The following is a 557,375-nucleotide window of genomic DNA, read 5'->3' as shown; positions in this document are numbered from 1 at the left end:
CGGAGCCCTTCCCCGCCCCGTCCACCCAGTGCACTGAGCTCTGGGTCAGCTGGGCCCCTTGCTCTGCCTGGGAGGCTGACCTGAGTGGGGTTCCCAATCCAGTGGCCCCGAGATCAGCAAGGTGGAGGGAGGCCCCAGAGAGACGCAAGGCGCCCAGCGGGTGGGGGGTTGGGAGGGTGGCCGAGCCGGGCAGAGACCAGAAGTCAGAGACCCTGTGCCCGGGGCCAGTTTCCGCCGGGCCGGCACTGCCTGGGCTCAGCCTCACTGGGTCTGTGCAGTGCACTCCCACGGCCAGTGAGAGCGGGGGCTGCCGGCCAGGCCTCAGTGCCGAGTGGGAGCTTGTAGCAAGACGTGGCCCAAGTGGTGAAAGGGACCAGGCCCCAGGAGGACCCGCGGGGGACGGGCTGCGGAACTCACACCCGCCTGCCTGGCCTGAGCCTGCTGTTTGAGGTCCAAGGCCACCTGGCTGCACCCAGGCCCTGGCATCAGCCCAGCATAGCACCCGAGGCTGGGCACCCAGTGGGGAATGGGGGGGAGGCGCGGATGAGATGCCGGCAGGTGCCCCCAACCCCCGCCTCCCCACACCCGCCTCTCCTGGATGATGCACTCTGGGGAGATGGAAGGACAGATGGCAGGGGGAGCCTCGTCTCGCCCCAATGCTGAGGCCCAGTTGGACCCCGAGCCCCCAGATCCAGGCCCTGCCCTGCACCCTGCCCCCCTCAGGAAACGGCCTCTCCGCCCCCACAGGGCAGCCAAGTGCCTCGGTGCCCCTCCTGCCAGCCTCCTGGCCTGCCCCCTGATAGTCAGGCCTTCACTGCCTCTTCCTCACCACCCACCTGGGCCCCTGAAGACCCCCGCCCGCCTTGAATCCAGCCCGAGTCATCCCCGAGGCATCCGAACACGGGGAGCATCCCACCCTCCTCCAGGTCCTTGCGGAGCCCTGCTGCCTGGGGTCAGCTTCTTGGCGGGGGCCCTTGAGACCCCAGAACTGTCCCTGCCCCCTGCCCCCTCCACTGCTGCCCTCCCACCTCTTTCTGCTGGTCTTGATTTTAAATTTTCTCTCCCAGTTTATTTGATTATTTAGTATTGATTTAGAAACCAGAGCTGAGTCCTTCGGTAGGCAGCATTGACTGCTATTCATTTTCCTTAATCTTAAGAATGGAAGCCGTATTAACCGCCCCACCCCTACCACCAAGCTTTGGATCCTGAGGGCCCTGCCCTCACTCCCCAGCCCACGTCTCCACAGCACAGCCCTCCTCATCACAGCGGGCTGCTTGGGGGCCTCCGGGCCTCCTCTGGAAAGACCCACCAGCTCGTCAATGGGAAGCACCAGCAGGATAGGTCTCAGACCCCACTCTCTGCTGCACCCACCAGACGGGGCCCCTGGGGTCTGGGTGCTCCCAGTCTCAGGATGGAGAGAGCCCCCTCCGACCACACATCCCACTCCCAGTCGACCTGTCGTGATTCAGGGCCCCCTCCCAACGTATGTGGGAGCGAGCGGTGGACAGTGAACGTGGGCACCGCCCGTGTCTCCCTGGGGTCTCAGCTGGGCAGCTGGGACTCAGCTACCCCTCTGTGTCCAGATCTCACTGACATGAAGGAGACGATGGTACCAGGGACTGTACCAGGCGGAAGACCCCAGGGGCCTCTAGCTGAGGGCTCGGGAGGCCGGGGACAAGTTTAAGGGGCCCGGCCTCCCTCCGCCTGAGGCCCCCACCCCCCAAACCGGACACAGACCCTCTCTGTGCTTCTCCCCAAGGCAGGACCTCCTCCAGCTCCTCTGGGCCAAGATTTCCACCCTGTCAGGGCTCCTGCGGCTGAGCAGTAACCAGACGCCTCAGCCTGTGACCAGCAGGAGCCCCACGTCCACAGTGAGTATCCAGGGTTGATCTCCTTTAGGACTGACTGGCCTGATCTCCTTGCGGCTCAAGGGACTCTCAAGAGTCTTCTCCAGCACCACAGTCAGAAAACGTTAGTTCTTCGGTAATGGTTGGATGGCATCACTGACTCAATGGACATGAGTCTGGGTAGACTCCAGGAGTTGGTGATGGACAGGGAGGCCTGGCGTGCTGCAGTCCAAGGGGTCGCAGAGAGTCGGACACGGCCGAGCGACTGAACTGGTGCCTTCTTTATGGATCAGTTCTCACATTTTTCAGCTTTAATTGAGATGCAATTCGTGTACCATCAAATTCACTGATGTAAGATACATAGCTCAGGGGTCTTTATACACCCACACAGCTGTGCTACCTAATGTAACATTTCAACACCCCAGGAAGAGAGCCCACGTGTGCCACCTGCCCTTGTTACAAACCTTTTCTATAAGCTGGCTCCTCCCCTCGCCTCCTCTCAGGGTCACTGGGGACACTGTCTCCCCCTCTCCTTGAAGGTCTTACAAATACTCACAGCATAGAACATAACTCTCAGCTTTTAGGTGGTAAATATTTTTTTTTCGGTTGACAGCCTATTCTGGACATCACCCACACGCAGAATCACATAACCCGTGGCCTACTGTGACGGGCTTCTTTCGCTCAGCATCATGGTTCAGGGTTGCCCACTGTGTGGCCTGTGTCACGACTTCCTTCCTGTGTATGGCTGAACGGTACAGCTGGTCCACACTTGTGTATCTGTTCATCCATCCATGGGCACACGAGTTGCTTCCACCCTTTAGCTGTTATGAGCAATGCTAGACACGTCTTTGAATGGACTGTGGTTTCGTTTCTCTTGGGAATATACCTAAGCGGCCTTGCTGGATCATGTGGGAACTCTCTTTAGCGTTTTGAAGAACTGCCAGACTATTCTCCACAAGGGCTGCACTGTTTCACATCCCCACCAGCAGCGTCTGAGGGCTCCGGCTGCTCCACCTTCTTAAAAGCACTTGGTACTGCCCGTCTTTCCTGTGGTGGCCATCCCAGCAGGTGTGAAGTGATGACTCACCGTGGTTTCGATTTGCATTTCCCTGATGATTAACGGCACTGAGATATTTCCGTGTGCTTACTGGCCACATGACCCATCTTCTTTGGGAAATGTCTATTCAGGGAATTTCCTGGCGGCCCAGTGGTTAGGACTCCACACTCTCACTGAAGAGGGTGTGGGTTCTCTCCTTGTTTGGGGAACTAAGATCCCACAAGCTGCTCAGTCCAAACAAAAAAAGTTTATTCAGATTTTCTGTCCATTTTTAAGTTGAGTTGTTTGCCTTTTTGCTGTTACTACGCATTCTTTACATCTTGCGGATACTAGTCTCTTATCAGGTATCAGACATCTCAATACCTTCTCCCACTTCCTGGGCTGTGCCCCACCTCCCCCACTTTCTCGATGATGGTGTCTTGTTAGGGGGTGGCAGATCACGCCCAGGGACTGAGATTATTTTTGCCAACGCTTTATTTAGCACAGGTTCACTGCCATGCCATGCTTGTCTGACTACTTACGACCCCGTGGACTGCAGCCCGCCAGGCTCCTCTGGCCATGGGATCCCCCAGGCAAGAATTCTGGAGTGAGTTGCCATTTCCTTCTCCAGGGGATCTTGCCAACCCAGGATTGAACTCACGTTCCTTGCGTCTCTGGCAGTGGCAGGTGGGTTCGTCACCACTGCACCATTATAGGAACAATAATATCATGAGCATACAGGGAAATGTCTCTTCATAAGCCAACAAAGAAATAACATCCTCCAGGCAAATGACAGATTACGCCATTGTTCCTGCCAAAGGGCGGTAAAAAGCCTAAAGTCTAAGTTCAGCCAAGATGTACCTTTTGAATAAAGTTTTGGTTCCTCCAGAGAGATGTCCAGCTGCCAGCGCAAAAATAAGCCTCTCCTGTTGCTGGGGAACCGTGGCGCTGCTGTCGGATGGAAGGCTGATCTCCTTGGCGAGACAGCTGCACCATCCGTCACCATTTCTCATAGAGGAGTCACCTTTACCAAGCCAAGGGCTTCAGAGAGCTGGATCAGCAGTCTGCTCGGCTGTCACAGACTCTTGGTATTTACAGCCCTAATGTCCGGGCACCACGGTGGCTTTTTCACATGTTCTTATTGATAAGCCCCCGGGGGCCCTTTGAGCAGCTGAGCTCTGATAAATACAATGACGTCCTGACACAGCCCATTCTTATATCAAAACAGCCTTACTTCTTTCTTGCTTGCTTTGTTTTTAATTTTTATGTTATGTTGGTGCAAGTTTCATTAACAATGTTGTGCTGGTTTCGAGCATACAGCAAAGTGAATCGGTTATACATATATATATATATATTTTTTTTTTCAGATTTTTTCCATACAGGGTAACACAGAATGCTGAGTAGAGTCCCCTGCGCTATAAGCAGGCCCTTGCTGGTTATCTATTTTGTTTATAGCAGTGTGTGTGTGTTAATCCCATCCTTCCAGTTTATCCCTCCTCTCCAAACAACTTTACTTCTAAAACCATTTGTCTTTGCCATAATCAATGGATTAATACATGGTCACTTAAATTGCCAAAAGTAGATTTGGAAAAAAAAGAGTGGATTTGAAATCATATAATCTCAATACACAGTATCCTTTGATACACAAGAGTTTAAAATTTTTACCAAGCCCGATTGACCTTTTTTTTCCTTTTTCTTTTCTTTCAGCCACACCCCATGGCGTGCAGGATCTGAGTTCCCCAACCAGGGATTGAACCCAGGCCATAGCAGTGGGAACACCTAGTCCTAACCGCTAGACCACCAGGGAACTTCCTATCGACCGTTTTTTCTAATTGTGCGTGTGCTTTGGGCTTGTGTATACGAAATCATCGTCTAACTCGAGGTCATGAAGATGAACGTTTTTCTCTAAGGGTTTTATAGCTTCCGCTCTTACACTGGGGTCCGTGTTTTGAGTTGATGTTCGTGTATGGTGTGAGGTATGGCCCTCCCTTCATTCTTTTCCATTGGATTTCCAGCTGTCTCGGCACCGGGTGCGGACTATTCTTTTTCTCCTCGAATCGTCCGGGTATCCTTGTGGAAACCGGTTGGCCATGGATGCGAATGGTTATCTCTGGACTCTCGATGCCGTGCCCCTGACACGCTTGTCTGTCCTTTCGGCCAGCGCCACACTGCCTTGATCTCTGTAGCTCTGCGGTAAGTTTGAATCGGGAATGTGGCTCCAACAGCTTTCTTCTTATTTTTTTAAGATTGTTTCAGCTATTCTGGGGCCCTTGCATCCCCGCAAGAATGTTGGGGTCAGACTGTGAAAGGCCAGCTGGAGTTTTGATGGGGGGGTTTCATCGCAGTTGCAGATCGGTCTGGGGGAGCAGCGCGACCACATTGCCGCAGCTTCGGGTCCGTGGGCACCGGCCGTCTTCGCGTTTCGTCAGACCTCCTCTGGTCGCTTTCGGCGATGTCTTGTGGTTGTCAGTGCACAAGTCTTGAGCTTCTTTCGCTGCGCTTATTACCTGGTATTCTGTTACTGCTGTTACACATGGGATTGTCTTCTTAATTCCACGTTTGGATTGCCCATTGCTCGTGTATAGCAGTACAACTGACTTCTGTGTATCGATCTCTCTTTTCTCGGCTGTGTTGGGTCTCAGTTGCGGCACGCGGGGTCTTCGTTTCGACACGTGGGATCTTTCCTTGGGCACACGGACTCTCTAGATATGGCCTGTGGGACATGGGAGCTGCCGCACGCAGGCCTAGCTGCTCTGCGGCGTGCAGAATCTCAGTTCCCCGACCAGAGATCGAACCCAAGTCCCCTGCATTGCAAGGCAGATTCTTAACCACTGGACCACCAGGAAAGTCCCTGTATATTGATCTTGTATTCTGCCAACTGTTGAACGTATTTATTTATTGTTTTTACTTTCTGCATGTGGATTTCTTAGGATTTTCCATACAAGACATCATGTCATCTGCAAATAGAGATAGGTTATGCCTTCCTTTCCCTTATGGGTGTCTTTTTATTCCTTCGTCTTGCTTAAATGCTCTGGCCAGAGCTCCTAGGACAGGGTTGAATAGACGTGGCAGGAGTATGCAGCAACACGGACAGACCTAGGGATGATCAAGTAAGTCAGAAAGAGAAAGACAGACGGCATGTGTTATCACTTACACGTGAAATCTAAAATACGACACGAATGAGTTCGTGCCAAACAGAAAGAGACTCAAACACAGAGCACAGACTTGTGGTTGCCAAGGGGAAGGTGGACCAGGGAGGGAAGGACGGGGCTTAGCAGATGCAAACGATTATGTGTGAGATGGATGAACCGCAAGCTCCTACTGTAGACCAGAGGGAACTATATTCAACATCCTGTGAATATATGTTCAATATACGTATAACTGAATCACTTCACTGTAAGCAGAAATCAGCACAACATTGTAAGTCAACTATATTAAAAAAAAAATACATATATATGGAAAAAGAAGGAGAGAAAGAGAGTGAGGGAGAGAGACGTGGCAGGGTTTGGAGCCCTTCCCTTGTCCCTGATCTCATGGGGGACACGGTCAGATTTTACCATTAGCTGTGATGTTAGCTGTGGTCATCTGTAAACACCCCTGATCCAATGGAAGATGTCCCTTTCTATTTTGAGCGTGTTGAGTGTTTTCATCATGAAAGAATGTTGGGTTTTGTCAAATGCTCGTCCCGCTTCTATTGAGATGATCATATAGTTTGTTTTTTATTTTATTAATATGGCAAAGTACCTTTTTCAGAGGTTAAGTTCTTTTTGTTTGTTAGTTTGTTTTTTAATATAAACTTGTCTCCCTTGAGGGCGGCCTTGAGTCCCTGTCAAATGCAGCGAGGGTGGCAGACTCCCTATGAAGCGGGCTTTGCAGAAACAGCCTTTCTCCTTTAGGTGGTCTTTGCTTATATCCACAGGAAATGAAGGCAAGGAGGCGGCTTCAGTGATCCCACACCCCCCTCCCACAACACACACACAGTATGCGTGGCCCAGAAAAGCAGTGAGTCACCAGCCCTGGGCAGAGAAGCCTCTTTGTCAAACACACTTGAAGAAGGCACTGGCCTCCTGCCTCTCGGGAGCCAGGCCTTGCTCCGAGCGCCTGGGCTTGTGGTCGCGTTCACTGCAGATGGGACATGGACGAACCAGTCCCAAGTCACTGGGAGGAGAAGACCCAGGCCAAGTCCAGCTGGGCAGTAAGGCCTGCTGGCCCTTCTGAGCTGCTGGCCACACCCCCCATCAGCTCCCCGTCTGTCCTGGGGCAGTCAGGGGAGGGCAGGGGTGGCACAGGTAGGGGGGTAGGGGGGGCTCCCCTCCCAGGCTGGCAGGCCCTGTCCCCTCCCCCTCAGTCTCGAATGCAGCCCATCTGGGAGCTTGTCCAGGTGCCCCGGCCCAGAGCTGGAACGGGAGCTCTGCGGCCCAGCCGACAGCAGGAGCCTTGCCCAGGCCGTGCCCCCGGGGTGTCCCTCGCCCCCTCCCCAGGCCGTGCCTCTGGGGCGCCCCCCGTCCCCAGCTCACACTGGCACACATGACATGCCACCTCTGCCTGAGATGTGGACCGCTGTGTCAACATGACCCCCCCGGGCACCCTGAAGGGGCACGCCTTCTAGGGGAGTCTGGGGGTGCTCCCAGGCGGGGTCAGTACTGAACGTGGGTGCAGGAGAGCAGGTGCGGAACAGAAGCCTGAACGGAACACACGGGGGAAAGGAAGACACGCCCTCCTCTGGCCCCACCCGTGAGCTGGGGCGGCTCCTGGCACCTCCTGCCCTCAGACTGCCGTTTCCAGCATCGCTGGGGCTCAGGCCTCCAGACTCAGGCTGGATGACGTCACCAAACTGGCCCTCCTGGGCCACCAGCGTGCCCACGCAGTTCATTCCCAGCCCTGTAACCACGCGAGCCAATTCCTCCGGGGCCAGGCCTGACGCTCTCCTATGGAAACCCTCCAGTCACCTCCACTGGGGCCAGAATCCAGGGCAGCACCATCCTTCAGGACCAAGAGCCGGCCTCACCCTGACCTCACCACCAGGCCCCACCTCAGACCTTAGAGTCTAGCCCTTTCCCCACATTCTTCTGCTACACCCAGTAGCTTCCTGTTTCCAACCTCCCCCTCTGCCTGAAACGCTGCCCTCAATACCCCAACAAAGGTCTGTATAGTCAAAGCTATGGTTTTTCCAGTAGTCATGTACGCATGTGAGAGGTGAACCGTAAAGAAGGCTGAGCGCTGAAGAATTGATGCTTTCAAACTGTGGTGCTGGAGAAGGCTCTTGAGAGTCTCTTGGACTGCAAGCAGAGCAAACTAGTCAATCCTAAATATACATCGGATTGAATTGGATTAATTCATTCAGTCAACCCTGAATACTCATTGGAAGGGCTGAAGCTGAAGCTCCAATACTTTGGCCACCTGATGCGAAGAACTGATTCATTGGAAGAGACCCTGATGCTGGGAGAGATTGAGGACAGGATAAGAGGGGGTGACAGAGGATGAGATGGTAGGATAACATCATTGACTCAATGGACATGAGTTTGAGCAAATTCTGGGAGATAGCGCAGGACTGGGAAGCCTGGTGTGCTGCCGTCCATGGGGTTGCAGAGTCGGACATGATTTAGCCCTAGCGGCTTAACAACAAAAGCACCCCACAGGGCTGGCTCCATCACTGACTTCTCCTGGAACCCCAGGTAGGAGCGTCCCCCAGCCCCCAGTGGCTTTCCATCCAGCATCCTCCAAACAGTGTCCCTTCCCAGCACTGCCATGGCCACCGTGGGGTGGCATCTGTTGCCCTCACCAGGGCCTGAGGTCCTCAAGCGAAGGGGGCCTGGCTGTCCAGCTGCTCACAGCGCCTGGCACATAGTTGGCACCCGCAGGACTGAAGCAGCGGACAGAAGAAGTGGGGTGGTGGCCCAAGGACGCAGGCACATGGTTCTGCGGCTCCCTGGGCTTGGGCTCTCTGCCCCACCACCCCCTTCCTAGAAGGCCCAGGGAAGAGACAGCCCACAACGTTGGCAGGGAATGTCTGCATCACTGCAGGGAGAGGATGGGAGGACAGGGTGCCCAGGGCACCCAGACAAAAGTGAAAGTGTTAGTTGCTGAGTCGTGTCTGACTCTTTGTGACCTCATGGACTCCTGGCACCTCCTCCTGTCCTCAGACTGCAGTTTCCAGCAGTCTCTGTCCATGGAATTCTCCAGGCAAGAACACTGGAGTGGGTTGCTGTTCCCTTCTCCAGGGGATCTTCCCAACCCAGGAATTGAACCCAAGTCTCCCACATTGCAGGCAGATTCTTAACCATCTGAGGCACCAGGGAAACCACCTAGACAAGTGACTCTTCAAACTGAAGCCCTGTTCTGCCTCCTGGTCAGCAAAAAGAATCCAGGCAGACCCCTCAAAGACGTTACTTCTTTTGGTTATAACCTTCAACACGCACAAACCCCACACCTGCGCTCCTGGCTCTTCCAGAAGCGTGAAGCTGAAACAAATTTTTAAATAAACCGCTGAGAAAGCTACAGGACTAGCAGAGCCTCTCGATGGATACGACACAGTAGCCACTGGCCTTCTTCCGCTACTGAAATGCAAACCCCTGCACCATGAGCAAAATCAGTCAGCCCCAGGCGGTGGCGCTGGCCACGTTTCAAGCGGTCAGTAGTTACTCGGGCCAGGGTGACCGCAGAGGCAGAGCCCCTGTCTCTCCAGCTGCTGTCACCTGGGCAGAAAGCTTGACGAATCACCTCTTTGCCCCCTGGTTAGCTCAGGCAGTGAGGGCAGCGGGGAACTCAGGAGACAGCAGGGCTGTGGGTACTGGCACCACCAGGGTGTGTGTGAAACATGCCGCATGTTCCAGAGGCGGCCTGGGCCTCTTGGACGCAACACTGGCCGGGGGACACTCTCTCTGTGACCTTTCCAGCACAGACTCCTCTACCAGCCCTCAGCGATTCCCCATTTCCATGGGGCAAGGGCCCAGCGGCCTAGACTCGGCTTCTATGATCTTCACGCCAGGGCCTCCTCCACGGCGGCCTCACTGCCGACCCGACCCGGCTTTCTGTCCCGCAAAGCGCTGTGAACAAAGCGCGCTGCTGTCTGCGCTTAGCTGTTGGCCGGTGCATCACCTCCTCCATGGCGCCTTCTAGGATCGTCCCCAGGAGCCTGGAGGAGGAGGGGAAGTGAGTCTTCCCTGGCTGCAGGCCAGTCCTCCCGCGCGGCCCTTCGGGGAATTGAGCGTGCCCGCAGCCCAGGGATGCGTGCGGCTCCTGGCACTGCGCGCCCAGGCCCCTGCGTCCTGACTGTCGTATCTGACACCCCGAAGTGTGCGAGCCACAGGGGGAGGGTCGTGCGCCCCTTCCCCGGGAGCCAGGCTGCGGGCTGGGGCTGCGTCCACTCCGAGCTCCAGCAGCAGGGGCGGGGGCGGGGCCTCGGGGCGGAGACTGTGGGCGTGGCTTCGGCGTCCTATAAATACCGGAGCGGGGCGCGCGCCCGAGCTCAGAGTGAGCGCGCAGTGGCTGCGAAGACTCAGGCGCATCCCGGCCAGGCCTCCAGCTCGCCGCGTCCGCGTCCCTCCGCGCCCCTCGTCCGCGCCTGCCCCGCGCCTTCCGTCTGCGCACCCCAGCTGCCCGCCAGGCCCCCAGCCGCTCTCCAGGCCCCCAGGCCCCGCACCCGACACCCAGGACAGGCACGCGCCCCGCAGGCCGCCCGCCGCCCGCGCCGCCATGGGGGTAGAGGGCTGCACCAAGTGCATCAAATACCTGCTCTTCGTCTTCAATTTCGTCTTCTGGGTGAGCCTGCCCCGGGGTGGGAGGGCACTCCCCGAGCCCGGCAGGCCGCGCGCTCGGCTGGGCCCCGTCAAGGGGGCGCAGCCGGGCCGCCAAGTTGCGGGGCCACCTGTGTGCGCCCAGTCTGGCTGGGTGGGAGGGCCTAGGCCGGCGAGTCGCGAAGGTGGGGGTCGTCCGGGGCCGCCGCGCCCCTCGACGGCGGGTTTGGAGGCTCTAAGACGGGTTTCGGGCCTCTGCGCGTCGGGACCCAGAACCGCGCGGCCGGGCCCGTTCCCGGCTGGTGATGGTGGTGGTGCGGTGGGTGCGTGTCCCGAGCCCAGCGCCCGGCTACTGCTTAGTTCTCCGGACCGCTGTTTCTGGGGCCACCCTGCTTCTTGGGGAAAGAGGGGCTCGAGGGCGGGGCGATTCAAGCCCCGCCCCCATGAGCTCATCAGGGCCACCGCCCCTAGATGGGCGGCCCGGCCCGGCGCAGTGGCTGGCGAGCGGGCGGGCGGGCGGGGGGAGGTGGGGTGGCGCGCTGCAGTTTGCCTTAGTCCTGGGGCCGGTCCACCCGACTCTGGGCCCGGCTCAGTTCACCCTCCTGTTTACTGTCGCCACCCTGGGGGTCGGTTTGGGGGTCCGTGCCCGGGCAAAGCTCAAACAAGAAGCGCCCTGGACCCGGGTGGCCCACGTGCCGGCGTGCGCATAGTGGTGCCCCCAGTTTGGGGGGCCGAGCCTCCTCACCCAGAGGTAGATTCCAGTCCCTCCTCGCCCTGGGGCGCTGCAGAGGCTGTGAGGGGCGAGGGGCTGAGCGGTGTTCCGAGCTGGCACAGGCAGGGGGCCCGGAGAGCGGGGCGACTCCGAGCCTGAGGGTGCTGGGGCGGGGTGGATGCCCAGCTCGGGGCTTGGAAAGAGGTGCCCACAGGTGAGACGTCTGAGGGGTGCTGGAGGGTCTCCTGGGGCCTCTGGGCGGCCAGCCTGGGTTGTGTTTCCTGATGAGCCTTAACTGCTGGCTGGTGCCGGTGAAGCTTTGGCTTTTGTTTCCATTTCCTGTTGGTGCTGGAATGAGGGGCGTGGAGCTCGTTTGCTGTCCCGCGGGCCCCCAGGCATGGGCGTCGGGAGCCCCTCTGGCAGCTGTGTGCTGCCACCCCTCTGGGGTCCCAGGGCAGGGACCTGGGCCACCTCCTGGCCCCTCATTGCTTCTCCACCGCCCCAGGCTGCTCAGCCCTTGCCGGGAGGACGAGGACTGTCTGCTGAATGTCAAGTTGACATGGGGAGGCTAAAGTTTTAAAATGGCTCCTGGAGACTCTGTGGGCCTGGAGACCTCTGTTTGCCCTCGGGACGGCCCGGGGTCCGGTCCCGGGACCCTGAGGTGTTGGCTGGGGAGGGCAGAGACTGGACTTGGGGTGGAGGTGTCACATCCTGCCTGCAGGGGCACCCGTGGGGGCCCGGGGCCTTCAGCCTCTGCCCTGGGGGTGGGAGCAGGGAGGCTGGCAGGATGGGCCAGGGGCCTTGGCAACCTTTGCTGAGGGGCTGGCCTTGGTGTTGATTTAGTAATCGCCTGCTTTGGCCTTGGCAAGGGGTGTCAACCAGACCCCCTCTCCCAGCGGCCTTCAAGCTTTTCCCTTGAGTGCAGAGCTTGGGAGGGCCCTGGTGGGAGGTGGTGGTCAAGGAAGAAGACAGAGCTTCCCGGAGAAGCCCCTCCCACCACGCGGCCTGGGAGGTCTCCCGGCAGACTCCCCCCACCCCCAGCTCCTCCCAGCTGCCTCTGGTAATTTCCCAGGTTTCCCAGGCAGCGGGGGTGGAGGCCTGACACTTCCCCCGGGGCCACTCTATTCAGGCCGGAGGAATTGTTTCCCCTCCCCTCCCCGGGCAAGCCCTTCAGAGCTCTGAGAAGTTAGCTTCCAGGGGCACAGAGGCCCCACCCACCCATGGTGGGGAGCGGGGAGCCCCTCTCTGCACCCCCACCCCCAGCCAAGAGTGTGGGACCAGGGCCTGGACCCCGGTGGAGCCTGCTGCCCTGGTCCTGGCTCCCTCCCTTCTGAACTGGGGGTCCTGTTAGTTTAGGAGCTGGGTGCTGGGTATGGTGGCCTCAGGGAAGACCGCTCTCCTTGGCAGGTGTAGGCCGTGACGCGGGGAGGGGGCTTCTGGCACTTGGGTGCCTGGAGCACCCCGCAGGGCCAGCCCCACCCGCACCAGGCTGGGAGGTGGAGGCTGCTGATCTGGATCCGGATCCGGGCACTTTGGGCACTTTCGCAAGTTTCGTTGCAGAGAGTAAAGCCGTCCCCGTGGGAGGCGGCGGCACAGGCCTGCTGGCATGGGGTCCTGGAAGGAGCCCGCCCCCACATGCCAGCGCTCGCGTGCACGCACACAGACACACAGGGACTCTCACACACACACACAGGCTTACACACACACACACCCCACGGGCTCTCACACAGGCTCACACACACACGGGCTCTCTCTCACACACACACGCACACACACACACACACACGGGCTCTCACACATACACCCACAAACATACGGTCTCTCACACACACACGGGTTCTCACACACATGGGCTCACATACACACAGGCTCTCACACATACACACACACGGGCTCTCACACACACACACAGGCTTACACACACACACGGGCTCTGACACATACACACACACACACACACGGGCTGTCTCTCACCCACGTACATACTGGCTCTGTCCCCACCCCCACACACACATGTGCTCTCCCACGTCTCCACACCAGACCCCGAGCCCCCGTGGAGGTGGCCGAGGGCTGTGAGGTGGCCGGGCTTGGGGAGGAGAGGCCCGGCCCGAGCTGGGGGAGCCGGGGCCTGGAGCTCCTGCCCACTGGGGCGTGTGTGGGGGGACCTGGGAGCTCCCCAGCAGGGCGGCTGGGACTCGGGGCCCTGCTGCTGGGGAGGCTCAAGGCCTGTGCAGGCTCCCGGCCCTGTGCTCCTGCCCAGCCCAGAGTGGGCGAGCCGTGGTAGCCTGCTGACCGCATCTGTGAAATGGGTGTGATCATGGCTTCCCCTCTGCAACAGCAGCAGCCTCACCTGGCACCGCCACCCCCAACCCCCGCCCGCCCTCATGCAGTCAGGCCTCCTTCCAGAGGAGGCTGCCGGGGCAGGCTGGGGCGGGGCTGGTTAGAGGCCCTGCACACCAGCCTTTTGCTTCCAGACGGCACATGACTGTCTGTCACTTAGCAGTTCTGTCGCCTTCCTTCCCGGGAGAGGGGCCAGACCCAGGCGGGCTCTGCTGGGGGGCAGGGACTTTCTGCGCCTTGTTTCAAAAGGGCAGGTGGCCTCCCCTGGTGACCCCGGGCATCTGGCTGCTGAACTTTGGGCTACGGCTGTCGATCCGGGCCAGGCCAAGAAGAGGAAGTCTGTGGTCTGTGCCCAGGTCAGGCTTGCCCCAGGGGGAGTGTCTGGGCACCAGGGAGCCCGGGACCCTGCTGGCTCTTCTCCAGTGCCCTCATGTATCACCCCGTGGGGTGCTGCCCGGGGCCCCCAGCTCAGTCTCCCTCCGGAAATTTGAGTCCACCCTGATTCCTATCTCTTACTGCTTTGAAGGCCAGACAGAAATAAGCTCCCGCCAAACCGCCCTCCTCCCAAATAATCTACCCACACACCTTCCCAGCGCCTGAGAGCCATGACGGGGGAACCGGGGCCGTGGTCAGTCAGGGTTAGAGGCCAGCGCCTGAGGGAGGGGCCGATGGTATGTTTGCACTGGTGCTGCGTTTTGGAGAGGGCTCCGGGTAGGGGCGGTGTGGGGTGCGGGAGCCTGGCTCTGCCTGCCCCCCGGGACGTGGGCCAGGCTGTGGCCAGGCCTGGACATTTTCCACCTTGGAGGCGGCACCGGCCGGTGGCCAGGACCACCCACCCTGCAGGAGCAGATTCACTATGACAGGTTAGCAGAGTCTCTCCCGGGCCATTTCTACCCGTCCGCCAGATGTGGTTTGACCCCGCAGGCCTCCTCCCAGAGCCTGTGGACTTCGGTGCCACCCCTCACCCCCGCCCCCCTGCACACACTTTGTTCTGTGGAGGCTGGACCCCTCCTCCCTACAGCAAAGCCGGCGCCGATTCCCACAAGACCACCCGGGGCCTCCAGGTGGGCACCCAGATGCTGGGGGAGGCCCTGCAGGTGGTGGCCAACCAGCTGGGGGCAACCACCCTCCCTGGCCTTGAGGCCAGCTGGGCTCCGCGGACAGGGAGGCACCTTGGAGCTGGGGCTGGGGGTGGCGTTGGGTTCCTCAAGTGCCTGAATCGGTGGTGAGGGTGCTTCGGGCAGGGGCCTCCAGAGCCCGGGTGTGGGTCGGGGTCGCCGCAGAGGCCTGGGGAGCAGGGCCCCCTTCCCCTCTCCATGGAAGCAGTGGCCCTTATACATTGAGAAAGGTGCTGCTCCCTGCACCCCCACTGCCAGGGAGACGTGATGATTGTGGGGAAGGTGAGGGACAGGAAGCCAGGCCCCCGCGGAGCGGGTGGGGGTGGGCGGGCGGCCCCCCGGCGCCCCTTGCCCTCACAGCGAGTCTTCTGTCACGACCGCCACTCCCAGGTCGGCCGGGGCCATAGCTCTCCCTCGGGGAGCGTCCAGCAGCGCCCCGGAGCCCTGCCTCGCCTGCAGCGGCTGTTGAGTCCGCTTCAGTGCTGCAGCCAGTCGCTGGCTACGGCTCAGGCTGTGACTCTGGGGCTACCAGGTGCCCTGCGCATCGTGGTGGGGGACATGAGAAGGACCCCAGGCTGCCTGCCTCCCGGGCCTCCAGTCCCGGGTGCTGGGAGACCCGAGCCCCAGAGCTCGATAGTGCGGGTCTCAGGCACATGGGGGCTACCAAGGGGCGGTGGGCCTGGGAACCGCCCTCTGCGGTCCTGCCTGCTCAGGGCTCACGGGGGTGTCTCCCTCACACACGGCCGAGGTCCTCTCTGCTCCTCAGCCCAGGGGCTCAGCTGCCCGCCCTCTGGATGGACAGTCCTCCCCTCTGTCCCCGAGATAACAGCTCTAGCCCGTGTGAAACTCCCCAGCGCCTTCCCCTTGCCTACACCTGCGGCCCACCAGGGCGATAAGGAGCCTGAGGTTCCAAGTGGCCCACGTGAGGAAGTGGTGGAAGCAGGCTGGAGGCCAGGGCCCTTCCTTCAGCCGCTGGGGTTCAAGGCCGGCATGTCTCCAGGCAGCGGCAGGGTGTGGCGTGGCGTGGCGTTCCCCCAGGGCGAGCGGCTGAGCCCGGCCTTGTGGCGAGCAGGTGCTGGCCGGACACCCTGAGCTGCCCAGGGCCCCACTGCTTGCCTCTGCCCCCTGCCCGGGCCCGCTCACCTGCCCTGCCTCTGCAGCGGGCCCCCAGCCCATCCGTCTGATGGGTGTGTGGCCCCAGCAGCTCAGCCTCGGGACGTCAGTGTCCACACGCGCCCCCCCACCCCCGCACAGGGGCCGAGGGGGCAAAGGGCCATCCCACACGAGGAGCTCTTTCAGCCGGTGGGGTGGGGGAGCAGGCCACCTCCTGGGCTCCTTGCCCTCAGTGGGTGGTAGGCTCGGGAACTGGCCCAGAAACTGACCAGGCCTGCTCTGCTGGACCCCGGGAGGTGGTGGGGGCCCTGTGTTCACCTCCCGGCAGGAGGGAGCTCTGGGATCCCCCCACTGGTAGGGCCTGGGTGGCCGTGAATCCTTCCCCACCCCCACGCCTATTTTTAGAGGCCGGCCGTTGGCTTCCTGAGGTCGAGGGGGCTGGAGAGGGGTTTCCGCTTCCCGGCTGAGCCGAGGGTCCTGCTCCTCTGTCCTTCCTTCCTTCCTGCCCTGAGCTGGGCGGCCCTGTTCCCAGGGGGCACGGCAGGGCTCTGGGAGGGCAGTCAGGCCCCATGTCGCCGTGTCTGTCCTGTGGTGGGTGGAGGTGGAGGCTCAGCCTGCGGGACCGCGTCCCAGCCCCGCCCGAGCTGGGTGCCCTCTGGCCCTGCTGACCCTTCATGCCCGTGAGCAGCGTCTGGGCTGCGCCTCTGCCCCCTGACTTGTCCCAGGGTCTGTGGGGGCACTTCCTGCCTCGCTTCCTTCCTGTGGCCTTCACTGTCCTCCTGGGTGGGTCTCCAGGCCCCAGGACCTCTCGGGTGCCGAGCCGCCTGGGCACTTTCTGGGTCAGACAGCCATCCTCCCTGACAGCGCTGGACTGAGGGCATGAGCGCCGGGGGGCTGCTGGGGCCCAGCCGCCGATTAAGGGGGCGCTGGGTGCACGAATGTCCTGTCACTCCTGGAGCGTGTGGGCAGCACTTGGGGCAACCAGGCGGCCAGTGCCTGGGTGTGGGGAGGTGCCCGAGGCCTGGTGGGGTTGGTAGGGGGCAGCGAGCTCAGCTGAGAGGGAAGCAGGGAGACGCCCGCTCCTTCTCCGTTTCAGCTGCTTCTTGGAAACACAGACTGGCCGGGCGGGAACCCAGTGTACTTGGCAGCTCCCCCACCCCCTCTTCCTAGCTGACGCTGTTTATTAATTCTGGGAAAGGAGGGAAGAAGAGAGAAACAGAAAGTGAACCTTCAAAGCACTGCAAACAGCCCGTGCCGTCCCCCGGTGTGGAGCCCTCTGGTCATCCCAGCAGCGGGTCAGCCAGCCCCTTCCTGACCTGCTGCCCAGCCTCGCCCCCGGCAGGAGCATCTCTGGGGGCGGCTTGGGTGCAAGAGCAGTTGGCGGCAGCCCTTCTGACAGGCCGGCTGGCGGGAGAGGGGAGAGGAAGCCGTGCGGACCCCACCAGAGACTGGCCTGCCCAACACTCCTGACGGCCGTCCCAGCAGTCGCCAGCGCTGTCGGGCGTGCTCCGTACATAGCGGCATCATCCGCGCACTCTGCCTGTGTCCGCGTGTGCACCGTGAATTCCTCAGTGTGCACGCGAGGACACTGGAGGCAGGAAGACGCCCGGGGTCCAAGGTGACCTGCAGCCGGAGGTCCCGGTTCCCACGCAACACCAGGACGGCGTGCTTTCCGTTAACACCGGACTCTGTTTTGTAGCAGGCGTATCCTTAGTTATCCAGTCCCTTGTTTGACGTTAAATCTCAGTTCTGTGGACTAGATTTCAACATTTCCAGATGCTTCCTGCTGGCCACTGGAAGCCTCGGGTCCTGACCTCGGTGAAGAAGGCAGCCGGGATCCTTCAGGACTTGCTGCTTAGAAGTCTAGTGGACAGGGATCTGGGTGTGGGGGCTTACGACCTGGGGGCCGCCCTGGGGGCTCGGTGGTGAAGAAGCCGCCTACTAGTGCAGGAGGTGCGTGGGTTTGATCCCTGATCTGGGAAGACCCCGCATGCTGCGGAATCGCGAAGCCCATGGGCCGCGGCAGGTGAGCCTGTGCCCTAGAGCTGGCGCCACGGCGATGAGAAGCCCCCCCTGCAACCAGAGAAGGCCTTGCAGCAGTGAAGACCCAGGGCAGCCGCAAACAGCGTGTCTTCAAAAGGAAAGGCGTCCCTGGAGGCTCTGACGGTAAAGAATCTCTTCAGTGCAGGAGACCAAGTTCAGTCCCTGGATTGGGAAGATCCCCTGGAGAAGGGAATCACTTACTCACTCCAGTACTCTTGCCTGGAGAATCCCACGGGCAGAGGAGCCTGGTGGGCTGCAGTCTGTGGGGTCACGAAGAGTTGGAGATGACCTGGTGACAAACTTTCGCTTTCTTTTTTACCCAGCCCCCAAGGAAGGCCGGACTACAGCTGTGTGCCGAGTACCCTTGTGCTCCGCCCAGCAGCCCTGGGTTTTGGTGGCTGCTCAGGGTCTACACTGACTCCTGAAAGATTTTCTCTTGGCAAACTATAGGGCTTCCTCCTTTTCAGACTGTTCATGGCGTTCTCAAGGGAGGAGCACTGAAGTGGTCTGCCATTCCCTCCTCCAGTGGACCACGCTTTGTCAGAGCTCTCCACCGTGAGCCGTCCGTCTTGGGTGGCCGTACAAGGCATGGCTGCTAGTTTCATTGAGTCAGACAAGGCTGTGGTCCGTGTGATCAGATGGGTTAGTTTTCTGTGACTGTGGTTTCCAGCCTGCCTGCTCTCTGATAGAGAAGGACAAGAGGCTTATGGAAGCTTCCTGATGGGAGAGACTGACTGAAGGGGAGACTGGGTCTTTAACTTATATGCAGAGCACATCATGAGAAATGCTGGGCTGGAAGAAGCAGAGGCTGGAATCAGGATTGCCAGGAGAAATATCAATAACCTCAGATATGCAGATGACACCACCCTTACGGCAGAAAGCGAAGAACTAAAGAGCCTCGTGGTGAAAGTGAAAGAGGAGAGTGAAAAAGTTGGCTTGAAGCTCGACATTCAGAAAACTAAGATTATGGCGTCCGGTCTCGTCACTTCATGGCAGATAGATGGGGAAACAGTGTCAGACTTTATTTTTGGGGGGCTCCAAAATCACTGCAGATGGTGACTGCAGCCATGAAATTAAAAGATGCCTACTCCTTGGAAGGAAAGTTATGACCAAACTAGACAGCATATTAAAAAGCAGAGACATTACTTGGCTAACAAAGGTCCATCTAGTCAAGGCTATGGTTTTTCCAGTAGTCATGTATGGATGTGAGAGTTGGACCATAAAGAAAGCTGAGCACTGAAGAACTGATGCTTTTGAACTGTGGTGTTGGAGAAGACTCTTGAGTGCCTTGGACTGGAAGGAGATCCAACCAGTTCATCCTAAAGGAAATCAGTCCTGGGTGTTCATTGGAAGGACTGATGCTGAAGCTGAAACTCCCAGTACTTTGGCCACCTGATGGGAAGAGCTGACTCGTTGGAAAAGACCCTGATGCTGGGAAAGATTGAAGGCAGGCGGAAAAGGGGACCACAGAGGATGAGATGGTTGGATGGCATCACTGACTCAGTTGACATGAGTTTGAGTGAACTCCGGAGTTGGTGATGGACAGGGAGGCCTGGTGTATTGTGGTCCATGGGGTCGCAGAGTCGGACACACGACTGAGCTGAACTGATAGGGCTTCCCAGATGGCGCTAGCAGTAAAGAACCCATCTGCCAACGCAGGAGATGCTGGCTTGATCCTTGGGACAGGAGGGCATTGCAGGAGGGCCTTGCAACCCACTCCAGTATTCTTGCCTGGAGAATCCCATGGACTGAGGAGCCTGGCGGGCCGCAGTCCTTCGGGTTGCAAAAGAGCTGGACAAGGCTGAGCGACTGGCACTTTCAGTTTCACAGGACCTGGTAGGTTTTGATGTGGGAGGCACCTGTGGACGCTGAGCCTGCCCCCAGGAGGGTGTGCACAGCCCTCACCCCAGCAGAGCCCCGGAGCCTGCCCCCAGGACACCCCTCCCTGCTCCAGGCAGCCACTGGCCTATCACTGTTGTCCATGTTTGAATGTCTTAAGTTTGTAAAGAGGTTTTGGATCCTTCGTTCCCTGACCAGGGATTGAACCTGTGTCCTCTGCGTTGCAAGCATGGAGTCCTAACCCCTGGGCCGCCAGGGAAGTCCCTCTTGTACTTTTTGTATGAAGGGAATCGGAAGGTGGGTTGTCCCTGGTTTGGGGGCTCACCGGGAAAGCACATGTGTATGGGCATGAATGTCCACCCCCACCCCCACTTAGGGCAGTACCTGGGGGTGCAGGGGCCGGGCACAGGCCTGCGGGGGGAGCGCCCTGGGGGCCGGAGCTCTGTCTCTGGGTCCCCCGCCCCCACGAGCACCTGGTCTGGTCTTCCGCCTCACCGTGTTTCGTTCGCATCTCCCCTGGGGCCAGTGCCGCTGGGCATCTTTCCGTGTGTTTATTTGCTGTGAGCATTTCTTTGTGGTGAAGTGTGTTCAGGCTTAGGTTTTCATGCGGTTTCTTGGCCTGTGTTTTAAAAATCGGGTTATTTGTTTTTTTGCTGAGCTTTGGAAGTTCTTGACGCCTTCTGGATCCGGGTCCTTGTTAGCCATTTGCCAGTCAGTGCACGCTCGTCTTTGAAGAGCAGGCTTCTTTCAGACTTGGGGTTTCTGGGACCCCGCCCGCCCTCCCGGGGTGGGGTTGGGGGGCTGCAGTGCTGCTCCGCCCGTCCTCTGTAGGTGACCGTAGGTGAGCGCTCACCGCCCCCTGGACTGGGCTGGTCCCTGCCCACTGCCTTCCCCAGGCCCCTCTGAGTGGGAGTGTGCAGGGCCTGGCATGGCCGAGGAGGAGGCATCTAGCACCAGGCTCCCCCTGCCCTGTGGGCAGGACGGGCTTCCCTGTCCGCCCCTCCGGAGGGTGGGGGAGCACAGGGAAGTCTGGAGACCGCAGCCCCCCTGCACATCCTGGGGTTTGTGCTGGGAAGCCCTTCCCAAGGCAGGAGAGGTGGGGGCTCTGCCTGCCCCCCGGACTCCCTGCCTCGGTGTCTGGGGGGTGGGGCAGGCGTGACCCTCACTGCTTCCATTAGGACCAGGCACCCACGTGGGCCTGTTCCTGGGATCCTGAGGTGAGGGGCTGCAGGGAAAGATGGGTGGTCCCAGCGCAACCAGGGGCAGGAGGGGCCCCTCCATGTTCGCCGCCCCTTGCCGTGGGGACACCGAGGCCAGGTCGGGGTGGACTTTCCTGAAGCGCTCTCTGGACCACGGTTTCCAAACAGAATAAGTGGCGGTTTCCAGCCAGAGTTGCCACGGCAACCCTCAGCCTCACCACCGCCTCCCTTGGAGGCGCAGATGGCGGCTGGCTGAGCCAGGAGCCAGGACTCCCTCCGGAGCCACCCCCCCCACCTCCCCTGCTCTCGTCCCCCGGGCCCTCCTGCCCTCTTGCGGGTGTGACGGGCACCTGGGGCAGCCTCAGGATGCCTGCAGCTAGGGCACTGCCCTGCGCAGGGCCCGCTGGTCCCAGGTGCTGCCCTCTGTTGGGAAGTGGTGGCGGGCAGGGAGCGCCTCCATTCTGGGGCAGGGGTTTGGAGGGTGCCGCCCGCTCTGGGGAGGGTGCCAGCAGCCTCCCCTGGCAGGGGCAGCCGGGCTGCTGCCAGGTGGCAACGGTCCCCAACGGTACCCACCTTATCGTGCGCGGAGCCAGCCCAGTGTGGGAGGGTCTGGGTGGGGCTGCGAGCCTCCCACCCCAGCAGTGTCCCGTGTCTCTGCCTGGAGATCCCTGGGGGTGCTCGGGGCTTTCCTGGGGGCAGCCCGTGGGGCCGGGGCCTCGAGTCTCTCTTGCTCCGCTGAGCGTGGCCGCCACTGGTGGCTTTGGGCCCCGCTCGGGGGCCAGCTCTGGGCCGGCCAGGTGGTTTTCTTGGGGCCCGTGTTTCGGTTTCTCTTCCTCTTTGGACACAGAGCCTATGGTCTGTGTAGGGGCTGGCGCTCGTAGCTCCGAAGACAGTCACTGCCTCGCTGGTCGGGGAGCCCGGGGTTGCTTTCCTGGCCGGGTCGGATGCTCAGATGTGGGCCTGGCCCGGATGTGCCCTCAAGGGCAGACCCCGCCTACCCTTGAGCCACTCTCCTCTGGGGGTGAGTCAGCCGGAAGCCCGCAGCCCCACGCCAGGCTCTGCGCAGAGCCCCCTCTCCTGCCCACTCTCAGGGCGGCCCCGCCCCCAGCCATCTCCCTCTCTCGGACGGCGGCCACCAGCCCCGCCAGGGCCCGGTGGCATCAGATTGCCACCCCTCACCATGTCCTGGCACCAGAGACTTGGCATCCACTCCTTGGAGTTCCCGGACGAGCTAGCTCAGGGCAGTGCCACCCCCTTGGAGGAGGGCTCGGCCTTCCCCAGGCCACAGGCTCCGGTGTGGCCTCTGGCCAAATTTAGCAAGTAAAATACAGGGCATCAGTTAAACTTCCGCTCCAGGTGAACAGTGAGTGCATTTTTGGCCTGAGTGTGTTCCGGGCAGTGGTTGGGACACACTCGATACGAAAGAAGTGTTTGTGAATAACCAGGTGTCTGAGTCTCATCTGGCAACCTGTCCCGCAGTCTCCGGTGGTGCTTGGTGGGAGGGTCTGGATGAGCCCCCAGTCCCCCGTACCAAAGCCTGCCTGGGGCGTCTGGAAAACCAAGGGGGCAAAGCAGACATGAGGCAGTGGGCAGCCCAGACCCCAGAGCCTGTGAGCCCAGGGCCTGAGTCTGTGAGCCCAGAGTCTGTGACCCCAGAGTCTGTGAGCCCAGAGCCTGTGACCCCAGATTCTGTGACCCCAGAGCCTGTGACCCCAGAGTCTGTGAGCCCAGGGCCTGTGAGCCGTGCCCTTGGTGCTGACCCGCCAGAGCGAGGGCCGGGGACCCGCCTCTCTGGGGGATCCACGCGCGCCACGGCCAGTCTCTGAGCCTCGTGTGACCAGTGCCCTGCTCTCTCCCCAGCTGGCCGGAGGTGTGATACTGGGTGTGGCCCTGTGGCTTCGCCATGACCCACAGACCACCAACCTCCTGTATCTGGAGCTTGGAGACCGGCCTGCCCCCAACACCTTCTATGTGGGTGAGTGACAGGGGATGGGCTGCAGACCCTGGGCAGCTCTGGGCTGGGAGCCGGCAGGAACAGGCCACTGGGGGTGAGATCGTAAGCTCAGTAAGGCAGCAGACAAGGGAGCACTTCCAGGAGGAGGCGACTGAGTGGGGCTTGCTTCTCCCTGGGGCAGGGAGGAGGAGGCCCACCAGGAAGAGCTCGGGGGTGGGGTAGGGGGTTGCGTCAGCCTGGGGACCCTGAGGGGCCTGGGTGCCCTCTGCAGTTGTCCCAGGGCCTGCCTGGGCCGGGGTGCTCCCAGGGAAAGCTGGATGGGAGGGTTGAGGGGCCGGTGGGGACCCCACCAGATCGCCTTTGGGCCGGGGGAGAGCCAGGGCAAGCCGGCAGCGGGTGGGGGCGGGGCCGCTTTGTCAGGGGGCAGGCCTTTCAGGGAGGCTCCTGGGAGGGGTGGGGCTGGATGCCTGGGCTGCCTGGGGGCCCTCACCACACTGGCTGCCTTATTAGGCCGCGGCCCTTCAGGGTGTGTGTCAGGCTGGGTGTGGGCTGGGGGCCTCCGGGGCAGGGGTTCTGGAGGATGGGGAGGGGTGCCTCCCGCCACGCGCAGCAGTGCCCTCCTTCCGGTCCCGCTCCCCCCAAGATGGGCCTGGCTCCCAGGGAGCTCGGGGAGGGTGTGCAGAGTCGCTTCTGTCCTTTAAAGTACAAAGTACTGGCCCTTGGGCGGGCCCCTCTCGCCCCCACAGGCAGAGCAGCAGGCCGGAAGCCTGCAGGGCTCACATGGGGCGCTCGACCACCCACCATCCTGCGTGGACCCTGCAAGGGGTCCCAGTCCCTCCCAGCTGCTCGGGGGCCCCCACACTCGAGATGCACGCTTGGCTCCTGGGCTGGGGGTGCCCACACTCACCATCCCACTCGGCCGCCCCGGGGCCGTGGGGGTCCTTTTTGGGCCATCCCGGAAGGGCTGGAGCCCGTGGTCTGGGGTGGTCCTGGGGCCAGCCCTCCAGGGAGGGTCCCCAGCCCTTGTCCGCAGGGTCCTAGGCTCCCCACCCCCCAGGCTGCAGGGGCCCCCTCAGGTCTGAGTCTCAGGCGGAGACCATGGGTGTGCACTCCCCGAGACTGCACGGGGCACCGTGACCTGGCCCCCACTGTCCCCACGCCAGGCACCCTCAGAGCAACACGGCCAGCCTTGCCCACACGTCTGAGGATGCAAGGGTGTCCTCTGGACGCTCGAGGGGAGTTTCTCCCCAGGGTTCCTCCCAGGCCTCTCCTCTCCCTCCCCAGGGCCTGCCCCCGCGTGGCCCTGGTCTTCTGTCCGCGTCCCCCTCTCCAAGCTCTTGGTGCAGGGGGTGTGGGCTCCCTGGGGCGCACCGTTTGGGAAGGGGGTCCCTCTCCTCGTGGCTTGGCCGGCTCCTGCTTTCAGCCCAGCGTGTGGCCTGGCAGCCGGGAGAGAAGCTGAAGGCTGCCTGTCTCAGCCTGGACGGGGCAAGGGTGGCAGCAGGCTGCAGACCTGGGTGGCCCCGCGTGGTCCCCTGGAGACACAGTCCAGGGCAGATGTGGGGGGGTCTGGGGAGACCTTGGTAGAAGGCTGGAGGCTGGGGGCCGGGCCCAGGCCGCGGTGGGAAGGGTCCCACAGGGAGGCTTGTGGGGGCCTGGCTCTAGCCCGTGCCACAACACGCCGTCGCTGGGCTTGAGGGCTCCCCTCGGGGAAGGAGTGAAGGAGGGCTGGACCACCTGGCAGGCCGGGCACCAGCCCCTGGACTCGAGCTTCTGCCGCGCCATCATGCCACCAGCAGTGGGGGCCTCTCAGAGCCCCTCTGGCAGCAGCGTCCCTGCCCACCCGGGGCCAGCCTTCCGGAACCCCCTGGCTGGCAGAAGGATGCAGACGGGGCCTGCCAGGGCGGTGGGGACAGACGTGGGCCCTGACAAGCTCTGTGTCCACTGCCGGGAAGTGAGGGGTGGTTAGCGAGACTTGAGCAGCACCCGGGCCGAGCTTCAGGGCCCAGGAGGGTCCCCAGCCTCACGGGTCAGAGCCAGAGCCTGCTACAGTGGGAAGGCTGGCCCCGTGAGGCGGGCAAGCGGGGCTGGGGGCCGGCACCTGCCAGGACACCCCTCCCTGGCACCCTGGGCTGTCCCACTGAACCTCAGGGAGGGGCGTGGGGACAGGAGTCTCAGAACCTGGCCATGTCCAAGTGAGGAGCCCCCAGGGCTTACCCTCGGCCAGGCCCACTTGGGGTTGCCCAGAGGCTCTGGCCCAGAGGCGTCCCCAGGCTGCTTCTGAGCCTGCCAGTGGGTCCCACCTCCCAAACTTCTTCTCCAGAGACGGCCGGGCAGGGCCAGTGGGCCCTTTGGCACCAGAGCCCTGGGACCTAGTGTCCTAGCTCTGCCTGCTGCATAACCATGGCAACTGGGGGGGTGGGCCCAGGTCTGCTGGCAGGACTAGGGTTGTGGGAAGTCCTTCAAGAGACGTAGTCAGCATTTCAAGGGGCGAGGGCCCCTTCTGGGTGGGCCGCAGACTCAGGAAAGGGCCGTGTGGCCAGCGGTGAGTGCTGGGCAGGCCAGGGAGACGGCTGATCCCGTGTGCCAGTCAGGTGGGTTGGGGCCAGCAGACCCTGGGCTCTGACCTGCCTCCCAGGCCAGCAGCTGGGCCCTTGGCACCGAGACGCAGGTGGCTCTCCAAGGCCCACCAAGTCCCGGAGGCTGTCAGGGGTCAGTGTGCACAGGTGGCGGCTTCACGCGGAGGCCCCTGAACACTCAGATGCGGGTGGCTCTCCAAGGCCCACCAAGCCCTGGAGGCTCTCAGGGGTCAGTGCGTACAGGTGGCGGCTTCAGGCGGAGGCCCCTGAACACTCAGATGCGGGTGGCTCTCCAAGGCCCACCAAGCCCTGGAGGCTCTCAGGGGTCAGTGCGCACAGGTGGCGGGGTCAGGCGGAGGCCCCTGAACACTCACCACTGGCCGTTCGGTCCTGGCCCTGGTGATGCTTGACTCCCTCCACGTCACAGAGGAGGAAACTGAGGCCCACAGAGGTGGCCACATGGCCCTGCCAGGCTGCTTCCCCCTCAAGGCTCTTCTCCAAGCCACTGGGCATCTGACCTCCCCCCAGCAGGGTGGGTGCCAGCGCCTGGTGGGCCCTCCAGAGCCCTGAGCAGTGGTGTGTATGCCCAGCGTGGGCAGGACGGCTTCTGGGAGGCTGGGGGCTCCGGGACATTGGGTCGCTGAGGGTGTGACCTCTTCTCCGCTGCAGGCATCTACATCCTTATTGCCGTGGGTGCTGTGATGATGTTTGTTGGGTTCCTGGGCTGCTACGGGGCCATCCAGGAGTCCCAGTGCCTGCTGGGCACGGTAAGGTCCTGGGCTGGGTATGGGGTGGGGTCGGGGGCTGCCGGGGGCAGAATCAGGGGTTCGGCGCCAGCCCGGCCCTGTGAGCCTCCCTCGAGTGCCAGCCCTGATCTCCCCGGTTTGTTCTCAGACCCTACCGAGGCAGACTGCCGCTATATCTAGTTTTTTGTCTAGTTCCTGGTCGTAAGTCCCAAAGTTGCTTTTCTCTCTCTTCTTTCTTAAAACGAGTCACAGAGACAGTAGAGGGTGAGTCCCCGCCCAGGGCCAGCCTCAGGTGTCCTCGGGAAGCAGAGGCCTGGCTGTGCTGCCCAGGGGCTGGCGTCTGGGCGGCCTAGGCTGGGGAGTCTGCGCCTGTGTCTCCGTTGGAGGGTCCCGGGTGCCCCACAGTGACCCCCCCACTTCCCACGGGCTTTGCTCCCTGTCCCCTCTCACCCGCCCAGAGCCAGCCTTGCCCTCCCCCCCACCCAGCCACCCTGTCCTCTGGAGCCGAGTCCCTTGGGGCTGATGAGAAGGGTGGCTGCTTCACATGGTTCATCCCGTCAGGGCTGGGGCGGGTGGATACCGCCGAGCGCCCCACACGCGCCTGTGGGCCCCTGGGGTGCTCATCGTCTGTGGCAGGTGAGCCCCTGCCGGCCTCGGGGAGCCTTGGGCCCTCTGGCTTGCTCTGACCTTCTCTCTGCCCGCCCCTCCCCTCTCCAGTTCTTTACCTGCCTGGTGATCCTCTTTGCCTGTGAGGTGGCTGCTGGCATCTGGGGTTTTGTCAACAAGGACCAGGTGAGCCATGTCCAGGTGGAGGGCAGGGGCTCAGGCTGTGGGGAAGGCTTGGCCTGTGGGCACTTCTCTGGGCTGACTCTTCAGGTAGGAAGCCACAGAGGGCTTCCTGGAGGAGGGGGCATGGCGGCTGAGTGAAAGGCAGAGCCCCCTCCCAGCTTCAGGTGGGCGGGTCCGTCCTGACTGTCCAGACGAGCCAGGTGAAGGCACGTCTTGTGGGGGGACAGTCCCCCTGCGCTGTAAGCACCTCTTTCCCCAGATCGCCAAGGATGTGAAACAGTTCTATGACCAGGCCTTGCAGCAGGCCATAGTGGACGACGACGCCAACAACGCCAAGGCCGTGGTGAAGACCTTCCATGAGACGGTGCGGCGGGGCCAGGGGCTGGGGCACCGAGGGAGAGGCCCGGGCCGGAGCCAGGAGCGGGAGGGGCACTGGGGCCAGGCAGCCCCACTCTCGGGACGTGGGGTCTTCTGGGGGGTCCCTGGAGGGAACTAGGTGGGCCGGGGCAGCTGAGTGGAAGGAGGAGGAGGGGGCCTCTCAGCGTGGTTCTACCCCGGGAGGGGACTTCCCCAAGCCCCCAGCTCCTGGGCCAGGGCGGCTCCTGGGGCCTCTGCAGCCCATGGGACACGTGCCCAGGGCTGACGGCGGGCGCCCTCCATCCCTGCAGCTTAACTGCTGTGGCTCCAACACGCTGACCACACTGACCACCTCTGTGCTCAAGAACAGCCTGTGTCCCTCTGGCGGCAACGCCATCACTAATTTGTTCAAGGTGCGTGGTGATTCCGTTCAGCTGCCGCCCCTTGGTGGGTCCTGGGTGGTGGCCAAGCCTCCCGGGGCTCCCTTGGGCCACGGTCATGCTGGGCCATGTGGTGGCTGGAGTTGGGGCTGCTCTACCTGGGGGGCTGTGGTCACTTCCGAGCCCCGTGTGGAGGGTGCCCTGGTCTCCCGGGCCAGCCCTGTCCTGACAGTGCCTCGTGGTCTCTGAGCACGGGAGGGTGCCTTTGGCATGCTTGCTGTTCACACCTCTTTTGGGGGGCCCTGGGGGCGGGGCTGTGCCCCTTCATGGGGCCCCGCGCTGCTGCCTCGTGGGGTGGGAGGACGGGCGCCTCTGACTGCCCCCGGCCGCCCCTGCAGGAGGACTGCCACGGGAAAATTGATGAGCTCTTCTCGGGGAAGCTGTACCTCATCGGCATCGCAGCCATCGTGGTCGCTGTGATCATGGTGAGTGGGGCGGGCTGGCTCTGCTTGGGGACCCCACCCCAACACCGGGGTCTCTGAGAGCTGGCTGACCTGCCCCTGAGCCCCCGGGGGTCTCCGGGAGCTGACCGCCCGCCCGCCCCCGCCCCGCAGATCTTCGAGATGATCCTGAGCATGGTGCTCTGCTGTGGCATTCGGAACAGCTCGGTGTACTGAGGCCTCGGGGAGGGCCTCGGGGACCCCGGCAGCGCCCCCCGGAGTGACCCGGACACTTCCGAGAAGCGGCCGTCGCCACCTGTGTATATAACCTCCTGGTATCACTGCTACACTTATCAGCTTTTTTACTTTTGAGGTTTTGTTCTTGTCCTGAAGCTCCCTGTTAATTGTCCTTTTGGGGCTGACATCATCTGTGGGGGGCGTGAGTGGGCTGTGGGGACTGCAGGGCAGGGGCCCCCTCTGCTGCTTGGGGGCTCTGCTTGCTCAGCCAGGCCTCTCCTGGGGGCCACCAAGGGCCGTCCCCGTGAGCGGCACACACGCTCAGCCTTTTTTTTAATCCTTGTTCCTTTCCGGCCACCTGTCTCTGGAGCCGGGTCTACGAGCAGCCTTATGCCTTCAACGCGCACCTCTCCTTTCTAACGCGTCACCTTCAATTGTAATTACATCTTGAAAAGTCATTCAATAAAGAAGGAAAAACCAGGCATGCTAACACGGTCTGGCCCCCTCCATGTACCTGTGCCCTCTGAGACCCGGGGGGCAGCCTCAGGGGCTGAGGGGCCTGGCATGGGTGGTGCTCAGCTCGCTGGACCTTGCTGGTCCCAGAGTGTGCCACCAACCCTGTTGGTTGGTGCCAGTGGGGCCCCTTTCTTGCGCCTGGTGTCACCAGCAGCAGCCTTCACCTGGCCCTCACTCCCATCCGCGTTCCTTGGCACCACTGCCCAGGGGGTCCTACGAGGAGTGGGCAGGATGACCCAAAAAACGGGCCCTGGTGCAAGACCCCCTTCCTCCTGACGGTCAGCTCCGTAGAAGATGGACACACCACTCCCTCCCAAGGGTCTCTTCTCTTCCTGTCTAGCTGGTTGTAATCTCCCGTCAAGGGGCTGGGTGGCCCCATCTTCCAGGGGCTGGAGGTGAAGCCCTCAGCCACTCCCTGGGGGAGCCCGCCTGGCCCAGCACGGGGGGCTGAGGCCCAGCCAGAGGCTGCTGCCCCCACCGGGAATGCTGGGTAATGTCCCCATGAGCTGTAGGCAGGCGCTGACCCATCTGTACACTAAACTGACCTCTTGAGGCTCCAAGGCCCTGGCTGGGATTCGTATGTCAGGGGTTCCCAGTGGCCTTCTTGGGGGCTGATATTGGAAATTAGAACCCAGCCCTGCACTGGGGGTCACAGGGCTTCTGTAGGCCTGCTTCTCCAAAATCCAAATGGGGGCTGGTGGGTTGGGAGACAGATGGCCCAAGGAACCTGCTCCTTCTTCCTTCTCCCTGTGCCGTGAGACCCTCTTCAAGCTGTGATGTGAATTAGTGCCTGCGGTGGCCGCACCCCCTCATTCCTGGTGAGGCCCTGAGTGTGGGCACCTTTAGGGATGACATGTCCCTGGTTCACTTCAGTCACTCAGTCACGTCCGACTCTTTGTGACTCATGGACTGCTCATGGACTGCAGCACACCAGGCCTCCCTGTCCATCAAACTCATGTCTGTTGAGTCTGATGCCATCCAACCATCTAATCCTCTGTGGTCCCATTCTCCTCCCACCCTCAGTCTTTCCCAGCATCAGGGTCTTTTCCAGTGAGTCAGTTCTTCACATTAGGTGGCCAAAGTATTGAAGTTTCAACTTCAGCATCAGTCCTTCCAAAGAATAGTCAGGACTGATTTCCTTTAGGATGGACTGGTTGGATCTCCTTGCAGTCCAAGGGACTCAAGAGTCTTCTCCAACACCACAGTTCAAAAGCATCAGTTCTTCAGTGCTCAGCTTTCTTTATGGTCCAACTCTCACATCCATACATGACTACTGGAAAAACCACAGCTTTGACTAGATGGACGTTTGTTGGCAAAGTAACGTCTCAGCTTTTTAATAAACTGTCTAGGTTGGTCGTAACTTTTCTTCTAAGAAGCAAGTGTCTTAACTTCATGGTTGCAGTCACCATCTGCAGTGATTTCGGAGCCCCCCAAAATAAAGTCTGTCACTGTTTCCCCATCTTTCTGCCATGAAGTGATGGGATCAGCTGCCGTAAGATGTGTCCCAAGGTTAAGGTGAAGTCGCACAGTCGTGTCCGACTCTTTGCGACTCCACGGGCTGTAGCCTACCAGGCTCTTCCATCCATGGGATTTTCCAGGCAAGGGTACTGGAGTGGGGTGCCATTGCCTTCTCCAGAGGATCTTCCCAGGGATCGAACCCAAGTCTCTCGCTTTGTAGGCAGATGCTTTACCGTCTGAGCCACTGGGGAAGTCTTAAGCCCGAAGGTTGGGACACATTAAAATGGGCCCTGTTTCCTCTCTGGGTCCCTGGGCTGGGCCGCAGCATGGCCTGAACCCTGGATTCCTGGGTGCAGCCCTGGCCGAGGGGGCTCGCTCTGGCCATCCACCAGGGGAGTCAAGGATCTGCGCTGAGGTTCAGCGGGTGCTTCCGCGGTGGCTCAGCTGGTGAAGACTCCGCCTGCAATGCAGGAGACCTGGGTTCAATCCCTGGGTTGGGAAGATACCCTGGAGATGGGAAGGGCTACCCATCCCAGTATTCTGGTCTGGAGAATTCCATGGACTGTATAGTCCACAGTGTCAGACTTTATTTTTTTGGTCTCCAAAATCACTGCAGATGGTGACTGCAGCCATGAAATTAAAAGACGCTTACTCCTTGGAAGAAAAGTTATGACCAACCTAGATAGCATATTCAAAAGCAGAGATATTACCTTGCCGACTAAGGTCCGTCTAGTCAAGGCTATGGTTTTTCCTGTGGTCATGTATGGATATGAGAGTTGGATTGTGAAGAAGGCTGAGAGCCAAAGAATTGATGCTTTTGAACTGTGGTGTTGGAGAAGCCTCTTGAGGGTCCCTTGGACTGCAAGGAGATCCAACCAGTCCATTCTGAAGGAGATCAGCCCTGGCGTTTCTTTGGAAGGAATGATGCTAAAGCTGAAACTCCAGTACTTTGGCCACCTCATGCGAAGAGTTGACTCATTGGAAAAGACTCTGATGCTGGGAGGGATTGGGGGCAGGAGAAGAAGGGGACGACCGAGGATGAGATGGCTGGATGGCATCACCGACTCGATGGACGTGAGTCTGAGTGAACTCCGGGAGATGGTGATGGACAGGGAGGCCTGGCGTGCTGCGATTCATGGGGTCGCAAAGAGTTGGACACGACTGAGCGACTCAACTGAATAGTCCACAGGGTCGCAAAGTAGGACACGACTGGGAGACTTTCACTTTCGGAGCAGAAATGACTAGTCAGACGATCGGCAGGCGAGGCCAGGGCGCCTCCCTCAGGCGGCTTGCCACGCGGCGGCCTGCCCGAGTCGTCCAGTGGGCGGGACAAATGTACACCGCGAGACACGCCCCGCGGCCCGGTTCCAGGGACCCGAAAGAGCAGGGACGGCTGCTCCGGAACAGCGCCGGAAGTGCCTGGGAACCGCGCGGGATACGTTGACGCACTTCCGGTTCTCGCAGCTTCCGGCAAAGTGGGCTACAGTACCAGGAACGAGGCTCGGGCCGTTAGCCCTGGAGCATTCTGGGAGTCGCAGCCCTGCCTCCTCACCCAGATTCCCTTCCTGAGTCAATTCCGGTCTCTTCGCGAAGGAGCGCCACGGTTTCCTGTAGGGAAGGCAGCGCATGCGCAAAGTCATCACTCCCGATAGGCCTCGGGCGTGGAAGCCAGGTGCCTTGTGGGAGATGTAGTTCTTCAGGCGCGGGAGAAGCGGCCATCGGCCAGCGGGGGACTCGGTTTCCCACGGGGCTGAGCGCGGCTCAAGATGGAGGCAGCCAGGCCGAAGTGAGCCGGTAGGTTTTTGGTGGGGAGGGCCGCGCTGCTGACCCGTCCGGCTTCAGCGGGCCACTGTCCGTAGTCTGCTGCCCCAACCAGGGAGACCCTCGTGAGGCCCGGACCCTTGGCCCGCCCCCGCCCGACTTGGCCGCAGGACTCAGGCAGCTGACAACGAGCGCCTGCTGGGCACGCGCCGAGATTCTGGGCGCGTGGAGTGGAGAAAATCAAGGCTCTGCCTCCTGGGGGAGAGAGACAACCCTCAAGGAAGCCAGCGCTCCCTGGGACCTGGCCGGCCCCGACCCCGGCCCTAAGAAAACCGCGCCTCCGTCAGCGTGGACTCAGCTCTGCCCTCCAGTGAGCTCAGGAAGTTCTCAGAGAACTCAAGAGACGCAGACCTGGCATGCTCGATCTTGGGGCGCGATTCCCGGCTCCCCTCGCAGTGTCCCACTGATCACGGGCGTCCAGGGGACGGGAGTGCAAATTTAGGAAGCCGGAGGCTGGTCGAAGCTCCAGCTTTGCCTCCAGTGTACTGAATGACGGGCCAATTATCTCCCCACTCCTGTCCTGCCAGCCCTAAAACAGACACCGTTGGCGTTTACTTCGTGTCCGCTTTCTTGGAGTTGTTGCTTCATTTGGGGAGTCATGCAAGGCCCAGAGGAATGGAGATCTCGCCTGCGTTTGACCTGGAGCAGGGCACTCAGAGCCGCTCCCGGTCCACCTGGCCTGGTCTTTGGTGGGTGCAGGAGCGAGGTAGTCACCCTTGGCAAGCAAGGGAGGCCTGGTGGGAAGAGGAAGTTGGTGGAGGCTGAGGCCTGTCCTCTGAGCCTGGAAACAAGTTTCAGGGTGCTTGGTGACACTGGAATGTTGACCAGGTGTTGGCAGGACTTCTGTGCTCGCTGGGAAAGAGAAGGGTGTGTGGAGGGTCACAGATGTCGCTGGAGGTTGCCTCAGGGGCTGTGGGGCCGGCCGCTGCCGAGCAAGGCTGAGCCAGCTTCCTGAGAGCCTGACCCTCAGATGTCAAGGACCTGGCTGCAGTCCCTTCTGGAGCTGCCAGGGCATCTCTGCACTCAGGAGCACACCTCCTCCCCACAGAGCCGGCAGGTGCCTCCGGCTTTGTGGAGTACCCCCTGCCTGCCCTTCTCCCAGGCAGCATCCCGCAGCAAGCTCTAAAATTCTTTATTGCAGTTGTTAGCACAGTGAATAAACGTACTCCTCATCCACACAGCAAATGTTTGTGAAGTCTGACTGAGTCAGTTCGAGCTGTTCAGTGAGCCAGTCTGCAGTTCCCGCCATGACTGTCAGCTGTTTTCCGTCCCTCTGAGCACTCACTGACCTGAAAACATGTAATAAGCTATCACGTGGAACCACCACAGGACGTGTCAGTTACCACGATTAGACGAGTGACTGAAACAATGTCGATTCTGTAATTTCACTTTTTGAAAAGAGTGATCCCTCTTCACGACTCCTTGTAATCCATTAGAAAGTCATTGAATATGCTAGTGTGTGGAAACACCGGCACTGTGTCAAAACGAAACAGTGACAGTCTTTCTCCGAAGTGAAAAATTACTCAGTTAATGGCCAGAATACCCTCAGTTTCCATTTTGTTTTAATGTTTCACACCTGCAGCTGCTAGCCAGTGTGAGGAGGGTGATACCCGCTTTAGCACAAAATTACATGTTATACGTGTCATTCATTCATTCCTTATTTATTGGAGAAGGCAAGGGCACCCACTCCAGTGTTCTTGCCTGGAAAATCCTGTTGACAGAGGAGCCTGCTGCTGCTGCTGCTGCTGCTAAGTCGCTTCAGTCGTGTCCGACTCTGTGCGACCCCATAGACGGCAGCCCACCAGGTTCCTCCGTCCATGGGATTCTCCAGGCAAGAACACTGGAGTGGGGTGCCCTTGCCTTCTCCGGACAGAGGAGCCTGGCAGGCTACGATCCAAAAGGCTGCAAAGAGTCGGACGCAACTGAGCTAAGCTCAGTTACGCAACTGCCTGCCACTACCGCACGTGGCCGATAGAGGGAGCGCAAGGGTCGCTGGTGACCCTGGGTCGGCACCCCGGCTGGCTGCTCTACCAGACCACCCCGTGCGGGGCCCCTAGTGGCTCTAGCCAACCCTGCCTGGCGAGGACTGAGGGAGCTGACAAGTCCAAAGGACCAGCCCCTGGGCCTGGCTGTTTGGGGGCGTTGTGAACCCAGGCCCACTCCGGGGATGCTGGCGCCGCCTCCGTTTGTCCGCCGTCTGGTCTGATGGCTGGCTGTCCCTCCCTGCCCTTAGCCAGTCACCGAGCCGCTGAGCAGAGCCGCACCAGGGGGCCTTTGCCACCAAGAACCTTCATCAGCATTCAACCCACCTGCCCTCCAGCATCCAGCAGGCGCCCATCAGACGGGGAGGTAAGACTCCAGGCTTTTGGTCAGTGCGGCGGGGGTGGGGGTGGGGGCTGGCCCTTCCTCCTGGGACACTGCTCTTCCTGCTGATCCTGCCTGGGGTGGTGGGTGTGAGCTTGTGTCCTGGGGACTCCCGGGGCTGTTTTGGTGCAGGTGTGGCGTGGTCTGGGGACACATGGCAGAGGCAGGGGACAGCCGACACTTCCCTGACTCGGAGGCCGACGCCCTGCCTCCGGACACTGGCTCCCTTAGCGACTCGGACTCCGACCTTAGTTTGCCTGATGGCGCTGGGGCGGCTGCCCTGTCCCCGGGGGCGCTGCCTGGGGAGGCGTCCGGGGATTCAGGCCCCGATGAGCCCCCCTCGCCCCCCAGAGGCCTCCCCACAGAGGCAGTGCAGCCCTTCCACCTGAGAGGCACGGGCTCCACCTTCTCCCAGCGCAGCCATAGCATCTTTGATGGGCTGGAGGGGGCCGCCCGGCGGGCTGTGCCTGCTGTGGCTCCAGCCAGCCCGGGTGACGGGGGCAGCTTCCGGCAGCTGCTGACACCCTCCAGCCAGCCTGCAGCGGGGGGCCCAGGTAGGGCTGCTGGGAGCCCTGCTGCCCCAAGGGCGCCCCCTGTCCCTGACTACGTGACCCACCCTGAGCGCTGGACCAGGTACAGCCTGGAAGATGTGGCCGAGGCCAGCGAGCAGAGCAACCAGGCCGCCGCCCTGGCCTTCCTGGGCCCGCAGAACCTGGCCGCCCCCGGCAACTACATGCTTTCCTTCAACCAGGACCCCTCCAGCTGCGGGGAGGGCCGGCTTGTCTTCACCAAACCCACCCGAGCCAGTGAGGCTCGTCCCGACAGGAGGAGGGTACCCAGGAAGGCGGGGGAGCCGGGCAGGGGTGACCCTGGGGTTCCAGGAGCGGCAGGGGGTGAGGGCCCCGTGGAGCTGGCCCACCTGGCCAGGCCCGGGAGCCCCGAAGCCGAGGAGTGGAGCGGACCCCGAGGGGGCCTGCAGGAGGTGGGTGCACCTCTGGGCATGGCGCAGGCCGGCTCTGGGTGCAGCCCCCCGCTGGTGGAGACAGTGGGTTTCCATGGCAGCAAGAAGCGGAGCAGGGACCACTTCCGGAGCAAGGGTGGCAGCCCCGAGGCCCCAGGTGCGGAGGTGTGAACCGGGAAACCGCCCAGCCGCCTCCCTGACCTGGCTGTGCTGGAAGGCTGGCCACCGCTGCCCCCAGGGCGGCTTCAGGGCTGGAGCGGGCTCAGGGCTCCAGGGCAGCAAGCTGGCCCGCCGGCTACCTGTAGGTGCCACCAGGAAATGGAGACCTCGCCAGGGTGTGGGCTGGGGGCGATGGAGGCCCAACCCATTCTCTGCCCGGGAGACAGTAAAGGCTCTACGTGTTTCTCTGGCTCTACGTGTTTCTCTGGCTCTGTGTGTCTGTGTGGACCACCTCTCCCCCGGCGACCGCAGCCGGGGCCCTCTGCCCTCCAGCCCCCAGTGTCCCGCACTCGTCAGGAGGAGGTCTTTCTATTCGACCGAGGCGAGTCCCTCCTTGGTCCCGAGCAAGAGGCTGAGACCCCAGCCCGTCCCAGGGAGGACTCCCAGCTGCTGGCGTGAGGGCTGGGGACGGGGGCTGATGTGGATCTGGGGAGAGCGGAGTGGGGGCGTGGCCGGGGAGCGGCGGCCGGTGGCCCTGCACGCTGCGCTGACCCCTGTGTGTGGGGCTGGCCGGTGTCGCCAGGGCTGCTGACTGCTGTGCTGGGCGCTGAGCCGGTCCCTAGAGGGCGCCCGGGTGGCTCCGGTGACGGCTGTCGAGCCCCAGCCTGGCCCTGCCGCTGTGTCCCCTGCCCCAGGGCTCCAGGTCCCCAAGGGAAGGGGAGACCAGCCTGGCTGCTCACTCGCCTTGTGTGGGGTTCCCAGAGGGGCCTGGACTCTGTCCCTTGTCACATGCGTCGCTAAACATACGCCTCCCGGGGTCCCCTCTGCCTTGGGACTGCAGCCCCAGGTGTGGGTGTGCTTTCCCAGCTCCATTGACCATAAAGCAGTTTTCGGGGGGTGGCGCTGGGTCCTGTAGGGGTGGTGACCTGCCGCCACTGCCCAGATGGGATGGCCCGGCACTCGCCGTGTGTGCTGTCTGGAGTGGGGCAGCAGCTGACGCTGAACGCTCAGCCTGGGTCTTGAAGACAGAGATCCTAACTCCAAGCATTTCAGAAAAAGACGTCTCTTGGTGGGTGACACAGGTTGGGCGTGGACCCCAAGGCAGCTGCCCCCCTAAAGGGAGGCCCCCCAGCAGTACACCCGGCGAGGCCTGCTCTTCTGGCCCCAGCTGGTCGGCTCTGGATGGGGCTCGGGGCCCGTGACACGCACCGCTGCACTCCCAGGCCTGCGGAGGTGCTGGGCAGGGCGAGGGCGGTGCACCCCCCCTGGGGGGCTCGACTGGTGGTGGGGTGTGCCGGCATCTCCACGAGGCCCAGGATGACTAGCCGAGGGCCGTGCCCTCCAGGCCTGGGCCCCTGGGAATGCAGGGCTCCCTGTGCTCATGTCCAAGTGGCTCAGGGGTTGGAGGGTGGCTGGCCAGCCTCTGGGCACTCTCTGCTACCCAGGGCTCCTCCGTGGTCAGCAGAGGCGGGTGGGTTCCCGGTGCTGGAGTTCCGAGAGTCTGGGGGGGGAAGGAAGACCCCTTTACAGCTGCTGGGCACCCAGTGGGGCAGCCCTGGAGAGAGCTGGCCCTGGGCAGGGTGGGTGGGGGAAGCAGCCAGTGGGGCCCATGAACCACGCCCCAGTTGAGTTGGTGGGTTCCCACAGAGGGTCACACCCACCCTAAAGACCATGGCCAGCCAAGGACCATCCAAAACCTGGGCCTGTCTTCTCCCAGGACAGGTGGAAAGCGAAGGCCTAAGATGAGGCAGAGGACACAGCCCCCAGGCCTGCAGGCTGGCAGAGAGTTGCCCATGCCCACGCACCCCCCAAGTGCCCAGGGCATGGGGGCCATCACACTCACTCCAGTAGGCGCTGCCACGGGCCAGCGACTCAGCCATGGAGGAGAGGAGCGCCGCGCAGTAGCCGACCTGGAGGAGGGAAGGCTGGGGGCTCCGGGGCCGAGCCCGCATCCACCCCCCCGGCCCTGCCAGCCAGCTGCCCCCAACCCCGCTCTGGCGGCTGTCACTCCAGGAGAGGGAGGAAGAGGCTCCAGTGTGTGTGTGAGGAGTGGACGGGGAGGGGTCTTCAGCACAGGACCCCCAGGGAGCGGCAGGGTCTCCTCCTGGAGGGGCAGGCACGAGTTCCGAAGCCCCAGGCCCTCTCCACCCTGCCCCTGCTCTGACTGCACGCCCACCTGCCAGGCCCTGCCCAGGAGAAGGGCACCCTGGTCCGCCCGCCCACCCACCTGAGACTCCAGATGCCTGACGCGCCTCTCCTGTTCCCTCAGGCCCTCGAGGTACTTGGCTACGACGTCCACCCTGTGGCGGGAGCGGGGAGGCAGCAGGCTGCTGAAGGCCAGTGCCCCACACCAGGGGCCTTCCCATCACCCTGCCCTGATGCCCAGGCCCTTCGGGTGTGTTTGGGGGTCACTGAGCCTCTGTGGGCGCCTGAGTTCAGGGTTCTCCGGCCCTTTGGGTATGGTGGGAGGGCGGTCAGGGCTGTCCCCACCCGCAGGCAGGACCAGGCGTGTGGGTGTGAGGTTCGCCCCAGAGCAGGAGGAACCCCGTGAGTACTGGCACCAACCCTCAAGTGTAGGGCAGGCCTGACCCAGCAGAGCCCAGTCCAGGGTGAGAGTCTGCTTGTTAGAACCGGGCCACGTCCCTACCCAGCCCAGACCCAGTGACATGAGGGGCCACGCCAGCCTTAAGGCAGCCTGCCACCCCCAGAGATCTCCCAGCCGCCCTGAGCTGGCCCTCCACCAGCGCCCCCACCACCTCCCGGCCCTGCAGGGAGGGCGCTGGCCCTTGCGGGCAGCTCTGTGGGCTCGGCGCCCCTGCACCTGTGCGCCGCCTTCCGAAGCAGCTCCTCTTGGCCCTCCTTCCGGCGCTTCTCCAGCTCGCTCAGGAAGTTCTCCTTCTGCACCGCCTCCCAGGTGACCACCTTCTGGTCCAGTGGCTCTGGCAGGTCCCTCTCTGTGGAGCCGGGCAGCCTCAGGGCAGGGCCCAGGCCTGGAGGCCCCACGATAGGCAGGCCCTTGGGGCTGCCGCAGAGGGGGCTGGAGCCCGCTGCCCCCTGGCCCCGCCCAGGGCCCCTCTGTCCGTGCGGTTCTGGCAGGAGCCTCACCCAGGCGTGCCCGCTTCTGCGGGGTCCCCCTCTGCAGGAGCCTCTTGAGCACCAGGCTCAGGTGGCTAAGGAGGATGAATGGGGGTGCCAGCGCGGGGCGCTCATGGTACTCCACGATGAGGTGGAAGCGCTGGAACTTCCAGAAGGCGTCCGCGTTGCCCTGCACCACCTGGAACGTGTAGCTGCGGGCGACCGGGGGTGGCGTGGGCACGTGGCCCTAATCCCCGCCCCGCCCCTAGGGTCCCCCACCACCCCTCTGCTGCAGCCCGGCAGACCCGGGCACCCGCCCGCACACACCTGCCGGGCCTGCGCCACCTCCTCGGTGCCCTGAGTGCCAGAGGGGAGCCCCAGCTCTGGGGTGACACCCCTTATCCAAGCCCCTCCTAAGGGCAGAGAGGCGACTGCCCCTGCGGGCTGGAGGGCTGGGCAGGCCTGGGCCAGGGAGACCAGAACAGAGGCCCCCAGAGTGGACAGAGCCAGACAGCAGGGCAGCCACCTGAACATGGCGATGAGCAGGTTCATGAGCAGCACGTTGGTGACCAGCAGGAAAGTGACCAGCAGGAGGATGACCACCCAGTTGGCGTAGAGGTTGGGGCAGGAGGGTGAGCCTTCCGGCAGCAGCGGGTACAGGGAGCAGTTCACGCGGGCTTCTGCAAGGGGCCGGGCGCGGGGGGTTGGGGCGGGCCCGAGCCGCCAGCACCCTCGGGCGTCCAGAGTCGTGTCCCTGCGGTTGAGGCCACCCAGGGCGGGGGTGCTGGGGAGGCAGCCAGTCCCTGTGCTTTCCTGGGCACAGCCCGGGCTTCGGCGCTCAGACTCTAAGTCCTGGGACAACCAGGTCCTGGGTGGTCTGCCTGGCCGTGCCAGCCCCGCGTCCCCCGCTTCTCTGGGCTGAGGTCACAGCGGCCCACGGGCTCTGGAGGCAAAGCCCAGCCCGTGTCACCCCACCCCCACCCAGAGCTCTGCTCACAGCCAGCATGGGGGGCACTGGCCTTGGCGAGGGCATGGGGTCTCTCCTGCAGGACTTCTCAGGCCTGTGGCTCACTGCCCGCCACAGGAGTCTGAGGCGGGGCAGGTCTGCACCTTCCCAAAGGCAGAACGCCCTTGACACAGGTTACCGCAGGCTCAAGGACGAGCCGGCTCCTGGAGCCGTGTGTGTCTCCCTCACGGGATGAGCCCCCCTCACGGGATGAGCCCGTCCTGAGTGAGGTACTTCGATGGGGGCTGGAGGCTCTGTGTGAGACCCCTCCCTGGCTGCCCCCACCCTCCTGGCCTGTGGATCCATCCGTCCTCGCCCTGGGCACCCCGAGCAGCCTGGAGAGCCGCGCGCCTGACGGAAGCAGCTCCGTGGCGGCGAGGCGCCTGCATCTCCCTGGGGACTTCCAGAGGCGCCGCCAGGCCCAGCTGGGAGACGGGTGGTCCCAGGGCCTCCTGGGGCCCAGAGTGGGGATCTGCCCGGGACACTTGGAGCCGGCTCCCGCGGCCTCCCAGGACCCTAGCTGGGACCGCAGGCTGCGGATGCCTTCCCTCTCGACCTGTAAGTTAGCAAACCACCCTCTGCCCACAGGGCGGTGGGCTCCCAGGGAAGGGCTGGCCGGGGGTCCACCCTGAGACCCGGGGAGGGGGAGGGACCCTCAGCAAACTGGCCCAGGCTGGCGCTGCCACAGTGGGGCTCAGCCTGGCAGCTACAGTGGTGTTGAAAACTGGACCCCTGGGAGCCTGCACCCCCTAGTCCTGCCCAGGTGACCCCGGGCTCCTAGGGACTCCAAACCATAACAGAGTTCCCTCGTACCCATGCGTGGCCATCAGGGTGGGAGGGACCCCACCCCTGCCCGGTCCTGGGTGCCCACTTGTCCCGCCTCCTCCCGAGGAGCTCCGTGGGACTGGGGCAGTTGGAGGTCATGGCAGCGTCCCCCAGGCGGGGCCGCCCGGGGAGGGCAGGCAGGGGCCCATTAAACTAATGGCCTGGAAAACGGTGCCCGTGGGAGAGCACATGTGGGGGGGACTAAGAAAACAGCCCAGGAAATGAGCCCGCAAAACCCTCTAATTAGAAGGCAGCTCCCGTGACGGCACAGCCCCTCAGCCCGGAGCCCGCCGGTCTCAGTCACGTCCTCGTCCCATGGACAAATATTTACCAGGTCACGGGCGCTGACCTGCCTCATTAGCGGCTGCAGTCAGCCTTAGGGACTCTGCGCCCGTGATCGCCCCGTGACACCTGCCTGAGTGAAGGACCCCCTGCCCCCGCTCCACACCCCGGGAGGGCCCAGCATGGCTGGAGCCCTGGGGCCCCATGCTGGCCCCCCTTGTTGGAGGGGCTGGTTCCCCTTCTCCTCCTCCTCAGTGAACCCCAGCCATGCCAGGGCCCACACAGGTGTTCTGGGTCCAGCTCGAGGCTCCCCGAGCACCCCCTACCCGCCACTGCACTATCATAGGAAATTCTTGGAGGATTCCCTAGGGGCTCAGCCAGTAAAGAGTCTGCCCTCAATGCAGGAGACCCAGGTTCAATCCCTGGGTCAGGAAGGTCCCCTGGAGAAGGAAATGGCAACCCACTCCAGTAGTCCTGCCTGGAAAATCCCATAGACAGAGGAGCCTAGTGGGCTACAGTCCATAGGGTCTGAAGGAGTCGGACAACGCTGAGCAATTTCACTTTCCACCAGCCCCCACCCCGACCCCTATGCAGGGGCCTCCCTGGAGACACCCCCTCAGGCAGGCCACACAAGCCAGGCAGGGTGTTGGGCTTACATGTCGGGTGGGTCCCCAGAAGCTAGGGTGCCCTCAGGAGCAGCCTTCCAGCTGAGGGCCTCCCCAGCAGGTGGGCCGCATGCATACTGTCGGTGGGGACGTGCTGGGAGGGCCAGCTTGGGGCCCAGACCAGGCAATGGCCGATGAGGGGGGCACCCAGCCCTGCGCCCAGTGCCTGCTCACGGCCCTCTCTGCCCGCAGCTCCATCTCTGTCTCCCGCCCAGGGCCCGAGGTTGGGGCCTCCACAGCTGGCACCCATCAGCCTGGACATGACCTGGCAGGTGTGCCGGGCCTGGGAGCTGGCCCTGGGGACTTCCCCTCCGTCAGCCATCAGGCCAGGGTCTCCTGTGACCCCCAGAGGCCCTGCTGAAGGGCCGGCTGTCCAGGGTCTTACAAAAGGAGTGTGCTGCTAGGGGGTCTCAGTGCTGTGACTCCCCGGGGCGGGGGCCCGCGCGGAGCCCCCCGGCCCGGGCTGAGTGCTGACCGTCGATCTCGTCCAGCGGGATCTGCCCGAAGATCTGCAGGTACGGCCGGTAGAGCACGCGGCGGAAGATCCACTCCAGGCGGCCATCATGCGGGTGCAGCAGCGCCTGCGTGGCCACGCCGTAGGCCACGAGCCACACGCTCAGGAAGAAGAGGAAGAAGAAGACGTCCTTCATCTCGGGGGCGGGGGGGAGAAGGGTCAGCACCCGCCCGGCGGGGCCCGGCCTCGCCGCCCTGGCCCGGGCTCACCATCCGCTCCACGATGATGATCTTGGGGCCCAGCTGCTTGTGGACGGCGAAGATGTGGATGAGCCGGAGTGTGAACACCATGAAGTCGATGGCGAGCACCGTGCGGCCGGCCTCGAAGGCCCGGGGCAGCATCCTGGGCGGGCGGGAGGGCAGGCTGGGCGGCCGCCCGTGCCCAGAGAGGGCTGGGGCTTCCTCCGGGACGCACAGCCCGGGCGCCAGGCCCGGGCGGGCCCATCCTGGAGGCAGCCCTGCCCCCCACCCCCCGGGGCTGCCCCTGCCAGGCCCTGGGGCCCCCAGACCTGCAGGTGACCCCGGCGATGAACAGGAAGATGGCCACCATGTCACACTTGTTCCAGTTGTCCTCCACGTAGAGCGTGAACTTCTTCACCAGGTGCGTGTCCTCATCCGTGAAGAAGCCCTGGCGGGGGCAGACGGCCCAGTGATGGCGGCCTGGGTGCCCCCTCGAGGGGCACGGCCCCTCCTGGGCCGGGCTGTGACCCGCAACCCCCCGGGCTCCGTCTGCAACCGGGCCGGGCCCACCACTGACCTGCCGGATCTCCTCCAGCACCAGCGTGAAGACCCAAAAGTAGAGGGCGACCTCGGACCCCGACGGCCCCTGAGGAGGGGGCTGGAAGTCCACCAGCAGGACGTAGGTGAACAGGAAGAGGAAGGCAAAGTACATGACCACGTTCCCAAGGAACACAGTGACGGGCGCCCCCCAGAACTTCCTCCAGCGCGTGAGCAGGAAGGCGGCTCTCTGGCCTCGGTCACCCTCGCTCCTCAGCGCCTCGGCCAGCTCCTCCGCCCTGCGCCCGAAGGAGGCCACGGCCAATGGTAAGACGGGCACCCAGGGTCCAGAGCTCGCCCCTGCCCACGGAAGTCCAGCTCCCCACCACTGCCCCCTCTGCAGGCCCTTACCCGCTGCCCAGGCCACAGAGCAGGCTCTTCTCTGTGTCCAGACTGTCCAGCTCTTGCAGGTCCTCTGGGCCTGTCCTTAGAGGGGCCTCCTCGCTGCGAGCACAGGAGCCCCTCAGGGTCGTGGGGAGGGCACCCGAGGCTCCCACTCGGCCCCGAGCACCCAACCAGCGGATGCACTGCAGAGGGATGCGGGGAGGGGGCACGCAGAGGGGCCACGAGCATGTGGGGCGGGGGAGGGTGCACACAGGGGCCATGAGGATGCCGGGGGAGGGGGCGCACAGGGGCCACGCGGATGCGGGGGTTGGAGGGGGCGCACAGGGGTCATGAGGATGTGTGGGAGGGGCGCACAGGGGCCATGTGGATGCGGTGAGGGGGTGCAGGGGAGGCTGGGCTGTCGCCACCAGCACAGCTCTGGCAAGCGGCTGCTGCATGTGCTGACGGACCTGAAGGTGATGAGGTTGGTGTAGACGAGGGCCGGGCAGAAGAAGGCGCCCAGCAGCCGCAGGATGGAGGTGCCCGAGGCCATATCCCCCCACCAGATCTTGGTCAGGAAGGCCTGAAACAAAGGGGTGCTGTTGCCCCGACCCTCCACACCTGCCCCAGTGCCCGCAGCAGCCTGAACCCCTTCAGGATTCAGCTAAGGCATCAGCCCTCCCAGCCTGGAGCCCCCAGAGCCTCCCTCCTGGTGGAGAAGGAACACCTTCCATGGAGGGAGGCCAGGCTCCAAGTTAGCAGGGTTGACTTTTGCTGAGACCAGAAGTGGAGGACTAACACCCCAAAAAAGCTGTCCTCTCCACCATAGGGGACTGGAAAGCAAAAGTAGGCAGTCAGGAGACACCTGGAGTGACAGGCGAATTTGCCCTTGGAGTACAGAATGAAGCAGGGCAAAGGCTCACAGAGTTTTGCCAAGAGACCCACTGGTCACAGCCAACGCCCGCTTCCAACTGCACGAGAGACGACTCTGCACACGGACACCACCAGATGGTCAACCCTGAAATCGACTGATTATATTCTCTGCAGCCAAAGATAGAGAAGCTCTATACAGTCAGCAAAAACAAGACCGGGAGCTGACTGTGGCTCAGATCATGAACTCCTTATGGCCAAATTCAGACTTAAATTGAGGAAAATAGGGAAAACCGCTATACCATTCAGGTATGACCTAAATCAAACCCCTTATGATTATATAGTAGGAATGACAAATAGATTCAAGCGTTTAGATCTGATAGACAGAGTGCCTAAAGAACTATGGACAGAGGTTCATGACATTGTACAGGAGGCAGGGATCAAGACCATCCCCAAGAAAAAGAAATGCAAAAAGGCAAAATGATTGTCTGAAGAGGCTTTACAAATAGCTGAGAAAAGAAAAAAGCTAAAGGCAGAGAAGAAAAGGAAAGATATACCCATTTGAATGCAGAGTTCCAAAGAATAGCAAGGAGAGATAAGAAAGCCTTCCTCAGCAATCAATGCAAAGAAATAAAGGAAAACAATAGCATGGGAAAGACTAGAAATCTCTCCAAGAAAATTAGAGATACAAGGGAACATTTCATGCAAAGATGAGCACAATAAAGGATGGACCTAACAGAGGCAGAAGATATTAAGGAGGGGTGGCAAGAATGCACAGAAGAACTGTACAAAAAATATCATCGTGACCCAGATAACCACGGTGGTGTGATCACTCACCTAGAGCCAGACATTCTGGAACGTGAAGTCAAGTGGGCCTTAGGAAGCATGACTATGAACAAAGCTAGTGGAGGTGATGGAATTCCAGTTGAGTTATTTCAAATCCTAAAAGATGATGCTGTGAAAGTGCTGCACTCAATATGCAGCAAATCCGGAAAACTCAGCAGTGGCCACAGGACTGGAAAAGGTCAGTTTTCATTCCAATCCCAAAGAAAGGTAATGCCAAAGAATGCTCAAACTATCGCACAATTGCACCCATCTCACACGCCAGTAAAGTACTGGCCAAAACTCTCCAAGCCAGGCTTCAGCAATACGTGAACCGTGAACTTCCAGATGTTTAAGCTGGTTTTAGAAAAGGCAGAGGAGCCAGAGATCAAATTGCCAACATCTGCTGGATCAAGGAAAATGCAAGCGAGTTCCAGAAAAACATCTACTTCTACTTTATTGACTATGCCAAGGCCTTTGACTGTGTGGATCACAATAAACTGTAGAGAATTCTTAAAGAAATGGGAATACCAGACCCCCGACCTGCGTCCTGAGAAACCTGTATGCAGGTCAAGAAGCAACAGTTAGAACTGGACATGGAACAACAGACTGGCTCCAAAGTGGGAAAGGAGTACGTCAAGGCTGTGTATTGTCACCCTGCTTAGTTAAGTTACATGCAGAGCACGTCATGCGAAATGCTGAGCTGGAGGAAGCACAAGCTGGCATCAGTGTTGCCAGGAGAAATATCAACAACCTCAGATATGCAGATGACACCACCCTTATGGCAGAAAGTGAAGCGCTAAAGAGCCTCTTGATGAAAGTGAGAGGAGAGTGAAAAAGTTGGCCTAAAACTCAACATTCAGAAAGCTAAGATCATGGCATCAGATGCGATCACTTCATGGCAAATAGATGGGGAAACAATGGAAACAGTGACAGACTTTATCTTTTTGGGCTCCGAAATCACTGTAGATGGTGACTGCAGCCATGAAATTAAAGGATACTTGCTCCTTGGAAGAAAAGTTATGACCAACCTAGACAGTATTAAAAAGCAGAGACATTACTCTGCCAGCAAAGGTCCGTCTAGTCAAGGCTATGGTTTTTCCAGTGGTCATGTATGGATGTGAGAGTTGGACCATAAAGAAGGCTGAGCGCTGAAGAACTGATGCTTTTGAACTGTGGTGTTGAAGACTCTTGAGAGTCCCTCGGGTTGCAAGGAGATCCAACCAATCAATCCTAAAAGAAATCAGTCCTGAATATTCATTGGAAGTACTGATGTTGAAACTGAAACGTCAATACTTTGGCCACCTGATGCGAAGAACCAACTCATTGGAAAAGACCCTCATGCTGGGAAAATTGAAGGCAGGAGGAGAGGGGGACGACAGAGGATGAGATGGTTGGATGGCATCAGTGACTCAATGGACATAAATTTGAGTAAGCTCCGGGAGTTGGTGATCGACAGAGAAGCCTGGCGTGCTGCAGTCCATGGGGTCGCAAAGAATCGGAAACGACTGAGCGACTGAACTGAACTGAGAAGTGGAGAAAGGGCTGGACTTGGGGCTAGTGGGGAGAGTGGCCAGCAGAGGGAGTCAGGTGGGCGGCTTCCAGGAATGGACCTGCCCACCCCGATGGCCTGGACACTGTCCAGGTGAGGGCCTGAGGGAGCTGGCTGGGGCACCTGCTCTCTGCCCAGGCCACACCCACAGCACGCCCCGGGGCTCACCTGCACCCCGTCATGGGCAAAGAAGGCCTTGGTGTCGGCCTCGGTGGCCAGGTGCAGGCAGGTGGTTCTGTTCCAGCAGCGGTTCCGACGCACCAGCAGGGCGAAGGCGCGTTCCTCGCTGTGGCGGTAACACTGGGAGAAGAGGTCTGCGGGGGTGGCCACTGGCGTGACGCCCAGGCCCGACCGCCGGGCGCCTCCCCTGCAGAGCTGGACCCGCAGGACGGGCTGTGCGCCTGCGCCCACCTTCCTGGGGGCTTCGAGAGACGCCCGTCCCCACCCGGCCTCCCTGTCGGAACATGGGGGCCTCCCCGTCGGGACGTGGGGGCCTCTCCGTCAGGACGTGGGGGTGTCTCTCTCCCTGAGTGTCCCCACTGGGCCGGCCCGAGACGTGGGGCTTTGTCCTCATCGGGCACCCAGCCCCGCCCCCGGTGCCCGCCCCCGGTGCCCACCCCCGTGCTCACCCAGGGCCAGCTGCTCGTACTTGGCCTCCCTCAGAGTCCGGCCCACCTCGGCCTCCGTCTCCAGGTGGGACATCTCTTTGAGTATCTTGCAGGCGGCCAGAGCGGCAGCCACCCCCTCCTGGCCCTGGGAGGCCGGGCCTAAGTGTGCAGCCACCTCCCAGCCTCCACAGGCCTCTCCCAGCGTCCTCCCAGCCCCCTGGGACCCCCAGCCCCCCTCCCGCCCTCCGCACCATGGCCCAGAAGTAGGTGGCCATCTCGTGGCGGTTCTGCAGCACCGCCCACAGGAACAGGTCCCTCCAGGGGTCCTCGCTCCTCTGGTTCAAGTCCAGAAGCCCCTTCTGGCCCGAGTTCCTCCGGGCCGGGCCCCGCTCCTGGAGGGCAGGGGTGTCAGCCTGTGGCCATGGCCCTGCGCGCACTCACGCACCCTGCCCCCCGACCCCCACACTCACACACCCCCGCCCGCCCCTCTCACCGCCCCCGCCCGCACTCACGCCCCCACCTCCTGCCGCATTTGCCACCCCCAGCCTGCACTCACCGCCTGGTAGAGCCCACGGCAGGCGTCGTGCAGGAAGTCCTTGAGTACTCGCGACACCTCGTGCAGGGAGAAGGCGGGTGGCCCGGCGGGCGGCTCCCGGGCCTGCTGGGCACCCAGCCCGGCCAGCGTCAGCCGGCCCTCCTCGTGCTTGCGCTGCAGCAGGTCGAAGAGCAGGCTCTTGGGGGCCACGGAGCGGTAGAGCTGCTGCAGCCTCCCGTACGTCAGGAAGTCCGCCACGTCCGCGCCGTTGTCCACGAAGAGGCGCACGAACTCGGGCTTGTTGCTCACCAGCGCGTCCATCATCACCTCCTCCAAGTCACTGGACTGGGGCGCCGGGTGGAGGGTGAGAGGGAGCCCGTGGAGAAGAGAGCCCAGGGAGGGGTGTGGGGACCCTCCACAAGACCCCCAGCTCCTGGGTGCCCCGCCTTGCCTGCGCCCACTGACGTTTAGCCCATCCTGCCTGGGATGCCGACGACTGAGGCCCAACGGGAGGTGCCCTGGCCTGCCTGGCTCCCCTGGCAACAGCCAGGCCAGGCTGGCCCTGGACACCACCTGCCCCCAGCCCTCATCAGGGTCCCCGCCCAGTGCCCGCCAGAGCCAGGAGCCACCTTCCACTCCACGTCCCCGTTGAAGATCTCGCTCTTGGCGATGTCCACGCGGTCCCAGGCCACGGCCAGCTTCAGTTCGTCCAGGTAGTCCTGCGCCTCCTGGCTGTGGCTCTTGCAGGCTGCGGGCAGGGAAGGCGGAGTGGGTGAAGGGGGGCCCAGGAGCCGGCAGAGCCAGTGGGCACAGGGTCCCTCAAGGTGGGCCTCCTAGATGTGTGGCCATGGAAACGATGCCCCGGTTCCCTCCCCGCCCTCTGAGTACTGGCAAGGAGCCACAAGACTCCACCCACCCCACTGCTGGGAGCTCCAGGACCCCAAGGGGACCCTAGGGCTGAGTGGCATAGTGGGGAGCAGGCATCTGTCTGGAGGAGCCTTCCCATCCTCAAGGGTGCCTCCTGCCCCACAGAGCCCCTTCCTGTCTGTGTCCCCTGCCAGCGGTCAGCCCTGCAACAGGTGTTTACGTTCAATGAGAAACACACTGAGGGACAGCGAGGAAGTGGAGGCCACCCGAATGTCCCTCCACAGGGGGACAGGGAAACAAAATGCGGACTGTCGCTGTCCTAAAGGGCTGGCGCCCCTATACCGTCTACAGCGCCTTGAACGACCGCCCAGAGCATCGTGCTCCGAGAAGGACTCCCAAGGCTACAAGGTGTGTGGGCCCATGTCCAGGAAGTGCCCCCAGCGGGCAGATCCATAGACACGCAGGCTCGTGGTCGCCAAAGGCTGGGGGGAGCAGGGGCCTAGTGGGTCTTCTGGGTGGTGGACATGCTCGGGAGCTACAGTAGGCGTGGCCCACCTTGAAAAAGCACTGAAACCCTTGAATTAACCAAACACTGTCGTTTTCTAAGGACTTCCCTGGTGATCCAGAGGTTAAGCATCCGCCCACCAATGCAGGGGGACACAGGCTCACTCCCTGCTCCAGGAGGTTCCCCCGTGTCGCGGTGCCACGAAACCCACGCAGCACCACCACTGAGGCCCGGGCGCCCTGGGGCCCGTGTCCATGACGAGAGGGATCTCCACGGTGAGAGCCCGCACACCACAACCAGGGCAAAGCCCGAGTGCAGTGAGAGAGACCAAGCGCGGCCAAGACTAAATAAGTAAAAATTAGGGATGAATGATTAAATAGTTAAACGAATTTGTGATAAAATACAGCTAACGTAAAACCTCCAGAGACAGAGCCTCTTGTGGACTTGCACGTCATCATCGTGTGGAGGCCCTGGAAGGCTCTGTGGTCCTCCAGTCTGGTCACACGTGCTGCCGCCCAAGTGAGCAGCAGCTGTGCGCACGCTCAAACGCTCGCACACGGCCACTCACGCTGGCACACGCAGCATCGCAGCAGAGGGCCGCCACCCCGGGCGCAGGCTCCTGGAGGCCGAGAGCCCGGGGTGGGGGCTGCCCTCGCCGGGCTGGCCGGCCGCCCGCCCCGCCCAGCGCCTCCCGCGGGGCCCCGGCAGGCGCGGCCCGGCCTCACCTTTCACCAGCGCCTTGAGGATGACTGTGTCCAGCTCCTCGGAGCCCTCCTGCTCGAAGTCATGTACGGTGAGCAGGTGCCGGTGGGCCACGATGGTCTGTAGCTGGGACCCCAGGACAAAGGCCCGGAGGTGACCCCGCGGCCCCCAGCCAGAATGCCAGCCCGCCGTCCCCCGGGCCCAGGGCAGCCCCACCCTCAGAGCCAGGCGTCCCCATTCCACAAGGGCCTGAAGCGGGGGCCAGCCCAGGGGCTTTGCAGCCAGCAGGGCTGGGCATGGACACGCAGTCCAGGGTCTGGGGTCTAGGGCAGGGTGAGCACGTGGTCCTCTCTCCGGCGGCTCATACCAGCCTGGTCCAGCGCACGACGTCCTCCCTGGAGACGTGCTCACTGGGGAACTTCTCCCTAAACTGCTTCTCGGCCACCTGGGGCGCCAGGACGTGGGGCTGGTTCACGAGGGCAGCGAGCACGTCTGCGATGCCCCCCGAGCCCGCCAGGATCAGCCACGGGGCGGCGTGCTCCACGGCCCTGGAAATCCTCTGAGGCAGGTGGAGGGGGCACAGTGGGCCCGATCAGCACCAGGCGCCATCCCGGCCCCAGCTGGGGGGCCCTGTGGGAAACCCCCGCCTGCCCTACCTCCAGGGTGCTGGGGTCCCCATTGACCAGCAGGCAGAGGACAGGGATCTCGATGCTGCTGGCTCCTGTGGGCAGATGGAGCATAGCGTCCACCCAGGTGCCCGGGTGAGCAGAGGGCCCGGAGGCCTCCTGTGGGGTAACCCCCCGGGCCTCAGACCACCAGCCTGTGGCATTTCTGGGCAAACTCCAGGCAAGAGGCTTTTTCTCCAGAGGGGCTCCCAGCTGTCCTGTCACCCGGGACAAGAATGCCAGGCCCACACCCTACTCTCCAGTGTGGTCGCTTCATGGCTGTTTAAACGTCAAGTCGAACATCGGGTCCCTGGCCACGCCAACCACGTTCCAACGGCGGGCATCTCTCCCCGGCCAGGGCAGGAAGCTCCACTGACCCCTTGCCAGGCCATCGAGGGCCCCATAGCACCTCAGGGTGGTGAAGGAGGAGGGGCGTGGGCCAGTCACTTACCCCCAAAAAACCAGCTGTGAGACTTTTGAATGTGCAGCCCCAGAAGCCCGGACCTGCCGGGTGGGCTGTGTGGGGAAAGCTTGGCAAACTGCCCGGAGGAGGCAGGACAGAATGGACAGCCCCCGGCCCAGAGAACGGTCCCCTCTAACTCCCAAGGCGCCTGCCGAGCGGGAAGGGTACGGTGCAGAGAGGGTGTGAGCCTCCCGGCTTCAGCAGCCCGGGCCAGTCCTGCGTCCTCAAGGTGAGGGTTAAACGGCTGAGGTTGCGTTTTCACTAGAGCGCTCAGTTGGCAGATACACACTCTGCTTATAAATATTGCCAGCGATGCCACGTATATTGTGATTGTAAATGTTAGTTGTAAATACACGGGCTTTGGCAAATCCCGCTTTCAGACCCGCCCTGGCCACGCTGGAGCCCGCTCCTCAGGCAGCACTGCCCCCTGCAGGCAGTGAACCGCCGGCGGTGGAGGGAGACAGGCCCCTGGAAACTCGCACGTCTCACTTTCCTGGTAGAGCCTGGAGCCCCCAGCCGGGCCTCTGGTCGGGGTGGGGTGGGGGGGTCACTGGCAGCACTCTGCTGCTTGGGGGAAATGCTCCCTCCCGGCAGGGACTCCCCAGAGCCTTGCCCCCCATCACCCTGGCCAGCAGCCCCCTCACCCGGGACCCCCCAGTGGCCCAGGTCTCAACGCTCTGGCATGTTTGGTGCCTGGAATGCCCGTCCCGGCCCAAGCTGGTGGTCCTTCAGCCCTGTCCACCCCTGCGACCCCCCACCACGGTGTTCCCGGCAGCCCCCGCTCCTGTGGACCGCCCCCGCCCCTCCCCCGCGGGCAGCCCCGCCCCCGGGCAGCCTCACCCCCGTAACCCGTCCTCTGCTCCGAGATATACTTCTCCAGCCGCAGCCGCAGCTCCGTGGGCCCGTCGCCCTCCCCGGGGGCCCCTGGCTCCACCAGGATGAAGTGGGAGTGATTGTTGTCCAGGGGGCAGAAGGGGCCCTGGCCGCCTCCGTTGTCCAAGGGATAGTGCACGGGGCTGGTCCCCTAGGCACACATGCCGTGAGGCCCAGGCGCGGCCTGCTCCCCCAGATGGAGGGAGGGCCGCTGCTGCTGTGGGGGGCGCCCAGGGAAGGTACCCTCCAGACAGAACCCCGCATGCTGGGTAGAGGGGGGCTCCACTCACGGGGCTGCCTGTCTTTCTGGGGACCTGCCTCAGGCCCCCGTCTGGGTAGGGCGGAAGACACCAGCCAGCCCCAGGTCACAGAGCTTGCGGGGTGGTGGCCGAGCCGGGCGTTTGGGTGCCGGTCTGGGTGGGGTCTTCGGAAACCAGGTGCCCACTCCAGGCCTGTGCCGGCTGGGAGCCTGGCAGCCCCCTCCCCACTCGGGTCCTGGGAGATGCTGCCTTCTGCTGGCCTCTCACTGGGCAGGAGGCCTCTGGATCCCCTCTCCCCTCCCTTCATCTCCCTCCCTCTGCCTCCCTCCCCCGCCACCAGCTCTGGGTCCAGCCTCACCCCCGTGGCGCCAGGGCACCACCTCTGTCCCTTAGAGCAGCCTCATTCCCTCCCAGGCCTGTGAGCACCGCCCCGCCCCCCACCCTGACCACCAAGGGTAGGGCTCGTCTGTCCACTGCTGCCCTGGCAGGTGGGGGCTCAGTCACAGATGGTGTAGTGTGGTCAGCCTGTGAGATGGCCCTAGTGACCTCTGTCAGGCACATCCTCCAGCCCCGATCTCTGGGGGCACCCCCGTCCCGCTCTGTCCCACGGCCCGAGCGCCCAGAGCCCTGCGCCCACCTGGGCGTGGTCCAGGAGCCGGCGGTGCAGCACGCGGCCCAGAGAGGCGATGCCGATGGCCACCACGCGGGCCTTGGTGGATGTGCTGGCCAGGGAGTGGTCGCGCACAGCCTGCCCGACGTAGCGGGCGAGACCCACTCGGAGCGCGCTGGTCAGGATCCAGGCTCCTGTGGGCACAGGGGTCCCTGAGCACAGGGGCCCCCCCAGGCGCCCTCCAGGACCAAGGTCAGGGTTAGGGCTGGAGGCAGGCCCCGCTGCCCTCTGGACAGAGACTCTGACCCCAGTCTGTGCTGGCCCAGAGCCCAGGACGTCCTTCTAGCACACGCAGCCCTTGGCCCGACAGTCAGCAGGGCCTCTGTCTCTTCTGCAGTCGTTTCTGGGGTGGAGGAGGGCAGAAAGCCCCCTCCCTGACTGGGCTTTCTGAAGGCCCAGCCCCTGAAATCAAAGTCCTGGAGTTTAATTCTGACCCCAGCGACCGGCTGGCCAGCGTGCTGTCCCAATAGCTGGGGTCGGGGAGGCCCGGCTGTGGGCAGCAGGCTGTGGGGTCTGCAGCCTTCCCGGGTCTCCCACTGAGGCCTGTTGGCCCCACACTTGGCCCGGCTCTCCTGGGGGAGGCTCTGAGCCTGGAGACCTTCAGTCCCTTGGCCGTGTACCCCAGAGCGGCTCCCACCGCCCCGCAGCGCCTCGGAGGGAGGGCGACCATGGGGATGGCGGCTGAGGGCCGGCGTGGGACCTCTCAGGTATTCTGACCTGCCTGCCCCCTGACCCGACCGCGCCCTGACCCTCTCGCGCCCTGACCCACCTGTGCCCTGACCTGCGCCCTGACCCACCTGCCCCCTGACCCGCCTGCACCCTGACCTGCCTGCGCCCTGAGCTGCCTGCACCCTAACCCGCCTGTGCCCTGACCCACCCGTGCCCTGAGCCACCTGCCCCTTGACCCAACTGCACTGTGACCTGCCTGCTCCCTGACCCACCTGCGCCCTGAGCCACCTGTCCCCTGACCTGCGCCCTGACCCACCTGCCCCCTGACCCGTGCCCTGACCCTCTTGCCCCCTGACCCACCTGTGCTCTGAGCCGCCTTCACCAGCCCCTTGCGTAGCACATCTCGCAGCCACGGCTTCATCGCAAAGGGCCTCTCCTCGCCCACCAGCGACACCACTAGGTTGGGGGCCGGCAGGTGCCACTCGGCCAGCAGGAGGTCGAAGAGCACAGACGGGGCTACGCTGCTGGGCACCCTCACGAACTGCAGGGTGGGAGCAGGGGTGCAGGGCGAGGGGCGCTAGGCACAGGGGTGGGCTGGGCTCCAGAGGGTGGGGGCAGGGCCACAGCTGAAGGCCAGGGCTCCCCAGGCCATCTGGACCCACTGGGCGACTTGTGAGCAGCCAGGGCTGGCTGGAGGAGGAGCCTGGACCTGCCATGTGTTGGGGTAGGAGGCAAAAGCCAGAGGGGGCTGCCAGCTGTAGAGTTCCGCCTTCCTGGGGGCTCCAAACAGACCCCTTATGAGAGAGTGGCCCAGAGGAGATGGGTGTCCAGGGCCCAGGGCCCAGGGTAGCACAGAGGGTGGTGCCGGCCAGTCCCCAGGTGGGGGCAGCTCTCACCTTGCCTCGCTTCTTCCCAGACCCTCCGAAGACGATCTCACCCCGGCCCAGGCTCGGCCCCCGTGTGTCTCCAGCACCCCCGGGGCTGCCAGGACGGGTGCCCCCGGCGTCCTGCATGGGGTCCTGTCTGCAGGGACAGAGCCCACCCTGAGGGCACGCTAGGCGAGCCCCAGCCCACCTCCTGACGGAGGCCCCACTGCCTTCGCAGGGAAGCCTGGGTGCAGGCAGAAAGGGGGTCACCTGCCCCACCGCCCTTTCCTGCAGTCCCCAACCCTGACCGTGACCCCAGCCCTCCTGTAGCCCCTCGATCTCTGCCTGCCTCCCATCTGCATTGCTGTCTTCAACCTGCCAGAGCTCCCGGCCCCAGGCCAGGATGGAAGCTCCTCCTGGCTTCCTCCCCACCCCGCACTTCTACTCACCCTCCCGCAGCACCACGAGCCAGCCTGTCCGTTGCCACTTCTGCTGAGCCTTTGGCAGGGGGTGTCCTGGAAACCCCAAAAGGCAGTGGAAGTCTTGCAGCCCACCCTATACCCCACCATACCACAGCCCTGCCAACCCAGGACAGGCATGGCACCCTGGGCGCCGGCTGCCCAGCAGAGAGGGGGCAGCAGGCAAACAGGTGCATGAAGCTCAGGTGAGGAGGGACGGGGCCTCCTCCTTAACCCCCAGTCCCTCCCAGAGACCTGCCCACCTAGTCCTCACTCCAGCCCAGCACTGCCCACGTGCCTGGAGGGGTCCCAGGAACCGCCAAGGGACAGGATCTGGGTCCCATCAACCCGCCTGATGACAAACGCCCCCGTGCCTCCTGGACCCACGGCAGACCAGCCACCCAGCTCCCCGCCCCCCGGCCACAGCCAGCATGGCCCCCCGCAACCTGCTCTTTCCAGCAGCCTCCTCTGCAGACCCATGGGGAGAGCGCCCCACCCCCTGCCCCGGCCCTCCTATGTCCACAGAAGGAGCAGAGCTGATGGGACCCCAGGTCCCGGCAGACCCAAGAGGCCCTGCCCTACCAGGCCCACCCTGGGAAGCTCCAGCTCCACGGCCGCCCCGTCCACTGCCATCCCCTGGGAGGTGCCCTGGGCAGGGCCCAGCCAGGATGGGCCCTCTGTGAAAGGAGAGTGACTCCCTCGGTTCTCGGGGCCAGGCCAGCCCTTTGATTCTTAGAGAGGGCCACCTGTGCACACAGGCGGGGCCGGCAGGCGTGGGCAGGGCCCCTGCAGGCCAGCACCGGCCCACCACCGCATCCCCCAAAGTGGCGCGTTCCCCAAAGCTACGCGTCCACGCCCTCGCTTCTGGGGCCTGTGAATGTGCTTGTTGTGGAAGTAAGCCCTTTGCGGATGTGATCAGCGAGAGGGGCTCATCGGGATGGGCTCTGGTCCACTGACCAAAGTAGCCTTAGAAGGAGGGGAAGAAGCTGAGTGAGGATGGACACCGAGGCTGCAGGGATGCGGCCAAGGCCGGGGGCGCCGGGCCCAGCAGTGGGAAGAGCAGGGCGGACGCTCCCCTGGCCCTGCGGGGAGAGCGGTCCGCACCGCGGTGGGTTCCGGCCTCCGAGCAGAGACTCGCCTCCCCTTGTCCTCCACCCCCTGTGGGACCTTGGCACTGCCAGGGCACTCCCAGAGCCCGGGTGTTGCCCTCCACACCCAGGCCCCATCCCCACACACAGCCTCCAGGACGGAAGATCGTTAATCACCGGCTTGGAAAGGCCGTATTCAAATTCCCCCCTTCCCAGCTCTGGGAGAGGGTGGGGGAGGATTTGCATCCACGCCCCCCCCCCACACCTCCCCAGCCCCCCACGCTGGGCGCCCGCTGCTGGGACACACGCAGAGAGTGGGGGGCCCGCACGTGACTGCAGAGCCGGGGTAGGGGCAAGGGGGGCTAGGCCTGGCCTGGGCTCGGGCACCTCCTTGGCCCTGCTACCCTTGGGGTTATAACTGCTGGAGGGTCCCAGGGCGCCCTAACGAATGACCACCCGCTGGGCGTCTTAGAGCGACAGGAGGCTCTGGAGGCCAGAAACCCCAAATCAAGGCGCACAGGGCCTCACTCTCTCAGCAGGCTCTAGGGCAGGGTCCTTCTCACCCCGTCCAGCTCTGGGGGCTCCAGCGTCCCTCCAGCCTCTGCCTCCATCTCCCCGTCTCCTTATAAGGACACCGGTCACTGCTCGAGGGGCTGCCCCCCTCCCTATGGCCTCACCATCACTCCGTGCTTCTGCAAAGACCCTCTTTCCGAGCATTCTGAGATTCAGGGCGGACGTGAACTTGGGGGACGCTCTTCAACCACAGAGTGCAGGCAGTGACGTGGGGAGCCTTCCCACCATTCGGCGGGGACAGGGCAGGGCTTGTGGGGGTGGCCTCCCTCCCCACCGCTGGACGCGCCCTGGCCCGGTGTGTGGGGGCCCTGGGCAGCACTGGAGTGCTCACGGTTCGTGAGCCCCAGGCTTGCTACCCCAGAGGCGGGGGGGCCTGGGGCTGGCCTCTGTCTCAGGAGGGGTGCTGTGGTGCTCTCCCGCCAGCCCACGCTGCCCTTTCCTTGCTGAGAGGCAGGTGGTCCGAAGCCCCAGTTTTGCCTTCCCTGGGGCCACCACCTGACCCCTCACCCCACACCCCTCACCCCCAACCCCGAAGCCTGGTCCCTGACCTCTGGCTTCCCAGCCCAGGGGCTGAGGGGCATTGGGCCCTGTGCTGAGTGCTGGGGGTCACTGGGCATGGTGGGGGTGGCCCTAAGCACCGGGGGGGCGGGGGCGGCACTGAGTGCTGGGGGTGGGAGGGGCTCCAGGCAAATGGGGCCGGAGCGGGAAGGATATGCAAACAGCGGATTTGCATGAGCAGGTGTCCGGGCTAGAGGCCCCTGTTCCTGGAGGGGGCGGGGGAGGCCAGGCGCCCGGGGGTCCTGAGTCATCCCCGCTGGAATCCCACCCCCCACCCCGACAGGCAGAACAGAATGGAGGCGAGCTCTTCAGCTCCGGCAGCAGAGGTGCTGGGGCTCGTGCTCGGAGCGGGCAGAGGGGCAGACGGCCACCCCTGGCCAGGGGTCTCTGGAAGCAGCCCCAGTGCCGTGGACCTGGGCAGCCAGGCCCCAGGGGGTCCCAGCCCGGGCCCTCCCAGGGCCATGTCACCGGGGCCAGCCCCTCACCGCTCGGGCCTGGCCCTCCCTCCCGAGATGGTAGAACGTGGTGACCAGGACGGGGTGTCCAGGGGTCCCACACTCTGCAGCCAGCACTCAGCCCCCAACCAGACGGGCCCCGGCTATGAGCGCCAGCTCCCTGCGTCTGGCCCCCAGGGCCCCGGGGCTGCTCCTCTGGACCAGGCCCTCTGCAGGCTCCTTCCCAGACACCCCGCCTTACCCACGGAGGGACCATCCGTCTGCAGCCCCAGGAAGGCAGGACTCATTCCAGGGTCCAGGGGAGAAACCGAGGCACGGGGCAGGAAGTGACCGGGGGGCAGGGCGCCCCCTCCTCCCCCCGGGGGCTGGCGGCCGGGCTCCTACCTGCCTGCTTTCTCCCTGAGGCCCGAACGTGTGACTGCCGGCCAAGGGGTGGGTGGAGGGGCCCACAGCCTGCCCGCCTGCCCCTCCCTGCCCTCCACGCCTGGCACTTGGGCAGCCAATGCTGTGAGCAGAGCTGGGCGCCACCTGATCTAGGCCCGGCCCAGCCCACAGGGCTGCTCTGGCCAAGCCACCGGGCACAAGGGCCAGCCGTCCCTCTCTGATGGGCCCAGGGACCCCTTGGGCAGCACCAGTCTCCTGGTGTTGAGAGGGTCCCGTGGGGGTTGGCAGCGTCGCCCCTCCTGTGTCTCTGCTTCCTCCATTTCTCCAGCAGGTGGAAGTGGCTGATCCCAGAGGGTACAGCCCAGCCATCCCTGGAGGGGGCAGAGACTGTCCCCTCCCTTCCTGGGTCCCGCCAAGCAGAGAGGTGTCAGCCCCCCAGGAGTGCTGTCCTGGAGGGGTGGGCAGGCGGCTGTCAGCGAGCAGACTTCGCACGGACACTGTCGCTCCACTGAGGAGCGGCGCAGGGAGGCCCCCGGGGCCCTGGAGCCCACGTCCTGGTTCACGCCCTGCAAATCCTCTGTCTCTCTAACTCTGGGCGTTGGTTTCTCTGGAAAACGGGGATCCGAGCAGCTCCGCTTCTAGGGTTTGCAGTAACTCACGGGAGCAGGTGACACGTCCGTGCGCCCCTTTCCGAGGCCCCAGGGGCCCCTCCTGGGACCTCTCACCCCCTGAGCTTGGGGCTGGGTGGGAGGCCGGGTCCAGGCCCAGCTCTGGGACCGCCGAAGTCCTCTCCGCTTGGGCCCATTGGCCACCAGAGGGCACCCCGAGACCGCAGGCTGAGTTGGGGCCGGTAGATGAGGCCTGGCCCGCAGAGGCCGCTGTGTCTCTGCACAGGACGGCTGTCAGGGTCCGGGAGTGGCCATAGTGTAGCCTGGAGCCCCCCACCCCCGCTCCCAGGGAGGGGAGGGGCCGCCTGAGATCCCGGGCCTGGGAACCTGAGGACCAGATTCTGGGGGGAAGATGCTGACCTTGGGGTTCCTGGGCAGAGGGCCAGACCCAGCCCTGGCAAGGGGGTGGGACTGGGTCACACACCCCTGCTGGCCTGGGGCCCGGCCCCCCTGGGGGTCCTGCCAGTGTCCCGCCCAGGCGATGTGGAGGATGAGGGGGTCTCCCCAGAACTTCGAGCCTGTGGGGCAGGAGGCACACGGTACTTCCCCTCCTCCTGCCCTCTGTTCCAGCCCTGCCCTCTACCGCTGCCCCCAGGATGCCCCTTTCTGGCCACCCCCAGCCTAGTACCAGGCTCTGCTCCTCCATGCCTGCAAGTCTCCATCGCTCCCTATTACTTCAGCAATGACACCCAACCTGGAACCCCGCCGGCCTGGCCTGCCCACTGCCCACCTCTCCGGCCACCTGGCCTCCTCCTCTCAGCCTCGTCCAACCTCAGAGGCCCCCCTGTTGTCTCCCCGCACGCCCCCGCCCCGGCCACACAGGCTCAGCAGCTCCCCTGGTCTTTCTCTCTGTGTCAGCTGGCGTTGCCTTGCAGGAGGCCTGACCCTCCGAGGGGAACTCATGTGCTGCCTGCCTGCTTCCTGCCAGGGACTGTCGGCCGCGGAGTCTCCCAGACCCAGGACCGGAGCTGTAGGGGCGACGCAGCCAGTGAGTGGACGGGGGGTGCGGGCTGGCGTTTACACGAGCCACCGCCATGAGGGAGCCTCGGGGACAGGGGGCCGCAGCCCTGGAGGGCTCTGCTTGGGGGGCGCCCATTGCAGGGAGGAGACGCCAGGTGCCACCTGCGCTCACCGACGTGGCTGGGGCCTCCCGAGGTGTGACTCCTGCTCTGCTTTTTCTCAGCTGCCCCCATCCTCCTGGCTCCCTACTCGGGATGGGACTGAGTTCGCTTGACCCCTCATTTGTGGGGAGACGCCTCGCCTGGCAGAGCGAGTGCCAGCTCCCAGGCCTCTGTCTGTGGGACGGCAGGTCCCACTCCAGAGCAGGCTCTCCACGGAGGTGCACTCGTCTTCTGCCCCCTGCTGAGGCCTGGGAGAGAGGGACACACACCCGCCCTGGACAGGGGGCATCCCGGCCCATGCATGCTGGCGCCGCACAGGGCTGAATTTGCAGGAAGACTCAGCCACCTCTGCATTTAGTCTCCTGGGACAGAAGCCACAACCCAAAGAGGGGCCCCGCGTCTCCCCATCAGCCTGGGGTCCTCCCTTGGGTCTGCATGAGGTCTGGACTCAGGCCCTCGGACAGGAAGGACCCTGCCCTGGTCCTTCATGGGGGACACCACCTCTGGTCACTCCAGGTTGGAGAGGACAGAGCAGGCCGCCGCCATCTGCCACCTCTGGGCTGACCTGCACATCTGTGGGGAAGGCTGAGACCCGGTGGGCCACGCTGTGGAAGCCCCCTCCAGGCTGAGTAGCCCAGGCTCGCTCCCCACCTCACTGACGCCCATTGTCCTGGGTCTCCTGCGGCTCCCCGCCTGGGACTCAGGAGACGGGCAGGCCCGCAAGAATGTCCGGGGCTCTGAGGCTGTGCCTCGAGGGTCCTCAGGCCCCTTGCTAGTACCCTCCCCACAGAGTGACCCTCAGGATCGTCCCAGCCCAGGACCCTGCATCAGGCAGGCGAAGCCTCGTCTGTGGCCCTGATCCCGGGAGCAGGACTGGGATGCGGAGGGCCGGGGGTGGCAGGGAGGCCCCGGGCCCACCCGCAGCGCCTGCAGTCACCCAGCTCCCAGCCAGGTGCCAGTCCTTTCGTGGGCCCCCAGGGGGCGGGGGGAGTGTTAACCCATCACAGACGCAGGGAGAGGCTGGCAGGGAATGAGCGGACCCTCAGGCACAGCCTTCGCCCGGGCTCGACCCTTCTCCCCCCGCCATTCTGTCTCTGGAGTTCTCCGGAGCTCCAGGAAGGAGCCACCCCCAGCTCACTCCCCCCTCCCCTCACTGCCTGCAGGAAGCTGCTGTGTAATACAGGGAGCTCAGCTGCTCTGTGATGACCTGGACAGGTGCAATGGGGGGCGGGTGGGAGGGAGAGTGAGGGGATTTGTTAAGTTCCGTCCAGTCGCTCAGTCGTGTCTGATTCTGTGACCCCATGGACGGCAGCACGCCAGGCCTCCCTGTCCATCACCAACTGCCAGAGCTTGCTCAAACTCCTGTCCATTGAGTTGGTGATGCCATCCAACCATCTCATCCTCTGTCGTCCCCTTCTCTTCCGTCTTCAGCCTTTCCCAGCATCAGGGTCTTTTCCAATGAGTCAGCTCTTCACATCAGGGGGCCCAAGTATTGGAGCATCAGCTTCAGCATCAGTCCTTCCAATGAATATTCAGGACTGATTTCCCTTAGGATGGACTGGTTGGATCTCCTTGCAGTCCCAGGGACTCTCAAGAGTCTTCTCCAGCACCAGAGTTCAAAAGCATCAGTTCTTCGGCGCTCAGCCTTCTTTATGGTCCAACTCTCACATCCATACATGACCACTGGAAAAACCATAGCTTTGACTAGACGGACCTTTGTCAGCAAAGTAGTGTCTCTTCTTTTTAATATGCTGTCTAGGTTGGTCATAGCTTTTCATCCAAGGAGCAAGGGTCTTTTAATTACATGGCTGCAGTCAACATCAGCAATGATTTCGGAGCCCAAGAAAATAAAGCCTCTCACTGTTTCCATTGTTTCCCCATCTGTTTACCATGAAGTGATAGGACTGCATGCCATGATCTTCATTTTTTGAATGTTGAGCTTTAAGCCAGCTTTTTCACCCTCCTCTTTCACTTTCATCAAGAGGCTCTTTAGTTCCTCTTCACTTTCTGCCATAAGGGTGGTGTCATCTGCGTACCTGTGGTTGTTGATATTTCTCCCAGCAATCTTGATTCCAGCTTGTGCTTCCTCCAGCCCAGCATTTCACGATGTACTCTTTATATAAGTTAAATAAGCAGGGTGACAATATACAACCTTGTCGTACTCCTTTCCCAATTTGGAACCAGTCCATTGTTCCATGTCCAGTTCTAGCTGTTGCTTCCTGACCTACATACAGATTTCTCAGGAGACAGGTCAGGTGGTCTGGTATTCCCATCTCTTGAAGCATTTTCCACAGTTTGTTGTGAGCCACAAAAAGGCTTTAGAATAGTCAATAAAACAGGAGCAGGTGTTTTTCTGGAATTCTCTTGCTTTTTCTATGATCAACGGCTGTTGGCAATTTGATCTCTGGTTCCTCTGCCTTTTATAAATCCAGCTTGAACATCTGGAAGTTCTCGGTTCATGTACTGTTGAAGCCTGGCTTGGAGAGTTTTGAGCATTACTTTGCTAGTATGTGAAATGAGTGCAATTGTGTGGTAGTCTGAACATTCTTTGGCATTGCCTCTCTTTGGGATTGGGATGAAAACTGACCCTTTCCAGTCCTGTGGCCACTGCTGAGTTTTCCAGATTTGCTGGCATATCGAGTGTAGCACTTTCACAGCATCATCTTTTAGGATTTGAAGTAGCTCAGCTGGAATTCCATCCCCTCCACTAGCTCTTTTCATAGTGATGCTTCCTAAGGCCCACTTGGCTTTGCGTTCCAGACCGTCTGGCTCTAGGTGAGGGGATGTGTGTATACACATGGCTGATTCATGATGTTGTTCAGAAGAGACTAACACAGCGTTGTAAAGCGATTGTCTTGCAATAAACGAAAATGAACACGGGAGTGCCTCCCATCACCCCCATCGCCCGAGAAGCAGCCCATTTCCAGTCACCGAGAGCGGGTCCCACCGTGGAGCTCTAGGCTAGCTGGCGGCCCCGGCCTCTGTGAGGGGTGGTTGGGCGGCCCTCACTGAGTCCTTGGACAGCTGTGGGTCCAGGTCCTCATGTGAAGTGGGGACGATGATCAAATGGCTTTGCAGGACCTGTTGGGGGGGGGGAGCACTCAGAACAGAGCTGGCCTTGGCGCCACCAGGGCACACTGATGCAAGGACCATCAGATGTGCGTCCAGTGCGTGCAAGTGTGAGAATATCCCGTGTGTGTGCATGCGCACGTCTGTGGACACACGTGCTCTTGCCCTGTGGGTGCAGTCCTCAGCTGTCCCTCTGTCCCTCTTCCTTCTTGGCCCCTGAGGAGGCCGAGGAGCAGATTCTCCCTTCTGAGGGTTGGTTAAGGTTCAAAACCACAGGCCTCAGTGGACCCCCACCTGTTTTTCCAAGCCCGCCTTCCCTCCACATCATCCTCCACCGTCCCATCACCCGCCAGCTCGTCCAGCCATTCAATGTGGATTTACTGAGCCACCTCCGGGCACCAGCACTGTGGGTCAGGTGATGTGCAGACAACAAAGAAAGAAGTAAGAAACAAATTTTAAAAATGATTAAAATTAAAACCATTTAAAATTAAATGATTAAAATAGAGCAGTTGAGAATCTGAATGGAGGGCAGATTCTACTTTTAAATGGTCAAGGGACATCTCGGTGTGAAGGTAACATTTGTGCAGAGGCTGGTTCATCTGCTCATCATCCTTTCTTAGCCACCCCATCCGTCCACCCATCCATTGTCCATCTGCCTGCCCACCCGCCCCTCCGCCCACCCGTCCGTCCGTCCCTCCATCCGTGCTTCCACGCCTCTCTGTAGTCACACACTCACTCCCTGTCAAGTCCTCCCGGGCGCCTGGACTCAGCCATGGGTGAGTCAGTCTCAGCCCTCAGGGGCCCACAGATGGGGGAAGGTTGGGCTGCTCTCCCCCAGGCTCTGGCCGCTGTGGGGGTCGGGAGGAGGAGGCAGCTGGGGAAAGCCCTGCACTGTGTGGTGTGTGAGGTCCTTGTGTGGCGTCTCCCCTGGCCTCACAGAGACGCTCACCACTCCCTGCGGGCAGGGCCTCCCCCACGCCATGGCCAAGCCAGGCTGGGAACTCAGTAGGCGCCCCTCGGATACCGCCAGGCTGGCTGAGTCACCTTGCCTCGTCCTCCTCCGGTCAGCCCTGCTTTGCCGTTGGCTCCTCCACCCCAGCCTCCCCGGCCCAACCCGCCCATCTGCCCTCTCTAAGTCCACTCTCAGCTCAGGCCCTGCACAGGCTCTGGTTCTGCATGGGGAGATCAGGGTAGCTTTGGAGGGCCAGCCAGGTCGGCCAAAGAGCCGGCTCAGCAGCGCTGGTGAGGTGGGCGAGGACCTTGGCCAGGAAATGGACCCCCAGCCTCAAAGAACCAAGGACAGGCCACCTCCCAGGTCTCCTGCCCCCTTCTCCCAGGGTCCAGGGACATTTGCCTGGCTCTCTAGTGAGGAAAGTCCTGATGGCTCCTCAGATGCCCCAACACAGACACCGTCTGGGCTCCTGGGGTGCACGGTAGCCTGGGGCCCCCAAAGGGTCAGCTGAGGGTGGCGGGCAGTGGGTGGTATGCAGGTGCCCTGGAGGATGGGAAGATCTCAAGTCGTGCTGATCAGAATCGGGGTATGTCAGGCCACAGCCCTCACTCCCCAGGCCAGCTGGGGGCAGACCCAGGTCCCAGGGATCCCATGAAGCTCAGAGGTCCCCGACTTCACACCAGCAGGTCACCCAGGAAACCAAAGGATCAGGGTGAGTGTCTGAGAGAACACCTTTTTGGAGTGATTTCACCAAAGAGGGCCCAGGCTGTGACCCTGCATCCTTGCAACAGATGTGCCGGCAGTCTGGAACAGATTCAAATCAGTTTCATAAGCCGTTGGGGCAAATTCCCAGCAAAAATAACGCAAGGTGGCCCTGCCAGCTCGAAGCTGACCCCGAACCCCGAGCCTGACTTTTCTGCCTAGCGTAATCCCAGCTGCCTGGGGCCCTTGTCACTGGGCTTTGGGTTCTGGGGCTGGTCCCTGAGGCGTCCTCTTGGAATTGCGGGAGGCCCAGCAGCCAGTGGGAGGGTGGCCGGAGGGGACCTTGGGGTGCTTGCAGCTCTGACCACAACAACACCTTGTGCTGAAGCCAACCCCTGCCCCACTGCCCGGAACAAAGCAAGTGCCCAAACTTGCGTGGGATTCGGAGGACATATCTTAGCCCCAGAGCGTGTCCAGCAGGGCTCTGTATCAGTGGGGCCGGCCCTGATGGCTATCTGGGGACTTGTGACAACAGGGAGCATGAGCCCATCTCGGTAGTATCAGCTGACCTAACCTCAGATGAAAGGAAACACGCGGGCAGCCGGATCTGAGTCCGGGGTGGGGCGGGGTGAGTGTGGGGTGAGGCTCCGCGGGCCCAGCCCCAGATGACCCGGCCCTGACCCAGGGTCCCAACTGGCCTGCCTTCCGGGAGCCCTGCTGCCAGCCCCCAGGTCCCACTGCTCTGGGCAGCCCTCAGGAGTGGGGTGGGGTGTCCCCTTTGCCCACGTGGTCCCTAAAGGGCTTGTGTGCCCCACCTGTGGACACACGGCCAGACACGCGTGTGCGATACACTTGTGTGCCGCACCCCCCGAGGGTGCCCACACAGAGCACCCCACTCCCAGCGCGTACCTGGGACAGGAGGGTGGCGGCTGCCTGGACCTTGGGCTGCGTGGGAGCCTCTGCGGGGGGCCACCAGCTGAGCTGTGGGGCTTGTCCCCGGGGCCAGGACCGCCCGGGCTGGCCAGATGCTCAGTGAGCATCTGGCAGCCCCCGGGGGCAGCGGGGAGACAGATGGCCCGCCTCCACCCGGCCTCGGGTGCTGTGGGCTCGGGGTCCTCGGCCTCCCCTGCCCAAGAGGGAGGAAAAGGAGGCAGGTGAGAGGCCGGGTCCCGGGCCGGTGGGCACCCCTGCAGCAGAGCCCGCCACATCCTCATCCCCTAGTCCCCCTCCCCTCTCTCCTTGCCGCTGATCCTGGGCCTGGGGCGGCCCCCAGGGCTCTGCAGGAGGGAAGGGGTGAGTGGACACTCCAGCTGCGGAGCTGGAGGGGGTGCCAGCTGGGCAGCTCTGGGGCAGATCCCTGGCCTGGACGCTGACCACTCCCCCCACCCCAGCCTCAGTTTCTCTCTGTGTCCCCGATAGCCTCTGGGCTCCTTGCACTTCTGACCTGGCATGGGTATAGGGAGCTGAGGGGTCTTGGCCAAGAGCTGCCAAAGGAAGGTGAGTGTTGTGTTTCCAGAATATTCTGAGGCCCAGAGTCGGCCCATGGAGCCTGAGAAGCAGGGAGGGGGCCTCCGGGTCCGCACCCAGCCAGGTGGGCCTGTCAGCTTCTGCCTCCAGAAGCCCCGGGTGTGAAAGGAGCTGTCCCTTGGGAGGGAGGGGGCTTTCCTTGCTGTAGGAGGGGGATCCTGAAGGGCAGCTGGGGAGCCCATGGCTGAGCCAGGCCCCCTGAGAGCCCAGGCCTGTGCTTCCCCGGGGCTGGCCCTGCCCACCCCAGCCCCCAGCCCCCCACCTGCCCTCTGAGCCCCTCCTCACCTGAGCCGCAGCCCCGCTTCATGCAACCACTTCCCTCTCCCCCACCCCCCAGTTCTTCTAGCCTCCCCAGGCCCCCCAGCTCCTCTGAGCTTTTGGGAAACTTGCGGGGACCCCTTGTAGTCTGGCCTCCCATTCAGTCCAATGTCCCACGCCGGGGCCAGGACCCCCAGAACTGGCTCCCCAACTTCCAGGTGCTCGGGTGGCCACTGATTATAATTCTCAGAATACGGAGACTTGCACGAAAGTAGAGCACACAGTGCGGAGCCTGAATCCGCCAGCGAGCTCAGCAGGGGCCGGTTCAGAGCAGGCTGGTCTCACCTCCTCCGGCCACCGCCCTGACTCCCGGTCATTTGCAGGCAATTCCCTGACTCTGCGTCGTCTGCCCGGAAGCCCTCAGTGCATACTTAGAGCACATGGGGCCTCGGTGACCCAGAGGTCCGGTGCGTGCACAGGAGGAAGGGCAAACACTTGACTCTGTCCCTTTCTGATTTATTTTATTCCTTTTCAAAATAATGAGCCCTAGCCTCTGACCAAGGCCCAGTGAGGATTCTGTAGTATTCTTTGGAATAAAATGGGTTTTAAAGATATTTGGTATATTTTAATCCATACTTTTTTTTTTTTTTTTTTTTTACTTTATCACCTCATTTACTTGGAGCATGAGGCAAAAGAGAAAAAAAAAGTATGCATCAGCTTCAAATGATCATCATTTTCCATTTGATTGCAAAGCTGTCTGTGGATCCTGGCACTGAAAACATCCTAAAATCTAAGAGCAGCCTTTACACAAAAAGTTAATGTACACCATAGATTAGAATCTCTGTAGAATGAATTCATATTGCCATATTTCAAACAACAAGCAGAAAGAATGACTGCGAAAAGGAAAAAGAATGGTTATGGGGGAACCCCAACCACAAGGTCTTATATTAAAGTGAAAAGCACTTGAGTTAATAATACTGTTAATTAGAAAGTTTTGGTCGATAACAACCTTTCATATAAAGCATCAATTTTCCTGTCTGTAGCGGTTTCTCATCTTACATTTCCATCTAACCTGTTGTACAGTAGTTACTTAAAAGCAGATATTTCTCCTAAAATAGGCTCACTTTGTGCCATCTTTGCTGTTGCCGTTCAGTCGCTCAGCTCTGTCTGACTCTGCGACCCCGTGGGCTGCAACACGCCAGGCTTCCATGTCTTTTCCCACCTCCCAGAGTTTGCTCAAACTCATGTGCGTTGACTCGGTGATGTTAAATAACCATCTTGTGCTCTGTCATCCCCTTCTCCCCCTGCCCTCAACCTTTCCCAGCCGCAGGATCTTTTCCAGTGAGTCATCTCTTCACATCAGGTGGCCAAAGTATTGGAGCTTCAGCTTCAGCGTCAGCCCTTCCAGTGAATATTCAGGACTGATGTCCTTTAGGATGGACTGGTTGGATTTCCTTGCAGTCCAAGGGACTCTCAAGAGTCTTCCCCAGAACCACAGTTCAAAAGCATCCGTTCTTCAGCACTCAGCCTTCTTTATGGTCCAGAGCTCACATCCATGCATGACCACTGGGGAAACCATAGCTTGGACTATGCAGACCTTTGTCGGCAAAGTGAAAGAAACATCACTCCGTTGTGTCTGATTCTTTGTGACCCTGTGGACTGTAGCCCACTAGGCTCCTCTGTCCATGAAATTCTCCAGGCAGGAATACTGGAGTGGATTGCCATTCCCTTTTCCAGAGGATTTTCCTGACCCAGGGGTCAAACCTGGGTCTCCTGCATTGCAGGTGGATTCTTCACTGTCTGAGCCACAGGGGAAGCCCGTCGGCAAAGTGGTGTCTCTACTTTTTAATACGCTGTCTAGGTTTGTCAGAGCTTTCTTCCAAAAAACAAGTGTCTTTTAATTTCATGGCTGCAGTCACCATCCACAGTGATTTTGGAGTCCAAGAAAATAAAATCTGCCGCTATTTCCACCCCTCCCCCATTTATTTGATGTATCATTTTTATGCAATGAAATCCATACTTCCTTTTGATGAGACAACTTTTCAGCAGTCAGAACTAGAAAGTAGTCTTGTTTTGAGAAAATAGCTGAGTTTATGTTAACATTCCCAATTCAAATTTAAGGGTGGGTTTGCACTTTGATCTCATATTTCTCTCTTTTCTCTTGTGCTGAAAATCCTGGTTTCTAAGAAGCTTCCCATGCCATTATTTTCTGCTTATATTATACATATATGTCACTTCAAAGCAGCAATGCCGGTGTCAACACTGATGACGTGACTCTCGGGGTTCCTCTGTCCCTGGAGTGTTAGCGATACCATTGATAACATTGCACGCTGTACCATAGCGCGGTTCAGCTAACTGAGGGACGTGCAGGCTCTTTTTATTCTCTCACTGGTACAAATAAGGGCTTCCCAGGTGGCGCTAGTGGTAAAGAACCCGCCTGCCGATGCCGGAGATGTGAGAGCCCCAGGTTTGACCCCTGGGTCGGGAAGATCTCCTGGAGGAGGAAATGGCAACTCACTCCAGTATTCTTACCTGGAGAATCCCATGGACAGAGGAGCCTTGTGGGCTCCAGTCCAAAGCGTCGCAAAGACTTGGACAGGACTGAAGCAACTTAGCACACACACACAATACAAATAAGTCACAACTCGTAGCCTTATGTGTGTGTTTTTTTCTAGTTTTCCTGTGTGTCTGTGGGCCACTTCCTAGAAGTGGAACCAACCAGCCCAACCAAATGATATGAGCGCTGGTCCTAAAGCTGCCAGGACCCCCCTCTGGCAGGTGACATGCCAAAAACACCTGCTCTCCCTCAGCTCTGCCCCTGGAGCCTGCGGGAATGCCTGGATTTTTGCCCATCAGATAAGAAAGCAATGATCTCTCTGTGTACCTTCAAATTTACATTTTTTTGTGCCGAGTGACGTTGAGCATTTTTTTTTTCCCGAGAGCAAAGATCGTGAATCCCTTTTCCTATGAGCTGTTCACGTTTTCCACCTGCTTGTCCACAGGACTGACTGTCACCTTCCCGGTCTTAGACGCTCCTTAGGTACCAGCGCCCTTGGCCCTTGACCTGTGCTGCTGTTCGCAAACTCTTTTCCAGGTCGTCATTTGTTTGCTCTGCTTGGTTGACTTCAGTTATTGTCTCCGGGTTTCAGCCACAGGTGGGGGTGTTTTCGGCACGCAGTTTGTCGAGGAGCTCACTCATATCCTCCTGTAGAGCCCACACGGCTTCGTTTCAGCTTTTACAATGAAGCCTCTGACGGTTCAGGCTTTACCCTTGTGCATTGTCAGCCAGGCAGATCACCTCTTTTTTTTTCTTTCTCTTTGACTCTCCAGTTGTGCCAACACCGCCTGTTAAAAGTTCATCTTCCTCCTGCTCAGTGGGCTGTGGATGTCCTTGCCCTTCACCCACACACGCCTTCACTCGGAAAGTATTGACTGAACGCCGGCAGGTGCCCTGGCTGCCCCCCAGGCCCTGTGCAGGAGACTTCCCGCCTTCTTCTGGCTCTCCGCCTGCTTTGTGTCCTAAACGATGTGCTTCCCAGCAAGGCCTTGCTGCCTCGGCCGCCCCGAGTGTCTGTGTGCCTGGCACAGGCGGGGACCCACATCATTCACTCCTGAGAAGACAGGCTGTGCCGGCTGCACCTGCCGAAGTGCGGGGAGTCAGCAGGGAAGGGCATTCGGTCCAACAACAAGACCTGACTTTCCTTTTTCTCATTCTGGGAAGGAAAACATTATCCCTTTTGGTTTTACTCCCTAAATAAATGAACTACTTTTTTAAAAATTTATTTAGTTATTGTAATTAAATTAAAACAATTTTTAATTACAGGATAATTGCTTTAAAATGTTGTGTTGGTTTCTCCCATACAACAATGTAAATGAGCTATCAGTTCAGTTCAGTTCAGTCGCTCAGTGGTGTCCAACTCTTTGTGACCCCATGAATCGCAGCACGCCAGGCCTCCCTGTCCGTCACCAACTCCTGGAGTTCACTCAGACTCATGTCCATCGAGTCGGCGATGCCATCCACCCATCTCATCCTCTGTTGTCCCCTTCTCCTCCTGCCCCCAATCCCTCCCAGCATCAGAGTCTTTTCCAATGAGTCAACTCTTCACATGAGGTGACCAAAGTACTGGACTTTCAGCTTTAGCATCATTCCTTCCAAAGAAATCCCAGGGCTGATCTCCTTCAGAACGGACTGAGCATTCTTTGGCATTGCCTTTCTTGGGGATTGGAATGAAAACTGACCTTTTCCAGCCCTATGGCCACTGCTGAGTTTTCCAAATTTGCTGGCATATTGAGTGCAGCTCTTTCACAGCGGCATCTTTCAAGATTTGAAATAGGTCAACTGGAATTCCATCACCTCCACTAGCTTTGTTCATAGTGATGCTAAGGCCCACTTGACTTCACATTCCAGGATGTCTGGCTCTAGGTGAGTGATCGCACCATCGTGATTATCTGGGTCGTGAAGATCTTTTCTGTACAGTTCTTCTGTGTATTCTTGCCACCTCTTCTTATCTTCTGCTTCTGTTAGGTCCGTACCATTTCTGTCCTTTATGGGGCCTATCTTTGCATGAGATGTTCCCTTGGTATCTCTAATTTTCTTGAAGAGATCTCTAGTCTTTGCCATTCCATTGTTTTCCTCTATTTCTTTGCATTGATTGCTGAGGAAGGCTTTCTTATCGCTCCTTGCTATTCTCTGGAACTCTGCATTCAGATGGGAATATCTTTCCTTTTCTCCTTTGCTTTTTGCGTCTTTTCTTTTCTCAGCTATTTTTAAGGCCTCTTCAGACAGCCATTTTGCCTTTTTGCATTTCTTTTTCACGGGGATGGTCTTGATCCCTGCCTCCTGTACAATGTCACAAACCTCTGTCCATAATTCTTCAGGCACTCTATCAGATCTAATCCCTTGAATCTATTTGTCACTTCCACTGTATAGTCATAAGGGATTTGATTTAGGTCATACCTGAATGGTCTAGTGGTTTTCCCTATCTTCAAGTTAAGTCTGAATTTGGTAATAAGGGGTTCATGATCTGAGCCAAAATTAGCTCCCAGTCTTGTTTTGCTGACTGTATAGAGCTTCTCCATCTTTGGCTGCAGAGAATATAATCAATCTGATTTCGTTATTGATTATCTGGTGATGTCCATGTGTAGAGTCTTCTCTCTCGTGTTGTTGGAAGAGGGTGTTTGCTATGACCAGTGCGTTCTCTTGGCAAAACTCTGTTAGTCTTTGCCCTGCTTCATTCTGTACTCCAAGGGCGAATTTGCCTGTTACTCCAGGTATCTCTTGATTTCCTACTTTCGCATTCCAGTCCCCTATGATGAGAAGGACAGCTTTTGGGGGCATTAGTTCCAGAAGGTCTTGTAGGTCTTCATAGAACCGTTCAGCTTCAGCTCTTCAGCATTACTGGTTGGGGCATACACTTGGATTACTGTGATATTAAATAGTTTGCCTTGGAAATAAACACAGATCATTCTATTGTTTTTGAGATTTCACTCAAGTACTGCATTTGAGACTCTTTTGTTGACTATGAGGGCTACTCCATTTCTTCTAAGGGATTCTTGCCCAGAGTAGTAGATATAATGGTCATCTGAGTTAAATTCACCCATTCCAGTCCATTTAAGTCTGCTGATTCCTAAAAGGTCAACATTCACTCTTTTCATCTCCTGTTTGACCACTTCCAATTTGCTTTGATTCATGGACCTAACATTCCAGGTTCCTACGCAATATTGCTGTTTACAGCATCGGACTTTCCTTCCATCACCAGGCACATCCACAGCTCAGTGTTGCTTTTGCTTTGGCTCCGACTCTTCAGTCTTTCTGGAGTTATTTCTCCACTGATCTCCAGTAGCATATGGGGCACCTACCGAGCTGGGGAGTTCATCTTTCAGTGTCCTATCTTTTTGCCTTTCATACTGCTCATGGGCTTCTCAAGGCAAGAATACTGAAGTGGTTTGCCATTCGCTTCTCCAGTGGACCACGTTTTGTCGGAACTCTCCACCATGACCGTCCGTCTTGGGTGGCCCTGTATGGCATGGCTCCTAGTTTCACTGAGTTAGACAAGGCTGTGGTCCATGAGATCAGATTGGTTAGTTTTCTGTGATTGTGGTTTCCAATCTGTCTGCCCTCTGATGGAGAAGGATAAGAGGCTTAGGGAAGCTTCCTGATGGGAGAGACTGACTGAGGGGGAACCTGGGTCTTGTTCTGATGGGCGGGGCCGAGCTCAGTAAATCTTTAATCCAATTTTCTGCTGATGGGCGGGGCTGTGGTCCCTCCCTGTTGTTTGACCTGAGACCAAACCGTGGTGGAGGATAACGGCGGCCTCCTTCAGAAGGTCCCATGATGCACCGCTGCCCTCAGCGCCCCCAGCCCTGCAGCGGGCCCCCGCCGACCCACGCCCCCCAGAGACCCCTGGGCACTCCCAGGAAAGTCTGGGTCAGTCTCCTGTGGGGTCAGTGCCCCTTTCTCCTGGGCCCTGGTGCCCACAAGGCTTTGTTTGCTGTGCCCTCCAAGAGTCTGTTTCCCCGGTCCGGTGTAAGCCCTGGCGGCTCTATGGTGGGTTAATGGTGACCTCCTCCAAGAGGGCTCCTGCCATCCCAGGTCTGCTGCGCCCAGAGCCCCTGCCCCTGCAGCAGTCCACTGCTGATGCACACCTGCTCAGACACTCAACACAGTGCCGGCTCTGTCTCTGTCTCTGTGGGATCTCAGAGAACATTCAATGCAAAGATGGGCTCGATAAAGGACAGAAATGGTATGGACCTAACAGAAGCAGAAGATATTAAGAAGAGGTGGCAAAAATACACAGAAGAAGGATACAAAAAAGATCTTCACAATCCACATAACCACGATGGTGTGACCACTTACCTAGAGCCAGACATCCTGGAATGTGAAGTCAAGTGGGCCTTAGGAAGCATCACTATGGACAAAGCTAGTGGAGGTGATGGAATTCCAGTTGAACTATTTCAAATCCTGAAAGATGATGTTGTGAAAGTGCTACACTCGATATGCCAGCAAATCTGAAAAACTCAGCAGTGGCTACAGGACTGGAAAAGTCAGTTTTCATTCCAATCCCAAAGAAAGGCAATGCCAAAGAATCTTCAAACTACCGTACAATTGCACTCATCTCACATGCTCACAAAGTAATGCTCAAAACTCTCCAAGCCAGGCTTCAACAGTACATGAACCATGAACTTCCAGATGTCAAGCTGGATTTCGAAAAGGCAGAGGAACCAGAGATCAAATTGCCAACATCTGCTGGATCATCAAAAAAGCCAAAGAGTTCCAGAAAAACATCTCCTTCTGCTTTATTGACTATGCCAAAGCCTTTGACTGTGTGGATCACAGCGAAGTGTGGAAAATTCTTCAAGAGATGGGAATACTAGACCACCTGACCTGCCTCCTGAGAAATCTGTATTCAGGTCAGGAAGCGACAGTTAGAACTGGACATGGAACAATGGACTGGTTCCAAATAGGAAAAGGAGTATGTCAAGGCTGTATATTGTCACCCTGCTTCTTTAACTTCTATGCAGAGTACATCATGAGAAATGCTGGGCTGGAGGAAGCACAAGCTGGAATCAAGATTGCCGGGAGAAATGTCAATAACCTTAGATATGCAGATGACACCATCCTTATGGCAGAAAGTGAAGAAGAACTAAAGAGCCTCTTGATGAAAGTGAAACAGGAGAGTGAAAAATTTGGCTTAAAACTCAACATTCAGAAAACTAAGATCATGGCATCTGGTCCCACCACGTCAAGGCAAATAGATGGGGAAACAAATGGAAAGAGTAAGAGATTTTATTTCGGCAACTCCAAAATCACTGTAGGTGGTGACTGCAGCCATGAAATTAAAAGATGCTTGATTCTTGAAAGAAAAGCTATGACCAACCTAGACAGCATATTAAAAATCAGAGACATTACTTTGCCAACAAAGGTCCATCTAGTCAAAGCTGTGGTCTTTCCAGTAGTCATGTATGGATATGGGAGTTGAACTACATAGAAAGCTGAGCACCAAAGAACTGATGCTTTGAACTGTGGTGTTGGAGAAGACTCCTGAGAGTCCCTTGGACTGCAAGGAGATCCAACCAGTCCATCCTAAAGGAAATCAGTCCTTAATATTCATTGGAAGGACTGATGTTGAAGCTGAAACTCCAACACTTTGGCCATTTTGATGCAAAGAACTGACTCATTGAAAAAGACCCTGATGCTGGGAAGGATTGAAGGTGGGAAGAGAAGGGGACAACAGAGGATGAGATGGTTGGATGGCATCACTGACTCAGTGGACATGAGTTTGAGTAAGCTCCAGGAGTTGGTGATGGACAGGGAAGCCTGGCAAGCTGTAGTCCATGGTTTCACAAAGAGTCGGACACGACTGAGAGACTGAACTGAGCTGGACTGAACTGGAGTGAACTCCGGGGTCTCTGGGTCCTGGTGCGCACAAGGTTTGTCTGAGCACTCCAAGCGTCTCTGGCGTGTATGGGGCTCGATTTTCAACGCGACTTCACCCCTCCTACCATTGCTGGGGGTCTCTCCTTTGCTGCTGGACGTGGGGTATCTTTTTTTGGTGGGGTCCAGCACTCTGCTGTTGATGGGTGTTCATTAGGGAGTTGTAATATTGTACAACTTTTTAAATTTTTTTTACAATTTTACACATGGTAATGTATTTATTTCAATACTACTCTCTCAGTTCATCCCACCCGCTCCTGCCCTAGCTGTGTCCGCAAGTGCATTCTCCACATCTGTGTCTCTATACCTGTTCAGCATCATTTTTCTAGGTTCCATATATATGCATTAGCATAGATACTACAGAAAAAGAAAGTTATAGGCCAATATCACTGATAAACATAGGAAGATCTTAATTCATTTAGAGTCTGAAATGGGGGCAGATATTTTTGATGAGTTTCTTGATTGAATTCAACCTGACATTTTGGCTGGGGAAAGTTAAGAATTCAGGGTAGAAATGGGCTAACTCTATTTTACAATTCAACAGGCAGCAGCTGTCAGGAAGGTTAAATCAAGACTCCAAAGGCATCCATGAGGAAAATAGTTCATGATGCCTCTCCCGGGACACTCTGTGAAGAGGAAAAAGGACAAAGCAATCAGGGATGGCAGTGTTCGCCTTCTGTCTGCAGAGAAGTGACTATCAGCTGGGGGCTCTGACTCGCATAAACAAAGGAGGTCCAGCACCATTTATATATTTATATACGTATAGAGAAGCCTTTCTACGACACTTGGTAAAGTTTTGAGAAAGAACATAAGAAAGAAAGATGGAGAAATTGGAAAGCACAAACGAAGTGAAATGGCAGCACTGCATATGAAATAAAAAAAGTGAAACAAGCTGGACAAAAGTGAAATACCATGATGTAGGCCAGCTGGTTTCAAACCTGGCTGTTCATTAGAAACACATCTGGAGCTTTGGAGAAAAAAAAGGCAATACCTGGGCGTTTGCATTTTTCAAAACATTCCAAGGTAATTCTGATATGAATCTGGGTTTTAAAAAGGCATTACAGGCTTTTCTATTAGATGGTAGTTTTAGTGATACAGAATTCTGCCATTTTTTGTTGTCCAATCATGATACAATGATTGTATCAAGCAAAATCACAACAGTGGAAGACAAGTGTCAGTTTTCACAATCAATAGCCAGACTAAAATAAAATGTCATTACAATTGCAAGCCATAATGGAAACACGATTACCCTAACACTATAAAGTAATCACATACCATTTGGGGGGTTAAACAGAGTGACATGGTTAAGTGGAAGTGCATAAGTGCACAAGTTTCCATCTGCCTAGCCAGTCTATGTCTTTCGGTTCATGCTTTTAATCTATTTATATTTGAGGTAATTATCAATATGTATGAGTCTATTGAGAGTCCCTTGGACTGCAAGGAGATCAAATCAGTCAATCCTAAAAAGAAATCCTAAAGGAAATCAACCCTGAATATTCATTGGAAAGACTGATGCTGAAGCTGAGGCTCCAATACTTTGGCCACCTGATGCAAAGAGACAACTCACTGGAAAAGACCCTGATCTGGGAAAGACTGAGGGCAGGAGGAGAAGTGGATGACAGAGGATGAGATGGTTGGATGGTATCACCAACTCAATGGACATGAGTCTGAGCAAGCTCTGGGAGATGGTGAAGGACAGGGAAGCCTGGCGTGCTGCAGTCCAAGGGGTCACAAAGAGTCAGACACGATGGAGCAACTGGACAACAACGGGATCCCGTTGGGCTTCCCAAGTGGCAACAGTGGTAAAGAACCAGCTGCCAACGCAGAGGTCATAGAGGTCACACGTTTGATCCTTGGGTTGGGAAGACCCCCGGAGGAGGGGGTAACCCATTCCAGTATTCGTGCCTGGAGAATGCCATGGACTATAGCCTGCCAGGCTCCTCTGTCCAAGGGGATTCTCCAGCCAAGAATACTGGAGTGGGTTGCCATGCCCTCCTCCAGGGGATCTTCCCAGCCCAAGAGTCAAACCCAGGTCTCCCGCATTACACATGGATTCTTCACTGTCTGAGCCACCAGAGAAGGCCAAGAATCCTGGAGTGGGTAGCCTCCCCCTTCTCCAAGGGACCTTCCCGACCCAGGAATTGAACTGGGGTCTCCAGCATCGCATGCAGGCTCTTTTACCAGCTGAGCTATCAGGGAAGCCCTACAGGTCGGACGCGACTGAAGCAACTTAACATGCATGATCCTATCGTGCGTGACCCTAACAACTTTCTTCATTGTCATGGGTTTATTTTGTGTAGGTCTTTCCCTTCTCTTGTGTTTCCTGCTTAGAGAAGTTCCTTTAGCATTTGTGGTAAAGCTGGTTTGGTGGTGCTGCCTTCTCTTAACTTTTGCTTGTCTTTTGATTTCTCTGTTAAGTCCAAGTGAGAGTCTTTCTGGGTAGAGTGTTTTTGGTTGTAGGCTTTTCTCTTCCATCACTTAAAATAATCATGACATTCTCTTCTGGCTTGTAGAGTTTCTGTTTTCTGTTGAGAAGCCAGCTGATAACCTTATAGGAGTCCCTTTGTGTGTTATTTGTCACTTTCCTCTTGTTTCTTTAAATTGTCCATCTCTGTTTTTAATTTCCGTCAGCTTGATTGCTATGTGTCTTAGTGCGTTCTCCTTGGGTTTATCCTGCCTGGAACCCTGTGATTCCTGGACCTGGTTGACTATTTCCATTCCCATGTTAGGGACATTTTCAGCTATTCTCTCTTCAAATGTTTTCTCAGGTCCTTTCTCCTTTTCAGACCCCTATGATGTAAATGTTGGTGTGTTTAATGCTGTCCCTGAGTTCACTCAGACTGCTGCGTTTCTTTTCATTCTCATCTTGACACTCTGCTCTGTGGCAGCGATCTCCACCGTTATGTCCTCCAGGTCATCTGTCCGTTCTCCTGCCTCATCTGCTATCGATTCCGTCCAGTATGTTATCCATCTCAGTTTGTTTGTCCTTTAGTTTGCCTAGGCCTTTGGTAAACATTTCTTGCAGCCTCTACATTGTTTTCCTGAGATCCTGGATTCATCTAGAAGTGAAGTGAAGTGAAGTCGCTCAGTCATGTCCGACTCTTTGCAAACTCATAGACTGTAGCCCACCAGGCTCCTTGGTCCATGGGATTTTCCAGGCATGAATACTGGAGCGGGTTGCCATTTCCTTCTCCAGGGGATCTTCCCAACCCAGGGATCGAACCCAGGTCTCCCGCATTGTAAGCAGACGCTTTACCATCTGAGCCACCAGGATTCGTCTTTACTATCATTATTCTGAATTCTTTTTCTGGAAGTTTGCCTATCTTCACCTCATATAGTCATTTTTCTGAGGTTTTATCTTGTCCCTTCATCTGAAACATAAGTTTATGCCTTTTCATCCGGATTAACTTTCTATAATGTGGTTTTTGTTCTGATCACTGTGGGATTGTGGTTCTTGCTTCTGTCTTCTCTCTGATAGAGGCAGCTAAGAGGCTTGTGCAAGCTTCCTGAGGGGAGGGACTGGGTGGGAAAAGCTGGGGCTTGCCCTGGTGGGCAGGGCCGTGCTCAATGAAGCTTTAATCCCCTTGTTTGCTGGTGGGCGGGGCCGTGCTCCCTCTTGTTTGTCGTTTAGCCTGAGGTGACCCAGCCCGGGGATTTGTGGGTCTATGGGGTCTCTAAGGTCTATGGGTACGGTGAGTGGTGAATTCCAGAAGGACTTATGCCAGGGGGCCCCTTCCAGGCCTGCTGCTGCCAGTGCCCTGTCCCCGCAATGAGCCACTGTTGACCCACATTTCCACAGGAGACCCTTCAGCACCACCAGGTAGGTCTTCAGTCCCCTGTGGGGTCACTGCTCCTTTCCCCGAGGTCTTGGCGCATGCAAGATTTTGTTTGTGCCCTGCGAGAGTGGAGAAGACTCTTGAGACTTCCTTAGACTGCAAGGAGATCCAACCAGTCCATCTTAAAGAAAATCAGTCCTGAATATTCATTGGAAGGGCTGATGCTGAAGCTGAATCTCCAATAATTTGGCCACCTGATACAAAGAATGGACTCATTCGAAAAGACCCTGATGCTGGGAAAGACTGAAGGTGGGAGGAGAAGGGGACGACAGAGGATGAGGTGGTTGGATGGCATCACCGAGTCAATGGACATGAGTCTGAGTGAACTCCGGGAGTTGGTGATGGACAGGGAGGCCTGGTGTGCTGCAGTCCATGGGGTTGCAGAGTCGAACACGAGTGAGTGACTGAACAGAACTAACTGAACTGCAAGAGTGGAGTCCGTTTCCCCCAGTCCTGTGGAAGGCCTGTAATCAAACCCCACTGGTCTTCAGTCAGATTCCCTGGGGATCCCCAGACTGGGCAGCCTGACGCGGGCTCGCAAGCTTCAGGACAGCGGGAGAGCTTCTTTGGCATTGCTCTCCAGTTTGTGGTCACCCACCTAGTGGGAGTCGGTTTTGATTTTATTGTGCTTATACCCATCATTCCATCTGAGTGCAGCTTCTTGTTTGTCTGGACACGGGGTATCATTTTGGGGGCTTCCAGCATCCTCCTGTCCATGGTTGTTCAACAGTTCTTTGCGATTTTGGTGCTCTCGCAGGAGGAGATGAGCACACGTCCTTCCACTCTGCCATCTTAAACCAAAACTGAAGTCTATTTATTTCTAACTGAAGAACAATTGCTTTACAATAGTGTGTTGGTTTCTGCCGTACATCCGCATGAGTGAGCCTTAGGTATACACATGTCCCCTCCCTCTCTGGCCTCCCTCCCACCTCCCAACCCCCCCACCCCACCTTCTGGGTGTCACAGAGCACGGGTTTGAGCCCCCGAGTCATGCAGCAAGTTCCCGCTGGCTGCCTAACACGTGCTGACGCGCACGTCTGCACGCTGCTCTCATCGGGCCTGCGCTCCTCCCCCCCTGCTGGGTGCACAGGTCTGCTGTCTCGGTGTCTCCGTTGCTGCCCTGCGAACAGGTTCATCAGCCCCGTCTTTCCAGACTCCACACATAAGCATTAACATACAATGTTGGTTTTTCTCCTTCTGACTTACCTCACTCTATAATAGGCTGCAGGCTCATCCACCTCCTTAGAACTGACTTGAATGCATTTCCTTATGGCTGAGTAATATTCTGTTGCATATATGCACCACAGCTTTATCCATTCATATGTTAAGAACATCTAGGTTGCTTCCATGCCTTCAGTTTAGTCACAGTCGTGTCCGACTCTTTGCAACCCAATGAACCACAGCACCCCAGGCCTCCCTGTCGATCACCAACTACTGGAGTCCACCCAAACCCATGTCCATTGAGGCAGTGATGCCATCCAACCATCTCACCCTCTGTCATCCCCTTCTCCTCCTGCCCTCAATCTTTCCCAGCATCAGGGTCTTTTCAAATGAGTCAGCCCTTCGCATCAGGTGGCCAAAGTATTGGAGTTTCAGCTTCAACCTCAGTCCTTCCAATGAACACCCAGGGTTGCTCTCCTTCAGAATGGACTGGTTGGATCTCCTTGCAGACCAAGGGACTCTCAAGAATCTTCTCCAACACCACAGTTCAAAAGCATCAATTCTTTGGCACTCAGCTTTCTTTATAGTCCAACTCTCACATCCATACATGACTACTGGAAAAACCATAGCCTTGACTAGATGGACCTTTATTGGCAAAGTAATGTCTCTGCCTTTGAATATGCTGTCTAGGTTGGTCATAACTTTCCTTCCAAGGAGTGAGCATCTTTTAATTTCATGGCTGCAATCACCATCTGCAGTGATTTTGGAGACCAAAAAAATAAAGTCCGACACTCTTTCCACTGTTTCCCCAACTATTTCCCAGGAAGTGATGGGACCTGATGCCATGATCTTAGTTTTCTGAATGTTGAGCTTTAACCCAACATTTTCACTCTTCTCTTTCACTTTCATCAAGAGGCTCTTTAGTTCCTCTTCACTTTCTGCCATAAGGGTGGTGTCATCTGTATATCTGTGGTTATCGATATTTCTCCCGGCAATCTTGATTCCAGACCCTTATGCTTCCTCCAGCCCAGCATGTCTCATGAAGTACTCTGCATATAAGTTAAATAAGCAGGGTGACAATATACAGCCTTGACATACGCTTTTTCCTATTTGGAACCAGTCTGTTCCATGTTCAGTTCTAACTGTTGCTTCCTGACCTGCATACAGGTTTCTCAAGAGGCAGGTCAGGTGGTCTGGTATTCCCATCTCTTTCAGAATTTTCCGCAGTTTATTGTGATCCACACAGTCAAAGGCTTTGGCATAGTCAATAAAGCAGAAATAGATGTTTTTCTGGAACTCTCTTGCTTTTTCCATGATCCAGCAGATGTTGGCAATTTGATCTCTGGTTCCTCAGCCTTTTCTAAAACCAGCTGGAACATCAGGAAGTTCATGGTTCACGTACTGCTGAAGCCTGGCTTGGAGAGTTTTGAGCATTACTTTACTAGCGTGTGAGATGAGTGAAATTGTGTGGCAGTTTGAGCATTCTTTGGCATTGCCTTTCTTTGAGATTGCAGTGAAAACTAACCTTTTCCAGTCCTGTGGCCACTGCTGAGTTTTCCAAATTTGCTGGCATATTGAGTGCAGCACTTTCACAGCATCATCTTTCAGGATTTAAAATAGTTCAACTGGAATTCCATCACCTCCACCAGCGTTGTTCATAGTGATGCTTTCTAAGGCCCACTTGACTTCACATTCCAGGCTGTCTGGCTCTCGGTGAGTGATCACCGTCGTGATTATCTGGGTTGTGAGGATCTTTTCTGTACAGTTCTTCTTTTGTGTATTCTTGCCACCTCTCCTTAATATCTTCTGCTTCTGTTAGGTCCGTACCATTTCTTTGCATGAAATGTTCCCTTGGTATCTCTAATTTTCTTGAAGAGATCTCTAGTCTTTCCCATTCTATTGTTTTCCTCTATTTCTTTACATTGATCACTGAGGAAGGCTTTCTTATCTTTCCTTGCTATTCTTTGGAACTCTGCATTCAAATGAGTATATCTTTCCTTTTCTCCTTTGCCTTTTGATTCTCTTCTTTTGAATGCTGTTTGTAAGGCCTCCCCAGACAGCCATTTTGCTTTTTTGCATTTCTTTTCCATGGGGATGGTCTTGATCCCTGTCTCCTGTACAGTGTCACGAACCTTCATCCATAATTCATCAGGCACTCTCTTGATTTACTCCCTTGAATCTATTTCTCACTTCCACTGTATAGTCATAAGGGATTTGATTTACGTCATACATGCTGGACTGGAAGAAACACAAGCTGGAATCAAGATTGCCAGGAGAAATATCAATAACCTCAGATATGCAGATGACACCACCCTTATGGCAGAAAGTGAAGAGGAGCTAAAAAGCCTCTTGATGAAAGTGAAAGAGGAAAGTGAAAAAGTTGGCTTAAAGCTCAACATTCAGAAAACAAAGATCATGGCATCAGGTCCCATCACTTCCTGGGAAATAGATGGGGAAACAGTGGAAACAGTGTCAGACTTTATTTTTGGGGGCTCCAAAATCACTGCAGCTGGTGATTGCGGCCATGAAATTAAATGACGCTTACTCCTTGGAAGAAAAGTTATGACCAACCTAGATAGTGTATTCAAAAGCAGAGACATTACTTTGCTGACTAAGGTCCATCTAGTCAAGGCTATGGTTTTTCCTGTGGTCATGTATGGATGTGAGAGTTGGACTGTGAAGAAGGCTGAGCGCCGAAGAATTGATGCTTTTGAACTGTGGTGTTGGAGAAGACTCTTGAGAGTCCCTTGGACTGCAAGGAGATCCAACCAGTCCATTCTGAAGGAGATCAGCCCTGGGATTTCTTTGGAAAGAATGATGCTAAATCTGAAGCTCCAGTACTTTGGCCACCTCATGCAAAGAGTTGACTTATTGGAAAAGACTCTGATGCTGGGAGGGATTGAGGGCAGGAGGAGAAGGGGGCGACCGAGGATGGGATGGCTGGATGGCATCATGGACTCGATGGACGTGAGTCTGAGTGAACTCTGGGAGCTGGTGATGGACAGGGAGGCCTGGCGTGCTGCGATTCATGGGGTCGCAAAGAGTCGGACATGACTGAGCAACTGAACTGACTGAATGGTCTAGTGGTTTTCCCCACTTTCTTCAATTTAAGTCTGAATTTGGCAATAAGGAGTTCCTGATCTGAGCCACAGTCTGCTCCCGGTCTTGTTTTGCTGACTGTATAGAGCTTCTCCATCTTTGGCTTCCATGCCTAAGCTATTTAAACAGTGCTGCAGGGAACACTGGGGTACCTGTATCTTTTTGGATTGGTTTTCTCAGGGTATATGCCAAGTAGTTGGATCGCTGGGTCATATGGTAGTTTTATCCCTGGTTTTTAAAGGAATCTCCATAGTGTTCCTTGTAGTGGCTGTATCAGTTTACATTCCCACCAACAGAAAAGCACTGAATTTTAAACATAGGTTCAAAACACCTAGTTACGTAACACTAATAACTACATCATAGCTGAATCAGTGTTGATATTTTGGATAGGATCTTTCTGTTCACATTTGAATGATAGTCTAATTGGTTCCTGTGTAATTGGGAAAAATATAAGAAAAAAAGGAAGCAAAGAAGAAGAGTTTTCCTGAAAGGTATTGACATTCTCTAAACTGAAATGTTGATCCAAGTCCTCTCTTTTTTTGAGTTTTTGGATACTTTATTTCTGGCTCTGCTGGGTCTCCCTTGCCGCGCCGGCTTTTCTCCGGTTGCGGCGAGCACGGCCTGCTCTCCACAGGTGTGCGGCTTCCCCTGTGGCGGCTTTTTGTGCTGCGGAGCAGGGCCTCCAGGGCGCGGATCTTAAGCAGCTGTGGCTCCTGGCTCTACAGCACCGGCTCAGCAGTTGCGGCTCACGGGCTTAGTTGCTCCACAGCACGTGGCACCTTCCCAGGTCAGGGACTGAGCCCGCGTCTCCGTCAATGGCAGGCAGATGCCTTACCACTGAGCCATCAGGGAAGCCCTCTCTCTTTTACTCCACTTTCTGAGCCGTATTTGCAGAATCTCAGCTCTCAGTTGCTAAGTCATGTCACCAAATTTTTTGTGACCCCATAGACTGTAGCCCACCAGGCTCCTCTGTCCATGGGATTTCCCAGGCAAGAATACCGGAGTTGCCATTCCCTTCTCCAGGGAATCTTCCCAACCCAGAGATCAAACTACATCTCCCGTGTCTCCTGCGTTGCAGGAGGATTCTTTACCACTGAGCCAGCTGGGAAGGTCATCAAATATTCTCACCTGGAAACTCGCATTACCCTGCCTCACCTACCGCTTCCTGGTTTTTCCCTCAAATCTTCACAGTAGTAACAATCCTCCATAGAACTGCCTTTCTGATGGGAGAGTCCATGAAATAAAGCAGCCCAGGGTGCTCAGTCAAGACCTGGGAAGTGTCTCCCAGGTTGCGGGTCCCTGATGTGGTGGGCAGTTATTCCTTTGCCCGGGGCAACGTCCTAACAGAGGCCAGTTTTTTTCTGCTTGAAATCCTTTCTCCTCCCTGATGCCAGTCAACGTGCAGGGACTGAAATACCAGTGCTGGGTAGGGGACTCGAGTCCTTCTGATCCACCTGGACACTTTTGCCATTCAGGGGAGACAGGGCACCACAGCCGCCCTGTCCAGAGGGCGAGGAGGACCAGAAAGCGGTTCTCCAAGGCCTCTCCCCTGACCTGCCCAAGCAGCCCTGGGCAGTGGCGCCTGCAGGAACTCTCGCGTCCTCCCGAGCACACGGCGCCCCAGCGGGCCAGATGCTGACCCACGAGGGCCCGAATGCTTCCGTCTGGCCTGCAGAGTTCACTGGCCCTGTGGGCACCGACCCGACCTCGTTCTCTCCCTGCAGGGTGCGCTGGGGCGCCCAGGGGGGCCCAGATAGTTCACGGGCCTCCCTGCCATCCTCCCGGTGAGCCCTTCCTCCCCCCTACCCTCTGTGGAAGGACTCAGAGCCAGTGAAGAGGGTGTTCACGCCCCACTCCGTCCTCCTGCCCAAGCAGTTCGCGGTCCCGGCACCCTGCAGACCTCGCGCCGCCCTTGCTGGCTTATGTAGGAGCTTCCTGCAGGCCGCGCAGGTGGGCTTGGCGTTTGCGAGCACGTGGGCCAGGCGGGCGGAGAAGCGAGGAGCGCGGGATGGAGCGGGCCGAGCAGGTGGGGAGGCCGGGCCGAGCAGGTGGGCGCAGACGGGGCGGGGCCCCCGGGTGCGCACAGGTTGGTGAGGGGCGGGGCGTCCGGCCTGGGGCGGGGCTCGGCCACCCCCGGACCGGCCCCTGGCAGCCGGCCCCGCCCCCCACGCCCGGCCGGCGGACAGCGGCCCCGGCGGGGCTGGCAGCAGCGGTCTCCCGCACGCGCCCGGGCGCCCGCCGTCGCCGCAGCTCCTGCCGCCCACCGCGGGCCCTGCCTGGCCATGGCCGCGGCCACCTCCCCTCCCAGGGCGGAGAGGAAGCGCTGGGGCGGCGGCCGCTTGCCGGGAGCCCGGCGGGGCAGCGCGGGCCTGGCCAAGAAGTGCCCCTTCTCGCTGGAGCTGGCCGAGGGCAGCCCGGCAGGCAGCGCGCTCTACGCGCCCATCGCCCCGCCTGGCGCCCCGGGCCCCGCGTCCCCCGCCGCGCCCCCCGCCGCCGCCGACCTTGGTCCGCGGCCGCGCGTGAGCCTGGACCCGCGCGTCTCCATCTACAGCGCGCGCCGCCCGCTGCTCGCCCGCACTCACATCCAGGGCCGCGTGTACAACTTCCTCGAGCGCCCCACCGGCTGGAAGTGCTTCGTCTACCACTTCGCCGTGTGAGTATCGCCGGCGGCCGGCGCGGGGAAGGGCTTTCCGCGGGGCTGGGGAGGGCGCGCGGGCAGCGAAGTCCCAGTTCCACCTGCTGCCGGAGGGACCTTGCGGAGCGGCGGGTCTAAGCCAGGAGGGAAGGGCAGAGTTAATGGGAAAGATCGAAGCAGCGGGGAGCCTGTCAGGTGAAGTTCAGGGCCTTGTGGGTCTGACCCTGCGCCGGTGGGGAGCTCTCCGCTGGTGCTGCCCGGGCATGTGTGTGGGTGGCAGAGCCAGCTGGGAGCAATGCCCATGCTCAGGGCTGGTCTGCTGGGCCCCGCAGGGCGGGCCCAGCTGTTAATCCTTCTGAGAGAGCACGTATGCAGGGGAGAGAACTCTGGGGGGCTGAGAAACAAGAGAAGACAGGGTCTCCGTGCCCCCCAACAGGGGTGGTCTCCCCAGCCAGCAGAGCAGGGCTTTGGCAGACGGTGGCCGGCCTTGTGCTTTGGCTGAGGCGTCAGCATGGCTGAGGGGGGTGCCCATGGCCCTACGTGACCCTGACCCGGCTCCTAAAAATCTGGGTTGAGGCAGAGGGGCCTGGAGGGGTCAGGGCTGGGGCGAGAGGAGAGAGGGGCCCTGACTCTGCTGGTTGGTGGTGAATCAGAGGAAGCCGTGCGCCAGGCCAGAGCCGGGCCCTATTGGCGGCACCTGGCCCTACTCCCGCCTGGCCCAGCCTGGTTGGTGGCCTCTCCGTGTGGTGCCGGCCTCAGAGCCTGGGCTTGGCATCTGTGGGCTGCTCTGGGGGCTGCCCAGAGGGACCTCCCCTGATCTCCCATCGGTCGAGGTGGGTGCTTGGCCCTCCCACCTTGGCTGGCCTGGGGCTGAGAGACCCCTGGCTGCAGGGTGCCCAGGGCTGTCCCTGGAACCCCAGGGAGCAGAGGGGCGGCCGTGAAGCAGGGTCTCGGTGGGCGCGGCGAGGTGGCGGGCACAGCCTGCATCCCTCACCTTCTCCCCTCCGAGCTCGGGGGGTACTAGGGGTGCGGGAGGGGTGGCCCTTCCGGAGCAGCAGGGCCAGGCCTGGAGACAGCGTCCTCAGAGGCACAGAGGGGCCACGGTCCTCCAGCCTTTTCCCCAGCCCCCTTTCCCGCCTCCCACGGGGGCAGAGGGGGCCTCGCCGTGGCCATGGCCATCTGCGGAGAGGGTGGCCTTGCCCTTGGCTGCAGCAGCAGAGGCTTGTCTTGGGGTTTGGGGGATGTGTGTGTGCACCAGCACTGGGGGCCCGTGCCCCGTCTGATGCTGGCTATGTGAGCACCCCGCCAACAGCAGGTTCATGGGAGCTGCCGCACACTGCCGTCAGCCGCTGGGCCCCAAGACCCCGAGGTGCCCACTGTGTGGGAGCCCACAGCCGGTCCCGAAGCAGACCCTGCCCAGCCGCCTCTCTGGCCGGGACCCTGCGTGCCAACCCCGGGCACAGATGGGAGGACCAGGCAGAGCACTGCTTAGGGGTCAGCAGTGCCCCCACATCCCCGAGGGCTGCTGAGTGAGGGGCCTGCAGACACGCCACCGCGTCCCGGGGTCACAGGCCCGGGGGCACTCGCCTCGCCCCAGCTCCCTGGCGGCCGCGGTGCCTTGTGGAGGAAGAGGGCCCGCCGCACCCCAGAGGAAGTCACTGCTCGCACTTCTGTTTTCTTCCTGATTCCGATTGTTTAGCTCTCGGAAGTTTGCTCAGCTCGGTCTGCCTTGCCCAGCCTCCCCAGGAGCTGTAGGGCCGGGGTGGCTTCTGCGGACCATGGTGGCCTCTGGAGACAGTGGCCCAGCGGCTTCCCTGTGTGGGGAAGAGTAGCTGGGGAGGCGAGGCCCTGCGGGTGGGCTGGTGACCTTGGGCCAGTCTTTCCGCTCGCGTCCCTGTCCATAAGAGGTGGGTGCAGCCCCCCACGCAGGGTGTGCAGCCCCCCATGCAGGGTGGGGCTGCAGGTGGACCCTGGCTGGGAAGGGGACGTGGCTTCCCTGGGGCCTGGGAAGGTGTCCTCTCATCTCTAGGAGATTGGCAAAAGCCACGGGACACTCTGAATTGGCCAGTCTCTCGAGGGCACCTGGTTTCAAGCTGGGTCAGCAGGGGCAGCCTGGGCTGAGTGGCCAGAGGCTGGTCACAGCCCCGAGAAGAGGGGTGGACGGTACCCGCTGCGGCTCTGGCAGGGTCTGAGACAGCAGAGAGAGAGCTCTGTCCTTGGTGAGGCCGACTGTGAAAGGGGCAGGATGGTTGTTACGACCCAGGCTGAGCTGGATTTCCGGCCCAGGAAGGATGAGCCTGGCCTTGAAGGGCTGGGGCCTGGGCGGGTGTGAGAGCTGCTGTCTGTAGCCCCGCGGGGCTGGGCATGCTGTCCCAGGCGCAGCTGGGGAAGGAGGCCAGGATATCCTGTCCCCCTCCTGGTCGGGGAACCCCTTCTCCGGCCAAGAGGAGAGCAGCCCTTCCTGTGCGCGCCTGGCCTGCCCCGTTTGCCGGGGTCAGGAGGCAGGAGGCCGCCGCCAGGGCACTGCCCCTGCCCGCCTGAGCTTCCTGCCCGCTGCCTCCAGTCCTGGTCTGAGGCTCTTCACTGTGGGGCGGCGTCTACTCTAGTTCAGGGCATGGCGGGGGCCGTGGCCTCTCTGCTCATGGGCCTTGGAGGGGCTGTCTGGTTGCGGGGGATGCCTGCACTGGAGGCGGGCCCATGGATTCTGTAGCAGCCGGCCCCACCACTGGCCTGGGCCCCCGCCTCTGACCATGGATGGCTGGGTGGACGGGGCCCCCAGGTTCCTCGTCCCTCCTGCCAGGCCAGGGGCCCCCGGAGCCGCTCCTCACTGCTTTGCCCTCTCCCCTCCTCGTTCCTCCCCGACACCCCTTCCCCCAAAGCCCACCTCTTGGGAGCTGCAGGGTGACACAGGCAGACCCCCTGCCTCGGTTTCCCCAAGTCCCCTCCACCCACGTCCCTGCTGGTGGGGAGAAGCTTGGACACTGAGGGGAGTCTTGGGGGATTGTGGTGGGGCGCCTGGGAGTGCATCCCGTCCCATCCCTGTCCTCCCGCCACCCTGCCCTTCCCGGGTTCCTAACCACTTCCCGGCGGTTTGGGCGGCACCTTCACAGCGGGCGTTAATCATTGATGGCCTGGCAGCTGGCCTGGCTGTTTGCTGGGCAGAGCCCGCCCACCCTTCGGAAAGTGGAGGCCGGTTGCTGAGCGTATCCCCCCTCCCCGGTCCCTGGTGCCGCTCTCACCCCAGGCTCAAGTCAGGGTCTTACAGGCCCGGAAGGGGAGCCGGTAGGGGAAGGCAGAGGTGGTCAGGCTCCCTGGTCTCCTCACCGTGCCCTTAAGGACACCCGAGGCTTCCCTGGTGGCTCAGAGGGTAAAGAATCTGCCTGCAATGCAGGAGACTTGGGTTCGATCCCTGGGTCGGGAAGGTCCCCTGGAGAAGAGAATGGCAACCCACTCTAGTGTTCTTGCCGGGAGGATCCCATGGACAGAGGAGCTGGTGGGCTACAGCCCATGGGGTCGCACAGAGTTGGACACGACTGAGTGACTCACACTGACGACTTCCTGCTAACTGTTGCTCGGCCCCCAACACCCTGGGAAGCTAGGGGGGGTTCCTTCTACTTCTCCCCACGTCACGTCCTCTGGGACCTGGTCCCTGGTCTCCCCCTCGCCGTCTGGAGACCCCGCATTGCCACCCTAGACCCATCCAACTGTTTCTGGACCCACTGCCCTCTGCGTGTCCAGTGCCTCGTCCTGGCCTGGCGTTAGTTGGGGAGCCCCCTGTGTCCCTCATACCAGGGCCCGCCAGCAGGGGAGGAGGGCTCCTAGGAGGCAGAGTGGGAGGGGAGGGACGGTCCGGGAGGCGGGGGCCCCTGAGCTGGAAGGTGCACCAGTGCACGCGAGGGTCTGGGGCCAGGGGGCGGCCTGGTGCAGGACACAGGGCTGGCCGGGCGCTCGGCCCCCAGCAGGGCCCAGGCTTCATACCCCGCACTGCCCCGTGGCTGGGCCACCCCAAGTCCCCACCCCCTCTTCTGCGGCAGGCTTGGTGTGTGCTGGCACCTTCGGGCAGGGCTGCTCAGGTGGGAGGGAATGCTTGCCCGTGCGTGGCGCTGAACCATCAGCTGCCCGGGGGCTCGGTGCCCACGGCCCCAGCCTGCGCCTGGGGCAGGAGGGGCAGGAGGGGCAGGAGGGGCGCATTAGCACTCGGCGCCTGTGCCTGGGGAGCTGCCTACGGCAGGTTTCGTGGAGCCAGGGTGGGGTTTGGCCCAGAGGAGACAGACGCGGGTGCAGCAAAGGCGGGCCTGGGGTGCTGCACCCCCCACCTGCCCGCCCGGGGCCCCGGGCTCCACCTGGGGTGTCCAGTTCCCACGCCCTGGCTTCTGGAAGTGCGGGAGCTCGCAGGCCTCCCCCTGCAGAAGCCAGCTCTCAGGCTGACTCTTCAGCGTGAACAGGGCTCAGCAGAGCAGCGGGCCCTGGGGATGCTGCTAGAAGCCAGAGGTGTCCGTGGTCAGGGGCCCAGGTCCTGGTTTCGCACCAGCTCTGGGTGCCGGGCGCTGAGTGGGGAGGTGCTCCTGATGGGGTCCCTGGGCTGAGCACCCCCACCTCCTGGTCTGGTCCAGGGACCCGGGGAAGCTCTTCTCAAACCGCTTTCTGAATTGACTCTCAGCTTGTGTGGCATCTCTTGTGGCTCCTGCCCCCGGTGGGATGGACCACCGGGACAGTGTCACGTGCAGCCCCCGTGAGGTGGAGACGGTGTCCAGGGGTGCGGTCATGCCGGGAGATGCCGCAGACGCGCACATGTGGAGGTGCCTGGGCTCTGCTGTGGGGAGAATGAGGGCCAGCTCCGCCACCTGACCTTTCACCTCGGGTGTCGAGGCTCTGGGTCTGGATGGGGGGCCTGGCAAGGCCGGCTTCCTCCCCAGGAAGGCGCCTTGGAGCAAGGGGCAGAGCATGGAGGTGGCCTGGGGTCCCTAGGCAGGTCAGGTGGCTGCAGTCTGTCCCGAGGGCAGAGAGGGCCAGGGCTCTCCCTCGGTCCCCTGGGTGCTGTGACCACCCCAGACCTCACAGAAGGTAGGGGTGCAGTTGGCAAGGGGCGGGGCCCAGCTCTGCTGCAGGTGGAATGACTGCTGTAACTCCAGGGGACCTGAGCCCCAGGAGCCATTCTTACACGCGGCTTCTGATCGTGCGATGACACTTGGTCCCGCCATGGTTTGCCTTCTGCCAGCTGGTCCAGGTGACCCTGGGCCCCTTCTCTGAGCCCCGTGGGCACTGGCTGGGGTGCAGGTGCTGGGGCAGAGGTGCAGCCTGGCTCTCCCTGGGCCCTGGAGGAAGGTGGAGAGGGATGCGCCTGTGCCCTGTGCAAATCCAGGCCCACAGAAGGGAGGGGACGGGCTCATGGTCACACAGCTGGTGTGCCTAAGGCTGCCCGACTCCAAAGCCTGCGGCTCGTCCTGCCCAGGATCTGGGCAGGCCTGGTGAGGCCCTGGGCGGGGGTCATAATGCTGACCCTGGGGTGGCGTGGGCCCGTGAGGGGTGGGTGCCCCCGTTTGTTGGGGGAAGAGAGGAGAAAAGGAAGCTACATCTGGGACACAGCCCGGGCCTCCCCGGACGTGCCAGCCTGACTGGGCCCTGGCTGTCCACTCCGGGGGCTGCCACCCTGTGGGTGGGGGCCTGGCCTTCGGAGGCCTTTGATGGGCTGTTTTAGGTCTCTGCCCTAAAGCCCTGCTGCCCAGAACCACAGGCTGAGGCTCAGCTTGGAGGCCTCCCCATCCAGGAAGCCTCCCCATGTTGCCCCAGGCAGAGCCGTGCCGCCCCTCACTGCCACCCTGTTCCATGGTGCTCAGAGCCCCCCGTGGCTGAGCCGCTCGGGAGCTGGTGGGGCATTAGTGTGCACTGTTCTCAGTGCCCCTGGGCATTGAAGGGTCCGAGCGGGTGGGCAGGGCCACTGGAAGCTGTCTCGATGCACAGCCTGCACCCAGCAAGGGTAGGTACTGGGGGCAGGGTCACGTGGTGTGCGGCCCAGGAAGCCCAGAAGCCCTGCGGCCTGGCTGTGGCGGTCAGCCCGCGCCCGGCAGCCCTGAGCCCCACAGGCGGGCGGGCCTGATGACACTGGCTGTGGGTATTTTTATCCAGCAACATTCCTGAGCTGGGGAGGCGGGTGAGCTCAGAGAGTGATGGGCAGGCACCCTGGGACCCTCCTGGGGCTGCAGGAGAGTCCTGCAGACCCCCGAGTGTTGGTGGAGGGGGGTCTTTCCAGGGCCCTTTCTCCTGGCATGCCTCCATCCTCACAGCAGCGCTCGCTGGGTGGGAGCGGATCCTCGCTGCCCGGGCGGAAAGCCTGCAAAGGGAGTGTGTCCTGAGGAGGGGCCGGAGCCCCTGTGGGTGTGTGCTCCGCGCCCGAGGAGGGACGCCTGGCCCAGGGAGGCCGCGTGTCGGTGTCTGTGGTGGGCTCCGGGCACAGGGAGGCCCAGCTGCGGCCCCAGGCACTCCGTGGGATGTTGGCTCCTCCTGTCAGAGGAGGACGCTCCCAGCAGCCCCCTGACACGCTCACACTGTGCCCACCTCACAGGGGCTGCGGCGGCCTCCCCTGGGCCCCGCCTGACCACTTGGGCCTCGGGCCTGGTCTCTGCTCACCTTCTCTGCTCAGTGACTTGTGATAGGGAACCTGAGGCCAGGCTGCTTGGCTCAGCCACCCCAGAAAGCTTCTCTACTTCTGCCTGGATCTCTTCCGACACTGAGGTTCCCCGCGTCACGCCTGGTGTGCGCGTGGGCACCCACTCCTGGTGGCCCATACCCCGCTCTGCAGAGGCCCCCCTGGCCGTGTCGAGGAAGTGCCTGATGGCTACCCTCTTCTAACCTCCCATAGCACCGGTCCCACACCTGTCTCTTGTCCGAGGCACGCTCCTGGCCTCCCCTGCCTGTCGGGTGTCCACCGGAGACCAGGGGCTGTGGGCTTCCCCTCTGTGTCTCTCAGGGGTGGGCTTCCTTCTCTTCATCTTCTGAAAAGCACGCCCTGGGACAGTCCCTCCATATCCTCCTGCCAAATTTGCTGCTGAGCACTGTGCAAAGGTCTAGAGGAAGTCAGAAAAAGGAACCAGAGTCCCCACCCCGCCCCTGAGTCCCTCCAGCCTTGGGACACTTCTCCGTATGGAGATGCCCAGCCATGCCAGGGCCCCTGCTTCACCACATGCCGCCCCCCGGTCTGGGCCAGGGGCCCCTCCTCAACTGCCAGGCTGACCCTGCTGAGAAGGGCCCACAGGAGGAGCCCTGACCCAGAGGGACAGGCCCCTGACCCAGAGGTGTCCCACCCCTCACAAAAAAAAAAACTGAGGGTTCCCAGGGGAGTGCCACATGGTGCCTGAGCAGCCCTGTGGCCACGTGCTTGGGATGTATCATCTCGATGGGCCACGTGGCCTGGATTTCTGCTCCAAGACATCCCCAGCTGGTCTCTCTCAGAAGTCACGTCCACGTTCTCGGCTGGGAGGCTCACAATGTTATAAAACAAAGCTCAGGTGGTACTGGCAGGCGGACAGGCAATAAAACAGAGTAAAGGGAACCCACGTGTGGACCCAACCGCGCACGGAGATTTAGCCAGTGCTGTAGGCAGCGTCTCCAGCCAACGCGGTTTTTAGTAGTTGACGCACCGGGAGGAGCAGGTGAGGGTGGACCGACTTCTCTTGCTGTACCCTGGGGTGGCTCCCCAGTGGTCGGAGGACCACTCGAGCGCCAGGAGGAGACTCAGGGACCCTCCGCAGCCCGAGGGTGAGGGTGGGAAGGCTTCTCTGTGGCTCAAAGCCGGCGCATTAGGGAAGCGTTACTGTACTTTCATGCACTGGAAAAGGAAATGGCAACCCACTCCAGTGTTCTTGCCTGGAGAATCCCAGGGACGGGGGAGCCTGGTGGGCTGCCGTCTCTGGGGTCGCACAGAGTCGGACGTGACTGAAGTGACTTAGCAGCAGCAGCAGCAGTGTGGGAGGGAGATGGCGTTCATGCACACCACCAGCTCGTGAGACGTAGAGAGACTGCTGGAAGACCAAGGGAGGATTGAGATACATCCACAGGGTTAATGTCTCTAAGACAGAGCGCCTTTCTAAAACAGAGAAGGAAAAGCCCAGTGGCCCCAAGGAAGATGAGCAAGAGATGTGAGTGGAGAGAGTTCATGGGCAAAGCAGCTGGCCGGGCAGCTCCTTAGACGTGCAAGAAGGTCAGAGACACAGAGGTGGGGCTTTGCGGGGTCCCCCGGGCCGGCGGAAATGCGGCCGACACCCTCAGCTGGTAGCAGCCGAGGCTGTGGGGAAGAGCCGCCCCTGCCGCCGGAAGGCCTGTGAGATGGTAGATTCCGTGCGGAGTGGGCTTTGGCATTTGGCTGCGCCTGGTGCGAGCATGCTTGCCCATACCCCTGGGCCCAGAAGTCCCGCTTCCGGGGACCTATCTTGAAGATACTGCCCCCTTCTCCCCCCACCCCGCCAAGACCAAAGTACATGTGCACGGGGCTGATTGAATTTCTAAATTGTTTGGAAACTGGATTTTTGGCTGTGCGGGTCTTCATTGCTGTTGCACAGGCTTTGCCCTAGTTGTGGTGAGTAGGGGCTACTCTGTAGCTGTGGTTGGCGGGCGTCTCTTGGTGGGGAGCGTGGACACTAGGGAGCCCGGACTTGAGTAGTTGCGGCCCCCAGGGCTCCAGCTGCTCTGCGGCCCATGGAGTCTTTGCGGCCTAGGAATCGAACTCTTGTCTCCTGCATCGGCAGGAGGATTCTTTGCCAACGAGCCACGAGAGAAGCCCAAGGCTGACTGTTAAAGTGTTCTTTCTAACAGCAGAAGATGGGGAGCTCGAATGCCCAGCCGTAGGAGGCCGCTTGGATTCACGGCCTGCAGAGTATTGTGCAGGCGAGACGAAGGGACAGTGCAGTCTCCACATGCTTTAACGGAGTGACGACCAGGAAGTGTTTCTTTAATTTTGATTTTTTTTGAACGGAAATTTTTATGTTTTGGCCATGCGGTATGCCATGCCGGATCTTAGTTCCCTGACCAGGGATTGAACCCACGTCCCTGGCATTGGCAGGTAGATTCTCAACCACCGGACCACCAGGGTAGTCTAGTCAGGAAATATTTTTACGTGGAAAAAAAAAAAAACCGCACAGAAGGTGGATAAAAATATAACAAGCTGCGGCTCCTCTAATAAAAGGGGACACTGATAATACTTTATATTGAGCTTCCCTTGTGGCTCAGCTGGTAAAGAATCTGCCTGCAACTTCATATTAAGGAGCAAAAGTAGTGGAAGGATTAAAGCCTCTGGGCAGGGGGTGCATAACAGAACCTAAATGTTTCTAAGGATAATTTGATGGTTGTATGGGCTTGACTTTGGAACCTTGTAAATAGTTCCCATAATTTTAAATATAAAAGCAACCCCCGATCTCCCAAATCCCTAAATAAATCTTAACTAGAAAAAGAAGTCCCTCAAAACATAAGTGACCCTAAGCTTCACTGACGGGGTGGAATGATCCCCAGAAGGGGTCTTATTTCAGACGACCTGCTGCCAGTGGGTTGTCTGCTCAGGACGAGCAGAGCTGAGCGTGTGCACATGTGCTCTTGTGATGGTGTCAGGGCTGTGACGGTATTTGTTTTGTTATTCTAAGTGCCTTGTGTGGGAATCGTGGGGTGAGGCTGCCGAGGAATGCTGGTGTCCCTGAGCGCTGGGACGCTGAGCGCAGAAAAGAGCTGGCAGATGCTGTGTTCAGCTGCTCACTCATGTCTGACTCTGTGACCCCATGGACCGCAGCACGCCGGGCTCCCTGTCCTCCACTGTCTCCTGGAGTCTGCTCAAACTCGTGTCCATTGAGTCGATGATGCCATCCAACCATCTCATCCTCTGTCTCCCCCTTCTCCTCCGGCCCTCAATCTTTCCCAGCCTCAGGGTCTTTGCCAATGAGTCGGCTCTTTTCATCAGGTGGCCAAATCCTAAAAGATGATGCTATGAAAGTGCTGCACTCAATATACCCACAAACTTGGAAAACTCAGCAATGGCCCCAGGACTGGAAAATGTCAGTTTTCATTCTAATTCCAGAGCAGGGCAATGCCAAAGAATGCTCACACTACTGTACCATTGCGCTCATTTCACATGCTAGCAAGGTAATGCTCAAAATTCTTCAAGCCAGGCTTCGACAGTGCGTGAAATGAGGACTTCCAGAAGGGGCACGTGTATCCTTATGGCTGACTCATGCTGTTATATGGCAGGAACCAACGTAACATTGTAAGCAATTATCCTCCAATTAAAACCAGCAACAGCAAAACGCTTCTTCGTTTACATGAAAGGGCTAGACAGAAAGACGGACCCGGAGCTCTGAGCATCCCTGGCCCCCGGTTTGTGGTTCCAGGTTCCCTTTCCCTGGAGGGACACCAGGGGTCCCGGGGAAACGTCCACATGCAGGGTTGGGGCAGGGGACACATGAGGTGAGCCCGGAACATCGCCCCAAGAAGGAAATCAGACGTCCGGTCAGGGCCCTGGGGGCCCCGTCTCGGGATTTGGAGTCAACTCGAGGATGTGCCTGTTGGCTACATTGCAACAAGTCCAGAGTAACACTCCCCTCAATGGATTTGGTCTCACGAGGAGCTTCAGCCCCAGGCTGCACCTCAGCATCGTCGGGATGCATGCCTTTGGGCCACAGCATCACTGGCCCACAGCCCAGCCAGCCTGTTGTCTCATCCACACAGTCCGAGTGGTTCCTTCCCTCCCCAGGTGGGGTCAGGCACTCAGGGGGCACAGCAGGTGTGGAGCAGTGGGCCTGGTCAGACCCAGCGCCCTGACTCATCGAGGCCCCTCGGCCATAAGACGGGGGTCAAGGGAGACAGGAGGTCCTGCCTCTGGCTGGGGAGGTCCCTCTCAGAGGTGCCCTTGCTCCCAGGCACGAGGCTCCTGGTTTCTTTTGGGGGGACTTGTCATCCGTGCACAGGGAGCCGTCACATCAGTCTTGTCCGCGGGGGGGCTGAGGCCCTGCGCCCCTTCCTGGGGACGGGGTCCTGCTATGGGAGGCAGCCCTGTGCACCAGCGGTGCTTCCTGGGTCTCAGGAGTTTGAGGCCTGTATTTGCCCTGGAATAAGGGGAGGGTCTGTACTGTGCCAGTACAGGGCACAGCTTGGAGTAAGTGTCCCCGAGGGATGGGCGAGTGGATGGGTGGACAGACAGATGTAGTTGGATGTTGGATGGACAGGTTGAATGATGGATGGACAAATGGATGGATGGATGTAGGGGTGGATGGTGGACAGATGAATGTAGGGAGGGATGGTAGATGGACAGGCAGAATGATGGATGGACAGATGGATGGATGGGATTGGATGGGTGGACAGATGGCTGTAGAGTTGGATGTTGGATGGACAGATGGATGGATGTGGGTGTGGATGATGGACAGACAGATATAGAGTGGGATGTTGGATGGACGTGGGGGTCGATGGGTGGGCAGGTGGCTGGATGACTCCACAAGGTCCCAGCACGCACCGGGTGTACTGGTCACCTGCTGTCCTGAGCGGGTCTACAGGCAGTGTGACTTTGGCCAGCCTCGTCCCCAGGGTGGTCGGGGTGGATCAGCTGTCCTGGGACAACCTAGCTGAAGCCCACGACCTAGGAAAGTTGCGGAAAGTCCTTGGTTGGGGGAGCCCAGTCCCGCCATCCTGCCGGGGTCCCCAGGCCTGTCTTCGGGAGGGCTGTCCTGTGGGCGGCACTTTGGGACGCCACGGGAGCCCTGTGTGGCCTAGACCCTGGGCCGTGGGCGCGTGGGTGGATCTGCACAGTCCCGGGGCTGCCCACGGCGGTGGGTGAGGCCGGGAGCCTGCTGCCCGGCGGGGCCAGTGCCCGCGCTGCGTCTGTGGCATTGGGTCTGGACTCGCCCCCTCCCTCTGACCGTCTCTTCCGGCTGCCCCGCAGGCTCCAGCGAGGGGCTCCATTTCTGGAGCATGCTGCCTCAGGTGCCACGGAGCCTCGTGCGGTGGCAGCCCTCTCAGCAACCCCCGCGTCCCCTGGAGACCCCACGGCGCCGGGCCTGGTTGTTCTGTGGGTGCTTCCCGCCCACCTCTCGTATGCCCTGGGGTGCGGAAGGGGAGGGTGACCCCACAAAGAATCAAACCGCTCGGGGAGGCCTGGCAGGGCGAGGGGCCTGGGAGCTCCAGCTTCAGTCGAGCCAGCCCAGCAGCCGTGTGGGGGCCTAGGTGAGGGTCCCGGCGTGTTTGAGACACTTGGGTTGCTGAGTGGGGGGGTGAGGGGAGTGAGGTGGATCCCAGGAGGCCCCAGCTTGCCTGATCGTGGTGGGAGCCCCACCCCATGGCTCTGCTCCTGGCCTGTCCCTGACCGGTGTCAGGTGAGCCCCCGTGTCCCTGGAGAGGCCTGCCCTCCACCCCCCTGTCCCCAGGCTGAGGATGGAACAGGAAGTGGGTGAGAAGCCCCCAGGGGTGGAGGCTGCTCTCTGCCCTCCCCCGCCTGGCCCCCTGGATCGAGGCCCAAGGTCCCGTAGGCAGCTCGGCGGGGGTGCGGGCACCTCACTCCCGGGCACTTCCCAGGCAGTGCTGGAATGTTCTGGCTGCCCTTGCCATGAGGGGGACGGGCGGGGCTGGGGGTTCTGCGGGCCTCGTTGTCCTCATCCCCAGGACAGGCCCCCCCCTCCGCACTCTTATCAAGGTCTCTGGCAGGCCGCCCGTCACTGCCAAGTCATGCTGCCCCGGGTGTCCGCCGGCCTCCTTGGTGGGGGTGGAGTGGCAGGCAGTCACCTGGGGAGGGCCCCCCGTTCCCCCCCGGGGTGACTCGGTGCTCGCTCAGGGAGCTCGGAGACCACGGGCCTGAGGTCTGACTCAGGTATGGAGGACTCGAGGCTCTAAGCAGTGGCCTCCTGGCTACCTGAGACCCAGGATGCTTCTTAAGAGGGGGTCAGCCCAGAAGCGGCTGGCCAGGCCCCTGGCTGTACCAGCCACTCCAGGGTCCATGCCCCTGGGGCCAGCTCCCCAGGAAGTGCTCGGCAAACCCATCACAGGGAAGGTGGAACCGGCACCTGGGGGCTCCTTGTTGGGCATGGGGCTTGGTTTGCTCCCAGGGGACCCAGATGAAGGGCTGTGTCTGCAGTGAGGCAGAGTGCGGTCAGTGGGGGCGCCAGGGGGCGCGTGCAGCCTGGACTGGCTGTGACCACGGCAGGCAGCGAGTGCCCACTGGCAGCAGACAGTCGGTCCCGGGGTCACAGGGCCCAAAACGCACAGTTGAGCGGATGGGGTGGCCCGGAAGTGGACACTGAGGGGCTCCTGGTGGTCACCCCTGGTTGTGAGTTCTGGGTTGCAATTTTTAAACTGCTTCTCTGAATTTTCCACTTTGAAAATATTGGTTGTTTCAAAAATCATCGTAAAGGGTCATCTTTATGAACATCAGCAGCCCACAGGCCCTCGCAAGGTCCTGGGGTCCCTCGCCCTGCCAGTGGCTGGGAATCCCGAGGGGGTTGAGTGTGGTGTGGGGTCAGGAGGGCAGTGAGGCATCCGTGCCCACCGGCGTCCAGAGGCTGCCTCCTGGTTGGGCCGGGACAGGCCTGGGCCCCCGGCCCTGCTCTTGGGGAGACTTGGGGGCAGGGACTGCAGGGTGTGGGCAGGGCTGCCGTGCAGGGGACCCCAGCCTCTCTCAGGGGACCCCAGCCTCTCTCACGACTGCACTGCCCGCTTGGGTCCCTCTCGGCCCAGGTCTGGGGCGGTCCTGCCCAGAGACAAAAGGAGCTGGCTGATGGTGGGGGGCGAGCCCCCCAGAGGCCTCAGCCCTGGGGCAGGAAGGGCACCCCAGGGCCCGGACAGCGGGCTCCCAGGCCTGTGGGGTCTGCGAGCAGCTAGTGCTATGAAGGACAAGTCCGGCTACAAGTGTCCGTAGTAACAGCTAACGCTTCTCCGAGTGGCTTCGCTCTTTCAGGCCCGTGTATAGTCTTTCTCCAGGCTGCTCATTGATTCTTTGTTTCTCTTCTGTATCAGAGAAGCCTGATTTCTGTTTTAGCTGCAACGACACTGACCCCTGTGCCCAGCTGGGGGCTGGGCTGCCCATGCGGGAGGGAGGCTGGGCCCTCCCTGCAGCTGCGGCCCTTAGGGTGGTTCCCTGGGCCGGCGGCCGGCTGCCCTCTGCCCGGCCAGGTGGCCGGAGACCTCTGACTCCTCCGCAGCCAGGCTTATCTTAGGGTCCAAGCTGGAGGGGCTCATGCCCAGCAGGGTGGGAGGCAGCCGATGGCCCTGCAGCCTGTCAGGTGGGTGGAGGCCTCGAGGGGACAGGCACGTGCCCAGGTCTCATCAGGGTGGGTGGCAGGGCTGCGTCGACCACCTCCTGGGAAGGTCCCTTGCTCCCTGAGTTGCTGCTGGCCTCTTGCTCTGGGCCAGCTCAGCCTGGGGCTTGTGCCCTGGTGGTGGGGGACAGCAGCCTGGGGGCCTGCTGGGTGTCGCAGGGGCCATGAGGGGCCACTTTGCCTGCTGGTGGCTGGAGCAGGTGCCCTGCCTCCTGGGTGTTCCCGAGGTGTTCGGGCCTGAGTTGAGGATGCAGGTCCTGGGCCCGGCCCGCCAGGGGTGGGCTGGCTTGGTGCTCTGCCTCCCACCACCACGCTGCACTGGGGAACCCTGGACAGGAGCATCTGGGGCGGGGCTTTGAAGCCTGACGCTTGCTTCCACGGACGGGCGTGTGTGGTCGGCCCCGAGCCTGGGCAGCTCCCAAGGGCTCGCCTACCCGCAGTGCCCCCGGGAGCAGGAAGGTCATCCTCGGCTTGGCAGGCCTGGTGGGAGCTGAGTCTCCCTGGTGGTTCTGGATCTGGGTGGTTCCTGGTGGCACCTGCCCAGCTGGTAACATGACCCGCCCTTCCTCGGGGAGCTGGGTGACCGCCTTGGCATGGCCTCCCAGGGTGGGGGCTGGGCGCAAGGGTACTGCACCCCCTGGTCTTGGGCTGAGGCCTTGACCAGGGGACTTGGGTGAAGCCTCTGCTCAGGACGTGTTGCTGATGAGGCTGGACAGTGACCTCCCTGTAGCTGGGGGAACGGGTGGGAGAAGGGGCCGCCTTGGCTGAGCTCTGGCCTGGACAGATGGGTGTTAATGGGGCAGACCCTGGGCTTTCTCTCCAGAGGGTGGGCCTGGCCCCTCTGTGTCTGCACCATTCCCGATGCATCTCCCACTTTGCAGGAACAGGATGGGGCCTAGCAGAGTGAGGGTCCTGGAGGCGCTGTCCTCAGAGGGGTGAGGGGCTGGCAGCGTTCCTGTCCCCTGGGCGTGTCCCGGAGAGGGAATCAGGGTGGTGTCACAGACATCTGCCCCACCTTGGGGCTTGGCCTCTGGTGTCAGCCTTGCCCTGGGGAACATGATCCTGGAGGCCAGAAGGCCCTGTGCAGAGCTCTCTGCTGGCTGGCCCTGCCCGTGGTAGCCAGGCTGCAGGAATGCTGGCCGGTGTCGTGAGGGCAGGCACTGCCAGGCGGGCATGAAGAGAGAGTGCTCCCGTCTGCAGGGTGGTGTGGGGTGGGCAGGCTCTGTGCCCCGGCCCTGGACATGTCTGGCATGATGGCGGCTTCATGCAAGGCCTCAGCTGTCTTATCTGCACCGAGGTCCGTGAGAGCTTTCGGTTTATAGTGTAGGCTCCCCTGCCTGCCCCAGTGCTTCTGGCGTTTTTAATCTGGATCATTCCTGGGGCGGTGAGGGGGGCGGCGTCCTGTACTCTCTGGGGCAGCAGCACCGCTGGCCTCGGCACCCACCAGACACCAGTAGCATCCGCCCCCAAGTTGTGCCGGTGAAGGCATTGCCCGGTGTCGTGGAGGGCAGGCTGCGGCTTAGAGCCCCTGCTCACGAAGGGTTGAGGAGGTCAGCACCCAGCGGGCCTGGAGGGCAGAGGGCAGGTGAATGCTGTGGGCAGCCCTGCCAGGTGCAGGGGCGCCATCGTGGGGAGAGGGTGAAGTTCTCCTTGAATGGTGGGCCTCGTCCACAGTCCACTGAGCCAGTGGGCGTGTCCCCGGCTCCCAGTGGCCCCAGGGTCAGTGCCTTCTAGTGGGGGGCGCAGACCCCAGGGAGGACCTCGGTGCCGATGAGAGGAGAGCTGGGAAGAGATGCGGCCTCCCAGGCTGTCATCGCCTGTGGGGACAGCCAGCCACAGCGGTGTGGTCTCAGCGTGGTGTCCAGCCCAGGGGCATACCTCCAAGCCAGGCCTGGGGACATCCTGTGATGACGCCATGGTCATGGGCCCATTGGGATGGGGTCTGTGCCCCCAGGCTGAGGCTCACGAGTGACCCCAGCCCTGGGCGTCTCAGGCTTCAGGCACCCCCTACCTGCCAGGTGCCTGCGTGAACCCTGAGCCTGGGCTTCAGGCAGCCCCCTCCCCCTCAGTGCCCTGGGCCTGCAGTTCCATGTGACCTGGCGTCCAGCTCAGCTGAGGCCACGCCCCTTGCCCCCATCAGCCACTCCCCTGGGGGGCTGGCCTGTGCCTCGGTAGTGCCCAGCGGGCAAGTGAGTCCCCAAGGACACAGCCTGCTGCCCTGTCCCTTCTGCTCTGCTGTGCCCTGGGCCCCTGAGCAGCCTGGATGCCATGGCTCACCTGTGCCTTCTGGCGGGGCTCCAGGTCGCGGCAGGTCGGGGGTGGCGGCCCCAGGCCCTGCTTGCCCTGTCCCATCCATCCACTGCTCGGGGGGCACCCCGCAGGCATGCCCCACACCTTCCCAGAGCTGCCTGGCTGGCAATCCTGGGCATGGCCAGCCAGTGTGGCCAGGGGCCTTCCCAGGCCATGGGGGCCCATGTGTGCTGCAGGGGGTTCCGGGGTGGGGGCCAGAGGGAGGCGCTCCCAGAGAGGTCAGGAGGCAAGAGGGGCCAAGCTGTGGCTGGGCAGCTGGGCAGGGCTGCGGCCGTTGAGCTTACACCCCGCGCCCAAGCGGCTCCTGGGCTGAGGCTGAGCCATGAAGGCCCTCAGGTCTGGTGGGAGGCGGGTGCTGACTGTGTCCCATCCCCTCATTCCTGGAGGGGTGGGGCACTGTCCCCTGGCCTGGCCAGCCTCCTGCAGGGCACGTGGTGTGGCCGGAGGGCCAGCTGAGGTGCCCTGGGGGAGGGCGGACCCTGTGTCAGGAAGTGGCCTTGCAGAGGCCTTTGAGATGGCATCGGGGTGCAGGGGCCCCAGGGGGCGGTCTCGGGGCCCAAGGCAGGCCTGCTTCTGCCCGGCTTACTGCCAGCATGCCCGTCATGGGCCCCTTCTCAGAACACTTTTTCCAGAACAGCTTTGCGTGTATGAGGTCACTTCAGTCCTGTCCGACTCTGTGACCCCGTGGACCGTAGCCCGCCAGGCTCCTGGGTCCATGGGATTCTCCAGGCAAGAATACTCGAGTGAGTCGCCATGCCCTCCTCCAGGGGGTCTTCCCGACCCAGGGCTCGAACCCGGGTCTCTTATGTCTCCTGCATTGGCAGGCGGGTTCTTTACCACTGGCGCCACCTGGGAAGCCCTCGGAACAGCTTAGTGAGATACAACTGACATCCAGTTAACTGCTTCAGGGTACTGGGTTGGCCCCAAAGTTCAGGTTTTTCTGTTACTCTTAAACTCTTCAGCCAACCCAGTACGCAGCTTGACCAGTCTTGACATATGTAGGTCTCCCGAAACCACCGTCAGCTTGGTGGGCACATCCGTCAACCCCCAAAGTGTCGTGTCCCTGGGGAACCCTCCCTCTCGCCCTGCCCCCTGCCCCCAGCCCCCACCTGTCTGCTTCCGGGCCCGGCGGTCGGTCTGTGCTTGCTGGCGTTTTCAGAGTGGGGGGGCCCTGCCCTGAGCACTCTGCCTCGCTCGGCACCCCCAGAGCTTCGTCCCCGGCGCTGCGCACCCCTCACAGCGGGGGAGCAGCCATCCGCAGTTGGGCCATGTGGGCCTCCACTCGCCTGGCGACGGGCATCTGGGCTGCCTCCAGATGCGGGCAGTTACAGGTGAAGCTGGCCTGAAAGGTTGGGAAGGGTGTGCTGCTTGTTTTCTTGCTGGTGACGTCAGGGTTCTTTGTGATGTCCTAGGTGCAAGTCCGTGTTCACCCACCTGCTCTGTACAGGCTGTCCGCGGTCTGTGGCCTCACCCAAAGAGGAAGAGCCTTTGATGCTGCTGGAGAAGGACACCCCTGTTTGTCCCTCTGTGGACTGTGGTTCCAGTGCTTTGTCTAAGCAACCTCTGCCTGACCTGAGGCCCAAAGCTTTTCTGTTTCCTTCTAGGAGGTGTGTTGTTGTTGTTGAGCTGTGCTGTTAAGCTGTGTCTGACTCTTTGCGACCCCAAGGACTGCAGCACGTCAGGCTCCACTGCCCATCACTGTCTCCTGGAGCTTGCTCAGATTCATGTCCATCGAGTCGGTGATGCCATCTAACCATCTCATCCTCTGTCGTCCCCTTCTCCTCCTGCCTTCAGTCTTTCCCAGCATCAGGGTCTTTTCCAATGAGTCAGCTCTTTGCATCAGGTGGCCAAAGTATTGGAGCTTCAGCATCAGTCCTTCCAATGAATGTTCAGGGTTGATTTCCTTTAGGATGGACTGATTTGATTTCCTTGCAGCCCAGGGACTCTCAAGAAGCTGTGTAGTTGTTGGTTGGTGTTGGGTTTTGGTTGGGTCTGTTTGAGTCCGTTTCTGCATCAGACTGGAACTGTGATGGAGGCTCCCTCCTGCACGTGGGCTCACTGCCGTCTGAGCTCCGTGTGGAGGGCCCCCCTCTGCTCCCCACCATGTCCGCCCCCCGCCCAAGTGTCCTCAGCACTGGTCCCTGATTCTGGAGCCTCTGATGGTAACGAAGCTTGGCTCACACCTGTCCACCTGCTGGAGCCCAAAGGCAGGCAGCACAGCCCCCATCTCACTCCACCCGAGTCCTGGATGGGGGAGGCCCGGTGGCCCCCATTCCCGGATGTGGTTCTGAGCGTGGCAGCATCTCAGCCTAGTGTGTGTGTGTGTGTGTGTGTGTGTGTGTGTGTGTGTGTGTGTGTGTGTGCAGGTGTGCATGTACTTGTGTGTTTACACATGTGTGGGAATGTAGGCGCGTGTGACGTGTGTGGGTGTGTGCACATATGTGGGAGTCTGTGCCGGGGTGACGCAGGAAGCACGCAGTGCCCCTGAGGCTGGCCTGTGCATCTCAGGGTGGGGGCCTTGCCCGCAGCGGGGGCGGTGAGAGCCAGGGCCTGGGGTCCGGCAGAGCAGCGGAGGGGGGTCGTGCTGAGAGCTCTGAGTCCCCGCTGATCTGAGTGCGCGGGTGGGCGGCCAGCGGGTGGGGTGCTGCTTGCTGACGCGGTTCCTGCCTGCCCTTGAACTTGCCCCTCTCCTGTCTGGGGTGCAGAGGGCCATCCCTGCCCCCTTGGCTGAGGAGTGGACATGGTGGGCCTGTGAGTGTGGCCAGGTTCTGTGCTGTCTGCAGGGGCCTTGGGAGAACACCCCGACCTTCCCGGGGGGGCTCACAGCTCTGGACCTCAGGGCCCCCAACTCCCAGGTCCCAGATGGGCAGGGAGAGGGGGACTCTTGGCGGGGGGTGGGAGTGACCGTCACTCAGGGAAGGAGCCTGCCCCCTCCCCTTCAGTGTTGGTCCCCAGGTGGGCGGCACCTTCCGGGCAGAGCGGGACACAGGGTCCCACCCACCTTAGGCCCCACCTCCCACTCTGGCCCCGGAGACTCCCTCCCCAGCCTGGGCTCCCTGTGAGATTGGAGCCCCAGAAGGCTCTGCGCTGCTGAGGCGGGGCTGGCCCCGGACGGCAGAGCAGGAGCTCTGCTGTTGGTCCTCTGCCGGCTGCTCTGCGTCTGTCCAGCAACAAACCTACAAACCCACGGAGGGACAGGGGCTGGGCCATTGTTAGCTTGGGGGTTGCAGGCGGGCATCAGGGTCTCAGTGGGGACTCTGCTCTGGGGGCTGTGAGGGGGGTGGTGGGTCCCGCCAGGAAAGCTGGTCTTGAAGAGGCAGGGTGAAAGGGGGTTGCCAGCCGCTGGCGGGGGACTGGCGGTGGGGAGGGGGTTGTGCTGGGCGGGGGCGGTGTCTATCTGGGTCTGCCGTTGTGTCCCCAACAGAGACAGTGCCTGGGGCGGGACCTACGGTCAGGGCGTGTGGACAGCAGGCGTCAGTGACCTGGCGTTGCTCTGCTGGCCGAGGGCTTTTCTCCACGACCCGGAGCCTGCTGGTGCCTCCCCGAGCTGGGGTGGGCGGGCCAAGGGCAGCCCACCAGTCTAGAGCTGAGTAGGCGGGGCTGCAGCAGCCAGTGGACACATTCCAAAGTGGCCAGCAGGTGGTCGGGGCTGCCTGAGACTCCCTGTTCACCCAGTGGTCCTGCCTGTGGGACCCCAGCTGGGCTGGGGTCTCGGAAACGTCCACGATGCCGCCCACTCGCCGTGGCCCTGGGGCTGCCCTGACCGAGGCCCGGCGTCAGGGTGTCCCACCTGAGCTGAAGCTCCTCTCAGCGCGGCCAGGCCCCCTGCTTTTCAGGCCTTTGCGGGCGCCGCATGCAGCGGGTGGCGTTCAGGCTAAGTGTCAGGAACGGAGCACTGGCATGGGGGTGTTCTGGATCAGGTGGATTGTTCTAGGTCGCGATGGCGGTGGTCAGCCTTACAGGGGTGGGCCCCGGACGCGTGCTAGCTGCCTGTTAGGCGCTTGACCTGAATCAGCCTCGTTTACAGACCGGGAAACTGAGGCATAGGATGCCCGGCAGGTGAGAAGCAAGCCACGTGGGAATCCAGATGCCCAACTTCAGAGAGGCCTCTGTGTGAGTGTGTGAGTGTGAGTGTGTGTGTGTATGTGAGTGTGCGTGTGAGTGTGTATGTGACTGTGTGTGTGTGAGAGTATGTGTGTGTGTGAATGTATGTGTGTGTGAGTGTGTGAGTGTGTGTGAGTGTGTGTGAGTGTATGTGTGTGTGTGGCTGTATGTGTGTGTGAGTGTGTGTGTGTGAGAGTGAGTGAGTGTGTGAGAGTGAGTGTGTGTGTGTGTGGCTGTATGTGTGTGTGTGTGAGTGTGAGTGTATGTGTGTGTGTGGCTGTATGTGTGTGTGAGTGTGTGTGTGTGAGAGTGAGTGAGTGTGTGAGTGAGTGTGTGTGTGTGAGTGTGTGTGTGTGAGTGTATGTGTGTGAGTGAGTGTGTGTGAGTGTATGTGTGTATGTGACTGTGTGTGTGTGAGTGAGAGTATGTGTGTGTGTGAATGTATGTGTGTGTGAGTGTGTGAGTGTGTGTGAGTGTATGTGTGTGTGTGGCTGTATGTGTGTGTGTGTGAGAGTGAGTGAGTGTGTGAGAGTGAGTGTGTGTGTGTGTGGCTGTATGTGTGTGTGAGTGAGTGTGTGTGTGAGTGTGAGTGTATGTGTGTGTGTGGCTGTATGTGTGTGTGAGTGTGTGTGTGTGAGAGTGAGTGAGTGTGTGAGAGTGAGTGTGTGTGTGGCTGTGAGTGTATGTGTGTGAGTGTATGTGTGTGAGTGAGTGTGTGTGAGTGTATGTGTGTGTGTGGCTGTGTGTGTGTGAGTGTGTGTGAGTGTGTGTGTGAATGTGTGTGTGTGAGTGTGCGTGTATGTGAGTGTGTGTGAGTGTGTGTTACTGTATGTGTGTGTGTGTCTATGTGTGTGAGTGAGAGTATATGTGTGTGAATGTATGTGTGTGAGCGTGTGTGAGTGTATGTGTGTGAGTGTGTGAGTGTGTGTGGCTGTATGTGTGTGTGTGTGTGAGTGAGTGAGTGTGTGTGGCTGTATGTGTGTGTGTCAGTGTATGTGAGTGTGTGTATGTGAGTGTGTGTGACTGTATGTGTGTGTGTCTGTGTGTGAGTGTGTGTGTGAGAGTGTGTGTGTGTGAGTGTGTGTATGTGTGTGAGTGAGAGTATGTGTGTGTGTGAGTGTGTGTGTGTATGTGTAGAACTTATTACGAGAGGAAAGTCACATCACTAAAGCCTCCCGTTTCCATCAGCTGAGAGCACGCGGCTCTGCGGTGTCCAGTGTTCACAGCGCTGTCCACCGTCACCTCTGATTCCTGAGCTTTCCATCACCACATAGGACGCGCCTTACCAGTGGCCCCAGCCCTCCTCCAGCCCCAGCGGCCAGGCTCTGCTCTCTGCCTGTGTGGCTTCGCCTGTTGCGGGTGTCTGGTATAAACGGAGGCACGCACGTGTGGTCCTGCAGGGCCGTCAGTTGCTGTATTCTCTCAGGCTTTGCCCATGTCACAGGCTGGGTTCGAATGTTGCCGCTGCGTGCTGGATAACATTCCCCTGTGGACGGACCACATGGTGTTGACTCGCTCGCCCTCTGATGGCTTCCTGGGCTGCCTCCGCCTTCGGGCTGCTGTGGACAGTGCTGCTCTGAATGTGTGTGACCAGTGTGTGTTTGCACACCTGCTTTTGATTCTTTGTCGTCTGCACCCAGGAGTGGGATGACGGGGTCATGTGACTGCTGGTTGGAGCTGCCCGGGGAGGGGTGGGGGGGGTGCTCGCCTGCAGCAGCACATTCTGGGGGCGTCCACGGCGGATCGCGGTGTCCACCCACGTCGGCTCCTGTCCTGCCCGCCCCACACCCCTTGCGCTCTGGCCCTGGACAGAGTCCATGCTGCCCGCACTCTCCCCCGTCACCCCGTCACTCTGGGTGCCCAGCCCTCCTGGGACCAAGTTCCTCCCTCCCCGGGAGTGCCCCCGCTTCTGTCGGATGAAACCCTGCTCTTGGGCCCCTGTTTGAAGTGGCAGTGGCGTCTCAGCCCCTCAGTTTCTACCTGTCATGAAAAAGTGCCACAGTGATGGCTGGCCCCGGGCGTATCAGGGACAGGGTGTGACCCAGAGCGGGGCCCTGGGGAGGAGCGGCTTTCCTCAAGGAGAGTGGGAGGGCCGCTTCGGTCGCCTTCCCCTCCCTCCCCTCCCCCCCCCCCCTCCTCGAACCCTGCTCCCAGCCTTGCCCTCCTCGTCCCTCCTCCCTTTTTGCCACCAGACTTCAGATCCCTCTCCCACAGTGCCACACCCTTCCTCCCCTCTCCTTGCAGCTGGGCTGGTGCTCCTGGGGGCTCCGTCTCAGCATCACTGCACACGCTTACCTCTGCCCTCCAGTCGACAAAATGGTAACCAGTCCACCTCTCAACTCTGTACTCCGCCCCACCTTAGGCTGCCTTCTGTCTCCACCCTGGAAGGCCAGACTTTTTCATGCAGGTGAACAGTGGCGAGAGCCCCGTTACTAGGAGTCTCTGTCTTAGAACTGACTAAAAAAACACATATGTTGTCTAGAAAAATCACAAGGTCAGGTACAGCACCATCAGAATCAAAGAACGGCTGGAGATTTTCAAGCGTGTGCACCAGGAGAGAACGGAGGCTGCAGCCTTAATCTCGGGTGAAGAACCAGGCCAAGTGGTTAAGAATGCACCCCACGATGCAGGAGGCCTGGGTTCTGTCCCTGGTTGGGGAAGTGAGAGCCCACATGCTGTGGAGCAACAGCGTCCACGTGCTCCCGAGCCCACACGCTGCAACTGGAGGGTCCATGCACTGCAACTAAGCCCCAGTGCAGACAAACAAACAAAAAATAATAACAGTAAAAAGAACCAGGGCAAAGAGGGTAATTTTGAAATACTCAAATACAGTCAGTGCTGAAGCTGTTCATAAAGGGTATTAAGACAAGAGTTGTTTAAAATCCAAAGAGAAATAAGCTCATTCACTCTTTGATCAAGAAAGTAAAACAATCATTTGAGTTGTTAATATAATTAAATTGATAGATTTGCCAAACTTTGCGCCCTATAAGCAATATTCCTGGCATAGTCACAAGTGTTGATTGTATGCTAGACTGAAAAAGTCTCAGTACAGTCTAAAGTCAGCAAGCTATACTGGAGTTCCTTGATTGCAATATAAGGTTAATGCCAACGACAAGTTGTAATTAATAACAGGCTTTTAGAAAAGCTACTTAGCAGTGAAAGCAGGAGCAGCACCATTACCACCTAAGATAGCAAAGCTAAGGGTCGTGTGCACATCTGTGCTCTGAGGCGAAGTCATAGCTGCCGGCACCGTCATTCTGAAAAAGGGAACAAATACATGGACTAAGCATGGACGTTCAAAACTTCTGTCAAAGAAAAGCAGAAATGAAGTAATAGGCCGTAAGAATAGGACTTCTCTGGGGCTCCAGCGGTTAGGAACCCACCCGCCAATGCAGGGGACATGAGTTTGATCCCTGGTCGGGGAAGAGTCCACAGGCCGCGGATCGCCCAAGGCCGTGAGCTGCAACTACTGAGCCCGCGCCTCGCAGAGAGAGAAGCCGCGGCAGTGAGAAGGCCGCACACGGCAGGTGGAGAGTAGGCCCTGCTCCCCGCACCCAGAGGAAGCCTGCAGAGAAGATCCAGTGCAGCCAAAAAAAAAAACAACAACAACAAAGTTTGAAAGAGATAAGCAGAGAAGATGATATCGGTTCAGTTCAGTCGCTCAGTCGTGTCCAACTCTGCGATCCCATGGACTGCAGCACACCAGGCTTCCTTGTCCCTCACCAACTCCTGGAGCTTGCTGCTCAAACTCAAGTCCATCGCATTGGTGATCCCATCCAACCGTTTGATCCTCTGTCGTCCCCTTCTCCTCCCGCCCTCAATCTTTCCCAGCATCAGGGTCTTTTCAAATGAGTCAGTTCTTTGCATCAGGTGGCCAAAGTTTTGGAGTTTCAGCTTCAGCATCAGTCCTTCCAATGAACACCCAGGACTGATCTCCTTTAGGATGGACTGGTTGGATCTCCTTGCAGTCCAAATCACTCTTAAGAGTCTTCTCCAACACCACAGTTCAAACGCATCGATTCTTTGATGCCCAGCTTTCTTTATAGTCCAACTCTCACATCCATACATGACTACTGGAAAAACCATAGTTTTGACTAGATGGATCTTTGTTGGTAAAGTAATGTCTCTTCTTTTTAATATGCTGTCTAGGTTGGTCATAGCTTTTCTTCCAAGGAGCAAGCATCTTTTATTTTTTTAATTTAATTTTAAATTAAAATTAAAACAATAAGCAAAAAATTTGGATTGACAATCCTATTCAGGATCTGATTCTTGGTTCTTTGAGAAATAAAGTGACGCAGCTTTCATAACTCCAGTCAAGGAAGAACAGCAAGTATATAATTTTAAATGAGGCATGAGAGGCTCTTGTGTAATATATTTAGATAAGGTTTTAAATTTGACAGTGACTTGTACAGGTCTTCCAACTTTGGAACTGTGATGCTGGAGAAGACTCTTGAGAGTCCCTTGCACAGCAAGGAGATCAAACCAGTCCATCCTCAAGGAAATCCGTCCTGAATGTTCATTGGAAGGACTGATGCTGAAGCTGAAACTCCAATACTTTGGCCACTTGATGCAAAGAACTGACTCACTGGAAAAGACCCTGATGTTGGGAAAGATTGAGGGCAGGAGGAGGAGTAGACGGCAGAGGATGAGATGGTGGGCTGGCATCACTGACCTGATGGACAGGAGTTTGAGTGAGCTCCAGGCATTGGTGATGGACAGGGAAGCCTGGCATGCTGCAGTCCATGGGGTCGCCCAGTCAGACATGAGTTAGCAACTGAACATATTTAAGAAACTTTGTGAGGTGGTTGCCTATTTGGGAGAAGATATTAAAGTTGTACTAGTAAGAAGTAGAACATCTCAGTAGGTATGAGGTAAATTTGAAACTTTGCACAGTGGGCGCCATGAACTCTGAGCACGTTAGAAGGTGAGGGGATGGAGGGACGGCACACGGTCGGGGCATGGGGCATCTGGGCGCCGCCTCAGTGGGTGTCCCCTGAATGGTGCTTTCATTCTGTTTGTTTGAAAATTTCTAGATATGGGATCAGAGATAACAAGAAAATGTTTTTTGAAGAGTGATTGGGGAGTTCTCTCCCAGAAAGCGTCTGGCCAGGTGACCCACCCCATGTATTGTTGCAGAGAACGTCCACCCAGACGAGCTGCTCAGGGCAGGTGACTGTTGTAAGCAGGGCTCTGTTGGGAAAGGCAGGCAGGGCTGGCGGGGAGTGGTGTGGGCCAGCCTGTGCACCCGTGCAGTTAGGAAACCCAAAACAACACAGCAGCCAGCTCAACTCAAGAGTGGGTTACCGTTGACCCCACGTGGGAACCCCATGTAGGTTGGTTCCATAAGGAATCATGCTGCTGCTGCTGCTAAGTCGCTTCAGTTGTGTCCAGCTCTGTGCGACCCCATAGACGGCAGCCCACCAGGCTCCCCTGTCCCTGGGATTCTCCAGGCAAGAACACTGGAGTGGGTTGCCATTGCCTTCTCCAGTACATGAAAGTGAAAAGTGAAAGTGAAGTCGCTCAGTCATGTCCACTCTTCGCAACCCCATGGACTGCAGCCTACCAGGCTCCCCCGTCCCTGGGATTCTCCAGGCAAGAACACTGGAGTGGGGTGCCATTGCCTTTTCCATAAGGAATCATAATCAACCCTGCATATTCATTGGAAGGACTGATGCTGAAGCTCCAGTACTTTGGGCACCTGATGCAAAGAGCTGACTCATTGGAAAAGACCCTGATGCTGGGAAAGATTGAGGGCAGGAGGAGAAGGGGATGACAGAGGACGTGAGTTTGAGCAAACTCTGGGAGATGGTGAAGGACAGGGAAGCCTGGCTTACTACAGTCCGTGGGATCGCAGAGTCAGACACGACTTAGCAGCTGAACAACAGTGACCCATAATGGGGGAAATGGATGTAGCTCACGATATGGGAGCCCCCACACTGACATGCCTGTGTGTGGTTGTGAGCAAGTAAGGGGGTGATGACACTGTGTCCCCAGTGTGGACGCCGACCAGGGCGGTGGGGGAGGTGGCGTGAAGGAGCAGCTGAGGCAGGGGAATTTGAGGGTCTTACAGTGCCACGCCCACCCCTGCCACTGTGCTGATCCATTGCTAGGGAAGAGGGAACATTCCAGGCTTAAAGCCTGCAGTCCCCACCTCCCCCAGTGAGCAAAGGTGACACCTCAAGAAGGGACAAACCCGCACGAGAAGCCTGGAATGGATGTCCTTCGTTAGCTGTATCCTCGCCAAAGACACAACCTGAATCTAATCATGAAGAAATCCCAGATAAACCCAAGTTGAAGGGCACTCTGCAAAGCAGTTGGCCCGAACTCCTCAAAAATGTCAAGGTTAAAAGCTGCAGAGACTAAAGCACTGTCCCAACTAAAGGGGAACAAAGAGACAGGGTCCCTGGGGAGCATGGGTGGCTCGGGAGGGAGCCCTGCGATCCGGGGTCCGGCTGGAGCAGGGCAGCACCCGCTGGGTAGCGGTGTGGTGTCAGCGCCAACGTTTTCCAATCTTGACAACCATCCTGTGGTTACAGAAGAGCAAGCCCTTGTTCCCGAGAATACACATGGAAGTATTCAGCAGAAAACAGGCACAAATGTCTGCAGCCTACTCTCAGATGGTTCAGGACCCCCTTGGGGACGGGGAGGGGCTGGGGGACCAGGTCACAAAGCAGGAAGTGGGCAACTGGCTGGCTGGGGACGTGGGGCCAAGGGTGTTCAGGGGCCCGTCACGCTAGTCTTGCGAGTGTTAGTGAGTTTGCAATGAAACGAGATAAAGGAAAATGTACCCCCAAATGACCACAACCACTTTGGGTTTCTCTCCTGACCTTGTGAGTAGGCGGCCGGCCCTTCTGAAACTCCCGAAAGGCTGTATTGCATCACAAATTCTAATCAAAAGCAAGTGATTATCTCACCAGCAACTGGAAATCGCCAGACATCAGAACGTGTTTTTAGGAGATTAGCTTTTCTGATTATAAAACTCTGAAATGTGGAACGTAGACCATTTGGAAGTTTTTTTTTTTTAGTTTATTTATTTTTAATTGGAAGATAATTGCTTTACGATATTGTGGTGGTTTCTGCATTTGGAAATTTTTAAAGAAGAAAATTGAAATTACTCGTTATACCAAGAACCAGACGTGTCACTGCTGATTCCCTTCTAGCCTTTTGCCAAGTGTGTGTGTCCGTGTGTGTGTGTGCATGTGAGCACGCTCAGTGATGAGCACTGGGTCCAAGGCTAGACTGAAGCCTGCAGGCACTGTGGCCATTGGCTTATATTGTCGGTACCTCGGTTTCTTCACCTGAGAAGTGGGGTGATCAGAGCCCCTGCCCTGGATGGCTTGGAAGGGTTGACTGAGCTCAGTGGAGCGTACCTAAGTAAGTGTAGCTCGAAGGGAGCACTCAACACCTGTTATTCCATGTGTATTTGAATGCGTATATTGATGTAAATACTTGGCAATATTGAGATGATGCTAAACTAGTCATCTCTACCTTTTTTCTCGTTTGACGTGTGAACGTCCCTCCCATTGTCTGTCCTCGCCCACACATCTGGCTCATTTCCTATTTTATTCTTATAAATAACGTAGTGATGCAGATCCTCGTACGTGCATTTCCCCCCGGAACCCAGATTGTTTCCTTGGGTCATAGGAGGAGGTGGACAGGATCAAAGGGTTCTTCCGTTTTTACAGCTCTGACACCGCCAGCCCGACAGCCTTCCAGGAGGATTCTCCTCACTTAACCTCCCACCGCTGTGCTGGACATGACTTGTTATGTTACACCCTCTCCAAAGCGGGGTCGAATCACAAAAACACTTTGCCATTTGGACGAGGCAAAAATAGCATCTCGTTGTTCGTAGTGAGGGGACGCTTCCGTGCATGTCAGGCTCTCTGTACTGCGGCCACATGCTCGCTCGGCTGTGTGCCTGGGGTCTTCTGGGCTCCTGGGACTCTGTGGATTAAAGGGGTGGGAGGTCTGTCCTCCGGGAGGTTACACTTGAGAGAGTGAACCAGCGCGCAGAGCGTTAGAGCTTGGAAAGCGCACAGCAGGCAGGGGGCAGAGGCGGCTGGGGTGCCCGCCCCCCTCCGTGGGCTGGTGGGTCAGCCTCTCGGGCTGGGCGGGGTTTGAGTGGAAACGTGAAGGATGGAGCTGGCCGGAGCAGACGCCATGTGCCAGGACCCTGTGGTCGGGATGTGCTTGGCGTCTGCGAGGAGCAGCAGGAGGGCTGGGGGCAGGGCGTGCGGGTGGCGGGGATGAGGGTGGGAAAGTGGTCTGGCCGCAAGAGTGGACCCGGGCTGAGTCTCAGCACTGACGGGCCTTTAGGAGGAGTAACAAGAGCGGTCCTCTCTTAACCTCTCTGCTTGTTTTTCTTACTTTTTTATTTTGAAAGAAAAGTTCCAGAATAGTACAGAGAGCTCCAGACCCTCACCCAGCGCCTCCTTAATAGTAACATCTTCATGCCTCAGGCTTCTATCAAAACTGGAGGTTGCTGTTGGTGCAATTTCGCTCCCTGAGCCGCACACTATCCGAATCCTGCTGGTTTAGCCACCAGCATCCTTCGTCCGCCCCGAGACTCCCATGCTGCGTCCGCTTGTCCCCTTTGTCCCCTCCTGCCCTGGCGGCTCTCCAGCATGTGTTGACCTTCATGAGTTGGACGTTTAGGACGGGGGCCGGTCAGCTGGTGTGCGAAATGCCCCTTGTTCTGGGTTCTCCCGCTGTGTCTCATGATTAGATCAAGATTATGCACTTTTTGGCAAGAACACCGGGGACCGTGCTGGGTCCTGCGAAGTGCCTCCGATCAGGGTGCAGGACGCCTTAGTTCTGTGGTTTGACCTTGATCCCCTGGCAGAGGCATGTCTCTAGGGCTTCTCTGCGGCCAGGGGACTCTTTCCCCTCTTGTCATCAGGAGGTATGTGGAGGGAGTCTCTTTGACACAAGGTGTGTGCGTCTTCCTCCACAAGGAAGTGCCTGCTGCTGTCAATTGCTCTCTTAGTGACGGCTGTCCCGTGGGGGGTTTCTCTTCCCATGTTCTGTCTCCATCGATCAGTTGGGATTTCCTTGGAAGAACCTGTCCCTTTTCCTCTGCTGATCTGTTCAGTGATTTATTTAAATCAGTGTGTTCCTGGGGATACTGACATTATTTATGGGTTGTAAAGGAGGAGACGAGATCGACAGAGGATGAGACGGTTGGATGGCATCACTGACTCAGCATACATGAGTTTGGGCCAAGTCCAGGAGATGGTGAAGGACAGGGAAGCCCGGTGTGCTGCCATCCATGGGGTCACGACTGAGTGACTGAACAACAGGGGGTTGTGACCCACTGCCGTCATTACTGACCTGGTGGCTCCAGGGGTCCTGACGCGGGTCTTCCGGCATCATTCAGGTCCGACATTCCTCGTCTTCCCTGGAGCTGTATCCCTTCCCAGCTCCCCGAGGTGCTCCAGACTTGGCTCACATTTTCCTCCCTAGCACTGCGATCAGTCTCCTCCTCCCATGAGCCCTGGCTCCTTTTTGGCGAGTGTTATTTAGAAACCAGGCCGTGGGTGCTGGCTGAGCTCCTGCCGGCTGCCAGATGGGGGAGAATACGTGTGTGTGCACCAGCCCACGTGGGTGTACACATCTGTCGCCATTTCTCGGCCTGGCCACCTGTGTGTGTGAAGTGAAGCTCTCTCGGTCATGTCCAACTCTTTGCAACCCCGTGGACTGTAGCCCACCAGGCTCCTCTGTCCATGGAATTCTCCAGGCTGGAATCCTGGAGTGGGTAGCTATTCCCTTCTCCACCGTATCTTCCTGACCCAGAGACCGAGCCCAGGTCTCCCACATTGCGGGTGGATTCTTTACCGTCTGAGCCACCTTTGACAGAAACGAGCGCTCACCCTGATGGCTCCCCGCGGGACTGCTCTAGCCCCGTGCCGTCTTCGGTACGCTGCCTGGCCTGACCGCGGGCAGCCTGCCCTCCCTGATGACTTGTCCCTTCAGGCCTGATGTGCGTGTTGTGTTTTGGTGGAGACTCGCCATCACACGCCTGGGAGGGATGGACTCACCCACGGAGCGCAGTGTGTGAGCTGTTCCCGGACCTCCAGGATTCTGTCCGGTTGCTGGAGCCCACCGTGACTCAGGACACCTCCTTTCTTTCCCACCCCGGCCGTGTGGCCCTGTCACTGATGGAACACAGTGGACTCCCGTCAGCAGGTTGACATTCCATTTGGAGTTGCCCCACAATCCGATTGGTTTTATTGCCTGCTGGGGGCACAGGGAGGGGCATGGAGCTCTGCGGTGGCCCAAAGCGTCAGAGCTGTGGGGCCCAGTGTCCTCAGAGGAGCGCTGTTCCCTCTGCAGGCCCGCCCTCCTGTTGCTCCTCCCACCCGCCCCGACAGGTAAGCCATCTTTTAGGCTCTGGCTCATCCTTTCCGTGGTTCTCTTGCAATCAAGTGTGTCTTTTCTTATGCCACTTTCTTTTTTACGTGACGGAAAGTGTATATACGCTTTAGTAAACTTTTTAACTTTGGTGAATTATTGGGAATGTGTATAATTTTCCAAAATAATGGTAAAGATGGCTTCCCTGGTGGCTCAGATGGTCAAGAATCTGCTTGCAATGGCAGAGACCCAGGTTCGATTCCTTCAAGACCCTGCTTTCGGTTAGTTTGGAGATGGGGCTGGAAGCAGGGTGGCTGCACCGTGCGCCGCGCGGGGCTGCCGTGCTGGTTTCTGCAGCCACTGCTCTGCTTCGCACTCCCAGCAGCAGCGCATAAGAGCTCCGATTTCCCCGCACTCTCATCCACACCTGTTATCTTCAGCTGCTTGTCGGCAGTCGCCTCCTCGCTGCGCGTGAAGTGGTGTCTCGTTGTGGTTGTGATTGCAGTTCCCCAGGTGCTGCTAGTGGTGAAAAGCCCGCCTGCTGGTGCAGGAGACGTAAGAGCCGTGGGTTCCATCCCTGGGTCAGGAAGCTCCCCTGGGGAAGGAAATGGCGACCCACTCCAGGATTCTTGCCTGGAGAACCCCGTGGGCAGAGGAGCCCGGCGGGCTGCAGTGCACGGGGCCGTAAGTAGTCAGACAAGCGCGGCATGGCAGTGAACGTGTAGTTGTGGGCGCGGGCTCAACTGTCCTGCGGCATGTGGGATTTTCCTGGGCCAGGGGTGGAGTCTGTGCCCCCTGCATTGACAGGTGGATCCTTAGCCACCAGACCACCAGGGCAGTCCTCACGTTTTCTCTCTTCCTCCTTCGAAGGCACGTTGATTGTTTCTGTACATTGGCTATTGTGAATAACACGGCTGCTGTGGTCAAGCAACTCTCTTTGAGAGACTGAGTTCATTTCCTCTGGGCAAATACCCAGCAGCAGAGTTGCTGGGTCATATAGAGGTTCACTCTTAATTTCCTGAGGAACCTCCGTGCTGGTCTCTGTAGCGGCTTCACCAATCGACATTCCCACCAGCAGTGGAGGGGGCTCCCTTTCTTCCACATCTTTGCCAATATTTACTGTCTCTTGTCTTTGGGATGGTGGCTGTTCTCACAGCTGTGCAGTGACATCTCACGACGGTTTCCATTTGCATTTCCCTGGTGATTGGTGATGTTTGGCGTCTTTATATACCTCTTGGTCACTGGTATGCCTTCTTTGGGAAAATGTCTATTCAGGCCCTTTGTCAAATTTTAAATTCTGCAGCCTCGTTCTTTGAATTCCTTGTATATTTTAGATATTAACCCCTTATTGGGTATGTAGTCTGCAGATATTTCCTGTCATCCCCTAGACGGCCTTTGCATTTTGCTGATGATTTCCTTTGCTATAAAGGTTTTTGTTTGATGTAGTCTCACCTGTTTGGTTTTTTTTTTTTTTTGCCATTGCTTTTGTTATCAAACCAGAAAAATTATTGCCAAGACCAATGTCAAGGACGTTGGCTTATATATTTTCCTCTAGGAATTTTATAGTTTCAGGTCTTAACATGCAAGCCTTCAATCCATTTTGGGTTGGTCTTTGTGTGTGGTGTCAGATGCTGGCTGAGTTTTATTATTGTGCATGTGGCTGTCCAGCTTTCCAACACCATTTGTTGCAGAGACTGTTCCTCACGAGCTATATGTTCTTGGCCCCTTTGTGGTGAGTTGATTGGCTGTATATGCGGTGTATGTGTGTGTTTAATCTCTGGACTCTCTATTCTATTCCTTTGGTATACGCGTCTTTTAGTGCCCAAACCATACTGTGTGGTTTTGTAATATAGTTTGAAACCAGGGAGTGAGATGCCTCCAGCTTTGTTCTTCTTCATCAAGATTACATGTGCTATTTGAGATCTTTTGTGATTCCATAAGAATTTTAAGATTGTTTGTTCTATTTATGATGAAAATGCCATTGGAACTTTGGGAGGGAGTGTGTAGAATCTGTAGTTTACTTTGGGTAGTGTAGACCTTGTAACATCAATTCTTCCAATCCATGAGCTTAAATAAAATATTTCTCCACTTATTTGTGTCTTCTTAACTTTATCCTTCAGTGTCTTATCATTTTCAGGTACAGATCTTCTATCTCCTTGGTTAAATTCGCTCCTGAGCATTTTATTCTTTTGTGAATAGCGTTGTCTTCTTAATTTCTATTTCCAATAGCTTGTTGTTGGTATACAGTGACAACAGATTTTTAAAGAATTAATTCTGTGTCCTGCAACTGTACTAAATTTATTTATTTGACAGCTTTTGGTTGGTCTTTAAGGGTTTTCTGTATGTAATATGGCATCTGAAAACAGAGCCAGTTATGCTCCTTTCCAGTTTGGATCCCTTTTTTTCCATTTTCCTTGCCTAATTGCTCTGGCTAGGACTATCAGTGTGTTGAATTGTTGAGAGTGGGGACCCTTGCTTGTTCCTAATCTCAGAGGAAATGCTTTCAGATTTTCATCGTTGAGTGATGTTAGCTGTGTGCTTATCACATATGACCTTTGCTGTGTTGGGGTATGTTCCCTCTATGCTCAGTTTGTTGAGTTTTTATCATGAAAGGTTATGAATTTTACCCTACTCTTTCTCTTGCCCCTATTGAGATGGTCACATTTGCCCGTCACGATGTTGATATGGTATGAGTAAGTGTAAGCGTTAGTTGCCCAGTTGTGTTTGACTCTTTGTGACCCCCTGGACTGTAGCCTCCAGGCTCCTCTGTTCATGGAATTCTCTAGGCAAGAATACTGGAGTGGGTAGCCAGTCCCTTCTCCAGGGGATCCTCCTGCCTGTGGGATTGAACCTGGGTCTCCCGCGCTGTAAGCAGATCCATCATCTGCAGCGCCAGGGAAGCCCAATATGGTGTAGCGCATTGATTGATTTGTGAATATTGAACCATCCTTGCCTTCTTGGAGCAAATCCCACTTGATCATGGTGTATGACCCTTCTAATGTACTGTTAACTTTGGTTTATTAGTGTTCTGTTGAGGATTCTTGCATGCTCCTCAGGGGTTTTGGTCTATAATTTTATTTACTTGTGTGTCTTGTCTGGTTTTGGTATCAGGTTAATGGTGACCTATAAACTGAGTTTTAGAAAGGCAATGCCAAAGAATGTTCAAACTACTGCACAGTTGCACTCATCTCACATGATAGCAAAGTAATGCTCAAAATTCTCCAAGCCAGGCTTCAGCAGTACGTGAACCATAGCTTTGACTAGATGAACCTTTGTTGGTAAAGTAATATCTCTGCTTTTTAATATGCTGTCTAGGTTGGTCATAGCTTTTCTTGCAAGGAGCAAACATCTTTTAATTTCATGGCTGCAGTCACCATTTGCTGTGATTTTGGAGCCAAAAGAAAAAGTCTCTCACTGTTTCCATTGTTTCCCCATTTTTTGCTGTGAAGTGATGGGACCAGATGCCATGATCTTAGTTTTCCGAATGTTGAGTTTTAAGCCAGCTTTTTCACTCTCCTCTTTCACTTTCATCAAGAGGCTCTTTAGTTCCGCTTCACTTTCTGCCATAAGGGTGGTGTCATCTGCATATCTGAGGTTATTGATATTTCTCCCAGCAATCTTGATTCCAGCTTGTGCTTCCTCCAGCCCAGCGTTTCTCATGATGTACTCTGCATAGAAGTTAAATAAGCAGGGTGACAATATACAGCCTTGATGTACTCCTTTTCCCATTTGGAACCAGTCTGTTGTTCCATGTCCGGTTCTAAGTGTTGCTTCCTGACCTGCATATGGATTTCTCAAGAGGCAGGTCAGGTGGTCTGGTATTCCCATCTGTCTCAGTATTTTCCACAGTTTGTTGTGACCTACACAGTCAAAGGCTTTGGCGTAGTCAATAAAGCAGAAGTAGATGTTTCTCTGGAACTCTCTTGCTTTCTTGATGGCCCAGCGAATGTTGGCAATTTGATCTCTGGTTCCTCTGCCTTTTCTAAATCCAGCTTGAACATCTGGACGTTCATGGTTCACGTACTGTTGAAGCCTAGCTTGGAGACTTTTGAGCATTACTTTATTAGTGTGCGAGATGAGTGCAATCGTGTGGTAGTTTGGACATTCTTTGGCATTGCCCTTCTTTGGAATTGGAATGAAAACTGACCTTTTCCAGTCCTGTGGCCACTGCTGAGTTTTCCAAATTTGTTGGCATATTGAGTGCAGCACTTTAACTATATTTCATCTATTTCCACTGTGATGTTTATCTCCTTCCTTCTGCTACTTTTAGGCTTAATTTGTTCTTTTTTTTTTTTTTTTTTTTTTTTTTAGTTTTTTGAGGTTGGAATTAGGTTGTTTATTGAGAGTTTTCTTTTTTCTTAATGCAGATATTTATCACTATTCCCTTTCTCCTTAGAACTGCATCTGGTATGTTGTATTACCATTTTCATTTGTCCCAAGATGTTTTTTAAATCTGTTTTTATCTCTCTTTTGATCCAGTGCTTGTTAAGTAATGTATTGCTTAACCTCCACGTATTTGTGTATTTTTCCATTTTTATTCTTGTGATTGATGTCTAGTTTCATACCATTACTGTTGGAAGAGTTTCTTGATGTGATTTCAGTCTCAAGTTTATTGAAATATTGTGTGGCCTATCATGTGGTCTGTCTTGAAGAATGTTCCACACGCACTTGAGACGCGTGTATCTTCTGGGGTTCTGGGGAGAGATGTTCTGTGCGTGTCTGTTTGGTCCATCTGGTGTGATGTGGCTTAATTCCAGGGCTTCCTTGTTGGCTTTCTATCTGGATGACCTATTCATTATTAAAAGTCTGATATGAGTTGCCTTTCTTCAATTTAAGTCTGAAATTTGCGATAAGGAGTTCATGATCTGAGCCACAGTCCGTTCGTGGTCTCGTTTTTGCTGACTGCATAGAGCTTCTCCATCTTCCACCGCAAAGAGTAAATCAGTCTGGTTTCGATATTGACCGTCTGGTGGTGTCCATGTGTAGAGTTGTCTCTTGCGTTGTTGGAAGAGGGTGTTAGGTATGACCAGTGCGTTCTCTTGGCAGAACTTTGTTAGCCTTTGCCCTGCTTCATTTTGTACTCTAAAGCCAAACTTGCCTGTTACTCTAGGTATCTCAACTTCCTACTTTTGCGTTCCAGTCCCCTGTGATGAAGAGGACATCTTTTATTTATTTATTTTTTGGTGTTAGGTCTAGAAGTTCTTGTAGGCCTTTATAGAACCGTTCAACTTTAGCCTCTTCGGCATTAGTGGTTGGGGCAGAGACTTGGATTACTGTGATACTGAATGGTTCACCTTGGAAGTGAACAGAGATCATTCTGTCATTTTTGAGATTGCACCCAAGCCCTGCATTTCAGACTCTTCTATTGACTATATGGGCTACTCCATCTCTTCTAAGGGATTCTTGCCCACAGTAGTAGATATATTCTGTGCAATATTGTGTTATTAATTCTTCTCTAAAGGTTTAGGACAATTCACCAGTGAAGCCACTTGGACACAAAATGTTTGTTTTGGGTAGAGTTTTAATTATTATTAATCTAACTTTTTCTTAGTAAAAGTTCATTCATATCTTTATTTTTTCCTTGAATGTATATTGTTTGTGTCTTTTTAAGAAATTGTATCTGTCAGCTAAGTTGTTACCATACAATTGCTCTTAAGATTCTTTTCAGTTCAGTTTAGTCGCTCAGTCGTGTCCAACTCTTTGTGACCCTATGAATCGCAGCACGCCAGGCCTCCCTGTCCATCACCAACTCCCGGAGTTCACTCATACTCACGTCCATCGAGTCAGTGATGCCATCCAGCCGTCTCATCCTCTGTCATCCCCTTTTCCTCCTGCCCCCAATCCCTTCCAGCATCAGAGTCTTTTCCAATGAGTCAACTCTTCGCATGAGGTGGCCAAAGTACTGGAGCTTCAGCTTTAGCATCAGTCCTTCCAAAGAAATCCCAGGGTTGATCCCCTTCAGAATGGACTGGTTGGATCTCCTTGCAGTCCAAGGGACTCTCAAGAGTCTCCTCCAACACCACAGTTCAAAAGCATCAATTCTTCGGCGCTCCGCTTTCTTCACAGTCCAACTCTCACATCCATACGTGACCACAGGAAAAACCACAGCCTTGACTAGATGGACCTTTGTTGGCAAAGTAATGTCTCTGCTTTTCAATACGGTAAGATTCTTTTCAAGCTTCTTATTTCTGTTAAGTAATTTGAGTGTTATCTCTCTTTTTTCTTGATCAGTCTCAGTGAAGTTTTGTAAATTTTCTGATCATTTCTAAGACAGGCCCATGCCGCAACACATTTACAGCCTCTCAGCGGGCAACGTCACGCACTAGAACGCTGTTCTTCCCTACGGATGGATCCACATCGCCACATCATGACCACATAAAGCTGACAGTTTACATCAGGCTCACTTTTAGCGTTGGATATTCTACGAATTTCGACAAATGTATGATGATATTATCCTTCATTATCTTATACTAAGTAGTTTCACTGCACTAAAAATCCTCTGCGATCCATCCACTCATCCTTTCCAAAGCCCAAACTCCCAAGAAACACTGATTTTTTTTTAGTATCACCATAGTTTTGCCTTTTCCAGAATATCAGTAGCAAAACCAGACAATTGGTAGTCTATGCATATTGGTATCTTTACTTAGAAATACGAATTTAAGTATTTTTCATGTATTTTCATGGCTTGGCAGCTCATTTCTTTTTAAGACTGAATGACATTCTATCCTTTGAATTGCACAATATTAAATCCATGCATTTATTGAAGGATATATTGGTTGTTTCCTTGTTTTCTTAGTAACAAATAAAGCTGCTGTAAATATTCTTGAGCAACTTTTGTGTGCTAGTTTTAAGTTTTCAACATGTTTGGGTAAATACCAAGTGGTGTGTCAGTCACTCAGTCATGTCTGACTCTCTGTGACCCCATAGACTGTAGCCTCCAGACCCCTGTGTCCATGGGATTCTCCGGGCAAGAATACTGGAGTGGGCTGCCAATGCCAAGTAGAACAAGTGCTAAATTATATAGTAAGCGGGCGTTTAGTTTTGTAAGAAACTGCCAAATTGCATCCAAAGAAGCCTGTTTTGTGTTCCTGTTGGCAATGAAGAGTGTTCCTGTTGCGGCCCATCCTTAGTAGCCCTTGGTGGTGTCTGTGTTCTGGACTTCAGACATTCTAAAAGACGCGCAGTGTTCTTTCCCTGTTGCTTTAATTCGCATTTTCACGATGACATAAAATGTGGATAATAGCTTTAGATATTAATGGTTTGGGGTTGGCCCAAAAGTTCATTTCCATAAGATGTTATGGAAAAACTCGAACAAACTTTATGACCAGTCATTTAAAAGATTCTATAAGAAGAGGTGGGGTGTTCAGGACTGGTTTCATGAGCTTGAACCCTTGTGCAATCGTGGAGACCTTCTGCTTAGAAAGTTCTGCCCTGGTTTTAACACTCTGCTCTTGCTAACTTAAAATTACTATACATTTTTAACAAGGGGCTCAACATTTTTGTTTTTTCACTGGGATCTGCACGCTACATAGCCAAAATGATTCTTCACGCTTGAAATACTCCAGGGAGGTTTTAGCATTTTACAAGGATGACTCACAGAAAATAAACAGCCTGGCTCCTTTTCTCCGAAAGGAGAAGCCTTTCAGGAGAGACGGTCTGTTGCTGTGGCCGCTCACTTGGCTCTGCAGGACGCGCGTTTCGGCCGTGTCTGTTTTGCTGCGGTGCCCACTGGCTCAGTCACGTCCGACTCTTTGCGACCCGTGGACTGTGACCCAGCAATAATACTGGAGTGGGTTGCCGTTTCCTCCTCCAGGGGATCTTCCCAAACCAACCCAGGGATCAAACCCACTGCTCCTGCGGCTCATGAGTTGGCAGACAGATTCTTCACCACTGAGCCATCCTGGGGTATCCCATAAAAGAACGTGCTGGCACTTCAAGTCAAATCACTTAATGCTAGATTCAAAACATCCCTTCCTATGTATGGGCTAACTCTTAGTGACCCATGGACTACAGCGCACCAGGCTCCTCTGTCCTTCACAGTCTCCCAGAGTTTGCTCAAACTTATGCCCATTAAGTTGGCGAAGCCATCTAACCATTTCATCCTCTGCCGCCCTCTTCTCCTTCTGCCTTCAATCTTTCCCAGCATCAGATCGTTCCCCATGAGTTGGCTGTTTGCATCAAGTGGCCAAAGCATTGGAGCTTCAGCTTCAGCATCAGTGCTTGCAATGAGTACTCAGGGTTGATTTCCTTTAGGATGGACTGGTGTGATCTCCTTGCTGTCCAAGGGACTCTCAAGAGTCTTCTCCAACACCACAGGTCAAAAGCATCAATTCTTCAGCGCTCAGACATCTTTATGGTCCAACCCTTATGTCTGTACATGACTGCTGGAAATCCCATAGCTTTGACTATACAGACCTTTGTCAGCAGAGTGATGTCTCTGCTTTTTAATACACTGTTTAGGGTTGTTGTAGCTTTCCTTCCAAGGAGCAAATGTCTTTCAGTTTCATGGTTGCAGTCACCATCTGCAGTGATTTTGGAGCCCAAGAATATAAAGTCACTGCTTCCACTATTTCCTCATCTATTTGCCATGAAATAATGGGACCAGATGCCATGATCTTAGTTTTTTGAATGTTGGGTTCTCAGCCAACTTTTTCAGGTTCCTCTTTCGCCGTCACCAAGAGGTTCTTTAGTTCCTCTTCACTTTCTGCCACGAGTGTGGTATCATCTACATACCTGAGTTTGTTGTTGTATCTCCCGGTAATCTTGACTCCGGCTTGTGATTCACCCAGCCTGGCATTTCGCATGGTGGAGTTTGTGGGCAAGTTAAACAGGCAGGGTGACAGCCTTGTCATACTCCTTTCCCAATTTTGAACCAGTCAGTTGTTCCATGTCTGGTTCTAACTGTTGCTTCTTGACCCACATTCAGCTTTCTCAGGAGATAGGTAAGGTGGTCTGGTATCCCCACCTCCAAGAATTTTCCAGTTTGTTGTGATCCACGCAGTCAAAGGCTTTAGCATAGTCAATGAAGCAGAAGTAGATATTTTTCTGGAATTCCCTTCCTTTCTCTATGATCCAACAAATGTTGGTAACTTGATCTCTCATTCCTCTGCCTTTTTGAAGCCCAACTTGTATATCTGGGAGTTCTCAGTTTACATACAGCTAAAGCCTAGCTTGGAGGATTTTGAGCCTAACCTTACTAGTATATGAAATGAACGCAAGCGTATGATAGTTTGAACATTCTTTGGCATTGCCATTCTTTGAGATTAGAATGAAAACTGACCTTTTCTGTTTCTGTGGCCACTGCTGAGTTTTCCAGATTTGCTGACATGTTGAGTGCAGCACTTTAACAGCATCATCTTTTACGATTTGAAGTAGCACAGCTGGAGTTCCATCGCGTCCACCCTCTTTGTCTGTAGTAATGCTTCCTAAGGCCTGCTTGGCCCCACACTCAGCTGGAGTTCCATCGCGTCCACCCTCTTTGTTTGTAGTAATGCTCCCTAAGGCCTGCTTGACTCCGCACTCAAGCATATCCGAGTCTAGGTGTGTTAGCAGACCAGGGCAGTCATCCGGGCCATCAAGGCCTCTTTTGTGCAGTTCTTGTGCGTCTTCCTGCCACCTCTTCTTAATCTCTTCTGCTTCCATTAGATCCTTACCGTTTCTGGACTTTACGGTGCCTGTCTTTGCATGAAATGTTCCCTTGACACCTCCAGTTTTCTTAAAGAGATCTCTAGTCTTTCCTACTCTGTGTTTTCCTCTATTTCTTTGCACTGTGCATTTAAGAAGCCGCTTCATCTCTCCTCGCTGTTCTCGATAGCTCTGCATTCGGCTGGGTCTCTCTCCTCTTTTCTCCTTTGCCTTTCATGTGTCTTCTTTCCTCAGCTATTTTAAAGCCGCCTCAGACAACCACTTTGCCTTCTTCATTTCTTTTTCCTTGCGATGGCTTTGCTCACTGCCTCTGGTACAATGTTGTGAACTTCCACCCACCAGTCTTCATGTACTCCACCAGGTCTAATCGCTTGAACTATTCATCGCCTCCATCGTATAATCATAAGGGATTTGAGTTAGGTCATGCCTGAATGGCCTAGTGGTTTTCACTACTTTTTTCCATTTAAGCCTGAGTTTTGCAATAAGGAGCTCATGATCTGAGCCACAGTCAGCTCCATGTCTTGTTTTTGCTGACTGTATGGAGCTCCTCCATCTTTAGCTGCAAAGACTGTAAATCAGTCTAATTTGGGTATTGACCATCTGGTGATACCCATGGGCAGAGTTGTCTCTTGTGCTGTTGAAAGAGGGTATTTGCTACCACCTGTGTGTTCTCTTGACAAAGCTGTTAGCCTTTGCCCTGCTGCAAAGCGCAACGAAACGGGATCTACCAGTAGTTGGGTCTCGCCCGTTTAGCTGGGTTTTGATGCTGTCACTGAGTTTAGGAGCTCCCTGGGTATCCTGGATATGAGCTGGGAATCCTCTTCCCCAAGCTGTTGGTTGTCTTTTCACTTTGTTGATTGTGTCCTGCTGCTGCTGCTGCTAAGGCGCTTCAGTCGTGTCCGACTCTGTGCGACCCCATAGACGGCAGCCCACCAGGCTCCTCCGTCCCTGGGATTCTCCAGGCGAGAACACTGGAGTGGGTTGCCATTTCCTTCTCCAGTGCATGAAAGTGAAAAGTGAAAGTGAAGTCGCTTCAGTCGTGTCCGACCCTGTGCAACCCCATAGACGGCAGCCCACCAGGCTCCCCCGTCCCTGGGATTCTCCAGACGAGAACACTGGAGTGGGGTGCCATTTCCTTCTCCAGTGCATGAAAGTGAAAAGTGAAAGTGAAGTTGCTCAGTCGTGTCCGCAGAGCCGACCCTGTGTGACCCCATGGACTGTGGCCCACCAGGCTCCTCCGTCCCTGGGATTCTCCAGGCGAGAGTACTGGAGTGGGGTGCCACTGCCTTCTCCTTTTGCTGCATAGGAATTTTAACTTTCACGAAGTCTGATTGATCTGTTTTTTCTTTTATTCCTGTGCTTTTGGTGTCCTAGCTAAAAAAACTGCCAAATCCAGTGCCATGAAGCTCTCCTCTGATGCCTTTTCCTAGGAGTTTTACCATTTTAGGCCTTTTGTGGGAGATCTGTATCCACTGTGAGCTGATTTTTGTAAATGGGGTGAAGTAAAAGTCCGACTGTGCTCTTCTACGTGGGGGTCCCATATTCCCAGCACCATCTGTTGAAAAGTCTACAGGCGCTCGTCATGGTTGCTCTCCTCGCCTAACAGTACATTCTGGAATCCACTGCATATCAGTCCATCAAGAGCTTCTTCTTCCTTTTTCTCGGCTGCTTGGTGCTTTGCCAGGTAGATGGACTATAGCTTCTTTATGGGCGTTTAGGTGATTTCCAGCAGTTTGCAATTACAAGCAGCGTCTCAGTGAAGAGGCGTGCATGCTTTTATTTTTCTCTTTAGCCTAGATGCCTGGAGATGGAAGTGGGAAACCGAAAGAGAAGTGTGTAGTCTTTGCTGTCGTTGCTCTCCAGCTGCCAAGCTGTGTCAGACTGTTACGACCCCGTAGACTGTCACCCGCCAGGCTCCTCTGTCCATGGGATTTTGCAGGCAAGAACACTGGAGTGGGTTGCCGTTTTCCTCTCCAGGGCGTCTTCCTGACCCAGGGATCAAACCCTCGTCTCCTGCATAAGCAGGCGGATTCTTGACCACCCAGCCACCTGGGAAGCCCCGACGTCCTGTTGCATGGGTGTGGCGCTAAGTCACTTCAGCTGTGTCTGACTCTTCCAGGCAAAGACCAAATTCCCTTTCCTGAGGGTTTTGCCGTGTGCACCCCCAGCACTGTGTGAGCAAGCTGCTTCCCCGTAGCTTCTCCGGCTGTGTCATCACACTAGTTTATTTTTTGCCAACCTGATGGCATTTCTGTAACTATGCATTTGGGCACTTTTCATATGTCTGAAGGTCATGTATGATGCATACACGCATGTCTTCATCAATTGTCTGTGTCTTTTCTGTGTTATTCTATTGGGTTTCTGGTCCTTGAGCTCTCGATTTTTAAGTCATTTATATTCTAGGAATGTGAGTTCTTTGTGGCTTATATTATGAGTGTTTTCTCCCAGTAGATCATTTGTCTTTTAACTCTATTTATGGTGCTTTTTGTTATTTAAAAAAAACTTTCTATGTTTAGGTAATCAAATTCATCTATTTTCCATTCTATTGCCTTTGAGTTGTGAGTCATGACTGAGAACCTCTCTCTACCCTGACATGAAAGAGAAATTGACCACGTTTTCTCTTAGACATTTAAGGCTTTGACTTTTGCGTCCACGTGACGTCTGCTTGTTCATTGTTGCTGTTCCGTCACTAAGTTGTGTCTGAGTCTGAAGCACCGTGAGTTGCAGCACTCACGGCTCTCCTGTCCTCCACTGCTTCCCAGACTTTGCTCGGACTCATGTGCACTGAGAGGTGATGCCATCCAACCATCTCATCTTCCTCTGCTCCCTTCTCCTTTTGCCTTCAATCTTTCCCAGCATCAGGGTCTTTTCCAATGAGTCTGCTCTTCACATCAGATGGCCAAATTATCAGCGCTTCAGCTTCCGTCCTTCCAGCGATCAAACCAGTCCATCCTAAAGGAGATCAACCCTGACTATTCACTGGAAGGACTGACGCTGAAGCTGAAGCCTGCTCGTGTGTGTAATCTAAGGTCTTCTCTTTCATGATGCCTGCTCAGGGTCCCTTCCTTAGACATCCAGACTGCTCACCAGCATCCTCTGACCTCTGAGTGGTGCGGAACTGGGGGCGGGGAGACCAGAGGCTGTTGCTGGGATGGGCTGTGGGAGGGGGATGCTTGCCCCGGGTGGGTTGGAGTGAGGATGACAAGCAAGAGGCCTGTGGATAAGAGGGTGTACGAGCAGAGTAGATGGTGGGGAGAAAAGAGAGGGCAGGGCCTGAGGGCGTTTGCCCCTGCTGGGTTGGCGCCCAGCCCCCTTGCTCTCCCTCCTTGCCCCCCTCGCTCATGGGAGACCAGCCCCGAGCCTGCCCTCCTGTCACCCACACACCGATGCCTCGCAGACCCAGACCCTGGACCAGGCTCTCCCCTGATCTCCCGCTGGCCTCACGGCACCTCAGCGAGCAGACCCCTCCGATGTGACACGTCCCACCCCAGGCTGCTCCTCCCCACCTTCCCCAGCACAGGGCCGTCTCAGAATCCAGGTTTCCCAGGCCCTGTAACACCGGTGAGACCCTGGGGAGAGGCCATGTGCTTTTGACCAGGGCAGCACAGGCGGGGAGGTGGAGCGGCTGACTCAGCGTCTCTGCTTGCTCTTTCAGGAGACCGAGAATTTCAGAGTTTCCTCTCCTAGGACGTAGTTTCATGAGGGGTGCGTCAGGCTTTGGGGGAAGGTGGTGGGACCCCAGAGCCTTCTCCCTCGGCGTCATTGATTCCCCTCCAAGCTCTGCACCTTCACCCCCAGGCCCCTAGGGCTGGTGAACCCTGACCCCACTCGAGCCCCTGCTCTCATGAATGCCTGGCTTCCGGAAGGCTGGGTGTCCTGCGGTGGCGGGGGGGGGGGGGGGGGCGGCGGCGGTCTTAGTCACCAGCAGGGTCGGGGAGGCTGCTTGGAGGATATGCTGGCTGTTCTCGCGGCCGGCAGGAAGCGGCAGCTCCGACAGCATGCGGAGGTGTCGGCCTGGCGCAGGCGCTTCCGCCCCCGTGTCCCGCCGGGTCCTGGCTGCTCCTCCCCGTCCTCTGCTTTTTTCCCTCCTTGGATGTGGCCGCCATGGGTCACGGCCGGACTGAGAAAGAAAAGAGGGGCTCTCGGGACAGGGCCTCCCCGGCCGCCGGCTGGGCCACAGGGCCCGGCAGGTGTGGGCAGGGGCCCCCCAAGGATGCCCGGGGCAGCTGCTGGGGAGATGCCCCAGGTGTGAGGGGCGAGGGTGGGATGGACTCACTGCCGATGCTGCCTTTGGGTTGGGATACAGCCCAACTCTGGAGTCCTGGTGTTGGAGGTTCTGGCCCCATGGTGGGCGTGGCATGACAGGGGCGTGCCTCTGATGGTCTGAGCCTTCTTCCCACTGGGGGTCTCCGGGCCCAGTGCAGAGCATGTGTCTGCTGGTGCTGGGGGGCCCGGACGGCTGGCACCTCTCATGGGCTCGTGAGGGGCTCCTGGGCGTGGCTCTCCTCCAGCCTCCTGGCTGGTGGCGGTCCTGCCCTCCACCCTGTTTCATATCTGCCTCATATCTGCCCTAACCTGCCTTTGCACTCACCTCTGCGTGGAATATCCACCCTAGCCCTCCCGCGGGCCGTGTCACCGCCCCAGGCGGCCTCCTGCACCCCGACCCCCATCGCTCACAGCGACAGCCCCTCTGTGTGCCTGGGGCTGCTGCCGCGGTCCTCATTCTGTTTACTTTGTCTCTGGTTTACGTCCCCTGGATCTGCCTTGTCCCTGGAGCCCGGAGCGCCTCATGGGCGGCCCAGGCCCGGGCCTTCTCAGTTGGCTTCCGAGGAGGAGGGGGACTGATTTTAGCTGAGTCGTGGTCACTCCCCGGCCTGGGAATCCACCCTCCGAGCCGGATGACGGAGCCCGCGCCTCGGAGCCGCTAGGCCAGCCGGGCTGGGCAGAGGCGCTGACCTCCCCCTGTGGCAGAGCTGGGCTGCTGGCCGTGTGGTGGAGGATGCAGAGACCAAAATAGACCCGCTTCTGGCATCCGGTGTTGAGGAACCCACAGGGGGCCCTGACCACCGTGCCCTGGAGCGGCTCCGGCTTTGATGAAGGCCGGGCCTGGTTCCGGGCGGCCCCGGGGGGCGTCCAGCCTGGAAACTGGATGCAAGAGAGCAGGCTTGGCTGCAGGGGGGAGCTCCTCGACTGTGCGGGGGCCCAGGCTGCATCCACTGTGGCCCGTCCATCACACACGTGCGAGAGCCCAGAGTGTGTTTGCAGAGATCAGAGTGGGCGTGGCCATCGGGCAAGGAAGAAGCACAGAGGAAGCGGGGGTGTTCGTCTCAGGCCAGCTGCAGAAGGAGGAAACAGGCCGCTTCCCGGAGCGCAGACCTTTCAGAGGCTGTGGGTCCCGTGGACAAGGCTTCGTCGTGTCCCAGGACGAGGCCGGGTGGCCCCCGCGAAGGCACCTGCCGGCACCCGCCCTCAGTCACACCTATGACGAGGGCACTCCCGCATCGCTGTGTCCACACGCCCCTGGCTCCTGGGACCTCTGGGCACGTCTGGGGTGCAGCTGGAGGTGCTGGAGCCAGGCTGGGAGTCAGCCACAGGGTCGTCTGCCCCCATCCTCTGCCTGGGACGAGGGCCGGAGTGCCAAGTCCCTGGATTCCTGGAGGCTGCGTCTGGGGATGTGGTCCTGAGTTTGGGCCCAGTCGTCCTCCTCCTCTGCTCCAGCCCCTGCCTTGGCCTCTCTGTGACCCCCACCCACTGCTGCCCCCGCGTGTCATGGGGACAGCCCCTGATGGCCGGGCAGAGGCCCACAGTGAGTGGCGTGGGCTTTCCATGGGCAGGAGCTGTCGAACAGCATGCTTGCAGCTCCTGGGGTGGCAGCTTGGCAGTGGGCGGGACCAGGGCTTCCATACGGCGGTGGGCAGGTGGGTTCACAGCAGTGGCCACTGGGCAGGGACCCTGTGTTCCTTGGGGGCTGACCATACCCCGGCCCAGTGTGGAGGTGCTGGACAGGCCGGGGATGGGGACAGCTGTGGCTGCAGCCTGGTGGGCCCCTGGGAGGGGTCAGGAGCGCGGCAGAGAGGGGCTGGGGACTGGATTTGCCATGTTTATCTCTCCCCTTGCCCCGATGTCCTTGTCTCACCCTCCTAAATATCCTGGCCTCCCCCCAGATCTTCCTGCCTCTGGGGGTGCAAGAGCCTGTGTGTGGCCCTGCCTGACCTGTCTCTCTCTCGCGGCCTGGAATGGGGGATGCTCCCAGCAGAGGCCCGGCTGCGCTGGGGTCCACCTTGGGCTGCCTGCTCTCAGTCTGACCCCCTTCCCTGGGGCGCCTCAGGGCTGCAGCGGAAGATTGGGAACGGCACCATCTGCGGCCCTGATCCTCAGGCCTTCTCGTCCAGAGCAAAGCCGGCCCCTAAATGCCAGGGTGAAGGGCCCCGTTCAGGAGGCCTGCCTGGGCCGTGTGGGTTGGCAGGTCCCGCTGGCGGTGGGCTGTCCCTGTCCATCCCGGAACGCTGGTTTTGTCAGCCGCAGGCCTTCCTGGCTCGGGGCAGCGGGGAGATGACAGTGGGGTGTCCCTGCTCTTTGGCTCCCACACCCCAGTTTCGGCCTTGGGAGGGGGAGCGTGTCCTGTAGGGAAGGAGGCACACGGCCTGGGTCACCCCAGGAGAGAGCCGCAAAGCCGGAACCCTTCCTGGTCTGGGGTGAATGGAGGGCCTGAGAAGCTTGGCGTCTACGTGCAGGGAACCTGGGCCCCTGGACGGCAGGGATGAGGGACAGCCCCTTCCTGAGCTCGTGGGATGAGCCGACTCTGGGGGTCCTGGGCCTGGTGTCAATGCCTGGGGCCTCCATGGAGCCAGGCCTGGCTGGGGGGCAGGGGGCGGTGCCTGGCATGGGGACCTGCTGTCTCTCCACGCTCCCCAGGCACTGACCTGCTGGGCTCAGGGGGGCTGGGGCCGGAAGAGGGTTGGGAACCACCAAGGTGCTGGGCAGGAGACCACTGGGGGTGTGGGTGTGGGGGAGCCAAGGTCATGCTGGGGACCCACGTCTGCTGGGCGTGCAGCCTTGGCAGGTTGAGGACTGTCTCTGGGGAAATATTGGCAGGTTCCAGGGTCAGGGAGCAGTGTGGGGGGCTCTGCCCTGAGCCAGGGCTGCCCATATGGGCTTTCTGGCTTCTCAGAAAGGCCTCTACCTCCAAAGTGTTGGGTGGGGGGCTTAGCAGGGGTCAGAGAAGGAGAAGGCATGGGTTCCTCAAAGTCTCAACCAGGGACCCTGCCTCTCTGGGTGTGGGCAGTGGTCTTGACCCTGAGGACAGACTGTATGGGGGCCCCTGAGGGGCTTGGAGTCGGGAGGTTGCCTTCAGCTGGAGGTCAGGCCACACTGCAGCAAGGAAGACTTAGGGTGGACAGGAGGGAGGACTTTCCCAAGCAGGGATGCGCAGAGACACCCACCTGCTCCGGCACCAGCGGGGCCGTGGGCACCTTGCTCCTCCTCGGGGCTGGGTCCAGGTGTTCTGGGAGCCCTGCCGTGGCCTCCAGTCTGCAGAGTCAGCCTGTTTGAAGGAGGGCAGGGCCCTGCGCTGTGGGCAGGAAGCCCACCGGACCCCTCCCACCCCCGCTGGTGTCTGAGCCCTCTGCCACCTGCTGCCCCTTCTCAGCCCAGAAGGTGAGGCCTGCAGGGGCTGGCCGGGTGGGGGTCACCCCTGGGACGGGCTGCCCCTGGGGCAGCGCGGGCATGCACAGGTGTGTCCAGCTGTCTGCCCTGGCCGCCCTGCCCCCAGGAGGGCCCGCTGGGCCCCTCCCCCGCTCCGGACGGGCCCTGTTCACGGGAAGACGACATGCGTCCTGGAGCAGATAAGGGCCCTGTCCGTGGGGTCACTTCAGTTTGTTCTCCAGCACCTTCTAAATATACCCTCCGAGGGGTTCTTATCGCAGCCGGGCTGGGCCTGGCGGCCAGGCTTAGTGGAGGCGAAGCTGCAGGGGCCAGAGCTGCCCCCACGGCCGTGGGCCCTGGGCAAGCTTGTCTGCTCGGCCCAGAAGCCCTGCCTCGGGTGGGTCTGCCGTCCAGCGCCAGACCCCGAGGGCCAGGACACCCCCCAGCCCCCTGGCCAAACCCCATCCAGCGCCAGACCTCGAGAGCCGGGACACCCCCCGGCCAAAGCCGTCTGGGGCCTGTCCTCTCACTGCCAGGCTGGGCAGCCCCTTGGGGGTGGGCAGTGGGCAGCCAGAGACCCTGCTCCCTGGCTGGACCCTGCTTTCCTGGAGGTGTGGGGCAGGGCCTGGGGGAGGAGGCCTGCGTTGTAGTCCTGCTCTCCACCCGGGGCCCCATGCAGCCTCGGGCCCTCTTTCTTCTCTGACGGGGGTCGGGCCTGCTTCTGGGGCTTCTTGTGACCACAGAGGGGACGGGAAGGCGTGGATTTGCAGGGCTCGTCCCCACCTTGCTGCCAGGCGCTGGGGCCGCTTAGGGGCTGCATGGGGCGTGGTAGAAAGAGTCCGGGCTTCCAGTTGGCACTCTGCTGTCCAGCGGATGCTGAGAACGCATCACGTGGCTGACCGTGGCCCGGGCTGGGCGTCCCAAGTCTGGTCGTCCGTAGCCTGGTGCTCAGACACGGCTGCTGCTTGTCTGTCTTCTCTTTCTCTTTCTCTTTCTCTCTTTCCACATATTGTTAGCACCTTGCCGTGTGTGGAATCTTAGTTCCCCAACCAGGGATTGAGTCGAGCAGTGGACGCGCAGAGTCTTAACGCTGGACCACCGGGGAAGGCCCTTTTATTTAAAAAAAATTTTTTTAAGACACCAATTTATTTATTTTTAAATGTGTTGGTTGCTTGGCCTGTGGGATCTTGGTTTGTTGACTTTTGAAAAAATATTTTAAGACACCAATTTATTTATTTTTAAACTTTTTGGTTGCTTGGTGTGTGGGATCTTGGTTCACTGACGAAGAACTGAACCCACGCCGTAGCATTGGAAGGCAAAATCTCAACCACTGGAGCCTGGGGGCAGTCCCGGCTGTTGCGTTTCTGATCGTGTAACGGATTCCCGAGAAGACCTACATGTACATCCTCACAGCGCCCGCATCCCTGAGACCCCCATCCCTGGGACCCCTACAGCTGCCTCTCTAGGGCCCAGGAAAGGCCCTGACGTGACCGCTTAGGGTGATGTGGTCAAGCCCTCTGTCAAGGCCTGTCCTCGCCCGCCCCCAGCTGCCCCCAGCCGGCTCGGCCATCGACAGAGGGGGACATCCCGCCGCCTGCACACATGAGGGCCTCACGTGGAGCCGCACGTGGGAAGTGAGAGGATGCTGGGCGTGGGGTACACGAGCACAGCCATCCACCTGTGTCCTCGACGGAGCCAGGCTACTGGGCAGGGCGATGGCCTGGCTGCTCCCCGGGCTCGGCTGGGCCTGGCTGTCCCACCACCTGCCCTGCAGAAGGCGTGGCCCATGCTGGGGGCACCGCACCCTGTCACCTCGGGCGGGGGGGCGCAGTCGGGCTTTGGGGCCTGCAGTGCCCCCAGCCTGGGGGCGCCAGGGTGGAGCTGGGTTTCTATCCGCACTAAGCAGTCAGGAGCTGTGAGTCCAGTCCTTGGTGAGCACGGTGGTGCTTCATCGCGGTGGACCCGTCACAGGCCTCCTGAACGTGACCCCATCCTGGTGCCCAAGTTGTCCCCTCACCTGTGTTGTCCTGGGTTTCCGGAAGAGGCCGGAGGAGGGCTGAGGGTGAATCTGGGCAGCCCCTGCTGCCTCTGGGCCGACTTTAGGCAGCGAGACCATGGTCCTCACCTCAGAGCCTCACCCGCTGCGTCTTCGGCACTCCTGGCAGCTGGGTGGCCGCGGCTGCTGCCCACTCACATCAGAGCTCCCTCCCACCGCCCCCAGCTCCTTTCTGCCCGGCACTGTTGGCATGCAGTCTGGGGGAGAAGGGGTACGTGGAGAGCTACCTGGTGTCCTGGCCCATTGGAAACCCTGCAGGGCCCTGGCGGAGGGCACTGGAGTGGGATGTGGCAGGGCAGGGCAAGGAGAAAAAAAAATGGCACGAGAGGATTTCACTTCTGGGTGAACCCTGGAGGCCTGCATGGAGGAGATGGCATGGATAATTCTGTCCACTGAGTTCCTGAGTTGAACCTAAACTGTTCAGGCATTCAGGTCCCAGGTCCCATATGGGGCCTTTAAAGTGGACATCAGACATCCTATGCCTGCAGAGCCCTTGCTCTATCAGGGCAGCAGTGGGCAGCAGGTAGCCAGTGGTCTGATGAGAGCAGGGCAGGGGACACAGGGCCCAGCTGTGGCGTCAGAAGGCCCCCCACCTCTCTCAGGGAAGCCCAGGCCTATGGGGCAGGGGGATGCCCCAGAAGGTGGCTTTGGAGTTCAGACTTCACTGGAGAATCTTTAGCTTGGAGGGCTGGTGGAATTTGCACCCTCCCAGGATCGCCCCCAGCTGCCAGGTGGACGTCAAGACTTGGGCAAGGAGACCAGTTGGATGTGGGCTGCAGATTCTGGTGCAGTCCTGGTGGCCCGTCCCATGGGGCTGGAGACCCCCAGGCAGAGGAGCCCTGGCCTCTAAGGAGGTGCTATGCGCACAGGAATAGCCAAGGGCCCAGCCAGAGTGCGAGGTGAGAGGCCCTGTGTCTCTGGGGTCCCCGGCCCAGGTCACTTTTAGAAAGTGTCGACTGAAAGCCCGAAAGGCTGAGGACAGCCCTGTTGAGAGGTAGGGATAAGCATCTTCGTCTCCTAGGAGCTCCTTGTGGGCAGGCGCTCTGGGATATGTCTGATGGGATCTTGCGCTCATGGGACCTTGGAGCGTGGGACTCCAAGAGAGTGCAGCCTGGAGTTGCGGGAACAGTGGCCTCACCGTGCCCAGCTGCCCACTGGTGCCTGCGTGGCTAGTGGTCGCATCGCCTGAGGGAGCCTCTGAAAGGAATAGGAGCCGGTGCCACTGAACATGCCTCACGGGAGGTTCAGAGTCGGGGCGGCCTGTTCCAGGAGCCCTGGCTTGGATGCCACCCAGCACGTCAGGGGAGAGGGAGTGAAGGGCCGAGTCCCTCCCTGACGTGATGGGGTCTGGACAGTGGGGTACTGAGCTGTGCGTGACCTCGCAAAGACACCTCTCTCTGCATCCTAGTCCCTGGAGTCTGGGACCTTACTCGGGTCTCTGCAGATGCACTGAGGCCGTGAAGGGGCAGGCTCTGAACGTACCTTGGACTGTTTCACAGGGGCACCATGGACACGCACTTTACCATATGCCTGATGCTGGCTTTTAAAGACTCACTGAAGATTTGCTGATAGTTCTCGTCATCATAAGCGATGTATTCATTTAATTCAGTTCAGTTCAGTCGCTCAGTCGTGTCCGACTCTTTGTGACCCCATGGACTGCAGCACGCCAAGGCTCCCTGTCCATCACCAACTCCCGGAGTTTACCCAAACTCATGTCCATTGAGTTGGAGATGCCATCCAACCATCTCATCCTCTGTTGTCCCCTTCTCCTCCCACCTTCAATTTTTCCCAGCATCAGGGTCTTTTCCAATCAGTCAGCTCTTCATATCAGGTAGCCAAAGTATTGGACTTTCAGCTTCAGCATCAGTCCCCCCAATGAATATTCAGGACTGATCTCCTTTAGGATGGACTGGTTGGATCTCCTTGCAGTCCAAGGGACTCTCAAGAGTCTTCTCTAACACCACAGTTCAAAAGCATCAATTCTTCAGTGCTCAGCTTTCTTCACAATCCAACTCTCACATCCATACACGACTACCAGAAAAACCATAGCCTTGACTAGACAGACCTTTGTTGGCAAAGTAATGTCTCTGCTTTTTAATATGCTATCTAGGTTGGTCATAACTTCCAAGGAGTAAGCGTCTTTTAATTTCATGGCTGCAGTCACCATCTGCATCATTTATTAGAATCCTTGATCAGTCACAGAAGCTGAATAATGGCCCCTAGAGATGGAAGACTCCCTGGAACTTGTGAACGTGACCTTAGGTATTTAGAAAAAGCATCTTTGCAGAGGTGATATGTTAAGGATCTTGAGGCGGAGAAGATTCTGGATTCTGGGGCAGGGGGTCCGCAATTCAGTGACAGGTGTCCTCAGAAGAAACCCACAGAAGAAACAAACACAGCGGGGGGTGCATGACATTGGAGGCAGAGACTGGAAGGACGTGCCCTGAGCCCAGAGATCCCGGGGCCCCCGGAAGCTGGAAGTGGCCCAGGGTCTCCACCCCGGCCCGGCCCGCCCACGCAGCGCCTCCCCCACCCCTGTGGCTCAGCCTTGTGTGCGGCGCTCCCCTTGGAGGCTGTGAGGTGCTAAGTGGTGGCCTGGCCCCTGGCAGCAGGGCCCTGCCCTGGGGAGGCTCGGCCCCTCCCTTGAAGCTGGGGCTGGCTTGGCCTCGCTGTCCCTGAGCCCTGGGTCCCCTAGCCGGGCAGCATGGACTGCAGGGGCAGCCCAGAGTCTCCTCCTGGAGGCGGTGTGACTCCTTCCGCACGGGGTCAGGGGGTGCACAGCGCCAAGCACCTGGGCCGAGGCGTGACTGGCGACGTGCCCGACCCTGTTCCACCCAGGGCAGTGCTGGGCACAGGCTGGACCGGGGTGGGGCGTGTCTTGGCTTTCTGTTGGGGAGTGTTTCCCCAGCCCCACGGACAGTGCTGGTGGGACCTGAGGCCAGCTCCCCCTCCCCCGGGGGGCTCAGTGCCACGGGGGTGTCCATGTCCAGACACAGGCTCCCCAGCCCACCTTGTCCTGTTTGCTCAGGGATGTTTGGAATCTCCCAGGTGACTTTTGTGCAAAGAGGAGCCCCTCCGATACGGCCGGAGTTTGAACGTCAGCAGCTAATCTATTAAATCACACGCTCTGAGTTCGGCCTTGAGGTTCAGGCGGCGGGACAAGCCCTTTGTCTGTTATCGGCCCGAAGGTCCTGGCCGGGAGGGCGGGTCTTTGAACCTCACACAGCCTCATTCATAACCTTAATCAAGTGCGGGCAGCAGTCCAGGGCGTGTGTGTACGTGTCATTTACTTAGTCTCCCGTTTCTTTTTCCTTAACTTAAAAAAGCTGTGGCAAGATATGCGTAGTGTGAAACCTCCTCTCTGACAACGTGTAAGCGTACCGCTCGGGCTGCGAAGTCCTGAGCTGTGCGTGCAGCCATTAACTCACCCATCCTCAAAGCCTCTCCTTACAGCAGGGACACACTCTGTCCCCAAAGCACCGCCTCCTCACCCCGCGCCAGGCCCCCCATCCTGCTTTCTGTTGCTGTGGGTCTGACAGCTCTAGGGTCCTCATGGAAGTTGAATCGTACAGGCCTTTCCCTTCCGTGACTGGCGTGTTTCACCAAGCACAGTGTTCCCAACGTCTATCCCTTCACACAGAACTTTTTTTCTGGACCAACAAGACTTTTCCAAGTACGTAATTGGTCTATATTGAATACGCTGCCCAGGTGGCGCAGTGGTAAAGAATCCACCTGCGAGGGCGGGAGACATGGGTTCAATCCCTGGGTCGGGAAGATCCCCTGGAGGAGGAAATGGCAACCCGCTCCAGTCTGCTGGCCTGGGAAATCCCCTGGACAGAGGGGCCTGGCTACAGTCCATGGGGTCACAGAGAAATTGAGCGCACAGACAGGGCGCAGCTAACGCCCCCCGAGCGGCCCAGTGCTACACCTCAGCCTCCTGGACCTCGCTCAGAGCTCGCAGAGCCCGACAGCAGAGGCCTGTCACTTCTGGGTTCCGAGTGTGCCTTGAACAGGCTATATTCCCCTTGCCCGTGAAGCGTGTGCTTCTTATTCACGTTTTCAGCATCACTGGGGAACATCCAGGGTTGAAAGAGGTTTCCCTGTGGGCCGGAGAGACCGTGCCCGTGGACTTCCCTGAGGGTCTGGTCTGTCCTGCCCCGCCTGGGCTGAGCCTGCCAGGCACCGGTGCCACTGGGGACCCAGCCCGTGGGCATGGGGGTGGGGTCCTGCCATCTGCCCCCCGCTGTTCCCTGGCGCACCCTCCTGCTGGACCAGTGCCCTGGCACGGCTCCCGCATTCCTCTGTGTTTCCTGGGCACCTGCTGCCGCAGACGCTGAAATGATGTCCGATGTCTGATAAGGGCATGGATGTCCTCGGGCAGGAGCTGGAGGCCGTGCGCCCAGGGTGGATTGGCCATCAGGGCATCAGCAGGCCATCGTCCTCACCTGAGCCACGGCCGCCCCCCACAGGCACACACACCCCTGGGAGGTCGGGTCGGGCAGCACCGGGGCCCAAGGGGCCCTCTCCCCCACCCAGCCCCACTCGCACACCTGGGCAGAGAACAGGGCGGTGTTCCCCCTTCCCTGGGCCTTGCTCCCCTAGCTCTCGGAGGTCTGCGGCTGCCTGACTTTGGAGCCTTGGGACCCGAGCTGGGACGGAGCGGGTGGCCAGCCCTGCAGAGGCAGATGGGGAGCACCAGGCCCCCCAGGTTGCTGCCAACACCCCAAGGGCAAGGACCTGACCTTGGCCTTGCTGAGGCTCCTGGGCCCACACGCTCGGAGCGGACAAAGCACCCTTTGTGAAATGATTCTTTCTGAAACCAGCACGTGTGCAGGTATTTGAGGAGCTGTTCAGCCTTCAGAAGACAGCGTGACCGAGGCCGACACAGCGTGGAGGGTAGTGAGCTCTGAGCCCGGAGGCCCAGTGGCCCCCAGGGTGGTGCTCCTGGGGGCCCCCCCCCTCTGGCCCAGGGCCTCTGCCGAGGTTCACACAGTGTGGGTGGGGTGGGTCTCTGTGTGCCTCTGAGCAGGAGCCGAGGATGCCCCCTGTGTTGTACCCTCCCTGCAGACCTGTCCACAGGCAGAGCTGCTGTGGCCAGACCCCCGTCTTGGCAAGATTCTGTCCTCCTCGCCCCAGGGCCTCTGTGCCCCGGCCTGGCGCACGGCTCTAAACGAGCTCTTGCTGCTCCGTGAGCATAGCCGAGGTCGTCCCGACACCAACAGATGCCGCCCTGGCAGTAAGAGGCAACAGGGACAGGCCTCCAGAAGAGCGACCGCTGCCCCCAGGCCTCCGAGGCAGCCGAGCGGGCCGCAGGGCCCACCGCGACGCCTTGAGGGGGCAGAGGCGCCGCGTGGGTTCTGCCCATGTCCTCTGCCTCAGGAGGCAGGACTGGGAGAGAGTTCAGGACTTTTCACGCACGTCCCGGTGGCGGGGGCTGGAGGTAGGGGACCCGGGGAGCCGTGGGCAGCAGGACCCGCAGACCTTGGTCCGGGCCCGCACCTTCCCCACCAAGGGTCTCACTGCAGCCTTGGGGACAGTGGCACGGGGCACAGGGCTTGTGGCTTGGGGCTTCAGCCAGTGAGTCGGCATGATGACTGTGGGCCAGCGGGGGTGTTGGTGTCCTGACCTTTGCACCTGAGTGTGACCATTCGTGGCAAGCAGGGCTTTGCAGGTGTGACTCGGTGAAGGGTCTGGGTGTGGGCGACTGTCCGAGTCGCCTGGGGCACGCTCAGTGTCACCGCAAATGTCCTTTGTGGGGAGGGGAAGGGTCAGACGGGAGGAGACCAGGCTGTCGTGCTCCCTGAGCCTCCCCGGGGCCTGGCCTCACCCCTGCCGTGGTTTGGCTGCTTGGGGTTCACCCTCAGGGAGTGTGGAGCCTGGGCCCCGGTTTTCCCATCTGTAGCATCTCTCCGCAGCTGACGCGGCTGTCGTCTCACGGGGACGCGTGTTACCGTCTGTACAGTGAGGCTGGGCAGTGTGGGCGGCGGTGACATCCTTTCCTGGGACGGTGTCTGTGGCTGGACAGGCTGTGCTGAAGCGTCTCCGTGGGCCGCAGGCAGGAGGGTTCAGGAGGAGAGGGCGCGAGGCGGAACACGGGTCCAGCCTTGGGCGGCCCTGGGGCTGACCCCAAGTCCCTGGCTGCACGCCCGCTGCTGAGAGGAAGCAGCCGAGGGCTGTGTCAATGGGGAAGCAGGCTGGAGGGTGGTGTGGGCCTGCTTCCTGCGGCTGCCTGCGCCCCTGGTCTGGGCGAGCCCTCGTGTTGAGCACGCCGCGTGTTGTGGGGACGTCCATGGAGCCTGCAACTGCCGTCCTGTGTCCAGGACGTTTGCCACCCCAGAGGAAGCCCCTCGGGCCCTGTGTTCCCCAGGCAGCTCTCTGCCCGTGAATGTCCCCTCTGGATCCTTGGAGACCACGTGGGCAGCGCCTGGCTTCTCGGCCTGGGCCTCCGAGGCCCGTCGGCCCGTAGCCTGGGTCAGAGCCCATCCCGTCCTGGCCGGGTGGTGACTGCCTGCTGTTGGCTGTGCCTGCAATTGGTGCGCACCTGGCGGTCGGGGCTGGTGGCACTGGGAGCCCTCAGGCCCCGGGGGGAAGTGCCCGGTCCCTGGGCGGTGGGCGAGCCCCCTGCCCGCGCCCCTTCCTGGGCCGTGTCTGAGCGGGCGGGGCGGGCGGCTGGCGCGGCACTGACTGCGTGCGTTCCTGTCCCGCAGCTTCCTCATTGTCCTGGTCTGCCTCATCTTCAGCGTGCTGTCCACCATCGAGCAGTATGCTGCCCTGGCCACAGGGACCCTCTTCTGGATGGTACGTACCAGCGTGAGGGGCCCTGCGCTCTTGCCCCCAGGCAGGTGGGCTGCAAGGTGAAGCCCGCCACTCCTGGCCTCTCCCACCCAAGGGACCCTGTGCCGGAGCCCCACGGCGGGCTGGCTCTGGGGGCTTGCCCTAATACTGGGGGCCTAGAGGCGGTGGGGACCCCGCCTTCCTGGCTCCCTACCTTGCCAGGATATGACCACTGGCCTGAGAAGGCGGAAGAATGACGGGCCCCTGGGCCTGGTGGTCTGGGAGGGCTTCCGGGAGGAGTGGGCTGAGCTGGGAGGGAAGGAAGGACGAGAGGACGTGGGCACTAGGCGCCGGGGTCGCGGTCTGCTCGGCCTGCTGGCACACAGATCTGCAGGCACCCCCGCTCCTGCCTCCAGCCTTGGCCCAGGGTGCCCCTGCCCTCGCCAGCCGATGGCTGTGAGCCGGGGTCCCCGAGTCCTCGTGATGTGCCTCGAGGCAGCGCCTGTTGTACTTTACGCAGTCGGCTCCACTGGTCACCCGACGCCTCTGCATTCATGCTCACGGAGTTTCCCCTTCTTAGGTTAGAGCTGTCTGGGTGGATCTTGTGGCTTTAAATTGTTGGGGTTCATTGGGCACATCCTGGTGGAGGGATCCAGTCTGCTCTCACCCTGTCCCTCTCGCCCCCGGCCCCAGCACCACTTACTCCAGAGTGTGTCTTTTTCCCCCACGCAGCTGGGGACCCGGACGTCCAGGGCTCTGCTCTGCGGCCTCCTGTTCTGTCCACAGCTGCGTGTGCACCTCCACGACAATCCGCTTCGCCGTGCGGTTAACTTCGGGATCCCTCTTCTCTCTCAGCGGTCCCCTGGAGATTCTTGCTTGTCTCTTTTCCCCAGTGGCCTTTACGATCAGCTGTTGGGCTCCCAGAAAATGCCTGTCGGTGTCTGATGTGTGAATTTGGGGAGGCCAGCGTCTCTCTGGCTTGGGGTCGGTCTGTCCACGGGCAGGGCGTGTGTTTATCAGAAGGGCTTCGTGGTCTGGGGATGTGGGTTTTAGACAGCTGTTGCTATCATCAGCATGCTAACAGCCGTTTGTTGCCATCGGTAATGGAACCTCTCCCGCTATGTTTCCGGGAGGCTTTTGGTGTCTAGGAAGGCGACTGCCGTTGTTGCCTGTGCAGCCTGTGACTTCCTCTGTTCCGTTACTGTTTGCGGGGGTTTGTCCTCCGACCCTCTGGAGTCGTCTGTCTCGAGTCACTGCTGCTGGGGCTGGCCCGGTGCCTTGGTTGGGTGTGGAGACTGGCGTCCCTCGGTCGCTCGGGCTTTACGGGGCGGGGCGAGGGGGCTCTCCACGTCTCCTGAGGGGACGCGCCAGCCCGGGCAGGCTGCTGCGCATTCTGGGTTGGGCGTGGCCTTCAAGCCCCGGGAGAGGGCAGGACTCTGCTGGGACGGCGTCCTCTCCTGTGTATCGTCATTCTGTGTGTGTCTGTGCTGTGACCTCCTCTCCTTATGAAGACACCAGTCCTGTGGGAGGAGGACCCACCCTAGGGACCTCATTTTACCATATCACCTCTTTAAAGACCCGTCTCCAAACACAGCTGCATCTGAGATAGATTCTGAGGTCAGGATCCCACAGGAGGGATCTGGGGGGTCATAGCTCAGCCCACGAGGCCCCTGAGTGACTGGGTCGGCTCCCCCTCTGCTGGAAGGTTCACTGAGAGGCCCCCACAACATTGAGTCCCATCGGGGTAGGGGCCCCCGGAACCGCCCCCCCCCCACCACCTCCACCACCCAGCCTGGGCCCTGTAGCACCGGGGGTCCTGGTTTGCAGGCCACTTGGCCCCACCCTCCTGTGGCTCAGGCAGGGCCCCCAGGTGCAGCCCACACGGGATTTTGGTTCCTGAATCACCGCTGATGTCAGCGCATCCCAGGCCCGGCTCTGGGGCTGGAAAGCAGACCATTGAGGGTGTGGGTCACCCCAGGGCAGCTCCGGGGTGGGGGGCAGGCCCTGGCGGCCTCGGGCCCGGCCTCCCCTCTCCCTTTGGCCTGTCTGGGAGCTCCCCCCGACACTGCTGCTCACAGTCACACTGGGTTCCTTGGGGCTCCATGATGCGAGGCGGCCCAGAGCTGGGCGTGGTGGCAAAGGGGCCCCGCGACCGTCTCAGTCTCCCCGCCTCCTGGAGGAACTGACCGCGTACAGTCCGGGCATCGCTGAGGTCCGCGCGCCTCCTGGTGGCTGTGCTCGGAACTGCAGTCTCCTTCCTGAGGCTTCCTCCGTGGCTCAGCTGGTAAGGAATCTGCCTGCGATTCAGGAGACGCGGGTTCGATTCCTGGGTTGGGAAGATCTCCTGGAGGAGGGAAAAGCTACCCACTCCAGTATTCATGCCTGGAGAATCACATGGAGAGAGGAGCCTGGTAGGCCACACAGAGTCAGACACGACTGAGCAGCTAAACCACCCCCGCTGAGGATCGGGGCTCAGCTGGAGCTGGGATCCTGGGGGTGTGTGCCAGCGAGCAGCCCCCACCTCCCAGCAGAGGGCCCTTGCTGCGGGTGCGTCTCCTGTTCTACACCTCCCCATTCTCTCTGCCACACTCGTGCCCCCCCAGGCGCCCTCTCCACACCGCAGCTGTTGGCTTTGGGGCGGGGGGGGGGAGGTTTTCCAAAACCGAGCTCTGGTCATTCTGGAAGCTCTGGTGGGCTTTCGGATCTGCTGGGCCTCTTGGGCCCCCAGTACTGTGCACTTCCTCTCTCTTCCTGCCACCCCTGGCTCCCTCTGCTCCCGTGCAGTTTGCTGACCCCTGACCCTGGGCCCTCCCGCTGCCTCGGGGCCCTGGCACAGGCTCCTGCGGGCTGACTGACCCTTTGACCTGTCGTGAGACTGCCTTCCCGCCCGCCTGGTCAGGCTTCCACTCGGCCGTCACCGCTGGCGCCCCCTGCGACCACCATCTGCCAGGGCTCCCCCTCCTTAGTGCGCCCCGCTCTCCCCCCAGTGGCTGGGCACAGGGGTCTGCAGGCTGAAGCGGGGAGCCCCAGACTCTGTCTCCTTCCTTTGCTGCCGCCTCCCACCCCCCCCCCCCGGGGCAGGGGCCCACGGGCAGCACCCCCCACAGGCCCACAATGGTGCTTCTGGGTTTGGACACTTTGCTTTGAGTCCAGGAGCCCAAAGGGGGCTCTGTGGGGCGCCCGGAGCTGCCGTGGGGCCCTGGGCCTCGGCTTCCCCATCTGCGGAACAAAGGCCTGGGGGAGGATGGCCTCAGATGCAACCTTCTGATGGCCTGTACCGAGTTCCCAAATATTTCGTAACTCACTGGCCTGTGGAAACAGGTCCTTTGTGGTGGGTTTGAGCTGACCATGTCCAGCCACCTTTGGAGTCATGGCCACGGGGCGGGCGGTGGGGTATCAGGGTCACCGGGAGGAATGCAGCCGCAGGGGCCCAGGCTCCAGGAAAGATATGAATTGTGATATGAATTATGTCAAGGGTTGGGGCATGAAAGAGGTAAGAGGTGAAGTGGGACTGGGGGGCGGACAGGGTGTCTGCAGGGATGCTGAGGGCTTCCTGCAAGAGGGGGTGCCCTGAGGGTGGGAGGAGGAGGTAGGTGGGTTGGGTGGGGGACCTCCAGGGGCAGGCCGGGACCACCCCCTGCAGCTGGCAGTGGGCAAGACAGGCCCGGGGTCCCGGGGCTCTGGGTGGAGGCGGTGGCCGGGGGCTCCCTGGAGAGGCTGTGGTCTGCGGGCTGGGGACGGGCATGACCCCAGGCAGGGCGTGACGGAGGGAGCGGGTGTGGGCAGGGGCTGCAGAGGCGGTGGTCGCAGGCCCCCGAGGTCGGCCGCGCAGGCTGGGGCTGCAGGACACCAGGTGGCGCTGTTGCCCGTGGCGCGAGGCTGCCGCTGGCCGGGACCCAGAGCTCTGAGCCAGACCACAGCCCGGAGCCTAGGAGGGGCCCCGAGAGCAGCTCGGTGCTTAAATGGTGGAAAAAAGTCCTTCGAAGCTGTGTTTTCCCACAGAGCCCATATGTCTTCCTGCCTTTTCATGTGCTGGTTTTTATGGGGCCGGAGAGCTGCTGTCTCAGCTCTGGGCAAGGGAGCCTCAGGCGGCCTCCGAGGGATTAAGTGTTTTGCTGAACCAGGGAGATCTGGGGGGCTGAAAAAGCCACTTGGGGTGGGGTCTCATCGCTGCCACGGGGTCTGTCCCGGGGCTGCGGACGGCCTGTTCGAGATCTGAGCCCTGCTTGCGGCTTCCGGGGAACAGGGCTCCCGACACGGTTCCTGAATTCAGGGGAAGCTGTGTGTGTGTGTGTGTGTGTGTGTGTGTGTGTGTGTGTGTGTGTGTGTACACGTGTCTGTGTGTCTGCTTGTGCACACGGCCTCATGCACGGTCTGTGCCCGTGTTTTGGTGTGCACACGCGCCTGTGGCCGGGCTCCAGCTCTGGGCGGCTCTCCCGTGTGCCCCCCGCCCCCGTCCCCCCGCCAGCCTGCTGCTGTGGCAAACACACCCCCTCCCTGCTCCCTGGGGGAAGAAACCCTGGCTGGGCCCAGGTGAGGGGCTGGTTTTTGTCTCCGAAATCGCAGGGTGTTTTTTTTTTTTCTTTCCTTTTTCAAATCCCACACAAAGAGAGAGGCCCTCAAAAGCACAGCACAGACCCCGCGTATCCTGAGCTTCTGGTGGGAGCATACCAGGGATTGTCCTGCGATGGCTGCGGTTGAAAACCCCGTGAGCCGCAGCCCGGAGGCCTAGTGGATGAGGTCATCGCCGAGGCTTCCTCCCTGGCCCAGGCTCCCGGGGGCCCCTCCGCGGTGACCCAGCCCTCCCTCCAGCTGGATCACCCACCCCGGGGCCCTGGCTCCCCCAGCACAGGCGAGAGCGTCCCGCCCTCCAGGCCTCAGTTTCCTAGCTGCGAATCCAGGCCCCACAGGGACCCCCCCGCCCCCGACACGTCCCCTGGCCCCTCGGTGGGCCCCGCGTTTCTCTGGAATGAGGCCTGGGCTCTGTCTCCTGACCCCCGGCTCCAGTGCACACCCTGCTCGCTCCAGCCTCTGCAGGCCCGCCCGTTCCCGGCCCTGCTCCCTACACCCTTCACGTGCCGATCGAGGCAGTGGCGCTGAGTCCGGGCCTGCAGCCCCCGGCAGCCATGCTGTGAGCCTTGGCATGGACAGAGGGAAGCTCGCAGAGCCTGGGTTGCGTCTGCCCAAAGCCGGACTGCCGGTGGCTGGCCCAGGCTCTCTGTGAACAGACCCCAAGGCTGTGTCTGCTCCTGGGCTGCTGCCTCCCTGCGGGGCTGTTCTCTCAGCTTTCCCCTCTCTGCTTGGTGAACTCCTACACATCCAGCAAAGCCCCGCTCCTGTACATCCGCTTCCGGGGCACCTTGCTGCTCACCCAGCGACACTGCTGGCTTTGTCCTCTGGCCACCATGTGCCCTGGGGAGACGTGTCCCCGCTGCGGGGCCCTGAGCCCCTGGGCCTCTGTCCCCGGCACACGGGCACTGCCCAGTGAGGACTGTTTCTGGCTGCTGGGGCCTTCTCTGTGTTCTTCCTCAGGATGTAGCCAGCCTAGGCGCTCCATCCCGGTGTGGGGGCGTCCTCACTTGCGTCTGTTCAGCAAGTGTTTCTACTGCACCCAGTCTGTGGCAGGGTCCTCCCTGGGGCCTGTGTAAGACGGGGCTGGTGCCAGAGTGTGGGAGGGCCTGACCCACCCCCAGGAGCCAGAAGGCTGAGGGGCACCCCTCTGTGTGCACATGACCGCCCTGCCAGGCCAGGGTCAAGTCGCTGCCCCGCTCAGGCAGCCCGCTCGGCGCGCTGTGGTGCGGGGACTCTGGGCCGCTCCATGGTGCGGGGGCGTCGTGGCTCCGGGCTACAGGGGGCCCACCCCTCCTGAGGCCCCGCTGCGAGCCGCCCCCAGGAAGGCAGTGTGCAGGAACCCTGGCCCCCGGGTGAGGGGGCTCAGGCGGGTGTGGGGGCTCCCTGCTTCCCCCTTGGGCAGAAATGAGCCGGGGGCCCGCCCTGGACAGTGGGTGGCTGGGGGCGGGGCAGACTGCTGGGTTTGTCTCTTGTGTGCCAGGAGGGGTGGGCGAGGCTCAGGCAGCCCCCAAACCCCCCATGTCTGGGTGCTCCCCAGCGTCCCCTTGAGAGTCCATGAACAGAGGCTTCGGGGCCACCAGGCAGAATTTGAAGCTGCTGCCCTCAAGGGGTCTTGGCTAATTCTCCAGAGCCCCTTGGCCACCCAGTGGGGACCCCTGAGAACAGGAGCCCGCCGACCCATGACTCTGTGGATGTGGGCCCAAGCCGCCTGCCGCGTCCCTTGAACAAGGGGCCCTGTGTCCCCGCCCCCGGGATGGCCCCCTCACTTCCTCCAGCCTCTCTGGGTGCTTCTGTCCACCCACCCCTGCCATCCCCTTCGGGTGCCTTCGCCCCTCCTGGTGTCTGTGGTGTTCCCCCCTCTGTGCGTGCTCACCACGGGCTGGTGGCCTCTCTGGCCTGACAGGGTCCCAGCTCTGCCTGCGGGGTCTCCCTCCTGGGCTCTGAGGGGCCAGCGCCGCCGCCCTTGTCCTGTAAGTGGGAAGGACCCCCGCCCTGAGGACGTCCGCGCAGGAGGCTGCCAAGGGCTCGAGGGCTCTGGGCCCCCGTGAGGCCCGGGGAGCTGGCTCTGCGTCCCACCCCTGGGCCATCACACCCGCCCGCCAGGGGTCCCTGTCCCTGGGGCTCCTGGCCGCGTTCCTGGCCTGGAGGCAGCTGCTCCTGAGGGGACAGCTGACATTCCTTCCTGCGGGGTCTGCCCTCGGCCTGGAGCCGTGAAAATGGGAACCCTCAGCTGTAACCGGAGCCTTCCGCGGGGTGCGGGGCCCTGTGGGTGGAGGGGTCCTGGGGCGCCTCGCGCGCACAAACAAAGGCGCCCTCTGTGAAGCCCACGCTCTGTCGCGGGCCGGGACTGTCCTGTCCATCAAATCAGTTAGAACCAGGGGCAGGGGGTGGGGGCGCCTGGGCAGGAGGTGGAGGGAACTGCAACGTGTTCGAAACTTTCCCGAAAACCACGTAACCCGATCCCATGCAAGTGGCCCAGGCTGGGTCGCGCCCTGGGCCGGCCAGGCAGTCTTGTGCGCCGGAGGACAGGGCCCCACCTGGGGGCTGAGGGCCGGGGCGGGGGCCCGGCCGCGTCCACCTGCAGCCTGGATCCCGTGGGAAGCGGGCGCCTCCTCCGATCTCGGCCCCCGGGCCCCCAGCGTTTCCTCCAGGAGGAAATTGGAGTCGGGGGCCCGTGGCTCCCGCTGGGCGGAGGGTGCTCTGCAGTCCAGGGGGCGCCTGTGATGGCCACGTGGAGGCCCCGGGGCTGTGACTGGCCAGGGCTCTGCCGGCTGTGAGAACCGGCCGGGTCCGGGTCTGGCTCTGTTTCTTCCCCTGGTGTTTCCTGTTTTCAGGCTGTAAAGCTCTGTGAGGCGAGCTGGGAGGTGGGTGCCGGCCTCTCAGCTGCCTTCTGGGGTGTCTTTGCCGGGAGTCCACTGAGAGCTCCTGAGGGCACCCCGTCTGCACAAGGCCCTCCCCGAGAGGAAGCCTGTCCCACCAGGCCCACGGCCCCCGGCGCCCCTGGAGGGAGAAACAGTCGCCCTGCTGGTGCAAGCAGCTGGCCCGGCGCCTCCCTTGGGCAGGAGTCAGGCAGGGCTCGCAGCAGGCCCCCCTGCCGCTCCTGACACCTGCGGTGCCTGTGTCCTATGCTTGCGTGCCCCCACGTGCCCATTCATGTGCGTGTGTTTGCGTGGCCCCTGGGGCTTTCTTAGGAAGACCCCGATGCTGGGAGAGATTGAGGGCCAGAGGAGAAGGGGGCAACAGAGGAAGGGATGGCTGGATGGCAGCATCGACTTCGTGGACATGAGTCTGAGCAAGCTCCGGGAGATGGTGAGGGACAGGGAGGCCTGGCGTGCTGCGGTCCACGGGGTCACAAGGAGTCGGACACGACAGAGCGGCTGAACAGCAGCAGAGCTTCCTCTCCTAGCCGCCAGGTGTCGGTGGCCTCGCTCCCCAGCTCCCCCCACCGCACCCTCTCGTTCGCCTCCCTTTTCAGAGGCCATGGTGACTCAGCTCCAGGCTGGGGTGCAGGTGGGTGGGGACGAGTGGGGGCCCTGGGTCTGGACAGACGGGAGGTTGGCTCGGCCTCCCGTGTTGAGCCAGGTGCCCCTCTGGCCCGGCTGGAAGGCGCCGACTGTGCAGGCAGGGGGTCTTCCCCGGCACCCAGGCCACCCATCAGCTGCCCCCAGGAAGAGGGTCCCCACACTCTGCCCCCCATGGCGTGGGTCCTGCTGGGGAGGGGGGTTCTGCTCCACGTTTTCTGTCCCGCCTTGCCCGCCAAAACGCAGGGCCCAGGACAAAAGTCAGATGCTGGGGCGGGAGCGCCTGCTGCGGCCCACAGCCCCTCCATCGGGGATTTGGCGGGACGAGAGTGTGCCATCCGTGGGACAGGTGTCTCCTTTATGCTGGGCCCGGGGCGGGACGAGAGTGTGCCGTCCGTGGGACAGGTGTCTCCTTTATGCTGGGCCCGGGGGCTGCGGAGGGGCACGCCATTAAGTGCGACATTCAGTGGGGTCTCCGCTCGGCGTAGCTGGAGGGCCGGGTTTTGTTAGGGCTTGTTTTCACGTCTGACCCTGGCCAGCTGGAGGGCCTTGTTTTAAGCACGGGGTAACAGCTGACATAACATGACGGGATCAGGCTGAGCAGGCAGCCGTGCCGCGGGGGGCTGGCGGGGGCTGGCACCGGCGCTCCACGTGGGGGCTCCCGGGGGGCTGCCCAGGGCCGTCGTCAGGGATAATAGGATGAGCCCGGTGGGGCCTCGTGGCCGTGGGGTGCGGCGTGGTGGGGTCCGCCAGCTGTCGCCCCCTGGACGAGTGGGCCGCGGGAGTCGCCGGTCTCTGGGTGGGGGCTGGGGGCTTGCAGGTGCCAGAATAATTGCCCAGGGGCCTGCATTCAGATGGGCTATAATCGCGCTCTCTGCCTCCCCAGGTCATGGAGAATGGAAGCCAGGGGCCCCGGCCGTGCGCCCATTGAAGTGTGTCATTGTGTGGCTTCACGGGAGGGCAGAAAGGGCTGGCACAGCCCTGCGGGGTCGCGGGCCGCCACCATGCCCCTTGGCCGCCCCCACCCTGGCCCCTGACTCACTCAACAGACCTGGGAGCAGGAGGAGGCGACTTCTCTTTCTGCATTTTCTGCCCCTCTGTTATGCGGTGGTCGGGCACACTGGGTGGGTTAGGTAGAAGGAGGTAGCTGTGGGGGCTCCTGGGTCTGGGGGCTGCTAGCAGCCCCCTCCCATAACCCAGTGGGAAACCCTCCTGAGCAAGGCCCCCCCCCCCGCCCCCGTGCCCAGAGGGCTGCCTGTCACCTCCTTCTGGGCCCCTGGGTGCCCTCCTCCCTGCCCAGCTGGGCTCAGGAGGCCTTGATGACACTCATGAGTGCAGAGGGGGCTGAGAGAGGCCCTCCAAGCACCCAAGTGCTATCACTCAGTCGTGTTCAACTCTTTGTGACCCCACAGGCTATAGCCCGCCAGGCTCCTCTGTCCATGGGATTCTCCAGGCAAAAATCCTGGAGTGGGTTGCCATTTCCTCTTCACGGGGTCTTCCCCATCCAGGGATTGAACCTGGGTCTCCCGCATTGCAGGCAGATTCTTTACCACATGAGCCACCAGGGCAGCCCAAGCATCTGAGGGTCATGGGGGCTTGGAGGCGACGAGCCCCTCCCCACACACACGGGTCTGCGGGCCCCAGTCCTGCTGGGCCGCCCCGGAAGGCGAGTCCAGGCTTCAAACCTTCACACTTCCGCTTCCCCTCGGCTGGTGACTGTGAGACGGAGACCGCCCCCAGCCCAAAGCTCACGGCAGGGGTCTCGCCTTTGCGTTTCCAGGTGGACCCAAGCCCACTGGGCTGAGAAAAGTTCCCCCGGCTGGCTGGCACCCAAGCCGGGGTGGCCGTGAGGTGGTGGTGCCCATTTCCCGGCTTGGCAAAGGCGTGTCTGGTCCAGCCGAATGCTGTCAGAGAGGCAGGTGTGCCCAGGGATGCGCACACGCACACACACGGGGGGACATGCTGGTGGAGGCTTGCGCGTGTGGACACGCTCATGTGGTGTGCACACTCAGGCACATCCATGTGTCTGCATGCACACGTGCACACGAGCACTCTTGGCCCAGAGCTCCGCCGGCAGGGAGCAAGACCCCCTCAGGGCCGCGCTCCATCTGCACGGTTAATCCAGAGACTGTCAGCGCGGGGAGCTGGACGGGAACAAAATGTGAAGAGTGTGCTGAGAGGGCGGCCCTCCCCCGCCCCGCTGGCCCGTGGCAGCCTGGTCACTTTCCGAGCACGACAGAGCTGAGGTTGGTTTGTGTTCAGAGCACAGTTTGGTGGGGAGACCGGGTGGCGCTGGGAGGGGACGGCATCTTTATCTCATCTTCAGTCTCTTGAGCTGGGCTTGTGTCTTCTCCCAGACCATTCTCTGAGCCCAACCAGGAGGGCCGGGGATGGGGGCTGAGGTCCTTGATGTTGGGGACCAGGCTGGGTCCTTGTGCACTCATTTCTCAGCATCATCAACCCCTCACGGTCCCTGGGCCTGGCTGCAAAAGCCTGAACTTGGCCCCAGAACGCTGGTGGCCTCACTGTGTTCAGGGTCCTGGAGAGTGGGCCTTGACTCCCTCTGTTGGGGTCCCCCAAACACCCCCCCTTTTGCTCAATGGCTCTGTCTTCATTTCAGGTTCACAGTGATTTTCCTCTAGATGAGGATATCTCTTAGACTACTTAGCGGCTCTGGGTCGTTGGGAAGAGGTCTTCTCGTCCTGGGAGACTGCGAGGATTTCTGCTGCTGGGAGAGTCCTCCCTAAGCTCTGTCAGTGGTCTCTGTGTAAATGAGCAACTGGAGGCAGCTGGTGGCCCTGAGGGCCTTTGTGCCCCGTCTTCAGAGGGTCACAGTGAGGGGCGGCAGGCCTGGGGCTGCAAGGTTCCAGCCCTTTCTAGTTCGGAGTAGGTTTGCTGTGGTCAGTGACGCTCCAAGGGCCCAGAACTGGGCTGTGAACCCTCCTGGGCCTCACCAGAGAGACTCTAGGTGGTGGGAAGGGGTCCAGACACACCCCCTCCCCCTAGAGCTTGCTCAGGGCCCCCACCCTCTCCAGACCTCAGCATACAGCTCAGTGCTGTGGTGACTCAGGTACCGGGGGCTGTGGGTGTGAGGGTTCTCAGTCCAGGACTGATGGCCTCGAGGGCCAGAGGGACCCGGTCAACAAGTGGCCTCCCCTTCCCACTCAGGCCCGTCGGCAGACACGTGTCTGCACTTCACGGGGTCCCCTTGTCAGCGGATCCCACGTGTGTGCCCCTGTCTGGTGCCCCACGGCATTTCTCGGAAGTGCGTCCAGGGGGTTGCGTGTGTCCATGGGCCGTCCTTTTTGTTGCCGACTTGTGTTCCGCTGGGTGGATGGACCACAGGCTGTTTATTCAGTCACGTGGTGGCGGGCCTTCGGGTTTCCCATTTAGAGCTACTGAGAAGACATTTGCATTCCAGTCTTTGTAAGGACTTGTATTTCTTCTTTTTTTAAAAAATGTTTTATTGAAACAGTTGATTGACAAATGTTAATTATTGCCATACAGCCAAGTGATTCAGTTATATTCTTTTTGATATCTTTCACATCATGATTTATCACAGGATACTAAATAGAGGCCCCTGTGCTATTCCAGTAGGACCTGGGTGTTTATCCATCCTGTATACAATCATTTGCCTCTGCTAACCCCAAATTCCCAAGCCTTCCCTCCTCCCTGCCACCCCACTTGGCAACCACAAGTCTGACTGAGACCCCGAGGACCGCAGCGCGCCGGAGTCTGCGCGTGAGTGGAACGCGCAGGGCGACGCCATGCAGCCCTGCCACGGTGATGCCGCCAGGTTTCCAGGGACGTCCTTCATTAGGCCGAGGAGTTTCCCTTCTAGTATTAATGCTGATTATTCTACCATGAATGCGTGCCGAAATTCGTCCAGTGCCTTTTCTATACCTCTTGAGATAATCATGCTTTTTTTCTTCTTTCATCTCAATATGGTAAATTATATTGATTGATTTTTTTTCGAATGTTAAACCCAGTTTGTGTTTCTGGATAAACCTGACTTGGCCATGTTGTATTATTACCTTTTTTGGGGGTATATTGCCGAACTTAATTTGCCGAAGTTTTGCTAAGAACGTTTGCATCTAAGTTCGTGAGGGACAATGCCTATAGTTTTCTTATGATGTTTTCGCTTTTGGTGTCAGAGTAACGCTTTCTGGTAGCGTGTTCCGGGGAGTGTTCTCTCTTCATGTGGGGAGAACTGTGTAGAATTGGTCTTTTTCCCTCCCCACCACAGTGTTTTTTTCCCCTTGTTTCTATCTCTACATTTATTTATTTTTTTGAATGGCCGAAAGCGATTCATTGTTTCTTTCACCCTCTTGAAAATATTTTGTGAGCTGGAGAATTGCTCTTATTTCTTACCTCTATATGGGGTGGAATTTGTCTATAAAGCCATCTAGGCCTGGACTTCCCTTATGAAAAGAGTGTTGACTAGATTCTGAGTGCATTTGGTACTTGTATTCAAGTTGTCTATTTCTTCTTGAGTAGAGTTTGTGTTTTGTGTGTTTGAAGGGATTCGTTATTTCACCCAAGACGTTAAATTTATTTATGAACAAAGTTCATAGTATCTCATTATTATTATTAAACAATGATAGGATTGTGGTGATGTCTCTCGTCTTGTTCCTGTATATTGGTAATTAGTGCCTTTTTTTTTTTTTTTTAGAGATCAGTCTGGCTAGAGTTTTAGTGATTTTGCTGATTTGAAACAACTAACTTTTAACTTGGGGTTTCACTGGATTTTTTTCTTTTTTGTTATTTCATGGCTTCTACTCTGATTTTTCCTGCTTGCTTAGTTTCAATTTTCTCACTTTTTTCTAGTTTCTTCAGGGAGAAACCAAGGTCATTGATTAAGGGAAGTGAAGCTGCTCAGTCATGTCCAACTCTTTGCGGCCCCCTGGATTGTAGCCTGCCAGGCTCCTCTGTCCATGGGATTTTCCAGGCAAGAATACTGGAGTGGGTTGCCATTTCCTTCTCCAGGGGATCTTCCTGACCCAGGGATGGAAGCAAGGTCTCTGCACTGTAGGCAGACGCTTTGCCCTCTGACCCGCCAGGGTGTTGACTGAAGGCCTCTCTTATCTCCCAGTGTTGGCGTTTGGTGGCCTTTGTGGTTGTCATTCAGTTTCTCAGTTGTATCCGACTCTGTAATCCGATGGACTGCAGCACCAGGCCTCCCTGTCCTTCACCAACTCCCAGAGATTACTCAAACTCAAGTCCATCACGTTGGTGATGCCATCCAACCATCTCATCCTCTGTCGTCCCCTTCTCCTCCTGCCCCCAGTCCTTCCCAGCATCAGGGTCTTTTCCAGTGAGTCAGTTCTTTGCGTCAGGTGGCCAAAGTATTGGACTTTCAGCTTCTGCATCAGTCCTTCCAATGAATATTCAGGACTGATTTCCTTTAGGATGGACTGCTTGGATCTCCTTGCAGTCCAAGGGACTCTCAAGAGTCTTCTCCAACACCGCAGTTCAAAAGCATCATTTTTCAGTACTCAGAGTCTTCTTTATAGTCCAACTCTCACATCCATACATGACTACTGGAAAAACTATAGCTTTGACTGGTCCAAAGACCATTTTAGTCTCATTTCACTCCATTCCAAATATATCGATATTTTCTAATTTGTGATTTCTTCTTTGATTCATGGGTTATTTAAAAGCATATTACTTACTTTCCAAACACTTGTGGATTTTCAAGATGCTTTGTCTGCTACTGATTTCTACTTTAACCCATTTGAAGTAACAGAAAACCCTCAACACGATTTGATTCTTTTAAGATTTGTTGAGACTTGTTTCATGGCCCAGCATGAGATTCGTCTTTGTGAATATTCCATGCGTGCTTGAAAGAAGTGCACGTTCTGCTGTTGTTGGAAGGGCTGTCCTGTAAATGTCAATTAGGTCCTTGTGATTGGCAGTGTTCTTGTCTCTTGCGTCCTCACTGACTGTGTGTCTGCTCGTTCTATCAACGATTGAGAGGGGGCTGGGTGTCAGACCCTGCAGCTAGGACTGTGCATCCGTCTTTTCCTTCTTCCACTTTCAGCAGCTTCTGTCCAGTGTTTCTAAGCCTTGTCGTTGGATGCATTAGTATTTAGGATTGCTATATCCTCCTGTGACCAACCCAGACAGCATATTCAAAAGCAGAGACATTACTTTGCCGACTAAGGTCCGTCTAGTCAAGGCTATGGTTTTTCCAGTGGTCATGTATGGATGTGAGAGTTGGACTGTGAAGAAGGCTGAGTGCCGAAGAATTGATGCTTTTAAACTGTGGTGTTGGAGAAGACTCTTGAGGGTCCCTTGGACTGCAAGGAGGTCCAACCAGTCCATTCTGAAGGAGATCAGCCCTGGGATTTCTTTGGAAGGGATGATGCTAAAGCTGAAACTCCAGTACTCTGGCCACCTCATTCGAAGAGTTGACTCATTGGAAAAGACTCTGATGCTGGGAGAGATTGGGGGCAGGAAGAGAAGGGGACGACCCAGGATGAGATGGCTGGATGGCATCAGTGACTCGATGGACGTGAGTCTGAGTGAACTCCGGGAGATGGTGATGGACAGGGAGGCCTGGCGTGCTGCGATTCATGGGGTCACGAAGAGTCGGACACGACTGAGCGACTGAACTGAACTTGATGAATTAACCCGTTTATCCCTATGAAATGCCCTTCTTCATTCTGGTAATTTTCTTTGCTCTGAAGTCCACATCGTCCAGCTCTCCCTTCATTCGTTTTCACATAGTATATCTTCTTCATTTATTTTACATTTGACCTCTTTGTGTCTTTGTATTTAAAGTGTGTTTCTTGTGCGCATGTAGTTGTCTTCATTCGTGAATCACATTTAAATATTTTCTTAAAGGATGCGTTAAGCTTATCCACTTGTGTTAATACAATTGACATTCTTGGTTTTGCTCTGTCGCGGTCTATTACCATCACGCGGCTCTTGTCATAGTTACTGTGGCAGTGTCCTCAACAAGATGTGTGTGCTTTGCTCTTTAAAAATATTTAGAAAGGCTTGTGCTTTTGTTCTGAGAGTTACTTTTGTCCTTACACCTTTTAAAATTTCCTCAGTGGCTTATTTTTTGACCATGCAAGGTGGCATGTGGGATCTGAGCTCCCTGACTAGGGATCAAACCCATGCCCCTTCCCTGGAAGGCCTGCGCCCCTGCACTGGAAGACCAAGTCTTAACCACTGGGCCCAGGGAGGTCTTTCTCCGTCTTCGTCTCTCACTCCGGTGCCTGGCTTGTTGGTGTCATTTCTCTCCCGTAAGCCCCACCTGTAGCCTGTACCACAGACAACAGCCTCGTTCCATTCCCCGTTTTTGAGTCTCCCCCCACACATCCAGGATCGGCAAATGAATGCTCAGAGGGTGAGGAAGGATGAGTGATGTGGAGGTGGGGTCCTGGTGGCCTCGTGGAGCAGGTGTTTCTGAGTGGGGGGGACAGACCGAGTCATCTGAGCATTGGGGCGACAGTGGTGCTCTCCACAGAGGGAACAGCTCCATCCGCTGGACCCTCAACAAGTGTGTGCCTGGCCCACGCACGTGCGTGTGTGTGCACGCGCGTGCATGGGGGGTCAGCTTCATGTGCAGGGTTGAGGGCTTGCTCCGGGCACTCGAGCTTTTCCTCCCGGGAGCCGGTTCTGGACATGTGATGCCTCTGGCTGGTAGAGGAGGGGCGGGCAGGCTGCACCAGGAAGCAGGGAGTTGATGGATGGTGGCCTGACCGGAGATTCCATGGATGCACGATTTTCTTTCTCAAAAAACAGAGAAAAATGATAAAAAGGTGACCGTGTAGCAGAATAGAGAAAAGGGAGGAAATGGGGCGGGACTTTTCTTACCATGTCATCTGCCATATTCTTAGGTCTATTTTTAAAGTCTCACATTGAGCTAAGAAAGAAAAATCTCTGTTTAGCTGAAAAATTTCCGCCTGCAGTTCCCGTGCCCTTTCTCAGCCTTGTGGGCGCAGAGGGCACCCTGATATCCTGTGGGGGTCACGGGAACATGTCTGCAAATGGCAAGATTTACCAGTCCCTCAGGGAAAGTGTTTCTGCAGAAGGTGTAGGTCTGTGGGGAGGTGGGGTTGTCTCGCTGCATTGCAGCCTAGCTGGCTGACTGCAGGTGTGTGTGCACACTTGCCAGAGAGCGGGACCAGGGACCCTGCACTGCACCCCCGACCCCCCCAGCCCTGGCCCTGGGCAGCTGCGGGGAGCCGGAACTGGCGGAAGCCATGTGGGGTCTCTCCTCTGTGTTGCCCAGCTTGTCACTGTCTTCTCCACCCCCGTTTCGCTCTTTGGTGTCTTGATACCCTCACCTGCTGGTCAGTTGTCCTGGTGGCTGGTGTGAGCTCCCAGGCCCCAGACCGTATCTGGAGCCCCCGCACCTGGGGTGAGGTATTGTCTCAGCTGCCAGCTCCAGGGAGGAGGCGGTGGTCCCTGAGGGGCTGCAAGGGGCTTCAGAGGTGGATCCCCCATCCAAGCCTTCAGCTGATGCCAGGGTCCTGCCTGCGGTGGGCAGTGTGGGAGCCCAGTGCCGCCGAGTGTGCTGGCTACGGCAGGTCTGTCTCTGGAGGCCTCCGTGCCTGTTTATGCGCAGGGCCGCGTGCTCCGGGAGGCCTGTCGTGTGTCCACCCAGCACCAGGGTGAGCTCTCCTGCCCCACCGGCGCCTGTGACAGGGCCGAGAGGTGGTCTGCATGCTGCAGCCCTCCCTCTAGCAGGATGTGTGGCCAGCTCCCCCGTCCTGCTCAGCCCTCCTCTGCCACCGATCCGGGGCCTTGGTCCCCCGCCACCAGCCACCCAGCGTGAGCCTGAACCCACGCTGCCGTTTGTCGGGCAGGGAGAGCCCAGGGCCACTTTGTGGGTGGGATGCAGGGGGCTCAGGCCTGCGGGGGTGGGGACAGGCCTGGTTTGGTGAGTGGGTCTGTAGTGGCCCGAGGGTAGCCGTCCCAGGGCCCCGGCCACACCACAGATGCAGAGAATGCGTGGAGACAGCGTGACGCCATGGGCAGAGCACGCCAACGAAACGTCCTTCAGATTAGCTTTATAAAACCAGCAGACTGCTACAGAAGAACAGAGCCGAAAGCCTAGAGTTCCCGCTTCCCTCTCTGTCGTGAGCATGGCTCACCGACTAGAGGCTGCGATTAACTCGAGCCCACGGCTCCCATCAGGGGTCCCGCTGGGCTCTTCTCTCTGCGGGTTTTGACAAATGTGCGGCGACGTGTGCTCCGGGTCACACAGAGCGGGCTCGCCGCCCCCGCGCTCCCCCCGTTCACCCCCTCCCCCGGGGCCCGGCCACCGCTGCTCTTTTTGCGTCTCTCCAATCGACAAAAGCCGACACCGCGGGCTTTGGCCTCTGCAGAGTGTGAGGCCCTGGCTCAGGCCATGTGTGGGAGCCGGTGGGCCGCGTGCCCTGCCCCGGCCCCCTCACGGTTTGAGGGCTGTCCTGCCTCCTGCCCTGCGGGCTCTCGCCCAACCAGCGGGGAGGCCCACCCCTCCCCTGAGTCCAGTGCCTGCCCGAAAGCGGGGGCGGCGTCTGGGTCCCGTCTCAGATCGGCCAGGCCCTGCTCGTGGTTCTTCTTTTCCAGAAGTGTCTGTGCTCCATGGCCATGAACTGGGCTATGCTCTGAGCACACCTGGGCTTGGCTGGTAGGGATCAGAGGTCAGGCTTTCTGACCTGGGGTCACCAGGCCCCAGAGGGCGAAATGTCCTCCAGGACCACATGCCTATTGCCATTTGGGCATGGCCTTCACTCTGTCCCAGGTCTGAGCTCTGCTGTCGCCAGTCCAGAGCGTGCCAGCCACCAGCTCCTCTCCCCCAGCCAGCCTCAGCAACACCTGTGGCATGACGGCTGGGACAGACCTCTTCAAGGGACAATCAGATCCTGTCCCGTCTTGTTTAGAACCCCCTGGAAGCTTCCCAGGCTGGGAAGGGTCACCCCCTGCTCCTGTGACCCACAGAGCCCCTTGAGGCGAGGTCCTTGCCCCACCAGCCTGCCTCCCGATGTGGCCTCCCCAGGGTTTGGCCTTCCTGCCTGTCCTTTACGCAGGAGCTCAGATGTCACAAAGCAGGGCAAAGGCTAACAGAGTTTTGCGAAGAGAACACATTGGTCATAGCAAACACCCTTTTCCAACAACACAAGAGAAGACTCCACACATGGACATCACCAGATGGTCAATATTGAAATCAGACTGTTTATATTCTTTGCAGCCAAAGATGGAGAAGCTCTATACAGTCAGCAAAAACAAGACCGGGAGCTGACTGTGGCTTCGATCATAAACTCCTTATTGCCAAATTCAGACTGAAATTGAAGAAAGTAGGGAAAACCACTAGACCACTCAGGTATGACCTAAATCAAATCCCTTACGATTATACAGTGGAAGTGAGGAATAAAGGACTAATCTGATAGACAGAGTGCCTGATGAACTATGGACGGAGGTTTGTGACATTGTACAGGAGACAGGAATCGAGACCATCCCCAAGAAAAAGAAATGCAAAAAAGCAAAATGGTTGTCTGAGGAGGCCTTACAGATAGCTGAGAAAAGAAGAGAAGCAAAAGGCAAAGGAGAAAAGGAAAGATATACTCATTTGAGTGCAGAGTTCCAAAGAGTAGCAAGGAGAGATAAGAAAGCCTTCCTCAGTGATTAGTGCAAAGAAATAGAGGAAAGAAATAGAATGGGAAAGACTAGAGATCTCCTCAAGAAAATTAGAAGTACGAAGGGAACATTTCATGCAAAGATGGGCTCAGTAAAGGACAGAAGATAGCAGAAGATATTAAGAAGAAGTGGCAAGAATACAAAGAAGAGCTATACAAAAAAGATCTTCACAGTCCAGATAATCACGATGGTGTGATCACTCACCTAGAGCCGGACGTCCTGGAATGTGAAGTCCAGTGGGCCTTAGGAAGCATCTCTACGAACAAAGCTAGTGGAGGTGACGGAATTCCAGCTGAGCTGTTTCAAATCCTGAAAGATGATGCTGTGAAAGTGCTGCACTCAATATGCCAGCAAATCTGGAAAACTCAGCAGTAGCCACAGGACTGAAAAAGGTCAGTTTTCATTCCAATCCCAACGAAAGGCAATGCCAAAGAATGTTCCAACTACTGCACAATTACACTCATTTCACATAGTAGCAAAGTAATTCTCAAAATTCTCTAAGCTAGGCTTCAACAGTACATGAACCCTGAACTTCCAAATGTTCAAGCTGGGTTTAGAAAAGGCAGAGGAACCAGAGATCAAATTGCCAACATCCATTAGATCATCAAAAAATGCAAGAGAATTCGAGAAAAACATCTACTTCTGCTTTATTGACTATGTCAAAGCTTTTGAGTGTGTGGATCACAACAAACTGTGGAAAATTCTGAAAGAGATGGGAATACCAGATCACCTGACCTGCATCCTGAGAAATCTGTATGCAGGTCAGGAAGCAACAGTTAGAACTGGACATGGAACAACAGACTGGTTCCAAATAGGAAAAGGAATACGTCAAGGCTGTATCCTGTCACCCTGCTTATTTAACTTATATGCAGAGTGCATCATGAGAAATGCCAGGCTGGATGAAGCACAAGCTGGAATCAAGATTGCCGGGAGGAATATCAATAACCTCAGATACGCAGATGACACCACCCTTATGGCAGAAAGTGAAGAAGAACTAAAAAGCCTCTTGATGAAAGTGAAAGAGGAGAGTGAAAAAGTTGGCTTAAAGCTCAACATTCAGAAAACGAAGGTCATGGCATCCAATCCCATCACTTCATGGCAAATAGACGGAGAAACAGTGGAAACAGTGTCAGACTTTATTTTTTTGGGCTGCAAAATCACGGCAGATGGTGACTGCAGCCATGAAATAAAGACACTTGCTCCTTGGAAGAAAAGCTATGACCAACTTAGACAGCATACTAAAAAGCAGAGACATTACTTTGCCAACAAAGGTCCATCTAGTCAAGGCTATGGTTTTTCAAGTAGTCATGTATGGATGTGAGAGTTGGACTATAAAGAAAGCTGAGCACTGAAGAACTGCTGCTTTTGAACTGTGGTGTTGGAGAAGACTCTTAAGAGTCCCTTGGACTGCAAGGAGATCCAAGCAGTCCATCCTAAAAGAAATCAGTCCTGAATGTTCTTTGGAAGGACTGATGCAGAAGCTGAAAGTCCAATACTTTGGCCACCTGATGCAAAGAACTGACTCACTGGAAAAGACCCTGATGCTGGGAAGGACTGGGGGCAGGAGGAGAAGGGGACGACAGAGGATGAGATGGTTGGATGGCATCACCAACGCGATGGACTTGAGTTTGAGTAATCTCTGGGAGTTGGTGAAGGACAGGGAGGCCTGGTGCTGCAGTCCATCGGATTACAGAGAGTCAGATACAACTGAGCAACAGCTGACTGACTCAAATGTCACTTCCTGGGGGACCGGCCTCCCCCGCCCCTTTGCCCTCCTGCGTCAGGCAGGGGTCGCGGTGCTGGGGCCTCTCGGGGAGAGCCTGAGTTACCAAGCTGGGCCCTCTTAGTGGGGTGCCCTCGCTTGAGGAGCCATGTGCATGCTCTGAGGTCTCAGGGGGCCCTGGACTGTGAGAGGGGGAGTGCATGGGGGTAGGGGGCTGCAGCACTCCTCATGGTGGCCTAGGTCATGTCCCAGGGTCAGAGTGCTGGGTGAGGACCTGGCCCACACGTGAGCCCAGCCCTCCTAAGGCAGATGGGTGAGGCTGTGAGTCTGGGGGCCTCCTGGCGGGTGGGGGACGGGTCAGGAGCTTCTGGACAGAGCCTTCATGGGCCTGCTTAGCCTTGGGCCGGGTTCAGTGCAGAACTGGGGTTGGGGTCTGGTGGGTGAGGTCTGGACATTGTCTGGGCTTCCAGCTTCATTGGCGCCTCCTTCCTGAGCGTCCGTGCTGAATTGGCCTGGGGGCCTGGGTGTGGACCAGGGACAGTGAGCCGGGGGAGGTGGAAGCCGAGGGGCTCAGCGGACGTGAGTCTGGCTGCGTGTTGGGGGCAGCAGGCGGGGAGTGTCTGCCCTGGAGGCTGGGAGCTGCAGGCACCCAGGACACGGAGGCTCTGAGCTCAGTGCGCCTGGCAAGGGCTGGGCACCTGCTCTGGGCAGATGAGGGGACAATTTGTCACACAGGGTGATTTTAAGATAACCTCCCCAAACCTGATCTTCCACTTAGCACGTCTCTCCCTCTGATATACCAACTCGTCTTTGAAACCATCTGTTTACTCTCCCGTCTCTCGGACTGGTTTGTGATCTTTCTGGTTCTTGTTTTCGTCTGCTGAAATTTCTCCTCTCTAGGTGCACAGTTCAGTGAGTCCTGGCAAACCTTTACTGTCTCTGCGTCGCCACTGCAATCAAGACCGGGAACGTTCCCCCCACCCCGAAGTCCCTCTGTACCCTTGGCAGCCCCCCGCCTGCCCCCGCGCCCCCAGCACCTGGTAATCATGGACGTTTCCTGTCCCCATGGTCCTGCCTTTTCCAGGACGTCATTTGAAAGGCATCCTGAGCTCTGCAGCCTTGGTGTCTGGCTTCTTTCACGGAGCAGAACACATTTGAGCGTCATCCATGTTGTGGCCTGCGTTCAGTAATTTGTTTCCTTTTAATTGGAAAGGATAAAATGTACCACAGTTTGTTTATCTGTTCGCAGGCTGATGGACATTTGAGCTGTTTCCAGTTTTCGGCTGTTATGATTAAAGCCGCGCTGATTACTGCCGTCGGGTTTCTGAGTGGTCATATGTCTTCATTTCTCCGGGGTAAACCCCTGGGACGCTGGACCATGGGCTCCAGGCACACTGACCTTTCTAAGAAACTGCAAACTGTTCTCCACGCTTCGCTCCTTTTGCCTTCATTCCATCTGAGTCTGTTTCGATCAGTCCGAGTTTTCATCCCTGCTCAGTATTGCCCTAATCGTACACCTCAGCCACCCTAACGTGTGCGAGGCCCTGTCTGTGGCTTTAACCGTGTTTCCCTGGTGACTGATGGCGTCGGGCATCTCCCCATGTGCCCTCCTGCCATTCGTGTGTTCCTACCTCTTTTTGGACCCAGTGTCTTTTCCATTTTTGCCCATCCAAGTAACTGGCTCACTGCTCATGTTAGTGAGCTGTAAGCGTTTCTTATATATCCTGCAGATAAGTCTAGATAATAGATTTTGATGATGAAGCTTGTGTTTTGTGATTATTTTCTCCCAATCTGTGGCTACTCTTTGCTTTTCCCTAATAGCTTCTCTCAAAAGAACAGAAGTTTTTAATTTTGATGAAGTCCAATTTTTCAGGGTGTTTTTTTCCCCTCTTCTCCAAGGTTCATGCTTTTTTGCGTTCTAAGAACTTTCTGCTGGATCCAAGGTTACCGAGAGTTTTCTCCTACGTTTTCTGTGAATGTTTTATAGTTTTACATTTTATATTTAGACCTGCGATGCGTTTCGAGTTTAATTTTATAAACAGTGACAGGTATGGACGGAGGTGAAATCTTTCGTGCCTGTGGTTATTCAGTTCTGCCAGCCCCTTGTTCCCATCGCGTTAGCTTGACACCTTTGATGGAAATCAGTTGACCGTCTGTGTGGCTGTGTTTCTAGACTTTCCAATCTGTTCTTCCACCATCGCCCTTCCTTGATTCATGTGGCTTTTATCGTAAGCCTTGAAATCAGGCTGTGTTAATCCCTCAGTTTCATCCATTTTCAAAAGTATGTTGGCAAAGCTAGTTCTTTGCATTTCCACGTGCCTCTCAGAGGCGGTTTGTTCATTTCTACCCCAGATCCTGCTGGAATCTTGATTAGCCCTGCTGTGAGCAATTAGATGAATTCGTGTTTCACACACATCTTAGTAAAGGCAGTTTTTTTTCTGAACATGATGTGTCTCTGCACTTATTTAGAGATCCTTAAAGTAGCACTCACCCACGTTTTGGGGGCACGGGTCTCGCGTCACTTGTGAGATGGGTTCTCGAGCATCTCTCAGTTTTGAAGCTACTGAGATAGTATCGTTTTCTCCTTTTCTCTCTTTGATTGCTTGCTGCGAGTGCCAACCTCGTATCCTGTGGCTTTGCTAACCTTATTACCTTTTTTGTTTTTTTTTTAAGTGGATTCTTGAGGATTTTATATGGAGATGAGCATGTTCTAAATAAGGTCAGCGTTATTTTTTTTCCTTTTCAATCGCTGTGCCTTTTGTTTCTCGTTCCTATCTGACGTCCTGGCTGGGACCTGCACGAGGTTTGGTCCTAAGGAGAGAGCCGGCGTCCTTGTCTGGGTCTTAGTCTTGGGGGCAGACTTCTGCTCTCTCCCCCAAAGTGTGACCAAGTAGAGGGGTTTCACAGATGCCCACTGTCCGCACACGAAGTCCCTCCCTTCCTAGCTGGTTGGGAACAGAGTTTGCGTCTGGTGTGGCTATTGGATCTCGTCAGATACTTGTTCTGCACCTACTGAGGTGACTTTCTCCATTTTTCACTCTGACTTTTAATATGGTGAACCACACCGACCGGTTTTCAGATGTAAACCAGCCCTGAATTCTTAACAGAAAGCCCGCTGGGTCACCACGCCTTTTAATAGAGTGCAGTGGGGGTCTGGCCTGCTGACATCCTGCGCAGGACTCTGGCCTCCGTGCTCGTGAGGACGACGTCTGTGGCTTGCTTGCACCATTGCCGCTCTTGGCGCCGGGCACCCTGGGCCTCGCAGGACAAGCTGGGCAGCCTTTCGGTTTAGGAGGGGCTGGGGTGGAGCTGCTGTCTCCCTGGGGGTGTTTGAGGGAACACGGGAAGCCACCCGGGCCTTGTGTTTTCTCTGGGGGAGTGTTTTCTGTCGGGAATTCAGCATGTACTGTAGACCCAGGCTTGCTCGGGTCATCCACCCGTGGTTTTCATCTTTGGAGGCGTCGTCCCGAGTGGCAGGGGCCGCAGCCCACACTGGAGACAGGACTGTCTCATGACGGGAGTCACTCCCTGGTGGCTTAGGGGCCGTGGGGTCGCCCATATGTAGGGGCTTCCTGGGCGTCCCGAGAAGGGACGTGGGTGGGCAGCCTTCAGCCCAGAGCTGCTCCAAGCTCCCTCCCTGCTGGAGCTGCGGCTGCCCCAGCCCTCTGGGGAGGGCTCACCAGAGAGGGGGGCCCCCGGGGGACTGACGGTCAGACTTCCTGCCGCTTCCTTTCAGGCCTGCTCCCCGGGAAGGTGGCCCCTCTCTGTCGCCATCGCTTGTGTCCATGGCACATCCACCCATCTCACATGTGTGCTCTGTAAACGTCGGCCCTGAAACAGCGCACGTCCTCCGAAGCTGCACACCCATCCGCTCCTGAAACAGCACGATCCGTGCACAACTTCCTCTCAGACCCTGAAAATGTTCAGTTCAGTTCAGTCGCTCAGTCACGTCCGACTCTTTGCGACCCCATGAATCGCAGCACACCCGGCCTCCCTGTCCATCACCAATTCCCGGAGTTCACTCAGACCCACGTCCATCGAGTCAGTGATGCCATCCAGCCATCTCATCCTCGGTTGTCCCCTTCTCTTCCTGCCCCCAATCCCTCCCAGCATCAGAGTCTTTTCCAATAAGTCAACTCTTCGCATGAGGTGGCCAAAGTATTGGACTTTCAGCTTTAGCATCATTCCTTCCAAAGAAATCCCAGGGCTGATCTCCTTCAGAATGGACTGGTTGGATCTCCTTGCAGTCCAAGGGACTCTCAAGAGTCTTCTCATACACCACAGTTCAAAAGCATCAATTCTTTGGTGCTGAGCCTTCTTCACAGTCCAACTCTCACATCCATACATGACTACTGGAAAAACCATAGCCTTGACTAGATGGACCTTAGTTGGCAAAGTAATGTCTCTGCTTTTGAATATGCTATCTAGGTTGCTCATAACTCTTCTTTCAAGGAGTAAGCGTCTTTTAATTTCATGGCTGCAGTCACCATCTGCAGTGATTTTGGAGCCCAAAAAATAAAGTCTGTCACTGTTTCCACTGTTTCCCCATCTATTTCCCATGAAGTGATGGGACCGGATGCCATGATCTTCATTTTCTGAATGTTGAGCTTTAAGCCAACTTTTTCACTCTCCTCTTTCACTTTCATCAAGAGGCTTTTTAGTTCCTCCTCACTTTCTGCCATAAGGGTGGTGTCATCTGCATATCTGAGGTTATTGATATTTCTCCCGCCAGTCCTGATTCCAGCTTGTGCTTCTTCCAGCCCAGCATTTCTCATGATGTACTCTGCATAGAAGTTAAATAAGCAGGGTGACAATATACAGCCTTGACGTACTCCTTTTCCTATTTGGAACCAGTTTGTTGTTCCATGTCCAGTTCTAACTGTTGCTTCCTGACCTGCATACAGATTTCTCAAGAGGCAGGTCAGGTGGTCTGGTATTCCCATCTCTTTCAGAATTTTTCACAGTTTATTGTGATCCACACAGTCAAAGGCTTAGGGAAAAAAAAAAGTTTGAATTCATGCCTGTCGTTAAAATCTTTAGACGTGGGGAATCCGATCAGGTCCCCGGTGCTCAGGACCCAGAAGCGGGGCCTGTGAGGAGCGCACACGCTCGTGCACACACGTGGATGAGAGCGCCTCGAGCGTGGCCCAGTGCCTCCCCCAGGTCCTCGGGATGGACACGAGTCCAGATCTGATCCCCTGCTTTGGTCAGCTTCTAGTTCTGGGTCAGTTCTTTTTCTTTTTGTTTTGAAGTGGACCGTTTTTAAAGTCTTTGTTGAATTTATTACAATATTGCTTCTGTTTTAGGTTTGGGTTTTTTTGGCCCCAAGGTGTGTGGAATCTTAGCCCCCTGACCAGGGATGGAGCTCATCCACCCTGCACTGGGAGGTGAAGCCTTAACCACTGAACTGCCAGGAAAGTCCCCGGGTCAGTTTTTAAATCAGACACTTTGAGAAGCTCGGGCCCTTGGCAGAGGAAATCGCCCCTCCCCGAGGATCCTCCTCTCCCCACCCAGCAGCTGAGGCAGCGATTGGGGTGGGGGGCTTCCTTGGGGTGAACAGCCCTCAGCAGTGGGGCTCCTGGGCTGAAGGTCAACCCCATGTAGCCAGCCCGGGACCAAAACAGCCCTGCCCCAGGGAAGACGGGGGGTTCCCTCTAATACACGTCAGGGTGGCCACTGGGTGCCCGACGGGGCCCGAGGCCTCCCTCCTGCCCTCCCTGCCGGCCACTCCTCCTGGGACTCGGGGCCTGCCTTCCCAAAGTGCCCCCCGCCTTTCCTCTGTTCAGAGCCCGATGCCTCTCCCGCCAATGCTCCCTTTCTCTGGCCTGGGGCCTTGGTTTCTGCTGGCCAACCGCATCGTGAGTCTGCACATGGAGTGGGGGAGGGGTGGCCGATGTTCCTGGACCCCATCCCAGGAGGACACGGCCCGGACACCCCCGGGGACCCTTGGCTCGGCCTTGGTGTCCAGCTGCAGCCCTGGGTGCCCCTGAGGTCAGGACTCCACAGCCAAGGTGCGGGGTTTGGTACCTGAGTCTGGGTGGGGGCCTCTGGGGGGCCTCTCCCCCTGCTCTGGAGAGTCGGTGTTGGTCAGGGCCGTTCCTCAGCTTGAGAAGTGTCGTCCCGCCTCTGCTTCACGCTCACGGGGGGTTCTCCTGTGCGTCTGCGTGCTCACATCCGCGGTTCACAGCGAGTCCCCTACATGCTGGTGAGGTCCCTCCGAGAGCGCATTAGTAAGGCCAGCTTGTTCCTCGGTCCCACACAGTCAGCCTCGGTACCCAGACAACAGTCGGCCGTGTGGTACCCTTCCATGCTAGGTGTACGCTTCTCGCACCCCTCGCTCCCCTGCTCAATTATTTCTGCTTGTGTTTCCATCGTCACCGCTTGGCTCTCCTTAGCAGTGCCAGCTGCATCACTGGCGCCTTTACGCTTGGTTCCGGGCATCCTGGGCTTGAGCTAAAGCCTCTGCACCTCTGTGCTCTGGAAAGCACACAGAAGCGCAACCACCCGTGATGCGTGCTGCACGCACATGGCGAAGTGCTGCAGACACGTGCAGTAACTCCCGTGACTGGACGTGCACGCACGCTGACATCTTTGAAGGTTCACTGTGGAGGCTCCTCTGTAGGGGACCTGCTGTATAAGGACCCCAGTCGTGTTGGATTGGGGGCCCCTCCTAATGACCCCATCTTAACTAATCACAGCTGCAGGGACCATGTTTCTAAATAAAGTCACATTTGAGGGGTGCAAACTTCACCGTGTGAATCTGGGGGCACACAGGTCCATCTTGAATCATCCCTGAGTGGGGCAGGCTGGTCGAGCAGGGGGAGCGGGAGTCACTCTGACCTGCCCTGTTGGTGTGAGAGGGGAGGGGCCCTCGAGGGCTGTTGTTGCCCCCGGTACTGACAGCCCAGCCCAGCCTGGTCCTGGACCCCTGCTCAGAGCCCGGGACTCAGCCAGAGCGGGACCGGAGAGGCTCCTGTGTTTTGGCCATGCATCCCACTGGGCGTGACCACAGCGATCCCGTGAGCGGGAAGCGAGGTGGCTCCTGGTGAGATGAAAGGAGCGGACGGTGGAGGAAGTTGGTGGCGGGGGTGGACTGGCCCTAAGAGGCGCCGAGAGGAGGAGGTGAGGGGCAGGGGAGAAGCCACAGAGGTGAAGGCCCAGGGCAGGAAAGAGGGGGCCGCTGGGGCAGAAAGAGGCTGCGTGGACAGAGGTGCTTTCCCCACCCTGGGTGCTCTTCCCCAGCATCCCTGGAGGAAGGGTGGCCTTGGGCACAGGCTGGAGGCCCAGGTGCCCAGAAGTGTGTGCTGAGTGGCCCACAGAGAAGCCGGGTGCCCTCAGGGGCAGGCCTGTGAGTTAGTGTCCAGGACGTGGTCCACCCAGAGCACCTGGCTTGCCGCGGGTGCAGCCGGATGGACTGGCGTTCCCAGCATCGCGGGATGGCAAGCTGGCCCAGCAGTTTCAGGAGGCAGGGGTCAGCGTGCTGGAACCAGGATGAATACATGAAGGAAGGAAGGATGGGTCGTTTCCTCGCTTTTATCTGCTTGGGAGGAAGACGTTCCCAGATACCAAAGTGCAGGCACTCGAAGAATTTCACTTCTTGAAACGTGGGAGCAAAACACGGGCAGCTTGGCTTCGTTTGGTTTGCAGTGCCGTCAAGATTCTGAAGCCTGGTGGGTCCTCCCTGTCCAGTCATCACGGCAGGGGGTTGCCAGAGAGGCCGTGGGGAGTGAGAGCAGAATCCTCAGGACAGGCATGTCCCTTGATGAGGTCGGCACTTGTCCTCCGTCCTGCCCAGAGACCCCGCCGGCCACCCCTGCTCCCGCCCCGGCCCTGCCGTCTGTGTCCGACCGCAGGATGCTAGTTGACTGCGAGGGGAAGTTAGCCTTCTTGCAAACGGTGCTGGGTTTCGGGGTCTGTGAGAGCAGCCCTGGGTGCTCCATCTGCCCGCAGAGCTGCTGCGCTCCGGCAGCGTCGGGGAGGAAGCCGCAGTAACCGGCTCGCGGGCGGGCTCTCAAGCTCACGCTCTGTAGGTGTGGTGCGTGGGGTTCGTTGCTCCCTGGCACGTGGGACCTTCCTGGACCAGGGATCAAACCGGTGTCGCCTGCATTGCAGGGCACGCTCTTAACCACTGGGCCACCAGGGAAGCCCCCCGAGGGTTTTATTTTTAACAAACACATTGTTCAAAGGAATTCAGTCAAACAACTGGTCATGACAGTTGAAAACTGAAGGGAAGGCCAAGAGATGCCCAGCAAGTGCGCACAAAAGGAAAAAACAAACGCGGGCTGGAGAGCAGCGGAGTCAGCGCCGCGCCTGGCCCGGAAGAGGCACCGTTTCCAGGGAAGACACGGGCACAAACTCTCATGCCTCCGAGAGCAGAACAACATGTGGACGGCAAAAGCTGCTGGAAACGCAGGGGTGACTGCGTCACTCACAGGACACTTCAGGACATCTCATGCAGGACGGGCGAGTCCAGCCCGTGAAATGTAAGTGATGGCATCGACGGCTAGATGTTGCAGTTGTGGGTCATTCTGGATTCCAACAGTACACCCAAGTCCCTGGGCCTACAGCCGTGAAACCAGCACCCCCAAACCTGGCTCCTTCAAATGACCAACCTGCAAGACTCACCTTCGCAGTGTGGGCAGGGTCCCTGGGGTCGGCCCACCTCTGTTCTGCCTGGAGCCACTTCCGGATGGTGGGCCGCACAGGGGAGGCCTTCTTCCCCCGGGCCTTCCCGGGCTACTTGGCTTTCTGAGAACTCAGTTCCACGCGTCGGGAGGTGGCCAGGCCTGGGGGCCGTCACTTCACCCCCTGCTTTCGGTCTGGCATCTGCAGAGCCCAGATGCAGCGGGAGGAGAGGCAGAGCCTCGGGACCACATTTCAAGCCTGCGTTTTAGCTATGGATCCTCCCAGTGGAGGCGCTTCCTTGCTTTGTGCCCGTGGAGCACTTGCACACTGATCATTTCATATGACCAGGCAAACACCTAACACGCTTTGAAAAACTGAGATGAGGCTGCATATGTTCCCTGATTAGAACCCAGTGCAGTTAGAAGTAAATGGCTATAGGGTCACCAAACAGGCTGAGCTATTTGGGGATGAAGCGCTCTCCTGAATGGCCATCGGGGAGGGGAGCGTGGAGCACGCAGGCCGAGTCTGGGGCCGAGCACAGCCCCTCCGACCCTCCTCCGGCCCGACACTGACGGGGGGCGTGGGTGTTTCCACCCCATTCCCCCCCACTCGGCAGTGGTTTTCTTGTGTTTCTAAGTGCCTCTTCCCAGTACGGTTGAAACTCACTCATTAACGCAAATACTAGCACAGCAAAATATGTAGATTATATTTTGCATAAATACACACGCACAATTTTTTTTCTTTTTTCTTACCAAATGCCTCCTGGGTGTCCACCATCCACGAGACACTCTGGGGTGTGGTACCAGTGGGCTTTGCTTCACCAGAGTCTGCCCAGCCTAGTGCTGGACCCAGAGCAGCCGGCGCTGGAAGCCCTCTTGCTGGCCACATCTGCCTACCCCAACCCCACCGAGTGTTGGAGCGCCTGCTGACCTGGGGACACCAGGGCTGGGAGGAAGCGGGCAGTGCCAGGCGCCCTGTGTTGCTGGTGCATGTCTGGGGCAGCCAGCTAGGTCCCGGGGCTGGAGGCGTCTTGTTAAACCCCCTGCGTCTCGGGTGGCTCTAGGCGGCCATGGCTTGGCACTGGCGGCCCGTGTGAGGGGAAACTCATGGCGGGGCCGCTCTCCTCCCCAACCTGGGTGCACAGCCTTTTCTCCCAGGCTGAGCTCAGAAGCCTGCGATGCTAGGGGTTGGTCCTCTCGATAACAGGTCTGAAAGTGTGCAGAGCGTGGTGTGCCACGAGGCACAGGGCTCAGACCCGTGTGCAGCGCCCAGGGTGACAGGCACTGGAGTCTGCAGTTACTGTAGAGCTTCAGACAGGAGGAGGGGGCTGGAGGGGCCTGGACTGACCCCGCACCCCCGGCTCTCCATGGAGTGGGCTGCAGGAAGGGTTGCCTCAGAGGCCTCCCTGAGCTTGGCTTGCCTCCTGGAAGAGGGCTTCCTGGGAAGCTCGCGGCGGAGGAGGTGGCCCTCTGGGAAGTGGGCCATCCTATGCCCTACACAGTGGCCGCTAAGCCCGCAATGTCACAGCCAACTGTTAGAGCGTAGCTCCCAGGGGGCTGGGGCTGACAGTCCAAGGCGGGGAGCTCAGGGGACCCGACCTCTTCAGGGAGAGGATGCGGCCCATCGAGGCATGGGGAGACCCTGGCCCTCCCCACCTCCCCATCTCCCGGGCATGCCCGGGCAGCTCCATGAGTGGGATGTGGGGCTGGGGAAGGGGCTGGAGCCTCCGCAAAGTGGCAGTGTTTCTCTGTGGTCTTCCCAGCACCAGGTGGGTGCCCTGTGGACTCAACACCAGGCTGGGCTTGGAGACACAGCCAAGGGGGCGGGCAGGGGAGGGCCCACTGGGCTGTGTCGAGTGCTGCTGCTCGGGCAGGAGGTCGGGCGGCGGAGGGCCCAGTGGCTGTCGGCAGCCTGGGCGCTGGTCGGGAGGGGCTGTCTGAGCAGAGGCCTTCTCCATGTGCCCCCGTCTGTGCTGGGGACCCTCTCCTCCAACCCAGGACCAACCTATCTTCTAGATCCTTCCTTCAGCTCTTCTCATGTTGCCTCCCCACTGCCCTTGGAGATGGGTCCTGCCAGCACCCCCATTCCACAGACAGGGTCACCACTGGGTGTTTGGTGACCTTGGATCTTACCATCCTCTGGGGAAGTGGGAGCAGCCTGCCCTTCTGTCCCAGCCTGGGTGCCCCTTGGGTCACGGAGGTGTCACTGAGGCAGGGCCACCCCCCTTCTCCTAGTGCCTGACCCAGGCCTGGCCCACAGGCCCTGTGGAGCAGAAGGTGGACCTGTGAGGACCACCACGGGCAGCTGGGACCCCAGGCAGGATGCGAAGGGGCCCAGCTCAGGCTGCACATTCAGGGGCGTCATGGAACTGGGGATACGGCCGGGCTGGGGGGCTCCCTGCAGGTCAGCCAGGGTTGGACTTGGGAGGGGCGGTGGTCAGCCCCCACAGGTCCTCGGCGGGCTACATCCCGATGCCACGTGGGCCCCTCCGCCCCCTGCCCCTCGGCAGGGCCAGCATGTGAGCCTGCCCCCAGGGCAGCGCAGTGCTGGCAGGGGGAGGGCGGGGGAATGGGGGGGTGCTGGTATTCCTCGGGGGGGGGGGCAGCTGTGCCCAGCACATGTCACCAGGAAGCCCAAGGCCCTCGCCATGGGCGCGCGGCTGGGAGCAGCTGGCCACAGGCAGGCCCCTGAACAGAGAGCCTTTGAGCAGTGTATGTGCCTGCCCCGCGTGCTCGGGCCAGCTGACCCTCCCGGGAATGCCGAGGCCGGCTCCTTCTGTGGCTTATCAGGTCCCATGTGGAGGTGGAACAGCTGGCCCTGGAGCCCGCCGGCCGGGCTCGGTGCGGGGGACACCAGCCCCCACCACAAGAACACCTCCTGGCCAGGGCCAGGCAGCCATGTGCCCTCCACAGACCTTGCCCTCGTTGCCCGCACCCCTGGCTCCGGTGGTGGCGTGGTCTGGCCCCCACATCCGCCTCTCCTCTGGGCCCCCTGTCTGCCTGGTGAAACCCTATTTACCCCAGAACACACAGGCATCCTTCCCACCCAGGAAGACTTTGAGGGACCAGGAGGTCCCGTGAGGGCCCCCCAGCCTGAGTTGGCCGCACATGGCATCCATGGGGCTCCTGGGGAGGACGTGCTGCCTTCTGTCTGCAGCCCCAACCCCTGCTTTCCATCAGCGCCCACCCCTCCAGCCCACAAAGCTCAGTGCTTAATTCCCGGCAGTCAAGCTTCTCACTCTCTTTAAAATTGGTTTTTCATTATGAAGATAATGGAGCAGTAACATCTGAGCACCAGGGCGATAAGGATAAGGGCTCATGAGGCTTCCTGGGTTGCTTGGCAGAAGCACAAAACAAACCCTTTCATCCAGAAGCCAGGCTCCACATGCAGGCTCAGATGTGCAGGGCTGGACCCCCAGGCCACTTGCTATCTGTTGCACAGGCGCTGGGCTCGTGGGCTGTTCCCAGGGCCTCTGAACCAGGCGATGCGGGCAGCGCTGGGCCTTAAAGCCCTCTGGACTGCAGACCACCTTCCTGATGGTTGAGAGGGTTCGCAAGCGACAGATAAGACAGCCGCGTGGACCTTCACCCCTCTCATGGGGAGCAGTGGAGCCACGGCGATTATGAAATGCCCGAGGGATCTGTCTTCCCTCCTCTGTGGACTGGAGCTGGAAAAGCCAGATAAGCACCTGCGTCACTGAACCTTTATCTCGACTCTCATCACCCCCGAAACCCCGTTGGTGGGCGTGGGCCGTGCCCCTTACTGGTATCATGGTCGAGTCGGGGGGTCCCGGCACCTGGCTGCCCCCTGGCAGGGCCTGCTCAGGCAGAGTGTGTGGGTCCCCAGACCAGCGCCCCCTGCCCAGCTGGCACACAGGCTCGGGCTCAGACCCACCCGTGTCCAGCGGGGGCCCGACCTCCATGCTTCGCTTTCCCCCACGTCCTCCTCCAGGGTCTTGGCTGTGCCTGCGTGGCGTTTGCACACAAATGGCTGAGCTCCATCTGCTCTTTTAAAGCTGAACTAACACATGTGCCGTGAAGATTCAGAGCCAGGGGCTCCGGGGCTGCCGAAGGTCCAGGCGAGGGCCTGAGAGCAGAGCCACAGGGACGTGGGGACGTTTATGTCATGGAAAAACACGTGAATCATGCAGGCCACTGTTTCCAAGTGCGTTTATCTTGATAACAGTATTATGCCCTGACCACCTCCGTCTTGCTTCAGACCTTTGTCCTCACGCAGCAGCAGTGGCTCCCGTTTGTCCCCACCCCCCACCCCCAGCCCCTGACAACCACGGATAGGCTTTATTTTTATTAGCATTGCAGCAACATGCACAGTTTCTATCTTAACCATTTTTAAGTGCACAGTTGAAACATCACACCATCTGCCTCCAGAAGGTCCCTATCTTTCCAGAGACTCTACCCCATTAGCCACCCCGTTCCCCGCCTCCCCCCCAGCCCCTGGCCCCACCATCGACTTCCTGTCTCTCTGGATGTGACCCCTCAGAGACCTCCTGTGAGTAGGATCACGCAGGATTTGTCCTTCTGTGTCTGGTGTATGTCACTGAGCGCAGTGTCCCCGAGGTTCATCCACATCCCAGTCCTGTCAGCGTTTCCTTCCTTTTAAGGCTGAGTGTGGTTCTGCTGGGGGCGGGGCGGGGGGCACGTGGGTCGCTTCCACCTTCTGGCTGCAGTGAACACGGGTGTGCAAACATCTTTGAGCTCCGACTTCCCGTTTTCTTCTTCTTTCTCCATTGTTTGGAGGATCCGTCCAGGAGTGGGATTGCCGAACGTGTTCTATTTTTGATTTTCAAGGACCCTCCATCCTGCTTTCCGCGGTGGCCGCGCCGTCGTGCGTTCCCACCAGCGTGCACCAGGCTCCGGCTGCTCCACGCCTGCACCAACATTCACTCGGTTTCTCTGATAGCTGCTGACCTGATGGGTGTGGGTGCCTCACTGTGGCTTCATAGCTTCCCGATGAACAGATAGAGCATCTTTGGATGCTCTGGGTGACCATTTGTACGTCTTCTCTAGAGAAATGCCTTCTTTAGCAGAGTTAGTCTCTCAGTCATGTCTGACTCTTTGCAACACCATGGACTGTGGCCCACCAGGCTCCTCTGTCCATGGGATTCTCCAGGCAAGAATACTGGAGTGGGTAGCCATTCCCTCCAGACGATCTTCCTGTCTCTCCTGCATTGCAGTTGGATTCTTTACCATCTGAGCTGATTCCTTCTTTACTGATTTTTAATTGAATGGTTGCTTAGGAACTTGATTTTAGAAATAAATTTAAATTTTGCAAATAGTCACTGCCAGTGGCCGCTCCACACCCATCGCCCGCGATGCACACGGGGGCCTGGACCTGCTGCACAGCAGGAGGGCATCGCCTCCCCCTGGGGGGCTGCCTGGCTGCTCAGAGCCCCCAAGTCTCCCTGCCTGGCTTGCTCCCGCAGGCGTGGAGTTGCAGGTCTGAGCCCTGGTCCCAGTGCCCAGCTGCTCAGAGGCCTCTGGTCCGTGAGGCTGCCCGCAGCTGGGAGGCGACCTTGCTGTGTCTGAGGGGTGGTGGCGGGTGGGAGGGGGTGGGAGAGGGCCCTTGCGCCTCCGGTGGCGGCGGTCTTGGCAGAGGTCCCTGGCAGGGGGACGCCCCTCCCCCGTCTGCGGGATGGAGCTCAGGGCTGCCTCCTTGACCTCTGCTCACATCCGGGCACATGGGCCCCACGTGGGGCCACTGCTGGGGCCTCGGCGCCGCCTCTGCTATCAGTGGAGGAGTCAGGTGTGCTGGGGGGCTGTGGGGGGGCGGGGCGGGCGCCTGGGCTAGACTGGGAAGGGGGGCGGGAGGCAGGGAGGAGCCAAATGCTGAGCCCTGGGGGCCGGGGGCGGGGCGGGGGCCTTGAGCCAATGGGAGGCTCTGGGAGGCCCAGGGGAGCCTGACCCTCCTTATGGGCGTATGGGCATCGGGGGCCAGGTCAGGGGCTTGAGGAGCGGGTGGGGGAGGGGTCGGCTGTTGCCAGGCCCTGGGGGAGCCAGAGGCCTCTGCGGCTGCTGTAGGCCCGTGCGGGTCCTGGTCTGCAGAGACAGCTGAGCCGCGGGCCTGCCTCTGCCCAGGGTGGAGAAAGCCCAGGGCGAGGAGGGCGGCTGGGCAGGGGAGGGGTCATCCTCTGGGTCTGATTGCTGACACTAGAGGCTGGATTCACTGGATCCGAGAGGAGTTGTCCCTGCCCTACCCTGGGCCTCTTGGCATTGGGTGGGGGGGTCCCCTGGCTCAGAGGTGGTGCCACAGGATGACGTGGGGTCAGCCCTCCAGCAAGCCCTGGCCCACTCGCCTCGAGCCTCCACAAATGGACAGTCAAGCCCAGTCAAAGCTCTGGAGCAGCCCCCGGCCCAGGGTGGCTGGGACCAGAGCCCCTGCCCGGCCACAGCTTCAGGCCCGCCTGTCTGCTCTCCTGGCACCTGGGTCAGTGAACAGGGGGCTCCAAGAGATGGTGATGGCCCAGGCCACAGGGAGGCCCTGGGTCCCAGTGAGCAGCACCCAGTCCTGAGGCCCTGGACCACGGGGAGGCTCTGGGTCCAGTGTGAAGTGCCCAGTCCTGGGGTCCCAGCTTTGCCCTGGGTGCTGCCCTGCCCAGCACGCAGGGCTGGCAGCATGGAGAGCCTCTCACCCCAGGGCACGTGTGTGCCCACTGCCCCAGGCTCTCCCCTGCCCAGTGCGCTGGTGGCGCCACTTTGACGAGCACTGCGGCTGGGTCTCGGGCTCACCGTGACAGAGTGAGGGCCCCCAGCAACCAGCCCAGCCTCCAGCTGCATTCCAGACTCAAACAGGATTTGGGGATTAGCCTTGTTTTAAATTATTCCTACACCTCACTCCAAAGGAGGAGTCCTGCAGCCTGAGCCCGCCAGCCCCAGGAGGGCCCGGTTAGCTCTGAGTGCAAGGCTAGGATAATCGAGTGGAGGGAGGTGTGGGGAGCACCCCAGCAGCCTCCCAGGAGGCGCTTCTTCATCTGAATGTCGTAAGCTCTTTTCGTAAAGTCCTAAGACTTCTACTGCATTGAATATACTTAGGACGTGGCTGAAGAATGTATTTAAGTGATTAAAAATAAAATAAGAGAAAAACCTCATTCGTGGTTGATCAGCCCGATGGTGTGTGAATTTGCAGAGCTGGGGTACAGGCTCTGGGAACTGCTTTTTGGGGGGCTCTGTCCGTCCCCTTGGGGCCATCGGTGGGCCCATGGCCCCCTCCTCTGCAGGATTTACTGGCGTCTCAGCTTTGGGGACCTGGCGGTGGCGGCTCTGTGGTCCTTGTCATGATGGGCAAACACAGAGCTGGACCGTCCACACCCGCCTCCGTGCACTCCTGGGGCCTCTTCGGGAAACACGCGTACGAGACAAAGCCCTTGTCTCAGGGTGCCCCAGGCTGCTCATTCCTTCGTTCAGCAGATCCAGGTCCAGGGCTACCAGGGCCGTTAAACGTGGCCCCCGCCCTGGTGGACTCAGCCACCCTCCAGGCCCCAAGGCCACGGGGCCTGCGCGCATCCACACTCCCTCGAGCTCCACCGTCGCAGGTGCCCCCAGGAGTTCACACCCCACCCTGACCAACTCAGACTTGCCTGCCAGAAACCTTTTCACAAAAGGAAGGCAGTACGCTTTCCCACCTTTTCTCCCAGCACACCCCGAGCGTGCCCTAGACACACGCTGGGAGCTGTACGCGACTCAAACTGTGGAGCCCTGGGAAGCACCCTCCACCGCGGCTCCCTGGAGGGGACAGGCGAGGCTGGGCGTGGGACCCGGGCCTGTGCCCTTACCCGTGGGAGCCGAATGCTCTGACAGGGCTGGGCCCCCGGGGGCAGGACGGAGCAGGAGAGCACCTGCAGACAGCCTCCTCAGGCCCGTCCGAGCTGGCTTCTCAGAACTTCCTTCCTTCAAGAGGCCGAGGAACAGTCCATTGTTTGGCTCCCCGATCTCGCTCTGACTGTTCAGAGCCCCTTAGTATTTCTTTTGCATTTTAGAGGGCTATTTCTGGGGGGTGAGGGGGGAAGTCTTCAGGGTTTTGAGAGGCATGGCACTGAATCTACGGATCACTTTGAGTCGTTGAGTCATATTGACCTCTTCAGTTCAGTTCAGCTCAGGTCAGTCGCTCAGTCGTGTCCGACCCTTCGTGACCCCATGAATCACAGCACGCCAGGCCTCCCTGTTCATCACCATCTCCCGGAGTTCACTCAAACTCACGTCCATCGAGTCACTGATGCCATCCAGCCATCTCATCCTCTGTCGTCCCCTTCTCCTCCTGCCCCCAATCCCTCCCAGCATCAGAGTCTTTTCCAATGAGTCAGCTCTTCGCATGAGGTGGCCAAAGTACTGGAGTTTCAGCTTCAGCATCATTCCTTCCAATGAACACCCAGGGCTGATCTCCTTCAGAATGGACTGGTTGGATCTCCTTGCAGTCCAAGGGACTCTCAAGAGTCTTCTCCAACACCACAGCTCAAAAGCATCAATTCTTCGGCACTCAGCCTTCCTCACAGTCCAACTCTCACATCCATACATGACCACAGGAAAAACCATAGCCTTGACTAGACGGACCTTAGTCGGCAAAGTCATGTCTCTGCTTTTGAATATGCTATCTAGGTTGGTCATAACTTTTCTTCCAAGGAGTAAGCGTCTTTTAATTTCATGGCTGCAGTCACCATCTGCAGTGATTTTGGAGCCCCCCAAAATAAAGTCTGACACTGTTTCCACTGTTTCCCCATCTATTTCCCATGAAGTGATGGGACCGAATGCCATGATCTTCGTTTTCTGAATGTTGAGCCTTAAGCCAACTTTTTCACTCTCCTCTTTCACTTTCATCAAGAGGCTTTTTAGCTCCTCCTCACTTTCTGCCATAAGGGTGGTGTCATCTGCATATCTGAGGTTATTGATATTTCTCCCGGCAATCTTGATTCCAGCTTGTGTTTCTTCCAGTCCAGCGTTTCTCATGATGTACTCTGCATAGAAGTTAAATAAGCAGGGTGACAATATACAGCCTTGACGTACTCCTTTTCCTATTTGGAACCAGTCTGTTGTTCCATGTCCAGTTCTAACTGTTGCTTCCTGACCTTCATACAGATTTCTCAAGAGGCAGGTCAGGTGGTCTGGTATTCCCATCTCTCTAAGAATTTTCCACAGTTTATTGTGATCCACACAGTCAAAGGCTTTGACACAGTCAATAAAGCAGAAATAGATGTTTTTCTGAAACTCTCTTGCTTTTTCCATGATCCAGCGCATGATGGCAATTTGATCTCTGGTTCCTCTGCCTTTTCTAAAACCAGCTGGAACATCTGGAAGTTCACGGTTCACGTATTGCTGAAGCCTGGCTTGGAGAATTTTGAGCATTACTTTACTAGCATGTGAGATGCGTGCAATTGTGTGGTAGTTTGAGCATTCTTTGGCATTGCCTTTCTTTGGAATTGGAATGAAAACTGACCTTTTCCAGTCCTGTGGCTACTGCTGAGTTTTCCAAATTTGCTGGCATATTGAGTGCAGCACTTTCACAGCATCATATTTCAGGATTTGAAACAGCTCCACTGGAATTCCATCACCTCCACTAGCTTTGTTCATAGTGATGCTTTCTAAGGCCCACTTGACTTCACTTTCCAAGATGTCTGGCTCTAGATTAGTGATCACATCATCATGATTATCTGGGTCATGAAGATCTTTTTTGTACAGTTCTTCTGTGTATCTTGCCACCTCTTCTTAATATCTTCTGCTTCTGTAAGGTCCATACCATTCTGTCCTTTATTGAGCCCATCTTTGCATGAAATGTTCCCTTGGTATCTCTAATTTTCTTGAAGAGATCTCTAGTCTTTCCCATTCTGTTCTTTTCCTCTATTTCTTTGCATTGATCGCTGAAGAAGGCTTTCTTATCTCTTCTTGCTCTTCTTTGGAACTCTGCATTCAGATGCTTATATCTTTCCTTTTCTCCTTTGCTTTTCACCTCTCTTCTTTTCACAGCTATTTGTAAGGCCTCCCCAGACAGCCATTTTGCTTTTTTGCATTTCTTTTCCATGGGGATGGTCTTGATCCCTGTCTCCTGTACAATGTCACAAACCTCATTCCATAGTTCATCAGGCACTCTATCTATCAGATCTAGGCCCTTAAATCTATTTCTCACTTCCACTGTATAATCATAAGGGATTTGACTTAGGTCATACCTGAATGGTCTAGCGGTTTTCCCTGCTTTCTTTAATTGGAGTCTGAATTTGGCAATAAGGAGTTCATGATCTGAGCCACAGTCAGCTCCCAGTCTTGTTTTTGTTGACTGTATAGAGCTTCTCCATCTTTGGCTGCAAAGAATATAATCAATCTGATTTCGGTGTTGACCATCTGGTGATGTCCATGTGTAGAGTCTTCTCTTGTGTTGTTGGAAGAGGGTGTTTGCTATGACCAGTGCATTTTCTTGGCAAAACTCTATTAGTCTTTGCCCTGCTTCATTCTGCATTCCAAGGCCAAATTTGCCTGTTACTCCAGGTGTTTCTTGACTTCCTACTTTTGCATTCCAGTCCCCTATAATGAAAAGGACATCTTTTTGGGGTGTTAGTTCTAAAAGGTCTTGTAAGTCTTCATAAAACCGTTCAACTTCAGTTTCTTCAGTGTTGCTGGTTGAGGCATAGACTTGGATTACCGTGATATTGAATGGTTTGCCTTGGAGATGAACAGAGATCATTCTGTCATTTTTGAGATTGCATCCAAGTACTACATTTCGGACTCTTTCGTTGACCATATTGGCTACTCCATTTCTTCTGAGGGATTCCTGCCTGCAGTAGTAGGTATAATGGTCATCTGAGTTAAGTTCACCCATTCCAGTCCATTTTAGTTCAGTGATTCCTAAAATGTCAACATTCTCCCTTGCCATCTCTTTTTTGACCGCTTCCAATTTGCCTTGCTTCATGGACCTGACATTCCGGGTTCCTATGCAATATTGCTCTTTACAGCATCGGATCTTGCTTCTATCACCAGTCACATCCACAACTGGGTATTGTTTTTGCTTTGGCTCCATCCCTTCATTCTTTCTGGAGTTATTTCTCCACTGATCTCCAGTAGCATATTGGGCACCTAATGACCTGGGGAGTTCCTCTTTCGGTATCCTATCATTTTGCCTTTTCATACTGTTCATGGGGTTCTCAAGGCAAGAATACTGAAGTGGCTTGCCATTCCACCTCTTAACTGTATTAAGTCGTCCAGTCCATGAACACATATTTCCATTTATTTGTCATCTTTCATTTCTTGAAACAATCTTTCAGTTTTCGTTGTACAAGTCTCAGCCTCCTTAGAGTCCTTTTTTTTTCTGCTAGTGTAAATGGAATTGTCTTATGTGTTCTTTCCACACTGTTCATGGTTTGCAAAGACTTTTGTGATTGACTTCCCCGGTAGCTCAGATGGTGAAGAACCCGCCTGCAGTAAGGGAGACCCAAGTTCCATCCCTGGGTGGGGAAGATCCTCTGAAGAAGGGAATGGCTACCCGCTCCAGCATTCTTGCTTGGAGAATTCTATGGACAAAGGAGTCTGGTGGGCTGTAGTCCACGGGGTCACAAAGACTGATACGGCTGAGTGACTAACAGTTTCACTTTTGTAGCCTACTCTGCTGAATTCATTTATTAGATCTAACAGGTTTTTTTTGCATGAAATCTCTAGGGCTTTCTATACCTAGGATCATATTGTCTGTGAACAGAGATAATTTGACTTCTTCCTTTCCAGTTTGCAAGTCTTTTATTTATTCCTCAGCAGCTCTGGCTGGGACTTCAGTACGGTATTGAATAGACACGGTGAGAGCGGGCACCCTTGTCTTGGTTCTGATCTTAGGGGAAACACTTCCAGCCTTTCTCTGTGGATGCAGTGTTCACTGTGGGGTTTTCATATATGGCTTTCATTATCCAGTGGCAGGTTCCTTCCGTGCCTAGTTTGATTACAGTTTTTATCATGAAAGGGTGCTGAATTGTATAGAGTGCTTTTTTTTTTTCATCTTTTGTGATCAGGAGATCATGTGATTTTTTTTTCCCCTCCATTCTGTTAACGTGATGTATTGTATTGGTTGGTCTTCATATGTTGAACTGACCTTGCATTCCGGGTGTAAAGCTCACTCGGTCATAATGTCTCACCTTTTCTCTATGGTACCGAGTGCAGGGGTAGACCTGGGCTTGGGCAGCCGGCCTGTCCAGGTGGACAATGCAGCAGATGGGGGCCCAGGCCGCCTGCTCCCCCCACGCGTCTCAGCAGAGGCTCCTGGCGTGGCGCCTGCCCCCGGGTGTGGCTGCCAGGTGAGCTCACGTGCCCTGCCCCCGCAGGAGATCGTCCTGGTCGTGTTCTTCGGGACAGAGTATGTGGTCCGCCTCTGGTCGGCCGGCTGCCGCAGCAAGTACGTGGGCATCTGGGGCCGGCTGCGCTTCGCCCGGAAGCCCATTTCCATCATTGGTGAGTCACGTCTGGCCCCTAGAAGGTGCACCCCAAGGTTTCCAGACACAGGCTGGGCAGGTAGACCCTCATCACACACACCGCCAGGCGGAGTCCCCCTGAGGGCTGAGAGAGTGCCAGCCTCCTCCAGCTGTGATGGGGTTGGAACCCAAGGCCAGCGGGGTGACTTCCCAGGCCCCCCCATCAGCGGCCAGGTCTTCTGCTCCCAGAAGCTGCTGACGGGGCAGGGCGGGGGGTCTGGTCATGCTCAGCACAATAGGAGTGTCCACTGCCCTCAGCGGCCGATGAGCCAGGGCTGGGCAGGGGGCGTTGGGTGGCCTCGACACGTGCTTGGATGGGGGCCCAGCCTCCCCCTCATGGGGCCCTGTCCCACTGACTGCCAGCCTCTGCTGGTGTCCAGCTGCCTGGCTGGTGACGGTAGCTCTGTCCCCCCAGACCTCATCGTGGTGGTGGCCTCCATGGTGGTCCTCTGCGTGGGCTCCAAAGGGCAGGTGTTTGCCACCTCAGCCATCAGGTAGGTGGGGCTGCAGACCTGGCGGTGTCGAGGTGAGGGTGCTGGGGTTTGGGCTCTGGGCCCACACTGAGTCAAGTGCAAGCACCAGCTTCTAGGACGCAGGCTGGGACCCCAAGGTATGGGGGCCTCAGTCTGATGATCTGTAAACTGGGGTGATCCTAGAGCTGCCCCCCAGAAGGCCATCCGGCCGCCCAGGGAATTGAGGAATGTGCAGGTTTGGCTCCAGACCTGTGTGCGGCCCCGCCCTGACACTGTGCCTGGGAAGGGGGAGGGCCACGCGGCATGGGGCGGGGGTGCGGGGCCGCCTGGCGCCCACAGGGGCCTATCCTCTGCAGGAAGGGGGAGGGTGGCGTGGATGGGTGGGGCGGGGGCGCGGGGCAGCCTGGCGCCCACAGGGGCCTGTCCTCCGCAGGGGCATCCGCTTCCTGCAGATCCTGCGGATGCTGCACGTCGACCGCCAGGGGGGCACCTGGAGGCTGCTGGGCTCCGTGGTCTTCATCCACCGCCAGGTGCGTGGTCGGGGGGTGCACGGGACCCCAGCACAGCCTCGGCCCTAGCCAGCTGGGCCATCCCACCCCCACCCCCAACCCTAGGGCCGGAGTCCCCGGCTGGCCAGGCAGGTAGTGTGCCCACGTTCCCTCAAGCTGGGACAGGAGGCGCTCGGGGAGGTGGAAAAAGGGACGTGCACTGTGGGAGAAGCATCAGGATGCCCAGAAATCTGAGCCTGTGCAAAGCCCCGAGCAGCCCTGTGAAGGCAGGATGGGGACCGGCCTGAACCCCTGCGTGGGGCCTGTCCCTGCGTCTCCCCGAGGTCCTGCTGGAGAGAGAGCCGGGTGGGTGGGCCAGGGCACTGGCCTCACTCCCAGACGGGGAGACCCAACCTCGCCGTTGACAAGTTGGGGAACCTAGGTTATTTTCCAAGCCTGATGCCTGCCTGTCAGACACGCTGGCTTTTAACGTGGAACTTCCGGGTGACGGTTGGAGCTGGCCGCCCCCACACGTGCTGTCTGTCCGGGGGGCATCTGTAGGGCCCACGGGCAATGGCTGACCAAGCGCCCTCCCCGCCTGTCCCCAGGAGCTCATCACCACGCTGTACATCGGCTTCCTGGGCCTCATCTTCTCATCCTACTTCGTGTACTTGGCCGAGAAGGATGCTGTCAACGAGTCGGGCCAGGTTGAGTTCGGCAGCTATGCGGACGCCCTGTGGTGGGGAGTGGTAAGTTGGCACCTCTGTGCCGTGAGATCACTGCACACCCCGGGCCCCGGCAGGTGGTGGGGGCAGTGTGTCGTCCTGGATCCTCGAGACCCGCCCCCTGAGGGCTTGAAGCCTGCGCACAGGCGTGTCGTTGGGCAGGCGGCTGGGCCCTACACTGGACGCCCGGAGCCCAGCTATCGCTGCCGTGGCGCCCTTGACGTTTCTACCTGTGAGCCTGGTTTTGCGGAGGGAAGTCTGACGGGATGGAAGGAGAGTGTGCAAGGGCCACCCACTGGGGATGTGGCCGCAGGCGGCGCCAGCTACTCCCCCAGCCCTGGGCCGGGCCCTTCAGCACCGTCCACCCCCACTCCTACCCCAAGACCCCTGCCACCCCAGGGCCCACCTCTGTGAGGCTCAGCGCCAGGCCCCTCAGTGTCCCTGCACTCAGGAGCTCATCGTCAGGTGGCTGCCAGAGCCCACCACACCAGGCCGGGGGCCTCGGGAGAAAGCAGCGAGCTCCCCCATTCTGACGGGGCACCCGGCCCACGTGTCTGCCGCTGGCCACGGCTGGGGCAGTATGCAGGGACCCCGGGTTCTGCTCTGGGGGGCAGGGGTGGCACTTGGCCTGGCCGTGGGTGGCTGCGGGTGCCTCAGCCAGGGCCAGGGTGTCTGAGCTATGCATACCCCCTACCCCACCCTGGGGCCTGGTCATAACAGGAACCCAGCGTCACTGGTGTGGGACCTCAGGGCGCAGAGGATGCCCCTCAACAACCCTCCACTTGGGCCTTGTGGGAAGACAGATCCCAGGCTCTCCTTTAGTCACAGAGTGGTCAGCAGCTTACTGGCCTGGGAGCAGCACGTGCGGGGTCCTGGTGGCCTGGACAGACCCTGGCTGTGGAGGGCAGGCGGGAGAGTGGCGCCGTCTCTGGGGCATCAGCCGGGCTTGGCCCCCCTCCCTCCTCCTCAGGGTGCAATGGACCCAGTGCCCAGGAGCGTCTAGGGGGCCCAGTGCCCGGGAGCATCCAGAGCAGCCCAAGCCGCAGAGCACATGATGCCAGCCCTGGGTATGAGATGCCCGAAGTCAAGGGTGGCTGATGGAGCCCCTTTGAGTCAGGGGCTGGGTGGCTGACATCCAGGCCCGCTCAGCCTGGGAGAGGAGGGGGTTGCAGGCTGCACCCACAAGGTGGGGCTGAGGCCTGGGGGCAGCGCCGGCTCCACAGAACCACAGGTCCAGGCTGAGCTGGGCCCCGACCGTGTCCACCTCTGACCTGTTTCCTTCCAGAATGGTGGCGGGGTCGGGGAGTCGGCCTCTGCTCAGGGCCCCCACCCTCCGGGGAGAGGCCTGTCCCTACTGCTCCGGGTGGGGCAGGAAGCTGCTCACGTCTCCATCCCCACCCTTGAGAGGCCGAGGCTGGGGCTCCTCATGTTGGCCAAGTCAGCATTTTTTTTCTGGAAGCTTCCAACATTGCCAGGCTGCCCCGGGAAGGTGAGGACATGCTGACCTGCTCTGATGCCGCCTGTGGGCTGGGGTGTGGCTGGCCCCCCAGCAGGTTTGGAGGGAGGGCACCTCGTCCCCTGCTCCAGCAGGGGAGGGGTCACTTTCTGGTAATAGGCAGGGCCTGTGGAGGGACACACAACCCGGGGCCGTGAGGATCCCCAGGGCCAGACGGCGCAGTGGGGGGGCTCAGCTGGTGAGCGGTGCCCGGCCCCGGCCTCCCTGCCCGCCCGGCCTCCCTGCCCGCCCGTCTTCCTGGCCTCTCCCTCAGAGCTGCCCCCAGCCTGGCCCCTGTGAGCCCTGCTCCCGCGCGCACACCTGTGCAAACATCCGCCCGCCAGCCGGGAAAACGGCCCCTTTGTGCCCAGCTTGGCACCGGTACCCCGGCCTCGCCGTCAGCTGCGGCCCCGGCCTGGCCGCCGCAGGCCCAGCCTGGCCATTGTTCCTGCGGGCTCAGCGCCCCCGCTGCCCAGCTCTGGGCAGACGACCCCCGTTTGCAGTGGTGGCACCCCTGCAGCTGTTCAGGCGGGCGGAGCAGGCCGGGCTCAAGTTTGGGCTGTGCCCCTGGCAGGTCCTGGACAAGCAATCAGGACATGCAAGCAGGACCGCCCGTGGGGGGCTTTGGGGCCAGACGGCCCTCCCCCTGTGTGGCATTGCCATGGGCCACCAGGGCAGTGAGCCCAGCTCGCACCCTGAGGCTCCCCACCTGGGGTGGATGGCCCAGGGCCTGCCTGCAGGCTGTGCTGCTCTCGGGGACCTGGCACACATGGCAAGGCCTGCTGGCCAGGCAGGCTACCCCCCAGGGGCACACGGCATTGCACCAGACCAGCTCCTCTGGCTGGACGCGGGAGACAGACCCCGCGGTTGGGTGTGTGGGCCGTGGGACGGGCCCTGCGCTGTGCTTTCTCTGCAGGAGCCGGGTGTAGGAGCGGGCTGGGGGAAGCCTGCCAGGGCCGCGTGTGGACCCACTGGGCAGGCTGAAGGTGCCCCGGGGGTGGCCCCGGCACCCTCAGCACCAGGCTTGGCCGGATGATTGGATGCGCCTGGGAAGCGGTCGGTTCTGCCTGGGGCCCACGGGGCGCCCACAGCCAGGTGAACCACCAGAACTGTGCTTGCTCTCGCCTCTGGAGACCGGAAATCGAGATTGAGGCTGGCTGCCTCCTGAAGCTCCGGGGGAGGGTCCTTCCTGCCTCTCCCAGCCTCGGAGGCCCAGGTACTCCGGGGCCTGTGGCCGCACCCTCCGTCTCCTGTGGGGACGCCGGTTGGCGGGTGCAGGGCCCACTCGGGAGCTCAGGACCGTCTCCTCTAAAGGTCATTAACCCAGTTGCGTCGACAAAGACCCTTTTTCCAAACGGGCCTGTGTTCCGAGGGCCCAGGGGCACATGGACGCTGGGGGACGCTCCTCTGCCGCGGACAGCACTGTCCCAGGTGGGCTCACCAGTTGGTCCCTCTGCTCACTGAGCCTCGGTTTCCAGGCCGGGGTCGCCTCCACTCCCCCCGCCCTGGGTGGGGCGCCGACACGGGGGTGAGAGCTCCCCACCCCCTCCCAGTGTGGCGCCCCACGCCTGGCTGCTGAGGTGTCGGGGAGGATTTAAGACTTTCTTCTCTGCCCTTGGAACAAAATGCGTTTGTTTGTATTAAAGTTTGAGTGGAGGGAAAAGCAGCTTTTGCAAACACGGGCTTCTCTGTTTAGCGCCCGGGGGTCTCTCAGATCCGGAGGTTGCCAGGCTCTGTTTACCCCTGCATCTAAATTTAGAATTGGGAGTGAAAAGGGTGGAAGCCGCCCTGCGTTCCACCGCCGTTTAAAACTGAGTCTGACTCCAGTTCCTTGGCTCCAGAAAGTTCTACTTCCCAGGCCGGACTGTGTCCTGGCAGGGTGAGGCCAACGGGTCTGGGGGCCGCATGGGGGGCTGGGTGAGGACAGGGCCCCCAGGCGTTCACAGGCAAGGTCTGTCGATAGTGCCCAGTGTGGGGGCCCATGTCAGGCCCTCATCTGGAGTTGGGGAACTGGGCCCAGGGGGCAGTGGGCCGCGCCTACCCCCCGCAGCATCCAGGGCTCCTCCCCTGCCTGGACTCCGTGCAAAGGTGAGGGTGCGCTGCAGCTTTGATGGGAGGGTCCTCAGGACCCCAGGCCACCACCAGCTCTGAGTCCCTCCTGCACCTGTCGTCGGTCACGTATGCGACTGAGACCGTGGGCACTGAGAGCTCAGCCAGAGAAGGGTCTTCACGGCTGGATTTTGCGGGATGAGTAGGGGTCCACAGGGCAGGTCTGTCTCTCCGTCCTTACTGTCCGGGATGGTTTCTTACGTGGACTCGGCAGGCCCAGTGAGGGTGGTGTTCAGGCCTGGTTTCCTCTGGGGTGGGGTTCAGCCCTTGTCTTCTGGAGAAAGAACTTTCCGGCTTCAGCTCGAGTGAAAGAAGCATGGTCAGCATCAGGAAGACAGGCGAACAGGAAGCAGTGGGGTGACCCTGCCAGGAACTGGGGTGGAGCCACGCTGACCTGCCGAGTGACCCTGGGCTGCGCTGGGTGTAAGGTGGGTGCCCACTTCCGAGAGCGGGTGGAGGGCTGTCAGCGAGAGCTGGGAGAGCCTGCGGTGCCCAGGCTGTGGTTGAGTCGCTCAGTCGTGCTTGACTCTTTGTGACCCAGTGAACTGTAGCCCACCAGGCTCCTCTGTCCTTGGATTTCTCCAGGCGAGAATACTGGAGGGGGTTGCCACTTCCTTCTCAAGGGGACCTTCCCGACCCCGGGATTGAACCCGGGTCTCCTGCATTGCAGGCAGATTTTTTACAGTTCGAGCCCCTGGTGCCCAGTGAGGGCTCAGCAAAGGCTGGTTGTGCATTTCAGGGACCGCTGCTGCTCAAGGTTCTCCCGGCGGCCCCACAAGCCGGATGCCAGGCAGTGACTGTCCCCAGCTGGTTCACACTCGAGTGTCCGTGGCCGCCGAGGTCCATCACGCCCCTCAGCCCTGCTGGTCCTGAGGGTCCCACTGCCCGCAGTCCACGCGCCGTGCATGCCCGCGTGTGTTTATGCCCCTCAGCGTGCGGGTCCTTCCTGGCCCCTCACTGCTGGCAGCAGGTGCGGGTGGCCCCGGGCACACCAGGCAGCCAGCTCTGGGGCCAGGGCAGAGCTGTGACCTTCTCAGGTTCCCCATCTGTAAAATGAGGTGGCAGCAAATCTGCCTCTGAGGGCCGGCTCCCTGAGAGGCCATGACCCCAGGAAGGAGGCCCTTCTTCCCACTGCTTCAGAGACGTCCCTTGGATGACAGGGCCGCTTGACCCGGCTGGCTCCCCCACCGGCACGGCCCTGGGGCAGTGTGTGTGGGGGGCAACTGGGGCCTGCAGGGGTCAGCCGCCCGGGCCGCACGCGCTCGGAGACTTGGTTGCGGACGGCCGTGGTTTGTCGCAGTCAGCTCTGGTCCTCACGCCGTCGTCCCCGGGAGGCAGGAAGGGCCGCTGAGGAGGAGGAGATGTCTGTGCTGGGTGCCCGGGGCAGAGTCCGGGGCCTCTGCTGAGGGGCTGAGGGGCTGTGGGCCTGGCCCCGCCGAGGGGTGGATGTGGCCTGGGCAGGGCCCAAGGGTTCACGGCATCCTGCCAGGGGCTGTGTGGGGCTCCCTTGTGCCCCCAAAGGAGGGAGAGAGGACCTGCCCCCAGCCCTGAGGTGCTGGCCCCACGGCGCCCCGACCCCTGCGCCTTCTCGGCCATGGTGATCACAGGCTGGTTTCTGGGAGGGAGAAGGGGTGCTCGCGTGATGAGGAGCCCTGGGCCTGCGTGGGCCTCTGTACGTTTATTTATGACTTCCCTCAGAAGGGAAGCGGGCTTGTTTGGGGCTGTGCGTTTGCTTTTGTTTTCACCTCGAGTTTGCAAGCCTGGCTGGGTGGGCTCCTCACATGCTGGCCGCCGTCCCCCTAAGACGGGTTGGGGTCTCTGGGGGTAGCCCCACATTGACTGGCGCTGGGCCCCGGGACCACTGCACCTACCTTTTGCCGCTCTGAGACAGTCCTGCCGCTTCCCCGGCCCCTCTCTCTGCACCTCTCCTCCCCCAGGGCCACCCTCTCCCTGATTGCATCTTTCCAGCCTCCTCCCTGAGGCTGGGCGAGGCCTGGACCCCCAGCGCAGCAGCCTCTGGCCTTGGGTTTGTCCTCTGCCCCCCCTACCCCGGCATCACAGCAAGGAGCCAGGGATGTACACCCCTGGTTTGGTGCCAGCCCGCTCATCCAGCAGTGGCGAGACCCCGTCAGATGGTCTGGAGCTCACAGCGTGGCTGCATGTTGGCCAGACCACGTTGCACCCCTGGTCTGAGCACCGTGGGCCCGCTTCTGTCCTCGCCCCCGCTCCTGGCCGCGCCTTCCCGCCCTGGACAAATGGCCATGGTCTGTGGGGTGGCGGCAGGCTGACCACGTCCCCAGTGGAGCCAGGCTCCTAGGCTGGGCCTTCTGCTTCCCCCACAGCCCGTTGGCGTCCAGGAGGCGGCTTTAGAAATGAGGAAATGGAGTGACACTGTGCGGTGTTTTGGGGGGACGGGCAGGCCCTCTAGGGTCTCCAGCCCCAGAGGAGAGACCCCGGCCGAGGCGCCTCCCCGTGTCTGTGCCCGGGGGACGTGCAGCTCGGCATTCCGGATCGCCTGCCATCGGGGGCGAGCACACAGGCTGTAAACAGCCCATTCCTAAGCTGCTTGTGTCTGTGAATTCAGGAAAAACAAACAGCTCTGCGGGGATGGGCCGTTTCCTCCGAGAGCTGGAAGGATGTCGTTAACTTGACAAAGGAGGTCTGTGACAGGGTCTGAGGAGCCCAGAGCGTGCCCTGCACCAGGGGGTGGGGGACACCTGGCCTCCCACACCGCGGTCCTCGCCCAACCCCCGAGCCCAGACTCTCGGTCACTCTTGCTGCCCGGGGCCTCTCGCCTCTGCCCTGGGCTTCCAAGCCGTTGCATGTACCCGTCTCCATGTGGACGACTATGCTGGTCTCCGTCTGCATGGACACGTGCGGACCCTTCTGCAGAGCTCACGGAGCAGTCTGGCTCGGGGGGCCTGACTTAGGGGAGGCCCAGCCACCCGTCACAGGGCTGGGTGCGTGTGCTGACGGGACGAGCTGGGACTCTGGGCACCATGGGTCCCTTGCCAGGCTTAGAGCTGAGTCCTCAAAAACCAAGAAGGCAGTCCACGGCCCAGGCTCTGGCGCCGGCAGGCACAGCCAGGATGAGTCCCGAGGCCCTGGGAGCCAGCCTCAGATGCCAGCAGCAGGCGAGCCTGCAGCGGGATGGGGGACACGAGGGGCAGCAGCCCCCACCCCGCTGTCCCGGCACATGCCTTGGATGGACAGCCCCCTGCCCCCATGGAGAAGACGGCTCATCTGGTTCTCCCAGAAAAAAGGGCGCGTAAAGCATCTGGTGCCTGGGCTGGCGTCTGGAAGCAGCGTGCCATCTGTGGCCAGGCTCTCTGTGGAGGGTGGGCCTCGGGGGCGGGGGGCTCCTGGCCTCCTGGGTGGCGGGCCTCCTCGGCATGGGGCGGGGGTGGTGCAGGGGGGCCGAGCTCCCGTGCACACGCCGTGAACTTGCTTCCTTTGCAGCGTTAGGTTTGGGCTCCAGACCCTGTGCGCTGGGGCTCTGGCCTCCGAGCTGCCCAGCCCATCGGTGCAGGGCTCTCTCCCTGGCCTCTGCACGCAGCAGGTCTCGGGTGGAGGGGCTTCTGGCTGGACGGACACCCGTCCTGAAGTTCTGGGGCTGACCGCCGCCTGCTGTCCTCCTGCCCGCAGGTCACGGTCACCACCATCGGCTACGGGGACAAGGTGCCGCAGACGTGGGTGGGGAAGACCATCGCCTCCTGCTTCTCCGTCTTTGCCATCTCCTTCTTTGCGCTCCCGGCGGTAGGTGTGCTCAGGGTTGGTGCGGCGTCTCCACGGCCCCTCAGCTTCCTCTGGGCTCTGGAGGCTGGTGGGGGTGGGGGCCACCCTGTGCGCAGACCCCCAGAGGTGGCCCACTCAGACCCCCAGCTTGCTCGCCAGGCGCGGGCTCTCTGGAGGCACTGGCCTGGTCTGCAGGGCCCGCAGTGCGGAGCTGGGCCCAGGGCGCCCAGCTCGCCTGCCGCCCGCTCCCGCATCTGCAGGGCGTGAGCGGGCCCCCAGCTCGCCCGCCGCCCGCTCCCACGTCTGCAGGGCGTGAGCCTGCCTTCTGTCCTCCCAGGGGATCCTCGGCTCCGGCTTCGCCCTGAAGGTCCAGCAGAAGCAGAGACAGAAGCACTTCAACAGGCAGATCCCGGCAGCAGCCTCGCTCATCCAGGTGGCGGCCCCGCCCCCGCGGCCTCGGCAATGGCGTCTGGCCACCCGCCCACCGGGCAGGACAAGGGCAGGGGAACACACACGTGTCTGCTCGGGGAGCCGGGCGTGGCCCTCGGCCCCCAGTGCAGCTGGACCCTCGCCCATGGACCCTCTGAAGGGTGGAAGGGCGGCAGGCCACGGCACGGACTCGCCTGCCCAGTGTAACCCCTGTCCCGGGAGCTGTGGGATGATGCCTGCCGGCTGGTGGGAGGCACGGTGCTGGGGAGCCCGGCTGCCCCTGTCCTGTGGGCCAGGCTCGGGGATGAGGAGGCGGCCTGGCCACTCCCGCTGTGCCCACCCCTCTGGACCTGTGGCCTCCGGCTGCAGCGGCCCCCTGAGTGTCTGTCCTCAGCCTCTTCTGCGTGGGGGCAGGTCTGGGAGGGGGGCGGGAGTCAGCAGGGGGCCGTCCCCCAGGGGGTCAGGGCCTGCCTGTGCGGCAGCCGGGGCCTCAGTCCTCCCGGCTAACCCAAGAGCGCGGGCCACTTTCTGGGCCTACCTTTACCTCCCAGAGGCTTGTGTCCCCACAGGGCCGGGGCTCAGAGCGCCGGGCCTTTGGGGGTGGGTCGGGGGCTGCAACTGGCCCCAAGGCCGCCTTGTAGCCCCCACCTCAGGCTTCTGTGACGAGACTCCAAGCCCAACAGAAGTGCGGAGAGGCAGGTCCCAGAGGCAGGCGGCCCATCCTGAAGTTCTGGGGCTGACCGCCGCCTGCTGTCCTCCTGCCCGCAGGTCACGGTCACCACCATCGGCTACGGGGACAAGGTGCCGCAGACGTGGTGGGGAAGACCATCGCCTCCTGCTTCTCCGTCTTTGCCATCTCCTTCTTTGCGCTCCGGGTAGGTGCTCAGGCGTTGGTGCGGCGTCTCCACGGCCCTCAGCTCCTCTGGCTCTGGAGGCGGTGGGGGTGGGGGCCACCTGTGCGCAGACCCCAGAGGTGGCCCACTCAGACCCCCACTTGCTCGCAGGCGCGGGCTCTCTGGAGGCACTGGCCTGGTCTGCAGGCCCGCAGTGCGAGCTGGCCAGGGCGCCCAGCTCGCCTGCCGCCCGCTCCCGCATCTGCAGCGTGAGCGGCCCCCAGCTCGCCCGCCGCCCGCCTCCCACGTCTGGCAGGGCGTGAGCCTGCCTTCTGTCCTCCCAGGGGATCCTCGGCTCCGCTTCGCCCTGAAGGTCCAGCAGAAGCAGAGACAGAAGCACTTCAACAGGCAGATCCCGGCAGCCCTCGCTCATCCAGGTGGCGGCCCCGCCCCCGCGGCCTCGGCAATGGCGTCTGGCACCCGCCCACCGGGCAGGACAAGGCAGGGGAACACACACGTGTCTGCTCGGGGAGCCGGGCGTGGCCCTCGGCCCCCAGTGCAGCTGGACCCTCGCCCATGGACCCTCTGAAGGGTGGGAAGGGCGGCAGCCACGGCACGGACTCGCCTGCCAGTGTAAACCCCTGTCCCGGGAGCTGTGGGATGATGGCCTGCCGGCTGGTGGGAGGCACCGGTGCTGGGGAGGCCCGGCTGCCCCTGTCCTGTGGGCCAGGCTCGGGGATGAGGAGGCGGCCTGGCCACTCCCGCTGTGCCCACCCCTCTGGACCTGTGGCCTCCGGCTGCAGCGGCCCCCTGAGTGTCTGTCCTCAGCCTCTTCTGCGTGGGGGCAGGTCTGGGAGGGGGGCGGGAGTCAGCAGGGGGCCGTCCCCCAGGGGGTCAGGGCCTGCCTGTGCGGCAGCCGGGGCCTCAGTCCTCCCGGCTAACCCAAGAGCGCGGGCCACTTTCTGGGCCTACCTTTACCTCCCAGAGGCTTGTGTCCCCACAGGGCCGGGGCTCAGAGCGCCGGGCCTTTGGGGGTGGGTCGGGGGCTGCAACTGCCCCAAGGCCCCTTGTAGCCCCCACCTCAGGCTTCTGTGACGAGACTCCAAGCCCAACAGAAGTGCGGAGAGGCAGGTCCCAGAGGCAGGCGGCCCTAAGCCCCTGGACGTGGGCTCCAAGGACAGCCTGGAGCGTGGGGCAGGCCTCTCAGTGCCAGTGAAGCCTGGGCACAGGGACCACTGGCAGACTGCGGCGTCCCGAGTCTCCACCCAGAGCCTGGGCGCAGCAGGAGCGCCTGGGGCTGTGGGCAGCGTGGCCTGGCGGGGGCCGGGAGCAGGGCCATCGTCTTATGTCAGCCTGGACTCGGGCCCCTGTGCCCACCAGGGTGGCCTGGGCCCCCAGAGCTGAAGGGCCCCCGGGGCTGCAGCGGCAGCTGCAGCTCAGCGGGGGGCCTCTGCCCTGTCCCTCTGGAGCCTGTCCGGAACCACCGTCTGGGGCTGGATGCTAACCCTGGACAGGAAGGAAGTGGAGGCAGCGGCCCTCGGGCCGGGGGCTCGGGCCCCGCAGCTGGTTTTCTGGCCCCACAGCCTCTCTCGGGGAGACCGTAAATCAGGCAGCAAATGGCCTGCCTGCAGGAGTGGGTTAGTGGACTCCCCGCACGGTGGGTGTGCAGCCTCGAGCACACCTCCCAGAAGACGGGAGAGGCCTGGAGAGGGGTGAGGGGCAGCTGGAAGCCCACCCCTGCCTGGGGGGCCGGGGCGTGGCACCCGGCTCCAGTTGCAGGGGCATCACTGCCCAGGAGCGTGTCCCTACCGCGTCTCCCTGGCTCCCACGGCCAGCAGTGCCAAGGCCATCAGGGTGCGTCCTCCTACGAACTCCTGGCTGCCCTCCTCATCCCCAACAACCCCCTTCCTCCAGGTCATCCCACGTGGCAGCTGCCAAGGGTGTCTCTAGGCCTGAGACCTTCACCCATATGCCGTCTGGAGGTTCCCAGAAACTGGGGGTTCCTGGTGGGTGGCGCTGCCTCCTGGGCACTCAGTCCTGCCTCTGCTGGCCCGAGGCCCTGCCCCTTGGCACTCCCTGTGAGTGCCCCACCACGGCGTCCCTGGGGGTGGACACAGAGGGACTGGGGTTCACAGGCTTTGTGCTGCCTGAGCGTGTGCACTGCCTGGGGAGGTGAGGGCGGACCCCGAGCCTCAGGAAGGGGCTGGTGGGCAAGAGGCCCTGAGGCTCAGCCAGCGGAGGGGCCCAGCAGGCAGTGTGGCTGCAGTTAGTGTGGGCCTGCGGGTAACGGCTGCCCCTCCCACTGGTTTCAGACAGCCTGGCGGTGCTACGCAGCGGAGAACCCGGATTCCTCCACCTGGAAGATCTACGTCCGGAAGCCGTCCCGGAACCACGCCCTGCTGTCCCCCAGCCCCAAGCCCAAGAAGTCAGCCATGGTAACTGCCATGTTGCAATTGGGGGGAGGCCACATCACGGTCACGATTTGTCCCTGGCCCTTCAGTCCAGTGTAGCCGCGTCGGCGTGGGCACTGGCAGTGTGCACCGTGCTGGGCTCCCACCATCCAAGTGGCCCAGGTCTGGCCCCGGGACTGGCCACACCAAGGCCAGCACTGGGCAGGTCCAGAGGAAGCACCATGGGGAGAGGCCCGGCTGGATCCTGGCCTGCCCTGCTGGCAGGGTGTTCTCCACAGGGCCTGGGTGTTGGACTGTCTGTGCCGGGCAGGTGAGTGGCAGGGTGGCCATGGCTGCCTGGCTCAGAGAAGAGGGCCTTGGGGGTCTCGATATAAGGGAGCTGAGGCAGGCTCGGGCGTGAGTCCCGAGAGTGCAGGGCAACCGGCCCAGCAGCAGCCTCCCTCCGGCCCGCACCCACACCGCCCTGGAGAGACGCGGTCTCCCAGGCGCTGGCTGCCTGCGAAGCCTCTGCACCCACCGTTTCCTCTGCCAGCACTTCTCCCAGACCCCAGCGTGGCCAGCTTGCTCACTTCCTCCCAGTCACCACCTCAGAGGTGCGTCCGCTGGCCCTCAGCCTGTGCACCCTGCTGCCCCATGCTCTCAGCCCCGCTGGCCACAGCCCGCATTGTCCCCGCCCTGGGGCGTTCCTGTCTGCTTGCTGTTTCTAGTTTCTGTCCGCCTGCCCCCAAGGCTGTGAGCTCCCAGGGGACTGCTGGCAGCACCCCATGCTGCAGCACCCCCTGCCAGTGTGCGAGAGTCCCGGAGCCCGGCCCTGGCAGGTGCCCCGAGGGTGTTGCCACCGGTGGTCGGGGGTCAGCAGAGGGCCCCGGCAGGGGACGCCCAGGACCTGACCACTTCCTCTCATCTGGTTTTCTAGGTAAAGAAGAAAAAGTTCAAGCTGGACAAGGACAATGGTGTGAGCCCAGGCGAGAAGGCGCTGGTGGTCCCCCACATCACCTGCGAGCCCGTGTTGGAGGACCGCAGGCCCGAACCCATCTCGGTAGACGGCTACGACAGCGCTGGTGAGGAGCCCCCGCTCGCGGTGGGGGGTGCAGGCCCTCCCTCAGCTCTGAGCAGGGCTGCTGGGGCCTGGGGGGTCGGGGCAGCCTCACGCCCCCGGCCAGTCGCTCTCGTCCTGGGGACAGCTGGCACTGCCACGCCTGCTCCGTCAGAGCGGGCCCGTCGCTCGTGGAAGTCCTGCCCTGTTCTGCCCTGGGCTCTGGGTTTCTGGGAGCCAGGCCCTGCCTCGGCTGTGCTATATGCCTGGCACCCAGGCCTGGCAGAGAGGAGGGGCCAATGGTTCACGTGGACCCTTGTCCCGGGGGAGTGGGGCTGAGGGTCCTAAGCCAGCCTGTGTGCGCCCGCGGCTGGCCCCTGCTCAGCTCTGCGCCTCTGCTCTCTGTCTCCTCCGTGTCCGCCTCTCCCCTCTTCCCGGGACCCCCAGGGTTCCGGCCGGCACCTGGATGTGCCAGTGTGTCAGGGGCTGAGGGTGGTGCCACTGTCTCAAGCATGGCCAAGGGGGCTGAGCCCATGTGGTGCTGGTGGGTGCCTGGCGCCCCATCTGCCAGGTTTGTGGATGGCTAACCCGTGACGCGTCCTCTGTGTCTAGGCACAGCCTGTGGAGGGCGGGGGGTGCTCTGGGAGGAGCCACGGCCCCTCGGCGCTCCTGAGGCTGTCTGTGGGCTTCCTCTTTGGGAAGCTGGGCGTGCAAGACCCAGCCTGGGTGCCTGGGGTCTCCTCACATACCGTCGGGCCCCTGGGACGCGCCACCCGCCTGCCCACTGCCGTGGGCACAAAGGACGATTGTGCCCACCATCCGGATCTGGGGCAGGACCATTGTTGCCTTGCAGATGGGGGCTTTCTGCGAATGCTAATGCTCAGGTCGGCACAGGGCGGAGCCACGCTCGCTGTTGGCTGAACAGGGAGCCCCCGAAACGCGGCATCCATTCAGCCCATGCGGCGTTGTGGAGTCCTCCGTGCTGCCTGCGGAATGTTAATGAGGGGCCAGGGCCGGGAGTCAGGCGCTTTCTGTGGAATGGCCTCGCATGGAGGGCTTTCTCCTTCCCTGCCAAGGAGATAAGTCTGCCCAGCCCAGACCCGCCGGATTTCTAGAGCCTGAGCTGTTGGCCGGGCCCCAGGGACGCAGAATGCCCCTGCCCGAGGGATCCCTGACGCACCCTCCTGGCGGCTCTGGGGAGCCCTGGGGTGGGAGCAGGGGTGTGCCTCCAGGGTAGACGCTATCACAGGGACAGGCCCACAGCCCCACTCCCAATACTGGGCACCACCCGCTAGGCTGCACCCCACTTCCACACTGGACCCTGACTTGAACCTCTCTGCTCCACACGCAGCGCCTGCCAGCAGCACGCACCCCCAGCCCTGCCCACGGCGCCAGCCCGCCCAGGGTGTTACCTGCCTGCCGCGCTGCCCACAGAGCGTCCCCTCGCATGCCTCTCCCCGCCGCAGGCAGGGCTCTCTATCTCCGGCTGGCGGCTGCTCGGGCTCCTGTCCTGTGGCTCTGGGACCCTGGGCCCTAGGCACGGCTGCCCTGTCGAATCTGCTCTAATCCCCGGGTGGTGGCCCCATCTGCAGGGCCAAGGAAGGGCCTGGCAAGCAGCAGGACTGTCTTGGACAGAGGTGTTCAGGGGCTGGCTGCTCCTCTCCACGGCGACCTGGGCGCGGCTTTTCCCATGGCTTCCCCGCCTCCTTGCTGCGGGCTCCCCACGTGCGGGGGCTCTTCCCATCTGTGACCTTGGCCAGGCTGGTGGCCCTGGGCCTGAGTCGTGACCGGAGCCCGCAGGTGCTGGGCGGGCCAGATGGCAGAAGGCCTTGGAGCAGGAGCGGCCACAGTCAGCCCTGTGCCCTGCGGGATTTCCTGGGGTGGCACCCGTGGTCAGGACCCATGGGCAGGACTTGGGGGCAGGTCAGCTGGGAGCTTGCAGTGTCATGGTGGGGGGACGGGGAGAGGAGGCAGAAACCAGCTGGAGGGGGGACCTGCAGCCTCGGGGGTTCCCCGGGTATCGGCGGAGCTGGGGGCAGCGTGAAGTCTCTGGGTGAACAGAGCTATGTGCTCCCAGCACAAGGGCTTCAGACAGGGTTTCAGAGAATGAAGGGCGGGGGCCCACGTGCCCGCTCTGCGGAAGGGCCGCAGTGACGCGCAGAGGCCTTGCCTGCTCCAGGGGTTTCGGCTTCCACTCACGCCGTCTCCCCACTGCTGAGGCCAGCCTCTTGCCTCCCCAGGCGTGGAGGCCATGTGAGCCCCGCCCGGAGCTGACCAGGGCCTGGCCGCCTGCCTCCTGTGCCTCCGCCTCCCTGAGCAGTGAGCGGCGGGCTGGACGGGTTCTCACGCCAGCACCTCCTGCTTTGTGGCCGGCTGCGCCATGTTTGCAGTTTGACTTTGTAGACCGTCCTCGGCAGTAGCGGCTCTTTGTTGACAGTGGAGGCTCGTATTTGCTGACAGATTGGCCAGTTGTCTCTGTCTGAGTTGGAGTTTAATTTCCTTCTTCCTGAAGCCGGTGCTGTCTTCCGGGACCGTCTGTCGACGGCCTACTCGGTTTCTGCTTGTCTGAGATTTCTGTATTTCACTTTTGCTCTTGAACCATGGTCCAGCTTGCTAGAACCATACAGGTTGAGATCTGTATTTTCTTTAATTAAAAAAAATTTTTTTAATTGAAACACAGTTGATGTACAATGTACCAGGCATACAACAAGATGAGTCAGTTATACATGTATATAGATTCTCTGTCATATTCTTCTCCACTGTAGGGTATTAGAGATCTGCATTTTCTCTGCACAGGCTGGAAGCCCGCCGCCAGCTCCCAGCTGGTGTGCCCTCTTGAGCTGGCCATCTTCTGTAGGCGACCCATCCTCTCTTCTGATGACCTTGAACCCCTTCTCCTTGACTTTGGTGTTCTGTAGTTTCATGATGAGGTGCTGTGACCCCTGACTCTGAGGGTTTGCGTCTTTCATCGAGGGGAAGATTGGCCCTGCCGGGTCACAGGCTGCCGCCTGCCCTGACTGGCCTGGTCTCTCCTGGAAGCGTCTGCTCGACCCTCCCGGGCAGCACTCCTCGCCGTCTCTGCTGCCGCCTGTCTCTATGCCCTCAGGGACTGCTGTCTGGTCTCCCAGCCCCTCACCCGTGTCTCAGTTTCCACCTGTTCTTTCTCTCCCGTGTGTCCTCGCGTGAGGGTCTCATCCGCTTGGTCTTAGCATCCTGTATCTTCCTCGTGTGTGACGTCACTGCTTTGAGCCCCTTAAATGTGCTGATCCAACCCTATCCGTCCTGGAACACCATCAGCTGCACTCATGGAAGAGTCCGATTCTGTTTGCAGTGGCTTCTCTGATGCTCGGCTCCTCATGAGGCTGTGGGCGGAGGTGGCGACTGTGGACGTTTTGTATTGGTGGGTTCCTCTGGACTCTGGTTAAGGGGACACTGGTCTAGAGGGGTGATGCAGTGAACCACAGCAGGACCTGCGTGCGGCTGGTGTATAGGTGTGGGGCTTCCCAGACAACCTGTGTCATGGGCCCTGTAAGAGCAAGTGTGAGTGCGCGCACCACTTTCATTCTAGGAAGACAGCCGCAGCAGACGGCTGTTCTCCCCGCCGCTGGCCAGTGCGAGCGTTTGCCCGGGCTTTGTGGTGCTCTGTCCGTGTCCGCCCTTGGCTCTTGGTTCCGCTTTTCCATGTGGAGCCGCAGCTGCCAGTTCCTGCCTCGTGTGGTTTCAGGTGCTGCCTCTTCCCTCCGGGGGGCCGCACGGTCCTCACTGTGGCTGCTCAGGTGGACAGCCCAGGCAGCCTGTGGGTCAGAGCCTGCTTGCCCTCTCCACTGGGAGGACACGTCCCTGGAGCCAGGTGAGCTCCGTGGTGCCCACAGGAAGTTGCTCTGCTCCAGAACTTGCAGAGAGATGCTGTCACTCCTCTTGCCAGAAACGGAAGTCCTCCCCTTGGTGACGGATAGACCTGCTCCTGATAAGAGAGGTGGGGCGTCCCTGTTGGCGGAGGCTGGGAGGGGATGCTCCAGGTTGGGATGATCCTGTGGATCCCTTGAATTCTACTTTTAACACAGACTTAGAGACCCACGCCTCAAATACCGAGTCACAGTGCTATGGGCAGGCCAGGGGTGTGTGTTGGTAATAAGCCCCCGGTTACCCTGGAGCTGGTGGCCTGGGAACCAGCACGGCTGTGAGAACAAGGCGCTGCTTCTACAGCACCTGGCCCGCGTGCCGCCTTGGTCTCACCTGGGTCTAAGCTGCCGTGTTCAGGACTGAATGGGCTCCTGGTGCCCTCCTGGTGCCCACCTGCCTGGCCTGGTCTGAGGGTGTGGTGTTCCCCTGGCTCCAGTCAACACACTTCACTCACGCAGCCCCAGGATCACGGGGAAGTGGTCCCACGAGGTCTTGCAGGCCGGGGCCTGTGACTCCTCCAGTAAGAGTGAGAGTTCTGGATGGGCGTGTGACCCCTCCGGAGGCATGGGGGTTCCGGATGGGCCCGTGACTCCTCCGGAGGCTTGGGGGTTCCGGATGGGCCCGTGACTCCTCCGGAGGCATGGGGGTTCCGGATGGGCCCGTGACTCCTCCGGAGGCATGGGGGTTCCGGATGGGCCCGTGACTCCTCCGGAGGCATGGGGGTTCCGGATGGGCCCGTGACTCCTCCGGAGGCATGGGGGTTCCGGATGGGCCCGTGACCCCTCCAGTAGGTGTGGGGGTTCCAGATGGGCCCTGCGGGCATGTCCTCATCTCCTGGGCCAGAGCCTTCTCGTTGGCCCTCTTCCGAGCTACTCACCCCTGGTCCCTCCTCTCGGCCCCAGGGCTTCACCAAGATGACTACTGGTTCATACAATCGTAATGTATCTAAATATGACTTCAAGTCCAGTGGCCAAAAGGGAGAAAATGGTGAATGGCATATAGGAGGTGGAAGAAGCAAATCCAGGAGTGGACCTGGAGGTGTTAACCCAGCTGCCTCAGAAGCTGGCGGAACAGGAGGGTAAATGCATGAGCGCTCAGTCATGCCCAGCCCTTTGAGGCCCCGTGGACCGTGGCCCGCCAGACTCCTCTGTCCATGGGATTTTTCAGGCAAGAATGCTGGAGCGGGTTGCCATTTCCTCACTGAGGGGATCTTCCCGACCCAGGGATTGAACCCATGCTTCCTGCGCCTCCCGCATTGCAGGAGGATTCTTTACCTGCTGAGCCATTGGGTGCAGCCCAGGACAATCCTTTCAACCAAGATGACCCAGGGAACGCTGGCAGAACACTCCTTCTAGCAGGAGCACAGCACGCGGCGTTTCCGAGGGGACACAGAGCAGCCACCGAGAGAGAACCGGGTTCCGAACCACAGAACATGTCCCAGTCCGTTGTAAATGATCCAAGTGATATTCACAGTATGTCCTCTGGCCACAGTAGAGTTCAACTGAAAACCAATAAGAAGAAGAGCTCTGGAAAACCCGCACATATTTGGAACCTAAGTAACATGCTTCAAATAGCACAGGGCCAGAGAAGAAATCCAAACGAAAAACTAGAAAATATTTTCAACTTGATGAAAAAAAAGTACGGCGTATCAAAATATGTAGGTTCTGTTAAGGGCAGCACCAACACGTCCACTAGAGAAGAGGAGGGCCCAGCCAGCCTCAGCTTCTACCACGAGAAACCAGGAGGAGAAGATCAAACTCAACTCCAAATAAGCAGAAACCAGAAAACGATAAAGCTCAGAGCAAAAACAAACGAAATGGGACGCGCAAAGCCAAAAATGCATATATAATGAAACAAAGATATGATTTCTTAAAAAGAAGATCAATACAGTTGATAACCCTTTACCCAGAAATATCTGGAGCAAAAGAGAGAAGACACAAAGTATCAGGACTGCAAGATTCCAGATCCTACAGATATAAGAAGGATCATAAGGGACCAGGCTTTAAATTCCAACTCAGATGACATGGGAAAATGTCTTGAAAGATGTAAACTACTCAAGATACAACCCAAAGAGTTCTCTGCCTGCTGATGAAATCAAAGCTATAGTTCAAAACATCCCCCCAGACGTTCTCCAGGACCACGTGGCTTTACTGCTGAATCCTGCCAAACATTTAAGAAAAAATAAAATCAATTCTAGACAGCATTTTCTGGAAAATTAAAACCTAGGCAAGAGTTCCAAACTCACTATAAGTTTTACAGAAATTAACAAAACTGATTCTGAAACTTTTACGGAAATGCATTGCATATGACCTAGAACATAGAAACAGCTTTGAAAATGAAGAAAGCTGGGGCACACCAGCAGTGTGCCAGCATCAAGATAAGCAGACAGGCCAGCCGAGCAGCCGAGGCAGCCCGGAGAAGCCCACACATTACGGACAGCTGACTTTTGACCACGATGCAAGGGCGGTTTGGTAGAGAAAGGATAGTCATTCCAACAAACAAGGTCGGATCAGCAGGATATGCATCTCATCTCATATATAAAAACTAACTCACAGTTTGTCATAGACCTAAAGGTAAAGTCTAAAAATATAGAAGAAAACATAGGGAAAAAAGTCTTTGTGACTCTGAGTTAAAGATTTCTTAGACATGACCCCAAAAGCAAAGGCCAGGCCCTGGAACAAATGAACTGAACTTCACAAAATTACAACCTTTGCTTTGAGAGACACTGCTGAGAGAATGGAAAGAGTCACCGGAAATTGGGAGGAAGCATTTTCAAACCATACATCTATTAAAGGCCTTGCATCCAAAATACATGAGGGACACTTATGGCTGGATGCTGTGAAAGTGGAGGTCACTCACTCGTGTTGACTCTTTGTGACCCCATGGGCTATGCAGTCCATGGGACCCTCCAGGTCAGGGTACTGGAGTGGGCAGCCTTTCCCTTCTCCAGAGGATCTTCCCGACCCAGGGATCAAACCCAGGTCTCCCACATTGCAGATGGATTCTTTATCAGCTGAGCTACAAGGAAAGCTCAAGAATACTGGAGTGGGTAGCCTTTCCCTTCTCCAGGGGATCTTCCCAACCCAGGAATCAAACCAGGGTCTCCTGCATTGCAGGCGGAGTCTTTACCAGCTGAGCCTGCAGGGAAGCCCCATGACTATATAGTGACAACAAATAAAAATGGGCGAAAGCTTTGAATAGAGACTTCATCAAAGAAGGTTTGTAGGCAAGCATATAAAAAGATACTCAGCATCATTACTGTGCTCACTCGTTCAGAGGTATCTGACTCTTTGAGCCCCGACGGACCGCCCAGCTCCTCTGTCCGCGGGATTTCCCAGGCAAGAGTCCTGGCTGTTAGTCGCTCAGTCCTGTCCGACTCTGTGACCCCATGGACTGTCACCCGCCAGGCTCGTCTGTCCATGGGATTCTCCAGGCAAGAGCACTGGAGCAGGTTGCCACCCCTCCTCCGGGGGATCCTCTATCAACCCAGGGATGGAGCCCAGCTCTCCTGCGCTGCAGGAGGACCCTTTATCATCTGAACCGCCAGGGAAGGCCAAGAATGCTGGAGCAGGTTGCCACGTCCTCCTCCAGGGCATCTCCCCGACCCAGAGACCAAACCTGCATCTCTGTGTCTCCCGCATCGGCAGGCAGATTCTTTACCACTAGCGCCACCTGGGAAGCCCCCATTAAATTATTGAAAGTGAAATTGTTAGTCGCTCAGTCCTATTTGACTCTTGCAACCCTCATGGACTGTAGCCCGCCAGGCTCCTCTGTCCATGGAATTCTCCTGGCAAGAGTATTGGAGTGGGTACCCATTTCTTCCTCCAGGGGATCTTCCCGACCCAGGGATCAAACCCAGATCTCCTGCATTGCAGGCAGATTTTTTTTTTTACCATCTGAGGAACTATTAGGGAAATGCAAATTAAAACCACAGTGAGATAGTACTGCACATTACTATCTCGGCTAAATTAAGAAGACGGACCACACCAAGTGTTGGTAGGGAGGCAGAACTCTCACACTCTCCTAGCGAGACGTGAAATGGTGTAGCTGCTTTGGAAGACAGTTTGGCCATTTCCCAAAATGTGAGATGCAGGCCCGTCATGTTGTCCAGGCATTCTATTCCTAGGTATTTGTCCAGGAGAAATGTCAGCAGATATGCAAACTGGCACTTATACATTGATGTTCAGAGCTGTTGTATGAAAAATGGAAAACACCACAGAGCCCATCAACATTTGGATAATTTAAGTTATAGAATATCCATACCGTGGAATACTACTCAAAAATAAGACATAGCAGCCTAGATGAACATCAAAATAATGATGATGAGAAAAGAGCACATACTGTCTTAAATTTATGTAAAACCCTAGAAAATACAGGCAAATCTGGTGTGACAGAGAGATCCACGGTTACCCTGGGGTGGGGTGAGAGGAATGGGGACTTTGTTAGGAGGAGGAGGGTACAGGGCAGCTTCCGGAGGGTGAGTGTGTTCAACACATTGATTATTGCAGTGGTTTCATCTTACGTCAAAAGTCACTAAATTGTATGCATTAAACGTGCAGTTCGTTGTATGTCAATTACACTTAAATGAAAAAATATAGAAAATATACTTGTCTTAGCAGAAAAAATACCAAAAGTAATTTTTAAAAAAATATTTATTTGGCTCTTTCAGGCCAATAAATATTTTTCCAGTTGTATCCCATGGGCTCAGTAGTTGCAGCACGCAAGCTTAGTTGCTCCGCTGCATTGGGATCTTGGTTCCATGTTGCTGTTCAATCGCTAAATCATGTCTGACTCTTTGCAACCCTATGAACTGCAGCACACCAGGCTCCCCTGTCCTTCACTATTTCCTGGAGTTTACTCAAATTCATGTCCATTGAGTCGGCGATGCCATCCAACCATCCCGTCCTCTGCTGCCCCCTTCTTCTTTTGCCTTCAGTCTTTCCCAGCATCAGGGTCTTTTCCAATGAGTTGGCTCTTCACATCACATGGCCAAAGTATTGGATTTTCAGCTTCAGCATCAGTCCTTACAATGAGTATTCAGGGTTGATTTCCTTTAGGATGGACTGGTTTGGTCTCCTTGCAGTCCAAGAGATTCTCAAAAGTCTTTTCCAGAACCACAGTTCGAAAGCATCAATTCTTTGGTGCTCAACCTTTCTTATGGTCCAACTCTCACATCCATACATGACTCCTGGGAAAACTGTAGCTTTGACTATCCAGACCTTTGTCAGCAAAGTGATGTCTCTGCTTTTTAACTTGCTGTCTATGTTAGTCATAGCTTTCCTTCCAAGGGGCAAGTGTCTTTTTATTTCAAGGCTGCAGTCACCATCCACCATGATTCTGGAGCCCAAGAAAATAAAGTCTGTTACTGCTTCCACTTTTTCTCCTATTTGCCATGAAGTGATGGGACCAGATGCCATGATCTTTGTTTCTAGAATGGTGAGTTTTAAGCCAGTTTTTTCACATTCCTTTTTCACCCGCATCAAGAGGCTCTTTAGTTCTTCTTCGTTTTCTGCCATTAGAGTGGTATCATCTGTGTCTCTGTGGTTGTTGCTATTTCTTCCAGCAATCCTGATTTCAGCTTATGATCCAGCCAGCTCAGCATTTCACATGATGTACATTGCATATAAGTTAAATAAGCAGGGTGACAATATACAGCCTTGTCATTCTCCTTTCCCAATTCTGAATCAGTCAGTTGTTCCATGTACAGTTCTAACTGTTGCTTCTTGACCTGCATATAGGTTTCTCAAGAGACAGATAAGGTGGTCTGATAGTCTCATCGCTTTAAGAATTTTCCAGTTTGTTGTGATCCATTTTGTTAAAGGCTTTTGCATAGTCGATGAAACAGAAGTAGATGTTTTTCTGGAATTCCCTTGCTTTATCTGTGATCCAACAAATGTTGGCAATTTGATCTCTGATTCTTCTGCCCTTTCTAAACGCAGCTGGTACATCTGGAAGTTCTTGGTTCACATACTGCTGAAGCCTAGAGTATTTTGAGCATTACCTTGCTAGCATGTGAAATGAGTGCAATTGTATGGTAGTTTGAACATTCTTTGGCATTGCCCCTTTTCAGGATTGAAATGAAAACTGGCCTTTTCCAGTCCTGTGGTCACTGCTGAGTTTTCCAAATTTGCTGACATATTGAGTATAGCACTTTAACAGCATCATTTTTTAGGAATTCCATCACCCCCACTAGCTTTGTTTATAGTGATGCTTCCTAAGATCCACTTGACTTTGCACTCCAGGATGTCTGGCTCTAGGTGAGTGACCGCACCATCGTGGTTATCTGGGTTATTAAGACCTTTTTTGTACAGCTTTTCTGTGTATTCATGCCGCCTCTTCTGAATCTCTTCTGCTTCTGTTAGGTCCCGGACCAAGGATCAGGCCTGCGTCTCCTGCCCTGTGAGGCAGATTCTTAACCACTAGACCACCAGGGAAGTCCCCAAAAATAATTTTTAAAAATTACATCTTGAGGAAAGTAGTTACCACTCATATCATAAACATAGGGCTCATTTCATCAATATATGAAGAAGCTCTTATAAATCATGAAGACATAGATATAAAACCAGTTCTCAGAAAAGAAAATAGCAGTAATTCTTCATGATGAAAAGATGCTGTGAACCTCAGTTACAAGACAAGAAATGCAAATTACAGCAGCAATGGAATTTTTAGCTTCTCAGATTATTAAACATCAAAGAGTTGATAATACTTTGTGGGTGAATGTACCGGGACAGCCTCCACCTCACTGATGTTGGAAGGTTAAGTTGCTGCAACCTCTATGGAGACAAGATAATTTCAATGAAAATGAAAAACGCAAATACCCTTCAAAACCCTGACATAATTTTATTCTACACTGATATTACACATTTACAAAATGATCCATTTTCACGATACTGATTTCTGCAATTGTTAAATAGCAAAAGATAGCAAATCACAGACCTACCTGTCGGTTGAGGTCTGCTTAAAGAAAGTATCGTGTGTATGTTAAACACCCATTGAAACGGTGAAACCATATTCTCAGTCCTGACGAGAGACCTCCCTGACATCTGACCCCAGAAATAAAGGGGCTCGGGTTCAGAAGAGCAGGCAACCCGCCATCAAGTGTGTGTAAATATGATGTTTTACAAAAGGGAGCCCTGGCTACCTTTCTCTACATTCTGGAATAGTCTGAAGAACTTTGCAGTTATCTTCTCTTTAAAGGTTGAATATTGGAATTAAGCTGTGAAACTATCTGGTTGTAAAGCCATGTTTTAAAGGAGACCTTTAGTCTCCTCCTAGTCTGTTTTATGGTAATTTGTTCTAAATAAATTTACTGCATCTTTTGGGGTAATTTATTCATTGCTATTTAACTCCTCAAGGATTTATGTTGCCACTTGGTAACAACTGTTTGTCTCTCTCAGTGATTTTATGTCATCTGTATCTCTCATCTCTTTCCCCTTGCCTGAGCTTTTATAGTTTTGTCCTTTTTCCTTCATCAAATTTGTGACAGCGTCATCTATCTTGTTTATTAGACTCATTATCAGAAAGCTACCTTTTTTGCTATTTTCGTTTTCTACTTCACCAGTTTGGGCTTTTATGTCTATTAATTCCCCCTTCCTGGTTAACCTTATTAATGTTTAACTTAATTGGGAGTAACAGTATGGTTAATTAGTCTTTCTTTTAAAAAGCATTTTAAAGGTTATAAATTTTCCTCTGATTACAGCATTAGTTATGGCACATAGATCTTACTGTGAATTATGTTCCTTTTCATTGCTTTCTTGGTAGTTTTTATGTTTTGATTTTCTCTTTAATCTAGTGTTCTTTCAAGAAATGTTTTCTTAATTTTTAAGCAGTACATTTTTTATTACTGTTATTTATTTCCATTTTAACCGGGCTTACAGTGAGAGGATGTGGCCTGTGAAATCTCTACTTTTTTTCATGAAGATTTCCTTTCTGTCCAAGTACAAAAATAAAATCATTGCTTTTGTAAGTGTCCTATGGACCTAAGTTAAGAAAGTACATTTTCTATTTGTAGGACATAACTTTGTACACACAAATAAAGCGTATACAGAGATGGATAATACCGCATACATATATACATACACAGCTGCTGCTGCTGCTAAGGCGCTTCAGTCGTGTCCGGCTCTGTGCGACCCCGTAGATGGCAGCCCACCAGGCTCCTCTGTCCCTGGGATTCTCCAGGCGAGAACCCCGGAGTGGGCTGCCATTTCCTCCTCCCATGCATACACAGACACGTACATATATTCTTACTCATTGCGTCATTCAGATCTGCTCCAACCTTCCTTATTTTTATTTTTTAATCTTAACACATTTGCCAAATTCTGAAACAGTAAATCCTTCCTTCACAATCATGTTTTCAAAAGTCAAGTGGCAGACTCACGGAGTGGTTGGGAGCGCAGTCTGAGAGCCAGCCTGCCTGGGCCGAAGCCAGGCTCAGCTACTGCCATCTCTGTGTTCAGTCTCTGTGTCCATGAACTCAGGGTCCTCACAGGGCTGCCCCCAGCAGTGCTGTGACGACCGAGTGGGCAGAGACACACAGGTGCACCCCAGGGCTGGCATGGAGCCAGCAGGCTGGTGTCTCTGGCCTCTGCTCCAACCCCCTTCCCGCTTCCCTGCCTCCCACTCAGCTCCTCATGCCACGGATCCCAGGGCTGATCTTTCCCTTTTCGCTTTCTCGGTTTTATCGCTTTATAATCCACCCGTAACTCTACAGACGTGTACGGGTGTTGTTCAGTCACCAAGTCGTGTCTGACTCTTTGGGACCCCGTGGACTGCAACACACCAGGCTTCCCTGTCCGTCACGGTCTCCCAGAGTTTGCTCAAACTCATGTCCATTGAGTTGGTGATGCCAACCAATTTCATCCCCTGTTGCCCCCTTCTCCTCCTGCCCTCAATCTTTCCCAGAATCACGGTCTTTTCCATTGTGTCGACTCTTTGCATCCAGTGGCCTAAGTGTTGGAGCTTCAGCTTCAGCATCAGTCCTTCCGATGAATATTCAGGGTTGATTTCCTTTAGCAGGGACTGGCTTGGTCTCCTTAAATCTATGTCTCCTGTAGTCCTTTCTCTGTGTTTGCTTAGTTACCTCACTTCTATGACCTATGTTAACACTCTAATATTTATTCTTGTGTTTTTCCCAGTGCTCATAATATGCAATGAAGTAAATATACATGATTTAGAAAGGGTTTATCATGGATTTCCAAACACGTGGGGTTGTATCATATATGCTTTTCTGTATCTTGCCTTTCCCATTCAGTAACATGATAAGACTCCCTCCAAGGATGCTAGAACAGTTCATTCTAAAGCTTAAACCTTAGGACTTCCCTGGTGGTCCCGTGGCTAAGATTCCATGCTTCTGATGCAGGGGGACATGGATTCAATCCCTGATTGGGGAACTAAATCCCACCTGCAGCACTGCCAGAAAGTAAAAAATGAAATTTAAATCTCTCCCTTGTTCCTCTTGGTGTATACATGCCAGTGCTCCCTATTGCTGAGAATCCATTTTGCATCAGGTTTTGGCAGATTTTCTAAAAACCTCCCTTGAGCCCCACTTCCCTACATACGAGTACAGTAGCCCCCATCATCTGTGGTTTCGCTTCCCACAGTCCCAGTTACCCGTGGTCAACCATGGTCCAAAAATATTCAATGGAAATTTCCAGAAATAAACAATCCATAAGTTTTCCAGAAATAAGCAATCCATAAGGCTGTGTGCCTGTCTAAGAAGCGTGGTGAGGCCTCATCCCACCCCGCTCTGCCCCCCAGGACATGAATCGCCCCTTTGTCCAGCGCGTCCTGCCCTTTACTGACTTGGTAGCTGTCTCGGCTGTCAGGTCGACCTCCGTGTGGTCGTCAGGTGGCCCTTGCTTTCTTTCCCAGTGGCCCCCAAAAGCAAAAGGACTGACGCTGCCGTTCGATGTCCCGGAGAGAAACCGTAGGTGTTTCCTTTAAGCAAAAAGGGGAAAGTTTTCAACTTTTTAAGGAAAGGAAAAAAAACTGCATGCTTAGACTGCTGAGGTCTGTGCTGAGAGCAAATCTTGTGTGTGGGAATGAAGGAGAGAGGGCTTCGCGCCACTTTGCTGCCACACCGCACGCTGCAAGCGGCGGTCGCAGTGCCTAAGATGGAAAAGGCAGAACACTTGTGCAACAGAATGTTTTGAGAGAGACCGCATTCACGTGACTTTTATTATGGCATATTGCTGTTTTATATTATTGTTGATCTCTCACTGTGCTTAGTTTATACATCAAACTTAATCTAAATTATGATGCAATTTAAATATAAGAGTTATTATATTTAGTATGGAGATTCCTTAATAAAAAACTAAAAATAGAGTCGGCATATGATTCAGTAATCCCCCTCCTGGGCATATATCCAGAGAAAACCATAATTTGGAAAGATACATGCACCCCAATGTTCATCGCAGCACTGTTTACAAAAGCCAGGACATGGGCAACCTAAGCGTCCATCAGTATATGAGTAGATAAAGACTTGGAATGTACACGTGATGCAGTATTGCAGAGCCATGAAAAGAAATAACGCTATCTGCAGCAACATGGGTGAACTGGAGATTATCACGCTAAGTGAAGGCACTCAGAGAAAGACGGACGCTGTATCACTTATGTGTGGAATCTAAGAAATGGTGCAAGCCAACTTATTTACAATGCAGAAACAGACTCACAGACATAGGAAACAAACTTACGGTTACCAAGGGGGAAAAGCGGGAGGGGCACATCAGGGGTATGAGGCTAACACGGCCCCGTATACGAAACAGACAAAGTAGGGCTTACTGGATAGCACGGGGAGTGAGACGCAGTATCTCACAGTAACTCACCATGAAAAAGAGTCTGAAAAGGAAAGCAAATATGTTTTATATTTGTATATAACTTGCACATGTGTATTTGTAAATTTGTAAAACTTTGAATTTATATATAATTTGTATATATTTGTATATAATGAATTTGTATATTCAGAATATGACTGAATCACTTTGCTATATGCCTGGAACTAACACAATCCTATAAACCAACTATAGTTCAATTATATATATATATAAACTTCAGGTTTTATGTGTATAAGAGAAAACATCCAGGGTTTGGTACTATCCTCAGTTTCAAGCATCCCCTGGGGATCTTAGAAGGTGTCCCTGCCGAATAAGGGAGGGCTACTGTCTATGATAATTTCCAGGATGTGTTACTTCTCTAAGACTGCCGTAACAAGACATGACAGACCAGGTGGCTGAAGCAACAGATGTCTGAGTGTCCCGGAGCCTGGAGGCTAGGAGTCAGGGGGTCCGCTGGGTTGATTTCCCTTGGGCACTCTCTCCTTGGAGACGACTGCCTTCTTGCCACGTCCTTGAATGGTCTATCTTCTGTGTGTGCATGTCTCTGGTGTCTGTGTGTCCAAACTTCTTATAAGGACACCAATCTCATTTAATTTAACCACCTCATTTAACAGCCTCATTTGACTTAATCGCCTCCTTAAAGGCCTTGTCTCCAAATATGGTCACATTCTAAGGTGCTGACTTTTAGAGCTTCAGCATCTGAAATCTGGGCACATGACTTGGCCTGTGACATGGGTATTACTGGGTATGTGTCTCATTTCAGAGGGAACTGCCAGGCCATGCTCTTCAAGGGCACTCTGACACTTGCCAGCCGTCACTGGCAGTGCAATCTTCCATCTCGTCAGCCGAGTGGGGCAGGGTTTCTCTGTCGAGGCTCTGTTGGTGTTTGGAGCGGACCATTTTTTGTGGAGTGGGGCTAATGTTGTGGGATGTTTTGCAGCGTCCCTAGGTTATGACAACTAGGATGTTTCAGTTCAGTTCAGTCACTCAGTCATGTCCGACTCTTTCAACCCCATGAATCGCAGCACGCCAGGCCTCCCTGTCCATCACCATCTCCCAGAGTTCACTCAGACTCACGTCCATCGAGTCGGTGATGCCATCCAGCCATCTCGTCCTCTGTCGTCCCCTTCTCCTCCTGCCCCCAATCCCTCCCAGCATCAGAGTCTTTTCTGATGAGTCAACTCTTCACATGAGGTGGCCAAAGTACTGGAGTTTCAGCTTTAGCATCATTCCTTCCAAAGAAATCCCAGGGCTGATCTCCTTCAGAATGGACTGGTTGGATCTCCTTGCAGTCCAAGGGACTCTCAAGAGTCTAGATCTTGCTAAATGCCCCCTGGGTTGGGGGGCTTACAAAACCGCACAGTGAGAACCGCTGGGATGCCTCAGAGTTTGGGTTGTTTTTTTTTTTTTCAATTGTTTATTTGGAAGTGATTTTTAAACACAGAAAAACTGTGACATTAACAATGAGACAGAAAACACGCAGACCCTTGATTAAGATGTGATTCACTGACTGCTAGCATCGTGCCCACTTACTAGACCATCAGAGCCCCCTTTCTGTGTGTATATTCACATCACATTTTTTTCTGAACTGTCTGAGGGTAGGTTGCATGCTCTACACCCATAGGCCCCTAAACAGTGTGCTGTGTATTTCTGAAAAAAGCAAAGATGAGTGCTGTTAAAGCTCTAGCACAGCCATCAGACCCTGCCATGAGAGGTCGATCCAGTCCTTCCCCAGCACGCCATCTGCCTCCTGGCTTTGTTAGAGGACGTGGCAACGTCCTTAGGATCAGGAGCTTCTCTTCCCTCCCAGGCAGGACCCAGGATCCTTTGGTTGCCATGTCTCTTTCCTGTTGGCTGCTCAGCCTCTAAGCCATGTTGGACTCCTTGCGAGCCTGTGAGCTACAGCGCGCCAGGCTTCCCTGTCCTCCACTGCCGCCCAGTGCACTCCAGCTCATGTCCACCAAGCTGCTGATGCCATCTAATCATCATCTCTTTAGCCTCCTTTAATGTAGATCAGTCCCGATTTCTGTCTTCCATGACATGGGCATTTTTGAAGGGTACAGTCTGGCCATTGCTGGGTGGAGGGTGGGGTGGGGTGGATGTTTCCTCGTGGTCAGACTCGAGTGGTGCACGCCTGGTGCTCACACATCTCCTGCGATGTGGAGTCCGATCCCTGAGGCACATGAAGGCATCTGCCTCTAACTTTAATCACCTGCTGCAAACACTGTCCAGTTATCTTTCTGCACAGGACACTCTTGCCTTGGAACCCATAAACTATCTAGGGGGCATACTTTGAGGTTATGCAAATAATCCTGCTCCTTATCAAAAAATGCCTCCCAGATTTAAAGGCTTTTCTTTATTACAGACTTTATCACAGAATCAGACTTCATTACAGTGACTGCTGCATGCTGATTTGCCAACCCCAGCGCCCCTTCCTCGGAAGTACTAAAAGGAAAAATACCGTCTCACTAGAATAGTGCTCCAAGAAAAACTATCTCGACATGCTCCTGTAAGAAGGAAACTCTTTCCTCTTGCACTGATTTATTTCTGTTGATTGGTGGTCTGTATCCATGGGCCCATGGATTTGTATTAGGGTCCTTTACTGTCCTTCATTCCTTTGGTACTCCGATTGTCCCAGGTTTGCCCCGCGGGAGACCCTTTGAGCTGACCTCTGTGTCCTTGTGACACACGTTCTGCTGTTGCTCGCGTGTTTCTGGCGGTTCTTCAAGTTCTGGTGTGACACGATTTGGGCTCTTCCCCAGCCCTGACATCTGTTTTCCCAGGAGCCCTGGTTCCTTTTCACAGAGAATGAAATCACTGGAAACCCAAACCTGGGCGCTTCACATGCTATTAGACGTCCTTTCTTCTAGGCCCTTTCTGTGCACAGAGTTACGTGTAGTCACACAGACACAGATACACACAGGTGCACATTGCGCATGTTAACACTTTGGAAATCTTGGGTCCCAACCAGTGGGGCTGACCCTTCTCGGTCGCTCCGGCTTCTTCCTCGTCTGCAAGTCCCTCTGCCCACCGAGAGATGCCTGGTTCCCCGTCACAACCACGTGCAGACCTGTCGCCCGGTCTCCAGTGTATGTGCAACTCTTTCTTAATTCTTTGTCCTCATCACTACAGAATCGAAACTACTGACGCGCGTCCAGGATCTGTTTGTAACTGTCCACATCACCCCACTCAAGATTAAGGGTATAGAGTGAGATACTATAGTTTCAAATATGGGCTCCCCTGGGCACTCAGATGGTAAAGAATCTGCCTGCAATGCAAGAGACCTGGGTCTGATCGCTGGGTCGGGAAAATCCTTTTGAGGACAGAGGAGCCTGATGGGCTACAGTCCATAGGGTCGCATAGAGCTGGACACAGCTGAGTGACTAACACTCTCCTAGTTTCAAATACGTAGGATTAGTGATTTCTCCTCTCCCTCCTCTCTTTTCAGTGTGGTTGTTACTCACTTGAAAATTCGTTTGGCACATTTTTTTAAACTTGTTTTTTTCCTTTTCCAGCTTTCTTTAACTGGTAGAAAATTGCTTTACAATGTTATGTTGGTTTCTGCTAAACAACATGTGAATCAGCCATAATTACACACACGCGCGCGCACGCACACACACACACAGACATACAGACATATATGGAGCCCTGCTGCCCCCATGCCAACCCTCTAGGTCATCACAGCATGCCAGGCGGGGCTCCCTGCGCTGTATACCAACGCCCCTCTAACGATTTTACACGATAGTGTATATATCAATGTTACTCAATTCATCGCCCCTCACCTTCTGCTGTGTCAACAAGTGTGTTCTCTACAAGGTTCATCAGTAAGTCTTTCTAGATTCCACATATAAGTGCTACCGTATGGGACTTGTCTCTCTTTCTGACTGACTTCACTATGTGTGAGAGGCTGTAGGTTCACCCGCCTCACTCTGAATGATGCACGTCTGTTCCTTCTTATGGCTGAGTAATATTTCATCGTATATGAGCATCACATCTTTACCCATTCACCTGTTGATGGACATCTAGGTTGCTTTCGTGTCTCTGCTATTGTAAATCTTGCTGCAGTGGACATCGGGGCACATGTGTCTTTTAGAATTGTGGCTTTCTTAGGGCATATATGCAGTAGTGGGATTGCTGGGTTATATGGTAGATACATTCCTTGTTCATTAAGGAATCTCCATGCTGTCTTCCATAGTGGCTGTATCAGTTAACATTCCCGCTAACGGTGCAGAAGTGTTCCCTTTTCTCCACATCCTTTCCAGCATTTAAATGCTTTATTGATGCTTACTTTGCCTACGATAGAATTCACCGATTTGAGGTGTGACTTTAGTAATTTACCGACTTGTGCCATCAATCTCCACAGTCTAGGGTTAGAGCATCTCCCAGCCCACTGTAAACCCATCCTGCCAGTCTAGAGTTAATCCCTATTCCTGCTCCCAACCCCCAGCAACTTGCCAGTGGTCTCCATAGATTTGCCTGCTTTGGACAATTCATATAAATGGGGTTGTATAAAATGTAATCTTTTCTTTTCTGGCTTCCTCAGGCATACTTTTGAGATTCATCCAAATCACAGCACGTACAAGTATGTCAGTCCTTGTTATGCTAAAAAGCATTCCCCTGCGTGGACAGACACTCTGCTCGTCGGTTCTCCAGTGGAGGGACATCTGGGTTGTTTCCTCCCCTGTTCTTGTCGTTCAGTCACTGAGTCGTGTCCAACTCTGCGACCCATGAACTGCAGCACGCCAGGCTTCCCCGTCCTTCACCATCTCCTGGCGTTTACTCAGAGAGATGCCATCTAACCATCTCACTCTCTGCTGCCCACTTCTCCTGCCTTCAGTCTTTCAACCGTCAAGGTCTTTTCCAGTAAGTCGGCTCTTCACATCAAGTGGCCAAAGTATTGGAGTTTCAGCTTCAGCATCAGTCCTTCCAGTGAATATTCAGGGTTGATTTCCCTTTAGGATTGACTGATTTGCTCTCCTTGCTATCCAAGGAATTCTCAAGAGTCTTCTTTAACACGCCAGTTCGGAAGCATCAATTCTTCGGCACTCAGCCTTCTTTATGGTCCAACTCTTACATCCAAACATGACTACCGGAAAAACCATAGCTTTGACTAGATGGACTTTTGTCAGCAAAGTAATGTCTCTGCTTTTTGGTACACTGTTTAGGTTTGTCATAGCTTTCCTTCCAAGGAGCAAGCATCTTTTAATTTGGTGGCTGCAATCACCTTCTGCAGTGATTTTGGAGCCTCAGAAAATAAAGTCTGTCACAGTTTATACTTTTTTCCCCATCTATTTGCCATGAAGTGATGGGACTGTATGCTATGATCTTAGTTTTCTGAATGTTGATTTTAAGCCAGGTTTTTCGCTCTCCTCTTTCACCCTCATCAAGAGGCTCTTTAGTTCCTCTTCACTTTCTGCCATGAGAGTGATATCATCTGTGTATCTGAAATTGTTGATATTTCTCCCAGCAGTCTTGATTCCAGCTTGAGATTCATCCAGCCCAGCCATTCACGTGATATACTCTGCATATAGGTTAAATAAGCAAGGTGACCATGTACAGCCTTGACATACTCCAAATTGGATTTGGAACCAATCCATTGTTCCATTCCTGGTTCTAACTGTTGCTTCTTGACCTGCATACAGGCTTCTCAGGAGACAACCACTTTGCCTTCTTGCATTTCTTTTCCTTGGGAATGGTTTCATCACCACTTCCTATACAGTGTTGAGAACCTCCATCCATCATTCTTCAGGCACTCTACCAGATCTAATCCCTTGAATCTATTCACCACCTGCACTGTATAATCATAAGGGATTTGATTTAGGTCATATCTAAATAGCCTAGTGGTTTTCCCTACTTTTTCAATTTAAGCCTGAATTTTGCAATAAGGAGCTTATGATCTGAGCCGCAGTCAGCTCCCGGTCTTGTTTTTGCTGACTGTATAGAGCTTCTCCTGCTTTGGCTGCAAAGAATATAATCAATCTGATTTCGGTGTTGACCGTCTGGTGATGTCCATGTGTAGAGTTGTCTCTTGTGTTGTTGCAAGAGGGTGTTTTCTATGACCAGTGTGTTTTCTTGGCAAAACTCTGTTAGCTTTGCCCTTGCTTCATTTTGTATGGCAAGGCCAAACTTTCCTATTACTCCAGGTATCTCTCGACTCTCCATTTTTGTGTTCCAGTCCCTGATGATGAAAAGGATGTCTTTTATTTGGTGTTAGTTTTAGAAGGTCTTGTAGGTCTTCATAGAACCGTTCACCTTCAGCTTCTTCGGCATTAGTGGTTGCATGGACTTGGATTACCATGATGCTGAAGGGCTTCTCTTGGAAATGAACTGAGATCATTCTGTCATTTTTGAGATTGCACCCACGTACTTTCAGAGTCTTTTATTGACTCTGAGGGCTATTCCATTTCTTCTGAGGATTTCTTGCCCACAGTAGCAGATAAAAGAGTAACACAAAGTGAATATTTGTATGGAAGTCTCTGGATGGACGTGTACTTTGTGACATTGTCATGAATGGACCCCTAGGAGTGGACTGCCGCGTCAAATGGTAACTCTGTGTTTCACTTTTTGAAGAACTGCCAAAGAACTGCCAGACTAGATGTACCATTTTCCATTCCCCCCAGCAAGCTGTGAGGGTTCCTATTTCTCCATCTTCTTACCAATACTTATTATTGTCCATCTCCTTTACTATAGCCATCCTAGTCAGGGTGAAGTGTTACCTCATTGTGGGTTTTTATTTGCATTTCCCTAATGACTGATCATGCTGAGAATCTTTTCATGTGCTTATTGGCCAGTTTATATATCTTTGAAGAAATGTTTTCAGATCTTTTGCCCATTAAAAAAGTTTAAAAATCCAAAACTTTTTACACATTCACCTGCAATCACAGAAATAATGCCCAGTGATCACATGCGCCCTGTACACTGTTTCTGCCAATGGCAATATCTTCTACAACAGTTGACCCTTGAACAACACAGGTAACAACACAGGCCTACTTATATGTGGATTTTTTTCAATAAATTTGTGCTACTGTATTACATGATCCAGGGTTCATTAATTCATGGGTACAGAACTGTGTGTATGGAGAAACCCAACTGCAAAGTTATAAGTGGATTTTTGACTGCCCAAGGGTCAAAGTCCTTGACCCCTCCATAGTTCAAGGGTCAGCTGTGCAGCTCATCATCACTAACAGCACATTGACAGGTGCACACTGACAAGAGACGGTCAAGACGCAGAGCATTGCGATCTGTGCAGGGTCCCGGGGTGGCCCCTTCATAGGCACACCCACCTCCCTCTCACTCCCAGCACTCCAGAATTCATGAAAACCACTGATCTGTTCTCCAGGTCCACAGTTTTGTAATTTCAAGGATGCCATGTAAGTGGAATCACGTAGCACGTGACATTTGGAATTGGCTTGGTGATTCAGATGGTAAGGAATCCTACAAGGTGGGAGACCCAGGTTTGATCCCTGGGTCAGGAAGATCCCCTGGGGAAGGGAAGGGCAACCCACTCAAGTATTCTTGCTTGGAGAATCCCATGGACAGAGGAGCCTGGAGGGCTATAGCCCATGTGGGGCCGCAAAGAGGTGGACACTTGTGAGCAGCTGACATGTTCACTTTCTTTTACTGGAACATAATTATCAAGATGCAAGTTGTTATCGATATGTCTTTTTAAAATTGCTGAGTAGATCCCACAGTTTTGATGGACCGCAGTTGTTTAACCAGTTGCCCATCAAGGGACAGGCGGGTCATTTGCAGTTTGGGGCTATGACAGATTGTGGCGGGATGAATAACAGCCTCCAGTGAGTCTGAGCTCTAATTTCTAGACCCTCTCACTGTCATCTGGAAAAGGAGGCTCTGCAGATGTGCTTAAATTCAGTATCTTGTGATGGAGAGGTGATCCTGGCTTATCCAGGTGGGCCTGGTGTCACCATAGTGTCCTTCTGCATAAGGATGCAGAAAGGGACATGACCCTGGAGGCAGGGGAGAAGATGCAGGGTGACGTGAGGAAAGGGTTATGAGCTCAGGAATGCGCTTGGCTCCCAGTGAAAAAGGCAAGGAAACAGATGCCCCCTGAGGGGCTCTACAGGAATCAGCCCTGCCAGGGACTGTGTAGTCCCGTAAGATTAATTTCAGACTAATGGCCTCAAGAGCTGTAAAAGAATAAAATTATGTTGCTTTAAGCCACTGTTTGTGGTCATTTATCACAATGGCGGTAGGAGACTGATACACAGATAAAGCTGGTATGAAAACCCACGTGCAGACTCTTGTGTGGACTTTAAGGTTTCATTTCTCCGAGACAAAGGCCCAAGAGTGTAACTGCTGAGTTGTGGGGTGGCTGCATGTTCAGTTTTGGAGCTTTTTTGTTTTGTTTGAGAAACTGCAGCGCTTTTCCCAGTGGTACGCTTTTTCCAGCTGCACCGTTTTATGCTCCCTCCAGCAGCATATGAGCAAAATACGGCTTCTCTGTGTCCTAACCAGCATCTGGCGTCGACACTATTTTTCATCCGACATATTCTCAAAGGTGTGTGGCTCTGTCTCCTTGTGGTTTTAATTTGCGTTTTCCCAGTGGCTAGTAATACTAGAACTTGTTTCATACACTTATTTTCCATTTTATATACTATTCAGTGAAATGTTTGTTCTTATCATTTGTTCATTTTGCAGTTGCATTATCTTTTAACCATGGAGTCCTGAGAAGTCTTTCTATATTCTAAATTTGTTGTTGTTTAATCACTAAGTTCAGTCCTAATTTTTGTGACCCCATGGACTGCCATAGGTCAGGCTCCTCTGTCCTCCACTTTCCCCAGGAGTTTGCTCAGATTCATGTGCATTGAGTCAGTGATGCTATCGAACCATCTCATCCTCTGTCATCCCCTTCTCCTCCTGCCCTCAACCTTCCCAGCATCAGGATCTTTTCTCATGAGTCAGCTCTTCACATCAGGTGGCCAAAGTATGAGAGCTTCAGCATCAGTCCTTTCAGTGAATATTCAGGGTTAATTTCCCCTAGGATTGACTTGTTTTTCTCCTTGCTGTCTAAGGGACTCTCAAGAGTCTTCTCCAGCACCACATTTTGAAAGCATCCATTCTTCGGTGCTCAGCCTTCATTATAGTCCAACTTTCACATCTGTACATGACCACCAGAAAAACCATAGCTTTGATTATATGGGCCTTTGTTGGCAAAGTGATGTCTCTGCTTTTTAATACGTTAGGTTTTTCATGGCTTTCCTTCCAAGGAGCAAGTGGTGTTTAATTTTGTGGCTGTAGTCACCATCCACATTGATTTTGGAGCCTGAGAAAATAAAATATGCCACTGTTTCTATTTTTCCCCACCTATTTGCCATGAAGTGATAGGACTGGATGTCCTGATCTTAGTTTTTTTTAAATTAATTAATTTATTTTAATTGGAGGCTAGTTACTTTACAATATTGTAGTGGTTTTTGCCATACATTGACATGAATCAGCCATGTTTTTTGAATGTTGAGTTTTAAGCCAGGTTTTATACTCCCCTCTTTCACTTCATCAGAAGGGTCTTTAGTTCCTCTTTCCTTTATACCAGTAGAGTAGTATCATCTACATATTGGTTGTTGATATTTCTCCCGGAAGTCTTGATGCCAGCTTGTGAGTCATTTAGCCCAGCATTTTGCATGATACACACTGTATACAAGTTAAATAAGCAGGGTGAGAATATACGCCCTTGGCGTACTCCTTTCGCAATTCTGAACCAGTCCATTGTTCCGTGTCCAGTTCTAACTGTTGCTTCTTGACTTGCATACAGGTTTCTCAGGAAGCAAGTGAGGTGGTCTGGTATTCCCATCTCCTTAAGAATTTTCCATAGTTTGTTGTGATCCACACAAAGGCTTTAGCATAGTCAATGAAACAGAAGTAGATACTTTTCTGGAATTCCCTTGCTTTTTCTATGATCCAATGAATGTTGGCAATTCGATCTCTGGTTCCTCTGCCTTTTCCAAACCCAGATTGTACACCTGGAAGTTCTTGGTTCATTTACTATTGAAGACTAGCTTGAAGGATTTTGAGTGTTACCTTGCAAGCATGTCAAATGAGTGCCATTGAGTCGGACAAGACTGAGTGACTTCATTTTCACGTTTCACTTTCATGCATTGGAGAAGGAAATGGCAACCCACTCCAGTGTTCTTGCCTGGAGAATCCCAGGGACCGGGAAGCCTGGTGGGCTGCCATCTATGTGGTTGCACAGAGTCGGACACAACTGAAGCGACTTGGTGGCGGTGATGGTATGGTAGTTTGAAGATTCTTTGGCATTGCCTTTCTTTGGGACTGGAGTGAAAACTAACCTTTTCTGGTCCTATGGCCATTGCTGAGTTTTCCAAATTCACTGGCATCCTGCAGGCAGCACTTTAACAGCATCATCTTTTAAGATTTCAAATAGCCGAGCTGGAATTCCATTACCTCCACTAGCTTTGTTCATAGTGATGCTTCCTAAGGCCCACTTGACTTCGCATTCCAGGATGTCTGGCTCTAGGTGAGTGATCACACCATCGTGATTATCTCGGTTGTGAAGATCTTTTTTTGGTCAGTTCTTCTGTCTGTTCTTGCCACCTCTTCTTAATATCTTCTGCTTCTGTTAGGTCCATACCATTTCTGTCCTTTATCATGCCCATCTTCACATTAAATATTCCTTTGGTGTGTACGATTTCTTGAAAAAAATCTCTAGTCTTTCCCATGCTATTGTTTTCCTCTGTTTCTTTGCGTTGTTCACTTGAGTTTCTTATCTCTCCTTCTATGGAACTCTGCATTCAAATGTGTATATCTTTCCCTTTCTCCTTTGCCTTTCACTTCTCTTCTTTTCTCAGCTATTTGTAAAGCTTTCTCAGACAGCCATTTTTCCTTCTTGCATTTCTTTTTCTTTGGGATGGTTTTGGTCACTGCCTCCATGAACCTCCATCCATAGTTCTTCAGGCACTCTGTCTACCAGCTCTAACCCCTTGAATCTATTTGCCATTTCCACTGTATAATCATAAAGAATTTGATTTAGGTCATACCTGAATGGCCTAGTGGTTTTCCCTACTTTCTTCAATTTAAGTCTGAATTTTTCAGTAAGGAGCTCATTATCTGGGCCACACTCAGCTCCTGGTCTTGTTTTTGCTGACTGTACCTTTGGCTGCAAAAAGTATAATCAGTATTGAAATTGTTATTGGCCATCTAGTGATGGCCATGTGTAGAGCCATCTCTTGTGTTGTTGGAAGAGGGTGTTTGCTACGACTAGTGCATTCTCTTGCTTCATTTTGTATTGCAAGGCCAAACTTGTCTGTTACTCCAGGTATCTCTTGACTTCCTACTTTTGCATTCCAATACGCTATGATGAAAAGGACATCTTTTGGGTATTAGTTCTAGAAGGTCTTCAAGGTCTTCATAGAACTGTTTGACTTCAGCTTCTTCGGCATTAGTGGTTGGAGCATAGGCTTGGATTACTGTGATGTTGAATGGTTTGCCTTGGAAACGACCCGAGATCACTCTGTCAGCAAAGTGGTATCTCTGCTTTTTAACATTTTGCCTAGGTTTGTCATAGCTTTCCTTCCAAGGAGCAAGAAGCAAGTGTCTTTTAATTTCATGGCTATAGTCACCATCTACATTGATTTTTAGACCCCAAGAAAGTAAAAATCTGTCACTATTTTCACTTTTTCCTCTTTTATTTGCCATGAAGTGATAGGACCAAATGCTTTGATCTTAGTTTTTTGAATGTTGAGTTTCAAGCCAAGTTTTTCACTTTCCTCTTTCACCCTTATCAAGAGGCTCTTCAGTTCTTCTTCACTTTCTGCCATTAGGATGGTATCATCTGCATATCTGAGGTTGTTGATATTTCTCCTGGCAGTCTTGATTCCAGCTTGTGATTCATCCAGCCTGGCATTTTGCATGATTTATTTTGCACATAAGTTAAATAAGCAGAGTGAAAATATACAGCCTCTCATACTCCTTTGCCAATTTTGAACCAGTCTGCTGTTCCATGACCAGTTGTCATTATTGCTTCTTGGCCTGCATACAGGTTTCTCAGGAGACAGGTAAGGTGGTATGGTATTTTAGTCCTACATCAGATATGTGGTTTGAAAATATTTTGCCAAAACTGTAGCTTTGCTTTCATCCTTTTAACAGATTCCTTTTAATTTTGATGAAGTCCATTTTTTCTCTTTTATGGATTGTACTTTTATGTTAGGTCTAAAAACACTGTGCCTCACTCAAGACCCTGAACATTTTTCAGAAAGTTTTTCTGCTGATAGCTTTATTAATATATAATTCATGTACCATACAATTCATCCTTTTTAAAGTGGACAGTTCCGTGGTTTTTAGTGTATTCCCAGGGTTGTGCAACCATCAGCACAGTCTGTTTTTGAACAGTTTCATCACCCTCAAATAAGTTCAGTTCAGTTCAGTTGCTCAGTCATGTCCAACTCTTTGCGACCCCATGAATTGAAGCATGCCAGGCCTCCCTGTCCATCACCAGCTCCCGGAGTTCAGCCAAACCCATGTCCATCGAGTCAGTGACGCCATCCAGCCATTTCATCCTCTGTCGTCCCCTTCTCCTCCTGCCTCCAATCCCTCCCAGCATCAGAGTCTTTTCCAATAAGTCAACTGTTCACATGAGGTGGCCAAAGTATTGGAATTTCAGCTTTAGCATCAGGCCTTCCAATGAACACCCAAGACTGATCTCCTTTAGAATGAACTGGTTGGATCTGCTTGCTGTCCAAGGAACTCTCAAGAGTCTTCTCCAACACCACAGTTCAAACGCATCAATTCTTTGGCTCTCAGCTTTCTTCACAGTCCAACTCTCACATCCATACATGGCCACTGGAAAAACCATAGCCTTGACTAGACGGACCTATGTTGGCAAAGTAATGTCTCTGCTTTTGAATATACTATCTAGGTTGGTCATAACTTTCCTTCCAAGGAGTAAGTGTCTTTTAATTTCATGGCTGCAGTCACCATCTGCAGTGAATTTGGAGCCCCCCAAAATAAAGTCTGACACTGTTTCCCCATGTATTTGCCATGAAGTGATGGGACCAGATGCCATGATCTTCATTTTCTGAATGTTGAGCTTTAAGCCAACTTTTTCACTCTCCTCTTTCACTTTCATCAAAAGGCTTTTTAGTTCCTCTTCACTTTCTGCCATAAGGGTGGTGTCATCTGCATATCTGAGGTTATTGATATTTCTCTCAGCAATCTTGATTCCAGCTTGTGCTTCTTCCAGCCCAGCGTTCCTCATGATGTACTCTGCATATAAGTTAAATAAGCAGGGTGACAATATACAGCCTTGACGTACTCCTTTTCCTATTTGGAACCAGTCTGTTGTTCCATGTCCAGTTCTAACTGTTGCTTCTTGACCTGCAAAAAGGTTTCTCAAGAGGCAGGTCAGGTGGTCTGGTATTCCCATCTCTTTCAGAATTTTCCAGTTTATTGTGATCCATACAGTCAAAGGCTTTGTCATAGTCAATAAAGCAGAAATAGATGTTTTTCTGGAACTCTCTTGCCTTTTTTATGATCCAGCAGACGTTGTCAATTTGATCTCTGGTTCCTCTGTCTTTTCTAAAAGCCGCTTGAACTTCTGGAAGTTCATGGTTTGCGTATTGCTGAAGCCTGGCTTAGAGAATTTTGAGCATTACTTTACTAGTGTGTGAGATGAGTGCAATTGTGCAGTAGTTTGAGCATTCTTTGGCATTGCCTTTCCTTGGGATTGGAATGAAAACTGCCCCTTTCCAGTCCTGTGGTGACTGCTGAGTTTTCCCATTTGCTGGCATATTGAGTGCAGCACTTTCACAGCATCATCTTCCAGGCTTTGAAATAGCTCAACTGTAATTCCATCACCTCCACTAGCTTTGTTCGTAGTGATGCTTTCTAAGGCCCACTTGACTTCACATTCCAGGATGTCTGACTCTAGGTGAGTGAGCATGCCATCGTGATTATCTTGGTCGTGAAGATCTTTTTTGTACAGTTCTTCTGTGTATTCTTGCCACCTCTTCTTAATATCTTCTGCTTCTGCTATGTCCATACCATTTCTGTCCTTAATGGGGCCCATCTTTTTTTTTTTTTTAATTTTTACTTTATTTTGCTTTACAATACTGTATTGGTTTTGCCTTACATCGACATGAATCAGCCACAGGTGTACATGAGTTCCCAATCCTGAACCCCCCTCCCACCTCCCACCCCATATCATCTCTCTAGATCATCCCTGTGCACCAGCCCCAAGCATCCTGTATCGAACATACACTGGCAATTTGTTTCTACATGGTAGTATACATGTTTCAATGCCATTCTCCCAAATCATCCCACCCTCTCCCTCTCCCACAGAGTCCAAAAGTCCGTTCTATACATCTGTATCTCTTTTGCTGTCTCGCATACAGGGTTATCATTACCATCTTTCTAAATTCCATATATATGTGTTAGTATACTGTATTGGTGTTTTTCTTTCAGGTTTACTTCACTCTGTATAATAGGCTCCAGTTTCATCCACCTCATTAGAACTGATTCAAATGTATTCTTTTTAATGGCTGAGTAATACTCCATTGTGTATATGTACCAAAGCTTTCTTATCCATTCATCTGCTAATGGGCATCTAGGTTGTTTCCATGTCCTGGCTATTATAAACAGTGCTGCAATGAACATTGGGGTACACGTGTCTCTTTCAGTTCTGGTTTCCTCAGCGTGTATGCCCAGCAGTGGGATTGCTGGGTCATAAGGCAGATCTATTTGCAATTTTTTAAGGAATCTCCACACTGTTCTCCATAGTGGCTGTACTAGTTTGCATTCCCACCAGCAGTGTAAGAGGGTTCCCTTTTCTTTACACCCTCTCCAGCATTTATTGCTTGTAGACTTTTGGATCACAGCCATTCTGACTTGTGTGAAATGGTACCTCATTGTGGTTGTGATTTGCATTTCTCTGATAATGAGTGATGTTGAGCATCTTTTCATGTGTTTGTTAGCCATCCATATGTCTTCTTTGGAGAAATGTCTATTTAGTTCTTTGGCCCATTTTTTGATTGGGTCGTTTATTTTTCTGGAATTGAGCTGCATAAGTTGCTTGTATATTTTTGAGATTAGTTGTTTGTCAATTGCTTCATTTGCTATTATTTTCTCCCATTCAGAAGGCTGTCTTTTCACCTGGCTTATAGTTTCCTTTGTTGTGCAGAAGCTTTTCATTTTAATTAGATCCCATTTGCTTATTTTTGCTTTTATTTCCAGTATTCTGGGAGGTGGATCATAGAGGATCCTGCTGTGATTTATGTCGGAGAGTGTTTTGCCTATGTTCTCCTCTAGGAGTTTTATAGTTTCTGGTCTTATGTTTAGATCTTTAATCCATTTTGAGTTTATTTTTGTGTATGGTGTTAGAAAGTGATCTAGTTTCATTCTTTTACAAGTGGTTGACCAGTTTTCCCAGCACCACTTGTTAAAGAGATTGTCTTTACTCCATTGTATATTCTTGCCTCCTTTGTCGAAGATAAGGTGTCCATAGGTGTGTGGATTTATCTCTGGGCTTTCTATTTTGTTCCATTGATCTATATTTCTTTCTTTGTGCCAGTACCATACTGTCTTGATGACTGTGGCTTTGTAGTAGAGACTGAAGTCAGGCAGGTTGATTCCTCCAGTTCCATTCTTTTTTCTCAAAATTGCTTTGGCTATTCGAGGTTTTTTTGTATTTCCATACAAATTGTGAAATTATTTGTTCTAGCTTTGTGAAAAATACCGCTGGTAACTTGATAGGGATTGCATTGAATCTGTAGATTGCTTTGGGTAGTATACTCATTTTCACTATATTGATTCTTCCGATCCATGAACATGGTATATTTCTTCATCTATTAGTGTCCTCTCAGATTTCTTTCATCAGTGTTTTATAGTTTTCTGTATATAGGTCTTTAGTTTCTTTAGGTAGATATATTCCTAAGTATTTTATTCTTTTCGTTGCAATGGTGAATGGAATTGTTTCCTTCATTCCTTTTTCTACTTTCTCATTATTAGTGTATAGGAATGCAAGGGATTTCTGTGTGTTGTTTATATCCTGCAACTTTACTATATTCATTGATTAGCTCTAGTAATTTTCTGGTGGAGTCTTTAGGGTTTTCCATGTAGAGGATCATGTCATCTGCAAACAGTGAGAGTTTTACTTCTTCTTTTCCAATTTGGATTCCTTTTATTTCTTTTTCTGCTCTGATTGCTGTGGCCAAAACTTCCAGAACTGTGTTGAATAGTAGCAGTGAAAGTGGGCACCCTTGTCTTGTTCCTGACTTTAGGGGAAATGCTTTCAATTTTTCACCATTGAGGATAATGTTTGCTGTGGGTTTGTCGTATATAGCTTTTATTATGTTGAGGTATGTTCCTTCTATTTCTGCTTTCTGGAGAGTTTTTATCATAAATGGACGTTGAATTCTGTCAAAGGCCTTCTCTGCATCTATTGAGATAATCATATGGATTTTATTTTTCAGTTTGTTAATGTGGTGAATTACATTGATTGATTTGTGGATTTTGAAGAATCCTTGCATCCCTGGGATAAAGCCCACTTGGTCATGCTGTATGATCTTTTTAATGTGTTGTTGGATTCTGATTGCTAGAATTTTGTTAAGGATTTTTGCATATGGGGCCCATCTTTGCATGAAATGTTCCCTTGGTATCTCTAATTTTCTTGAAGGGATCTCTAGTCTTTCCCATTCTGTTCTTTTCCTCTATTTCTTTGCATTGATCGCTGAAGAAGGCTTTCTTATCTCTCCTAGCTATTCTTTGGAACTCTGCATTCAGATACTTATATCTTTCTTTTCTCCTTTGCTTTTCACTTCTCTTCTTTTCACAGCTATTTGTAAGCCCTCCTCAGACAGCCATTTTGCTTTTTTGCACTTTTCCATGGGGATGGTCTTGATCCCTGTCTCCTGTACAATGTCATGAACCTACATCCATAGTTCATCAGGCACTCTATCTATCAGATCTAATCCCTCGAATCTATTTGTCATTTCCACTGTATACTCACAAGGGATTTGACTTAGGTCATACCTGAATGGTCTAGTGGTTTTCCCTACTTTCTTCAATTTCAGTCTGAATTTGGCAATAAGGAGTTCATGATCTGAGCCACAGTCAGCTCCTGGTCTTCTTTTTGCTGACTGTATAGAGCTTCTCCATCTTTGCCTGCAAAGAATGTAATCAATCTGATTTCAGTGTTGACCATCTGGTGATGTCCAAGTGTACAGTCTTCTCTTGTGTTGTTGGAAGAGGGTGTTTGCTATGACCGATGCATTCTATTGGCAAAACTCTAACCCTCATTCTATCCTTTTAAGCCCTTTGTTGTTGTTCAGTTGCTAAGTCATGTCCAACTCTTTGCAGCCCCATGAAGTGCAGCACACTAGGCTTCCCTGGCCTTTGCTGTCTCCCAGAGTTTGTTCAAACTCATATCCAGTGAGTCTATGATGCCCTGGGCAACAACTAATCTACTTTCTACCTCAATGGATTTGCCTCCTCTGGACATTTCATAAAAATGAAATCATGTATTATATGGTTTGTGACTTGCTTCCTTCACTTAGCATAATGCTTTCAATTCATCCATGCTATGGTATGGTATGTAAAAGTACTTCATTCCTTTTTATATAGCAGAGTAACAGTCCATTTTATGGATGTACCACAGTTTATTTATCCGTTCATCAGTTAATAAGCATTTAGGTTGCTTACACCTCTTGACTATTAGAAATAATTCTGCTATGGATGTTCCTGTGCATCTATTGGGGTAGACATATGATTTCATTACTCTTGGGGTAAATACATGGGAAAGGAATGCTAAGTAAAATTAATGCCATGTTTAACTTGTGTTTTAGAAACCAACTGATTTCCAAAGTGAGTGTGCCATTTCACATTCCATTTTACATACCAGCAATGTATGAACACTATACAGCTTCTCCATACCCCTGCCAATACTTGCTATTATCTTTTAAAATTTACTATTATAGTCACCTTAGTACATGTCAAATGGAATTTCATGGTGATTTTGACTAGCATTTGCTATGACTACTGATGGTGAGTATTCTTTAATGTACTTATTGCCATTTGTGCATCTGTATTTGCAGAAACATCTGTTCTTCATCCATTTTTTAAAAATTGGAATCTTTGATTTTTGTTTTTGTGTTGTAAGAGTTCTACAAATATTCTGGCCACAAGTCCCTTATCAGATTTATGATTTGCAAATATTTCTCCTATCGGTGAGTTCTCTTTTCACTTTCTTCATGTTTTTTTGAAGCATAAAAGCTTTTAATTTTGATAAAGTCCAATGTACCTATTTTTCCTTTTATTGCCTCGGCTTTCAGTGTTACATCATAGAAAGCACTGCCAAATCAAGGTCATGAAGATTTTCTTCTAAGGTATTCATACAGTTTTAGCTGTTATATTTAGAGCTTTGATACAATTTGAGTTAAATTTTGTATATGGATGAGCAAGTGGCCCAACTTAATTTTTTTCATGTTGTTTCAACACCATTTGTTTAGAAGACTATTCTTTCTCTATTGAATGATCTTGGCATCCTAGTCAAAAATCATTTGACCATAAATATAAACTTTATTTTTTAAAACTCCTATATTCTTCCATTCATCTATGTCTTACTCTATGCCAACAGTACACTGTCTTGAGCACTTTGTAGTAAGTTTTGAAATTGGGAAGCGTGCATTCAACAACTTCATTCTTTTTCAAGATTGTTTGGACTATTCTGGGTCATCTGAATTTCAGTATGAATTTTAAAACCCTCTTGCCAATTTCTACAAGAAAGCCAGCTGGGATTTTGGTAAGGATTGTGTTACATTTGCAGATCAGCTTGGGGAGTACTGCCGTATTAATGATATTGTCTTCTAGTCCATGAAGATGGGATGCCTTTTATTTAGATATTTTCTTTCAATGATTTTTTTTGTGGTTTTCAGCGTATATATTTTATCCTTCTTAAATATATCCCTGTATTTTTCTTTCTTTGTTGTAGTAAAATGCATATAAAATTTATCATTTTAAGTGTACAAATATCTGTGGTATTAAGCGCATTCACATGTGTTTTATTTTTTGATGTGATGTTTTCTTAATTTCATTTTCTGAGTTTTTTATTGCAAGTGTGTAGAAATACCATTAATACTGATCTTGCAGCCTTGTTAAACTCATTTACACGTTACAATAATTTTTTAGTGAATTCCTTGAGATTTTCTATGCATAAAATCATGTCATCTGTCAATAGAGGTAGTTTTACTTCTTTCTTTCTAAACTAGACGGCTTTTACTTCTTTTTCTTGCCTAATTATCATGGGTGGAACCTCCAATACAAAATTGAATAGAAGTGGTTAGAGAATATATGTTTGTTTTATTCTTGATCTTAAAAAGGAAGCATTTTGTCTTTCACCATTAAGTATGAAGTTAGCTGCAGTTTTTATGTAGATGCCTTTTATGAGGCTGAGAAAGTTCCTTTATATTTCTAGTATATTGAATGCTATTTTTTCATCAGATGAATGTGCTAAATTTTACCAAATGTTTTTTCTGGGCTTTTTCTTCCACTGATAATCGTGTAGATTTTGTCTTGAATTTATTGATATGATGCCTTAGATTTTCCGCTGTTAATCCAACCTTACAGTCCTGGACTAAATCCCACTTGGTCACAGTGTACATAATCTTTTTTTATGTATTGCTGTATTTTATTCTGGTATTCGGTTACCATTTTGCATCTATTTTCACAAGAGTTATTGTTCTGTAGTTTTCTCCTCAGGTTATATCTGTCTGGTTTTGGTAGCAGGGTTATACTGGTTTTAGGAATGTTTTGGGAAGTGATTCCTGCTTTTCTATGTCTGTTTTTGGTGGAGAGAAGAGTGTATAAAATGGTATTAATTCTTTAAATTTTTGGTAAAGTTTACCAATGAAGCCATCTGGGCCTGCTGGGTTTTTCTTTGTGTGTAGTATTTTGATTACTAATTAAATCTCTTTATCTGTTACAGGTCTATTCAAAATTTCTACTTATAAGTAATCACTTTTTATTTTCTAGGAATATGTCCCTTTTATCTAAGTTGTGTAATTTATTGGTGCAAATTGTTCACAGCATTTATCATAATCCTTACTATTATTTCTATTATGGTTAGCTGTAAAGTTCTTTTATTCCTATTTTAGTAATTTGAGTCTTCTTTCATCAGTCTAATTAAAGGTTTGTCAATTTGTCCATCTTCTTGAATACCAACTTCTGGTTTTGTTGACTTTATTTCCTATGCTTTATTTCATTCATTGCTACTCTGATACTTAGTATCTCATTTCTTCTACTTGTTTTAGGTTTAGTTTTTTCTTCCAGCCTCCTAACGTGGAAACCTGTTGTTGTTTATTCAGTCACTAAGTCACATCCAACTCTTTGCAACCCTATGGACTGCAGCACACCAGACTTCCCTGTCCCTCACCATCTCCCGGAGTTTGCTCAAACTCTTGTCCATTGAGTCGGTGATGCTATCCAACCGTCTCATCCTCTGTTGCCCCTTTCTCCTCTTGCCCTCAATCTTTCCCAGCATCAGGGTCTTTCCCAGTGAATCGACTCCTCACATCAGGTGGCCAAAGTATTGGAGCTTCAGCATCAGCATCAGACCTTGCAATGAATATTCAGGGTTGATTTCCTTTAGGATTGACTGGTTTGATCTCCTTGAGGTCCAAGGGACTCTCAAGAGTCTTCTCCACCACCCCCATTTGAAAGCATCAATTCTTTGGTCCTCAGCCCTTCCTTATGGTCCAACTCTCACATCCATACATGGCTACTGGCAATACCATGGCTCTATGTGGGACCTATGTCGGCAAAATGGTATCTCTACTTTTTAATATGTCAACTAGGTTTGTCATAGCTTTTCTTCCAAGGAGCAAGCGTCTTTTTAATTTTGTGGCTGCAGTCACCATCCGCAGTGATTTTGGAGCCCAGGGAAATAAAATCTATCATTGCTTCCACAGATGATAGCCATTTCCTTCTCTAGGGGATCTTCCCAACTTCGGGATCACGCTTGGGGTCCCTGTATTGCAGGCAGATTCTTTTACCATCTGAGCCATCAGGAAGCCCAATTACATAACTGCCTTTCAGTTCAGTTCAGTTCAGTCACTGAGTCACGTCCAACTCTTTGAGACCCCATGGACTGCATCTTGCCAGGCTTCCCTGTCCATCACCAACACCCAGGGCTTGTTCAGACTCATGTCCATCGAGTTGTTTTTGTGGCAGTTGTGATGCCATTTAGGGATGCTTTTTGTTTCCTTGTATGCATGAATTCAACCATCCATGGTCACTGAGAACATTTCTTCAGCAGTTCTTATATAGTAGACATGCTAACAAGGAATTATCCATTTTTCTCTATCTTGGAATGTCTTTATTTTGCTTCTTTTCGAAAGAAAGTCTTTCTGGCTATAAGATTGTTCATTTCTGTCTGTAAACACTGTATGTTAGCCCACTTCTTTTGGGTTCTATTATTTCTGATGAAAAATCATGTGTTAGCTTTCTTGGGTTTCCCTTCTTTCTCCTACATCTTCAAGTTTTTCTCCTTGTCTTTGGCTTTTGGCATTTTTCCTATGATATCATCAAGTAGTGACAGCTTTATCCTTTCTTTCCCTAATGTTTGCTTTTTATGGACTGTTCCCGTGCTATTGAAGTGGCTATTACTTCCAGTAGTATGAATAAGAATAATGAGTGATCATTGCCTTCTTATTAATCTTAGGGGGAAACCATTGAGTCTTTCACCATTCAGTATAATGTTAGATGTAATTTCTTTTCGGTTCAGCTCAGTCGCTCAGTCGTGTCCAACTCTTTGCAACCCCATGAATCACAGCACACCAGGCCTCCCTGTCCATCACCAACTCCCGGAGTTCACCCAAACTCACGTCCATAGAGTCGGTGATGCCATCCAGCCATCTCATCCTCTGTCGTCCCCTTCTCCTCCTGCCCCCAATCCTTCCCAGCATCAGAGTCTTTTCCAATGAGTCAACTCTTCGCATGAGGTGGCCAAAGTATTGGAATTTCAGCTTTAGCATCATTCCTTCCAAAGAAATCCCAGGGCTGATCTCCTTCAGAATGGACTGGTTGGATCTCCTTGCAGTCCAAGGGACTCTCAAGAGTCTTCTCCAACACCACAGCTCAAAAGCATCAATTCTTCAGCACTCAGCTTTCTTCACAATCCAACTCTCACATCCATACATGACTACTGGAAAAACCATAGCCTTGACTAGATGGACCTTTGTTGGCAAAGTAATGTCTCTGCTTTTGAATATGCTATCTAGGTTGGTCATAACTTTCCTTCCAAGGAGTAAGCGTCTTTTAATTTCATGGCTGCAGTCACCATCTGCAGTGATTTTGGAGCCCAAAAAAGTAAAGTCTGCCACTGTTTCCACTGTTTTGCCATCTATTTGCCATGAAGTGATGGGACCAGATGCCATGATCTTCATTTTCTGAATGTTGAGCTTTAAGCCAACTTTTTCACTCTCCTCTTTCACTCTCATCAAGAGGCTTTTTAGTTCCTCTTCACTTTCTGCCATAAGGGTGGTGTCATCTGCATATCTGAGGTTATTGATATTTCTCCTGGCAATGTTGATTCCAGCTTGTGCTTCTTCCAGCCCAGCGTTTCTCATGATGTGCTCTGCATATAAGTTAAATAAGCAGGGTGACAATATACAGCCTTGACGTACTCCTTTTCCTATTTGGAACCAGTCTGTTGTTCCATGTCCAGTTCTAACTGTTGCTTCCTGACCTGCATATAGGTTTCTCATAGATGGTATTCATCAAAACAAAAAAGTGCCTTTTCAACTGTTTCTAACTTCTTATCATGAAAAGACATTGGATTTTGTCAGATGAATTGTGTGCATCAGTTGGTGTTATCATGTAATTATTATTTATTAGTATGGTGCATTAAATCGAATGATTTTGAATACTGAACCATCTTTTGCATTCCTAGAATAAATCCCACTTGTCATGTTGTATAATTCTTTTCATACATTGCTGAATTGTATTTTCTAATATTTCATTTATTCTTATAGTACTTGGGCAGTTGATAATGCTGTTCTCATTCCTCTATTGGTGACTTGCTTCCTCACCTCTGGAAGTTTTTTTTAAAATATATACTTAGCATTTTGAAATGTCACAACAATAAGCTGAGAAATGGGGTACTTTATCCCTCATCTGTTTTGCGAGACACTTGGTGAGTCCTTTTAATCTGAAGACTCTTACATCTCTCTACTTTGAGATGTCAGCATTTTATTTATTAAATTTCCTCCTCCTTTTTATCTTCTCCATCCTCTCTTTCTAGAATTCCTGCTAGTTGGATGTGTCTCCTGGATGATTGTCTTTGCTTTTATATATTATTTTTAAAGTTAAATGTTATGCTTTTAACTTTTTGACCTCCCCTCCATTCATTTCTCACAATTCCCCACCCCTTCTCTCAAAACCTCCAATCTGTATCTGTGAGCTTCACCTTTGTTGTTTCATTTTGTGCTTGATTTCACATGTAAGAAAGATCGTACAAAATATATTTGTCTTTCTCTGACTTATTTCACTTAGTATAATGCCCTTTATCCATGTTGTTGCAAATAACAAGATTTCATTGCTTCTTATGATGAATAATTCATTGTACATATGTAATATAACTTCTCTATCCATTGATTCATCGGTGGATATGAGTTGTTTTCTTGGCTCTTGTAAATAAAGCTGCAGTGAGCCTGGGGGTGCATAAATCTTTTTGAGTTAGTGTTTTCATTTTCTTTGGATAAATACTCAGAAGTGGAATTTCTAGATCATATAGTTCTGTCTTTAATTTTTTCGAGGAAACTCCATTCTGTTTGGCATAGTTGTTGCACCAATTTATAACCCCAATAACAATGCACAGAAGCTGCCTTGTGTCCACATCTTCACAACACTTGCTGCTGTTTCTCTTTTTGGTAACAGCCGTTGTGACAGGTATGAGGTTGTGTCTTCCTGCAGTTTTGACTCGCCTGTCCCTCATGATCCATGGTGTGGGGCATGTTTACATGTACTTACGGCCATCTGCTAGTCTTCTCTGGGAAAACGTCTATTCAGATCTTCTACCCATGTTTTGTTTGTTTATTTCTGGCTGCCGTGCCTGGCTTCTGGGATCTTAGTTCCTCAACCAGAATGCAGAAGCTTTTTACATGTTTTCTTCTAGCCGTTTTATGATCTCAGGTTTTCATTCAGGTCTCTAATGCATTTTGAGTTAATTTCTGTGTACGGTGTTAGATGGCGGTCAGGTTTTATTCTTTTGCATGTGGTTTTCTGGTGTTCCCAGTACCGTTTAATGAAGAGACTGTCGTTTCCATACTGTATATTCTTGGCCCCTCTGTCATAAATTAATTGACTATATAAATATGGCTTTATTTCTGGGCTCTCTATTCTGCCCACAGATCTATATGCCTGTTTTTATTCCAGTGCCAAACTGTTTTAATTACTTTGGCTTTGTAGTATACTTTTAGATCAGGAAGCATGATAGACTATTAATAGTCTGCATATGTATTAATGAGGGATATTTGTGTGTAGCTTTCTCTTTTTTCACTCTTTGTTATTGGGAAACTTTTACCTTCCTTAAATGGATTAGCAAGCAAGTCCTTCTTCATCTGGGTTTTTTTGTTTTTGGAAGAGATTGCGTCGTCTTGATTGTTCATTGTTCAGTCACTAAGTCCTGTCTGACTCTTTGCAACACCATGGACTGCAGCACGCCAGGCTTCCCTGTCCTTCACTATCTCCTGGAGTTTGTTCAAACTCATGTCAAACAGCACTGAATCCATGATACTATCCAACTTCCATCCTCTGTGGTCCCCCTCTTTTCCTGCCTTCAGTCTTTCCCAGCATCAGGGTCTTTTCCAATGAGTCTGATGTTTGCATCAGGTGGACAAATTATTGGAGCTTTACCGTCAATCCTTCCAATGAATATTCAGGGTTCATTTGCTTTATGACTGACTGGTTTGATCTCCTTGCTGTCCAAGAGACTCCCAAGAGTCTTCTCCAACACCACAGTTCAAAAGCATCAATTCTTCAGTGCTCAGCCTTCTTTTCGGTCCAGCTCTCACATCCATACATATTTACTAGAAAAACCATAGCTTTGATTATATGAGTGTTTGTCAGCAAAGTGATGTCTCTGACTTTTAATATTCTGTCTAGGTTTGTCATAGCTTTTCTTCCAAGGAGCAAACGTCTTTTGATTTCATGGCTGCCATCACCATCCACAGTGACTTTGGAGTCCAAGAAAATAAATTCTCTCACTGTTTCCCTCTATTTGCCATGAAGTATTGGGACTGGATGCCATGATCCTTATAGTTTTTTGACTGTCAGGTTTTAAGCAAAGTTTTTCACTCTCCTCTTTCACCTTCATCGAAAAGCTCTTTAGTTTCTCTTTGCTTTCTGCCATTAGAGTGGTATCATCTACATATGGGCCTGGCAATCTTGATTCCAGCTTGTGATTCTTCCATCCCAGCATTTTGCATGATGTACTCTGCATAGAAGTTAAATAAGCACAGTGACAAGAAACAGACTTGCTATACTCTTTTCACAATTTTGAACCAGTCTGTGTTCCAAATCTGGTTTTAACTGCAGCTTCTTGACCCACATACAAGTTTCTCAGGAGGCAAGGAAGGTGGTCTGATATTCCCTTCTTTTTAAGAATTTTCCCCAGTTCATTGTGATCCACACATTCAAAGGCTTCAGCATACTCCGTGAAGCACAAGTAAATGCTTTTCTGGGACTCTCTTGCTGTTTTCTGTGATTCAGTGGATGCTGGCGATTTGATCACGGTTCTCTGCCTTTCCCAAATCTAGCTTGTACATCAGGAAATTCTTGGTTCACGACCTGCTGAAGCCTAGCTTGAATGATTTTGAGCGTTACCATGCTAGCATGTAAAATGAGTGCAACTGTAAAATGGTTTGAACATTCTTTGGCATTGCCTCTCTTTGGGATTCGAATGAAAACTAACCTTTTCCAGTCCTATGGCCATTGCTAAGTTTTCCAAATTTGCCTGCATACTGAGGGCAGCACTTTCACAGCATCATCTTTTAGGATTTGAACTAGCTCAACTGGAATTCCATCACCTCCACTAGCTTTGTTCGTAGTGATGCTTCCTAAGGCCACTTGCCTTTGTAATCCAGGATGTCTGGCTCTAGGTGAGTAACCACATCACTGTGGTTGTCGGGGTCATTGATACCTTTTTTGCAGTTCTTCTGTGTATTCTTTTACCTTTTCTTAATCTCTTCTTCTGTTAGGTCCTTGCCATTTCTGTCCTTTACTGTGCCCATTTTCTCATGAAATGTTCCCTTGCTATCGCCAATTTTCTTGAAAAGATCTCTAGTCTTTCGCATCCTATTGTTTTCCTCTATTGCTTTGCATTGTTCACTTAAGAAGGTTTCTCATCTCCCCTTGCTGTTCTCAGAACTCTGCATTCAGCTGGGTATATCTTTTCTCTTTCTCCTTGCCTTTCTCTTCCTTTCCGTTCACAGGTATTTGTAAGGCCTGCTCAGACAACCATCTTGCCTTGCACTTGTTTTTCTTTGGGATGCTTTTGGTCACCACCTCCTGCACAGTGTTAAGAACCTCTGTCTAGAGTTCTTCAGGCACTCTATCAGATCTAATCTCTTGAATCTATTTCCACTTTATAATCATAAGGGATTTGATATAGGTCATACCTGAATGGTATAGTGATTTTCCCTACTTTCTTCAATTTAAGTCTGAATTTTGCAATAAGGAGCTCATAATCTGAGCCACAGTCAGCTCTATGTCTTGTTTTTGGTGACTGTATAGAGCTTCTCCATCTTTGGCTGCAAAGAATATAATCAATCTGATTTCAGCATTGACCATCTGGTGATGTCCATGTGTAGGGTCTTCTCTTGTGTTGTTGGAAGAGGGTGTTTGCTATGACCAGCGTGTTCTCTTTGCAGAGCTCTGTTAGCCTTTGCCCTGCTTCATTTTGTACTTCAAGGTCAAACTTGCCTGTTAACTCTAGGTATCTTGACTTCCTACTTTTGCATTCCAAACCCCTATGAGGAAAAGGACGTTTTCCAGTGTTAGTTTTTTCGGTGTTCGTTCTAGAAAGTGTTGTAGATGTTCATAGAACTGTTCGATTTCAGCTTCTTCAGCATTAGTGGTGGGGCACAGACTTGGATTACTGTGATATTGAACGGTCTGTCTGAAAATGAACCGAGCTCATTCTGTCATGTTTAAGATTGTGCCAAAGTACTGCATTTCGGGGGCTTCCCTGGCAGCTCAGCTGGTAAAGAATCTGCCTGCGATGCAGGAGACCTGGGTTCGATTCCTGGGTCAGGAAGATCCCCTGGAGAAGGGATGGGCTACCCACTCCAGTATTCTTGCCTGGAGAATCCTCACGGACAGAAGAACCTGGTCGGCTACAGTCCATGGGGCTGCAAAGAGTTGGACATGACTGAGCAACTAAGCGCAACACCACACTGCATTTCAGACTCTTTTTTTTGACTATGAGGGCTACTCCATTTCTTCTAAGGGATTCTTGCCCACATTAGTAGATATAATGGTCATTTGAATTTTGAATTAAATTCACCCTTTTCTGTCCACTTTAGTTCACTGATTACTGAAATGTCAATGTTCACTCTTGCCATCTCCTGTTTGACCATGTCCAATTTACCTTGATTTATGGACCTAACATTCCATCTCCTCTAAAAGTTTGGGAGAACTCTCCAGTAAAACCATTTACTGTGGAGACTCCTTGGGAATTTTTAAATTACAAATTTAAACTCTTAATAGTCATAGAGCTATAAAAATTGCCTATTTCATATTGGGTGAGTTGTAGTTCATGCTTTTTGAGGAACCGGCCCATTTCATCTAAGTTGCCAAACTTATGTATGTAGAATGCTTGACAGAGCCCCTTCTTATCCTTTTGATGTCTGTAGCGTCTTAGAGTAAGAAGTTTTATATGGTTTTCTTGGTAATTGCCATACATATTGAGTATAAATATGTGATTTATCATAATTTACTGATATCAGTGCTTTACTTCTTTGAGTAAAATATTGAACCCTTACTTCCATTTAGTTTCTTTTATCCTCACCATTTCAAAAATGCAGTTGTCTTTAAGTTTTTCCTTCTCATCCACTGATCACCACATTGGACAATACTTTCCTTTGCTGTTCTTTAAGGGTAGGCTTGCTAGCAACAAATTCTGTTTCCCTTCTTCTCACAACTTCCCCTTCATTCCTAAAGTTTATTTTGCTGGTTATAGAATTCACAGTTGTCAAATCTTTAATATTTGAAAAATATTATGCTACTTCTTGCTGGTCTTCATGTTTTCTGATGAGAAATCCACTGCTGTTAAATTAGTGTACCCTCTGAAAATACTTTTCTTTCAAAAAATATTTTCTATTTAGTTTTCAGATATTTATAATATGTCTTGATACAGATTTTGGGGGGGTATGTTTGGGTTTATACTTTGTATTCATTTTGTTTCTTGAATCCAGAAGATTCAGTTCAGTTCAGTTAGTTCAGTTCAGTTGCTCAATTGTGTCCGACTCTTTGCGACCCCATGAATTGCGGCACGCCAGGCCTCCTTGTCTATCACCAACTCCTAGAGTTCACCCAAACTCACGTCCATAGAGTCAGTGATGCCATCCAGCCATCTCATCCTCTGTCGTCCTCTTCTCCTCCTGCCCCCAATCCCTCCCAGCATCAGTCTTTCCCAATGAGTCAACTCTTCGCATGAGGTGGCCAAAGTACTGGAGTTACAGCTTTAGCATCAGGCCTTCCAAAGAAATCCCAGGGCTGATCTCCTTCAGAATGGACTGGTTGGATCTCCTTGCAGTCCAAGGGACTCTCAAGAGTCTTCTCCAACACCACAGTTCAAATGAATCAATTCTTCGGCCCTCAGCCCTCTGCACAGTCCCACTCTCAGATCCATACATGACCACAGGAAAAACCATAGCCTTGACTAGACAGACCTATGTTGGCAAAGTAATGTCTCTGCTTTTGAATATGCTATCTAGGTTGGTCATAACTTTTCTTCCAAGGAGTAAGCGTCTTTTAATTTCATGGCTGCAGTCACCATCTGCAGTGATTTTGGAGCCCCCAAAGTAAAGTCTGTCACTGTTTCCACTGTTTCGCCATCTATTTGCCATGAAGTGATGGGACCAGATGCCATGATCTTCATTTTCTGAATGTTGAGCTTTAAGCCAACTTTTTCACTTTCCTCTCTCACTTTCATCAAGAGGCTTTTTAGTTCCTCTTCACTTTCTGCCATAAGAGTGGTGTCATCTGCATATCTGAGGTTATTGATATTTCTCCTGACAATGTTGATTCCAGCTTGTGCTTCTTCCAGCCCAGCATTTCTCATGATGTCCTCTGCATATAAGTTAAATAAGCAGGGTGACAATATACAGCCTTGACATACTCCTTTTCCTATTTGGAACCAGTCTGTTCCATGTCCAGTTCTAGCTGTTGCTTCCTGACCTGCATACAGGTTTCTCAAGAGGCAGGTCAGGTGGTCTGGTATTCCCATTTTTTTCAGAATTTTCCACAGTTTATTGTGATCCACACAGTCAAAGGCTTTGGCATAGTCAATAAAGCAGAAATAGATGTTTTTCTGGCACTCTCTTGCTTTTTCCATGATCCAGCGGATGTTGTCAATTTGATCTCTGGTTCCTCTGCCTTTTTTAAAACCAGCTTGAACATTTGGAAGTTCATGGTTCACGTATTGCTGAAGCCTGGCTTGGAGAATTTGGAGCATTACTTTACTAGTGTGTGAGGTGAGTGTAATTGTGTGGTAGTTTGAGCATTCTTTAGCATTGCCTTTCTTTGGGATTGGAATGAAAACTGCCCTTTTCCAGTCCTGTGGCCACTGTTGAGTTTTCCAAATTTGCTGGCATATTGAGTGCAGCACTTTCACAGCATCATCTTTCAGGATAGTTCAACTGGAATTCCGTCACCTCCACTAGCTTTGTTTGTAGTGATGCTTTCTAAGGCCCACTTGACTTCACATTCCAGGATGTCTGGCTCTAGGTGAGTGATCACACCATCATGATTATGTTGGTCATGAAGATCTTTTTTGCACAGTTCTTTTGTGTATTCTTGCCACCTGTTCTTAACATCTTCTGCTTCTGTTAGGTCCATACCATTTCTGTCCTTTGTCAAGCCCATCTATCCAGAAGATTATTCTTCACTAAGTTTGAGAGTCTTTGGCCATTATTTCTTTGAATACAATTTTTATTTCACTCACTGCTCTCTGGAATTCCAGTGTTGCAAATGTTAGCTGTTTTCCTGTAGTCAAATAGGTCGCTGAGACTGTTCACTTTTTACTTTCAGTCTATTTTCTGTGTTCAGCTTGAGTCAATTCTGTTGACTGGCCCAAGTTTGTTAATTGTTTCCTTTACATTGAGTCTATTAAATCAGTTGATTTTCAGTTACTGTATTTTTCAGTTCTGTAATTTCCATTTTTTAATGGAAACTGCTGATTCTTTGCTGAGACTTTCTATTTTTTCATGTGCATCAAGAAAATTTGTAATTGCTTTTAAAAGCATTTCTAGGATTTCTTCAAGTCCTTGTCAAATAATTCCAATGTCTTATTTACTTTGGTTTTGGCATCTCTTTGGATTTTTCATTTATATTGTGACTATCCTGATTCTTGTCATGAGAAGTGATTTTTCAATTGTACCCTGGAAGTTACGAGCGATTACAGGACTCTGGATCCAATTTAATATTTGGCTCTGGTTTTTCGTCATGGTGATGGTGACCTTTTGTTGTTGTTTACTTCTTGTTTGTTTTAGGAGACAGTTCCCCTGTTGAAGTGTAGCACTGGGGCTGGATGAGCATGTCTAGTCAGCTTCCTGCTGTGCCCCCCAGCAATCCCACTCCAAAGATGTAGGGAAGTGCCTTACGTGACTTCATTTTAGACAAGTGAGTGGAAGTTTGGCTTCCCTTTTGTCCCACTGACATCCTACCAGTGTTAGTGTCTTTCAATATATAACATATATATTGTAGGCAACATATACTTGGTTTCTATTTTATTAATAGGTAGTCTGGCAATCTTTGCTTCTTTACTGAGTGTTTAATTCACTTACAGTTAACATAATTATTGATACAGTAAGATTTTAAATCTGCCATTTGCTGGTAAACTTTGTCTCACATCTCTTCTCATTTTATTGTTCTCTTCCTCCTTTACTGCTTTATTAATAGGCATGTTTTAGTGTGACATTCTTTGTTAGTTTCTTTTTCCTATTTGAAAAGTTACTTTCTTAGCAGTATAACGGAGGATTATAATAAGCATCTTAACTGAAAACAAAGTGCTTCAGTGTGGGGCCACAGGGGAAACCTTAAAGCTGGGTTAGCTTTGTGGTTGGAAACTAAGATGGCGCCTGGCGGAAGAGATAGGGGCGTGGTCTATGTTACAGTTTTTGATTGGCTCTCTTGATTTCCTTGCACGTGGACAGCGTGTGATCACCATAGACTCCTGTTACAATGAAGGCACATGACGATTTGACCTTTAACGTGATTGGTGCAACTATGGCACATGACGATTTGACCTTTAACGTGATTGGTGCAACTATGGAAAGTCCCTCGCAAAACCCCCTTGCTTGCCTATATAAACCAAGAGTTTGTAGCAATATAGCGGAACTGCTTAGACGGAACCCCTGTTGAGCATGGTTGTCTCTCGCTCGCCGAGGGGCTGGGTTGGCGGACAGCAGGCTCACCTCTTCTCGGGACCCTTTGGGCTTTGCTGAGGGAAGTTCCGCTGCCTCTCTCTTTCTGTGGAGTGCCCCACACAGAAAGTGGCGCCCAACGTGGGGCGCGAAGCAGACGGACGGAGGTGGTGACACTGTGTGGCTCTGAAAGAAGGAGCGACGAAGGACCCTAGGCTGGTCGCAGCACGGAGCTCCCCTTTAGAGGAGTATCGCTTGAGGTAAGCCGGACTTCAAGGTGGGCCCCGCTCCGTTTTGAGGGAAGTGGCAAAAAACACTCCTGACTGACTGTCTTTCTCCTCTTCTTTTCTGATCTGTCCTTAATTCCTTTTTTGGGAGTTTCAGTGAACAGGCGAACGGTTGTGGAGGCAATTGATAAGTCCTGGCTAGGGCCACTCTCTGGCCGACTTTGAAGGCCCTGCAACAAGTAAGCCCCAGTAACTAGAGCCCGACCGGGTGAAACTCCCCTTTAATCATTCTTAACTGAGGACGAGGCCTAGACTCTTCCCTGTGGGCACGGGTCAGGCACTTAAAGGCCATTAGGGCGCCTGCCACTTGAAGACTCCTGTGACAGGTTAAGGGGGTCACAGAACGGGCTAGAAACCTCTAGGGTGCCCACCCCCAGCAAGAAAACGTCCGTGCAACGACGCAGGCTCATTAACAGTTTCAAAACCATACCACAAGCCCAACTTTCTGGCCGCCACCACTCCTGGTAGGATTTTTGGTGGTTGTCCTCAGTGACTTTTCTTTCTATCCTCTCTTGGCAGCATGGGAAATAACATTGGGAAATCTGATGAGCCCGCACTCAGGGCACTGAGATGTATGCTCATAAGCAGGGGACTTGAGGTTTCTGATGCTCAGGCCATTAAGGTCTGGGGACCATTGTACGGTTAGCCCTCTGGGTTGCTTCGGCCAATCTGTTCTCTTGGGGGACTTGGGATCGAGTACAAACCCTTGCTAGGCAGCGAGAGGTTTGATATGGTGAGGAGCCCCCCCTTAGGGTTCTGTTTGACCATTTAGGCCCTCAAGCTCTGCTTTTCATGGAGCGAGGAGCATGTCACTGATACAGGTGCCCCCAATTCTAAATCAGAAAAACAATGGGAAAAGTTAGACGAGGAACGAGTCATGTCCGACCAAACTACAGCAAAAGAGAATGTAGGGAATAAAGACTCTAGAGCGAACAGTGGGCCATGGGAGCCTTTCGGGGATGATAAAGGGGCGGAAGAGAATAGAGATCCCTCTGATGTCCTGAGACCAGGAGCCCAGGGGAGAGACCTGTGCCTCTCCCTGCCTCCCCCATTTGAGGAAGTTTTGGGAGCACCTTGGGTGGGAAAGACAATGAGGTCACCCTGGGAAGGGAGAACCTATCCCGGGGACCCATGGAGATCCTCGCTGCCCTTTACCAGCCTGACTCAAGCCTTCCCTGTAAATGTTTACCCGGCGGGGAATAGGCCGGCAGGCTGGTACCCCTGGGAGGCCAACGATTTAAAAGAGCTCAAAAAGGCAGTGGCAGAGGATGGCCTGAACTCCCTGTGGGCAGAAACTACTCTCCAGGGCCTGGCTCATCAACCTTGTACGACCCAAGACTGGAAGATGCTATGTAAGGCAGTGCTCCCCAGTAACAGCTATATCAAATGGTGTGCCTTTCTCAAGGAAGAGTGTCATGCTCAGGCAAAAAGAAATCAAGCTGCCAACCCTGCTTTCCCCGGTGACTTTTGGGATGTTGTCAGGGACGGCAGATCAATGGAGTACGGGACCTCAACAGGCCACCATTCCTGCTCCTTATACAGATCAGGTACGGTCCATATGCTTGGCTGCCTGGAAAAAGCTTGCAGAGGGCCCCAGTGAGCCCCCTATATTGGGCATCATTCAAAAAAATAATGACGATCTCTCCACCTTCATAGATCGGGTGGAAAAGAGTATACAGAGAAAATTCCCTCTGGGGCCCCTGAGAGATCAATTTGTTAGGCTATTAGTCTGGGAAGGGATGAACTCAGACCATAAGTTGGCTTGCGCAGGACAGAAATTCTTCCAACAATGGCACATTCGTCATAACGCCAGAACCCCACACTTCAGGTTCATGCTAAATTCCCTCTTCAAATATTTTTTCTTTCCTCTTATCTCCTTCTGCGGACTTGCATTATTCATAGGTTGTCACTTTTAATGGCATCCAGTGCGCCTCAGAGGCATTGTTCACATTTCTCCATTCCTTCATGTTCTTTAGAATGAATCATCTTTATGGACCTATTTCCAAGGTCCTTGATTCCTTCTTTCTTCTGCCAGTCAAATCCGCTGTTTAACCTCCCCCACTCCCACCCAGTTTTTCATCTAAGTTGTGCTTTCAACTTCAGAATTCCTACTTGGTTGACTTTATAATCCATATCTCTTTATTGATATTCTCCACTGATGAGTCATTATCATCATTATTTCCCTTCATTCATTTACTGTTTTTGTGGAGGTGGGTTGTTTTTTTTTTCCAGTTCTTAGATTTATAAAAGCTGTCCTTAAGTCTTGGCCTACTAAGGACCGTTTCAGGGATCATTTCTATTCTTTATTTCTGTTTCAGGGTTACACTCCTTGCTGCTTTGCATGTCTCAAAGTTTTTGGTTAATTGATCATTTTATGATATAGGAATTCTGGGCTCCTATTCTTCCCCCTGACCAGAGGTAATTACAGTTGCTGTGCTGAGCTTAGTTGCTCAATCATGTCCGACTCTTTGCAACCCCGTGGGCTGTAGCCAGCCAGGCTCCTCTGTCCATGGGATTTCTCAGGCGTGAATACTGGACTGGGTTGCCATTTCCTTCTCCAGGGAATCTTCTCAACCCAGGGATCAAACTCACATCTCGTGCATCTCCTGCATTGCAGGCAAATTCTCTACGGCTGAGCCACAAGGGAAGACTGCAGTTGCCAGGGTTTCTGTGTGCTGACTTGCTTATGCCCTGCCTGCACCGATTCTACAGTGTGTCATGCACTATATGAGCACCGATGTCTCTGCTCAGTACTGCTGTTTCATTCTTACTGTTTCTCAGCCTGGCTGCTTCAGTGTCCCCCCGATATCAGCACACGCTAGTGGTGGGGCTGCTCAGTTTTGTTGAAACATCTTAAGCAATGAGGCATCTATCATTTGCTGAGGTGATCTGTGTATGAGTTGAGATATTCACTCAAGTTCAAGTAGTTCAACAGTCTTCCTGGGTTTTACTTTCTGCTTTCACAGAGTCCCACAGTCAGCCAAGGATACATAGATAACAAGGTTCTCTCTGGTGTCTCTTGAGAGGATGTACAGTCTTCCAGATCTCAGGGATTCATTAACATATTTTTGCTGGTCTATTGCTTGCCCCAACCAATACTGCAGGCTTTGGTAGCTGTGGTGTTGGCTTTCATCAAGTATTTTCCACAAAGATCACTATTGTTTGACAGTGTCGTTCAGGTCACTAAACCATGTCCGACTCTTCGCAACCTCATGAACTGCAGCATGCCAGGCTTCCCTGCCCTGTCCTTCACTATCTCCAGGAGCTTGCTCAAACTCATGTCCAGAGTCAGCAATGCCATCCAGCCATCTCATCATTTGTTGCCCCCTTCTCTTCCTGCACTCAGTCTTTCCCAGCATCAGGGCCTTTTCCAGTGAGTCAGCTCTTTGCATCATGTGCCCAAAGGATTGGAGCTTCAGCATCTGTCTTCCCAATGGATACTCAAGGTTGATTTCCTTTAGGATTGACTGATTTTATCTCCTTGCTGTCCAAGGTACTCTCAAGAGTCTTCTCCAGCACCACAATTTGAAAGCATAAATTCTTCAGTGCTCAGCCTTCTTTATGGTCCAACTCTCACATCCATGCACGACTACAGGGAAAATCAAAGCAAACCATAGCTTTGACTACATGGACCTTTGTCAGCAAAATGATGTTTCTGATTTTAAATGTGTTGTCTATGTTGGACATAGCTTTCCTTGAAGGAGCAAGCATCTTTTATTTTCATGGCTGCATTCGTTGTCCACAGTGATTTTGGAGCCCAAGACAAGGGTTTTTCCATGGAGTTCCAAATCAAGTTATTCCTCTTTGTTGGCACTGACACCAAACATTCTTAAGGCCTGCTGTTGTTCAGCCACTAAGTCATGTTCAACTCTGCAACCCCATGAGTGCCAGCACACCAGGCTTCCTTGTCCTTCACTATCTCCTGGAGTTTGCTCAGACTCATGTCTGTTGAGTCAGTGATGCCATCCAGCCATCTCATCCTCCCCATCATCCCCTTCTCCTCCTGCCCTCAATCTTTCCCAGAATCAGGGTCTTCCCAGCATATGGGTTCTTCACATCAGGTGGCCAAAGTATTGGAGCTCCAGCTTCAGCATCACTCCTTCTAATGAATATTCAGGGTTGATTTCCTTTAGGACTGATGGCTTTGATCTCCTTGAAACCCAAGGGACTCTCAAGGCTTCTCCAACACCACAAAGCATCAATTCTTCAGTACTCAGCCTTCTTTGTGGTCCGGCTCTCATATCCATATGTGACTATCGGAAAAACCATAGCTTTGACTATACAGACCCTTGTCAGCAAAGTGCTCTGTCTGCTTTTTAATACGTTGTCTACGTTGGTCATAACTTCCCTTCCAAGGAGCAAATGTCTTTTAATTTTGTAACTGTAGTCACCATCTGCAGTGATTTTGGAGCCTGAGAAAATAAAATGTCACTGCTTCCATTTCTCCCCCTTCTCTTTGGAATGAAGTGATGGGGCCAGATGCCATGATCTTTGTTTTTCTTTTTTGAAAAACCAGCTTTTTCACTTTCCTCTTCCACCCTCATGAAGAGGTTCTTTAGTTCCTCTTCAACTTTTGCCATTAGAGTGGTCTCGTCTGCATATCTGAGGTTGTTGCTATTTCTCCTGGCAGTCTTGATTCCAGGCTTGTGAGTCATACAGCCCAACAATTCACATGATGTACTCTGCATAGAAGTTAAATAAGCAAGGTGACAATATACAGGCTTGATGTACTCCTTTCCCAGTTTTGAAACAGTACATTGTTCCATATCTGGTTCTAACTATTGCTTCTTGACCTGCATATATATTTCTTAGGAGACAGGTAAGGTGATCTGGTATTCCTGTCTCTGTCAGAATTTTCAGGTTTGTTGTGATACACACAAAGTGTATTCAATGAAGCAGATTTTATTTTTTGGAACTTTGTTTTTTCTATGATCCAACAGATGTTGGCAATTTGATCTCTGGTACCTCTCTCTTTTCTAAATCCACCTTGTTCATCTGGAAGTTGTAGGTTCCAGAAGCCTACCTTCAAGGATTTTGAGCATAACCTTACTACCATGTGAAATGAGCACAACTGTGTGGTAGTTTGAACATTCTTTGGCATTGCCCTTCTTTGAGATTAGAATGAAAACTGCTCTTTTCCAGTCCCATGGCCATTGTTGAGTTCTTAAGGCTACTGTGCTATGGCACTTGGGTTGGGGGCGGGGTGGATAGGAGCAGCCCCAAATTAGTCATATGCCTTTGGTTAACTTCTCAAGTTCTTAAATGATTGTTTTTTTAACAATTCTGTCCAATTTTATCACTGCTTTCTAGGGAGCAGTTTTTTCAAGGTTCTCATTCCACAGTTCCAGAGGCATCCCATACCTTGCTGACTTAATTTTATTTTCACATGCACAGAATATTAATATACTTTTGAAGTCAAAACTATACAAAAAGGTGTTCTAAGGGAGACGTCCTTCCTTCCCTATCCCTCCCATCCTGATTTCCACCACTCCTTGTTTGTAACCAATTTTAGCGTCTTCTGATTACTAGTAGTGTGTGATTGTGTATTTCTCACTTCCTCTTCTTTATTACAAAACCACGTGGTATTCTGTACGTGCTCTTCTGCACTTTGCTTCTGTCACCTAGCAGTATCTCCCAGAAACCGTTCGATATCCATTCAGAGAGTTTTCCCTTCCTTTCTTACAGTTGCATGATGTTCCTTGGTGTATATGTTCTACCGTTTTTTCAAGCAACCTTTTATCCTTGTGTGTGTAGGTAGCTTCTGCTTGGCAGCTTGCTCATCATTGTTTGGTTAGTGCTCTGGTTAATCTCCAATATTTTGGAATTGCAAATAATGTTGCACTGAATAACCTTCTGCATATTATTAGAGGTGTAGCCTAAAGTAATTTTCTAGAAGTGGGATTTTTAGGCTGAGAAATAGACATTTAGTTCTGTTAAATATTGCCAAATTCTCCTCTATAAGGCCAGTGGTATTTTGAAGTCATACTAGCAATGTGAGACTATCCCCACACAGTCTCACCAAAGAAGTATGTTATCAAGATTTTGAATTGTTGATCTGAGAGAGAAAAAAAATGATCTCTCAATGTAGATATAGCTTGCATTTATCTTTTATGAGTGAAATTGCAACTAATGCACCATTTTTATATTCCGTTTCTTAAACTATTTTTGCTTCTCTTTCCGTAGTCCTCTTGTCCCTTTATTCCCTCCATTTAAAAAAGTGTGTATCATAGCCATTAGCGTTGTATTGCAGTTTTCTTTTCCTTTTGTCATTGCCTTTTAACATTTTCTATGCTCAAGGTTTAGTAAATCTGCAGTCAAATGTATCTTACTACAATGAGATTTTTAATCACATAGGAAACCTTTTTCCTATGCCTAGTTTTCAAGAGGAATTCACTCCTGTTTCCTCCTAGTATCTGTGTAGTTTTTTCAGTGAAGTGTCCATTCATTTGTGTTTTCACAAGAGTTTAGTTAGGATTGAATGATGAAATCCCGGAGGTAATCATATGTTTATTCTCAATCCTATTAATATGGGGAAATACAATTTTAAAATCAGCATTCATTAAATAATATTGGTCTTTTTATGTTCTGTTATCAGGTTTATATATCTTACATTTGCTTATAAAGTGTATTTGGAAAATTTCCTTCCTTTTTTGTTCTCTGAAACAATATATGGAAAATTAGGACCCTCTGTTCTCTAAAAGATTATGGTAGAATTCTCCTGTGCAATCTAATGGATGGCACACTTTCTCTTAGGATAGTTTCTGGATGAATTTCTCTTTTGCCAGAGTTTTTCCAGTCTCCTCAGGGTTGGATGAAGCTTATCCTCTAGGAACTTGCTTCGCAAGGACTCATGGGTACAGTATTTTATATGTATGTAAAACTTTCTCTATCACCTTGATGAATGAAGTTCAGCTTGACTGGATATAAACTCCATAGTTTGTAATTTCATAAGTTTCTTGAAAATTCTGCTCCACTCTGCCTCACTTTGTATAGTTTTTGATTAGTCTGTTGTCCGCATAATTCTCTTGCCTTTGTAAGAAGTTATTTCGCTTTTAGCTTGCAGGCCCTAGGGATTTCTTCTCCATTTTTCAAGTCTAACAGTTTTAGCAGGAAATGTCTCTCAGAGTTGATTGTTTCAGGTCAACTTCCTTGGTACCCATGTGGGTCCTTTCAATGTGTCAGCTTTTATTGATACAGATTTATATAGTTTTTTAACATATGGCTTTAAATATAATTTGTATTGTTTTTATTTTCTTCTTCAGAGACTTGAGTTATAGGCACATTGGACTCCCTTCGCCTGTCTCCACTTCAACTGTGGTCACTCTCTTTGTCTTTCATTTTAATTACCTTAAGCTGTTTTCTTGGCTTTCATCTGTTTCTTTCCTTCAATCACCTCTTGTCATTTCTTGCTTTTATTTTTGTCCATTTGTTTTTAAATAACGTTATTACTGATTCAAGGTATGTTTTAATATCCGAAATGTTGACAGTATTTAATTTGGTTGGGAATATTGTTGATAGTCTTCAGCTTTGTTGTTCAATTTTGAAGGAAACTTTTGTAAGCAGAAAACCTTTTACACTCATTTTCTGAATTGTTTTTCTCATAGTAGTAACACGCTTACCAGTGATAGTAGTCTGCTTACCTGGATTCCTGTGTACCTGGTGTCAGAGTTCCTAGTTCAAAAATTCCTTCTTTCAGGCTCACCCTCTTTTAGGCAGTTCCATTTCTAGATACTGCTGTCGTGGGGATGTGTGTGAGGCAACTGGCAGGTCCAGTTTTTAACTCCTGCAGGAATCTTTCACTTCCTCCTATTTCCTTCTTTTACCTTACGATCATGCCACTTCTGTATATATCTGAGCCTCCCCAAGACATGATTCTCTGAGACTGCTGCGTCTAACCAGTCACTTCAAAGCCCTTTGCTGATGCTGCTGTGAACTGCTTATTTCTGTCCTGCATTCTCCATTTGGACACCTAATGGTGGACTTTGTTTTTCTGGGGATAATTCTGTCCGTGCTTCCTGTAACTTCTATGGCCCCTATTTTTTTTAATGAGGTGAAACCTACATGACATAATTAATCATTTTAAAGTCAAATACTTCAGTGGCATTTAGTGCATAATCCAAGGTCATAAAGATTTATTTCTGTGTTTTCTTCTAAGAAATTTATGGTTTTAGCTCTTATATTTAGGTTGCTGGTCCTTTTTGAGATAATTTTTATATGGTATGGAATGTGTCCAGCTGCATTCTTTTTCCTGTGTCCAGCTGTCCAGTTCTCTCTCCCAGCACCATTCTTTTTCTATCAAATGGTCTTTATTGAACATATAGTTGACTATATATGAAGTTTTAATTCTGGGTTATTTTATTATTTTGATTAATATAACTCTATGTTTTCAAACTGGGGAGTGTGAGTCTTCCAAGTTTGTTCTTTTTCAAACTTGTTTTACCTGTTCTAGGCCCCTTGGAAATCCATAAACATTTTAGGACCAGTTTCTCCATTTCTGCAAAAAAGGCCATCTGAATTTTGATAAGGATTGCCTTCAGACTGTGAATCACTGTGTAATATTGCCATCTCAACAATACTGAATCTTCCAATACATGAATGAAGGCTGTTGCTCTATTTATTTAGGTCTTACATTTCTGCCAGTTCTGTAATGTTTAGCACAGAAGTCTTCTGCCTGTTTAAATTTATTTCTGGGTGCATTACTCTTCTTGATGCTACTGTAAGTGGAACTGTGTAAACATTTCCTTCTCAGGTTGTTCATTGCTGTTATACAGGAACAATGATTTTTGTGTGTTGATCACATGTCCTACAACTTTCCGGAATTTGTTTATTAGCTCTAATAGATTGGGGTGTTTTTGTTTTCTTGATTCTTTGGGATTTTCTAGATAGGATCATATCTGTAGAAAGAAAAGATTTTCCTTCTTCCTTTCCAGTTTGTATGCTTTTTTAAATTTATTTGCCTAACTGCTATGGCTAAAACTTCCAGGACATTGTTGAAAAGTGGTGGTAAAAATGGGCATCTTTGTCTTGTTTCTTGTTTTAGAGGAAATGTTTTTAGTTTTTTCACAATTACGATGTAAGTTAGACTTTTCATAAATGCTCTTTATCATGATAAGAAAGTTACCTTCTTTTCCTAATTTTCTCAGTTTCTAATCTTAAAAGTTTGTTGGATTTTGTCAACTGTTATTTTTTTTTCCTGTGTCAACTAAGATAATTCTGCTACTCTGATGTATTAAATTGATTTTTCCTGTTTAACCACACTTCCATTCCTAAGATATATCCCACTTGCTCATGGAGTATAATTCTTTTAATATGCTAGTCGATTTGGTTTACTAGTATTTTCTTCTGAGCATTTTTTCGTTTTCTTTTCCTTTTTTTTTTTTTTTTTTTGCATCTATAAGTGATTTTGCTATCTTTCTTTTCTTGTGGTTTTTTTCTCTGCTTTTTTTTCAAAGTAGTACTCCTCACAGAATGTGTTGCAGTGTTCCTTCCCTTCTGTTTTTCATTAGCGTTTGAGAAGTCCTGGATTTCTCTTCACTATGTTGTGATTACTGATTTATACTTTTTACTTGCTGTAAGTATGTTCAGAATTTTTTATCTCTTCTTGAATCAGTTTTGTAGCTTATATTTTGCTAAGAATTTCTTCATTTCATCTTGGTTATCTTTTTTTTTTTTTTTGGTCTAGTGTTCAGTTGTCCACAGTATTTTCTTGTTGTTTAGTTGTGACGTCATGTCCAACTCTGCAGTTCCATGGACTGTAGCATGGCAGGCTCCCAGAGATTGCTCAAACTCATGTCCACTGAACTGGTGATGCTATCTAACCATCTCATTCTCTGCCACCCCCTGCTCCTTTTGCCTTCAGTCCTACCCAGCATGAGGGTCTTTTCCAATAAGTCAGCCTTCATATCAGGTGGCCAAAATATTGCAGTTTCAGCTTCAGTATCAGGTCTTCCAATGAATATTCAGGGTTGACTGCCTTTAGAATTGACTGGTTTGCTCTCCTTGCAGTCCAAGGGACTTTGAAGAGTCTTCTCCAGCACAATTTGAAAGCATCAATTCTTCAGCACTCAGCTTTCTTTATGGTCCAATTCTCAGATCCATACATGACTACTGGAAAAACCATCCCTTTGACTAAGCTGGACCTTTGTTGGCCAAGTGATGTCTCTGCTTTTTAATATGCTGCCTAGGTAGGTCACAGCTTTTCTTCGAAGGAACAAATGTCTTTTCATTTCATGGCTAAAGTCACCATCCTCAGTGGTTTTGGAGCCCAACAAAATCTATCATTGCTTCAAATTTTCCCCATTTCCTATGAAGTGGTGGGACCAGGTGCCATAATTTTAGTTTCTTGAATCCTGAGTTTCAAGCCAGCTTTTTCACTCTCCTCTTTCACCCTCAAGAAGCCCTTTAGCTCCTCTTTACTTTCTTCTATTTGGTATCATCTACACATCTGAGGTTGTTGCTATTTCTCCCTGCACTCTTGAGTTCAGCTTGTGACTCATCCAGTCCAGCATTTTGCAAGATGCACTCTGCATATAAGTTTAATAAGTAGGGAGACAGTGTACAGCCTTATCATAATCCTTTGGCAATTTTGAACCAGTCCATTGTTCCATGTCTGGTTTTAATTGTTGCTTCTCAACTTGCATACAGGTTTCTCAGGAGGCAAGTAAGGTGGTCTGGTACTCCCATTTCTTCAAGAATTTTCCACAGCTTGTTGTGATCCACACAGAGGCTTTAGCATAGTCAAAAAATGCAGAAGTAGATGTTTTTCTTGAACTCCCTTGGTTTTTCCATGACCCAACAAATGTTGGCAACTTGATCTCTAGTTGCTCTTCCTTTTCTAAACCCAACTTGTATGCCTGGAAGTTCTTGGTTGATTTTGAGCATAATCTTCCTAGCATGTAAAATGAGTGCAATTGTATGGTAGTTTGAACATTCTTTGGCATTGCCCTTCTTTGAGGTTGGAATGAAGACTGATCAGTTCCAATCCTGTGGCCACTGCTGAGGTTTTCAAGTTTTCTGACATACTAAGTGCAGGACTTTAACAGCATCATCTTTTAGGATTTTAAATAACTAAGCTGGTATTCTGTCACCTCCACTAGCTTTGTTCATGGTAGTGATTCCTGAGGGCTACCTAGGTGTCTCGATGGTAATGAATTTGCCTGCAATGCAGGATCAGTTCACTTCAGTTGTTCAGTCGTGTCTGACTCTTTGTGACCCCATGGACTGCAGCACGCCAGGCCTCCCTGTCCATCACCAACTCCTGGAGTTTACTCAAACTCATGTCCATTGAGTCAGTGATGCCATCCAACCATCTCATCCTCTGTCATCCCCTTCTCCTCCCGCCTTCAATCTTTCCCAGCATCAGGGTCTTTTCAAATGAGTCAGTTCTTCGCATAAGGTGGCCAAAGTATTGGGGTTTCAGCTTCATCAGTCCTTCCAATGGATAGTCAGGACTGATCTCCCTTAGGATGGACTGGTTGGATCTCTTTGCTGTCCAAGGGACTCTCAAGAGTCTTCTCCAACAACACAGTTCAAAAGCATCAATTCTTTAATGCTCAGCTTTCTTTATGGTCCAACTCTCAGATCCATACATGACCACTGAGAAAACCATAGCTTTGACTAGATGGACCTTTGTTGGCAAAGTAATGTCTCTGCTTTTTAATATGCTGTCTAGGTTGGTCATAACTTTCCTTCCAAGGAGCAAGTGTCTTTTAACTTCATGGCTGCAATCACCATCTGCAGTGCTTTTGGAGCCCCCCAAAGTAAAGTCTGTCACTGTTTCTACTGTTTCCCCATCTATGTGCCATGAAGTGATGGGAACAGATGCCATGATCTTCGTTTTCTGAATGTTGAGCTTTAAGCCAACTTTTTCACTGTCCTCTCTCACTTTCATCAAGAGGCTCTTTAGTTTTTCTTTGCTTTCTGCCATAAGGGTGGTGTCATCTGCATATCTGAGGTTATTGATATTTCTCCTGGCAATCTTGATTCCAGCTTGTGCTTCATCCAGCCTGGCATTTCACATGATGTATTCTACATATAAATCAAATAAGCAGGGTGACAATATATAGCCTTGACATACTCCTTTCCTGATATGGAACCTGTTGGTTGTTCCATGTCCAGTTCTAACTTGCTTCTTGACCTGCATAGAGATTTCTCAGGAGACAGGTCAGGTGGTCTGATATTCCCATCTGTTTCAGTATTTTCCAGTTTGTTGTGATCCACAGAGTCAAAGGCTTTGGTGTATTCAATAAAGCAGATTTTTTTTTGGAACTCTCATGCTTTTCCTATGATCCAACAGGTGTTGGCAATTTGATCTCTGGTTCCTCTGCCTTTTCTAAATCCAGTTGGAACATCTGAAAGTTCATGGTTCACGTACTGCTGAAGCCTGGCTTGCAGAATTTTGAGCATTACTTTGCTAGTGTGTGAGATGAGTGCAATTGTGCAGTAGTTTGAGCATTCTTTGGCATTGCCTTTCTTTGGGATTGGAATGGAAACTGACTGTTTCCAGTCCTGTGGCCACTGCTGAGTTTTCCAGATTTACTGGCCTATCAAGTGTAGCACTTTCGCGGTATCATCTTTTAGGATTTGAAACAGCTCAACCAGAATTCCATCACCTCCACTAGCTTTGTTTGTAATGATGCTTCCTAAAGCCCACTTGACTTCGCATTCCAGGATGTCTGGCTCTAGGTGAGTGATCACACCACACCACTGTGATTATCTGGGTCATGAAGATCTTTTTTGTATAGTTCTATGTATTCTTGCCACCTCTTCTTATCTTCTGCTTCTGTTAGGTCCATACCATTCCTGTCCTTTATTGTGCCCATATTTGCATGAAAAGTTCCCTTGGTATCTCTCATTTTGTTGAAGACATCTCTAGTCTTTCCCATTGTATTGTTTTCCTCTATTTCTTTGCATTGACCACTAAGGAAGGCTTTCTTATCTATCCTTGCTATTCTTTGGAACTCTGCATTCAAGTGGGTATAACTTTCCTTTTCTTCTTTGCCTTTTGCTTGTCTTCTTTTCCTAGCTATTTGTAAGGCCTCCTCAGACAACCATTTTGGCTTTTTGCATTTCTTTTTCTTGGGGATGGTCTTGATCATTGCCTCCTGTACGATGTCATGAACCTCCATCCGTAGTTCTTCAGGCTTTCTATCAGATCTAATCCCTTGAATCTATTTGTCATTTCCACTGTATACTCATAAGGGATTTGACTTAGGTCATACCTGAATGGTCTAGTGGTTTTCCCTATTTTCTTCAATTTCAGTCTGAATTTGGCAATAAGAAGTTCATGATCTGAGCCACAGTCAGCTCCCAGTCTTGTTTTTGCTGACTGTACAGAGCTTCTCCGGCTACAAAGAATATAATCAATTTGATTTCAGTATTGACCATCTGGTGATGTCCATGTGTAGAGTCTTCTCTTGTGTTGTTGAAAGAGGGTGCTTGTTGTGACCAGTGCATTTTCTTGGCAAAGCTCTATTAGCCTTTGCCCTGCTTTATTCTGTGCTCCAAGGCCAAATTTGCCTGTTACTCCAGGTGTTTCTTGACTTCCTAAGTCCCTTATAATGAAAAAGACATCTATTTTTAGGTGTTAGTTCTAGAAGGTGTTGTAGGTATTCACAGAACCATTCAACTTCAGCTTCTTCAGCATTAATGGTTGGGGCACAGACTTGGATTACTGTGATATTAAATGGTTTGCCTTGGAAATGAACAGAGATCATTCTGTCGTTTTTGAGATTGCACCCAAGTACTGCGTTTCAGATGCTTTTGTTGAATGTGAGGGTTACTCCCTGTCTTCTAAGGGATTCTTGCCCAGAGTAGTAGATACAATGGTCATCTGAGTTAAATTCACCCTATCCAGTCCATTTAAGTTCGCTGATTCCTAAAATATTGATGTTCACTCTTGCCATCTCCTGTTTGACCATGTCCAATTTGCCTTGATTCCTGGACCTAACATTCCAGGTTCCTATGCAATATTGCTGTTTAAAGCATCGGACTTTACTTCCATCACCAGTCACATCCACAGCTGGGTGGTGGTGTTGCTTTGGCTCCATCTCTTCATTCTTTCTGGAGTTATTTCTCCACTGATCTCCAGAAGCATACTGGGCACCTACTGACCTGGGGAGTTCATCTTCTAATGTCCTATCTTTTTGCCTTTTCATACTGTTCCCAGGGTTCTCAAGGCAAGAATACCGAAGTGTCTTGCCATTAAGTGGATGGAGCATAGTCTTGAATTACTGTGATGCTGAATGTTTTACCTTGGAAATGAACTAAGCTCATTCTGCCATTTTTGAGATTGCACCCAAGTACTGCATCTCAGACTCTATTGTTGACTGAGGATTATTCTGTTCCTTCTAAGGGATTCTTCTTGCCTACAGTAGAAGATACAATGGTCATCTGAATTAAATTCTCCCTTTCCCATCCATTTTAGTTCAGTGACTCCTAAGGTGTTCATGTTCCTTCCTTCTATCTCACATCCTTGATTCATGGACCTAACATTCCAGGTTTCCATGCAATATTGCTCTTCACACCATTAGACTTTGACTTTTACCACCAGACATATCCACAACTGGGCGTCATTTCAGCCTCTTCATTCCTTGTAAAGCTACTTGTCCCTTCTTCTCCAGGTCATGCCTTTCCATATAGCCTACGGGGTTCTCCAGGCAGGAATAAGGAAGCGGGTTGCCATTTCTTTCTCCTTTTGTCTGAACTCTTCACTATGACCTATCCCTCTTGGGTGGCACTACACGTCCGGACTCCATAGCCTCATCGCATTACATGAGCCCCTTCACCACGACAAGGTTGTGGTCCATGAATGAGAGTACTGGTGTAATTCTTGCTATTTCTGTATGATCACTTGTAATGTCCCCACATTCAATATGTTTTTCTTTGCATCTTCTCTAGTCTTTTCTTAGTCATTACAGCTAAGGGTTTGTCAACTTTGTTGGATCTTTTTGAAAGTAACCAACTTTTTGTTCAGTTGATTCTATTTTTCTATTCACTTCTCCACTATCATATCATATTATTTCCTTTTTCTGCTAACTTTGGTTTTAGTTTACTTTTCTTTTTATAGTTCCTTGGGCTGTAAAGTTGTTGAAATTCTTTATGCAGGAATTCATAACTATATTTTTCTCTATGCACACTGCTTTCCCTGCATCCCATAGGCTTTGGGTATGTTGTATTTTATTTTTATCTTAAATTTTTAAAAATTTCCTTTGTAATGTCTCCTTTGACCATTAGTTTTAAATGAGTGTGTTAATTTCCACATATTTGTTAATTTTCTAGTTTACCTTCCATTATTGATTTTTAGGTAATCTCAGTTTGGTTCCTTCATATGATTTTAATTTTTAAAATTTTATTGAGACTGCTTTGTGGTCTAACATGTAATCTACCCTGGAGAATATTCCATGCATACTTGAGATGAATGTATTCTGCTGTTGTTGGGTGGAGTGTTCTACATGTTTGTCAGGTTTAACTCCTTTTCATAATTTCTGTATTTTTATTCACACATCATTCTCATGGTTTTCCTTTAGTTCCTTGTCTGTTCTTTCCTTCAGTTCCTTGAACATCTTTAAGAAAGTTGATTTAAACTCTTTGTTTAGTAAGTTTAATGTCTGCACTTCCTTAGGGTTGGTTTCCATTAATTTCTTCTATCAGTGAGCCATACTTTCTTGTTTCTTCATAATTTTGTTAAAAACTGGCTATTTTGAAGCGTGTATATAGTAATTCTAAACAACAGATTATTTTCCCTTCTCAGGAGTTATTTTTCATTGTTGTGAACATAACTGTTTAGTGACTTCTTGGCTGTTTTTTTCAGCATCTGTATTCTTTGCCATGTGTGGTCTCTAAGGTCACTGTTCTGGGTGTTTTGACAGAGATTTCCTTGAGTGCCGGAGTCAGAAGAGGAAGGAGGGGAAAAGTAAAAACAAAACAATTCTCCCAACCTTTGCAGTTTAGCTCTGTGCTGGGACAAGCTGTCAAGACTTGGTCAGGCTGTTTACAACTCTGCCTCAGCCTTCATTTCCTGCTTGAGGTGGGCACAGAGACCAGCCAGAAATGGAAGCTTGGTGTGTTCTCAGGACTTTTTTGAGCATGCTTTCTGCCCTGGGTAGGCTCTTGGCTTTCTCAACTCTTCAGGATTACATCAGCATCTAAATGGCTTGATCTCCGAAAGCAACGTCCCCCAGCTTTTCCTCCCAGGCTCCCAGTGCCCTAGTCACTGAACTAGCAGCTTGCGTATGCCTTACCTGTAGTCCTGTCCCCAGCTGGCTGTGATTTGCTTGACTCCCTCACAGTGTTGTCTAAGAATTTGAAACATTTTTCATTTGAGTTCTCTTGTGGAGGAAATAAAGGCAACCACTGTCTGGAAGCCTCCAGACAATACAGAACAGATACAATTGCTGGAGCATAAGATCAACTCTGCTCCCTCTAGAACCAAGGGCTCAGGTCCCACACTTGGAATGTGGATGGCCATCTTCAAGACTGCCAATGAGTGGGGGACCAGGGGTGCTGCCAAGACAAGTGAAAATGCCACAGGGCATTCATTTCTTAATTGCCTGTTTCTGGGTTGGCTCTTCACCTGGGTGCTATAAACATTTGACTGCTTTCTAGAGTTCTGACAAAGTGGATTCTGACAGGTTTCTGGGAAGGAAAGTCTCCTCAGAGGTACTTGTCTATTTTTGCTGAGGTCACTCACTTCCCTAATATGTTGGGACTGGGCATTGTGAGCCTCAGCTCCTGACTCTTCCGCTAGAGTCTCGCAATGGTGGGCAGGTGGCTGCCGTGCTGTTGGACTTTGGTTCGTTTCTCAATTCACAGGTAACGTGAAGGCCACACTGTTCTGCTCCTTACTGTGGCTAAAGGCATGAGTTGAGTGTGGTTTTATTTGCACTCCTTTCTGGTCTCACGCTTCGGGGGAGGAGAAGTAGGGAGATGTGAAACCAGACACAAGAGGAGCGGCATTCTGTTTTTCACTAAACTGACTGGAAACCTTTAAAAAGGACACCTCCTCCCCATGCCCATGTCCATCAGCAGGCCTGGGCAACTTCCCGAACTTTGAGCGCTCTTTGCCTTCACACCTCCCTGCTCAAAGCTGCCTCCATTTCTCTCAGTTGTTGCCTTCCACTCTTCACCAGTCTGTGGCCACTTCTCTGCCTCTCCTCCATACGGCACATCGCAGTCCAGGGGAGAAGCAGACCTTGCCACTCTCCTGCTGAAAGTGCAGCTTCCTGTCCGTCTCAGGTCGGTTTCCGTGCGTCCCGAGTGTACCCTGGGAATGCCTGCTGAGGGAGAGCTCCATGTCGGGCAGCTGGGAAGCCACAGAGAACACTCCTCAGAGTTGCTCCACCAGCTGCTCAAGAAGCTTAGGGTGTTTATCTCTCACTGCTGAAAGCTACCCCTCGGGGGTTCATTGTGCGTCACTCCTGGCCTGCCCTGTGTGTGGCTCAGCGGGCCCCCGAGGTCAGAGATAGCGCTCAGAAAAGCATCTGGCAGGCCCGCGTTAGGGGCCTTTGGTGCTGATGGAACGTGAGTGCTGAGGGTACACAGTGAGGCCCCCGTGCTGCCTCTGTGTCCTTGAGAACAAGGATCATGTGCTCTTTACCTCCGTGTCCCTGATGCCTGCCATACGCCAGGGTCTCCGAGATTTGCTAAGCTGACCGACCCAGCTGGGGTCCTGTCTCCCACAGCCGGTTGATACTAGCCTTGTGGCCCTCTGCCCTCTGCTGTGGGCTGTTTCCTCTGCAAGCGCCGTCCTTGTACTTCCACGTTTTTTTTTTTTTTTTTTTTTTCTGATTATTGGAAATTTCCTCATATTTGACCAGTTTGACTCCTGGGCCCATGAAGAGGCTAGCAGCACTGGAATGGGGCCTGGGGGGGCCACACCAGATCGAGGCCACCATGTCTTTTCATGAAGTGGTGTTTGTGCAAACTAGGTGGGGGCTGTGTCAGAGCTGAGAGTTTTCTGCAGGGCTCCGTGCCGTCTCCCTGCCTCCAGTACTCCTGCAACCAGCAGGGACCCGGGGGGGGGGGGGTGGGGGGTGAGGGGGGAGCCAGGCTGCATCGATTATCTTTGACATCAGTTGTTAATATAATTTTGACGTTAAGCCTCCCCCTTACCAGCTCTGGGGTAGCTCTGTGTCCAGGCTCTGGCGTGGGGAGCTGTGGGGAGCCTCTCAGCCCTGGATCTGGCCTGGCTGGGAGGCGGCCTGGGAAGGGACCTGTGTTTCTCAAGCCCGCACCCTCGGGGCCTGGGGGTGGGGCCCAAGCAGATGTCTGGATTTGGTAGCCAGGGCCTGGAGCCGGATGCTGAGAACGAGGCCTGCAACTCATTTCCCCATTAAACATTCTGAGAACATCTGCACCGGTTTCCAAGGCTTCTCCCTCACTAATTGCTTTGATTATTGTGTGAAGTTAAGAACTGGCACGTTTCCGCGATGTTGTGATGAAGGTGAAAAGATCGCTCTTAATTAGATTAAAAACATTTTTTTCTTCCTCTGTAATTTTGCCTTGAAAATCAAGGCCATTTTTTTGTTTTCTTCATCCAAAGACCTCCAGAAACTTTCCTCCCCACCTCTCCAGAGGTTTCTTGGGAATGTCCTGTGAGCTCAACTCTTGGAGAAGACAGTGCTTAACCCAGATTCCATTGTATATTAACGTTTCCCGGGGCTGCTCTTGCTGCCGGGAACCATCCCCGGGAACTGTGTCTTAGGAGACGTGGATGGCGACTTCCTGGAGCACAGAGACCCCGGAGGGTTGCCCGAGTCGTGTGGGTGGCTTTGTTGCTCCCCTTCCATTTCCTGTGCTCTCTGGGGGCTGACCCTGTCCTGGCTCTGTTGCCGCGTGTGCTCCTGAGCACCCCCGCTTTTTGGACCCCACCCTTAGTCCTGCAGAGCCATTTTCCTTCTCTCAGATTTGTGTGTGCTGAGGCCTGTGCACCAGTGTGGAGGTGGGCGCTAGGGACCAGGGTTCTCCGTGCCCTCACCTCTGGGACTAGAGAAGGCCAGTGTCCTCCCCAGCATTGGTCACATGTGGCTCTCCACATCACGGTCATGCTCATGTTCAATCTAGGCTGCATGCCTTTGAGCGATGTGAGGTCCAGCACGTCCCACAGTTCCCTTTAAACAACCGTGCAGCAGCGCCACCAGCCTCTGGCTTTAGGGAGCCACCTTCTGACAACCCCCTGGGCATCACGGAGGGAGCTCCTTCCCACCTGCTTTTGTTCCTCTGCCCTGTAACCCCCAAACCACACTGAGGGGAGTGTGAATAACCCAGCTCCTGCGTGACCCTCACTGCTCAGACCCACCCCCTTGGGCTCAAGCCTCACCCCCAAGTTTGTCGCACACATTCCGAAAGATTCTCTTGGTAACAAACAATGGAACCCCAAGTCCATCTAGCTGAAACACAGAGAGGACATGGTTTGGCTCGCACAACTGGACCCAGCTGTTTCAGGCACAGCTGGACCGGGGGCTGGGATGATCTCGTCTGCTCGCGCTCTCTCTCCCCCTTTTCTGTGCTCTCCCCTCGGCCTCCCTGTTCCTTCTGCCCCCCCTCCCCTCCCCATTGCCCCTGGGATGGCCGTGTCCTCAGGCAGCCACTTTCTGAAGGGGGCAAGATGGCTACTAGCTCAGTAAGCCCAGCCCAAAGAGGTCACCACTTTCCCCATCACATTTGCCAGAGTCTGGGGCCAGGCTCTCAACAGCCCCCAATGGGGTATGAGCCATCTTTGGACCTGCCTCTGTGCCTCCTAAGGCCAAGGCCTGGGCCACAGGCCCTCTCTGGGGATGATCAGTAGGTACCTGTATCCTGTGGCCTCAGGAACAGGGAAGGAGCAGCCCACCCTCCCCCAAGGAAGATTTGAGAAGCTGTTCCCAGAAACCAGGCCTAGCTGTTGGACAGGCACAAACAACAGGTGTCCACTCAAGCAAGGTATTTTCCTAAGCGGAACTGGGTGCCAGCTGTGAATATACATTTTCACTCCACTCTCTGCCCTGTTCCTGGCAGCTGTTGTGGGAATGGCTTTTACTTTCTGTCCGTGTCCCTTACTTCTCTCCTCTGAGTGGAGACACAGGTGGCGACGTGGCAATGCTGGCTTGTGGTCTGTGAGCCGGGCATGAGCAGCTGGCACAGACCTGGGGCCTCAGCTCAGCAATGTCACGCAGGGTCTGCCTGCAGCTGTCCGGATGCCCTGGGGAGGGGGGTTCTTGTTCACAGTGGCAGGATCTGCAGGGCTTTGGCAAACCTGCCAAGAGGGGGTGGACTTTTGGGGCGGGGGGGGCGCGGGCGGAGGTTGAGGCAGGCAGGTGGGAAGGGGCTTTGGCTTGGGAAGGACAGGGGCGGCTTGTCTGTCCTCGTGGAGAGAACTGGCTCAGGGAACACGCCTGTGCCAGGCCCTGGAGGGGTATGGGGGGAGGTGGAAGGCAAGGTGCCGGGCCAAGGAGCTGGCAGAACTGTGGTCCCAGCACACACAAGCCCCATACCCATCCAGAAGAGGGGGCAGCCCTAAGAGCCTTGGAAGGCCCTGTGAAAGGCTCAGTAGGATTTTAATCAGTCACCAGGGGGAGAATCAGGTGAAGGCCCAGACACCAGAGGGACTCTCCTGAGGACAGGGGGCAGTGGGGAGGGCCTGGGGCCTTATGGCAGGTCTGACTTGGTGCTGAAGTCCTGGCCTGGTCTGTGTGGTCCAGGGCATCATTTTTAGCCTTTTAAACTGGTTTGGTCATCGAGAGATGCGAATCAAAGCTGCAATCCTGCAGCGCTGCTGTGACAAATGAGGCCACAACTGGAGAAGAAAGAGACGGGAATTCCCTTCCTGCATCGTGTAGAAGCCAAGTGTGCTCCAGTGTTGGGGATCAGCTGGACTTCCTGTGAGAGTGAGGGACTGGACCAGGCAGAGGCTGGATGGAAAGCCAAAGGAAGTGAGACCAGGTGCTCCCGGGAACAGAAGGTTGGGGAGATACCTGTGGTAGGTGGAGAGCTCTGTTTGGGCACCTGGGCAGTTCCAGGTCAGGTGGAAGGATGAAGGGTGCTCTCACATATTCTGATGTAACTCCAGGATGGATGTGCAGGGCTGTGGGCTGGGGCAAAGTACAGACAGGCGTGACTTCCATAAAAGACTGTTTCCTGGCTTGAGAAAGTATCATCCAGGATAGAAAACGTGAATACCGTAAGGGAAGAAATGAAAATCATCCAGTCTCTTCTCCCTAAAGACAAAGAGTATTTTGATCAATTTCCTTCCAGTCTTTTTTCGGTGCCCATATTTTTTTAAAGAAAATTCAAGTCCCCCTACGAAGCAGACCCACTGGCTAGAAGGAAAGATGCTGTGTTGTTTGGTTCCTGTTCTCTGGAGAGAGGGTGAGACTTGGCAGCCGGTGTCGCCAGCTGTGGTAGTCGCCACGCCAGAGGCTGCGTTCGCCATCCCAGACCTCCCATTTTCCTAGAAAACAAAATTGTTTTGTTCTGCCTTGAAAACTTAGGCCCAGATTCTGGCCTTGACAAGGCGAGGGCAGCCAAGGATTGGAGCACCGAGCACTGGAACTGTCCCATGAAAGTGTGACTCCAGTGTCGCCGGGACGCAGGGCTCTTAGGGGCCTCAGTGTCCACACGGGTTGCTGAGTCCACCACGGGCTCAGCCTGCTCTGCAGTTGCAAGGCCAGGGCTGTTGGTTTTCTCACATCTTTGCAAAACACCAGCCACAGTCTCCTTGAAGTTGGGGATGAGAAGCCAGGTTTCCTGGGACACAGCACTTACCCCAAACCTTGGCCCGAAGGGGCAGTATGCCACTGTGTCTGCCAAGGATACAAATCCACCCCCCAACCCCGCCACACTCCCTGTACCTTCTTGCAGGAGCCTGACCAGGCTGGGACTACAGGTGGGAAATGGGGGAGGGGTTTGTGGCCCGGACTGCTGCCTGCCTGTGATAGGGGAGGCAGACCCCACATCTGACATAGGAGTGGGCAAAAAAGTGCCATTCCTGTCTATTGGGGAAAACCAAAATGTGGAGCCCCTTTTTTGCCCCTTGCTGTGGGGGCCCCATATACTGCTCTCAGGATAAAACCAAGCATAGCACATTCTCCTCTGGCGGGTGCACACCCTGACTGCTCTGATGAGCCAAGTGACATGCAGTTAAATCTCCTGAAACACCAGGAATGGACCTCTGTCAGGGGTCAGGGGGCTCACCCTTGGCCCTGGGGCTTTGGAGATGGCACTTGTCATCTTGGGTGTTTGGAAAGTAGCTTCACTTTCCAGCCACCGCTCTGCTGTTCTTCCTTCTGTATACAAGTGATGCAGACATAAAAATATGTATTTGTGCTCATTTTTCCTTTCCCCCCCGTTTTTTTTGAGAGAACATTTGAATCCTGGATGAAGTTCTAGCTCTGTCATTTGATAACTGAATAATGTAACCCAGGGTACTTGAATCTCAGCCCCAAATCTCTAGAATGGGGGCCATAAGTGTTCCTGCCAGGTCCCAGACCTGGGAGCCTTTGAATGCGCATGCATTCTTTGAGACTTACCCGTCCCTTTCCTGCGCTCTCCGGGAATGTCACAGGCAAAGAGCCCTTCACTCGGAGCCCTTCTCCAGGGTGTGACTAAGTGATGTCTGTGCGGCTTCCTGCTGGAAGTCTGCCCTCGCCCCCATGGGCTGTGAGCTCCCTGAGTTTATTTACATCTCTCTGATTGCAAGTCAGGCACAACACCTTTCCACATGCTCATCAGCCATTTGGATTCCTCTTTTGTGATGTGCTTGTCTCTTGCCCTATTTTTCATTAAGTTGCTAACATTTTTCTTACCGATGTGTAGGAATTATCTGTATTTTGTGGATACTCTCCTATGGTTGGCTTTTTACTCTTAAATACGTTGTCTGATGATTGGTGGTGTTTCGTTGCCAAGTTGCGTGGGACTCTGCGATCCAATGGACTGTAGCCCACCAGGTCCCTCAGTCCACAGCATTTTTCAAGCAAGAATACTGCAAGTGGGTTGCCATTTCCTCTTCCAGGGGATCTTCCTGACCCAGGGATCAAACCCACGTTTTCTCTAGCTCTTGCATTGCAAGTGGATTCTTTACCTGCTGAGCCATAAGGTCTCAATTTTAATGTAGTTGAATGAATCAATCTTTTCCTTTATGGTTATTGCTGAAGTCTTAGAAAATTTTTCCAAACCCTGAGGTCATGAAGATCTCTTTCTAGATTCAGCCGGAAAGCCTTTTATAGTTTTCTCTCCATTCGTTTGTAACTGCCAGGAATGCCATTGATGAACTGTTGATGTATGGTGTGAGGTAAGGGTCCAGTTCAACATTTCCCTTGTGTGAACAGCCAGCTATCCCTGAAGATCCTCGACCCACCATCTGCAGGCCACCTCTGATACACGAGAAGCATCCGTATGTGTGGGGGCTGTTTCTAGACAGTCAGTCCCGTCCCCTTAGGCCGTCTGTCTCTCTCTGCATCGGCGCCACAGCACCTCAGTGACTGCCGCTTGGTAACCGGCGCTGATGTCTAGCACAGCAAGGCCTCTAACCTCGTTGTCGTTCAAGAATCTTGTTGATTCCTGGCCTTTTGCGCCTGCAGTCACTTGAGGACCAGCTTGCCAGGGTTCCAACACAGAAACCGTGGGATTTTTAGTATGATCTGGGGAGAATCTTCTTAGTATTGCGTTTTCTAATCAATGGAACAAAGCATAGTTCTCCTTTATTTCTGTCTTCTTGAATGTCTCTCGTTAAGGCTTTGTAATTTCTCCATAGAATTCTTGTATATCCTTAATTAGATATTAAAGATTTTTTAATTTACAGAGAAGTAAAATAGTACAGAGTCCCAATATACCGCTCACCAGCTTCCCCTAAGTTAACTTTGCATCAACACTGAGTTAAGCGACAGTTTCATTCATTTATCTGGGTTTTACCAGTTTAACTGCTAATAGCCTTCTTCTGTTCTAAGATCAACCATTACATTTAGTCAGTTCTCCTTAATTTTCTCTGACCCATGACAGCCAATTTTAGTCCCTCCTTGCTTTTAATGTATCTCCTTACCATTTTTTAGGAATACGAGTCGGGTATCACGACCCCCGGTTTGGGTTTTACTGCTTTCTCAGGATTAGACTAGGGTTTGGGGGAGGAATGCCATGACGTGAGGTACTTTTCTCATCATACCATGTCACAGTTCATGACATCAACGTGGTTTTATCACCGGTACTGCTAACCTTGACCTACTTGGTTAAGGTGGTGTCACCCAGCCTCATTTAGCATTTTTCCCTTTCCGCAGTCACGAGAGGGGAGTCACCATCCGTTCCAGCCCACGCCCAGGGAGTGGGGAGTCACCCTCTATCCTGCCAGAATGAACGGCAAAGCACTGGTGAACATATGTGAAAACCACCACAGAAATGAACAGAGAGCAGAGGGGAGAGCTTTTGAAGTTTTTCCTGAAAGTTTCACCTACTGATTTTAGCATTCATCCGTGGGTCTTGCCTATAGCAAGTAACATTGAGGTGGTGTTTTAGTGGTGGTTTTTTTTCCCCTCAGTCTTTCTACATTAATTATTTGAAATTCTTCTGTAAGGAAGATGTGTACTTCTCTTTCGTATCAGTATGGACTCAGGAATATGTATATTTGAGCTGTAATCTAATCGTAGCATTAATATAATTTTGTTGCTCAAATTATTGTAGCTTTGGACACTGGATTGAGAGCTCTTTTAGGTAAGTTCCCGTGTCCATTTGACAGGCCCTCATCCTTCTCATTTATTCACTTTTGAGCATTTCTTTCGTTTCTAGCACTAGACAGTACTTTAGACTCATCTTACATGTTCTCTGCCCTAGCCCTAGAATCACCATTCTGCCGTGGTCCTGGTTCCTTTTACTGGAGAATATACAGGGTTTAGAAGCCAGGATCTGGGCACTGGAAATGCTCACTGCTCTAGCGTCGTCACTGCTTCTGGAGTCTCTCAATGGACAGAGCTAGGAAATATGTACATATGAAAATAACCCACGTGTGCACACACGTCTGTATTTATTGGTGTCTGTATCAAGTATGAGTTCATTCTGGTATTTTCTCATTACCGGTTCACTCACCATCCCCCAACTCTGTTACTTTCCCTGCTCCCACCATCTATAAATTTACTTATTCAAGGGTACCCGTAGTGCCCCTTGAGAAACTTACCACCTAGAATACTGTGTTTATGAGTTCAGTTTAACCATGTCCAGTGAAAGATTGTTGCCCCAGGATTCGTAGGCCAGCTCCTCCTCCTGCTCTCCTCACAGCACCGTGTTGTATTTGCAACACAGAGCTTGCTTGGCACAGTCTGCTTTCCATCCTAAAACAGGCTTATTTTGGTAGGGCTGGGGGTGGCGAGTGGGGGTGGTGTGGACAGTGAAATGTACCCTCGGAGATGCACAGGTTCTGTGGGTTTTGACAGATGCCTGGGGTTGTGTGCCCAGCACCACGTCAGCATGCGGAGAAGTTCCGCAGCCTGCTCGTTCCGGGGTGCAGCTCTTCGGAGGTTCAGTACGTCCCTCCCCTAAGTACTAGCAGCCCCTGATCTGTTTTCTGTCCCTGTGGTCTTGCCTTTTCCGGAGTGTCATATAAACGATATCAGATAAGACATGGCCTTTTGCAGCTGGCTTCTTTCACTGCTGAGCCCAATGCATGGGTGGCGCGTTCATGTTGTCACGTGCGTCGTGAGCCCGTCCCTTCTGGTTGCTGGATGGTATTCCGTCGCACGGATGCGCCACAAACCGTTCACCATCTCACCTACCGGAGCACGTCCTAGTTGTCGCCAGGTTTTGGCAATTGTCAGTGAAACTGTTAAGACACGTTTATGTACAAGCTTTTGTGAATGTAAATTTTCAGTTCATTTGAATAACTGGGACAAGGACCAGTGGGTCACGAGATAAAACATATGTTTAACATTAAAGGAAACCGCTAAACCCTTTTCCAACGTGGCTGCGCCATTCTGCATTCCCACCAGCAACATGAGTAGTTCTAGTTGCTCTGTGTCTTCATGAGTATACCATGTTGTCAGACTTGAATTTCTTCATGTAAAGTGAAAAGTGAGGCTCTAACTTTATTCTTTTCCAAATATCCAAAATTGCTACCATTTAAAAATTTTAGTCATTTCAATAAGGGTATAATGGTAGCTTGTTGTGGATTTAGGTCACATTCCCCTAACAATTACTAATATTGATTGAATTGGGCATCTCCCCATGAGCTTATTAGTAATCCACTTTTCAAATTGGGTTGAAGAGTTCTTTATACATTCTGGAAAAATGTCCTTGACCAGAGACGTGACATGTAAACATTTTTTTCAAGTCTACGACTTGTCTTTATATTCTCTTACCAGTGTCTCTTACAGAGCAAAGGCTTTTACTTTTGATAAAGTCCAGTTTTTCTTTTTTCCCCTGCTCACAGACTGAGTTTTTGGTTCCATACTTCAACACTCGTTGCCAAATCCAAGGTGCAGAGGTTTTCTCCTATGTTTCCTTGAAGAAACTGTAGCTTTTGTTTTGCTTTAGTTTTTTCAGTAAGATTGAATACAGTACTTTTCACATTTTCATTTTCTGACTGTTGATGACCTACAATGTGAGGCGTAAGTGCTAAATGTATTGAAATGTACACACTTACATTTAGGAGATAGTTATACTACTTTGACAAAGAGAGGGAAATCTTTCTTTTTCAAAAGCAAAAGATAGGTGGTGGTTGTTGCTCAGTTGCTAAGTCGTGTCCAGCTCTTGATGACCCCAGGGACTGGAGCACGCCAGGCTTCCTTGTCCTTCACTCTCTCTCGGAGCTTGCTCAAACTCAGGTCCATTGAGTCGCTGATGCCATCCAGCCACCTCATCCTCTATCGTCCCTTTTTTTTCCTGCCCTCAATTTTTCCCAGCATCGGGATCTTTTCCAATGAGTCGGCTCTTTGCATCAGGTGGCCAAAGTATTGGAGCTTCAGCTTCAGCATTGGTCCTACCAATGAATATTCAGGGTTGATTTCCTTTAGGATTGACTGGTTTAATCTCCTTGCTCTCCAGGGGACTCTCGAGTCTTCTCCAGCACCACAGTTCGAAAGCACCAGTTCTTCAGCTCTTGTTATTTATGGTCCAAGTCTCACATCTGTATATGACTCCTGGAAAAACCAAAGCTTTGCCTATACAGATCTTTGTCAACAAAGTGATGTCTCTGCTTTTTAATGTGTTATAGGTATAGCTCCAAAATCATAAAAAAAATTTCCTATGACAAAGCCATAATTAAGGTTAAAACACTGAAGATAGACTGGGGAAGGTATTTGTACCCCAAATGACAAAGGGTTAATTATCTCTATCTAACATATTAAAATTTTCCTACAAACTGACGAACAAAAATGAGTGAAGGGTACGAACAGATAATTCCACAAGAGGAAAACCGAATAGCCTCAGAGCCACAAAAGGCAGTCATCGTAGAAGGGGAAACAGCACCCCAGTCTTCGTCTGTATTTGGTGGGCTCTGAAAAGACTGCCAGAGGCTGGCGCCAGCATGCATGTGGGGAGACTGCCATGTTTGCGCACTAATGGTAGAGCCTGATACAACCTCTGGGGAAAACAATTCGGCAACATCTATTAAACTGACCAAGGAAACGCCCTCTCACCTGCCTTGATGTGCCAGGTTTCCATAAAGATGGATGGTGCATCATTGTCTTAAAGTAGAGGCTTAAAGCTCATGGAACCAGATGTGCATCAAACATGGACTGGCTGAGTGAACTGGCAGATCTAAGCTACACACTGTTGTGCAGCTACTAAAGACTTACGTCCATGCCTACATAGCTGTAGAAGAACGAGATGGGCACGCTGCAGAGTGACAGGAGCAAAGAGGCAGGAACATCATGTGTGTAAATGCAAGTCCCACCAGGCGCCAGCTGCTCTGACGAGCAGAGAGGGATGAGCTCAGTATCTAGTTGGTGGTTAACACTAAGAAGCTCACGGGGGAGGAAGGGCTTTGACTTGCCTCGCTTCACTTTTACAAGTACTTATTTTACAATACAAACTTCCAAAAAAAAAAAAGTTCCAGATTGCAAATCTGGGGACTGACAGGTACTCTTAGTCAGCCCTGAGGGCCAGCGCCAGCCCACTGCAGGTGGGCCCGGGAATCTGAATGCCAACACGGGCTGTTGACTGGTTCCTGTGCCTCCCTCAGGGTGCAGGCAGTGGGCGCGAGGGGCCAGGAGCTCTGTGGCTTCCCCACACCCGGCCTCTGACTCTTCGTGAGCCAGAGTCCTACTGCCCTGGGTCTGTCCACATGACCGTGGACAGTGATGGGAATCAGCATCTTACCAAATCTGCGCTTGTTGGCTATTCTCGATCCTAACGTCTGGTGTGAACCTGAGGACAGGCCCAGACCCCTGAGCTCAGCCTGGCCACACTCCTCACTCTGAGGCGATGTCGCGCTTGATAAGTCACTCAGTCGTGTCCGACTCTTTGTGACCCCGTGGACTGTAGCCCATCAGGCTCCTCTGTCCATAGTGATAAGTCACTCAGTCGTGTCTGACTCTTTGTGACCCCGTGGACTGTAGCCCATCAGGCTCCTCTGTCCATAGACTTCTCCAGGCAAGAACACTGGGTGGGCTGCCATTCCCTCCTCCAGGGGATCTTCTGGACCCAAGGATCAAACCTGCGTCTCTCACATCTCCTGCACTTGCGCTGACACGAACGTTCTCTACCTGTAGCACCACCTGGGAAGCCCTTCCTGCTGGCTTACAGCTGCACCTTGGCCACTGAGGGCTCAGGCCTGTGGGGGCCATCGTGAACCTAGCCAATCCCTGTGCCGAGACTTCTTAGGTCGCCTCCACTCCTACCCGGTGCTGTGAGTGGGTCTCTTGCCTGCTTGTGGGAAGGCTCTGGGGGTTTGAGGAAGGCAGGTCTGAATTGGCATCTAAGCTCTGAGCAGCCCTGGGCCCCTCTGCCATCATGCCTAACACGCTGCCCGCATCTTTCCCAACAGTGAAAAAGAGTCCCACGCTGCTGGAAGTGAGCACGGCCCATTTCATGAGAACCAACAGCTTTGCTGAGGACCTGGACCTGGATGGGGAGGCGCTGCTGACCCCCATCACCCACGTGTCACAGTGAGTGCCCGCTCACCCAGGGGTGATGAGCGGAAAGGACGTGGGGCTCAAAGGGGCGGCCTTGGTGCTGCACCAGGGCTCAGGTCTATTAGCCCAGTGCCCACCACTCACTGCTTGCCCCTCAGCAACCGAGGGCCACTGACCCCCAGGGGCTAGACCCCGCGCTGGGGCACCTGGCGGGGATATAGCAAGGGCACTTCCCACCGAGTTTAGGAACACGATTCTCTTGTTGTGACTTATGGAAAATCAGACTGATCATTTTCCACTTGCTTCCGTGCTCTGAGCATCTGAGAAGATTGTTTTTCTCTCTCTGAGCCCCCTCCCCTGCCCCCTAAAAGAGAGACGACTTTGTTTTCCGCATTTCCCCGTGGAACCCTGGCCAAGCCACGGGGCAGATGCTGCGGCTGTCCTCAGGGGCTCCTTCAGGTGGAGGAAATGGCTGATTCTCCACGCCTTCCAGTTGGCCTGCCCCCGAGGCACAGCTGGCCTGGGACGCATGCCCGTCCTCCCCTGCCGACACGGTATCCCCAGGCCAATCCCCGGGGCTCAGCCATGGTGTGATTCCCCTGCGACGTGACTGCGTGCTCCCAGCCAGGGCACCCCGCACACAGTGACAGCATGTGCTGGGGCGGCGGGACACTCGGGCCGTCCTGGCCGTCGCCCCACTGGGGATTCCCCTGGAGACGTCCGTCTGTGTCAGGATGTCCGCACCGTCCTTCCGAGAGTCACTTGCTGGCCTTCTTTCCTTCTCTCTTTGGAGTTGGTGGAGTGTGTTTTGGCTCTCTGGACTCGGGGTCTCCAGGTTGTCCTAATCGTGTGCCTCTCTCTCGAGGTGAGGCCCCAGGCTGGCTGCCTCTGCTGCTGCCAGGTGTGGCCTTCACCTCGCAGGTGACTAAGGAAGTCAGGACCCCAACCGCAGGGCCTCCTGGCTGCTCTGTAACCCGAGGGCTGGCTGGGCCGGGGAGCCTGTCTGGAGGTGGTACCGTGATCTGACAGGCACCCCCAGGCTCACAAGGAGCTTGACAGCACCTGTGGATGGCAGGGCACACAGAGAAAGCATGCTCAGGCGCAGTGAGAGCCACACAGGGGGCTGGAAAGCAGGGGTTACTCGTCCTCGTGGACTCGGCACTGGAGCAAGCTTTCAGGCCACCCCTGAGAGGAGGGCTCTGAACTCTGGGCCCATCCTGGAGATGACCGAGAGGCTCACTTGGTAAGTGAGCAAGGGCAGATAGGTAGGACTCATGCTGGGAACCAGGGGCTCCAGGCAGATGCAGGTCGGTGGCATTCCAAGGCAGGATGCCAGCTTACCCCTCTGGCTGAGGCCTGTAGCGAATCTGGGGCACAGGAGACCCCACAGTGTTTTGTGAAAGTCAGGGTTTTGTGGCTGGTGTTTGGAGCTCAGGCAGCAGGGCCTGCTTAGAGCAGGGACGGCCAAGAGCCTGCTGGGACCCGGCACCCTCGCTGTACTGCTTGGCGGCCCCTCCTCGTCCTCCTGGCGTTCTCTTCCTATCAGAGCTCGCTTTTCCTCCCCTCTCAACTGTGGCCCAGCCCCACAAGGCACCCACAAGGCGTCGCACCTGGGTGGACGGGGTGGTCACCCATCATCCGTCCAGCTGGGCAATCTTCACCAGCCCCTGGGGCCCTGTGAGGCCGCTGCAGGGAGGCCCAGGGCAAGGGTGGTGGAATCGGGGAGCTGAGGTGGCCTAAACCCAGGCTCACAGCTGCCTCGCCTAGTTGCCCCTTTTGAAGAGAGGTCCATGTTTATCGGTATCTGTAGGTACAAGGTTTCCGGGGGGGCGAGAGGTGGTCCACCTGCGCGGGGAGCCCTAGGAAGCAACTCAAGCTGGTGGGGCTGCACAGTCAGAGGAGCCTGGCCATGCCTTGTCTTCTTTCCTCCAAGACAGAGGCCATCTGACCTGACAGCCCCAAGCTCTCTGCCTGCCATGGGCCTGGGGCACAAGCAGCCAGAGCGCCTGCGGTGGTCGTAGGGTGGTCGCTCCCTGGGTGCAGTCTGTTGGTTATGGGAGAAGGGGCTCCCTCCAGTGCTGGCTGGACCTCGGCCATCCTTCCCTGGGAGGGGCCTCACCCCGGAACCTATGAAGGCCTTTCCTAGTACCGACGCTGCAGAGGAGTCAGGGGAAGGCAGGTGCTGGACTGAGGGGTCTGCAGTGAAGGCTGGGCTGAAAAGGCCGAGTGCAGCAGAAAGGCCGCCTCCAGGCCCCGTGATCTGGTCAAGGACGAGGCAGCAGGGACTCTGCGTGTCCCTGTCCACAAGGGTCAGGGTCCTGCCCACAGGAGCCCAGGGAAGGTGGGGCGCAGTGCAGGAGGCGGCAGTGGGACTTCAGACCCTAGGTGCCCCCGGGGATAAGGGCTGGGCCAAGGCGCCACCCTACCATGGCAGGGGAAGGAGGCAGCGGTGATGGGCACCGCGCTCACTCTGGGCTGCGGCAGCCTGCAGGGCAGTGAGGGTAAGATGGCCAGGCCTCGGTGTCCACGCCGGACTGCGTTCCTCTGCATCCCGCATAGCCTGCCTGCTGATTGACGCCCCTGATTAAACTCAGCTCCAGCGGCTTGGGGACCCGTCTCAGCTCCTGCAGGCAGCTCCGCCCCATGGCCTCCATGCAGGGGAGAGAGTCCATGCACACCCTGGACTGTGTGCAAAGGACTGGGGATACGCACAGGGGTCTCACTGGGGCCAGAGTGGGTGGGAGGCAGTTACTGAAAAACAGATCCATTTTTCTTCAGCATTTGACTGAATGTTAAATGTATTACCATGTTGGGACAGTTCCAGAATTCAAATTAAAAGCATAAATAAAGACACATTTTGTTTCCATCTCAAGCTCTCCCCACCCGCGGGGCCCCAGGGAGGTGAGGTCACTGCAGCCTTGATTACGGGATGGTCCCTGGGGCTGGGCGAAGCTCCTCTTTCCGGGGCCTGTTGGCCATTGGTGGAGCAAGGGGTCAGGGAACTGGGGGTCAGTGAGACAGCCTGGTGCAACCTAGGGAGTTGTCATTGAGCTGGGGTCAGGGTCCAGTGGGCTGGGGAGAGAGTGGCTCTGGCCACGCAAGCCCACTCGCAGCTCTGGATAGCTGGGCCACAGGCTCACCCACACCTCTCAGGCAGATGCAAGGGAGCTCGTGTGCCCTTGGGCGCCCCCCCGCCCCCCCGAGCCTTGCCATGAGGCTGCCAGGGCACAAGTGTGAGGCAGGGGACAAGCCGTCTAGGGCAGGGGGCAGGGGGCAGGGAAACCCTGCCAGGGGCTCTTGCCCACCGCGGGGAGGGCCACCCGTGTCCATCCCTGTGCCTTGCACAGGATATCCCACCTGGAACATCCCTGTCACTCAGCAGCAGCCATCAGATTCCCGCTCATTTCTCCAGCATCCTCACAGGCCTCCTCCCTCCAAGGAGGCCCAGGACGCCCCCAGGCCAGGCTGCCACAGCCTCCTCCAGCCCTTGAGGCCCTCTGTATCGGCCCCCTGAACCCTTGTTCGGGGCCTGGGTCTCTTCCGGGGCACCTGCCTACCAGGACCCTCGTGTGTGGCTCCCCCAGGCCTGTCTGGCGCCCCTCGAGCCTCAGGCTGGAAGAGCTCTGGGACCATGGCTCCCACCCCAAAGCAGACCGGGCCCCCCAGCCAGCACCTCCCAAGGAAGAAATGACGCAGGGGCTGTGGGCACCTCAGTGCTTCTGGCATGCAGGGCCAGGGTAGCTGGATCAGAACCGGCCTCGGGTCAGCATCTGTGGCTCTGGGCTCCTAGGCTGTGTGTTGGGGAGTCCTCCCCACAGCTGCCGAGTCAGCCAGGACTGGCCTAGCATTGACACCCACCCCAGTGGTTGCACGTGGATGCCCAGGGCAGGTGGTTCCAGAGCCAGACCCTCTGTGTGCACACCAGTCTCTGGTCTTCCGGAAGGGCCCCTCCTCTCTTCTGTCACGGTCTCCCGGGTAGGCAGGACCCAGCTCTCTCTAACCAGCCACCCCTCTGTCCTGCTCTGCAAGGGGAGAGTCTGTACACCAAGACAAGCATGGGGAAGGCCAAGAACCTTCTAGGGAAGAAAGGCAGAGGGGAAGGCGGGGCCGAGGCTGGGGCCCCACCGAACACCCGCCAGGTGACCACGAGTGCAGACACACGCGCACACGCCCGGCGAGCACGGACTCGCAGGCCTCCTGCGGCATGACAGCCTAGAGATCCTTGAGCAAAACCAGCTCTGCGTGCGTTAATTAGAATTTCCATGTCTTCAACTTTCTCCTGGACCCTGCAGAACCTCACGCCAAAACGTTCAAGTTTTTCTTTTCCAGCGAGGCCGCTGTGGCCTGGCTTTCATCCACATCACTGCTAGCGTCTCCTGAAATCTGCGCTTGTCAGCGAGGCCAGGGCCAGCCCCATGCCTCCTGGAAACAAGGGCAAATGTCACGAGGCTTGGTCCCATGCTCTGCTCCCTGGACCAGGGTGCGAGCTCTGTTGGCGGTACCATGTTTGCCTGGGGCATTTCAGAGACACTCAGGGCCCACCGCAGCCCACGCCCATGGACCCCGCAGGCGCCAGGCACGGCGCCTCTGTGAACGCCCAAGCCCCTTGCTCTGGTTCTCACCCTGCAAACCTTGGTGGGAAAGGACTGACAGGCCTTGCTGGGGCCAGCGTCCAGGGGGATAAAGGAGGGGGCTTGCCAGGAACAGATGAGGCTAGTTTGTCTTTCCAGACCAGTGTCCTCTTGCTGGAGCTCCAGACCACCTCTGTCTGCACGAGGTGCCAAGGAAGCCCCGTGGGAGCCCGCCCGGGAGGGCTGTACGAAGCTGCATGAGTCACAGGCTCCCCGTCAGAGCCTCACAGCCCCGGCCAGGCGCAAAGCTGTCTCCAAAATGCACGGGGGGATTAAATGTTCTCCTAATTAAATTACAAGCGAGGCGGAGTGGCTCAGTGGGAACAATGAGGGACTGGAGATCGGATGCCCTTCATCTGGCGCCCAGCCGGTCCTGGCCCAGCTGTGGGCCGGCCCCCAAGCCCCCCAACCTCTGGGAGCCTCACTTCCTTTGTGAGCATGAGAGGAGGGTGTAGCCCATCCGCTGGGGCTGGCTACCCTGGGGAGTGGGACCATGGTCTGGGAGGAAGGCCCAGAGGCAAGCAAGGGTACTTCTTACTGCCTTAGGCGCCATCGATAACCCCAGGCCCTGGCACACTCAGGGCCCGCTCGGCTATCTCTGCAACGCAGGTCCGCAGCAAGGGCGGCATGGACCATGGGCAGTGTTAAGGAGGATGTTAAGGGAGAGAAGGCCCACACCATAGAGGCGGCAGGAGGAGAGGACTTCACAAACGGCACTGGTGTTGATGGAGAGGTTGTTTTGACTGCAAGGGAGTCTCACACAGCTCTCTCCTATGCTTTGCTTGAACCTAGAAGGGGAGACTGAGTCCCAGGGCAGCCTGACCAGGAAGCCTGAGGTGGGGATCCCTTGAGCCAGGAGTGGGAGGAGTTTAGGGCAGACCCAGCCCCTCTGCAGGCCTGCACTGTCCATCTCTCAAGTTAAAAGGCTTGTCCTTATATAGAGGACATTGTTTTCAACTTTTTAGTTGAAGTATGACGTACACAGATCTCAAGGGTACTGTCTTGTGCGTTTTCACTCCCTGGGACATATGACACCAGCCCCCAAGTGAGGCAGCAGAACCTTGCAGAAGCCCCTAGGTTCCGCCTTCTGTCACTAACACCCAAGCGTAAGCAAGTCCCAGCTTCCAGCAACAGGACCCAGCTTTGCCTGTTCTTGAACTTTCTAGCAATAGACTCCTGCAGCGCTCACAAGTATGTCTGACGCCCTGTGAGCTGCACACTGTGGCTGAAGAGGGCAGGGCCTCCCTCTCCCCTGGCTGGCTGGCACCCCGCTGTGTGAAGGGCCTACACCTCCTTTATCCATTCTCCTCTGACGGCCACTTGGACCATTTCCAGTACAGGGTTGTTATCATCATTGCTAAGAATATTCTGTCTAGGCTCTTTGGGGAACGCGTGGACTGCTTTCTGGTGAGTGTATTGCCAGGTCATCGGATGAGCTTGTTGACTTTGAGTACACACTGCCTCACAGCTGCCCAAAGTGGGCATACGTTTCCACTGCCACCAGTAGCGGCAGGGCATTCTGGCTGCTCCATATCCTAACACTTGTCATTTTCCGTCATTTCCTTTTTAGCCACAATAGTGGGTGTCTAATGGCATCAAATTGTGGTTTTAACTTGCAGTAATAGCTATGGGCTTCCCTGGTGTAAACAATCTGCCTGTCAATGCATGTTCAATCCCTGGGTTGGGAAGATCCACTGGAGGAGGAAATGGCAACCCACTCCAGTATTCTTGCCTGGAGAATCCCATGGACAGAGGAGCCTGGCAGGCTACGGTCAGTCCATGGGGTCACAAACAGCAGGACAGAACTTAGAGACTAAACAACCACCACGTCCATGGCTAACGCAGCTGAGCCCTTTCCACGCTATTGTTGAGCTGACTCCCGTCCTTTGTACAATGCCCATGTTGGCGGCCCATATTCTTTTGGATTGTCTTTTCTTCTGATTTGTAGGCGTTCTCTGTCCTGGGCATGAGTCATTGGTCCGATACACGTACGTTCATTCCAAAGAAGCAACACCTGTCCCTCTGCGGGTTGCCCTTTTCCTCTCTTAAGGGTGTCTTTTGATGAACAGAAGGTCTTAATTTTAACGTCATCCAGTTAATCAAACATTTCCTTTCTGGTGAGGGCTATTTGTATCCTATTTAAGAAACTTTGACTACTCCAAGGCCATAAAGATAATTGTTTTTTTCCTAAAGTTTTATTAGTTCACCTTTCACATGCAGATCGGCAATCTGCCTGGAATCAATTTTTGCATCCAATGTGAGGCTGAGGTCAAGGCAGTTTTCCCCCATTTGGATATCCAGTTTGACTCAGCGCCCTTTATTGAAAAGACCGCCCTTCTCCACTGCCCTACCAGATAAGCACCATTATAAAGCAGCTCCCGGTCTACACATGGCTGTTTGTGGATCCTATTCACTTCGTTGGTCAGATTTTTATAGTTTTCCTTGCCAGGGCTGTTTCACTATCAGTACAGTTTGATCCCAGCTCTGGATAGCTGGTCATGCAAGCTCCAGCCAGTTCTCCTTCCATGCTTGGCTGCCTCTGTGTGGCACCTCTATCCATCCATCTGCCAGTCTCCACAGGAAACTTCTAATAGGTAGGCCGGCTCCCTATCTAGAGAGGGAGGACAAACAGCTTTACTACCCCGAGTCTTCAGAACTGTGCTCTTGACGCGTCCCTCATTTGTGAAGGTCCTCTTTCATTTCTTCTACCATGTCCTGTAGTTTTGAGGGCAGTGGTCAAGCATACCTTGTCTGAGAGTTATTCCTTGTTAGCTGGTGTTTGTTATGGGTTTACCAAGCCTGGGAACGTTGCCTGCCAGGGAACTCTGGCCACCCTGGGCCATTTCCTCCTGCGCGGGATGCTAGGGCACTCAGCTCACCTCTGAGCCTCAGTGTCCTCTTGTAGATGTGAGGGATGCGTGTCAGGGTGCTTCGAAGAGACGGGGTCAGGCATCCAGCTGTGTGCCTGCTTCGGGAAAGGGTGTGATATATGTCAGACAGTGTGAAACGTCACCTTGTGATGAGAGGTTCCATGGGGATGTCCCTTATTTGGCCTGAGAGCTTCTGGAACAGCCGGGTCACGAGTCTCCATGGGGCACAGACGAGGTCAGTGTCTCACCATTACGTGCCGTCCTTATGTAATGAAATGCACCTTGTTGCTGTTGTTCCGTCGCTCCGTCGTGTCCAACTCTTTGCGACTCCATGGACCATAGCACACCAGGCTTCCCTGTCCTTCACCATCTCCCGGAGTTTGGTCAAACTCACGTCCATCGAGTCGGTGATCCTGTCCAACCCTCTGTCGTCCCAGCATCAGATGTAACTAGAAAGCCAGAAGCCACTGTCTCTCATCCCAGGGCACAGGGCTCACGAGCAGTGGAGGGAGAAAACCGACACCTGCTCTTCTCACTCCACTCTTGGAGGGGATGCAGAGGACCACACCCCAGAGCAGCCACAAGCACCCCAGCGTGCCTCTGCCCTCTGTTCTCATCACAGCTGGGCTCACCTGCTGAGGATGACCTCCATCTTCAAGGAGAGCAAGGACCAGGGCAGGCACAAGGCCTGCCTTCACCTGGGACCGCACTTGGCAGGGAAGGGAGACGCCACGGTAGTGCTCAGGTTCTGAGCGGCTCACAGGCGGCGTGGCCCCAGTGTCAGGGCGGCGTTCACAGCCCTGGTGGCTTTCAGGTGCTTAGCAGAGGGTGAGCCCCTGTCATCCATGTCTCATGTCAGGGGTGGGAGGGGACACTATGGCTGGCTGAGACCAAAGCTCGAGTCCTCCGTGGGGCCCTCAGAGGACGCCTGGTGAGTCAGTCCCCTGGTTCATGGGAAGATGGATCTTGCCGCCTTGAACCTGGCACCACCCTGGGAGGTTGAGGGGCACCCAGGCCTGCAGACCCCTCTGGGGCAGTGCTGGCCTGGCCTTCCAGGGTGCCCAGGCTTCTCAGGCTGCTCCAGAGACACTCCGTCTAGCGCTCATTCTTTAAGATTTACAGGCCCTCTTGGGACAATGCAGGTGTCCTCGGTGATGACTGGCTAGCAGGTAGAGGTCTGGCCAGAAGTCTATCAGGTCTGGCCTGCCTGTGGGAGTGCCAGGTGGAGGGAAGAGGAACATGGAGGCAGAGGGAGACAGGAGTCCAGGGCCAACCCGAGTCTGGCATTCACAGCATCCCGCCCTGCCCACAGATCCAGCCGTGACCCCACAGTGGCTGTGATCTTCCCAGGAAGTGCTCTCTTCACGAGGGCAGTGGCCCTGGAGGTTCACAGTGAAGACAGCCAGGGAAGGATCGCGGTGAAGAGCAGGGATACCCTCGGCATTCACAAGCAAGGTCTTCCGCTACCGTCAGCATGAGAACAGCTTAGCAGGGGTTTCCATCACGCTCCGAGAAGGGGGTTTGCAGCTGGGGGAGCAGTTCAAGGAATTTTCAAAGGTAATGTTGACTCTACCTGATTTGTCTTCCAAGACCTTGGAACTGGGCCATCACACAAGATCAGACTCCACTGCACTCGGAATACCACTCGGGCCACAGTTTGTGCCCCCTGGGAAGCTGGGGCACACAGCAGGGTGGCTTCACAAAGCAGTAGAAGACCTCTGGGGACTGGAGGGGGCACGTAAGGCTGTTCAGGGCACCAGCTACATACAGTACGTTCGGCGTTCTTCCCCACAGCCTCACTTGTGGTTATGGGCAAGACTGCTGCCCTCAGAGAGCCAGCCCCTACAGAGGTGGCAGGCAGCACTGGGCGGCCAGCTGCTGGTCCTCGGCTTTACCCAACTGACCTCTGTATCTGCGTATAAAGTTCAGGGCAAGGGCACACTGGGACCTCTGGCTACATCCCTTGAGCACACCCTGGGTGTGTCCTCCGGCCCAGCTCGGTCTGCATGGGGGCCCAGGGTCTCCACTCCTGGGTTGGGATGGGGCAGCTGTCCTCAGGCCCAAGGGGACCTTTCTTTCCCTACTTAATCTCCTCTCCTGGGCCTTTCATAGGTGGGCTAGTTTTTCAATGTTTTCTCTAGGTTCATGTCTAGATTTGTGAAGTTAAATTGAATCTCTTCCCATTTGAAACACCTGAATGCTTTTTTCCTGCTCTTCTCTCTGAACCGCCACATGAAACCCCCAGCTGGGTGTGTGCGCGCCAGATGAACGCTCCTAGGGGTCTGGCTGCAAGGCCAGGGTCATAAGCTGGGGCTGCCTCAGGTGGAGCAATGCTCAGAAAGACTGGCTCCCAGCCTCAATGAACTTGGGGCAGTGTGTGTGCAAGCGGCAGGGGCAGGACTGTCCCCAGGGGCTCCAAGGGCCTCACCTGAGATGCTCTCCCCATGACCCCTCGCTCTGTGGCAGTGCCTGAAGGTTTGGTGCTAACGGGCCCCCCTCCATCACCGGCCTGTCTCATGCACTGGGAAATGGACTTGGTCAGACCACACGGTCTGGGTCTAAGGTGGGAAAATATACCTGCAGATGTCAGGAGATGGAAAGAGTGGGAAACGGGAGCCCTGAGACCAAAGACAGAGGACCTTGCTCAGCTGCTGGCAGAGCCAAGTAGGCGCTCAGCTCCAGACTCTGAACCCTGTGCTTTTTCGCTGTCCCAAAGCAGCCTGTCTCCTCGAGTGGGCCCTGCCTCCATCCCACACTGGTCCCAGCCAACTTCCTTCATCACCTGGGCCAAGAGACCTCAGTCCCAGGGGGTTGGTTGGGGCACTCTCCTGAGCCCCGTGCCCCAGTCACTGAAGGCCTTCAGTCTGGCCATGCCCTGGCTCATTAGCTCTCTGCTTCCCCCACACCCAGGGACAGGAAAGTGTCCCCCAGTTAACTCTGCTGCAGGCCAGGCCTAGAAGGAGAGGTGGGTGGAGCGAAGTCAGCACAACAGAAACACTGAAACTCGGGGTCAGAAAGTAGAGTCAAGTTAGTCTCTTGGGCCACCTCTGGACCTCTTACTTGTCCAGGAGACCCACATGGGTAAGACCAAGACAAGGATGCTGCCTTTCCCAAACCAGGCAAGGGGATCAGACAGCCATGAGAAAGGTCAGAGCCCGACTTGAGACTCCAGGTGCAGGTGGAAAACCTGTGGCCTTCTCCCCAGGTAGCAACGCAGGCCAGCACTTAGGAAAACAGTCCCGTGAGCACACAAAGGGCACGGTCTGAGGAGAGTGGAGCTTGACCTTTGTTTAGCAATGGACACTCTGCCGGGGCACCAGGCCTCCCTGTGCACGGAGCCCCTAAAATGCCATAAACGCTGCTGCTCATCACAGTCGTCACTGACTCTGATGATCTGTGGAAATACCACTCTCTCCGTCTGATGCCACCTGGCCACACAGGTGCAAGTCCCAGTGACTCGGGAAGCTGAGTGTAACCAGCCAGCCCACCATGTAAGGCTGATCACGGACTTGTCTCATTTCTGGGGTTGGTGTTGGGCTCTGCCTGTCAATGTTTAACTCCTGAGGAGGCTGACCTTGGGGCTGGAGAGGCTCAGACTGCAGAGAGGAGAGCGGCTCCTTTCTGCTGTGTGTGTGCAGGGACCCTGGGGTGGGGAGGGGCAGTGTCAGCTCACAGCAAGCAGAGCACAGGCTAGAGGGAAGAGGGCCTTCGGCGTGAGCTCCGCCCCGCTGTGTGTGTGGGGGGGTCGGGGGGGAAGGGCGGGGAGTGCTGTCCTCCCACCCCCGCCCCGACCCTGTAGGTGACAGTGGGCCCCAGCAGGATGCACAGCTCTGAGGACCCCTCCGTGGTTTCTGGCAGCTTCAGACCTGGGGTGCGCGGGCGCCTCATTTGCAATTGCTGGTTGCCCCACAGGGGCCTGGCCTAGGTCTCCCCGCTGGTGGGGAGGAAGGTGTGGGAGCTGGTTTGCCGGGGCCACCCAGTGTGGGCTCAGGAAGGGAAGGAATGTGACCGAGGCCGGGTGTGGCTGAGGAGAGTGCAGCCAGTTGTGGGTTTTTCCTGGGGCCGAGATAGACGTGAGCAGAGATGGAGGCCCCTCTCTCTCTGCCCCCACCACACACACTAGGACCTTTCTTCAGCGTGCGGCTGTGGAGCTGGAGGCCAAGGACACCCTCTGGAAATCTGAATTCCATTCGCTCTTGGCAAAGAGCAGCTTCCTGCTTGGGGAAGGTGTGCGCGCGTGTGTGCGCGCGTGTGCACACAGGGCCGTGGGGGCTGGCTGAGGGAGAGACGTGGGTGGAGCGATGTTCGATGAGACGTGTAAGGCGACCCCAGTATTTCCCGGCACTGGATGGCACTTGCTTCTCCGTCCGGAGGAGCTAAGACAAACACCTGGGGCGGCTGAATCAGAAACGTGCAGGCCGCACTGCCTTTGAAATGGGCTCTGGCTTAAAACAGTCACGGCAAAACATGCCTTTGAATCTGAAAGCCAGGACTTTTGCAAAATAATTCAAAAAGTTTGTTGAACCTTAAACCTTTCCTGATGATTCCTTCCTTCTGAAGTTAACTCGTTAAAGTTGCTCCAATCCCAGCCTGGTGCCAGACCAGCTTCCTGGAAATGCTCGCCAACTGCTGGCCTTTGGAAAGACTTGTCACCCTAATAGCTGTTTTTAAAAAAAAAAAAAAAGCTCCCTGGGCACCTTGGCTGCAGGGTCTGAAAAGTCCTTTGTGTTCGCTCCAGCTGCAGAGCCATTCCAGGCCCCGCTGCTGGGGCTGACTGGAGCTGTCTCTCTTCGTTTCCTCTTACAGTGGCGGGTGCTGGGCTGGCTTCTTCCCGCCCAGCTTCTCTGCCAACGGTGTATCCAGGCCTCCCCACACCAAGGCGGGGGCCGGGACATCCAGGGCAGAGCCCTTGGAGAGGGTGGGTGTGGGCACATCCCAAGAGGGTCAGCAGCCAGGATGCCTCTGTTTCTTCTCCCCAAAGGGAGCGATCAGGGCCCCCTCCCAGGTCAACACTGTCACTTCCCCCAGAAAACCCAGGACCCAGCCAGTTCCCAAGCAGCGTGGCTTCAGAAGTGAAGACAACGTGCCCCTCCCCAGAGCAGTGTTTCGGCAACATAAAGCCTGCATGTAAAATGAGGTCTAAGCTGTACTTTAAAATGTGAATACGGGTTGGACAATATTTAAACTAACACAGGTATTAGGCGAATCAGCAGAAAAATGTACTAAATATTGTCACTGTCGCATTAATCAAAATCAAAGATTATCTGAAAATGGAAGAAAAGTTACATAAAAACTTGAGCCTTTAATGAGACACAGCAGTCAGAACGTGTACAGTGTCCACTCCTCTAAAAATCCCTCCTCGCAAACTTCTGTGATGACAAAACCTATGTAGCATTTCATTTCCTAGGAGAGCCTTGTTGGTCTGCAGATGGGTGGAGGGCACCCCTTCCCATCAGAGGGGGGCGGGGGCTGCCTGCTCTCACTGGGGCTCTGCCTCTCCCTGTCAAAAACCTCTTTGTGCAAGAGCAGCCCTGCTCCTTGGAGGGACATGAACCAGAGCCCACAGCACCGCGCCACCACGCTCCACGGCCCACCAGCGCAGCCCCGCAGCGGGGGCTGCTCGGTCACAGCCTGGCAGAGCATCTGCACAAACTGCAGCGCGCCTTTCTCGCCCTATTAAGATGTTGCTCTTAAAAAGTAATAATTAAAGTAGCTTCACACATGCTAGGGAAAATGGCACACACTCAGGTTGTCCCCACCCCAACCCTGACTTCCTAAGTTTGCTTCCCTAAAGGTTACTGCTGTCAAAGTTCCTATTGTATTTTTTCAGTGTGTTATATGGGCAAACGTATTTATAACATATCTCCTTTTTACACAAGTGGTAGGGTATATTATTTACCTGCAGTCTGCCTTTGTGACTTCACCCAGGTATGCCAGACTTCTTTTTGAGCTGCCCGGACAAGCTTGGTTTCTCACGGGGCAGTACTCCTGAGGGGCACCTTTATCCTGCAGTGTGGTTTGTCTGCACACACATGAGCAGGTGACAGCTGAAGTGCTGCTTTCTTGTGAGTGAGCTTCTAGGATCCTTGAGAGAACGTGGTCTCTGCTCTCCGGCCACTGGACTGGGCTTTCCCCACATGGGACTGCGCTCATGGTAGCACTAGTCTTTGTGGCTTCGGTTCTGTTTCTGGTGAACATGGGGAACCAGCCACCTGAAAAGGGCATGTAGGTGGAGGGGTGGGAGGCCTGTGAGGAGGCTAAAGAACATCATGTTGAGTGTTAATCAGTGAGCCTTCCATCAAAGAATGCACAGACGGGCTGCTCATTCAAGCCTGATGAAGGCCCTGAGCATTTTCAAGGGCAACACGGCCTTGGCTGCAGCTGGCAGGAGGTGGCCAACAGTTCCTTGCTTGATGGTCTGGGCAGGAAGCAACCCCAGGGCATCTGAAGAGAATGGAGCCCCAGCCAGTGCGCTGGGAGGGGCCCCGTCCCTGTGGCCATCATGCCGTAAGAAAGCCCTTCAGCTTTCGGCAGCAGGCCCTCTCATCTCTGCGTAAGCGCGCGGCCCCAGTGTGTACTGCTCAGAGAGAAGGTGCCTGTGTGTTCTGGAGATGGATCTATATTAAGACATCCAGTGCGCCTCCTCTTTACCAACAGCTGCAGAGCATTCCGCTGCGCCATAGTGTATGGAACAAGTCCCCTATTGACAGATGTATAGGGCAGCCAAAGACAGCCATTAACCATTCAGACATTCGCTAATGAACTGGCTGATTTTGAAATTAGTCCCTCTGAAATGTCCCTCCCCACTGAACACTACCCGTCTTATCCCTGTTCTGTCTCCGTTGCCTGAGTCACCTAGGCTGTCTCTTATCAAGTAAGGACAACATAAAGTAAATTACTGATGAAGAAGAACTCTAAACCTTGTCAAGATACGAGACTTCATGAAGGGAAATGAAACTGAAGTATCTCTCTTCAGAGGTTAGACAGGCAGGGTCAAAGCATTTACCAACTGAAGAGAAAAGCAAGGCTGATAGCTAGGAAAGCATTTCAAAGGGGTGCAAATGAAATAAAAGATTCAGAGAGGCCCCTTGGTGAAGCCATGAAGCCCATCTTCTATAAAACTGACCCTCGGTGTGAAAGTGCAGCCTGAGTCCATTATGAAGTGAGAGGTGGCCTGCTGTGATGCCATGTCACATGCTACAACAATCCATCACAACCTCTCTGAACGCATTTTTCCTAATGAGGAGGTATCTGCAATTATGACAATTTTATTTTCAAGACTATTATTACTACTCCTCAACATAACCTCCGAGTCAAATCCATTTTTCATGAAATGCTGGTCTCCATTTTAAGTGCATCCACTTCAAGAGGCCCACTGTCCCCCATTTCCAGCAAGGTTAAGATATTTGTACATGTTTTGGTAAGACACTACCATATAAAGGCTTGTGCCCATTTACACTACTGTGAACATTGTGCAAACATGCCCGTCTCCCCACACCTTCACCAACAGCTACTACTCACTAGCAGTCACAGCTTCTATCTTCACTGAAGGATAAGACATGGTATACTGGAGTTTTCATTTACATTCCTTTCACTGTGAATGAGGTATTTATCTCTTTAAATTGGCACACACTTGCTTTTTCTTTGTGAACCATCTCTCCATACCCTTATTTTTTTAATACCCGATTTCACTGATTTATAGGAATTCTCTTACGTGTTGAAAACATTTTATCCCGATTTTCTTTGATCTTTTAGCCTCTGTATTTTTCTGCTGGCAGGATTTTTAAATTTGAGGAATTTTGCTTTTGTTTATTGTTTTGCATTTCTTATATTTTATTAAAAGTCGAGCTTGTTTCTGTGAGTCAGAAGCCAGATGCATTTTCTTTTCATATGCTGTTCATATTTTTGGTCCATTTTCTCCCTATGGGCTTCAGAATTTTTAAATTCTGACATAGTCAACTCTGGCAGTCTTTTGTGATGTGAGAGTCTTCTCTTAAATTTTGAAAAAACTTCTGAGATGGTTTTAGTAAGTTCTCCTGTGTTTTCTCACGTCATCTTTGTTTTTCACATTAAAAATTTTTAATTGATACATGGTTAATTACAGTGTTGTGTTAGTTTCAAGCATACAGCAAAGTGATTCAATCACACACACACACACACACATTTTTTTTTTTCAAGTTCTTTTCCTTTATAGGTTAGTTCAGTTCAGTCGCTCAGTCGTGTCTGACTCTTTGCGACCCCATGAACTGCAGCACGCCAGGCCTCCCTGTCCATCACCAACTCCCGGAGTTCACTCAGACTCAGGGCCGTCGAGTCGGTGATGCCATCCAGCCATCTCATCCTCTGTCGTCCCCTTCTCCTCCTGCCCCCAGTCCCTCCCAGCATCAGGGTCTTTTCCAATGAGTCAGCTCTTCGCATGAGGTGGCCAAAGTACTGGAGTTTCAGCTTTAGCATCAGGCCTTCCAATGAACATCCAGGACTTTAGAATGATCCTTTAGAATGGACTGGTTGGATCTCCTTGCAGTCCAAGGGACTCTCAAGAGTCGTCTCCAACACCACAGTTCAAAAGCGTCAATTCTTCAGTGCTCAGCTTTCTTCACAGTCCAACTCTCACATCCATACATGACCACTGGGAAAACCATAGCCTTGACTAGACGGACCTATGTTGGCAAAGTAATGTCTCTGCTTTTGAATATGCTGTCTAGGTTGGTCATAACTTTCCTTCCAAGGAGTAAGCGTCTTTTAATTTCATGGCTGCAGTCACCATCTGCAGTGATTTTGCAGCCCAAAAAAATAAAGTCTGACACTGTTTCCACTGTTTCCCCATCTATTTGCCATGAAGTGATGGGACCGGATGCCATGATCTTCGCTTTCTGAATGTTGAGCTTTCAGCCAACTTTTTCACTCTCCTCTTTCACTTTCATCAAGAGGCTTTTTAGTTCGTCTTCACTTTCTGCCATAAGGGTGGTGTCATCTGCGTATCTGAGGTTATTGATATTTCTCCAGGCAATCTTGATTCCAGCTTGTGCTTCTTCCAGCCCAGCGTTTTTCATGATGTCCTCTGCATATAAGTTAAAGAAGCAGGGTGACAATATACAGCCTTGACGTACTCCTTTTCCTATTTGGAACCAGTCTGTTGTTCCATGTCCAGTTCTAGCTGTTGCTTCCTGACCTGACAGGTTTCTCAAGAGGCAGGTCAGGTGGTCTGGTATTCCCATCTCTTACAGAATTTTCCACAGTTATTGTGATCCACACAGTCAAAGGCTTTGGCATAGTCAATAAAGCAGAAATATGGTGTTTTTCTGGAAGTTTCTTGCTTTTTCGATGATCCAACAGATGTTGGCCATTTGATCTCTGGTTCCTCTGCCTTTTCTAAAAGCAGCTTGAACATCTGGAAGTTCACGGTTCACATATTGCTGAAGCCTGGCTTGGAGAATTTTGAGCATTACTTTGCTAGCGTGTGAGATGAGTGCAATTGTGCGGTAGTTTGAACATTCTTTGGCATTGGTTTTCTTTGGGATTGGAATGAAAACTGACATTTGCAGTCCTGACTTACTTTACTTAATATGGTAATCTCTAGGTCCATCCATGTTTCTGCAAATGGCATTATTTTGTTATTTTTTATGGCTGAGTAATGTTCCATTGTGTATATATGTATTTGTGTGTGTGTGTATATACACATATGTACACAAACACATTTTTTTATCCATTCATCTGTCGATGGGCATTTAGGTTGCTTCCATCTCCTGGCTATTGTAAACAGTGCTGCTGTGAACACTGGGATGCATGCATCTTTTTGAATTAGCATTTCCTCCAGATACCCGCCTAGCAGAAGAGCTGCAGGATTGTATGGCAGCTCTATTTTTAGTTTTTTAAGGAAACTCCATATTGTTCTCCGTAGAAGCTGCACAAATTTGACATTCCCACCAACAGTGTAGAAGGGACCTTTTTCTCTCCACACCCCCGTTTATTATTTATAGACCATTCCAACTGGGGTGAGGTGATACCTCACTGTAGTTTTGATTTGCGTTTCTCTAATAATTAGTGACACTGAGCATCTTTTCACGTGTCAGTTGGCCATCTGTGTGTATTCTATGGAGAAATGTCTGTCTAGGTCTTCTCCCAATTTTTGATGGGCTTTGGCATTTCATATATATACACGTCTCATATATGTATATATACATATATATGAGACTGTATGAGCTGTTGTATATTGTGGAAATTAACCCCTCGTCGGCAGCATCATTTACAAACACTGTCTCCTAGTCCACACTTGTCTCTTTGTTTTATGATTTCCTTTGTTATGCAAAACCTTCTAAATCCCACTTGTTCACTTTTGTTTTTATTTCCATTACTCTAGCAAACAGATCCAAAAACAAACAAACAAACATTGCTGTTATTTATACCAAAGAGTGCTTTACCTATATTTTCCTCTGTGTGTGCACTCAGTCATGTCCAACTCTGTGCAATCCCATGGACTGGAGCCCACCAGGCTCCCCTATCCATGGAATTTTCCATACAAGAATACTGGAGCAGATTGCCATTTCCTTTTCCAAGAGATCTTCCCAAACCAGGGATCAAACCTGTATCTCTTGTGTCTCCTGCAGTGGCAGGTGAGTTCTTTACCAGCTGAGCCTCCAGGGAAGCCCCTCTGTTGTTGATTATATTTTCCCCTAGGAGTTTAATAGTCTTACATTTAGGTCTTTAATCCACTTTGAGTTTTTTATATGGTCTTAGAGAATGTTCTGATTTCATTTACACACAGCTGTCCAGTTTTCCCAGCACCATTTAAGAGACTATCTTTATTTCACTGTATATTCTTGCCTCCTTTGTCATCAATTAATTTTCCGTAATTGCAGGGGTTTCTGGGTCTTCTATCCTGTGCCACTGATCTCTCTGTCCGCTGTTTCTGTGCCAGTACCATACTGTTTTGATTCCTGCAGCTCTGTAGTATAATCTAAAGTCAGGGTAGCTGATCCCTGCAGCCCCGTAATTCTTTCTCAAGAGTGTTTTGTCTATTCAGGATCATTTATGTTTCCATACAAATTTTAAAATTTTTTGTTCTCATTTTGTGGAAAATGTCATAGGGATTGCACTGACTCTGTACATTTCCTTGGGTAGTACAGTCATTTTTAACAATATTGATTCTTCCAATCCAAGAACACAGTACATCTTTCCATCTGTTTGTGGTCATCTTCAGTTTCTTTGGTCAGCATCTTACAGTTTTTGGAAGAAAAGTCTTCTGCCTCTTTAGCTAGATTTATCCCTAAGTATGTTTTTCTTTTTGGTGTGACAGTTAATAGGGCTGTTTCTTTCATTTCTGTTTCTGACATTTCATTGTTAATGTACAGAAATGCAGCAGATTTCTGTATATTGAGTTTGTATTCAGTAACTCTGCCGAATTCGTTGACGAGTCCCAGTTCATCTAATGGAAGCGTCTTTAGGGTTTTCTGTATGTAGCGTCATGTTACCTGCAAACCGTGACAGTCTGTTGTCTTTTCCGATGGGGATTTCTTCTTCTTCTTCTCTGACTGCTGTGGTGAGAACTTCCAAAACTATGTTGAATAAAAGTGGTGAGAGTGGGCAGCTTTCATTTTTTACATTTAAATAGTGCTCTATTTTTATATAAGGAGTTATTAAATTCAGTTTATTTTCTGTGTGTCTAACTAGTTATCCCAACACTACCGGAATGCATCATCTATCTACTGACTTAAATTGTCGTCTTTATCATATTTCAAACTCTCATTTAATGTGTATCCATTTCTAGACTGTCTTATGGATCGCTGATGGGCCTGATAATGGGCCAGACTCAATTATTTGACTTTCAAACTTTATGATATGAGTACAACAGAGTTTCCCTCATCTCTCTAACTCAAAAGAGGAAGCCACATTTCACACAGTACAGTCAACCACGGAATCCATGGCATGGCCTCAGACCAAATCACTCTAGACACAGGATTGGCTCTTGAGTTGGACAGGAAGCCTGGAGAGTTTATGACTGAGTCCTTGTATTGGCAACTAGTAAGGTAAGGGAACAGGAGCACTTGTTTCTTCCAGGCTCACACAGCCGAATCCAGACAATGGATGCCCAGAGGTCATGGGTCTGACCCATGTAGGGTCAGTAGGGGGCCATTTCCTACTCATGTATGATCATAGTTTCAGGGTATCTTATGAAAACTGAATTCAGTAACTCAAAAAAGTAAATAAGCCTAATTCAAACAGAAAAAAATGGCAATAAGAAAAATCTGTAAGGTGTACAGTCCCTCCCTTCCCCAGGCCAAGGGAAATAATGGGCATGATAAACTGTTAATAGTTGGAGTGATGTTATAACCCGTGCAGGTCAAGATGGTTTCACATCATGACCTGGACAACAGTGACTCAGTTTCCTTGTCTAACCTAGGTCACCTGTACCAATGTGGCTTTTCTAGCCTCACCCATGTGAAACTGGCCCAGAGGAACACGGCCCCTGTCCCCTGCCCTCCTGGCTTGGGTGCTCTCCTTTACTGCCCTGTAAACAAAAAGTAGTGCTGAAGAGCAGATTCTAGAGCCACAGCACAGCAAATGCTCCGCTTCCTACCTGCTGGACCTTGGGTGGGTCATTTAACCTCAGTTTCGTCTTCCCATTTATAGCATGGGGATAATAAGAAAGAGTACCTTCCACAGAGGGTCACTGAGAAGATTTAAGGGATGACTGATGTGAAGCACGCAGCATGGTGTTGACACGTAAGGCTATATGGTGTTAGTTAAATGCATGCCTGCCTCATGATGAGTGATTCAGTCCATCTTTTATCACAGTAAGTGGTTGACAAGGTCAATGGAGAGGGGAGTTTGAATGAGTAAAATCACCTTCAGAAAAAAGTGTAGTTGCATTCTCATTAGACTACTTAGGACAAGGGGTAATCTTTAAAACCTGGTGCTTTCCTGGAGCAGGTGCTTTCAAGAATTGTATAGGACTTACGTTACACGCTCATTTTTTCACCATTTTAGAATCAGCTTGCATGACTTAAAAACAATGTGTGTGGCCATCCATATTCTGCTGGTAATTTCTGTTGAAACTACAGTCAATTTAGAATAACCTAGAATTATCTTTTTTTACAAATTTTTTTTACTTTCTAGCCAAAAAGATTTATCCATGTGTTCAGATCAGTTGTAATGTGTCTCAGTGTTTTTTTAGCCCTTTGTTCATATACATTTTGTGCAGTTTGAAATTCATCATTGGGCATTTTGAGAAAAGTGAAAGTGAAGTCGCTCAGTCGTGTCCGACTCTTTGAGACCCCATGGACTGTAGCCTACCAGGCTCCTCTGTCCATGGGATTTTCCAGGCAATAGTACTGGAGTGGGTTGCCATTTCCTTCTCCAGTGGATCTTCCTGACCCAGGGATCGAACCCAGGTCTCCCGCATTGCAGACAAATGCTTTACCGTCGAGCCACCAGGGAAGTATACTGATTTTTTTTAATTTGGTGATCATTATTTTTTTCAACTGAGCTTTTCATTTTGAGATCATTGTAGATTCACATGCAGCTAGCCGTGAGAAATTACAATAGGTTCCATGTAGCCTTAGCCCCAGTGGTAGCATTTCGGGAACTGGGACACGATCACTGCCAGGACACAGAGGCCCGTGCGGGGGAGCTTGCTGCCCTCGTGCAGCCCCCTGAGAGCCACACCCTCCCCACCATTCCGCTTCGTCCCTAGGCCCCGACAAGCACTACTCAGTTCTGCGCTGCTGTAATGTTGTCACGACAAGAAGGGTCTATAAATGGAACCGCACTCAGGGCCTTCTGAAACTGGCTCTTTTCACTTGACACAGTTCCCTGAAGATCATCCAGGTGGTTGAATGTACCTTTGCATTCCTGGCATGACCCTGTTTTAGGTTTATATTTTTAAAGCTGGTGGGCCCTGGTTATTGTTTCCCTTTTTCTGCACTGACTATCATAGATGAAATCAGTGTGTGTTTCCATTATGCCAACTGTGTCAGATCAGTGGAATTTTGGCTCCAGAAAGAGACTTCGGAAGATTTCATGAAGGATATGATTATTTTAAAATACATATTGAAAAAAAGAAAGCTCTTGTGGAAAAAAATTTGTTTTATTTGCTCTTAATTTTCTTTTTCTTAACCACTTTACTGAGGTATGATTGACATACAAAATCTGTATGTAATTAATATACACAATGTGACAAATTTGGAAGTAAGTATATACCTATTAGACCATCACCACAATCTAAGTCCTAAACATACCCATCACCTCCCAAAGTCTCCATACACCCTTTATATAATGCATATCATTTCCTAAGAACACTTAACATGAGGGCTCCCCTCTGACCGAATTCGGGGGCACACAGCACAGCACTGTTGGCTAGAGGCCCTGTGCTGGACAGCCACTCTCCAGGCCTCGCTCAGCCTGCAGAAGTGAGACTCTGTGCCCTTCAACAAATCCCTCCAAGCTGCCTCCGCCGCCCCCCCAACCCGCCCCTTGCAACCTCCATTCAACTCCCTGCTTCTCTGAGTTTGACTGTTTTAGATTCTTGATATAAGTGGTATCATACAGTGTTTGTCCTTCTGTGTCTGGCTTATTTCACTGTCCTCCACATTCATCCATGTTGTCACAAATGGCAGGATTTCCTCCTTGTGAAAGAATTCTTGTACAACCATTCTATTTCTGAACGCTACCAGGACTCGGGGTGGGGGTGGGGAGTGCTTTTCACATCGTTCATGTGTGACAGAGAGTGGGACAGAGGAAGCAAGTTTACTCCCAAGGGGACAGATGCAAGCATTCGGGGAGCCCCCAAGGAGGGGCCTGGGAGCCCTGGGGCCATCCTGTGGGGGGTGGGAAGAAAACATTCCCATCTTGAATGCTCCCCCTAGAAAGGGCCTCACTTTCTCCCATCATCATCTTGTCTTCTCACCAGCCCACCCAGTTCTGCCTCTCTTGTCTCTGTATCTCTCTCTGACTCCCAGTCACCTTGAAGCTCCCTGCTCACCCCCATGTACAGGCGTGCTCTTCGGGCTGGGGTGAATGCAGACCAAGAATGGGAATCTTTGAGAGAGCTCTAGGGGAGGGTGGGCTAAGCTGACCGTGGCCTCAGGCTCCCTTGAGGGGAAATGGGGTTTGGCTGGGCTAGCCCATGAAGCCTTTCACTTCTCTGGAGCTGTGCTTACCACCGTCACCCCCCTCCATATACACACCCAGAGCTAAGACGGACAGAGAGCAGCTCCAATCTGAAGCTCCGATGGGCTCCCCCAGGGTGGATGTGTGTGGGGTTGAGGCACAAGAGCTGAAGGAACCCGTGAGATTCAGTACGGTGCCCTGTAGGCGTGTGGAGGAAAGGATGCTGCCTCACCCTGCGTGTCCACTCTTCTAGGCAAAGGTACAAGCAGGCTCGCTAGGCTCTGTGCAAGCCCCGAGGGACCAGGAGGAGCCAGAGAGGGGCCACCCTGCGCGCTCATAGACGCTGGTCTCATCAGCACACCCTGGGCACTGCGTTTCGAAGGAGGCCCAGCACTACCATTTCAGTGAGGAGAAAGTCTGTTAGCCCTGCACACATCTTTGGACTAAAGACTATCCCTGAAACAGTAATAGTACTTGCCCGTAGCCAGGCCATGTACTCACTGCTTTATAAACATTTCACTAATCCTCACATTACACAGCTTTTGACATAAGAATATTGTCGCTCTTGCTTTATATATAATCAACCTGAGGCTTGAGAGGTTAAGTCAGGCCTAGGGTCACAAAGCTAGTGTTGACCCTGAGCAGTGGATCTGGTGAAGTCACTGTGGCTCCTCACACACTCCCTTGGTATCATTTTAAACAAGCCAAGCTCTCTCTCCTGACCTTCTGCCCTTCCCCAGGCTTGGGCCGACTCATGCCCCTCTCTCAGAGTGGCCAACTGCTAAGCCTCAGATTGGACCACAGAGAGCCCATCTCCCCTTCTGTCCTTAATGTATAACTGGGTGTTTGTCTGTGCTGAAGGGTTACAAGCCATCTCCTTCGATCCTAAGGCTGGGGAAGGTAGAAGTACATCTTTCTGTTCCTCATTATCTTCAATGCTTAATCCACATAGAGCCCATCATGGCTGCTCTGTGAATGTTTGACGAAGCAGCAAGTGAATGAATAAGCAAGGAGGGGTTTGCACCCAGGGCTGTCAGGTGAAGGACCCTGGCTGTGGTCCATCTTCGTCAAAAGAAACGCCCAGCCCTCAGCGAGTCTCCAAGCAGCAACGAGGCCTGCAAGCTCCTTCTGGAGTGCCTGCCCCTGCTCTTCCTCCAGGGTTCAAGTCCCCACTCACAGAGTCCATGGCAGTTAGAGTCCAGAGCTAATCACAGAATCTCTCCCCCTGGAGCCCACTCCCTTCTGCTGCTGTTTTAGAAATGCAGGGAACTCAAATGCAGTTAGGTTAATGTCCTCCCAGGCCTTGTATATAGACAATTTCAGTCTTCACAGATCAAGAGACCAAGGCCTGGGGATGGCAGATGTTCCCACGGAGAAAACAGTGGCACCTGGTGAGGAACTCGAGGCCATGCATGCTGAGCTCGGGAGCCTTTCCGCCACCAGGCCGTGTTCACACGCTTTCCTTGCTTGGTTGCCCCAGTTCTGCCCTCCCCAGGAAGGAAGTCTACTCCCCGTTCCTAATGGCAAGTCTCCTGTTAACCTGAGAACCGAGGGCCTTTAGATCCTCTTGTTCCCAGAATAATAATTCTCACCAGCTCTAGAGGCATGGGAATGGGCCAGCATTAACAATGGGGCGAGTACCCGATGAAAGGCTCCAAACGAGGGCTCTCACACGGCAAGTGATGGGGCTGGAGGTGAGGCATGGAGTGAAGGGCCTGGCCTTCTGCAGCCTGCTGGCCTGAGCATGGGCAGTGGTTTGAAAGGCCAGTCACGTGGAGGCCAGGTTGCCGTGCCAAGCGTGAAGCCACTCTGCCTGTCACTACTGCCTGCAAAGTCAGGTCCTAGGCCTCCGGCTGGTGGGGAAAAAGTAGGAATTGCGTTTGATTCCATCAAAGATGGTTTTCCTATTAAAACATGACTCGTGTTAAAACGCAGGGCTTAGTTCAGAGTAAACATTTCGAACTGCTGAGGAGAAGCAGAGATTTATAATACAGAGCAAGACTTAAAAAAGTAAAAGCCCCTATATACTGACTGGGGCCAGGAAAGCTGCCCTAAAATGCCAGCTCAGTTCAGACACAACTTTATCCAACCTGCTCCGTCTTTGCTTCCAGCAGCCCCCCTGGTTCCTCATCTCAGGACTCCCAGGTTGGAAGGTCTACAGCCCAGCCTGGGCCTCAGGCCCTCCTCGCTCCCTCCTGGCTCGAGCTCCGGGGCAGCCCAGATGACCTGGGCCCCCAGGACGACCGCCCTGCTCTGTGCCCCTAAATAATGGCCTCCACGAGCTTTGTTAAGATTCCTCTCCCGGGCCCCACACTCACTGCTGCCTCTCTCTTCCGAATCACATACACAAAAGATGGTCAGAGGTACACTCTCCACGATGCTTTCCCTAGTCGCACAAAACCTAATGACTGTCTTTTGTTTCTTTCCATTTAGAAGCATTTCCCTGGCAACGCTGTCTCTCCTTAGTCAACAGCAGCTAACTTCATCCTTCCCCTTTATCAAGATATTGTTTAGAGCAAATAACTCATTAACTGGTACAGCAACTTGGGAACCCTTTCACACTGGCTCTCGAGGACTTTTCTCCTGAGAACGGGGCACCCCACAGAGCTTAGGAAGAGAAGTGTCTGTGGGAGCTTTGGTAGAGCTCTGAAGCAGACAGGCAGCTGTCTGTTAATGAGTATGCCCGGTACCTTCCGTGATTGGATTAAGTAACTTAACAAAAGGGAAGCCGATGTGGCTGGAGGGACCTGCCACGTTGGTATCCCTGTGGCATCCCCTCGGTGGCCGAAGTGTGTGTGTGAAGGCCCAGGGCCTGCTGCCGGCACCACATAAGCCCCAGGAGGTCACGCGGGCTCAGTCCCCACTGATTCCTCAGTGACCCCGCAGCATTCTCTTTCAGTGGAAAACATACTCATGTGGTAAACAGACTGTGTTCCAGAACTTCCTAGGTGACCTCCCTTCTCTCCCTCCTTTGCCACAGTCAGGGGTTGGAAAAGCAACAGCTCTGCCTTCTCGGTGCCTCTGAAGTGACTTCTTGGCAGAGAGGATTGTCCCGGTCTACTACACCAGAGTTCAGGTTGAGCTTTCCTAGGAGAAGAGCAGGCTCACTGGCCTGGCTGGAAGCTGGTGGCCAGCGGAGAGCTTGCTTTGGTGGAGGGCCCCGGGAGGAGCCCCTCAGCTCAGCCTGCTTACTAGAAAGCGAGGCAACCTTCCCATCCTCCCACGCAGACTTCTGCAGCCACAGGCAGGACTAGGAGTCTTCCCCACAGGGCAAGCCCTGGGCCAGCCTTCAGAGAGCAATCCGAGATAACAGGTGAAGCTCTGCAGAATCTGTCTGTATCGGAAAGCAGCACTGTGTTCCTTACACACCAAACACACTGGGCACGTGCTGGTGTCCTGCGTGTGTAGCAGGCGACTGACTAGGAAGTGAAATGGCTTCCATCTCTAAGTTCTGCTGCTTTGCGTTTACAATTTCCAGCCCTGCCTCGCTCGTGTTTCCTGGACTTGACATATGTGCCTCCTGGGGCAACCTGTGAGAACTGTGAGAAGTACAGAAAACTGGAGGTAGGGGTATGGAGTCCAGCGGATACAGAGGGTCTAATGGTCAGGCCTGAACAGACAGGGAAGGGGTTGCCTTGGAGAAGGGCCCCATCTGGACAGAATGTCCCCCTCCAAGTGACAGCCATCGCAGCTCTCACCAGAGCACGTCTTCAGTCCTCAAATCCCACGGCACGCATGCCCTGACATGTCACACATGCCCTGACACGTCACACCCACAGCACAGCATGCCCTGACACGTCACACCCACGGCACACACGCCCTGACACGCCACACCCATGGCACAGCACACCCTGACACGTCACACCCACGGCACAGCATGCCTGGCACCCAAGGGCTGCTCACACCAGGGCGCGGGACCCCAGCCCCCCGTGCAGTGGCGGGAGCCATACAGATACTGAGCCTGGCAGCTGCAGGGTGGGTTGGTGTCATTCTGGGACACCAACCCGGAATGAGGTGGGAGGATGAGCCCACGCAGGCAGTAGAGGCCACAGGCCCCCACAGCCTCCACCTAGGCACTACAATTCCAAAGGCCTCACACAGGCTGTGGGCCTTTGGGTCTGGGGCTTACGGAGGCAGGTCCCTGCCCGCTGGCCCTGTGATGCTGTCTGCACAACGGTGCTTGCAGGTTCAGCTGGCCTTCCTTTGGAACAGGACTCCAGGCAGGGTGCGCCAGGATACTTCTAGTCATCTCCCGACTCACCGGGTGTTGGGCCATCTCTTTACTGTTGTTCGGTCGCTTAGTTGTGTCCAGCTCTTTGTGACTCCATGGACTGCGGCACGCCAGGCTTCCCTGACCTTCACTATCTCTCAAAGTTTACTCGAACTCATGTCCGTTGAGTTGATGATGCCATCCAACCATCTCATCCTCTGTCATCCCCTTCTCCTCCTGCCCTCAATCCTTCCCAGAATCAGGGTCTTTTCTAGTGAGTTGGCTCTTTGCATACAGTGGCCAAAGTACTAGAGCTTCAGCTTCAACGTCAGTCCTTTTAATGAATATTTAGGGTTGATTTCCACTAGGATTGACTAGTTTGATCTCCATGCTGTCCAAGGGACTCTCAAGAGTCTTCTCGAGCACCACAGTTCAAAAGCATCAATTGTTTGGCACTCAGCTTCTTTATGAACCAACTCTCACATCTGTACATGACTACTGGAAAAACCATAGCTTTGACTATATGGAACTTTTGTCAGCAAAGTGGTATCTCTGCTTTTTAATATGCTGTCTAGGTTTGTTATAGCTTTACTTCCAAGGAGCAAGCATCTTTTAATTTCAGGGCTGCAGTCACCATCCATAGTAATTTTAGAGCCCAAGAAAATAGTCTGTCACTGTTTCCATTGTTTCCCATCTATTTGTCATGAAGTGATGGGACTGGGTGCCATGACCTTAGTTTTTTGAATGTTGAGTTTTAAGTCAGCTTTTTTTTTTTTTTTAAGATTTAAAATGTTTTATTTTTTATTTTTTTTTAATTTTAAAATCTTTAATTCTTACATGCGTTCCTTTACTCTCCTCTTTCACGTTCATCAAGAGGCTCTTTAGTTCCTCTTCACTTTCTGCCACTAAGGTGGTGTCATCTGCATATCTGAGGTTATTGATATTTCTCCTGGCAATCTGGACTTCAGCTTGAGCTTCATCCAGCCCAGTATTTCTCATGATGTACTCTGCATATAAGTTAAATAAGCAGGGTGACAGTATATAGCCTCGTTGTACTCCTTTCCCAATTTTGAACCATTCCATTGTTCCATGTCCAATTCCAAGTGTTGCTTCTTGACCTGCGTACAGGTTTCTCAGGAGGCAAGTAAGGTGGTTTGGTATTCCCATCTTGTTAAGAATTTTCCAGTTTGTTGTGATCCACATAGTCAAAGGCTTTCATACAGTCAATTTCAGAAGTAGTAGGTATTTTTTCTGGAGTTCTTCTGCTTTTTCTATGATCCAGAGGATGTTGGCAATTTGATCTCTGGTTCCTCTGCCTTTTCTAAATCCAGCTTGTACATCTGGAAGTTTTTGGTTCACCTACTGTTAAAGCCTAGCTTGAAGGAGCATTACCTTGGTAGTTTGCAAAATGAGTGCAATTGTGCGGTAGTTTGAACATTGTTTGGCAATGTCCTTCTTTGGGACTGGAATGAAAACTGACTTTTGCCAGTCCTGAGGCCACTACTGAGTTTTCCAAATTTGCTGGCATATTGAGTGCAGTACTTTAACAGTATCATCTTTTAGGATTTTAAATAGCTTAGCTGGAATTCCGTCACCTCCACCAGCTTTGTTCATAGTGATGCTTCCTAAGGCCACTTGGCTTCACACTGCAGAATGTCTGGCTCTAGGTGAGTGAGCACACCATTACTTGGGCTAAGCCAAATGTTCTCTTTATGGACAAGCCCAGAGGATGGGAGAGTAGAGAAGTGTGCTGGGCCCACCTCTAGCAAGCCTGAGTCAATGGTAAATGTCCTTTGCCCTGTCTTGCTCCCTCACTTTTGGGGTTTTCTGTGCTTTCCTGAGAACACAGCTGTGCCTGCCCATCCGGCCCCCTGACAGCCAGCTCCAGTCTCACCATCTGACCCTAAGGCCCTGTGATGCCGGGAGCAGAAATGCCTCGCCCGATAATGTCACGGGGTTGGGAAGCCAGGCCCAGACCACCGCACACTGCGCCTGGCCAGGGGAGGAGCGCATTCGTCAGCAATGCACAGGCCCCATACGGAGACCAGGCCCCTCACGTGCAGAGTCCCTGCCTGCCAAGTTTCTGCGATTATTCTGAAACAATTCCCAGCAACAGACACCCCACCTGGCCCAGCACCGAGTCTCCTTGTAGCCCCGGAACAGCGGCTCCCAGCCCTGGGCAGCACGTTCCTATGAGACAGCTGCTGTAACTGGATCCTGAGCCCGGCTGCCAGCACTTTGCACACGGGCACGCCTGCTCCTAGGCCGAGCTCTGGGCTGTATAGAGTGTGACTGCTGGACTAAATGTGGGTCCCCGCTCAGATGGCAAACCCTTGTTCAAGACTGGGGTGTCCTACTCAGCCCCATCTTCAGCCTGGGACTGCTGGCCTCCAACCACAGAACCGCAGCTCCTCTGGCACAAGCAATCCTCTGCCCACTCCCGCAGGACAAGCAAAGGGCGCAGGGGCAGTTCCTCCGGCCAGAGGGCCCTGGCCTGTATCAGTCCAGTCACCAGCCTAGAGCCCAACCCAGGTCCACGAGGGTCCTCGTGACCCGCGGCATGCCTGGTTCATCCTCCTGGTGAATGAAGGCAAGGACGGGGCCAGGGCTGGCTTGCTGAGGCAGGAGCAATAGCTTGGGGTAAAGACACGGTAGTCTCAGCTGGGGACAGACTGCCAAAGAGTGGCATAGAGGCCCTAACAGGGTGTATCAAGTGGATCGTAGCCTACGAACTGTAGTGGAGAGACTGTCCACCAAGTACAGTGACCATCGAGGGTACCGGATTCCCAGGCCTCATGGCCTTGGGTTGAGGCTGGGAGAGCCCGGCCTAGCCTATGGCTGCCCTCAGCGCTACACTGTGCAGTAGGCTTTGGTCGGCAGATACACATCTGTGAGCCTAGTGGCCCACACAGCGCCCCTGCCTGCACTGGGGCTGCTGCAGAGTGTCCCAGAGGGCCTCCTGGGAACCTGGGACTCGGGGCTGTTTGTACGGTCCTCCCTCTGACACAGCCTGCTCAGCGGCCTTGACCCCCTGACCCCAATCAAGGAGGGACGACTAGCCGGGGAGGGGCAGGATCCCTTCTCCATTCTTCTCAGGCCCTCTGCTCAGTCTGTGGCCTTCCCTCCCCAGCCAGGTCCCAGAGCCCAGGGTACAGAGTTCTGACGTGTCTGGGCCAGCAGCCAGCAAGTCACAGAGAGACTGAGGACAGGGGCTTCCAGTCCAGACCCTGGTTCCCAAGGAGTCTCTCGGGCTGTAGTCGGGGTGTCCTGCGGAAATCCTGGTGGGATGGAAAATCCCCAGCCGTTGGGCCCCGGCTGAGCTGTGACCCTGCACTTTCCCCACCCGCCAGGGGTCAGCCGGCTCGCTGCTTCCTGCTTCCCTTTGATGTCCCCATGTGAGGGAGGGGTCAGTGCCCCTCTGGGCTTGAGCACACATGCTCACTGGGCTGCAACGAGCAGCCATGCTTCTGGGGCCTGGGGATTCTGGGGTCAGGCGGGGGACCTAGGGGGTGGGGAAGGAGGCCAGGTGGAAAAACCCCAGCCTGGGCATAGTGTTCCTGGGAAAGAGGGAAGGAACGGGCTGCCCTGAGACCACCAAAAATACACCGACTCACCCTCCTGGGCTGTCTAATCGGGGAGTGAGATGCTATGATGACTCTCTGTCTAGATAGGGGAACTGAGGCCTCTGGACAATCCAGGCACCGTCACTCGAATGGCCTCCTCGGGGCCTTCCTTTCACGTCTGGGGAACGTCCCAAAAGACTTCAGTAGTTGCTGCCATTTGCCAGGCCTCCACACAGCATCAGGCCCCAGTTTCTGTGTGTGCCCTCACCAAATGACCAGCTCTGGGTGGAGGGCAGAGCTCACAGAGCCAGGCCTGCTGGCCCTAGTGCCACCATTCTGCATGCTCTCTGCTGACAAGGCAGGTGCTCTCCTGAACACTGGGAAGGAGGCGGCCTTTTAACCAGCCCAATAACCACAGAAGGTACCTGCTAGTTTTAATCCTGGTTCACAGATAAGAAAAACGAGGCAAAGAGAGATTAGGTGACCTGCTCAATGACACGTACCTCATCTGTACTAGAACTGGCATCCAAACTGAGTGGCCTGGAGCTGCTATGTGTGGCAATGCTGTGCTGTCCAGCAGGTCACACCTACACATTCTAAGGTCCCCAAGAGCCCACCGGGCGCAGCCACCCTGAAGAGGTGCCCTGGGGGAGCGGGTCGGCCAAAGTTCATGCAGCAAGGTCTTGAGGCAAGCTGGGGAGGGGAGGGGGCCCTGCTCTCTGCTCCTTCCACCAGTAGGTTGGGGAGCAGGTCAACTCTCTAGAAGAACCTGAGAAAATGGCAGGGGCAGGGCCTGGACGGGAACCCTGGAGTCATGGGGACCTTCAGCAGATGCTTGAGGGGCAGTGCGCCCTCCCTGCTCTAGTGGTTCATCTGCCTGGGAGTCCGGGGGTCTGGCCCCCACCGGCCTGTGCAGAAAGGCCTTTGAGATCCTGAGGGCAACGCTGTGGAGACGCAGGTGGCTGGGGAGGTGACTCTCCCCACCCCTTTCAATGTTCAAACAACTCAGCTTGTTGACTTTGATGCACAGGGGTAGGCAGAGTGGCTTTGAAGTCAGCCCTTAGGGGACATTCCTATCAGCCCCTGCAGAGATAATCTCCCACCTGACCCTGGGACTCAATGCCACTCTTGGGATCCCCTCCTACAGCAAGGGACCTTTCTGGCAGCCTTGGGAAGAAGGGACCTTAGGTAGGTCTTAGAGGAAGACTTGCCTTGGGAAATGGGGAGAGCAGGGGAGGGGCAGCCCAGGACACAGGCCCCCAGACACCCCTGCCCTCTGCTCAGGCTACCCTCGCCCAGGCACTGGTGTCCTCAGAGAGCACCCAAGGGGTAGAAGGTGCTGGAGAACCACCCTCCCTGACCACTCACCTTGACCATAACCAGTGTGGAGCCAGCAAGGCTCCACCTCGGAGATCATGATCTGCTCCTTTGTGCTGTCTGCCAGCCCAGGAACTCACAGAAGGGCACCCCCATCTGATGGCCCCCATGTCCCAGCAGTGGGCCTGCACAAGAGGGACAGGGCGAATGATGAACCAATAAATGACTCAGAAATTGGTTAGCATGGGTACCTTCTGGATTCTCAGATATCCAGACATTTCAGGAGCACAAGAAGCCAGCAAGTGGCCTGCAGCCCTGGCAGCAGGGGCGGGAGGGGCAGTGGCATGAGCAGCCGGCCGAGGCAGCCAGGGTCAGGGAAGCAGCTGCAGGAGATGGCATCCCCGGGCACTGGGGTGGGCAGAGTCCCATGGGGAAGCCAGCTGAGGGGTGTCATTTGGCTCCAAGCAGCCCACGCAGGAAGGGAAGCAATGCCTCATCAGGGTGGCACTTGGCCCTCCTAGGTGCCTAGCTGTGGCCCTGGGCATCTCTCTGGGCTCACACCCACACATGTGCAGGGAAGGCCTCTTGGGCTCCGAGGCCACCTCCCCAACGACGATGGAAGTGGCAGGCCTCGGCGGGCCTAGAGACTCGATTGCCTGGGAGGTCTCTGCCTGAGTACAGGCTGAGGAAGCCCGTGAGTCTAAGGGCCGGCCCTGCCTCTCCCCTCCCCTCTCTCAGCCTGGTTCTCCAGCGAGCTGAAGGTTTGCAAGTGCCCCTCTCTCCCCCAAGGTCAGGACAGGGAGCCTGGCAAAGGCCTATGCCCTCCCCAGCCAGGAGAGCTTGGGGAAGGCTGGTCTCCTCAGAAATCCTGCTGTGTCAGCACTCAGTGGTCTCAAGCAAATCACTCCGTGTGGCCAAGATGGTTTTCACTGCATCCGCATGGACCTCCCTCCCTGTGCGGTTGTTCTGAGGATTAAATGCAGTCGACAATGTAACTTCACAGTTACAGAGGGCTGGTGCTGCAGGCGTGACTGTTCTTCGGCTGGCATGTGCCTATACTAGAAGGCTATGAATGAGGCAATGTGGGAGCAGAGGCCAGGTCCTAGGACCTTGTGAACAGCCCCTGGGCCTGGCAGGGTCTTGGCTTCCATCATGAAGAAGGTGCCACAGGGGCCAGGGGCTGGGCAAGAAGCAACGTGAACAGGGGACAGAACCCCAGGCCTTGTCAAGGAGTAGGTCACCGGCTAAGCAAGCGTGAGTTAGTGTGTGTGAGGGTAGTTGGGTGTGAGGAGCATCCGTGAGAATTCCTGAGCAGTTTCCATCCCATTGCTATAGCCTGCAGGTGGGTTCCGCCTGTCACGGGTGTCAGGGAGACTGTGGACCTCAGGCTGCGAGAGCACTCTCCCTATGTCCCTGAATCCCAGGCTGCTGCTTTCCCACTGCTGGGAACTCGTCTCTGAGAACACAGGGGTCCAAGTCACTACTGACATCCAGGTTTCACCTGGGTGTAGGTCTCCGCTCCTGTAAGCCAACCTCAAAGGCTCATTTGGGAGTCATGGCCATGTGTTCAAGTCAGGCTTGGATGCAGGGCAGAGACTTAGGGGTGAAGTCTGGTCTTAGGCATCAGAACAAGCTGGACGAGGGAGGGAACGGGAGCCTTTGTTCTAGATGTACACAGATTCCTGGCGACACCAGGGGGCGGGGGCTGTGCAGAGTCCCTCTAAGGGCCTTCGGGAGGGGCACTCAGAACTCTGCTCAGCTGCGTTTAAAAATTAGCAAGCGGAGGAGTTGGAGGCCCTGCAGTTAACCCCTTTTAAGCCTTTGAAGGCTGTTTGAACTGTTAATCAGGAAGGCTGAGCTGAAGGGCCATGGCCACCCCCGCCTCCCCCCCACCGAAGGCCTGTCCCTAGCTGGGTCTCTGAGGCTGGGCATTAAAGCCGAGAAACTGCTGTCTGCGTGGGGTCTGCTGAAGCCCCCTGCCCCCTCCCAGACTCTGATGTTGACAGCCTCTTTGTTTTCTCATCTCAGCCTATTCAAGGCCAGTTTTCAGCTTGCTGGCTTTGCGTTAAGATTGGGGGGATTTTCCACCCTTCGGAGGTTATGAAATAGCTCAGCAAGGACGAGGCCTCCCTGCGGGAGTCAACCCAGCTTCTTCCCGCACGTGCTGCAGGGAAAGGCTCTTTATTGCCACAATTCCAGGAGTGAAATGAGACAGGAGGAAAGCCTTTGGGGAAGGGGGGTGGGGGGGGGTCTCTTTGTCTGTCCTGGGGAAAGGTGGCCAGCGGAGAGGCAAACTGGCTGGAGGCACATCCCACTCAGCAGGGCCATTTTTAGTCCAATGGCCTAAAAAATGCCAAAGGTCAGAGGACCAGGAACTCTGATTCCAGTCTGGGCTCTGCAGGGGAGACAGGCCTTGGGCAGGTGACCTTCCCCTCTTCTGGTCCCTTGGCTTTCCTGCTCCACTCTGGCTCTGTCCTCAGTCTTCTTTGTAGGCTCTCCCTCCTGGCCTGGTTTTTAGGACCTGAGCTCCTCAGGACTGGCTGCCCTTTGCTCTCCAAAACACTTCCTGGAGCAGCACCTGCAGCTTCCAGCACTGCCTGTGGGTCCCTGATTCCCAAACGTGTCTTCAGTCCGGCCCTCCGCGCTTCCGGCCCACATTCCAGTCACCAGCCCCCCACAGTGTCCTTCCGCAGTCTCTGTCATTCCACACTTCACAGCACCAAGGCACTGTTTGCTCCCACAAAGATCCCTACCACCCACCCTTGCCATGAAAGCCAGAAACCCCAGAATAGTCCCAGCACTCCCCCTTCCTAGCTGCCCAAGTCAGTCCAACACCACACCAGAGTGTTTTCACCCTGAGATCTTTGGAAGAGTTCTGCTTCTCTCTGCTCTCTTCACCCCTGCCCAAGCAGGCCACAGTCTCTAGCATTGCAGGGCCTCTGTCCCCTTCCAGTACCTTCTCCACTCAGAGGAGGGGGATCATTTCAGAATGCGAATCCCACTGGGCCACTCTCTATGTGGAACCTTTCAGTGGCTCTCAGCACTCTTAGAACAAGGCCAAAGTCAGCAGCAGGGTGGCCTAGCTGGCTCAGCCTCCACCTACAGCTCCCTCCTCTTCGCTTGTTTCCCATGCCTGGCCTGTTTTGGACCTTTTGGCTCACGGGCTCCCTCCACCAGGGGGCCCTTTGCCTTCAGCTCTTGTCCAGCTGCTCCGCCCCCATTTCCCCAAGGGAACTTCTAGAACCCCAGACTAATTCCTGGTACAGACCCTGTTCCAGGCGGCTCCTGTCATGAAACCCCTCTGTGTTCCCACCCTCAAAGCACTCCCCTCGGGATGCTGTAAAACACAAATGCACACAGTGGGCAGCTTCTCTGCCCACTGGACCACAAGCCCCATGAGCACAGGGGCTGCTCAGTTCCTGTTCCTATAGAATTCCGACTGCCTGTTGAGTTTTCAACAAAGATCTGTTCAATGACTCAATCTGTAAAATGGCAATGATGGCTGCCCTGACTCTCAGACAGAATCACTGCCTGGGCAAGTGCTGTGTAGGTGGCAGAACACTAGCTGTATATGGCCTGCAGTGCAGGCGGGCTCTGCAGGGGCCTGCTACAACGTCCCAGAACAGCACAGCAGAAACAGGCTCCGTAAGCAAGCAGAATGAAGGAAGAGGGGCTCCCTTGTTGGAGGAAGCAAGTGGGCCACACTGCGAAATGGCTCCCCACTCCATAAAAGTAATTTGCCCCAAGAGTACTTCCTGTCACACCAGCAGATATTCCTCACCTCTGCCCTCCTGGACACACTCACACTCAGGCAGACACAATCTGGCTCTCTGCTCCCATCGGGCCCTATTCACAGCCCAGGGTTACCCATGTGGCCTCTGGACTGAACTGCTCTGGTGCACACTTGCCACAGCTGGCCTGGGCACCCAATGGCCCTGGCCCTCTCTCCCACCCCCATCTCCACCCTGAAGCCCAGCCAGAGCCTTGGTAGGGGCCCCCTCGGTCTGGGCAGTGGCCTGAGGAGTTGGGCGTGGGCCTGAGCTAGGGAGAGCCCTGTGTGCTGGGCAGTGGCCCTCCAGGGAATCCTCATTCTATAACACTAATTGCTACAATTAGCAGGAGAAAAGGCTATTAGATCAGTTTCTTCTCCAGGCTAAAGCCTGGCTGCTGGGGAGGGTGAGTCCTAGCCCAAAGCTTTTCGAAGCAGCAAAGATTCTTCTATAAAGGAGGCCATATTTAAATTGCAAACAAGGGCCTCGCCCAGCCCAAGGAAATGCTCCCAGGATAAGGCTTTAAGTTCCCCAGATTGAGTGGCTGGGGAGCAGGTACAAACTCCAGTTCTGGGGTTCTTGTACCTTCCTGATCTGATCAGAACTTTGGTTCATCCAGGCGCCCGTCAGTGACCCAGTTCTGCTAGGGCCGGCCAGCAGGGAGGAACACGGCAATGGCTCGGAAAGGAAGGACAGTGCTGGGGGCCAGTCCCTCTCCCTTGCCCTGCCCCAGGCCTGCTCTGAAGCCCCCTCAGATGCCGCCGCCTCACAGAGCTTATTGCTAATCTTCTGGGTCTGCTGTCTATCAAGAGCCAATCACTCATCAGTCTGTGCTAACTGGAAAAGGTGAGAGGGCCATTAAGCCTCTACCCAGGTCACCCCTAACTTAGACAAGTCATAGATGCCTATGCTGGAAACGGCCTAGGGACTGCAGCTTAAAGCCAGTTCCAATTAAAGCCCCAGGTGGCAGCCCACAGCCTTGGGGTGGAGGCCCCTGCCAACCTGGAGTTACATGGTCAGCCAGGGAAGGGCATTCTCCAGTTGGCCAAGCCTGGGTCAGGGTCTCAAGAGAGGGTGAACTGTGAATGATGGCAGGATGTAGATCAGGGCTTGCTTCATTTAAAGGGCCAGAGCAGAGAGCAGCCCAGCCCCCAGAGCTAGTCTCACAGAGCAGTGCTCACCTAGGATGCCCCCCAGGGGATATATGACAATGTTTGGAGACATTTTTGACAATTACAAGGAGGTGCTACTGGTATATATTGGATGTAGAGGCCAGGCAAGCTGCTAAACATCCTATGATAGCCAAAGGACAAAGGTCAGCCCCCCTACAAGAAAGAATGGTCTAGCCCCAAATGTCACCAGTATGGCAGTAAAGAAACCCTTGGTCTGTGGGGCTAAGATTCTGACATGCTGTGTACTTTCTCACTGGGTTCTGAAAATGGATGCACACTTTCCTGGCCTGGCCTCTTCCTTCATTCAACAAATCAATGAAACCATTCAACAGAAATGCATGACGTACCCCGCCGTGTGCAGACCCTGTAGAAAAGACAGACACGCTCTCATGGGGCCTCCCTTCCGGTGGAGGAGACCAGCAGGCAACAAATAAGTAGATGCCTAAGGAAACAGAAAATCCTGTGGCATAGTCTGTGCCTATAGAAGCCTGAAATGTAGTGGTCACCTAGCAAGTGACTGAAAGGGCCAACTGAAATGGCAGAGGTCTCTGACAAGCAGCATTTCAGGTGATACCTGAAGGAGGAGAAGAAACTGTCATGGGAAGATCACAGGGAAGGACGAGCCACGCAGAAGTAGCTGGTGCAAAGGCCCTGAGGCACTTGGCTGGAGAAATAGGCAGCAGGCTGATGTGATGGGAGTTCAGAGAGGGAGAAAGACAGTGGGCAGGGCAGATTTTGTAAAGCCTGATGAAATTTGAATTTAATTTCCTGAAAATAGAAGCTACTGAGGATGCCTGGTAGAGGAGGTATAGGATACACATTCATTCATTTGTTCTTGGCTTTGGGGACTCTACTGCATAGGACATGGGATTATTCACAGCCCTAAGTTCATGAAACACTGTCACCCCATCAAGGTCTGTAGGAGGCATCCCTGTGTTCTTTTTGATTTTCCATTTAAAGCCGTTCTCTGTCCTCCTCCCCTTCCACTGTAAACAGCTGCTCCAGTGTAATTTATTTATCATTGTGTGCACGTGCCCTGGTGATGCATGTAGTGTCTTCTCACGTGTCTGGTGGTGTGTAATTCTAATTTAAAAACAGAACTCTATACTGAGGCCCTTGTTCTGTTTGGCATTTGTGTCACTCAGTGTCACGTGTGCACGTCTCCATTTTGTGAGATGTACATCTAGTCCTTCGTACTAACCACAGCACCAGGTTCCAACTCCCCACCCCCACAGGCCAGGCTGCACTGAGCATGCACACACACAGCCCCTTGTTCTGGTGAGAACTGCTCTCACTGTTTACCCAGGAGGGAAACTGCTAGGTTGCAGGTACTGAATATTTTATTTGAGGAAGAAGTGCTGGATGGCTCTCCAGAATGCCTGTGTCTGTCTCTTCCCACCTGCAATACACAGGAGGCTTGTTTCCTGCATTTCGGCCAACACTTGGCATTATCCTACTTTCTAATTCTTCTCAAAGGAATATCTATTGATTTTGTTTGCATTTATCTGACTATTGATAAGCTTGAGCATCTTTTCACATAGTTGTTAACCTTCCTGCAAACTGTCAACTCATATATTTTGCCCACTTTTCTTTGGGGCTTTTTATCTTTTTCTTATTGATTTGTAAGACTTTTGGTGTATATTAGCCATGGTTTCCTTATCAGTTATATTTGTCTCAAATATCTTGCAATATGTCATCTATAACCTGAGCAGAGTAACACAAGTAAGAGTGAAAAAAGGGAAGACACTTATGAAAATACTTTTGACCTTTGCCATGACGGATTTATTTAACAAATAATTAGCATGTATTCAAGTTCATAAATTTTCGTCTTGAGGTTTGTGCTTTCTGGGTCCTGAATAAGACCCCAAGGCCACCTTGGGGCATGAAATTCTTCAGTCTCCTCCTACTACACAAACGTCAAGTACTTTTTAGTTGCAAATCTTTAAGTGCCTGTGGAGCCTGTTTTTCCAGGGGATCACATAGGAATCCACACTTATATTTCTCCATTTAGGGCTAACTTTCCCAATACCATCTTCTCAATAGACTGTGGTGCCACCTCTATTTCATGCCACCTTCCTCTACATGCAGGGCTGCCTTTGAAGTTTCTTCTGGGCCTCTGTCGCCCACCATTCCAATTACTGAGGCTTGGAATAAGCCCCAGGATCTGCTGGTACAAGGCCTTCTCTGTTCTCCTTTTGCAAAGTTCACTTGGTGTTTGTAGATCTTTTTCTTTCACATACACTTTAGAATAATGTTTGTCAAGTTCCTCAAAAGCTCCAACTGGAAATTTAACCAGAGTTGTATTGAGTTTTCACATTTGGAAAAACCTGACATCTCTCTAGTGCTAAGCTGCCCCATCCAAGAGAACAGAATGTCTCTCTGTATCAAAGATCTTCAACAAAATGTTATCCTTCAATTTAATTTTAAAATTTTCTTCATAAAAGCCTTTTTTGTTAATTCCAAAGACCTAATATAAACTTCGTTGCTATACTAATTTCTGCCTTAGCTTCTAACATGCTTTTAAATTATTCACTACAGGCATAAGAAAAATGCTTTGGGCAGGGGGTACATTGATCTTATATCCAAAAACTTTGCTGAAGTCTCTTTTAGAGCCTAAAGTTGAATTTTTTCCCATGCAGCTCAGTAGTTTTCAGAGTGTGGTCCAAGGACCCCCAGAGAGCCCCTTGAAACGCTTTCTCAGGGCCCAAACTATTTTCATGATACTACTCAGACAACATTTGCCTCTTCTGTTTCTACTCTCACAAGTTAAAGAGTTTTCCAGAGGCAGCAGGACCCCACTGGAATATGTGCTTGTACTATCGTGTGTTTTAAGCATTTCTTAGTTTTAAATTCTAAGAAGGTAACTATCAGCAGATGCAACCCATATTAACAAAAGCTCTTGAGGGACTTCAGTAATTTTTAAAAGTACAAAGGGTCCTAAAACAAAAATGTTTAAGAACCCTGACACAAACAATCTATCTTCGATCAGCAGTTTTGTCTTTCTCTTTAGCTCTCCCCTTACATTTCTTTTCCTTTTCCTATACTGAGGGATGGCCAGGATGGCATCCTAAGTGTACTCCTTATCTTAAAGGAACTACACACTTTTGTTTTCTCTGCTGAGTTTGTTGAAAAGTAAAGTTTCTGTATATGACTTGTATCATTTTAGTGAAGTTCCCTTCTAGTCTTAGCTAGTTAAGTGGTGCCCTCCCCCAAATCATAAAAAGCATTAAGCTTTATCAGATAGTTTTTCTCTCTCTATTGAGAACCATATGGTTTCTCTCCTTTAGTTTCTTAATGTGGTGAATTACATGGATAGAATTTCTGATACTGGATCATCTTTGCATTCCTAGGAAAAATCCCACTTGTTTAAGAATTGTTTAATATACTGTTGGATTCAGCTAGCTAATGCTGTACATGGGAGTTCTGCATCTATGTTCATAAGGGAAATAGTTTATAATTTTCTTGTGCTTTCCTTATTTAAATTTGGACATGCTCTGATTCACAGTTTAAAAAGATCCCTCTAGCTGGAGCATAAATCCTGAAACAGGCCCACTTTTCCCTTCAACATGTTTGGAAACACATTAAAATAGAACTGTAATCAAGCAACTCAATCCTTAAATTTTTCTCCTAGTGAGTATCTGGAAAACAGGTGCAGAAATGGATCATTTGAGACACCATAGAAATCTGGTTAATCCTGCCTGCCTGCTTTCCTTCAAGGAGTATTGCCTGAGCAAGGTTGTGTATCAGGCTCCTGGTTAGGCAGTGGAGAATGGACCAGAAATGTCCCTTCTGGGAGCCTTCTGCCCAGACAGGCGTGAGTCAACCAGGAAAGGGACTGAGAAACACACCTCAAATGCAGTTTTTACTATTACTAGCAACATTCTTGCTAGTACTCAAGCTAGGTCAAAAGTATTTTGTGTGGATGAATGATTATCTCTCATCCCCAGAACAGTCCTACGGAAAGGCACTTAACCTCTATTTTACAGAAAAGGCACCAGCGGAGCAGTAAGGGGTGGCAGTGAGACTGTCCCAGCTACTGCCCACACTGAAACCCCTGACCCGAGTCATCAACCTCCAACGCCACAACTTCTGTGGCCACAATTTCTATTCCCTCCTCCCACCTCACCCCAACCCAACCTGGACCCGAGATCCTGACCCCAAAATCGGGACCGACCTTTGACTCAGAATTTCCACTGCACCTAGAAACCTCGACCTCAACTCTTGGCTCGGATTCCCAGCCTGGACTTCTAACCGCAACTCCGATCTCCCACTCGCAACCCCAAATCCCAACCCGGACAGAGATCCCTGCCTCGGGCTCGAATCCCCAACTGGGACGCCCGCCCTGGAGCGCTTCCAGGGAAATCGGATCCCGACTCGGCCTCCAGGGTGCCCATCATCAGCCCCGACCCTGGACTCAGAACCACAGGGCGGACACCACACACTCAACCCTGACCCCCGCCCCAGCCTCGGACTCTGGACTCAACCCGGTTGTCTCCCAGGCCCTCGCCCCTCAGGTCCCCGACGTAAACCGTGAGGCGGACTCCGGACCCCTGAGTCGGACCCCACACACACAGAGCCCTGACGCGGACTCAGCTACGCGACTCAGAATTCCGATCTCAACGCGCAGACAGACCCCGATCCGATCACGGACTCGGAGCCCCGACCCGCACCGAGACCGGGACTCGGACCTGGGTCCCCGAAGCAGAACGGCGAGGCGGCCTCCAGACACAGGTCCAGCCCAGGACTCGGACCCTGACTCCCCTCCCATCCTCGATCCTCCGTCCCTGACTCGGAAGCACGACGCGCTTCTTGCTCCCACGTAGGCGCACAGCGAGCGCCTGCCCGGCTCGGCCCGGGCGACCGTGGCGACCCAGCCGCCTACCACCCACCCACGAGACACTGAGCTCACCTCAGCTAGGCGGCGATTGCCAGTCCCCGCGCCGCCAGGCGGACCGCGCCCAGAGCACTGCGAGCCCCGACGGCTGTGAGGAGATCGTGGCCACGAAGACGGCGGCACTAAGGTAAGCGCAGCCGTGAGGAGCGCGGCCGGAGCGGCGACGGCGGCACTGAGGTGAGCGCAGCCGTGAGGAGCGCGGCCGGAGCGGCGACTCGGTGAGGAGACCGCGGCACGGAGGTGAGCGCAGCCATGAGGAGCGCGGCCAGAGCGGCGACTCGGTGAGGAGACCGCGGCACGGAGGTGAGCGCAGCCGTGAGGAGCGCGGCCGGAGCGGCGACTCGGTGAGGAGAGCGCAGCCTGCGAAGTGCGCTGAGGGGAGAGCGGCGTGAGGAGCACGGCACTGAGGTGACTGCGGCTATGGAGTGCGCGGCCAGAGGAGCATCTCGAGGAGACGAGCGCAGCCTGAACAGAGCGCGGCCCAAGGACCGCGGCCTGAGGAGAGCCAGGTCGTGAAGAGCGTGGCCGCGAAAAGAGCGCGGCACTGAGGGGACCCGCGGCCGGGGGGAGAGAGCTGCGCGAGCTCCTGCGCGTGCCAGGAGCAGCGACCGTCTACAGAGTGGCTGCGGTGGCCCCCGACTGGGGTAGATGTGGCAGCCACCCCGCAGCTGATTGGATAGCCTGCGGGGGCGGGCGTGCCACGTGCCGGTGCGCGGATTGGCCGCGGTGTGGAAAGCGGTGTGCCGCGCTCTGCCATTGGCTGAGAGGGCTGATGCCGATGCCACCCGGGCTCGCATTGGCCGGGCGAGCCCAGCGCCACGTGCCACACCCCGCCCCGTCCGCCCAGACGCCTCTGCTGATCCACCCCCACCCTCACCCCACCCCCACCCCATCCCCACCCCACCCCCACCCCCGCGGTCGGAGCGTCCACCCTTGCGATTGGATTCTGTTCCCCGCCTGCGGCGCGCTCAGTGCCCAGCTTGCCCCTGATGTGTAGCCGTGCACCCCAGAGTGACCCTGAGGAACGTCAGTGGCTTTCCACAAGGGTCTGGCCCTCTGTGCACGGCTTTCCACAAGGACCCTGGCCCTCCCCAGGGTCCGCGCAGGCAGGTGAACGGGGTGCACGAGCTCCCGTGTGGCTGCTCGGGGAGAGCACCTCCCTCTCCCTCGGGGGTGGACCTTCCTTGGGAGCTCTGTTCCTCCGTCTTCAGGAGACCCCATGAGGAAGATGCCATGACTTGCCCAGGCTACCCTGTGGGAGTTGGCAAGGCTGAGGTGGCCCACGTGTTTGGCCTTCCTCCTGGACCCTGACTACTCTGTCTGCGACCTCCTCCTCCTCTTCCTAGTTCTCCAGAACCTGAAGGGGGATCCTGGCTTTGTCTCTTGGTTGCCTCCCCTACCAACCATCCTTCCACCCACCACCACCAGCTACCCATTGGCTCATCCATCCACCCACCCACTCTTTTCCTCCATCTTTCTTTCCATCCATCCCTTCATCTTCATGTCTATGGAGCTCCTCCCTGGTGCCAGGCATCTGCCAAAACTGCAGTGAGAAACCCTGTCTTCATGGAGCTCTTGCTCCGTTGAGGTGTTACCAGCAAGCCTGGGGCAATATGAACCTCCCATTCCAATTGCAGAAACAGTCTGGTGACCTAACAGTCTGGAACTCTAAGGGTGTTCTCCGAAGTTGTTACCCCTGGCCTTCCACCCAGGGTTGAGTGGGCAGTGGTCCCCACACCCAAGGCCTGCAACAAGGCCGTTCATCTCAACTGCTTTGAAAAGAGCCAGGAATCTCTCCACGAGTGACGGAATCTGGTTTTATCTTAGGATTCAGGCTAGAGAGGAAAGGGAAAATGGTTTCGTCTTTAAGGTGTTAACAGCTTGCTCTTGGACCTTCAGAAACTGACCAGATTGGCCATCTCCCTAGCCCCCTGATCTCCATCCCAGCCAAAAGCCAGATTGGAGCACTTGATTCAGAGGGTCGTCCACCCTTGCTGGGAGGTCAGATACCAACCACCAGGGTCTCTGTACTCAGAGGGTCCCATGCTTTGAGTTTAATAGTCTTGTCACCATCTTGAAATTATTATTTCATCTTGAAACTTGTGTTTTATGAGGAAAGTCTAACGGGACAACGGAGCAGGTTCCAGGGGCTTGGAGTCTAGGTTCACAGTGGTGCCACCCCACTCTCTGGCCTCCTATGCCTGCTCTGCCTCTGTCTCCCCACTCCCCAGGGGTGACCCTCTTCGCTGGCGAAGAGTGGCGGGGAGGGACTGGCATCCTGGGCCGCAATCTGCCATGCTGAGACCCCTACTTGAAAGGTGGAGGTGTTCCCCAGCCTCACAAAGCTGCCGAGACAGGAACAGAGGGAACACACAGAAAAGCCCGGGAAGGACAGCAGGCCCAGCGTGCCCCCAGGCAGCAGCTCTGACTGCTGCGAGCAAGCAGGATCCGGTTCAGACCTCTGCCTCCGGGGCCTCCCACAGCTCTCTGTGGGAGGTAGGGCCCCTTCCCCGGACACCTTGAGGTCCATCCCTACCCACCCCCACCCCAAAATATCAGGGGCGCAGGAGCCCCAGGACTTCAGAGCAATTTCAGAGATTTCAACAGAACAAAAATCCCTGCCTGTGTGGGGTTTACATTCCAGAATGAAAGACAGAAAAGAAATTCTCCGAGTGCTCTGGACATTTTCCTTTGTTAGAACCGGTGATCCCTGGGTTGCTTTCCTTAGCTCTGTCATAGGAAGTACCAGGTTTGACCCCTCTAGTCGTCACTCACGAATGCCAGCTTTTTCCCAACTTTTAGATGTTGGTTTGGGGTTTGCTTTTAATCCAAGGATGTTAAGCATGAGATGAAAAGTCATGTAAAACAAATCCACTTAAAATGGTGCCCACCTCTTCCCAGCAAAGACTGACAAAGCATGCTGATTAGACTTTCATCTTGAAAGCTGATGCTTTTTCACTGCAGTTAATTTATAAAGTTATGTGAGCTTCTGGTGTACAGCAAAGTGGTTCAGACGTGTGTGTGTGTGTGTGTGTGTGTGTGTGTGTGTGTGTGTATGCTCTTTTTCGGATTCTTTTCCATTATAGGTTATTACAAGATACAGAGTATAGTTCCCTGTGTTGTACAATAGGTCCTTGTTGTTTATAGATTTTAAATATAGTAGTTCTATCTGCTAATCTCAAACTCCTAATTTATCCCTCCCCTGCTTCCCCCTTTGGGAAGCATAAGTTTTGAAAACTGATTTTTAAACATCCTTAAAATCGAGTTGACTTGACCTTATGGCTCACAAACATGGGCTTCTAATTGTGTGCCTGGGTGGGGCGCGTGGCAGGAGTGGCTCAATCCGCGCCTGCGTGGGTTCCCGGGACGGGGCTCGCCCCCGTGCGCCCTCTCACCTCCGGCCCTGAGGCTGCAGCCCCTCGGACTGTCCCCTCGCGGACCGGCTCGCGGAGGGACGCCGTGGGCACCGCATCTGTGTGTGGGCGTCCCTCCGGGGCCATGTTGCAGCCAGGCCGGGAGCCCGCTGCTGTCCTTTCTGGGGAAGGGGGGCTCCGCGTGCTCACGCCACCGCCTCGCCGCGCACGGGGCGCTGTCAATCAGCCAGGGCCGCCGCCAGCCCGCGCACCTGTTGTGCGCCCCCCGGCCCCGCCTCCCCCGGTCCTCTGGGGGAGACAGGGGGGAAAACAGTCCGATACTGAGAGGGGTTTGTTGTCTCCTCGGGAGACAAGAGACACGTGAGAATTGGCTGAAGAAGCCTGTGAGGCTGGGCAGACTCCAGGCCAGCCCGGGACAGAGTGGGGGCTGCCAGGCGGGCAGCGGGGGAGGGGAGCCTGGAGCTGGTCTTAGGCCCGTGGGCGGAATTCAGCGAGGGGGCGGCAGGCGCGGCCAGCGCCTTGCCGGGCTGCACTGAGGTCCCTCCCCAGCCCGGAAGAGCCGCAGGGGCTTCCTGGTCCTGGAGGCCCTGCGGGTGTGGCACGTGGCCCTCGTCACCGTCCCGGGCTCAGGACTGTGGGGTGGGCGTGGGGCGGAGAGCCTGGGCACCTGGCGGCCTTGACTCTTCCCCGTGCGACAGAGGGTATCTGGTTTATCTCATCCGTCCCTGGTGAGGGCTGCTCCCTCCGGCACTGGGACTTGAGGTTCAGAAGGTTTCCTTGCGGGCCCCTGCGCCCGAGTGCACGCACGCACGCACACGCACTCACAGCTGAAGAGAATTAGGCTCCACGTCCACTGGGCTTTTCTCTCGATTCTGAGGCATTTAGGATGGGGGCGGGGGATTAAGGGAGGAAGTCGCTGAGCTAATTCTCTTGCTTTTGCCAGCACAGAAGTGCGGATGGGGCCCAGAGCCCTGCCGAGTCCCGGAGGAAACACCAGCTCTCCTCAACGCGGGGGCCCGGGAGGGCGAGGGGGCGGGAGGCCCTCACTGAGTGCGGGGGTGCAGGACCCAGCCGAGGGGTGCTGTGCGCCACGGTTAGCCTCCAGCGCTCCCCACCCCGAGAGTCTCAGGGTGGGACCAGCTTCAGCTCAGCCAGGTTCCCAGAGAGCTGCTTCTCTCCAAAGCAGAGAGGCCCAGGGCCACGTGGCCAACTCAGCCCCATCTTCCCTGGGAGGCCCCTCTCCCCACGCTGCTCCCAGAAGTGAGCAGGAATGCAGAGAGGGCCGAAGAGCCTGGGGTCGCCCTGTGTGCCTGACGCAGTTGCCAAGACGGTGGAGACCACGGTCTCCACGTCCCCCGCCCACGGCGCCCCCCCTCCGCCCCCCGCCCCCCGCCCCGGCTCCCTCTCAGAGCTGCGCGCTTGCTGTGGGTGACACCCACCCCCACAGCTGTCCTGGCTGGCGGCTCTGTAACCCTCCACCCACTGCTCTGTCCCCCAGGTCACCCTGGCCTGCACTCTGCACTTCTGAGCTCAACACCCCCATTGAGGGCGGGGTGGCCTTGCAGGCCAGGGTGGGGATGAAGTACAGTGTGGGTCAGCCCGGCACAGTCTTGGGGAGAGAGGTGGTGAGGCTCAGGTCTGGTCTCCCTTCTGGAAAGATCACTCTGGCTGCTGACTGGAGAGAGAACTGGAGGAGGCAGGGAGGCAAGGGGGCCCAGCAGGGCTGTGCAGAGACTCGGCACCGCCCAGTGAGAGAGGCGGGAGCCTGGGCAGCAGGTGGTGGCCGCGGAGGTGGAAGAAACAGCCAGGCCAAGGGCTCCCACGGTGGGCAGCTTAGGGAGGACTCTGAGACCGAGGCCAAGGGCGAGCTGCAGGAAACCATACCGTGGATTTGGAGGGAAGGTTAAGGGTCAGCTGGACAATCTTAAGAGACCTCCCCTGCCCGCAGCTGCAGAGACACCCCATGGCCTAGGGGTACCCCCCCATGGGCATGGCCGTCTTGGTACCCTCCCCGTGTTAGCTACCTGGGCCCGGGATGGGGCGCAAGTGTGACCATCTGGGGCCTGCACCTCCCGATTCCAGGATGTTCTTGGGCCTCCCCCCCCCCCCAGCACCCCTTCTCCAAGAAGGAAACAGGAGTGGAATTATAGGGTGGGGGAAGTGTCTTTAGACAATCACGCTGCCCTCAGGTCAGTCCCGCCTTCCCTCACGAGCAGATTTCCTTTCCTGAATTGGGGTCAGCAAGAACGTGATGCCGGATGGGTGGGGGGTCTCGAGGGCAGGCGGTCCTGCTGAGTGGCAGCGTGGGGTGTGGGCCACTTCCCATCAGGAGGGCAGCTGTGCCGTGCGTGTATATGTTTGGGCATTGCATGGCCAAGCCTCCCTGAGCCAACCCCGACTCCCCCAGGGCCCCCGCTTCGACTCGGGTTAGCTCAGCAGCTGTCTCCTGAGCACCTGCTTGGGTCTGGCTGCACGCCAGGCGTAGGGGGTGGGAAAGCAAAGTGAGCTGCGCCCTGCCAGACCCGTCGCCTACAGAGCCTTTCTTATCACTACCTTCCAGAGGCAGCTTCTTCCCACGGCGCATCCCGCCCCAGAGCATGCCTGCCCCCACTTCCTGCCCAGGCCTGCCATTTGCACAGCCATCACTCATCCCTGATCTGCAGGCCCTTTGGGCTGGGTGAGCCTGGGGCCTCTGAGGACGTGGACAGCGTCAAGGCCACCCCGGAAAGGGTTTTCAAGGCTCTCTCAGGTTCTGGGAAACGTGCATTCAGACCAGAAGTCCCATCCCCATATCTCTGGTGGTTATGGATTGTTTTTAACCATCGCAGGGTCCTCAGATGATATTTGCGGTGAGGAGAGATCACTGCAGAGAATTCGCTATGTCCTCAGCCGTGTGCTGCTGAGGGGCCAGGCAGCTGCAGAGAAACCCACTAGCCCTCAGATGAGTGGTGGGTGCAAGCTGATTGACTGTGAGGGGCTGTGGATGGAGTTTGGACCAAAAAGACAGGAATGGGAAGAAAAGGCCATCTGACTCTGGTACCCTGTGGCTGTGGGGTTTTAAGAGCCATCCATGAGGTTCTGGGGGCTCCTTCCTTCCCCCTGATTCTGGTCTGGACTTAATTTAGTGGTATGCCGACAACTCGAGAGTGATGGCAGGTACGCAGTATGACGTTCAAGGCCAGAGCACGCATTCCTCCACGCTGGCCCCCCCCCCCCCCCCCCCGATCAGTGACTCTGAAGAAAGCCAGCCACCATGTTGCAAGGACACCCAGGCATCCCCATGGAAGGGTCCACTCGGTGGGGAGCGGGGCCCTCCGGCCAACAGCCCCATGAGCACACCATCTTGGAAGTGGATCCTCTAGTCCCAGTCAAGCCATCAGAGGACAGTAGCCCTGGCCAACGTCCTCATCCCAGCCTCCTGAGAGACCCTGAGCCAGAACCACCCAGCTGCTTCTGGGTTCCTGAACCCCGGAAACGTGGGTGAGTACAGGTGTTCCTCTCTTTGTGAACATTTGCGAAGCTGTGAGTTTATAGGGTAATTTGTTACTTGGCAGTAGCTAGCAGATACAACCACCCTTGCCAGATTCAAGCTGACATTTGCCAGGGCAGAACGGAGGGTTCAGCCTGCCTGCCTGCCAGCTTCGCTGGTGGTTGACAGCTTTCAGAAAGGTGCTATTTGAGCCCCTGAAGAAAGCATGCTGTGGCGGGATAGAATATCTGCCCTAAGAGGTAGGCGAGCCATAGATCCCTACTCTCTCAGAATTGGAATTCTGCCTCCAGGCCAGTGGCTATTAGCCTGGAGTTCCCATGAGAACCACACTGTGTGCAGGTCCCACTCACAGAGACGAGCACCCTCAGCTCAGTGGGTGGTCTCTGGGCAGTGGAAAGCGGTCCATCCCAGCAGGGGGGGTGGCTTTGTGACAATGCTTGCGGCAGGGAGAAGCTGACAGCTGGACTACAACCCAGCCACTGTATCAGGGGACTCTTCCTCCCCCGGAGGATATCCATGTCCAGGTCTTTAGGACACGCCAGCCTCCAGGGACCCCAGGCATCAAGGGGCCAGGTCACTGTGGTGCCTTCTCACCCAAGCGAGTCTGAGCCCAGCCCAGCTTGCAGGACATGAGCCTGGGGCCGGCGGGGACCCCATGCTCTCTTCCCTGCTGCTTTCCTGGTGCCCCATCCTCGGGCCCTGGCTTGGACCTGCACATCGGTCCTTTTGCTTCCCGTGGGTGGTGGTGGTTCAGTTGGTCAGTCATGTCCAAGGCTTTGCAGCCCTGTGGACAGCAGCACACCAGGCTTCCCTGTCCTTCACCATCTCCTGGAGCTTGCTCAGACTCATGTCCACTGAACCAGTGATGCCATCCGACCATCTTGTCCAATCTTCTCATCCTTTGTCGTCCCCTTCTTCTCCTGCCTGCAATCCTTCCCATGGGTGCTGCTTCCGATTCCTCAGTTGTGGCCTATGGGCCGGAGGACGGACCCTGAACTCAACGTCTTGTCCCACACGGCTGGTTCTCAAAGGACTGAGGCCTGGGAGAAGCCTCGGCAGCCAGCTGTGTCCTGGTTGTGCTCTCTGTGCCCGCGGGTGTTGATGGCCGTCTCCTCAGTCAGCCCCAGAGAAAGGGGAGCAGGCGTGCGGGGTGGGGGGGCGGGCAGCGGGAGGCCCCTTGTGGGTGGATGGGGCACCGAAGGGCCCCTCCCCCCATTTTTCTGCTCTTCCTGAGTCTTTGGGAGAGACTAGTGTTCTTGGAACAAAAGGCAGAAGCGGCGGGAACGGACGGGGTTCTATTAGAGCCCTGGGGGCCAGTCACGTACCTGCCCGGACGTGGACCCTGCCTCGCCGGGCAGCCCCTGCCTCCAAGGACTCCCCCGAGGTGGTGTTCCAGGCCACCCACCTGGTGTCCAACTGGGAGTCCCGGTGAGGCTTCAGAGCGGCCGGGACCCAAGAGAGTGATGGGTGGGCATGGCTGGGGCCCCTCCTCATAGGAAAGTCTGTTTTCCCAGCAGCTCAAGGTGGTCAGTCCGGCAGGCCCAGACGCGGTAGCTCACTTAACCCTGTCACAGCCCACGGTGGCGATGGGGGTGCCGAGGCACAGTGAGGTCAAGGGACTGGGCACCCCACAGGCGGTGCCGGAGCCCTGCTTCGGGCCCCAGGCATCCTGGCTCTGTCTGTCTGCCTTCCCTCTCCACCACATGGCCTCAGTGTGCAGGACACGGCTCCGTCTACACGGCTACCACACAGCTCAGACGCGGGGCCGGACCGTGGACACAGCACTCACTGGACAGAAGGGCAGTGTGGGTGGTGTGGGCCGCGGACCCCCCGAGGCACCTGGCCCTGGAGCCATGCTCCTCCCCCCGGATCCCCCAACAGATGACCAGGATAGGGGCCCACACCACCCTGCTTGCTGAGTGTTCCCCTTGACATGACATTCTTCTTTACATGGTTGGGGAGCCTCTGAGAACCCCTCCTCAGTCCACACTGGCGCTCATACTTGCAGGCACCGAGCAGATCCGCCAGCATGCGTCCTCAGCAGAATCCTTTCGTTTCCAGGGTCTGCCCTCTGATGCCAGCCAGTGGGGCAGCCAAGCAGCACGAGGCCGGGTTTCAGCCCCGGACCAGGTCTGAATGCAAGCCTCCGGCAGGCAGCCTCACTCTGAGGAGTCAGAGGACCCGGTCAGAGGTGGGGGCTCCCTCTCCTCCACCCGACTCCCTCCCCAGGCCCATGGCCAGGGGCCCAAGCCCTCCTCAGGACACGTCGATGGCAGCAAACGTTTTGCAGATGGGACACGCTCAGAGCCTGGCAACTGGGGCGGCTGCAGCTGCTGGAGAACATGACTGGGTTTACGTCCACGGCAAAGCACCCGGTCACCTTTCTCTGCTTGGAGTGTAATCTTTCTTTGGAAGCCTTGCTGGAAAATCTGAATCTTGTGAGCCATCAGCTGTTTATAATCAGAGAAGCATATGTTTAAAAGAGCTGAGGGGCCTTATAAACTCCGTGTGCAAATTACCTTTGGGGCTGCCTGCTCCCCGCCCCTCCCCACGGCTGCCATCGCTGGCGAGGGGCTCTGCGTGCTGCACGGCATGGCCATAACCCCACCGTGGCATGGGGTCTGTTTAGCTTTAGTCACGTCAGCTTGGCCCTGGGGCGTGGGAGCCTCCAACTCCGCTGCGCGGCTTCCAGGCCCCCCACCCCCCGCCCCAGCTGCAGAGGACTTCTGGCTCCCTGTCCTTGGGCCTTCACCATGAGAAACATCCAACCTGGGAGCCCCAGAGCAAGACGTGGGTAGGAGCCAGGGGGCCCCAGGGCCCTTGGGGGCTTCCTGGGCCCCAGCACATTCAGGGGCAGGCTGGAGCTGGAGGCAGGGAGGGTGGGGGCGTAGTTGCTGTGCTCAGGGCCTGCTAGGTACTCGTGTCCCGCAGGGTTATCTGTTTGTTTGGTGTATTTTTGGTTTTGATTTTTTTGTTTTTATAACCACTTTATTGAGATAGAAGTCACCCAGTTAAAAATGTACGATTCAGTGTTTTTAGTGTGTTCAGAGTTGAGCAACCATCCCCACGAGTTCCAGGATGTGTTCAGCGCCCGGGAAGAAGCCCCGCCTCCTCTGGCCATCGCTGCCCGCTCCCCCTCCCACTCCCTGAGCCTGGACACCACAGAGCTGCTTCTGTCTGTATGGATTTGCCTATTCTGGGTGTTTTATAGAAAGGGAATCTCACGATGTATGGTCTTTTTGACTGACTTCTTTCACTGAGCATAGTGTTTCCAAGGTTCAATCGTGTTATAGCCTGTATCTGTGGTTTATGCATGTTATGGGCACATAATACTCTCTTTTATGGCTGGACCACATTTTATTTATTTGTTCATTCACGGATGGACATTTGGACTCTTTCCACTTCTTAGCTGTTATGAATGTGTTGTCATGGACATTCAGTACAAACTTCTTTATGGACGTGTATTTTCATTTGTCTCGGGTATCTGTGGAGGACTGTCATTGCTGGGTGGGTGGCGAGGTCACCCCATGTTTAACCTTCTGAGACTGTTTTCCAAAGTGGCTGCACCATCTCATGTTCCCACAGCTTCGTACGAAGGCTCTGATATCCCTACATCCTCCTCGACACTTGTTACTGCCTCTCATTTTCATCTTAACCATCTTAGTGGATGTGACTTGATACCACGTTGTGGTTTTGACTTGCACTTCCCTGATGGCTAATGATATCGAGCATCTTCGTATGTGCTTGTTCACATTTGTATTATCATCTTTTGTGAAATGCCTGGTTAGATCTTTTGCCCATTTCTTGGTTGGGTTATTTATCTTTTTACCAGGGAGTAATTGAGTTTCCCAGGTGGCACAGTTGTTAAAAAAGAAAGAAAAGAAAAGGTCTGCCTCCCAATGCAGGTGGCCCAAGAGACGCAGGTTTCCAATCCCTGGGTTGGGAAGATCCCTTGGAGTAGGAAATGGCAGCCCACTCCCGTATTCCTGCCTGGAAAACCTTGTACCTGGCGGGCTACGGCTCATGGGGTCGCAGGGTTGGCCACGACTGAGTGAGCATGCACACAGGTGGAGTGATTAGAATTCTTGGAATATTCTAGATGTCCCTCTCATCTGTGGGTGATTTTTTCACTTTCTTGGTGGTGTCCTTTGGCTCTTAAAACTTTAGAATTTTGATGAAATCCAATTTATCTACTTTTTTTCTTTTGTTATTTGTTTTTGGTCATGTATGTAAGTAGCAGTGCACAAATCCAAAGTCACAAAGATTTATGCCCGTGTTCTCACCTAAGAGGTTTATAGTTTCGGCCCTGACATACAGATTTGGGATCCGTTTGAGTTAATTTTGTGTACGATGTGAGACCGAAGTCTGTCTTCATTCTTTGGTATGTAGGTGTTTAGGTCCCTCAGTACCATTTGTTAAAAAATCTATACTTTTCCCAAAGACCGGTCTTGAACACACTCTGAACAAGAATCCACTGACTATCAATGTATGGATCTATTGCTGAATTCTCAGTTCTGTTCCATTGATCCGTATGTCTGTACCACACTGCCGTGACCGCTGTAGCTTTGTAGTAAGTTTTGAAATCGAAAAGTGTGGGTGCTCAACTTTGTTCTTCTTTTTTAAGACTGTTTAGCTGTTCTGGGTCCCTTGAGTTGCCCTGTGAATTTTAGGATCAACCTGTCCATTTCTGTAAATAAGCCAGCTGGGATTCTGAGAGGCTCTGCCCCGAAACTGTAGATCAGTGCGGGGAAGTACTGGCCTCTCGACAGCCTTGAGTCTGCCAGTCCGTGAGTGGGAGACGTCTTTCCATTTATTTAGACCATCTCTCATGTCTTTCAAGAATGTCTTCTACCTTTCAGAGTATAACTTTCGCTCTTCTTTTGTTGATCCTACGGGGGTTTTGTACCACTGTGACCCATGCTTCCTCCCCACTGCTCCAGGCCCCAAGGCTCCTCTCTGGGCTCCAGCAACGCTTCTTCGTGGTCTTGTCTAGTGGCAGTGCCCAGAGCGTTGTTCTGGCCCAAGTCCGCACATCCTGCCTTCCTGCCTGGGGCGTTCACTCCCCTCCCTTCTCTGGGAGCTTCCTCGAGTCCCAGCCGGGTCCCTGAGCTACCGCCACTCACATCACGACTCTCTCATGGACGTTTGTAAGCCTCGATCATCCTCCACCAAGCGTCATGCCACCTGCAGCCTCCAGCTCTGCTGTCTTACCCATAGTGCACCCTGAGAGAGGTGCGGGGTATGGAGAGCCCAGGATGGTCTGCAGGAATCACTGGACTGTTTCCCAGACAAGCTGTTTTATCACAAGTCCCCACAACTGATAAATAGTCCTAAATACCAAGTGAGACATCTCGGGGCCTCCCCGCCAGGCAAACAGGACTTTGGCAGCTTATAAAAGGAATTCAATTTTTCATATTTCCTTTCAACTCAAGGGTCTCAAATCCAGTCTGCAGCCCTGGAGGGGAGGGTCCTGGCACTGCTTCTGAGGAGGGTGCCTCTGAGGGGAGGCAAAGTCAGCTCGTGGTGAGCTCGCCTGGAGCCAGTGGCAGGTGGCCGGGGCTGCTCACCTGGCTCTGTCCCTTTGGACGGGGCTGTGGGGACCAAATCAGATTCCTGCCAGCTGGTATGCCCGACCTCACTGGGTCTGTCTCTCCATCTGTAGAACAGAGAAACCCTCCCTGGATTCCCTGATCCCGAGAAAGTCAGCAAGGAGACAAAGTCCGAGGAGGTGATGGTTTGAGTCCTTTGCGAGCTGGGAGGGGCTTTGTGGCTGTGCTCACCAGCACCCCGCAAGGCTGTGGGGAGGCTCAGAGCAGGGTTCCCAGGGAGGACAGTGAGGGCTCCCCTCCCACCTGCTGCCCCCAGGCCGGAGGAAGGTGAGCGAACTGGAGTCTGGAGGCCCACGACCAGACTCTGAGCCTCATCCCAGCTTGTGAGGCAGAGCTGGGCTGAGGAGCTTCGGGGGGCTTCTGTGTAAGTGTGCAGATAGGGTGGAGGGGAGCCTGTGGCGGGGCAACCCCTGTCCACAGCCTTGGGCCTCCTGGCCCCCAGCCACACCCCATGGCGGGGACGCCAGAGTCCAGGGGCTCCTGGGCCTTTTCTGCACGTGACTTTCTCTCAGGCTAGCTCAAGGCACGCACGCAGGCTCCTTGAGAGTCTCAGGTGGGATGCAGCCAGGAGGCTGCCGGAGAAGCAGAGGGACTCCCAGCCCTGCCCCACCCCAGGGCCAGCCCCCGGCTGTGAATGGTCCTGGCGCGGGAGGACACAGAGGCCTTGCTGCGCGGGCCACCCCTTGGCACGGGGGCACCGGGAGGTGGCAGGCGAAAGGCGGGTGATGCTGTGAACCGCCTCTCCGAGCTGTTGGTGTCTGGGGGGTTTTTCACATCCGGGAGGGGTTGATGAGCCTCAGACAGCAGCCAGGACCCGGCCTGAGACGCGGCTTCCGTGGGCCGCGTGTGGGCAGCCCCCGCGCCCCCCCCGCCCAGTGCCCCGGCCAGCCCAGTGCCCCCGGCCAGTGCCCCCGCCCAGTGCCCCGGCCAGCCCAGACCCGCACCTCCTCCCACCCTCTGGATGCGTTCCCTGAATCACACTGCTTGCTGCTCTCCACCAGCCCTTCTGGGCTCCTCTCTGCCGCTCGCCATAAAATCTCTCCAGTCATCTTTTCCGCTGTGGTTTTTATTGTTTTATTTTATTATTCCAGCTCTATTAAGTTGGGAAGAGCTGGAGAAACTGTTCCTCTCCCCCAGCCTCCAGGACGAGTCGCAGCCACTGCAGATCTGAGTTGACCGCCCCGCCTCCGCCCCGCCGGTGTGTTTCGCTTTCCTCAACTTCACTTTCCTCCCTGTGAACATGGGGGGTTTAAGGAGGGAAACCGGTGGTGCTCCCAGAGCAGCCTCCTTTCCCTGACTCCCACCCAAGGTGAGAAAAAAGTGAGCTCAGATAGTGGGTCAGCTCCGCTTCTGGAGGCCACGGCCTCAGGCGCTGCTGGCCCCCGGCTGGGCCGGGCCATAGCGGAAGCCAAGAGCAGGGTGAAGGCCCGGGAAGGAATCTGGGTTCTTTTGGCTGCTGGTAAGATTATCCATTAAATCCATATTCCTCACCGTAGAGTTCACGTATTCAGAGACTAGCCCGTCCTCCGGCCGTCTTACATTACTGCAATATTGCTTCCAGATGGGCAGATACCCACTCGGAGCCCGGCCCCACAGACACACCGGCCAGCATGCCGCTCACCACCCGGCCTTTGTTCTGCGGGTCCCCCGTGGTCGGCTCTCGGGGGTGGAGCAGGGGTGCCAGGCCAGGGCCCCCATGGGAATCACCGCAGGGAGCAGGCGGTCTGGTTACCAGAGGACCCCTGCTTCCGAGCCGTGGGCAGAAAGGCCCCTTTCCTGCCCCCACCCAGCGGTCAGGGCTGTGACAGGCGTGGACCATCCTGGCCTCACTGGGGCCCCAGTCGAAGGCATCCTGTTTGTGTGTCCCGCCCCAGGGAAGTCAAACAGGACCATTCCGGCATTCTGCCCCTGGCCGGGCCAGGCCCACCCCTCCTGGTGCAGCCTGAGCACCTCGGGTCAGCCCCTCGGGCCCCACAGCCCCTGCCCACCTCCCCGCCCCTGGGGCCTGCCTGCCTTGCGTGGCTCCTCTGCCAGGTCTGAGTGCCCCGGTGGAATCAGGGTGGCCGTCGTGCTGTCAGTGGGGACAAAGCTCTGTTTTCCGTCTTCCTCGTCTCTGGGCCCATGGGTCCAGGCATAGGGTCGGGCAGGCTCTGTGCATGGAGGAGCTTGTGGGAGAAGCGGGTGGCAGGCAGGCAGGTAGGGGGTGGGGGATCAGTCGAAGCCCCACGTGAGCCCCAGGGAGAGGGCAGCGGGGGGACCTCGGTCCAACTGCAGGGGGCTGGGAGCTGCCGCACCCTGAGGAAGCCCCATCCTGCCCACCCTGGGCCCCGCTGGCCTTCAGAGCTCATGACCACCCCCGCGGCCAGATCCAGAAGGACCACTTGTGTGGGGAGCAAGTGCTGGCTCGGTGGTGGGGAGCCCTCCTGGGGCACCTACAGGTCACACTCTGCCCCTCCAGCCGCATCCCAGACAGGCCTGGCCTGAGGCTTGATCGGCTAGGGTGGCCCCACGCCATCCTGAAGCCCCACATCCTCCAGGGTGGGCGAGCTGCCACAGCGCCCAGGCTCTAGTGGCTGAGTGGACAGGGGACAGCAGTGTCAGAAACAGTCCCCAGGACTCCTCTGTTCAGCCCCCTCTGGCTGGAAGGGTGGGGGAGAGGCTTTTTGCCTTTACTCGAGGGACGAATTTTGGGCTTGATTACCTGAGATAAAATAGGGCTTCCCTGACAACCTCAGGCCTGCGGCTTTGGGATTAACTCCCTCCTGTAAAAGCAGATTTCAGAGAGTTTGAGCCACCCAGGGCCGCGCCCTGCCTTTGACCTCGCCTATGCTGGGAGCCACAAGGCCTGTTCTCCTGTCAAGTGCTGACCCCTCCCGCCCCCCAGGGAGGTCAGAGCCCCAGTTTCTCACCCACCTCGTTTGTCTTGGTTGCTAGGCCAACATTAATTGCTATTTGTATCCCTTACAATTTTTCACATTTGGGGCGGTCGTAAATAACCCCACAGAGATCTGTGCCCCTCTTGGGGCCGGGCTTAGGTGGGTCTCTTGCTGTGAAAGAAGAAGGAAATAGGCATGGAGGTGAGGCTTCCCTGATGGCTCGGACGGTAAAGAATCTGCCTGCACCGTGGGAGACCCAGGTTCGATCCTTGGGTCTGGAAGATCCCCTGAAGGAGGAAATGGCAAGCCATTCCAGTGGTCTTGCCTAGAGAATCCCATGGACAGAGGAGCCTATGGGCTACGGTGCGTGGGATCGCAGGGGTGGACACGACTGCGCGGTTAACATTGCCCTCTCTTGAGGCCCTCTTGGTTGCTTCAGACACGGATCATCTGGTGTCCCCTTGGGGAGACAGTTTCAGGGGGTGGGGCCACACGGCTGGCTGGCCAAGCCACGGTGGTCAAGGCCGCCCAGTGACCAGCAGTGCCACGCGTGGTGGCCATCTAGGGACTCCTGAGTGTCCCTCCTCCATGGACAGCCTTGTCTTTGGTCCCCAGGTCAGCGGCTGTGCCAAGCAGAATCACTGTAAACAGCCTCGGGTCACCGAGCCTGGTGGGCTTCCACTCCCTGACCCCCCACCCCCGAGCATCGTATCTCGAAGGCTTCCCAGTGATCGCCTGGCCCCGACCAGTCCAAGATGTGGGGTTCTCGCTAAGCTGGGGGGCTGTGGGCAGCACAGGTGCCGGGGTGCTTCTCCAGGAGGGGTACCCCAACTGGGCGGCCCGCCGGGAATGGAGCAGGGCTCTGGGGTTCTGGCTCAGAGGCAGTATTCTGATTTCCACGTTTAGAGGGAGGCACAGGCGGCCCAGAGCCGGGGGTAACGAGGCCCGGGCAGTGACCGGCTCCAGGGATGGTGCCCAGCCCAAGGCCAGGCGCAAAATGGGGGCTTGCCATGCAGCTACGGGCACGCGCGCGGGGCTCGACGTCAGGTGCCGAGTCGGCTCGGGCCCTGGACCGGCCCGGTTGGGGTGGGTTTCTTCCCTCTCAGGTTGCTTGTCTGATGCAGGGTGGCTGGGGGCCTGCACAGGGAGCCAGGCTGGTCTCACGGGCAGGGAAGAGAGCCTGGAAGGACGGGCTGAGGCATTTGGGGCCCTTCCCCCCAGGAGAAAGGAGACCATCGGAGTCTGGGGGTCAGAAAGCTGCACACAGGGGTCTCTTCTCTTCAGCCTCCTTGTTGGGGCCTCGCCTGGCTCTGGCCTTGCGCATCAAGCTGGAGACACATGACCCCATACACCCGGCACCCAGGGCAGGCCCGCGTTCACGTCCTGCTCCACCGCCCCTGAGGTTCGTGTTCTCAGGCCTGACATTTACTTTTCCTAGGGGTCAGCTGGGGAGCGCGGGCCCTCCCTCACAGAGCGATGTATGAGCTTAAATGAGATTCGTGCCTGCGAGGTGCTAACACGGTTCCCAGCACGAAGCGGGCCGTTACCGGGGGGTTGGACTGTTATCGAAACGCTACCCGGCTGGGCCTTCCTCCGGGCCTCCCACACCCGGCAGGCCTGCAGACTCCATGCTGTGTCCTGGAGGAGTTAATGATCAGCCAGAGTCTGGCCCCAGCTGCGGATAGGGTCTTGCTAGCTGCTGATGAGGGGCTGCTGGGCACCAAGCCGCCCCGGGGTCCGGAAGCACCAGGGGTGGGAAGAGAGAGGGGTGCCTGAGCAGAGATTCCCCCCCTCCCTTCTCACTCCCAGCAGAGCAAACAGACCCCGCAGCCCCTGCCGGTTCTTTGTGGGAGGGCGGGGGTGTGTGATGTCGGCTCGTGGATCACCCTAAAATGAGAGCAGTCACAGCTGGCCCGTCAGGCGCGTTTGACTGCAGCCCGGCCCTCCATGTGCAGGGTACTAAATTTCTCACAACGCTCAATATTGGAAAGTCAGCAGAAAGGCGATGGAGGTGGCCGAGCTCCTCCCCACCTCCCCCGCTTCCTCCCTCCCTCCTTCCTGACTCTCTGCCCTTTTCCCTGCCCTGCTCCCACAGCACTACGTGCCCCTGCCCTGCCAGGCCCCACCAGGCCGCGCCAGGAGGAGCCCCTGTGTTGGGGGAGGGGAGTTCCCACCAGTCACAGCCCCCTCCCGCACGTCCTGTATTTCAGGAAAGTTCCTCGGCCCTGCAGACTGGCTTCTTATTTTGTTCTGAGCACAAGCTCTCCTAAGAGTGGAATGTGGGGGCTCCCTGAGGGTGGCAGTAGGGAGGCCCGCTCCCCCCAGACCTCAGGTCTGAGTGCCCCAGGGGGTAGCTCAGGGTCAGGGTACCTCGGAGACCCCAGAGAAAGAGCTGACCTTGGTCCCGGAGGCTGGGAAGGGCTTGTCCACTGCAGAAGTGTTTCTCCAGCTTTGCCTAGTTGAAAAGGCATAGCCTGGTCGGTGGGGTTGATGCCTTCTCAAGATGAGCCCGGGGTGGGTGAGAGGCCAACATGCCCGGCCTGGCTTAGAACCCTGGAGGACCTCCTCGGTACCCAGGGCAAGGCTCACAACAGGGTTTCGGCCTCTGCTCTCCCGACGCCCACTTCCTCGCCCTGATGTCGCTTACCATCACCCGCATGCACCCGCCTCCTGCTGGAAGCCTTGGGAGCCCCCACGCCACAGCCCAGTGCAGCCTGGCTGCCCTTCTACCTGGCTGAGCTCTCTCCTCACTCTGCTTCCACCCCATCCTCTGGACTCACAGAGGCCTCCCAACCCCACGACCACCGCCTCAAAGCCTTATGTGGTGGGGGAGCAGAAGTAGGCAGGGCAAGGATCCCCCAGTGGCTGTGGGGCTTCTGGAGCTGAGACACTGGGAGCACGTGCGTGCCGTGGGCCTTCCGGGGACCACCCCCCCCAGTGCGGCTTTGCGTCGGCAGGTGGCCTGGTCAGTGCCTCCTGCGTGTCAGGGAGGGGCAGCTACTGTTAAGACACCCTGAGTGTCAGTGCCCACATGGTGTTGCCCAAGCCCCAGCCTCCTTGCAGGTGTGGTCCTCACTGTCGCCCTTGTGAGAGCGTGAGGGGACAGGAGCCCACCTCGCCGGCCACTTCGGAGCTGTTCCTTCTGGATACAGGGCTGACATCCCCTGTCTGGACTTGCGCACCTCCGTCAGGGATGCTGTCAAGCCTGTGCCTTCACAGGTGGGTGTGAGGCCCTGAATGCGTGTGTCCAGCCATCACAAGAGCTGACGGTGGTTGGTGTTGGTGTCACGCCAGGCACACGCATCTCCCCAGAACTTGGGGAGCACAGATTGAAATCACAAGTCAGGAAAATTGTCTCTGCCTGAGAACACTCATGGTATCGCCAGCCCGGTCATGATGCTGCTGCTGGGTGGCAGCCTTATCTGGTGTCCCTGTGCCCAAACCCTGTTGGTAGTACCCGAAGCTGGGGGCTGCCACAGGCTGTGTGGTTTCAGACAAACGAACGGCCCCAGCGTGGCTGTGACCTCCAGAGCCGTCCTCATTTGCCGTAGTCTTCATTATGAAAGACGGAAGTGAACAGATGGAGCTCTTACCGCAAATCTCTGGCCAGGCCACGCACACTGTGTGTCCCTGTCCCATCGTGTACCCACCGTGGGTACAAACACCCCGATTCTCAGCCTCCCAGTTACGTGTCTCCCCACAGGCTGGAGGGGCCAGACAGCGGGGTCCGATCCCCGACTTCGCTGAGACCTGCCGGGAGACAGTCCTGCCACGGGAGGCAGCATGGTGGCTGGGCATTCTTTGGAGTCGATGGGACAGGAGGGATTGAGAGCCTTGAGACAGACAGAGCCTCCCTGTCCCTTGGCACCCATGGAGAGCATCGGTGGTCTCGTGAGGACGCGTGTGTGGGCAGCTGTCCACGTCCGGCACTTCTGCACACCCAGGCACAAGTTTGCTGGCTCGGCCACCTTGTGGGGCCACGCCGAGGCCAGGCCTTCTTCGGGCCAGGCCCAAGCTAGCCTTGCGAGGGGACAGCTGAAGGCCAGTAGGAGGCCCCTGGCCTTGGGAGAGCCTCCCAAAGCAGCGGTAACCCCCTTGAAGGTCACCTGGCTGGTCTCTGCAAGGGGAGTGGGCCCCAGGGCAGGCCGACAGCAGCAGCGTGCCATTAACCCCTGCCTGCCTGCAGCGCCGAGCCCCTGCCGGGGCTCCCAGAGTGTCCTGCACTGGGGCCCTCTTCCTGGGCACCAGGGGCCCAAGAGTGGCCCCTGAGAATGGGAGCTAAAGTACCAGCAGCCTCTGCCACCCCCTACCCCTTGGCAGGCCTGGCTTCCAGAGCCCAAGGGCCCCATGCCTTCTGGAAAGTTCTTAGCATCTCTCTTGTGGCCCAAAGGAAGTTAGGCCCCTTGAGTGTTCGGGGCAAATGTCCCTCATTTTTCTCAGTAAATTGAGTTAGTAGGCTGCTGGGGGTTGGAGATTGGCATAGAGTCCTTGGCCACTGGAGCTTGGCACCGAAGGGCTGAGGGGGTTCCCTGGGTCCCCCCATCCCAGAGGCCAAGCAGCAACGCTCCTCCCCGACCCACACCACCACCACCAGCATGCCTCCAGAGTTTCCCGGGGACAAGGGCAGGGTGAGCAGGCACAGCTCTGCAGCTCAGAGTCACAGACAGACAGTCCTTGGCTCCTGCAGAGGCCAGGCTCAGATACGAGAAAGGGGTTTTGTCTTTGGAAGCTCATAAAGAGTTAAAAAGGTGAGGAGGGGGCCAGCGGGGACCTGCTTCAGGTTATCCGCTCTGAATGTCAAGGGGACAAGCTGCCAGGGCCAGACCAACTCCAGGGAGACGACAGGACAAGTCACAAACCATCCAGCGCGTCCACGACTAATTTTCTCCCTTGTTTGTCCTGCCGAGGAGGCTGAGTTAAAAGGCAGCGCTTTGGGGGTTGAAAGGCTCCCTGCGGGGTCTGTATGCAAGGGGACCCCAAGCCTGGGAGGCCTTTGTTCAAGGCCGTTAATCAGCCAGCCCCCGCTGGGCACTTTGAGGGCCGAGGCTCCAGCCCCAGCCCCGCCCTGGAGCCAGGGGAGCACTACCTCCTGCCACTACGGCCTGAGGAAGGTGCGCACCGTGCTCCCCATCCCATCCAAGGTGTGAGTGAAATTAGCAGATTGTATCAAGAAATATTTCTAGGGATTTACATTCCGGATGGCAAGAGTCTTCTCAAGACTTTCCTCCTGTGTGTCGGGGTGGGAACCGCCCTACAGAATGGGCAGGGTGGGCGGGGGCGTTCTCAGGGCATGGGGGTTCACCCTCCTCATCCCCATAGGACCCTACTAGGACCCCCATCACCCTACTACTTGAAATGTGGCCAGCGGTGCCAGGCAGTGTTTCTCTAGGGCTGTCTGTCATCCCATAGCTGCCAAGCCATCCGCCATCCAAGGAGGCACCAAACTCACCCAGAGCCCTCTGTCTCCCCTATGCCCCCCAGTCCCTTGCAAGGCCTTTGTCCAGCTGAGGGAGGCCCCAGAGTGACCTTGTCTGGGGAGGCCCACCGAGATCCGGCTCCTCTGCCCTGCGCAGGGCCAGCACTCTGGAGACACACTTGTGGTCAGTCCCAGAGGCCCAGCTCTGTCCGGGGGCTTCCTGTACCACTTTCCACGGCCAGCTCAGCCTCCACATGACCTCGCAGCCTGGCCTCTTGCATGAGTGGCCCCTGCATGCGAGGAGCACACAGCCAGCCTCCGGCGGTCCTGCCAGCACCAGGTGGGGGAAGCCTGCGCCCCCCTGAGAGCAGGGCTGAGTCCTGAGTTCCCAGCCGGGTGAGTCTGGGCCTGGGGGCAGGGGAGGGACACGTCTGTCCCTCGGAGTTTGCAGGTGACGTGACACCCTATCAGCTTGACGGGTAGAGAAAGGCAGGTGGGCTAAGGGCAGGAAAGGACTGCAGACGGCCTGGGTGGGGCTGGGCATGACTCCTCAGCCCGGGGCAGCACCTCCGAGGAGGTGACGATTGGGCAGCATCAGGGGAGCCTGTCCATCACGGGGCACTGAGCGTGGTTCATAAGAAGCCGGGGCACTGCTCCATCCTCCCAGGGTCCTGAGACATGAACGGCTGGGACGGGCTAGGAGGTCGAGTGTGGGGCTTGAGAGCCTCGGAGGGCCTCAGAGGGCTGTGAGTGAGGGGTGATCACAGGCAGAGCCACTTGGGGTATCCCCTCCTCCCATCCTGCAGGGCAAGTGTGGCTGCTGGCGGCGCCTGCACCCCTCTGTGGAGCTCCATGTGCCCGGCCTCCGCTGCCCCAGGGTGGCGGTGGGCACTGTGCTGTCTCTACTGACCGCTGGGACAAGTGAGGGGTCACCGAGTCTCAGGAGCCTCCCAGGGGGCACGTGGGTCTCTTGTGGGGAACACAAGAGGTGGGTGGATCCCCCCAGACCAGGAGTGGTTCCAGTCCTAGCCCTCGAGCTCCCTCTTGGAGCCTCACCTGTCCCGGGCGTATGATGCCACCCTCCTTGCTGCATCAGAGGGGTGGCATAAGTGAGGCCAGGTGGCACTTGTTATGTGCCTGCCACGTCTAGAGGACCCATGAAGATAGCCCCAGGCCTGGTCCAGTTCACGGACCTATCCCTGGCGTGCCGGTGTGCCTGGAAGCAGCAACAGGTAGCCAAAAGACGATACTGAGACTCAGGGAGGCAGTGTATCTGTTAGCTTTGCTGCCAAACAAACTGTCCCCAGGTCACATGATGCCCAATTCCAGAGTGAAGAGACACTTCTTGCCGCAGATGAGAACAGTGAAGGCATGGGGATGGGGAGGGGGCCCCGACCTGCCACTGGCACGAAGGAGCTGGCTCTTTTCAGTGGGTGGAGGAGGAATTTAAACCCCGGTCTCTGTCTGACTCCGAGCCCTTCCATCCACCCTACCCCACCCCCAGGCCCCGGGCCCTGCCCAGGGACCCCCATCGTCATGATGGAAAGCCACATCTGGGCCTGGAAGCTCCGCTACAGTCACTGGGGAGCCGCGGACATGGAGTCAGGAAGCGCAGAGGGAAGGAAGGACAGGCACACGTGCGGGTGTAGGTAATATACGGCCCTCCCCGCAGGCCTGGTATCGCTTGACAGTGTCACATTTCGGCATGTAGCCACTTATTCTGTCGGGGCAGACAGCCCTCCCGCTCCACCAGGTGACGGCCCTAAATCCTTGGGAGCGACAGCCATCCTCCCAGAGGGATTGGGTTTCTGCAAAGGGGAGCAGGGCTGACAGCCAGGGTCCCCCTCACTTCTGCGTGCCCTCCAGGTGCCTCTGAGCTGCCGGCTCTGTGTCGAAGGCCGAGGACCAGGGCTGGATGCCTCCCTGGGAAGCTGGTGTGCCTGCGGAATGGGGGACGTGGAGCTTCGCCCCCAGCAGCCCTCAGCGCTGCACCCCGTTTGCAGTCTCTGAAGGAGAAGGATGGAAGGACCCTGGGATCCCCCTGCTCACATTCCTCCCCTCTGCTCACGGCCCCACAGGAGGCAATGCTGTGATTCTCTGGGCTCACAGAGATGGGGCCGTGGGGACGTGCCCAAGGGGAGAGAGGCTGGGGCAGAGTTGGTGGTCAGAATGGGTGTGAGAGTCACCAGCCCTCCGCACACAGGAGCCTCTCTAGGATCAAGCTTTCGGTCTCAGAGCTGGCTTCATCCTGCCCTACCGCTGGCCAGCTGTGCGACCTTGAGCAAGGTCCTCAGAGGCCCAGGCCTCAGAGTTCCCAGCTCTGAAATGGGGACACGGTCTCGTCACAGGAAGTCAGCGACTGGCCCAGTGGCCTGAACCAGGTCTTCAGGGTGGTGCCTGGCATGGCCAGGCTCAGAAATGGACAGTCCATCAGAGCAGTCACGCTGGAGTCCATGATGTCTCCAGGTTACCGGGTCTGTTTAGAGACGGTCAGGGAGCCCAATAGTTATTTGTGATTGGCTGAAAGTCATGGACTCATCTACTAAATGCAGGTTTTGAACCCAGGGTTCGACCTGTCCCTGCCCCATTTCAGCCCTCAGGAGTATCGGCCCCACAGGGAGGGACGTATGTGAGATGGGGACCGGATCGCTGTGCAGCCAGCCAGGACCATCCACAGCGGGGACAGTGGTGAGAGCTGGGAGCTCCGGTCCCTCTGTCCCCGCCCAGACCCACAGCCATGGCTTCACGAGACATCAGCGGCGGGGGCTCGGCTGCAGGGCCAGCGCTGGGGGACGTGCTCCGAGCAGGCTGCAAGTGGCTCCAGCTCTCTGGTGGTTGACTTCCAACACGCAGGCCGCCCAGCTCTCAGACGGGAGAGGCCATTCTACCACCTTTTGCCTCAAAAGAACAGCTTTCACGGTGGAGGTGCCGTGCTGGTCGTCTCTCTGAATCTCTGAAGTAGAGGCCTGTGTTTAGCTGTGATTGAGGAAGCACTCTAGCGAGAGGGTCCCCACGTCCCCCCAGGACCTGGAGGCCAGTTTGCCGTCTCCCTTTCCCAGGCACCGGCCCCCCACCCCCGACCAGGCCGGGTGTCCCCACCACCCCGGCTCCAGACTCCATGGCTGGGTTCCCACATCCAGCGAAGGGGAGTCTGGGGGAGGCGTGGGTTGCTGGCCTCTCTGAAACGGGGCAGCTTGCGCAAACGCTGCCTCCCCGGCCCCGAGTGCCGGTCACCTGTCCGGTTAATCATCCCGGGGCCCTGCGGGTCAAGGAGAGGTGGGAGGCCAACTCCCTGCTTCTCAGATTCTGCTGAACTCACTGAAACCCTAACCTTCGGGCTTCCCCACTAATTTGTGATAAGGCCTCGCCAAGAAAAACAGCAGGCAAGAGACCCCTGATTTCTCCACGAATTCCAGAGCGCTTGGTTCATTCCAGCAGGGAAGGGGCCCCGAGGCGGCCACGCTTGCAGAGCCATCGCTGTGTGGGTGCAGGGTTGGGGACGGCCTCTCGGGAGTAGCTAAGGAGGACCACCTGCCCGCTGCAGGAGATTGCTTCCAGCTGGCCGGGGCAGGAGGCCGAGGGTGGGTCCCACGGTGGCTCAGGCTGAGCTCTGCTTGCTCACGTGGTATGTGTGTGTGTGTGTGTGTGCATACGTGGCCCACGCAGGTGGGGGTGCATGTGGAGACTCGTTTCCCCAACACCACCAGGCTCCTGACCTGAGGACCCCAGGGCCCACAGATGGATGGGGAAATGTCCGTGCTCTGAGAAAGGAGACAGCTGTGTATCTGAGGGAGGCGGAGGGGCCTCCCACAGGCAGCAGTGGGCTCTCAAGCAGCCTGGACACCCCGAAGGAAGTGGCTATTGCCCCCTCGGAGCTGGGGAAACCAAGCCCGAGGGTGGGTAAGTGACCAGCTCCAGGTTGAGCACTCCTTGCCCCCCTACCACCATGGCCCACGTGGCAGGGCGGTGGCCAGGAGCCCAGAGGGGCTCTGGGCGGGACGTCAGTGACGAGCTGGTGGCCTGAAGCCAGAGAGATGGCTGGGGCCCAGTCCCAGCAGGGAGGAACATTATCCGATATTTCTTTCCCAAATCACGTTGTTTCTGCGCTGGCCCGAGGAGGAGCTGACTTCAGCAGGGGGTGTGGGGGTGTCAGGGGACTGGCCTGTCCACCTTCCCCTGGAATTGCCCCCCTCCATACGGTGGGCAGTCTCCCTATCAGGGGCAGCCGCTCAGCAGACTTTCAAGCTCCTTAAGGAAAGACAGATCACATTCACTTCGGCCTGGGGCTCCCCTGGATCTGCCCGCCCCCAAGGTGGGGGGCTGGCCCTGGGCACAGAGGTCAGCAGGGGCGGAGGACATTAGAGCCACTTGGTTGGAGGCTCAGGCTCTGCGGTCCCAGCCCCGTTCCCCGAGTGGGTCCTAACAAGCCCTGCGTTGTCTGTAGAGAAAGCCTCCCGCCGGGGGAGCCTGGGCCTGCCTTTTGCTCTGCTGGGTTTGTTTCACGTTCTGAAGTCCTGGAACCCTTCCGCCCAAGTTGGAGCCAGGCAGTATCACACGCCAGACGCCAGAAGGACACCCCACCCCCAGAACAGGGGGGCGCCGGAGCAGCCAAGGCTCCCAAATCTCAACATTCGCAGATTTTAGGGGGTGGGGAGGTGGCCTGGGGGCTGTGAGGGGCTCTGGGCAGGCACCCTGGACTCAAACCCCAGCTGGCCAAGACCAAGGGGCGGCTTACAGCCGCTCGGAGGTTCCGTTTCCTTATCTGTAATGTGGAGATAGTCGAGGGTAGCTATGTGTGTGGGGCAGGATCCATAGAAAGCAGACACACTTTGGGATTGTGCTGGTGTGGGCGGGGTGTTGGGGAGCGTGGGGCCTCCGGCAGGAATCTGAGGCTGATGTCCTGCAGTGGAGCCGACCCTGACTTGGAGGCTGGGGGAAGGGGGAGGAGGCAGAGCCCTGGAGAACAAAGGTCAAGTGAACAGTTTACCTTAACAAGAGCAGGGAGCCCAAGACTGGGGGCAGGGGCAGTACAGAGTGGGTCGCAGCCAGTAGGGAGACCCAGGCCCAAATTGGAAGGCCCCGGGAGGAAGCCTGGGACATCCATGCAGAGATCAGGCTCCAGGACACAGTGAGCCAGTGGGAAGGGCTGCGGTCTGGAAGGGCAAACGGACAGCATCCTGGATTCAAGGACCCATGGGTGGGGGACACGCGTGGCTGAGCCGGGACCATGCCTTGCTTGCTCTGTGATGGGGTGCAGACACAGGCAGGCGTTCATTCCTTCCTCTGTGGAGCTGCAGGGGGTCAAAGGGGAGGCAACGGGCACCCCTTGTCTCCTGAGACCCTGCCTTCGCCATGTGCCCCCTTCCGTGACTTACAAGGGCCACCCGCCGCCCCCAAGCGAGGTCCCTCCTCTCCTGTCGCCTCTGCCCCTCGCTTCTGCTTTGACTCTGATTCTGGCTCCTCACAGCCCTTCCCACGCCCCCCAGGGTCCGTAGTCTCCTGTGCCCCAGACCCAGCACCCTGAGGTCAGGGGGGTTTCCTGTTCCTGTCCATCAGGTCCAGGCCACTTTCTCCTGGAGATGCTCGAACCACCTGGATGGAGCCCAGGTCAGAGCTGGGCCTCAGGGAGGACGAGGCAAGGGGGGGGCCCAGGTCCAGGTGGAGCCCACTGCCTTCTCACAGAGGCTGGCCCCAGGGGAGAGCAAGATGGCCGGTCGGGTCCCTGAGGGCTCAGACTGGGGGACAGGTGTCCCAGGAGGGTCCCACAGGGCAGGTGGCCGGCCAGCTCAAAGCCTTGGCAGCCCCCCACGCCCTGCACCTCCCCACCCCCTCACACCTGCCCCAGAGAGCTGGGATGCTGTTGAACCGCCAGAAACCTAATCTATTATTACACAGAGACTTCTGTGAAGTCAGGGGTTTGAACTCCTCAGAAGTGTTTGCCCGATTTCGGGCCGATAGCGGGTGATAAATCCTGGCGATAAGGTGTTGATTGGTTCTGCGAGACTGCAGACACAGGGGCCGTTGTGCGCGCCGGGCAGTCAACTGCGCTCGCCGGGACAATAGCCCGTTTATCCGCCACTCAGTCTGCAGCCTGCCCACCCCGGACAGGCACCAGGGACCCCTAAGCCCGGCTCTCCTCGGGGGGCAGAGCGAGTGTCCCAGCCTGGAGTCAGCATCTTGCGCTCCTCCTCCCTGGAGCATCCAGCAGAGGGACAAAGTCCCCGCCTCAGTAGCCACACCTGTAAAGTGGGATCATGACGTCTCCATTGCAGGGCTGCCAGCAATTAAGCTAGATCAATACACAATTCTTTGTGGAGAGACAGGTGCGCGTGCTTGTTTGACAAATGTGAGCAGCTGCTCCAGGTGCGGGGCTGCAGGTAGAAAATCCGATCCAGATCGATACAGTGTGGACACAAAATCGACACAAGTGAACATGAATGGATACAAATTTGGTACAAATTGACGAATACTGGAGGAGTCGATAACCCAGAGGGGCCCGGTGGACAGTCACAAAATACAGGTAGGAATAATTTAGCTCCTTGTTGCTTCTCAGTAAGTGCCTGGGAGGGAAATGGAAGGAAGGTGGTGCTGGCCCGTGGCAAGGGCACGTCCCAAGTTGAGTCGGGGTGCGTCTCATGGAGAAGGTGACAAGACTACAGCCGGGGAAGGCGGGTTACAGGGCAGCAGCACCAGGGTAGAGTCGTCGAAGGAGGCAGGTGGGACTGGGCCCCCTGGCTGCCTTGTGAGGGCCCTGGCATTTACTGTGCATGGGGCCCAGCCCAGTGCAGGTGGGAGCGAGCAGGGCCCCAGCTGCAGAGCTGAGGATGGACTGTGGAGGTGCCGGAGAGCAGCTGGGAGACCAGGGCAGGGGCTACTGCACCGGCGCGGGGGAGCCGGAGGGCACGGCGGACGGGCCCGCCGGGCGGGAGGGAGGTGGTGGATTCCGGGCCTGCTTGAAAAGGAGCTGTTCTAGTCTCCCCTGGTGGCTCTAACAAATCCCCACAAACTTGGTGACTTTCTGCAGCGCACACTTCTTATCTCATAGCTCTAGAGGTCAGAAGCCCGAGACTGGGCTGAAGGCAAGGTGCTGGCAGGCCTGTTTCTGGTGGGAGGCTCCAGGGAGACTCTCCCTTGCTTCTTCCGGCTCCTAGAAGCTGCCTGGATTCCTTGGCTCGCGGCCCCTTCCTGACAGTGCTCTGGCCTCTGCTGCTGCTGTTATGCCTCTCTGACCTCCTTCCGTGCCCCCTCTCTCCCTTCCCTGGAGCACGGGGTGCATTGCAGGGACTGGCGGGGGCAGGGGGGTCGTGGCGGGGGGCAGGCCACGCAGGCCCCAGGACGCAGGTCAGCTTTGTCTCTGGGCAACAGGAGCCAGCATCAGGCTTGTGCAGCCCCAGGGGCTTTCGTCCTGCCCATCCCACGGAGGCAGATGGGAGGTGGCTGCAGCCACGGAGGCTTCAGCAGGGAGAGAGAAGGGGAGAGTGGGCTGCGGCCAGGCCTCGGAGACCACAGTGAGGACAGGAGCTGGACCAGGCAGGCCCCAGGAGTCAGAGCCCTGACCCGGGTGCTTTGCGGCTCTGGGAGCTCCGCTCCGTTAAAGGCAAAGGAGAGAGGCCCTATCGCCACGCGTTGCAAGCAAACACCTACTTCTGGCTGCCAGCTGAACGTAGACCCTGCAGGTCCCGGGCCCCCCAGGGAGGAGGGGGCTGGCTGAGTGTCTTTGACCTTCCCAGCAGGGGAGCCGCCTCCCTGCCCCCCACCCCAGGGGCAGCTCAGACTCCCCAACTTGAGGGCAGCTGCAGTCCTTGAGGCCTGAGTAGGCTCCATGGGATGCCCTACCCACACTCCCGACTGTCGCGTGGAATGCCCTCGTCCCACGGTCGGAATGCCAGGCTCCTGGGGAATGCAGGCCCCAGTGAGTTTGGCATATTCCAGCTGTGTGTCAGTGGGAGAGACCCAGAAAAGGGAGCCAAGGCCACACGCAGGCCGCCCACCCAGCGCTGGGCGCTGGGCAGTGGCGCCCGTGAGGCTCACCCGGTGGACTAGATGTGGCCCCGTGGGCTCACCCAGCAGGCCTGCCATGCCCTGTTCCCCTTCTGAGCTCCAGGCCAGCCCCTCCAGTATCATCCTGAGTTCTCAGGTCAGAGCCTTCTGTGGCTACACACAGCCTGTCTTCCCTGGGATCCCTGCAGCCCTAGGGGTCGGGGTCCTAGAATCCCCGTGGCGGAGGGACCAAGGGCCACCCAAGGCGGCCAGGGAGCCTGGCCCTGTCCTGTCCAGCTGCCCTGATGCTCCGCTGTCCTGGAGGCCTCCGGCGGCACCAAGGCTTCAGGAGCTGCTGGAAGCTCTTCCCTTGAGCCACCTTTGTCCGTGTCTCGGCCTCAGGTCTTCTGATTGGAAGGTGGTTTGTGGGCAGCTGTCAGGGGGATGCATTCAACCAAAGTAGGTCACTGGGCCACAGCCTCTCGTGGATATTGTTCTTAGGGCAGCGAGCCCACTGACCCTTGGGCCCCAGAGCCGGGAGGTCAGCCGCCAGCTCCGAGCTCCGCCGCCCTGGTAGCCCCAGCTGTGTGCCTGGGTGCGTCGACGTGGGGGGTGCCTGGCGTGTGGCGGTGAGCAGGCCCCCTCCTTGTCTCCCCCGACCAGTGCCCAAGACACCGTCCCCAGCACAGTCTTGTCTCTAGAGCTTCCTCTGCAGGGAAGAGAAGGGCAGCAGTAGTGGCCCAAGCGGGGGCCGGGCTGGGGTGATAGGGCATCACCCCGAGGCTGGCACAGGCAGTGGCTCGGCCTCTGAGCGTTCTGAGTTCAGAAGGGCCGAGGGTGGCCAGGCCAGGCCCCTGCCCGATGCATCCTCTGCACCGAGGTCTGCCTGGTGCCTGCAGCGTGCCGGGCGCTGCTCCAGAGGCCAGGCTGCAGCCATGAGTGGACTCCCAGGGCCGGGGGAGCCGGCTGGGTCACGGTCCGCACAGCCCAGTCTCTGCCCTGCTCTCATCCCAGGCGTCCAAACTCTGTGGTCAGCCCCCATGAAGCCCCTGATGCCCAGCGGCACTGCCCCCAACCCTGGCTCCCTCCCTCCCGGGCACCGGGGCCAAGTGCCTGCTCTTCTGACGTCCGCCCTGCTGGCTGGGCGGGAGGCTCCGAGCTTCTCCTCCCCTTGCTTTGCCAGGACCGCCATTCAGACCCAGCCCAGCACCTTCCTGCCTCGTGCCAAGGCCTGGAGGGCCTGCGGGCTCTGCCCGCTACAGCTGGGAGCGAGCACAAGGGGCCCGAGGCACCGGTTGCTTCCGAAGGGGCCCGAGGGGCGTCTGACCTTTCCGGCCACGGGGCAGCAGTTGCGTGAGCACGAACAATCACCCCAGTGTGCAAGGCACAAGCGGCCTTTTCTCCTTCCCCAGGCCAGCGCGCCCAGCTCCCAGCCTGGCTTCCCTTGAACAAACATATTTATTGTGGCCGTCACCGAGGGCCTCGCCTCACAGTCGGAGCCTGGGGGCCTCTCTCCCACCCACCAGGGCCCCAGGAGGGGACCCCTGCCCCTGCCAGTCTCCCCCCAGCCCCCGCTCTGCCGTGCCTGAGGCAGGGGGGATCCAGCGCAGCACACACACACCCCAGCGGGCTGCTGGCGCTCCGCGGGGAGCCGTGACCACCCACAGGCAGCGGGCCAGCCCCCAGCCCCAGGCAGGTGGGGGAGGGGCTGCACCAGAGCCCACACTCCCCTCCCAGGCCTTAGTTTCCTCTTCAGTGAGACGGGTAGCATCACCCAGCGTTGGGTGTCTCCCTGACCACCTAGGGTAGCGGCAAGCACCCCAGCCTCCTCCCTTAGCTGAGGTCCTCCTGGCCAGATTTTGTTCAGCCCTCAGGCTTGAAGGGCCGCTGCCTCTGGGACCCCTCCGTGGACCAGTCCAGGCTCTGAATCAGGACCCCCTCGGGTCCCCCTAGCCGTGGCCCTACTTTATAGAGCTTCTGGTGTTCGCTCACACGTGTCGGGTGCCTTCTCTTCCTGAGAGCGGGGAGAGTGGTCCCGTGGCAGGCGAGGCCATCCCTCTGGCCTGGGGATGCCGCAAATGTGTGGACGAGGGGCTGCTTGGCCAACGTTAGGAGAACCAGCGAAAAAACGACCCTGTGAACGGAGAACTGCCCGGGCGGGCGGCAGGAGAGGGCGGGCGCGTCGGCCGGGCCACACTGTGGGACACGGCCTCCAAGGGGGCCGCCCCGCTGGCTGTGTGGACTGTGCTCCAGGCAGGGGGCAGCATGAAGGGCGGGGGCGAGCGGTCAGATGAGTGAGCTTTCTGAGCCCTGCCGGCCACTGTGGACGCAGAGGAGAGCGGGCCTGGCACCCAAGGATGCTTGGCTGAGGCAGGAGAAGGGGCTGGGGGAGGGTGGGGAGGGAAGGGAGGGTCTGGAGGCTGACCTGGCAGTGGGTGTAATGAGTGAGGGGGCATGGAGGCCCACCTGGGGCGGCTTGCTCAGGACGGACGGCAGTGACGTGCCCGTGCAAGAAGCCCAGGAAAAGAGCCCTGGCCTCAGGGTGGGGGGCTTCCTGGGGGCCCAGCCAGGTCCCCGGTGTGCTCGGTCATGTGTAGGGAGCTGGCAGTTCCAGGCATTTCTGTGTGGACACGGCTCCAGGCTCCCCTTCTCAGCTGCCGGCGGTAGCGCCAAGAAGCCACCCGCCTCTTCTGGCCTCAGTTTCCCCTCCAGTGGGACCCACCCACTGGGCCCCATGTGTGGGGACTTGTGAACCCAGTTCTGGGAGGGGCGGTGGATAAAGCTGCGCCTTCCGTACTGCTCAACTGGGGCCCCTCGCAAGTGGAGTGCCGTGGCAGCCTCTAGGGTGGCCCTGGGCCAGGGGTGGGGGGACCTGGCTCGCACCAAGCTCCCCAGTAAAGGCGTGAAATCTGACAGCTCCGCTGCTGAGGACACCGAGGTCCCGCTGGGCAAACAGGAGGAAGGGCGCAGAATTGACCTCTGTAGGGTGGCCGCCTCCAGAAAAGCCGCTGAGGGAGGGCCTGGCCCGTGGAGAGCAGGACACAGGAGCCAGGTGTGGAGATAGGCGTCCACGGCGGGAGGAGAGGGGCCGCCCCGCCGCCTCCAGTCCTCACCCACCCTCAGCCTCAGGGCCAGGGACAATCAATACCGGGCCTCTGTGCCCCCGAGAGGCACTCAGTACTGTGCCTCCTCCTCCCAAAGGCCACCCCTTCATGCCCATCGCCCCAGATCCTGCCAAGACCCGGCTCATCCCCGCCCCCTCCTCCCATCAGGCGCAAGCATGCGCGTCCGGCACCCTGAGAGCTGAGCCGCGAGCCGCCTAGAGCGGCTGTAGCAAAGGCCCGCAGCTGGGGCGGCGCAGGCCGCAGGGCTCACTGTCTCCAGTCTGGAGGCTGGCATCCCAGACCCAGGTGTGAGCGGGGCTGGTCCTCCTGAGGCCTCTCCTGGGCGTGCAGGCGGCTGTCTCCTCCCCGGGTCCTCACTGCGCCGTCCCTCTGAACTTGTCTGTGTCCTGACCCCTTCTTCTTCTAAGGACCCCAGTCCTGTGGGGTTAGGGCCCCATCCTCATGACCTCATTTTACCTTAAGCTTGTCTTTAAAGGTCACGTCTCCAAATGCAGTCACATCTGAGGCAGGATAGGTTTCATGGGATGAGCCTGTGTTTCTTCCTTGTCTGGAAGAGGGGCAGAGGCAAGCAGGGGGACCCTTGAATTTCAGCATCCCTGGGCACCTGGGGCCTGGAGAGCCCTGATCCAGGCCCTGTGAGTTTGAGGAGCCTGGAAAGTTTGCAGGGGGCGGGGCGGGGGTCAAAGGTCCGTTGCCAAACTCAGAGAACAGGGGCAGACTGGGCGCCGGTCACCCAGGGAGGAAGCCACCGTCTTCGCCACGGCAAGCTCGCTCAGACCCACCCCGGCCCTCAGCTGCACAAGCCGCATACGCCATCCCAGCCCCTGCCAGGTGGCCTTTGCAAACTCCTCCCAGGACAAGCCCAGTGAGGCAGGGGCCACATGGACGTAGGTGTGGCTGGAGCAAAGGGCAGCCCCTTGCTGATCTCGCAGCTGACACGCATGTGGCCGCCTGGTGGGCTCCTGGGGCCAGCCTCGGGTGCCGTGGGCCAGCCCTGGGCCAGGTGGGGCTGGGGGCAGGATCTGGGTGACCTGCAGTTCAGGTGGGGAGCCAGGCCTGAGCAGGTCACCCTTAGGTCACCTTGGAGGTGCTGGCCGAGGGTCGGGAGGAAGCGCTGTCCTGCCTGCTCTTCCCAGTTGGGTCTTGAGGGCCCTGGGCCAGATCTCCACATCCTGGGGCCCCCAGCACCCGGGGCAGGGGGAGGAGCTGGGGGTCCCACATCCCATTAGTGAGTTCAGAAAGGTTCCGGCAGGAAGCATCTAGGCTGGGGCTTTGGAATTAAGCAGGACTCCCGGGGGGCTGAGTGCGGAAGGGGACGTGGGGCCGCACAGGATGGATGAGGCCTCTCGGGTCACCCGGGAGGGGCTGGAGGGAGGGCTGGGAGTGCGGCGAGGCATGAAGGGAGGAGAGGGTCACCTCTGCCGGTCTCTGCGCCCGGAGCTGGGGAGGGGGCCTGGCAGTCAGAGCTCTCCTAGGCCTGTCGACCTCTCTGTGGGGGCAGCAGGGGCCCCTGGATGCCTGAGGCCTGCAAGGAGTTAATTGCTGGCCTCGTGGGCTGGCAAACCCTGACTCACAGGGCTGTAAAAGTCTCATGTTTTAAAAAATCAGTATATTAGCTTAATTTTATAGATTTCAGAAGTGCTACTTGAAAATAAAACTCTCCTAATTATATTTATGATCCCAACGTGAATCCATTCATGGCGAAGAACCTTTGTGCGAAATGCCGGGAAGCGGGCCCCCGCCAGCCGTAAAGCGCAGCTGGTGGGTCCGCAGTGGGTGGGAAGCTCTGTGGCTCTGCGTCCACCAGAGAGGGGCGAGCGGGCCTCGGGGAATCCGGGGGTGTTGGGGGTGAGGCCCCTCAGAGCCCCGTCTCCGAGCTCACCAGAGGGCCTCGATGTCCCCGTCGTGACCCTCGGGAGCCGTCAGGGGACTACACGGGTAGCGGGCAAAGGCTTGGCAACCCCGCCGCCCATGGAAGGGAGCTTCTGGGCACAGAATGGATGCTGTGCCCTTCTCAGGGGTCAGCTGTGTCCCCTCCAACGGCAGAGTGGTTGGTGGTGTCCTCACTGATCTGGGCTTGTAGTCTGGGAAATGGGAGTGGAAACGGAGGTGAGTAAAGAGATTGTCCAGCAGCAGGGAGGGAAAAGAGACGCAATGAGGGGGTGGGGGTGGCAGGAGGGAGCCCCTGGCCGGCAGAGGCTGGGGTCTGGGGCGGGGCCCTGCCAGCAGGCTCCATGGCCCAGGGGGTGAGCAGCTGTGTTGTCATGAGGCCAGGTTGATCAGGGAGGGCTCCCTGAGGAGGTGATGTTTGTCCCAAGTGTGACCAAGAGGCAGAAAGATCCCCCTTCCAGGCTGAGGACCAGAGAGAAAAAACAAAGGCAGCAGGGCGTGTGTGCCCAGGTGTCCCCAGGGCATTTGCTCACCGCGCCCACCCCTGGGGGCAGAGATCCCCAGTCCGAGCTGTGAGATGCACCTGAAGCCCAGTGCCCTCTGCCCGCCCCAGCAGGGACCCTGGGTCCTAGGGAGGGCCTGGGGGTGGACTACAAAGGTCTGTGTGGCCTCCAGGTGTGGGGGCTGCCTGGTTTTCCCTGGGGCCCCTGACCAGGCCAGGCGGGCCTCTCAGCAGACCATGTGCTGAGCACCAACCACAGGGCTGCTGCGGGGGGACGTGGTCCTCCCCTGGCCCGGCCTCTGCATGCGGCCTTCCTTCCGCAGAAATTCAGAGCAGGCCGCTGAGGGGGCCAGACCTGGACACCGGGCCGGGCTGTCCCTGTTGTTGCAGGCACGCTTCGGGGGCCTGGGGACGAGGGAAGGCAAGGGGGGCAGTGGCTGCTGCTCAACAGTCGGGACAGGTGGGGTCTCCTGGTAGGAGCAGAGGCGGGGCAACAGAGGACAGTCCGAGCCCCGCTGCCCACACGCAGCCTTCAGCAGGGACTTCTCTGCACCCCTACCTCCCGCGGCCAACCCCAGTGGGGTTCCTGGAGTGACCTGAGGAGGCACGACAGCCAGGTGCCCTGCACAGGCCCAGTGCGGAGGGACAGGCCCACCCCTCCAGGGTGGACAGGCTGACCCAGTGCTCATGTGTGAGGCGCTGCAAGCCCACCCACGGGTGAGCCAGCCAAGGCTCTGGAAGGTGGGTGGCAAGGCCACGGTCACCCAAGGCTGCATGGTGAGAGAAGGATTTAAACCTAGGAGGTATTCTGGATCCCAAATGGGGCAGTTTCTACCCTTAGTTGTTTGGATTTCAAGGCCCCATCAAATACCCATTATCCTCCATACACCCCCAAAAGAGACTGTCGTTCAGCTGCTCAGTCACACCTGACTCTTTGCAACCCCATGGACCTCCAGGCTTCCCTATCTTTCACTGTCTCCTGGAGTCTGCTCAGACTCATGTCCATTGAGTCAGTGATGCCACCGAACCATCTCAGCTTCTGTTGTCCCCTTCTCCTCCAAAGAGATGGGATGACATAAAATGGTGAACTTTTTATTTGTGTGGGAAAAGCACATTTTGAAAGACAGCTGGTCTGTAATTAAATACCATCCCTTGATTCTAGAAAGTCTGAGGATGTCATCTCAGACCAGAGAAAGGAGTTCTGCATTTCGTGGCAGGATCTTGGTCCCCTGGGTCACCCACCAGCCCAGCCCCTGGAGCCCTTAGAAAGCAGCGAGTCCCAGAAACCTTCAGGGAGCATGTGCTCTAGAACCACAGGCACCATCAGCGCTGGCCCCCAGTTGGTTAATATCGGCCCAGTTCACCTTGTCCAAGGGGACCGGGGTCAGGGGACAGGGCTGTGGGGAGCCGTCCTGGGAACGTGACCTGGAGGAGGGTCCTGACAGAGGTCAGCTCTGTGCACCAGGACCAGAGGCCTCCTGGACGTGGGATCTGGCCACTGAGCCTGAGGGCACCATGCAAAGCCACCTGGGCACCCAGGGCCCACCACCCTGTGTCCACCTCTGCCACACCCCTGAGGAGCTGGGAGGGAGTCCAAGAGCCATGTCCAGTGGGGCTGGTGGGGCTCTGGTCGGCCTTCAGACCATAAGAAGCCCCAGGGCTCGCTTCTCTCTTCAGTGAGATGGGCCCGTCTCTGGGGGTGCCCCCGGGGGTGGCCGGGGCAAGCTGGGGGCACAGGAGCCAGTGCTGCTGCCTACCAATCCGGACGGGGGCGGGGAAGCGTCGACGGACTCAGTGAAGCTGCCTCTTTATTGTGGGTGTTTCGACAACTTCCATCTACCCGGAGTCACTTATTCTGGTTTCAGATACACTTAGAGAAGGAGCCGGAATCTATTTAAAGGAGAATCATTAGATGAACAGTGGTCCAGGACAGCACCAGGGACAGACGCAGTAAGGGGCCGCTGTGGCCCCGTCCAGGGGGTGGCACCCGCTGCCTGTGAAGGACACCCCGCCCCGCCGCCGGCCCTGAGCCTGGCTGGACGGCCCCGCACAAGGCGGTGGGCTTCTGTCTGCTGTGACAAGTGACCTTACTGGTGGCTTGAAGCAACACCCATTGGTCTCCTTCCTGTCCTGGAGGTGCGAACAGCCTCAATGGACAAGGAAGTCATGGGCCGGCAGGGCCCCTCTCTGGGCGCTCTGGGAGAATCCATTCCTGGCCTCTCGCGGTTTCTGGAGGCACCCGCTCTCCCGGTCGGCAGCGTCCTCCTGGTGTGCCCGTCTCTCGGCGCCTCCACCCAGGGTCGCATCTCATTTGCTGCCTCTGCCTCTCCGGCCTCCTCCCCTTGGGATCTCACTGGGTCCACTGGCGTAACCCCAGGGTGTCCCACCTCAAGGTCACCTGCTTAGCATCGCTCATTCCATCTGCAAACTCCGTTCCCCACTGCTGAGTCACCAGACGCAGGCCTGGATTCCAGGGGCAGGACGTGCTCATCTTTGGGAGCCTTGATTCTCTCCATGTGCCCTGGGTGGGGTGTGGTCCCTGCGTCTCCCTGCACCTGTCACTGGCCAGCTCTGGCGGCACAGTCTTAGACAGGAATGAAGGTCCCTCGGGGGCCTACAGAGCAGGGCATGGGAGGGTGGGTCTCAGAGGTGGGGTGGGCCCTGTGAACTCAGGGGGATGGCGGTGGGCCTTCCCCCAGACTTCCCAGCTTGCCCGCCTCCAGCCCCAGGCTTGACCTCCCTTGGGGGTCTCTGTGCTCCTCCCTGTAACCCCCTGTAACTGATGAAACCTTCGAGAACATTCTGCCGCCGCTTGCCTGGTGCTGTGAGTGCAGCCACCAGGCCATAGCACCTGCCGGCCTTCTGGAGGGGCCGTCAGCTGTGGGCACATGGGTAACTGGGACCAGGGGCCTCTTCCAGGACCCTCGACTTTCTCAAAAGGGCCCATCCCTTCCCTTCTCCCAGCTGAGCCCCTCTCTGGCTCCCAGGGTGCGGGCAGGGCAGTTGCTGCCCGCAGGAGCCCCCCGAATCCCCCAGGAGTGCCCATCCTACCCCAGCCCAGAGCCACCACTCCTGGCCATATCGTGACCCCCAGAACCTCTGGCTCTGGAGTCTGTCTGAGCCAACTGCTGCAGTGTACTCTGCCGGGCACTGCAACGTCATCAGATTCTTCACATTAAAAGGTGAAGAAAAAAAAGAGAAATAAGTCCTGAAAAGTAAAGCAGGTTTTTTCCCCCTGGCCTGCTCTCGAGGCCGGCAGAGACTCTGCACAGAATGGCCGGGCTCTCTCCCACACCCAGTGGTGGGTGGCTTGGACCCCAGGCCATGCTGGCAGGAAGCAGCCTCCGCAAGCAGAAGGAAGACTCCAGGGCGGAGCTGTCTGCTGCCCATGGGAGGGGGCTGCTGGCCCTGGGCTCTGACGGTTCCCCTGTGGAACCGAGTCCAATGTGTCCACCTATAGCCCGTCCTGGGGCCCACGGCCACCTGGCCACACCCCGAGCTTCAGCACGGCCCTCTCTCTGGCCAGTCATCTGTCTGCCCAGCTGCGCCGCCTCACTAGAAGGATTTGTTTGAATGCGGGTCCAGGGGGCCCCGGCCCCCTGCTGCCCTTTCTTGGGGGCAGTTTGCACTTTGCAGCTGAATCAATCAGAGCCCGAGATGCCATGTGGGGGAGTGTGTATTGATTTGGCTCTTCTGGGGTTGCGGACGCTCCGTGTTTGTCCAGGCTCTGTCCTGCCTGGTCCCCAGGAGCTCTGCAAACAAGGGCCCCGGGAGGGAAGGCAGCCTCCCCGCCCCCGAGTGCTCTGCGACCTGAGGGGCCGGCTGCAGTGCCAAGAGGCCGGTGGGGGCCTCCTGCCCGGCTGTGGCTGCGGAGGAAACGTGGGCCCAGCCAAGCCAGGCGACGGCCAGGGGGCCCGAGGGAGTGGGCACAGAAGCCCAGCACCTCCAGGCCTCCGGGTTCGGCGTGGAGGTGACTGGCGAGACAGGGCTGCAGCCATGGGAGGTCCACCATCGCGGGTGGCGGCGGGGGCTTGGGCGTGGCTGCGTCTCGGTTCTGGGAGTGTGTCCTCTGCCCACACCCAAGCTGGCTTCTCAGATTTTCAGCGAGTTCTTTATTGAGGCCACAGACCAGGCCAGCCTTTGATGCGTGCTGGTGGGAGACAGGCCCCCTTCCACGGTGGGGAGACCCAGGCTCTGATGCTCTTAACAGTCACTCGGGGGCAACTGGTGTGACTTGGACACCCCCACCAAGGGGATGAAAGCCACCCGGGCCACAGCCCCTGTTCCCACTAGCATCTGCCCTGGCCTCCCTGCCCCTGTGGGGACTGATTTTTGTCTGGGGGGTGGGGGTGGTCTCCTAGCCCCAGGACCCAGTGTTACTCAAGTCGGGGGATGCCTGGGGTTCAAAGGGGGTGTCTTTCCTCCCTCCTTCCGAGGCATTATTCTGGCCTCTTCCCCTCCAGGGCCTGGCCTAGGTGACACAAAAGGGGCCTCTCACCCTCTGACAGCTAAGCTCAGGATTGGATATAAACCAGGTCTTTGCCCAGCACTCGGGGCCCAGGCCTGCTGTCACTCAGCCCCGACTCCCCCTAGCCCCCCGATCTTGGCTCCCAGAGGCAGAGTGTGAGCAGGGAGAGTGCCCCTCTGGAGGAGAACAGCCCCACCGGCCCCCTCTGCCCACCTCTATGAGTCTGTACAGCCAGGCCCCAGGGCTTTCTCCTCGTGGCACCCAAGGGGGTGGCAGAGTGGGAGCACTGCCATGCCCACCCAAAGGCTCTTCCCTGATGCCCAGTGGGGCATGCGGGCACACTCAGGCCACAGCCCAGACGCAAAGCTCATCTTCCCAGTGGCCTGGATGCACGCACACACCCACGTCTGCTGTGCACGTGTATGTAGCTCACACACTTTGTTCTGTTAGAGACTCCACTCTAATGGATTCTACTCTGTTTTAAGTAATTTTATTATTATTTTGTTGACCAGTTCAGTCACCCAGCCGTGTCCGATTCCTTGTAACCTCATGAACTGCAGTACTCCAGGCCTCCCTGTCCATCACCAACTTCCAGAGCCTGTTCACACTCATGTCCATCACGTTGGTGATGCCATCCAACCATCTCATCCTCTGTCATCCCCTTCTCCTCCCACCTTCCATCTTTCCCAGAATCAGGGTTTTTTCCAATTTTGTTGATAATTACTCTTAAATAACTGGGTCATTTTTATAATTGTTTATAACAAATATATAAATTAGCATGAGTAAAATATATGATGCAATTATTATTTTAGCTACTTTTAAAAATTATTACGATCTGTGGCTCAAATATGAGATGGTTAGATAGCATCCCCAACTAAACGGACATACATCTGAGCAACCTCTGGGAGATGGTGAAGGACAAGGAAGCCTGGTGTGCTGCAGTCCATGGGGCTGCAGAGTCGGGCACAACCTGAGCAATTGAACCACGACCGGCGGTATGGATGCTCTGCTCTGGCCCTTCCGATCCCCGTCGGTGTGCCTGCCCCCGGGACCCCTCTGGTTCAGCCAGGGGGGAACGTGGTTGTGAATGTCTTGTTGAAGTTCATGGACCATGAAGTTCATGGATGGGCATGCACAGAAATGGATTTCAGGCTTCCATGACAACTTAGCTGGCAACTTGGGGAAGGCTCAGTTGAGGTCTGTTGGGGTCAAACAGCTAATGAGCCCAGGAAGAGTGTGGTATGGGACTCGCATTCTGTTCTCAGAAGTGCCTTGAGCTCTCTCCCTGCCTGAAAGAAGCCCAGAGGTCTAGGTGTGCTCAGAGCGTGGAGGTGCACGCCTGCATGGCGGGGTGGCTCACGGGATGCACCGCAGTGCTTTTTAGCTGAAGACCGTGTGTCTGGTTTATTGCTGTTCAGTTGCTATGTTGTGTCTGACTCTTTATGACCCCATGGATTGCAACACACCAGGCTTTCCTGTCCTTCACTGTCTCCCTGAGTTTGCTCAAACTCTTGTCCATTGAGATGGTGATGCCATCCAACCATCTCATCCTCTGTTGTCACCCACTTCTCCTGCCTTCCATCTTTCCCAGCATCAGGGTCTCTCCAGTGAGTTGGTTCTTCCCATCAGGTGGCCAAAGTATTGGAGCTTCGGCTTCAACATCAGTCCTTCCAATAAATATTCAGATTTGATTTCCTTTAGGATTGGACTGGTTTGATCTCCTTGCTTTCCAAGGGACTCTCAAGAGTCTTCTCCAGCACCACAGTTAGAAAGCATCAGTTCTTGGGCGCTGAGCCTTCTTTATAGTCCAATAAAGAACTGCGTGTCTAAGTGTCCAGGATCAAATTCACCACTTCTGCTTCATGGCCAGCCCTCTTGGTGACCAGCCCGCTGCTGCTGAAGTGCACAGACCCACAGGCAGTTGCCCCAGCGATGGGTTGCTGCCTGTTCACACACCGCCTCGGGTAAGGAATGTCACATGCGGCCGGTCCTTCCAGTGGGGCGGGATGTTTCTGGGGAAATTACACAGGTGTCTTCACAGGACGTCAACTGCAGGCCTGCCCTGTGAGCCTGGGGGCCAGGGGTGCAGCCTGAGGGAGAGCCGGCTCCTGCCTGTTTTCACTCAACCTGGCCTCCCCCGTCACCAGGCCTGACCTCTGAGCCCCAGACCCCCCGCCCTGTGTGGCTCCAGACAGCAGCCACACCCGTGCTGGCACCAACCCACCTTCCCATCCTCCTGGTCACAGTTTCTCCCTCCTCTGACACAGTCCCACTCCCCCAGACCGTGAGCCCTGGGGCCCAGGCCCAATGGGGGCTTGAGAGGTGTGGCCCGTGTTTGGTTGGCATTTCTGGGACCCTGTGGGGTTGCCTTCCTGGGACCCACTGTGGCGCCTGCAGCTGCTGAGTGTGACCACCTGCCCTCCACTCACCCCACTCGCTGAAAGGCTTCTCTTTGAAGCCTGGGGTTGGGAAAACTAGGAATGGGAAACTGAGGGGGCTGAAGGTCCAGGTTTTTGGCTCAAAGAATCAGAGGGAAAGACCCGTCCGTCCTCTGTTTCCATGATGTTTCAGGCAGCCTTTCCTGGCTGCTTCTGAGGGCTCGGCCCAAAGGTGTGGCCTGCATCCACTCTGGTGTTTCCTCCAGAACAGCAGGCGGCACCCCACCATGAACGTGAATGTGGGACGCAAAGGAGAGAACGTTGTTTCCGGGCAGGACTGGCACCAGACGGGCTGGTCAGCCGGGGCATCCGAGTTCCCTGAGATGCTCTGGTCAGCAGAGGAACGCGTCTCCCGCCCACCCCAGCCGCAGGTAGCAGCTGACACCTGTGGGGTAGGGGCGCACCTGTTTCGGAGCCCTCACCTGAGGCCGGGCAGGACCGAGGCTTATCTGAGCTCGCTCGTGATCGCAGGTGTGCACGCATGCGTCTAACTCCTGCCTTCATCACTTCGCTCGTGCACCTACCCCTGTGTGCCAAGCACTGTCCTGGGACCTAAAGACACAAGAGTCAGCAGAGATGACTTCCACAGCGTCTAGGAAGGGAAGAAGGGGTTTCTGTAAAGAGAACATTCTGATGGACAGTCTGAGGGAGGGTGAGAGCAAGGCCTCGGGAAGGAGAGGAGCAGCCCAGCCAGTCATGGTGTCCCACTTTGAAAGCCTAAACTGCCACATACCAAGCACATCTACTGGGGGCTTTATGGTGTGTGCCGTTCAGCTCAGTTCAGTTCAGTCGCTCAGTCGTGTCCGACTCTTTGCGACCCCATGAATCGCAGCACACCAGGCCTCCCTGTCCATCACCAACTCCCGGAGTTCACTCAGACTCGCGTCCATCGAGTCAGTGATGCCATCCAGCCATCTCATCCTCTGTCATCCCGTCCTCCTCCTGCCCTCAATCTTTCCCAGCATCAAGGTCTTTTCCAGTGAGTTGGCTCTTTTCATCAGGTGGCCAAAGCTTTGGAGCTTCAACTTCTTCATCAGCCCTCCCAGTGAATATTCAGGACTGATTTCCTTTAGGATGGACCGGTTGGATCTCCTTGTGGTTGAAGGGACTCCCAGGAGTCTTCTCCAGCACCACAATTTGAGAGCACCAGCTCTTTGGCACTCAGCCTTCTTTATGGTCCAACTCTCACATCTATAAATGGCTACTGGAAAAACCATAGCTTTGACTATATGCACCTTTGTTGGCAAAGTGATGTCTCGGCTTTTTAATATATCTTTCCACTGCCCTCCCCATCTCTCCTGCCTGCCCCAGTGGTTGGTGAAGCTACTTCAGTGGCCATCTACTGGTTGGCTATATTCCCACGTGTATGAGGGTATGCTCCCACACCAGTGTCTGCTTTATGGGGGACATGGCAGCCCCAGGCAGATAGTTTGCAATGCCCCCAGAGGACCTGCCCTCCTGCCCACATCATCCCTTTCTAAAGTTTGAGTTATCTATTCAGAACCTTTATTCCTCCATGTCAACTTTGGTGTATATTTATGGCACTTCTGAATTTCAATGGAAAGTTTGAGATTGCGTTGACTTTACAAATTAAATTTGGGAAATACTGAAATCTGTGTCGTATTACACCGTCTCATCGAAGAGGAAGGAATCTCTCTGTGTTGACTCAAGACATCCTCTCGGCCCTGCGCTGGGGTCTGAAAGTGTTTCTGGAGGGGGCCTTTCAAGGCGGTCGCTTCTGGTACGTGCAAGCAACACCTCCTCTCTAGTGCTAAGTGGGGCCTTATTTTTCTGAGGACTTTGTTGCTGGCAGTAAAGAAAACCTGCCGTTGATTGGAGCAGGTTCATCCTCTATCTGATAACCGAGCTGGACATTTTTCCCTGTTCTAATAATCAATCTGTTGATCATGTTTATTTTCTAAGTGGATGGTCTAATCAGCTACAAATAATGACAGTTTCATCTTTTCCCTTTCAATCCTCACACCTATTTCTTTCTCTCTTTTTTTTTGCATTAAGTGAGCTCTCTAGGACCACCTGAAACAGTGTGGGGTCAAGGACATCCTTGTCTTGTTCCAGGTGTTGGTGGACATGCATCAAAAGTTTCTTTCATTAATTAGATGGTTTATTCTAGGTTTTGATCTATAAATTGCCAAGTTAAGGAAATTCTTGTATTTCTGCTCTTTAGAGATTTATTTTTTTACTGTGGTTTTTTAACTTTATCAAATGCTTCCTGTACTAACAGGGATGATCATGTAATTTTTCCCTTGAGATGAGAATCACATCGATAGAGTTCAGGTGTTGAACCATCCTTGCATTCCTGGCATAAATCTCAATTTGTATTTCTTTTTAAATACAATGTCGTGTTTGGTTATCTAATATGTTGTTTAGGATTTTTGCCTCTATGTTCATAAATGAAATGGGCCTATGATTCTATTTTCTTACATTTTCCTTTCATGGATTCACAATCAAACTCACTAGTCTGTTAAAATGAACTCAGAAAAGTTGTTCTTGTTCCACTTTCTGGAATATCTTCATGAAGGCAAGATTTCTACCTTGAGTGTTTTATCAGACTTTGACAGGGGTCATGTACAAAGACGTCCAGGCATGGGTTTTTGGGGGGAGGCCTTTGGTTACGTTTTAGACTACGTATTTATTCACATCTGCTATTTCTTCCAGCACCAATTTTTGCATTTTATCTAATTCTAGGAATTTATCTATTTCATCTGTTTTTTAAGTTTATTGACTCACAGATGTCCTTAATAAGCTTTTTAAAAATTAACCTTGCAGTTTCCACTCCATCTTCCGTCATTTTAGCAACATGCACACCAGTATCGTTGGCCGGTCTCTATGCCTCCATCAGAGGTGTTCTGTGTTACATCTTTTTTAAAAAGCAGAATTGCAGAGGTCTGTCTGCCTTGTTAATCTTCACCAAGTATGATCCACTGCCTACTTTTGTACAGCCCACAAGCTAAGAATGGTCTTTACATTTTTAAATGGCTGAAAAAACTCAAGCCTAATCATTCTGATCCACAATGCTTACATGAAATCTGAGTTTTAATGTCTAGAAGCAGGTTCTGTCAGCCTGAGTCTACAGTCAGCTGCTTTCTCACTGTCTGTAGCTGCTTCAAAACTGCTGCAGCAGAGGGGAACGGACGCACCCGCTCATTCAGGCTCCTCGTCCTGGCGTCCAGAGGCCAACCTGCTGGAGGTTCATCGCTGGCATCTCTTGCCCCACTAAACACGTTCACGTCTCTTGCCTCCCAGCCCTCTGTACCTCGGGGATGCCCTGTGCACTCAGTGGGCTTGATCGAGGTCCTGACCCTGATAGGATTTGTCTTCAAACCTTATGCTCCCCAAGCTCTTCTTCAGGACTCAGCAAAGCAAGCTGATTTGGTGGCTCCCGCCTTCTCTCCAGGCACTTACTCTGCCCTGCCTCGCCTGCTCATGGTGCCACCTGAGTTCACAATGGTCCTGGGATAGAAGCCGGCCATGGGTAATGGTGCCCATTACACGGTGGGGGGCATGGGGAGGCTGGGGCTTGTCTGCTCTTTCTTTCACGGGTGAACTGGGGTCGTGTGTTTTGGGGAGAAAGCCCTGCAGAGGTGCAGTGCCTTCTCATCCCGTCATGAGGGCACGCTTACCACGGTGGGCAGCACTCACTGGGTTTCCCCACCATCCTCTTGTTCTTCTTCCCCTCTTCTTGTACTGTTTCCTTGGGCCCGCTGTGGTTTGTCTCTGGCATGGACCTCTGAGAGCCCCAGGGTGGGCAGAATCAGGAAGGGACTCTATGGAGAACGTAGTCTGGCCTCCGCCCGGATCAGAGCCATGCCCCCAGTTGAGGGGGTGGGGAAGCTGGGCAGGCAGACGGAGTGTCCGGCCAGACATGGGAATCCACACATGGCCGCTTTCAAAGGCGGGTGCTGTCCCCGGGGCCCTGCAGGGTCCTTGGGCTTCTTTCATTGGGCACATGCGAGCCTAGCCTGGCCCATGGTGGAAATGCAAATCTAATTAGTCTGGCATTGAGCCCGTCTTAAAAGTATTAACAGAGCCTTAAACTGTGCTGTTGGATGGGGATGAAGAAACGCCTTAGAAAGAAATTACCGGATGGTGACAAAGCCCCAATTTATTAGTCCTCTCCAATGGGGGCTGTGCAAAGGACGTTAATTACTTTAATGGGACTTATTTTGCTTCGTTGCCCAAAGTAATTGGTTTATTAACCTCTCCTTTCCTTTGGGGGTAGGGGAACGTGGAGGGCTGGGTGGTAGCCCCAAGAGAGCCTTGCCCAGAGCTCTGCCCTTTGGCCCAGCACCCCCAGCCCGAGGCAGCCCACCCCCACCCCCCACAAGGGTGGCAAGCACGCTGTGCCTGTGGGCCTGGCCCAGGGCAGCCCAGCACCCATCAGTCTGTCCCTTTTTGCTGGGCACTCACGGCGGGCCCAGCACTCAGAAAGGGGCTGTGAGAGCCAGGGCCGTCCAGAACTCTGCTGCAGCCCCACCCGTGTGCCCCGGCACCAAGGAACACGGCTCTGGGAGGTGTGGGTCATTGGCCAACGGCCCACAGGAGGCCCGCGGCCGGAGAGGGCAGGATGGGGAGAGATTGCCTGGAGGAGGGGGAGTGGAGAACGGAGCAGGCAGGATGTGCAGGCAGGGGTGAGGATCACGGGGGTCAGGGGTGCGGGCCAGGCAGCCTGGCCTGGGGTGCCGGCTTCTTCAGGCGTGAGCCAATGGAAGCGATAACGTTTGAATTTCAAAACATCTCTCCAGCTGGAGCAGCCTTCTCAGAGACAGAGCAGGGGTCAGCTCCCCCCACCCTCCACCCCGCCCAACCACCCACAGGGGCCTTCTCAGGCCCTGAGAACTGTATCTGATCTGCAGGAGTCAGCTAGCTCAGCCCCTGCTCAGCCCTCAGCACTGGGGGAGAGGCCAGCACTGTCATCGGCCTGGCCAGGGAGAGTCCCAGACCCCACAGGAAAGACCCCCAGCCCCCCGGGTAAGGCGAGGTTGGGGCAGGGTCTCCTTGCGTCCTTGGACCCTGGGCAGGGGGAGAAGACAGCCCCAGCACCGCTCGGGAGCCCTGGCCAAGTCAGAAGGTCCCACCCCATGGCACTCACCCTGGCGGGACCCACACACCCTGACCTCTTCGTGACCCCCGGGGACGTACCTGCCCACCATGCCAGGGGAGACGCTGTGTGTGCGCATGCCAGGATGGGGTTGGTGCTGGGAGTTGTCGTGGGATTGCCGGGCTTTGGGCCCCCCTCCAGTGGGCTCTCGCCTGGGGCGATGCCCTGAGTGAACACCCCTCAAGCTGGGTTGTATCTCAGGCTGGACCAGCATGAGAGTGAGGGCCTGGTGGGGGTCCGGGCCCAGTGCTGACCTGGCAGAGCCCCCAGGCAGCCTGGAAAGCGGAATCTCTGATGCCCTCCCTACTTACAAGTGGAGACAGCACAACCCACAGAGTACCAATGAGGCCCCAGGGCCCGCTGCAGGGACCCCCACGGCCACACCCAGCCTGGCCAGCTGGCCCTGCCACATCCCCACTCCCCCAGGGACCCCGGGCCGTCTCTTCCTCTTGGAGCCTCGGTGTCATCCGTCCTGAGAGACGTGCAGGACCCTTCTCGCCTGTGCTGTGAGCTTTGCAGTTGTTCTGGCCAGGTGAGCCGTGCCTTGCCGAGGCTGGGTGTGCGGAGCCACCCCCCCCCCCAACCCAGAGCCCTCACCTCCACTTTCTGCAGTTACCACCTTGTCCTGGAGTTTACCCATGAACTGAGGGGTCAGCACTTGCCCTCTACACTGGTCAGAGTTGGGGAAGGAGGATTCAGGCCTCCAGAGGACTAGGAGGGGCCCAGGCCAAGCCCGGCACGTCTTTGTGGCCACTCTCAGTGTCCAAAGTGGCCTCGTGGCCCCTTGGTTAACCTGAGTGGGGCTCTGGGAGGAAGGAGGCTCAGGGCCTGGCTGGGCACCATCAGGATCCCCAGTGACTGGCCGCTTCACCCCTGATCTGGAGGCCTGTCCCCCCCCCAACACCCCGCCGGGAAGGATCTCTGGATGCCATGATTTCCAGGGGTTACAGGCTCTACAAGGGCAAAATGGCCCCAAAGCTCAGCCTGAAGCCTAGGAGTTTGTAGTCCAAGATGAAAGGGACCTGGGGTGAGGCCTCTGCTGGGGGACAGCTGAAGACGGTCCCTCCGAAAGTCAGCTGGTGTCTGCCAGTCTGGGAGGGGTTGGGGCTCTGAAGGCAGGGCTCGCCCTCCCCCAGGGTGTACGGGGCACATGGCTCCTCACCCTTTACTTTCAGCACCCTTGCCGGTACTGTCGGGATGAGGAGTGGGCAGAGTGTGCGTTTAGAAGCCATGGTTCACAGGAGGCGCTTGTCGATGGATGGGGACAAGAACAGGGTGGGAAGAGAGGGGCAGGGCAAGGCAGCCAGACCCCCGCCCCCGTCTAGGGCCTCCCGGACCCCCGCCCCCGTCTAGGGCCTCCCACACCCCCACCCCCGTCTAGGGCCTCCCACACCCCCCGCCCCCATCTAGGGCCTCCCGGACCCCCACCCCCCGTCTAGGGCCTCCCGGACCCCCGCCCTCGTCCAGGGGCTCCAAATCCAGATGTGTGCTGAGAGGAGCCAGGGACGGAGTCTGAGACTCGCTGTGGTTCTGGGGGCGGTGGGGTCCTCACTCCAGGGACCGTGGTCACAGGAGCCGGGGGTGTGGACTTGGGGGTGACGTGGCAGGTTAGGACATCTGTGCTGTGAGGAGGAGATAGCAGAGACTTAACATGGGGTTTGCCTCCAGACTCGTGAGGAACCAGGGCCCCAGGGCAAAACCCACAGCAGCTTTCTGTCCTGGAAGAAAGCGTCTCAGAAGAGCAGCAGTCTTTCTAAGTCCCACACAACAATCTCAGGGGCTGACTTGCCTGCAACCCATTCCTGAGTGCAGGAAGGCAGGGCCCCCAGGGACAGGGCACGGCGGGCGAGGCCACACACGGGACCTCCCCCACCGAGGCAGCAGACCGGCTCAGCCCCTCCTAAGGTGCCCCGGGAGCCTGGCAGAAACTTCTGGCTTCTGACCTCCATCCAGCTCACCCATCTGGAGACCCCCTATTCCCCAAGTCTTCATGGAATAGCCCCGGTTTTAACTGAGTCTTCCCTTTCCTGCCCGGCACCCGAGTGGCCGTAGAGACCCCCTTCTGGGACCGGCTGGTCCGTAATTCTTAGGGCTTCGGGAAGGAAACGCCCACAAATCACTTTCCGAGATGAAAATCACTAAGAAGCCCGTGTCACTCTCCCCCGACGTTAGAGGTTTTCTCTTGCTGCTTTAATCAACAAGTTCCCAACAAGTCATCTCAGTGAGGCCATTACTAATGGCTCATCGACTCCCGGGGCTGTGAGCGAAATGGGACCCCCAGCTCTTTTCTCTGAAAACACTTTTCTTGTTTTCTTTCTCTGGCGCGCTGGAATCAGGCCAACTCGCCAGTTCCATTAACTTAATGAGGGCTGACAGCCCGCAACAAACGTCCTCATAATCTCCCCGGGATTTAAACGGGGTTCTCCCCAGCCGCCTGCTCACGCCCAACCTCGCAGGCTCTCCCCGCTTCTGTCTGCACGCCTACCCCCCCTCCGGGGACAAAGCCGGAACAAAGGTGCGTTTCTCCCCGGCTCATTCCCAGCAGCTCAGGCCCAGGCAGCCTCAGAGTTTCAGCCTGCCCACCCAATTTAGGGGCCCCCACTGGGGCCCGGGGACCGCTCTCCCTGCAGCCCAGGAAGGGCAGGGCCTGTCCGGTGATTTCTCAATCGCTCCTAATCCCCGGAGCGCAGAGCGGCACAGCTGCGACAGCTTTCCTGGGCTCCGCATCGTGCCGAGGCCACGCCCTCCTTACGGCGAAAGCCCTGGTCTGCACTGCCCTTTGTGTCCCTCCATTTCCTGAGGCCTCCAGAGCTCACGGCATTTGCTGGAACCAGCTGAAGTCTAGCAGTGGGAATCTGTTCGGGGCTCTCACGCCCCCGTCCAAACCGCCCCTCTTCCCCCCTCTCCACCCCATCCTCTCCAAGCAGATCTTCAGGCTCCTGGGAGGAAAGTGGACGCCAACATTGGCAAGAGGACCCAGGTCACAGGGCAGGGGTCTCCCACAGCCCAGGGGAGGGGGAGACTGGGCCACATGTCCAGGATGGCTGGCGGCAGCATAGCCCGCCACCAAGAAACCTTTTCCCTGATGGAAGGACTCGAGTGTCACCCGTGGTCTCGGGGAGCCGTGCTGAAAGGCCCAGACCTGGGGCCAAGTCTGCCCCTCCCGGCCGAGTTCGAGCCGTCCATGGGCCCCGAGCTCCAGCTCTTCCACCCTCCATGGGCCATCCCAGGCTGCCCTGGGCCAGCGTCAGAGGCAGTTTCTGGATGCAAGCCATCCATCTCTGGGTCCCATGCCCCTGCCCACGTGACACCAACCGTGAGCACGGATCTGGGTGAGGCAGGGGCGACGCCGCATTCAGCCGGGGGGCTTAGCCCCGCAGGGCCTGCCAACTCTCCCCCACAAAACAAGGCCCCTGAGTGCCTCAGGCTGGGCCAGCACAGGGAAGAAGTGACCCTCGGACGAGTCTACTCAGGGCCCCGCCACCACCGCAGCCACTGTGGCCTGAGTTTCTGTCCGCACTATGGGAGCTCGAGGCGGCCCTTTTCCAGGGGGCGCTGGGTGCAGAGGTGCTCGCTCTCAGCCTCCCCGTGTGCCCAGCTGTTGCCCTCACTTGGGCCACCAGCCACGTGGACCTTCTTTTGGTTGCTGCGTCCCCTCCTCAAGCCTTGTTTGTGCTGCCCTCCCCTCTGACCTCCAGCTCACCTCCTTCTTGTCTCTCCGGCTGCCCGAGAGGCTGTCAGGCTCCTAGGATGGGTACTACCCCCACACTCTGTAACCCACCATGTCCCCCAAGCTGTCGCCTCGCTGGCCCAGGTGCCCGCCTACCACTCTGTTCAGGATTACTGATTGGGGTGGTGCTTTGCAGCGCCTGGGCCACTCCTGACTTTCCTGTGGTCTCTGATTTTGGCTTTTCCACCCTCATGCAGCTCAGGGTGTCCTCAGCAGAGGTCACGCTCCGGCCCGGTTGGTTTCAACTCCCCAGGGACGTTGACTTGGGTTGCCTTGGTCTGCACTGAGTTGAATGGAGTTGTGTTGCCTGAGTCAGGCTTAGCTGCACCGAGTCATCTGAGCCAAGCCGAGTGAGTTAAGTGGGGGTCACATCTACCAAAACGAACTCAGTTGAACCGAGCTGCTGGGTGGTCCGATCTGTGCTGGGTGGTCTCTGGGGGTCCAGTCAGCTGCCCTGATCTTAGAGAAACAGAGAATTTACTTCTTTTCCTTGGTTCTGGGGTGTGTTGAAATGAGTTAAACCATTTCAAATCCATTGCCAAATCCATTTCGGACACCTGTCCCGAGGTCCTGGAAGAGTTTCGCTGCCAACCCGGGGGTGGGGGGTGGTCTGCTCGGGCTGGCCAGGCCCAGGGGCCTGCACGGACTGCTCTGACTTCCAGATCATCGACACAAAAACAATCTTACAGAGACGTAAGCACCCTGTGTGTCTCGTGTTGTGTGTGTGAAACACTCTGCGGGACGGAGAGAAGGTGCTTTGCCTCAGAACCCACTCGGAGCCCCGAAGGTTTTGTTCCGTTTGGGCCAGTTGTGAAGGGCCTGGCAGGCCACCCTCAGAGTCTGCACATCGTTGGCAGGCTTGGGAGCTGGGGCGGGGGTAACAAGGTCTGCCATTTGCCCCTTGGATTGAAAAGCGCCCTCTGGCAGCCACTCGGGGCGGGATGGATTGCGAGCAGGGAGGCTGAGCCAGAATGGGGAGTCCGGAGGCCTCCCAGCGTCCGGGGAGGGAGCGAGGCCAAGCCCAGCTGCACGCCTGAGGCAGCTGGCCCCTGACCATGTCCGAGAAGCACCCCGAGGCGAGGTCCCTCCCCAAAGACACAGGTGCCCTGGCCAGAGCTGGGAGGGCTGGGGGCATCCCAAAAGCTCCCAACCCTCCACCCCCAACCGCCCGGAGGAGCCAGACCTTCCCCCCAGCTCCTGCTGTCAGGAGCCAACTCGGAGGATCAGCCACACCTTTAAAAGCAGTTTTTAGTGTGTTCACAGAGTTGCACAACCATCACCACTGCCTGATTCTAGAACGTCACCCCTCAAAAGCAACCGCGGCTCCCCATCCGTGCCCCCCCACCCCCAGCCCCAGGCAAGCACTCGCTGCCCTTCCATCTCCGTGGATTTGCTTGTTGAGAGCATTTCACGTAAACGGGCCCCTGTGAGACGTGGTCTTTTGTGCCCGACTTCCTTCACTCAGCACGCTGCTTTCAGATCCCACCCACGGCCTAGCAAGTGTCAGAGCTTCATCCCTTGTTAGGGCTGAATACGATTCTGCTGAACGGACATGCCACGTTTTGTTTACCCACTCACCGGGTGATGGACACCTGCATGACTGCCACCTCTAGGCTCTGAGGAACAAAGCCACCGCGAACGTTCACAAACAAGCTCAGGGCTGAGCCTGAGTTTCTCTCTCTAAGGCATTTCACGGCCACGGGAACTGCCGGGTCACACGCAGCTCCAGGCCTCCCGTTTTAAGGAGGCTCCAGGCTGTTTTCCACACCGGCTGGCTGCCCCGTCCTATGCTGTCAGCCGCCATGCACGTTTCCTGAGGACCCTCGTTCTCATCTTTTCGGGGCAGCCATGCTGCTGGGTGTGAAGTGGCTCTCAACTGCGTGTCCTTCACGGGGAGTGACGCATTGAGCTTCTCTTTACTTGCCAATGTGCCATCCTCGTCTCTTCTTTGGAGAAATGCCTCTTCAGGTCCTTTGCCCATTCTTTAAAAAGTAGTTTCGATTGGCATTTAGATGATTTCCAATGTTGCGTTAGTTCCAGGTGTGCAGCGAAGTGAGTGTGTTGCACACATACATACGTGGCTATGGTGCAGTCGCTGGGTCGTGTCCAGATCTCTGCAACCCCGTGGGTTGCAGCACGCCAGGCTTCCCTGTCCTCCACTGTCTCCTGGAGTCTGCTCAGGTTCATGGCCATTGAGTTGTGATGCCATCCAACCATCTCATCCTCTGTCATCCCCTTCTCCTCCTGCCCTCAGTCTTTTCCAGCATCAGGGCCTTTCCCAATGAGTCGGCTCTTCGCATCAGGGGGCCAAAGGATTAGAGCTTCCGCTCCAGCTTCAGTCCTTCCAGGGACTCACCTCACTTTTTCATATGCACACATCCACTCTTTTTTAGATTATTTTCCCACAGAGGGCTTTACAGAGTGTTGCGTAGCGTTCCCTGTGGCATACAGTAGGTTCTCATCGGCCACCTGTTGTATATATAGTGTGACTGTGTCATCCCACTCCCCTAACTTAGCCCACCCCTCCCCTCAACCTGCCAGTCACCGCAAGTTTATTTTTCTACACCTGTAACTCAGTTTCTATTTTGTAGATAAGTTCATTTGTAGCCTTTTTAAAAGACTCCACAAGACTTAGCACCTGTACGATTTGCAAAGAACAAACAAACCAAACAAAGCCAGCAGCAGACGCCTCACTTCCTCGTGGTGTGACGGAGTGAGCCTCAGACAGAGGGCCACAGAATTTTCCTGAATAAGCGTGCCCCCAGCCAAAGAATAAAGAAGCAGGTGAAATAGGAGGTGGACTCAAGTGAAAGGAGGCCCCAGGATATCGTGCCACGGGGAGGTGTCCCCGCTGTGAGATGGTGCTTTGTCCCCAGGTGTGTGCTGAGCCCAGTTCCCAGCTTAGGTGCACGATTTCGCCGACAGTCACCTTGCCGGTGTGGGGGCAGGTCCTGACCACCTGCGGTCCTCGCCCCTGATTTGACTTGATGATTGAAGGGCCACACACCCAGCCCAGGCCGGAGCCCTGTGCCATCACAGATGAGCAGAATCTTCTAGACCTTCCTCCCCAGCACATGGGGGTCTGGGGTCTCAGGTCAGGGCTCATCGTCGGCTCCAGCCTCTGAGCTGGACGTGGGGGATATCTGAACCCCATGCCTCAGCCCCAGCGGTGATGGTGAATTGTACGGTGGTCATTTGATTATAGTCAGTGTTTGGGGCTCCCAGATGCCGTGAGAGCCGGGGAGCGGGGCCACCCCAAGACCTCACGGGGAAAGGGCTGTGGCTGCGCATGAGTGAGGGTGGGCTGTGTGACCGGGAAGGAGGTGAGGGCGGGCGGCAGCATGCCTGGGGCCCCATGAATGGGCGAGGCCGCAGTCCTCAACGTGGCAGGGGTTCGTGGACATGGGAGCCGTGGGGCAAGGGGCGCTGCAGAGCCAGCCCCCACAGGGCCTGGGCTGGTCCCTTCCATTGACAGCTGCGGCCGTGACCCCTGTTGGAGGCAGCCATGGCTGGCCAGCTCTGGAGCCACCCTCCAGTTGGCTCTGGGTCAGCACATGACAGCACGGTGGCCTCTTGTTCTACCTGTCCTTAGTCAGCTTCTCAGACCCAGGCGGGGCCGGGCTGGGGTGCTTCACAGCATGTTCTAGGCTGTTTTCTTCCAGAAGACAGTGGGCTGTGTGGGCTGGCAGGCTGGCCTGAAGTCTCTGGATTGCACAACCCTCACCCCTCAGGGTGCTATCTCTAAAGAAGTCACCGGATTCAACCACAGACTCCCCCACCCCTCAGGCGTGCGCAGAGCTAGAAGCCAGAGCTGCCCTGGGGAGCTTTGGTCAAGGACAGAGAGGCTTCAGCCCGCCCGGGTGGGCAGGCCTTGGACACAGGGCCCAGACTAAGCGGGGTTGGGGGTGAGGGGGCCTGGGCTCCCACTCTGCACCACCACCACCCCCCGCCACAGGAACCTGAGGCGGAGCAGGAGGGTGACTGCGCCATCACGGAGACAGGGCTCACACCGCAGTCTTGCCCTCCACACTGTGGGCCGAGTCCCTGAGCTCTACTTGCCTGGATCTGAAAGGAAGCCACCTTGCCTTCCTATGAGAGCCAGCACTGGGTGATGAACATAAGCCAGGCCTCCGAGGGAAAGATGACCACAGCCGGCTGCCTCTGCACGCCCTCCACAAACCCCTTCCTTTAGGAAGACCTAAAAGGGAGAGTCTCCAGAGTCAGCCACTTTCAAGGGCGAAGGGGCAAGTGTTCTGGGAGAGCAGAAGGCCCGTTCACGGAAGTGTTTCTGGGTGGAGACCTTTGGGGCCAAAGTTGGCGAGGAGCTGGCCCTCTGTGGCTTCAGCTGGGCCTCAGGCTCTACTGAGCACTGCAGTCCAGGCTCTGACCAGGGCAACGTCCTGCTCCTGGTTCAGGCATTTCAGCTCAATAGCATTTGCTCTATGCTTCTTGCTGTTTCTCAGTTGCTCAGTCGTGTCCAACTCTCTGTGACTCCCTGGACTGTAGCACGTCAGGCTTCCCTGTCCTTCACCATCTCCCGGAGCTTGCTCAAATTCACGTCCATTGAGCCAGTGATGCCATCCAAGCATCTCATTCTCTGTCGTCCCCTTCTCCTCCTGCCCTCAGTCTTTCCCAGCATCAGGGTCTTTTCCAAGGAGTTGGCTCTTCGCATCAGGTGGCCAAAGGATTGGAGCTTCAGTGACTACTCAGGGTGGATTTCCTTTAGGATTGGCTGGTTTGATCTCCTTGCTGTCCAAGGGACTCTCAAGAGTCTGCTTACTTTGGGTTTAATTTGCTCTTCTTTTTCTAGTTTCTTAAGGTAAAAACTAGATCATTGCTTTTTCTTTTACTATGTCACTGAATAAGATTTCCTTCTGAGAAATGCTTTAGCTAGGGCCCTCAAATTTTGATGTGTTTTCCTTTTTCATCCAGTTTAAGGTGTTTGTACAAAAGTTTGATAACTTGCTCCCTAAAAGTTTGATTGTTGTTGTTGTCCAGTCGCTAAGTTGTGTTTGGCTCTTTCTGACCCCGTGAACTGCAGCACACCAGGCTTCCTTGTCCTTCCCTATCTCCCAGAGTTTGCGCAAACTCGTGTCCACTGAGTCACTGATGCTATCTAACCATCTCATCCTCTGTCACCCCCTTCTTCTCTTGAGAATTTGATAGAACCTGGGATAAAACCATGTGGGCCTGTTTTGTTTTTGTCTTGTTTTTTTCTTGTGGCTAAGACATTTAACCACCACTTTAACACCTTTAGTGTTTGCAAGCTTATTTAAATGTTTTGTTCCATCCTGAGTCAGTTCTACTGAGTTCGATTTTTGCTTCCCTGAGAATATACCTGTTTCTGTGTAGGTCTCCCAAAGTTTTTGGTATATAGTTGATAATCTTCTTTTTTTTATCTTTAAAATCCCTGTTTGTAGTGATTTCTTATTTTCCTTTATAATATTTTTATGTCTATCTTCTCTCAGTCTTACTAGAACTTTATCTATTTTGTTAGTTTTTTTTTTTAAAAAAGAACCAGGTTTTTGCTTTATTTAGAGATTTTAAAGACTTACATAAAGTTAAAGATATACCATATTCATAAACAAAAGACAGTGTTATAAAGGGGTCAGTTCATTTCTTCCTCCTTCATCTGTGAATTCACTATAATTCCAGCAAAAACTCGAGGGTTGGGTTGTTTTTTATTTTTCATGAAACTTAATATGATGCTTCTAGAATTCCCATAGAAGAATAAAGAGTTTCAAATACCAAGACCTTCTTAAGATCAAAGAAAAGCCTTTCCTTCTAGATATGAAGACATGATATGAGACATAGTAATTAAGATGTTGCAGTGAAAGTGTAGAAATCGGTAGTTAGCCCAGAGCAGAGCCCAGAAAGGACCTTCCGGGGCTGAGGTTTCCAAGGATGATCAAAACAGCATTTGTGACCACGGGGCGAGGTGCTCACCCATCATGAGAAAGGGAACCTGGACCCCACCTCACACCCTGTTCAAAAATTCACTCCAGATGGGCCTAAGAATTAAATGTTAAATACAGAACTTATAACCTTTAGAAAATATAAGTTAGTTTGTATCTTTCAAAACTTAGCACAAGAAAATATTTCTCACGTGGGACACAAAAGCATCTGTGAGAGAAAAATATTAATAAACGTGTTTACGTAAAGTAAGGAATTCTGTTTGTTAAAAGACACCTTAAAGGGAAGAGAGAACGTGCAACCCGGAATTTGCGTGTGTTTTCTATCGTTGCTGTCACAGATACCCTCAAAGCGAGAGGCTTCAAACACATATTCATCATCTTTCAGTCCTGTAGGTCAGAAGTCCCATACAGCCCAAGGGTCTGGACAGTATCACAGGGCAGGTTTCTTCTTGATGACCCGGGAGACAATCCATGCCAGACCTTTTTCAGCTTCTAAAGGGCCCTTGGCCCTTTCCTCTATCTTCAAAGCCATCACATTGCTGCTCTCAGGCCTTTTTTCCACTGTCGTAACTTCCTCTGACCAGAGCTGGGAAGGGTTCTCTACTTTTAAGCGTTCAAGCATCTAACTGCCCCCAGCCGGATAATCCTGACCCTCCCCAAACCAAGGCACCGAACCTGAGTTGCATCTCGAGACTCCCTTGTGCCACATAAGGGGGCACATTCACAGGGTCTGGGGATTAGAACATCTTTGGGGAGACTTTTTCTACCTGACACAGGAGCAGGTGTTCCCAATACATAAACTGACCCCCAAAATGGTTGGTCAGTAGGGAGGGAGGGAGGAAGTCGGAGGGTGGGGAGCCAGGGAAGGAGGAGAAAGGGAGGGAGGGAGCAGAGCAACGCAGGAAGCTGCGGGGCGATTCACGTCTAATCAGCGAGTGCAGGGCTTCCCTGCTGGCTCAGTGGCAGAGACTCCACCTGCCAGCACAGGAGACATGGGTTCTATCCCCGGGTCGGGAAGATCCCCTGGAGAAGGGCATGGCAACCCACTCCAGTGTTCTTGCCTTGAAAACCCACGGACAGAGGAGCCTGGTGGGCTACAGTCCGTGGGGTCACAAGCTAAGGATACAACTTAGTGACTGAACAACAGTGAAGATCAATCAGGACACAAATGACGGAACAGAAAGTGACCCAGGCTGGGCCTTCATGGTGGGGGCAGCACACGCGGCCCGCCGGGCGTCTGAGAGCATGGCTCCATCACGCCCGCTTCCACCTGGCATAAATCATGACACCTGAGCGCTGGGGCTGCGGACAGGGGTGTGGGGCCCGGGGCCTCTCCTGCACTGCTGGTGGGATGCCTTGGAGGGCCACCATGTGCAAGGGCAGTGTGGCCTCACCTGTGAGACTGAGTTTCACACACCCATGCACTGGCTATAGCACACCTGGGTACTCACGCAAGGAAAGCTGCAGTCCACCGCCAGCTGGGGCAGGCAGCCTGGAGTGCGTGTCACCAGGGCCCTACCCACCAGTCAGGACAGACGAGCCAGAGGGAGGCAGACGGACAGGTCTCGGCAACATAAGGCCAAGGAAAAGCATGATATGTTTCTGTGAAGTCTAAATCACCAACAGAAAATCTGCGCCCCTTTCTGCACGCACAGAAATCTGGTAAAGCTGCACAATCAGGAAAGCCCGGGCAGGGGACGCCGATTCAGGTCACTGCTTCCCAGAGCAGTGGAGGCAGGGGGAGGCTTGAGTTGGGGGCTGATGGGGCTTAGTTATTATTTTAGGTGAGTCCCTGGGGTTTTTCTACATTAATAAGAACAAACAACCAATTATATAATGATGTATTAAAAAATAAAACACCACAACCAAGTGACAGTTAATTTGTTCCAGATAAACCAGCCAGTTCAATATGCAGAACTCAATTAACATAGCCACTCACGTCAACAGGCTGAAGAGAAAACTCAGATGATCCAACCTAGTGATGTGGAAAAAGCGTTGATAGAATCTAATATCTGTCCAGTCCTTCTCTTTGCCAGAGGCAGGGGTGGGGGAAGGTGTCTCCTTTCTCGGGCAGAGGAGAGGGGAGCTTCGCTCACCTGTGGGGCTCAGGATGCCCGTCCCACCTGCCCTTTGCCAGTCGTCCTGTCCTCGGGCCGAACCCCCCTGGAGAAAGGAGCAGGCCCTCTGAGAGAGGGACCAGCCTGGCCCTTCCAGGCAGACCGCAGCATCCTATGTTCAGCAGGGAGGCCAGCCGTGGGGTGTCACCAGTCAGGGCCAGGCCATGGCAGGCCTGAGTGGAGCCGGCAGGGCCTGGAGTCCCCAGCCCTGGCCTTCCAGCAGCCCGGGGTGGGGGAGCTGCTTGGTTGCAAAGGCCACGGTTTGTTCTGTAGACCTGGTGGAGGTGAGCGTGGCGGCAGCCTCTGGAGCAGTCACTGGGTGTGGTCCTTTGATTCAGAGAAGTGGGAGCTTTCTCTCTGAACCTCACACTGCGTCCAGGCTTGGTCAGCCACAGTCAGTGGGGCCCTTCTTAGGGGGGCACGCGGGGATCCTCCGCCCCTCCACCTGCTACCACACCACCTGGGGGGTCTACCAGAAGTGAGGACCTGAGGCCAGGGTACGTCGCCCGGTGGCTCAGGCCTAGGATGAGGAGCTCATGGGGCCTGTGGCCCTGACTCCAGAGGAGAAATCTCAGGGCCTCCCAGAGCCTGCTGCAGCTCCGGTTCCAAGTGTGTGTGTGGAAGAGCGTGTGTATGTGTGTAAGCGTGTGTGTGTGTGTGTGTGTGTGTGAATGTGTGTTAGCTGGCATGTGTTAGCTGCTGCCCCCTCCCATGTAGGTGCTGTGTGACGTGTCAGGTGGGCCCAGGTTATAGCAGGTGTGGGGACACAGCCTCGAATGCCTTCTGCACGTGGGGCCCCCATTGTCCAATAGCGTGGGGGGCTTGCTCTCACCAGAGAGCATCTCATATACTTGGGGCTCAGAGTGGTCAACCCAGGGCTATGTAGAAACCATTTGTTCCTGAGAACTTTAAAAGCCACTTATCTTTTTAAAAACCATGGAATGAACGATTGTAAAATGCACAAATCCTAGATGAACAGACCAGCCCAGGTGGCTCAGTGGTAAAGAATCCACCTGCTAAGGCAGGAAACTCAGGAGACCCGGGCTCGATCTCTGGGTCGGGATGATCCCTTGGAGGAGGACATGGCAACCCGCTGCAGTGTTCTTGCCTGGGAAATCTCACGGGCAGGTGGGCTGCATCCACAGGCGGGCTGCTGTCCACGGGCCAGAGTGGGACATGACTGCGCGACTGAGCACGCATGCGCGCGCCCTGCGTAAGCGCCCACGTGCGCTGTGCTAAGTCAGTTCCGTCGTGTTCAGCTCTTTACAACCCCATGGAGTGTAGCCCACCAGGCTCCTCTGTCCATGGGATTCTTTAGGTAAGGATACTGGAGTGGGTTGCCATTTCCTCCTTCAGGGGATCTTGACCCATGAGGTCAAGACATAGACATTTCGGTCCCAACAGAAGTTTCCTCCCCCGGGGAAACGCTCCCCCCACAACCCCCGCCCAGGGAAACTCTGTCCTGACCTCTCTCACCCTGGAGCAGTCTTGTCTGTTCTTGAGGCTGCATAGGATCAGATTTGCCTACAGCTTTGTCACTGGCGGGCTTTCCTCCGAGGAAAGCTGCTGTAATCCTCCCCATCGATGTATCTGGTGGATGTGAGCATGAGTTTCTCTGGAGTCAGTATCTGCACATGGGAATGCCTAGTGGTGATGTGTGCCCAAGGCTACAGCCAGGCAGCTTTCCCAGGTGAACCGACACAGGTTCCCACCAGCAGCACACAGGAGTGGTCTCCCCACACCACGCCCAGCACTGGATGTTGGCGTCCTGTCATTCTGACCACGCTAGCCAGTGTGTGTGGGCACCTCGTGTGGGCTTTCATCTGTGCTCCCCTCATGGGTGGTGATGCTGAGCACCTTCTCACGGGCCTGTTGACATCTGGGGCCTGTTCAAATCATCTTTTTAAAGCACCTGGTCTTTTCCGTATTGATTCGTAGGTGTTCTTGACATGCTCTGAATACAAGTCCTTTGCCAGAAAATACCCTTTCCCAGCCTGCAGAGCATCTATTCATGTTCTCAACAATGTCTTTTGATGTATGGGAAGCCTTAATTTTTATAAGGAAGAGCAATTTGTCAAATATTTTATTTTGTAGTCAGGGCTGCTTGTGTTTTGGCAAATCTTCCAAGGTCATAAAGATAATCCCCTCCTCTCTTCTCCAGTCCTGATGGTCTCTGCCTTCATGCTTTGATGTAAAACTTAACTTGAATTAATTTTATGACTGATGTGTAGTGGGGATCATGATTCATATATTTTTTTTTTCATACAGCTATCCAAACTGTTCCACTACCGTTGATCAAAAGAGACATTCCTTCCCTCCCAGATTGAAATGGCGCCTCGGTTATAAACCCGGTGGCCACATATGCGTGTTTATGACTCTGGGCGTGTTATTCTGCCCTGTAGACCGTCCTGTCTGATGCTGCTGTGTCAGGAGGTGTTCAGGCTACATCTCTATAATCTGTTCTCATCCTGTAGCTTTACGGCACGTTTGAACTGAAGGAGCACGCCTCTTCAACTTCGTTGTTCTTCCAAATTGTCTACTCTATTCCTAATCCTTTGCTTTTTCACAAATATTCTAGAATCAGCTCGAAAACCCTTCCCATAAATAAATAAAAGCATTCTGTGTTGACTGCAATCAGACTGGATCCATACCTCAAAATTCACATCTGACAAATATTAGTCCTCCAATTTACGAACATGTCATAACCCTCAGCCGATATAGGGCTTCTTTAATTTTTCTCACTGAAGTCTAGTACTTTTTTGCATAGAGGTCTTGTTCATCTCCAAGAAATTTCCTTTTAGCTATTTTATAGGTTTGGATGCTGTTATAAGCAGTATCTCTATTTCATTTTCTAATTGCTTGTTACTAACATACAGAAAAGGCTCCCCAGGTGGCTCAGTGGTAAAGAATCCACCTGCCAAGGCAGAAGGCTCAAGACGCGGGTTGAATCCCTGGGCTGGGAAGATCCCCTGGAGGAGGAAATGGCAACTCGCTCCAGTGTTCTGGCCTGGGGAATCCCGTGGAGAGAGGAGCCCGACAGGCAACAGTCCATGGGGTTGCGAGGAGTTGAACATGACCGAACACACACAAACGGGCTTAAGTGGCTATGTTTCGTGGCTCACTTACAGAAACAGAATTTATTTTCGCATATTGTCTTTAAAATCAGTGTTCTTGCTGAATTCATTTAACAGTAGAACAGTTTATCTGAAGATTCTGTTGGGTTTTTTTTAAAATATATATGGTTATGTCATTTGTAAATGGTGACAAACCAGTTTTATTCTGTCCTGTCTCATTATTTTTTTCTTCTGCTTCCCTTTTCTTCCCTCAGTGCACTGGCTGAGGCTTTGGGGATAACATTAAGTAGAAACAGTAATGATAGACATCCTTGTCTTTTTCCCCATCTCAGGAGGAAAGTATAACCTTTCAGCATGATGGATGATGGCTGCTCAGATTTTGTTTGTTTTTGTGCTTGTTTTTTACATGACAGAATTTCCTTCTGTTCCAAGTTCTCTAAGAGTCGTGTGTTTAATTATGAGTGGGTCTTGAGTTTTATCACATGTTCTTTCTGTATCTTATGAGTTGATTGTATGTTTTTTTCTTACTTGTTCTGTTGGATTTCAGATGCTAAACTGAACTTGCATGACTGGATTGGACTAGGATCGTATGTCTTTACATATAGTGTTGGGTTCAGTTTGTTGGTATTGCATGCAGAATATTTGCGTCCTATGTTAACGAGAGATGTTGGCCTATGACTTTGCTTTCCTGAAACATCCTTGTAGGATTTTGATGTCAAGATTATACTGACTCATGAAAAAAATCTTCTAAAAAGGTTTGTATAAAATTGGCATTATTTCTTACCATTTAAGGAAGAATCTACTAGTGAGGTAATCTAACCTTAAATTTTTGTGTGTGTAAATTCCAAATCTAATTTATTTAACTAATATCAGGCAATCTGGATTTTTAAATTTCTTCTTCTCTCTACTTTTGTATATCATGGTGTTTTAGAAGTTAATCTATTTTATCTAAGCTATCAAGATTATTTTTGTATATCATATCCTCTAAATACATTTTAAAATGTCTCTAGCTGGTCTCTTCAGAGAATCAAATTTTGGCTTTGTTGAATTTCTTAATGAAATGTCCAGTTTTTATTTCACTAAATTTATTCATTTATCTAATTCATTTGTTTTATTGCTCTCTATTTTCTCTTTCCATCTACCTTCTTTGGGCCTAATTTACTATTTTTTTAAGTACTTGAGATAGACTCCAGTCTCCCCTCTTCTCTTAATGTCTGATTTAAGGTCATAAAATATCCTGTAAGCACTTATTTCACGGTACCTCAAGCACTTATTTAGCTAGAAGTTGTGACACAAGACATTTTTATCATTGCTCCACTAAAAATATTGGATGAGCCTAGAGTCTGTCACACAGAGTGGAGTAAGTCGGAAAGAGGGAATCCCCGTGGCTCGGTGGAAAGAATCCGTCGCCAGTACAGGAGATGCGGGTTTGGCCCCTGGGTCGGAAAGATCCCCAGGAGAAGGGAGTGGCAACCCACTTGAGTATTCTTGCCTGGGAAATCCTGTGATCAGAGGAGCCCTGCGGGCTACAGTCCATGGAGTCACAAAGGGTGGGACGTGACTGAGTGACTCAGCAACAAGTCAGAAGGATTGTGTATTAATGCTCGTATATATGGAATCCAGAAAGCTGGACGTGATGAGCCTGTCCCCAGGGCGGGAAAAGAGACACAGATGTAGGGAACACAGACAGGGAAGGGGAGGCTGGGACGAACTGAGCAGGCGGCAGTGATGTGAATACACTTCCATGTGTAAGATAGCTAGTGGGCACTTGCTACACAGCTCAGGGAGCTCAGCTTGGTGCTCCGTGATGACCGAGGGGGTGAAATGGGAGTGGGGGGGAGGCTCAGGATGGAGGATGGAGGAGACATTTGCATACATATGGCTGATTCGTGATGCTGTGCCACAGAAGCCGCCACAACACTGGTAAACAATTACAGGCGACAAAAATAAAGAAATAATAAAATAGATTTTACTTAGTCAAAAAACAAACAAAAAAAACCTCTTCCAATTCTTATTAGATTTCTTCTTTGACCCTTAAGGTATTTAACTTCTAAAACGCTGGAAGATCTTCCAGTTATCTTTTCCTTGTGATTTCTAGTTTAATTTCTCTGAGGTCAGAGAACATACACATATGACCTAATTTCTTGGAGACGTGTTGGCACTTGCTCTTTCAGCCCTGCACGTGGCCCCGTCTGTAGAAGCTCTGTGTGCACTTGGGAAGCTGAAGCGCTCCCAGGACACCGAGCGCAGTATTCTATAAGCGCCCATCACATCAAGTCCAAACTCAGCTTTTCAGACGTGTTTGTCTTCCGATGTCTTCACAGCTCTATCCGTTACCCACAGAAGGGCATTCAAATCACCCACCGTGATTGTGGATTTTCTCTTTTACCTCTTAGTTCTGCCAGTTTTTGTGACGTATACTTGAATCCCATGTTTTTAGGTACGTACAGATTTAGAACTGACCTCTCCCTACCAAATTTTGACCTTTTCCTTTTTTCGCCCAAGCCACATGGCCTGCAGGATCTTAGTTCCCTGACCAGGGACTGAACCTATGCCTGCTGCAGTGGGAGCGTGGTGTCCTAACCACGGGACTGCCGGGGAATCCTCTTGATCAATTTTTAAATACTGACATGTCCCTCTTTATTTCTGGCAATACTTAAAGTCTACTTTGTCTGACGCTGCTTTGCCTGGACTAGCTTTCTTTTGGCAATCCCATAATATCTCTTTTTCTATCTTTTTACTGTCAACACTTCTAAGCCTTTCTATTTCAGTATATTTATGTGAAGTATAAAAGTGTCAGTTGCTCAATCATGTCTGACTCTTTGCAACCCCATGGACGGTAGCCCACCAGGCTCTTCTGTCCATGGAATTCTCTAGGTAAGAATACTGGAATGGGTAGCCATTCTCTTCTCCAGGGGATCTTCCTAACCCAGGGATCGAACCCGTCTCCTCCATTGCAGGCGGATTCTTTACTGTGTGAGTCACCAGGGAAGCTGGGCAACATCAGATTATTTTTTTAATCCCACCTAACAACCTTCATCTTTCGATGGGGACATTTAGTCCCTCTGCAGTACGTGCAGTCTACTCTCTCATTCTGTTTTTCCATTTGTTCTATCACTTCCTTTTGACCTCCTTTCTTGCTGCTTTCAGTTCAGTTCAGTTCAGTTGCTCAGTCGTGTCTGACTCTTTGCGACCCCATGAACTGCAGCACACCAGGCCTCCATGTCCATCACCAACTCCCGGACTTCACTCAAGACTCATGTCCATTGAGTCAGTGATGCCATCCAGCCATCTCATCCTCTGTCGTCCCCTTCTCCTCCTGCCCCCAATCCCTCCCAGCATCAGAGTCTTTTCCAATGAGTCAACTCTTCACATGAGGTGGGCAAAGTACTGGAGTTTCAGCTTTAGCATCAGGCCTTCCAATGAACACCCAGGGCTGATCTCCTTCAGAATGGACTGGTTGGATCTCCTTGCAGTCCAAGGGACCCTCAAGAGTCTTCTCCAACACCACAGTTCAAATGCATCAATTCTTCGGCGCTCAGCCTTCTTCACAGTCCAACTCTCACATCCATACATGACCACAGGAAAAACCGTAGCCTTGACTAGACGAACCTTAGTTAGCAAAATAATGTCTCTGCTTTTGAATATGCTATCTAGGTTGGTCATAACTTTTCTTCCAAGGAGTAAGCGTCTTTTAATTTCATGGCTGCAGTCACCATCTGCAGTGATTTTGGAGCCCAAAAAATAAAGTCTGACACTGTTTCCACTGTTTCCCCATCTATTTGCCATGAAGTGATGGGACCAGATGCCATGATCTTCGTTTTCTGAATGTTGAGCTTTAAGCCAACTTTTTCACTCTCCTCTTTCACTTTCATCAAGAGGCTTTTTAGCTCCTCTTCACTTTCTGCCATAATTGTGGTGTCATCTGCATATCTGAGGTTATTGATATTTCTCCCGGCAATCTTGATTCCAGCTTGTGTTTCTTCCAGCCCAGCATTTCTCATGATGTACTCTGCATATAAGTTAAATAAGCAGGGTGACAATATACAGCCTTGACGTACTCCTTTTCCTATTTGGAACCAGTCTGTTGTTCCATGTCCAGTTCTAGCTGTTGCTTCCTGACCTGCATACAGGTTTCTCAAGAGGCAGGTCAGGTGGTCTGGTATTTCCATCTCTTTCAGAATTTTCCACAGTTTATTGTAATCCACGCAGTCAAAGGCTTTGACATAGTCAATAAAGCAGAAATAGATGTTTTTCTGGAACTCTCTTGCTTTTTCCATGATCCAGCGGATGTTGGCAATTTGATCTCTGGTTCCTCTGCCTTTTCTAAAACCAGCTTGAACATCTGGAAGTTCACAGTTCACGTATTGCTGAAGCTTGGCTTGGAGAATTTGGAGCATTACTTTACTCGTGTGTGAGATGAGTGCAATTGTGCGGTAGTTTGACCTGCTTCTTTGGATTGATCAGAAATTGTTATTAATTAATTTTTATCCCCTGTCCACTTGTTAACTCTATGGCCCTTTACTTTCCCGTCAGTGGTTGCCTGGAGGTGATCGTACGCATCCTCGGCTCACTGGAGTCAACCTCAGATGAGCACTGTGGCCATCGCCCTGGCAACACGTGGTGCTCACAGCTGTGTAGCTCCATGGATGCCCCCTTCCTGGTGCCATTATCATGCGTTTTTAGCTGTGGCTATACATTCAACCTCAGGAAACATCAGCGTGACTGTTTCAGTCAATCTGATTCACTAATTTAAACTTTCTCACACATCTGTCCTTTTCTACAGTCTTAATTGCTTCTTGTATTGAAATATCTCTATGCATCCTTGTCATTGCTGAGTCCCGGCCCGGAGTCATTCTTCCAGTACAGGCCTCACCACCGTGGATTCTCTTGGTTTAGTTTTTACCTTCTCTTATTATTATTGTGGAAAAACACGCATAACACAAAATATACTATTTGTATCGTTTTAAGCATTTTTAAGTGCTTCATTCAGAGTCATTAACTCCATTCACGTTCTTGTGTAGCCATCACCCCGTCATCTCCAGAGCTTTTCACCTTCCCAAACAGACAGTCTGTCCCCACTGAACACTCCCCTCCACCCCCTCCCACCCCGCACCCTCCTACTTTCTATCTCGATGGATTTAATGACGCTAGGTCCTCATATAAGTGGAATAGTACAGAGTTTATCCTTTTGTGACTGGATTATTTCACTTGCACCTTCATTTCTAAAAATACATTTGATGGGTATGGAATGCTACCTTGGTAGGAATTTTCCTTGAGCTCTTTAAGGATGTTATTCTGGCTTTCATCCTCCCTGTTGACAAGTCAACCATCAGGAAAATGTGTCATCGTACACACACACACACCCTCAGCAAAGCTGTGCCTTTGGCCTTCAGCAGGGTGACTCGGAGGGGCCTGGATCCGTTATGCCTCGTCTTTCTTTCCAGCTGGAGCCAAGCGAAAAGAAAGTGAAAATGCGGGTCACTCAGTCGTGTCCGCCTCTTTGCAACCCCATGACCAGGCTCCTCTGTCCCTGGAAATCTCCAAGCAAGAGTACTGGAATGGATGCCCATTCCCTTCTCCAGGGGATCTTCCCAACCCAGGGATCGAACCGGGGTCTTCTGCATAGCAGGCAGATTCTTTACCGTCTGAGCCACCAGGAAAGCCTGGTGGACCCAAGGAGCTGCTTAAATCTGTGGCCTGACATCTTGCATCATTTGGGGGAAAATTCTGAACCATTCAGTCTTCAGAATTTCTCATTCTCCACTTCGTCTCCTCTCCTTCTGAGATGTCACGTGTATTAGAACCTCTAACCGTATCTCAGTTACCTTGTGTTTTCTCTGTATCTTTAAGTCTGCCTTCCCTCTGCACTCCATCCTGGCTACTTTCTCTAGTTCACAAGTGCTCTCTCTTTTTTTTTTTTTTTTTCCCTATGTCTCCTCTGCTATCAAATTCATCTCACGCATTCTTAACTTCCATGATTGTCCTTTCTGTTCTAGAATTTCCCTTTGTTTTCTTTTTAATATAGATTTTACTTCCCTGGTGAAATTCTTCGTCTTGCCTTCTACTTTCTTGAACCTATTTATCACGCTTATCTCACAACTCTGAAGCAAATCATCTCATCTATTTGGCCCTGACTCTGTGGATCAGCATTTTGGGCTCCTCATCTGGGTGGTTTCACCCAGCTCCTTCAAGTGGCAGCTTGGTGGTGACTGGCTGGTCTCAGCTAGCCTCAGGGGTCTGGAGCCGTCAGGCTGTTAGACGGGGTGCCTCGGCTCTCCTCCACGGGGCTTTGCCAGCAGCCTGGCTCAGATATGTCCACGTGGCAACAGTGTTCCCTGGAACAGGATGGTGGGAATAGCAGGGTTGGGAGGGGGCAGGCTCTGCTGGGGGGACTGCAAAGGACTTGCACCCATCTCTAACTTTCCTCAGTCTGCCCTCTGGCCATAACTTTATACCCTTCCACCAAAGCAAGATTCACGCACCTCTCCAAGAGACCCCAGAGTCTCGTGCAATTAGAGATGGTACCAGGCCCAGCGTCCAGCATCTTACAATTGGCCTTTTTTTTCTTTGTCATCCTCTGCCTGAAGCCTGGTCCCAGCACTATTTTGGGATTGACACATGTACCCCACTTTGAAGTCTAATTTCTTTTAATCTGTTGATGCGTAGCAAACCATGCCTACGGTTCCTGGCTTCACATCACAACTCTTCCGTTATCCATCATTCTGGGTCAGTAAGTTGGGCTCGACGCAGCTGGAAGGCTGTCCTGGTGGTTCTGTATGAGGTGACTGACACAGCTGCAGTCACCTGGTGGTTCATCAGGGCTGGACGGGGGCGGTGGACGATGGCTGCACTCACCTGTTATTGCTCTTGGCCCGGGCACCTCGGTTCTCCACACGGCCTCTGAAGCCAGCCAGTCCAGGTGGTCCACGTAACTACATTGCAAGAACACATGAGTGGGACTTCCCCAGCTTTCTTTTCACCACTAAAGGTCAAGGTCAGCCCAAATTCAGCTAGTGGGAAAACCAACTCTTATCTCTTGGTGGAAGAGCTACAAGTCGACTCGATGCACGTGAGTTTGAGCACATGCCGGGAGATAGTGAAGGACAGGGAAGCCTGGTGTGCTGCAGTCCATGGGGTCTCAAAGAGTCGGACCCGACTTAGCAACTGAACAACCATCTGCCACACCTCAAGATCTGTTTCTGCGGTCTGGTTTGTCCCTTGGTTTTCCATCTGTTGTGCATGAAGTAAACAGAGGCTCCATGATCTCACCTGCCTATGGATGTCTTGGTTTTCTCTGGAGACTCAAAGGTGCCAGGCAGAGCATTTGCTTCAGGTGGAGACTGAGGGGGTTTGAGGTCATGGCAGGGCTGGGGTCTCCTCTGAAAGCGTGGGATGTTTACCAGGACCCTATCTCCTTGATGACTCTGAACCAGAATCCTCCTCTCCTCCATAATATGGGTCTGCAGGGGTCTCTGCTTAGCTTTTTGTCCTTCTGGCAGCTGTTTTTTGCTCCATTTCTCAGAATCTCACCCCGTGCTGTGCAGCTTGGCTCACAGACACTTCAAGGAGAAATTGGGTGAAAGGGGCCACCAGGATCTTGGCCTGTCAAGTCCTGGATGTCTTTGGAGCCCTGGCCTCCTGTTTAATCTCACCAGCCCGGGGGGCCCCAGCCTCATACTCAGCCCATGTGCCCCACACACTAAAGACACGAATGCACACGTGGGCTCACCCAGCTTGTTTCTCTCCTGGGATCGCAGCCCTGGGAGTCTTCCCTGGTCATAAAACTGTCACACAGCTGTGGTGGTGTCTTCAGGAAAAAGTGTGACCAGACGCAAGCTTCAGAGCCAGAAGCAAAGTCTCCACTGGTTCCGTGTGCGTTACTTCCTTCCAGACTTTTCCTGTGCACATGTATCAGCCATTGTGTTCCCCTTTTGATGACATTTCTAGAAGGAACTTTGGGGTTTCCCAGGAGGTGCAAGTGGTAAAGAACCTGCCTGCCAATGCAAGAGACTCAAGAGATGCAGGTCCAGTCCCTGGGTTGGGAAGATCCCCTGGAGGAGGGCATGGCAACCCACTCCAGTATTCTTATCCAGAGAATCCCACAGACAGAGAAATCTGGCGGGCTATAGTCCACAGGGTCGCAAAGAGTTGGATAACTGAAGCAACTTAGCACGCACACACACACTAGAAGGGACTTCAGAGGGGAGAGGAAGCAGCACCCTTCACAGAGTGGTTTTTGCTGCTGTTCAGTCGCTCATTTGTGCCCACTGTTTGCAGCCCCGTGGACCGCAGCACGCCAGGCTTCCCTGTCCTTCACCGTCTTCCAGCGCTTTCTCAAACCCATATCCATTGAGTCAGTGATGCCATCCAATCATCTCATCCTCTGTCATCCCCTTCTCCTCCTGCTCCCAACCTTTCCCAGCATCAGGATCTTTTCAGATGAGTCAGTTCTTCACATCAGGTGGCCAAAGTATTGGAGCTACAGCTTCAGCATCAGTCCTGCCAATGAATATTCAGGGTTGATTTCCTTTAGGATGGACTGGTTTGATCTCCTTGCAGTCCAAGAGACTCTCAAGAGTCTTCTCCAACACCACAGTTCAAAAGCATTAATTCTTTGGAGCTCAGTCTTCTCTATGGTCTAAATCTCACATCCATACATGACTACTAGAAAAACTGTAGCTTTGACTATATGGGCCTTTGTTGGCAAAGTCATGTCTCTGCTTTGGTGTGGCTAAGGCGGTTTAGGTGGCATACATAGGTAGTGCCTATCCCTGGCTGATTTGTCCTGCCCTACATTTTCCAAGTGGGTACCGGTGGGCGGGCCATGGAACATTCCAGCCGCGAGGGGCCTTAGGGGTCATCTGCTTGTACCTCTTCCCACTGTACTGGTGAGGAACCCAAAGACCTCAGCGCAAAAAGAAGCCTGTGTGGCTGTACCGTGGGTAAGGGGCACAGCCGCCGCCAATACAGGACCCTGACTCCAACTCCACTTCTGGGCTAGGAGCAGGGCAAGGGTCCCTCTGGGGCCATCTCGTTAATTAAAAGCCTCTCAGCATCAGCCTTTCCTCCTGCCAGCAGGATGGCGGCTTGCAGATCCCCATCCGCAGAGGCTGAGCATCCTCCGTGCTCCTGGAGGGGCCCAGCCGTGAGCCCGGGGACGCTCGGGCAGCCTGCAGGCCTCTGACAGCGGCAGGCCTCTGACAGGGGCAGGCACGGGATGACCGCCCCCTCCCCTCCCTTCTCCACCGCAGGCTGCGGGAGCACCACCGGGCCACCATCAAGGTCATCCGGCGCATGCAGTACTTCGTGGCCAAGAAGAAATTCCAGGTGAGTCCTGCGCTCGGCCCTCCTGCCCTGGTCCGCTCTGAAAGCTGCTTGCCCGCCCACCTCGCGGGCCATACCCTGCCATGTCTGAGACCTGACCCTTCACCCATCAAACACCCTGCCATGACTTCAAGACCCGTCTCCAAGACAGCTGGCCCTGGAGAGATGTTTCCCTGACGGGGCTGGACTCTGGGGCCAACCCAGAACCCAGAAACACACGGAGCCCTGGAGCTCACTCACCCCCGACCCCCACCCCCCAGACAGGAGTGGGAATGACTCAGGGAGGGTGCAGAGCCAGCCCTGTGCCACCTGGGCAGGAATTACCTGCCCTAGGCCTGCTCAGGGCTTTTGTCCCCATCACCCACCCTGTGTGAGTCAGGACAGACAGGAGTGACCTCCCTGGTGGTCCAATGGCTAAGACTCTGTGCTCCCACTGCAGCGGCCCTGGGTTCAATCCCTGGTCAGGGAACTAGATCTCACATGGTGCAATGAAGACAGATCTGCTCGCTGCAACTAAGACCCTGTCTGCTTCAACTAAAGACCCCGCTTGCTGCAACTAAGACCCTGTCTGCTTCAACTAAAGACCCCGCTTGCTGCAACTAAGAGCCCGCTTGCTGCAACTAAAGACCCTGCTTGCTCAACTAAGACCCTGTCTGCTTCAACTAAAGACCCCTCTTGCTGCAACTAAGAGCCCACTTGCTGCAACTAAAGACCCTGCTTGCTCAACTAAGACCCTGTCTGCTTCAACTAAAGACCCCACTTGCTGCAACTAAGACCCCGCCTGCTGCAACTAAAGACCCCACATGCAGCAAATACTGGTGCAGCTAAATAAATAAATATTTTAAAAATAAATAAAACAAGAGAGAGAAGGCCTGGCCCTGCTCTGTGCCCTGGGGTGGCCCCCTTTACAGGGAGGGGTAGGGTCTCCCTGGCCAGGCGGGGCTGGAGACTGCGGGCTTCCCCATCAGCCCTCCTTCCTGGGGTGAGTCTCCTACAGCAACCCCTGGAGAATGCCAGGTGATGCCACACTTGGGACCTCTCTCCTCCATGGAGACTGTCATCTGTTGGAGGATGGGGCCCAACTCAGCTTTCCGTCCAAGAACATGGAGACCTGGGAAGCAGGGACCTCTGGGGGAGGGCATTCTCTTTCTGGAAGGCTTGGCCACTGGTTCCTTTCAGAAGTGAGTTCCTGGCAGAGCCAGGTCTGGGGGTCTCTCGGAGGCAGCAGCAATGTCCAGAACCCCTGGGCTGTGTGTGGCACCAAGTGGGGAGGTTGGGGTGACTTGTTTGTACCCCCCGAGCAGTCACAGCAGGGCTGAGGCTAGAACCAGACCCCGGGTCCCCTCCAGTCTGTGCCTCCCATCCTGGCCTACAGGCTTGACTCCAGGCCTGGCCAGTCTCCCCTGCAGAGCTCTCACCCACCCAGGCCAGGGAGCCAGACAGTGGGGAGGTCTGGACAGACCCCACTCCGACAGCCCTAATGAAGACCTCTTTCCCATTTGGACTGGGAACAGAAGCCCAGGGGGCTGCCCAGGACCACGCCCACCTGTGCCCTCAGCCTGCCAGGACACTGGTCCCAGCACAAGCGGCCCCCTCGGGAGCGGGTAGGGGCAGGGAAGGGGGTAGGAGGGAGGGGGAGCGGTTGCACAAAGTCCCCAGGGGCGTTGTGCTGCCCGCCTGCCCATCTGTCTGCCTGCAGCCTGGCAGGAGACCTTTCCCCCCCAAACTGGGCCAAGCAGTGTTAAAGGCTCTCGCCAGGGCCTGGGACCCCTCATTGTGGGATCAAAGAGTCAGGAAGGCCATTCCCAGCTGGTACCAGGAGCTCTGCCCTGCACTGTTCTGGGCAAGATCCAACATCCCCGGACGGTGGGCCTTTGGGCCTGTGGCTACTCCTTCCCCGAGGCTCAGCTGCCCTGGTGGACCCAGCAGAGGGGCACCTGGTGGAACAGGGAGCTCGAGGGTGCTGGGCGAGGATGGGATGGCCTCTCGGGTGAGGCAGGAATGGCAGGAAATTCTGCCGGGATCAGGTCTGGGCAGGACTGTCCCCAGGAGCAGAGAAGACCCGGGCAGGGCCCTCGCTGGAGAGTGGCTGGTGGTGACGGCTAAAACCTCTGATGCCAACTCGGGGGGGGGGGGGCAGGTACAGAGGGGTCACTGCGATTCTCCACAATGGGGACAGTCCCCAGCCTGAGCAGCTGGGCCATTGTGCTTCCGGAGCAGGCCCCCGCTGGGCAGAGGCCAGAACCTGCTGCCTGGGGCACCGTTGGACCATGCAGAGCCATGCCAGGGTGGACACCAGGCTTCCTGGGGGCTTCTTCCAGTTCTGGGGTACCCACAGGGCAGGCCCAGCTCAAGGGTGATGTGCGCAGCTTCCAGATCAGAACCACACATGCCCTGGGTAGACAGGTGCCCACAGTGGCCAGAGAAGGTGTGGGCGCTGGGGAGCGCCTGTCACAGAAACGCAGGCAAGAAAACCAACAGCTGGCCTCAGCGGGCACCCTGCCCTCCCTTCCAGGCCAGAGGCCTCGCTTCTGCCTCAGGATACAGGCAGCATCCTGCAAGCGGCCTGGGAAGCTTCTGGAAGGAGGCCGGGCAGCCCCATGGGCCTGCCCCCTCCCCTCCCCTGTGCACAGGGCCCCAGAGGGCCTTGAATAGACCAGGTGGGGCCTGTGAGTGCAGCAGCTCTTCCTGCTCCGCCCTGGGGACAGAGGCTCTCAGGCAAGGCCCGGGGCTGGGGCGGCTGGAGGGGGCAGGCAGCAAGAGGCCTCCAGGGAGGAGGGACCCAACAAGATGGAAGTGGGGGGTGAGCCCCTGGTGGTGAGGCGTTCCGGGGGGCTCCCGGGGCGGCCCCCGCCTCAGGCCCAGCTGCCAGGGCCCCTCCCCTGCAGCAGCCTGTCTGTCTGCCCACATGCCGGCCCCCATCTGGCCCCAGGGGCAGCAGACGTGGCTGGTGGCCCCCCTGCGGGCCTCGCTGGCCGATAAGTACCCAGCTGGCCGCCCCTGTGTCTGGCTGGAGGAGCCAGAGCCTCTTAGCCCTTCAAGTTTGCCTTGAACTCCTGTGTCCACCGTCGGTCAGTCTGGACAGCCCGGCATTATCTCGGCTCATCTCAGGCTCCTGCTGCTGCCGCCACAGGAAATTAGCTTCAGAGAGAAAGCTGAGATGAACTGTGCAGCCAGACCCCAGGCAGCCACTTGACAAAGGCCTCCAGGAGTGCTGACCAGACCCTGGTGGGGGCGGGGCGGGGAAGGGGTTGCTTATCAACTCCAAGATGAGTCTCAGGGGGCCTAAGAGCCCGCCAGGCCATGGGTCCCGGGTGTCAGTCGGCTCTCGGTTACCTGCTGTGGTCCACACCCTGGCCAAGGCGAGGCGGGGGGCCCGGCTCACAGGCCCCTCTCCACCCTTGCTCCTGCAGGCGCTCACACACCTGTCCCCTGCACTCGCGTGCCTTTCCACAGAGATGTCTGTGTACATTTGCACACACAGAGCCCCTCAACACACTCAGGGGCCCACAGTGGTCCATGACCTCCCAGGGTGTATGGGAGACCAGGACAAGGACCTGCTCCATTCCGGGCCAGGCCTGCCCAACTTTGACCTCTGAACCCTGCCTTCTCTCTTCTGAGCCTGCCCCTGACCACATCGGCAAGTCTGGGGGTGGCCCCAAGCCTCACAAAGCCCTTTGGCCCAAAGGAAAGCAGGCATCACCGCTCAGGACCACCTTCCCGTGGGCACTGGACACAGTGCAGACCCTGGGCTCAGCCATTCGGGTTCCCCTGACACGAGCCACTCAGGGCCCCCAGCCCTCCCTCTGCTCGCATCAGTGCAGACCCTGGGCTCAGCCATAGCCACCATCACAGCCATTCGGGTTCTCCTGACACGAGCCACTCAGGGCCCCCAGCCCTCCCTCTGCTCGCATCAGTGCAGACCCTGGGCTCAGCCATAGCCACCATCACAGCCATTCGGGTTCTCCTGACACGAGCCACTCAGGGCCCCCAGCCCTCCCTCTGCTCGCATCTGACTTTGCCCTCACTCCCCTTGTCAGCCAGAGGGCTCAGCATCCCCATCTTAGAGAAGCAAACACTGAGTCCTGGGCACATCTCCACAAGCCTACCACCCAGCGCCGCTCCACATTTGTCCTGGAGCTGGGTGTGTGGCGTCAGAGAGCCTGCCAGACTTCATCCCACCCCCGACCCCATGATCCTATGACGGGCCTTGTGTCTCAGCCATATGGGGATGCAGGGTGGTCCCAGAGTCCGAAGAGGGGCGGGTGTCAGCTGTGAGGGCCCCACCTGGCGAATCTGTTGGGGACAGGAGCCACCCTGGCCTTCTTGTGCCTGGTCCCTGATGGGGAGGAGGGTTCTGTCCTGCCTCAGGATTCTGGGGTCCCAAACCATGTAGGGAGTTGAACTTTAGCTGCCAGTGTTGATGGCAGGGCCCCTGGGCATGTCCAGAGGTGCCCAGAGATGGAGGCAGGACTCTGCCCTCAAGGAAGCCCCATCTTTCTGGGAAGGCAGAGGTGGTCTTGCCCTTAGCCTAGGGAAGCCCACCTCTGGGGTGGTACCACAAGTAGAGGTAGGCCTCAGGTGGGCAGGGAGGACAGGGCCCCTGGGGCTCCCAGGTTTGAGATCTGACCCTGGCCCTCAACAGGCATCTGAGTCTTATTCCTTCTCATCCTCTGACCCACCAGCCACTGCTCACCCTGCAAGCTGTCTGTAGCTTCTTGCAGACCCGCTACCCCATGCCCCCCTGCCCCCCAGCCCCCCAGCAAGAAGCAGTAACCTCCCAGCTCATCGCTAGTGTGAGCCCTTCAGGGTTAATGAGACCACCTGGGCCCCCCCAACCCTGTCTGCTTGAAGTCCCCCCAACAGAGTCTCTTTTCCCAATGAGCCCTGCTTGCTTGTATGGGCAAAGGGCCTCATGAGCCATCAGACCCCCACTCGGCCAGTCCCCTGCTACCTGGGTGGGACCCACAACCCGTGGGCTCCTGGGATCGAGGCCATAAATGTGGCTGGAGGTTTTGCTGACATCCCGAGAAGCCGCCTTCTCTGTTGTGGTTTCACCTGAGCCCCGAATGCATTTATGGGCTCAGGGTTGGCGCTGAGCCTGGAGCTCCAGAGTCCCCTGCCCTGCCCCCCTGGCCCCAGGCCCACAGTGGGACCATCCTCTCCTTCCAGGCAGCCTGGGAGCCCCGGCAGGAGGCCTGCCACCCACAGCAGGCACTGCAGGCCGAGGCTGTCCCTGGGGCCCCCTCTGCTCACCTCAGGGCACTGACTGCTGGGGAAGGGGTTGGGGTGGATCGCCCCCACCCTGAGAACAGTTCAGGCTCCTGCTAGCGAGGGTGTGGTCAGCTTGGGGCCCAGGCTGGTGGGGGCTACACAAAACTGCCCTCTTTGCCACTGACCGGAGCCATGCTCATCCCTTCCCCACCCCACCCCCACCCCCCGCCCTGGGCCCTCAGCTGGGCCAGCTCTTCCAAGGCAGTTTGGAAACAGGGCTGGGGGCCTAGGAAGGGAGAGTAGGCAGGTCCCTGGGTCCATAGGGGCCGAATCACTGGCCTGGGGTCACCCAGTTCCCGGGTGGGGTGGGGGGTGGGGGATGGGGGCTGAGCCCAGCCACGGTGAGTGCTCTGATCCAGGCCCGTCCCTTGGTGCCACATGGGCGGCTCCTTAAACCCCGGACGCGCACGGAGAATAGGCACCGTCGTGTGCCCAGCACTGGCCCGCACGGCCTGACTGTCTCTCCGCTGCAGCAAGCGCGGAAGCCCTACGACGTGCGAGACGTCATCGAGCAGTACTCCCAGGGCCACCTCAACCTCATGGTGCGCATCAAGGAGCTGCAGAGGAGGTGGGCGCGCCGGGCCGGGGGCAAGGCGGGGCGTGGGCAGCGCGGGGCGGGGCGGGGGTGGCAGGGGCGGGGCGTGGACGGCAGGGGGCGGGGTGTGGGCAGTGTGGGGCGGGGCGTGGATGGCAGGGGGCGGGGTGTGGGCAGTGTGGGGCGGGGCGTGGATAGCATGGGCGGGGCGTGGGCAGCATGGGGCGGGGCAGGATGGCAGGGGGCGGGGCGTGGGTAGCCTGGGGCGGGGCGTGGGCAGCGCGGGGCGGGGCGGGGATGGCAGGGGCGGGGCATGGGCAGCGTGGGGCGGGGCGTGGGGGCTCGCTCCACCTGCACCCAAATCCCTGGGTGCGGACACTTCAAATCCGCGCTCACCCGCTGTTGAGCAGGCCCAGGTCAAGTCCCGGGAAATACACGACAGGGGGAGACCCTACCGGTTGGGCGCTGAGCACCCCAACTCTTGGAAGCCGACGTGTTCTGGCTTCTGGCCCATAGTCTGGAGAGCTTGTACTCCCGGAGGCCGCCCGCTCCTTAGGGGCCTTCGAGGGCTCAGACCAGCTGCACATGGGCGGTGGGTTGGCCTGGGGACCGAGCTCTGTGAGGCACGAGTGTGGCTGGGAGACCACCCATGTTGGCCACCCTGGCCAGGCAGGGACTCGGGCTGCCCCCAATCACCCCGCCCCTATCACTGACCTACAACAGGGATGTGAGGCCCATCCGGCCCAGCGACCTGGCCTTGTCCTGGAAGGGACCTCTTGCAGTCCTGCCTCTCTGGACACGTCCAGGCACCTGGCCTGGGGCATTTATGAAGCGGCCACAGGACACTGGGCAATTCTGGGGTCCTGCTGTACCCAGGGAGGATGACAAAGGGGACAGTCCAACCACTGCCCTTCACCTCTGAACCCCCACCCAGGCTCCCCATGGGAGTGTGGGCCTCTGGAATCTGAGAGGTACCTGGCTGGTGTTGGGGTGGTGGCAGGGGGCGGCCCCCAGAAGGGGCGGGCAGCTTGTCTTGCTGGGGACGTTGGCCCATCCGCCCACTGATCGGGCAGATGTCAGTGTGGTGCCCAGGGGCCAAGAATGAGCTGGTCTCCATCTCCCTCTCCCCACCCCCCACCCAGGCTGGACCAGTCCATCGGGAAGCCCTCCCTCTTCATCTCCGTCTCAGGTGGGTTTCTGCATCGAGGCACCCTCAGCATGGCAGCCCATGCCAGACCCTCCTACCATCGCCCCATCCATGCCTGCCTCTTCCCACCATCAGAAAGTGCATGTCTCGCCAGGAAATCCAGGGAGATGGGGGCAGGTGGATCCACCCTAAGCAAGGTGGCTTTGAACACAATTAACACGGGATTTGCATTTAGCACAGGAACCTACAAGGGTCCCTATAAGGGCAGGCCTTTCTAGGCCATTGATGATCTGGGTGTAGAAATGTGACCAGGTCTTTGGGAAGGTGTGGGCCTGGCAGTGGGGCTGGGGACTGAGAAGCCAGCCAGAACATCGCGGCAGAGGTGTGTGCCACTCTCCAGCTCTGAGGATGTGGAGCGGGCTGCAGGTCACATGGGGAGAACAGGGCCAGGCCAGTTCCTTGGGGTTGCCCTAACCCAGGTTCAGGCGGGAGGCGCAGCTCACGCAGGGGCAGGACAGCGGGGGTTTCAGGGGCGACAGGCATCCCCAGCCAGAGCGAGTGTCTCCCGGGGGCGGAGGGCACAGTGGGCACCATCTCAGGCAGGCTGTCCCTGTCTTCCGCGCTCTCGGGAATCAAGGAAATGGGAAGGGTGGGACAGACAAGCCGGCCAGCGCCCGCCCACCCCCTCCCCCCACCATCGCCTCCTGAAGTTCCCACCACGGAAGAGCTCTTAGGATACGTCCTCGGAGGTTCAGACCTTCGACTCTCAGCTCCCTCACCCCCGTCACCCTGGGGTCGCCTGCCCACCCCACCCCATCAGCCAGCACCGGCGTCCCTGACTCGGGTGCTTTACCCCACAGAGAAGACGAAGGACCGTGGCAGCAACTCGATCGGCGCCCGCCTGAACCGCGTGGAGGACAAGGTAAGCGCCGGAGCCTGTGCTGGCTCCCGCGGGCGCGGGCGGCGTCCTGGGGCCTGGACGGCGCTGGCCCTGGCGGCGCTCCACACTGCCGCTGGCCCCGGATGGCTTGGCGTCTGGGGTCTCCCCCCATCCGCCCGTCTCCCCTTTTTCCTTCCTCCTTCTCTCCTTCCGTCTGAGCTCGTGTGGCCTTCCTGAGTTAGGCGCCGTCTACTTCCCCGTGCGCAGTGGATATCATCTCCGCGGTAGGGAAGAGGACGCTGGAGTCCAGGCTGGTCTGAGACCTCACACAGGGGGCATCCTTGTGGGCAAGTGGCACTGAGTGCTCGCAGGCCCCTCCCTGGCATAGCTGAGGTGGGCATTGCTCCCTTGGCTCCAGCCCGAGGGCACTCAGGGACTTGGAGACACCAACAAGGGCACAAGGGTGCATCATGCTGGCAGCAGGGGCTGCGGGCCCGGGACCCTCTACCACGGGCATCTGAGCAAGGGCAGCGGTAGGTGGGCAGTGTCAGCCCAGGCCCTGCTGGGCGTCCAGGCAGGATGTGGACACCCACGCTCCCTCTGCTCCGGGGCACGGCCGCCTCAGTGGCTGGGGTGCCTCGGTCCTCCCCAGGGTCTGTGCCAGCGTCCTGGAGCCCCCGCGGACCTGTGGGACAGGAGGGGCGGCCATGCTGCCACCGTGGTTGGGTGCAGGCGCTTATCTTGCCAAACAGCTCGTTCATCTACATGGACTTTATCTGAGAGCCGCAGGGGGGGCTAAAAATAGAGGAGTTTCGCTTGGGCAGGGAGGGCATCCACTGCTCCGTTTCCTGGGCAACGCCTGGCTCTGGCACATGTCTGTCTCTGCTGCAGCTGGGCAGGCGGGCAGGGGAACGGCTCCCAGTCGCTGCCCTCACTCCCCCCCCCCCAGCCTGGGCCTGCAGGACTACCCTCTGCCCACCTGCAGTCTTCCCCGGCTGGGGCGGGTGTGGGGTCACGATCCAGTATGTGGGGTCTGAGAGGGAGGGCTGCTGTCCAGCTGAAACAGGGGCCCTCACCCTCCGGCCTGCCCCCCTGGGGCTGTGTGACCCCGACATCCTGACGCCACTGGAGAGCTGGCCCATCTCGGTCAGCACAGGCCTAAGCAGGGCCTTTGTCCTGTCCTACAGCAGACAGCCCAGTGGCAGGAGCCCTGTCTGGCAGGATGGGAACTGAAACCCAGAATGCTCCGCTCCCCAGGCTGGCGGCATCAGGGCCTCAGGGGCACTGGGCTCTGCCTCCTGGGTGGCCGGCCCTAGGCTCTCACCCTGCCTCCTGTGTGTGACCAGGGCTGGCACGTTCCGTGAGAAGCCGAGCACAGCAGACCAGGCCCTCTGGGTGGGGCCTCCGGTCATCGCAGGAAGCAGAGGGGGCTTCCCTGGTGGTCCAGGGGCCGACTCTGCACTCCCAATGCACGGAGCCCAGGTTCAATGCCCGGTGGGGACCCAGACCCCACATGCCACAGAAAAAGGGTCCGCGTGCCCCCCCCCCCACCACGGAGCAACTGAAAATAAGATCCCTCGTGCCACAGCTGAGACCGGTGCAGCCAAATAAATATTTCAACCGAAAAATAAAGGAAGCAGAGGCAGACCCAGGGAGCAGACCCCGCCCCCCACCCCCGCCAACCCCCTCGCCTGGCCCTGGGACAGCGTTTGCTGAGTGAGCCCCACAACCAGCGCCCCCTCCCAGCCGCCCTGGGGCACCCGCCGTCCCACCGTCCAGATGCTTTCATCCCACCCCACGTGCCTGCCCTGGTCTGGTTCTGTCCCCTGTCCCGCTGCCCTGGGGCTTTCCTATGACCCTGCCCTGCTCAGGACAAGCCACTCCTTTAAGCCTAGACTGGAGCCCAGTGTCCTCTGGGGGTGGTGATGGGGCCGCCCAGGGCCCCCTGCAGCCCTCCGGCCACCTGTGAGGTCTAAGAACCAAGACATAGCCCTCAGTCAGCCAGGGGCGGTGTGGCAGGCGAAGTGGGGCCTGTGCTGGCCTTGGGGGAACCCCATCACAGACCCAGATTTCTTCAGATCTGAACAACAAAGCTGGGGAGGGTCCTGGAGGACAAGGTTTGGGGGCCTCTGCCCATCAGGCTCTGCGCCCAGGAGAGGGGCCACCTGTTCCTGGGCAGCAAGGATTCTGCCTCATCCCCCCTGCCCCGTGGAGCTGGTTCGGCCGAGAGGCTCTGTCACTCGGAGTCCCAAGCCTGCTCCACGCTCCCCACCCCTCCGTGGACTGCAGAGACCCAGGCGAGGCCTCCGTGGGCCCCTCCCCTGCCGGCTGACGCCCCTCGCAGATGGACCCTGGGAAGGGGCCCTACGTTATCAGCTTATCGCAGGGGCCATCAGGACCATAAACAACCCCCTGGCAATCCTGCTGACGTGGGAAGTTGGGGGCAGGAAACGCAGCAGCCGTCCGGCCCTCGGACACCCAGCAGGCCCTCAGCAGTGGCAGTGCCAGCCGGCCCGCCAGCCAAGCCCCCGCCCCGGGCCTTCCCCACACGCCGGGCCGGCCTCAGGCCGGAAGGGAGCCTGGCCCCCAACTGCTTCCTCATCTGGGCTCCAGCGGCAGTCTCCTCCCAGCCTCCTCCCAGCAAGCTCGCGGCTGCAGGAAGAGGGGATGGGAGAGGAGGGGGAGGGGGCTTGGGAAGCACGCGGTGCCCCCCCAACCCCTGTCTTGGGGCGGGGAGCCCAGCACACCTGTCCCTGGCCTGGGCTGGCTGTCCAGGCCTGCCTGGCTCCAGGGGTGTGCAGGGCCGAAGCAGCGTCCTGCCCCGGGCCCACACCACACACCCCCCACCCCGGCCTCACCCAGGGGCCTGAGGGACCCGCAGGTCCCCAGAGGAGATGTGGGAGCTGCTCTTCCCTGTTGTGTTCCACACTTGGCGGAGGGAGGAGGGGAAGGACAGCCTTTGTACAAATAAATTCTCTTTTGCAAGTGGGGAAACTGAGGCCCAAGGAGTTTGCACAGCTGTCTAATTAGCTAGCTAGTTAGAGCTAGCCCCAGCGGAAGCCACAGACGGAGGGGCAGATAAGGTGGAGAGAGACAGCAGAAAAGAATTTCATAAACACAAGGGGTCTGGTGAGAAGAGGCCGCGTCCAAACAAGGAGGGCCAGGCTGGGGGCTGGGGTGGGGGCAGGCAGCGGGGTCCGCTGGTGGCGGTGGTCAAACTCTGCCCTGGAGGGGGGCACGCCTCGCCAGCCCTGAGATGGGTCCTGAGAACACGACCCCCAGCCCCAGGGCCCCTCCCTATCAGGGCTGCCGCGGGGCAAGGACCCCGGGCTCTCTGGGGACCCGATGAAGCAGTCGGCTCCCACCTCCCTCCCCCCAGTGTGTATTCTTAGCTCGGCCCCTGGACCTGCTGCAGTGCTTACATTGAGCCCTGTTTATGTTGCAAGCTCAGCTCACACTGCTTTTGCTGATATGAGGAACACAGTGGGCTGGGAGAATTTCTTTCTTCTCTGTTTTTGCCGGAAATGTTCATGGCTCAGAGCCGGACACCGGGAGTCCTGGGTTTCCAGGCCCCAGTTCAGAGAGCAAGGGTGGGAAGGGCCCTCCCCAACCTGGCACTGCTTCACCGCCCCCTGTCCTAGAACCCTGGCCGGGCACACCTCTCTCCTGCACAGACATGCCCCCAGCCCGGGCCCCCCGCCGCCGCACCTCCCCAGCCTCTGCCCTGCACCAGGAGGGCCCAGTCTGCCCCACCCTCCCTCCTCCTGCTCAGTCCTCCTCCCAGACCTCTTCATCCCCCAGCCTAAAAGCAGGATCCAGAGGCATGACCATCCAGAAGGCTCTCCGTGCCTCCCTCCCTAGAGCCCCTCAAAGCTGCTCACCCGAGCATGCCTGCTGCACACCCTGCCCTCTGAGTTTGGGCCTCTGTTATCTTGGGCTTAGGTTATTTTTCCAGACATCTATGTGGTCTCTGGCCTCTCCTCACTGCACCGCAGTCCTTCCTATTGTATAATCTTTCTTAGACACTGCAGAAGCTCTCTTGCTCACCTTTTCTTCAGAATCTTTGTGTCCACATTTGTGGGTGAGATATGTCCTTGTGTTCTCTTCTGTTTGGGCATCCAGTTTAGGGGAGCCTCACAGAACGAGTTAAGAAGCAATCTCTCTTCTTTTGTATTCTACAATATTTTCTATGGGATTAGGGTTTTCTTCCCCAGAATGTTTGGAGAAACTTGAAGGCGAAGCTGCCCAGGCCTGCTGTGTTCTTTGTGGAAGGATTTTTAATTGAGTCAATCCTTGGATGGTTCAGGGACAGGTAGGGCTTTCCATCTCTTCCCGTGTCAGCTTTGATAAGTTGCTCACTCTAACAAGTGTGCGTTCCACCCTAGTTTCATATTTATTGGGACTTCTCATCATTTTAGCACCTGCACCGTCCGCAGTTTGTTAGTTAGTTGCATCGTCGTGGCCGACTCTTTGAGGCCCCGTGGACTATATAGCCCGCCAGGCTCCTCTGTCCATGGGATTCTCCAGGCAAGAATACTGGAGTGGGTTGCCATCCCCTGCCCCATCCAGGGGATCTTCCCAACCCAGGGATCAAACTCTCGTCTCCTGCATTGGCAGGTGGATTCTTTACCGTCGGGCTCCCAGGCCCCTATTTCATTTGCTTGTTTGCACCTTCACTTGTTTTCACTGGTCAAGCTTGTTGGCTCCTTGACAATTTTGTTCATGTCGTCAACAAACGTTTGACTCTGTTGATCCTCCTTTGTGTTGGTTTGTTTTGCTTCATTCACTGTTTTCTCCCTTTATTTACTTGGGTTTAGTGTAGTGTTCTTTCTTTAACTTCCTAGGTTGAATTCATTTTAAGACTTTCTACATTTCTAATGCGTGCTCTTAAGGCTACACGGTGGTTTTTCTCTAAATGCCACTGAAACGTCATGCCCCAGGTTTTCATCTGCAGCTTTAATTTTGGTGTTCATCCACATAAAGACTTCTCGAGTCTCCGCTGTGACCTCTTGTTTATCCCAGGAGATATTCCGAAATGTGATTTTCACCGTTGTTATAAGCCGTATTGCTCTGCTGTCAGAGAAAGTGCTCTGCAGGACATCAGTCTTTCGAAACCTTCTGAAATACGTTGCATAGTTACAAGGTGTCATCAAGAAGGCAAATGTACCGTCTCTGTTTGAATACCATGCGTATTTTGAAGTTGACAGTTGCGGTGTTATGCTTGTGTCTGTTAGAACAAGCTTGTTAATTGGTTCCTCCCTGGAATGTTTTTATCTACTTGATCTATCGTTAAGAAGTGTATTGAGATGCCAGCTCTTGTGGAGAATTGTCCTACTCTTCTTCATATTTCTGTCCACTTTTGACTCGTATGTGTTTTAGATCTTGTGATCAGGCACCTATAATATTCACTTTTTTGTATATTCACTGCTGGAGTCAATGTCGTCTAATTCCGTAGCACCCTCTCTCTCTCAGGCAGGCTTTCCCCCTTCTTAAAGCCTATTGTTATACAAACCTAATTTTCTTTGCAATCTTTTTTTTTTAAGCTTTCTTGAGGTATAATTTACGTGCCATAAAATTCACCCACTGTCAGTGCAGACAGCACATTTTAGTAAATCTCTGATTTGATGTGCAACCAACATCCAAATGAAGTTTGAGGACGTTTTCAACACCCCCAATTCCCTCAATGCCATTTGCCAGCTCCCGCTGCCAGCCGCAGTCAATCACTGCCCTGCTTTCTGTCTCTGTATCCTTAAATTTCTGTAAGACTAGAAATTGGCCTTTTCTGGATGTTCCCTGTAAATGGAATCAGACAACTTGTGGTGTTTTGCGTTTAGCTTTTCTCACATAACGTAACATTCTCGAGGGTCGTCTGTGCTGCGCCACGAATTTCTTTTCCTCTTAACGCTCAGCAGCATTCTGTTGTATGGATCAACCACATTCTGTTTATCCATTTGCAAGTTGATAGACGTCTGGACTGTGTCCAGTTTGGGGCTATTGTGGTCAACGCCGCTGTGAACTTTTTCTCTACGAGTCTGTGTATGGACATATGTTTTCATTTCCTTGGGTCAGGTTCCTAAGAGGGGAATTGATGGGTCATATGGTAAGTTTCTGTTTAACTTTCTAAAACATTTCTAAACTATGTTCCAAAGAGTTCGTACCATTTTGATTTCCCACCAGTAACACACAAAGGTTCCACTTTCTCTATATCCTTACAAATACATGGTATGGCTGATCTTTTTTCTTTTCGCCATTCTAGCTGTGGGTTTGATTTGCATTTCCTTAATCACTAATGATGTTGAGCAACTTTTCATGTGCTTATTAGCCATTCATAGTCTTCTCAGGGGAAATGTTTATTCAACCCTCCTGACTATTTTCTAATTAAGTAGTTCTCTTCTTGAGTTGTAACAGTTGTTTATATGTTCTGGATACAAGCCCTGTATCAGATATAGGACTTGCAAGTATTTTCTCCCACACTCTGGGGCTGTCTTTTCATGTTCTTAATCATGTCTTTTAAAACACAAAAGTTTTAAACTGTAAAGAAGTCCAGCTTATCCTTTCTTGTATGACTCATGCTTTTGATGTTATGTCTAAGACTTCTCTGCCTATTCCAGGGGCATGAACACTTCCTTCTACTTTTTTTCTTGTAGAAGTTTTTTTTAGTTTTAACTCTTGCATTTAGGTCTGTGATTTATTTAGAGTTAATTTGAGGATGTGATATGTGGAAACATTCGGGGTTTTTTTGTTGTTTTGGTTTGGTTTTTGTTCCTTTTGCTTATAGATACCCAGCTGCCTTGATACCATTTGTTGATACCTCATTGACTTTTCACGATGCCTTTGTCAAAAATCAATTGGGCATAAGTATATGGGTTTATTTCTGGATTCCCAATTCTGGACCACTGGTCTCTAGCCGTGTCTTTAAATCCACATTACTCTATCTTGATTATTGTAGCTTTGAAGTAAGTTTTGAAACCAGGGAGTGTTAGTCCTCCAATTTTCTTCTTTCTCAAATCATTTTGCCCTTTCTATATTTTATGAATGTTTATATGAATTTTAGAGTCAGGTTCCCAGTTTCTACCAAAAAAATAAATAAATAAAAGAGAGAGAGAGAGAGAGAAGAAACCTGATAGGATTTTCCTAGAGAGTGTACTGAATCTATAGACCCATTTGGGAAAACTTCACATCTTAACAGTATTGAGTCTTCCAGTTCATGAACATGGTATATCCTTCTGTTTATTTGATCTATTTTAATTTCTTCCCATTATATTTTATAATTTTTAGTGTATAAATCTTACATATCTTGTTAACTTTCTTTCTAAATATTTTATTATTTTTGATGGTACTGTTAATGGAATTGTTTTCTTAATTTCATTTTTGAGTTGTTACTAGTATATAGAAACTGGAGAAGGAAATGGTAACCCACTCCAGTGCTCTTGCCTGGAGAATCCTGTGGACAGAGGAGCCTGGTGGGCTGCCATCTATGGGGTCGCACAGAGTCGGACACGACTGAAGCGACTTAGCAGCAGCAGCAGCAGTGTATAGACATGCAATTAAATTTTTATATTAAGCTTATAAACTGTGACTTCATTGTTATTAATGCTACTAAATTTTGTTGTTGTTGATTCCTTAGGATTTGCTGTATATGGGGTCATGTCATATATGAGGCTTCCCTGCTGTCTCAGATGGTAAAGAATCCGCCTGCAATGTGGGAGGCCTGGGTTTGATCCCTGGGTTGGGAAGATCCACTGGAGAAGGGAATGGCTACCCACCCAGTATTCTGATCTGGAGAATTCCATGGACTGTGGAGCCTGGTAGGCTACAGCCCATGAGGTTGCAGAGTCAGACACAACTAAGCGACTTTCACTTTAATTTTTGTCATGTGCGAATAAGGACAATTTTATGTCTTCCTTCCAATCTGTATGCCTTTAATTTTCTTTTCTGCCTAATTATGCTAGCTTGACTGTCTAGTAAAATGTTAACTAAAACTGGCTAGAGAAAGTCTTGTAGGGCAAACTATTCTATCATTTACCATTAAGTATGATGTAGGTTTTCATTAAATGCTGTTTGTTGAGTTGAGGATGTTTTCTTCTATTCCTAGTGTGTGTTCAGAGTTCTCACAATTGGATGTTAGATTTTCTCAGTTGCCCATTCTGCAACTTTTGGGATGGGCATGTGCTTTTTAGCCCTTATTTCTATTAATATGATGTGATACCTTAACTGATTTGGGGATTTTAAACCAGTCTTGTGTTTCCCACTTGACCATGGAGTACAGCCTCTTTTATCCATCATTGGATTTGGTTTGCTAAGATTTTGTTAGGAATGTTTGCATCCATATTCATAAAAGATACTCTTCTGAGTTTTCTTGTGTGTTTTTTTTTCCCTTTCTGATTTTGGTGTTGGGTTTTTAAACTCTTTTTTTAATCATATACACATTTTACATGTCTTTTGTAAACCCTAGATTTTTAAAAACCATTTACTACATCTATACTTAATATAATTTCCAATATGTTTTGATTGATTTATAGCCATGTATTTTGTGCTTTTTATTCGTACTAAATTTTTTAATGTTTACTTTGCTCTTCTTTCTTATCTCTTGTTGGATTGATAGTTATTTTTCATTGCACGTTTTCTTTTACTGGTTTTGAAGTTATATGACCATTCTTGTAGAGGGTAACCTAGGACTTTATAAACAGTTATATAATAAAGCCATTTGCTATGTTTGCCCACATCTGGAATAAAGTAAGTACCTTAGAACATTTTAGTTTCCATCTCTCCAGCTAACTTATATGTTTTGTTGTATATGTAAGTTCAAACATAATTAGCAGTATTTTATATTGGAGAGGGCAATGGTACCCTACTCCAGTGCTCTTGCCTGGAAAATCCCATGGGTGGAGGAGCCTGGAAGGCTGCAGTCCATGGGGTCGATGAGGGTCGGACACGACTGATCGACTTCACTTTCACTTTTCCCTTTCATGCCTTGGAGAAGGAAATGGCAACCCACTCCAGCGTTCTTGCCTGGAGAATCCCAGGGATGGGGGAGCCTGGTGGGCTGTCGTCTGTCGGGTTGCACAGAGTCGGACACGACTGAAGCGACTTAGCAGCAGCAGCAGCAGCAGCAGCAGCAGTGTTTTATATAATCAGTATGTATTTAAATTTACCCATCTATTTGCATTTTTGTCACGCATCATTGGAGAAGGAAATGGCACCCTACTCCAATACTCCTGCCTGGAAAATCCCATGGAGGAAGAGCCTGGTAGGCTGCAGTCCATGGGGTCGCAAAGAGTCAGACACACTAAGCAACTTGACTTTCACTTTTCACTTTCATGCATTGGAGAAGGAAATGGCAGCCCACTCCAGTGTTCTTGCCTGGAGAATCCCAGGGACGGGGGAGCTTGATGGGCTGCCGTCTATGGGGTCGCATAGAGGTGGACACGACTGAAGCGACTTAGCAGCAGCAGCAGCAGCATTTATTTGTCATCTCAGATCTTATATGTGGGGGGTCACTTTTTTTGACTGAAGTATTCATTAGAATTTTATTCAGTGAAAATCAAAACCCTTCTGATTTTATTTGTTTTAAAATGATGGTTTTAGTGTTGTTCTTAAAAAATATTTCCACTGGCTACAAAATTCCAGACCCTAGGTTACCAAAATGATGTTCTTTCAACACGTTGAAAACATCATCAAGCTGTTCTTTGACTTCCATTGTTTCCATTGAGAACAGAGATGACAGTGAGTCATTGCTCTTCAGAAGGCAATGCATCTTTTCTTTCTGGCTGGTTTTAAGCTCTTTCCTTTGACTAGTGTTCTGCATTTTCACCATGTTGTATTATTAGAGACTGTCTTTTGTTCATTCTGCTTGAAATCCATTGAGTTTCCTTAATCTGCGGTTGGTGAAACACATCAGGCCTGGATTATACTCGGCTGCTGTCTCTTCATATTTTGCTTTAGTTCACTATTTCTCCTGGAACTTTCAGGAGACGTCTGGTCGACCATCTCAGTCCTCTCATGCCTCTGAGTGCACCTCTCTTTCTCATTTATAAAAAATCACTTTGTTCTCTGTACTGTATTCTGGATACTGTCTTCTGATCCGTCTTCCAAGTCACTAATTATTTCTTCAACTGTGTCTAAACTACAGTTAAATTTATCCAAAGAATTTTACATTTCAGTGATTGTTTTTCTATGTATGGAAATCCTATTTGGTTCTTATGCACACTTGATAGACCTTTTTATGGTACCTTTCTTTTCACTTGTACGTTCAAACTTGAAAAACATTTCTTGAAGTGTATTGAATACAGCTATTTTATGTTTGAAAGCATGAAAATGTAAGTTGCTCCATCATGTCTGACTCTTTGCGACTCCATGACAGTAGCCTGCCAGGATCCTCTGTCCACGGAATTTTCCAGGCAAGAATACTGGAGTGGGTAAGCCATTCCCTTTTCCAGGAGATCTCCCCAACCCAGGGATCAAACCCAGGCAGATTCGGTTTCTGTTACTTCTGGCATCTCAGTCTCTGTGAGTCACCTTATCTGTTTATGTTTTTCCTCCTGGCTCTCATTCATGGTGTTTTGTTCCCTTTGAGGATTTCCTTTTTTTAATCCTAAGTTCGTATATCTTACCGTGTATCTCTGAGGATTTTTGAGGCCTAATGTGGAGTTGACCTTGGGGAGGATCCATGTTGATTTCTTCCATTGCGCTACACGTGGGAGCGCTACCAGCCTGAACTATAAATTCTAGGCTCAGCATTTTTGCGACCACTCATGTGGTATGCATTTGGGCTTCCAAGCTGAGCATACCAGCTTGTGGATATGGCTTCTCAGATCAAATATTGTTCCACTCCTTTCAGCAGCAAAGCAATTTTCTATATAGTCTTTTCAGGGACCAGGGTATTTCTCACTGACCATTGAACCTTCACATTGAACACAGAGCACTTTGAAGGTTCCAGCTTTACAGAGGGCTCTGCCATGACACTTCCCACCTGGAGCAGGTCTGGGCTCGGATACCTAAGCATCCATCCCCTGTGAAAACCAAAGCTGAAGATTACTCAGCTCATCACATGCCTTCAGGACACCGCTCACCTCTGTGGGTTCCACGCTCACCGCGCACTCAGCCTCTGATCTCTCTCACCTCCTGACTCGCTCACCAAGGCCAGTGAGTCTTGTGGGCAGACAAGCTCTTGTTCACTTACAGGGCACGGAGTCAGGGTTTGGAAGGTGGCGTTTTTCTGGGCACCCTGGGTCTGACGGCTGCTGTTCCAGCTCTGTGTACTGATTCCTGACCTTCCTAGGCTTCATCTCCGCATGAAATTGGGAGACGTTGGGCAGTAGCAATGTGTCTGGGTCCTGCTGGTCTGTGGGGTCTTAGTGATAAGCAGGTCTCATTCTGGGGCTCCAGCAGTTCTGTGCTGGGCCAGCAGTCGTTTGGGACTGGACTGAGAAGAATGCTCTTCTCCAAGCCCCCTGGCCCTCAGACAGAAAGGACTCCCCCACTCACTTGCACTGAGGCCAAGGATGCAAGATAGGAGCCTCTGGACCAGGGGGCAGCAGACTGGGGCCCATGGGCCAGATCTGGCCCCTGACCTAAAAGGATGCAGAGATAGGAGCCTCTGGACCAGGGGGCAGCAGACTAGGGCCCATGGGCCAAGTCTGGCCCTTGCCCTAAAGAATGCGTGGCGAAGCCTGTGTATGAGCCCTAACGCCTGTGTTTATTATCTGGCAGTTGACAAGAAAGTCTGCTGATCCCCAGTTCAGACCAACGTTGCCCAATAGAAATATAAAGGGAACCACAGGTGTAATTTCAAAATTTCTAATAGCCACATCAGAAAAATAAAAAGAAGCAAGTTAAATTCATTCCAATGTATTTTATTTAACCCAGTAGATTAAAACATTATCACTCTGGGACTTCCCTGGGGGTCACTGATTAAGACTCTGTGCTTCCGCTGCATAGAAGTGAAGTGAAGTCACTCGGTTGTGTCCGACTCTTTGCGACCCCAGATGCTTTAACCTCTGAGCTACCAGGGAAGCCCCTGGTACCTACCAGGGAAGCGCACTGCATAGGGTACAGGCTTAATCCCGGGTCAGGGAACTAAGATCTCATATGCTGCACAGCATGACCAAAAACTAAAAAAAAAAGTTACATGATCATTCCAATATATAATATTAACAGAATGGTTAGGGTGGACAACATCCTGTCTCCCAAAGCCAGCATCTGTTTTAGACTTAGAGCACGCCTCTCTTTGGATGCTGAGTTTTCGTAAGAACTGCCCGGGCTGCATTTAGAGATCAGAAGATTTACAGTTGTCAACGGAGGTTCTCATGCCTAAATTAGCATTCCTAAACAACTGTTGTTAAAGTCTTCTAATAACTGAGTTGGGGATCTGTAGTTACATCTGAATTCATTAAAATTCAATAAAGTTGAGATCCAGTTTCTCGGTGTCAGCCGCATCTCCACTGCTCTGTAGGCAAGCTTGGCTGGTGAGCAGGCTCTGGTACCATGACTCAGACTGTGGTGTGCTGGCGGGCAGAGGTGGGAGTGGCCCCCGAACGTGTGACTGGGCCGGACCCAGGGAAGTGCTGGGCAAACACCAAGCGGGCAAGCAGGTGCTGATGTGGGGCAGGTGGTGGGGGCGGGTGGGGAGAGTGTCTCCAGGCCCAGCATCCCCTCTGAACGCCCTTGCACCCTCTTGGGCTCCCAGTCCTCAGACTCGAGCCCCCAGAGCCCATAACCCACACCTCCCTGATGATGACCACCCGCCTGGCATCCTGGTTCTTATAACAGCATCTGTCTCCCACCAGCCTTGGCTCCTGGGGGCCATAGGGACAGCGTTCACCTTGGGAGGCTGAGTTCCCAGGCTGCCTTGGACTCCGCGGGGCACCTCATCGCCAGCTGGGGCCAGTTGCCTCTGAAGGCTGGGCAATCTCAAAGGGGCTCCCCCCACCCCGTGCCCAGCTCCCCAACATCCCTCTGCTCCTGCAACACTCCTCTCTTTGCTGGTGAACTGCTCTTGAGTGGCAGGGCCGTAAATAGGCAAAGGCGTGGGCTTTGCCTGATCAAAGGGCCCCCTTCAGAAGCCGTCATTAGCTGCTATTCTGGGAACTGGTTATTTTAAGGTTAGTGTATTTTTTCTTTCCTGAGGAGCCGTCTTAGTGGATGGCGAGGTCCTGAGGTGCTGGCTTTTCAGTCAAACCACACAAGCCCTGTTTTGTCTAGGGTTTCAAAGATAAACCTATAATGAAAGCGTCACTTGACGCTAAGCGCTGCTATCCCCATTCCTGGGCAGAGGTGGGCAGGCCTGCCAGGGAGTCCCTGTACCCCTCGAGCCACAAGGAGACTTGCTGGCCCCGGGACGGGGCTGCTGTGCTCCTGGAGGGAGCCAAGGTCAGAGCCGAGCGTTCTCACGGCCAAGGCGGCCCCCACAGGCCTTGCCTAGAGCCTGGCTCAGGGGGGCATCTTTCAACAGACAGCCCAGCTTTGGCCAAAGATCTGTGGGAAGAGGCCCACCCCCACCAGTGGCCAGGGGAATGCACAGTGACGTCATGGTTTAGGAAAATGATAATACCCGGTGCTGGCATGCATGTGGGAAAACAGGCATTCTCACACATTGCTGGTGGGGACTCTAATTACTGCAGGGTTACACTTCTGGAAAGGAGTCTAGCCACGTCTGTGAACATTGAAAATACATGTACCTTTGAATCCCAGGAAAGGAAGCTCACGTACCAGGATGCTAGCCATGCTCTGAGTGCCTGAGAGAAACGAGGAACCACTTAGTTGCGTGAGTGAAGAGCTGAGTGAAGGAGACCCCTCCAGCTGTAGGTGCCCCCGGCCCGATGACCGTCAGAGGCTGATGAGTGGCTAAGTCAGAAACCTAGACGCCGAGAAGCCGGGTTCCCAATCGCGCCGCCCAGGACAGCCCTGGGAGGGCCGGGGAGCGCAGCCCAGCTCCAGGGTGCTGGGGCTGTCCCGGGAGCAGACATCCCAGGTGCAGCTCTGAGATGCTGCAGGTCAGGGCGCCCCTTGCAGTCTGTGTGCGAACTCGAGGTCGTTCAGGGAGAAATGCGGTGCCCCGTCCTGGTTCCTGCTCTGGCCTCGGTGCTGTCTGCTGCGGCTGCGCTCCCACCAGAAAAACTAGCCCCTAAACTCAGCCTCCCCTCCACAGCCCCTCCCCAGGACTCAGGGTTCCCTCAGCACCCAAGTCTTGGTCACTGATCTGAGCCTCCTTTCCCAAAGACCCACTCCGTGCCAAGATGGGGGACATGGTCCGTCGGGCCCAGCCCCGAGGTCCAGCCCCGGTGCAGAAGCCGTACTCACACACCACTTCTGCTCCGTCCCACCGGCAGAACCAGCCACGTGGTCCCACCCGGAGCAGTGTGGGGAATGCCGTCCCAGCAGGGCCCTCTGGGGTCATCCATGTGGTGGGACGCCCGTTTCCTCCACCCATGTTCCCCCAGAGATGGCAGACGCACCCCATGACGTGGGCCTGCCCACCTGCCCCCGCCCGCACACAGCTCCCCTCAACAGCCCTCCCCAAGGCCCCAGGTCAGCAGCCGCCATAGACGGGAACAGCAGCATGCCCAGGGACTCTGCCCTCTGCCCCCAGCAGGACCCCTAGTGCAGCCCAGCACCCTAGGGGCCCACATGCTGGACTTAGTTTTGTGGGTGAAGCCCCCATCAGGGTTAGGGGGCACCCTGGGACAAAGGCCTGGGAGACTCAGGTCGGACCATCTGACCCCCCTCGCAGACTGGCACCGCCGTGAGCACAAAAGGGTTATGGGATGGGTGGGCAGTGTGGTCAGCTGTGGGGCCTGGACCGCCGTCCGAGCTCTCTTCACTCCACCCTCATCCCCAAGGTCCTGCTGACAGGGCTGGAGCAGGACTCCCTCTCGGAGGGGCTGAGCCACCTCTGCAGGAGCCCCGCACCCCACCCCTGAGGTCAGAGGGCCCAGCCGCCCATCATATCCGTGAGTCTGGTTTTTGCAGGAGATGCTAAAATCCCACCCCTTCATTTCAGAGGCTCGGTTCCCTGTCCCCGAGTGAAGGCGTAGGTCGGATGGTCCCAGGGGACCTGTAGGCCTCCCAGCCCTTCCATCCTGTCAAGGGTAAGATCCTCAGGACCCTGTAGTGACCAGAGGGGCATGGCCAAGAGGCCATGGTCACAGGAGGGAGGTGAGCACTCCACTGGCCTGGAGCTGACGCTCAGGGTGGCGTGCCTGCCCCGCTGGGGTCCTGAGCTTCTCCTGACGTGAAAGCAGGTCGGCTGCCCTCGTGGCTCACTCCCTGTACCCCACCAGTCCAGCTCCTCCTGGCCAGCAAGAGCCCATCCACCCGTGGGTGGCAGCCTCACCCCCTCAGAGGCCTGGCCTCCCAGAAAGGAATGTGAGTACTGGCTTTGGGAGTCTGTTCCAACTCAGGTTCTAGGCTGGGGACCTGGCATGGGGGATGTTCAGCCAAAATAGTGATCTGGAAGACTGCACCCCACGTGTCATAGGCCCCACCTCCGGGGGGCTTGGGACTGAAGGAGGCTGGTGGAGACATACCCAGTACATCCCAGGGATGCCCTCCCCAGGGGTGGGCACTGCTCACCAGCCTCTCTGAGCCTCAGTTTCCCACTCTGCCCAAGGAGAGGGTACATGGGCACCAGGCCACCTGTCCAGGCCTGGCCTCCTGTGGCTGCCGTGCCCATACCGGACACCCAAGGGTCTGCCCCAGAGCTGCCTGTGGCAGGACCAGCCAGGGGCTTCTGAGGCCCCTTGTACCACCTCTTCCCCAGACCCAGAACCCCACGCGTCTCTGCAGTCCTGCCTCAGAGGGGCAGAGCCAAGTCCAGGGCCGGGAAGCCTGGCTCCCACGCCTGTGTGTTCTCACATTCACGTGTCTTCCTCTGACAGAAAGGACAAGGCTGCCCACACATGCATGTGGGCCAAAGGGGCATTCTCCTCCTGTTTCACAGAGGCCAAAGCCCCAGCCTCCCCTGTGCACTTTGCAGCCAGTGGCTGCAGCTGAAGCCGCCCCCTGACTCACAGGTCATGGACCCAGGAGGTCACATCAGTTCTCACATGTGCATCTTCCCACTGGTCAGCGGAGGGGATGAAACTGGTGCAACTAAGGCAGGCGCTGCTGGGAGGATGTGGGGTTTGATCCGCACCCAGGCAAAGGAACCTCACGGCAGAGGGCCTGGGGCAGGGGAAGCGCTGCAAGCCCAGAGCCTCGGGGCCTGGCGTCTGACTGCAGAGCGGGCACGAGGGAGGGCAGGGAGGGGGCCGGGGCCAGCCGGAGAGCCCCACTCTACTCCGCCCCAGCCATGGAGCCTGAGCCTTGGTGTCCCCACCTGCACTGCAGCCTCCTGCTCCCCATATCTGGGGCAGCCCCCCCAGGACCACTCTTCCCCCCTTTCCTGGGTGTTTCTCTCCCACCGCGGCCCAGGGACCATCACCACTCCCCCCAAGTCGGCCTCTCCTGAATGACTCTATTTATAGGCCTCCAATATTGGCCAGAAAGGAAATTTACTTTTTTTTTCAAACTTTAGCTCCAGTCTGTGTTGGCTTCTGTGGGTGGATGGCTTCTGAGAGAGGCTGGGGGCAGGGAGCGGTGGGCAGGGACTTGCGTATCGGGCCAGCGGGCAGCACCCGGGCAGCCTGCTCGCGGCTCTGTAATCAAGGGCCGGGCTTGGGCTGGGCAGGCCGTCCGGGGGGCCGGGCCGTGAGGGCGCCCCCAGCCTCGTCTTTGTGGCAAACCCTGCCCCGCCGCCTTGGCCGACCTCAGAAAAAAACATGTCTTTTGATCAAAATGGGCCCTTTTTTAAACTTGTCACCCTGCGGGTCAGGGCACAGCCTGCCCCCGGCCGGTCCTGCATATTAAGCAGCGGCTTGGTCACCACCAAAAATAGACGTCCGAGCGCAGAGGCAGGGCTGTCCCCGCCGCTCCGGGAGGCCACGGGCCGGGAAAGAGGCAGCCGGCCCAGGCCCCGGCCCTGCGGATGCTGCAGACAGTGGGCCCGGAGCCGGGCTGGACTGGGAGTCCAGCGGGTGGGTTGGGGACCGCCTCCCACGCCCGCCCCGCTCCCAGCCCCAGGGCTGCGGAGCCTCCGAGGCTGGGGGCCGGGTGGCGGCCTGGCGGGGTCAGAGGCCAGCGCCCGCCTGCCTGGGGCCGGGCGGCAGGTGGCCGGCAGCAGGTCCCGGCCGCGGGCCACACGCGGCGAGCGCGGCCCCTCGCGCCGGGCCGGGCCGCGCTGCAGCCGGGCCGTCGGGAGGCGCAAGATGGCCGGCGCGGCCGCTTCTGCCCGGGCGCTCGCACACGCGGCAGCGGCCGTGCGGAGCTGTGTTTACTTTGCCGGGTGGACGGCCTCTCGTTGCCCGGTTCCGAGTGCTGCAGAGGCAGATGGAAATTTTTGAGGATTAAACACGGGGCTGAGGCGCGCGGGCTGTTTGGCTTGGCAGCACTCCCTCCCCACCCCGGCCCTGGTCCGCACTCCTCACCGGGGCGTCATTCATGCCGCCCTCCGGCCCCTCCTCCAGCCTTGCTCCTGCTGGCCCGCAGCAGGGCAGCCGAGACCCCCTCCCCGGGTCTGGAAGAGGCAGCGGGCTGATGGCGGGCTCCTGGAGGAGGCCTGCTTCTCCGGGGTAGCTTCTCCAAGGGCGGGGTGGGGGCCCCTCTGACCTCCAGATCCTCCTGTAGGAGAGGTGGGAGGCGGTGTACAGACCGGGCGAGCCGCATGTGGGGCCTGTGCCCATGGGTCCAGCACCAGAAAATGCCCGGCACCCGGGCTGGTCTTCAGAAAGGCCTTCGCTGCCTCTCGGGAGAAGCTCTCCATCCAGACGAGACCTGGGCCTTTCGGGAAGGACGGGAGGGTATGCCGGGCTACAGAATAGATCTCCCGGGGCGCAGGGAGCAGAGCGCCAGGATATCTGGGGAGGTGTGCCCCCAAGCAGAGGGCGCGGCAAGTGGAAACGCCCTGTGGGGTGACCCGCCGGCTTGTGTGAGCAGCACCAGCGCGGCACGGCACCTGCGGGTTAGGGAGCAGCCTGCAGGGGGGAACACACAGGTGAAGGGACGGGATGGGCCGACCTGAGGCCTGAGAGCCCTGGGAGGGACGTGAGGCTTCGCGTGGAGGGAGGGGGCTTTGAGGCCACCGTGCAACCCCTGTCGTTTTTAGCTGTTAGCCTGGCACGTGGAGCACAGACTGAAGGGGGCCGACTGTGGCTGCAGCCGGAGCTATGGGGCCAGCACGCTGCTCCGGGGCTGCCGCCCCCGCCCCCACCCCTACCCTGGGCAGCAGGTTGGTCAGTGTGCCCAGCCCCCACTGCCCCCGCCAGCCGGGAGCCACAGGTCAGGTCTCACACGAAGAGCCATCTGTGTGGGCAGCGAGGTGGCCAGCCCGCCCGCCCCCACACAAGGGCACTCTCCCCAGCAGGGTCCACCCACCCCTCTCCCCAATGAGGCCTGCAGACACCCCTGCAGACCACTAGCACCCACCCCTTGGCAGGGGCTCCTTGGGGTGGTATGAGATCCTGGCCCAAGACGCCGACGCCAGGGTGGGCCTGTGTCACCTGGCCACTCTCAGAGCAGCACTGGAGACAGGGAATTCGGCTTGGTCCAGGGAAAGCATGTCTGGGGACAGCAGGAGGACCCCGCATCACAGCCCCCCAGTGTGTGGCCCACCTGGGTGCACCCAACAGTCATGAGGTCTTTACGGCATCACCTCGTGATGGATCACATCCGATAACCAGCGTGGAAATTGCCCTGCACACTCACTCGCTCAGCCACGTCCGACTCTTTGCAACTCTGTGGATTGAGGCCCACCAGGGTCCTCTGTTGATGGGGTTATCCCAGCAAAAATACTGGAGTGGGTTGCCATTCTATTTCCCAGGGGATCCTCCTGATCCAGGGATCAAACCCAGGTCTCCTGCATTGAAAGCAGAGCCTTTACTGTCTGAGCCACCGGGGAAGGGAAGGGAAGTGAGTCTCCCAGTCGTGTCCGACTCTCTGCGAAGCCATGGACTGTACTGTCCATGGGATTCTCCAGGCCAGAATACTGGAGTGGGTAGCCTATCCTTTCTCCAGCGGATCTTTCTGACCCAGAAATCATACCAGGGTCTCCTGCATTGCAGGTGGATTCTTTACCAGCTGAGCTAGCAGGGAAGCCCAAGAATACTGGAGTGGGCAGCCCAGACCTTCTCCAGGGGATCTTCCCAACCCAGGAATCGAACCAGGGTCTCTTGCATTGCAGGCGGACTCTTTACCAGCTGAGCTAGCAGGGAACCAGGAAAGCCCACGTCTGGAAATTGTGCTATTGAGGCCCAGAAGAGTGTCTTTTGAACCTTCTCCAGGCAGCTTCTCTGGAGAACCTGCACCTTCTCCAGAACCACAAGTGTCCCCAAACGTGAGCCCTCTGGTGTGGACAGAGGGACCAGATGTGACCGCCGCGGAGACTAAAGCAGCCACTGAGCGGCAGCACTGTTGAGCGCGGCCCCTGTGGTGGGCTGGGCTAGCTCCTGCCCCGGGAGCGCAGGGGTCGGCAGGCAGAGGCAGGGATGCACAGAGTGGCCCGTGAGCCCCTTTCCCAGCTAAAAGAGGCACACACCAGGTGAGCAGGGCCTCCTCTGGCTAGGGGTCAGGGGCCTGGAGACCACCAGGAGTGAGCGAGGTAGAGGGCGGTGTGGCTGGAGGAGTTCCCAGCATGAGCACCCTGTGCAAAGGCCCAGGGGCCCAGGGTCATGGCCATCTGAGACTGTGACAGCGGGCGCGACGGAGCCTGGCCCTGCTCGTGAGCTAGGGGCCTTAGAACTCACTTTGTGAGCCTGAGGGCCGGGCGGCCTGGCTTCCCGGGGAGGACAGGAGACTGGGGCAAGGGAAGCCCTGGTGAGCTTAGGACACAACCTGTGTGCCTTGTCCTGGGGTGGACGCCTGTGGGGCCGTAGCCCGTGGTCCCCTGGACCCGTCGTCGCCAGGGCAGACTGAGGGGGCAGGGTGTCGGGAAGGACCAGATTTCTGCCGAGCGCCTCCCGGGGGGGCGCTTCACACGGGGGCATGCCAGGGTGCGCAGGTCAGGGGTCATCCCGGATTCTGTCGTGGACCTGTTCAGCGGGCTGGTGGAAGAGAAGGAAGAAGATGGAGAGGGAGGGGCTGCAGACACAGGAGGGGTAGCCAGACTGGCCCTTGGCAGAGCCGGAGAGGGGAGACCTGGCCCGCATGCTGGGCCAGGAAGCGGCTGGGTTCACTCTGATCGGGCCAGGCTTCCCCAGCAAGAACTCAGCCGGGCCCTTGGAGGCTGGGAGGATGTGGGCCTCTAAAGGCACCAAAGAGGGGCTGGCGTGTCTGGGGCTAGAGGAAGCAGCCCGGAGCCACGGGCGTCCAGGGACGGCTTTCCAGGGGAGCAGGGCTTGGATCGACCATGCCCAGGGACCGAGGACCAAGGCAGGGCCTACCATCAGTGCTAGGGACATCCACCAGGTCCCTGCCCATCTCTCTGAGACCAGGAACCCCGACACCTGCCCTTTGACGGCAGCAGAGCGTGGGCGGAGTGGGTGTGCTGGAAAGCCCTGGGCTGGGCCTGGGTGGTGGCAAGTACCAGGCTGCAGAGCCGCGGGGAACGGGACGGGGGGCGGGCGTGGGGAGGCTCGGGGTCCACACCCAGGCAGCGGCCCGTTTGATGACTGAGCTCCTGAGGACTCAGCCTCACCTCCCCCTGATCTGAGCAACACCCTCGGCACCGGCTGAGGACCCGTGGGCAAGTCACCTTCCAGTCTCTGCTCCCTGACTCCTCCTCCCCTCCCCCCGGGAGCTTTCCTGGGATAAAGGCCAGCGTCTTGAAGCAGTGGGGACCCCCATCCTGGGGCCCCTCTCTGTCGAGGGCCCCGCCGTTCCCGAGCCTGCGGCTGGGGGTCTGCGCCGCCTTCTGGGGAGCCCCTGGCCTGCCCCTGAGAGACCCGGTGACCGGGCTCCTCAGTCTCTCTCTGCCCCCAGACCAGAGCTCTGCCTGAGCACCTCCAAAGCCCACATCCAGGGACAGAGCAGCAGATGTGGGGGGAGGGCCCCTGGGGCACAGGGCGCCCTGAAGCCTGGCTCCCTCCCCGGTCCTGAATCGGCTCTGTCCAAGGCGGACACCAAGGCCAGGGCACCTGTGTCCATCGCTTCAGGGCCCAGACATGAGCAGAGCCACTCAGCGGTCCAGTGGGTTACCCTGACCTCTGACATGATGTAGCGGGAGATGCCCACTGCTCCTCTATGGTGCCCCCTACCCCAATGCCTCCCGTGCCCCAGGAGCCTCGCCCCCCGGCGCCCCTACCCCTGCAGATGAGTCAAGCCTCCGCTTGCAGGCGTCCCAGCCTGGGGCCCGAGACGCCAGGCAGGCATCTGGCTTGCTCGTGCCTGGGGGTCACAGACCCTCTCCCTCGAGAAGGAACCATCCCCGGAGGGGCCAACATCCAGGTCCGCTCCTCCCCTCCCCAGCCCCAAGGGGCCACGAGTCCCCTGGCCTCGGGGCCGGGCCCCCAGGACAAGGGCCAGCCGAGCCCAGGGCAGTGGGAAGGCCTTGGGGTTCCCAGGACGCCCAGACTGTGGGCCGTTCTTTCCTGGCCTGTCCGCACACAGGCCTGCTGCTGTGCCCCGCGGCCCTCGCCACCTGACAGATGGGACGGGGCGGTGGGGCAGGGACGTGCACGCCTCTCGATGCCAACACAAGCGGCCTTTATCCTGCCCGTAAATGGTTTCTGTGTCCAGGGAGCCAGTGCCCGGCCCGGGCCTAGCCCCCCGGCGGCCAGTGGGGCGAAACTGGGTCCATGGGGACGGCGGGCAGCGCGCGGTGGCAGAGCGGCCTCATGGCCACAACGGGACGTTGTGCCGGCCTCTCCTGGGCTGCCTGCGGCGCCTGGGACCCTCGAGGACAGTAGCCATGGCCCTGCAGCCCTGGGGGGACGTCCTGGCGGCCGAGCATGGGAAGGGGCCGGGCAGCTGCTGGCCACCGCCCCCACCCCCTTTGCCCGTCAGCCGGCTGCACAGGGGCAGCACCAGGCCTGCGGACTGTGGCGGGTCACACTGGGCGTGTGCCCTCTCTCACAGTGTCCCCCACTGGGAGGGCAGGGGGCAGGGTTCCCAGGTCAGGGCCATGCGTGGAGGCCTGGCCCACCAGAGGCCAAGCCAGCTGCAGGGACTGTCCCCCCCTGGCCTGTAGCGAGGTGCTAGCCAGGCCTCCAGAGCCCACCCAGAGCGCTAGCAGCCGGGCCAGCCCTGAGTCTGCTGCCCGCGTGGGCAAAGCCTCCTCCCGGCCCACCTGGCCACCCCCAGCCCTCACTCCAGGTCTGAGGATCCTGCCCCGTGGCCGCCTGACAGCCCCCTGTATGTCCTGAAGGCTGCTCGCCATCTCTGCTCCTTGCCCTGTCTCCATGCATCCTTTGCCCGAGCCTCTTCAGGGCAGCTTCTCACACCCCTGAGCCCTTGCCCGTCCCCTCCTGGGATGCCCCGGAGAGATGGCGTAGCCCAGGGCTGAGGAACACCCAGGGGCTGGAGCATCTGAGCCCTGACCAGCCTCTGATGTCCATCCTGCTGTCAGAAGGAATCTTAAAGAAGGTTCCACAGTCCTACCAACCTGCAGTCCCGGCTCATTGCCAACAACCTGGGGCCTGGCACGTCCCCAGAGCTCATCCCGCCCAGATCACCTGAACCATTCTCATAACAGCCTCCTCCCAGGCATTTGATGGCCCTGGAGGGCACCTCCCCACACCAGCCAGGGTCACCTTTAAAATAGCAGCACAAGCAGATCCCTTTAGGTTAATTCATTGGTGACGGCAAAATGATGCTGAGTTCCAAAAAAAAAAAAAAAAAAAACCTCTATTTCCTCATTAACATAATTGCAAACAGAACGAACCTTTCTTGATTTCATGTAAACAACAGCTTGAAATAGTTTATAATCCTTGCAGGTATCAAATTAAGTTTTTACTTATGGTCTGGAAATTAATTACCCTTACAGCGAGACAAATGTGAAAACTGTGTATTTTTGACAAGAAAATTAAGCAGCTATTGGGGAAATGTAACTTAATCGTTGCGGAGAAAATTGTTTATAAATTGGTCGCGTTGCTTGAACTCTAGCCTCTTCGGCCAGGGGTGGGCTCGGTGGTGTGTGTGCGCCTGCCTGATTCAGGGCACCACTGGGCCAGCTGCAGAAGGAGGGTCCAGAGGGTCCAGGGAATAGGGCAGGGAGGAGGAGGGGAGGGGACTAATGGCAGAGGAGGGCGGGGACCAGGATGGGTGATGAGGGGGCTGCAGGGGAGCGCACAGCTCCCCCAGGTACCAGGAAGGGGGCTCTCAGCAGAGGGCACGGCACTGGGGCAGGAGCGAGCCTGGAGCATGAGGTGGGAGGGGACGTTCGAGGTGTTTCTCAGATTCTGGGTCAAGGTCATCCAGTCTTCAGGCCCTGAGTGTGACCTGTTCACAGTTTTCATCATCATCTATCCTGTCACGGCAAACCTCTTCCGACACGTTTTCCGCTTGTATTGTGTTGTTTCCCGGGAGTGAAATTTCCGAGTCAACACCAGGAGCCTTGGAGAGAATTTCTCAACATTCCGAGCTGCACAGGGTGGAAGTCAGTTCCCCCCATCATGGGAGGTGGCCAAGCAGAGGTCAGCAGGCCACTTGGTTCCAGGGGCTACGTGGAGGCGGGTGGCCTGGGAAGGGTGTGTCTTACATGCCTGCCCTTCAGAGCTCCAGGGTCCCACCCCGCTCCCGCCAACACACACAGACACACACACAGACAACCTCCTCCTGAAGCCCCTTCCCCCGGCCTCTTCTCCACCTGCACCTGGGCAGTGCCGGGGGACCTCTGTCTGCTTTGGCCCCTCTGATGTTATGTTAGGGTCAGGGAAGTGGTAGGGAGTGGCCAGAGCTGGGTATACTGTTGATACAAGGCCCCTGGACCCGTAACCAGAGAAGCAATGCCCACTGGGCCCTGGCCTGTGGTGGAAGGCTGGCAGGGCAGGAGGGGGCAGGGTGAGGGCTTAACGCCCATCCACCCATGCGATGATGTGGACGTGTAGCACAGCCTCTCTGTGCCTCAGTTTCCTTAACCCCAGAGAGGGAGTGTCTGCAGAGAAATTCAAGGGCTGGGAGCCCCAAGCAGGCACATGGCATCTGCTAGGAGCAGCTGGCAACCATGATTCTCCAAGTGATGGAATAATCCAGCTGAGGCGGGCAGCAAGGGACAGGGGGTACGGGGCACAGGAGGCAGAGCCCACTGTGGTCACCCACTCTGGAGAATGTTCTGGAAGGGATGGGAAGGCAGGGATCAGCAAGGCTCCCAGGCTGGGTACTGGCCATGGGGAGTGAGGTTGGTGCAGAGCTGCTGAGGGGCAGAAGGGACAGCACTTGGTGCAGGGCCCGGCTGGGGCCGTGCCAGGGGCCAAAGTGGGGCCACGTGGCTGGAGCCAGGAGGCCAGGGCAAGACTGTTAGACCTTGGCCATGTCCAGCGCTCTGGGGTGTGAGCTCCTCCGCTCAACAGGCTGCACCCAGAGCCTCAGGTGGAAGGTCTCGAGGCCGGGGGCTGTGCTCGGCATCTCCCCCCAGGGGCCCCTGCGTCCAGCCCCCCACACAGCTGTCTCTGCAGGGCCCATCTTGCTGGCAGCCACAGTGTTAGCACAGGCTGATTTAACAGGACCCCGCCAACAGGCGCTTCGACAAGACGTCGATTTCACATAGTTCCAGGGGCTGGGAGTCTGAGATCAAGGTGCTGCCTGATTCAGGGTCTGGAGAGGGCTCGCTGCCTGGCATGCCGAGGACTGTCCTCTCCCTGGGTCCTCTCGCAACGTCCTCTCCTGGCCTCTTCTCTGCACACAGAGGAGAGAGTGGAAGCTCCAGTGCCCTCCTTCTGCTTCCAAGGACGCTAATCCCACAGCATGAGAGCCTCACACTTAGGTTCTTGTTTAGCCTCATTGTTGGTGTTTAGTTGCTCAATCGTGTCTGACTCTTCGTGGCCCCATGGACTGTAGCTCACAGGTCCCCTCCAAGCCTCTGTTTTCCCATCTATAAAATGGGATGATGAGAAGCCCCAGCTCAGAAGGAGTTGGGCTGCAGTGAGACAGTACATGTTTAGCCAGAGGACGTGCTTGCTATGGCTGCAGAAGGGGGTTCTGCTGGGGCTTGGGGTGGCCCTATGACCAGCGACCCAAGAGGTCAGGCGAACCACTCTCCTATCCTGGAGGGGAAAATGTGGAATGTTCTAGACTCTCTAGTCTGCAGGGGAGGAGGGCAGCAGGACAGTGGGCTTGGCCCTCGCCTCTCACTGTTCCTGGCCAGTAGGGCTGGGCGCCCTGGCGCTGCCTCCTAGGCTTGCCCATGCCCATCGTCTTCCCAGTGCCATCCTCGGGCACAGGTGGCCGGATGCCACCCGCGCCATGGTGGACTTCTTCCAGGGCTCGGGGTCTCAGCCCGGATCCTCCCACTGTCCATGCCTTGGGGATGGTGCTTCTGGCAGCCGCCCTGCCTCTCGACGTGAGCCCAGCACCCCCAGGGTCCCTGAGAAGTGGGGACAGTGCCAGGGCACACATGGCCAGGTGCTGACCTCCCCAGGCACCCCCAGGGTGGCTCTCACCAGGGGACAGAAGGGCACCGGGTGCCTCCTCCATGGTCCAGAAAGTAGGAGCTCACAGGCGAGGGGAGCGTCGTCTCCTCAGGACCGCCAGCTGGGAGTGGTGAAGCCACTGCCAGCTCTCTGTGCCCTTGTCCTGCAGGCCGGGGAGCACTGCCCACCCCAGTGCAGGACCCGTCAGCCCCAGCTGCAGGACCCTCCCAGCAGATGCTCCACGTTGCTCCTGCCCTGGCCGGAAGGCAGGCTGGACCACGCCCTGGCTCTTATGCTCCACAGGCCCACCCTGAGGCCCCCACATGGCCTCATGGCATTTAGGGGGCCCACCCAGGCGGGGGCTGCCCTGGCCACTCTTTCCAAGCAGGAGATAGGGGGGCAGCACGGGTCCCAGTGCGAGCTGGGCACCGGGGCGCCTGCCAGCATGGCCCCTAGGAGCCTAAAGATAGAGAAGGGACAAAGCCCGTGAGGCCGTGAGCAGCCCTGGACCCCAGCTGGGGCTCCACGCTGGGCAAATGAGGACAAAGGCGTCCGCACGGGATTCTGGGGCTGTCTGAACGTGCTCCCAGCCCTCAGCCCGCGTCCAGGACAGAGGAATAAACAGTTTCCACGGGTCCACCAGGGCCTCCGAGGGGCCGCTCGAGCCTGCACAGAGCTGGGCTTGGCTGGGGAAGGACGCTCCTGGCCGCGGGTCAGCTGAGCCCAGGCAGGGATGAGCAGGGGTGCGGGCCTAGCCTGGAAACCCCACAGGCGGGGCCGGGGGAGGGCAGCCTGCTGCAAGAGTAGGGGGTCGCCTGAGGAGGCTTTGTGCTGTGTATAAAAGGCCGTCTTCAGCCAGATGGGGTTGCCACGTCCCCCAAACCCTGGGGAATGCCCCCAAGTCCCCAGGAACTGCCAAGGGGGCCCTGGGCTCTGGTCGGGAGCAGGAACTTGTGTGCCCCTCACCCCTGCCCCCGTGCAGGAGGGGCTGGGTGGGAGCGTGTTGGGGGAGGGCCTGTGTACCGGGGTTCGGGAGTGGGATTCGGAGCGCCTGCCAGGCCTGGGGCGCACAAGCCTGGGCCTGCAGCCTCTGCAGCCCTGCCGCCAGCTCCTCTCCTGCCCACCTGCCCTGGCCTGCCCGCTCCGCAGCTCAGGGGCCAGTGCCTACAGGCCGCCTGCCCCCCGAGTGCCCAGGGCTGCTGTCTGTGCAGACTCACCAGGGGCCTCCTGGGCCTTCTGTCCTGTCGGTCTCAGTCACCCCTCCGCTCCCGGGTCCTCTCCACCCTCCTCGCCCCTGCTTTGGCCTCACTAGCGCCCACCCAGCTGCTCCACAGATTCCCACACACACGGGCACAGGGCACCTATGCGCCCATTGCCTCCAGCCACTGATCCCACAGCCCCAAGGCCAGTGGCGTCCAGCCCAGCCCAAGGGTGCCGGGCCGCCAGGGTCCCATTCATGCTGAGCCCCAGGCCCACACATGCCAGTAGCCCCTAGCACCTTCAGGGCCTGGAGGAGATGAAAGCGAAGCGGGAGGATGAAGTGTGTGCCCTGGGCTGTGAGCAGAACCCGCACGGCTTCGGCATCTTCAGTTTGGAGTTTTCAGGGGTCAGTTCTCCACAGCAGCCAGCAGAGATGTCAAAGGGAGGGTATCCTCTTCCAGGGACCCCGGGAACCGCGGTCACACGTGCTGGAGAACCACCTGCGGCACAGGTAACCCAGGCCCCTGTGACGTCGCCTCCCAGGAGGTCTGAGGCCCCGCCCCGTCAGAGTGCCCGCCGCAGTGGGGTGGTGGAGCTAAGGTTTACACCCAGGTTGTGTGGTCAAGCCCGTCTGTTTAGCAGGACATGGATGCCCAGAGCAGAAAGGACGGCTGACCCGCAGAATGGGCATCAGGAGCTGCACGCTCACCCCAGGGCCGGTGGTAGGTTTATCACCACCCCGACCTAAGCATCCTGGGTACTTTTAACTTGACAAAATGGTGCCAGATCTCACACAGAGATGAAAATAGCTGTGATGTTTCTGGGGAAAGAGAACTGATGGAGGGGTGGTTCTGCCCAGCGCTGAGGATCAGGCCACAGCCTTTGATGGGTCACAGCCTTGAACCAGGGAAGACCAGCCCCGTGGGCGGGCGGCCCTCAGGTTCACCCGTGCCGGAGGCGAGCAGCAGAGCCCGGAGGCGCAGCTCCACGGCTCTGCCCGTCTACGTTCAAAGAGACTGAGGCCTGTGGTCATGTGGCTGCCAAGCAGCAGGAATGGCCTCAGCTCCCAGGCTCCACGCAGAACATGGGGTGACGCTTCTGACAGGCAAGAGGCAGTGGCGTCACGAGCCAGATGCGATGCTGACGCCACCAGCCGTCTAGGGAAAAACTGAGGTAGCTTGTCCCTGCCAGCAGACAGCAAAACGGCATAGTGATAAGGCCACCATTTATAAAAAGCAATACTGGGAGGTGTGTTTGAGCAGCCAGACGTCCTTGAGCTTCAGACAGAGGCACCCTCTGGCCTCTCTGGTTTAGGCTGAGCCAGGGTCCGAGATGGGGCTGAGAACCGGAAGTGAGGAGCAAAGCCTGCAGCCCCCGGGGCCCTCCAGACTGCAGGCTGGCAGGCGGCTACAGCCGGTGGTGGAGAATGCCCATTTCTGGGGTTAAAGACTCCAAATCTGTCAGAAAAGCACTCAAGAGTAGGCAAAATAAATAAATAAATAAACCCTAGAAACACAGTCACAAAAGGGCCTCAAAGACTGAAAAGACTCCTCACTCCTTCCGTCCTCTAAGCCAGGACCAGTCAACTGCAGCCTACAGGTGTGACCTGGCCCTCAGCCTGTCATTGTCAATAAAGCTTTATTAGAACACAGCCATGCCCACTGGCGTGTGCCTTATCTCAGCCTGAGTTCACGCTGACGGGCAGAGCCGAGACGCTTTCGGAGAGACCACGCGGCTCTGAACCTGGAGTCCTTTCCACCTGGCCCTGCATGGGACCGCTGACAGCCCTACTCTGAGAACTCGAATGGAGAGACACACGGTGGGCCGCAGTGGACGTGGACGTAGCCCACCTGTGCTGGGGGCGCAGAGGAGAAGGGTCTGTTAGTGGCCGGCGCCTCCCCTTCTGGGGAATGCCAAGTGCTGTGGGCCGCCCTCTCCCATGACCCTGGGCTCCTGTTCCTGGCACTGCGTCCCTGGAGGACAGACGAGCATCTCCACAGAGTCCCGCACGAGCGAGTTAGCCACAGCCTCCTCACGGCGGTGAGAGATCCGAAACAGACCACACAGCGGGCATTCACAGGATGCTTGCTTCTGGCCGTGAGCATTAGGGACAGTAGGCAGCTTGCAGTGACCCCAGAAAACGTCCAGAGTACACAGTGACTTGGGGCTGGGCAGGGCACAGCGTGAGCCCAGCCTGGGTGGGCATGTATGCGTGTAAAATAGCACCTCACGGAAGACACACCAAAACACCACCGCCGTCGTCTCTGGAAGGTGGACATAAAGATGCAGTTTTTAAAGAGGTTTTACCAGAATTTTCTGGGAGGAGCGGTTTTTTGCTTCTGCGACTGGGAAGAGTAGACGTTAACATGGAGAGGCTCTGACCCCTGTGGCCTCACCTCCGCGTGGCCTCATCTCCGTCCTTCCCAAACTGTGGCCACAGCAGGTCACTGTGCAGAGCAGAGTCTGGCCACCTTGTCCAGGAAGGACAAGTGACCCCACGCTGGGCCATGGGGACCCAGGACCCCAGCTTCAACCCAGCTAGGCTGAGTGGCTGAGCATCGGTGACCTGTCCCCTCTGCCTGCCCAGCAGTGGCTGGTGTCTGCTCAGTGCGTGCCCTGGGGCCACCTGGGGCTTTGTGGGGGCCTCAGACCCCCCAGCGCTTCCTAGGCTCAGCCCACCCTAACTTCTCCCCCCCACTATCACCCTCCTTCCCACACGCCCTGGCACCTCCTTCTCTCCCCGCCGTGGGCCTCACTGGGGCCCTGCCCCAGGACGTCCTGGCCCAGGGTCTGCTGGGGGACGGACCCCCTCCCCACAAGGAGGCTGACGCTCTCCCAGAAATGGGGCTGAGGCCTTCCTCCCAAGCTGACCACCCCGAGCTGGGCAGGGGGTGGTGGACGCAGCCACAGCGGCCGGGAGGGTGGCAGGGCCTGCGAGCCTGGGGCCGGCCTGGCCGTGACCGCGGGGGAGTCTGGGCTCTCACGGAGGCGCCGGCTCCCTGTCACTGAATGAAGTAAATGGGACAATTAGGGGGCAGTTTTTAAATTGCCGCTTTAACCCACTTGGAAGTCTGCTAATTATTCTCTTGGGGAAAGAAATGCAGGTTCATTATTATAATGAGCTTTGGGCAAAATATTTCATCGGGTCTGACAAGCTGCAGCAACTCCTTAGCAAAGTGCTTCGTGATCGCTGGTGGGGGGATTCTACCCCCCCAACCCAGAGCTAATTGCCCATCCAGTCCCTGGGCCCTGAGTGTGCTGTTTTAATTCGCTTATGAAAAGCCCTGCTTTGATGTCAGGGAACAGATAAGGACCACGGGCCGCGAGCTGACGGCCGAGTGGGTCTGCGGCCTCCGGGCCCCCGGCCAAGGCACTGCCATGAGGAAACTGCACAGTCCTGCCTGAAACATACGCTTTTGTTTCGCTAGTAAATTTCCCCGTGGAGTGATCCCGCCGGCTCCGGCCGGTCCTCGGCCATGCTGCCTTGGGCCTTCCTGCTGGGCACGGTGCGGGCCACTCCGGACGGGCAGGGCGGGCGCCGGGGCGCGGGGACTGGGGGCCTCTCCCCGCCCCTCCCCCACCGCCCTTCCGCCTCCCCCGCCCCTCCCCCTCCACTCCCCTCCAGAGCTCCTCCCTCACTTCCTGCACACTGTCCTCCAGCCCTCTCCCTCTGCCCCTTTCCCTCCTACGATCCCAGCCCTGGGGGGGCGGGGGGCGCTCGGCCTGGGAGGCGGGGCGGGGGGCGGGCAGGCCGGCATGGCAGGCTTCTCTGTGCCACCCCTGCAGCTCCCAAGCCTGGGGGCCCGTGGGCGCCCTGCAGTCTGGGGCCTGGAGGGCAAGGCAGCCCGGCCTGCCTGGTCAGCGGGGTCCCGCTTTGTGGAGAAGAGGCCAGCACCACCCCTGAGCCGTCCCGAGACCGTGGGGAGCCTGAGACCGGCCCCCTGCCCACCCCAGGCAACCCCGGAGCCCGCAGCCAGGGGATGTGTGGGGTGCCTGCAGGCGTCCGCAGAGAGCGGCAGGTAGCAGCTGTGGCACCTCTGGGCCCGGGTCCTCCCCCACCCTCTTGTTACCCACTCTGGGCCCCCTGCCCCAGTCTCAGGGGCATTCCTCAGCCCCGACTCTGCCTGGCCACCGCCTACTCATCTCCTCTGCTCCATCTCTCCTCCCCTGTGCTCACCTCTGCCCTAGGCCCAAGTGGCCACCAGCACCTCCTCCTTTCCTGTCCCTCCAGGCCCCGCCGCAGCCCCTGTGACCTCTCCTAGCAGTGGCTGAGCGGGGTTAGAGCAGAGGAGGCCTTCAGACGGCCCTCCCTGCTGTGTGCCCCAGGTACCCCACGGGGCCCCTCTGGGCCTCGGATTCGGCATCCTTAAGGAGGAGACAGGGATGCCAGCTCTGGGACCTTGGCCAGGATTACCTGGAGCCCTGTCTGCTGAGCACCTGGCCTGGCGCCCGGCACGTGGCAAGGTGGAAGCTCTCGCTTCCCGCCCCCTCTTGTGGGCACCGCTGTGGGTTCATCTTCCCCGCCTGCTGCCAAGTACCAGACCAAGACTTAGTGCCATCTACTCAGAGCATCAGGAGTCTGGTGGGTGCAGTTCAGAGGGAAGGCGTCCAGGCTGACCCAGTGCAATCCCCCCATAGCACCCACCCCAGGCCCTACCATGTCCTAGACGGTGGACGGTGCTGGAGGCACTGCAAGGACGAGACGGCGCTCCTGGCATCATGGAGCTGCCCCTGGTCAAAAATACACCACGTAATTACAGACCTGGATAATTACTGGGCAGGGACAGAGCAGGGCACTGTGACGGAAGGGAGCCAGGGTGGTCAGGGAAGACCTCCGTAGGAGGGGCATCCGAAAATAGCACTCAGAGTTGCTATTAATAGGCTTCCGGGCCGAGCTGTCCAGAGGAGAAAACCAAAAAAGGACCCTAGTATCTCCATAGATGACTATCGTCAATTTTTTTCAATGGAAGTGTTTAGACAGATTGATAGCTATTTTAGTTCTGTTTGAATTTCTAGAAAATTAGAATAGAACAGAAAGGTTGGAAAAGTCAAGACCTCCAGGACCTCCCTCCTTCCTCCTAAGGGTATCTCTTGTTATTCCAGAAATACCGATCATTAGTATAAGGGGAGCAGCATTCCAGACATGGCTCTGCATGTTGGGTAGGGGAAAGGGTGGGTAGCTAAACAGATGGATGGATATGTCATTGGGGGTGAGGAGGGGGTGGAGGGTCAGATGGATGGATGGAGGGAGGGATGGATGGATGATGAATGAAGGGGTGGGTGGATGGATGGATGGATGGATGGATGAGTAGATGGATGAGGTGGGCAGGTGGATAAACAGACAGGTGGATGGGTGGAGGTGTGGTTGGGAGATCGATGGGTGGATAAATAGACAGACACACACACTATCAGAAGCTGTTATGAACGTGGTAATGCTGCTTGTGATTTATTCATTTTCCTCAATGAATAAAAGAGGGGAAGAAAGTGAAATGGAAAAATCACTGAATTGGATAAACGTCTCTTCAGCAAAGGAGAAGTTCATTTCTAAATGTCACTTTCACATCAAAGGAAAGCGTCTTATACAGTGTGGGAAGTTGGGAGCCACGGTGGGGCTTTGCGGCCCTCTTGCAGCTTCGTGCAGTGTTGAGTGAGGCCTCGATCCTGCCCACCCTGCTTCCTGCCCCCGAGTTCGTCAGTCCTGTTGACGTCATGGCGTCATGACGTCAGGGATCTCGCGTCTGTGTGCCCTTCATTCTGCCAGGGTGTCTTAGTTCTGTATTAAGGTGGAGCTGGGGTTCACCCTGATCTTTCCAGCCAGTGCCGATTCCTCAGTTCTTTGTTCTGATTTCAATTAATCTCCTGACTGGTTGGATTTCTTTCTCGAGTTACTGATTCAAGAAGGTCCTGTAGTGCTTCCCTGCTTCAGTGCTGCCCTTCCCTTGTGCCGTCAGCCTTCAGAATCTCCTCCAAGAGGTACCCCATCTCTCAGCTTCCCCCCACCCCATGTCCTGGTCACATTCCCCCTGGAACCTCCCCACCCACCCCTGCTCCAGCCTGGATTTCGCCCCCCCCCCCCCCCCCCGCCCCAAGGTCACCTGCCTAACTTCCTTCTGGAACTTACCTGTATGACTATCCTGGGCTGGATTTACTGCTCCCTGGATCTCATTAATTCTTTGTTGTTTACTTCTTCAGTTTCTTGGGAAAATCTTCAGGGCCTTCCTAACAAGAAGTGTGTGGAAGGTAAGCATTCTGAGTCCTCACACACACGAAAACATCTTATGCCCTGTGGATAGTTTAACTGGGTATAGAATTTCCCGTTTTCCTTCAGAAAGTCATGTTCCTTCAGAATTGTGAAGACCGTGTCCTGCGCTGTTCGAACATTCAGATTTGCTCTTAGGAAGTTCATGCCGGCCTTTGTAAGTGGTGTTCTTCTTCTTTTTTTTTTCCAAGAAGTTTTCAGTCTCTGCACTCTAGCCTCAGGCTCTGAGTTCCAGGCAAGTTTCCTTTGTCGTTGGTCTTGACCATTGATGGTGCTGGGTACATGATGAGCCCTTTGGAGACTGGGGTCTTTGAGCTGCAGAAAGTTTTCTTTATTATTTCTGATCATTTCCTTCACACTGTTATCTCTGGGCCTCTTGTTATTGTTCAGTCACTGTCCCATGCCCTGTTTGCAGCCGCAAGCACTGCAGCACGCCAGGCTTCTCTCTCCTCACCATCTCCTGGAGCTTGCTCAGACTCATGTCCATTGAGTCAGTGATGCCATCTAAACATCTCATCCTCTGTCACCCCCTTCTCCTTTCGCCTTCAGTCTTTCCCAGTATCAAAGTCTTTTTCAACAAGTTGGCTCTTCATACCAGATAGCCAAAGAGCTTCGGCTTCAGAATCAGTCCTCCCAATGAATATTCAGGTTTGACTTCCTCTAGGATTAATTAGTTTGATCTCCTTGCAATCCAAGGGACTCTCAAGTGTCTTGTCCAGAACCACGATTTGAAAGCATCATTTCTTTGCCACTCAGCCTTCTTCATGGTCCAGCTCTCACATCCTTACACGACTACTGGAAAAGCCATAGCTTTGACTAGACGGACCTTTGTCGGAAAAGTGGTGTCTCTGCTTTTTAATGCACTGTCTGGGTTTGTCATAGCTTTCCTTCCAAAGAGCAAGTGTTTACTAATTTCATGGCTGCAGTCACTGTCCACAGAGATTGTGGAGCCCAAGAAAAATAAAATCTGTCACTGCTTCTGCTATGTCCCTAGAATTTTGTCTAATCAGATTGAAGACATTTTTTAAGAAACTGTAGGCTCTCATCTCTCTCTTTTCTATTTATAGGATCACGTCCTACCCTTTACCTCTTCCAAGTTCCACGACATCTTGTTTCCTGGCCCACTTCTGCGCATCCTCTGGCATTTTCTTGTCCTCTAGCATGTGCCGTGGTATCCTGAACTTTCTTGATGGGTATAACTGCTCCTAGAACCTTTCTGGAAATTCCAGATACATCCTTATATTTTAAGACCTGCTTTGTTCCTTATCTGCAGAATGGGGATAGGCTGGTTCAGAATCTCTGCCTGATAGGTCAGCATGGGAAGGGCCTAGCAGGTGAACACACAGCTGTCGGGGTTGAGGGCTGCTGCTAGGGGCTCAAACAGCCCTCCAAAGCCCTCACTGCTCAGCACCCAGTAGTGACTCAAGCCTCATGCCCAGCAAACCAGCTCCAGGGCCTCTTCCTCAACAGCACATGTACCCACCTCATGCTCCTTCCCACCCTTGCACTGCCTTTTCTGTCCCTGTAAGTCATTCCCTCCTTGGGAAGCCCTCTCAGGCATCCATGCCCCTGTAACCCCACCTTTGCCCTATGTACAAAGAAGCCCAGAAACCTGATCCTGGCCTTGATTTTGCATTTCAAGGAATAGAAACTCTCCTCAAACTTGCCTGAGCAAAGAAGGAAATGTATTTACTCATTCAAAACAAAACAAAACAAAACTCAATTTAAAAAAAATCACAGTAGCAACTTCAGGTATGGCTTGATCCAGAGGAGGAGGCTACAGTAGTGGCGCTTTCAGCCTGCTTCCCTGGCTCAGTTGCTCTCCATCACGTGGCAGGTGGGTCTCAATAGAGACTCACATCCTCAAAGCTCGCAGTCTCATGCATCCTGACACTTGCTACCAGAGTCCCACTCCACCGCCTAACTCACATTGACCAGTGTGGGTTGTAGGCCTTTCCAGGTGGGCTATTTTCTGATTCGGCTTGTGCATAATTTTCAGGATTGGATGCAGAAGGAAATGACAGAGAGTATGAACTGGCCCCGCCTGCAGCAACTGCCACAGCATAAGCTGCAGAGCAGGCACCCTGAGGGCTGCCTCTGATGAGGAAGTCTGAAGGCTGGAGGGTTCCCACAAGTAGGCAGATGGGCCTTCTATCCCAAGGACAAGTTGGGGCTCCCAAGTCTGAAAGCCCCTCCCAAGCTGTGGGGGTCTCTGGAAGCTGGCTAGATTTTGCAAATAAAAATGCAGGACACCTAAAATGTATGATGTTTTAGGATGACATTCACCCCGAATATTTCTTGGTGGCTCAGATGGTGAAGTGTCTGCCTGCAATGTAGAGGACCCAGGCTCTATCCCTGGGTCAGGAAGAAGCCCTGGAGAAGGGAATGGCTACCCACTCCAGTATTCTTGCCTGGAGAAGTCCATGGACAGAGGAGCCTGGTGGGCTGCAGTCCATGGGGTCACGAAGAGTGTGGCAAGACTGAGTGACTGACACTTCACTTCACTTCGCACCCCAAATATTTCATGTGCCACACTTATAAGAAGTCACTGTTGGTGTGCAGTTCAGACTTAGCAGGGCATCCTGTAGTCCTTCCAGCAGCCTCACTCAGATCCCTCTGTGCCTTGGCCCTCTGCCTCCTGGGAGTAGAGCAGAGAGGACTGGACAAAGTGCTCCCAGGACCCAGCGTGGGCCTGGATGAAAGTGAATCTGTCCTTCCCCCTCCCTCCATCTCTCCCGTCCTCCTTCCTTCGCTCCTTATTTCTCTCCCTCTGTTCTCCCCTCCTTTTCTTCCTCCCTCCTGCTGACCTGGGGCGAGGAGGAGGCTCCTCCTCCAACCACACCCTGCTTGCTGCCTGCCACCTGGGCACCATACCACCCCACATGCCATGCCCTAGCTGCTGGAGCAGGCCCTACTCACTCAAGGGGTCTTGCCCATCAGATCTGAGACCTCATGCATGCTCAGAGGGTCCTGAGTCCCTGTCCACAGCAGACAGGGCACTGGGGCGGGGGCGGCTGTGTTCTGGGCCACAGTGATGGACTCGCCTCTGTCTACGTCACAGGGAGCTGCCCTCGGGCCTCTGGCCTTCAGCTCGGCTTGGCAGCACAGCAAGGGCCGTGGCCGAGTGCCCCCACGCAGGGAGTTCCTTGCCCAGTGGGTGAGCTGGCCATACAGCTGAGGGACTGCGTGTGCCCTGTGTCCCAGGAGGCGGAAGCTGTGGGCACTCAGGGAGGCCGGCTGGAGGAGGTGGCTCCGAGGCCAGCAGCGGCACCAGGCTGTGCAGTGGGTGCAGCTGAGGCCACTTGCAGCTGGAGGAATTGAGGGGTGGAGAGAGAGGAACAGGGTTCCCAGGCACACAGGTCACAGAGACGGGTCTGAGTCCCAGCCGCCGCCCTCTGCAGCCTCTGCCCGGGGCAGAAGGGCATTTCCAGCAGACGGGACAGCATGTTCAAATGCAGCCTTCCTTCCCGAAGCAGAGGACCCACACTGTCCCAAGGGGCGCCCCACGATCACTCTCCCCTCACATTCCTGTCTCCACACAGTGGCCAGAGGGACGGGTCAAACAGAAACCAACCCCCCACCCCTACCCCTACTCAAACCCCCCCAAGGCCTCCCTTCCCCCAAGAACATCCCTAGAGCACCCCCAAGGCCCACGGCCACCTCCCGTCCAACTTCACCTTCGCGGGACTCCCTGCTCAACACCCCTTGCCCATGAGCAGGGTGCCCCGGAGCTGGCCTGCCCCCCGACCCCAGGACGCGACCTGTCTGTGCACTTTCCTGCCTGCATGCCTTCCCCTCTCTGCCTGTGGGTCTCGCCCCCAGCAACCTGGTCCCTCATCACCCCCCTGACCCTAAAGCTGGGCTGGGTGTCTTGGTGGCCAGACACTTGGGTGGCCCCCGCCATGGGAAGGGAAGCTCCACCAAGGCAGGGCAGGGCTGGTCTGACGCTGTCCCCTGTGTCCGGGACAGAGCCGGGCACAGAATAAGTGACCAGCAAACTCTGTACAGTGGACTCGCGGCCCGAGTGACTTAACCGTGAACACAGGCCAGGCTGAGCCAGCCTCAGTCCTGTGTCACAGCAGGGGGGTACGTGGGGTCAGAGGGCATTCATCTCAGCTCCCAAAGTCATAAATGCCTTCTGATTGTCTTACTGTTGCTGTTGCTTGATGGGGACCCTGATGGCCCTGCCAATGCCCTGGGCCCACTTCATGACTTTGTGGTCCCAGGAACGTGACCCCACCCAGCCCACACCCACGTGTCCCTGTGTATCGACACTCAGGGGACCCGGGCTCCCCACACTAACAGGGGCTGTGCCCAGGTGCCACCTCCTCATCCCCCAAACCCACCCCCCTTGGGTGTTTGCTCTCTGCACCAGTGGCGCCCATCCACAATGTCCACCAAAACCCTCAGAGTCAAACAGACTCACCTCATCCCTCAAACTTGCAACTGGTCACCCAGTCCTGACAGCAACCCCCCCATGCCTGCCCCCCATATCCGCTTTGATCTGGGACCTTTCAGCCACATGGATTGTGTCCCCTGTCGAGAGAGGCAGGGACCCAAGAGATGAGAGAGGGGACACAGAGCAGCCGGCATCTTGGTCCCAGGCTATTTTTAGCTGGTGGCAGGCTGTCACTCCAGAGGCCAGTGGCTGCGTCATAAGTGCCTTTTGATCTTCTTGTTGCTGTTGCTGCAAGATACACAGGCGGCAGCTGCTAACTGCTTGTGGAAAGAATGAAGGCAGACACACGGGGCAGGGACTGGGGGCCGGGGGTGGGAACAAAAGTACGTAGGTGGAGGGTAAAGGATAGATAGGTGGCGGGGGAGATAGGGGGAGAGAAGGGGAGCTAGATGCTCTGGATGAGTGGGTGGAGAGAAGGGAGGCTGAATGGTGGACGGAGGATGAATAGAATGGTGGCTGGCTGGATGGATGGATGATGGGTGGATGAATGGGTGGATGGATGGTGGGTGGATGGATGGGTGGATGGATGGTGGGTGGATGGATGGGTGGATGGATGGTGGGTGGATGGGTGGGTGGATGGATGGTGGGTGGATGGGTGGATGGATGGATGGATGGTGGGTGGATGGGTGGATGGATGGATGGTGGATGGATGGATGGATGGTGGGTGTGTAGATGGATGGGTGGATGGATGGATGGGTGGATGGATGGGTGATGGGTGGGTGATGAGTGGGTGGATGGATGGATGGTGGGTGGACGGTTGACTGGTAGATGGATAAGTGACTGGATGGAGTGATGAAGGGATGGAGGGAGGGAGGGAAGGAGGAATGAATGGATGGATGGATGGATGGGCAGATGGATGGATGGGCAGATGAATGGATGGATGGGTAGATGGATAGATTGATGGATGGATAGATGACTGTTTGGATGGATGGATGATGGGCAGATGGATGGACGAGTGACAGGTAGATGGATGGATGGGTGGGGAGAGGGATGGATGGATGGGTAGAGGAATAGATAGCTGGCTGGCTGGCTGGCTGGCTGGATAACAGGTAGATGGATGGATGGCTGTTTGGATGGATAGATGGATGGGTGGAAGGGGCAGGAAACAAGCAAACTTGGATGAGTAGATAAAGGACCTCGAGCACGGACTCGTCAGTTAGGAGCATGTGGGCCCTGAGCCCTTGAGACTAGCAGCCCTCCCATGTCTCATCTGCCTCTGCGTGCTGAGCAGATGCTTCGGCCATCTTGCTAAGGCTTAGGTCTCCAGCTGTTTCCCTTTGGGACTCTCTGTCTCTGCTTCCTGGACCCAATGCCTCTGGGGCTGGCCTGAAGCTGGTGAGACCCATGCATACTCACATGGGCCTTATGGACACCCAGGCAGGGGCTCGCCACACCCTGGGCTCAGGGAGGGGGCTCTGTGGGCTCTCGGGCTTCTGGAGAGACACACAGGTCTCTTGGGTGGTGCTGGGTCCAGGGCTGGGAGCCCCCCTGCTCTCTGTGGGTCCAAACACCTGGTTCTAGCTCAGGGTCTCCAGGCAGGGGCCCAGCCAGAGCCTTTGGAAGTGGGGGCCAGAACGCTAAGAACATGTGCTCCAGACACCCTGAAAGTAGAGTCACAGCCCCAGCGCCCCCAGCCTCCGGCTGGCACCAGCAAGTAAGAGACCCTCCTGGAGGGCTCGCTGTCCCCACGCTAGCAGAGGGGGAGCTGGGAGGTGCTGGAGCCGTTCCTCAGGCAAGGGTGGGGAAAAGGAGGCCCAGAGGCACTGGGCTGAGCTGCCCCCTTTCCTGCCAGAACTCCTGGCTCTGAATCCCCACCCTCAGCCTGGGGCGGGCTCAGGGGTCTCAGCCATCTCCAACAGCTGCCTGTGCCGAAAAATTAACCGCCGCTGAGTCACCGCACACCTGTCGGAGCGGGAGGGTGGGGAGGGGTGTGGGGGGCCGGACCAGCTGGACACGCCCGGGGAAGAGGGGCCGTGTGTGCCTGCCTGAGATGAACGCGGACAGCTGGCAGCCTGGGCCTGGGAAGCAGAAGGCGACTGCAGGGGCAGGCCTTTAGCCCGTCCGCTCTCAGCACGCCCCCCATTCCTGCCTCTGTGAACAGGCTGAAGGCCCTGTCCTGGGGAAAGTGGCCGTCATCCATGTGGCAGTGGAAGGGTTAGCAGCCCTGGGCCCGGCAAGCACCGGCGGCTGCAAGCAATGAAGCCCCACCACCGACAGCGGTCGGGAGACTAGGACTTGGGCAGAGGCAGGAAGGTTCTGCGCAGCAGGCTATGCAGATGAAAAAGGAGAGTAACACTCAGTACTGGTGACGCAGTGCGGGAAGGGTGTAGGGGCAGCGGGGAGTTGGGCTTGCAGGCATCTGGGGAGACTTCTACAGCGTCCAGTGGAGAGGGCAGGCCCTCAGCATGGGGTGACGCTTGCCTTCAGCTACGCCTGTCCTTTGGGGCATCTCCGGGGAAGCGCTGGGCGTTGGGCGGGGCCTCCCGGCTGTGTGCCGTAGTGCCTCCTGTAGCCGTGGAAAGCTGGACCCGCCGCCCTGCTGTCACGGAGGGGATGGGCTGCCTCCCACCCGGTGGGGTCCCTGGCATATGCCTCCCTGTGTACCCTGCCCCTCAGTTTCATTTCTCTGTTCATCGTGTCTCTACGCAACTCCAAGATTCCAGCTGGGTACTGGTGGGATCTGCTTCAGAGGTGCCCCCAGCCCCTGATCGCAGCGCGGCCCATTAAGTGTCCCCCAAATGAATGAGCACGTGTCTGTGAGCCACAGCCCCACCCCCTGCAGCAGGCTGCCCCTCGGCCTCCAGAGGTCCCCTCCCGACGCCTTGATGCCCCCAGCCTCTGAGGACATCCAGGCCCAAGGCTGCCGGAGCCCAGCAGCACCCTTGACGACCTGGGCCTGCCCTTGCAGGCTATACCCTGGGCCGTGTTCCCTGCCGTGGCCGAGGCTGTGGCTGGAGGCCAAGCAGGCTGCGTGCGCACTGCCTTCCAAGGGTTAACGCACAGCCTCCTCGCCCGCACCAGCGCATTTGCATTTCACATGAAAATGTTTTTGCTGCAGGCCCGAGGCCAGCATTTTTGTGGTCGCAGTCAGATGTTTTTAACTACATTGGACAGAACCCACGACGGCTCTTTCCGAGGCTTCAGCCAGTTTCTGAGCGCTCCCTCGAACCCCTGTCGTCCAGGAGTGAGGGCTGTACTGGAGCCCCCGGCCCCAGCTTGGTGCAGACATCCACAACCCTCGGGTGGAGTCGCCCCACGAGGCAGCCGGCCCAGCAGACGGGGCCGGCAGAGGCCACTCAGCCCTGAGTCGAGCCTGGTCGCCCCACTCCCCAGCCGCCAGCCCTGTGGAAGGACAGGCTCCCAGTTCCAGGTCTCCCTGCCTTCAGAGGGCTCGCTCAGTAGGGGGTCCATAGCCAGGAGGGCTGGGAGGGTGGGTATGGTCAGGGCCCCGCAGAGCCTGGGAGGCAGGGGGCAGGTGAAGCGGACTCGACCAGCCCATCCTTCTCCCCAGGGGCAAAGGCGGAATGTGGGACTTACGGTGACCTTAATCAGTCCTTACAGTGCTGCTCAGAATTCCAGCCATGGGTCCTGGGTCCAGAGCCAGAGACATTTCAGAGAGCTCGCACAGACCCTCCCTCTCCACTGGGCACCCCTCCCCAGGCTTTGTGCGGGACTGTGCCCATTTGCATTTTAAAGGCCCTGAGAAGGCCTCCAAGTCAAAGAACCTAATTTTGTTTAACCCAGCAGTTCCCAAACTACTGTCCACAAAACCGTTTTTCTTTTCTTCTGGCAGAATATGTATTAACATCTAAACCCACTCTCTTGGCAGAGAAGCCACGGGACCATCTAAAGAAACACAGTCGCCCCCCCCCGACCCCGGGTCCCACGCTGTGGGAACCCAGCCTCCCGTAGCCCCCACCCCACCCCTGGCAGGAAAAGCTCGTCCTCCCGACATCCACGCTCTGCACCCCCCCAGTGTGCACATCCCAGGGCGGCCGGAGTCCTCAGAAAAGGAAAAAGAGGCCTTTCTCAGGCAGAAAAGCCCGCGGCACATTGGAGCCAAGCGCTGGGGGCTGTCACAGAACATTGCCGCTCTGGGCGAGGGGCCCAGAAAATGCCCGCATTGTCCCCTGTCCTATGCCAGACCCCCTGTACCCACCCCCACACACACACTCAGGCACACACGGGCCGGGGGCCGGATCTGCCCCCGGGATGCCCCCACCCTGCCTCCAGTTGTTGCCAGCCCAGCTGCTGAGCCCCCCGGCCCACCTGTCGGGCCCACAGGTCCCGGGCACCAGCTGCCCGGAGCCCCCAGCCCCAGTCTGATGACCCGGGCCCTCCCCCAGCCCCGGGCAGCCCGCTCTCAGCTGCCAGCGTGGGCCCCCGTGACACCCTCCCCAACAGGTGTTCCCACAACTGCCGGGAGGCAGCCCGGCCTGGCCGCTCGTCCACCCGCCCTGCAGAATGTGGGGGTGGGGGGTGGCAAACCACGTGGGAAGGCAGGTGGCCCGAGAGGGCTGGCCCAGTGTCCAGCAGAGTGGCCGGTCCCCGCCCCCGCCCCACAGGACTCCCACCCCGCAGGCTCCCCGTTCCAGCCTGGAAGGGGCCGGGGCAGTCCCACCCCTTTGAAGAGTCCACCCAGCCTCTCCCCAGGGAGAGTCCCCTGGCGGTGTCCCCGCCCGGCCCTAACTGGTTCATTCATTCATTCAACAAGCTCTCACTGTGCGCTGTGTGTGTCGGGGGTGGGCTCGATGGCAGAGGTCCCGGTTCCCAAGGGGTGTCATCTGTTGGGGAGGACAGATAGTAATCAAGCAACCAAACAAACAAATCAAAAAAAAAAAAAAAGATGACTTTATGGCGCGAAGTACCATGAAAGAAAGAACACAGGGGCTGTGATGAGGCCTCTAAAAGGGGCCGGGAGGGTGTCTGTGTGGAGCTGAGACCAGCGACGAGAAGGAGCCAGCCTTGCAAAGAGCAGGCAGAGTGCAGGGCGGGTGCAAAGCCAGGGGTGGGAGCGAGGCCACAGAGCCTGACCTCAGGGCTCCAGCCTGACTCTGCCGTCTCTCCTGAGAGCTGGCCAGATGGCCCCGCAGGGCTGCTGCTGTGGAGGGTGGGGTGCTCGGGGGAGCTGGGGCACAGTGCGGGTCCTGCTGGGCCGGCACAGGCTCGGGACACAGTGCGTAGCAAAGGCATTGGGCAGGGCTCCCAGTGACGCATTCCGGCCTTCTCTTGCCTGAATCCTGGGTCTCTGTCCCCGGAAAGGCCCGCAGGCTTGTGTGAATGCCAATTCAGCTCGGTGGTTCAGCTAGGGTACCCCCGCACCCCGTGCCTCCTGCTCCTGGGGCTCCCCAGCGCCCGTCAGCCTGAACGTTCTGGCCGCCTCGCCTCCCTCCGCACGCACTCTGTACGCTGGTCTGTCCGTCCCTGCCCAGCCTTCCGTCCCAAGGCCACTTCCCATGGTGGAAGAAGCATGGAGGCTTTTTTGTGACGCTGATTCACTTATCTGGCTGGGCCGGGTCCTCCTACGGACTCAGGGCCTTCGATCTTTGTTGCGGCACGTGGGATCAAGTTCCCTGACAAGGGATTGAACCTAGTCCCCCTGCGTTGGGAGCACAGAATCTTCTGGAGCCCCGGGGAAGACCTCTGGCCCAGAATTTTCTTGTGTTTCCTTAGCCAGTTTTGATGCTTGGTTTTATTTGTAAGTTGGGCAGTGTTCCATCTTTGCCTAGGACTGGAACCCTTTGTGTGGGATGGATGTTATCCGCTTCTTGAAAAGATTGTGAAAACAGGCCAGAACACTGGGCTTAGAACCTTGAGGAGGGGAGGTAACTATCGTTTCAGTTTCCCCAGTGGGTTTCTGTGTATTGGGACTTTCTATTTCATGAGCCACCCAATCTTGTTACACTGTTCATGGGGTTCTCATGGCAAGAATGCTGCAGCGGTTTGCCATTTCTTCCTCCAGCGGCCCGTGTTTTCTCAGAACTCTCCACCATTACCAGTCCGTCCTTGATGGCCCTGCACGGCACAGCTCATAGCTTCACTGAGATATACAAGCCCTTTCACCACAACAAGGCTGTATCCATGAAGGAAAGCCATGACAAACCCAGACAGCGTATTAAGCAAAGGCATCACTTTCCCAACAAAGGTCCGCATAGTCAAAGCTATGGTTTTTCCAGTTGTCATGTACGGATGTGAGAGTTGGACCATAATGAAGGCTGAGCGCCAAAGAACTGATGCTTTCAAATTGTGGTGTTGGAGAAGACTCTTGAGAGTCACTTGTACTGCAAGGAAATGACACCAGTCTAGCCTGAGTATTCATTGAAAGGACTGATGTTGAAGCTGAAGCTCCAATACTTTGGCCACCCGATGCCAAGAGCTGACTCTTTGGAAAAGACCCTGATGCTGGGGAAGGTTGGAGGCAAAAGGAGAAGAGGATGATAGAGGGTGCGATGGTTGGATGGCATCACCAACTCAACGGACGTGAATTTGAGCAAACTCCAGGAGATAGTGCAGGACAGGAAAGTCTGGTGTGCTGCCGTCCATGGGGTTGCAAAGAGTCAGACACAACTTAGTGACTGAACAACAGCAAAGACACTTTGGATAATTTTCTTCTTGAAAATTAGTCATCGTGTTGAGTTTGTAGTTTTAGGGACATAAAATAATGTGCCATCATAACACGATTACTCAGCTCACTCTGTGTAGCTGTTACTCCCTTTCATTCCTGACGCTTTGTTACTTTTCTTGCTCAAAGTTTATCTACCTAGTGACTCTTCAAAACACCAGTAGTTGGTTTTATTGATCAATTTTATTTTCAAAAAAAATTTGTTAATATTCTCCTTTATCTTTTCTTATTCTTTCCTTGTATTTATTTTGTTCTTTTTCTAGCCTCTCGACTTGAACGCTTAGCCCATTTATTTTCAAAGGTCCTGATTTTTAAAAACTGCTATAAATATTCCTCTGAATATCCTTTTGGCAGCATCCCACATGTTTTGTTATGTTGTACATTCACTGTGAATCTATTCTAAATGAATTTAACTTCTGTTTTATTTTAATTTCTCTTTAACCAAAGAATTATTTAGAAACATATTTTTTAACTTCCAGATGTATCATTCTTGTTGCTGTCTTTTGGTTACTAATTTCCAATTTCATGTTAAGGTATAGACTTTTTCAGCCTTACTGACCTTTCCTTTAGGGCCCAGCAAGGTCATTTTTGTGAGCTTTCCCTGAGTGCGCGGAGGCACCAGGGTCCTCTGTTAGCTGAGTCGGTCACTTCCTCTTCATCCTTATTGTCTTTGTCCACTTTTCCCACTGTGATATGTCAGCTTCTGAGAGAAGGATGCATAATTGCCGACGGAATCGTGGATTTCTTTGTTTCTCGGTCTTGCTTGATTTTTTCCTGTCTGCGCTCTGGGCCCTTCAAGTTGGACACGTCTCCTTCCCTGGGGTGAGCAGTGGCCTCCGCCCACCCCACTCCCCTTCCTCTCCGCTGTGGCTTGCCTCTCCATCAGTCCTGAGGTCTCCCGGCTCCAGATTCCCTGGCCTTCCCCACATCCCTCACTTCTCTCTTTCTGATGGCACTGAGCCACGAGGGCACCCCTGACCCAGCTTCCACACCCTGCTACCCGCCGCTGGCCCTGGTCACCGTCCCCTCCCTGGAGGCTTCTTGCCATGACAGCAGTCGGTCCTGAGGCCCAGTCCTCCTGCAGACGCCCCTTAGTATTTCTCCAAGGACCACACATCTATGCAGAGCCCCCAAGGCTGCCTCCTCAGCTCTGAGCTCACCTGTGCTAAGGCTCCGGGCCCCGTGGGGCTGGGGACAGACCCTGCGAGCATCTGATGACCCTTGTCTCGGGGGTGAGGCCCTGTAGGTCGGAGGAGCTTTGGAGCTTGGGCCTCCTCCACCTCCCAGCTGTGTGGTACCAGGGGAAGAGGGCACGGCACGGGCAGGACAGCAGTGTGGTGCGTGAGGACAGAAAGCAGACCAAGGGCCTGGCCTGCCATGTGATTTGAGTTGTGGCTCCGACTGCGGGAGCCGGGAACCTGGGGGCTGGCCAGGTGGGTTCAGGTGGGACGGGCATGCACCAGGCCTGAGCCGGAGCAGAGGAGGGCAGGGGATGCCAAAGAGGAGTGCCTCGGGAAGAGCCCTTCCAGCCCTGGGCACCGCAGTGTCCTCTGCCCTTGTTGAGGTTCTGGACTTCTCATGGCAGCTCCTGGAGCTCTGACGGGGGTCCTGGTGTGGTCCCCTCGAAGTCCCTGGGGCTGCTCAGAGGTGCCGCCCACTTGTTCTCCTTCATATCTTTGCCAGGGTCACCTTCCCCTTACCTGCCTGGTCCTTGAGGTGTCTGTCCCTTTTAGCCCCCACCCCGCCAGGAGACCAGCTGTCCAGCCCTGGAACAGTGTTCCTGCTCGGCAAGCATAGAAGCACACTGGGGCCACACAACAGCCCCCGAAGATGCCCCTGTCCTGGTGCCTGTGCCTGTGAACCTGTGACCTCACGCAGCAAAAGGGATTTTGAAGATGCAGCTAAGTGAAGGTTCTTGAGGTGGGGGAATCACCCTGGATTATCCAGGTGGGCCCAATGTCATGGCAAGGGTCCTGATGAGAGGGAGAGCAGAGGGTCAGAGTCAGAGGAGGGGCCGGAACAGCAGAAGCAGAGGTCAGAGAGAAAAGATGCCACGTGCTGCTTTGGAAGTAGACGCATGGGCCATGAGCCAAGGATGCAGGCACCTCTGGAAGCGGCAGGAGGCCAGGAGCCATTCCCTTCTGGACCCTCCACAGGGAAGGCAGGCCTCACGACACCTTGACTTTCAGCCAGAGAGGCTCCTGGCCTCCAGAGCCGTAAGCGAATGCACGCTCGTACCGCTAGGCCTGTGGTAGCTTGTTGGAGCAGAGATGCGGCTGACGCGAGCGCTGAGCCCTGGGACGCAGCAGAGGAGGCGACAGGCCAGACCCTGCCCTTGTGCAGGTGAGGCTGTGGGAGGCAGGGGTGGGGACTGACACTGCACAGGGGAAGAGATGGATGGGTGGCATCACCAGCTCGGTGAACATGAGTCTGCGCAAGCTCCAAGAGGTGGTGGAGGACAGGGAAGCCTGGCGTGCTGCAGTCCATGGGGTCGCAAAGAGTCTGACCCGACTGAGCAACTGAACTGCAACATGTCAACTGTATCCCAGGAAAACCAGGAAAACAGGAAAGGTCATGCCGAGTGCTACAAGCAGAGCTGAAGACACACGGAACAGGGGTTGTGGTGCTGCCCAGGGCGTGACTGAAGTCATCTGAGGAAGCGTGAGTGGAGATTAGCTCGGCTAAGCAGAGGGATGGAGAGAGCCTTCCAGACAAGGAGCCGCACACGCCAAGACCCCAAGGCAGCGAGGAACAGGCCTGCCGTGTGCATCTGCGAGGACGTAGAGGGCTGAGCACAGGGGCGGGGCGAGGGGGGGTGGAGAGACAGGCAGGAGCAGACCAAGGAGGGGGCACTCAGGGTGAGCGCAGCGGGGCATCCCGAGCACATTAGGCGATGGGGCTCTATGAAAAGTGTTGCATCTGTAAGGTCACTCTGAAATTCAAGAGGGTAATGTAACCATTAAGCCAGAGCAGGATGCTGTGAAAGAGCAACAATTAGAGAACCAGAAAGAGCTCTTGGAAATGTAAAATATGCTGCTGAATTTAAAAAAGAAAGGCACACAGCAAAAGATTGAAATAAACCTCCCAGAAAGTGGAATAAAGACAGAGATATGGAAAATAGAAGGAACAGCCAAGAACCATGGAGACTCCGTCCAAGGAGATTCAACATCCAACGCCTGGATGTTCCAGAAGGGGAGGTGAGAGACGGCTGAGGGGAGGAAGCGGCGATGGAAGGGGGAGCCCACGGAGAAGATGGACTGAAAGGGCGGCCACCGTGTCCTGTCCTCCAGAATCTTCCCAGAGAAGTAACTAGGGGCCTGCCCCATCAAGGGCTTCAGAACAGGTGGGTTTTCAGTAGAGAAATCTCACAAAGATGCCTCCAGCCATCCAAAGGAAAGCACAGTTCTATACCCAGCCAAAGTATCTCTCAAGCGCGAGGAATCCATGAAAGCTTGTCTGAAAACACATGGGAGTTCATGAAGTTTACTTTCCGTACCTTTTCCTAGAAAGTTATGGAGAAGGTGGTCCAGCAAAGTGTGGGAGCAAATGAGGACAGAGGAAGACAAGGGAGGTAGGATGGGTTCAAAATCAAACCTGGTACCAAGGGCTTCTGAAACTGCCAGTGGTCACCCCAAGGAAGGTGGTGCTAGGAAACGGGGGTAGAATTATGGCCCCAAGGGGACTGAACGCTGGGCACAGATGGCGTTGTGGACTGAGTCACGATAATGGTGAAGCAAGCCTGGGGAAGGAGAGGGAGGGGACACATGACCGGTGCCTTGCTGCTACTGCTGCTGCTGCTAAGTCACTTCAGTCCTGTCCGACTCTGTGCGACCCCATAGACGGCAACCCAACAGGCTCCTCTGTCCCTGGGATTCTCCAGGCAAGAGTACTGGAGTGGGTTGCCATGTCCTTCTCCAATGCGTGAAAGTGAAAAGTGAAAGTGAAGTCGTTCAGTCATGTTCGACTCTTCGCGACCCCATGGACTGCAGCCCACCAGGCTCCTCCGTCCATGGGATTCTCCAGGCAAGAGTACTGGAGTGGGGTGCCATTGCCTTCTCCCTTGAGAAGGCTCAATCCTCACCCTCCAGAGAAGGAGCCGTACAAAAGGTGTCTGAAGTGGGCAGGTCAAGAAACAATACGGCAATAACATTCCACGAAACAAAATGACAGTGATGGCGTGTGTTCCTCAAGGCTGATAAGGAGATTGCCAAAGGGAGGCCTTAAAAGTAGCTGCCCCATGGATGGGACAGGTGTGCAAACTGACCTGAGCAGTTCTTTCCCTTTTTTCAATGTCCATCTATTTATTTGGCCACGCCAGGTCTTAGTGGTGGCATGCAGGGTCTTTGATCTTTGCAGCGGCATGTGGGGTCTTTAGTTACAGCTTGTGACCTCTTAGTTGCAGCATATGGGATCTAGTTCCCTGGCCAGGGATCAAACCTCAATGTCCTGCATGAAGAGCGCAGGGTCTTAGCCACTGGACCACCACTTCAAGGGAAGTCCTTGGACGGTTCATTTTCATTATAAGCTATACAGTTGGATGGTTGGATGGCATCACCAACTCAATGGACATGAGTTTGAGCAAGCTCTGGGAGTTGGTGATGGACAGGGAGGCCTGGCGTGCTGTGGTCCATGGGGTCACAAAGAGTCGGACACGATGAGCAACTGAACTGAACTGAACTGAACTGAAGCTATATGGTGAGTGCATCGTTTGGGTTACACTCACATTCCCACCCAGCCAGTCTCACACACGCGCGCACACTCGTAATAAGCACTTCTCACAAGAGGACACGTGAGATGGCGGCAGGGCAGTCAGAGGAGATGGGGAGAGCAGTGAGGGGCCGTGGCCGGATCCCTGGGGGAGAGGCGGGGGAGAGCCACTGGGTGGAAAGGAAGACGCTGCAGGAGTTGTTCCGGGGCTTAAGTCCTCAGGCTCAGGGACAGGTTGGATATGGGGGTGGGAGCGGGGTGTCCTCAGAGAAGATCCCCCCAGCTCAGGTTTGGCCTCACAGTGGTGAGGGGCTCAGCGAGGTCGTTCCTAGCAGGGAACATGGCGTAGGAGGAGGTGACGTGTGTCTGAGACATCTGTGGGGGGGACTTGCTTGCAGTTGGGGTGTGAGGCTGCGAGGAGGTGTTGGCGAGGCTGAGAGGGCTGCCGTGAGGTGGCATCTGAAGGGTGAGGTCACCCCGAAGAGAGTTCCTGCAGAGGAACCCGGGGCGCCCCAGAAGCTGAGCCATGGTGACTGCAGGGAGGGTAGGGACCTGGCCCGGGGCGTCCCCATGGGCGCGGCCACCCAGGGCCATGGAGTTCCTCACGGGCCTGGGTCCACGCTGTCGCTGTGTCCCCTCTGAGCCCACCAGGCCCTGTGCTGACCCGATTGGGCTCCGGGCTGGGTCACCAGGCCCCTGTGCTGGAGCACAATAGGTGCCCCATAAATCCTGGTGGCCTGGGAGGAGGAACGGGGGGCGTTCGGGGCAGGGGCGGCTGGATGTTGATTGACAGAAGCGGGCTCTACCCAGAGAGGGGCCTGGCTGGAGCGCTGCCCGCGGACTCGGCCGTCCACACCTCAGTCCATGCTCAGGCCAAGCTCAGACCCGCAGGGGGACAGCCATGTGCCCAGAGATGGTCACAGAGCAAGTGGAACCCGGAGAGGGCGGGGGGCGCAGCTCCCCAAGCCAGGCCTGAGGCCGGGCAGGAGCGGGACAGCGGGCTGGCTGGGCGTCGACGCCTTGCCGGGAGCACACCCAGGCCGACAGGGGCGGCCCACACGCTCAGAGTCCTCCACCCGCCCCGGCTCAGCGTCCTTCCAGGGAAATGGGCGTTTCCTGCGGGAGCTTTCAGGGGCCCAGGCGGGGGAAGGGAGCAGGGCCGTCCGAGTCCTCCCCTTGCCAGCATCTCTCTGGCACCGGCTGCCGGAGGCCCCGCCCCGTGTGCCCGCAGTTACACCAGCGATGCTCCCTTCTTTGGGTTAGGAGTCATCTTCAACAAATATTTTCTGAATGTCTGCTATGTACTAGGCGCCGGGAACACGGGGGGGAAAGTATGTGGGCCTGCCCTTGAGGGAGTCGTGTTCAATGGGGCCCCGGACAGTAAACAGACAATTAGTTATCTTCCGCGGGGGGAGGAGGTGTGCCCGACGCAGTTAGTCATTCTCGCTTCAGTATGAATGAGTGTCTTCCAGGCCTCACTCGGGAACAGCCTGGACTGGGGAGGCTCACCCTCCGGGGCTGGGGGCACGGGCGGCAGTCGGAGGAGGGAGGGGGCAGGGAGCTACTCCCCACCGTCACTTCCCTGGTTCCCCAGTCCCCAGGCTGCGCCCCTGGGGCCCCCGGGAGGCCCTCCCTCGAACCCACCCCCACCTGGCCTGCTCCCAGCCCCTCCAGCATAACCCCCGCCCCAGACCCTCTCCCTGAGGCCTCGCCCTCCCCACCATCCTGGAAACGATTTTGTTGTCTGCAGAGATCATGTGTAGCTGCCTGTGAGTTATAAGTCTCCGGAGCAAGCAGCCTGTTACCTAACCAGGCCTGGCTCATGCCAATGTCTTGAGTAATTATTGGGGGGCGGGGGGCCGTCCAGCCCGCAGCAGAGCCTCTCCAAGGGAGTGCTATTGTTTTTCATGTCAGCTGTGACTTGGAAGGAAAGAGGGCCTGGCCTTTGAGAAATGAGACGGGGTGGTGGAGGGCAGCTTAACCCTTTGCAACCCCCCCACCATGACCATGCTCCCCAGCTCCCCAGGACTGCCTGACAGAGAGCAGGCTTGTCGGGGATCAGAACCCAGGCCAGGCCCGGCAGCCGCCACTTGGCAGCACCGATGGAAACCGCCGTGCGGTTACGCACAGACAGTCACGGAAACTCGGAGGACAGCGGCGGTGGAGGGCTCGCGCCAGGCCCGGCTCTGCGCCCTGCCCCCACGCCTGCTGCCGCCTCCCGCAGGTCTCCCCCCCAACCCCCCACCACAGCTCTGCAGCTGTCGGGGAAGGGGCTCTGGGGCATGTGGGGCAGGGAGCGGGGGCTTGCCCAGCCCACCTCGCCTCCTCCTGGGGGGGGGGGGCCTGGGGCAGAGCAGAGAGGGCACCGGGAAGTGGGGCTTCCAGAGCATCTCTGGTGTCGGGCCCCAGCCCAGCCTCCACCCGGATCTGTTGACTCAGTGACTCAAGCACTGACTGGAGGCCAAAAGTGGCCCCACGTGCTGGGGAGGCCGTGCAGACCCCTTCCTCAGGAAGCTCAGTCCAGGGAGAAGTCAGCAAGCCGAAGGGCGGGGTGCCAAGTTACCGCAGCAGCAGGACCAGGGACGGGGGGTTGGGGGCAGCGGGTTGGCGGCAAGTGAGCAGTGGGGGAGCTGGGCTGGGGGAGGTCTCCAAGGAGGTGGCGTGGAAGCAGAAACCGACCAAGAGTGGGCTGTGAGCTGGACAGACGCCCAGGAGCAGGGGAAGGGCTGCCCGACCCCACTCCTGACACCGATGCTGCTGATGACCAGGGTCTGAGCCCCACCCCCGGGGCCTGAGGCAGTTCCTCGGTTCTGGTTCGGGCTGAGAAGGACTCACTCACTCACCCGTTCACCAAGCCGTCCAGCAAACCTTCACTGTGCTACTGTGGGCTGGGGTGAGAGAGCCTGGAATACTGGGGCACAACAGCTCCCGGGCAAGCGGGACTTGGGTTAGTGGGATGAGGTGGCAGCGGGGTGCTGGCAGGGGCCAGTCGGGGCCTGGCAGCCCCCGCAGGGAGTTTGCATTTATTTTCACTCAATCAGAAGCTGGAGGTGGGTTTTTAGCTCTAAGCCCAGAGGTGACATGCTCTAATTTACGTGTTTCTGAGCTGTGTGTGGAGTGGAGAGGTTTGAGGGTTGGGTGTGGAGAGGCAGAGAGAACCGCTAGCAAAACGGTGGACAAGAATCACGGCAGGAGGCTTGGTCCCAGCTGTTGCTTAGATGATGGAATTGGTAGCGGCCTAATCAAGAGAGGATTCTGCCACCCATGCTTGGAAAGATTGACGGCAAAAGGAGAAGAGGGCGGCAGAGGCTGAGATGGTTGGATGGCATCACCAATTCAGTGGACGTGAACTTGGGCAAACTCTGAGAGATGGTGAGAAGCAGGGAGGCCTGGTGTGCTGCAGTCCATGGGGTCACAAAGAGTTAGACACAACTTAGCAACTGAACAACAGCAAATCCACCCCCCACAGGGTCCCAGCTGAGCTGGAGCGCGCAGGGCTGAGGCATGCAACAGGGTTCAGGTGCCTTCTCCCTGTCTACCTCACTGTCTGAAACACCCAAAAGAGTCTATTTTCAAGCTGGGATTCTCCACCCACTCAAATGCACAGATCTGAGAGTGAATGAAAGTTTCAGACATGCATAGCCAGAAGCTTTGCCTGCCACATATCTTTTCTCAGAAAGCTATTCGAGGACATGCTCCAGCAAAAGGAAGGGAAAACCAAGATGGGAGAAACGCAGCATTCAAGAACCAGGGGACTCCAACACCCCTTCCAAACAAAGGAGGCCAAAGATGTTCACAAGATGGGGGGAAGAAAGCCTAGCATTACAACCATTTAGCAGGCTTAGAGAGTAACTAATCCTTCTAGGGTCCTAAGAAGAAACTTCCAGAAGAAAAAAGAGTAAGGCTGGTAGATTGCTGGTGTTCTCAGCAGAATGAATAGAAGCTTTACAACTTCTGGCAGAGAGGTCAAGAATAAACTAGTGAGAGATGCGTTGAAAACTAAGCAAATCATAAAAAATGTTTTACCCGAGGGAAAACAAAAGGTTATCATCCTAGACCACATGACTTGGCTGAAGATAGCCGTTACATAGTGATATAAAGTTGCATAATGTTTATGTCAAATGCAAGCAGTAAATGTTTATTTAGCCCAGAATTGCAGTATAACTGTATTGAGAGGATGGGGGAGTGGCAGGGGGCAGGAGCTGTGAAAATGAAACCTGGAGCTCTCCAGGTTAAGTGATCACTAGATAATGCCCGAAACCTTAAAAGCAGGGAATAGCCATATAAGCATGTGGTTCAGAAATACCGAGGTGAAGCCAAGAGATAGCGGAGCGGGTTGAGGGGTTGCCTGTGGGTCAGGAGTTGGGGATGAAAGATGGAGACTCATGGGAGCTCCCTTCAGGCGGGTTTCTGCTGATGCTGTGGAAACTGCAGAATGGGGGAGAGGACGGGGAGGAGGTGGAGCCGGTCAGAAGGGTGAGTGTGTCCTCGGGTTTGGGACGAGCTGGCGCACGGGTGACCGGGCAGCCAGACGTGTCCGCGGGCTGGGGGCCGGCTGGTCCCCGCACAGGAACCCCCCGGGTGGCCAGGGGCTGGGACAGGCCATGTGGGTCAGGGCAGCAGGGAGAGGGGTGGGGTCACAGTGGGCACTGCCTGCCCACATTTAACCCAGGTTGAGAGGGGGACCGGGCCTGTAACCCAGGCAGTAATGGGGCACCCTTGGGCTGAGCCAGGTCATCACAGAGGCCTCCGACCACGCCCAGTCTGCTCAGCATGGGTCCCCCCAACCCAAGCCGTGTCCCAAGGAGCTCTTCCTCTCTGCCCCAGGAGCAGGAAGGGTGGGTGGGGATTGCAGGACGGCCTGAATCTCTCATCAGCCGCAGGTCAGCCCAGGCCAGGTGGGCTGAGGGCCAGCCCAGGGCCTCATTCCGGGGTGGAGGCCTCCCTGAACTTCCGCTCACCTTCCTAGCATTGTGGGCCTTCCTGGGAGCCCCCACCATTAAGTGGCCCTCCGGCCTCTGACCCACCCCGAGGTCAGCCTGCCCTGGCCCCTCCAGTGCCCTGGCCACTGGGCCACACACCCAGGGACCGGGGTCAGCCACCCCAAAGGTGTGGCGGCTGGACGGAGGTGCTCGCGTGCGGACGTGGGGACAGTGAGGGCAGCCTGCTCACCGGCCTAGTTCCCTGGGGGAGAAGCCGCGGGGGGCCTGCCCAGGGTTCCACAGCTCTGGAGATGGGTGGGGCGGAGGCAATGCCCTGCCAGGGGGCAGGTGTGAGCCTCCACCACGCCGGCTGCGTCCCTCCAGGTCCTCGCCCTGCAGAGGCAGAAACAAGGGGCAGGGAGAGGCTAGGGGGGCCAGGCCTCACGCTTGCACGTGGCTGGGGACCCGGCAGGAGGGAGCCGCTCTGAACTGCACACTTGGCAGGAGGGAAGATGGGCCAGGGGGCCAGGGCGGGGCGGGGAGAGCAGAGGAGCGAGCTCCCCACCTCTTCACCCACTTCCTGGACAGGGGTCTCGGGGTGGGGGCCACAGGTGCAGCAGCAGGCCCTCAGCCACACGGGCCACCCCACACTGGGCCCCTGCATAGCCAGGTGACTGCGCAGAGCCCCCGGGGACCCAGTGATGTGAGGGACTTGTCAGGGGAAGGTGAGCCGAACGCAGGCTGGGGCAGGGGCGGCACTCAGACGGCCATGAGGAAAAAAAGCACAGAGGAGGGAGCGGGGCAGAGAGGAAGGGACTGTCTTCCGTCTGCGGGGGCTGCCCCCCACCGAGAGCGGGGGAGACCAAGCAGAGGCAGGGAGGGGGCCCGTGCTGGGTGGGGGAGCATGGGGCCTGGGGGCTTCTGGCTCACAGGCTGTGGGCCACCCGAACGGGGAGAGAACAGGCTTAGGAGGGTGTGGTCATGCCCACGAGGTGGGGAGGTCCAGCTGAGCCCCCAGCCAGGCCCCCAGCGCCAGGGAAAGGGCAGGGCCCGGCCCTATACAGGTGGAAACCTGGCCACTTCCCCTGGAAGGCACTGGTCCCCCCTCACCTTCCCTACTGGGCTCTTCCAGACCCCAGGATCCTCACCCTGGCCCAGAGCCCCCAGCTCGGGTCCAGCCCCAGAGGAGCTGTCTCAATGAGTCTGGGCCTAGAAGCAGGAGCCAGAAGTGGGGGGAGGGGCCGTCCTGGACGTGGCCCCGGGGGCGGCCCTCCTGTCTCCGACAGCTGCCTCCATGACCCTGGCCCTGGCCCGCTGAGTCGTGGGGCCTCCGTTACTCGACCCGGACCAAGGCAGGAAGGGCAAGGAGACTGGACCCCCTGGCATCTGGAGGCCTCCCAGGCATGGCCCCCTGGGCTGGAGGTGGGCAGCCTGTATGTCCACTCTTCCAGCCCCCCAGCCCTGGACACCACCCTGGACCCCACCCCATGAGCCAGCTCCCAGGTCTCCCCCACTCCCCGGTGTGGGGCCCAGCACAGCCCTGGTGAAACTCTGCCCGTGTGAACACTCACGCACGTGCCCACGCGCTCACACACACCAGAATTCATGCACACCAGCCAAGCCCCGCGCCCCAGTGCTGGCCGCCCTGCCTGGGGCTGCTCTGGGCTGTGGGGGCTCCGCTGGGGTTCATGCGCCATTCTGCAGGTCTCGACTGGGCACTGTGGTACTCCGGGCACCAGGCCCACCGTGACAGTGCTGCCCAGCAGAAGCCCCGCCTTCCAGGAGTTGAGCGTCCTTACAGGGGCGCCGGGCGCGGGAGTCCCTCAGAAAGAGTGGGCCGGTAGCCCTGAGGGGGCACTTAGAGGACAGAGGCAGCTTGAAGCTTGTCAGGAAAGAACTTCCCTCATGGGCAGCAGGTGCAAAGAGCCTGTGGCAACTTGAGGCCTGGACAGGAAGCCCACGGGTCTGGGGCAGCGAGGAGGACCCGGCCAAATCGTGACAGTTTCGAGGCCCCTGCAGTGACCCTGGCCTTGACTCTGTGGCCATGGGGAGCCCCTGTTTTAACATCACCCTCCTGGGAGAGGGGAGAAGGCTGAGGTGCCTAGGTGCGCTCGGAGGGTGGGCCATGTCAGCGGCTCCTCTCGCCCAGATGAGGCAGCAGAGTGGGCTGGGGAAGGGGCGCAGGGCTGGGGGCAGCCTGTCAGGGAGCCGTGTGGAAGCGCCCCTGCAGGGCAGCCTCACCAGGACCGATCCTGGAGAGGGGGTCCCCCGCCTGGCGCTCCCAGGGGCGCATCAGCCTCCCAGTCCACAGGCTCGGCCACGGTGGCATTTCCAGAGCCCTGTGGCGAGGCCCGTGCACCTCGGCCCAAGGAGTGGGCTCAGCAGACATGTCTCCACACGGCGGGACCCCAGCCTGAGCTGGTGAAAGGGAGTGTGCAGAGAGCCCAGCTTCTCAGGTTACCTTCTGCTAAGCCCACCTGGACTGATACTGTGTTGCAGGCTCACGCTCCTGTTTTAAAATGGCCGGAAGGATAAACAGCAGATCGCTAAGGCGATCCCCTGGTGAGGGGCGGACCACAGTCAGACGGGCCAGGCGGGCCAAAGGGGGACGTTTCGTCACAACGTTTTTTACTTTTAAGGGATTATGGGTTTGAACAGTACGACCCAGCTAGTTACATCTTGCAAACTCCTGTAAGGGGGCTGATTTAACTGCAAGACGTCCAGCTGGGCAGAGCGTATTGCTGGGGAGGCGAGGGCAGGCGGCACACAGGCGCTGTCCTGGAAGCCAGCGGGCCGGGGGTCAACAGGCCCCAGCTGCCCGGGGAAGGGGCTCCGGGGCCTGGGAGGCCAGGGAAAAGGGGGAAGCTATGCAGGTGTCCACAGAAAGGACACGGTTCAGGACTGAGCGGGACAGGTGAGGGTGGCTACAGAGCAGCGAGGAAGAGCCAGGCCGGGCTGCGGGTGCAGGGGAAGCGGTCAGAGGCAGCCGGGAGGTGCTGGGGCCCTTGGGGCTCATGGGGCCTCCTTCTTCCCTGAGACTCCCTGCAGGCCCGAGGAGCTGTCCAGGGGAGCTAGCCCGCCCACCCCCCCAGGATATCCCAACCACAGACACATCAGTCTCCGTTCTGAGCTGCAGGGAGGGGACTGAGGCCCAAAGTCCCCCAGCCCATCACGGATGGTGGACAGCCTGGTAGTGTCCTCGCTTTCAGGGAGGTGGACGTTTAGGAAGCAGAGGATGAAACCAGTACCCAGGCAGACGAGAGTGGCTGGGAGGGGTCGGTCAGGGAGGTGATGGCAGGCAGATGGAGCCGAGGGGCCTTCTCTGGAGGAGACCCTCGCCTTGGGGCCTGAGGAATGAGATGGTCTGCTGGCTCAGGAGAGGAGCGGAATGTTCTAGCAAGTAGACCAGCTAGTGCAAAGGCCCTGGGGCAGAGAGGTGGGTACTGCACATCCAAGGAACTGACAGAGCCAGTGCAGGGCAGGAAGGGGCAGTGGCCAGGCTGAGACACCGCGCCCAGACTGCGGGGACCCTCTGGCCAAGACGGGGCTGGGTCTTTGTCCGAGAGCTGTCGGGTGGCTGGCAGGGGTCCCACCAGGGGATGGACGGGGGTGAGGGCAGAGGAAGGGCTACTGGACGTGGAGCTCACAGAGGGCGAGCAGACCCCAGGGGCGCTGCTGGGCGGCCCAGGGGCTGGTGGGCCCAGCGCTCCTGAGCTGCGCATGCCCTGGCACCGGGGCCTGGGATGAGGGGGGCCCGGAGGGCAGCCAGGGCCAGATGGAACTGCGACGACAGAGCCACTGGGCGGCCCCTGCCCACCTGCCCACCCGCCTGCCCAGGCCTGGTGTTTGGCTGGGCCGGCCTAGCACGCTGGCTCCTGGTACAAAGTGTTCTGCCCGGCGTCCCTGGCTTCCGGGACTTCGAGGCTCGTCAGAGGGGCAGCGCAGAAGGGGGAGGCGGCAGAGAATCAAATGCAGGTGGGGCCTCCGCCCGCCGCCAACACAAACACGGCCTCTCGGCTTCCAGCGCCTTTTTCCAGCCTGCCCTACATTCCCGCTTGCCCGGCCCCAAGCAGGGCGGCTCAGCCAGCCAGCCTGGGGCTGCCCGATGTGGGCAGGGTGGGCGGCCCCCGCTTGGCCTCCGCCCGCAGGACCCCCCTGAGGCCCCAGCTAGGGGCTGGCCAGCCCACTGGGAGACCCAGCCACACACGTCCAGTGCCAGTCGCCGCCCCTTGCCCGGCCCACCCACCACGTAGCTGTGGGCAGCTTCCTGGCCTCTGTGTATCCTGCTCCCCACGACCCAGGCCCCCTTCCAGCGGTGGGGTGGGGGCAAGCAAAGAGGCTTCTGTGCAGCCCAGGAAGCCATGTGCCCCCGGCTCAGGGCCCCCGACTGTGCAAGCTGCCACAGGCACCTCCTCCCCGGGGTCCACGCAGGGCGGCCTCAGGGGTGCACGGTCAGGCAGTGGTTGTGGACCCTGGGCGCAAACGTGGCCCCGTGGAGCTGCGGGGGGAGGGAGGGCGTGGCTCAGGGTCCAGCAGCATGGACGGGGCACATCGGTAACACAGCACACGCAGAGCCCCCCCACGGGGCTCCCGCCCTCGGTGCGGGGAGGGGGCAGGGAGAGACAGAACAGCGCGTAAGGAAACCAGTGATGTCAGTGAGCGCGCTGGAGGGAAAGGAAGTGGGCAGAGGCCTGCAGGCAGGTCACAGCATGTAGCTCAGGGCCCAGGGCAGCCTCGTGGGGAGGGGAGACGTGAACAGAAATGTGGATGGGGTGAGGCCGTGAGCCACACGAGAATCCAGGGACACAGCCTGGCGGCGGGGGGCAGGGCAGAGGGGAAGCCTCACGCTGGAGCTGCCTCGGGGAGGGCTGACCACCTGGACCCCCGGCCAGGACTTCCTTCTCTGTTCAGAGTCCAAGGCGGGTCTGAACAGAAGAGCAAGATCTGTGGGGCCAAGGGCAGAGGTCACGAGGTTGTCCAGATGAGCTGGCCCATGCTCCCCTGACCACCGCCACTGCTGGACACCCCCTGGACAGAGCCACCAGCGTCCTCAACTCCAGAAAGGACATCTCTGCCACCCACATGCAAAATGTGTCGTAAGGCTGCCACGATTGAGACGGTTCACTATAGACTGCAAAGCATCTATAAAAAGAACCTTCCGTCCTTCAGGGAAGTGTAGTCTTCAGGGGAGATCGACAGGCCGATCGCTGAAAACAGGTCTCGAAGCTCAAGTGAACCCCACACCATTCAATGATTTAATGGTAAAAATCTAAAAAATTCTAGAAAAGAAAAATTGTTTCGAGGTCAGAATGGGGAAGGCTACTCCAAGCATGCAGAAAATCTAGAAGCCACAAAGAAAAAGATAAATAACTCTGACTACATGAAAAGCGAAAAGCTAAATAAAACTTCTGTATGACCAGACCAAAAATAATAATCATAATTCCCATAAACCGATTCACGAGACCAGTGGCACGCTGGGGGCAAGCAGTCACGATGTCCGTGTCAAAGGTCAAACTTTCTCAGTGTACGGACACCCCTTACGAGTCAATGACGATGAAAGGCCTGGCCAGTACCACCCTGGGGAGCGAACAGGCTGTAGGCTTGGAGGACCTGCACCCTCTCACCCCAGTCCTGGGGCCCCGGGAGGCGGCAGAGGGCTCTTTATTCATCCAGCAGATATTTGTGAAGCAGCAACTCTATTCCACGTGAATTGATGCCTTTGAACTGTGGTGCTGGAGAAGATTCTTGAGAGTCCCTTGGACTGAAAAGAGATTCAACCAGTCAATTCTAGAGGAAATCAACCCTGAATATTCACTGGAAGGACAGATGCTGAAGCTGAAGCTCCAATCCTTTGGCCACCTGATGCAAAGAGCCGACTCATTGGAAAAGACCCTGATGCTGGGAAGGATTGAAGGTGGGAAGAGACGGAGTGACGGAGGATGAGATGGCTGGATGGCATCACTGACTCGATGGACATGAGTTTGAGCATGCTCCGGGAGGCAGTGAAGGACAGGGAAGCCTGGCATGCTGCAGTCCATGGGGTAGCAAAGAGTCGGACCAACTTAGCAACTGAACAATAGCACTTAACCCATACTATGTTCCAGGTTCTGGGAGACCCTCTGGGGACATGACCGTCCAAGGCCTAGCCGCCACAGGAGGTTTCAGCGATGGAAGGGAGGCCCGCTCCTAACACCTGAGCTGAGGTTATATGTTGTGTTGGAGAACAGGCAGAGGGAATGGCAAGTGCAAAGATGCTGGGGCATGATCGAGGGGGATGTGCTCAGAGCAGGGCGGTCAGGGAGGGCTGTCGGGGCCGCTGGGGCATGATCGAGGGGGATGTGCTCAGAGCAGGGCGGTCAGGGAGGGCTGTCGGGGCCGCTGGGGCATGATCGAGGGGGATGTGCTCAGAGCAGGGCGGTCAGGGAGGGCTGTCGGGGCCGCTGGGGCATGATCGAGGGGGATGTGCTCAGAGCAGGGCGGTCAGGGAGGGCTGTCGGGGCCGCTGGGGCATGATCGAGGGGGATGTGCTCAGAGCAGGGCGGTCAGGGAGGGCTGTCGGGGCCGCTGGGGCATGATCGAGGGGGATGTGCTCAGAGCAGGGCGGTCAGGGAGGGCTGTCGGGGCCGCTGGGGCATGATCGAGGGGGATGTGCTCAGAGCAGGGCGGTCAGGGAGGGCTGTCGGGGCCGCTGGGGCATGATCGAGGGGGATGTGCTCAGAGCAGGGCGGTCAGGGAGGGCTGTCGGGGCCGCTGGGGCATGATCGAGGGGGATGTGCTCAGAGCAGGGCGGTCAGGGAGGGCTGTCGGGGCCGCTGGGGCATGATCGAGGGGGATGTGCTCAGGGTCTGAGAGACAGAGCAGGGCGGTCAGGGAGGGCTGTCGGGGCCGCAGAGCTCGGAGGCTTCGGCAGGGGGTTGGATTCCACTCTGGGTACACTGGCAATCCTCTCAGGGAGGAGCTCAGCCTGGCTGCTGCCTGGAGTGAACAGGGGGCAGTTGGGCGAGTCCAGTGGAGGTGATCACAGCAGCCCCGGCCAGGGATGCTGGGCGGGGGCTGCCCGGCAGGCGGCAGGCAGAGTGTGTGCCCTAGAGAACAGGCCGGGCGTGGGTGAGCGCCAGGCGGGCCCAATGCTTCTCTGTGTGGGTGTCGGCTCCCCTTTCTGAGACGGGGGCAGGCCCAGGGCGAGTCGGAGTTCCTTTGGGACCTGCTGGGCCAAGGTGCTGTGAGACTTGCTCACCAGTGGGGACAGAGCGGCCTCGGGGAGCGCACAGAGCTGGGGCGCAGTGCTGAGGGTGTCTGCGTAGACGGGTGCGGGCAGGCGGGGGTCCCTGGGCTGGGTGTGGAGGGCAGGCAAGGTTGTCCTGGCGGATGAGCAGGGGGCAGGTGGGCGTGGCTTATGATAGCGATCCCGAGGCTTACCCCACTCAACGGTCAGGCTGGACCGAGTCACTGCTAGGGGTCCCCAGCGGAGCCCAGGCGCCTGTGGGGCTGCCCCCAGGCGAGCGTGTGTCTGTGGGGCAGGCAGAAGGGTCTTGCTCCCATCACAGCCATCTCTCAGAGGGAGGGAGCGTGTCCTCCTAAGGGATAGTCTGCAAGCGCCTGCCAGGGACACGCAGGCCCCCAGAGGGGTGTGGGGGTGACCAGGCCGTTGGCTATGCTGTGCCAAGGACCCGGCTGAGGGGTGACTGACTCAGGTGATGGCTCAGACCACCTGCCGCCCTGTAGGCAGAAGAGCGAGAGGTTTGCAGGACCGGCTGGGACACAGCCCTCTATCTGCAGCCCCTGAAACGCCCACCCTGGCTGATGCGTGAGGCCAGACCGAGGCATGCGTCCCGGGGGTCAGGGTACAACAGCTGCCCCATCGCCCACCTCTTCTGAGCAAGGCTCAGCCCCGCCTGGACTCCAGCTGGACAGAGGACCCTGGAGAACAGGAGAAGGGCCGGTGTGTTGGTGACCACGGGTCCCAGAGGCCTGTCTGCCGGTTAGGAGAGTTCGATTGGCCCCCCGGGGCAGAGCTCCCGTGCTGAGCAGCACAGCTCAGCCCCCGAGCGGCCCCCTCCCAGCAGCTTCCCTGCCTGGTGGCACCGTGCTCACTTCCGTGGCACGTGCCAAGGCCCAGGGAGGTCCAGACAGACACACGCGCACCCTTGGGCAGCTCAGGGAATGAGCTGGTGCTCTTGTGCAAAGGAACTGTGCGAAGACGGCCCAGGCATTCTTGCACACTCAGTCTCCCTGCCCTTACAGAGCTGAAGCACTTGTGTGCACACACGTCTGTGCACACGCATCTATGCACACACAGGCCGGCCGGCCCTCAGGCCACGCTGCACACGCGCAAGTTGCTAACAATAGCTACAACAGTGGTCCCAGGAGGCTCAGTCCGTGTTTGCTGGGCGCCAAAACCCCTTCCCAGCGGCTTCTTGCAGTCATTCATTTAATCCTCACAACATCCTCCTGAGGTAGACTCGACCAACACGCCCATTCTACAGATGGGGAAACTGAGTTCGGGGAGGCGAGGTCAAGGTCATCCCACCAGGAAGAGGCAGAGGCAGAGCATGAGCCCAGGAGCCTGTCTACCGCCCAGGCCCTCCTGAGACCCTGCCCCACTGCCGTGTGGCCCACACACCCAGAATGCATTTGGGGGCCTCCCGCGGACCACAGGGCACACACCCTGGCCTGGCCCGGCTGCCGTGGGCCAGGCTCCGAGGCCGTCTCCTGGGCCACCTGGGTGCGCCTTGGGCCACAGGACCAAGAGCTCAGCCGGCCGGCTGGCCACCCTGGGGACTGGCAGTAAAACCTCAGCAGCTAGAAACACGGCTGACTTTTCTCCAAGAGCTGAAGCACTAAAACAAAGTCATAAACACAATTACACCGTCTCCTGCCATAAATTACGACGTTATGAAGCGCTGTGATCTATTTCCACTCATACCCGGCTCTGTGAGACCAGCCAGCCCCATGGGCTCTAACGAAAGGGTGATTTATGGGCGTTATTCCCGCGCTCTTGCTATGGGGGAGGGGTGTTCCCAAGTCCCGAGGAGTCAGGGAGGCCCAGCGCCAGGAGCAGGACCCACAGGCCTCGTGCGTGCTCTTGGGCCGGGTCTGGCTGCCACTGGGCAGGGACCTCCAGGGACAGCTGGGCCCAGGCAGGCAGGTACCTTGCACCGCTGCCCTCTTCCTCCTTGGTAGGAGGGCTCCTGGGGACTCTGGGGTCCAGGCACTGGGCCGGGGAGCTCCCGGCATGTTTGTTCCACACGTGTGCATGGGGTCCCTGTGTGCCAGCCAGACCAACAGAGGACTCCTGGGGCCTAATTCTAATGGGAGGCCCAGATGAGGACGGACAGACGTAACCCCATGCCAAGGGCCTTGGAGGAAGTACAGGATGGTGGGAGGTGGGGGCAAGGGGAAGGCCATGGCAGAGGAGGGAGAGGGTCTCAGATCAGTGCCTCTGGTGAGGTCTGAGGGTGGGGGTGGCTGATGCAGGCGGGCGAGCAGCAGGAGAAAAGGCCAGGCTCGGGGCAGGCACGTGCCGCCGTGTTTAAGGACCAATAAAGTCGCCTGGAGTCAACGAGGAGGGAAGAAGGGTGCATGCACACGTGAGTGCGTGCTAAGCCGCTCAGCTGTGTCCGACTGTTTGCAACCCCATGGACTGTAGCCCGCCAGGCTCATCTGTCCATGGGATTCTCCAGGCAGGAATACTGGAGTGGGTTGCCATGCCCTCCTCCAAGGGATCTTCCCAACCCAGGGATCAAACCCACGTCTCCAGTGTCTCTCGCCTTGCAGGAGCCGCTAGGGAATCCCAAAGAAGGGTGGGGGGTTGGAGGCCAGAAAGCAAAGGGAGACAGGTATGGAGCCACACAAGGGACTCAGGCTTCTCCCGAGAGTGAGAGGGGAGCTCAGGATGATGGTATGTGATGTGAGCTGGTTTGTGTTTCAAAAGAACCACCGTGTGGAAGCACATTGCAGAGGAAAACTGGCTGGCAGGCTACTGCAATAGTCCTAGCACATAAAATTGGCACTCTGGCCTGGGCTGGGAGCCATGGAGGGGTGGGTGCTGAGATTGGGAGCCTTTTTCTGAGATGAGAATGGAAGGGACAGGATGGGTGCTGAGAGGCAGAGGCCTCAGCAGAGGTGCAGGGAAGCTGTGGTTTCACGGTCTGGGTTCAGGCCTGAGGCCCCGCAGGGCCGAGCGTGTGGGTCTTGGGTGCATTCCTGGCCTCAGCCTGTGCACCCAGGCTCAGGAGACAACAGACCACAGAGGTCACAGCAGGGTGGCCTCCCATCCTGGTCAGTGGGGAAGGGCCAGAGGACACCAGGGCTGCGGCCGGTGCCCCTCCCCTTGCTGCTCTCTCTCAGTGACACCCCCTGCCCTCCACGTGGGTGCTCAGGGTTACCTGCACGCACTGAAGGGCACGGGGCAAAGGTCGTAGGTCACTGCGACACCTACTCCCCTCCCTCACCAGGCTGCAGAGTGAGGGCCAGGGTCAGGGTGGGGGGAGAAAGGGCATTCTATGGGGACAGAGAACCCAGGAGTCCTGGGCAGGGTTTGGGGGGCCTGGGACCACCGCCTGAAACTCACTCCGAAGCCGCTAGGCCCAGAAGGGCAGGGTCGCCCTCTCAGACTGAGTCCTTCCCATGTCCAGTGGGGCCCGACGTCCGAGGCTGCAGCCAGACTCTTCAATAGGGGCAGGCGCGGGCCTCTCGTCCGCCAAGCAGCACTCGACACACCCGCGTGCTGCCCCTACTGGGGCTTCTCACAAACTCTGCGCATGTGAGGGGCAGCAGGGGGGGAGCGGCCCACCCAGGGGACCAGGAGGTGTGACTGGGGCCCCGCGTGGAGCAGGTGAGTTTCTGCTCTGAGCCCTCCAGCCTGGGGCTCCCTTCCCGGCTGGACAGTCCCTCACTTGGTGGGCTCAGCACCCCTGCCGTGGGCCTCCAGACCTGCCCCACGGTTGGGTGGACCTGACTGGGTCCCTCAACCACGCCCAGGAGCTCATGGCCTCAGGGCCTCCGCCGGGTCACCTGCCTGTGGGCCCAGGGGCAACTGGGAGCAGGGGCTTGTGACCTGGGCAGTGCTGGGCCGTGCAGGCCTGCGGCCAGGGCACAAGGGGGAAGGCAGCCAGGCCGGCGGCAGCCCCTTTGTGCCCCTGCCCCTGGCTCTTCGCTCCCACCCTCCCTGCGGTCTGTGAAGCGGGCAGGAAGTGGGGGCGTAGAGCCGTGGCGGGAGGCCTGCAGGAGGATGGAGTGGGCCTGAGCATCACGGCCGTGTCCCCAGGCCCATCCCTGTGCTTGGGCAGGGCTCGCGGGGCCCCAGACTCCCCTGCACCTCATCACCTACCTGGAGCCCCCAGCTCCCTGCAGCCCAGCTGGGCCCATCCAGCTCAATGCCTGGTTAAGCATGTTGAGCACCGCCCCCTGAGAACAGCTCAGGGCCCGTCGGTCCAGGGTTAGGGCGCAGACAAGGGGAGCGCCCAGAGGACTTCTGCCCCAAACCCCGCAGAGGGCCCCGGGTTGTCCCGAGAGGAGCCCCACCCTGCCTTCAGATGGCCCCGCAGGGACCCTGGTCCCCCGAGCTGCCCCCAGGATCGGGGGCTCCTCCCCGTGAGCCACAGGCGGCCACAGCCCCGTCTCCCGCCCATCTTTGGCCGGGACCGCTGGCGGGTCCAGAGCTGGGATCAAGGCCTAGCAGGTTCTGCAAAAATTTCCCTTGAAAGACTCTTTTTCAAGATTTTCTTTTGAAAACAAATTCATAACCACATCAAACAGGAATCCCGTCGCCTTGGGTTTGATCATCAGCCGCCCGGGGCTCTCGAACTGGCTGTTATTCTAATTGCTTTTTTTCTCTTCCGAAGGCCGCGAGTCGTCTTATGGTTATTAATTTGGTGAGTTGAGGCAGGGAACAAGGGCGCTTTTGTTGGCCTTGCCCTTTTAGTAACTATCAAATTGCAAATAGTAACGAGATTCAAGATCCCCCAAACTGATGTGCCCCTGTGGTTCCCGGGGCGCACCGCCCCGTGCCCACAGTGGGCACTGCCTTCCCGCTGAAGGTGGCGGCGACTGCCTGGGCACCTGCCTGGACCAGCGACTTCTCTGCAGCTGGGGCCCGGCTCAGGCCGCTCCCTCCGCCGCTGGGTTCTCATAGCTGTCGTTCAGTTGTTCAGTTGTGTCTGACGCTTTGGGACCCCGTGGACTACAGCCCGCTGGGCTTCCCTGTGCTCTGCTGTCTCCCGGAGCGTGCCCACACTCCTGCCCATGGAGTCGGCGATGCCAGCCGACCGTCTCACACTCTGCTGCTCCCTGCTCCTCCTGCCCTCCATCTCTGCCAGCATCAGGATCTCTTCCAGTGTGCTCACAAAGTGGCCGTCAAATATGAAGTGAGATACAGGCTCTCTGCTCAGAGTCAGGGGTGGAGGGCGTCGGGGAGGCGACCAGGGACCATCTCTCTGGGACGCGCTCAGCCCTGGAGAAGCGAGGCATGCTCGCTGAGCCCATGTGCACAGGTTCCTACACGCCTGTCCGCTCCATCCTCAAGAAAACCCGCCAGTGGGGAGCAGGATTCCCCGCTTCTCAGCTGAGAAACTGGGGCCCAGGCAGGAGACCCTCCAGCCAGGGCTTAGGGCGGCACCTCACGTGGCCGCCCGGACCTGCCTAGCCAGGCTCACCCCACGTGGCGGGGCTGGGGCATCAGCCACTGGGCAGGGCAGGGCAGGGCAGGCCGGGCTCAGGGGGCCAGTGGCGAGCAGCAGGCAGGCCCGGGTGGTGCCGGCTCAGCTCACCCATGGAGCCCCAGGAGGGGGCCTGGCTAGGAGTGGGAGACCCGGCCCACCAGCTGGTCACCACAGCCTGAAGCTGGACCCGGCGAGTGAGGGAGAGGATCAGTGTCCAGAGAACTGGGGGCCGGACAGGCCGGAGGACCCTGCAGGGGCGCCCAGAGGGCGGCCGGAGAACTAGGGGGATGGGGCGATGGCCGGGAGGGTCTGGCAGGGTCTGGGTGGGTCGGCCAGCTTCCCCACTTCCCCACTGTCTCTCCTGTCACACCAGCTGTGACACTTCACACTCCTCCCCAGACCCACTCCACTGCTGTATGAGAAGGAGGGAGGCCCAGGCTTTGGGCCGGCTCTGGGATTCTGGCCCAGATCCCAGCTCCCCCCAGTCCCCAGCAGACTGCCTAGTGGGACCGAGATGCCAGGTGAGCCCCTCAAAGCCCCCCTGACATGAGCACCAGCCCAAGGGGCCGAGGTGGGCTTGGCACCCGAGGGCCAAGGGCAACAATAAGGGCCCCAGGAGACCTCGAGGGCGAGCTCGCCCGTGCTGTCAGCCCCTGGAACGGGCCCCTTCTCCAGCCAGGCCCAGGACCCCATCCCTTCCTGAGTCTCAGCCCTCCTTCCATTTCCTCTTCCCAAGAACACCCCCATGGAGGCTTCCAGACCCACTTGCCTTTCTGGGGACTTTTGACAGATGTTCAAGCGCCGTAAAGTGAAAATGTACGAAACCACAGATTTTCTTCAGTGATGTATTTGGGGCTTTAATTGAGGCCAAACCAGTCAATACCCAAGCCGGGGCCCGCACAGCGAAGCAACTTGAAGTCTTGCTGGGACCAGCCGCGTGCAAGGCTCGTTCAAGGCTACCGGGCACCCAGGATCCCCCTGATGGATCTCCCAGGGCAGCTTTGGGACTAGGGGGGCCAGTCCTGATGGCAGCAGGGTCCAGCAATCTTGGACCAATGAGAGGGGCGGGGTTTGGAGGTGATGGTGGGCAAGTCCCCGCCATAGGCCCCTCCAGCCCCTCTCCCAGGAGCACTTGCTTCTTCTAAGCCCAGCTTGGACCCCCCGCTTGGGCCCCTCCCAGGAGTGTCTGCTTTAGTCCTCATGGACCACCCTTCCACCCCACCCAGGTCTTCCCATCATGGAACCTGGGGGTGGGGGCTGCAGCGGTCCCAACCAGAGACCCCAAATGAGACCCTTCTCCTGGGGCCTCGGGAGAGACCCCTCCTCTCATCCCCGCCCAGCCAGCCCCCCTCCTCCCCCTGACTCAGTGTCCCCTGCGCCCAGCCCTGGGAAGCCTGACCTGGGCCCCCCGGGACCTGGCTACACAGGATCCAAGGCCTCCTCACCCTACCGTCTTCCCGGAGCCAGCCGCTCGGCCAGCACCCAGCTCCGTGCGGCCCGGCGGTGGGGAGACTACAGCGGGCAGTGGGCCCAGAAGGGTGCCCGGGAGTCTGGCCACGATGGCACACGTTGCGCACATCTCGAATCCCGCGTGTGTCCGGGTGGACAGCCGGCCCCGGCCACCTCTGCCCGCCTGTGCTCAGCCCTGCGCTGAGCCTCGGCCGAGCTGCCGGGGGGCTCGCACCCCCAGACGCGCTCTCCTGTGGGGTGCCCGGTGCTCCTGGGGCCTGGCCCTTATCCCTGACCGCCCGGCTGCCTCCTCTCCCTGCTCTGACATTCCGAGGCTCCCCAGGGTTCCAGGTCCCCAAAGTGGGTATTACTTTCTGACAGAGACCCCGGGGGAACAGCTCCTAAGGGTGCTGCAGGCCCCAGGGACAGCCGTGCCTCCCCCCACAGGCCAGCCCACTTGGGGTCGTGTTCTGTCCCCCGCCCCTGCTCGGAGGGCCCTGCCTTCCTCTTCCCGCTGGGCTCATTTCAGCCCTGTCCCCTCCTGGCCATCAGCCACCCCTGCTAAGCACCTGTGGCCCCAGGTCCATCCTGCCTCCAGCTCCCGTCCAGTTTCACGGGCAACCCCACCTCATGGGCTGGGCAACCCCATGTTCAATGCAGGAAAAGCATTGGACCCCCAACTTGGGCCAATGCCCAAGAAGCGTGGTGGGCATGTGGTCCTGGCTGACCCTTGGGCATTGGCATGAACAGGGTCTGGATTTTCCAGCGACTAGGGAGTCCTCTAGTGAGTCGGGGACGGGGCTGGGACTATGGGACTGCCTGGGGCACGGTTGGGGGGCCCGTGGGGGAGTGGGTCCCGACCTGTGACCGGGAGCCCTTCGGCAGAGATAGCCACTCAGCCCCCGGGTCTCAAGCGAGGGCTGCTGAGCGAGACTCCTCCGGGCACGTGTGTGCACACGCACCAACACGCACAGGGGCCACAGATGCCCACAGACAGGCAGGTGCGCGTTCCACAAACAGCCCAGCCCCCGCCCCACCTCCAGGGAGCCCCGACGCGAGGCCGCCCGGCTCACCTCTGCTCCTGTCCCCGCAGGTGACTCAGCTGGACCAGAGGCTGGTGCTCATCACAGACATGCTGCACCAGCTGCTCGCACTGCGCCACGGAGGCCCCCCCGGGGGCCAGCCCCCCAGCGCGGTGGGGGCCCAGGCCGTCCAGCCCTCAGGCGGCAGCTCCATCAACCCCGAGCTCTTCCTGCCCAGCAACGCGCTGCCCACCTACGAACAGCTGACCGTGCCCCACGGGGGGCCCGACGAGGGCTCGTGATGGGAGCGCAGGGCGCCTGAGAGGGGAGGCCCGCAGGAGGCCTGCCTGGCCCACCCCGCCCCCCGTCCGGCACGGCTCCACCGGGCCTCGGCCACCTCTCAAAGGCCAGAGGGCACAGTCCCACCCCGCCAGGCCCCTGACACCCGGTGGGCCACGCAGCGCCCTGGCCTGGACTGGGGAGCTCACCGAGACTGCCCCTTCCCAGCCGGTGGGTACTAGACTTTGGCTGGGTGTCGGGGTACAGCTCTTGGCTCTGAGACCGGGGCCCCACATGCTGGTGTGACACTCAGGACAAGGCCGGCGGTCAGGCCAGGCGCTCGATCTGTCCCGCGTACGGCCAGGAAGCGGCAGGGCTGCATGCTGGCCCCGGGGGCTGCCTGCGGGGAGACGGGGGACAGCCTGGACAGGGTCTGTGAGGACCCTCCCCCAGTCTCAGATCCAGGACCCGGGGTGACTCATGGAGGAGGCAGGCAGGGCAGGGCAGGCCCAGCCCAGCCGAACAAAGGAGGTCTACAGTCAAGGCCCGATCGTGGCCTGAGAGCCCATCCCGGGACCCCGGAGCAGGCCTGGCTCCCTGACACCCCAGAGATGCTGACCCCAGAGGAGCTGGGGGAGCTGCTCGTGAGGCCGCAGCTTCCAATGGGAGGGACAGGCCCACCACTGCCGAGAGCTCTTCACTGGGAGGCACTGTCCAGCAGCAAAACGGGGGTGCTCAGGCCCCAGCCTCTGGACTGGCAGCTTCTCCTGCCCATTCTGGAGGAAAGGGGCCTCGAGCTGCCTCCACATGCAGGCCCTGCCTCCAGGTCCCTCCCGGTCCGAGCAGCTGGACAGACGGTCACCCCCCACCCCACCCCCCACCGCAGGGGAGCAAGTGGGCATCACCATCTCTAACAAGACGTGTGTCCTCCCGGGCGCTCCGCCCCACCAAAATCGGAATAATTTGTGGTGATTGGAATCTGTGCTTTAATGAATTTCACGGTGTGATTTTGATTCTTAATTGTGCAGGTTTTTCCTAATAAATGTGGAATCACAAAATTTAACTTGCCCTGTTCTCGCCTCCACTCCTGGGGAAGCAAGCACCCATCTTTGGAACAACCTGTCCTCCCACAGAGCTGCCGCCCACCCCTCAACACCCCAGCACCCCTCACCCCATCCACGCCCACCCCGGTGAGGGGAGGGGGCCGGAAGCCCCAACCCACTGGCCTGGGGGTTCTGGGACCCAGGAGCACCTTGAGGCCAGGCTGCTGCTGCCCACCCCAACCCAGGTCAGACCCCAGCCCACCGTCTGAGCTTTGCTCCTGCGGGAGCCTTTTCCGGGAGAGTCTCCCGTCCCCTCTCCATCAGTTAAAACCATTCCCCTGGTCTCCGGCCAGGCTTACATCCCACTCCTGCAGGAAGCTCTCCCTGATAGCACCTCGTGAGACCCATCCCCCTCCCCAGGCTTGTGACGCCTCAAGGGGGAAGTGGTGATCAGGTGGGGTCATGGCCCCCCGACAAGCAGCTTGAACACCGTTTTCAGGGCGTGTACCCCACACGCACTTCTCAGGCCTTGAGGCTTAATTCCTAATTCCAGGATGCCTGCCCACCTCCCGCTGCTGCCCACGGGCGTCTGGGCCCCTCTCTCCTCCGGGGCCCCACTCCATTCGCCTGCGCCTGCCTGGAGCCCTCCCCCACTGGCCTCGTGGCCGACAGCCCTGGGGCAGGTGCCCAGGTGGATGCTGAACTGCTGGTCCTCACCGAAAGGCAGCTGGGGCCTGTTGGGAGGGGAGGGGCCTGGGTCCCACTTTGCAGAGCCCTGGGGCTCCCCAGAGTCCGGCCCTGGCTCCTACCGGAGGAACCGTCTAGCCTGCCGGGCACTGGCCGGCACGGGGGAGGGGAGAAGGGGCCGTGAAGGCTGGGGCCTCCCCACCCCTCACCCCTGGGGGGAGGGGCAAGAGCAACAATTACTGGAAAGGCAAAAGCTGTTGTTTCCTTGTTGAGTAAATATTTGTGGAAACCCCAGGAGGCGGCTGGCGGGAGAGCAGGCCCTCCACGGAGCCCCCGCCCCGCTCGCCACCGGGCACGGCCCCCAGCCCGAGGGGCGCGCGCTCGGGCCGCCCATCTGGGCCGGGCGCGGCCCCTGCACCCAGCCCGGCTTTGTTTGGCGCATGATCGACTGCACACAAAGTGCCCAAGCGCTTCACTCCTGGACGGGCCACTGCAGCCCTCTCGGGTGTGAAATGCAATTTACCTGAAATAAAGCCCAGTTATGGAATTAGCTAATTAAAGCCGCGGCGGAGGCTGGGCCGGCCGGCCGGCACTCGGTGCCCGCCAGTGCCCAAAGTCTGAGGGAGCAGATGGCGCCCCAGCCGGCCGTGTGGCTACATTCCTTCACTCGGCCCCAATAACTGACTCACACAGCACACGGCCATCTGGTGGGTGACACGTCCTGTGTGCCCCGGACAATGGCCCGGCGGACCTCTCCCGGAGAGGGCCGTCGCCCGGGCAACGGTGGCATGTGCAGCCCAGGCCCCTTCCCAGCCCCGCCCCCGCCCCTTTGTGGGCCTCGCCCGGCTGCCCGGCCGCTCCCGCTGACAATGTCCGTGAGCATTTGTCCCCCGCGTCCGGCCTTTGTCTCCCGGTTGGGCTTCCTTGTTGGGGTCCTCGGTGCCCGATGGGTGCTGGGAGCATCTGCTGGAGGGACGAGGTGTGGGGGACCGGGGGGCTGCCCCAGCCCGCTTCCTGGGACGCCCACCTCCTCTGCCCGCACCCCTCCCCCACCAGTGCCCCCTGGAGCAGGGCAGAGGGGTGGCACCTGGAGGGCCAGTCTCTGAGGCCAGCGTCCGCCCGCAGAGGCCCTCCCAGTCTTGGCTGGGGGCCGGCCCGAATCGCTTGCCCCCTCCCCAGCCAGGGCAACCGGAACAGAGTGCCTCTCAAAGGGGTGTGGGGGAGGGGCTGATGACGATAAGACGTGTAAGGTCTAGGACTGGGTCATGCACACAGTAGGTGCTTACTAGAGACAACTGGTCCAGGAGGTGCCTGCTTCTGGGGCCTACCTCCTCATTACAGCCCCAGTGCCCGGCTCACGTGCCCCTCCAATCTCACCTGCCAGGTCCCCCTCCGACTCAGGGCCAGCCGTCCATACCCCGCTGTCCTGCAGCCTCGGCAGCTCTGGCCCCCACTGCCCAGGCCTTCCCCTCTCAGCCGTGCGCTCTCCAGCCAGGCTGACCCCCCATCTGACAGCTGGGTCCTGCCCCTTAGCGGAGCCCCAAGCGCCAGCAGCCACAGCCCCCTCCCCACTCAGGACCATTTTCGCAGCAGCCCCTCACTGGGCAGGGTCGGGCGCTGTGCCCTCAGCCTGCCCTGGAAAAGGCTGTATGTGGGGACTTCGAGGCCCCCAGGGGAGCCAGAGCCCAGGAGCCTGGCACAGGGCCTGTGGGCCTGGCCCACCAGGCACTCGAGAAGTGCCAGTTAAATTAAGGGATAAAAGTGGGGCTTGAAACTGGACAGCTACATGTAAAAGAATGAAACTAGAACACCTCCTCACACCGCAAGCAAAAATAAACTCAAGATGTAAGGCCAGAGACTGTAAAGCTCTTAGAGGAAAACATCGGCAGCACACTCCTTGACATAAAATCACAGCAAGATCCTCTATGACCCACCTCCTAAAATAATGGAAATAAAAAAAATAAACAAGTGGGACCTCATTAAACTTTAAAGTTTTGCACAGCAAAAAGGAAACTATAAACAAGGTAAAAAGAAACCCTCAGGATGGGAGAAAATAATAGCAAATGAAACAAGTGACAAAGGATTAATCTCCAAAATATACAAGCAGCTCATACAGCTCAACACCAGAAAAACAAACAGCCCAGTCAAACAGAGGCCAGAAGACCTGAACAGACACATCTCTCCCAAGAAGACACACAGACGGCTAACAGACACACAGAAAGGGGCTCAGCGCCACTCATGACCAGAGAAACGAGAATCAAGCCTACGAAGACACATCACTTCACACCAGGTCAAAAAACCTACAAACAGTAAATGCTGGAGAGAGTGTGGAGAAAGAGAACTCTCTCGCATTGTCAGCAGGAATGGAAATTGATACAGCCACTATGGAGAACAGTATGGAAATCCCTTAAAGACTAGGGATAAAACTACCACATGACCCAACAGTCCCACTGCTGGGCATGTACCCCGAGGACACCATAACTAAAAAAGACACATGTACCCCAGTGTCACTGCGGCGCCGTTGACAACAGCTGGGACACGGGGGCAACCTGGATGCCCGTCGGCAGCTGAATGGACGAAGCGGCTGTGCTTCGTGTACACGATGGGACGCTACTCGGCTGTTCAGATGGACACACGGGAGTCGGTTCTAATGAGGTGGGTGAACCGAGAGCCTATTATACAGAGTGAAGTAAGCCAGGAGAAAAGCAACTATCGTATATTGACGCGTGTACGCGGAGTCCAGCAAGACGGTGCTGATGAACCCCTTCTCAGGCAGCAGCGGAGACGCAGACGTAGAGGGCAGACTTGTGGGCCCAGAGGACACGAGGGCGGGACGCACGGACGGAGCAGCCTGGAGACGTGAGCACCACCCTGTGTGAGAGACGGAGGAGCTCAGGCCCGGTGCTCCGGGACAGCCTGGAGGGGTGGGATGGGGGGAGGGGGGAGGGAGGGGACGCACATGTACCCGTGGCCGGTTCATGTCGATGTGTGGCAGAGACCAGCACAGCGTTGTAAAGCAATCTGGGTGCTGCAGACACACCCAGACCCAGCAGGGCACAGACTGGTGGGCACAGGAGCTTGGGGAGAGGGGCTGGCCACCGCGCCCCAAGAGAGGGTCAGGTGTGCACTCCGCCTGGGGGGCCGGACAGCTGGGGTGGGGTAGGGTGGGGCAGCAGAGGGCAGGCATGGGCCACATTCCCGGGAGGCCCCGCCCACGGCCCCGAGCCAGTGTTCACCCGGTGGGGCCTCACTGGGTCACCTGCAGGGCCGGACACCCCCTTCCGAACACAAAGCCTGGCCCCAGCGTGGGAGCCCCTTCCTAGATCCCCAGAACCCTGTTCCCAGGACAGCCCTCAGGGCCCCAGAGCCCAGGGCTCACTGGGGGTCTGAAAGGGGGTCTGTCTCACCGTTGCTAGCCCCAGCAGCGCTCCTCTGGGCTGTGGCCCCATCACTGTGGCCCCGGGGCCTGGGGGGCTGGGAAGACCAGGCCCGGCACAGGTCAGCCGGGTAGGCAGGCCTGGAGCGTGCTCAGAGCAGCCGGGCCTGGACAAACAGTTCAGCTCCCATTGACCTCTGAGAGCCGCGGGCCAGAGGCCGGGCCCTCTAGAAGCTGCCCGCCCCCACCCAGGCCCCTTCCGACCTCACCGTGCGGCAGAACCCCGGCGAGCAGGCAGAGGGCCTCCCGGGCGGGCAGCCCCAGGGCCCAGGAGCAGGCGACCTCTGACCCTGCCGGCCAGCTGCTGCGTCTTCACCTGCTCTGGCTCCAGCAGTCCAGGCCTGGGGGGTGAGGGGGCTGGGCGGGGGGGCAGTGGCTCTTCACTCTGATCTGGGATATTGGCCGGAGGAAGGGTCTTCTCTGAAGCCGGGGGCTCCTGCCAGTTATGCCCCAGCCCAAGGCCTCTGAGGCCGGGACGCCAGCCCTTCGTTGCCCAGACCTCAGGTGCCAGCTGTGTGACAGGAGGGAGGAGTCCACTCTGAGCCCCAGTCCCTTCTCTCTCAGCGGGTCCCTCTGGGGTTCCCTGCAGCCCAGCCCTGCCCCCAGCCCCCAGGCGCCTTAGCGAGACGGACGGTGGGGGAGAGGGAACGCCCTGCTCTGGGCAGACAGGGCAGATGCCAGAGAAAGCTCAGATCCCCTGTCCCTGCTCTTGCTGTTCAGCCCCCTCCCCGGGCCTTCAGCCCACCTCTGTGGCACCCCGAGCCACACCTGCCCCCCCACCCACCCACCTCTGGGCACTGACCCCGCAGCCTGACCAGGCCCAGAGCCAGCCCAGGACAGGCGCCCACTGGGGGCCTGGCACACCCGCTCCTCCTGCCTCTGGGTGTGGACCCCGGGCTCACGGTACGGGGGTTGAGCCTGAGTTGAAACCGTGTCACTGGAACGCAGCAGTAACCCCCGCCCCTCTCCCTCCCAGCCCCCTTCACACGCTGCTCGCAGACTCTCCCCAGGTTTCCAGCCTGAAGGAAGCCTGTGCTCTTTCTGAGCAACATCAAAGCGGGAGGCGCAGGCTGCCCGGATCAGTCAGGCGGCAGCCTAGCCTTCCTGCCCAGCCTGTGGCCCCCGGGAGCTGGTGGGGGCAGAGCATATGGAGGCGGGGGGACGGGGTGCTCGGGGGGCACACTGATTGTGCCAGGGGGAGGGAGGTGCCCAGAGTAGACAGGCCTCAGGGCACATGAGTCCTCCCCACCCCCACCCCCCTGTGCAAATGGGGAAACTGAGGCCCAAGGCAGGGCCAGCCCAACACAGCACCTGGTTTTGTGAATTTGCATCAGAAAAAGCCTCAGAGAAGAACAAGACTGCCAGTGGCAGAGAATTTTGGGGGGTAAGCCAGGAAGTCAGAAGGCAGGGAGGAATGGGCTGGCTGAAACAGAGAGATGGCCTTCTCAGACTGGATGGTGAGGCCGGAGAGGCCAGATCCAAGGAGTGTAGCTAGTGGGCAGTGGGGAGGGATAAAGCCGAAGACCAACGAGCGGAGAATTCCCAGGCAGTACAAACAGAGCTCCTCTGCTGGCCCACCTGGGCCAAGGGGCCAGGAAACACTGTGCCTATCCCACGCATCCAAATGCGGTGGGTCCATCGGGACATGCCCACTGGCCCCAAGAAGGCTGCCACTGCGCCTGCCGTGAAGGAAGATCCCAAAGTCCCTTTGGCTCTTCAAGAGACCCAGTTACAAGCCTAACTACTGATGCAATCTACCAAACCCCATCGAGCTCCTTTTGGTTGTTTCTTCTTGGCTTCATTCCTCCCCACTGCCCACTCCTTACACACACAGACACGCACACACACACACACATGCACACACATACCTTATACACACAGACACGCGCACACACACACACACACACACACAATGCAAGCATGTTCCCATTCTGACTCAGCCACTGAGTGCCAAGATGCACGCTAGCTGTGCGTCCGTGGGCAGGGCCCCCAAGCTCTCTGAGCTTCTTTGCAGCCCCACCTTCTCAAAGCTGCCAGCAGGGCTCAAAGCCTAAGACAGGACGAAAGCTGCAGGGGCCTCACACCCAGCACCAACGAAGGAGCTCACTGAGGCCAGGGAGAGGTGTGCACGCGAGCTGTCGTCTCTAGCCCAGCAAGACGACTGTACACATAACCGCAGCCCACAGCACACACAACGGCCGCTGACAAAGCCGTCTCTCCAGGGCAAACCGCACTGAGCGGGCCCCTGCCGGACCTCCCACTCGATGGGCCCGCTCAGGTCACCCGACGGGCCGAGGCCCACATCCCCACCCAGCTGTCCCAGAACAGTGGCCCAGGGTCCACGGCGATGGCCAGCCCCCTCTGCAAGGCCGAGACACCCTGCTGCCAGGAACTTCTCACAGCCACGCACGGGACACCCCTGGAGCAGACTCAGCTCCACCTCAGAGCTCCCCACCCCCACCGGGGCCAGAGAACCTGCCAGAAGGGCCTGGGGGCACGCACACAGGGAGCCGGCACCCCCACCCGCGCCCTCAGCCCACGACCCAGGAGGCGGGGCCGCAGCCCCTCTGCCAAGGACAATGGAAGTGACAGCAGAGATGGATCGGCCGGGCGCAGGAGAGGAGGCTCGTGCGGGTCAAGGCCCCGCACTCGCGGGTGGAGGTGAGCGGGCCCTGACTGCTGGTGTGCTGGGGGCCATCAGCGAGGGTGGGAGACCCCTCAAGGCAGACACCTTCTAAAGAGAGGGTTGTCAGGATGGTGGGTGGTGTCCGGATGTCAGGTTGTCAGGTTGTCAGGATGGTGGGTTGACGTCACTAGGGAATTTCCAAGGGTCTTAATCAAGTCCCTTCTCGCATCCACAAGGCCTCGTCTAAAGGACTTCAGAGGGGGAAGGCCCAGCGGCTGACAATCAGCGGGACTTCCGCTCGCCTGGCCGGCCTGGGGCGCAAGGCCTGCAGGGCCCCTGCCTTGCTCTTGACTCCATTTCTGACCCTAAGTCCTCCGGTCTCCTCCTGGGCGTCTCTCTCATCCCGCAGGGCCTGGGGTGAACCCGCGCTGCCCCATTCAAAGCCGGCCGGCAGACAGAAGGCTCCCTCCCCAACACCCCAGGGAGCCTCCTGGACGGCCCCTCCGAAGCCTCAGTGACACAGCCGCTGAGAACCGCCACCAACAGGGAGGAAACTGAGGTGAGGGGGTGATGGGGGCCCTCGAAACACAGGCCTGCACCTGGGCCCCCTACGCATCAGGCTTGCTGTGAGCGAGACAGTGAGGCGCACGCAGTAGGTGCCTCCTGAATGCTCTCCTCCAGTGCCACAGGCCCACTGTCCCCAGAGGTCCACCACACTTCCTCCTTTGACTTTTTCCTAAGGTACAGACCTAAAAACATCCTCATATGTGTTTTCAAACACCCTCCGTCCGTAGACTGGAAAAGGACAGGTCCCTCCTGGGAGGTGAAGGGGCCAGCGCGCACCGTTCCAGCTCGGCAGGAGCCTGACTTCAAGTCAGGTGCAAATTCAGACGTTTGAATGCCACAGACTCCTCGGGCACATGCGCTCCGTGGGCACACAGGCTCCGTGGGCACGCGGGCTCCTCGGGCACATGGGCAGCAGCACCGCCCAGCTGTTCTGCTGCTGGCCCTTCTCCCCGGGTCTGGGGGCGCCTCCCGGTTCTTGGGGCTTCAGCACAGCTTCTCCCTCCACCTGCTGTGGCCACACTCAGCAGCCCCTGCATGTGGACGCTCACTTGCTTCCAGGGTGTGACCGCTGTGGGCTGAACTGGAGACACCAAGACTCACACAGCCCTGGGGCCAAAACCACTCCCCTGGCCCTGACTCTGCTCCTCGCCACCCCACAGAGCAGAGCAGCCTGGACACTCCAGAAGGACCCTTCAGGCGCACGGAGGAGGCTGCAGCTCAAAGGACCCCTCCTCTCGGGTTTCGAGGCTGGGCCAACCACCTCTGACCCAGGGTCTGGCCCCAGGCAGCCAGGTGGGCGCCCGCAGGAGGGTGGCTGTGGGCAGAATCAATGTATCTGTGAATGAAAGATTCAGCAGCAGGAAACACTCCCCAAAGTGTGCCCTGTGCAAGGGAGGGCCCTGGAGCATGGGCACACAGTGAGCTGGCCCACCTGGCTCCAAGCTCCTGGCCTTAACCAGCAGGAACCTCCAGGCCTCCTTACCCCCTGGAGCATCTCTGTCCCCCTAAAGGGAGCGTGGTGGGCCAGCCCCTACCCTCACCTCCCGCAGAACCCAAGCTGCGTGTGGAGACGAGGCGGCAGGCAGTCTGACCCAGCACCTCCCCGCCGCGGTGCCCACAGACCCACTCATCTCCTCCTTCCCTGCCTGTCTCCATCCTGCCACCAGCCCCAGGGGGAGGCAGGCAGAGCCATGCCCTGAAAATGCTCCACAAAACCCCGCATGTGTCCAGGCAGCTTCGGTTACCCAGCGCCCGGCTGGCCCGGTCTCCTGCGAGCCCTGCCAAGACCTGGCACCACTGCCCTGGCCTCCCCTCTCCCCTGCCAGCAAGCCCGCAAGGCCCGAGGGCGCGGGCAGATTGCTTTCCCGGCCGGCTCAGCCCTGCTCCCCCGGGAGAAGGCCTCAGTGTTCCCGCCCCCACCGTGGCCACCGCCTGGCTCGGAGGCACCCGGTCTCCAGGCCGCAAGGTCACCGGGCCGCACGGAATCCACCTGCAGCCGCACCAGCTTCCAGGAAACCGAATCCCTGCGGCAGATGACAGCCGCGGCTACAGGACAGAGCGCCCATTCAGCGTCCGGCGGAGCCAGCCTGGCCCGACCTGGCGGCCGCCTCCCGCACCCAGGCCCTCCCACACCCAGGTACCGACCACCCAGCGCTGGCACTGCCCAGACCGCCTGCCCGCCCACCCGGGAGCTGCAGGTGGGATGGAGGGCTGGGACGTGCCCCACCCTGGGTGCCCAGGACAGGTGTGAGGGTGGGCTGAGAAGGGGCAGAGGCCCTGTTCCACCTGCAGAGCCTCACGGACCCCAGGCTGCCTGTGTGGGCACAGGGAACTCTCAGAGCCAGCCTTCGGGGAGGCAGCCCCCCACAGGAGCCAACATGCGTCAGGCGAGTCTTAGGCACCCATTTCACAGATGGGCCAGGAGAGAGCAGCCTAGGAAACAAGTGGACTCACGTGTTGCATTGAAAGCAGAAGGTCCCCACCCTCTCCACTTTAACACCCTGCAGGGGAGTCCCGGAATGGTCTGGGGCTCCTGAGTTCACCGGCTGTGGACGGCCTGGCTGGCCTAGCCCTGCCCGGGGCTCTGCACTGGGGCATGCGCTGCAGCCTCCCAGAGCTCCAGGAGGCGGTGGGGGACAGGCAGAGGGAAGCTATTTCTCTTCCAGGGGGATGTCCGCCTCTAAGACTCCTGCCAGGGGTCCACCTGCGGACCAGGTAGGAAGAAGGGGATGAAGTGGAGAGGGAAGGGAGAGGGGCTCACCACGAAGCCTCAGCGCAGCCTTGCCCTCCTGGGCAGCCAGGCCCGGGTTCAGGGGCTCCTTCGGGGCTTCCTGGGCTCCCTCTCACACACTCGCCGTGCACACAGGGCAGAGGCGCGCTGGGAGCGGGGGGCCCTGGCCAGCAGCAGGCTCCGGCCGGGACTAGGCCCCTGGCTCAGAGGTGGCCTCGCCCTCCAAAGGCTGGGCCACGAGTTGCCTGCCACTCAGCTCTTCTGCCCCATCGGCCACACTGAAAAGAGTGTTCCTGAAGCCAGGAAGGGTGAATACAGGCTCCCACCCAGCTCTAGAAGCAGGGGCTGGAAACCCAAAGGAGGAAGCCCTGGTCTCCAGGCCCAGCCCCCAACCACCACCCCTCCCACCCAACCAGCAGCAGCTGCCCCAGTTCCCCCCAGTCTCCACAGTCACCACCCCTGGTCCATCACCTGTCAAACTCGCCCTTCCTCCCATCACCACTTAACAAACTCCTACTCACTTGCCAAAGCCCAGGCCAAAGGGCCCTTTCTTCCTGAAGACTTCCTGAAGGGCCAGGAGAATGTGCCCCAGGCACTCCCTTCATAGCAGTTGTGGGGTGCGCACCAGAGACACTGACTGTGTCCTCTGGAGTTGGGCAGTACCCCTTTAGCAGGTCATGGAGGGGACCCCTAGCACAGAGAACCCCTGGATGTCCGTCTAGGAGATGCCGGCCCGCAGGAAGCCAGCTTGGGCTGGGCCTTTGAACTGCCGGGGACGAGAGTGGGGAGCTGCAGGCATTCACAAGACTAGAGACGGGGCTCCACAGTCTGTCTGCTGATGGACTTGACCCTGAGAATGGGACATGCCCACCCAGAACCACTTAGTAGAGAAGGGGCCACCGCCTCCGCCTGCCCTCCAGCTGCTCCTGCCTCCAGCACCATGTCCCCATGGGCTGGCGACACGGTTCCTCGGGAGCCCCCTGGGGTTCCACCCCACCCCACTCCCACTCCAAATCCTACTCTGCTTTATTTGCACAGTGAAAGTGTAAGGCCCAGGTGGAGAAGCACCAGAGCTCCCAGGCCAGAGACCTTTGCCCTACCACACAGGCAGGACCGACCTCCGAGGCTGAGGGACACTCAGTCACATCACAGCGCCTGCCCCTTGGGGGTGGCTGGCAGGCAGTTTTCACACCTGCAGCCCCACACCAGGCTGTGCCAAGAGCTTCTGCACTCCCACACCCTCCCTGTCTGGGGGCACCTGCCTGAGAGACTCAGGCTCAGACACTTGTCCCTGGACTCCCAATTTCCAGGAAAATTAGTTGGCAGGCTAACTTTCACTAGAGTGTTATTGACTACTCAACTTTCAGCTTCTCTTTTTAGCAGTAAGCCCCCTGAAGGAGCAGCTGAAGAAGACCTCACCTGAGCCCTGAGGAATATATTTCAGGGCATATTTTAGAATTCTGACCCCTGCTAAGGGGAAGTATTTGAAGACCCCTGCACACACACACACAAATCATGACAGCCTGGCCGCTCACAGCCTTAGAACCCAGCACCTCCTGCGTCTCCAGCATTGCCCCTCATACACCAGGGACAGAATTCCAGGCCTCAGCCCCACCTAGCTGACCCGGGGATGGACAACGGTCCCCCTGCCCTGCCTCTGCCTCCCTCCTCCAGGAGGCATCCTCACCTTCGGGCTTGGTCAGGGGTCCCTCACGCCACAGCCCCTTCAGATGTGCTGGGAGCTAGGGCTGAAAGGCAACAAGGTCCAGCGGCCGCAGCCCACAGGGTGTCACTCTGAACAGGGTCAGCAGGAGCCCATTTGTGTCCCCTGGGGAAACCAAGGCCCAGAAGTGGCCTCACGCACCGTCCTCGGTTTGGGGGGAGGGGGGGCGGTGTCCAGAGTCTGAGCGATGCTGTTGAGGACTCAGACAGGCATCAGGTGACCCAGGAATCTATCTCCGGGGCTCCTGCTCCTGCCTCCTGCTTCCAGGACGCTGGGCTCGCCCTGCAGCCCGTTTACCCGCCGGGGGCTCATGGGGCTCCTCTAACACCACCCTCTCCCACGGTTGAGATTCTCTGAGGACTTGGTCCTGAGCAAGGCAGATGTGACTGCTGGCTTGTCACGGAGCCTGGGTCACCAAGCTGGAAAGCCATGTGTCAACGAGCCCCCCTGCCATCAAAGGCCCACAGAAGATTTCAGAAGACTTTAAAATCACCACTTCTGAAGATGTAGGGCATTAAAGACCATGGGGGCAGGGGCTGTCCAGATGTTCAGTTGGTCAGTTTTTAGTATCTCAACCCCATCCATCCATGCCCCCCACCACCCACCAGCTAGGATTCTAGGAAGGACAGCCCCGCTCTCCAGAAAGTCCTGCCCCAGAGGTAGGCAGGGCAACCAAAGGCCCAGAGGTGCTGCAATGGGGGCTGTGGCGGCCGGGGACCCCTAGCCAGGGGCTCCGCTGAAGCGTGCGGCTACGGGACCCGCCCGGGGAGGGGCTCCAAAGCCCCCAGGCCCACCTCCTGCACAGGCCGAGCGAGAGCCAGACCTCCGGTGCCGGCCCGGGCCTGGGCCGCGAGGGGCCGCGGGCCGGCAGGCGGGGCGGGGGCCGGGTCGGGGGTCCGGCCAGCTTTAACGCGCTGACAAAGCCTCATTTGCAGGTCAATGCCGCGGCACACTCGCCGCTCCCCTCGCCCGGCGCCCTTTGTCCGGCCGCGCCCGCTCCTCGCGCCAGATGGCCGCGGAAATGCTAATTTCGGGCGCCGCCCGCCCCCCGCGTTTAATTGCGCCTTTGCAGATGGGCCGCGAGTGCGCGCTTCATGCAGATGAGGGCTGCGGGCCGCCGCCCTCGAACCTGGGCCTGTCGGGCCGGGGGCGCGAGGGGGAGAGGAGGGGCGCCGCCCCCCACCCGCGCGCCGCCGGGCACGAGCGGGCACCCAGCGGGCCGGGCGCGGGACGCGCGCTTTTCTCCTTTCATTTCTCCGAAATGGGATCTTAAGTGATTCTGAATGAAAACAAATTGGCCCGCTTTCTTCTCCAAACAGACGCGCGCGGCGCAGTGGGGGCGGCAGGCGGGGAAGGCGCGGCCGGGCTAGGGGTGGGAGTGGGGGGGCGGCCACAGGACCCCTGCTCAGGTCGGTCCCTCGTACCCCCGACGGCAGGGCCCCGCCCCAGGTTGGCACTTGAGGCGGCCTGGTAAGTCCTTAAACTGGACGACCGCTCCTGGGACTCAAGCAACCCGGAACACGGACAGACGCCCCTCCCCCAATTTCCAGGCAGAAACAGATGCCCAGGTCGGACTGGACGCAGGGGGCAGGCCGCGGTGGGGCGCGGGGGTGGGGGGCGGGGGACAGCCTCTGGGGTCAGCAGGGCCTTCTGTCTGCTCTGTCTCCAGCTCCCAGAGCCGAGCTGCCCCTCAGGCCTCTGCCCCCATGAGGGGAGGACGAACCCTCAGACGCAGGGTTCCCCTCGGCACAGAGTGGGGCTCAGACGAGACTGCACGCGGCGCAGGGGCAGGCAGGGTGCGCAGCAGGACCCAGGAGGGCGGGTGGGCGTTGGGAGAAGCATAGGTGATGACAATAACTGAGAAGGTCCTCTGTGACCTTGTGTTTTAACCATGAACTTACAAACCTTATGCTTTGCTGGGTGATAGACTTGCTCTGCTAACAGCTCCGAAACACGGAGAGGGCCATTTTCTGGGCCAGCAAAGACTCCTGACACATAACTCAGGCCACAGTGCCCGTTAGAAAGACAGGGGACCCGTATGCTCCTCAGAGCATGAAATTAAAAGACGCTTGCTCCTTGGAAGGACAGTGATGACCAACCTAAACAGCAAATGAAAAAGTAGGGACATCACTTTGCCAACAAAGGTCTGTGCAGTCAAAGCTACGGTTCCCCGTAGTCGTGTATGGATGTGAGAGTTTGACCATGAAGAAGTCCAAGCATTGAAGAAGTGATGCTTTCGAACTGTGGTGCTAGAGAAGACTCTTGAGAGTCCCTTGGACTGCAAGGAGATCCAACCAGCCAGCCCTAAAGGAAATCAGTCCTGAATATTCACTAGAAGGACTGATGCTGAAGCTGAAGCTCCAATACTTTGGCCACCTGATACGAAGAACTGACTCATTGGGAAAGACTCTGATGCTGGGAAAGATTGAGGGCAGGAGGATAAGGATAAAGATGGATAAGGAGGATAAGGATGAGGGCAAAGGATGAGATGGTTGGATGGCATCACCGACTCAATGGACATGAATTTGAGCAAAACTTCAGGAGATGGTGAAGGACAGGGGAGCCTGGCGTGCTAAGCCCATGGGGTCCCAAAGAGTTGGACACAACTTAGCAACTGAGCAGCTCCAGTGTTCCTCAGACTTCCTGTTCTGTTTCTGTACTCCCCTCAGGCAAAGGGCTGACACACCGCTATACCAGGTGATCCATCGGTCAGGTCCAAACTCGGCCGGCACCAGGGAACTGGTCCAGCTACCAGCCCAGTGCTGGCTCCTGGCCACTGATCCCTCTGCCCAGAGTGCCCTCCCCGCTGGCTCCATGCCCCTGCCCCTTCCCCCAGATCCTTCCGGGCTTCTGGTACAGGCCCCAGTGCCTCCCTCACCCAGGCTCTCAGGGGAACCCTCGGCCCACTTCACCCGCGTGTGCACAGCACCCAGACAGCACAGAAGCTGGCTCAGGGGCTCAGAGGGGGACGCCCCAGGGGCGCCGGCTGACACTCAGGCCTGGGCCAGAGAGCTCCGCCGACCCCGGATGCCCAAGCTGCCAGGCTAGGACCTGCACCGACGTGGTGATGAGCTGTGGGGAGGCAGGAGGGCTCGTGGGAAGTACACAGCTGGATGCACCATGGAAGTTTCCATGGTCACGGGATGGAAACCATTTCCTATCAACGTGGAAAGAACAGGTGCCCCCCTCAGGCCTCCCCTTTCATTTCTTTCCAGGAAACAGTTCAAACAAGATTTGCACATGCGCTTGAGACAAACATGGTTTGTCTAACCTAACCCCTGTGATCACTTCATTAACCAGAGACTTCCGTCCCCGTGGGAATGGTCCTGGAGGCCTCATGGGAGTGGAGACCGTTCTCGGGAATGGTGGAGGGCTCCTCCACCCCCGAGAGGTGTCCTGGGACAGCAGCCCTGCCCAAGCCTCACCGGCCACCCTGGCCCTCACGTCCGGGGGCCGCATCTCTTCTGGCGAGGGGCCTCTGCAAGCATCTCCGCTCTCCTCCTGCTGGTGCTACCACGTTTCACCCTGTCAGCTGGGGAGGGTCCCGCCCCCGCCCTTCACCAACGCGCGTACGAAGACACAGATTTTGCTGCAGTCGCCAGTTGCTGCTTGTGCTGAAATCTTTCTTCCAAACGGTGTGTCTGTCATTTCGTTTACCACACTCATATTATGGGTCTTAAACCTCTCATCATGGTTAAATATTTTGAAATTAAGCTATGTGTGTACACGTATTTACCCTAATGCTTTAAAATATGTACTAGAATATGTACTTTGAATCTAAAAAGTAAACGTGGGTCCCCAAATTGTGTAGAGCCCCAGACTGCCGTCTCTCATGATGTAGGGTAGGAGGCTCCGTCTGGAGGAATGTTACTTTCTTTTTGATGCATTACTGTATTTTTTGCATTTTTTCACAATGAGTGTATAATACTTCTACAATCAGAGGGAAACAGAAGGCTATTTTCATGTTAGGACTTTAAAAAAAAATTTTAAAAAAACACCATTGGTTTGCCAACCGTGTGACCTGAGCCTTGTGGCAGCAACTCAGTGAGCTGGCCCGGGGCCAGTGGGGGAGCAAGGGTATGAGGCAGGACCACCTTACAAGAGGAACCGCCTTCGAACGGAGTCCTGGGGTCGCCTCAGTAACGAAAGCCCCTTGGACAGGGGCCAGGGCAGGCCCCCTCCATGCCAAATTCCACTTGGGCCCACTCTGGGTTCCAGCAAAATTCCAAGGTATATTGTTGTTATCATTATTATTTTGCAATTACGTGACATTTTTTAAATGCCTGGAGTGTTTTTTCAGCCATTTTCATTAGCTCCTTCTCACTCTGCCCACGAGCCTGGTCAGCATTTTGCTTGACATGGAAGAGGCCTGCCAAGGCTCAGAGAGGTCAGGAAAACCTGTATGGGTCACACAGCAAATGGGGGTTTGGGGGGATGCCGGGTTCTGGCCCCAGGTCATCCTGCAGAGTGTGGAGTCCGTCTCACATTTCAGCCCCTACTGGGCTTTTATTTGGATTTAGAAATTGCGGGGGGCGGGGGGACATTGGGAAAGAAAAGAAAAGTCAGGAATGTGATAAGAGAGGGAAAAAGGAAAGAAAGCCCGAGTCGGGCACGAGGGACAGAGCAGGAAGCGCTGATTCTGTGGGGCAAGGGGCTTGGCAGAGCCGCCACCCCTAGGCCCAGAACGGGGACTGGGGCCCTCGAGGTGGCCCTGCCCCCCTGGACTGAGGCCAAGTTCCAAAGGAGCTGGGCTTGAGATAAGCATCCATTTCTGGACTCCAAGGAGAATATTCAGTCCAGAACGGAGGTGGGATGGGCCTGGAAGGATGGGGGTCTCCGGATGCCCCTCGAGGCCTATCTGAAAAGTGTGAGGCCCTAGAGCCTGCATTAGTCATGAGCGTGGGTCACCAAGCCCACCCCCACCCCCAGCCCCCACTCTCACACTGACCCAGGGTGCTGGAGGCAGGACAGGGCAGCTCCCTACTGGGCATCCCAGGTCACAGGGCATGAGGCCCTAACTGGAAGCCCAGGATTATAGGCTGAGCTGTGCTGTGTCCCCTGAAAACTTCTCCTGGAGTCCTAACCCCCAGTATCTCAGAGTGTGACCTTATCTGGAGAGATGACCTTTAAAGAGGTGAGTCAGTTCAAACGAGGTCACAAGGATGGGGCCCTAATCCCACAGGACTGCTGTCCTCATAAGAAGAGGAGGTCGGGACGCAGACACACTCAGAGGGACGACGCTGTGAGGACACGGGGAGGAGACGGCCATCTCCACGCCCACGGCTGGGTCTGGGATTTCAGCTCCAGGACTGGAGACGTGAAAGTCCAAGGGACGTTGTCAGAGTAGCCCTGGGAGACTAATACCCCAGCACCCACCCAACCCCATCTCTACTGAGGGGAGACACCTGTCCAGACCCCCGTCCTGACATAGAGGCCACGCCCCCGGCCTCCAGACCCACGCAGGCCAGGATTTGAGACCGTTTCTGATTCAGCGCTTGACACTGCCTCCCAGCCGGCTTCCGCTAGAAGCAGCGTCCCGACACCTGGGGACTCCCCTTGGAAGTGGGGAGTCCCGCAAAATGCCATTTTCCGAGGACAAGATGAAAAAGCCAGGAGCAAAGCCCTCGGCGGTGTGCCCCTGACACTGACCAGGGAGAGGGCGCATCTGGAGCTGGCAGACTCGGGTCCCCTGGAGAATCGGCCCGGCTGCAGGGCCGAGCCCAGGCCGAGGGCTGCAGAGCTGCTGGGCCTCCGCCCCGCCCACGCCCACTGGGCCTTCATTAGCAGCCTCATCCAGTCCAGCTGGAGTCAGCTGATTAGCCCATTCTGGTGGTATTGGGAGTCCCCTATATCTATTTTTCCACCCTCGCATGTTCAATTAAATTTTGCTTTTGTGCCAGAGGGGCCTCTGATGTGAGCGTTTCTTGGGAGTCTTTCCATGTTTCTTTATGTCCTTGAAACCAAAGTCAATCACCAAGTTTCAGAAAACACCCTCCTGGATGGAGCGGCTAACGGGAAAGAAAAACACAACACAAAACAAAGCAGAAGAAACAAAGGAGAAAGCATTGGGCGCCTTTGCACAGAATCCTCCCGCGAGGAGACAATTCATTCCGACTGAACCGTCTCCATTGTGCCGCGTTCGCTGAACGCGCTCGTTGCGTTGGGCAGAAATGCAAATCCTCCTTTTTCCTTTGATTCATATATTTAAATTTTCAAATATATATGCTGTGACAATTGAATGGCAGCTGACCTCACTTATTTTCATAGAAGATGTAGAAGCCACGGGCAGCAGTTAATCTAGCCAGCAGAGGCCCCCACGGTCCTGGGTGGGGGGAGCGGGGGAATAATCCTTTTATTCAGACATTTGGCTTAAAAGAATAACAAGGAGAAAAAGCTGGAACGTAATTGCATTGCATGGAAAACAGAGAAAGATTTTTTTTCCCTCTCTCTCTCTCTCTAACGAGCTTTCTCTTTTTCCTTCTTCAAAGAATGGGGCGTATGGCTGGAGGCTATTTTCTTGGTTAAGAAATCAGAAGTGTTCTCCTTCCTCATTGGCCCCCACACTCCCACCCACCCCCAAGGGATTTTCTCCTGGGGGTTGGGTTGGCTGCCCTTGGCTCATTCATTCATTCACTCGTCCACTAAAGTCCATTGGAAGTCCTACTGTGTGCACGGCCCAACCCATCTGGGCTCTGGCTGGCCCAGTGGAACCAGACTGTCCGCCCCCACCAACCCCATCTTCCTTCTGGCTCCTTTCCTGGGGGCCATCGGGGGACTTGGTGCCCAAGCAGAGCCACCCCTTGACCCATCACTGCCGGGAGGTTCCCTGCGTCCCTCCTCCCCCCTACCGAGAGCACCCAAGAGCCAGGCGTGGGAGCACCGCGGGAAGGGGCTGGAGGCAGGGACCCGGCCCTTGGGCCGCAGGGCCGGCGTCTGCCGCTGTCGCCGTTGCTAAGTCTTGTTCCCCGGTCTGGGGCTCCCAGAGGACCCCGGCCCAGCCCTTCAGCAGGGCTGGGTCTTTAATATTTAAAGAGCTCTCCCGGACATTTCAAGAGCTCCCCGACACGATTTTCTGTGATGCGTGTGCTGTCCGGACATCTGTCTTCTATACCTAATAAAGTCGCCCCGATTCAGAATGAACTCCTCGGCACCACTTTGAATCCGGGCTCACATATGGTTGGTAATTAGCTGGCTATCTCTTGGAGTTAAATGATTTTTTTTCTCGCCCGTCCGCATCCATAATAGACGCGAACAGAGTTCTGATTGTTCCCCGTTGCGGGACATTCTGCGCCTGAATGAGCGGGGGGTGCTGTGTCGACGCGGATTTGCCATATGGTTGCACGGAGCCGGGAAGAATGGGCCCCTGTGTGTGCGTCCGGGACGCGGCGGCGCGGGGCTGTGCCAGCCGGGCGGAGCCCGGTGCCCGACGGCGCGTGAGGAGCGGGCGCCGCGGCCTCGGGCGCACGTCGGGGCGCGGGGTGCATTCGGGCGGGGCTCTCGGGTCGTGCGCGGGGCCAGAGGCCCGGGCGCGCTGGGCCGGCTCCCCGCCGCTGGGCGCGCGGACGGACGCGCCGACAAGCGCACGACGGAGCGGTGGCCCGCGCCGCCCCGGGGCCCTGGCGCCCGGGCAGGCCTCGGGCCGCGGCGGGGGCCGGCCCTGCGGCTGCGGCAGCCCCATTGTGAGACCGGCGAGACAATGGGCGGCCCGAGGAGGCACCTGCTCGCCTGAAAGGCCCATAAATCGCCGCCGCGTCCAGCTGCCTTCCCGCCCCTCCCCGCGGACCGGCGAGCCGAGGCGCGGCCGCGGCCCCGGAAAGGAGCCTCCCGCCCGCCACTCCCGCGCCCGCGGCCGCCGCGCCCGCCGAGCGCCCTCCCCTCGGGAGAGGCCTGCGCCCCGGACCGCCGTCCCCTCGGGTGGCCACTGCTGGCCCTCCTGCCCGGTGCCCAGGCACCCACACACGCGCCCGGGCTCGGGTGCTCGCTCGGGCTGCCTCCGAACGAAATTCTTGAGCTTTGGAAGCCCGGTTGTTACTGTTAAGCTGCTGTTTACAGGGTTGGGGGCCTGGGAAAGCACCCTGACCCTGAGGACCAGGCTCCCCGCCAACCGCCAACCGGGTGTGGGGTAAACAATGCTGCCTCTGCGCCCCCAGCCAGCCTTGCTCTGGCCTAGCTCCCTAAGCTAGGTCCAGCCCATTTAGGGACCTACCAGCCTGTAAAAAGGCCCGTCTAGTCAAACCTGTGGTTTTTCCAGGAGTCACGAAGGGACGTGAGAGCTGGACCATAAAGAAGCCTGGGTGTGAATAACTGATGCTTTTGACTGTGGTGTTGGAGAAGATGCCTGAGGGTCCCTTGGACTGCAAGGGGGTCCAACCAGTCCATCCTAAAGGAGATCAGTCCTGAATATTCACTGGAAGGACTGATGCTGAAGCTGAAGCTCCAATACTTTGGCCACCTGATGCGAAGAGCCTACTCATTGGAAAAGACCCTGATGCTGGGAAAGACTGAAGGCGGGAGGAGAAAGGGATGACAGAGGATGAGATGGTTGGATGGCATCACCGACTCAGAGCGTGTGAGTCTGAGCAAGCTCTGGGAGATGGTGAAGGACAAGGAAGCCTGGCGTGCTACAGTCCGTGGGGCCGCAGAGTCGGACACGACTGAGGGACTGAACAAGAACAGCAAGCCTGTAAAAGAAGGGCAGGTCACGCCTGGCCCTCCTGGTCCCTGCCAGGCCAGGGTCCCCACACTTCCTATCCGCCTGCCCCTTTCAGAGGCTGGACTGAGGCCTCCAGCTGGAAGGGCCACGTCCTCAGGTACCTGAGTGAACAGCCTTCAACTGTTGGACACTCCCCAGTGCACCGGCACCAATGTCCCCTGCAACTTGTGATCAAGAAAACCAGCCTGTAGCCATGGTCATCTCTGCGGTGACCCCGGGCAGAGAGGGCGAGGGAGATGCCGCAAGTGTTCTCCAACGGGGTCGTGGTGGGGGCTGACCACGCAGTCCTCCTTGTCTCTCGTGCAGCCGTGGGCCTCCCCAGAGCTTCAGCATTTTTGGTGGCCCCCAGTCTCCCTCCCTGGAGGGCGGAAGCGATGGCCAGCCTGGGCCCTCTTGACCACCAGGAGGTGGTGCTGCTACGGAGGCTATCATGGCACCCTGGGTGCCCCCAGTGCGGTAGGCAGGCTCATCATGGGGGCAGCCGCAGAGTCAGGGAACAGGGCCTGCCCCAACAGCCAGCCCCTCGTGGACACTGAAGCTGGGCCTCGGCCTGAGTGGAGGGCGGGTGTGGCCCCGGGCTGTGGACAGACTGTGAGTCCGGCTCTCCCTGTCTGTCCGTGGAGGGGGCTAGACTTGGGCACCGCAACGGTCTAGGCATCTTCACGTGTTGGCACCCAGTTCTGCTAAGAGTTTCTTCCAGGAAAAGGAGTGCATTCAGCAACCAGGTCTTTGGCATCGCCAGCCCTGTGCTGGTGGCTGCTGCGTGCATGCTGAGGGACGCCCCATCTCTGCGCCTGCAGGAGCCAGCTGGGATGGCCAGGCCTCTCAATGCAGATCTGGGGTCCCAGCAGAGGGGCTCCGCAGGAGGCCCCCAAGCCTACTCCTTGGGTCCCCTGGCGGCAGGAAGGTGCTCACCCCAATCCCAGTTCTCCAGTTATGTTGGGCTCCGTGATCTTGATTTTAATTATCCTGTGCCTCCATCTCCCCCCTCCCCTCCCCTCATCAAGGGCGAGCATTTCCCCCACTCCCTCTTTTCTCCCTGACATATTAGAAGAATGTTTTTCCATTTCCTTTGATGTCCTTTACAAGTTGCATCTCATTTCCTGCTTGGGCATTTCTGACCTGGAATGACCCCCACCAGCGGGGCTGTGCGGCTGTGTCTCCCCCTGAACGCCCCGCCCAGGTGCCACTTTTGGTTCCTGCCTGTGCAGTGGCCCAGCCAGTGCAATTTCCTCCTACCTCCCTCCCTGGCCCCTGGGGGGCAGCCCCGGCCAGCCTCCCTGGAAGGCTCCTCAATGGGAGGCCCATCTCCCCATAGAACCCAAGTGATCTGCTTCCCAGGGACGCGTGCTCTTGATTTTCTCGGTTTTTTGGGCAGGCTGGTTCTGTTCACTCTTCTTCCCTTGGCGGGGTGAGCTGGGTGGGAGGGGTGGGGGGCCTTCAGCATCCCAGGCAGGTGGCAGGGGTCTGTGTTGGAACCCGAGGGATGCCGCGGCGCCCCACGGGGCTGATCTCTCCCTAAGCCCCCAAAGCGTCGCAAGGAAAACTGGAAAGCACGTGCCCGAGATGAGCTTCCCAAGAAGGAAAGCAGAGCAAGAGTGAACCGGCAGGGGGTCTGTTGGAAGGATTCTCACGGCTCGGCCTTCGTCCTCCCCTTCCTCCTCCCTTCCTTCCCTCCTCTTCTCTCTTCCCTCCTCCCTCTTCTTCTTTCTTTCCTTTCTCTCATCCCCCCCAAGATCCGGTCCCTTGCCCTCTCTTTCCTGATCAGGCTCCTGACTCTGAACTTAAAGCACCATCACAACCCGAGGAGGTTTCTCCATCACAAGCTGGGAGCTGGGTCCAGGGTCCTGACACCCAGTCCCTGCCCCCTGGGGTCTAACAGGTCACACAGGGATCCCCTGGGGCAGGAGGACAGTTGTGGGGGAAGGTTTGCACAGGAAATCAGAGGAGACAGACACTTGCCTTTGTCTCAAACCCCAGCCAGACTCCTCCCCAGGGAGGTCTGCATGTGCGACAGCCCCATTTTTATTAGAATTTCTATTTCAGTCACCAAAAATGGACTCAAGAGAGGCTCAGAAGAGCAACCAGGACTCGAGGGCAGACTCTGGATGTCCTCGCCAGGCACGGACCATCCCCCCAGTGGGAGGCTGCAGAGGAGGCCCTCTGGGAGGCGGTGACTGTCGGCAAACAGGTCCCCTGTGCCAGGCCTCTGCTTCAGCACTGGCATGACGTCAGCAAGGTTTCTGTGCTGCTTTCAAACGAAGCCCAGGGCCGTCCCTGGAAGCCAGCAATGATCATCTAGGACGCGGGGAAGGAGTGCTTTCTGGACAAACTGCCCTGACGGCAGGGCCGGACCACAGCCGCCTCGGCCCTGAGGGTCCACACGGCACTTGCTGACTGACGCCCACCCCATGGTAGGGATGGACTTACCCCTCGAGAGGATTCGGGGTCTGGAATCTGCTTTAAAACAAACTGCATTAAAAAAAAAAAAAAGTTAAAAGTTGGGGGAGGGAAACAAATTGACAAGTTTAGGAAAATGTTAACGATTGTTGACTCTGGCTGGTGAGCTCCTGGAGCTCATGGTACACGTCTGTTAACTTGGTGTGTGTTTGTTTGCAGGTTCCAAGTTCCCTAAGCATTTTTTTTAAAGGAGATACAAGTGATACTATGTAGTAGTATAGTGATACTATAGAGCGCTAGCTACAAAGTTAACAAAGAAAAGGAGAAATGATACATATGCGAGTGCTCTGTACTGATACACATATGTAAAATACCTATTATGTGTTGCATATCTGTATAAAGTAGACACATGCACAATGAAAGAAGGCGGAAAGGGCTGCTGCAAATTGCCCTTCTCAGGTATTGTCATGCTGCCGTTTCCGTGGTCTTGGTGGGGAGGGGTCCCTGCTGGTGGTGGCATGTGCCCCCAACTCTGATTCTCGCCTGGATCCAGCCACCCCTGGCGCTTGGTCCGTTCAAACACAAGAAGTACTCAGTGTTTTGTTTTGGTTTGTTTGTTTGTTTGTTTGTTTTTGCTTATTACTAAAATTCCCTGCTGAAGGAAATTTTCTTTTTCATCTGGGTAACAACTGTCACGGAGAAGGCAATGGCGACTCCACTCCAGGACTCTCGCCTGGAAAAATCCCACGGATGGAGGAGCCTGGTGGGCTGCAATCCATGGGATCACAGAGTCGGACTCGACTTATCAGCTGAACAGCAGCGGCAATTGTCCTGTGAGTCCTGAGGCAGAACCGCAGAGCACACCGGGTACTCACCGAGCACCCGGGCTGAGGACTGTCGGGAAGGGCGCCCTGGGCCAGGGCGGTCACAGACTCCTAGGCAACACATCTGTTTGGTCAGACAGGGCAGAGGTGTCTGGACTCAACACCCCAGGCCCGGCTCTTGCAGACCCTGCCGCTCCTGCCAGGACCTGGATCATGAGTGCTCAGAACCCAGCAGCCACACTGCGAGGAAGCCCAAGCAGGTCCGAGGAGACACCCCGCGGGAAGGAGCGGAGGCCCCAGCTGGGGGCGGCTCTGCCTTGCCGGGTGTGGGAGTGAGCCAGCCAGCCTGGGATTCAACCCCCAACCCCATCAAACCACCCTAGCTGATACCCCTTACACCAGAGTCAAGCTACCTGCCAGCGCTTCCCGAGCTCCTGACTCATCACAGCCTAGGTATCAACAAAACCGTTGTTTCAAACCACAAAGCACTGGGATGGCTTTCACTTGGCAAGAGATCATTGGAGCAGTTCTCAGGCCAGTGGGAGAAAAGGGCCAGGTGCCAGCGCTCCTCCAACTCCATGCCCCAGCGTCGAGGGGCATGACCCCGGCTGGGCTCCAGGGCTGATGGGGATGTGAACACATGTTCGTGCTGCACGTAAGCGGGCTGGCTCCTGGGGGACCCCAACCCCAGGGCTCAGGCAATGCCTAAGTTCACAGCATTTCTCCCTAAAGCCACTCAGGCCCCCAAAGGCCCTTTCCCTGTCTCAGTCTAAGGGACACACGCCAGTGGTACAGTCTGTGTCTTCACCACCTCTGAAAAACTCACTCCCAGGCTGAAAAAACACCAACGTTAAATTTCAGAGTAAGTGACTGGGGTTACTTAAGTGTGGTTGAGACTTCCCTGGTGGCCCAGGGGTGAAGACTCCACGCTCCCAGAGCAGGGGACCAGGTTCAACCCCTGGTCGAGGAGCTAGATACTCCACGGGCTTCAGCTAAGAGTTCACATACCTCAACTAAAGATCCCGCAAGACCTGGCGCGGCCAGATAAATAAATACAGATTTTTAAAAATCACGCCCAACTGTGGGCACACAGTTTAATTTCTGAGGCTGTGTTGCTGTTCAGTGGGTAAGTCGTGTCCAGCTCTGTGACCCCACAGACTGCAGGCTCCTCTCCTCTCCACTGTCTCCCAGAGTTTGCTCGAATTCATGTCCATCGAGTCAGTGATGCTATCTAACCATCTCATCCTCTGCCGCCCCCCTTGTTTTGCCCTCAATCTGAGACTGGGACTCATTCCCAAATTTTGATAATTTTCCTCCTTTAGCAAATAAAAAAGTTAGATGAGTTACTGGACATGTGTGTGTGTGTGTGTGTGTGTACTGTGTGTGTGTGGATGTGTATGTGTGTGTGTGTGTGTGTGCAGGAGGTTTCACTTGGGACCACTTTCAGACTCACCCATACAGGGGAGTGAAAGAGCAGGCTCGGAAAGTGGAGAAGCTGAGCTCTGAACGCAGATGTGACAAAGATCTCCACCAATCCCTTGCAAACCCCAGAGCTGGGACAACCCCTCAGAGTTGTGTGTCTAAGGCAAGGGGCCAGGGCTGTCCCCTCTGGATCTCCCAGCCTTTGGAGGTGGGGCCTCTACGCACAGGGATGAGACGGGTCTCTTCCACCCAGAGCAAGACCTGCAGAAACACTCGCCTGAACTCCAACTGCCAACCTCCCTGCGGAGGGGGCCAATGCCTTCATGGCCCAGCACACTGAGATGCGGGAATATGAGCCTCACTTCCAGGGCCCAAGTCCCCAGACAACCCAACCGGCTCAGTGTGGGGCCTGGGAAGAGAGGTGGAAGTGCCATGTGGGGTATCATTCGGGTGGTACCTTGTGATCAGTCCTATCGCCTCGGGAAAGCTCAGGATGGAGGGTCCCCATGGTGGGGCTGAACACACAGCCAGCGTGTACATCTAGGGATGAGTCAGAAGCCAGGTCACTGTGCCATTATCCCTGCAGAAGGACCCCGTCCTGCCCTCAGATCCTTCCATCCCACCTGCAGCTCCTCTGCCCCAATGCCCCCTGGGGTGCCTTGTTCAGCCACTCAGTCATGTCCGACTCTTTGTGACCCCGTGGACTGCAGCACGTCAGGCCTCCCTGTCCTTCACCATCTCCCAGAGTTTGCTCAAACTCATGTCCATTGAATGAGTGATACCATACAACCATCTCACCTCTGTCATCCGCTTCTCCTCCTGCCTTCAATCTTTCCGAGCATCAGGGAATTCCAGTGAATCAGCTCTTTGTATCAGGTGGCCAAAATATTGGAGCTTCAGCTTCAGCAGCAGTCCCTTCAGTGAATAGTCAGGGTTGATTTCCTTTGGGATTAACTGGTTGGATCTCCTCGCTGTCCAGGGGACTCACAAGAGTCTTCTCCAGCACCACAGTCGGAAGGTATCAATTATTTGGCGCTCAGCCTTCTTCATGGTCCAACTCTCACATCCATACCTGCCTACTGGAAACACCATAGCTTTGACTAGATGGACCTTTGTAGGCAGAGTGATGTCTCTGCTTTTTGGTAAACTGTCTAGGTTTGTCTCTGCTTCTCGGCCAAGGAGCAAGCGTCTTTCAGGTTCATGGCTGCAGTCACCATCTGCAATGATTTTGCAGACCAAGAAAATTAAGTCTGGTGTACCTACTGGACCCTTTATATAGCACATGCAAACTCTACCACAGAACAGAAAGCAACCAGCGAGGACATGGACCCTCCCACGCTGAAAGACTCAGCCTCCCACCTTCAATATGGCAGACTGGAGTTGGCGCCGATGGGACAGTGAAGGCAGAACCCAAAGAGGAGGAGCCGTAGTTTCCAGACATGTGTCCAAGCACCCAGGACAATTTGACGCCACCACCCAGGGGCCTTGCTATCATTCCTGGAAAGCTAAAACAGTGCATTGGGATCTTCGAAGAAGCTGTCTGTGTCAGCTTAATTTACCTTATGCTGCGTAACAAAAATCTCAGCTGGTGGCTCACACCGCTACAGAGGACTTCCCTCTTCGACAGTCCCATCCTGGTGGGGCCAGGTTCTACTGCAAATCAGCAGAAGGGGCAGCCCATTGGGACCCTGCTGGTCTCATAACAGAGAGGTGAAAAGGTGGCCCCTGCCCAGGGGAGTAAGGACTTCTGCTCAGCCGCGGCATACGTCACACCAATCACACTTCACTGGCCAGAGCAAGTCACGTGGCCAAGTCTGATATCAACATGCAGAGACGTAGAAGCTTCCCACGACTTGGGGGTGGGGCGGGCAGCAAATCCTTGGACGATGATGCAAGCCACCGCCATGCAGAGCAGCTGACCAGTGTCTGGGGCTTTCTGTCCCAGCCACGTTGAACCTGAGAGGTACTGACAGCGAGCCACAGTCATCATCAGGGTGCTTTTTTTTTTCAGTCACTAAGTCATGTCTGACTGCAGCATGCCAGGCTTCCCTGTCCTTCACCGTCTCCCGGAGCTTGCTCAAACACATGTCCAGTGAGTCAGTGATGCCATCCAACCATCTCATCCTCTGTCACCCCCTTCTCCTCCCACCTTCAATCTTTCCCAGCATCAGGGTCTCTTCCAATGAGTTGGCTCTTCACATCAGGTGGCCAAAGTATTGGAGTTTCAGCTTCAGCATCAGTCCTTCCAATGAATATTCAGGGTTGATTTCCTTTAGGATGGACTGGTACATCTGTCCAAACCCACAGAATATCCAACACTGAGTGAACTCATATAAAATATAGGCTCTAATTAATATTTGAATAACATTAAATATTTGAATAAAGAGTCATGTGACTCTTTGTGACCCTATGGACGGTAGCCCATCAGGCTCCTCTGTCCATGGAATTCTCTAGGCAAGAATACTGGAGTGGGTTGCCACTTTCTTCTCCAGGGAATCTTCCCCACCCAGGGATTGAACCCAGTTCTCCCACATTGCAGGCAGACTCTTACCAACTGAGCCACCAGAGGAGACCATTGATAATCTATAACTTTTTAAAAAAATGCTCTTGAGGCAGCATCAGGGAAAGCAGCCCCAGTCCCATGGGAACAGCAGCGTGGGCTGCATCCTGGCTGGCACTTCACCAGTGAGTGACCTTGGGCCAGTGGCTTTGTCATCCTCACCTGTAACGTGGAAAGCTAAGGCCTCATTAGCAGGACTTTGGAGAGAACAAAATGTGTCGTGGTGACCACAGGGCCCGGCTGAGAGTGGAAATCAGGGCAGCCTGGACAACAACTTGTGTCCAAAAACGGGGGGACTCTCCCTTCCTCTGGAAAGGGTTCCTGAGCTCTGGGAATGGCCCACTTTTACCTGTGCCTGGGACCAGGCCCCCACAGGCCTCCCCTTGCCTGCCTTCTGGCCCCACACTCCCAGTCCCATCCCAGGCCACCCGCAAACCCCAGCCGCTCTCCCTCCCACTGTATCCCACAGCTCACCCTCTGCAGCCCCCCTCCGGCCCCTCTGGTCCACTCTTCAGACCTCAGGGCCTCTGCACCGGTCCTCCCCATCCTGTGACTGTCTTCTCCCAGTTAGTCCTCGGGACCTGCACCCCTCACGCCCACCGAGCTCAGGTGGCACTTGCTGTGGGGCTGGGGAGAGGGCTTCCCCACATGGCCTCCCTTAGACAGTAGCCCCCAGGCCCCAGGCTCAGCTCTGCACACTCCTCACACCACCCCAGAGCTCACTCATGAGGTTTTAGGGGGTTGGCTCCCACCGTGGAGGCAGCTCCAGCGAACAGAGAGCCATGTTCCTTTCCCGCACTGCTGTGTCTCTGGGGTCCCGAGCAGGGCCTGGCATGTCAGAGGCACTGGAGTTATTTGCCGACCTGGTACCTCTGCTCGGGTCGCCAGAGGAGCCCCTAAGTGGCCACTACTTCGCTCCCGTCCCAGCAGCCTTAGGATGCTTTCTGAAATTTCCTCAGCTTCCGTCTCCCATGAATCAACCCGCCCCGTGCCAAGGGCTCCCTCCTGACTAGAGTCAAAACCCAGCAGTTATTCCAGCTCATCAGACCCAGGAAGGTCCAGGAGACCAGGGGGACACCAGGGAGTGAGGAGGCCCGGGAAGCATACCCTAAAAGGAACCATTACACTGAATAATGCTTAAACTGTGTGCCCAGGCAACGTGCACCAAGCAGGCCAGGCCACTCTGGGGAAGGCCTCCCTACGCAGCCCCCTTGGCCCCACTCTCCTGCTTCACCAGGACCCTCCGGCTCCAGTGCGCCACCTCGTCTCCCTCTCGGCCTTGGTCCACGCACAGGCCCCGTCCCGCCTGGCACATGGGTGCCAGCCCATGCCCAAACACCCAGCTAAAGCGCCTTGCCCACCGCTGCCCAGGGCAGTCCCTCCTCAGCTTCTGCCCCTTTATCTTCCCTTCCTCGGTTTATGGTTAAAGGCCCTACCTTCTGTCTTCCCAGCCTGGTCCAAAATAAGCTGCCTGGTCACACATATGTGTCAAAACGCAGGGATTTTTCCCTATGGGGAGCAACCTCTGGGTCTCTGGTGCAGCCCCTTCCCCTATGGGAGGGACTAGCCCCCATCCCTACACGGCCTTGGCGCTGCTTTTGAGAAAGCCACCCTCGGCGATACCAGGAATCCAGGTGGCAGGGGGCTGCATCCGCAGGTCCAAGGTGGGGGCTAGGGCTGTGAGAGGCAGACAGGGGCTAGGATGCCTGGGCAGCACTGAGTTTGGGGGTGGGGAGGTGCCCACCCTGGCCAGACTGTCCTCAGTCACGAGTCTCCTTCAGGCAGGGCGTCGCTGCCCTCGATGGCTCCCCCGACCCTCACCCCCTGGGCGGGGCTTCACCGGCTTCTGGTCACACAGTGTGCGGTGGGGGGAGGGGGGCGCAGGCGTAGCGCAGACCCCCACGTTGGAGGAGAGGCGTGGAGTCTGAAGTCATGGCAGGCCTCCTTGTATTCAGGTTGTGCTGAAGGCAGCAGGGACCCCACTCTCATGTCCCCAGGTAGGGGCTTTTCTCAGCCCCAGCTGAGCCTGGAGACCCGTCTCCATCTCCCTCCCCCCGACCCTTTCAGGCAGCTAGGGGAGGGTAAGTGAACCTCCAGGACCCTGAGCCGTGGGGGACATCAGTGTCGCAAACAGTCCAAAAAGAGTTAACTCAGAAAAATACACCACTGCTTCTCTGCTTCCCCTGGTCTGAGGCACCAGCAAAAATACTGCTAGCCGTCGGATTTTGCTCTTTTTCGTCACCCTTTCCATTGTAAGCCATAATTTTCAGGGGTTTATAGGTCGGCTACTAAAAATATATATATAATAAACTTCTTTTGACTAAAAGGGAGCAGTTGGAGAGGAGAAGGCTGATGGGTGCGCGCGTGGACCGAGCCCTGAGCCCTCAATTCTTCCACCGAAGCCGAGGCGCATCGCATCCCTCCCCACCCGCCTCCCCTTGTCTCCTCCTCCCCCTTTTCCCCCCGCAGCCCGCCCCTCCCCCACTGTGGGCCCAACAGGCCAGGAATACATCTGGGTCCTTCGGCCCCACTCTGGGGGGCACCGGTGCCCACGAAGCTGGGGGCTTCGGAGAGGCTTGAGGTTCCGCCTTGTTCGAGGTCTCGAGAACTTTAAAAGCTCAGGTCCCGCTCATCGGGTCCGCGGCCAGCCCGGCCCCCGCCGGTGCCCACCTGAGTCCCACTGGGCAGCCGGGGTGTGGGTGGTTTCCCCGGAGCCAGGGAAACTGAGTCTTGGTCTCCGCTCTGAGCCCTACACGGAGTGTGTGCTTGTTCGTGTGTGTGATAAACGGAAAGCAAGGGCGGGGCCGCTCATCCCTAACTTAGTGCCCTGGTGCGTGTGGGCGAGTGCCAGTGCTGCCAGGAGAAAGTCCCCGTCGTCCCCCGCCCTCTTAGGCTGCTCCCCTGAGCTCTGCCTCCCTAACTTTTGGGGGGTGCCGGGGCGAAAGCTGGAGGCAGTACAGGCACACAGGAGCTAAGTTGCAGCATTTTTCGGCCTCTTTATTTAGAACCCGGCGGACGAGGAGCCGGGGCAGTGGTGCAGACGGCTCAGGAACCATTTTTTAAAAAACAGATTTGTCTTCAAGTTTAAAATAATCATAATAGTAAAAAGAGACAGCGAAAGCGCGAAGAGACTGCAAGCTAGATGGGCTTGTACGGCAGCTATAGCTTGTGAGTGACCCCCTCCCCCTGAATATGCTATAAAAAATAAATTTACATTTGCTGATAACCAGATGCGAGTGAGGTGCCTTTGGCATAACCAATAACCGAGCTGCGGCGTGGCAGAGCGGCCCACGCCTCCACATAAATAGAAAATATAAGTTAGTATAACTTTAAAAACTTTTTGTACAAATATACAGGGTTTTTTTCTTTTTTCCTTTTTTTTTTGTCTTTTTCATTTTTTTTGCACTGAGTTTCAGCAGAGATTAAACATTTTATATAAATGACTCTTAAAGCTTTACACCTTGGGACCAGTGTACTCCTTGGGCAGAATACATTTAGATATAAAAGACGTTATTAATACATTGCACAGTTGTCAAACTTTAAACACGAAACCGAACGCTGCTCGCGGCAGCTGCCGCGGGTTGCTGCTACATGGACGGTCCCAGCCGAGGCCCAGCGCTCCTCTCCTGTCCGCTGCCCAACGGGCTCCGTCAGGGCTCTTTGGGCACGAGGCTACGGGAGAAAAGTGCGGTGAGCGAGGGGCGACAGAGGGGCCTCGAGGACCGCGCGGGGCGCCCCGCCCCCCCCAGCCCCCCCCCCCCCCCCGCCGCGGCCGCCGCCCTCACCTCTCATCGCAGCCGCTTGCGCGGGGTTTGCTCAGCCGAGCCGACGGCTGGAGCGGCGCCAGGCGCGGCGCATCCCGCGGGAACCTCGTTCGACGCCTTGGCTTCGGGCGCGGGTCTCTTGCGCTTGGCGAAGAAGTCTGCGGGCGACAGCACGCCTAGCCGGTCATGGCGGGGCGGGCCGGGAAGCATGAGAGGGGGCCTGGGCGGGGTGGGGGGGCGCTCGAGCGGCTGCCGGGCCGCGGTGGGGGCGCCGTCCCCGCCCGCGCCGAGGTCCGCGGCGGGTCAGCTTTGTTTACGTCGCCGCGCAATGCGCTGTGTAAGCATTTCCCCTTGTCCCGCGGCCAAGCCCCCCGGGGCTACCGCCGCGCTTAACCCCCTCCGCGCCGCGATCGCGGCGCCGGGCCGCGCCCGAGGAGGGGCTTCGGCGGCCTCGGCGAGGATCGTGCTCGGAGGGGACCAGGGCGCGCCCTCCCAACCCTCCCGTGCGAACCTCTCGAGAGCACGACCACAGGGTGGGGACGGGGTGCAGGGGCAGCCTCGCCGCGCGCGCTGCGGGCCCTTTAACGCCACGGAGGAGGCGGGGACCGAGCGAGGCCCCCGAGGGCCGGGGAACCCGGCCGGCCGGACAAAGCAGGGCCGAGCCGGGCCGGGGCGGGGCCGCGCGGGACTCACCGGAGATGAGAGGCCCGGACAGCTTCTTGATCGCGGCGCCTCCGGCGGCGGCAGTGGTGGCAGCAGCGGCGCCGCTGGCGGCGGTGTTGGTGGCAGCGGCGGCAGTGCCCGGCGCGGGGCGCCCCGAAATCCCTGAGTGCGGCGGCTCGGCCTGGGGCTCCTGGCTGCGCGGCGGCGGGACCGCCTCCTGCTCAGCGCCCTCCTGAGGCGCCGGGGCCGCGGCCTGGGCAGGCGCTACGGCCGGGCCGCTGGACGGCGACGCCGGCGCCTCCCCGAGGCCGTCGAGGGACTCATCGGCCGGCGGCCCGGGAGGCGGGCTATTGACCGCGCCGTCCGGGCGGGGACGAGGCGCCAGGAGCAGGCGACAGCGCCCCACCTGCACCGTCTCGCGATAGAAGGCGGGCACGGAGTCGCTGTCCACCTCGGTCCACTGCAGGCGCCCGGGGCCCCGCAGTGGCATGTCCAGCTGGAAGTTGTAGTCCCAGCGACGCTGGTCCTCGGCGCTCAGCTCGGCCAGGCGCATCTGCAGCTCACGGCCCAGCTCCTCGTGGTCCACGGGCCCGAAGAGGCTGCGGCAGGCGCTGGTGCGCGCGATCATGGGAAAGGTGCTGCGGGCGACCAGGCGCTCCATTGCCAATGCGCTGCGGAGACACACGTTGGACGTGTCCGGGGGCTGCGGGGGCCGGGAGGCAGGAGAGGAGAGGGAAAGGAGGAGGGGAGGGAAATAGGGCGGGGGCCGCGCGCAAGTGAGACCCCGCGCAGCGGGAGTCTGCGTTTGCACAGGGACGCGGCGGGAGTGTGCCGCGGCGGCTACCTGGCTGTCGGGCCGCTGACTGCTCCTGAAGCTCGCTCGAGGTGTCGTCCGGCCGCCGGCCGCGCCCCCTCTGTGCCTGTCCTCGCTCGCTCGGCTGGCTCTGGCCTGGCTGGCACCCACCGAGCGCAGAGCACTTGGCCTGTGGAACGCCCAGTCCTCGCGCGCCCCTTTATACGCGAGGGTCCCACCCCCCCGCGCGCGGGCCCTGATGCAATTAGCATAATGTAGTATTTTCAGTTTCAACAACACCGCGGCGATTGGCCGGGGCCGCGCTACCCCCGCCCCTCCGGCGGCCCGGCCCCCGCCCGCCGCCCATTGGCCCCGCGCACACACCCACCCGAGGGCGGGGCGGGGCGCGAGGGCCGATTGGCAGGCCGCGGGGCGCGCGCGGCGGCGGGGGTGGGGGCGGGGCGCGGGGCGGGGCCGGAGTTAAAGGGCGCTGCGGGCGGTAACGTGACACCGCGGCGCCCCGCCCCCTCGCCCCATCCCCCGGCCCCCACCCCCCGCTCCCGCCCCCCGCCGGCTCCTTTGTCTGCGAGGCGGGGGCTGCTAGGCGATGGTGGCGCGGGACCCCCCCACCCCACCCCAGCCTGCGCGCCCTCTCGGGCTTGGCGGGCGACGACCCCCCGGCAGGACCGGCGTGCAGCCTGGCCCAACTGGCCCCCCGGGGGTCGTCCAGCCCGGCCGCCTGCGCTCGGCCTTGGGCCTCCGGTGCCAGCTGACGGGCCTTTAAGCCGCCGCGGACAGCTCGTCTCTGACTGGAGCTAGAGGGGGTCTTCGGCTGCCCCCGCGCGGCCAGCCACGCCCAAGGCTTGTGTCCCTGCAGGGGTTCCGCGCACCTGGAGCTAGCACCCGTAGACCGGAGGCCTTCGCGCTAACAGGAAGAGGGCACTGGGGGACCCGGCGGGGGAAAGCTCTGCTCCCCTGTTTTCTCCGAGGGCAAAGCGGCGGACACCTTGAGGGCCAGCTGTAATCGTCCGGGGCCAGAGTCTGAAGACCCTAGCTCTTGAGGCCACCCACCCTGCTCCGTGGATGGGAAACTGGCTGTGCCCATCATCACGTCACTAACTGGGTGCTCAGCTGCATAGGGCTTGGCCAGGGGCGGGGGGTCCAGACTGCCCAGGCTGGTTGGCTAGAGGCTGTAGTGCTCGACAGTGGGCAGGGCACTGGAGGCTTCTCCACTGGGGTGGTCTGGCCCTGCCCAGCCTGGGCCCCTGACTGCCTATGCTGAATGCTGACCATCTGGGCCAACCCTATCTCTGTCACCAAGGGAAACCCCAAATTACGGGCGGGCAGTCAGCTCTGCTCCAGAGCTGCACCTCTCTTCCTCCATCCTGGAAGGCCGGCACCCCTTCATTTGCACCCATAAACACTGTTAGTTGAAAAGCACACCCCTAAGAATGCTAGTGTGCCGAACCACAGTGGCAGGCCGAGAGGCCAGCCCAGAAAGGGAAGGCTCTGCCAGGCAGGGTCATGACCGCCCGCCTCCCGCTCCTTGGTGCTCTCTGAGCCGGGTCACAGGAGACCATCGCACTCATCTGCTTTGCCTTGGCCCAGCCCGTCTTGGGGCTGAGAGCCTAGGAAGTGCCTCCTGCAGCCCAGGCAGGGATGTGACCTGCCAGGTGTCTGCTGCAGGGCCCAGCAGAACCCGAGGGAGCCCAGGGCCCAGTGAAGGAGGTGAGAGGAGGCTGGCCCAACCCCACCTGTCTGCCTCCCCCACAGGGTCCCGTGGGTTCCAGGACACTCGGGGAATGACACTGCAGACGCCCCGGAGGTGGCTCAGGGGAGGCAAGATTTGAAGGGAGGGGCATCAACCCAGCTGAGGGACAGGGCAGGTTACCACTCTTGGCTCTGGAGAGCAAGACCAAAGTTGGTGCTTTGTGTCAATTTCTTTATTCTTTTTTGTACACTCTAGTCCAAATTTCCCACAGCAAGTACAGATACTGCACGTTTTTACCTTCGGGAAAATAAAAACAAGATGACAAAGGCTGCCCTGGCCCTGTGGATCCCTTGGGCGGGGCTCGTGTCTCCCAGCCTGGGCCTCGCCCCACCCGAGTGCCACGGCCGCGCCAGCCTCCCCAGAGGCCGTATGCACAGATCACAGTGGGCAGTGAACACAATGCGGAACCATGTGCCCTCGCCCCGAGGATTTCCCACTGGGTCAGGATGCCCCGGCTCCAGCCATCCAGGAAGACAGGCCAGGGAAGGGCCAGCCCCCAGCCCAGGCGTTGTCTCCAGACTGTCTCCTTTTGAGAAGCCGCCACCCTCCCAGCCCCGCTCTGGACCCCGGGGGACTGCCTCCTGGTGTGAGCACCTGCCCGCCCAGGGCCCCACAGGGCTAAGGCCTAGCACGCGCCTGGTAGATTATCGGGATCTGGTCCTAAACCAGGCCTCCACGTGACCCGCCTTCTGCATGCACCATCAGGGGATGGCGTGGGAGGGCTGCCCCACCCACTTCAGGGCACACAGGACACCTCCACGGGTGCCAGCTGAGTCCAGGCAGGTGGGCCCCAGGGCCTCCACAGTGACAAGCCCAGCAGCCTGTGATTCAGAGCCTGATCTCCACGGACGGGGGTGGGTGTGCCATCTCGTCAGGTCACACAGCGCCGCAGCCGTGGAGCCCTTGGGCAGCTGAGCCCTGGGCAGGATGGCTCCCGGGGGCCCCCCTCGCTGAGCCCCACCTGTCCTACAGGGGAGGGAGCAGAGAGCAGCCAGGCTTCTGACTTCCTACTGAACACTTCTCCAGGGGCCGTGGGGACACCTCCTCTCTGGGCCACCTTGTTAGTGCAGGGAGGTGATTTTCTGAGTCTGGGATCTGGAATTTGACCCAGGGTGGTACCCACTGGCCTACTGAGCCTGCTGGTCTCAGGAGTGGGCTAGATCCCTCCCTGAACCTGGGATGGAGGGTAAGGGGGAGCTGAGCTCTGCCCTGAGAAGAGGCCCACAGCCTCTGAGAGCGAGCATCTATTTAGGTACAACAACCAGGCTCTACTTTTGTAATTAAAAATGTAGCTGAAGGAAGAGAGCAAGCGAAAAGGAACAAGGTTAGTACAGACATCAGAACTGGGAGGGGTGTGGCTACTCTCGCCCCCAAATCCTGCAAGAGGGGAGGGGAGCAGAGCCTGTTTACAGCGGGGATGAGGGGGTGAGGGGACCTGGGTGGCAGGCCTAAGCACTGGGCCCCCTGCTGGCATCCTACATCACTTAGCTCTCCCCTGGGCCAACCGAGGAAGGCACAGGAAAAGCTGCGAGCTCACCAAACCTCTGCCTTCTGCTCCAAGCACACTGAACCACGTGGTTCTCCTCAAGCCCTTAGCGGCCGGGAGTGGGGGCAGGGGGAGGCTACAGAACGTGGGCAGGGCCCGCTTCCCCACCAGGCCCACAGGGCAATCCTCCGCCTCCGGGCAGGAGCCCCGAAAGCCCCCCCCAGAGTGGGACTCCCCCCGCCCCAGCAGCGCCCTCTGCACACCCGCCTGACCATCTTGGGAGTGTGAAATGAACTTTTATAGCATCTTCAGCCACTGTGAAAATGAGGGGTGTCTGTGACAGACACTGGTTCCCCCGACTCCCATAGATGGCCCGGGTATACCCAGGTGGGCACAGTCTAGGTGAGGAGCGAAGGCTGGGGAAGAGCCAAGGGCCTGCTCCAGCTTACAGTGCTCAAGGCCCCGGCGGGGTTTAGTCCTCACAGAGGCCCACAGGCAGTCATGGGTGCTGTGGGCTCTGTTTACAGCTGTGGAGGCTGAGGCTGGGAGTGGGAGCTCTTCTGGACTTAGTGGGAGCCTGGTGCCTGGTGCCTGGAAAGCGCCATTCTCAGCCGCATGCTGCCCCCTGCTGGCCGAGTCCCCCACCAGCCGCCCCTCTAGCTGCCCCCAATCCCCCTTTCCCCCGGGGGTCCCACTGGGCCAGTGTGTGTTGGGGGGGTCATCCCCCGCAGTTCTTCTGGGCCTCTCTGTGTCTGTGCCCCTCCCAGCAGCTCCCCAACTGCTATCCAGAGTGGTGCCCCATCTGAGAAGTCTGGAGGGACACGGTGAACGCTGACCTCACGTTGGAATTGTACTTTTTACAGTTTAGAATCCGTGAGATAGATGACTGCTCTGCCCTGTGCACCTCCCCCACCGCACTTGTCAGCGACCTCCAGCCTGCCCTGCACCCCGGCTGGGCACCTTGCCTCATAACCCTTTCCAGAACCTGCAGAAGGAGATGTTTGGATGCCCATTTTCCAAGAGAGGAGCCCAGGGCTCAGACAGGTTAAGCACACTGCCTGTGGTCACCCAGCGCCCAAGGGCAGCTGGTTCGTGCCCCTGGCCCAGCCCCCTGGACTCCTTTGAGGGTCTGGTAGGCAGGAAAGCAGGAGAGAAAAGAAGTCAAGAGCCCACAGGTTACCTCCCCTGACATGGCTGCCAAGCCCTGCAGGGATGGCTGACCCCTAAGGTTCATCCCACCAGGTAGGTGACCATGCTCCTGCTGGGTCAAGTCTTCCTTCCTCCGTGTATGTCTTAGCTTGTCCACCTGGCGCCCACCAGGGCAAGGCCCTCCGCCAGCCCACGCAGCGTGCCTGGGGCGTCAAGGCGCATCCCGCAGAAGCGAACCGCATCAAGGCCCCGGGCCGGCCCCGCAAGCCCCTCTAAGCCTCACCTTCCCTCTTCTGTAAGACGGGGCCTCCAAGGGGGATGGAGGGTTACAGATTAACCGGCAGCCCCCAGCGATGGGCGGCCCGACCGGCTCTGCGCCCGCGCGCCTGCTCAGGAGGGTTCCCGGCGCACTTGGCCGGCGCCCAGCGCCCGCGCGGCCAGGCTGTCCCTCCCGCACCGAGTTCCCGCGCTCGGCTCGCCCCGCCCCTGGCCCCCCCAGGACGGGCTGTTCTCGGGCCGCTGCCAGGCACGTCCTCCGCAGGTGCCGGCCTCCCTCCGCTGACGCGTCCACAAGTTGCACGATGCGAATCCGAAGCTCCGATTACAGGGACGGCCTTGTGCTGGGGGTCCCGGCCGGGGTCCTCACGCCCCCCTCCCCCGAATCGGCGGGAGAGACTGGGCAGCCCTGGGCGGGGAGTAGGGGCAACAGGAGCAGTCCTGGGCCCCAGAGCGCCCCAGCCCCAACTCCAAAGTAGCCCGGGGCGGCTCTCCGCGCTCTCCCCGGAGTCTCAAGCAGGGGGATCCCTCGTCCCCACCTTGCCGCGGACTTTTCTGGCTTCAGTTCAGAACGGCCCCCGGAGACCCTGGTCACCCAAGGCTCCAGACAGCCTCCCAGGGCTGAGGAGGGGGTCCTGGGGCAAGGGGCAGGCACCGAGGAGGGTCCCGGGGCCCCCTCAGACCCCCTCTGTGGTCAGCTCTGAGCCCCACCAGGCTCCCCTCCTCGCCCGCAGGAGAGACTGGACAGTCCTGCCTCGGGAATAAGCTGCCCCCACCCCCAGACCTCAGGCCCACGACGCCCCCCACTTCCTGTCTCGTCTTCTTGAATTAGTGCGGTCCCCCGTGAGCATCTTCTGTCCACCCGGGTACACCAGGGACCCACCTCCCTCCCTGCTTCCGCTACCCCACCTGGTTTAGGAGCTGAAATGCCAGGGAGGAGGTGTGAGCGTTTCCCCCCGCCCCGCCCCCCAGCAGGACCTGGTCTGCCTTCACCCAAAAAGAGAGGGGGTTCCGGGCCTCAGAGAGACCTTGTTTGAGACCCCGCTGAGCACTAGTATTGACCCGGTACTGGGAGGCCAGCCCGATGCAGGAGCCGCTGCCGCCCTCGCCACCCGTCCCCTCCCCACCCCCACCCCCCCCCCACCCCCGTCCACTCTTTCTTCACGTTTCCCCAACTCCCCCCGGGCGAGTTTCCAAGGTGAGCGCAGCAGCTGATCAGGACAGGGGTCAGAAGGTGAAAGCCAGCCCTCCCCTGAGACCAGGGCTGGGCAGAGCGGGCGCTCGGCGCCAGGGGTGTCTGTCCCGCCCCCCTCCCCCCGCCCCTCGATGGCCCCGGCAGAGGGGCTGAGGCGAGGGGGCCCGTCCTGCGCGTGAGCGGGCGCCCGGGGCCCCGGCCTCCTCCCCACCCGGCCTCCGCGGCCCCGAAGCCCGAGACTGGAGGCCTGCTGCCCCCTGGTGTCCACTGGCGGCACCGCCGTCGGCTGCAGCCCGCCCAGAGCGCACCGGGACCCCAGCCGTGCCCCGCCCCGGCCGCGCCCTCGCCTGCGCACCTTGCCCCTTCCTCACCCTGTGGGTGGCTCGGACAAGGGCCTCATCCCCTGTGACCCCTGAGTCGCAAGTCTGAGATTGGGGTGGGGGTCTGCCCAGTGTGGCCGGCCAAGTCTGTGGAGTGGGGAAGCCTCAGTTTCAAAACCGACCTAGCACCCCTTGGTGTCACTCACATCTTAGTGGGAAGTAGTGTTGGGCCTCCCCTGTCTCCAGGGCCGGGCAGGAGCCAGGAAGCAGCGGCAGGGGCAGGGGCAGGGGCAGGGAGTGGGGAGGCAGAGGCCACAGACCCCAGGTAAGGCCCTGCTGCCCTCCCTGCCCCTTCCCTTCCCCCCACTCGTTCCCTCCTTCCCTGCCGCCCCCCGGTTACCTCCCCCTCCTTCTCTTCTTCCCATCAGGGGCCAGGCCTCACCCCAGCACCCCTGCCTTCGCCCCCTCCACTGGGGCCGCTTGTCGGAGCCCCTCTAAGGCGTGCCCGGCGCCCGCTGCATGTGGCCCTCCCTCCTGAAGCGCAGCTGGGGAGCTCCCTGGCGGCCCAGTGGTTTGAACTGGGCACTTTCCCTGGCACATGCCTGGGTTCAACCCCTGGTCTGCAAACTGAACTCTGATCCACCTAATAACATCAACAACCAAATCAGTAATCATAACCCTTGTTTCTGGGCTGGGAGCCAGGGCCTGGAGCCATGTGGGCACATGCGGGCCCCCTAGGCGGGAGCATCTGACTGGGGAGCAGCAGATAAGACGCAAGCTTGAGAGGACGTGCGTTCCCCGCATTCTCCAGCAGCTGTCCACACCCGAAAATAAGCCTACACCCCGAGGGAAGCCTGCAAGCCGCCAGGGAAGGCCTGCAATCCACATCCAAGCCACTCACAACCAGGCACAAGCCCCGATCCTCCACAGCTCCTGGGGGGAGGGGTCGTGCGATGAGGGGGAGATGCAGGCTCCAGCAGGAGCCCCCAGCAGGGGCCAGTCCAGGTCTGGGACGAGGAGGAGCTGCTTGGGAAGGGAGGGGGCCTCAGGCAGGGAAGGGGCCGGGCATTCCCAGCCCACCTCGGCTGGTGCCCCGCAGAGGGAGATGGGCATGGGCCGGGTGGGGGCTGGAGAGGGCTGGCTCGCAGGGCCCGGGGCTCCATCTGGCTCAGGACTGGTTTCATCCTGAAGGCTCAGGGAGCACCGGAGCTTTCTAGCTGGGGGTCCAGGCTCCTGTAGTTTGAGTGGTGGAGGCAGGTGCCAGCGCCTGGGAACGAGGTGAGAGAGGCAGTCAAGCGGGTAATGACGGGGCCCCAGGCTGGGGGCTGGGGGCCCCAGCAGGTCTGAGGGCTCCGGGAGCCCGGGGTGGCGGCAGGCGGAAGGCGGGGGGATCAGGAGGACGGCGCCTCGTGACTCCGGAGCACAGGTGGCAGGTGAGAACAGCGGGCCCTTGCTGGGGGTCAGGGGGTCTGGCCACCAGCCACGGCTGCCCCCAGAGTGCCGGGGAGCCCGGATTCCTGCTGGTGGCATCTGGCTTTTCCACCTCTGCCACTTCACTCCCTGCTGGTAGGCTTCACACAGCAGGAGGGACCGGGCGGGGCAGATCTGTGGGCTTCGAAGCTGGGCAGAGTGACTGCCTCCTCCTGGGGCAAAGGAAGAACGGGTGACCGCTCTCTACCTCACTTTCTCGTCTGCGTGGCTCCCAAAGAGGCTCAGAGGCCGTGTCTGCGTGCCTGGCCTAGCAGGCCCTGCTTGAGAAGGGCCAGCAGCCTCCCGGTGGGTCTCTCCCTCCAGACCTAGCGGAAGGGCAAGGCACAGCTGAGCCCTGAGGACCCCACTGGCTGCCTTTGTAATAAAACCTGGACGTTCGCTCCGAGCCCAGGGACACGGGCTGGCAGTGTGACTCAGACTTCAGCAAAAGCATCTGCACCCCCCAGTCATGTGCGGTTCCCCAATAAATCGTCAGATGGGATGAAGCGGTCTTTACATAACAAGCAGCTGGGACCCCGCCCCACCCAGGGGTGACTGTGGATGCAGATCACTGTGCCTGGTGGGCCTCCAGCTAACTCTCAGGCTGTCCAACCCACCGCACACATGCCCTACGCTCAGCAGTGGCCCTGGCTAGCACCCAGCTACTGCTGGCAGCATGCCCACTCTGTGCCAGGCAGCCACCCCCAGCCACGCAACTTGCGTGCAAATTGCTCCATTAAACCCGCATATGTGTCTTACGAGGGAGGAATCAGCATTTTCCCCTTTGGCCCAGCAGTAAAGAATCCACCCGCATATCAAATTACCAATGGCGTTTTTCACAGAACTAAACAAAAAATTTCACAATTCGTGTGGGAACACAAAAGACCTCAAATAGCCAAAGCAGTCTCGAGAGAAAGAAGAATGGAGCTGGAGAAATCAACTTACCTGATTTCAGGTATCTACTACAAAGGTATAGGCTATACTACAAAGCCACAGTCATCAAGACAGTATGGTACTGGCACGGAAACAGAATAAACCAATGCAACAAGGCAGAAAGCTCAGAGATAAACCCACACACCTATGGGCTCCTTATCTTTGACAAAGGAAGCAAAAATATGCAATTGGGAAAAGGTAGTCTGTTCAATCGGAGAAGGCAATGGCACCCCACTCCAGTACTCTTGCCTGGAAAATCCCATGGACAGAGGAGCCTGGTAGGCTGCAGTCTATGAGGTCGCTAGGAGTCGGACATGCCTGATCGACTTCGCTTTCAATTTTCACTTTTCACTTTCATGCTTTGGAGAAGGAAATGGCAACCCACTCCAGTGTTCTTGCCTGGAGAATCCCAGGGACGGTGGAGCCTGGTAGGCTGCTGTCTATGGGGTCCCACAGAGTCGGACACGACTGAAGTGACTTAGCAGCAGCAGCAGCAGCCTCCAGTAAGTGGTGCTGGGAGAACTGGACAGCTACACGTAAAAGAACGAAATTAGAACACTTCCTAACACCATGCACAAAGATAAACTTAAAATGGATTAAAGACCTAAATGTAAGACCACGCATGCTGTGTCTGACTCTTTGTGACCCCGTGGACTGTAGCCTGCCAGGCTCCTCTGTCCATGGGATTCTCCAGGCAAGAATACCGGAGTGGGTTGCCATGCCTTCCTCCAGGGGATCTTCCCAACCCAGGAATCAAACCCACATCTCCCTCGGCTCCTGCACTGCAAGCAGATTCTTTACCCCTGAGCCCCCAAGGAAGCCCCGAAATATAAGACCAGAAACTGTAAACTCTTGGAAGAGAACACAGGCAAAACATTGTGGACAGAAGTCACAAGATCCGCTGTGACCCACCTCCTAGGGTAATGGAAATAAGAGGAAAAACAAACAAATGAGACCTAGTTAAAGTTTTGCACAGCAGAGGAAAGTATAAGCAAGGTGGAAAGACAACCCTCAGAATGGGAGGAAATAATAGCAAACAAAACAACCGACAAAGGATCAATTTCCAACATATGCAAGCAGCTCATACAACTCAATAGCAGAAAAACAAACCACCCAATCAAAAAGTGGGCAAAAGACCTACACAGACATTTCTTCAAAGAAAACATATGAGTGGCTAATAAACACATGAAAAGGTGCTCAACATCACTCATTATTAGAGAACTGCACATCAAAACTATAAGGAGGTATCACCTCACACTGCTCAGAATGGCCATCGTCAAAAAATCCACAAACAACAAGTGCTGGAGAGAGTGTGGAGAAAAGGGACACTCTTGCACTGCTGGTGGGAATGTAAATTGATGCAGCCACTGTGGAAGATGGTACGGAGATTCCTTTAAAAACCGAGAACAAAACCACCATAGGACCCAGCAATCCCACTTCCAGGCATATACCCCGAGGAAACCGAACCTGAAAAATACACATGTACCTCAGTGTCCACTGCAGCGCTGTTCAATATCGAGGACAAGAATGCAACCTAGGTGTCCGCGGACGGATGAATGGATAAAGAGGCTGTGGCACGTACAGACGATGGAATGCTACTCGGCCATAAAAAGGAACGCATTTGTCAGTTCTGATGAGGTGGATGAGCCTAGAGCCCATTATACAGAGTGAAGTAAGTCAGAAAGAGAAGGACAAATATTAACTCACATATGTGGAGTCTAGGAAGATGGCGCTGCGGAGACGCAGACAGAGAGAGAGAGCAGACGCGTGGACACGGGAGGGAGAGGGTGAGGTGAGTGGAGAGCGCAGCAGGGACGCGTATACACTAACGTGTAAATAGACAGCCAGTGGGGATTTGCTGTGCGACTCAGGGAACGCAAACCAGGGCTCCGTAACAACCTAGAGGGGTGGGAAGGGGTAGAGGGTGGGAGGGAGTCTCAAGAGGGAGGGGACATATGTGCGTGCGTGCCTGCTGCTTCTGTCTTGTCTGACGCTTTGCACCCCATGGACTGTAGCCCGCCAGGCTCCTCTCTCCATGGGATTCTCCAGACGAGAATCCTGGAGCGCGTTGCCCTGCCCTCCTCCAGGGGATCTTCCTGACCCAGGGATGGAACCTGCCTCTCCAGCAACTTCTGCACTACAGGCAAGGTTCTTCCCCGCTCAGCCACTGGGGAGGCTGTCATAATACACTGATGGCTAGTTCACGTGGACGAATGACAGAAATGAAACCAATATTGCAAAGCAATCATCAATCCATTAAAAGTAAGTAAAAATACTTTTTTAAAAAAAGAATCTGCCTGCAATGAAGGAGACACAAGAGACTCAGGTTTGATCCCTGGATCAGGAAGACCCCCTGCAGGAGGAAATGGCAACCCACTCCCATATTCTTGCCTGAAAAATTCCATGGACAGAGGAACCGGGCCGTTTATAGTCCATGGGCTCACAAAGAATTGGACATGACTGAGCGATTGAGAACACACACCATTTCACAGATGGGGAAGCTGAGGCTTGAGAGGATGAGACGCTTGTCCAGGCCAGCTAAGCCGTGGACATGCTGGCCCAGCAGGGCTGCCTGAAGAGCAGGTCTGGCCCCCGCTTGGCCACTGTTGGCTCCATGGCCTTGCAGAGCCCTCTTCCTTGACTGTCAGATGAAGGCCTGGACCAGGGTGTCCCACTGGTGCCCTGGCTGTGTTCACTGGTTCATCCGGCAGGGCTGAGTCCCAGGGTGGCAGGGGCAGAGAGAGAGAGGCCAGGGCAGGGTGGCAGGCCAGCTCATCCCTCGTAGCTGGCATTCCCATTCGCAAAATGCGTGTGAGGCCTGGCCACCCCCGAGCTGGGCATCAACCAGAGGCCCAGGGGCAGAAGGCAGCAGGGGCCCTAGAAACCTACCCAACAGGTCCCAGGGTGCCCAGAGCAGAGATGGGCAGCTACTGCTTGCCACTCCTGGAGCCGTCAGCGTGGCTGCCCCCAACGGAACCCAAACAGCCAGGCTCCCTGGAACTGCCGTCCGGCAGCGGGAGGGGACCGGTGCTGGCCAGGGCGGGGCTCTAGGGTAAGCAGTGCTGCGGGGGTTTGTGGCTTCTCTTCTGGGTCCTAGAAGTCTCCCTGCTTCTCCCTGGATTCTCTGCTGAGTTCCTGATGGGCAGAGGTTCTGGGAGACGCGGACGTGGGATGGATGGTCAGAACATGGCAGTCCCTTCTAGCAGGAGATGAGGGCCCAGGACGGGAGGAGGTGGTCCTTGGGGAGAGAGAGCAAGCTCCCTCCAAGTCCCTCAGGCCTGTGCCTCTCTCAGGGACAGTGACACCCGGAGCACGTGGAGAGGAATGCGTCCAGACCGCGTGTCCTGCCTCGGGCCCTCTCCGCTCCCGGCCTGGTGCACAGGTGCATGGCTCTTCCCTCTGAGCCCCGCTTTCTTGTGAAGTTGGAAGGCTCATCTTTTGCTTCCACGTTGCCCTTTGGCCCTCCCACCATCGCGCATGCCTGACCACTGGCGGCCGGCCACTCGCCCCTGGCTCTCCTGGATGGACACCCCTCCCTTGAGGCTGCAGTTCCTGCAGAACCCCAGGGCCCTGGAGATGGGGCCTGCGACCTTACCATGCCACCCCCACTCTGCCGCCCGGGCTGCCCCCCACCCCAGCGTCCCCCAGTCCTCATGTAGTCAAAGCCCAGGGTGAGTCTGTCTGGCTTCCAGGGATCTGAGAGGCAGGATAATTGGGTGGTCCTGCTTGTCCAGGACGGTTCCTCTTTGCACATGGGAAGCCCCAGGCCCCAGGCCCCAGGCAAGCTGGGGCCATCAGCACCTCCTTGAGGGTCTCAAGAGCAGGGTCCCCTGGTCATAGGAGCGCGTGGCCATCACACAGTGTACCCCAGCGGTCATCTGAGGGCCCCAGGGCCTCCGGTCTGCAGGCCTCTGGCCTGGATGCCACCTCCAGCAGCCTACGCACCGTGCTTCCCCGTCAAAGCTGTTTTCCTCTCTCGGTTGTGGCCATCGGCCAGCAAGAGCCCCTGGAGGGAGTGACCCCCCACCCCACCATGTGGGCCCTTGCACCCTAGCACTGGGCTGGGAGTGGGGCAGAGCCAGTGGGTGAGAGCTGGGACTCCAGGCCTCTGCAGCCTGGCCTCTGCGTGGACCCTGGATCCAGGGGGCCCCGCATCACGAGAGGCCAGCAGAGAAGCCCCCGGCGGCTGGCAGCCCCTCCGCCGGGGACGTGGTCAGATCCAGTCCTGAAGGCTCAGTCCCAGGACCCCACCCATAGGGGAGCGGGAACCCACACAAGGCACAGTCCCTGCTCCCTCCTCCAAGAAGTCCCTGCCCAGACTGCAGTCCCCAAAGTCTATGTCACAGACTCCAGTTCTGGTAGGTTCCTCGGCACCTGGGCTGGGAAGATCAGCTGTCCTGGAGACCTGCCCCCAGCCCTGGTCCTGCTCCAGCCAAAACCTCCTTGGCTTCCCTGAAGAGGTGACATTGAGGTGAGCCCTTGGGGAAGAGCAAGAGTAACAGGCACAGGTCCACGACACCCCCATCAGTCCCCTCCTGGGTTTCTCTCCCAAAGCTGTTGTTCAGTCTCTCAGTCGTGTCCGACTCTTCGCAATTCCATGGGCTGCAGCATGCCAGGCTTCCCTGTCCATCACCATCTCCCAGAGTTTGCTCAAACTCATGTCCATTGAGTCGGTGATGCCATCTGACCATCTCGTCCTCTGTCATCCGCTTCTCCTCCTGCCTTCGATCTTTCCCAGAATCAGGGTCTTTTCAAATGAGTCAGATCTTTGCATCAGGTGGCCAAACTACTGGGGCTTCCGCTTCAGCCTCAGTCCTTCCAATGAATATTCAGGGTTGATCACCTTCAGGATTGACTGGTTTGATCTCCATGCTGTCCAAGGGACTCTCAAGAGTCTTCTCCAGCATCACAGTTTGAAAGCATCAATTCTTCAGCGCTCAGCCTTTTTTATGGTACAGTTCTCACATCCATGCCTGACGACTGGGAAAACCACCGCTTTGACTATAGGGACTTTTGCTGGCAAAGTGATGTCTCTGTTTTTTAACACACTGTCTAGATTTGCCATAGCTTTCCTTCTAAGGAGCAAGCGTCTTTAAATCTCATGGCTTCAGTCACTGTCTGCAATGATCTGGGAGCCCGAGAAAGTAGAATCTATCACTGCTTCCACCTGTCCCCCTTCTATTTGTCATGTAGTGATGGGACAGATGCCATGATCTTAGGTTTTGTTTTGTTTTGTTTTAATGTTGAGTTTTAAGCCGGCTTTTTCACTCTTCCAGCATCAGGGCCCTAAATACTGTCTTGACCCGGGAGACATGCTATTGCACCTCCAGCTCAGACCTCACCTCCCGCACCTGTGTGTGAGTCACGACTCCACCTCCTCGAGCACTGAGCCCCAGGAGGTTCTCCCCTCCAGACCCCGCCCCCCGCACACACCCTGGCTCCTTCTCAGCTGACGGCCACCACCCACACACCCTGCCAGCTCCTCCTTCCTTGGATTTGCAGAGTCTCATTCTGCGTCACCACGTCCTATCTGAGTCTGCGTGCCCCTCTTTGGGACTGCAGACACACCTCTGACCGGCCCACCCCCTTCAGTCATGATCAGCACATCAGCTCAAGGTCCTTCTAGTAAGCGGCGGGCTCCACGGCAGGCAGGGCAATCGGTGCGCCACCTCCACGTGCGTCCTGCATACTGGGCGTCTCTGCCCTCTCCCACACACACAGACACGTGCACACACACCTGCCTGCACACGCCCACCTCACCACCATCACAAGCAGCAGGAGTGTGGCAGGGGCACCCCCAGCTCATCCTCAGGACTCTGCAGAGGGATCACCTCCTCTGAGAAGCCCTCCTCCCCAGCTGTGCTCAGATCCAGCCGGGAGGCTGTGACTGCTCTGTGCGGGGGGAGCAGGTCCACAGGAGGTACAGCTGCGGGTGAAGTGAAAGGACTTCCCAGCTCCCTCGAGACCAGGAAGCTCCCTGCCCACAGAGCCTGTTGTGACGGATACTCAGGCTGGATCTGATTGCCGCTGCCCCAGCCAGCCCTGTGCTGTCCGTGGGTCCTGTGTGCCGCGGGAGGAAGGGAGAGGTGAGTAGCAGCCCCTTCCTGCCACCCCCTTGCCTTTGGGCTCAAGTCTGCCCCCAGCACAGGCCCACTCTGGGAGAGAGGGCGTGAGCCAGGGCCCCAAGGCTTGAGGGCCCTCTTGCCCCTCCCAGAAAGGCCTCACAGCAGGCCTGGGCCTCCCCTGACTCCACACGCAACTGCCGGACTTTGGCCTGTCTCCTTGGGCACCGTGGCTTCCCAGGTGGTACAGCGGTAAAAAACCCGCCTGCAGTGTGGGAGACACAGGTGATGTGGGTTCCATCCCTGGGTCAGGAAGATCCCCTGGAGGAGGGCCTGGCAACCTGCTCCAGTATTCATGCCTGGAGAATCCCATGGACAGAGGAGCCTGGCGGGCTACTGTCCATGGGGTCACAAGGACAGAACTGAGCACTCACACACACACACACACACGCCCCCCCCACATGCACACACACACACATACACACACACACATGCACACACATGCACGCCCCACACACATGCCCACACACACACTCACTCACGCACACACACACTCACACACGCGCGCGCACACACACATACATGCACACGCCCCCACACACATACACGCACACACACATGCACACTCCACACACATGCCCACACACACACGCGCACACACACTCACGCACACACATGCACGCGCGCACACACACACGAACACACACACCCACACACACACACACGCACACATGCCCACACACATGCCCACACACATGCCCACACACGCACACAAACAGGCACAGCGCGCTCCTGGGCTGCCTGTCCCACCTCTCAGGCTCCTGGTCCCTGCAGTTAGAGAGCTGCCTGAGCTGAGGGTAACGCATGGCAGAGAGGACATTGGTTTTGACGTTGGCCTGGCTCTGAGCTGCAGGCAGGTCGTGGGGAGCGGAGTCCTGCGTGGGCCTCTGCTCGTTTATCTGGGAAACTGACCCGAGAGGGAGTCTGTGTGCTTTCCAGGGCTCCGGCAGGGGCTCTGGGTGACTACAAGGGGGCATGAGCTAGCCCCCCGGAAGGACAGCTTGAAGCCGGGTGGGCCTGCATACCTTGGGGCTCTGATGGCCCTGACCAAGCCGGTGGGCTCGCCGCAGTGTGAAAGGGGGTAGAACCAGCATCTCAGTAACTGCGGGGCCACATGGGGCCAAGAGCGGTTCCCAGGAGGTATCTGTCCGCGTCTGGCTCTCTGCCGATCCCACCCAGGGGGCGAGCCGGGCCTTGCCTTCCCCCTCCCTCTCCTTGCACCTCTATCCCTCCCATCCTTCTTCCCAGCCCCTGTCCTGCCTCCCTCCGCCCCATCCCCGCCCCATCCTGCCCACCGGAAACCCAGACTGGACACCCAGAGCTGCTCCAGCGGTCTGAGCTCCCGCCTCCGCCCCCCCCCCGCCCCCCGCCCCAGCACTCCTGGGAGAAAAGCAGGAGGGGGCAGGTCCGGGGCTGCGGGGCGGAGCGGTGCCAGCCGGGGGGCGTGTCGGGCTCGGCCAATGAGAGCGCGGAGGTCGCGGGCGGGGGCGGGGTGTCCGAGTTGGCCTCGGGGCCGGGGAACTGGGAGGGTAGGTGTCCCAGGGCACCCTGAGTGGGCCGGGGCCTGAGCCCAGCCCCGGAAGGGCAGGCAAGCCGGATCTCACCCCACGAGGGCTCACTTCGCCAGGGCGGTGCCCAAGCCGACCCCTGGGAAGGCAGGTACCGAGCTCCTTTCAGCACCCCTGCCAGCCAGGTGCCCCTGACCTGCTGCTCTCACCCTCTGCCCCCGCTTGTCACAAGTTCCCTGCACCCCAGGATGGGGAGTCTGGCCACAGCCCCTGGTCCCTCTTTGATGTCACCCCCCTCCCCACCCCTGGGTCTGGGTTCTGAAGGCGACCCTTGGGCCCAACTGTACAGCTGGGTGTTCATTTGGCAAAACTTGGTGGAGGCCTCCATGGAACCGCAGATTCTGGCTACAGCTGGTGAGGGGTGTGGTGTGGGGAGCAGACAGGGCCTGGCTACCCTGCCTGGGGGCCCTGGAAGGCTGAGCTGCCCCTCCAGCCCACCCGCAGGCGCTCCAGAAGGCCCTCTGGTGTGGAGGAGCTGGGCAAAATAGGCTGTTGGTTGAGAAGCGCTTCACAGGGGCAGTGGAAGTGGGGCCCTGTGGGCCTAAAGACCCGCCCGACACACACACACACACACACACACACACACACAAACACACGAGTCACCTACCTGAGCTGTGGTCAGCAACCACTCTGGCCTCGGTTTCCATCTCAAAGTCAGGCCCTGAGCCCAGCCCATGCTGGACAGGAGGCTCCCGTCTGGGTCCACGGTGGCAGTGTGCCCAGAGCCCCAGAGTCGTCTGTCGAGGAGGGGAGGGACACTTGATCTCCGAGAGCAAGACCGGCCCAAGGGCTCTCGGCGGCTAGAGGCTGCAGAGCCCCACTGAGAGTCCAGCACCCCGACCTCTCCCCTGGGCCCTCTGGGTGCCGCCCGCCTCCCGCCCCATGACTCAGCACCCTCGCCCAGTTCAGGAGGACTTTTGCTCCCTGCCAGCTCCTGCAGCCTCCCGTTCTTATCCCGGCAGGGTCTTCCAGCAACACCTGCCCAGCATGCGGAAAGTCGGGGCCCCCAGCGGAATGGGCCCCCTGGGCCGCTCGGGGGTCGTGCTGCTCACGTACGTGCTGGCAGCCCTGGAGCTCACCTGCCTCTTCATGCAGTTCTCGATCATGCCCGTGAGTACCCTTCCCCGGGTCGCCTGGCCTGGCCCCCTCACCCTCCTTCGGGCCCTGGCGGGGCCCTCGGTCTGGCCTGATGCTGCCAGGCTCCTCTCTCTGGGGCCCCTTGCCACACTGGAGCTGAGCCAGTTGAGGTAGCCGGGGACTGTGCCTCCGGGCCCCTCATCAGCAAGCCCTGGGCTCTGTCGCTCCCGCCCCAGCTGGGGGCCTTGGCCCTCTTCACCCACCAGCCTGACACCCACGCGGCGCACTTCCTAGTCCCGCTCAGCCCTCTTCCGCAGAGCTCCCCGCAGCGGGGCCCTCCCCCTAGCACCCGCCAGGTACCCGGAGTCACTTCCCCTCGGGTCCTGGTTGGTCCAGCCTCCTGAGGCTTGCCCACACCCCGCGCTGTATGCCATGGTCTTGGATCGCTCTGCCTCCCCAGCCAGGATGTGAGGGCGGCTGGTTCTCTGCTGCCTGCCCTGGTCTGGACTCTGCCTGACCCCCAGCAGCCCCTGGGTTTCTGCGGCCCCCACGGCTCGCTGGTGCCCACCCACTCAGCATCCTCCCCCATGCACTCCTGTCTGTTCATTCCACACCCCCGTGTGCAGCTGGCCTGCTGGGACTCGCCCTCCTGGGGCAGCAGCTCCCAGTGGACTTTGGAAGACTGGAGCTCCAGAGGCCCTTGTCTGCCTGGTCGGGGTGGGACCGTGGCCCTAGCCGCTGGCCACTTTTTAAAGTTCCCCAGGAGATTCTCATAAGCAGCTTGGGCCTGGGGATCTGGGTGGGAGTGGGTATGGACATTGTTACAAGTCCAGCCATGGCAGGGGTCCCTGGCCAAACCACAAGCCCAGCTCCCCTGCCTCCCAAGCCCCGCTCATCTCCACCGGGCTGGTCTAAGCCCTGTATCCCCTCCTTGGCAGCCAAGGGGCCCCAGCAGGTGCCCCGCTGCCCTTCAGAGAGCCGGTGCTGGAGTGATGAGCGAACATGAGATCCTGAGAACTCGGGGCTCCCAGTGCCACCTGCCCTCCCACCGGCTCTCCTGGGGGGTGGACTGTGTCTGCTCCACAAAGGCTCGCAGGCACCCCGAGTGCCTGTCCTCAGAGCTCAGAATATCGCAGAGCACAACGCGGCGTGGGCCACAGGCACCCCGCCACTGGTGGTCCTGAGCATGGGTGACGCCCACTGACAGCAGACAATGTGCTGCAGGAGGGGGCCTGGGGCTGCTGAGGAGCGTGGCGGGTTTGGGGTCAGCGGGGCTGCCGGAAGAAGGCAACCCTGTACAAAGCCTTAAAGGAGACATGGGAGTGTGCTGGCTAGTACAGAGGCCCTGGGGCAGCTGTGTGACCAGTGCTGGAGGGGAGAAGGTGCTGAAGCCAGGAAGGGCTGCAGGGACCCCCAGGGTGGAAGCATCAGCAGGAGCTGGTCTTAGAGGAAAACCAGGAGTCAGTTCTGGACGTGCTGAGGTCCGAGGGCTTTTAGACACTGAGTGCTGAGCCAGGGCAAGATGGGGTCTGCCTCACACCCTTGAGGTGTATCCCGAAGAAAGGAAGGGGGGCCAGCAGCTGCCTTCACCGAGCTCTGAGTCCCTGGAGCCTGGACCCAGAGGCCCTGTCAGGCTGCCTACTACGATATGAGCAGCTGAGTCCAGGGTCACAGGTCACCCCAGATGCATCGTGGGGTGGTCAGAGCCAGACCGTCGATTCCCTCACACGCTGCTCAGAGCTACCCTTCCTCCCCCTTCCCACCAAGGACCCCGGATCGCAGGTGCTGGGGTCCTTCCAGGCCCCTCCCACGGACCCCTCCTCTGTTTCAGTACCTCTCTCGGAGGCTGGGCCTGGACTCCGTCGCCTTTGGCTACCAGCAGACTGTGTTCGGCGTGCTGCAGCTTCTGGGCGGGCCTGTGTTCGGCAGGTACGGTGGGGTGGGGAAGTTTGGGGGCCCTCGTCCCGTGATGACTTAGACCTTCCCGTGGGAGGTCATGGCCTGGGTGACTCCAGGTTCCCGGACCTCACACTGGGCCCCACTAGAGGGATGGCAGCCCCTGAGGCACGGATGAACTTTGACCCTTTGTTGTTCCGTGGCTCAGTTGTATCTGACTGTGACCTTCTCCATCTCCTGGAGCTTGCTCAAACTTTGTCCCTTTAGTGCTGGGTTAGCTCCCAGGGTGTCCTGACCCCTGCTGCTGCTGCTGCTGCTGCTAAGTCGCTTCAGCCGTGTCCGACTCTGTGCGACCCCAGAGACGGCAGCCCACCAAGCTCCCCCGTCCCTGGGATCCTCCAGGCAAGAACACTGGAGTGGGGTGCCATTTCCTTCTCCAATGCATGAAAGTGAAAAGTGAAAGTGAAGTCGCTCAGTCATGTCTGACCCTCAGCGACCCCATGGACTGCAGCCTACCAGGCTCCGTCCACGGGATTCTCCAGGCAAGAGTACTGGAGTGAGGGGCCATTGCCTTCTCCTGTCCCGACCCATAACCGTCACTAATTCTGGTTTGTGGCTGGAGAGAGGATGTAGCTGGTGAGGGTCTCGTGGCTATAAATGCCCTGCTCTACTGAGCTGGGGGGTTCCACCAGCAACTTTTCTGGGAAAGAGAATTCTGGGGACTGGGACTCCCACTCGTCTTAATGCTCTGGGTGCGCTGGGCTCACCCTGCTGCAAACCCTGGAGTGGACAGATCAGTGTGGCAGGAGTCAGATCTCAGAGGCACTCCATGGAAGAGGAGGGGCTCCACACCCAGTAAGGCAGGACAGAGCAGGGGTCTTGGGGGTGGGGGGCGTTCCCCGCTTGCAAGCAGGAAGAGCTTTCTGTAAAGCATGCCTCCCACAAGTTATTCACTAGGAGAGGGAGTGACCGAGTGGGTCAGACTCCCCAAGGTCACTGAAGACTGCCGCATTGGAAGGGTGGAGAAACAGGCCCTGCGAGGAGGGAGGCGCGGACCTAGGCTCTCCGTCACCCTCACAACACCGGGACCTCTCTGCGGCCCAGCTTCTCAGCCATCCCAAGGGGCGGGTGTGGGGGCAGAAGAGGGGCAGCCCTGCCTTCTGCCGGTGAGGGTCATGGATGTGGGCCCCCCAGGTTCGCAGACCAGCACGGGGCGCGGGCAGCCTTCACGCTGTCCTTCCTGGCCTCGTCCGCCCTCTACCTGCTCCTAGCGGCCGCCTGCATCCCCGCCCTGCCTGGCGTGGCCTTACTCTTCGCCTCGCGCCTGCCGGGTGCACTCATGCACACGCTGCCAGGTAGGGCGCCCTCGGCAACATGTCCCAGCTATCGGCAACATGTCCCAGTTGTCGGAGCCCAGGGCTGGACTGGAGGGGGCGGAGGGCGGGGCGGGGGGCTTGGTGTGGGCGTGACCTGAGCCGTGGGCGTGACCTGAGCCGGGGGCGCGGCGGACGCCACCCTCAGGGGCCCTGGACGCTGATGGAGGGGTGATGTACGGGGTGGGCTGTGCTTCCACGGGGCTGAGTAGAGGGGGTGGGGAGCATGCGGCCTGGGGACAAGTCGGGGTGCAGCTGGTGACGCGGGGGGGGGCGTGGTGACGCGGAGGGGGCAGGTCGGAGGAGCGGAGGGGCGTGGCCTGTGGGGAGCGGGGCGCGGTGAGGAGGCGTGGCCTGGGCTCCGTGAGGGGTCCTCGCGGCTCAGCCCGAGTCCCACCCGCCAGCTGCCCAGATGGTCATCGCGGACCTGTCCACACCTGAGGAGAGGCCCGCGGCCCTGGGCCGGCTGGGCCTGTGCTTCGGCGTCGGTCTCATCTTCGGCTCCCTGCTCGGTGGAACCCTGAGCAGCTCGTGCGGGTGAGTGTCCGGGGCGCGGGCCGGGCCGGGGTTGGGGCTGGCCAGCCAGGCCCTCAGCCCGGCCCCGCCGCCCTCCGGGCCTTAGTTTCCCCGTGGGCACCCTGACCTGGTGGGAGCGGAACCGGCTGGAACCTCCGGGTGGGCGTGGGCATCCAGGGGCGTGGCCTATGCGGTGGGCGGGGTCTGAAGGCTTCAACAAGCGAGTGCCGTACACCACGTGGGTTCCTCAAATGTCAGGCGGGAAGGCCTCCAGGGAGGCAAAGGCCCTCACATGGGGACGCGAGGCCTGTGAAGCTGGAGTGGACGGAGCGGGGGTGGGCAGCGCGTCAGGCCGTGGAGCCCTCAAGCAGGGGCCCGGGGTAACCTGGCTGTTGTGTCGAGATTGTGGGCGCTGGGGCCACAGCAGGGAGACCAGAGGTGGGGACGGAGCTGGTCCAGGTGGGAGAGTACGGCGGCTGGACCAGGGGCAGCCGTGGTGGGCAGAGGGCAGCGGCGGGATCTAGGTTGGTTTTGCTGGTGGCTGGGGCGTAAGTGTGAACGCAAGGCCGTACTTGGACTGGGGCTGGGCCTGGGGGAGCCGTGGGCCTCGCTGAGGTCCCTGCTACCCGGGCTACCAGCAGGAGTTGGGCCCCCACCAGGGTGAGTCTGGTGCCCGGTAGATGCATGAGGGAGTTCCCGAGTGGGCTGATGGGGGGTCTGAGCTGGAGAACAGGGCCATGCTCTCAAGTGGGGGGTTTCTAAGTCCTGGGAACTACTCCAGAGGGGGGCTGGGGCCCAACGCTTCGTGTTAGAAGCCAGGAATTAAGAAAAGCCACCTGGAGGACCCGAAGAGATGGGATTCAGGGGGGTATCCAGGCCTGATGGTCAAGGACGGAACCCACCGTCCGCGACTGTGGACTCCCCCTGGACCGGGGCCACCTCCCTCCCTGCTCAGCGCGGGTGGGAGCCTGGTTCGGTAGATGGGCTCCAGGACAAGGGAGAGGGCCTCTGTGTGCCCAGGGAGAGACGAGAGAGGGTCAGGGGCCGTGAGTGAGAAGGAGCACCTGGGGCATGAGGAGAGGTGGGGCAGGGGGCAGCCCCACCTGCGGACCCTGGGGGTCAGGATCAGAACCAGGACTGGGGCTTCACCTCCCAGCCCAGCCACTTGCTTCCCTGGGCCCTGGGCAGGTTTGCTCACCTTGCAGAGTGCACGCACCCAGAGGCCTCCTCGGGCCAGCCCCCCATCCCTCCTGTCTTTACCTGCCCTTGTCCCCAGCGTAGCTGCTGACCCAGGAAAGACCACTCACTTCCCTCCCCCTCCTCAGTCAGTCAGTTCAGTCGCTCAGTCGTGTCCGACTCTTTGTGACCCCATGGATCGCAGCACGCCAGGCCTCCCTGTCCATCACCAACTCCCGGAGTTCACTCAGACTCACATCCATCAAATCCGTGATGCCATCCAGCCATCTCATCCTCGGTCATCCCCTTCTCCTCCTGCCCCCAATCCCTCCCAGCATCAGAGTCTTTTCCAATGAGGCAACTCTTCACATGAGGTGGCGAAAGTATTGGAGTTACAGCTTCAGCATCAGTCCTTCCAATGAACACCCAGGACTGATCTCCCCCTCCTAGAAGCCCCCAAACTCACCCCATCCCTGCCCTCACCTTCCAGGGCACTCCACTAGCTTCTCAATTCCATCCTGAGGTCTGAGACACTTTCTTTAATGGGTGGGGAAACCAGAGCCCCACAGAAGGTAAGGCCCCCCTCAGTGGAGCTCCCAATACCCCCTCAAGGCCCCGGGAAGTGGGGGTCCTCTGGGGCCCTGACACCCCACGGCAGGGGCTGGCCCCTGTCTTCTTGTTCGGCCTCTCTGCTGGCCTCAACCTGCTCTGCCTCCCAGCACAGCCCACGGCAAGGGCAGGCGGGATGCAGAGGCCTCATTCCCACCCCTCCTCCCCCTTGATGGAAACTGCAGCAGGGGGTGAGGTCTCCCTGGCTGTTTCTGCCTGCCCATCCCAGCCCCCCCTACCCTAAAGGCCCCTAAAGGCCCCAACCATGCCCCACCCCCCCAATACCACCAGGGAGCAGGTGGAGGGAGGAAGTGGCCTTGGCAGCTGCTGCCCTGGGCTAGGTACTGGTATAACTGGTTTAGGCCCAGCCTGCGGCTCAGGGCTGGGAGGCCTGGCTACTGCAGAGCACCCAGACCTGAGCCCTGAGTCACTCAGCAGGTGAGGGGCAGCTCCGTGACTCAGGGCCCCCAGCTTGGCCCCCTGCAGCCTGGGGAGGCCTCCACCACCCCCTCCCCCAGGGGGGCTGCGTGCCCCTGGGGTGGGCAGCACCAGCCTGCCTAGCCCACCACAGCTGGGTCCTGGTGGGGTGCGGGGGCGAGTCTGGGGGATTGGCTCCGGCGTTTGAGAAACAGCGGCCACCTGTCAGGCGCGGCTGAGGGTGCAAGCCCAGGCCCGAGGCTAGACTTAGTGTGGGGGTCTCTGCAGGACCCCCTGCTCCTCTGGGCACTGAGGGGCTGCCCCACAGTCACAGATATCACTGAGCCCGCAGGCCAGCACCCAAGGGCTCTGTTCCCCTAGAGGTGACCCATCCGGGCATGCTGCTTATCCAAGCCGGGGCTGGGAGCGCCTCCAGCCACAGGCCTTAGAGGTCAGGCCAGGCTGGGCTCAGTGTCCCTGGCCAGCCTTCCTGGGTGCTAAGCGATCCCAGTCCCACGCCATGCCCAAAGGGCCCTGTGACTCGGTCAGTGTGACCCCCTCCTTATCTGGAGGCCTGGGAAGGCTGGTCTCCCCCAGGACCATGCCTCAGCCCCTGGACGCAGGGACGGGAAACCCTCACCCTGCTGCTGGAAGGCTCCCAGCCCAGTGAAAATCTGGGGTCAATGGGCAGACACTGGGGCTGCCCCAAGCGGCTCTGAGGAGACTCAGGGCAGCCAGGCTGCCTGCTCCACCGCCTCTTGCCCCGGCTCACCAAGGCCGTGTCGCCTCCCCACCCAGGGGTCATGCAGGCCCTGCAGACGGACCCTGGTGTGTCAGGCCCTCAGGGGTCCACAGACGGGGCGCGAATGGCTGAGATTAGTGGGGCTGGACCTCAGCTTAGACCTGTCAGCTGGACAGGGCTCTGGGAAAGCCCGCGCAAAGGCGGAAGGAGCCGGGGGCTTGCCTGGGGACCTGAGTGGGCAGAGGCTTGGCAGGCACAGAGGCTGGACTGTGAAGGGTTAGGCCGGACATGGCTTTAGGGCTGTTTTCTGGCACTTGAAGCCAAAGGGGGGCTGAGTCAGGGGTGGCCCCTTAAGGCATCCATTGTCAGACACGTTTCCACCCACAGTGCCGTGGGCCAGGGCTCAGCTAGGACAGGGGGCTTCTCCCCCCAAGTTCACCAGGTGGCTGGTGACTCCAGGAGGCCCCTCATAGCCAGGCTCCACCTGAAGCTGGGCCCAGCTGACCGCAGGCCCCTCCAGGAGGGACAGGATCAGGGTGCGCAGGTCGGGAGGCCCTGGGGGGACCTTGGCGGGAGCAGTACCCCGTGGGGGCCCTGGAGCTGATGGGGAGGGCAGCTTCAGGCTCATGAGGAGTGGTCACCTCAGAGCGGGGCGGGAGCTGGACGGTGTCGGGCGGAGAGGCTGAGTGAGCAGGTCTCACACGAGGTGAGCAGGTGGACAGGCTTCCTGCCCGCCTGATAAGGTCAGATCGGCAGATTCCGGGCCCTGAGATAAGGATGAAAGGCAGTGTTTTTGCGGCTGCTGACGTTTGACCAGTGCCCGTGGCAGCTGCAACCAGCCGTGGCCGGTTCCAGAGGCGTCCCCCGGCGGGAAGCAGGCACCCTGGAGCCCGGGAGGGCCCCCGGGAGCTCAGCCCTCACTGGCATCTGAGGAAAGGTGGTCACCCAGCAAGCTAGCCACCGAGAAGGGACAGAGCTCGGCACCCTGAGTCCGACCCAGGGCCTTTGAGGGTCCCTAGGGTCTGTCCGTTCAGTCTCCCATCAACCCATCCGACCAAAGGCAAGAGGGAGTGAGTGGACAAAGGCGCGAACCTGCCCACCTCGTGGCCCACACCCAGTTTGTATTAAATAAAAACGGTCCAGTGAGCCAGGCGCCAGACGGCCCAGAGCCCCACCTGCCTGAGCTGCACCCCAGAGGTGCCCGGGCCGGGGGCAGACTCGGGGGGTGCGCCGACCGCAGAGCAGCAGCGAGCGGGGGCAGGAGGCGGGAGGGCGTCCCCACTGAGAAGCCCCCACCGTGGGCAGCTTCCTCCCGTCCTGCACTCTCCTTGCTGCCGTCTTGTCCGGGGGAATCGGAGAGCGCTCTGCGTGCAGAAGGACACCCCAGCCTCCCCGGGCAGCGGGGGCCCCCACGCCCTCCCGGGGCCTGCCAGCGGCCCTGTGCCCCTTCAGTTCACTGGCCACCCGCCACGGGACAGGAGAGAACCCCCAGAGAAGGGGCCTGGCGCCCAGCTGCCCACCCCTCGCTTGTCACTAGCCTCCCAGAATAACCATCTAAGTGGCTGCCTCTGCTCTCACGCATTTCCGGGGCCTCTGGCAAAGAAAGCTAGTTTTGTCCTTGCCCGGGCAGGCCTAGAGCAGTGACGTGTGGGCCTCGGAGGCCACAGTCTTGAAGAAAAGGCCCTTCTCTCTGGCTACCAGGGCTGGCGTGTCCCTGCCATCTGGGGAAAGGGGCTGTGGGGTCCAAACCCACCCACATGGGACGTCTCCCGGGGCGTCCAGGGTCCTCTGACCTTTCCCACCTGGCAGCCGATGGACACGCCCATTTGTCCAGAACCCAGGCAGCCAGAAAGCCCAAACGTTCCGCATCCCGGACGGTGGGCATCGGCCGGGGGACCAGAGCTGGGCCCGTGGGGGGGGCGGGGTTCAGGGCCTGCTGCAGCCCTGACCAGCAGTATGAGCCCCAGCAGGTCCCAGCCCAGAAATGAGGGCAGCCGGGGCCCAGCCTCTCTGGTACGGAGTCCCCACGGGCTTCCCTGATCCCATGTGGAGGAGACCCCTGTCCTCCCCGGGCCTTCCCGGGGAGCTGTGAGTGTGCATGTGTGGGCACCTGTGCTGGAGTTGGGGCGGGAGAGTCCTCTCTCTGAAGTCTGAGGAGAGTCAGGGGCAGCTCATGGCTGCCCTGTCTGAGGGCACAGGGAGCCTCTCCCAGGACACTGATGGGGTCTGGGCCAGGACAGCTGTCGTCCGTTTGGTCCACAGTCTGGCCCACGGGGGTCTCAGAGGAGGGTCCCACCCAGGCCCCCGCACCCTGGGGGGGGCAGATAGTGGCCCTGGAGTAGAGCAAGCCCTTCTCAGAGGATAGGGTACCTGCTGTGGAGGAGGGCAGGGCCTCACAGAGAGGGCCCTTCCAGGATGTGTAGGAGTTTTCTCTGCTGTGGAGGGGCAAGGTGTTCTGCTATGCCCAGGCCTGGAGGTCCATGCAGCCTGGCTCAGTAAGAAGCTCCCGTTTCTCTCCTTTAGCCTTCAGGAGGAGACAGGGACAGTCAGAAAGGCCAGGCCCCAGTGCCCTTGCTCCCGGCTGACACACACGGCCTGCCTGGGGCTGGAGGCCGAGGCCCGCCCTTGTGGTCCGGGGGGTCGCAGGCTGAGTGTCCATGCGCTGACCCAAGGAGGGGAGCACGCCCTCAGGAGTGAAAGCCAGGGGAGAGAATGAGTCACAGCCTTGGTGGGAGCGCAGGCAGGTGGGCAGGCGCCCTAAGGGCTGTGTCCTGGGTCTAGGGGCCAAAGGCCCCCCACCCTGCAGGCCCAGCCTGCCCAACGCCCTCCTGGAAGTGGGGCCTCCTGAGACTCACTAAGTGCCGGCCTGTCCTCCCCAGGAGGGCAGGGAGGGCTGACGGCCCCCCAGACACAGGTGGGCCCGCAGGAGTCCCTCGGCCTTCCATGTGGGCGTGTGGGGCTGAGACTCAAAGCCAGGCCCTGGCCCACCAGGCACATTGGGGCCAGTATCTCCAGCTGCTCCTGGTGCCCCAGCCCCAGTGCCACCTGGCACCCCACTCACTGTGAGCCAGTACCGTGCCTTTCCTGAGTCACCCAGGGCAACAGTCACCTTCTCAGCCTCCACGCTGGGCAGCCCCTCCAGTCCCGCCGAGGCGGAGGCCGGAAGGCTCTGGGGACCGGGTCTTTCCCCTGGGAGCCTCAGTGTCCTGATCCCCAGGGTGGGTGGGACTCTTGGTGCTGCCAGGGGTGTCCAGGGAAGTCTGGGGGCATTCCCCTTGCTGGGTCCCGTTCCCCAAACACGGCCCCCAGGGCTCACAGCAACCCTGTCTTTCGGGAGCCTTCTCACCCCTCACAGGCTGGGAGCCGTGCGTCCCCAGGACCGTGGCTGCCCACTCCAGGCCCCTGCCCCCACCCCTCTGGGGCTCAGCATCCCGCCCCCACGGCCGCCCACCCTCAGAGACCCCCAGGGACGGGAGGGTCTGTTCCTTCACCCATCCCCTAATGAATGCGCCCTGAGGGTCCCCTGTCCCGCCCTCCAGACCTAAGCCTGGGGAGGTGTGAGGGGTGGGGCGCGAGCTGAGCACAAGCTGTCCAAGCCCTAGTGCGGCTGAAGGGGCAGGGGGCCTGTGTGCCCTGGGGCCCGAGCCCCCATGACCACGAGTGCCGCCCTCAGGATTCAGTGTCCGGTCATTGTGGCCCTTGTGGTCACCCTCCTGGGAGCCCTCCTCAGCGTCACCTGCATCCCAGCCAGTACCAAGGGGGCCAGCGTCCACGCCCAGACCACCCTGCCAGGTGAGCCCTGCCAGGTGAGCCCCAGGAGGTACACTGGTCCAGAGGCCCACAAGGCGTGTCCCAGCGGGGCGTTCCCTACCCGACGCACCTAGCCAGTTACAGCCCCCAGGTATGCCCCTTCGGGATGCAGCCAGTGTGAGGAGTGAGCCCTCTGGCCCCAGCAGCCAGCACCCTGGACCTGGGGCCCCGTGCTCCCCCAGCCCAGCCCTCCCTCAGGGACACTGCCAAGACCGCAGCGAGCCAGAGCAGCTGTGGCGGCAGGGGCTGTGCCCCGAGCAATGGGCCCGCAGGGCCGGGGGCATTCAGCCGCTGTCCGGTGGGCTGACAGCCACTCCGCATGCCACAGGGAAACCCAAAGCCAGCGTGTTTGATCTGAAGGCCATCACCCGCCTGCTGCTGCAGCCAGGCGTCCTGCCGGTGTTTCTGGTCAAGGTCATCTGCGGCCTCCCCATAGGTGAGTCCAGGGCCGGCCGGGGCGGCCAGGAGTTCTGGGGTCCGTGGCCGGGAGTGTCCATGGCCTAGAGTCCCAAGGTCTGCAGCCGGGAGCTCTGGGGTCTGCGGCCTAGAGTCCCGGAGGTCCGCGGCCTAGAGTCCCAGGGGTCCGCGGCCAGGAGTCCCGGGGTCCGCCGCTGGGAATTCCGGGGTCCATGGCCCAGAGTCCCAGGGGTCCGCAGCCGGGAGTCCCGAGGGTCCGCTGCTGGGGGTTCCGGGGTCCGCGGCCCAGAGTCCCAGGGGTCTGTGGCTGGGGGTTCCGCGGTCCATGGCCTAGAGTCCCAAGGTCTGCAGCCGGGAGCTCCGGGGTCTGCGGCCTAGAGTCCCAGGGGTCCGCGGCCAGGAGTCCTGGGGTCTGCCGCTGGGAGTTCCGGGGTCCACGGCCCAGAGTCCCCGGGGGTCCGTGGCCAGAGCACAGCCCTTCCTCTGCCCGGCCTCTCATGCTCCAAGCCCCCCTGGGCCCCAGGCCCACATCTGTCCCAGGGAGGGTGCGGCCCACCGGTTGGTGCAGGCCTAGCCGCCCTGGGGCCAGGAGGAGGACAGACCAAGGGTCTCCCCCTCACCTCAGGCCTCAGTCACCCCTGCTTCACAAAAGCTCTCGCTGCCCTGCCCAGCGGCTTCCGAGGCCTCTCGGGACAGTCAGAGAGAAGACAGTGAGTCTGCAGGGGGCACACGCATTCCGCCCACGCCTGCATCCCTTCCCGGGGGCCTGAGGGCGCCCCTGAGCACAGTCAGGCCCAGGAGCGACCCCTCCGAGCCCGTGTCGGGGGTCCTCCAACCCAGGAAGCCTTGCAGAGAACAACTGGGAGGCCTCGCTCACAGGCGCTCAGGCGTTCCCACGTGGGCGCCAAGGGTTAACTCCTCCTCTGCAGAAATGCCCCCCCTTGCCATCCGGGGAGCCCCTCCCAGCTCACCTGCCCCCAGAACACTCACGGGGGCATGGTGATGGGAACCCAGGTCATCGACCTCAGTTCTGGGGCCAAACCCTCCCACCATGCATGCCCGGGCCCCCTGGTCTCCCATCCCCTCACCCCTCCAGAGGGCCTTGGGGTCTGCCCACCCTGGGCAAGGGCAACTCCGGGCACCTTCTCACTCACTGCCCACGGCGGCCCCGTGGGGCAGACCCGCCAGGGAGGATGTCGGGGAAGGCTCGCACCGGTCCTCCCTGAGCCGGTCACCATGGGCAGGCCCCTGGTGCCCTGGTGGGCCAACTGTCAGGGGGTTAGACAGGCACGGCTGCACAGCCCTGACCACTGACCTCTGGCCCCTGACCCCTGCCCTCCCAGGGCTCTTCATGGTCATGTTCTCCATCATCTCCATGGACTTCTTCCGGCTGGAGGCCGCCCAGGCCGGCTACCTCATGTCCTTCTTCGGGGTCCTTCAGATGGTGAGTGGGTGCCGGGCGCACCGGGCCGGTGGGCTCCCGGCACTCTCAGGGTCCCAGGGCCTCGCAGACCAGCCCCTCGGCTTCTGAGCAGCACGGTAGCCATCCTGCGTGCCCACCTTTCAGGCGCACCGTCCACCTTCACTTCTGGCTTGTCCCCCCTCCCTGCTCACGGCTCCCACACCTGCGTCTGCACCCGCCTGCCTGTCTGCCTGAGCCTTGCAAATGGCGCTAGCAGTAAAGAACCCGCCTGCCAACGCGGGAGGCGTAAGAGACGCAGGTTTGACCTCTAGGTTGGGCAGATCCCCTAGAGGAGGGCATGGCAACCCACTCCAGCATCCTTGCCTTGGAAATCTCACGGACAGAGGAGCCTGGCCAGCTATGGTCCATAGGGTGGCACAGAGTTGGACACGACTGAAGCGACTTAGCACGCACACACACGCACTCTCTGCCCGTCCATCTGCCCGAGGGGGTCCCATCTGAGAGGTGAGAGCGGAGCTTCATCCACACTGGGGACTGGCGAGCCCTCAACCTCCCATCAGGAAGCATGTCAGAGGCCCACGGCCCTCCCTGCGTCCACCGGGGTACCGGTGGTGCCAGGCCAGCTGGGGGTGGGGAGTGGACCCCCATGGGGGGCGCGTGATCAGGAGAACGGCCGGGTTCTGCGTGCCCCATGCCTGCCCACCGGTGGTGCGACTGTGGTGGGGACAGGTGGCGACGTGTCTGCCGCCCCCCGGGACGTCTGCCTGACAGCCGGCGCGCGGGAGGGGCTATTCTGGGATCTGGCGGACGGCGGAGGGAGCACTGAACCTCTCCGGAAGCGGGTGGCGGTCCCAGCACCTCCAGGCCATCTGCTGCCTGAGCCTCTGGGCCTGGGGCTGGGTTGGACCCCGGACTGAAATAGCCGTTCCGGGGAGGGGCTGGCCCCCCACTGCAGTGGGCCTGGCTGCGTGGACTGGGAAGTGCCAGGCTGGTGGGGGAAATAGATAGACAGAAAACAGTAACGCGGATGCTCTGAACTGGGGCCACTGGAGCCTTGTTCTAAATGGCCCCTCCCGGGACGTCCGTGACGGTCCAGTGGTTAGGACCCCAGGCTTCCACTCTAGGGGGCGCAGGTTGGATCCTTGCGTGCGGGAGCTGAGATCCCGCATGTGTGTGTTGCAGCCAAAAATAAATGAATAAGTTTTTTAAATTTAAAAATATATATATTTTAAACAAGTAAAATAAAGAGCCGCTCCCAGCCTGCCAGGGGCCTGAGCTTATCCTGGGCTCCCTGAGGCCAGGAGACTGAGGCCAGGCCCTGGCTGAAGTTGGCAGACCCCTTGAGACCACCAGGGATGGATAGACCCCCAGGCTTGATAGCCTCAAGCCTGGTGCAGGGTGAGGGTGGGCCTGCCGAGATGGGCCGGGGGCTCCGGTGCCTGTGATGATGGGGTGGACAGGTGGGTTGGGGGGAGCCTGGGTGCAGCCTGGGGACCCTCCCACAGGCCCACCAGGGAGAGGGGCTTGGGGAGGGGCAGCCTGCAGAGCGGCTGGGCGCCGGGCCTCGGGCCTTCAGGCCTGCGGGCGAAGGTGGGGGCAGCTGAGGCCCTGAGCTGTGTCTGTGGAGAGGGCCTCTGCCACCTCCATCCCAACCAGGGTAGGGCTGGTCACCGTGGCTCTGGGGAGGGGAACCCGCTGCTGCTGAAGCTGCCCTGGCAAAGCTCTTCCTGCCCTACCCAAGGGGCTCACCGCGTCCCCCAGCTCCCTGCGTGTGGGGATCCTTGGGGTTGGGATCTCAATGAGGACAGCCCAGGTGGTCCTAACCTGGAAGGGATGCCACTCACTCTCCTCCCCTGGGGGGCGCTTGCAGCCCTCTGTCCCTCGAGAACCCTCCTGGGAGGCCCCCCACTGAGCTCTTAGGCCACTGCAGGGATGGAGCTGTGTCCTGCGGGGGGAACAGAGACCAGCCCCCACCACCTAGGCGTCTGGTGGGTCAGGGGAGACAAAACCCAGGCGAATCAGGCCCTTGTCAGGGCAGCGATTGCTGCCTCAGTAGGGGGGCCAGCCAGCTGGGGGCTCTCCCGCGGCCCAGGGAGGAGCCCGGAGGGAGAGAGGACTGCAGGGAGGGGCTGCAGGTGCAAAGGCCCTGGGGTGGCTCGGACGGCCGGAGAGGAGAGGACTGTGCTCTGAAGGCCTGCATGGGGGGTGGGCTGCAAAGCCAAGAAGGACCTGGATTTGCTCAGATGTACTCGCTGTGGGTGGGGCCTTGTGGAGGCCGGGTGTGGTCTTACCAGCTGGCTGCCCCTGCCCCTAGGCTGTGTTAGAGCAGGGGTGGGCAGGGGCAACTGGGTGCCTGTGCCCGTGTGACCTTGGGGGAGGCGGTGGCCACTCAGGCCAGGGAGGCAGGGAGTGGGCTAGGTGAGCGGACAGGGTCTCCAGGTGGGAGGGTTGGGAGAAAGTGAAATTTCTGACTAACTCTAGTTACTAGTTTACTAACTCTGGTTTCATGTAATAACCTGGAAGGCATGAAAGCTTAGGCTTTTTTTTAAGTTAATGGGAAAACGGAGAGCTGACTCCCAGCACATCAGGATCCTGGTCTCGGGGTCTGTATGAAGAGTGGAGACGGATTTCAGTCTCGCTCCTGGTTTGTTGATTTCCTCTGGGGTGTCAAGTACTAAAAGAAACTTGTCAAGTAGATCTTCCCTTTAAACAAACAAAATGAAGATAAGCAAGTGTCAAAGTGGGAATTTTTTTTTTAAAGACACCCTTGGTTGTGGTTTGAGACAGTTTCATGATGCCAGGCAGGCAGTAAGGAGAGGGCTCCCTCCTGGTCCACGGGGCTGGACACACCCCCACCCCGGGTCACACAGCCCAGAGGGACACTGACCCCCAGCTCCAGTGGGGGCTGCTCCAGCCTCACGGTTCCCCCGAGCACTTCCTGCCTGCCTGGTGGAAGAGGCAGGGACCAGCTAGGGAGCCTCACCCCGGCCTGGGAACGGCCTGTGGGCTGGGCTTGTCCTCTGAGTCACATCCCAGGTGTCAAGGGTGTCCCGGCTCTGGGCTTTTCATCCCACCTCCATGGGGAGGAGCTGAGAGCAGGAAGGGGAGCTGAACCTTAACCCAGCCCCTGGCTGGCTGACCCTGGGGCTGAGCTGGTGGGGGGCAGTGGGGGGCAGTGGGGGGCAGTGGAGGGCAGGGCAAGGAGGACAAAGCTGGAGGTGGAGGGCTGAGCAATAGTGGGGGAGGTGACTCTCGGGGAGCCTGTGGCCCCTTCCTCTCCTGCCCAGGCTCAGGACAAGCCCACCAGCCTGGGCTCCACCCCACCCCACTCTGAGACCCCAGGCCTCAGTTTACCCGGTCATCATGGGAGTAGCGGCCCGCTGGCCCAGACCCTGGCCCCCAGTAGGTGGTGGCCGAGGCGCCTGCCTGCCAGGGCCAGGCCTCGAAAGGGCCAGCTGCTGGAGGACCCCACACGGCCACCAGGGCCCTGGGCTCACGTCCCAGTCCAGCCCCCTCCACCGCCTGCCCCCACGTGCCCTAGCCTCCCCATCTGTGGCAGCTCCCAGCTCCCAGACCAGAGGGCCGAGAGGGAGCAGAGGAGTGTGGTGGTGGGCCAGGGCACATGGGAGGGGGCTCCCCAGGGCCCCAGGGCTGGACTCCGGGCCACATTGTGAGCTTTTCGCCCCATAGTCAGGCCTCCCCCATCCCTGTCAGGAGTTAACTGGCCCTTTCAGGGTTTCCCTGGGGGCTCAGACGGGAAAGAGTCTGCCTGGGACGCAGGAGGCCCAGGTTCGATTCCTGGATCCGGAAGATCCTCTAGAGAAGGAAATGGCAACCCACTCCAGCGTTCTTGCCTGGAAAACCCCATGGACAGAGGAGCCTGGGGCAGGCTACAATCCATGGGGTCGCAGGGTTGGACATGACCGAGCGACTAACACTTTCACTTTCTTCACACCTGAAACAGCAGAGATGCAATAATTTCTGGATGTGGAACGTGTGTGTGCGTGGGTGGGTGCATGTGTGTGCACGTGTGTGAGACCCCCAGGCTGCAGGCCTCGTCTCCCCAGAACCTTGGGGCCATCATGGATTCGCAGGCTTGCCCCTCTGCCCTATGCCTTGTCGCTGCTGGGGCTGGTGGCAGGGGCCCAGGGGTCATGGGCAGCGGGGGAGGCCCCCAAGCCAGCCGCAGCCCAGACACCCTCCCAGGCCCAGCCGTGCCCACCTCCGCCCTCTCGCCCTCACCCAGGTCATCCAGGGCCTGGTCATCGGGCGGCTGAGCAGCCACTTCTCCGAGGGAGCCCTGCTCCGGGCCAGCGTGCTGGTCTTCAGCGTGGTGGGACTGGCTATGGTGAGAGACCCCCCCCCGTCCCGCTATCCCTGAAGAGAGCAGGGCCCCAGGCCCTCTCTGCTGACCCTCCTCAGGTGCCCAGTCATCACTTGGGCCCCGGGGCTCTCTTGTCCCCAACTCCCACTCAGGACCACCTCAGCGGGACCTCAGGGGTGGGCGACCCCCCCAGTCACCGCAGCCTCCACCTGCCTCCCGCCAGGCGCTGATGGCCAACGTCTTCCACTTCTGCCTTCTGATGCCCGGCCTGGTCTTCAGCCTGTGTGCCCTCAACGTGGTCACTGACAGCATGCTGACCAAGGCCGTCTCGACCTCAGACACGGGTGAGTGAGGTCCCTGGGCCGGGTGAAGGGCTCCCCGGCCCTGCTCTCTGGGGAGCTTGATGAGCAGTTTGGGGCAGAGCAGCTGCCCTGAGTGGGGACCAAGTGGGCACTGGGTAGGATGGGTGGCCAGGGGTCTGAGTGGGCAGGGTTAGGGTGGCGGCCCACAAGAGGGTTTAGGTGAGAATCCTGCCCGCCACCCAGCCCAGCCAACCCTGCACCAGGCCCTGCTGATCAGCCCCAGGCCAGCGTGGGGGAAGGGAGGAGGGCTTCCTGGAGGTGGCATCTGGCTTGGCTGAAGTATGCACAAGGTTTCACTAAAAAGGGGAGGAAAGATGGCATCGCAGGCCAGCCCCAGCTGAGCCAGGGTGTGGGGTGAGGCTCAGAAAGGCTGCTGCAGAGGCTGGTTAGGAAGAGGGCCAGGCTCAGAGAATGGCAGGAGGCCAAAGGAGGTGGGGCCAGCGCCGGGACGCCTCCCGATCCCTGCCGGCACAGGCTCAGGTGCCTCCCAAGGGACCAGTGACCGGAGGCTCACAGCAGCCTTAATCTAAGAAGCCCCTGGGCCCCCCAGTGGGGCTCAGACACCCCCAGACACAGACCCCCGAGTCCCACTCTGCAGCCCGCCTTCCTTCTGGAGGCCGGGGAGTTTCCAATGCGGACTGGGCAGGGATGGCGGGGGGCGGTCCCTGGACCTGATGCTCCGCAGGCTCCCGCCCCACACTGCCCTATGCATAGTGCTGGTCAAGGCCAGGGGCTCCTGTGGGCTGGCTGCGGTCAAAGGCCTCTGCAGCAGCAGGGCCAGAGAGCTCAGGGTCCCAGCTGACCCTCTGTCCATCCATCTGCATGTCCAGGAGGGGCAGACAGATTCAGACGCCCCGCTGACAGTGGGGAGGCTGCCGGACAAGGCGTCTCCTCAGGGCTGCCTTGGAAACCCCCAGGGTCCCCTAGATCTGACTTTGTGGTCTTGGGAGGCTAGACTGGTCCTGGGGGGCTTCCTGGAGGCAGTGAGCCTATTCTGCCCAGAGGCCGGGAGGAAGAAGGAGGGGAAGACCTGGAGAGATGAGGGCAGGGCCTGCAAGGAAGCAAGAGGAGCGGGCCCAGGTGCCAGGGGCACCACCCCTCAACTCGGAAGGAGCCAGAGCTGGTTCCCAGCGCCAGCCTGGGAACTGGAGACGTTAGAGGCGGTGGTAATTGCTCCCTGGTGTCTGCAGGGCCTGTGGGCGGTGGGAGGAGCTGCTCTGAAATTCCCCCCGACGCGGGCCCTGAGCCTGGGCGGGGCCTCGCCAGGCCACGCCCACCTGGTCCACGGGCGGGCGGGGCTTTCCAGCGCCGTAGAGGAGCCTCTGAGGACCTCGCAGCCTGCACCTGGGGACACACGTTGCTTGGTGGCCCGCATAGGGCACAGCTGACAAGGGGAGGGTAGAGGCAGGGGTTTCAGGTAGAAGGGGTGCAGGCAGCTAGGTGAGCCTGGGGAGCAGCTGCAAAGAAGGGGGTGTCCTTTGAGCACCTAAGCCTCGTCCCCAGCCCTGTGGAGGCGTTCCCTCCAGTCCACTCGTGGGCAGTAAAGGCCACGGGGTTGACCTGGAGTGTATCGTGGCCCACATTACACCCCAGCCCACCCCTCACATGGGGGCCTCCCCAGGCTGGGCCGAGCTGGGCTGGGGTGCTGTGTCCCTGGCAGGCTGGGGGGCGGGGTGGCGCCTGGCCCACAACCTGGGGCCCGGCTCCCAGGCTCCTCCCGTGCTTGGACACTTTCTGAAGCAGGGCAGAGGCACCACAGCCGGAGGCCGCAGTGCTCCCCATGAGTGGCCCGCAGGGGGCAGACGGGCAGGCAGGCCAGGGGGAGCGAGCTGGGGTGCGGAACGGAGGACGGTGGGACAGGGAGGCCTGGGCCATGTCCAGGACATGGGCCTCTGGGGCAGTGATGCTCAGGGACTGGCCAGGCCGGACTTGACCCGCCCTTCCCCGCCGCAGGAACCATGCTGGGCCTCTGCGCCTCTGTGCAGCCACTGACGCGGACCCTGGGGCCCACCCTGGGCGGCCTCCTGTACCGTAGCTTCGGCGTCCCCGTCTTCGGCCATGTGCAGTTCGCCGTCAACTTCATCGTCCTCCTGGTCCTCTGGAAGCAGCCTGTGCCCCGGAAGATGGACAGAGCCCAGTGACGTTGGCCCCCAGGCAGACTGGCAATAAACTCCCTTGGGACCTCTCGCAGCCTGGTTTCTGCAGGCTCCTGCCTGCTGGACGGGGGTGGTCTAGGGAGGGGGTGGGGTGCCACTTTGGAGGCTAGAGGGCTTCCTGGAGTAGAAGGCCTGTAGCTGGGCCCCAGGGGTCCAGGGAGAGAAGAATCGCCCAAGAGCATCCGAGCGTGAGGTGGGTCCCAGCCCTGGAGTCCACCCAAGCCAGCAAGGAATCCTTCCTGCTGCCATTCAGACAACTCTGCCCGCGTCCCTAGAGATGGAGCTCTCTGCTCACCTGCAGCCCCAATACTGACCCCTTGCCAAGCACTCTGCCTGCACGCCCTCCATAGCCCTTGAAATTGCTTCCACTGGTGAACAGAAAGAGGACAGGGTCTTTCTAAAAGGTCAGCCATTTGAGGCTTGGGGAGAGTTCGAAGAAGAGAACCCTCGTTTCATGTTGGGGAGCCCAACAGGTAGAGAGCCAGGCCTCCAGGCTTGAGAACCAGGGAGCCGTTCCTCGGCCGCCCCCCACCTCCAGCCCAAGCCCACGGCAAAAGGGCAGCAGACACAGGGCAGCCCGCCGCGCCAAGAGCCAGCGTGGAGAGGACGGCCCTGTCGGGTGTCTGCAGACGCCCTTGAGACCAGGACGGCCACCCTTCCCCCACAGGCTACTGTTAACAAAAGCTATTAAACTTGGAATATTCCATGGCCCCTTCTGGAGGAGACTCTGAGAGCCGAGATCCACACGCGTGCGCGCTCTCACTCTCTCACTCTCTCTCTTTCTCTCTCTCTCTCTCTCTCTCTCACACACACACACACACACACACACACACACACACACACACACACACACGAACACACATACACTCTCCCAGCCCCAGGGCTCAGGTCAGACCCCGCCCCCCGTGAGCCCCACCAGGAACTGGTGAGGCACCCGGGCCTCACTCCTGACTTCCGTCATCCACCAGAGCCTCTGGCGGGAGAGATCTCCAGGGTGGTGCAGGATGGAGGTGCCCCTAGGTCAGTGGGGGCCCTGGAGCTGGCCTCTCCTCTCCGGAGGAGCCCCCTCCCATTTGCCCTGGGGCCTCATGGTGTTGTTGTGGAGGAAAACATTCATCGCAGGAATGGTTTCTTCTCTGGACCCAGCACCCAGCCTCCCAGCAGGACTGCCCCCCGTCCCCCCAAGCCTGACCCCAGCGACCCAGTGAGTCAGGAAGCCTGTGATGGTGGTCCCCACCCCAGCCCAGGGTAAGACCGACATTAAGGCCCAACTGGTGCCCTTCACTGCCCCCACCTCGGCATCTCCCACCCCCACACCTGGCTCCCTCCAGCCACAAAGGTGATGTGAAGGTGCCCTAGCCACGCCAGGATCGGTGTCCCATCTTGTTCTCCCATCCTTGGCTTCTTCATCACCAACAGAACTTCTAGGTGGAAGGACACATCTCCCCTCCCCATCCCAAGGCTTGCGGGGCAACCCTGGACACCCCACTTCCAGAGTTGGAAGGGCGGAAGCTGCCCACTGGTCAGAAATCTCAGGCCTCCCTCCTGATGACACATCCCGGGCCCCTCGGAGGCCTCAGCCTCCTGCCCAGGGCGCAGACTGCTCTCCCGTTTGCCCAGAAGCACTGGCTGCCTCGCTGGCCCAACGCGTCAGGTACGGGCCAGCAGGGCCTGACAGCTGGTCCAGCCCGGGGTGGGGTTAAGAGGAGAGCAGCAGGTGGGCAGTCAGAGGCCTGAGGTCTTCTTTTCGGGGATGGGCAGGTGAGCAAGAGGGGGCGGGAGGGGGCAGCTGAGGTCAGGCACGCAAGAACCGCTTGGATGGGGAGGTACGTGGGCCACACAGGGCCAGTTGGTCAGCAAACAGGGTCCCAGCTTTCCCATTCACACCCGGAGTGAGCCAGGGCCCCCTGGGGAGTGCCCCCCCCAACCTGGGGAGAGGGTGACCCGGGTCTGGGAGATGACCGTGAGCACTCAAAGCGTGTTTCCTTGCCCTTCCAACACCTGGGGTGGCCGCTCCCTCCAACAACACCCACTGAAGGGACCACCGACTCCCCTCCCACATAAAGCTCACTGCACCACACACTTGCTGATAGAAAAGAGAATGAATCAAGTGATTTATTGGAATGGTGGAATACAAACATTAAGACAGATGGTTTGGATACAGGTACCATCGAAATAAATACATAGTGAGTGAAGTCGCTCAGTCGTGTCCGACTCTTTGCGACCCCGTGGACTGTAGCCCACCAGGCTTCTCCATCCATGGGATTCTCCAGGCAAGAATACTGGAGTGGGCTGCCATGTGGATAGCTAACTATTTAGCTTCCCCACTCAGCGGACTCTGTGAGGCTCAGTGAATCAGCACGGAAAGGTCATTGTGTGTGAAGTAGAGTAGCACCGGGCTATATCCTTGCCCTGGTCAGCAGTTAGGTGCTGTCGCGGCTCTTGTCTCCCAGGGCATCTTCTGGGCTCGCGATGGTGCGGCCCGCATGGTCCTGTGGAGAGAGAAGGATTCAGGGAGCTGTGCCCGAGCCCGGGGGCTGAGCCAGCCAGGGTCCAGCCTGTTGGCATCCCAAGGCCCCTACAACGAAGGTGAAAGCGATATCTCCCCGCGCGCCCCAGGCGCGCCGCGATGGCGCGGCACCCGGTCCCCTCTTGACACCTGGACGGGGCAGGACCTCCACCCGACGTCCGAGACAGAAATCGTCCTCCCCCATCACCGCGCGCCGCGGACTAGCGGGCGGCCGGCACTCACCGCGGCGGGACTTAGGACTGGCCGGTCGCCCCGGCCTCCTCGGGCTCCTGCTCCGCGGCGGCCGCGGCGGCCGCGGCGGCCGCGGTGCGCTCGCGGAGGCTGCGGAAGTCTTGCAGGGCGCGGCGGTTCTGGAAGTCGATGAGCGCCAGCGTGATGGACGCGTTCCAGTGGCTCCCGCCCGCGCAGCGGAAGTCGATCTCCTTGTGGTCGGTGGTGACGATGGTGAAGTACACGTATTTGCCGGTGCGCTCCACGCAGTCCACCTTGAGGATGGAGTGGAAACGCAGCTCCTTGGGGCGCGCGCCGAGGCCGGTGGGGAACAGCTTCAGGCGGTCGGTGGTGAGCACGCCGCGCTTCTTCTTCCACACCTGGAACAGGCTGTCGCTTCGCTTTTCCAGCTCGCCCTCTCTCAGCACCTCTCCCGAGCTCCTCATGTTCGCCAGCTTGACAGTTGGAGGGAGACGACGCTCGAGCGACGGATGGCAGAGTGAGGGATGCACTCCGGCGGCGTGGGAGCCGCCTTTATAGTGGCCGCGCTGGCGCGCTCCGCCCCCCCCGCCCCGGGCACGCCCCCGGCCCCGCCCCCCTCCGGCCTCCCCCTACCCGCCCGCCGCTGTCGCCCCGGGGCTGCACACAGCATCCTCGCCCCGGGCCACCCAGTCCACGTGTCTGCACTGCGCCCCGCTCCCTCGATTCCCCAGCGCTCCAACCCCCACCCCCAGCCCAGTGGGGCGACTCACGGTAGTCACCCCTCCCCGGACGCCGGCCCCACGGAGGAATGCGCGGTGGCCGGCCCTGCCCGCTGTGACTCACTGGCCGGGAGACCCGGGCAAGCACCCGCGGCCCGGACCGGCCCGGGGAGGGTGATGGCGGAGCCCAGACCCCCACCTTCCAGGCGCCCTGACACCCAGCGCAGGGCTTGTGGGGCAGAGGCAGCGGTTGCCCCGTTCCTCCACATCCGGGGGGTCCCTCCTGGGGAGACCCTCTAGGGGCTCTGCCCCAGCCGACCTGATCTCCCACCTTGCCGCCCGCCGGCCCTCTCCTCCTTGGTTCGGGCCGGCCGGAGAGCAGGTGTCGGGAGCTTCACTTTTCACTCCGTTAAGAGACAACAGCCACTTGTTAGATTTGGCAACCCACAGAAAGTGCTAGAACAGCTCCCCGTAGTGTCCAGCAAGCGTGAGGGCAGGTGAGGCTGCTCCAGCTCCCTTCCTGGGTCAGCCCTCCTCCCACGCCCTCCAGGCCTCTCCACTGTGGGGGTGTAGGGAGGACACACGGGGACCTGCCGGGGTGGAGGGGGGTGCTGGGAGCCTAGGGGGTGGGAAAGGGGTTGGTGCCTGCCTGGGGAGGGGGTCGGCTTGGGCTGGGTTGGGGGCCACCGAGTCATGGCCTGCCAGCCAGACTTGTCTTCTTATTCATCATCGTCTTTTAAAGGGTTTAACAGGAGCAGGAAGTGATTACTACCTCCTGCCGGGTTCCCAGGTGTGGGGGTCCAGCCGACAGAGGGGATCTGATCTGTGGGGCCCCACCTGCTCCAGGGCCCCCACTTTCAAAACAGCCTACCTGGCTATGACCTGGGCAGGTACTGCAAAGCAAAGGGAGCAAGGTGAGCTGAGTCCTGTTGGGTGTGACAGCCACCCCACCTCCTGGTGCAAAGTGGAAACGCAGGTACTCTGGTTCAAAAAGGATTAATAACCAAGGCAGCGAAGGCGGAGCATGAAGCCACAGGTGGGACCTCCTGGGTGCAGGCCCACCCTGCGCTAGCCGGCCCTCCGCCACCTGCCCTGGCCCTGCCTCCTCCCAGCCCGGGCCCTGCAGGGTCACCATGAGGGCACCGCTGGCTGGCTCAGATGGGCGGCTCGGGCCAGGCCTGAGTGGATGGACAGGGGTGTGGAAGGGGGGCAGCTGAGAGGTGGAGTTGGGCCCAGGACTCTGGCCTGTGGAAGGGAGCAGAGAACAAGCACAGGGCCCACTGGTCAGGTTGCGGGCAGCACGGGGGAGCAGGAATCGGCAGGCTCGCAGAGCAGGGGAGCAGGCCGAGGATGACGCAAGCATGGGGTGGGTGGGGGGCGGGGAGACACAGCTGCCCTCAAGGCAGCAAGGGCAGAGATGTAAGGGGTGACTTCCCCATCGCTGAAAGCATCACAGCAGAGCTGATAATGGTGAGCCTGCTGACCCTCCTTCCCAAGGTTCTGTGTCCTGGGCTTTTGGGGGACGCAGGGAGGCAGACCAGGGCCGAGCTCTCCACCACTGCCTCTAGGGAGCCACTGTGAGCTGGCTGGGTGCCTGGCACCCTGCCTGGACCCCTCTGAGGCCCTCTGGCCATTACTCTGACCCAGGCGCCAGGCAGTGGAAGCTCAGTCAGGATGAGGCACACCACAGACACTCAGCGTCGCTTGAGCATCTTCTGGGTACCTGCAGGCCTGGCTGGTGCTGGGGCCTGGAGGAGAAGGAAGGAATCCTGCCTGCCTGGGGAGCACTCGGTGTGGAGAGGGCTCTGGGGGTCGTGGGGCCGAGAGGACGGCTTGGCAGTCTCCCTGGGGGGGGCCAGGGTGCCAGAGAGGGCTTCCTGAGGAGCCAGCTGAGCCAGGTCCCGGGGGGCATTCTTCATGCCCCTTTTCTCAGATGTGGGGTGGAAGCCCCGGGGAGGACGAGGTGAGGCCAGGCGGGCGGTGATCAGCAGGCCCGCCTGGTGCTCTTCCCTGTCCCCACTGGCCAGGCACCCCCAGGGCCAGTCAGTGACCAGCGGCCTGGGGGCGGTGTCCTGAAGGAGGGTCCGTGGGAGCTGGGAGGGCAGGTCATTGGGTGGGAGTCCACCGGCACCCTCCCCACCCCCACCAGGCAGCTGCACCCCCACCAGCCGGAGGTCTGCCTGCCTGACTCAGCCAGGCCAGCGTGGGTCTGGAGCAAGGAGGGGACCCTGCTCCCGCCTCCCATGCAGGCCGGTTGGAGGGTCCTTGGAATGTGAGGACAAAGCGAAGGGCTCACCTTGCGACCCCCCGAGCTGTTTGATAGCAGGGAGGGCCCGCCAGGCTGGCTTCCTGGCCGAGATGGAGGCGTGCAGTGTGGACCCGGGCTTCACCCACAAGGAGCTCTGGCCCCAGCGGGTTCTGGGCTGAGTTGGTGCTGGGGGCAGGGGGGGCCCTGGCCTGAGAGATGGGGCCTGGCACTTTGGGGAGGCCAGTGTCACTCTGCTTTCTTCCTCCGGGTCACCCCGTGAGCTGGGGGCCACTGGGGAGGCTCTCTTTGTTCTGCAAGGAATGGAGAAGGGGTCTCAGAGGAGTTGAGTGACTCAGCGGAGGTCACACAGCCAGCCTGTGGGCCTCAAATGCATCCGACCGCGCCCCGAGCCTGGGGGCAGGAACTGGCTCTGCTCAGGGGCTGAGCGGGTGCTGGCTGGGGGGTGTTTGCGGGGCCCTGCCTCACAACACCGGCGTCAGGCAGCACTGGTCTGAGCCAAGTTTACTAATATTTATCCAAGGGCCGCTTCCGGGATTCACAGGGAGCCGAGGGGACCCCCTTCCAGCAGGCAGACAGAGACTGGTCCCCAAACATCCGGCTGGGGACTCCTGCCTTCCTTCCCAGCTGGGTGAGGGTGTCAGGCAGGCCGGGGCGGAGCAAGGGCGCCTCTTCAAAACTCCCCATGAGGTCATTTCCCTGCGGTGACGAGGCCAGGCCTCTAGGCTCCAGCACAACCAGCCTGGCGAAGGGCAGCCTGTGAGGAAGCTGTGCATCATGGCAGCCCCGAGCCTGGGGCTCCCTGCCATGTTCTTCCTGTGGGTGGCAGTGCTCAGGAACGGCCCCGAGGAACGGCCCTGCTCCCCTGCCTGGAAGTCCCCCTCCTCCAGGAAGCCCTCTGGGATTGCCAGGCATGACCTCAAGCTGGCTTTCACCAAGCACACAACTTGGGGTGTCATTGACTGCTCCAGTGCGGGCCTGGGGAGGGCGGGGGAGGCCCAAGCTGCCTGGAGTTGCAGCATCTGAGAGATGGCCTGACACCATGCGACCTGAGCCTGACACAGTCCATTGGCCTGTGATTCAGGCCTGTCCTCAATTCCTCTCCTCAAAGTTGTGGCCTGGGAAAAGCGAGAGCTCCAAGGGCAGGAGGCAGGAGGCCTGTCCCCACCTGGTTCCAGGCTCTCACCATCAGCCCGGCCTTGGTCCCTCAGGGCCGTGTCCCTGACCCCCTCAGCTGGAGTCCAACGGGCACGCCCCACCTCACAAGGCACTGGAGATCGAATGAGAAACAGTCACACTACCCAGAGCATTGTCCCCCTCCTCGGGCCCTGGCGAACTCCTGTTCATCCATCAGTACCCTGCTCAGAAGTCACTGCCAGTCCTGGAAAGGCAGAGACAAGTGTCTTAGTCTCCACGACCCTCGGGGTCCAGCCCAGGTGCTTAGGAAATGTTTCTGGACATGAGTGGACCACCTTACTGCCCAAGAAACCCAGCTCTCTGGAGTCAGAGTGACTGATGCTGGTGGAGGCTGTTTCCTTGACTGGTCAGCTAGGACATCCCGCGGTGGGGACAGGGCCAGGCAGGTCCAGGCCTGCGGGAGCTGAGAGGAGGGTCCTCTCCCATCGTCATGGAGTGGGGAGAGGAGAGGGGAGCCAGCTGGGAGACAAGGGACCCTTCTGGACGCTCAGACGAACATACGAGCAGAATACGGGAAAGGAGAGAGGGCGAGTGGGCAGGCACGGCCACCACCTCCTGGACGGTGCTCAGCCGCCTGGGCGGTGCCATCCCAGGACAGGCGGGGCATCCTGCTCCCAGCCACCCGACCCCAGAGTCTCGGGCAGCACCTGGGGTGGGGCTGTGTCATCTGGGCTTTGCTTTTGGTGTACATGTCTATGCATATGTGCACACACACACGTAAATTCCAGAGGCTGTGCTGGGCCTGCACTGCAGCGCAGGGCTTTCTCCAGCTGCGGAGAATGGGGGCTCCTCTCGCGTTGCGGGGCGCGGGTTTCTCACTGTGGTGGCTTCTCTCGTCGTGCCCGGGCTCCAGGGCGCGTGGGCGCAGTAGCTGCGGCCCCCGGGCTCCAGGGCACAGGCTAGGTAGCTGCGGTGCCCTGGCTTAGCTGCTCCGCGGCATGTGGGATCTTCCCAGGATCGATCTCTTGTCTCCTGCACGGACAGCAGGATTCTTTACCACTGAGCCATCCAGGGAAGAAGCCCTGTCATGTATATTTTAATCAAATTCTTTACTACTTAAAACAGTTACCAAAACAAATGACCGATTGTTCATATAAGAAGTTAAGAAACTGATGAAATGATTTCAAAGTTCTGAGCACTGCTCTCGCACGACCCCACCCCAGGCCCACTCTTGATGTGGCGACTGACCTTTGATTCTTTTTAAAAAATGTATTGGTGTTTCATCAAAAAAATTAAGAATAGCATTATCATGTCATCCAACAGTCCCCCTTCTGAGTCTGTTCCCAAAAGAAGTGAAAGCAGAGAGCTGAATTCATGGTCACACACCTGTTCCCAGCAGTGTCCCAACAGCCAGACGTGCAAGCAGCTGCCCATCCACGGATGCTGTTGTTCCGTCGCTCAGTCGTGTCCAGCTCCTTGCGACCCCATGGACTCAAGCACCCCAGGCCTCCCTGTCCTTCACCATCTGCTGGAGTTTGCTCAAATTCATGTCCACTGACTTGATGCCATCCAACCATCTCGTCCTCTGTTGCCCACTTCTCCTGCCTTCAATCTTTCCCAGCATCAGGGTCTTTACCAATGGGTAGGCTCTTTGCGTCAGGTGGCCAAAGTATTGGAGCTTCAGCTTCATATCAGTCCTTCCAATGAATATTCAGGGTTGATTTCCTTTAGGATGGACTGGTTGGATCTCCTTGCAGTCCAAGGGACTCTAAAGAGTCTTCTCCGACACCACAACTCGAAAACATCAATTCTTTGGCGCTCAGCCTTCATTATGGTTCAACTGTCACCGACTTTGGAGCCAATAAGATAAGATCTGAAACTGCTTTCACTTTCTCCCCTTCTATTTGCCATGAACTGATGGGACCAGGTTCCAGCCTGTGCTTCATCCAGCCCAGCATTTAACATGATGTACTCTGTAGCTGGAATCAAGACTGCTGGGAGAACTATCAATAATCTCAGATATGCAGATGACACCACCCGTGTGGCAGAAAGCGAAGAGAAACTAAAGAGCTCTTGATGAAGGTGAAAGAGGAGAGTGAAGTAGCTGGCTTAAAACTCAACATTCAAAAAATGAAGATCATGACATCCAGTCCCATCACTTCATGTTAAATAGATGGAGAAACAGCAGAAACAGAGATTTTATTTTCTTGGGCTCCAAAATCACTGCAGATGGTGACTGCAGCCGTGAAATTAAAACATGCTTGCTCCTTAGAAGAAAACCTATGACCAACCTAGACAGCATATTAAAAAGCAGAGATATTACTTTGCCGACAAAGATCCAGCTAGTCACACTTATGGATTTTCTAATAGTCATGTATGGATATGAGAGTTGGACCATAAAAGAAAAGCTGAGCTGCTCTTGAACTGTGGTGTTGGAGAAAACTCTTAAGAGTTCCTTGGACTGCAAGGAGATCAAACCAGTCACTCTGAAAGGAAATTAGTCCTGAATATATATTGGAAGGACTGATGCTGAAGCTGAAGCTCCAATCCTTTGACCACCTGCTGTGAAGAACTGACTTATTGGAAAAGACCCTGAAAAGTGCTAAAAAAGATTGAAGGCAGGAGAAGGGGACGACAGAGGATAAGATGGTTGGATGGCATCACCGACTCAAAGGACATGAGCTTGAACAAACTCCGGAAGTTGGTGATGGGCAGGGAAGCCTGGTGTGCTGTAGTTCATGGGGTTGCAAATAGTTGGACACGACTGAGCAACTGAAGTGAACTGATAGAACCAGATGCCATGATCTCAGTTTTTTGAATGTTGAGTTTCAAGCCAGCTTTGTGGAAAAAAAGCTTTTCGCCTTCATCAAGGGGTTTTTAGTTCCCCCTCACGTTCTGCCATTAGAGGGGTATCACCTGCATATCTGAGGCTTTTGATATTTCTCCAGACAACCTTGATTCCAGCTTGTAACTCATCCAGCCTGGCATTTTGCTTGATGCACCATGCGTATAAGGCGGTCCCTGGGGGCTCAGATGGTAAGGAACCTGCCTGCAACGCAGGAGACCTGGGTTCAGTCCCTGGATTGGGAAGATCCCCTGGAGAAGGGAACGGTTACCCACTCGGGTATTCTTGCCTGGAGAATTCCACCGACAGAGGAGCCAGACGGGCTACAGTCCATGGGGTTGCAAAGAGTTGGACATGAGTAAGCAACTAACACTTTACTCTGCATATAAGTTAAATAAGCAGCGTGACAACATACAGCCTTGTCACACTCCTTTCCCAAGTTTGGACCAGTCCGTTGTACCATGTCCAGTTCTAAGTGTTGCTTCTTGACCCACATACAGATTTCTCAGGAGACAGATACGGTGGTCTCTATTCCCATCTTGCTAAGAATTTTCCAGTTTGTTTTGACCCACACAGTCAAAGGCTCTGGCGTAGTCAATAAAACAGTAATGTTTTCCCAGAACTCTCTTGCTTTTCCAATGATCCAGTGGATGTTGGCAATTTGACGTCTGGTTCCTCTCCCTCTTTGAAACCCAACTTGTACATCTGGAAGTTCTCAGTTCAAGTACTGAGGAAGCAGGAGGACCCTCCTGTAGCGTCTTGGCAGGGGACGTGGTCCCACCAACACCCTGATCCGGGACTTCTGGCCTCCACACTTCGTGGTCATTTGTGACAGCCGCCCCAGAACACTGACACAGCCCCCAGGGGCTCTGATAGTGAGCCTGCCCCCAACCCCGCCCACCCACTCTCACCCTCCCCCGGGCCTGCAGCCAGGTGGCTGGCAGATGAGAGCCCGTGTGAGACAGAGTGATGGGGTCGTCCGCTGACCACAGGTGGAGACCACTGGTGCTGAGACCACTGGTGCTGAGACCACCAGTGACTCTGAGCTGGGTCCTCAAGGTGAGCAGGGGTTCTCCACATCACCTGGCTCTCCCCAGGTGTGAACAAGGAGACAGAGCCCCTCGTGGTCTGGCAGTAAACACTTCCTGGCCAGGAGGGGAGCCAGAGGAGAGGAGGGCAGGCTCGGGACGTTCCGAGGGGCCTGGGCTGCCCCAGGAGGTGGCTGATAGGGGACCAGCAATGGGGAGGGACCTGGCCAGGGGGTCCGCTCAGCCCCTCCTCTGGGTGGAGGCTCTGCTTTCTTTGGCGCATCAGCCTCTCGCTGGGCACTGCAGTCTCGGGCAGGTCTCTACATGAGACCCCTGCCAGCTGCCAGCCCCATCTCGGCCCCCACCCATGAGCTGCTAAGGGGCTGGGCACCCTGGCTCTGGGTCCCCGGGCCCCCTCAGACCAGCCCAGGCACCTCATGCTCTCAGGTGTCCCCTTGTGCCTCCCACTTTGAGGACCAGGGTCCTGGCACCCACTTCCCTGCCTCCTGCCCACCCTACCCTTTTCTGTAGCCATCTACCCTGCCACACCCTGGAACCTCCTGAGGCGGGAGGACGCCCATCTTGCGGGGGCCCAGCTCCACCCCCAGGAGCCTCTGTCCCCAGGAGGACGCCCCAGCCTTGTGGAGGCCCAGCGCCGCTCCCAGGAGCCTCTGTCCCCAGGAGGATGCCCGAGCCCCACGGAGGCCCTGGGCTCTGAGCCTGCAGGCTCTGGGGAGGTGGTGTGGGCAGCCAGCCCTGTACTCAGGGTCTGGGAAGGAGGCAGTTCTGGCCTCGCATCCCAGCTTCCCCTCCCTGAATCCCCAGGGCAGGAAATGATGGGTCCACTCAGACCCCAGATGCAGAACCAAGACCTGGGCAGGCCGCAGCTGGGCAGGCATGCTCGACTGCAAGAAGGGCCCTGGGAAGCCCCTGGGGAAGACCACAGAGGCCGTTTGTGGCCTGTGCGAGGGCCACAGGCCCCACGAGCGTGGATCCCCGCTAGGCCGGGGTTGTCGGCTTGTCATGGAAAGCCACGTCTGGCCGCCTCTCCGAGCTGTTGGCGTGACCAGATGGGCTGGTGACTGGGCCAGCAGTGACACCTCGGAGCAGGTGGAGGCTGCACCCAGGCACACCATGGTGCCTTGGCCTCGGAGTGTAGCTGGGCTGCACCTTTCCAGTGGCCTGAGGAGGCGGGACTCATGGGGGTCTCCAGGGCCAGCACCTGGTGGGAATCCACAGACAGGCTCCGGGGCTGTGAGAAGGAGGCTGAGGTGTCCAGAGCATCAGGGCCAGTTCAGAGGCCTGCCCAGGCCAGGAGGGTCCCGGAACTCCTGCTGTCGGGGACTGCTTGCCAGCGACTCTGGGGGGAGTGGGGGAATGGCTGGGTCTGGGGTCATGGGCTCCTGCTGCCCACGTGGCCCTGCCCTGAGCCTGGGGCCAGGGGAAACGTCTGCCCCCACAGGAAGGAAGCTGCTCACAAGGGCCTGGAGGCAGGGGCCCGAGTCCAGCATGGTGACCATTAGCCAAGGGTCACCCGTGCTCGGGACCGTGCCCTCCTGCAGGGCCCAGCCCCCAGCACAGCGCCTGCATCCACCAGGGGCCTGGCTGGCGGCGCAGCTGGAGGTGGTCCCTGTCCCACCGGGCCTCTGCAGCCCAGCCAGCATTGCCCGGCCCATTGGACTCTTGGAGGCAGTAAAGGGGAGTAGGGAGGAGAGACAGTGGACGTTAGGCCAGAGATCCTACCCTGGGGTCCACCCCCTCTCTGTCCAGCCTAGTCGCCCACCTCCGGGGCGAGCCCACCCAACCCCACCCCTCTGGTTGGGAAGAGTTCAGGGGCCAGGAACCACTGGCTTGAGTCAGCTTGGCCCTGTCACGGCCTGGACTGAAGGGGGAATCCGTGGGCCTGGGGGGACAGCTGGGCCCTGGAAGAAGTGAGCTCTGTGGGGCCCCTGCCCCAGAGTGGAGGCCGTGAACCGACACGGCAGGCCGGCCACCAGGGTGAGCCAGGGGCCGGGAGGGCTGGTGCCCACACCAGGCCCTGGGGCCAAAACCCCTAACCCATAAGAGCAAAACCAGAGTTTTAAGTGGAACCACCCCCATCTGTGGGGCTTGTGAAAACTCAGCTACAGTGACGTGTACCACACCTCCCCACGCAACAAGTGTGCACACATGTCCCAGGCCCCACCCACTCAGGTGACACTTCTGAGACCCCCGTGTCGTTGGGCTCCTGCTGTCAAGGGTTGCCCCATGTGGGGTGCACGGCCACTGCGGCCGCCTTCAGCCGGGGGCTCCTGCCCCGAGGCCTGGGTGCTGGGCCGTGTGTCTCCCAGAAGCTGGGGTGCCGAGGCTGGCGGAGGAGGGGGTCAGAGTGGCCCCTGGACCCGGAGTCCACCCCTCGGTTTTGAGGACGCAGTGACAGACGAGGCGCAGGCCCTAGGAAAGGCAGGGAACCAGGCCCTGGGGCCTGCGACCGAGCAAGGAGGGCATGGGGAGCCTCACGGCAGAGACCACAGGAGGGGACCCCTGAGGAGCGTCGTGAAGGCCGGGCGGGCGCCCAGGCCATCCAAGCTCTACCCGGCTCGCGGCAGTCAGCGGGCAGAGGTGGAGGCCTGTCCGCACAGGCAGCGCTGGGCCCAGGCAGCTGCAGCTCCAGGGAGAGCTGAGTGCCACCACGAGTGCCACCGCCCCGCTGCCTCCAGGCTGATGGCTCTGGGCAATGCTCCTGGATGCTCTGTGACCTTCCAGCTGCAACGGCAAGGCCTGACCGAACCCGGGGGACCCGTGAGGGGCCGTGGCCGTGGAGTCAGAGCCCTAGTGCTTGGTGGGGAGGGCACATTTGCAGGGCTCCGCGCGGCAGTCTTACCAAGTGTACCCAGAACAGCCAAGTGGCAGCCTGAGGCCCCAGCGCCGGGCACCCTCGCCCACCCTTCCTACCCCACAGGGGAAACAAAACCCAGTGCCGCATTGAGTAACCACAACATGCCGCCCTCCACCCCGACTGTCTGGAGGTGAACCCACTTCGTCTGCCACACGGTTCCCCAGAGGGGACGCGGAAAGGGGCCGTCCCAGTGGTTCTCCCATCTTCAGCGCCTCCGTCCAGCCTCCTGATGAGCTGGGAGCCTCCCCACGGGATGACTGGACACCCGCACACAGGTGCTCCCACGCCCCGGTGTGCGCTCGCCAGTCTTCCGATGGACCGGCGTGCACTCACACAGGTGCTCCCATACACTTGTGCACACATAGTTGTTCCCACGCACCAGCGTGCACTCCCGCAGGCATTCTCACGCACTGGTGTACACTCCTGCACAGGCACTCCCATGCCCCGGTGTGCATTCACACAAATGTTCCCGTGCACTGGCGTGCACTCACACACAGGTGTTCCCCTGTACCAGCTGCACTCACGCCCGTGTTTCCACGCTCCGGTGTGCACTCACACATAAGTGTGTTCACCACATAGGTCCTGTTCCTCCCAACACACCCCAAATGTTCCCCACGGGCAGGGCGGTGCCTCGGTCCTGGGTGTTCCAGGAGTTCAAGGGAGGGGACTCGACCCCTCCTGTCTCCTGGGGGTGAGTGAGGGGCCGCCCCACCCTGTGGCCATCTCAAACCGCAAACCATGTCCACAGACTCGCACCCAGGTGACACGCACCTCCTCTCCTGAAGCCTACAAGGTGCTGGGCAGAGAACCTAACCGTCTTCTCTGGCTCTCGTCACACCAACCTGCCACACGCTCACCACTGTCCACCAACGTACCCAAGAGCAGCTGCTCGCCTGACTCGCCCAGCATCCTTCTGCGCTCAGGATGGAGCCGCTGCTTCGAGCGTGAACTCGGGTCCATTGCCCGCTGGTGAGGACAGCGGGAGAGGGACCACCGGCAGCGAGATAAGGCACCCCCAGGGCCATGGCGTCTGCTCGCCTCCTGCAGGCCCCCCGGGCACAGTGCCCTGCACCACCGCCCTGTCCGCTCTTATCATCAGCGCGGTCATGGAGAGCCCCGGGTTGGCGGTGACAGCAGCCAGCCTGGAGTGGGGGCTCCTGGGGGGACAGGGCGGGGATGTGGGGGCCTCGCACTCTCCAAGGATGGGCTACTGGCTGCATGTGGGTGGGAACAAGGCAGCCTCTCCTTGATGGCCTCTGGGGCGGGCACGGGAAGGGTCCCCACCGCCCACTGCTGGGGTCTGAGGCTCGACCGTGCAGATACTTCAGTCAAGACCTTCCAGCTCTACAGTCGTCCCTGAACGCATGTTCAGCCATGCTCCGCGCTTCCCGCCCTCCCCTTTCTGGCCCCGGAGGCAGGCGGGCGTCGTGTGAGCTGGACCCCTGTGAGGACGGGGGCGGCCAGCCACCTGCCTGCCCACCCGCCCTGGCGCCTCCTGCCTCTCTGGGCGCCGCGGCAGAATCCCAGCTGTGGAGCTGGAGCAAGGGGCCTGGGGAGTGCGTGCTTCTGGGAAGGGGGCAGCGCAAACCCTAGAAACCGGCAAGGCCTGCGGAGACGCGGGCCTCACGCCGGAAGCGTCTTTTCTGGGAAGAGCTCCTGCTCCTGAGAAGGGGGCAGGAGGAAACCCCGGAAAAGCAGCGGCCGGAAGCCGACGGCACACGGCTCACTCAGGAAGCGTCCCTTCTGGAACCTTCCAACCTAGAGGGTGCAAACCTGCAAATGCTGAGAAATGACTCTGCTGGGTTCAGGGACGGGGACCCCAACCCATCGACAGGGAAGCGCGCCTCAGGAACAAAGACAAACCAGGAGTCCCGAAGCCCTGGATCCGCCCACACCCAGCGCCCAGAGAGTGGAGTCCTGCAGCCCCACCCGCCGCGGCCCCCCAAGGAAGACACACATGCTGGATCCATGGTTCACAACTTTAATAGAATATTCTAACTATTCTGTACAAATTGAAAACACTGTATTCAGTTACAAATGTATCGTTAAGTAAGGCTGAGCACTCTACAGCCTGGCCACAGCCTGAACTCCCCGGGCCAGAGGTCACACACTCAAAACCCACACGCCACCAAGGACAGCTCGCTTGGAACCCAAGGCTTTTAAGACAAAATGAGTGTGGGGCTAAGAAATGGGAGCTACAAGAAAGCAAGACGTGTTGCACTATGGAGGAAAGCCGTGCTTGCCGGCCGGAGCCCCTCCCCGCGAGCCTGGCAAACCCTGGTTCTGCCCACAGCCCCACCCCCGCCCCCAAGGCCAAGCATGGTCCGCGTGTCCTGAGGGAGCAGCTTCTTCCGCAGGGTCTGCAGCCTGACCAGCACCTCCGGCTCAGGGCACCGGGTGTCTGGTCCCCACAGGGTCTCAGAAACTTGAACGACACCCCCAAGCCGTCACCAGCGTGAAAGATAAAATAAATACGAGATGAACCACAAAAGCTGGAGCCTCAGGGTCAGTCCTGAGGAAAATAAAACTAAAGACAGAGCAGTGTGAGAAGGGTGGCTACCCGCGCTGGCGCTGCCGGGACTGGAGACGGCGCGTGGGCGTCCTCATGGCAGAGGCTGAGCCAGTTCGAGATGCCCTGGAACCACACCCCTGGACACGTGCCCTTGGCGCCCAGCGATCCCCCAACGCGATCTGCAGGGCCCTCCCCAAGGCAGGGCTGGGTGAGTCCACTGAGCTGTGCCCGAGGCCGTAGCGGGTGCTGGGATTAAACCTCCTATCTCTGAAATGCATCTGAGCTGCCACTGTACAGGTTACGCAAAATAATAAAGTAAAAGGGCAAGTTAAAGTGAAAATCATGCACTTGAAAACGAGCTAGGTGTGAGCACTGTCCACGCGGGCGCCTCACTGCTGCTTGCACTCCGAGGGCTGGCTGGGCTCCTTCTGTCAACGAGAGAAAACGAGACTGTAGAGAACCAGGCAACCCATCAGCTCGCATCTCCATCCAACAACGAAAACAAAGACTCAGTACTTCTCTTGTTCTGACTAAAGAACTGGTTGCTAACATACACTTTGAAAATAGTAACAAAAAAATAAGCTAACTTCCCAGAAACAAGGGCACAGTGGGGCTGCCTTTTCTTGCTTAAAGACACTCTAACTGTCACAGGAGGATCTGAGGGTGAGGGGAGGCCCTTCAGTGGCACAGAGTGATTAACCAGAGCAGCGCCCGGCCCAGCGAGAAGGCCCGGCTCTGGGGTGGCACGGATGGACCGGGCTTCAGGGCCCTGCCTGGGGCACGCTGCCCCCGAGCCCAGGCCTCAGAACTCCACTTACTGACGGGGACAGGCCATGACAGTGGATGAGGGACCACCAAGCGCTCCACAGACAAGGCCCAACCCTCCCAGGAGCCCCACAGCGGGCACGCTAGCCTTCCAGAAGAGGGAGCGGGAGACCACTCCCCAGAGCAGTCTCACTTGACTACAGTCTAACGGAGAACAGCTCACGGCGTTTCAACCTGTTTAGCAACCCCATGAATTCTGTGTGGAGACCACAAGAGCCTCAGAGACAGACAACGATTTTACCAATACTTCTGAGCCAATGATTTACTCAACAGGAACCCATGATTTCTGGCTGGGAAGATGACAAATTACTCTGACTATAACCTGGCATGTCCAAGAGTCTACGAAAAACTGGCATCACACAGTTTAAAAGAAACATCTGGGATAACACAACTAACGCTGAGGATTAACAAGCCGTCCTGTGGGAACCCACACTTGCGGGACGAAAAGCCCATGTGTGAAGGATGCACAGAGGCAAGACAGTGAGCGCAGGCCCCGGGCTGAGCCCCTCTCGCCAAGTGCATGAGCACAGGGCCAAGCGGGATGCTCGCGCCAGGCCTGGCCCCGGGCCCACCCAGCACTGGGCTAACAGCGCCTCATCACACACTCCCCAGGAATACCACCCGGAGCCTGGGCCCAGAGCGAGCACCCTGACGAGAAGTTCTACTTGGAAGAGACCTAACTCAAACGGTCATCTCAAAGGGGGCCTGGAGACAGCCCGGACACGTGGCCACGGGGCTCAGAGGCTGCCCCCAGGCTCACTGGGTGTGCGGAGGTGCTCCGGACTGGGGCAGTGGCGTGCAGCTGTCTGGGGACAAGCGGAGGCGTGTGTCTCCGGTCTGGAGAGCTGAGGCCCGGGGCTGGGCCCTGGCAGGGGGCTCGGGCCTGGGGCGCGGCACCACCTCCCTCTAGGGAGATGGACACGGTGGGCAGACGGGGCGCCATGTCACATGGAGCAGCACGCAACTCAGCGCGCCGTCTCCAGGGCCACAGCTTCTCTGCCACGAGCGTGCATCGCCAACTATTCACCTCGGAGGCTGCAGACGCTGGCGGGAACTGGCTGTCCCAAGGCTAGGACGGGCGGTGGGGGTGGGCGTGGCGGTGGGGAAGGCGGAGGGGAGCTCACCAGGCGGCCGAGCGGGGTCGCCTGTGGCATGCTGCCTCCCAAACACCAAGCACAGCCCCACCCCAGGCCAGCGTCCACACGGACGCAACTTCCAGGCTGGAGCAGTGACACAGCCCTGCAGTCCCGCGAGTGAACTCTGTCAACAAGACACCGGGTTCTGGCCCCTGAGGCCAAAACAACCTGCAGGAACTCCCGCCCTCACGTCACGAGCTGTCAAAAGCCCGGTCATCAAGGGACGAGAGAGCCAACCCCCTGCCCGCTGGGGGCGTTTAGAGAAAGCCCTTCACAGATAGCAACTGCCTGAGAGGGTAGGCCCCCACCGACCCACCCCAGCCTCAGCGCTGGTGGCCCAGTCCTGGGAGCAGCCTCCCCCACAGGGGCTCTGGACCTGGAGACAGACGCTCAACGGTGTGAGCATCTGGTTCTGCCAGAGGACATGCTGGGCTGCTCAAAGACGGCCCACTTCACTGGCTGGGGGCGAGGAGCAGAGGGGCTTCAGGCCCAACAGGCTTGGTGACATCCCTCGGACAACACGGGCAGTGGGGGCCAAGAGCAAGGAGACACGACCGCTCTAACTCCTCAGACGGCACCCAGGGTGGGTGTGCATGTCACCCACCAAAGACTTCTGTAGCTGCGTCCGCCTGCCTGCCTTGGTTTCCTAAGAAAGCCAGCCCGCCTGAGTGAAGGGAGGTGATGCAGACAGACGCCCTCTCCAGCTCTGAGGTGCAGACCCAACTCTGCTCTTCCGGGAGCCCCCCACACCAGCGCAGTCTGGGAGCCCTGCTCCCGCCTAGATGCCAACACTGCCACCCTGGCTTCACACGGGTCTCCTGTGTGCAACTCCCTCCCTTTCCCACAGGAACCAACAGCAGAGTCTGTGAGGGGGACTCGTGACAGGGGCAGAGCCACGAGGAGGGGGCCCCGCAGGGGCCAGGGCGGACGGCCTCGGTCTGGAGCCGGTTCTCTTACTTGAGCCGCACACGCCTCGGCAACCTCCACAGCACTCACCAATGCCAACGGGATGCTGGCGCCAGTAGCTCCCAAGGCAGAACATTCTGGCACACTAATGTCCACCCTTTACTCCCTGCCGGACTGCACGACACCTGAACTTAAGAAGCATGAATGAGCAACAGACACATGTGGAGATGGGGGAGAAAATCACAGTGGGCAGCAGGCTGGTCCTGCTGGGGGCCCGGGCATTCTGGTTCCAGCCCCTTATTCTGTCCTCTTACTGGGGGTAGGGGGGAGCGGGGGTAGGAGGGATGGGAAGGGGGGGCAGCCCCACTGTCAACAGAGACACCACACCAGTGACACCGCCACTACCTGGTTGGCAACAAACTCTGGGCTCGGCCAGCAGGAGCCTGATGTGGTTTCTGTCGGCTGGTTTGCAAAGTGCACACCCGCTCTCAGAAAGCCCCGTGCAGTCCCGCATGTGCCGAGCGTCCCAGACACGCTACCAGTCACAGCGTGGCATTGTAACACAACACAGACCACACGTTTGGAAGGTATGAATGAATGGAATTCCACCTTACCTAGAAACGTATGAATGATTAACAGACAAAAATTACACCTAAATGGGGAGAAAAATTGAAAGGAACCATCAGCATGAGAGAAAATGAAATGCACAAAGTTAGACAGGAGGGAGAGCCAGCTTCTCACGGCGCACAGGCTGCGGGACACCGGTCCTGAGATGGGGAACCGCACACCCAGACCTGCTCCTCTAACGCCCGAGCAGCCCCTCTTGCGTGGCCCCCTGCCCGTGGCAGACTGACTTGAGAGCCCTCTGAAGAGGGGCACCGAGACAGCAGTGTCCCGTCACGGCCCCAGAGGACCGGACCAGACCCCGCGGCGCGGCTGACGAAGGGCCCGCACACCACGAGCCCCAGTCCCTCTAGCCCGCTCCCAACCGGCGAAACACACGGAGGCCCTCATGAAGGCTAGCGCTGGCCGTCCCCTCCTCCTGTGGTCAGCAGGTGAGGCTGCACTTCTACAAGGACCAGACATGAGAGAGGACAGGAGGCCTCGCCATGGAGAGAAGAGGCGGACGACGACGAGAGAGACGACAGGACAGGAGGAGTGAGCAGCCTTGGTGCCGGGGGGCACGGGCGGCAGGTGGGCCCTGGAGTCGGGGGCGGACGCCGGAGCCATCTGCCTCTGGCCTGGAATCCCACTGTGAACGTGGGCCTCAGGCCCCCGAGGGCTGCAGAACAGCCAGGCACATACACCTGGGCGCAGGCAGGGCACGGCTCCTCACCTGATGGCGAAGGGCAAGGCACTCGGGGCCCTGGCGTGCTCGGTTCCACCGTAAAGGGACAGGCTGGCTTAGAAAAGATGAACGTGTCCGAGCCCACGCCCAGAGCAGTACCTACACAGTACGGTGAGGTGGTAAACGCACTCACACCCTTCCCCAGAAGGAAGCACCACTGTGAGCGTGCACTCATAGACACAGCTGGTGCCACGGAGCGCTCAGGCCCGGTTACACAAGGCCAGCCTCGGGCCCGAGCAGGGTAGACTGCCAACCACGTCTACTTAAGAGCCCACAGCGCCGAGCACAGCTAGTCTTCTGACGGCTGTGATATGCTTAGTCCCAAGAGGCAGGTGAGCCATAAATTTCATGTGAGCACAGGAAAAGCGGCTCTCAATACAGCTTTAGAACAGCATTAAAACGGCTCTGTATGTAAAATACGTGTGAAGTGGCAAGCTCCTTGATGTCAGCGCATCTGAGGCGGCAGGTTAAATCTCACTTATGTGTAAAATCACTGGGGCTGCCACTCATCCTCATCAGCTGTTTCTTTGCTGGTTTCTGCAAAGCTTCCTGGTATATTTCAAATTATCTAAGCTACTGGGACGTATCTCCTCACTAGTCTGAGGCCAGTTACAACTCTAAAATTATGCCTACTGCTCCTTTATTCTAGTCATCAAGACAAACCAAACCCTATCTCTGTACTTTTTCCAAAAACAAACACAAAACAAAAAGGTTTATTCATGCTGCCGACTATACCACAAAGCTTAGGAACGTAAAGCTGCTCTCCAGAGTAAGTTTACATAAATAAGGCACAGACTTGAGAAAGACCTGGAAAGCCATTCAACACTCAAGTTGTTTTCAGATATCTAAGCAGCTCGTCATCCAAGTATATTTCTGGTACAATTTTCACTTTTCTAATTAGAGACTGACAGGCACGTGTTCATAACAGCCTGGCTCAAAGCTAGGAATGCGCTTTAAAAGCTCAGCAGTGTAGCAGACACAGGTGCGGGAATTCCAGACAACTCACCTTGGGGTTAGTCTCGGCGTCGTCATCATCTTCTGCCTCCTCGTCTCCTTCTAACTCCTGCATCAGAAGGAGGGACAACGAGCTGAACAGACAGGACTCCTGATTCACAAGGAAATCGGCTACAATCATTATCACCCACACCCAACCAAATCCCTCCTTTGGACACTTTTCTCACAGATGACCCTGAAATAAACATGCTGCTGAGCAAGTGGGTTTTGTTTTTGCTAAATGGTTACTCTGTAAGATGCGCTTTCATAAGCCAACTGCAGGGTCCAACTCGACACTGCCACCCATCTGCCGCGTCTTGGCAAGTGTTCGCCAGGGCCAAGGGCCTCCGGGGCAGGGCCCCACAAGACAAGTGTATCGTGGCCAGTTAGACCCCACAGCCTCCGTCCACTCGGGAGAGGGGGCCGAGGACCACCTTGGGGAACGGCGTCTCACGTGAGCCAACTCTTACCTCCTCTTCTCCTTCCTCACCTTCTTCAAACTGCAAGGGAAGGAAAGAGATTTTTACAAAGCGCAGTGGCAACCTGACCCAGACCCAGCCCCTGCCCCATGTCCACAGTGGCCCGGCCTCCGAGCAGAAGCCAGCTTCCTGCTGTGTCCTGCCATGTTCGTGGGACGCCAAGTCTCTGAAAACCGCCCCAAACAAAGACTACGGGTGGGGGTGGGGCACAGGAGCCGGTCAGCTTGGGGGTGCGCCGTGTCCGACCGGGAAACAGCCCGATCTAAGCAGACCAGCCGCGCGGTTTCATCACACACAGGACTCTCCGTGTCATTCTGCATCTCAGACCAGGGGAGCCCGTTCACCTGTATCTGGCAATGCAATAGAACCCTGGCGTTTAAACTAGGCCAGGAGACACTCCAACACTGTGGCTGAATGAACGTCTCGATCCAACCTCTCGTGTGTCTGAAGACACTGCTGGTCAGGCTCCCAGCCGAGCCTTAGATACGAGGCTGCTCCCAGAAGCAAACAAAACTACATGCACCTCATTCCTGTAGGCTGCATCAACAAGGCACCTGCAGAAGGAGCAGGCTTTCTCCCACCATCTTTCTTCCTGGAGCCCCCCTCCCACAGTCCTCAGCAGCAGCTCAAAGGCACTCAGCAGAGCACAGTGTCGGGCCTGGTCTGCACGCCCCCTCGGTCTGAGCAGCAGCAGGGTGGGGATGTCGCAGGCTCCTTCCTAACCTGTGTCCTGAGCAGCCTCTGACCGTGCTGGGTGGCCCGTCTCACAGGAACCAGCCTTGCACAGGCTCACGTGCTGGTTTCCTGAGGCTCCACAGGCACTGTTTCACCCTGGACCATTCTCTGAGAGCTCTGTGCAGCCACCTCAAATTCTGGCAGAGCCAAGGCTCCGAGCAAGGTGACCCACGTGAGTGTGGAAGCCCAAGTCCAAATGCCTGCGTTGCTCTGAGCAGGTCTGACACCGGGGCTCTCATGCCTGTCCCCACACCACTGTGCTGCCTGGGTCAGGAGCCTGAAAAGTAGCTGGAGTGTTATGTCAGCCCCAGCGCACATGCAGGAACCTGCAGAACTGGGGCTCCAGGCCTGTAGGCTGAGTGAGCCCCTGGACCACACCATGAACCTGTGGTGTGTGGCCAATGGCATCAGTAATAAAAACAGACACAGATGTCACCAGGAGTAGCTGCCCTGCGTGTACTGTGAGTAAATAAATACACACTCTGCATGATCAGGCGTTTACACTGGTGGGTATGTGATCACCAGAAGGCCTGTGGACCCTCGTCTGGAGGGGGTTTCCAGTGTGCAGCCACGAGATCGTTCTTGGCCAGATTAGGTAAATCCAATCCTCTGGCTCCTCAGCTGCCAACGGCCGTATCTCACATCGTCCAGCGTCATGCAGTGCCAGCTCTGCCGCCGTGGACAGAGGGCAGGACGCTGCCCTCGATGGAGAAGGTGCTACTAGACGGCACTGGATCACAATCTGTACATCCAGCGTTTCCTAAACTGAACTCTGAGCAACAAGCCGGGTGCTTTCATGACCCCCGGATCCACCACGCCTGTGTGTCCGTGTTCTTGGATTCCTGGGGCTGGGCAGACTGCACCTAAGAAGTCCGCTGGTCTCAGGCGATGCAGCCGCATGCCCGGGCTGGCCCACGCTCGCCGCCCCAGGGCCTGCAGCACACGGGAGGGTGCTGAGCAGCGCAGACCCGCCCAGCTTCTGCTGCTCGGCCGGGAGCCCCCCAGACCTCACCAGAAAGGTCACCGCAGGGTGCTCAACACAAGTGAGTAAACGTCAACCAAGCCGCTTCCGGTAACACGACAGGACGGAAACCTCTCCACACAGCGAGAAGGCCGGCGGCGCCCCAGGCCGTGGCCACAAGGGAGAGTGGTCTTGGGCGATGGCTCAGGGGCCCCGCTCCCAAGCTCTGCCTGCGAGAGGCCAGCTCCTCCAGACCAACAGGAAAGGGCTGGCCCAGGGAGCCGTCTTCCTGTGGAGTGTGAGGTTCTCTCTCTGTAGTCAACACGTGACATGCCAGCTTGACTCGGCTCTGAGAGTCCCCACGTGGTGCTGAGTGACAGTCCCCATGTCTGGGGGTCACCCCAGCCACACACCTTGCATGTAGCAGTGAGCCTGTGGGTCTTGAGAGGAAACCCTGAACGGCGTCACTACACAGGCTGACTCAGGCACTGGGTGCTCTGCACCAAGACACCTCGGCCATGCCTTCTGCCCCAGGCTCCAGAGAGCACCGCCCCACCGCACGGGCCCCCCGGGCCACCTACGTTGTCGTCGTCCTCGATGGCCTCCCCCGTGAAGTAGAGCACGGCACGCGGCACGATCCGCTCACGGAAGAAGTGTCCGATCTCAAAGTCAGAGGCTAGCGTGAACTCGGAGTCTTCATCCTGGAGGGGAAGCTCGGTGCTTACCTGTTTCCATGGGGAAAATGTCACATCCTCTCACCAGACCCCACCCCACTGCCTGGGACCTGGTTTAAAGGCGCCCGGCGCTGGCGCTGCCATATTACAGGAGAGGCAGTAAGTGCTGGGCGCAGGCTGAAGGACACGGCTGCCCCTGCCGCAGAACACACCTCTGTCCCACACCACGGTGCAATGGACACAGGTTCACCCCTGGTTTTTAGGGGAGCAGGAATGGGTTAAAAAGGAAGCAGCGAACTAGTTGGGAAATAGGCCTTAACAGCAGAACAGACTCTTAATAACGATGTAAATCTTACCAGTGATTCTCCATCCCCTGATGCTAGAAAAAAAGAAGACATCTGATTACACAGATAACCAAACCTTTCTAAAGCCCACACGGGACACTCAGCTGACATATAAGCAGCATGGTATACCAGAAATTGCCAAAGCGGGATGCCCTCCACCTGCTCTCCCACCGCAGACTGGAGCTGCCCAGGGTCTCCCAGCCCCCAGGCCCAGCTGGAGAAGACCACTTTCAGAAGCGAGCGCGCAGAGGGTCAAAGTGCCAACAGCGGAGCGGCCCAGCGGAGGCCAGGCTGCAGGGTCTAGGCGTGTCTGTGCTTCGGGCGCCGTTTCACCTCGTGTAACCCCGTGTAATCAGCCAACAGAAAACAGGAGGCTCTAAGTCCCTCCTCATGGCACTGAGGCGCTGCACCTCAGCTAGGCTGGGGCTCTACTTCTGTCTGCTTGCAAAGGAGCAGGGAGGGGACGGCTCCTGGTGGGCGGGGTGCCAGCACCGATGCTGCCGGTAGCAGCACCCCACGCCCCGCACTGAAGCTGAGCCACAGAGCCTCCAGTGCCAAACGCCAGGACAGCCCAGCACAGAGCCGAGCGCGACAGAGGAGCAGGCCTGACCCGTGCTCAGCAGGGCCTGGTGACGATCACGCGGTGCGTGAGGCTCCTGCTGGGCACGCACTGTACCCTGGCGCCCCACCGCTGTGAGG

General features: G+C 56.8%; 8 protein-coding genes and 1 long non-coding RNA gene across 15 annotated transcripts in view; 4 read left to right on the top strand and 5 right to left on the bottom strand.

Annotated features, from left to right (window-relative positions):
- Positions 10,579–28,462, top strand: CD81 (CD81 molecule). Its single transcript, NM_001285676.1, is given in 8 exon segments — positions 10,579–10,644; positions 22,844–22,958; positions 26,183–26,280; positions 26,977–27,051; positions 27,308–27,412; positions 27,717–27,818; positions 28,184–28,270; positions 28,400–28,462. Coding segments are annotated over 8 exon segments (711 nt in total).
- Positions 32,083–35,993, top strand: TSSC4 (tumor suppressing subtransferable candidate 4). 2 transcript variants are annotated; one of them, XM_018043008.1, is made up of 3 exons: positions 32,083–32,230; positions 34,491–34,606; positions 34,754–35,993. In XM_018043008.1, exon 3 carries the CDS (start codon positions 34,776–34,778, stop codon positions 35,751–35,753), a length of 978 nt encoding a protein of 325 aa, XP_017898497.1. In that variant the 5' UTR covers positions 32,083–32,230; positions 34,491–34,606; positions 34,754–34,775; the 3' UTR covers positions 35,754–35,993. The 2 variants fall into 2 exon arrangements, with proteins under 2 accessions (XP_017898497.1, XP_017898498.1); XM_018043009.1 differs by lacking the exon at positions 32,083–32,230 and adding an exon at positions 32,237–32,946.
- On the bottom strand, positions 36,789–57,683 carry TRPM5 (transient receptor potential cation channel subfamily M member 5). 2 transcript variants are annotated; one of them, XM_018043007.1, is made up of 26 exons: positions 57,652–57,683; positions 54,585–54,650; positions 54,166–54,292; positions 53,630–53,810; positions 52,568–52,734; positions 51,638–51,821; positions 50,326–50,390; positions 50,037–50,228; positions 49,693–49,795; positions 48,225–48,343; positions 47,617–47,940; positions 47,312–47,452; positions 47,082–47,205; positions 46,621–46,766; positions 43,679–43,791; positions 43,236–43,328; positions 42,865–43,123; positions 42,617–42,735; positions 42,318–42,450; positions 42,070–42,244; positions 39,343–39,496; positions 38,847–39,028; positions 38,563–38,695; positions 37,969–38,041; positions 37,585–37,651; positions 36,789–37,242 (listed from the first exon to the last, which is right to left on the bottom strand). In XM_018043007.1, the coding sequence occupies exons 3-26, from the start codon at positions 54,280–54,282 to the stop codon at positions 37,136–37,138; spliced, it is 3,471 nt and encodes a 1,156-aa protein (XP_017898496.1). In that variant the 5' UTR covers positions 54,283–54,292; positions 54,585–54,650; positions 57,652–57,683; the 3' UTR covers positions 36,789–37,135. The 2 variants fall into 2 exon arrangements, with proteins under 2 accessions (XP_017898496.1, XP_017898495.1); XM_018043006.1 differs by lacking the exon at positions 57,652–57,683 and having other exon boundaries at positions 54,585–54,973.
- On the top strand, positions 84,746–463,192 carry KCNQ1 (potassium voltage-gated channel subfamily Q member 1). Its single transcript, XM_018042975.1, has 16 exons — positions 84,746–85,131; positions 142,206–142,296; positions 183,653–183,779; positions 184,215–184,293; positions 184,706–184,802; positions 185,369–185,509; positions 192,735–192,845; positions 193,162–193,257; positions 196,399–196,521; positions 197,414–197,558; positions 273,102–273,222; positions 385,102–385,177; positions 390,922–391,016; positions 392,126–392,172; positions 392,991–393,052; positions 461,922–463,192. The coding sequence occupies exons 1-16, from the start codon at positions 84,761–84,763 to the stop codon at positions 462,150–462,152; spliced, it is 2,013 nt and encodes a 670-aa protein (XP_017898464.1). The 5' UTR covers positions 84,746–84,760; the 3' UTR covers positions 462,153–463,192.
- On the bottom strand, positions 260,833–270,878 carry LOC108634221. The gene is made up of 2 exons (XR_001917466.1): positions 265,452–270,878; positions 260,833–265,356 (listed from the first exon to the last, which is right to left on the bottom strand). It is a non-coding gene; the product is annotated as an uncharacterized LOC108634221 (long non-coding RNA).
- CDKN1C (cyclin dependent kinase inhibitor 1C) lies at positions 493,333–495,865 on the bottom strand. 2 transcript variants are annotated; one of them, XM_018043545.1, is made up of 4 exons: positions 495,632–495,865; positions 494,818–495,458; positions 494,146–494,300; positions 493,333–494,032 (listed from the first exon to the last, which is right to left on the bottom strand). In XM_018043545.1, the coding sequence occupies exons 1-3, from the start codon at positions 495,850–495,852 to the stop codon at positions 494,149–494,151; spliced, it is 1,014 nt and encodes a 337-aa protein (XP_017899034.1). In that variant the 5' UTR covers positions 495,853–495,865; the 3' UTR covers positions 493,333–494,032; positions 494,146–494,148. The 2 variants fall into 2 exon arrangements, with proteins under 2 accessions (XP_017899034.1, XP_017899035.1); XM_018043546.1 differs by having other exon boundaries at positions 494,146–494,282; positions 495,632–495,853.
- SLC22A18 (solute carrier family 22 member 18) lies at positions 510,036–532,198 on the top strand. Of its 2 annotated transcripts, none has more exons than XM_018043507.1 (11): positions 510,036–510,266; positions 512,833–512,980; positions 514,779–514,876; positions 516,038–516,198; positions 516,621–516,753; positions 523,350–523,468; positions 523,815–523,922; positions 525,247–525,347; positions 529,573–529,674; positions 529,874–529,994; positions 531,966–532,198. In XM_018043507.1, exons 2-11 carry the CDS (start codon positions 512,858–512,860, stop codon positions 532,151–532,153), a joined length of 1,254 nt encoding a protein of 417 aa, XP_017898996.1. In that variant the 5' UTR covers positions 510,036–510,266; positions 512,833–512,857; the 3' UTR covers positions 532,154–532,198. The 2 variants fall into 2 exon arrangements, with proteins under 2 accessions (XP_017898996.1, XP_017898997.1); XM_018043508.1 differs by lacking the exon at positions 510,036–510,266 and adding an exon at positions 511,829–511,961.
- PHLDA2 (pleckstrin homology like domain family A member 2) lies at positions 534,256–535,410 on the bottom strand. The gene is made up of 2 exons (XM_018042736.1): positions 534,921–535,410; positions 534,256–534,660 (listed from the first exon to the last, which is right to left on the bottom strand). The coding sequence occupies exon 1, from the start codon at positions 535,352–535,354 to the stop codon at positions 534,932–534,934; it is 423 nt and encodes a 140-aa protein (XP_017898225.1). The 5' UTR covers positions 535,355–535,410; the 3' UTR covers positions 534,256–534,660; positions 534,921–534,931.
- Positions 547,731–557,375, bottom strand: part of NAP1L4 (nucleosome assembly protein 1 like 4) — a 51,318-nt gene continuing 41,673 nt past the window's right edge. For 2 of the 3 annotated variants that reach the window (XM_018042950.1, XM_018042951.1), the window contains exons 11-15: positions 556,689–556,711; positions 556,240–556,359; positions 553,954–553,983; positions 553,497–553,553; positions 547,731–548,703 (exon numbers count right to left, since the gene is read on the bottom strand). In XM_018042950.1, the coding sequence (XP_017898439.1) occupies positions 548,665–548,703; positions 553,497–553,553; positions 553,954–553,983; positions 556,240–556,359; positions 556,689–556,711 (269 nt within the window). In that variant the 3' untranslated portion in view covers positions 547,731–548,664. Of the gene's footprint in view, positions 548,704–551,756; positions 551,795–553,496; positions 553,554–553,953; positions 553,984–556,239; positions 556,360–556,688; positions 556,712–557,375 lie in introns of all 3 variants that reach the window. The other variant, XM_018042952.1, reaches the window with a different exon arrangement.

The sequence above is a fragment of the Capra hircus genome, chromosome 29 (genome assembly GCF_001704415.2).
Source record: "Capra hircus breed San Clemente chromosome 29, ASM170441v1, whole genome shotgun sequence".
NCBI lineage: Eukaryota > Metazoa > Chordata > Mammalia > Artiodactyla > Bovidae > Capra > Capra hircus.
Note: the sequence above shows the minus strand (reverse complement) of the source record. Positions and strands in the feature narration are given on the sequence as shown.

Excerpts from the sequence above, each read along its gene's own strand:
- PHLDA2 (XM_018042736.1), bottom strand. The coding sequence starts at position 535,354 with ATGAGGAGCTCGGGAGAGGTGCTGAGAGAGGGCGAGCTGGAAAAGCGA.
- KCNQ1 (XM_018042975.1), top strand. The coding sequence starts at position 84,761 with ATGGCCGCGGCCACCTCCCCTCCCAGGGCGGAGAGGAAGCGCTGGGGC. Across the intron at positions 184,294-184,705 it reads TTTGCCACCTCAGCCATCAG|GGGCATCCGCTTCCTGCAGA; the intron begins GTAGGTGGGGCT and ends TGTCCTCCGCAG. Across the intron at positions 392,173-392,990 it reads CCTCTTCATCTCCGTCTCAG|AGAAGACGAAGGACCGTGGC; the intron begins GTGGGTTTCTGC and ends TTTACCCCACAG.
- CDKN1C (XM_018043545.1), bottom strand. The coding sequence starts at position 495,852 with ATGCTAATTGCATCAGGGCCCGCGCGCGGGGGGGTGGGACCCTCGCGT. Across the intron at positions 495,459-495,631 it reads GTCAGCGGCCCGACAGCCAG|CGCATTGGCAATGGAGCGCC; the intron begins GTAGCCGCCGCG and ends GTGTCTCCGCAG. Across the intron at positions 494,301-494,817 it reads GTCCGGGCCTCTCATCTCCG|GCGTGCTGTCGCCCGCAGAC; the intron begins GTGAGTCCCGCG and ends ATGACCGGCTAG.
- TSSC4 (XM_018043008.1), top strand. The coding sequence starts at position 34,776 with ATGGCAGAGGCAGGGGACAGCCGACACTTCCCTGACTCGGAGGCCGAC.
- SLC22A18 (XM_018043507.1), top strand. The coding sequence starts at position 512,858 with ATGCGGAAAGTCGGGGCCCCCAGCGGAATGGGCCCCCTGGGCCGCTCG. Across the intron at positions 525,348-529,572 it reads TCTTCGGGGTCCTTCAGATG|GTCATCCAGGGCCTGGTCAT; the intron begins GTGAGTGGGTGC and ends GCCCTCACCCAG. Across the intron at positions 529,675-529,873 it reads GCGTGGTGGGACTGGCTATG|GCGCTGATGGCCAACGTCTT; the intron begins GTGAGAGACCCC and ends GCCTCCCGCCAG.
- TRPM5 (XM_018043006.1), bottom strand. The coding sequence starts at position 54,790 with ATGCACCTGTTTGCCTGCTGCCCCCTCTCTGCTGGGCAGCCGGCGCCC. Across the intron at positions 39,497-42,069 it reads CCCGCTGGACGAGATCGACG|AAGCCCGCGTGAACTGCTCC; the intron begins GTCAGCACTCAG and ends GGCCCCTTGCAG. Across the intron at positions 39,029-39,342 it reads CTGCTCATCGCCATGTTCAG|CTACACGTTCCAGGTGGTGC; the intron begins GTGGCTGCCCTG and ends GGTCGCCCGCAG.